Below are 487,587 nucleotides of genomic sequence, written 5' to 3'. Positions count from 1 at the left end.
AGAAACTTTTCACAAGAAAACATTCATTAGTGTCATCAGAAAAATTTAAACTGAATCTTTTTGACCAGCCCTGAGAATACAGCACCCAGGAACGTTACACCTTCAGACTGAAGTATAGTGGTAGGGCACACAATGCCAAGATTTAGCATAGCACTTTCACCAACACTAAAGGTCCACTTACCAGGCAATGGACCCGGTCAGGGTTGATCTTTCTTAGTTCAATTTTGTGTGCCTAGTGAGGATGCACAAAATCGAACTATCAGGGCTTGACAGTCAGCCCTTGTACTTCTCATTATCATGAGGAGTAAGAGAGAGGTCAACCCCCCTCAGTGAGGATGGGCAGATAAGTTGATTCCAGCTACATAACTGTCATACCTGGAATTGTGTATCGAGGATCGACTTTCAGGTCTAGTGTAGACCTGCCCCAAATTTACTTGTAGTTAAAGCTTAAGTCTTGCAAGAAAAACAATAGCCGCTGCAGAGCAAGAAAAGATTTTGGAGGTGGGTCTCTGCTCTTCCTAGCTGATAAATCCCACTCCGCCCCCCGAAATCTTGGCTCCCTCTTTGGAAGTTGTAGGTGGGATAGCTCTAATTGTGTCTAACCTTGCTATAATACTGAAGTGGTGTGCAAGAACCACAATACACAATTTTTATCTTTGGAAGTACAGTTCATTTGAGGAAAAAAAATGGGGTACATGTCCCATGATTCATTTAAAACTAATTTAGATAGAACCGGTTTGACTTTGTCTCCTTGTTCAACACATTCCATTGTTATTCAACTGGTTCCACATTTTAGGCAATGCAAGATCCAGTCTCTATAGTTTAGCTCCTAAATATCAATTATGAACAACTCATAACTATGGAACTTTACATTCAGAGTACAGCTACTGCAAGTGAAGAAGCTGTCAAAAAACATTTACTTTAAAGGACATTCTTTACTTCTCATACCACTGTAACAGTGCAATAACATATGCATGGGACTTAAAATATTTGTTTGAATGCTAAATGTGACTAACCTCACAAAGCTACTTCCCAATATTGATGTTACAGTAGATTTAACTAGATTTGCTTACAAAAGAAATTACTAAACTTGAACTCTGCAGAGGTGCTAGTTCCAATGATGGGCAGAAAATACTGCTCCACTCCCAAAAACTTTAAACACAATTTGAAATCACTGGCCTGGCCCGAAGTTGATATATTTTTCTCCCCATTCAGATTTCATAAACAGCAGAAACAATGCAGATCAGTATGACCTGCTGGAATAGTCAGAGAGGAATTCAAACTTTTAATCTGCTTGGTTTAATTTTTTTTAGCAGGAGGAAAAGAATAAAGTTACAAGATTCTTTTAATATTTTCACAATGTTAAACTAAAACTGAGCTCTAGGCTACATGTGTAAGTAAATCTAGAACACAAAAGGGTTAAATAAGATTTTCTTTAAAGATACAAGAACTTAAGCTTTCTTTACGTTTAACAAACTTCACAGAACAGATACTGCAAAGGAACAACCCCTCCCCCCACTTTTTTAAAGTGAATATTGCCCATAATCCACATTAACTTTGAGTAGTGTTCTCTTAAGAGCCACCTTCAAACCAACTGTGCATTAATAACAGGGTTAAAGAAAGGAGTAGGAAGGCTTAACAGCATCAGTATTAATGTGGATGCGTACTGGGTATCATCAGAAGGTCCACCAAAGAGCATGTTAGGATTTTAGAGGAAAAGAAAGTGCGTATTTCAGCAACAGCTGAAATCCATGATTTTTAAACTCTTCATGACAAATACTAAGAATGTCATCAGACTGCCCCGTCACCAGGATGGAGTGGACCATTTCCTGAAAATACCAATGGAAATTTTGTTGGGTTATATAGCTTGCATTTTATACATGATGGAACATTTCTGATTTACTTCATGGTTAATTCACACTAATACAGTCTGATGCTGAGTTTATTTTAAAAAGAACCATCTAATGAGACCATTTTTCTCTGGCTACCAAACTAAAAATTAAGTTGGCCTGTATGAAATTATTTACCTTTCACACACGCAGAATAGGGGGTGACATTTAAGGTCACTCCCCCACATGCACCTTTTCTGGAGTGACAATATGTTGCTTCATCCTTGGAAGTTTTACAGAAGCCCAATTTTTCAAAACTATATAAAACCCCCTCCCTCCCTGTTTTCCTACTAAACTACCTGATTGTTAATGCTTTACTAACTTGGGTCAGGGAACCATATCCACATATGACAACTGAGCCAAATCAGCATGAATCCTCTTGACCTGCATAAACTGTACCTACTGGAAACATGCTGATTTTTTCCTTTTTTATTTATTTATTTTGCTACAGACTAACAAGATCTGTGTAGTTCAGCTCTATGTGACTCAGCGTAAAAGAGCACATACGTCTAAACATCAGATCCAAAGTTTTCTATTCCATGTAATAATGCCTTTCACATTCACTTGCTACACCTGTTTTGCAATATATGCGGGCAGAGATTTTCATGAGAGCATCAGGCTGCATAGAAACAAGGCTGACATAGCCCATTTGATTATCTTGTTAACACTCTGGAAGTGAGGAGTAAAACTCAAGCTGATGAGGGATGCTTTCCTGGTTGTTCCCCAATACTGTTACTGAATTCCGTTTGCTACAAAATGTCCTTCCCCCCACCCCCCCAATATATATGTCTAGCTACAGAAAGTCAGTCTGTAGAATCCAGCCTTGGCTACTGTGCTGTGAATTAGCCTTATTTGATCAATTATCAGATACCTGCACTTAGCAAAATGCAAACAAGAGCCAATCAGGTTTCGGCTGGTGGCAATGGCAGCACTGGTCAGCATACATAACAAACGTGGAATCTGGTCAGACAATGCTCAGAAATTCTATGGATGCCATGTACAGAACATGTGCTGTTTACTGCTCTAGAATGGAGCCAGCTTTAAAATGAGATCACTGTAATTTAAATGAAGAAAAACAGGTTCTCTGCAGCAAGTTAGATATAACTTTTTTGTAAGAATCTCTGTCCCCCTCTCTTTTAGGCTTCCTGGGAAGAAGCAGAAAGGTATTCCCTCCCAACAGAATCCCTGATGCTGGTGACATTGCCTAACCACAAAAGCCACGCATGATGAAGGCACGGGTGACCAGTCAGGTCTTCTGGGTTTAGCAGCTACCCTAGCTGCTCTTACTAGAGTTTCACCTCTCCAAGATTAACTACAAGTGAAAAGGTGAAAGGCTGCACATTAAACAGTTTGTCTGAAAGCTGTGTGCATAGCAAACTTTTACACCAGCTTCTACTCAGCTATTTATTTTAACTCTGCAGCTGGAAGGTTTCCAGCGTAAGGCTTTTAGAGTTTGACTCCAGCAATAATAGAAGCCTTTGGATTTTTTTTTCTTTTGTTGTGTTCTGAATCCACTAGCCATGCTCGAAAAAAATATTTCTTCATGTTTTAATTTTATACATTGGCTAGCAGGCACCTTCATAACCAGCCAGAAATCAATTTCAACCACCATCAACCCCTAAACTACAGTACCAGGACGGTTGGCTAAAGAAAGGAAACTGATTGGCTGTAGTCTGAAACTTGCCCAGTACAAGGTGTCTGGCTGATTTTGTCCTAAATAAGGCTAACATTAGTGAACTAAGAACAGCATTTGGTTGCAGAGTCTTGCACTCAGGAACACCCTTCGCCGATGCGCTGGCACGATCTCCCTACTTTCCGGTCCAATTTCACCATTTTCATAATGGCTTCCTCACGCCCACGTCCCATGTGGTCAAATGTGCAGTCATGTTGTTCGGGCAGGCGATGTAACATACAGAACACATAACCTGCCAAGGAGAAGGAAAGAATGCATTAAGGACTCCCTGGAAATGGCCAAATCCTATGTCACCCAGAAGAGCAGCATTAGTGGGTTTTCAATATCAACACAAAATTCACATTTTTCATTTGTTTTAATGATATTGTCACAATAATATTGGTGTGAACTTTGAATTCAGTGCTGTTTTGTATCACAGACAAAACTTAGTTGTTTACCACTCAGAGATTAGTACTTTACACTTGCAACCCACCTCTCTGTGAGGAAGGAAGACTCCTATTTTACAAATGAGACAGAGTAAAATAAACATTTTCTGCAGGTCTGATTTTGGATGCCCTACTAGAAATACCAAGGTGCTGACTTTCAGAGGTATTGTATGCCCTTGGTTGGAATTGTGGCTTCTGAGCATGGTATCCAGGGTGTCTCATTTTGGAGACCCAAATACCAAGGCATTCAATACCAGAAGTTATTTTTGAAAATTTTGACATCATTAACACCACCAACCTTGCTGCTGAGATGCATAAAGAACCCAGATTTCTTAAGTCTCTAAAACAGCCTCTAAAACAGTTGTACTGAATGCCACTCTCTTTCCTAGGGTGCCTGCATTCCCTGTTGGACCCAGGAGGATTCCCTGTGCTTCTGATGCTACGTGATGCTGTTATCCTTTTTGGCTACGCACAGTCTTCTCCCTTCCTCTCCAAGCTACTTAATATCATTGAATCTTCCAGAGCTGTGCAGTTCAATAATAAATGTCACCTTTAACCTTCAAAGGTGTACAATGATGCTTCTACAGCAGCCAGCCTTTTTCAAGCTAGGGGGATTGGGAACCAAACTCTCTACACATATAGTCTGAACGTTAAAGTGAGTATAAGAAAGTCCTGATGATCATACTGGCTTTGACATGGACACTTGGTAACTCTGAACAGAGCTCTCTGCCTCAGTTTCCCTGTCTGTAGCATGAGGATGATTTTCACCTGAGTGACATTACAAGAAGTGCTTCTAAAGGGCTTTGAAAGGTAAAAATACTGTATTCTGATAACTAATGCGTTGATACAATATGGCACAACAGCAGCATACATTTACCAGGTTGGCATAATCCACAATGTTTGAAAACTTGTTTGATAACATATACCAACAATATCCCTAAGGCACGATAGTACAAAGGATAAGATTTTGCCTCTCACAGAACACTTGACAACTGAAGCAGAGTAAAACCACAATGATTTCAAACTTTTAAAACAGCATTACAAGACATCGCTAAAGAAATGAGAGAATCAACAGACTACCTTTACATGGGTAAGATTCTTAAAAAGGTATGCCAAAAATATGAGAGATTATTTTTACAAAACTAGCTTGAAGCTATTTTGGCTCACAGCTCCAATGGCATGTGCTACAGACCTCTCTATTTTCAAATCTTCATCTTCTGCAGAGCAAATAATTCTGTGCATACCAACAACAACGAGGGAGGTTCCTCTACTGATATGTCAAAAAGCATAACAGACAATGATTCAGACTAAATTAGGTTATAAAACCTCTCTCCTTGTCCCCATTTATTCTCAATTGCTGATCCACAGTAGGCATCCACAGGGAAGTACCAAGCTGAGCTCAGTTGGTAAAGTTGGTTCAAATAAGAATGCCCTTGGGTATCAGCTTAGTAGGCTACTTTTCTGATTCTCTCACAGGCACAATGGGGTTGGGAACATCTCCAGCTGAGATTGCATCTCCCTTTTTCACTGACTGAAAAAAAGAGACTGCTGAACCAGTACTAACTGAACAGCACAGGAGTATAGCAATGACCCTATTGGGCCAGACCTCAGGGCCCTCTAGTCCAGTATCCTGTCTCTGACACTGGCAAGCACCAGATGTTTTCAAGAAAATGTATGAAACCATGCAGTAAACAGATATGGGATAATCTGTCCTACCAGGAAGGTCTCATCCTTACCCCTGGTAGCAATTTGTTTGAACCATGCAATGTGATGTTTCATATCCTCTCCACTTCTTTAAAATCATAATTAGCTAACAAGTCTGAATATTCTTGTCATCCATATAAGTGTCCAATCCTCCTTTGAGTCTTGCTAATTCTTGGCTTCAATGACATACTGTGGCAGTGAATTCCAGAGTCTAATTATGCATTATGTAAAAATGTATTTCCTTGTATTGGTTCTAAATTTGTCACACTTCAGCTTCATTTCCTTGTTCTTGTGTTATGAAGCAAGAAGAGTAGAAGTTTTTCCTCTCTCTCTGCTGGATGACTTTTATGTAACTATCATAGTTTATATTATTTTGTCTTCCTTTAAACAATCCCATCCTTTCTGTATATGAGTTCTTCCAAGCCCCGTCAGTCACTCTCACTAATCTTTGCTGAGATCCCTCTAATTCTGCAATGTCCTTTCTGATACAAGATGAACAATCATTTACACAGCATTTGAGATAAAGGTATCCCATCAAATTTTTCTGTTTTTCTTCAATTCATCTTTTTTTAAACTGCAGCTTCACACTGAGCAGAAATTCATCAAACTGTCCACAAAAGGTACCTTGATACTTTTCTTGAATGGATTGTGTTAATTTAGAGTCACAGTATTCCAATGGGGGCAGTGAATGATTGAAACTATTTTCAGCTGTCTCTCTTTGCTAGGGCTTTAGCTTTTTTTAAATATGTGCAAGTGAGAGATATGCATTAAAATCCCCATATGAAAAAATTTACAGGGTATCATACAAAATAGTGATGATGCCTACAAATGAATAAATAAAATTTCCAGCATTAAAAATAACGAATATCCCATAGAGGATTTTAACATTGTACTGAAAGACAAAACTTATATTATTGGCTTTTCTTGGGGTATGTCTGCACCACCATATAGTAGAGTCACTATTGCCAGAGGAGAGCTCTCCCAGCAAGAAGCCACCTCCTCCCCTGAAAGAGCAAGAGCAGTGGCAGCTCCTGATAATAAAAACACTGTCTATACCAGTGCTTTTCAGTGCTAAAGCTTATTGCTTGGGGAGTGTTTTTCACATCCCCAAAAGGACGAAAATTTTAGCACTGAAAGTGGCCAGGTGGACACAGCCTTTTACATGTGCATTGAGCTTTCAAATAGGTAAACGATACAATTTTCAAAACTGACCAACTTTAAATGAGCCAAGCATCATTCCAGTGGAGCTTGGCTGTGTAACAACATAGTTTTGAAGACTGTCGCCAGTTCAAAGCAGTATTGCTTCAGTATTCTCTTCCTGCTTCATTAGCCGAGGGAGCCAGGGTGGGCACTGTGTAGTCAGTTGTGTGTGTGGCAGTGCCAATTCCCATCCCAGGCTCATCAACTTTGACAGCAATTGCATTATTAATATATGTGCACTAGGAGAAAAGGTCAATATGTTTCCCTCTATTCTTATCCTTAATACCAGTCCAGACTTAGAGGTGAAACTGTCTCCTGAGAAACAAGAGCTCCCTCTTTGTTAGAAATGAGAGTTAGATTAATGAGCTCTTGTGGTATATTTACTGTTAAGTTCATTACTGAAAGATACTGGATACAGGTTGTCTCTCCTACAGGATTTTAGCAGTGAAATGCAGAAGTGCCTTCATTAGCACACTTTAACTAACAAGCAAAATAACTTCTTGCTGGGGAAAATAGCTGTCAGATAAGGCTAGTTTAGCAAAAGCAGTCATACCAAAAATATGGTAAAATGAAAAAGTCTTCAGCTCCAGGTGGCAGATCTCAGTGTGCTACACTTCAGCTACGTCTACTCTAGCCAAAAACTTCAAAAAGGCCATGCAAATGGCCATTTCGAAGTTTACTAATGAAGCGCTGAAATACATATTCAGTGCCTCATTAGCATGTGGGCAGCCGCGGCACTTCGAAATTGATGCAGCACACTGCTGCGCGGCTCGTCCAGACAGGGCTCCTTTTCGAAAGGACCTGGGCTACTTCGAAGTCCCCTTATTCCTATGAGCAGATGGGAATAAGGGGACTTCGAAGTAGGCGGGGTCCTTTTGAAAAGGAGCCCCGTCTCGACGAGCTGCATCAACTTCAAAGTGCCGCGGCCGCCCGCATGCTAATGAGGTGCTGAATATATATTTCAGCGCTTCATTAGTAAACTTCGAATTTGCATGGCCATTTCGAAGTTTTTGGCTAGTGTAGACACGGCCTTCATGTCAGAAGTAGGCTATCAGCCGTGCTCTCTATTTTACATTCATCTACTGCAGCATTGCAAAAAGGCATACTGTAGGCATTAATACCTTGTAGGACCTTTTAAGTATAATAAAGAGCTATTCTCTGCAATCTATCAAAATGAGGCTTCCAATGCATTCATTGAAACATCAATGAGACCTTGGGGTTTAGGACTGCACCCAGTGTAACATTTCTCTTTACAGCAGTTATGCCATTTCGGTAAGTCCAAAAATGTTGGAAGCATGATTCAAAGAAAGTCTGTAACGCAACAAAAACCAGCTATGAAATCTGCCCATCAGTCTTCCTGAGGACTCTACTGGAGAATATACATTTCAAATGGAGGTCACTGAAGCAGCATTATTTACCTAAGGACAGCACATCAGACTTCTGCGTGTACTTTGTGTGAAAATGATGGTGCATGCTGCTGTGTCCCTGTTAAGTAAGAAACTGTTCACATCACTAGATGGGAATATGGAAGAACATTATTACAAACTTCCACCAAGCTACTAAAAGAATCTAAACACATTTAAATATTCTTGACATTTTAGATTCCGAGTTTTGAAAGCAGCAAGCTGCTAAAATTCCAGCGAAGTAGCAGGTGAAGTATTAGAAACAAAACAAATGGCACAGTAATTCACTGGGGAAAAGTTGGGACAAAGTTTGCGGGTGAGGGGTTCTAAATTTGCACAAATGGAAATCAACAATACAGTTCATTTTCTTGTCAGGATAACTCAGTAGAAAAAAATATCCTGGTGCATGCTAAATGGGTGTTACGGGTGTTCCAAGCTGTAGACTGATCAACCAATATTAAGACAATTTAAAGCTCCACATTAGTGGGGGGTTTAATATTTCCAAAAGCCTCCATTTGTACAATTGAAAAAAAAAAACCATTGTAATCTGATGAAAGTCTCTAACGGTAAAATGCTATAAAAATTGTAATGTTTTCTGGGTCATTAATTTGAAAACATTAACTAGTGAACCATCTCTGAACACTGTTACAGTGAAAGCGAGCAGTTCTCTTCTGAAACACTGGCTGTTAACTTGTAAATTATCAAAGTTATGCACAGGGATTGTAGCCATATGTGCAAACCATTCTATATGCAACACTGACCCTCCTTGCAGCCTTTGCCAGGGAAGCTTCCCTGGGTAGGTAGATGGAAGCAAAGCCAAGATACACAGCCAAAGTCAAAGCACTTGAGGATTTAAATTCAGTCCTAGTTTCATGCTAGTGCTGTCATTTGTCAGCTTTGTTCCTGAATGAAAGAGGCACAAGTTCAAAGCCATTGGAATTTACAGCTCACGCCACTTCTGAATTTTAATTAATAACTCACTTGTTTCCTCACAGATACTCTACTTCGAGTCTCTTCGAAAGTGGTCTAATAAAACCACAGACTGATTCCTGTGCAGAGTTCTGCTCCGTATGTTTAAGCTTCTTTCACCTCTCTTGTGAGAAATTTTACACTTTTCTGCTGATTTGAAATTCTAATAAACAGAGGTTCAAACAGAACCTAAAAATATCAAGATACTTGAGCGATGAAGGTACTACAAAAATTGCATACCAAAGTGAAGTATTGTCTAGGAATGCAAGTATATGCATTTATTTAGAACTCTATATAAAGAATACATGCAAGATGTTAAGATTACTACAGAACTAGGATATTGGCAGATCGTAAATGTGTATGCATATCTAGATTATAAGTATGCAGAAAGTTTGCAAATCAATGCTTCCCATTGAAAATGCTCTTGAAGTTTATTCACAAACACTCTCTTTGCTAAGACATAGGAATGGATTTTCCAGCATGTTCAGCACTTACAACTATGGCCAGATTTTGAGACAGCTCCACTCCTATTTAGGTACCTATAGACACAATGGGAACTACTAGGTGCTAAGCTCTTCGAAATGTGACACAAACATGTTTTTAACTCCTTTCTCATCTTATCCCCAATTAGGTTTATACAGAATAAAAGTTATTCTTCAGCCACAGCAGATGCGCTCACTTAATTCAAAATCCCTCTCCCTTTACAGATAAACTACAGCAATTCTCTATCATCACACCCCTGCCCCCCCAAAGTTGAACAGATATGAGCAAGCCCTCGAAGAAGAACTTAACAGCTATGTCTACACTTGCCCCCGTAATCAGGGTGATGGGGGATTACTTATGAACTGCTGCAATGAATATGCAGCACTTCAAAGTTGTCATGGGGAAGAATTTACCTAATGAAGTGTCAAACTTCAAAATGCCAGCATGCCATGTAGCTGCGGGTACTTCGAAATACCTGTGCTATTTTGAAGTGCCTTTACTTCTCAAAATTTTGAGGAGTAAAGGCACTTGGAAGTTGTGCAGGCACATGGAAGTGCATGCAGCTACATGGCATACTGAGACTTCAAAGTCACTGCAGGGGAGAACTTGCCTAATGAAGTTCTGCATATGCATCGCAGCACTTCATTAGTAACCACCCATCACCCTCATTACCATGCCCCCTTCAAAGAAGGGGGCAATTGTAGACACAGCCAATGTGTCTTAACCTATGGAGCCATCGTGAACAGTTCGTATCTCCAATACAAGGCCCTGCAAGTTTCCCATCTCTCCCCTGTGCCATTCCATACCTACATGGAGCCTTTGGGACCTAGTGAGATAACATGGGCTTGATGCGAATAGAAAATACCTAGCTCTATACCTTCCTTACCAGATGCTATCATCATCTCCTTCAAGCTTTGTTTGGTTAACATTAGTACCTCATAAAGAGAAGGTGACTGAAACTAAACCCTAACTAGACTGAGATGGTGGTGGGAAGACGGGAGTATTTCAAAGAACTTTCTTCCATTTCAACACTCCACAATAAAGGCATCTGCACACAGACTATTGGACCCAATGATGCTGGACAGTGATCTGGACATTGTGATCGAGGTTTTCATACCTTGAGGTTTGACTACAGCAGTTTTTGGGAAAGCTGTATAGTGATAAGGCTCAAGGAGCTCCAGATATTTAGCTTTAGTGAAAGTTAGTATTGACTTGATTACAGTCTATAAATGCCTACATGGGGAATGAATACACAGGACCCTTCAATTTAACTAGGGAAACATATAATAGGATGAAGCAGCCGGAAGAAGCAAGAAAAATTCGGACTGGAAGAACAAAGGTATCAGTTTTTAACAGTGAGAGGTATTAACCATTTGAAACAATTTACCTAAGAATCATGGTGGATTCTCCACCACAGACAGTTTTTAAATCAACATAGGATATGTCTTCTAAAAATAGAATTCGGTAAGTATTTGGAAGAAGTTCTATAGCCTATGTTACATGGGAGATCTATTTAGATAATCACAATGATCTCTTCCGGCCATGGAATTTATTAATTTACAGTGAATATACCATATACCCTGAAGAAACCATGGATCATTCAAAACCCTTAGCAACAAGTTACCAGAGAGACAGCTCCATCTACCACTCCCTAAACTGATTATAGTCCCTGTACTAATTCCCAAATTGGCATAGGATTGATTTTAGCTGCCTAAGAGATTACATTTTCCTCTGTAATAATCACAAAAGCTTTGCTCTACCAGAGCAAAGTTTTTTACAGATGAAAATTCCTATACAGACACACAAAATTTCATGGTTGAATGATAATGTAAACATATATCTGGAACTCTAAAATACATACTGCAGAGTCATTCAATCTTTTCAGTGAGCTAGAAACTCCTTGATGATCAGGCCAACTAGAAGGCCAGAGAGCTCATTTGTAAGTACATGCCTGTGACAGGAGGTGGCTATAGTCAGTGGTTCTCTGCAAGCAGAAATATCTTGATTACACTGTGTCTACTGACCCACTGCCCAAGGCAGAATTTGTAACAGAGATCTACATTAAAGCATCTTAATACATTTTATTTCATCAAGCCTATGGAAGGGCAAAGGAGCTGCAAGTATTCCATGAGTAAAATAGGTCTGTGTTACATTCTGTTCCATTCCTGGGCTTTCCATGCCTCAGAGAAAGAATTAAACTTATTCTACTTGGCTAGAAATGACTGGCCCGTTATCCAGTATAGTGTATGGGAGGGGCAGAAGAGATTACCTCCTACTGAGCATACAAAATTATGCTGCACTATTTAAAACAATTAGACTTTCACAAACTCTAATAATCCCTAAAGCAGAGTGTTTATGCAATGTTCCCCTTCCAAAGAGAAAAAGGACTTACTTGTTTTAAAAGCTACCATTAACATTTAAGCCACCAAACAGTAGGGCAATCCTGAAATAAGTATAATCTGCTTTTTTTCAAATGGAAATAAAACCAATAAAACAAATGTAAAAATAGAACAAGTAGCTACAAAGCAAATATTCTAGAGACTTGTATGGAGTATTTTAGAAATGGTTGCTCTGTAGATTACATTGGGACCTAGTTTATTCCCCTGATACTCACCCCCTCAGACTGCTGTAAAAGAACAGCCAACAAAAGAAACAAAGTTGTGTTCCAGTCCAGCTTAATGAAGCTCCCAATGCAGTTTGTACACAGTCACTTTAAAGTTTTTAAAAAAATATTCTCTTCCACTGACATCTTTTATTGTTCTCCTTCCAGACAGTTCCATTCTTGCACAAGCTATAATTACCTTTTTTCATGTGTTCTGTAAGAAATGTTTTGTGCATGTAATGTCTACTTTCACTGCACAATTCTAACAACATTCACTTGTAATGACGTTATACAAAAAAGGGGAAAAAAACCCCACAAATTCCAACAATCCACCACACAATTGACCTTTGAAAATAAATGAGCCAAACAAGTCTTGTTTCCGTGAACTTTATATATGGCAGGGATGAAGGTAACACTTATGCTTTCAACATGCTTTTTCTGGGCGTCTTGTCAATTCCCCACCCCCAAAGGAAGAGATGAGTCACATTACGATAAACCTTTTTTATCCAAATTAATGTAGTTTTTAAAAATTCCAGGGAAAATGGCCCAAGGCAGTTTTTGTCACAGATAGTGACATGATCCTTCTGTCATTTCTATTCCAAGAGCAAAAGATGGGAAGTGTTAACTCCTTAATGTTTTGGCACCTTATAGACTAACAGACTTACTGGAGCATAAGCTTTTGTGGGCAAACTCCGTCAGATGCATGAGTGTTTTTGCAGTTACAGGCTAACATGGCTACCTCATGATAGTCCTGAGTGCTTAACATTAGGGTTTTTTAGATATTAAGGCAAAGTGTGTTAGAACTTATCAAATGATCCCCCAAGTTAATTCCCCCTCTCAGACAGATACATTCCAGGAATCACAGCAACAATAGATGGGCACATGTGCCTTGATGACCTTGTTTATTCCACAGCCTCCTGTGATCACTGTTAGCCTTCCTTTTTGTTTTTAAAGATGTTCGTTTTAACTGAGTGCTCACTAGAAGCTACCAACATAAGTGATAACTGAAGTGAAATTAGCAGAAGGGGAAGTCATCAGACAGAGAAACATACTCCTGCATCTTACACTAAGTCTTCCCGTTTGCATATATGAGTCATATGGCAAACATATCTTTTTATGACATCTATGATGCAAATTAGAAAACTATACCTCAATGCCTCAGGACAGTTAGTAGGTGCTCTTGATTCACTTTGCAGTTCTAATACTGGATAGACAGTACTTCTCTTCTCATACCTTTGACTGTGCATAAGAGCGAGAGATGAAACTAGGGAGACAGATAAGCACGTTTCCCTTTTGACTTACTCGGTTTTCCTCCCTCTCCTATAAATAGGGCCTAAGACATCATACAAAACCATATATAGAGGGAGAAGGCCATCAGTGGTACACGACTGCCACAGGAATAAATGAAAGAGCTTCTACACAAAGGGGAGAAGATATCACCTTAATCCTGTAGTAGCCATTGAACAGGTACAGTTAAAGATTCTGTAGGAATCCTTTATAGACTCTGACACAGAGACTTTGCATTTCCAAGTTTAGTCACATATAGCCTATGTTTCAAAGTGTCCGTTTTCCTGAAGACAGTCTGGGGATTGCTTTAGAGATCATGTGAGACATTTGCGCCACAAACCTACGAACTACCTTGTATCCCAATTTGTGTTAATTTCAGATCCACTTTCTTATTTATCTTATTATCTCTGCTACACTGACCGTGACATAAGCTGTGAACAGAATTATACCATATGAAAATAAAGTTCATGCTGAATTTTTTGTTGTCTATATTAACAAATTCTCAAAGTGATTATGTTCAAGTTTCTGATTTTACTCCCTAACTTCAGGAATAAGAAAAGACAGTCTGCCAGGGAGACATTTCTTGCTGCTTTGAGCATAATGTGTCCACCAAGGAAAAAATATTTCATAAGATATAAGTGCACAGAAAATGCCTAGTAGGTTCAAGGATTGCTTTTGTATCATTAAACATCTACACATGACAGAGTACCTAATTTTCATAGAGATTACTTAGGCTATGTCTAGATTGCCAAGATCTGTCAGCAAAAGATATGCAAATTGCGCAACATATTTCTCCTGCTGACCGTTCTCTGTTGGGAGACGCTTTCCTGACATTTGGCCTGTCCACACGGTGCCAAATGTCAGAAAAAGCCCCCCTCTGCTGAGATGTCCCTTCTCCTTCATGGAAGAAAGATGACCAGGATGTTGACAGAACACTCCTGAAGTGGCAGACTTCTGTTGGGAGACCTCTGGGCTTAGCCTTAGAGTGGTAAAGCTGGGTTTCTTGTGAAATTATTTCTGAGTATAAAAGAACCCTCCACTACTGGGTCAAAGTGGTAACTGCACTGTCCCTAGTTTACACTTCCCCTATCTTGAAGAATAATGTACCACAAGAAGTCTGAATGGTAAATGATAATGTTTGTTATAAGGATACCTTTGACATCTCATTATCCCTTATTATTAATATTCATAGTACAGTATCATACAGAGGCTTCACTCTGGATCAAGGCCCTAATCTACAGGATGCCCTAAAATAATTCATACATGTAGAGCGTGTCTGCCTCAAAGACCCTATAGTTTAAGTGGGGAAAAACAAAGGAGGCAGGGCTGAGAAAAAGAATAGAAAAACTTTTGCACAAATTTGCATTTTATTTTTCTAAACCACATACTTTTAGTGTCGGAAATTGAGAAAAAAATAATATATCCAAGGTACTCATGTAGGTCTTAAGGCAGAGACTAAACTGGCAAAAATTCATACAAAATATTCTTATTCAATTAAAACATTCAACTCTGATCACAGTAGCTCCTGCTACCAGCAAGAGTTGATTGTCAGCAGTGGTAGTGGACAGCTAATCAGCTTCAAGCACAAATTTACTGAGGGAAACCATGTTAAAAATTAAAGGGCAAGAGCTGAATTAAATATGTAAATGGCTATTGCCTATTTGAGAAACTTATTGTATTGCATTGCTAAGTTCAGAAGGGCTCTTACCATCCTTGTGTCAGTCTCAGGGATGCAAACTTCTCATTGTTTGCTGACTTAGCATTTCTGTTACATTGGGTGTACACTCTCACCTCTACTTTCAAGGGAGGTTGCTGTCTCCAGCATACAGGAAATTGATCCAAACAGCTGACCAACAGGATTTGCTAGAATAGGATTCACCATACTTTTGCAATAGCAATGTGTCTTTTCAATCTTCCACAGAAGGACAAATATATGATGACAGACCAGTTGTTCTCAATGCAGTGGGTATCAGTTTAGTACGTCTCATGAAGCCCCACTAAACTGAGGCAGCATATTTTCCATTACTCCAGGCTCTCCCACCAATGTTGTGCTGTGTAGATACTGCAGTAAGTCAACCTAAGTTACATCAATTCCAGTTACATTTTTCAAGTAACTGAAGTAGCACAGAAAAGGCCTCCATCTTTGAGCACCTACACCAATCTAAAAGCACAATGAGATTTGACTATTCCAGTCAGTGCCTGCTACTGGCCATTCACATGTACCACTTTTGAACCCGAATTGCTCCAGAGAGCTTATCTGGAATGGGAAAATAATCAATAAAAAAGCTACGTAGTGGAGATTAGAAAAGGTAGAAATAAAGTGAGAATTGCTAAAAGTCAAGTTGAATAAAAAAATAAGGATTGAGGAAGTTGGGAAGCTATACAGTGTCGCTGGGAAGGAGATTAAAGATAATCTAGGTATAGCCCAAAAACTAAATAAATACTTAGCCTCCAATTTCAATAAAGATGATAAAATGGAAAATGTGCATGAAGACAGACTGGCTAATGGAAATGAGTATCTGGAAATGGAAATTACCACATGTGAGGTGGACGAAAAACTTTAAGAGCTTAATGCAACTCAGATCAGGGGACTGGATAATTTACATTCCAAAATACTGAAAAGTGGCATGTGAGATTGCTAGTCAGATAGCCAGGATCTGTAATAAATCTATTTGGTGACAGTACCAAATAACTGGAGAAAAGCTAATGTTATATCTATGCTAAGAAATGTGGAGAGGAAGGGAAGGAAATTGAGCCAGGCAATTACAGACCTGTTAGTCTGTTCTCAGTAATGTGGAAGGTTTTAGAACAAATTGTGGAGGAAAGAATAAATTAATTCATGGACATAAATGGTAAAAGCAATGGTAATATGACATGGGTTTACCAGAAGTAGATCATGCCAGTTACTTCAGAAATAACTGATTTTTTAAGATAAAGTAGTGCAGTAGATCTAATATGCTTGGACTTCAAGTGAAGCACTTGACAGGGTACCACATGGGAAATTATTAGGCAAATTAGGGAAGGTGGAGATCAGTTGAAAATTGTAAGGTGGATAAGGAACTAAATGAAGAGAAGAAGGTAATGAAGTCGTACTGAAAGGCCAATTATTAGACTGGCAGGAGATAAGTAGTGGCGTTTCCCAATGATAAGTCTAGGAACCAACCTCAGTGAATATTTTTATTAATGATCTTGACACAAAAAATAGGAGTGAGCTAATGAAATTTGCTAATGATACAAAAGTTGAGAAACATCCTCCATACAGAGGAGAATTGGAATATTGTACAGGATAACCTGGATGACCTTGAAAACTGGAGTGAGACAAACAGGATGGAAATTCAGTATACAAAGTGCAAGGTCATGCATTTAGGGTTAATACTAATTTCTGCTACACACTGGGACTCATCAGTTGTTAGCAACATAGGAAGAAAGAGACCAGGATAAGATGTCCCAAAATCAAAAGGACCAACTTGATATCTGAGGGTTTGTTTTATAGAGGCACCTAATATCTCCCCACTTGCCACCAATCATGATTTTTCTCTCTTGCTATTTATTCTTGCTAGACCTGGGTAGGTGGGGGTTAATTACAGGATGACTACCATCACCCCTGAGATGTGGCTGTAAAAAAGGCTAAGGTCATGAGGCATTTCAAGCATTAATGCCACTGGAGAAGGCACTAGTGAAACCACTTAGAATACTGTGTACAGTTCATGTCATCCATGTTCAACACACTTGAATTCACTGGAACAGGTGCAGAGAAGAGTTATGAGAATTATCAGGGGAATGGAGGCCCTCTTTATGGAAGAAGTGTAGAAGAGTTTGGCTAGTTTAGCCTAGAAAAAAAGTCAGAGAAGGGATATTATTGCTCTACATAAATACACTGGGTGATAAATACCAGGAAGAGTGAAGAGCTATTTAAGCTAAAGGACAATGTTTGCATAAAAACAAATGGATCCAAACTGACCATGAAGAAATTTAGGATGGAAGACAGAAGATTTGTAATGATCACATGAATGAGATTCTGGAACAGCCTTCCAATAGGCTGGCAAACAATTTAGTTTTGAGATAGAACAGGTCAAATTCATGAGTGCTATTGGGATTCTCTCTCTGAGACATGACTGGGGTGCTGGTTCTTGTTCACATGCTCAGCACCTAACTGATCACAGTACAGTAGAACCCCAACTTACGCAATTTTGACTTGCAAATTTCTTGCAATCATGCAAGTCGAAATCATGAGTGGTGGGGAGCCAGGATCAGGCAGCAGGCTGGCTCCCGGCTCCTAGGAGTGGAGGGGAGCTGGGAACCAGGAGTGGAGGGGAGGGGAACCATCTGGTTTCAGGCCCCCCACCACTTGAAACTGAGCAGCGCTGGTCAGTTTCTCAGCTCCCGCAAGTGGAGGGGAGCCAAGAGCCAGGCAAAACCAGGACTGGGGGACCGAAAGCAGCAGGGCCACTCCCGCACCCAGTCCAGACTTGCGTGAAATTTAACTTACTTGTGGTTGCCCAGGAATGCAACCTACACGTAAGTCGGGGATTTACTGTATGTGGGGTTGGGATGGAAATTTCCCTCAGCATAGACTGGGGGAAAACCACTGGGCCTTTTCACCTTCTTTTGCAACATGCAGGTGTGGGTTTCCCAGAGAATCCTAGCATTTTTCTCATTTATTTCTCTACCATTGCAGGGCTTTGGGCACTTGGGTATACTTTGACCCCACCTACTCTCTGCCTGTGGCACATAGTAAATTCCTACAGGATCTCTTTATGGTGCTGGATTTACTGTATGGGTGCTGGGTGATGTTGGTGGCCTGTAGTACACAAAGTCACCCTGGAAAATCTGATGGCCCTTCTTGTCCTTAAAGTCTATGACTGTGAATTTTTAGGACTCAGATATTTCAGGAGTCTTTGACCCATACAGAGAAGCAATCAATGTGCACCAAAGGCTTTGAGACTTGAGTAAACAGCCTGAATTCTTTTAAAAAAACCTCTCCCTTGAAAAAGGTAAAATGGATGGAATATAGCCACCCAAGCATCTGTGTTGGGGTATTAAGTGTAAGGATTCTTGGGCACAGAACATTTCATACTTTGCAATCACTCTGATTTAGTATTCATACGTCTCAGTTTCTGCACATCAAGTTAATCTATAATAATACACTACACCAAGAAGTTGAGGATTTAATTAAAAGCCATAGTGTATCCAATAATTTAATTAAAACAAGCAAGCAGTACTAGGTGATTTGATACAGTAAGTGTACCTTCTGTTTTTTTCAACCCAATGGAAATGGAAGTCAGATAAGGTTATTAAAGAGACAGGATAAATCATGACAAGATTCCATGCTGAAGCACTGTGCAAGCTGCATATATCCAGGGCATTTATCTGGCTTCATGTATTTTGACCTCAAACCTTCACGTGCCTATGACCCCAGTGCTTTAACTTGCAACATGGTTCCTCAATTAGATTATTTATGCCCTGAATTAAATAGCTGTCTACAGCTGTTGCTGTAAATTGATTAATCCACTGACAATAGTCAGAGTTGCTGACCAAACCACTGAAACAAAAAGCTCTACATTTAGGCTGAAAATTCAGTGTAATCTATTTTATGTTCTATTCCCCTTTCTTGCTTAGGGGACTGCAAGTGCCCGTGAGATTTTCCCTCCTGGCTCCTACTTCAGGATCTACATCAATAACCTCTTTCTTCTGGACGAAGGTGGCGGGATGGAGTTCTGTTCAGAAGCCCTCTTGTGCTGTAAAGCTATGGAAAAGATCTGGACAGTGATTTAAGGTCACTTTTTTCCCCTGGCTGAGAAGCAAGCTGAGTTTACACTGTATTTCCTGTACTCGTTGACTCTGCACATGACCAGTAAGACTAAAGGTCACACATATGCCTGAACCAAAACCCACACTCCCTGCTCACCTATGGCTCTTGGGACTTCTCAGCTCCTGGAACCTCATTAGCCTTAGTGGACTGACAAGGTCTAGCAGCCCCTAGGAGCCTGGAGTGACTCAGGAGTCTCAGTTTAGGAGCCAGGGCTCCCAGGTCTTTTTCACATAAGGCAACAAGTGCAAGTGATTTACTTAAAGCCACAATAGAATCCAGTGTCAGTGGTACCCTAGTGCATGCCACCTCCTGCAGCTCCCATTGGTCAGGAACAGCGATCCGCAGCCAATGGGAGCTGCGAACAGCTATACCCGCGGACATGCAGGGAAATAAAGCAATGGAGGCCTGATAGAAGCTAATGATGGAAAACTGCTTCCAGCTTATTGCACATCCCTAATCTAAAGGAAAGCTCAATTTCAATGGCCAATTCAGCTCAGCTTCTGCCCAGACTGGTAACAGAATGCCAATTAAAAACACTTCTTATAGAGGGAAGGTAGGTTTTGGGATATGAACATGTATGTCCATGAGGTGCTCGCAGTTCAGTTCCAATTCATTTCTCAGAGGAATCGCTAAAAAGCCAGCAGACAGCAGTAATTTTCTGTCACTGCTGACCAGGGTTGGATTTGAAATGGCGAAAGAGGTGAAATCCCATTACTGCCAATCCCCTACGCCATCCTTGTAAGTCTTTTAAGAGATTTTTAGTACAGACACACTCAAGATCAGTTTTCTGAGATTTTACACCACTCCAGAAAGCCACTGTAAATCCAACACTGTTAACAGAGACCTCTACGGGCTTTTAAGGTTTAGCTTTAAAAATCAAGTGGTACCAGGAATCAATTTTTAGTGACTAAACAGTTTACTGGTTATAAATATTCATCTGCTGTGGAGAAATACTGACAGAAAATTGAGCAACATTTTCTGTCCAAACAACATCTATGATTTACATTATTATAATTGCAAAGTACTTTGGAAAAAGTGCACAGCTTCAGTTAATGGCCACATAGATCTTATCATTCATTAAGGCAAAGCCTATGAATCCAGTTTACAAATAATCAATTGGAAATTGTTACACTGAAAAAAGGAAGAATTTAACTTTATCTTGACATTTTACTGACAACCTTACTATCTCCATTTTTAAATCTGATAGTCAACAAGTTTGCTCATGGCTCGTAACCTTGCTCACAAGCCCTCCTGAATTGGCAGATTAGTTTGCACAGCAAACATGACCCACTGCTCAATTCAGTATTGCTTAAACTCTTGGCAGGAAGTTTATATTAAAATACACTTTAAGGAGCTAAGGTTCCTAAGGCAATAGCTGATCTACTTGCCCACTGAACCAAATATTAAATAACAGTATTTTTATGCAATCATTATCCATCATAGGGAACTAAACCATTCAAGGATTCACACAATGGTAGAATCATCTGTCTGAACACATACCTAGTGTAATTGGCTTCTAGAAAGGTTTCATAGGAAACTGGTGTTACTTCAATATTGTTGATTTAAAGGTTATCCAGTCGGAGAGACAGAGAATGAGAATTCATTTTCAAATTTCGCTTCCTCACTGAAGCCTGCAAAGTGCATTGGCAATTAACAATTCCTATCACCTCCCCCAGTTCACTGTGAGAGAAGGCTCAGAACTGTCTTACAAATTGCTCTTCTGAAGATCAAAGGGAAGCTGAATTTGTCTGTGTGTGCTCCAGATGAGATTGTAATTTAATGGAATTTTCAGAGAAAGCTTGGCAGTGTGTTCATGTGACAGCCCCAGGGTAGAGAATTCAGGGGAGCTCTGTAACTCTTCCCTTCTGAGTGCCTTCCTTGCCTTTAATTGGCACCTCATTAGAAATTAATGAAAATGACATCCTCTGTTCTTCATACTTCAGGCACAGAGTGCTACAAAAAGGCCCATCACAATTCATAACACATCCAATTTATATAGCCGTGGCTCTTAAGCATTATTTATGAGAGATGAATTTCTTGTCAGCAGTTAATAAGCTGTACAGAGGGAAAGGGGAATGAAAAAGATTGTGAATATATAAAAAGCCCAATCTTTCTACAACTGAGAAATGTTGTGTTTGAGCGTAAAACACCTTTATTGGGATTCCCTTCAGAGTAGTAAATTGTTTTATTTCCTACCCCGTCTCCTCCAAGCCCTACAGTACTGTTAAATTTGTGTGAAGTTCCATGTAGCGTCAATGAAACTGGATCCATTGTTACGCCCTTCTCTGAGAGGCAGTGGGAGCAAGAGGGACAGTTTGCAGAAGATCTCTGCTGCCTTTCAAGGTATCATGTTCATGTCTGGCCCTGCTTCTCTGAAGTGCATTGTCATGCAGGAGAGTGATGACACCTGGAGAGGTGTAACAGCCTTGAAGCAGCATACATCTCAACAATAATTTCTGAGAGCACAAGTTCTTGAATAGGGCAGACTGTGAAGGACATTTATTAAATCTACACTGCCTAATGGATTGCAGAGGTGTCTCCTCAGCAGATAGCGTTATCTAATGAGCTTCTAGATGGTCATTTAGTGGATGGAATATTCCGAAATAGACGCTTGCTTTAGAACTTCAGGGTAGATGGGAAATACCACTGCATATACAGCTTGGTAACAGTGACCATAATATAATTAGATTTACCAACCCTGGGGTAGAGAAGACAGCACAGTGGCCCAACACTGTAGCATTTACTTTCATAAAGGGGACAACACACAAATGAGAAAGTTAGTTAAATCAGAATTAAAATGTACAGTGTCAAAAGTGAAATTCCTGTACGCTTCATGGGAAGCTTTTTAAAGGCACAATAATGGAGGCTCAATTTAAATGTATGCCCCAAATGGGTTATCAACATGCAAGTGCAGCACTACAAAAGGAAAAGCACAGGCACGTTATGTTGGAAGAGCTATCTCTTGAGTGTTATTTATTAATTCTACCCTTCCAGAGAAGCAGCAGACATTTTGGGAGAATTTAAAAAAAAAAAAAAAAAAGGGTAAAAAAATAAGAGAACCGAATTCAAAGAAAAGCCATGCATATTTTGTTTACCTATCTCTCATGTTTAATGTTCATTCTCATCATGGGAGCAGTGGGGCAGCTGAACAATGGAACACCCTATCTCCCACTTCATGTGACTGTGAAAAAAACTTCCATTCCAAGAATCAAGAGAAAATGTGTTTTCTGGGAATTGAGTTCATTGCTGAATCAGAACAAAACATAGCTTGTCCTAACAGTTTACTTATAACTCCTAGTTTTCTTCTTACGAATTATGAGGAATTGTCATTTATTGGTTCCCCTGTGAATACAACAAAGCATACCCCAAAGCCACACAATATATGTATGGTATAGTTATTTTGCAGATTCTTCCATTTTAATCAATGTCCAATATTCCCTTCCTATTAGCAAGTTAGCCAGTGCTCTTCCTAGAATGCCAGTAGGTCAAGGTTACAAAAATTAGTGGACTGCATTGCTGGGGATTAAGCCAGTGGCTTTTTACTTGGGCCAATGTGCAATCTTAGACAATACAACTGATGTGGTCAGTGGTTAGAGGAGCCTATATTGATTTTTATGTCTATTCTAGGAGGATTTGTGTGCAATTACATACAATCACAAGAACCATACAATAAATTCTTTCTGCTACTGAGAAAAACTGCACTATTTGTACTTTTGACCACTTTTTTTTTTTAAACCAAATATTACCATGCAAACTACTTTAAAAATGCAAAAACTTTGAGGAGCTTCCAAAGCTGCTTTTTCCTTCACCTCAAAGAAGAATGAAGTTTAGTTTTGAATCAATGTCAAATTTAAAGTTTTGTATTCTGCACACCCCTCTGAAGACACACATTTATTTTTTCCCAGCAGGAAGTTTGTATGCCCACTTTCCAATGAAACACCCAGTAGCTATTTGTAATTGTGACTGCTTGCAAAATGGCAACCTTAACTCATGACTGAGTTATACAACATCTTAAGTGATTAGAGTTTTAGAATATATATTTTTCTAGCACTCTAGCTTGTTCATCCTGACTAAAGCAGCCTGACTGTGCAGGTAGATGAGTCAGGCAAATAATAATAAACTCAACTGCAACATTTTCTAAACTACCATCTCTATTTGTGACAGATAATGCTTTCATGAATAAAAGTATAGAGGTTTATCATTTTTGTGGACTTTATTTGTAGCGCGTCCATCCCAAACTCATAACAAACTTTTATGTTAACGTATCACGTATGTGCATTTTATTTATAATACATATACATTAAATAAAATACTATGATTGCATCGTTAAAGCCAAGTAATATGCCAGCTGAGCTCCCTCCAGTGCTGTTTATTAATTTTATCACAGGACATGCACAGTATTAGCATTTTCTATTCCTGTTTCTCTCACTGATTGCATAGACTAAAATCTATTTATGTTATTAATAGTGTTTCCTGGAAACTACACAGAATGTGCCAGGTGGCTGCAGGAAATCTAATTTTTTTTTATTTCTGGCTTCTTCTACAACAATAGAGGGTAACCTGCAGCCTACTGGAGCTCCACCTGCAGCCCACAGATCCCATGCTGCCCTCCTCCCCACACACCACTGTGTACCAGGGAACCAGAGCCTTGTACTTCCTAAGCCTCCCTTCTCCATCCCAGCACCACCTCAGACCACCTGGTTTGCACTCAGTCCCCCCTTCTCATCCTCTTCGATCAGGAATGCTGCAAATCAGCTGTCTTTGGCATTCCAGCTGTGGAAGCCAGGAGGAGGAATGGGGACAGAGAGCAAATTGGGTGATTTGCACGCTATGAAAATGGTAGGAGGGAGGGGAAGGAGCAGGTGAAGGTGAGGCTCCCTGTGCATGAGAGGCTACTACAGCCCACTGAGGTAAAGGAGGACCACTCATGCAGTCTACCCTCTATTCCTGGTTGCTCATTCCTGTTCTACAAGAAGAATTTGGCCCCCAGTTTAGGTTTTGTAAACTATGTATCATACATAAACAATTAAAAGCCCACACTGAAAGATGGTGCTACTTCAAGGGAACCTGAAAGGATCTTCCTACTGTGGACATAGTTGTATCAGTATAGCTATTCCCATACAAAGCAGTGGATAAGCTATGCATAAAGCACCATAAAACTCCTTTAATTTTGTTTTCACTCAGGGTTGTGGCAATGGAAATCTTTCAGTAAAAAAACTATACCTCTCTCTGAAATAATTATTCTGGTACAAAATGTGTATATAGACTACGCATTTGATTTACATTCTTACTACTGTACCCCTTTCAGGAGTCTGACTTGTCTTACATACCCCCAAGTTTCACCTAATTAAAATAAAAAGCAGACATAAAACACAAAATTGTCCTAACTACTCTCTCATTTTTACCATATATTATAAAATAAATTGACTAGACTATAAATATTGTACTTACATTTCAGTGCATGGTATATAGAACAGTATAAACTCTCTGTATGAAATTTAATTTGGACTGACTAATGATTTTGTGTAGCCTGTTGTAAAGCTAGGTGAATATCTAGATAAGTTATGTACTATCTGGGAGTTCTGCATACTCCCAGTGGTATGCTATCACTGGTTAAGTGTCACTGGCTTAGACATTGAAATCTCCTCTCCTGAGGCATACTTAGTTGGGGAGGTGTAGATTTTTAATATTTGTGGGTGTTATTGTTTGGACAGAAATACTTTTCTACCAAACTAGCAGTAAGAGTATGTTGATTGCCAACGAGATAAATTATCATATGAAGATAAAACTATCTTTAAATGTAAATTTAGCATGTGCAAAGTACAGCAAAAATTGATGGTACTAAAATTACACAATCCACTTATTTTTATACTTGCAAAATTCTCTTGAGCCTGATGTTGAGTATTTTTCTGTGTGCATTTTAGGCAGGCATTTACAAACTCCCACATTCAAACTGTGACAAACACAGCCTAAATAAGCTGTATCTTCTGCATCCATCATGCTGGGAAGAGAAAATATACCAAGCTACGTGACAGACAGCAGGGCTACCTACACTGGTGCTGAAAATCTCACCAGGTGCCTTACAATGAATGTCCAGAATGGAGTTTTCAATCGGCTTCCATTAAAGCCTGTAAACTACAATGTTTGATGTTATAAGCAGTTCATGGTTTGGCCGATTCTCAGCATTGTTCCTGTGCACATCTATGGTTAATACCCAAAATACCAGGGAGTTAAATATGTTCGACAAAGACAACTTTGTACAGCTTAGCACTTATTTTCTGGAGACATTTTACACTGAAGATAGGATCCCTAACTACGCCTGCATAACCTATTTGGATAATACTTCCTCTCAGTTCTACGTAGTAGGATATCCCAGACTGCATTGGTCCATAAGCCACAGATGCATTGTGCATGCAAGTCCTCTGAACATTCAGTTACCACAGTGAGGCACCATGAAAACAGCTTGACAGACTTCACTAAGGCTAGGTCAACACTTGCCCCCAACTTTGAAGCGGGCACGTTAATCAGGGCAATGAGAGATTACTAATGAAGTGCTGCGGTGAATACACAGCACTTTATTAGGCTAATTCTCCCCCGCTGCTACTTCAAAGTATTAGACTTCAAAGTGCCGGCATGCGTGTAGCCATGGCCACTTTGAAGTGCCTGTGCTACTTGGAAGTGCCTTTACTCCTCAAAATTTTAGGGAGTAAAGGCACTTCGGAGTAGCACAGGCACTTTGAAGTGGCTGTGGCTACATGCATGCTGGCCCTTTGAAGTTTGACATTTCAGAGTTGCCGCAGGGGAGAATTAGCCTGAGGAAGCACTGCATATTCCACTGCAGTACTTCATTAGTAAACTCCCATTGCCCTGATTAACATGCCCCCTTCGAAGCTGGGGGCAAGTGAATGAATACCAAACAGGATTAGGTAGCGTGGTATGCTGGAAGCAAAAACTTGATTGATACATGATTGAGTCATGAAAAAAATTACTATATTATGTAAATAAAACTACCATGTGTTTGCTGTAACCAAGTCTAATGGTGTTGTCTAGTGTGTTACAAAATAATGACAACAGATACAATTGCGTGGATGAAATATTATTTTTCCCCCGACGGCATCTACTCACATTCATCACTTCTTAAAAAAACACCTTTTACATGTAACATTTCTAGTTCCAAAGTGCATTAGTTTCAGAGCTATCTGAATAAGGCAACAGTGGGCAGCTTAAGCAATATCATCTCCTCTTTCCTTCCCCAAAATACTCAAGTAGCTGAACAATTTTCTCAACTCTTTGAAAAGTCTCCTTTGGGATGAGATCAAACGTAGAAGTGTTCATGCAAAGGAAGGGGTGTTTTATTTTAGAAAGTTACAAACCGATCTAAAGGTAGGATTCTTATACAGGCAGAAAGGACACTCCGGTAATTTACATACAGGACAGAGAAGACCTGTGCTTCTGCTCCAGGTTCTGCAGCACACTTTTGTGTGATCCTCAGCAAGCCAGCTAACCTATGCTTCAAGCTTCTTCAGCTGTAAACTGGGCATAACATTCATCCACCTCACAGGAAGCTATGAAGCTATATTCATTTATGCACATTAAATGGTTTGAGACCCTTTAGAAGGCTCCACATCAGGACAAAGCGTTAGTGGAAATTGATCTGACAATGTAAACTTTTGCCACTAATGAAAACTAGATCCTCTCTGTCTCTCACACAGACAGCTCTGAATAGGACTGCTACATTTTCTCATCCATGCAACGGTATCTAGTGTCATTCTGTCAGAAAACTAAATTTGAACAATATCGACAGCCAGTACTTACCACAGCGACATGATCCCAGTTCCTGCTGTACTAGCTCCAGTTTTGTTTGGCACTGGAAGCACCTGCGTCTGCTCTTCTGTTTGGATCGACTGGTTTCCTCGGGCCTGTCATTACTGTCCTCCAGTAGTCGTGGCCGTTTCACAGGAGAAGCCTCGCTCTCTGACTGTGAATCTGTCGTATTCAGAACAAATATTTGGGGAAAATGTTAGACACTCCTTTTTTAGGCCCTGTCCTAGATAGATTAAAGGTGTAATATTTTCATCTCGGGTCACTTGCAAGCAGCATGTTCCTTCCTATTCTGTTGCACTTATACATTCTTTAACAGTCAAAACAGGAGCCAATGAAGGGAGCAATTATCTGTGTTCCCTACAAGGACCCCGTCCTGGCTCACAATACTGAACATGAAAGGAACTGGATAACTTCTCCCAGCCGTGGCTCGGTTGTGCACAGACACACGTAGCGCGTACACCATCCTAAACAATTGCAAGCTTCATTTTTCATCTCATTTAATGTCTTCTACATGACTTTATTTCCCCTATCTTAACAACTGAATGAGGCTTCTGATGAAAGACATCTGAAAATGAGTTCTGTCTATTTCCTGGCTGGATAGAACTGGGGTTTTAAGAGGTAGTGTGCTAACTGTAGCTGTGAAAACTGAACACAGCATCATACTGTGCCTCCCTTTCTCTACAAGGATAACAATCTAAATGTAAATGATTGCACATCACCAAGATAAATGAAACCCCTGGATGCTATAGATTCAAAGCACTCCTGTATTCTCTTCAAACTCGGCACAACACTACTTCCATCAATAATCTTATTTACTAATTTCCTCTTGTAGAAAGGGCAGGGGAGAAAACATGCTCCTTGAGGGTGTAAATCAGCAGATGCCACAATTGTTAGTGTACCTGTCATAAGAATGATAAGATAATTAATTATTGCACATGACACTTTGTCATACCACAGCGATTAGCACTATAAAAAACTCTAAGATGAATGGATACCACTCTCAAGCTTGCCATCTTACCTGTGGGATTCTCTTCACTATACCAAGTTCCTTCAGGCTAAAACGGTTAGGTATGCATTTGTTTCAGGTGAGAAGAACAAGAGAAAACCCTCACTGGGAGTATGGGACTGAGAGCGAGTGGGCATTCCCAAATACCACAGGCTCCCCTCTCTATGTTGTTAGGTTCTAACACGCCCTTTTCCCCCAGGGCTAGGGACAAAATAATATTTAAAACAAAAAGCAAATCCTCCTTCTTCCATTTTATTTCTGTAACCACAGTCTTCCTAGATTCAACATCCACCTGCTCAGAAGTTAACCTACCTGTGCACAGGAACAAAAGGCTTTGGTTTCCAAAAAGGTACGTTAAGTGGACAAAATTTTAAGGAACAACTCTGTTATAACATTACAGGCCTTGCACTAAGGAGAGGTGGAGGGAAGGCAACCTAATTCAACAGTACTGTTGCAGCAAAAGCAAGTCTCAATCACTTCTTGAAAGTGGTTTTCTCCCATCTACGCAACAGATCAAACTGATTGCAGTGCTATTTCAAGGAGATCCACTGCTGAAAGCCAGCATTGAAATGGGTCAGTGTTGTAGTGTTGGATGGAAAAAATCCATGTAACTGTAGTGACACCAACTGTAAAAACACACATTCAGCAATACAGAATAAATGTCTCTTCCTGGTAGGACTCTGGCCTGGTAAACACCTTAATTTTAAAAGCCATTGCATGGTTCATTATGACAATGGAAAACCTGTTTAATTTGTATGAGTTGAACTATTTTTTTAAAATAAAGTTTTCATAGGCAAGAATATTTTTAGGACCAAATTTAATGCACTGTACTTTGCCAGAACAACCTGTAAAGAGGTGAGGAAGCCAGTCATTACCAAGTGACAAAGCCACTCTGCAAGATTAGCATAACATCTGAAACACTTATTGAAATCCTTGTTGTTTTCCATATTGATTACTATTAAAGTCCTATTTGATTTTTTTGATATTCATATTAGGGTTAGGTCCCAGCTAGTCTGTTAAAAAGTTCTGTCTGTTCAAAGTTACGTAATTAGACCAGGAGCGTTGGACCCATGGAGCCTTTTTATCTGGACTGCACTGCCACCAGCCCTGGCTTGGCAGGAGGGATCTGGCCATTAACCCAATTAAATTGAAACCTATTTTTTAGCATGGCAGGAGGGTGGTTTGGGGCTGTAAGGTGTTTAAGCCTGGGGATGGAGGGTGGTGGTTTGAGTCTCTTTTACGCTTGGCCCCTGGAACACCTAAAAATTGCTATGTGCCCTCACCCCACATGAAGACAGGTTGGGCACACCTTGAATCTCACCCCACTTTTTAACTGGCTCCAATGACTTCCCATCTTGCCCACCAAATACAATTTAAACTACTCTACTTTCTGGTACTCAAATCGCTACATAACTCGTCTACCTCTGTTTCAGATCTTGTCACATAATTCTCCCTAACTCTCTTATTTTACCAGTATTTTTATACTGGCATACAATTACCAGTTTCACACTCTTGTCTTTGTGCTTTCATCCACGCTGCTCTGTGTGTTGCAATATCCATAGGCGTCTGCCTCATAGACCAGCATACTGGGCACCTAAAGCTCATTCATAGCCCACCAAAAGAGTCGCTTCTGTGAGGCCCACAAATGAAAGACTTACTACATTTAAATAAGATTATCTACAGTGATTGCTTCTCGATTTCTCAATGCATCTAGTTTTCTATGCCAGTCTTTTTAATCTGTCTTGTAACGTTCTAAGCACATGGCCAGTGCATAAGTTATAAATAAATACAGGATTGTAGTAATACTTAGCATATAATGTGCTTCCCCTCTGGACCCTCAAATACCACAAAGACAGTGGCTGTGAAACAATCTAGAAAGGAAGAGGGAGAAATCGATGCTGGGACTTTGTGGTTATGGATCCACTGGTACCACTTTACTTCAAACCACCTCTGTGCAACGAGACAGAAGTTCCATGACAACGATTGTCTGAGTAGTCTCCAAGAATCCTAAGCCAGTATTGAGCAGCAAACCTGGATCAGTTCCGCTGTACCCAATATCATTAGGCTGGGCTGGATTAAGAGGGGAATATACACCTGATACACTAGGAGTACTCCCTTCCCACAGAAACAGTAGTCCAGTTCATACTGTGTAATAATAAAGTCTGCTACAGCACATCTCTTCACTGGTCAACAGTAGAGAATAACAGGCACTCCACTACCTGCCACCTACTCATCACTGACTTCAATATTTACATGACCAGTTCCAAATGGCTATTCACACAGATATTTTGCTCGGAGAAAAATAAACCATTCTAGTTCTTCTCAGTCGTCCATTTTGCATGTTAAATTAAGTTAGTGGAATAAACAGTGGCCTACTGGTTTATTATGGCATCTGCATGAGAAATTCAAATCAACGTGCCAAACATTGTCTAATATAGTTACTGTAGCCAAGTCCTGTGGAGAGGGTCCACCAAATTAGATCTACAGCTACCCAGGGTCAGGCTTGCAACTGTATAATTAATAATTACATCCAAATATTTAATTACACGTTTCCTGTTGATTAGTACATTACTAATTGAATATACAGACAAAATGGCTCATATCATAGAAACAAGTTTTGTTTTTTAGTTTTTTATTTCTTTGGTTTTTTAAAAAAACCTTACATATGCACACATCTTCCTGGCTTGCTTGGTTTAAATATGGCTTTGTTAACACACAGAAGTTGCTTAGTCTAACTTTAAAGGACAATAGCATACTTAGTTATTTGATCATTTAGAAATTATATTTAGTATTATGTGGTCAAATACCTTAAAAAAACCCCAAATCCTCATGACAAAACCCAAATCAGGGAAGCACTATTCCACTTTATAGATGTAGAAGCTGAAGCAGGGAGCTGATAACTTGCCCACACAGACAGTGGAAGAGTGACATTAGAATTCAGAACTTTGACTCCACTTGCTGTTCATTCCCCCAGATCACCTTGCCTTCCAAAGGATTAAAGTAAAACATATACTGACAAGTTGCAGCAGTATATGACAGTTTTATCTGTTCTATCCTGATGAAGCCACAGAAGTCAAGAGTAGTAAATTGTAATTAAAAGCAATCAATTACAAGCAAAAACAACCATCATAAGCTATAACAAAGCTGCTTTCAGGTACTGACATGTTCTTACAAAACAAGGGGACATGTGACCAACAGATTTTTGGGCTCCTACTTCTAACATGGCCTGGTGGAGAAAGAGAAAAGGGGGCTTTCTGCTCCTTAACTGCATGTGTAAAATTGCAATCTTCTTCTTGTGAAGGCAGGAAAAATTAAACTGAGCCATCCAAAAGTATCATGAGTAGTTTTCTCTACAGAGTAACACATCACACTGTTCCCCATTTTCACTAACTGCAACTCCACATTTAGGGTGTGTCTACACTTGCCCCTTATTTCTAAACTAATTTTGAAAGGGGGCCCAATTTTGAAAGAGGCTGTGGAGTGTCTACACACCCAACAGCCTCTTTTGAAATTGTTTTCGGCGAAAAGGGGCCCAAATTTCAAAACCGCTCCTCACTTTTGGGACCGTGAAGAGCTGCCCCTTTCTAAACCAAATTTCGAAATAGGGCATGTGTAAACACTCCAGGGCTACGTCTACACGTGAACGCTACATCGACATAGGCTATTTCGATGAATAACGTCTACACATCCTCCAGGGCTGGCAACGTCGATGTTCAACATCGACATTGCGCAGCACCACTTCGAAATAGGCGCTGCGAGGGAACGTCTACACACCACAGTAGCACACATCGAAATAAGGGTGCCAGGCACAGCTGCAGACAGGGTCACAGGGCGGACTCAACAGCAAGCCGCTCCCTTAAAGGGCCCCTCCCAGACACAGTTGCACTAAACAACACAAGACCCACAGAGCCAACAACTGGTTGCAGACCCTGTGCATGCAGCATGGATCCCCAGCTGCAGCAGCAGCAGCCAGAAGCCCTGGGCTAAGGGCTGCTGCACACAGTGACCATAGAGCCCCGCCGGGGCTGGAGAGAGAGCGTCTCTCAACCCCTCAGCTGATGGCCGCCATGGAGCACCCCGCAATTTCGATGTTGCGGGACGCGCAACGACTATACGGTCCCTACTTCGATGTTGAACGTCGAAGTAGGGCGCTATTCCTATCCCCTCATGGGGTTAGCAGCTTCGACGTCTCGTCACTTAACATCGATGTTAACATCGAAATAGCGCCCAACACGCGTAGCCGTGACGGGCGCTATTTCGAAGTTAGTGCCGCTACTTCGAAGTAGCGTGCACGTGTAGACATGGCTCAGGCCCGCAATTTTGAAATTTCTGGTCTGCCATGGTGGCGGCTCCAGGGAGTGCAGAGATGCACTAGCAAGCCCTGGCAGGGCTCTATGGTCCCTGGGCTAGTCCCTTAAAGCCACATGGCCCCAGAAACCTGTGCAGGAAGCTGAGAGCACACCCAGGGCTTGAGGAGCATGAGCTCTGCCCGTTACACATTCCAGCAGCTGGACAGACATGCCACACAGCTGATAAGCTGGATGGCGAGCCCCCCACACTCTGGGGACCCCCTCCTTCCAGCCCAAGGGGTCACTCGAGGAGAGCCAGGGCCAGAAAAGGAGGGGCCCCTCCTGGACAGAGGCCAAAGTGAAAGACCTTCTTGGCCTCTGGGCAGAAGAAGAGGTGCTGCTCCACAGCACTGGGCAGCCCCCCAATGCAGCCGCCTTTGAGCGGCTGTCACTAGGGCTATGGAGGCGGGGACACCGCCAGCGCATGGCTGCTCAGGTCCGCTCAAAAGTCAAGGAGCTGAGGCAGGCCTATAGCCGGGCCAGGGATGCCTGCAGCTGATCGGGGGCCGGGGCCGGCCTGAGGTGCCTGCACAACTGGGTGTTGAAACAGCTCCTCTGCCCGAAGGATGTCCCCGAGCCCTTGGTGCTGGTCAACACTTGCGGGTCCGACAGCGACCGGGAGACGGACCCACAGGAACAGCAGGGACCCTACAGCCTGACCACACCTGCGGGGCCAGGGAGCGACTGGGGGGGAGGAGGGGCACTCATGATTGCGGTCAGCTCTGGTACCTACAGTCAGGCCCCCTCAAGGCCGGTGTCCCTCGACCTGTTCTCTGGAGCCCCAGTTAGGTAATGGGTGGATCAGGCGGCCTGGGTGGGGAGGGCCTATCCCACGGTCCCCTGCCCCATCCCAGATCCAGGCACAGCACCATCCAGCACCTGCACCTGTTAGGACAGCACCCCAGCACTTCCGACCAGGAAGGGATGCAGGGGCCAGGCTCCAGCCAGCAAGCGCCCCACAGATGAGGTCCCGGTGGGCACAGGGGACCCCAAGGGTGGGGAGTCAGCAGGGAAGGCACCAACTTGGGAGATGGTCCAGGGATGGCGGGGGTGGTGCAGGTGGAGTCCCCGGGCCTGGGCAACAGCACTAACGGGAGGCCTCTCTGCCCCTTGTGTCTCCACAGCATCGCCCTCTGAGGGCTGGACCACACCCGCGCCACTATCTGACGGAGCTGGAGAGCCCTCCTCTCCATCACCCAGGTTGCCGCCTGGCCAGCCTTGGAGGGCCCAACAACGACACCACTGTGACCCACAGGAGGCGGCAGAGGCCCACGCTGCAGCCATCCAGGAGCAGACTGCCGTGATCCGGGAGTGGCTGCAGATGGAGCGGAAGGACAGGGCCTGGTGGAGGAAGGTCTGGGCTGAGGCGGCCCCAGCCCTCAGACAACCGGCCCCCTCTGCCGGCCCCCCCGCCGCCCCCGAACCCGCTCCCCGGAACTCACCGCCCCAATCCCACCCACCCACCCTCACCCCGTCTGCCCAGCTTGCCCTGGGCCGCTGGCTGATCTCCCCCCTGGCCCTCCTAGCACACCACCCCCCACCTCCCCCAGCCCACCCCATCCCTTAGCCCATGGTCGATCCTACCTCCCCGTCTTTCCAGCCCCCTGCTGGTCCTGACAGTGCCCCTGCACCCTGGGTAGCAGGGGCACCCATACCCGTGGGGGGTCTTGTGGGGGGACTAGGCCCGCTCATGACTGTGGCCCTGGCCCATTGTATATAGTTCTCCCCCCCTTCCCCCCATACTTAGCTCCCATAAAGACCCCACACAATTCTTGGATGGTGTTTATTCACATGTATATGGTTGGCCCCCAGTTAATATACCCTCTTTCTGCACCCCAGTGTCCCCTGTATGTGGCGGGGGCCATGCTGCAGGGTGGGTGTGAGCCATGTGCCAGGTGGAGGTCAGTGTGACTCCTGCTTGAAGGCCTCCTGGAGGGCTTCCTGGACCCTAACCCCTCCCCAGTGTGCCTGGCCGCACAGGGCCATGGGTGGCTGCTCATAGCTGGGGCCACAGTCCACAGACCACCCTGGCATGTTACACTCCTGCTCTTGCCTTCCATTATACTGTGCAGAGCACAACAGGCCACAACCATCCTGGGGATGTTGGGAAAGCTGACGTCTAGCCGTGCGTTCAGGCATTGGAAACGCCCCTCGAGGTGTTCGAAGGCCTGCTCAACAGTGTTGCGGGAGTGGTTCAGGCAGTTAAAAATGTCCTGGCTGGTGGTGGTGTGGCCAGTGTAGGGGGTGCATCAGCCATGGCTGCAAAAGGTATGCCCCATTGGCCACTATACATGGTGGCATTGTTGCGTCCCCCCCCGGGGAGCTCCCTGGCAGGGATGTAGGTGCCCTCCTCCATGTGCCGCTCCAGCCAGGAGTTGCGTAGTACCTGGGCATCGTGGGCTCGCCCGGACCAGCCCATGCAAATGTCACAGAACTGGCCCCGGGCAACAACGAGTGCTTGAAACACCACTGACTGGTACCCCTTGCGGTTTATGCAGCGTCCCACACTATGGTCTGGGGCGCGGACAGCAATATGGGTGCCATTGAGTGCACTGAAGTAGTTTGAGAAACCGTGGGCTGCAAATCCCACCATGGCATCATCCAAGTTGCCAAGGCAGACAACCCTCCGCAGAATGAGGCAACTGATGGCTGGACCACCTGTAGAAGGGAAGCACCGACATGTGGGGCCTGCACATCAGGGAGCCCCCCTGGCCCCTCCCACTTCCCCTGCCGCCCCCCCACCCAGGGCCCCCCACTCCTCCCCCATCCTGGGATGGGTGCGGGGCCCTTGTCTGACTTACCTACAGGAGGACGGCTCCAACAGTGGCCTTGCCCACACCGAACTGGTGTCCCACTGACTGATGGCTGTCCAGAGTGGCAAGCTTCCGGAGGGCGATCCCCATACGCTTCTCAACTGGGAGTGCAGGCCGCATGCAGGTGTCCACATGCTGCATGGCGGGTGTGAGCCATTGACACAGCTCCATGAATGTCTGCTTTGTCATCCTAAAGTTCTCGAGGCACCTTTCATCATCCCACTGACCCAGTACCAGCCTCTCCCACCAGTCCCCACTGCTGGGGTGACTCCAGAGGCACCGTGGGGGACAGGGAATGAGGAGCAGCGGTTGCCCCATTGCCAGGGCCTGCAGGACCCCTGTTGGGGGGAATGTGGGCCCCAGGGCCTCCACCACGCCCCAGGATGGCGATCACCAGCTGGGTCCCGGTGTGGGTAGGGGCATCGGCCTCGGGCAGCTGCTGTTGCTCCATTCTCCTTCTGTTCTTGGAGCACGGTCCAGGCATTGCTGTGTACTCCTCTGTGGTGCTGTGTGTGTGCAGGGTGGATGTGTTTGGGAGGGGCCCTTTAAGGTGGCTGCTGGCTGTGGGACCCAGAAGGGCTTGTTGGCCATGTGACCCCGTGTGTGGTGTTTCCCAGCTGCTTATTTTGAAAGAGCCTGTGTTCTTGTGTGGACGCTCCCTTTCGAAGAATGGAAGGTGTTCTTTTGAAATAGTGGATTGGTACAGTGATCCGTTTTGCGTGTGTAGCCGCGCTATTTCGAAATCCCTTATTTCAATTTTGTTTTTCCAATACTCACCCTTTCAAAATTTCTTTGTAGTGTACACACACCCTTAGAGATGGGAAATTTGGATTTTTCTAATATAACCCTTCTAAGAATGCAGACTCTTCTAATCGTAGCTTCTCTGTCAAACTCATTTAAAAGTAATAGACAGCTGGTAACTCAGCAGAGCTAGATTTTAAATTGGAGAGTTCAGAAGAACAACAGATATCAACCCCCTCCCCCGACCCACCTTCACCCCATTATTTCCAAATAAGTGTGTCAGGACTGTCAGAACTGAATCCCAGCCTTCTAGTCACTCTCCTGCCACAGTGGAGTTTGATCCTGCATACATGTGGCTTCATTAACAATCACTCTGACTCTTTCCTGACATTGCTGGGGGACTGGGACGACCGCAGAGAGGTTACTGGGAGAAGAGAAGGGAAAGAAGCAGGAGAGAAAGGAAATCCCTTTGCTTGCTGCATGCCTCAAGAAAGAAATGCATCTGTTTAATCTGACTTTATGACAGCTTCTGAGGCACTCAATCAGGTGTTTTTTAAACCCATCCCATTCTGACAGATTGACCTGATCCCAAATGCCTGTGCAAACATCAGTAAGAGCAACATTAACAAACCCTCACACATCACTGCCATCCCTCTTCGGACCCTTTAAAAAGGGGCTTAAGCTATTAACACCTCTGCCCAAAGAACCCCATGTAGTCACAAGTTTAAAAAACAAACAGATTTTAAACAATCTAGGAAGTGTTCTGGTTTTTGGCTAGGCTGTTTTTAGGTGAGAGATTATACATTCTGCTTAGATGCTGGAAGCACACAATAGGTATATCTAAGAGAAAACAGCCTCATTATCTTGTTTTTACTATTTTATTTGCCAGATTTTTTTTTAAATAAACCTCATATCCTGTATTTCACGTGACGCTAAAGAGAACACATCTGTGAAACAGTATTTACTTGTTTGCTGCAGCAATGAAAGACCAGTAGTTCAAGGGGATTGGAATATAGCAAAAAAATGTAGCCATTTTCTCCAACAACTGCGCTAGCCCCTACTCCTCTTTGATACGCTTTATGACAACAATTAATTATTTTGAAATCCTGGCAATTATATTGTGGATGATGTACCTCTGCATCAAACAACCAGAATGTATATTTTGAAAGCAGGTCAGAAATACTGGTGTTCAACTACTTGGTATTGTCCATTTCAGTCGGAACCACTTTATATTTCCCTGGATTTCTACAGGACGTATATCTGGGGGCAGGGACAAAGGGTTCCCTATAAAGCAGAGGTGTCATCCTCAGAGTCTTGAGGGTCCTCTCTCCTATTTTACTCCCTACAGGATCCACATCATCCTGGTTGAGCATATATGGAATTCCATTTAGAACCCATCAGGTTTCCTTCTAATATGGTGGAGCGAGCCCAAATAGTAATTCTAGATAAAGGAGACACTTAAGGAAAATGGGGCACTCCTGCTTTTCATCTGAGTTGAATTTACTGTGTCAATGTAGCATTCATATTAGCTCAACTTCACTTCCTACTTGAAGAAGAAAAGCTGAATGGTGACACCACATGTAACTGCAAAACAGATGGTTGTCACAAACACAATTCATAGAGATTCATAGAGTTCCACCCATCACTTCCTGTTGGAATTCTAAAAAAAGCATTTTCTGTTACATAATAAACAAAAAATTGAGCTATGTCTGTCAAGATACAGAAAGTTAGAAGCAAATTAATAGAGGTGTTCTATTACACTTCGGTCCCCCTCATCAACAGTGCCCTTGCACATCTGATTACCACTTTTTAAAAGTAAAGTGACTCAGAAGTAAAAGAATTTAGTGTTTATGTAGCAATAGCCCAGAGTCAGGGTCAGGTCCTGCCCCCCTCCCCCGCCAGCCCCCTGAAGATTTTACCACATTGGTGTTCTTTGGAAGATGAATGCTTTGGTTCTTATTTTGGGGTCTTCACAGATTCCTTAACCATTAATTGTTCTCTGGTATTCTGAATTGTGCAAATGAGCTGTTAGTGAGGTGGACGAAAATGTAATGAATTTTTCCATTTGTTTCTAGCACTCTAGAGATCTAGGTTCTATGTGTGATTACCTGAACTCCTTCCATATTAAGTTGCCCATCCAAAAGTCCTACCATAGCATAAAATTAGCCAGACGACTCCTATTTTATGTAATATTTCAGTGCTTCTAGGATGCAGCTCAAACACCCCATCCACAAAACATTTCCTTATCAGCATTTAATTGGAAGGCCTTCTGTGACAACTGGGCCTTCAAATTTACCTTAACTATGAGCTCAACTGTGAAAAAATGTGTGAAAGTTTGTAAAGTATCTCAATAACCCATAGCCATAAAAGTCGGTGGGAAAAGGTGCAAAAGGGAAATGACTGAATTGGTGCAAACAAAAAGGCCTACTGATATAACTCAGACAGCATGTTAAGGGTATGCATGGTAAACAAGAAAAGTACAGGAATGGAAGACAGCAAACCAAGACTGGTGCGTCAAAAGTGGGCCTAACTTCATGGACAAAATAATGTTCAACCCATCATTCGCTTTGGGGATTCTTAAAATACTGGAAATGAAGCAAAGTGGGATAGCTGCTTAATAAGGGTAGGAGAGGACCAAGTTTCACCATCATAGCTGCCCCCAACCTCTTGTTGAGACCCCAGGATTCACTATGCCACTGCTATGCTTTCATCATCCTCATCCTAAGACATGTTCTGACCAGAATCTGCCCAAGATCACCACATCCATTGGCTCTAGGTAAATTCTGAACACCATCTGGGTTGTGATGACACACCTCCCCGCTTTGTGCAAGTCTTTCCTTGCCTACCATATTTCTTCTCTTTCCTGTCTTCTCACTTTTAAACTCCTGTGTAATAGAAGCCACACTTAGCCTCTCAGACAGGCAGTTTAAAGCTATGCCCTATGCACCCCAATGCTGGTATAAATTTTCAGTACTTGGAATTTGCTGTGCTTGTGTTTTGCCAGCAGAGGTTGCAAGTGAGAGTCAACACTAGAGACAGAAACCGCATTTTCTGTCTGTTTGGGTTGTTTCTCGTCTCCTTTAGTCTGTGTTTCCTTTTGTCTTCTAAGAAACAGGATCGAATTTAATGGCAGTAGCAGTGACAGCTACAAGCCCATCTCAACTCACTTCTCTTTCCATCAAAAGGACAGTTAATACAATCTTTCATACCATCTAAGATGGTCAGAGAAAAGGGAAGCCCCCCCCAAACTCTCCAGCTAATGGGAATGGATACAAGGGATTCTTTTAAAATTAAACCCTTATTTAATAGTTTACATGTCAAATGCTTTACTAGTATTCCTTCTTTTCTGTGTTGTCTATAAACGTTTTCAGTAATTTTTAATGGTTTGGCATGTTTGCCATGGTAGTAAGCAGGCTTACATCTCTGTACAGCAAACCCCAAATCTTGTTTTAACACTGGTTAGTGTTGGACTGTGACAGCAAGTGTTAACATCTTTGACCCTTTGGACTCATATATTCCACCTAAATTAACACAACTGTCCATTTTTCTATCCTGTTAAGGATTTCTTTTCTCATGTTACTAAAATTATCTAGCATTATTATTCACATTAACATATATTCATAACCTTCTTGTTCTAGAACTTTGGGAATCTGATTAGGATTTTGGGGGGGGAAAGATTTTTTTAAAAGCTTGATGTGGTCAAACTTATATAGAGTGTCCTTAAACAATTAAAGAGTTCTCAGACTCTCCAAGAATTCCAGCAGAACTCAAAAGCTTTGTTAAACAACTTCTTCTGCTTCTGCAAAACAGCAAATAAAAAAGAGAACTCCCTCATGAAAATCAACACTGTGGAAATTCTGTACCACACCAAGAAACAGCAGTAACTTTTACATTAACTACAGAACAGTTCAGCAGGTATGTATGTTGAGTCCTAATGAAGACATCAGTTTGGAATTCCTATTCAAAATTGTATTAGATACAAGATTAAACAAACAATTGTAAGAAAACTTTCTAAAGGTAAAATGCTGGTCTTCCAAAATCACACCTTTCAAACAGCTGAACAAAATTCTGACCCTCTCCAATCGCCTCAGCTTCATCTGCCCCTCCCCCTCCCCCAAAAAAGCAACCCCCACCATGGCAGGAGGTCATATATACAAAATTTCAGCCAAAAGAGTTTTGGGGTCTTTTGGATGTAGAAATTATTGAGGGGACTGGAACAAAACACACCTGAAAAATGAAACCTTATTTATTTTAGCTGGAGTGACAGCAATGACTACATGCAAACTTACTCAAATTCTTATTCAAACCACTCAATTTGTATTACTTATAAGCTTTGTGAAACATGTTTTGGGCTGAAATCTCTAGGCTTCACTCTTTGAATAAGTGGCTTTTTTAAAAGCTAAATTTACTCAAAATAAGCTGTTTAGAAGGGAGCAAATTTCTCAATTATAAAAGATGGTGCTCTAATTTTAAATTGTTTTAGCACTAAAAAAAGATTGTATTCAAAACTGAGATTTCAAAGGGAAATACTTTTAATTGACAAGTTGTAGAGACTGGGTTTAATTGTGAAAATTGGTTTGATTTGACCAGGTTGTCACTTGATGAAAAACACACTATGTACATGCACAGAACATTTTGAAAAAGGACTTCTCACTAAGGTCATAGGGAGACTACAAAATGCTATACTTCATGAACGGCTAAGCACCAAGAAAAATTTAGAAGAGGCCTTTCATTCACTGCCTACACATCTCAAACTTTGCAAGAGGCTATCCCTACTTCCAATCTTATGTACTGATTGGTACACTATGTCCTCATACAATAAGAATGGATATACCTGGTCAGGTGAATGGTCCATCTAGTCCACTACCCAGTTTTTGATGGTGGCCAGTGCAAGATGCCCCTGTCAGCTGGAAGTTTAGGACAACCTGGACCATGGGGTTACATATTTGACTATTTCAGCTAATAACGACAGACAGATCTGTCATCCATGAATTTATTTGTTTTTTAAGCCCACAACAAACAATATGTGTTTTTGGCCTTCACAACATTTTCAACATGCTACCCATAAATTTCAATGGGCGATACCTTAGTTTTTCTGTTACAGAAGGGGTAGAAAACATTTCCCTATTCACTTTCTCCACACTATTAATGATTTTATAGACCTACATTATATCCCCCATTAGTCAATTCTTTTTCAAGCAAACAGCCTCAGTCTTTTTAATATTTGCTCATATGGAAGATGTTCCACACACCTATAATTTTTGTTGCAATTCTTCATAACATTCCCAATTCTAACCAATCTTTTTTGAAATAGGACAACAAGAATTCAAAGTGTAAGTGTATCATGGATTTACACAGTGGCAGAATAATATTTCCTGTCTTATCATCTATCCCTTACCTAATGACTCCTAACATTCACTTTTTTGACTACTGTGCACATTGAGCAGATGTTTCAGAGAAATACGGATAACACCAAGATCTCTATCTTGAGTGGTAACAGGTAATTTGGACTTCATTATTTTGTAGATATACTTGGGATTATGTCTTCCAATTTAAATTACTTTGTCCTTTTTAACACTGAATTTTGCATGCCATTTTGTCACATAGTTCTGTAAAACCTTTTCTCATGCTTCACGGTTAGCTTTCTTAACTATCTTGAGTAATTTTGCATTGTCTGCAAGTTTTGCAGCCTTAGTGGTCCATCCCATTTTCCAGATAATTTATCAACAGCATTGCAGATGGGACCTCTTTATTTACCATTTGCCAATGTGAAAACTAACCTCTCTTAATCACTTGCTTTTTCTAAAAGCCTTTGGTGAGACCTCTTGTCTAAAGTCAAAGTACACTATACCACATGGGTCATCCTTATCCACATGCTTGCTGACTCCCTCAGAGTTACCTCACCAATTTCAACAAAGCTGTGTTGTCTCAACAGATCATGTTCATGTACAAGGCTGATAATTTTGTTCCTTACAATAGTTTCAAGCACGTTGCCTGGTACTAAAGTTGCACATACTGATCTGAAATTGCTTGGATTGCCTTGTTTAAAACCTTGTTTAAAAACAGGTGTTACATTAGCTACCATCCCATCATCTGGTACAGAGCACGATTTTAACATTGGGTTACACAGGACAGATAGTTCCACAATTTCATATGAGTTCCTTCAGAACTCTTGAGTGAATGTCATCTGCTCCTGTTAAGTTATTCATCTTCCATTCACCAGTTTGTCCCCAAATCATTTCTGCTTACACCTCAGTCTGTGATATTTCCTTAGATGGGGCAGCTAAAAGAATGCTTGAGGTGTGGAAGTTTTCCTCACATTCTCTACAAGTGAGACTGATGCAAGAATTCATTTTGGCTTCTTCTCAACAGCCTTGTCTTCCCCGAGTGTTTCTTAAGCACCTTGATCATTCAGTGGCTCTGACTGACTGACTGGTTGGCAGATTTCCTGCTCCTGATGTACTTAACTTCCCCTGCACCTCCCTCAGTTTCTCTGTCCTCCACTAGTTGCTCTTCAATTTTTTCTAGGCTTGTCTTGTTATACTTCTTACACTTGACATGCTAGAGCTGATGCTCATTTCCATTTTCCTCACTAGGATCTGATTTCCAGTGTCTTTTTGGCTCTAAATGACTCTTTTACACTGTTTAGCATGAAGGCTTTTTTGTGTTCTTGAAGTTTTTATAATAATTATTTGGGGTATAAATATGGTTTGAGCTTCTTTAATGGTGTTTTAAAAATAAACCTCCCTGCAGCTTGCAAGCATTTCACCTTGTAATAGTGCCTTTTAATTTCGATTTAACTAGCTTTTACATTTTTCAGCAGTTTCCCATTTTGAAGTTAAATACTACTGTGACAGGTTTTCTTGGTACTTTTCTCCCTACCAGGAGGTTAAATTAATTACACTGTCATCACCAGTACAATGCAGACCAGCTATGTTTACCTTCTGGACCAGATCCTGTATTCCACTCAGGATTAAATCAACAACTGCTCTTCTCATGTGTGCATCAGAACAAGCTACAAACCATCTAAACAATTCCACCTGTAAATTTTCGCCGCTCCTAAGCAACCCCACAAAAACCCCAAATACTGTTTCAGTGACCAAAGATCTGTCTACATTTAAAATGAAATAGCAGTAGAGCTGCACCACTTCAATGGTGCCACTGTGGTGCTTCAGTGTGACACTACTTACACTAACATGAGGTATCTATCAACAGCATAGGTAATCCATCTCCTCAGTGGCTAGGGGGATGGAAAAATTCAGTTGACCCAGTGCTGATCTATACCATATGTCAGGGCCAACATAGCTACATTTCTTAAGGGAACTTGTTGGCTTCTAAGTTTAAAAAAAAAAAATCTCTGGGTGTGTTAATTCAAGTCTAAATCAATGGTATGTGAGACTATTATGACAATTAAAATAGTATATGTATACATGAATGAAAATATAAAATATGCTAGACAGGCATATTTAAAATGGTATGGTATATGGATTTGAGAACTGATGGGTGATTATTAAATTCAAAAGTAATGCATTCATATACACATTGGAAGAGAACTAAGATTATGTGGATGACCTTAAATCTTTTTACTTCTAAGTACTTAATTATGAAACCTTAATATTCTTGTTTTTAAAAAAAATACGAACAATTTATGTTTTGAGGATCACTAGTTTCTATTGTGCTTTGTAGGCAAATGGGAAGATAAGGATGTTACATTTTAAATTTAGATTGTAAGCTTCCTAAGACAATCATACAAGGATAACAATTTGTGCACCGGAAATAGAAGACAAACCCAAAGGGAGGGGATGTAAACAGCAGATTTCTTCTTAACTTTCAGCAGTTGTCTTTGCTCCATACTGATACTCTGAGCAAAAAAAGCATATTTTGGTAGAAGGTAATGTAATGAGGTTGCTAATGAAATGAAACAAACCAATCTAACTCTACTAAAATGAATGAAATGAAGGCAGTAAATAGCCTAAGTGATAAATGAACTAGATATTTAAAACTCTTGAAATATTAATCTAAAAGTATGATTAGTAGAACTTCATGAAAAATAACTAATTTCATGGTATTCTTTTAAATGTTAATAAATATTGTCAAATTGGTTTGCTTTCTATTATTGTTGAACTGTGCCACACTACAGCAGGGGAGAGTATACTTTTTACATTGGGCCCCACTTTCATCCCTGCAATTAGCAGTCCCACCCCCACCCAACCCCCCATACACACGTCCCCAATCTGTCTAATGTAATCCAAACTGACAGAAATTTCAGTTATATTCATATGAAAAAACCCTGTTTCGGCACGTGTAAGAAAATACATAGAATGGAAAAACAATTGGCATATAAATACAGAATACATACAGAAAAAGAGTAATATATTTCAACATTTTTAATGAGATGGATGAGCCTGACACACAGCAGTTAATCATGCTTCGCTTATGAAACTTCATGGGCCCCCAACTTTGCTCACCTGTGCCTTACAGAGGGTTCACGCATTTGTTTGTTAAGAAGTCAGAGGCACTCTCTTCCAACCCATTGTGTACTTCCATTTCTGTCATGCCTGTATTTAGTCTGGGAATGTTAATTGCTTACATATTGTTACTTATAGACCCAATTTAGTCAGTTAATGTACATGTTCAAATGTAGTAAGGCACCTGCATTACATACCTCCTTTGATAGATTAATAAAGGGATTCCAGTTAAGTTAAATGTGTTATAAAACAATAGAGCTGCCTGAACTGTTGCTAGTTGAAGAAAAGCTTCGTCGTTTTATAAGTGAGAATAGTCCAAATTACACTGGCTCACTTCCCAAATCACCTGACAGCAAGAAGACTAAGTCTCCAGAGCCCAAAACAGCAGATCAGTTTATGAATGTGGAAAAAGACAAAATGCCTTCTCAAACATTCCATCTGCCACCAGCTGTCTGCTGTCCGTTATAGGGGCAAACAGCTGAGGTGCTTGTCTAAAACCAGCTGCCAGATACACACCCATGCACCTGTAGTAACAACCAGTGATTGACAAGCACGATGCTGGGTTTGTGATAACCTTTGATAGTTTTTGAAAATTTATCCAGTGCAAAAATTCCATGGAAATCCAAGGAGGTCTAAGGAAGTTGTTACAGCTGGGAAATTAAACACCATATAACTCTTACTTTCAGAATATCAGCAAACCAGATATATTTTGAAGCAGCTTCTCCAGCTACTGACATTTTATCTTCATAATAAAATTGAACTATTAACTTCCCAAAAACATTTTATAGATGTCAATGAAAAAATGATAAAATAACTTGTAGGAGTGCTTCTTTTCCATTCAGAAAAATTAGTATTTTAGCACTCAAAAAACTGAAACTGAAACCCTTTTAAAATAATAATTCCATATTGCGCCAAGTCCCACAGCAGTTTATAGAAAATCCATTTGAAAGGAGGAGCGCTAGTGAGGTTTAAAGAACGGGAATGATCTACCTTATGGAATTTGTTCAAAACAGGTAGGGCAAGACAATTGCAGACAGACAGAGAGCTCTGAGATGACGCAGAGCAGACATTCGAGAAAAGTGATCAAGTAGGTTGAGCATATGTGCTCACACAAGTAGAATGCCATGAAGAGTTCTGAAAAGCAGCTGGATGCAATCAGCTCTCACATTCATCCCATCCATGCAGTATTCACAACAAACCAAAAAAGACCTAAGTGTATTTATACATGCATATGGTTGTTAACCCCAGAGGATAAGCAAAAAACCAACGGGATTAAACTGCAGGAATGACAGGATGAACAGCAGAAAAAACTTCCTGACAGGGTAGTTAAAGCACCAGAATAAACTACCTAAGGAGGCTATGGAATCTCCACTGCTGTAGGTTTTTAAGAGCAGATGGAATGAGCACGGTCAAGGATCGTTGTGATAATACTTAGTCCAGCTTTGAGGGCAGAAGCTGCACTAGAACATTTCTCATCACCACTTGCAGTCTATGATTCTATATATAAATAGGATTCAATGATATTCAGCTTTTGTAGCACACAAATCACTGGCCACTATTGTACATGTAATGTGGGAACTTTAAAAGAGAGTCAGCAGCGGCCTGCTTCTCTTGAAATCACCGGGAGAAGTCACTATATTTAGAGTACCACATGTACTTACTGGAAAGAATGGGTAAGCCAGCTGTAACATTACAATTCTAGAAATACCCTCAGGTTTATGTAAGCTTTGAAATACTGAGTTCTATGTGTAACAAGCCACATCCATATTAGTCAGAAGGTGGACAGTTTTCAAGGAGCTCATTTTTCAGGCTAATAATCCAAAGGTTCTGGGTAGATGCTACTTGTTACAATATTGTGTGTGTGTGTGTGTGTGTGTGTAAAAATCACATGTTGCTTCTTCACCTCACCACTACTCGAATAACAGTGTTTCCAAGGCTGAGACAAACAAATGTAACAAAGGAGGAGCTGTGTAAAGCTATCCTGATTGTTACTGAGCAAAGCACTTTCTGCATTGTTGCTTCAAAATACGGTTTGTGAATAACTATAGAACAGGTTAAAACATATACCTAATAATAACAGTCTCACTCTATAAGTTGCTTTGTCATTAATTTAAAGTATAAAAACTCTATTTTGATAAAAAGTAACACATTTGAGAACAGATTTTAAAATTAAATTGCCAATTCATTTTCCAACTACTTTTATTTCCTATTAATATCATCTTAAATTCACATTCTCTCTGGATCACTTTGCTTTTGGGGCAGGGGTACTATCCTCTGGAAAAGAAGCAGATCTTGCTGTGTTGCGTAGATGTTACTGTAGAGCTTAGGCTTTCACACAGCTGCAGTAAAACATAAATCATGGTTTTGGCTGAAACATTTACACTTCATTTTGAAGGGAAGCTTAGGAGCATCAACACTGGATTTATGATGAAATGCCCATCTCCAGGCTAGAGGAGAAGTACAACAATGAAACTGAAGTTCAGGGAAGACACAAACAGACTTTGTTTTAACTTGATTAAATTCATAGTTCTTAAGTGTTGCAGTGTCTCAGATCAGTCTTTTCTTGCTTCCTTCAGATTACACGTGATACACTGGTTTGTGGGAGTAGGACTGGAGATGAAGGGGATGATGTACATTGTAGGTGTGTGTTTACGTATCTTATTAGAAAATGGAATATAGAAAAGTTACTCACCGTAGTAACGGTGGTTCTTCGAGATGTGTCCCCGTGGGTGCTCCACAATAGGTGTCGGGCTTGCCCGGCGCCGCAGATCGGATCTTCCAAGCAGTTTCTGCCGGACCGCGCATGCGCCGGCGTGCGCCGCTCCCTTGCACGCTCCTGGCCATGTGTGCGATCCGGTCCCCACCAGTTCCTCGACCAACCGCCCCGGGTGCCCCTGCAAAACACTAACAGAGATCCGAAGCGGGGAGGATGGGCGGGTAGTGGAGCACCCACGGGGACACATCTCGAAGAACCACCGTTACTACGGTGAGTAACTTTTCTTTCTTCTTCGAGTGTCCCCGTGGGTGCTCCACAATAGGTGACTACCCAGCAGTAACCCAAGATAGGAGGTGGGTAATCGGATTATGTGCAGCTTGTCCCCGAGAGGACCGCTGCAGAGAGACGGGTATCCTCTTGGAATACCCTGTGAAGGGCGTAATGTTTGGCGAAGGTGTTGTAGGATGACCAGGTCGCCGCTCTGCAAATGTCTTAACGCAACGCCCTTGAAAAAGGCTGTTGATGCCGCCACCGCCCTAGTGGAATGAGCCCTGGGAGTGGCCGATAAAGGAGTCTTTTTGAGCTCGTAGCACATTTTTATGCAGGATACAATGTGCTTTGAGATTCTCTGCGAGGAAAGACCTTCTCCTTTCGATTTGGGAGCGAGGGAGACTAGGAGTCTATCCGTTTTCCGGAAGGACTTGGTCCTGTCTACGTAGAAGGCTAGCGCCCTCCTCACGTCCAGGAGGTGTAGGCGCGCCTCTTCGTTGGACTTATGAGGCTTTGGATAAAACGAGGGTAGAACAATAGGTTCGTTAATGTGAAACTCGGAAGAAACTTTGGGAACAAAGGCTGGATGCAGCCGTATGGTTACCGCCTCCTTGGAAAAAACAGTGCAGGGTGGCGTTGCCATGACTGCCGCGAGCTCGCTCACCCTACGAGCTGACGTAATTGCAAGAAGAAAGGTCGTCTTTATTGTAAGGAGGCGGAGGGGAACCGTGGCCAAGGGCTCGAACGGTGGTCCCATTAGCGTGGTAAGCACCAGGTCCAAGTTCCACGAAGGTGGAATCGGTTTCCGAGGGGGGTATAGGTTTACCAACCCTTTGAGGAACCTGGTAACCATAGGGTGGGCGAACACCGTGTGCCCTTCCTCCTCATGTCTGAACACCGAGATGGCGGCAAGGTGGACCTTCAACGAGGATAGCGAGAGTCCTCCTCTCTTGAGGTCCAGTAAATACTCTAGTATTGTAGCTATAGGCACCAAAAGGGGGGCCAGCTGTTTGGTAGAACACCAAGCCGTGAAGCGAGTCCATTTTTGCTTGTAGGTCTTCCTGGTGGAAGTCCTCCTGCTACTTTCTAGGACTTGCTGTACTTCCACTGTGCATGTGCTCTCTAGGGAGCTGAGCCATGGATTAACCACGCTTGCAGTCGCAGGCTTTGGGGGTGCGGGTGCACTATGGACCCCTGGGCTTGCGTGAGCAGATCCGGCGCCACCGGAAGAGGCATCGGTGGATGGTCCGACATGCGCAGGAGTAGGGGGAACCATTGTTGTCGATCCCACGTTGGGACTATCAGGATCATCCGGGCCCTTTCCCTCCTGGCTTTCTGCAAGACTTTGTGGATCAGCACTGTGGGAGGAAACGCATAAAGCAGGGGGCCCCTCCACGGGATCGCGAACGCGTCCCCCAGGGGCCCCCATCCCAGTCCTGCCCTGGAGCAGAATCGTGGGCACTTCTTGTTGTGCTGAGTGGCAAACAGGTCTATTTGGGGAAAACCCCATGCGTGGAAAATCGGCCGTAGCAGATCGGGATGGATCTGCCACTCATGTGTGAGTGCAAAACGCCTGCTCAGCTGGTCTGCCTTCACATTGTGCGCACCCGGCAAGTATGAGGCTTTCAAGATTATATTGTTGGCGATGCACCAGTTCCATAAGCGGATTGCTTCCGCACATAAGGCACGGGATCGAGCTCCTCCTTGCCTGTTTATATAAAACATGGTGGAGGTACTGTCTGTACTGATCCCGACGACTTTGCCTTGTATGTGGTCTCGAAAGTGTCTGCAGGCGTTGAACACTGCTCTGAGCTCCAGCATATTTATGTGTAGTGACTGTTCCGTGGGTGACCACAGTCCTTGAGTCACCTCTTCGCCCATGTGCGCTCCCCACCCTATGAGGGAGGCATCTGTAGTAAGAAGAACCGATATTTGCGGCTGGTGGAAGGGTACCCCTGTTAGCAGGTTCCTGGGGTTTACCCACCATTGTAGGGATTTGCGCACCCCGGCTGTGGGCGACACCACCCTGTGAACGGTGTGTACTGCCGGTTTGTATACACTCGCCAGCCAGTGCTGCATGCTGCGCATGCGTAACCTGGCGTTCTGTACTACGAACGTCGCCGCTGCCATGTGGCCCAGCAGCTGCAAGCACGTCAAGACCGGCACCGTAGGGCTGAAGGTGATGACCTGCACGAGGGAACCGATGGCCCGAAAGCGAGCCTCTGGTAGATATACTCTCACTGTAACCGAGTTTATGCGAGCCCCTGTGAACTCTATGTCCTGTGTGGGGTCTATTTTTGATTTTGCCAGATTGATAACTAGGCCGAGTGAAGAGAACGTGTTTGCTGTGACGTGTATCATGCGCAGAACCTCCCCCTTCAAGGCCCCTTTGAGCAGGCAGTCGTCCAGATACGGGAAAATAAATACCCCCTGTCTGTGCAGGTAGGCTGACACCACTGCCAAGGTCTTGGTGAAGACTCTGGGGGCCGAGGAGAGGCCAAACGGTAGGACCTTGTATTGGAAGTGTTCGTTGCCTACCATGAACCGGAGGAATCGCCGGTGAGCCGGATGGATAGTTATGTGGAAGTACGCGTCTTGTAAATCGAGGGCTGCAAACCAGTCTCCATCGTCCAGTGCTGTAAGGATGGAGGCGATTGTGGTCATCCGAAAACGTTGCTTGCGCAGGTACCTGTTGAGGCCGCGAAGGTCTAAGATGGGCCTCCAGCCTCCTGTCTTTTTCTCCGTGAGGAAGTACCTGGAGTAGAACCCTTTCCCTTGCAGTTGCTCCGGCACTCTTTCCATTGCCCCTATGAGCATGAGATGGTCCACCTCCTGCCTGAGCCTCGCTACATGGGAGGCCTCCTGGAGGTGGGGCTTGGGTGGAGGTCGTGACGGTGGGAGCGACTGGAAGGGGATGGCGTACCCCGTGGCTATGATCTCCAGCACCCATTTGTCTGTGGTGATCCTTTGCCACTGGTCGTAGAATGGTCGGAGGCGATGGTGGAATAGTCGCTTCGGATGACCTTGTGCGATGGTAGTGATGGCGCAGCCCTGGATCTGTATGTCAAACTTGTGGCCTTTGGCCCCGCCCCGAGGACGCACGGCTCTGTTGTGAGCGTCGCCTGGGAGTTCTGTACTGCTGATGCTGTTGATGTCGCCTTTGCTCGTAACCCCTGTGGTACTGGGGGCGCTGTTGCTGGTACTGGTACCGTCTTTGTTGAGGGTAGTACCTTTTCTTTGTGTATGGAGGGGTGTAAATCCCCAGGGTCCTGAGTGTGGCTCTTGAATCTTTACTGGAATGAAGGACCGAGTCAGTTGATTCAGCAAACAGCTTCTGCGAGTCGAAGGGAAGGTCAACTATCTTCGCCTGCAGATCCCTCGGTATACCCGAAGTCTGGAGCCAGGACTCCCTTCGCATCACCACTGCCGTTGCTGTGGAACGTGCTGCTGTGTCCGCAACGTCCAGGGCGATCTGAACTCCCGTCCTCGAGGCCGCGTAGCCTTCTTGCACTATGGCCTTGAGCACCGGCTTTTTGTCCTCTGGAAGCGAGTCCATGAGGGAGGTTAACCTGGAATAGTTGTCGAAATTATGGTTCGCTAAGTGCGCTGCGTAATTTGCCATTCGCAACGTTAAAGTGGAGGAGGAGTAGACCTTTCTGCCGAACAGCTCTAGCTTCTTGGCATCTTTGTCTGTTCCCCCTGTCCTGAATTGAGATGTCTTTGATCTTTGTTGCGACGACTCCACCACCAAGGAATTTGGCTGTGGGTGGCTGCACAGGAACTCCATGCCCTTCGCCAGCATGGAAGTATTTCTTATCCGCTCACTTTTGGACAGGCGGAATAGTCGCAGGGGTCTGCCATATCGTAGTGGCGGACTCTAAGATCGCTTCATCAAGCGGTATTGCTACTCTGGAGGAGGCCGGAGGTCTCAAATTTTTGAGGAGCTTATGGTGTTTCTCTTGCACCTCTGCTGTCTGGATGCCTTTCGTGAAGGCCACCCTCTTAAACAGCTCTTGAAACTGTTTGAGATCGTCCGGAGGATGGACGTCCCCCGGGGCCGTAGCCTCGTCCGGGGAGGAGAGCGAGGAACCGCTGGGGTACGTCTCTCTGGACCCTTCCGGTTCCTGCTGGTGATGATACACCCTCTCGCTAGAGGTTTGCGAGGGAAAATCTCGGGGTTCCATAACCAGTCCCCCCTGAGATGCTTGAGTCTCTGTCCCTGGTCGCAATTGCCCTCGGGGGTACGAGATCGTCTGTGGGGATCTTTCCCTAGTAGATTGCCGATGGTGTCTATGCCTCGCGTGGTAGGGGCGACCATGGCAGTATAGGCACTGTTCTTGGGAAGGTGACCTAGACCACTCCCTTGGTGCATACCCTCTGCGTCTGGGGGAGGGAGATCGTCGAGACACTGGAGAGAGCGATTTTGCATAATAGTCCAGCGGTTCAAACCCCAGGAAGGGTGAAGGTGGTCCCAGCCAGGGTGAGGCTGGTTGCAAAAATGGAGAAGGGGGCTCCGGGTAGGCTAGGGGGGACCCCTGCCTTCTGGTTGGAGTCTGCAACATAAGCGGAGGGCTGTGAGAAAGCAACTCCACAGCCCTGTCCGGAGAGGGGCTGCAATGCCTCCTCTTGTGTGCAGCCTTCCCCCTCCCTGGAGGAGGTAACTCCGCCCCCTGATGCACAGGGGATCCCGGCCCCGTCCGCACCGTGCTAGGCACGCTCGAAGGCGGTGCCGCACGTGCGGTGTCCTTCGGTGCCTGCAGGCTGCGTGCCTGCGCGCTCTGCACCGCTGGTTCCCCGGGGGTCGGTGCCGCCGGTACCGGCGCTTGTTTAGCCGCCGCCCTGCCTGCGGTGCGGGGCAGCTGGCTGATTATCGGAGGCTGAGCTGCTTCCACGTGGCTCTCCGTGCCGCTGCCGATCAGCTGTTGCTGCGGCTGGGGGCTGCTCGCTCCTCCCGTCCCGCTCGCTGTTGCTGCTGGCAGGGATCGGGCTGGGGAGGCTTTCCTCCGTTTTTGCGCTGATGGGGTGAGGGAGGCAGCTTTCCTTTTATGGGCCCCGGAGGGTCCCTCCTGCTGCGGCCGCTCCAGCACGTCTGGCTGGAGGGCTTTATCAAAAAGCAGCATTTTAAGCCGCATCTCCCTGTCTCTCCTTGCTCTGGCTGTTAATTTAGCACAGAAGGAGCATTTCTGTGCAACATGGGACTCCCCAAGGCACCTTATGCATAGACTGTGCCCATCGGACGCTGGCATCGCCTCTCGGCAGGACTCACATTTTTTAAATCCTGAAGAGGACATTGTTGGTGAGTCTTTCAGTTGTTAAACGGGTACTTAGCACCTTCTCTGTGCTGTCTTCCCCTTCCGATGGCCTGCCGCAGCAGGAGGGCTGATGGCCCTATGCTCCTGGCCTCCGGCGCTTGTTACTGGGACTGGATTGAAGCTGTCCCGCTTGTAGTTTGTTTGTTGCTTTTTTTTTTTTTTTTTTTTTTTTGCAAAAACAACAACCAGCTAACTTGCAGTAGCCTAAGTACTTGAAAAACTTTAAGAAAAACAGTTAAAGTCATTGAATACGCTACTTGGCCTTAGCCTAGTTCAGATTCCGTCTGCAGCCGACGGCGGTTAAGAGGAACTGGCGGGGACCGGATCGCGCACATGGCCAGGATCGCGCAAGGGAGCAGCGCGCGCCGGCGCATGTGCGGTCCGGCAGAAACTGCTTGGAAGATCCGATCTGCGGCGCCGGGCAAGCCCGACACCTATTGTGGAGCACCCACGGGGACACTCGAAGAAGAATTAAAAGTTACGACTGTACAGAATACACAGAGCAGCAGAATAAACCTTGGTGACTGTACAGTTCATGTAATCTGACTGCAGAAACTGGAGAAAGAATACACTGCATATAGTTCAGTGGTGGGCTGTACGCAGCCCATCCAGGTTCTGTATATGTCCTGCTCACCTTCCTGTGCCCCATTCTGCTGTGCCTCTCGTGTGCTAGGGGCCCAGAACTTACCTATTCCTTCCACACCTTCTCAGCATTTCTGGAGCTCTGTAAGTCACCTGATTTGCACTGGGTCCCCACTCCCCCTTCATCCCAGAGCTTCAGTGCTGTGAATTAGCTGATTCATGGCATTCAAGAACTGGTACAGAGTTGAAAGAGCAGGGCTGGGGCATGACTCAGCTGATTCATGTCACTTGGTAAATGCTGGGAGGGAAGGGAAGGAGAAGGAGAAGGCATGGTGTGCACTGTGCAGAGAAGGCAGAGAAAAGGCTGGGTAGAGGTCTGAGGGAAGGTGCGGATGGTGTGCAGAGCCTCCAGGGGAGGGCGAGGTTGACCAAAATGAGAAATGACACATTAAAGCAGGGGCACATGTGAGAGGCATGAAGATTTCACACAATATTGTGGGAGCCACATGCTCTCTATGCTTCTGTTACTTTTGCCAGCAATTTAATTTGCTCCCAATAATGAATCACATTGGGTGCATCTACACTAGGAACTAACTAACTTTAAAGTTAGGCACTACAGCGAAGTAGCCAGCAGAGAGTCCATACACATTTTCTCTTATTTTGAAGGTAACTTTGAAGTCCTTACTCCATTCCTGGGAGTGGAGTAGTGCCCTACTTCGAAGTTGAACTTCAAAGTAGGGTGTGTGTAGATGCTCTACTTCGAAGTAAGCAACTTTGAAGGTATTTTGTAGTGTAGAGACAGCCATTGTGTTGAAAAGGCATAACAAAGAAGGAGAATCAAGTGCAATGTATTTTATCTTATTCTTGGTGTCATGGTTAGTGCACGTGCCCACTTCAATCTTGCAGCCCACTGAGATGACAGTGGGCCACTCCTGTGATCCCCTCACTTGGCTTGGTTGCCCATCGCTGATAGAGTTAGAGGGACTTAACACAACATCTGCTACTTCTGATCCCTTCCATTAAGGAACTAACAGGCCAAGTGCTTCCAGTAAACAGATTTACTGAAGAATCTACTATTACATGTGTATATTTTGAAGGGTTTCATTGGAAAATGAATTCTTAAATGGAAAATAGAAAAGCCTGTTCACCGGGATGTCTCCGCTGCTGTCTGGAATGATTAAGCTTAGGGTATTGTCTGTAGTTACAGGGGGCTCAGCAAGCCACAATCAATCTTCAGATAGACTTTGCCACTTGTGTGAAGATGCAGCAAAATCAATCTTTCCGGGCTCGGATGTCAACCCTAGTACTCCATGCTGTCGTGCGGAGTACGGGACATCAGCACAAGCCCAAACAGCCCTGATCTACACCAGGGAATAAAGTTGATCCTGATATATCGATTCTAGCTATGCTAAATGGCATAGCTAAAATTGCATATCTGGGATTGACTTTGTTCCCTGGCGTAGACCAGATCTCAGATCCTGAGGCTTTAACCAGGAGTCAGGTATAATCTTTGGGACACTGTCCCCAAATCAGGAGTACATGAATTAGCAACCAGATGATCTACACTTTAAATTAAAACATGGTACTAGTACCCTTTTGTAGGGTAGTTAATTGATTTTGAACTGCTTAAAAATAAACTGGCACATTCAAAATATCTCATTGAAAATTATAAAGAGCTTTATTTTTCTTTAGTTTTAAGCCCACTGGTAAAAGAGTTATCATTTCAGACCTGAACAGCACTCTGTAGTGAAATCAACTCAGCCCTTTCAGGCTGACAGCAACATAGTCCCTGACGAATTTTTTCAATCAGATATTAGTCATGTTCAAGTTAACGACTCAACGATTCTTTGATACATTCTTTATTTTGCCATGCTAAGGCTGCCAAGACAAATTAGCCCAAGCTGGTAAAAGCAAGCCCTCGGCTATCCCAATCTTGTACTAATATATATTTTCAAGAAGTTTTGGAAAAAGGGCATAGATGGGAAATGCATGACATGTAACACTAATTCCCCTATCCCTTCAATAAATGGAGATGTGGTTTATTTAAAATTCTGAGCTGCAGTTCTGCTATTTGGGAATAGCTTTCTGAAAGTCTATGTGTGGGTGGATAGTCGTAATGAAACAGAGAATTCAGAACTGTGGGGAGCATAAGGCCAAATAACATTTTATAGTGTGTGTGTGTGTGTGTGTGTGTGTGTGTGTGTGTGTGTGTGTGTGTGTGTGTGTGTGTGTGTGTGTGTGTGTGTGTGTGTGTGTGTTCTTTTAAAAATAATTATATGGATGCAGTGGAAGGCTAGTTAACTAAACCCACAGAGGCACAAACTGTTCAAACAACTAATCTCAATATGAAATCCCCCATGGCATAGTGCTCTAAATTTAAATGTTCCTAATTTAACCGTAACATTTAAGGTTACTGTGCAGTGTCCATTCCTTTCTCAGTGGATCTGAGGAATGACTTTTGCTACAATACAGTTTCACAAAAAAAGATGTCATCATATCTGAAAATGTGATAGTCTCATATCTTATAAACTTCATTCACACTGTCTTGGAAACAAATGCTGCCATATGGATTGAAGAAAGCCCAAAAAAATGGGAAACCACAATGTACAGTTGGGACAAGATGTTTAATGAGGGGCTGTATGGGTTAGTCTTCCTTTTTACAAATGATTTAAAAGGGGAGAAACCAGCAACATGTCTCAATCACCGCACAATCCATTTTTCTGGCCTTTCTAAAAGCTATGTCACTCTGCTCAGGTGCATTTAGATTGGTTCTTGCAGCAGCATTCTCTTAGGGCAGTGATACTCAGCCCTCAGTGGTAATTCAGGAATCAAATTAGCTAATCAATACTGCCCAAAGAGCCACAACAGAGCAAATTCATTGTTTCATTTAGTGTTCTACTACATCTTTATATTTAAATGGTATGATGGGAAACACTTAAGGTGTGTGGGTATACGTAATTATCATAGCAAAATGACCAAGCATTATTTTATCAACTACAAAGGCTTAGTAAATTAATAAAAGTACCCTGAGAGGCTAACAACTAAATCACATGGTGTTTTAATATCATGTGCTGCAATAAACTGCAGAAGAGACACTGAAGAACCATTTGTGGCTCACAAGCTTCAGTATCAACGTCCTAATCTGCTGCTTTGACCTTTTCAGCCCTCTTTTTGCATCCTTCCAAAGCCCCTCCCCCACCTTCACTGTGACAAACATACGCTGCTTGTCTTCGCTCTCAACGCCCTTTATGGTGTAACTCTGTACTTCTCTCTGTTAAAGCCAAAATGTCAACTCCCACCTCCTATCAGCCCAGGATGACAACCTCCATCTCTACTTGCTAAATTTTCAAACACGCATCTTCATGCATTCTCCCCTTATGCCCCTTACACTTATGGAGGCACTTCCCCAAAAAAGCCACCTCATTATCATAAATCAATTATCTTCTCAAAACTCTCATTCACCATAATACTTACGAAAAACTTGACAATAGTTAGGTTTCTGGTGTACAGAGACCACTTCCTAGCATGCTTTCATCTCTCTCCCACCAACCTTGTGTTCTTAATGAGTAGCTCTGATGTCTTGATAAAGAAGAGGAACTGTTTCTAGAGTGCAGATTATCAGCATATATTCTAAAAGGGAGAGCTTAGAGGGAAAAAGGGATCCCAGAGTGATGATGAATTTTTGGTTCTCTTGGTCATTTCCCTGCACTTGTTGAAAGAATAGCAGGAAGAGAATGATAGAGAATCAACATGCAACTAAGTTTCTCTAAATATTCTGGGTTTAAGGTACTTCACATAAGGCCAGTGAGAGAGCTACAAGTCCTCTTGTCCAGATACTTGTGTGGGTACAAGATAATTGGTACTCACTCAGAGAAAGAAATGCCAGAATGTTATGACTTATGCATTTTCACTTCTAAATGTTGTTTTCCATACCCCAGAGAATGATTGTTTAGGAGCAAACAGCATGAGTGACTGGTATCTGAAGTCTTAGGTTGCCTGCAAATGTCTTTTTACAGTCTTCTAATTTGAAGGCTAATTTCAACAACATTATACTTCAGAAAAGCCACAGACAAAGAGGTCAGCAGTCTATGAGACTTCAATGGAAGCAAATGACAGACGGTCACAAAAAGACTTTTTTTTCTGAATATTGAAGTATCAGGTGTCTATATGTCCCTTAATAGCTGCAGTTTTTTTCTTCCTCCCATAACTCAGGGATCATCTGCACACTTAGTCTGCACTGATCTGGCGTATAAATATACCACTCAGTAGCTTGCCATTTACTCAAAGTTCTCTAGTGCACTTTGATCATTGCCACTTTGAAACGGGAGTCAATCAAAAAACCCACTAGGGAACTTATAGGGTGTGAAAACAGTTACCAAATGGACAAGTAGCACATGGCAGGCATGTGAGGGGTAGATAAACACTCCAGTTTACCATGAAGTAAATGTTTGTGGAGACAAGCTCAGTTGTGGCAGCTGCCGATTGCATATGAGCACCAGTTTACTTGTAGGTCAAAATTAAACAAGAATACGTTTATGGTGATGCTAAAATGACATCCTAAAATTGCAGCTGTAGGCCCTTAAAGCTGTTTACAAGCTTATTACAGTACTTACAATTAGGATCTTAATCTACTATAATCATAAAAGGGGTTTCCGAATGCTCTTAGATACCAGCCTCTGAAACTAATGTATAGTGTATGTGAAGCAAACATTAGAACACCTTCTGGCAAAAGCAGAAACTGATCTGTCTATCCAGATAGATATGGGAGTATGGAACAGATAATACAACTCATCTCAGAAATAGGCAGCAAAATGAGGCAGTAAAAACCCATCAGTATACATCATCTGATCATGGTACAGTGTCATCCTCCAGCCTCTATTAGCCCTCACTGTATCAGTGTAAGTCCCAGACACTTTATCCTGTTTATAATTGCTGATGAGCAGTAATAAGGCCTCCACGCCTCAGCTCTCGTCCGTTCCACTTCAGCGCCCACCTATTAGGTAATAACTTTTATTTACAGCCTTGTTTGATGCGCTGTTCTATTAGTACAGCCAAGAATGGAGCAGGGTAAAGAAGTGTCTCTAATGGGCACTATTATTGCCAAGGCTGGGAGATTTATAATGCAGCTTTGTGGCTTCTTCTAGCATCACATTCATTCTGGTGAGAAGGCTCTATGAAGGTTGGATTGCTAACAGAGTGCCCTCCAACAGTCAAACACTAAAGAGCACCTCAAAAGTTCAATTGGAACAACAACAAAAGCACCTCAAAGTTGTTTTTATCATAAAAATATCTATCACTAATCTTTTTAAATTGTTAAGTCAGACACTTTACCTCTGCAGGGCAATAGAAGAGCTAATTAATGATAGACCAAAGTTTTTTGTCGTTACTAATCGTGTAAGGAATGATAAAAGCAATTGCAAAAAAGTTTCAGCCACAGTCAAGGAGTCAATAATTTGATTGACATTTCCACGTGCCTGTGCAAGCAGTTCCCAATAGATTGTCATCTCAGGCAATGTTGGGTCAGTCCTGCAAGGGGGTGAGCACTGTGGCACAGAGCTAGGAAAATGCTTAAGCACATGCCTAAATTTAAAGATCAATGCCAGAGCGCTCAGCACCTCCTAAGGCACAGCCTCAAACAGGTGGATGAATACAACATGCTCCTAAAACTGAACCCCTGTACCAAAAAAGTACTAATGATATGCAAAATAAGTTTCTGAAACCTTAGCACCAAGCAAAATTACAAATAAAGTGCACACATCTTTAATAAGAAAATCCTTGTTTTTCATGAACCTCCCATGAGCAGTGGAGCAAGGCACTTACAAATCCATCACCTAACTATATGGATAAACTCTGTGGATTGACTGAATCATTATTGCAACTGACGTGTTTCTACTGCACCCTCTTTCTTAAAGCACAATCAAGAATTTGCACAGTGCACTCAAGTTTCACCAACCTTTCCAGGAAATCTCTATATTGTATGAAAATGCTTTAAAATCTCTCTGTTATGAATTACATAAGTCGTCAGTCAGATAGCAGAATAATAATATCCTCATAGAGTATTTAATACTATACTTTCATGAGAGAGACCCAAGTGTAAATGGGGTAAGGATGCCAAACAGTGTTGAACAAACCTTACTACAGTAATGTCAGCCATTAATCCTGACATGAATTCTAACCGATAAAAGACAAATTAAAATACATAAAAAAGCCATTCAGCAGGCCAAAGACCAACAACTTTTCCACACCGTTTTCACACCTCTTCTATCTCTTCAAAATCTTTATGACCTCACGCCAGCTAGTCATTCTAAGACTTCTCATTCTTTTCTATTATAATCATTTTCCTTTGGGCACACTTTAAAACTTACATACTTTTACAATGAGCCCATCAATTCTGGCAAAAGGAGGAAAAACACTATTTGGTGTCATAATGATTCTTTTTTTTTGTCAGAGGGCTTCTCCAGAATCCAAGCTGGCAAGTGCACAAGGTAAAAACTCTTTTTTTATTTTTGTGAAAAAAACACTTGTTCCTTGTCTTCATGCATTTATTGTTTTGATCTTTCTTCAATGGTTACATTAAATGCTAATAAAATGTGAAAGGTTTACATCTTCCTTAATATTCTCCTGATGGAAGCCATCTTATTACATAAAGTAGGTCAAATTTCTAATTTTCTGTCTTGAATGCTAATACTGCAGACCTAATGGAAAAACTACACTAGGGGAGATGGGGTGTGTGGAGGGGGGGAGGGGGCGGTGAAAGCTGAACTCACACCAAAGCTTTCTTCCTTTAAAGCTCAGACCTGAGGAAACGTGATTCTTGCAAAATGAAGAATTATATGCAAAGTATAGCATACAGAATTTTTATCTACTGAACTACTGACTTCCTAGGAATGTGCCTACAACTTGAAATGTTACTACTAAGGTGACCATCTGTCCCACATTAGGCAGGATGGTCCCATATTTGGGACATCAAAAAGGCACCCCTACTTATTTTTTAAAAAGAACAAACTGTCTCATATTTGAGCCCTCCCTCACCGACCTTTTTGATTAACAGCTGCGCAGGTGCAGCTGTTGGTAGGAGTCACCTCCCCCAGCCTCAGAGAAGCGGGAGAGCGTGGGCGGCTGTCGCAACCCTGCCACTTCCCCGGGGGTTGGGGAGCGCTGGTGGCTGCTGTTTCCCTGGGCTGCTGGGCAGGGCTGGCAGCTGCCACCTCCTTCCTGGCTCGCTGGAGCTTGGTGGAGCTGAGAAGAGCCATCCCCGCAATCTCCCTGTCCCGTATTTGTGACCCTAGTTACTACGCTTACCTTGAGTATAATACAAAATATTCACCTGATCAGCTCACCTCTAAATCCCAACTCAAGTTAGGAGTTTTATAGAAGACATGAGGAAAAGCTTCCTGTCAGGGTGGTTAAACACTGGAATAAATTACCTAGGGAGGTTGCAGACTCTCCATCATTGCAAATATTTAAGAGCAGGTTATATAGACCTCTATCCAGGTCTGGCCTAGACAAGGGGTTGGCAACCTGTGGCACCAAGCACTACCACAGCTGACTCCACTTGCAGCTCTAGAGGCTGCCACCATGTAAACAATGCCCACAGGTAAAACTGGATGTAGTGGGTTTGTTTAAGTGACGGCAGCCGCCAGAGCTGCAAGTGGAGTCAGCAGTGGCAAGGAGCCCCAGAAGAAGCAGCCAGCAGGTCAGGGAGCCACCCATGTACTGCACATGGTGAAACCAAGGCTGCAGGAGAACTGGAGGGAGGGGCAGCCGAGCCTGCCCTGTTGGAGCTGCGCTGAGAAGGCAGGAGGGGGTGGGGCAGGATGGAGGAGAAGTGGCAGAACATGGAGCTCCTTGTCTTAGGCAGGTAAATCCTAGGGGTGGGTGGGTTTGGGGCTGACAGGGATTAAGTATGAGGATGTGGGGAGAGGTGGTTTGGGGCTGATAGGGGTTAAACCTGGGGGTAGGGAGCAGGTTTGCAAGAAGGGGGGTAAAGCATAGGGATAGGGTGGATTTGGAGGCTGAGGTGGGTAAAGCCTGGAGATAAGGGTAACAAATTTCTAACTGGTAAAAACCATTGTGTGCGCACTGTTCTTAAAATAGGGGTGACACAAAGTATGGTATGATATTTATTAAGGATTGTCTCATATTCACATGCTTTGCGGCTCTTAAAGTATTGATTTTGTAACTGAATTTGAAAAAATGGCTCTTCTCTCTATTTCATTTGCAGACCCCTGGTCTAAACGGTGCTTGGCCCTGCTATTAGGGCAGGGGGCTCGACTCTATGATCTCTTGAGATCCCTTTCAGTTCTAGTGTTCTATGATTCTTTACACCTAGTAAACCTCTTTGTAGCCCATACTACCACTAAATGTTTATATTTAGTGAGATTCCCAAACATAGCCCCAGACAACACATCCATTTTTAATTAAAGCTCCACTGATGACATTTGTTTGAAATGTAAATTTTGAAAAAAGTATTTTTTAATCAAACTTTGATTTTTTAAAATTATTACAAGTGGTGCTTTAACAAATCAACTTTTTCAATTTTATTTGAACCCAAAGAGAAATGTTTGCAGGCCAGACCCTTCTAGAACTAGAAACTGAAATTGATTAGCTTATTTCCACTGTCAAATCTAGAAGAAAATCTAAAAGTAAGTGAAGGATAAACAGTGACAAAAAATGTATATTTAAAACACTGTTTTTTGGGGGTAATTATGAGTTTTGTTTTGGAAAGGATAAAAAAAGGATAAAAATTCCTGGAGCACAGCCGCAGGAGAGTGAAAGACATCAAATAAATAACACAGGCCCTGACCCGGGAAGAGAAGGCAACTTCAAAAAGAAGCTTGGGAAAAATTTGCTTTATTTAATTAGCAGTTATGCCAAAGGAGAGGCTGGTAACCCTAACAGCAATTTTGTATTTTTGCTGATAGCTTGTAGAAGCACATTACATATGATAAATATCCCAGAATCAAGGCACCAAAAATCTCTCCAGTTTACTAGCACAAACTGGGAATAAGAAAGTTGCTGGGGGAAAACATCTAAATGTTTAATGAGAAATTTTTCAACACGTCTAATAGTTCCATCTGCCTTAGTCTAATCTAAGGCAATATTGCTTCTCCCATATGCCAAGGCAAATTGTAATCTTATTCGCCATTTTACTGATTATGATCACATTTTCACATAGTGCTTTTCTACTATTATTTTTCAAGACCATCTATCCTGAACATTATTTAACCACATTACAGTCTAACTTTTAGTTAAATATTACAGCTGCTATTGTATGAAGGACTGTATCTAGTTGAGCTTAGTTTATGGAGAGGGAGAGAGAGAAGGATACAGAAGCAAGGTTACTTTTTGTTCAGAAGCACTCTCACATCTCAACGGGACAGAAAAATCTTGATCTTTGATTACTGGAAGAGGGGGCCCACGTAAAGAAAAAAAAAAAGGCAACCGTAAGGTGCACTGCATTAACTAGTAAAAAACTGAGACATGTTTCCTGCAAGAGTCCCTGCAGAAGAAGAAAGCCTTAAGCCCTGAAAGAGAGGGAGTCCTTAACTATACTTGGAACTAGCCCCCATTCAGCAATGAGTACTGCAATATTTGTGCTTAAGACAAGGGCATGCAAAAACTGATCTAAATCAAATTTACCCTGGTATCAACTGATGCAAACATCAGCTCCTCCTTGTGTGTATTGTGAGGTCAGTCAGGAAGGGTGCATCTAACTGCTCTGCTATTTTACTTTTTCTTTTAAAGTGGGATTGTCATAGGTCTAAATTAGATTAAACCAACAAGATTACTTTTATATTTTTGTATGGCTATATCATGTTAATTGCAAAAGCTATAAATGTAGTTTCTCCCGTTTTTCATGATTTAGCTGCTACTCTCAACAGCAGGTCACCAAGGTTTATTTCCCACTGCAATTCTCCTGGTACGCTTACTACATTTGCTTGTCATTTTACAATTACATATTATGCAAAGCCTAACAGAAAGCAAAACTTACCGGAGTCACAGGATCTTTTGGTTGGCGTGGTTAATGTGACATGAGGTGTACCTGTGCATGGCCCACCTGGAAAAGGAGAATAAAGTTAGGCCCAAAGCACATTAATGAGCAGCATTTGCCATCTTGCAGATTGATCAAATCAGAGATAGGCCTAGGAATGTACAGGTACTCAAACATACACACCTCCTAGGAGTTTATGGTTGTAGGCAGTCCAGATTATTCAGCTCTTTGTCCTCCAATCCTTCCTTCCCATTACTATCTAAATATGACTTAAAATTAAATATTGGGATGACTTTTTTTAACTGCACTAAATATCTTGTTAGACACATCTTCAGAGAAATACAATGGCAAAAGTGAGTCTACATACCAACAGAGCTGGGATCTCCTATAGACAATCTACAAAAAGTCCCTGGGATGAAATCATGGCTCCCCTGAAGTTAATAGGAGGTTTGCACTATGTTTCAATAGCACTTCACAATCAAGTCACGTAAATAGATGCAAAAAGTCATAGCCTTTAATGAGCTGAAGCTGCTTATACCAGGCCTACATTTTTGTCCCGTTTTCTAAAAATCATTTCTCCCATCATTGAAACATACTTTTCTTTGGATGGAATGTAGTAACTATTGAGCAGCACACAGCAAAACTGCACAGTAGTTTAGGGTAGAAAGAGAACAGCATATCCAACTGAAACTGCTGGAAGAAATTACAGTCAGAGTATTGACCAAAATGGAATAAGTATGATGCAATCATAAACCACCAGTAGTCAAAGCTTTGGTTTTACATATAATCCATATAAAAACATAGACTACATTACCTCTGTGGACAAATTTTATTCTCAGGTTCTGGACTCTTGCCCACTCATCTGGTATTTGTTTGGTGGCAAATTGCTTTTAGGCTACCCACCATATTTCAACATGCATCATCATGGAAGAGCTCTCCAGAGAACTTGTTAAACTAACAAACAACCAATTCAGCATATTCACTGTATTGAAGTAAAATGCACACAAAACCATATACTGAGTAAAGACAAATTGACAGAACGTGTAACTGACAATAATAATACATTGTAGCTTGGATAATTGGATATTATACACCTAGAACCCAAAATTACATCTGATCTACTAGACTTGGGCCATCAAAATACCAACAATTCAATATAAATACAAATTCAGTATAAAGCAAAAGGCTTAGACTAAGTCTGGTCCTAAACAGTTGGATGTGCTGCTAACTGGACCTATGTCTATGCTGCCAGGCAGGTCAGACTACAGGGATGGGAACTCCCATGCACACCAGTCCCGCACTAAAATGATCCTGTGTGGATGTACCCAGTTTAGCTCACAATTAACACAGTCATTTTCAAACAGCACTGCAGTAAGAACATTTCAGTTTGCACATGCAGCATACACAGGGGAGTTACAGTGCAGCACTTTGATGTGCATTGCTACCCACACTCCTACAGTCCAAACCTCTGCCATTTTAAAAACAGAATAAATTGCAACTATTCCTCATTCTTTTGCATTTCCAGGTGTGTAACAGGAGTTTATTGCCGCATTTGATATGACGTTCGAAGGGGTCTGATTTTGCACACTAGTAAGGTTTTAACAACAAGCAACTTAGGACTTGCATGCAAATATATCAGAGTGCTTCAGAACACACACGTTTGTGTGCCTTGAGCAGCATTTTCTTCCATGGGTGTTTTTGGTTCCAGCATTAAAAGTAGTCATGAATAATAATTGTGCATGGTGGGCTCAAATATGCAATTATATGCAGAAATCATAATGCTGAATCCACTGCTTTACTAACAATTAAGAAATCTTTACATTATTATTTGAAATAGGGAAGTGTACAATTCATACAGTTTGGTTAGGAAAACAAATTACTGTCCTCATAGAACTGCTACAAACAAATGGCTTAAGTTAACACATCCCCATAAGTATCAAAATCTTAGTACCTGGCATCAGTGCGTGTGTAACTATGGTTCACAAAATGCTCACTCAGTACATGTGCTTTGCACATGAAACACTGGTTGCTCAATTCTTAGCATAATCCAAATGACTGGAAACATAATTGCTCTCCTGCCAAATGAAGCAAAATCAATGCCCTTTGCTTGAAAAGACATCCCCAGTTTGGCCAATTAAGAGTCCAGAGTAGTACCTGGAGCTATAATAATGGATCAGGGAGAATGTGAGAGGTGGGAATGTCCGGAAGGAACTTGTAGGAGGTTCCTGTGGCAAAGCTGAAAGCAGTAGAAGGGGTTTGTCAGCTGACCTCTCCAAGCCAGAGACCTGAAGGCAAGAGAGCAGCAGAGGGAATTGCCTGTTGACTTCCAAGCTGGACAGCTGGATCTAAAAAGCTGAAGAAGGCTGACGCCAGAAGATCTGCAGAGGGATTTGCCAGCTGATGCCCCAAGCCAGGATCAGAACGAAAGAGGCTGGGGAGCAGTGAACGGGCCTACTTGCTGGTCTCCCTGAGAGAAGAGGTTAACAGCAAGGGGGGTGACGGACACTGCATGGCAAAGATCAACTCCCCAAAGGGGGTTGCTTCGGTGAACAAAGATTGTACTCTGACTGGATGGACTAAGATGGCTGAAGAACCCAGCTACAGAGGAAGACACCAGGGCATGTTACGTACTACAACAACATATAAGATCTCATGGGATTTTAAGGACCACATCACTGGAGAAGAGAGAAAGATTATACTGTTAGTCATTTTTTGCACTACGTTTTTGTAATGGACCGACTCTAAGGAACAGCATTATGAAGGCAAGAAAACCTATTATGGAATATTTAAGAACCCATGGGAAGTAGGGTGGTAATCCTAACATCAGGTGGCCACATGAAAGCAGATGGCTGGGGGAATCATTTAAGAAATCATGAGGCTAGCTTAGTAATCATGAGATTTTAAAGAATTTCAGTTCTTTCATGTGCCTTCCAGGATGTACGGTTGTTCTTTAAACAAGAGATGAGCTTCCCTTAAAATCTCACTCCAGGGGCTGGGGCTTCAAATATTACAAGGATTGCTACAAAGACACGAACTGACATCATCATTTTATTTGCAAAATTCAGGCACACAACGTGCGGGTAACTATGTAAGAGCATCACTTCATAACCCTGAAAACACTAATTATATATTACACATATACACATGAAGTCTTGTTAATATAGCTGCAATGTCTGATTATTTTTGGCTTTTGGTATCACTAGCCCACTGTGGCTGCTGTTAACATTGTGCAGTATAGATAGCAATTAGGAAAAACAGATTTTGAAGCAGTCAGCTAAAAATGGTTTGTAGCTCGATAATCAAACATTTCTCTACCAGTCTCTCTCCAAACTCTCTATAAATATTAATAAAAACATAAAAATAGTTAACTTACCTATTTCTTTTGCAGATTTATTACACCTTCAATATGCTCTCTTAATTAGCATGACATTTACATAACAATATAATTAATTTCCATCTACAAGCACACTGGACTAATTAGAAACACATAATCCCTTTTAAATTCCCTGTCAATTTCACTCCGTCATCTGATGGCTGATTTCCTGCAGCATAACTAAATATATTAGTAACGTCAAAACATTACTCTCAAATAATTTTGAGTCTCAATGTTAAAAATAAAGGTTAAAAATACACTAATGTAAAATATCTAGTGACTAAGACTCTTGTTAGGGCATCCTTTAAAATGGATCTATAAAATAACAAAGCCTGCATATGTTCTTGCTTGTGAACCTTTGTTCAATACTCTAATATTATAAGTACCTACAATAGTTTCCTCACCAGGATAATTTTATTTAAAATGAAAGATTCTACGAACGTAAAAGAAACATAAAAATATCAAAGGAGATTATGATGCACTATTTGCTAAGGTATGAGAGTATGCTATTTGAGGAGAAAGACTGACCATTTGTGAAAACCTAGTAACTGGTTAGAACAAATGGACAGCACAGATCCCACCTTGGGGAACACATGCACTCTTGACATGTAAGTCAGAAAGCTCTGGAAAGCAGTTCTGTTGGGACTACTACATACACGTTCCACAGTTCAAATAGCTCAACATTTTTATGAGGGTCAGAAGCTCTGGCCTACACTAGGTCCTTTCCCCCATTTATTCACTGCCAAAGAAGAGTGTGGGGAAAATGGATGGGAAGCAGGAGTCTGGGCTGTCAGTTCACTGAAGGAACCAACCACTGACTAAGTAACCTTTCTTTCTGCCATTACAGAAGGCATATTGTTTGAACCAGAATTCTTTTAAATCTGATGTGCAGGCTCAGTCCTGGGGATTTCTCAGTCTGGTTTTCCCAATCTACCAACTAGCTCCAGGAAAGATACATGGTGGGACTGAAGCCAGCCAGACTGTGTAATAGCATGGAAACTAATACTAAAGTCAAACATTTTCAAAAATGTTAAGAACCATGAATAGATTCAAAAAGTGTGCCATATGAACTGAAAAGGATGTAAGAGAACAAAATGTCCATATTGCCTGTTCACAGGACTCTAAAAGGGCAGTGAACATCTATCTGAACCCTTGTCTGACCTTTTAGCACTGGAAAGGAGCTCGCACAGTGTGCCGAAGGCCATTAGTTCCCAGAAAGCTTCTACTTAGATGCTAAAACCATGTACACTCCCTAAAGGGAGTACCTAGCAATCAAAAGAAGAGCTGGATTTTTTGGGATATTTGTATAGTGAAGAGGGATTTTGTGAAACTTTAGGAAATAAAGAGAGGGCATAGCATTTGGGAAGACCATATAGCTTTGGAAACTTGCCCAAACTGCTAATCTAATTATGCATTTCCTTAATCAGTAGCGACAAACCTAATGTATCTGAATAATCAAGTTTGAAAAGAATCATCAGTTAGTGGCACAAACACAAAGGTATAAACTAAATGGAATCTAAACTTGTGTAAGTTCATTCTGCAGAGAGAGCATTGTCTTTCTGCAGGAAAACATGCAGAACTGAGAAAATTGCCTACGCGCTATGGAAGCTGTACAGCAATTTTTGGTAAGTCTACACTGCAGGAGCGAGTCTCATGCAGCTACCTATTGTGATTCAAGTGCAGCTTGGGCTGTGAAGCCCACCAAAGTTAACCACCTAGGCTTAACAGCCCAAGCCACAACATCCATGCTGCTACATTTAGCACACTGGTTCAAGCTCTGCTAGCAGGAGTTCGTCTGCCTAGGCTAGGAGACAGGGTTCTAGATGCAGTGAAGACATACCAGTAGGTTATACTCCCATTAAACATAGATAAAAGGATTAAACACGAAAAGCCAAAAAGGTGACTGAAGGTTCTCTCATTAAACACCACTAATTAGCACTAAACAAAATCTTTGCTGCTGTCTGGTTGACGTAGTTAGTGCTTATAATAAGGTATTCCACTGGGCCAGCCTTAAGGAAAATGGTGCCCTGGGCAAATTTGTATTTTGGTGCCCATAGCTCCCGGGTCTGCAACCTGCAGCTCTTTAAGGATTTCCCTGTGGTTCCCAATGCTATAACTGCAAAGTTTAAAAAAAACAAAAACAAAACAAAACAAAGACACACCATCTTGATTATTTCTGATAAATAGTGAACATTTAAAACGCCAAAAATGAACAACTCATATCTAAAAAGCAAATATTATATGTCGTCAAAAATTTGGATCAATCCCTTTTTAATATGCGCAATGTATTGTGAGATATGATACTGTATCTGTGCTTTGATCATGTTACTAATAAAGTCTTGATTTTGAAAAGGAAACTTGCAGCATTCCTGCAGCGAAGCGCAACATGCATTTTCAGAAAGAAAAGTGATATTAAATATAACAAATTTGGCATAATTAAAGTGGGGTTGGAATGGCTTCCAAAAAAAAAAAAAAGAGGAAAATCGAAGATGAAAACAGAATTTCAAACTGAATGGACCCAATCCTTCACATTTACATTGAGTTCGTCTAGGCTCCCTTTATGTCTCCTTTGCAATGAGAAACTCACCAATAACAAAAAATACAACCATGAGAGGAACATGTAAAAAAGTTCATGAATGTCCTGCAGTAAACATGCATCACATGCAAATCATTGTTTGAACTGTTCTTAAAACAGGGGTCACAAAAAGTATGGTTTGATGTTATTTATTAAGGACCGTCTTGTAGTGACATGTTGCGGCTCTTGAACTATACAGTTTTTTACTCCACTAAAAAAAACAAACAAAAACAAAAAGAAAACCCTCTTCTTCTTATTTTGGTTGCCGCCCCCTGCCATTCCCCCTGCTGCCTCCCTCCGATCTCCACTCTTCCGCTCTTGTCCCCAGTACATACCCCCATGCCCACTTACCTATGAAGAACTGGTGAACTAATTACAGTAGACCCCTGACTTATGCAGAGGTTGCATTCTTGCACAACCCCATGTAAGTCAAATTTCATGTAACTCAGAGAACCCAGGAAACTGACCAGCTCTAGGCTGCCCGGCAACTCACAGGAGAGGGGAAACTGACTAACGCTGCTGCACTGGTCAGTTTTTCCACTCCTGTCAGGGGTGGCAGCTGAGAGTCAGGCCTCTCACCTGCCCCACCTGGACAGAAGCTGGGAAACCGACCAACACAGTAGTGCTGTTCAGTTTTCCCTCTCCTGTGAGTGGCAGGGAGCTGGTGCCTGGCTCCCAGCTGCCCACCACTCACAGGAGTCAGGAAACTGAGCAGCACAGCAGCGTTGTTCAGTTTCCCCATTCCTCTGAGTGGCGCGGAGCTGGTGCCTGGCTCTTGGCTGCCTGCCATATGCAGGAGCCAGAAAATTGATCACCTTAGCGGTGGGCAACCCAGAGCCAGGTGCCAGATCCCCTCCACTCAGAGTCATGTTAACCCAAGATATGCACAACTGAAGTGTGTGTATGTTGGGGTTCCAGTGTAATGAACTTGCAGTGGGCCAGACTTCTGGTCAGTGCAAGATGGTACAGTTCTGTGGTGCAAGACTAGAGACCCCCGGGGGAATTGGCTGGAGCCTCTCTGTTGTTCATGAGTGTCTGGGAAACCATTCATGTAACTCAATTAGGTGTGTCCCTTCTCAAGGGTGTCTAAGTGCAGTGCCTGACAGAAACGTGACAGTAGCTTGACAGCATGAGGGATACCCCCAGTCTAATGGATTTTGGAGGACAAAGCAGTCCCACAATCCATGTTGCACCCCAGGAACCATGTCAAAACTTCCCTGCCTAATAAGTTGAATTTCAATGTTTGCAAGGTGCTTTTGAAATCTGCACTTAAAACTATTATTAAAAGTCATGTAATAATATAACACTTAGGGATTAGACTTAGAACTGCTTTACTCACACTTGTATAGATATGAGTTTCAGTGTCAGCTTTCTTGGGCCGTTCAGTCAAATGAATGAAGAAAACAAAATGTATTGCCAAATCTGTACTTCCATGGCCAGCCTAAATTGGAGGAAACAACCCTGGCAGCATTTTCCTGGTTTTAATCATGCTTAAAAATTAATATGTCATATATAAAGGCATTCATTTCACTGTTCTACGTACCATCGTCTCAAGCTGCCTACACATTTATGGCATACAGCAAGAGTGCATATGCTATGCTGAAAAGACAAAGCTACAACTCTCATTGTCCCTTAACTAAAGTGTTCCACCTCTCAATCAATCATCTAATTAAGTCAAAAAGCCTGAGTATAGTGGGGCCTTACAACATTATGCGATAAATGTCAATAACAGACTACAGCACTAGCAAACATTAACCTGAGAAGTGTGTTCAAGGGCTCTCCAATGAGAATGTGGACTGATGTCAGTTGATCTTGTGTGTTCCCAGGAAAACTTCATGCATTGTTCCTTAAGGCCACTGTTTTATTTGTACCTGTTGTTAAATATGAGCAGGAATGCAATTAATTACAAAATTAACCATGCTGTCATAGAACAGGCCATTGTTGCAACCCAGCACAATTTAATAGAATTTTGCATTCATTTTAAAGAAAAGGATAGTAATTTGCTCGGGTGGTGAGCTGGGCCGTGGGGGGTTTGAAACAGGGCGGGGGGGGGGCGGGTTGAGCCAGAGCCACATGTGGGGGTAGTGAGCTGGATCTGTGCGCGGGGGTGGGGGTTTGAACCAGGGCTGGTGGTGGGGTTGAGCTGGATTCCATGCACAGGGGGTTTGAACCAGGGCTAGGGGGAGGCGGGGGTTGAGCTGGAGCCAGGCATGGAGCTGTGAGAGGGAGTGGTGAGCCGGAGCCATGCTCGGGTGGTGAGCTGGCAGGGGGTTTGAACAGGGACTGGAGGCGGAGGGGGTTGAGCCAGAGCCAGGCATGGGGGTGAGCCAGAGCCAGGCACGGGTGGTGAGAGGGGCTGGGCAGAGCCAGGCCCAGGGGAATGGGATTTTGAGTGGCACTTAAAATGTGTTAATGTGACTTAAGTACCACTCGAAATCGTGCATTTTGAGGGTCTGCTGTATACAGTGGAGAGATGTCATGTCTGAGTCATTTATTAATTTTGACTTATTCAAGCAAAAGGTAAAAACATGAAGAATCACAAGTGATTGGGAAATGGTTTTGTTAGAGCCTGTCAGAGAGAAGACCTGCAGACAAGGGTATAAGTATCTGTTTGCATCCTTCATGCAGAAATTCTGAAAGACCCAGAATAACTGGGATGCAGTTCTCATTGAAAGCATGGGAATATTTAAAATATGCTCTCTTTTTCAAGCACAGGAGTATGCATGGCATTTTATAAAGCTGTAGTTAGGCAAGTCTTCGCCCTCAGAAGCTTAAGCTCAACATCCAACAACTACATTGTGAAAACAGTCAAAATAATACACCTCAACTCTTCTGATAAAGCTCTGTAATAGAGAAGAATCTTGGCCTTCAGGCACAGTACATGAAGCCCAAATACATTTCAACTTCCAAAAATATTTTCACACTTATAAAGGCTATTTCACTTCTTCTAGAACAATCAAATAGCTTAATGAAAGAATAAACATCACTACTGTGCTGTTACTAGTACTACACAGAAAACTTATGAGTCATGCAATCAATCACTCAAAAGAGGCCATTGACTTAAGGTGTACAGCTTGACACATCTAGCACTAGATTTTTGATGTGTTGAGGAACCACTGAGAACTTTTAGTATCCAGAACATCAGAAAATCAGACCTAGGAGTCTTAAGATGGGCACACAAAAATTGAGGCACAGTCAGTGGTCAGCCCTGAAACTTCTGGCCTAATCCTTTAATAATTGTTCTGCGTCTACACTACCATGTCAAAGCCATAGGTACCTGATAGAAAGTCTGTTTCCATACATTAATTAAGCACTCCTAAGCACTGAAACCTAGTGCACTGAGTTGTTCTAGAAACACAAGCAATTCCCCTCTTCCCTCTCTGATTACAGTATTTGAAAATTCAAAAAGGCCAGGAAAAAGTTAAGCACATAATTAAAATAAAACAATGTCAACTGAGACTAAGAACAACTGAAATATCAAACTTGATTCAGCTGCCAAAGTCAGAGTTTTTCACACTGACATTTTTCTTGTCTTATCACAAGCTAGAGTTAGCTCTAAGCCTGCATGGTGTCAACTACAGTTCCACCTGCATAGAAAAAGGAAAACAATATGACAGCCCCAAAGGAGGAGATGAAAGGCTAAAATTAAGTGAAATTGTTCCATATCTACTGTGACCTTTTCTTTAACAAACTACAGAGAACCTTATCTTAATAAGCAGATTTTTAGATTGGTGTTTAGAGGGGGGAAAAAAACCTTCTTGAGTGGTTCTGCACCCTCTTCTCCCTCCCTAGCAGATTAACTTTGGACAGCCGCCTACTCAAAAGCCCAGCTAACTACTTCCAGAGGAACTATACTAATGCTACCCAAGTAACTAATGCTATGACATCCTACACAAAGGTGGAAAAGGGGATAAAATACAAATAATTACACACAGCTGAGCTAAACGCAGTTTTTTGTTTTTTAAAAATGGATTTAACTATATCCGTTACTAAACAGATAGTTCAATCTGTACAACCCCTGATGCAGGCAGAATTGCACTGTTATCAAAGTGCTTAAATGTGCATGGTCTATTTCCGTAAACTGACTAGGGTTCTAGACCAATATTGGTTAAAAAAAAAAAATCAATAAAAATAACCTGCATGTTCACCAGTCTGAAGACGCCAGAGAGAAAAGTGAAGTGTCAGGCTGTATCTACACTGCAGGAGCATCAGTGCCAATGCCCCTTGTTAGGAGTAATGGAAGTTGATGGGAGCATTTGTTCCTGTTGACCTCCTGCAGTGGAGACGATGTGGAAGCCCAAATTAAGGTAGGTTGACTGCAGCTACATAATTAACAAAGCTGGAATTGCATACCTTAATTCGACCTTCCCATTGAGCGTAGACATGCCCTTAGTAACACACATGAAAAAGATCTTAAAACTGTTACACAGTGTGCAACTCTTACAAGACCTACATTAATTCTGCAAGAGAATTATCAGTCAGAAAACTGGCTAAGCCCACAACAATCCTTCCATTGGTCAGGTAACTGTTCAGACACTGATGTGATACAGGAGATGGAAACCTCTAGTAACCTGGCTATGTATACAAGATGCTCTAGAAATTAAATGATGTTCTTATAGGAAAGCAATCAGAGCTACAAAAGCAAGAAATCATATTTAAATATTGTCTCAAACTGAACTCCTACAAAATCTAACCCTAGGAACTTTCTTCAGAGAAGATTCACTGAATATTTAGATGATGAAAAACTCCCTTAAAGACAAAAAAGGAAAAAACACCCTTCCCTTCCCACAGAGTATGAATCTTACCACAGAAGATTTGTATGGTTCTCTTTACTTGTTATAAAATGATGAACAGAGTTTGTTAATTGAACAAAACAGCAGCAAGTCATTTAGACAATCTGTTTATCCTACAGACTCAACAACCGTGGCAAATACCTTGGCGTGGGACTGATTTAGAAGGCATGGAAAGGAAGGAGGGGACAGAAAGACGGCAGCCTGAGCAGTTCCTGAAAGAGAACACTTCTGAGCACAGCAGTCTTTCCACACTTGTTTAAGGATTAACTTAATGATCCCATACATTGATTCCTGGTGAATTACTGCAATTCTATTCAGTATAGCATGCAGCTGTACATCATCTTACAGTACCGCAACGTATCAATCTTCTTGGAACACTGCTGTAATGAGAGAGGTGTATGCTTTGTAGAACTAGGTACAAAATACATAAGTAATGCATAGAAAAAGACTCCTTTAAATTAAAATAAAAAAAGATTTGAAGTTTGGGTATTCTTCATTATTGGAAAGAACCTTCCACTTTGAGACCATTATCCATCAGAAAAGCTCCATCTGTTGTATAATTATCTCTGATAAATTACACTAGTCTGAGCTTCATTAGAGAGGTGGGGAGCAGAAAAGATAGCTAGCTGGAACTGTAAATAAATCTCACTACTGTTTTTCACTTAAACTAAAGCCATCCCAGCAGGAAAGTGTAAAAAATTGTTTATAGGCAATATTTTGAAATGCTCTGTTGGCTGTGCTGACTAATATCGGTCACCTTGGAACATCCATTCATAAGCGTGTAGCAATTATTGATGGAACACATTTTATTTCTCCAATCCCACCCCCATACACATTCCTTGTAATCCAACTCAAGTCTCAATGAAAACATTTTCACAAAACCTGACTCAGCAGCATGGAAGAAGTGCCCTGTATCACCAAGTAGTAGATCTTGGGTTATGAGTGAGCAGGGGATTGAAGGCCCCAGACCTGTGAAGGCCCAACGTGTTGTTGAATTCTCTAGGTAAGGTGCTGTAAGACCTGCTTTTACAGAACCCCATAGGTTTTTCCATGGAGAAGCGCTGGACAGAGGGAAGTGATGGGATGGTGGCCACCAGCAACTGTGTGTGTGAAGGAAAGACAACAACAGTCACATTGCAAAAGAACTCTTATTACAGCAACTGATATCAGAGTGCCTTGAAGTTTAATTAGTAAGAGGTGCCCATTACTGCCAGCCATAGACTGACAGTACCCAAACACTGCACTCAACATAATACAATCTAATTTTAATTAAAAATTTATGTTATGGTTAGTACAAATGCACTGTCTTACTCCTATACTTGTAAGCAGTGTTGTTGTTGGTTCAAGATATTAGAGAGACAATGTGGGTGAGGTAATATCTTTTATTGGACCAATCCATACTGATATATAGAGCCTTGTTCAAACCACTCAGATTAACCAAACTGAAACCCAACAAATGCAATGTACCAAATCTTCTTCAGCCCTAGTACTTTGAGGCAACTACTATAAATAAGAACTCAAAGGCTGTGTCTACCCTACAAAAATAACAGACTTCGAAGTTGAGCGTCTACATACACCCTACTTCAAAGTTAAACTTCAAAGAAGGGCATGACTCCACTCCAGGGAAGGGAGTAAGGACTTCAAAATTGGGCTCTCTACTTCCAAGTTAACTTTGAAGTAAGGGACAATGTGTGTAGACTCTCTGCTGGCTACTTTGAAGTGTGCCTAACTTCGAAGTTAGTTCCTAGTGTAGACACACCCAAAGTGTTTAAAAATACTGCCATCTCCAAAAGCATCCCTTCTAAAAAAACATGTAGATATAAATACATTCTCCTTGGAACGTGCATATATATCTGTCATTCCTTCAATACAAGGATATTCAGAGCAAGAAATTCTTTCTATATAGCTCACCTTTCAGACAGTAAGGCTTTAGACTGAAGAAAATGAAACTATAAATCACACATTATTTACAAGGGTAATAAATTGTAAACATTTAACTCAATATATCACACAACATTAACTTATATAGAAATTTAGATTTTCCCAAATATCAAATATCAAAGGAGGAAGACATTAGCTCCAAGTTTGTGCATGCCACATCTGATCACTTTACCTCTGCATTTAGACAGGATTCTAGTCTGTAACAGTTCTATACACAAACAGAGAAATGTGAACAAGGAGATGGAGTCAGAAATCCTCTAACAGTCAGTTCTGTGAGGGATTTACCACCAGGTTAACCAACCCTATACTACAGGTAATGCTGTATATAGTAATTTTTGAAAAGGTTTTAAAATAGTCATATATGGACCAAATGGATAAGATTCTGGTTTCCATACCACAATATACAATAGTTTACCTGTAATAATGTAGGGGGGCAGAATTTCACAGAGTGGATAAAATTGTCAATCAAAATCAGCACAACTGAAGTTTAAATAGCTGCACATCAGTATAAAAATACTTTCTAAAATGATGGTGGTCCCTATTTTGTTTGTTCATTTATTAATTAAGCCCATGTGTTTTGACTTTCACGATTATGTTCCATCCCCTCTACTCCCCAAAGGAAAGGTCATAAGTTTCTAATAAGAGCTAGTCACAAAAGGCACTGAGGAAAGAGCAGGTATTTAAGCTTCCTGTTTTCTCCTTCTCAGGGCTCATGCACTTACATTCCTCTTTACTCTGTGAAGTTACATTCAATTCTGTCGAAAGTTGCTGGTTGGAGTTAACAGTCTGCGTAGTTAGCGAGGTATTGCTGTTGTCACTGTTCGTTTCTCCAGAGAACAAATCTGATTGGCTGTTGCTTGTGCTGGGAGTGGAGTCATCATCAGGCTGCTTCTTTTGGAAATCTATCAAAAACAAGGTTGAGAAAATAGAATGAGCTTTGAAGGCTACTCATTTCATTTTATGCTTGCAGCAGCAGAATTGAGAGAGAGAGAGAGAAAAGTCTAAAACTCATTGAGGACACGGCCAGGTTAACATCACTCCAACTGATTCCGTACATATGCTGTAGAATAAAATGGTGAAGTAGCCGTATATTTTTTATTTATACTAAATCTGAAACTTTACTTCAGAATTTCCTTGTTATTAACAAGCAAGTACAACACTAAACATTCTGTCAAAGAAGATGACCGTCCTTGTTCCATGGATCCTGGTCTAAATGAGCATCCAGAGTTTATTTGTCCTTGGTAAACACAAACTTGCTGTTATATGCATCTGAGGAGGTAAGAAGTGGAAGAGGCTCCTTGGGTTACTAAATCCAACTATAAGAATATTTACACTGCACTGTATTCTGAACAGTTCTACATAAAGTGAGTAAAATGCCTGACTCTTTGTCTACACCACTGCACCCCATTATTGTTCCCACCAATTGAGATGATCTGATGGTAGCAACGATAGGAAAGTTCAGAGCTGGTAAGCCAGAGCAAATAAGCCTTCCTGAAGGAAATATGCATTGCCCTTATATTACTTTCTCCAACTATTTTATCTAGCCTGCTATCTGAATACTTCTGATGATGATGTCTACAGGTATGTCTTCACTACAGGGAAAATCCACCTGATAGGGATGTGCAAAATCAAATTATCTGAGGTCGACAGTCAACCCCCGTAGTCCTCAATATTATGAAGTGTAAGGAAGGTCAAGAGGAGAGTTTCTCGCATCGACCTCCCTCTGTGAGGACGGCCAGGTAAGTCGATTGTAAATAAGTTGATTCTAGCTATGCAGTTGCTGTAGCTAGAATTGAGTATCTACAATTGACTTTAATGCCTAGTGTAAACTTGGTCTACGGCTACATCTACATTGCAGCGCATTACAGAACACAGGAGTGTGACTTACAGAACACACTGAAGAGTTGCACTTTAACTGCCCTTTACGGACACTGCAGGCACGAATGAAAAGGTTCCTAGTCTGTGTTAGTCATCTTTCAAATTGGACTATGCTATGTTAAAGTGAATCAGGTACAGTTTAGTTTGTGTCAGCAGCATTCTCAGATGGCATTTAAAGAGCAACACTTGGGTGTGCTCTGCAGGTAACACCCCAACAGTCCTTAATTTGACAGAGTGAAGACAAGCCCTCAGCCCTCTCTTTGGATGATCGCTCCAGTAGCTAGACACTTAAGTGAGGAAATTTAACAACTAAAACCTACAATTTTCTTTTCGTGCTGCTGCTGTTTCTGATATTCTTAAACACTGAGTAATCCTCCATCCTCTCTACTACTACTTAAATCTTTGCAGACAATCATCTATAACCATCCCACTTATCTGGTTTTTGCCAAGCTATATACAGTTAAGTTTCCTTAAAATAAGAGAACTCCTTATATGCTCCATTTATACTGGAGAAAAGTCAAATGCTTAAAGAAAAATATAAATGTCCCCCCCACCCAAACTTTTCATTTGTCACATTTGCTAAATATCAAAGAAAAATTACAGAATTGCCTCCCTTCCGCACCACCTTCTACCAGAGACTATACTTCACATTTCAACTGTAGCAACAGAATACATTAACCCAGGATTCATGACTCTATTATGGGATCCAGACAATGACCTCCCTGAGGACAGCTGTGTCCTCACAAATTGTAAAGAAAAGCTTAGAAAAATACTGGGGGGTTGCAGCCATGGAGCTGGTGGGGTGTTAAGGTTGCAGCAGAATGGGGCCATGGAGCTGGCGGAAGGGTCAGGCTGCTGCGGATTGGGTCTGTGGGGCTGGCAGGGTTGCAGGCAGTGGCAGGTTCGGTCCGTGGGGTGGGCAGGGTCTGCAGAGAAGGCGGGGGGTCAGGTTGAGGCGGGATGGGACTGCAGAGCGGGGGGGGGGGGGTGTTCAGGCTGCTGCAGGTTGGGTCTGTGGGGCCAGTTGGGGGGGGGGGTGTCAGGCTGTGGCGGGTTGGGGCTGTGGAGCCAGTGGGTGTGGGGGGTGGTTTCAGGCTGCTGCGGGTTGGGTCTGCAGGGGGTTCAGGCTGCAGCGAGTTGGATCTGCAAGTCGGGAGAGTAAGGCTTGTATGAGCAGGGGGGAGTTCACTCATCTAGTGAACAAAGGCAGGTACATGAGTCTCTCTTTTTAGCGAGTACTGGTAAGTAAAGTACTCCTTCAACAAGGGATGAGTGTATGTTGACAGTCACTTAGCATCTCATGCAGGCACAGGGCTTACCTAGACTAAGAAAATAGGTAGGTGTTTAAAAATGTTCCTTAAAATTTTCATTTCTTTCAAACACTTTTAAACGCAGAAGAACTCCTTTAAAAAGCTTAAGCTACTTGCAATCCCTCTTTAGGCTCCCAGTTAGCCTCTTCCTATATATAGTATCTCCAAACAGCTAACATGTATTTAAAGGAGTACCTGTGTCTGCACAATAGCTACAAAACAACATTTAAAATCATGCCAGCTCACATTTTCAAACAATCCATATTCCTAGTTTAGAGAAGGCCAGAGATTGAGCTGCCAGGAGCATGAAGCTGGAGCTTCTGTTGCTGAGCTACAAAAGACTCAGCCCAGGACTCGGGGCTCCTGCCTGGCAAGGAAGAGTTCATAGAAAAAAATGTCATCTGCTACAACTGCACAGTCTTGCAACACTGGCAGAGATAGCAGTTATCACAGATAGGTTTTGAAACCTTGGGACAGTCCTGGTCAAATGAGAACTGTTGGCAGCTGTGCTACATTCAGTTTGAGCACGGCCATTGAGCCTGGTTACCAAATCTGACCCTTTACTCTCATGGTGTACATACTGTCTGCACTAAATGGTCCCTATCTGCAAATGAAAGGACAGAGTAGAGAATAGATCAAATGTGTTTTATGACAGATTTATATGGAATACGTTGCACAAAAAGTAAGCTAAGGTGAAAGAAACGAAAGTACCTACAACCTTTGAACACTGGAACAAAATATACAATGGTTACACTCCATATTCTAACAGACACCACTTACTACTCTGCAAAAGCTACTTAAAAACATTAATTTTGGGTTATAATATAGATTTAGAAATTAACTAACATCCTACAAGTCAAAAATTCTCAGCTGATTTCTCTTCCTCCTCCAACATAGGTACACACAGTTTGCTTTGGGGAAAGCTATGCTAACTGTTAAGTTTCATCTGCAAAGCAAGTTTACAGGTGTATTTTAAAGATATTTTAAGAATCAACTTGTATAATGAAAGTCATGACGCCTAATAACAACATAGCTAGCAGTGGCACTATAGTACATTTTCCAAAGCTATTTATTTGCTCAGCATGTGCACTCAATCCAGGCTCCCCGCCCCTATCCCCAAAGGCTACTCATTTTTACACCCTACTAAGAAAACTTTCCTGCTTAAAACTGGGCAGAGAAGGCTGACAAAAATTCATTGTTCAGTATTGTCATTCCCCAGAAGCTTAGTATTGAAAACGATAGCAGACTAGAGCAGTTACATTGCAGCAGTATTCATAATTATATTCTTTTAGCCATAAAGGCCCTAGGATATTCTACATTCAAAATGGTATACTTTATTCATTATGAACTTCTAGTGGATTTGGTAAGCCAATTAGCTCACAAAGAACTCACACTTGATCGGCTTTGTGAGGTAACTGAGCATGTCTATTTTTTGTAATGGTTTCTTTAAAGTCAAAAGGAGACAGGAAGAAAATGGAAATTGCTGCCCACAAACAGCTGAAAGAGATATTTTAGTTCTTCCAAATAAATCACACTGCTTTTGGAACACAAATTCAACTAAAAACTGCTAGACATGAGTTTTATTGGTCCTAATGATGACACACTAGTGCTATCAAAAAAACCCAATAAAATACATAGAATTCAAAAGATACAAGTGGTCTAAAATAGAAATTCCACCATTTTCAAAAGATTCTGTTGTTTACTGAAAAGTCAGAGGACAAAACTTAGAAATTTTTAAAAATAAGTTACCACTTTTTGAAAGCATGCCCATTACATGCCTTGCAGAAGCATCTTAGTGCTCTGAAAATGTCAAATGGTAATGTTAGTTAACTATTTTAGAATCAGTCTTTCAAATGTATAAGAACCTCACATCACTGCTGACATTAAGAACCCACACCATCAGAATAGTTTGCATATTAGAAAACAAAATGCATTAGTAGAGATCCAACAGCACAAGGATATTAAAGTACTTAGTATGGTTAAACAGCTGTCACTTGGAAATCAAGCGCTGCAACCAACAAACACTGAATAACAGAGCGCAGCCTCAGTACATATAACTACAGCTAATTACAGAACATTGTATTGATAGTAAAGATTGTAGTACTAAAGATTGGTAGTAAAGCTACAGTGCAAGACGACCCATTTTTGATACACTGCATTTTTAATTTTAATCATCTCACTCTCACTCCTATAGCCCAAAAAAAAAAGTAATTCCAAAAATGTTGAAGCCAGTTAAACCCAAACTGCTAGCAAAACAGGTAGTTGTATCCTGACAGTTCTAAAATTCTTTTAATTAAAAATCTCAATAAAATTCTCTACAAATGTTATCATTAAGAACTTCAACAAGACAAAGCCAGAATAAGAGCTAGTTAGAACCAAGTGGTCTGTTATTTAAAAAACCTTTTTAAATGAAAATGGTCTGCATGCAGAAGACTCTTCTTTACATTCCATTCTTTGTTGCTTTCCCTATGACAAGAAGCGAGAACTGTGGGGCTGTCTCTATGCTAGCATTCCTCTTTTGAAAGAGGCATGCAAATGAGGGAAATCAAAAATGCAAATGAGACACCGATTTACATATCTGGCACTTCATTTGCAGATCCTTTCAAAAGGACTTTTCGAATGAAGAAAAGCAGTGCAAACATGGCTCTTTCAAAAGTAAACCTCATCTTCGAAAGAACCCTTCTTCCTAAAAAAATTGGAAGAAGGGTTCTTTCAAAGGTGGGGTTTACTTTTGAAAGAGCCACGTCTACACTGCTTTTCTTCTTTTGAAAGACAGATATGCAAATGAGGCATCAGATATGTAAATCTATTCCTCATTTGCATTTTTGATTTCCTTCATGTTCATCTCTCTTTCGAAAGAGGAATGCTAGTATAGACAATGGCCAGGTGAACCATTAAATAACTAAAAATCCACCTTAGTATACTGATACTTCTGTACTTTTCAGTATCCTGTACTGAAATATTATTTTGTAACTTTCAACAGAAATACCCAGATGAGTTTCAATTAACACTTACAGGTATACAAGAAAGGTACTGTGTCATGAGGTAATCAATTATTTTCTCAAGGTCCAAATTTCTTGGCAAGGTACACTCAAGGTTCACACTCCAGAGAAAATAACTATAGTGATGAAGATAAATACATGAAAAGATTTTGTGGTGTGTTCAAAGGCATAGGGCACTCCAGATTTGGCCCACAGTCTGCCAATCGATTGCCCCTTACTATGTTCTTTCCCTAGCATTTTATGCATTGTCCTCCTCCCTACAGAATACATTATGAAGTGCAGTGTTCTACTGACATCAATTTCAATGTGCGCACTCGCTCTCTTTTCCTCCCCTTCAAACCCCACCCTCCCCAAGTCCTAACGACTTCGTGCCTGAAGGAGTAAAAGTAAGCTAGCCAAGAGAAATGCATAAAGTGCAGCTGCTGGGCTCGGTCCCATTCACAAAATTCTACAATATCTCTTACCTCTGCCTTCATTTTGAACAACTGCTTCTGGCCAGGCCCACTGACCAAGCTGGGGGAGGGCTGTCTGTCTCTTGGTTCTGCCCCCTTCGGGGATTGCGGAGCTGACCCCGCCCCAGCCCTGAAACACTCACAACACCTTGCCCAGGGAAGCTGTCAGTTCCCCTAATGCTGGCAGAAACTTTCTGTCTTCTTTCCAGCCAGCAGCTGCCAATCTCAAAACAGAATATACAGTCAGATTCTCAAAGCTAGTTGTATTTTTGAGGGTAGTACCCTGTATGACAGAGGTGGGAAACCTTTTCTGGGTTAGGACTGTATGAAAGCCATGGCTGTGGGGGATGGGCTGAATCGGGGTGCAGGAGTGGGCTGGAAGCCTAGGTGGGAGCAGGGTCGCAGGAGCAGGCGGGGGGGAGGGGTTCTAAGTGACAGGAAGGATGTGGGAGGGTTTGGGGTGGAGGCTGGAAGGGAAGAATCAGGGTGGGGTGAAAAGTCTGCAAGGAAGGGGGCAGAAGTAGGGCACAGCTGGGGAGCTGGGCAGGAAGAGGGTGCAGGAGGGGGCATGGACAGGAGGGGGTGGAGGGTTTTGGGTGCAGGATCTAAAAGGAAGGTCTGGAAGGCAGGGTGCAGGAATGGGGTGGGAGTGGGCATGGGAGCTGTCTGGGGGTGTGGGGTCTGGGTGACAGGGATGCACTTACTTTTGCACCACTCCCAGATGCAACTTGCTCTGCACCCCCTTCCCGCCAAAGGCACCCTCTGCTGCTCTGATTGGCCAGAATACCATGCCGTCACACTTCCATACTGCTATTTGTGACAGGTGTACCCTCAGAGTGGCAGAGTTCCAGCTGCAGAGCTCTGAAGGTGATGCTGCTGACAGTAGCAGCACAGAAGTCAGGGCAGCAGTGGCACAACACCCTCCTGTGACCTCTCCCCACCTCCCACCCACCGCCTCCCCCCACATATGGCAAATGGAAAGCCTATTAGATACCACAGTCCTACATAAAACTTTGTTAAATAATGTAAGAATGTAGGTAAGTATTTCTTACTAAATTAAAAAAAAAAATCAAATGATCCATTTATTAACATTATTAGAAATCAGTGCATCTTTTACTAATTATGTCTTATGTTCCCCAGAGCAAGGTACTCCCAGCCATCACCCCCTGCACTCTAACTGAATGCCCTCCTCCAGAGCCAGGCAGACCCAAGCCCCTACCCCTCGTTCTAATTCAATGCCGGTGACTCACTGGAGGCACCAGCAGAGTCGCTGCTGGAGCCACTGCCAGGGCCCCCACCATGCACTTCATCCACCGAGTGGTGGGGCGCATGTGTGGAGCAGACAGACAGCACTCACCACATGCGGCTCTAAGGAGGAGCCGCACTTAAAGCCCCCAAGAGCCGTATGAAGATCAAGAGCTGCGGGTTGGTCACCCTTGTATTCAGCACAACTCAGATTCCTAGTCGCCACATGTCGTGAGTGGTGAACATATTGGATACCGTGGCTATAGCCATATCTGTCACACAACAGAGGGAGAATTCACTCGAGAGCTATTTCCATCTACATTTTATAATATGAATGAATTTATACAAGCCACTTTATTTACTTGCTAACATGTCATGAACTGAGAGCTGCATAGCTGCAACTAAAAGTCCATGAATTTAAGCAGAAGTATTTGCTTGCTTTAAGAGTAAGAGTTAGCAGTTTCTGATACCTTGTTTTACAAATATTGATGTTGTAATGAGGAGGATGGTACAGTCAAACAAATGACACACATTATGAGAAGTATCAGTATTGTCAAAACTTAATATCTGAATCAGCTAAGTAAATAAAGTTTCTACCAAAAGCGTTACAATTAATCTGGTTTATTCCTGAAATTACTCCATCCTTTGATTTTTTTTCATCTGTACTGCACCTAGAGCTTAGAGGTATGAAACTAGCAAAAAAGTTATTTGGAGAACACTTGCTTCCTATGCAGCATTATTGTGCAGACCACAGTTTTGCCTGCAAGAGTATCATGTTCTTTTTTGCACAGCATAAATTAATGTGGAAGCATTACAACAAATGTCTAACAATCCATTAGCACCACAATAACATGCACAAGAGACTTTTAACTTATTCCAGTCTAATCAGAAAATGGTTTCATGTCTAAAAGAAGGTATATGTTGAAAGCATTGCATGAAAAGGAATATGAATATTATGATATTTAAATTGATACCTTGTACTGTTTAAGTTATTGCATCATTTCATTTTTTTTCTCCAGGGGCCTGGAAACACAACTAATACTCTTTACTCAGATTAGTCAAGGCATTACTCCAAGTTAATTAAATATCAAAATAAATTATTTGTTTAACTTTCCTGCTTCACAACATATTAAAAGCATGTCAAGTGCCTTTTATATTTAAGTGCATTTAAGATAATAAGCTAGGTTCCATCACAAAAAACTTCCACTTATGTACTCTAAATATACATTTGAACACAACCACAGGCTCTGACCCAGGAAAGTCAATTGGACTCCACACTGGACTATCAGTATTTTTGTACTATGCAAAAGGATGTGCTGAGCAGCTTACAGGTAAACAGAGAAGGAGCCTGCCCTGAGGGGTTTATAAATATAGAATTTAAACAATTATTTACATTACAGGATCAGGGCCCCATTATGCTAGGTGCTGTACAAACTTGTAGTTAAAAACAGTCCCTCAGGCAGCTAATAACAACAGGCCATAGGCAGATGAAACACATTTAGAAAGGGGAGAGAAGGCGAGATAACTGTAGTTATGAGAATGTTTTTGTGTGGAACAGCAGCACATACAGTAGAGGTTCTCTCATATCTAGGCAACAAGTGAAAAATGCCAAACTAAAGGAGTGTGGTGGCTATGGATAGAATGTCAGGGCTCTATGGACATTTAATAAATGTTCATTTTAAAAAACATCTTTATAGTCTTGATTCACTCAGAGTACTTAGGCAGGTTTAAATGAAAGGCTGGCATTGTTGAGAGCGCAGAGGGGAGAAGGAGGACATGAAGGGAAAAGAAAGACAAAGGTGTTAATGGGGGGTACACAACAAAGAGCCTTGAAAGCACAGGCATGCAAATTCCTTTGAAAAAGTGGGGCCAGACAGGGTAAATGAGAAATACTCCTTCCCTAGTGCAACATACTAAAAATACATTATTGCATGTGCACTGTGACACACAATACTAGGGATCCAACAAAGATTCCAGAAAACTAGCAGAAGTCTGATTTCCTGTACTTTGCAGCTTTCTTGTAACATATAACAACAGCATCTGATGCAGAACCTACATTCACTAACTGAAAAGGTCTCTCCACATGGACGCTTCAGTTTAGTGTTTATTTTAGGCCTCCTTGTACTCCCTCTGTTACCATAATTCCTTCTAACACAGGGTAGTGGTAATACTAAATTGAACTTTTACAGTAATTTGTATGCTAAACCTAGGTTTTCACATTTAATTTTTCTTTTCAAACATCAGAAAGGGGAGACATCATAGATCCAAAAACAAGCCATGCTACAAAGGCAAAGTGAAGGTGACCAGACGACGGTGGGACTATATCATGCCAAAGTCGGAGATATAAATCCAAGTGACAGCTGTATTCCTGGAAGTACCTGTTTTCATCCTATTTCTTGGGATGACCAGGAATCTGTGTTAAACTGTATAAAAAGTTGCTCACAAAGATTATATTTAATTTTAATACAACTACTGGAGACACAGCATAGAACATGCTCATTTCCCCCCTCAGTCTTATATTCAATGACACTCCTTTTAGGTAACTTTAATCTTCCTTCTGGCAAAAGAAAATTGCGTATGAATAAAAATATCAAGTTGTCTCCCTCGTGGCTATTTTAATCCTTACATAGTCTTGAGACTATAGTCATAGTCTTCTGGCTCAGGAAATCCCTCCTTCATTACCAGGATGCCCTGACTTTAGTATAGTCAGCTATTGGGGAAGTGCAGCAACATTTAAGAGTGACTACTAAACAGAAGCCAACAAGATGGGCTGAACAATGTGATTAACAGGAAAGATTTTATATCAAAAGTCTAAGAAACTAATAATTCCAAAGTTAAATATTTGAAAAACAAGAAGATAAATGGATTTATGTACAAGTGAGCAGAGGTATTTGTAGGAACTCGATTAGCTAGGGCTCTAATATAGCTATTCTAAAAACAATGTCATTTCCACAGCACCACATGCTCCTATTATCTCCACTGTAGTTGTGCAATGCAAAATGGATTGACTGGGTGATGAAAAAATAGTTTCATTAGCACCTGCAGAAATATTCCTTGCCAGTAACTCTCTCACAAAACAGAGACATTGCCTGGACTGTCAGCTGATGAAAAGTAACTCTCTGTGCCATTCACTAGTAAGAGAATCAGACAAATGCAAGTAAATAAATCTATCATTTTAACAAAGGGTCTGCCACTTTTTAAACTGGTGTGCCTACATTTTGACAATATTGTGAAAGAACTTTCAGCCTATAAAACCTGCAAATGTTAAGGACAAGGAAGCTTATTTATTCTGACTCATAAAACTCATTAATATATTGAAGCTATTACTTTGGTAATTGGCATTTCTCATGTTACCTGATATAGGATACCTTGTCCTAAGTAGTCAGCATTCACACCGACACCATTACACAGCATGCACTGTGGAAAAGTGCTGCATACCACTACAGAAAAGTGTCTTATTGCAAACTAAAAATTTAGAATGCCAGCTATTTAACAGCTGGTTCTATTGCTGGAGCTAGTAAAATAATTGTTTTCTTTACACAATGTAGTTTTCATATATGGATTCCTGTGACAAGAGTTCCTCGGGAACCAAATGAGGTTACACAATGTGGACCAAACTGAAAAAAACGGGGGAGCCACTCCCCAAGGCTGGTGGTTATTCCAATACTTAGATTTAATAAAGAAGCATCTATAATCCCTTTCAAATTCTGGTTACCCAGAAGCTAACAACACAGTTCCCTTAAAGCGACTCAACATTAGGCCTCAACCCAGCTGTCATGACAAGCAAAGGTTTACCAATCCCATAGGCGCAGACACATTACCTCCAGGGGTCAATGGATATTTCTGATCTTTACCTCAAATATAAACTTATAGCCTACCCCTGTTAATTAAAGTTTATTTATTTTCAAAAGAGTGTACTGGTTAAAATATCAATTACACATAGGCTGTGGCCACACTTAGCTAAAACTTCAAAATGGCCACGCTAATGCCCAAATCAGAGGATACTAATAAGATGCTGAAATGAATATCAGCTGATAGGAATAAGAGGATTTTGAAGTCTGTGAGGTCCTTTCGAAAAGGACCCCCATGCAGCCGAGCTGTGTTAGAGCAAAACGTGGCACTTTTGAGTGCCACGGCCGGCAGCATGTTTATTAGTATCCTCCGCTTTGGCCATTAGCATGGTCATTTTGAAGTTTTAGTCAAGTGTGACCACAGCCATGGACACGAATACAGTTCTGAGATCAGATTCACAGTAGAAATGATGAGTTTTGTAGCTGCAAAGAGTTCTTACAGAATTAGTCTGTTACACTCCAAAATTTATATTTCACATTGGATCCAAGCAGGGTTGGAGATTTCAAATTTTATGATTTAAAGTTTTCCCTGACAAATCACCAATCACCACCCACTTTCTATGTGATTTCATGGAATATACACACACCAAAATGCTGTGTGTAACAAATTCTCTCACTGTGATTAGCAGAACTTGATAAATAAACGGACACAAAAAGAAAGAACCTGGCAACATGGGAGAGTCCAAGGAAATGGACTAAAATTAAGTGAACTTTTACAACTATATTCATAATAACTGAGGGCCCTTGAAAGCTGGATTACTAATTGATGGATACAGAATTTAATTATACTTCACATTTACTCTGGACACTTGAATCAAAAGGTATGTAGAAACTAATATTGTTTCAATAAAAAGCTTTCAATTAGCTTCTCTTGTACTCCTAGTATCTTCATAGCCAGCCTTGACATGACCTTTCTGATGTCTAGAGAGAAACCTGGAACTTCAAAACATGTCTATTTTTAATTGATTCCTCTACTCCAGTCTACACAGCTTCAATTAAAAGGACGTTTGCCTCATTTTCTGTCAATGAGATTCATTTACAGTTCAAGCATCCTCAAATATTTGCCTCCTATGTGAACTGGAAGAATTTTCATAAGGGACAAAATGTCTGTGTTAAACGGACTCTTTCTGCTTCTAATTAACAGCTAGATGGCGCTTGCCTTTTTCCTCATCCCTAGTTAAGGTAACAACCACTCAATGAATTGGGCAAACAACATTCTCAAGCTCTAAGTATATTACAGATTCATCACAACCACCCATTTGTTTCCTTAGAACAGTGGTTTCCAACCTGGGCTCTGCAAACCCCTGGGGGTCCACAAGGGTACTGCAAGGGTTCTATGAAAAAAAAATAAAAATAAATAAAAATGATCATAGAAATTAAGTTTTAAATAAACTGCAAAGTTGCAATCAATTATATATTTTAAATTAAATATCCCCCAATCATGTAATTAACTGCTGTCAAAAATCTATGTTGTGATTTCCTTTTCCATTTAATGAAGTGTGCATAGCCTCTAAAATTGGCTTTCATGGGGGGAGGGGTGACTGAGGGTCTGAACTTGTGAAAAGGTTGGGAACCTTTGTCTTAGAACAAAGGCACACATCTATACAGCTCTCTGGAAGAGAGAAGAGAAGTAGGCAAAAGCCTAAGAATCTTATTTTCTTTATAAGAGGGTTGTGGGGAAAGGAGACAATACTTTTCTTTGTCCCACCCATGATGTACTGGGAATGTTAAATTTTTCCAAAGAGAGGATCTAGATAAAGCAAGTTAACTAGTCTGAGAGTCGCAGTTTTGCCTTTGTGGTCCCCGTTTCCAACAAATCACCATCTCTTTCATGCCCAGCAGTGACAAACACTTTGTAGATGAGGGAGTCAGTCACTTTTGTAATGCTTTTCCACACAGAGCTACTAGGAGGTGGAACAGCTCCTAACTTCATCTACCATGTAACTTCTTTAACTTTCTTAGCTTTTACAAAATCCAGTCAGTGAAAACCTTGAGGTTATGACACTGCCTTTCCTTAACTGCACATTATTATTATAAGGATACCAAAGAGAAGCGCACACGTATACTTCTTTGCTGTTCAGCTGATCATTTCTAAAGTTAGAGATGGCAGAATAAAACCACCACAATCACCTGCGAATCTTCTACATAAAATCAGTAGCAACAATGAAATCCCCAAAGGACTTCATGGAATATCGAGCATGTGTTCCTTTTTGGGGAGAAACGCACTGGGGTAGAATTTTTAGACATTATAAAATAGCTGCTGTCAGTGCCAACAGTGGTATCTGCAGCCTCTTCATGCAGCCACAATTGCCAGAGATTGTCTTGCCCTTTGCAATGATATAGGAGCCTAAACTGAGCCGGGCTCCTATTTATCCAGGTGAAGTCAAAGGGCACTTACAATCAGGGAATGAGAGGCTAAACACAGATGATTAGGATACAATTTAAAACAAAATACCAAGACTGGTCATTTACTCTCAAATCTGATTAAAAAGGAGGGTCAAGGGGAAAAAATAATTCTAAAATTACTACTTAATCATATTTTGTGAACAACCATTTATTTATGCATATATCTATCATAATGTCAATTATTAAAAATGTCTGAGTGTGTTCGAGTGCAAGAACTACAAGGTGACTGCCTTAATGAGTCATCTAGGCAAGGTGCTGCTGATGATACTGACTGAGATCGCAGACAGAAGAACATCTAGTGGATGAGCAAGTGGGAATCAGAAAAGATAGAAGTACCAAACAGCAGATATTGGCACTAAAATTGATAGCTGAGAAAGCCTGATGAAAGAACAAGAACATCTATATTTGCTTCATCGATTTTCAGAAGGCATTTGACAGTATAGTTCAGAAACTGAGCTGGGTGGTGCTGGAGTCCTATGGAGTGGATAGCAGACTGATAAGGTTGTTGAAGTATATCATTGACAATGCAGAGGCAGTGGTGAGAATGCATGGAAAATTGGCTTAGAACGAGCAGAGGCACGAGACAAGGACATCCTATATTGACGAGTATGTTCATCGCACACCTAGAGTGAGCGATGGATAACATGAAGGAAGAGGTAGTAATTAAATCTCATCCCATGCGCTGATATAACAACTTGAGGTTCATGGACAATACAGTTGTCGTTGAGGAAAATCAACAGAAGCTCGCGAGAATGGTTCAGGTGTTAAATGAGGAAGGGATATGGTATGGACTGATGATGAACATCGATAAAATGAAGACAATGATATTTGGAGATAAGGAAATAGGAAGGAAGGTAAGCGTAGACAGGATTGAACTAGAGAAAGCAGAAAAATCCACATATCTGTGGAGCAACATACCATAAGATCTAGACTGTAAGAAGGAAATAACTAAAATAGTGAAAGCAAGAATGAGTGCAAAGGCAACAGATAAGATCTGGAAAAGCAAAGCAATTAGCTCAGGAAAGAAGCTGAGTGCCTTGAAAACCTGTATTCAGCAGGATGTTATATGGATGTGAGAAATGGGTGATAACGAAAGATTCAAAGAGAAGGATATTGGCATTTGAGAAGAGTTGTTATAGAAAGATCCTGAGAATAGGATGGATGCAGAATGTCACCAATGAGGAATTATATGGGAAGATACAGCCAAAAGAGAGCCTACTACACAAGGTTATACAATGGAACTTACAGCTATTTGGGCATATCTGCAGAATGAACGATGAGTGAAAAAGTCAAAACCCTAGTTTTTGCCATAATGGACAGTTTGAATAGGAGAGACAGACCCCACAGAGAATGGGTAGATGATCTAGTAGACTGGTGCGGAGCTAGACTACAGAAACTAAGCCACTCTGCACTGGACATGGAAATATGGAGTGAAGGAGGCATCCTACACCAACAGATGCTAAGGCCATGGTTGTTGATGATGATGTGCTTTAAAGATATTTCTTCTTGTTGTCACTGACGATCCATTATCTCTCTGTCTTCCTCATCTTGAACAATGAAAATAAGTTAGGTTTACTTTAGATTCTAGGTGTCACAGTGCTTGAGTTTCAGATACTTCAGGTTAATGTTATTTTCACAGAATTTTTTTTCAAGTTTTGTGATTATTTCCATTTGTCTTATTTTTCCATCAAAACTTGGTTTTAACAAAATTCAACATCTACATGTAATTTACCCTGATAGTGACTAATATGTTTTCCTGGACTGCAAGGTGCCAACCATTTGCTTAAGGTCTCTCTAATGCATGGGTGTCCAACCTTTTGGCTTGCCTGGGCCACATTGAGTGAAGAGAAATTGTCTTGGGCCGCATATAAAATATATAATATAGTTAATGTATATAGATCACATAATAATGTTAAATGTTTACGATCTTGTGGGGCCGCATTATTAGCTGTCCAGGGCCGCATGTGGCCTGTGGGCTGGACACGCCTCCTCTAATGCATGAATCTGTGAAGTATAAAGCTGTGTATACTTTGTATAGAGCACAAAAAGTAATATTAGAAGTCAAACTTCTGCTAAATATCTGAGATTATAAAAGGGTAGGAAAGAGTTCACAGTGTGTCTCAAACAAACCTTCAAAATTTAAAAATTTTTAACTCTGGAGAAAGCACTGTTTTTAGTAAACAACCAAAAATTGAGAAATAAACCGTATTAGCAATTATCAGAGAGGAAGCTGCATTAATCTGTAGCTTCGAGAACAACAAGAAGTCTTGTGGCACCTTATAGACTAACAGATATTTTGGAGCATAAGCTTTCATGGGCAAAGACCCGCTTCATTAGATGCATGAGTCAGGGGGGAGGGGTTGGTTTCAGAGGGGTATTTAAAGAATGAGGTCCTAGAACAAGGGAGGGCAGAGCAGACAAGGTCCATTCAGCAAGGTGGAAATGGCCCATTATAAATAGTAGGTATCAAAACAGGGAAAAAAAAAAGTCAGATCAGACAGGGACATATGAGCCATGGTCAGAGTCTAATGGGCAGATCTTAACACCCAGGGCAGAGAAGTCGTCTTTGTAAGCTGCGAACCACTCCCCGTCTCTGTTTAATCCTTGGTTAATGGGGTCAAATTTGCAAATAAATTGTAGCTCAGAGATTTTGCTCTCCATTTGATTTTTGAAATTTCTTTGTTTCAGGACTGCCACCCTTAGATTTAAGGGTGGCAGTGCTGAAACAAAGAAATTTCAAAATCAAACTACAGAGAACTGACCACCAATCAGAATTCCCTGAATCTTCATGGGTGTGGCTACAATGCCATGTTTTCTTGCTCACACAGCATTCACCTCCTACACTGTATCAATGAGCCAATCTCCCATCTTGGCTTGTGTTAGTGGGTCTCACACTAGCATACTAAAAATAGCTGTGTGTTAAATCTAAGAGTGGCATCCTGAAACAAAGAAATTTCAAAAATCAAATGGAGAGTGAAATCTCTGACCTACAATTTATTTGCAAATATGACTCCATTAACCAAGGATTAAACAGAGACTGGGAGTGGCTTGCAGCTTACGAGGGCCGCTTCTCTGCCCTGGGTATTAAGATATCCCCATTAGACTCTGACAATGGCTCGTATCCCCCTGTCTGATGTGACTTGTTTTTTCCTCTTTTGATACCTACTATTTATAATGGGCAATTTCCACCTTGCCGAATAGACCTTGTCAGCTCTGGCCCTCCCTTTTTCTGGGGCCCCATTCCTTAAATACCCCTCTGAAACCACCCCCCCACCCACTCATGCATCTGATGAAGCGGGTCTTTGCCCATGAAAGCTTATGCTCCAAAACATCTGTTAGTCTATAAGGTGCCACAAGACTTCTTGTTGTTCTCATATTAGCAATTGAATACCGAACGTGTATGCTCAGGAATATAGTCCTGGATGTCTGGAAATAAAGTAAACATTGCACGAACAAACTGAGAAAAGCATCAGAAAGAGGTTGTCTGTGTTTGATGAACATAACCCAATTACTGAAATTACTTATTCATCCCACTTCTTTTTTAAAAAAACAAATACCTAAAAAGAAACAGATGAAAACATTAATCAGAATCTTTTACATCCTGCACGAGAAGTGGCTTTCAGGAGAGAGAGCAATTTAATTCCTGTTAATGTTGAGAAGTGTCCTTCAAAATTGTACAGCTTGTTCCACAAGAAAAAAAAACAACTAATAATGCATGTTTAAATTTTTCCATCCCCCATGTATAAGTGTCAAATCACTAAGGAAAGAAATATTGACTATATTTATGAATCCAAAAGGTCAAGCAAAGAAAACTTTTCACTAAACTCATTGGGTGTAAAATAACTGCATTCGCATTAAATTCTCACTGTGGAACACTGGGAATCAGAAACACAGTAGCAATACAGACAGCCTTTACTATCACTTACATTAGTTGCTGTATTTGAAGGTAACTCAATCTGAACACTTCCTAGAAAAAGGTCTGATTGTCATTGCTCTATATGCATACACAGTGGTAGACTACAGAGGACTGACCAACTATCAGAATTCCCTGAATCTTCATGGGCGTGGCTACAATGCCAAATTTTTTTGCTCACACAGCATTTGCCTACACTGTATCAATGAGCCAATCTCCCATCTTGGCTTGTGTTAGTGGAACTCACACTAGCATATTAAAAATAGCTCTGTGGATGCTGGGGTACTGAGAGAGGCATGGCTAACCACCCAAGTTCACACTCAGGGCAAAAGATGGGTCTGAGCTCTGGTCACTGGATGTCATAACACCGTTGAAAGCTTGGACTAAAGAGCTATTTTTATGCTTACTACTGCCAATCCAGCTAACACAAGTTTATCCATTCAGGCTGGGTCACTTGCTCCCTGCTACAGTGTTGACATAAACCTATACAAGCAAGAAAATGTGACATGGTGGTGTGTTACAATGGACACATGTATGATTTGTCATAAGTTTAACAGAATAATTTACTTAAAAGAGTACGAAAATTACATTCCTTCTGGTAGAGATTACAGGTGTTTTAATTACCCATTGAGTCTCACAGAATACAAAAGTAGCTTCTCAAGTATTCCAAGTACTGTGAAATGAAATGCCATACTGTAAAAATTAGCAAAATTTGCCAGGATATACTTTTGTTTTTTAAAAAGCTCTCCTTAGCATACAGAGGGGGGAAAAAAAAACAAAAATGATCTACCAAGGGCTATGCATTTTTGTCCCTCCAGTGGAAAACGTGGATAATGCAACTCTTTTGGAGTAATTTATTATTCAAATGGAAAATATATCTGAGCTTAAGCAGTCAAAAGGAGATTTATAATCTACAAAGATTGTGAATTATAAATTATGTAGGATAAAAACGGGTGTCATTATCTACCATGTTGTGTGTTTTCTCTATCAATGACATTACTACAGGGAGAAAGTGGTATGTAAGGCCCCTCAGGCATTACGGTAATACAAATAAATAATATATCACAGACAAAGAAGCAGTTACACTTTTGATTGCTTATAAAAGCGATCCTTTCACTTCATAAACTTATGCCCAGTCTCTTCTCAGGCTCAGTTTACACTTGAAAGTTATGTTGGTATAGCTACATTGGTCAGAGTAGGAAAAATCCATACCCCTGATTAACTTAGGGATGCTTACAAAACCTGCAGCATAGGTACTGCTACCTTAATGGATCCAACATCATTTGGGGAGGTGGTATTCCTACACCAAACATTATGCTGGTGTAGGCAGTGCATTCTCTATGGAGCTGTGACAACATACCTCTTCTGGTACTGTCTCTCTAGGCACAGACATACCCACAGCATCACCTGAGTTCCTGAAGAAGTGAAACTGGTCTTGTGGCAATTTCCAGACACCAGAGTTTTGTCCTATGAGTCTTAACTGTTCGACCCCCTAGTTCTGAAATCCCTTGAATGGACCATCTATAGCAATACGGTGTCCATATTAAACTCAGAACTTTAAATTTTGGGCCTAGACTTTTTACTAAATTGATTATAGCAGCATTAGCACACTGCAGATAAAACAGGACATTGAAGTCAGTTTTTAGGTGGTATGTTTCTATGAATCTAGCAGTCCCAAGGCTATGGAACTGAGAACCCTATATTATGAAGTATGCACACTTGTCTGATGATCCGCATTTGCCCTGCAGCAGCAATGTTCAAACGCCTACTGACTGTTCTATTGTCAGTGATCATAAAGAACAAAACTATCTTGAGCTTTATAAGGTGCTCTCTGCGTGAAACGTAGAGTTTCAAAAAGACAACGCTGACTTCAGTATTATTAAAAAAAAAACAAGACAGAAAAAATGCTCACCAAACAGAGAGGAAAACTGTCAAGGAAAAATATTAAAATCTTTTTTTCTTTTTTTAAACAGGAGCATGTTGACAGCATCCTTTCCAGTAATATTTGTTTATTCCAAAATATCTATTAATAATAATTGTTCCATGCAGCAGCTTTAGATGAATGCCAAAGATACATCAGTGTAATATCAGTGAAAACTATATAACCTCTAAGAAAACACTTAAAATGTACCTATTTCTTCACAATTAGTAGACTAAGAAGTAGTTTAAGGCTCTTCCACTAAAACAATAGCTAAGTTTATGCACTGAGTACTACTATAGGTATTACAATGAGAAATTAACAGTGGATCAACAGGTAAAAAGTCAATTTAAGTAATAAAATATAAAGTTATTGAAGAGTGAATAATCCTTGCACAGAGCTGATCATTGCTTGCTCTCTCTGTCTCTCTCTCACATGCACGCACGCACGCACACGCACACACACATGTAACATCAGCCAACTCTGCTTAAAACAGAATTGATGTACAGGAGCAAAGAGTAAGAGAGACCCTTTGCCCTTTCTGGATAAGCAAGTATAGTAGGAAAAGATTAAATACGTAATCTGTGCAGGCAGGGGAAGCCCTTCCATTAGTATGAATTTCACGACACTTTTCATAAAGTGATTTCATTCACGGTCTTGACAGTTACCAGTATCACTAAGAAATAAGCTTCCAAATCCACATAAAAGAATTTCTTGAAGAATTCACTGTGTATACATGCATAATACAAGAGTCCGCTCACATTTATTTGCATAGCAAACAACCTATTGCAAGTGAAATGTCATTTTCTATTTATCAGCCCAAACACAAAAGCCAACCCTACAGTTCCATTTCCACCTTATTCATCACTGAGACAGGTTAGAGATAGTTCACTTAATCAACTACATCTCTCAACTCTAGGCAAGAAAGTGTTCACCCGACATCCCTTCTTTCCTAGCCTTCACTAAAACAAGACAAAATGTTCTGCAAGGAACAAGTTCCAAACTTTCATATTAGTAACATAGCAAGTAAAACAATATGAAGTCTTCCAAAACACATTGTGAGTGTATGTATGTGTTTAAGGCATGTTTAGCATCTTGCCGATCTTAGGACTGGTATATAATTAAAAGTTAGGTTGACATGAAAAGTCCACATCCCTGACTCACGGAGCTATGCCATCCAACCCCCAGTGTAGAAGAAGCTATGTCAGTGGAAGAATTCTTCTATTGACATAGCTACCGCAGTGCTGTAATGCAGTATTTCTACACTGATGGGGAAAGCCACTCTAACACTAAAGACCGTGTCATATCCTCATTATATAAATGGCATAGCTAGGACAGACCATACATTCATTAGCACCTCCTCCTTTAGTAATCAAATCATGACCTCAGCAATGTACTCCGGAACTGCCATCTACAGTCTGTTCCTCCAATTAAGTCTGCCAGTTAAGAACATAATGCTATCTTAGCTGCATCACTGGCATGACTCTTTAGTCTCTCCTTGGCCCTCAGTGCCCAAAGGCCATATCAGACCTCATCAGCTGTATAAGGGATAAGCACTGTGGTTACAAGACCCCTAAGATTTCATTCCTGTACATTCAACATCTGGCTGCACATTCATTTTACTTTGCTATTGGATTTGTACAGACAGGCATGCTGGCATCACTACAACCAGTATGTTCAGTGGGTATTAATAAGTTACCACTCAAGCGGCAAAGAGGAACATACGCTTCTCCTATGATGATTCCTAGCCATGACACAATATTATTTAAATTTGTAAGTTTAAATAAAGATCTGAAATACAAAGACCACAATTCAGTCGATACAGCTGGTTACATTTTCATGACAATTTTCAAATCTATATTAGGCCTACTTTGCAGCCAGGGAAATAGACAAGACTATCTTACTGCCTCTATATCAATTGATGGTATGCCCACATCTTTAATACTGCATACAGACGTGGTCACCTCATCTCAAAATCTTGGAATTGGAAAAGGTTCAGAAAAGGGCAACAAAAACAATTAGGGTTTAGAACGGATGCCATACAAAGAAAGGAAAAACATCTTAGAAAAGAGGAGACTAAGTGGGGGGAAGAGATACGATAGAGGTCTATAAAGTCATGGCAGGTATGGAGAAAGGAACAAAGAAAAGTTATTTACTTGTTTCCATAACACAAGAACTCAAGGATCACTAAATGAAACTAATAGATAGCAAGTTTAGAACAAACAACGGGAAGTTTTCCTTCACACAGAACACAGTCAACCTGTGGAACTCTTTGCCAGATGATGTTGTGAAGACCAGGACCTTAACAGAGTTCAGTAAAGAACCAGATACATTCATGGAGTTTAGCGCCATCAACACTTATTAACTAAGATGGGTAGCAATGGTGTCCCTTGCTTCTGTTTGTCAAAGGTTGGAAATGGATGACGAGAGGGGGATAACTCAATGATTACCTTTTCTGTTCACTCCCTCTGGGGCATCTGGCATTGGCTGCTGTTGGAAGACAGCATACTGGGCTAGGTGAACTGTTGGCCTGAGCCAGGATGGCCATTCTTATGTTCTTCTGTGCAGAGGTGACATGATTTGTACAAAGTCACAAATATGCGACAAAGCCAGTAACCACACAACTGATCAAAGTCAACTACATATTTCATAAATCTATCCTTATCGTTTAACACAAAGGAAAGGGGTTTCGAGTTAAGAAGGGAGGTGTGTAAGGACACCCAAGCTGAACATAAAGTATGCTGAGATAGTAGAGAACGTGAATGGTCCATAGTTGAATGAGTATGCTGGGAAGGAAAACTTTTCATTTAACTGCAAAAAAACATTTGCCTGTCTTTACAAATATGTGCCTGGCTTGAACTTAGGTAAGTTTGGTTCAAGCTTAGCCAAGCCACATAAACATTTCATATCAACTCTGAAGAAACAGGAATTCAGTAGTATCATATTTGTCATTGTTAAATTTGTTTTATTTTAACTTTGCAGTGCAATGCACTAAATATCTTGGTTGGAGTACAGCAGGGTGAAGAACATAGTGACTATTTTATAACTGGGCACATATACGTCATTGCCAACACACCTGAAATTTTATTTGTTTCCATATGCAATCTGTTCATGTTTATCATACCAAAATATGCCAGAGCCTCAGGTGGTTGAGGTAAGTGGAGATCTAAACCAGATGAGACTACCAAAGTAATTCACGGTCTCAAAGTGCAATCTAACCTGTGGTTTCTTTCCTAAGAAAATACCTTTGTCTCCCTTATAAGCTCAGTGAGAGCAGACAAAGTATACAAAACATGTAGATGATCTGTTGCAGTAAAGAACTGAATGCTACAACTTTCAGCCAAAGTGAGTTATTCATACTGAGATATCTCCAAAAGCATCATTTGTATCTCTTTTTAAATTCAGAGTATGGAAGATTGGCTCTGTGCTTTAACATGTCTGCCTTTACTAACTGTCTCTTGATCAAATTCAGCCACTTCACAGATCTTTTTCTAGTTGATGTGCAGATTACTTTTCCACTAAAAGCAGTGTTCTCCTCAAACAAGAAGAAAAGAACTGTTTGTAAGCATTTAAGCTATTGATCTGGGGACCAGTGTCTGGAAGTAACCTTAACACAGATGACTTTTCTCCCTATGTCCCATGGCTAGCATCTACAAACACTGATAGCCTTCCAGTGCATACAGTGAAGTAGGAAGAGAAAGTATACCAAACATCCATAAGTGGGAGTTTGCCATTTTTAATAGAGGGTTACATATCCTTTCTGAGTCATCTTAAATCCACAAAATAAGGTCTAGGCAGTATGCAGCTGTAAATACCAAGTACAGAACATATCAAAACATTTGCACACAAGGCTTTTCTGAAAACTTTGCAAACTACAGAAATTCTCCACAGTGAAAGAACACTAGAGAATGTGCACCCCTTTCAGAGCAATGCCTGCATCTTGATAATATACAGAGCAGACACTGGTGCAGATGCAATTTTTTAGCTTTAAGTGCTGTCAGTACCTTTTAAAAGGTATCACAATATATAATATAAATGGTTATAGATGGAACAGTGATCTTTCCGTTTAATTCTCAAGTATGTTCCAGGACTCAACATACAAATACTAACCTATAGATATAAACTATTTAAAATTCAGTGTGACATTTAACTGACATATTTGTTTTCAAGTCAAAGTGGAAAATCAGGACTTTAAAATTTTTCTGACCCTCAAGAGATAAAAAGCACTCCCCAGGCATCACTGGGTTTCACCTTTTGCACCAGATTACATGGATGCGTATCAGCATGCGTAAATGAGCGTAAAACACAGCCATCCAAACAAAACCTCAAAAAATTACTATGGTGTAAACTGCATGTTATTTAACAAAATAAGTCAGGAAATTTGTAGTTCTACATTTTAATTTCCTTTTCATTTTTAAATAGGATATAAAAGTAAGATGAGATGGAAGATGGGGTATATATTATAAGAAGTTTACACATACCAAGATCTTATCAAGACCATCCTATAAATAAGATAAACTCTTTTGGATTTTCATCAGCTCAGCCCACATTCCAATGTGCTAATTTATTTCAGTATTCCTGAAGCTTGTGTCCAATTCATCACCTTCCTAAAGTTTATATTTGCCCAGCAAACAAGTGGATTTTATAAGACTTACACACTATTTTCAATATGGCTTACTGGTCCATAGCTCTTTATTCCACAAGCTGAAAAGTTTCAGGGGACTGTAAACTGATAAAAGTGACTGGCTAGAGGAACAGATAGAGAAAAAGCCACTTTGTTTGAGAAAGGAAACTTATAAGATAACAACATTTTCAAAAAGAAGAACTGGATACAAAACATAGCTGGAACCATGTCCTATACAGGATTTATTAGCCACCCTTTAGCCCTCAGAACAGCTACTAAGTCCAACTTCCAAAGCCCTGCAAGTAGACTTAGAAGAGTCTCTCTCAGTACGTACACTGACTCTCCCGTTCATCTCCAGATTAAAAGCCTATGAGGATCCCCTAGAGCTTTCATACCTCTGTTAGTTACATAGCTAGCATCAATATCAGATCCAGGAGAGTTTCTACTGGTATCCCAAGACACATCTTGCAGCAGCTACAGCAAAGAAGTACAAAATCTAAATTAACAGCTTCCTTTCCTGTTGAGCTGTAAAACTTCTGAGGGGGAAGACTTTGAGAAGTCCAAGGAAACGACACTCGCGTCTTTCAAGAACACATCCTCTCAAGATCCTAGACCAGTGTTTCTCAACCTTTTTGACATGAGGGAGTGGCTTGCTGACTTCCCTAACTTACATTGAGGGAGATTTCAGGGACTGGTGTCAGTCCACAAGCCAAGTATCAAGAAACTTTCCTACGTGACTCCACTAAACCAAGGGCCCCAGAGAAAAGGATTTACTTAGGGCTGACAAGTTTCTAATTGCACAAAACTAAACATCCTTGCCCAGCACCCTTCTCTGAGGCTCCATCTGCTCATTCTCCCTCACACTCTTATTTGCTCACTCATTTTCACAAAACCGGGGCAAGGTGTTGGGGTGCAAGAGGTTGTCAGGATGTTGGCTGGAGATGTGAGCTCTGAGGTGAGGCTGGGGATGAGCAATTTGGGGCTGTGCAGGAGGAAGCTGCAAGCAAGGGCTGAATGGTTTGGAGCATGGGAGGGAATTCACGATCAATGGGAGGTGTGGAGCCAGTGCCAGGGAGAGGGAGGGGCAACACACAAAGGCCCTGTGGCTGTCGCCCCACATGTGAGGTCAAGAAACATGCTGCTGCTTCTGAGCAGCTGTAAAAAGCCAGGTAAGAAGCCTACTAGTTTACAGTGGTGATTTGTATTGTGTCACCTTTGACTTGGATACCTCGACGAGAAATGGTGTACAGTGGCTACTCCTCAGAACTCCTTGCAACACAATGCCACTTGGGCTTCCATATGCTTAGTGTCTTGGCCCAGCCATAACCCAACACTACTGTTGAATACAGGGCATTTTGGGTAATACCCATTCTTTTCAGTTGTTTGTGAAGAAGGTAGCCAAAAATTCTACTCCTGATATTTCCAAGAACATGAATTTACTGGAATTTTATTCTCATACTGTACCTAAATCTCCTCAGGATGAGCCTTGGCAGATAAATCTTCCACAAGGAAACTCTTTTTGCACATTCCCGGACATCTGTCTCCATATCTGACTCTACCTTAAACTCTGGTCACACTTAATTTCTTTTCAAGAGAGATATGGAATTCTGGGAGAAAATGATGAAAAACTTATTCTGCCATTTAGTTAGCTCAGTATTTTAATTATTTGCCAGGATTTGGCTAGAAAGTGCTTCAAACAGCACATTAAAGAAAGCCTCTCTCAGAGCTTATTACTAGCTATGTCCATTGGGTCCCAGGTTGCCCTATACATCACACATTTTCTTGCTCAGCTAAGTTCCAACAAAGGAGAAGAATGGGCTGACATTCAATACTATAGCCCTTAATTGACGTGTTTTGTGGCTCTCTGCATCCTGGTGGGGTAGAACATGGCTTGTTTTGACCACATGAAATACAATGTGAAAAGTGGGAAACAAAAGGCATTGTCAAAAAAGAATTTTCTTAACAATGGAACCAAGTGTTATGATGATGGCTGAAGATGGGAAAAAACAAGGGTCCCTACAACACATGCTATGCTCTTATGATAAGTAAAGATAAGCCTTTACAACTACAGAATATTCTGTTTGGTATTTTAGATAAATTAAGTCTAAAAAAACATTAACTTAAACCACCCATTTCCACATAAAGTGGGAAGCACAGAGAGCAATGAGCATTTAGAACACTGCACAGGAATTAGGGGAAAAACCACAAACGAGTGACTACCACTGCATTTTGCTTCAGCGAGCTCTGCTACCTTGGTGAGATCTCTCTTACTTTTGCTGATTCAGAACCTGTCCCCCCTCAGCTATCCAGATAGGTTACATAGCCTCTGCTGAGAGCAGCAGCCTTTTGTAGAAATATTAATATTTCATACTTATCAAGGCAACCATGAAGAACAGTTTTTCTTCAAAATTTTGCTTTGATTCTCTGTGACTCTCCCTCAGTAGTCCAAGTTGGGTAAGTTACATAGACACCACTGGGGTTTTCAATCCTTGGTACATTCATAATTATTTTATAGGTTTAATTCTAAGTAAATCAAAAATATCCATATTTCTTAAAAATATTTCTTATATATAAAAGAGGGTGACAGAAGAATGAAGTACTGTTTTGCACAGAACTTTGCAAAGGAGATCTTTCAAGGTATTAAGAAATATTTAGCCAAGGTTAAACTGTCTTATTTTAGCATAACCAGACAAAGCAGACTCATAAAAGAAACAGCTTGCACATGTTTTGTTGTCTGATGAAAATCTTCACATATGCATGCGATGTGCTTATATAAATACATTGGAAGGCAGAATTTTATGAAAGATAAACTTTGATGACTAATAAAATCAGAACCATCTGCAGACTTATCTGCATTTAATAGCCAACCAAAGTACTTGTTGAGTTCTCATTTGGTAAAATCTAAAGACAAGAAGGTGAAGACAGACACAGGGAGGGGAGAAAACAGAGACACAGGATCTATATTAATAAACTCTTTGGAGCTGATGGAATCTGGAACTTATACCTTAATCCATTTAGATGAGTGGTCTCCAAACTGTGAGTTGTGCCCCCAAGGGAGGAACATGGAGCGAGGGAAGTGCTGTGGGCCCTCAGTTAGCTCCATGGGGCTTGGGGAAGGAGCACCAGCTAACTAGTTCTATCTTCAACTCAGGGACTCCAAATGCAGCTCCCAGGGAAGAGTGGACAGATTACATAATAGGTTTGTGGGGGTTGCAACATTAAAAGTTTGATAATCATTGACTTTTTTTGTTAGGGGAGGACCATGGTTATCTCATTGCCTGAAAATCTGAAGTGCTGATTTCTGAGTTAAGGTTCACTAAACAAGAACGGGTGCCAGAAAAACAGATATATCCACTATATCACATTCAAATCATATGGGAAACAAAAAATCAGCTCCTCAGCCATTCATAACGTTTTAGCTATAGGAACATACAAACTGAAAACATGCATAAACTCTGCCATGGGCCAATCTACTTGTGAATTGCATTGATTTATTAATCATGAAACAAAGCATTTCAGCTCTCTAACAAAAGACACACAATCAAACTACAAATACTGTACATTAAGTTTTGGAAAGCCAGTTCCTCTTTTGCTAAGCAGGTAAGACTTGAATTCAGAATTCTGAGCCCCTCATCTACAAGAAGGAGGGAATCTAGAAGAGAACCAGATGTTGAAGTTTCCACGCTGTTGAAGGTACAGGTCATCCTTCAGTGAACAAAAGCATAAGCAACCAATGTCTGAATGCTGGTTTTGGGAAACAGAAGAGGACTATGGGAATCCTGTATTAATGTGCATGTGGCCAGAAGCTGTTGGGGAGGAGAAATGTGCCTTTTTTTGTTTTGTTTTTACATCATTCAACACAATGGAGTCCCATTCCTGGATCTTAGATAGGTACAGCCTTCATCACCTTTATATTTCATTGGCCATGTCTACACTAGCCAAAAACTTTGAAATGGCCATGCAAATGGCCATTTCGAAGTTTACTAATGAAGCGCTGAAATACATATTCAGCGCTTCATTAGCATGCAGGCAGCTGCAGCACTTCGAAATTGATGCGGCTCGTCCAGACGGGGCTCCTTTTCAAAAGGACCCTGCCTACGTTGAAGTCCCCTTATTCCTATCTGCTCATAGGAATAAGGGGATTTCGAAGTTGCCGAGGTCCTTTCAAAAAGGAGCCCCATCTGGACGAGCCGCACAGTGGTGAGCCGCGTCAATTTCAAAGTGCTGTGGCCACCCGCATGCTAATGAGGCGCTGAATATGTATTTCAGTGCTTCATTAGTAAACTTCAAAATGGCCATTTGCATGGCCATTTCAAAGTTTTTGGCTAGTGTAGACATAGCCATTGACGCTCAATTTAAATATATTCATCCTCACAAAACCCTTGAGAGGTAAGACAGCAAGCTGGCAAATTGGAACTGGGTCCCTCAAATCCTAGACTAGAGCATTAAACAGTGGACCATCCCTTGTTCTCTGATTAGAGCTCTATTTGTGCTACAATATACTACTACTACCACTACTTGAGCTTATACTTTATTGATATAGGTTCTTAAAATAGACCGTAATATGTGTATTCCAATTCGCTTTTAAACCTCAGACTAGTATTACATATGAGGGGAAAATCATCAAGAGTGCCTGAGAAATTCAGGAAGCTATGCCCCATTGACTTAGACAAACAAACAATACAATACAACACAATACAAGCTTTGAGTTTCAACTTTTAGAGATTTCATGAATGGAACACAGTATGCTGAAGTAGTGTAGATTGTTTCCCTCCTTCTGTTAGAGACCTATAACTGCCATTAATGGTGACTGATCAGATGCATATTTCTCTGGAGAGAATATGCAAATACATGAAAGACAACTATTTTAAGATGTAATGCAAATTACAAGAAAGCTGGTGAAGACTAGGATTAGATGAAATTTGGAAAGGAATATATACAAGGAAAGAAAAAGCCGGAAGTCTTTTTTCGTTCATATGGCAGTGAAATGCAATGGCATTTTTAAATGTACAGGATTAATGAAATTTAGAAGTGAAAGTGGACCTTCTGGCTATCTCAAAGTCTAAACACAAAGTTCATAAAGATGCATTTCTTACATTGGTGTGTACGGCAAGCCATTTTTCTTCATTATGTCTGATGTTTCACCCATTAAACTATAAGTTTCCTCAGAGAAAAGAAACAAATTGCTAGTCTTGTTTATTAGGTGAGAACATCAAGAATAATTATGAAAAATCACAGGGTGTCCAACAGACAAAATTATTTTTAAAAAAAAAGTCATCCTTAGTTGGCAATAGATTAAATCGTCTTTTCCAAAGGAATTCACAATGAAATAAAAAGTAACAGATTTTGCAACAGCACAATGCAGATAATTACTGAACTTTCCATTATAGAGGCACAAGAAATAAGAAGCAACAATTTCTAAAGTTTCACAAATATTCAAAACACATAACCTAACAATAAAATACATTTATCTTTATAGTGATCTTTTACATGCCTAGCAGTTAATGCGTGCATTTGGTAAGCCACTCAAACAACATATCCTCATGGGGAGCATAGTTTATGTATGAATGTTTGCTAGATTTTCTCCAAAACCACAGAAGCTCTGTCCGCTTGTCTGAAATAACAAAATTTCACCCGACGCTTACAAGGGCTACGTCTATACTAGTAACCCCCTTTCAAAAGGGGGGTGCTAAAGACAAACATCAAGATATGCTAATGAGGCGCTGCAATGAATATGCAGTGCCTCATTAGCATAACAGCAGCCATAGCACTTTGAAAGTGCCGCTTTCAATCTCTCATGGCTCATCTGCACAGGAACATTTTTGAAAGGACCTCGTGTAGACAAGCCGCGCCTGATCGAAAGGAGCACTTTCAAAGTGCTGCAGGTGCCATTATGCTAATGAGGTCTTCCATATTCATTGCAGTGCCTCATTAACATCTCCCTTTTGAAAGGGGTCGGTGCTAGTGTAGACATGGTCAAGATGTTTAGGTCTAATTCTGCTCTCCATATGATCAGCTTCAGTTAATGAAGCTGTGCTTCCCTATGCCAAGGCACAAAGACGACTCACAGTTTACTAGCCCTTCATGTAAAGGGTGCTTCTTATGTCTGCATAATAAAGAACCCTTAGTGGTAGAGGTTGTGTGTTGGAGGTACAGACATGGTCACATGCCTCCCTTTAAACTGGGGAGGGGAACACACAAGGAACCATCAGAAGAGCCAGAAGGGAAGAGCTGGAGCTAGATCTTTTCCTCTTCCAGATCTCGCCATGCTGCCTGCCTGGAATGCTCCCCAGTTCAGGGCAATGGCTGCACTCTCCCAGGCAACAGTTGTGCTGCACTGGCTGGGGCCCAGGCAGACGTGGCCAGAGGCTGCCTGGAAGAGTGCACAATGGGTGCTTCTACACTTGCATTCCTCTTTCAAAAAGAGATACGCAAATGAGGTGAATTGAAAATGCAAATGAGGTATACATTTGCCTATTCTAATTTCAAAAGAGCTTCTTTCGAATTAAGAAAGCCAGTGTGGATGCTGCTCTTTCAAAAGTAAAACCCATCTTTGAAAGAAACCTTCTTCCCTTTAATGAATGGGAGGAAGGATCCTTTCGAAGATGCGGTTTACTTTTGAAAGGGCAGCATCTACACTGGCTTTCTTCTTTTGAAAGAAGCTCTTTTTGAAACTAGAATATGCAAATGAGATGTCACTTATTCAAATTTATACCTCATTTGCATTTTCATAATTTACCTCATTTGCATACCTCTCTTGAAAGAGGAATGCAAGTGTAGACACACCCAATGAGCCCCATGACCTACCATGAGAAGCGGACAGGGGCCAGAGGGCAGGAATAAGTCTTGTACAGGGGTTACGTTTCTCCTGCAGCTGGTGTCCCCTTTATAACTCACTAGTCACTCCTGCTTAGCAAAATCCCTCTGGTTCAATCAAGTTGCACAGTGATTTCTTTATCAAGTGACTTTTAACAATTTAATCAATCTTATCTGAAAAGAAAAAATTAATCACTAGTCATTTAGGCCAAATAATAAATGCAAAACTTAAAAGAATACTAATGTCTTTTAAAGTGTTACAAATTGCTGGATTCAGAACGATCTAGCAAGATTCTAACAGTGAACTTAGATAATAACAAGAAGTCTTGTGGCACCTTATAAACTAACAGATATTTTGGAGCTTAAGCTTTTGCGGGCAAAGACCCGCTTCATCAGATGCATGAGTGGGGGGGTGGTTTCAGAGGAGTATTTAAAGAGTGGGGTCCCAGTAAGTGGGAGGGCCAGAGCTGACAAGGTCTATTCAGCAAAGTGGAAATGGCCCAGTATCAACAGTACTTATCAAAAGAGGGAAAAACAAGTCAGATCAGACAGGGGGATGTGAGCCACTGTCAGAATCTAATGGGGAGATACTAGCACCCAGGGCAGAGAAACTGCCTTTGTAAGCTGCGAGCCACTCCCAGTCTCTGTTTAATCCCTGGTTAATGGAGTCAAATTTGCAAATAAATTGCAGCTCAGAGATTTCGCTCTCCATTTGATTTTTAAAATTTTTTTGTTTCAGAACCGTCAACCTTAAATCTGCCACTGAGTGTCCGGGGGGAGATTGAAGTGTTCCCCCACAGGCTTCTGTACATAACCGTTCCTGATGTCTGATTTATGTCCATTTATTCTTTTACGGAGAGACTGTCCAGTTTGGCCAATGTAAATTGCAGTGTGGCATTGCTGGTACATGATGGCATATATTATATTAGCAGATGTGCAGGATGGTATATGGTATAATAATAAACATCATCTTCACTTGCTGTGACTTGCAGCTAGCTGTTTCCTCCCTCCACAGTCTGTTTGAAAGTAATTCAGTTTTGTTTTGTTTTTCAACTAACAGTGAAGCCATTGTCTCTATAAAGCAAGAGAAAACTAGCTCTAAAAGTGACTCAAAGTAGCAATTTCAAATTCCTCGTCTTACCTTCATGTGTTACCAAAAAAGCTTATGACAAAGCAGATTTCTTAGTCTCACCTCCAAGATTCATTTTAAATGTTTGTATTTGTACACAGCATCTCTATAAAATCCAGAAACACATTGGGTTTGTCTACACAGGCACAAATCTTCGAAATAGCCATGCTAATGGCCATTTCAAAGATTACTAATGAGGTGCTGAACATTCATCAGTGCCTCATTAGTATGAGGATGCTTCCAGTCGCGGTGCTTCAAAAGCACCGCTTTCGAAAGCACGTGGCTCAACGCGGCTACACAGGGGTCCTTTTCGAAAGGACCTTGCATATTTCGAAATCCCCTTATACCGTTCACTGATCAGAATAAGGGGATTTCAAAAGGTGTGGGTCCTTCAAAAATGACCCCTGTGTAGCCGCGCTGAGCCATGCGCTTTTGAAAGAGGCGCTTTTGAAGTGCTGCAGCCGGAGGCGCCCTAATGCTAATGAGGCGCTGAATATTCAATTCAGCGCCTCATTAGTAATCTTCGAAATATGGCTATTTCGAAGATTTGTGCCCGTGTAGACACAGCCATTAACTTGTGTATGGAGTAGTTGACATGGATCTTAAGACTTCTTGAAAATCTAATCATTTCATGACTGTTCAATGAACACTAGAAGCAGCAGCATTAACCTCTATGAGGGTGACAAAGAGTTGTGAAGAAAAGTGCTCTTTCATTATTATGCCCACCTTCCTTTTTTTTTTTTTTTTTTTTTTTTTTTCTGGGTAAAGAATTTGTTTAAACTGAAAACTGAGCCTGGGTTTTACAGAAGTATTAATGGTTTTTCCCCCAATTTTCACACTACTTTTGTATCATTCAACTATATAAAAATAATTTTTTGTAGGAACATACAATACATTATTTCAGATGCATGTATTACAATACTACATTAGACTGAGGCTGTGTCTACACTAGCCCAAAACTTAAGGAAGCGCTGAAATACATATTCAGCACCTCATTAGAATGCCGGCAGCTGCGGCACTTCGAAATTGATGCGGCTCACCGCTGTGCAGCTCGTCCAGATGGGGCTCCTTTTTGAAAGGACCCTGGCAACTTCGAAATCCCCTTATTCCTATCTGCTGTTAGGAATAAGGGGATTTCAAAGTTGCCAGGGTCCTTTCGAAAAGGAGCCCATCTGGACGAGCCGCATGGCGGCGAGCCATGTCAATTTTGAAGTGCCGCGGCTGCCAGCATTCTAATGAGGTGCAGAATATGTATTTCAGCGCTTCATTAGTAAACTTTGAAATGGCCATTTCGAAGTTTTGGGCTAGTGTAGACACAGCCTGAGCGTATATACAAAGCCGTCTGTTGAAGTAAAATTATGTATTAATCTAGAAGACACATAACAGAAAGGAACACATGCCAACTCTGATGCTGCGTGCATCTGAATATACCAGTGAATCTCATGCCCACCAGGTACATATTTCAAACTGTCAGCAGATAGCCATTTCAGATTTGACATACTAAAACAGGGAGAAAATGAAAATCTGTATCAGAACACAATAAAAAAATTCATAAGTTCTGTTTTGGATTAGCGATGTATTGTTTTCTTAAAACTAAGACGTGGTATTAGGTTTTGTCTCATTTAGGTTTAGGTTTCTGAGTTTTGTTTTAGTTCTGCTGCAAACCACACTAAATTCTGTTAATCAAAAAATTATTCTACTGAACACTTCCGTCCTCACATCCCTTCATCCACCAAAATAAATCCCAGTATTTACCCAGAAGAATTAATTGTTTCTGCACAGATTTTCAGCAGGTTTTGTTGTATTAATAAACCCCAATACATTGCCAGGAAGAAATAAAAACAACAACTGAAAACAAAGGGACAACAATTTAAAATGCACTACTGATAACATCCAAAACAGCATTGGCTATGATGATGGATAGATAACATTGGTCTTGAGGAAAGCATATTATTGGTGAGCAACATAGAGCTCTGTAAAAAAGGAAGGAACGGAAAGTACAGAGAAAAATTCTTAGGTGGCAGTATAGTACAAAGGAAGGAGCCCCAGACTAGTTCTCAGAAAACCTGCATTCTATTCCCAGCTCTGTCACTGACCAACTATATGACCTTGAACAAATCAATTTGCCTTTACCTCTGTTCCCCCTTTCATCATATGTCCATCTTGTTCCTTTAGACTAAGTTCAGTAGACAATGACCAAGTCAGTACATATTTGTAGTGTGCCTAACACAATGGGCCACAATCTTGTTTAGATCTTCTAGGAATAAGTAGATTTCTAAATTCAGCATTTTTTAAAAATACTTATACATCTAAGCAACATACTAGTGAGTGCAGAAAGGCATCTTTATTAGACAAAGCTCTTCAGGCTAAATCATCCAGTTCTGCAAAAATACTTTACATGCTGTTTCTATTTAACTGAAAGGCAAGCAGATGAGGTGTCAGCCTCTCAAACCCAGTTCCAACCGCCACACTACTTCTTTTAAAAAGCCCCATCTTTGTAGTAAACTTTTTATATGCTGACTTTCATGGACAACTCATTAACCTTCTTCACATTATTTATCTCAGCTAGGATAACGTTTGATCTAATTCTAAGAGATTTTCATTTCAGAACCAATCGTAAAACTCAGCAGGGTGCTATATACAACTTTAATGAGAGTGCCTTACCCAAGATGCTACCAATATGCACTTGTTTAGATATACACTATTTCCTTTTTTCTTCTTTTTGTTATTGTTGTTGCAGGGGAGTGGGAATAACAGGAGAGAGGTTAGCTGAGCAGGGGAAGAATTTAAAAAGAAATGACACCTCTTTTCCACTAACCACAATGATATGACTGCTATGAAATTTGACCTAACTGCTCGTGGCATTTCTATTTACTTTTAGCAACCTCCACACACACTCTATGGTTCTGTTTTATGGATGCTTTTCATTGCATCCACTGGCTAGCAGCAATTAATGCAGACCAAGAGAACAGCTCTGTAAACCATCTGACAGCCATTTAATGGGAGAGGTAGAAAGTGGTGGACAAGTGCCGGCAGTGCTTAATGGACACACAAACACACACAGTCATCAGCCTGAAACGATAGTGGCAGAAAATTAACTCAGACCTACAAAACTCATTTAGTAAAGAGATCTAAAGCAATCTGGACAATAAGAGAATTCCTAATGGGAGAAAGGAGGAAAATGGGAAGATACATCTCTTGCATTTGCTTTCAAGGAGACGAAAGTCTTTAATTTCACAAGTCTTTTTACTGAGCCTTTTTGCTTCAGCGCACAAGCTAGTAGTCACCTCTGTTTAGTGAAGTAAATGTTATTGTATGGATCTGTAAGTTCCATGAATAGAGCATGTCAAAGATTGTTTGAATTAAAAGTAGATTTTCATCTTAACAACCCCACCATACTTACATTTTCTTCAGATACTTTTGGATGTGGCCGTACTGAAAACGATGATTCCCTTTAACTTATGACAAAATTCCAACTCTATATTTCAATCAGTATCACATCTAGATTGCACAATTACTGACAGAAAAGCCAATCAGTGCACTGACTTTAAAAAACTAACCCTTTACAATCAAAAATATTCAAACCCCTTAATTAAAGGCAAGGCTTAAAAGGAAGTTATTGGATTTTCTAAAAAAACCTTTACCACATGTATCGTAAATTATCAAATCAACATAGTTTTAACTTCTCAGCTATTTGTTTTGAGGTAGCCCTCTGAGGATTGGGATCTTACACAAAGACAACAGTCCACGCTACAAATATGCTGCCCATAAAAAAGGGGAGGAGGGAAAATGGGAGTTGCACAAGTGAAAATGAGTGAATTTTGTAACAGCCCGCCTCAGGTAATGTACTTACACCATAAGACCAAAGTCCACCACAGCACGTGGGTGAGGATTCTCTGTGTGTGTGTGTGTGTGTGTGTGTGTGTGTGTGTGTGTGTGTGTGTGTGTGTGTGTGTGTGGTGACAATGTTACACTGAATTGTTATGTCTGTAGCAATAGCTATGCTGTTGCTTTGTACTTGATCAAGGGGCAAAGGACAGGTCAATTTATTTAATGCATTTTAAATAGACTGTCAAGACATTTTAGGCTTGGGATAGTCACTAAACTTGCAAAGCAACAAAATACAAATTAAAATAATTCTTATACAACATGGGAGTTCAAGCTACTTGTTTTGTGGAAACTGAGGTATTTCCTTATGCATGGAACGTGCCATTCCTGAACCAACTTGCAGAGCCACTACTCTCTCCCCCACTCAGTACTGCCTTAAAACCCTTCTGAGCACCAAGATCTACAATAAATCAGCTGAAGATAGATAGGGTGACAGGCAGTAAGTACAGCCAATAGCTTATAAGGATACTTGTTTCCAAAAACAGATAAGCATTTTACATATCTGACTGTAAATGCCCTTACCCCATCCTTGGCATGTCACTCTTCTTAGTTCAATTTCTTCAGGGCAGGAAATAGATTTGTGAAGTGGCCAATATAATGGGACAACTGTCCTAACACCTCAAGGTGCTACTACAGCAGAAATATTAAGTTACAATAATCATGGTAGTAAATCACACTCTACGTTAACATTTAAAATCTTGGGTTGGGGCCACCTTTAGCAATGCATTTTGTATTTCATCATAATTGAACAAATCCTCATATAATATTAAAAATGGAAATTATGCACACGCTAATAATAGCAGTCACCAACTGTGGTTACTGTAATTAATTCCGAAACACACTACAAACTTCATTTCATGTTTTCAATTTTAAAAAATAACTACTTTTTGCTGTTAAAAGACTGGTCCTCAAACTCAGACAAGTGAATTTTTTTAAGTTGGAACGAAAGTCTTAATAAATTTGCATCATGAATTGACCAAAACTCAAGAATACATTGGGCAAAAATTCAGACATTTTTGAAAGCCTTTAAAGGGACAAGAAAGCTACAGTGTTACACTTGGCCCCCTATTATAAAAGGGCCTTTATGAAACCTTATCCAAATCAAGCATATTTAAAAATGGCGTACAAGGAAATGTTAATTCTACAGCTTTGTATAACCAATTCTGTGCTGCGTGGTTCAAGAGGTTTATGGAGATCTATAATTCTAGCAGCCAACATTTTCCTTTCCCCTTTCATAACCCTCAGAAACTAAAAGGGAAGAGCTACCCTTGACACGTGAAGGGCTCAGTACTACAAACATTTATGCACAGAAGCACATGGCTACACTGCGTTGCTACTGCTGTTCAGTTGGTTAAATGTATAGCTTTACTACCACTGTGTACTATTTCACTGTATATAATAGAAGGCAGGAGACAGTATGCAGTCAAGTTTTAACAGGAGCATTACCTTATTCTTAACACATAGCATTCAAATCAACTGAAATACACAGTCGAATATTTTTCCACAGTCATTGCTGTGGTTGGCATAGAAGGATCATATATGAGATTCTGTTAGCCGGTGGCCAGGTAATGTGCTGTTGGCCAATTCTGTTAGCCGGTGTCCAGGTAATGTGCAGTGAGGTACTCCCCTGGGTCCTAAACAACCCAGTTTTTTACTGTTAGAGGAGGCAGCTCCTAGCACACTCACCCACAGCCAGGCTGTAGTAACCAAACGGTTAAAGTTCTTTTGTTGTGCTGGCTGTGCTGCAGTGACAAAAGGGTTAACAAAATGGTTAGGCTCAGAGCTTAACTAGTTACAAGTTTATTTAAGCTACAGTTATAAGCGTGTGGTTACAAAAGGCTGTTGTTTACTTCTTATATGCTAGCAAAGTACAGGTGTTAACAAGTTACGTTACAATCCAATACAAAGATATCTGTTACCATCTAACACAATGATATCTTGGCACAATGACATCTAGTTACAGAGCTCTAATTCTTTAGCTGTGCACAAAAAAAGTCAGAGACCTAGCATGGGTGTATCTTACCCTCTCTGCGTCTCTCGATACCAGCATAGCCAAGCCAGATCGGTCACTCAATTCCACGGAAAGAAGAATACGAGGTTGGGCGTCCCCAGTTGTGGACCTCGGGAGGCAATCACCTGACCCGACCAGCAGGAAGTTGGTTGAATGCACTCAAAGTTAGAGTTCTGCTGGACCCATCTTTTATACCCCTTTTGGGTTATGTATTCTCTTTCTTATCTATGGTGCCAGATCATACTGGTCTGTCTTTGTGACACCAGTTTGTTACAAGGGCATTTCTTACTTAGTTTGCACTTGTAAGACAAGAGATAAGCAATTTAGGAGTACAGGACATTCTTTTGTGCGGGCGGGGCACGTCCCCTTCTGGGTGATTGTGTGTGTGCATCATATTGATCAATGCCAGCTGGGGTGATTTCTTGAGGGTCCCCCCCCCCTCATGTTGACAGTCTGGCCTGTTAGCCTTCTAGCTGTACTTTCTGCTCCTCAGGGTCACGATAAGCTAGCATATCTGGGCCTCAATGAGGGCATCAAAGACACTGCTGTCAGCAGCCGTTTCCGTGCCCTGTGTGCTCCTCAGTGGGGGGGGGCAGCGAGCAAGCTGGCTTGTAAGGGGGAGACTTTGTCTGGCTACAAAGATACTCTTCAATAAGAGATGGCAAAAGCATGGTGAGAATCCCTGCTCTCACAACAAGCACAGTCTTGAAATTTTGAAACATTTCCCTATATTGAATTTAGACCACCTACATCAGTGGTCACTTAACAGTGGTTGATTCCAAAACAGCAGACCATTCCCAGCAGTGTCTAGTGTGTGTGTATTCTGGGGGTAGCAGGAGAGACGGGAGCTTCCATGTGCTGTTCCTGCCTGCAAACGCCACCCCCTCCAACTCCAATTTTTTTTTTAAACTCCTGTTGGCAACTGTAGCAATCAGAGGGGAGGGGGTGGTGCTGGCAAAGTGGAGAAGTGCATGGAACCATGCATGTGTCCCTTAAATCTCACTCTCAGGGCCACCAGGTCACATTAGCATCTTCTGGGAGCTGTGTGCGCCTGGGGCAGACAAGGAGCCTGCCTCTCCCTTGTCGCATTACCAACTAGGATCTCCTGGCAGTAATTGCCACCCAACAGGAGACTACACCCCAACCCCCAATATCCCTCCCAGAGCCAGCACCCCATACCTCCTCCTGCACCCCAGACTCCTGTCCTGACCCCTTTTCCCAGAGCCAGCTCACCCTATTTCCCAACCCTGGCCCCCCTCTCCCGAGCTAGCATCCCAACCTCCAGTGCCCACCGAACCCTCTCTCAGAACCAGCACCCCATGCCCACTCCCCACCCCCCAGAGCTAGCAACCCATATCTCCTACCGCACACTAATCCTCTGCCCCAGCCCTGAACTCCTGACAGAGTCAGCACGTCATACTCCCTCCTGCACTATGAACCACTTTCTGTACCCCAAGCACCTGTTCCAGCCCTGAACACTCTCTCAAAACCAGCGCTTCAACCCACTGCCCAGCCTGGTGAAAGTGAGGGGAAGAAGAGGTGGGATGGTGTGGGGAGGGCTGGGGCTTTGGAGAAGGGGCAATGCAGATCTTGGCTTGCCCTTAAAATTTAGAAAGAGATCCTGGGCATAAAAAGATTGGAGACCACTGACCCATGAGCAGTTCTCAAATTGTGGATTGGGACCTCAAAGTGGCCAGGGCAGCCTTAGACTTGTTGGGGCCTGGGACTGAAACACAAGACCCATCACTCAGTGCTCAAAGCTGAAATAACTTTAGGGCTTCAGCTATGCCTGCCTCCTCTCTCCACTTCACTCCTTCCCTGGAGGTGCGGGGTTCAGAGCTTGCCCCCCACCCTACCCAAGGCAGTGAGGTTCAGGTAGACCCAGGCTTCATTACTGCCTCTGGTGGTTGTGTAACAATTTTTGTTGGCAGAAGAGCTTCTCGAGTATAATGAAGACTGAGTGCCCTCGAGATAGAGAACGCTTACAACGCAAATCTCTGCAATTTCATATGAAGTCTCCTTGCTCTGGGCCTGTAGCCCAGCACCAGTAAAAGCAATAGATTGGCTGTGGTTTCCACTACTTTGAGCCAAGAAGCAGCAATCTGCTGGTGAAATCAACAGACATATCTTGTGGAGAGAATTGTAACGAGACAGAAATCAGTAGCATTTTTTGCTAGTTTGGATAGGCAAGAGTTGCTAGGATGTATGTCAGGGAGAAAAAATAAGTTTGTTTTTATGAAGAGTAGTATCTAAAAAGTTAATCTGTAATTTACATTTCATATACAGTACATAAGCATATCTTCACAACTAACAAAACAAATACACAAAATGAAACTAGGCCTTTCTCCAAAACTGTTTCAAGTATAAAAAGCATTAATGGGTACACTTAAAATAACTCCTCAGAACAATAGGATTCCAGAAGTGATTTGAAGAGAGAATTTGTGGGACTTACCACATAGGCTAGTTGTTCCCAAATTTTTTGGCATCATGCCCCATTTTTGATGCTTCAGAAACCCTCATGCCCTCCCACTTCTTTACCATCATCCATCCCCTTTTTAACAAAAATTCAATTCATAACTTAAAATAAACAAAAAAAGATATGAAAATGTTATTTAAAAATAAAAATGAGCACAAATAGATTTTCTTGGGCCAAAAATGTAATAAAAATGTAATTAAATATCAGAAATGGCAGAAAAAAATGAATTTAATGTGAAGGATGATGCTGCATTTTCTTCACAAGTTAGCAAATCCTAGGTTTGAAAGATGAAAGTGTGCAACACAAATGGTTTTCGACATCCAGTTGATTTCTTTGTTTTGTTTTTAAGGTGACTAAACTTCAAAACCTTTTCTCATAGAGGTACATTGATGAAAATAGAAGAATAATATGTAGTGCTTCCTCTCCAGCTTTCAAGCACATTGGGAAATATTTTATCCAAAATTCTTCCAAGCTTGAGTTTTCAAAATTATCTTTTGCACTTGAATCATATTTTATTTTGAGTGCTTGTTCTTGCAATACTTCTGGCAACATATCAACATCAATGTTGAAGGTACTGCATACTAATTTATGAATGGGGGTGTCAGAAAATTTGTCTGGAAAGCAGCGGATGAATTCGTCAGCAAGGCAGTCCAGATGAAACACAATTTTGTTCTTCACATCCTCTTTACAAAGTTCTTGGAAACCTTCACTTTCAGCAAGTGACGAAAATGTCAGAAAAGACAAGAAATTAGATATCTGAGCTTGTATCTGACGTTTCTAAACCTGGATTTTTTCTGTAAATGCTTTAATGGCATCATGCTGCACTATAATGTTTGCAGTGTTGTTTCCTTGCAGCTTCAAACTGAGGTTGTTCAAAGATTCAAAATATCCATGAGGTACGCCAGTGAAAGTTGACACATTTGGTCCGTAAATGCATGATGTAACTCTTCTTTCTTCTGTTGCTTTCCACTTCGTCTTTCAGTTTGAATAATATTGTAAGCATTTGACCTTTGGAAAGCCATCGTACCTCTGTGTGAAACAAAAGTTTTATGATACGCTCCCAAATCTGTGCAAAGAGCAGCAAAAAATCTCATATTTAAAACACTGTTCTGCACAAAAATCGACAATTTTGATGGCCAAATTCAAACAGTCATATAGGTCACCCGGAAGGTTTTAGCAGCCAACGCTTGTCTGTGCATGACAGTGAGTTATGCTTATGACTGGATTTTTTCCTTTCACTAATGTCACAAAACCAGAGTGAGAGCCAAGCACCGTCTGTGCATATGCCAACCTGTTTTCCCCATGAAAGTCAGAATGCATTTTCATAACATCGGAAGCCTTTCATGTGGTTGTCAATTCCTTTAGAAAAAAAAAGCAGTTCATCTTTCACAGTTCCACGTAGACAAGCCACTGACAGCATTGTGCTACTTCCATGGTATCGTTGCACAGAATTGTGAAAAAAGGAGAAGCCAACACTGCTCCACAACTTGAAGTTTAAGATTTTCTGCCAGGTCCTCGATGCTACGTTTCACACAATTGTTGGAAAGCAAAAATTCAGATAGTTTTCTCTTGCTTTTGACATCAAGCACATCATCAGCTGCTTTCAACAAGCAAAGTTTCACAAGAGTATCTCCAATTATGTGCACTTTCTTGGCTTTAGCGATGAGCAAATGACAATTCACAAGATGCTTCTACCACTTTGGCTGATGCTTGATGAAAAGCTCCAGCAGCGGCCAGCTTCACGCGTTTCAAATTTTGAAGTTTAGCAGCAAAAAAACTCTTTTGGTTTGTCTGTCAAAGTCCTGTGGTTCTTTGTCAAGTGTCACTCAAGGACAACTAAGTCTCAAGGAGTCATTGCTGAGAACTGTGCAGCATACTACATATTGAAGATTATCGATCCCCTTTTTTTCCTATGACAGTGAAGCCATACTTAATGTAATCTTCATCGTACTTCCTTTTCTTAATTGCTGCCATAACATATATATAAAAAAATCTCTAAAAATAGTTTTCCTGATTAGAATAAATTTAATGGATGCTAGTTACTTTGATAAGTTATCATGAATGTTTATTTACCATTATTACATATGGACACGTTCTGCCCCACTACTAGTAACCGCGCAAGACTGATTACCTACTCTCACAATAGAGGTCTACAGTGTTCTTCAGCCTCCCAACCCACCAAACCAGTACCCCTACATATCAAAATTCAAAAAATTAATATTTTGTGGTATGAAATTTAAAAAAATATTAAGGCAGTGGTCTCCAATATTTTTACACTCAAGATCACATTTTAAATGTCAGGGCAAGCCCCAGGGCCCTGTCCACTACCTCTCTGTTTCTCTATGGATCGCCACATGACACTCCCCTCCGCCCCCTGCTGCCAAGTGCCACCCCCTGAAGCCAGGAACTCTGCTCACTGCCTCCCTCCCCTCGTCAGGCACACTACCCCCCCTAACCCCAGAAACTACCAGTGACTCTATGGAGCCATGCCCCCTTAAGCTGCGTGTCAACCACACAAGCCTCAGCATCCCACCAACCCTGGGGCTCCCTTTCCTCCTGCTGGACCCTGACCTCCTGCTGGGCCCAAGCCACAGGCTGTGAAGGCTGGTTCCAGCCCCATGCTGGACATGGCCCTGGCTACATGGGCACCGCTCCATCCCACCTTGGCTATTGGCATGGCTCCAGAGTTGCAAGCACAGCAGATCAGCTGCAGCCCTGGCCAGATTTCCAGACACTGTGCCAGCCTCAGCCCGGGGCCAACTATGGACCTGCCAGACTAAACAGCACAGCACCTACCTTGCGGTGCCTGGTGCAGGCCAGATTGGACAGCCGCCTGAGTCCCGGGCCAGCCACCAGAGCTGCTTGCTTCCCTGAGCTGCCTGAGCCCCAGGCCAGCCGCCAAATCCACCTACCCAACCTGTCTGAACCCCGCGCTGCTGAGGCCAGCCGCTTGAGCCCTGCGAGCTCTCTGCCCAAGCCTCACACTGCTGAAGCCAGCCACTTGAGCTCCGTGAGCTACCCAAGCACCGGCTGCGAGACTCCCAAGCACCGGCCAGCCACCCGAGCCCAACCAGCCATGGGCCAGCCACCCAAGCCACCGGCTAGCTGCCCACCGAGCTGCCTAAGCCCTACAATTCCAGGGCCAACCACCCACCTGAGCGGCCAGAGACTCACACTGCTGGGGCCAACCGTCTAAGCCCTGCGAGCCTCTGGCCCAAGCCCCGGCCACCCACTTGAGCCCCACCAGCAGTGGGCCAGCCACCCGAGCCATGGGACTGCTGCCCTCCAGAGCTGCCCACTGCCAGGACGAGCCACCCAAGCTGCATGAGCCTCCGGCCTGAGTCACTAGCCTGCTGGCCCAAGCCACTGGAGCCCTGTGAGCCACAGGCCAGCCTCCGGAGCTCTGGGCCATCTGCCAACCAGAGCCATGGGCCACCACTGCTGGGCCAGCTGCCCACGAGAGCCACGGGCCGCCCACTGCTGGGGCCAGCTGCCCAAGCCACCCTGAGCCCTGGGCTGGCCGATGGAGCCCCAGGCCAGACGCCCAAGCCAGAGCCTCCTCCCGAATGCTGCCCAACACACAGCCCACCCCACCCCCAAAGCGAGCTGCCCACCAGCCGCAGCCACTCCATGAGCCACGGTCCAACTGCCTGAGCCCTTCCCTCCCCTCTCCTCTCCTCAAGCCAGGCACCACTAGCCCCCACTTTGCCCCAGCACTCTCCCCCATCCAGACACCCCCAGCCCTCATCCTACTCTCCCCCTTCCCCCAGCCTACACTCACTCATTCATCTTTGCAGGAGGGTACTCCACGTGGGTCTTTGCAGCTGTCTCCTTTTTATACTGGCTGCAGGGTCGCCCATGTAAAGCAGCAGGGGTTGCTCACAGTGCCCCTGTGTGCTGAAGGAATGACTCAATTGGTAGTTAACCAACTGAGTCCATTGCTGTGAGTGGGCTCCTTCTTGGGGTGGGGGGAATGAAAGGTGGGGATCAGTCTTTTCTTTCTTCATACCCCCCAGTTTGGGAACCCATGATACAGGCTCTCAAGGGGATGGTTTTGTTTTTAAAGTAAATCAATTTACATATGAAACCAGTTGAGAAGATCTGTGAGCATCCTGGCATCTATCCAGCTCTGCAGAGAGAACACTAAGGAAAGCCCCTGTGTTGAAGAAAGCTTCCAAGAGGTCACATTTATCTTGAAATTCTATCTGAACAAAGTGAAAAGACAAGCTGTGCCAAAGTGCCTCCAAAAACTGCAACACTGGTTTAGTGGAATTAAGCAGATCAAGCTTTCAGACTTTATTTTAAAAACATAGCTAACCCAAGAATGACAACTCACTGGGCACACTACTAACCAGCTTTAAATATCAGCCAGAGTAACTCTAATGAAAAAGCAGCCTAACAGAATGCCAAAAAGGAAACGTGGCTTATTCTTCATTTGCCATTTGCTTATTCACAGAACCCACAATGGATGAGCCTACTTTTTGTCCTCTAAGTTAACATTTCAATAACTGACATACATTTTGTCCTGTAAATGGAATTCTTAAGCATTAAAAAAAAATGAATAGGGTTAATCACCTGTAGTTACATTTTTGGAAGCACCTAAGTGAGGTGGAAATTTCTTACCTAAAAGTTCAATGTAGGAAGTTGAATCTCTCTTGTCCGGCACCCTCGGGACTTGACTTGTGCCGGATGAGAGAATTTGCTGGACTATGGAAGGTCAATATTTTCTTCCACATTACTAATACTTCCACTGCTTACTGGGCTCTTAGAAGACATTTGGGGTAAATTACAGCTAACTAACAGGATAGAGCCAGGACTGATGGCTGTAAAACTTTATGGAACCACAGAAAACTTGATCACACCCATGATAAGTGGTCGTCCGGCTAACTAAAATCATTACAGAATTTGTCGAATGAGAGAGTTCTGAGTTATAGTGGTTCAACCTGTCATTTACTAGTTATGGCCTAAATTCTTCATGTCCAGAGTAAAATCTTCAAAAGCACTTATGATCTAGAAATATCACAACAAACATTTGCTAGAAACTTAATTACTGTATTCCTACATCTACTATGATTATCCTCCAATTTCTTCCCTCCAGTTAACACATGATTAAGAGTCTGCACCACAGCCCTGGTTCTAGTTGATTGGGTGGGATGCCTCCTTCAGAAGGAAAGCATACCCTCCCTGGCCCCTTCGTGGGTGCTACCCTTGTGACACTGAACACTTTCCAACCTTGAATGAAACAAGCAGCTTCCACCAAATTGTGCCGTGGATGTAGGAATGAAACTGAATCACGATTCCCACACGCCAATGCAAAAGATAGGCAGTAACAAAGCTTCTTTGAACTGTTACGGGATAGGAATGAGATTCAAGATACCACATTATTTAGATTATAGCAGAGCCCAAAATATGCTAGACACTTGCCAAGCAGCAAAGGCATTTCCTGCCCTGATGAACACCCAATCTAATGACAGATAAGGTTGGTGAGGAAATAAAATAAAACATACAAAAATTATCAGGTTGATAGGCTTAGATTTCACTAGGTATAAAGTTGTTCGTTTGTTTTTTAAAATTTCAACATACAAAATTCCTCTGCTTCTCACATAAATTCTGTGCCAGAAAACAGGCCATGCAACAGTTTTTCATTACAATAAATATGGCCTCACCATAGCATCCAGAGGTGAATTGCTTAGCTGTAACAATATATTCCTGTTTATTAAAAGCAGCAACTTGGCGAGGAAAATAAAAGGGTCAGGGAATCTAACCACACCTTCTAATCTAGCTTGTGCTTAAGTAGTCTGATAAGTCCTTTTATTTTGAACTAATTTTGCACAACTTTAACTTGTTCTTGTTAATATTCTTGCAAAGAAAAAATCCATTAAGGCAGAGACTCCATTTACTGAAAATTTACAGTGACTGACCCACTTAAAAGAAGCTCTTAAAAAAAAAACCCACCACGGTTAGCCATGAGGGAAGTACAACAATGTTAACCTTAATGACCTTTCATAATTAAGCTTCCTGGTTGAACTCGGCACACAATTAAAATGTTAAAATGTTTCCCCTGGGTCCTGCACTGATTTTCAAGTCCCAAAACTTTGAATTGTGCAACTGATACAGAAATCAGACTCCATTTTGTATATTCTTATAACAATATGTTGCCATTGTTAGACTCGGTGTCCTGAGACTACAAAAAACCACAACAGTCTCTTTTTGGCACAGAAAAGTTTCTCTAACTTGTCTTTAACACCCTATAAGTGGGACCAAGCAATATCCCCAGCCTCATGTAAGTCTGAAGTTACATGAAGTAAAAATAATCCTCCATCCATCCTTAGTCCAATGTTCTCTTCACTGCAGGTACCCATCTACTCACAAAAGCCTAAGTGGGCTTGGGAAGGGGAAGGAGGAATGCGTGAGAAAGTTCTAATCTCCTTTCATGGGACATGACAATGTATCCTCCCCAATTTGTAAGAGGCTACATTAATCACTTTTCTTACCTTGAGCCTAGTAGTAGTATGCTCTTTCACAGTTGCAGCAATATTTATTCACAAATTAGAGGATGGCCAAGCATGAAGCATACTTTCATGGGCTAAGGGTTAAATTTCAAATTTTCAGCTGAATGAAGCTTGTCGTTCACTAAGCAAAACCTCAGAAGTTATTCCAGCCTGGTAGCAATGCATTGGTCAATCATGACGGCCTATTTTAGAGCACTTATAAATTTACATAGCTTTTTTTGTATTATAGTGTATCTTCTCAGACAAAGACGATATGTTTAGGTTACTTGTCATGCAGACCTGTCATCCTATCCATATACTGCAATCCACATTTTGTATTTTATTATGCTATATGGCCGTGTCTATACTACCCCTCCCTTTTGGAAGGGGCATTTAAATGACATGGATTGGCACTAGTTAATGAGTTGCTGATATGAATATTCAGTGCCTCATTAGTAGAATATTCATATCAGCGTCTCATTAAAATAATGGCAGCCAGTTGTGCTTTTAAAGTGCTGCTTTAGAAATGCAAACTGGCCGTGTAGATGCAAGCACTTCGAAATAAACACCAGACTTTGAATTTCCCTTATTCCCAAAACAAATTTGGAATAAGGGAATTTCAAAGTCCCAGGGTTTATTTCAAAGCTCCTGTACCTACATGGCCAGTTTGAATTTTGAAAGCAACCCTTTCAAAGCATGACTGGCTGCCATTATGCTAATGGAGCACTGAATATTCATATCAGTGTCTCATTAACCAGTTCCTATCTGTGTCATTTAAATGCCCCTTCTGAAAGGGAGAGGTAGTGTAGACATGGCCTATATAGGGCAATATACTGTACTTCTATGGGAACTTCCCCATACAAATACACAACATTTTATCTTGCCCAAAAGATCAGAATTAGCAAATCTTGTGTTCTCTTTTCTAGTACAATGTTATTGAATTTTTCTATTTTGCTTGGGTATTCCTTGAATTTTTCCTCTCAAGACAGTTCCATTCTTTTAACTATACAGAAAATCTGCTAAAATTCTGCAGTGGTTTTTGGTATTAAGCTTCAATCATTTATAAAGCACCATTTAAAACCAACCCAATAACATCCCAAAGAACAATCCTGGATTTGATTTCCTATAGAATCCCCATCTAATAATTTTCTAGAAGGTTTAAATAAGGTTGGTAAGTAGGAAAACTATTCAAGAAAACATTTTACATCGTGGGTGTATGATAGAAAACTAATTTTCCTCTAGAATCTGAAAAGGTTTGCCTGCTACAGAAACAGTAGTTCCTTGTATTTTCTTTTCTATAAACCATCAAGATGAAATCCTCCAAAATACATTAACATATGCTAGTAATCTCTGCTCAGAGTCTCTTTTAGTTGCCTGTTTTGATTTTGAAAGTCTTCCACCAGCAGTTAATTTTTATTATTTTGTACTTGTATAGATAAACGCACGCAAGACATATATAGCAGTTCTAGTTAATTTATGACAAAATGGAAGAATCATTTAGTTTCTATTATTGGACTAATTTAATGAGGACTCTCTCCACAACCTTTTGGTACACTGCTCAAGTATCCTTACCACTGTTTCCATATGGTATGCTGGAGCCTTCAGTATGCAAACCTTTCCATAGATTTCCTCTGTTTTTTATTATCATGACTATATCTGTAACTTCAGGCATAGGGATTTTATCAAGACGGGTTACATTTTCCCAGTTCAATCACCTATTACTGCATTTCCCTCCACCTGCCTCCCTGTAAAAACATTGCTTATTTTCCTAACAAGCATGACTACTGAAACCAACAGGGTGCCAACTCTTGTAATATTGTATTGTTTTTATATACATGCACACAATGTTATGTATGATCAATTTGATTACAGCTATGCTCCTCATCACTTCAGCTGCTCCCTACGTATTAATATTTCATCACAAAGACTTATTTGAACATGCCAGACTCCTGTGCAGTATTAAACTATTACCTTTTTAATACTGTAAAGTCAAATTGTAACAAGTTTTCTTTATATCAAGCTATTTTCGGCAAAATTAAATTGCAGCTCAGAACAGGTACTATATAGACAAGAGGTTTAAAGGTTAAATTTTGTAACCTTGCCTACCTGTAGTACTAGAAAAGGAACACACTCAGATTTCTAATAGGCCAATGTACTTATTATTAACCAGTTGTGACATATACAGGTTATATGTAGGTGGGGTTTTTTTTTTGGGGGGGGGGCATTATTTTTAGATGCCTGGTGCATTAGTTACTATTCTCTTCTCACTGAACCTTTCAGAGTTGGACTCCTGAGTCTCAGGAAGCCTGGCTTAGTAAGTGGTAGGATAAAAGAAATAATCACTTCTCTTTGTTGAATTTGTGATATCAGGAATACCTAATGATGTGGCATGGCACAAAGTGTTTAGCACCAACCATTTGGGATGACCTATGCAACTCCCTTGGGACTTCAACATTAATAAGCAATATAGATATCTCATGAGGGCTTTCCAGAACTTTACCACCAGCAACTTTTATTTTATTCTTAGACAATGTGGTACATTTTAAAAAAAAATATAGAAGTATGTCTATACATTTATAAAAAATTGACGAATAGAAAACATTAAGGGACAAGGAACAGTGAATAATAAACTAAGAAATCCTTACTGGAAGATCACAATTCCATTTTGTGACATTCTGTAGCCTGTTGCTTTGTGCACTGGCTTGGGAAAAGACCCTATAATGCCTGATTTGAGTGTGTTTGGGGTTGAAAAACTCTGCCCTAAATTAAGCAGTCCAGGGACTTGAATCTGGATCTCATACATCCAGGCCTGTGACTGAAGGAACATGCTATAGTCTCCTTTTCTCACTAAACTTCTCAACAATTTAATCAAAGATGCATCTTTGATGAAATAGCTTATTTCTCAAAAATAATATTTTGGAAAACTTGTTCTGGCCAGCTTTACTAATTACAGAAACAAGTTTTTGATAACAATACACCAAACAAAACCCAGAACAGGCACTCTCTCTAAAAATATGACTTCATAATTAAAGATTTACATTTATTTATACAAAGACTCACACACATTTTGTTTACCTCATAGTTCTTCCCTATTATTTCCCACCACTGATCACTACCACTTATTAACATCTCCATCAGTGGTAGCGACAGTGGGAGCATTAGTGTAAACAAGGCAATGGGGTCAACTGTCATTTTAAGTATCACGTCTCATATAATCAGCTTTCTGACAGTTCTTGAAGTGCTAGTAGGCAGCTGGAGCACTGTTTACACTAATGCTTCCACTGTTACTCCCAGAGCAGTGAAGGGGAACCTTTTTTGGGCCAGGGGCCACATAAATGTAAGAAGCAAAAACCACAAAACCCGCACTGATGTGGCTCCTGACTGATATACTTCACTCCCCTCATGCTCCAGCACCATGGAAATGGAGAAGTGCAGGGGCAGGCGGGGGCACAAAGGTTAAGGGCTTTCCCCCAGGCCAGATTAAGTATTCTAGGGCCCTGGAGTGGGACCAAAAATGGTGGATTCTGGGTTCTGTGTGTGGAAGGGGGCTGCTGGGGACTAGGTATGGTGTCTTGGTGGGAGGAAAAGTGGGCTGGAGTGGGTGTTTGGGGTCTGGGTGTGTGCAGGAGTGGGCTGGGGTTGGGGGATCTGGGTGGGAGGTAAGGTGTAGGAGTGGGCTGGGAGCAGCAGTGTGAGGGTTCAGGAGCAGGTGGGCCATGATGGGTGTGGGTAGGAGGAGGGGGCAGGAGCTGTTTAAGGGTGGGGATACATACCTCCACATGCCACTGCCTTGCCTGGAGCTTTCCTCTCCTGCCACTGTCAGGCATCACATCATTCCTCTCTCTCCACCCCGCCCCCACTGCTCAACCTGGCTGAACTTCCAGACAGAATGGTGGTGAAAGCCTCTCTGCATACAGTGCCTGCCACTCCCACAGCTGGGGGACGAGTAGCTGTGATGGTGGTGCATGAAGCCTGAAGACTCTTCCTTCTCTCCTCCTTCCTCCAAACGCTCCCCTCCCTCTCCCCCAACCACAGAGCCCATGGGCCCAGTAAGGCCCTGGCTTGCCTGATCCAGCCCACAAGGCCTGGGGCTCCCCAGCTCCCACAGGCCAGATGCTGGGGAGGGAAGCCCTGAGCCTCAGGGTCTGAATCTGGAGTGCAGACTGGGGGTTCCTCACTTCTGTCCTAGGGACTAAATTAATTGGGAGCAGTAAGCAGTGTTCTCTGTAAGCTGAGCACTTGGGTAGCTGCCCCGGAGAGATTCAGGTATTGCTAAGCTGATTAGCAGAGTGCCCACAGGTGCCTACAGTGGAAAGTATTTATTTCTATTGGTGGTGCACATCCACACATGCCTACGTGCACATAACACAATTTATTCTATCCATGGATGGAAAAATTAAGAATACTGGCAGCAAGTATGAAAAATATTAGCAAAAGTATATAAAGGCTAGGTGCAACCAAATGTTACATCTACCAACTATCACATTATAGCAAAGACATGGGGACTGATGGCTGGTAGTGAAAGCAAGGTTATATTGAACAGAACTAGCACATTATAATTTGCATATTTAAAAATCTGATGTTGGTTGTAACTCTAAAAACCCAGGCCAGATCGCACTGGAAGAGACTTTGGGATACAAGGACTTTTGTATATGGGCCGTTCTTACTAAACTATTCCTCAACTTGTAACAATGCGGGGAGGGGGGGGGGAAAGCAATACTTGTCTCTCACTCCCTTTCACTCACATTTATGTGAAATATACTGTCAGTCACATGCACAATATGAAATTAAAATTCAAGCGAAGAAAGCAACATGGAACTACATACTGTACTATTGTTACCTTGGCAATATTTATTATATTAACAGTACCAAACCTGAAATTAAATGGGAAAGCTGAACTTTCCTGAAATGTATCATGACTGAATGAATGACTATAAAATTAGCCCCCATTGTCCAGGGTAGCAGGTGAGATGTATGAATATATAGCTCAGATATCAGATTCCTAGGTACAAAGGTTGCCTTAAGTGAGGACAGAAAGGTCACTGCACATTATTGAAGTGAGACAAAGACCTCCAAAGGCATAAAAGGCATAAAAACCTATTTTGACAGGTAGCTACAAAACCATCAGATGCAATAACAGACTTAAGAATGTAATATTGTCTCACTTCTGTTATTTTCAGTTATTTCAGCAACAGACTGTAGGCTGCAAGACAAATACTGTTCTCATGGCTGTGTTGTGGGAACGATACTGCTCCACAGAGAAAGATAATCAAATATCACATACAAGCAGCAAACATTAGGGCATGCAAGACAGAAATCACATAGAAGACCAACTGCTCTTATAATTTAAGTAATTCACTTCAGCAAATATTTGCTCAATGACACTAAATTAACCTAGTAAAGTAATGCAGATGAGTGCGAAGATTTATCCAATTAAAGCTGGTCATTTGCTGTCTACTGTCCAATGACACCCACATCATTAGTACTGTTAGGGCATTATGCATAAATAATGGAATGCTGGATAATAGTGTTCAACTGAAACAATTGTGCTAGCTTATCTTAAAGGGCTGACTACCTCTACCCTGACAGATGAAGTACAATTAAATATAAGGTGACCATCCGTCCTATTCTGGACAGGACAGTCCTGTATTTAAATCAACTGTCCCAACCTTTTTTTGTTTTTTGTTTTAAAAAAAAAAAAAAGCTAATTGTCCCATATTTTGAGCTCCAACTTTCCCCCTGTGGGGCAGCCATGGTCAGTGCAATTTCAGCAGTCTCCTGTTTGTGGCTGGCAGGAGACTGCAGAGCAGTCTGTGCCCAGAATGTGGTGCTCTCAGGCGGACACACATACCAAGCCAGTTGGAGGATAGGCAGCCTCTGTGTGATGGAGGTTTAGGGTTTGGGGGTGTGCTTCACCCCTCCCCATGTGCACCCTAAAGCAGCTTTTCTCAATCTGGGGGTTGGGGGGAGTGGAGTCTGCCAGCTCTTTCCAGTTGTGGGGCTGAAGCCCCAATCCCTAGCACCTCCCTACCCCCCTCCTGAAGCAGTGAGCTGCAGAGCTGAATGCCCAAGTTGGTGATGACCCCACTGAGCTGAAGACAGGAACTGAAAGCTGAAGCCCTAATCCCTGGTGTGCCTGTCCCCACAGGCTGAAGACTATCCCCCACCCAGCTGGACCCCCAACACCTTGCATGCTCCTCCCACTAGGCTGAAGCCCTGATCCTGGCTGCTCCCCCTCTCTCCTGCCAATGAAGCTGGGAGATGCAGGACTGAATGCCAAAGCCCTGGCAACCCCTGTGTGCTCTCCCCCCAAAACAAACAAACAAACCTTAAGTAAAAGCTCAGTGCAGTCCCAGGGACAGACCCACTCCCCCTCTCTCCGGCCGGCTCCCATAGCCAGTTTGACCTGCAGAGTGGGGGACCCAGCTCCATAGCTGACAGAGCCCTCAGAGAGCAGGGGCTGCAGGACAGACCTCCAGCACACAGACTCTAATTACCCTGTCCCTGCTCCCTGAGCTACCCCCTACCTACACACAATCTCTAGCTATGCCTGCCTGTGTACAGCCCCTAGCTATCCCTTCCCTGTACCCTGAGCTAGCCACTTCCTGCAAACAGCCCCCATCTACCCACTCCCTGCATTATGAGATGCTCCCTGCCCACACACAGCCCCTAGATGTCCTCCCCTTAACCACGTGCTACCCTCGTCTACACACTGCTTCTAGCTGTCCACTCCTGCACCCTGATCTACTCCCTGGCTACATATAGCCCCAAGCTACCCTCCGCCTGTCCCCTAAACTATCTCCTACCTGCATCCTAAGCTACCCCTGCCCGCACCCTGAGCTAGCTGCCTATACTCACAGTCCCTAGCTATCCCTCCCTGAACCCTGAGCTGCCTGCACACATCCCCCCTAGCTAACTTCTGCCTACATATGGCCCCTGGCAATTCTTTGTTCCATACCCTGAGGTAACTCTCCCTGCACCCTGAACTGTTTTCAAACTTTATGAGCTGAGCCTCCAGCCCCCACAACACACACACACACACACACAGAGCCAAGCCAGGATGGGTGCCCTACTAGCATGAATAGGGTGAAGGTGGCAATGTCTCCCTGTCCTGACATATGAAGCTGGCTTGAGCCTGCTGGGCCCTGCCTCAAAACAGAAGTCATACTACACCTATACCTGAGACCTCCCCTTCTCAGCTCAGGCCCTCATGGCCCCCATCTCCTGATGGGCCCTGGAGCTTTTAAAGCATGTTGGGAGTAGGGTCTCTCACAGGTCCAGAGGAACCCTGGCCACTCCCAGCTTGAGGGCCCTTATCATAATACAAATAAAAACCGATACATGAAAACAAAATAAGGTTCCAAAGGAGATCGAGACAGAATTGGAATACTTTTTTATTTTAAAAATGCTTTTCTAGCCTGTCTAATGCCAAAAAATTAACAAATGTCTAAATCTGAGGCCCCCTTTGAACTTGAAGTCAAGGTCAAATGGTGCTTCACTCCCCACTCCCCCATATTGGCCCTTGTTGGGAGAAGGTACCACATAGTTCTGATTAGTTGCCATTGAACTTGCTTGAATTTGAGCAATTTTACTTGGTGTTCTGTGTTCATCATAGGGAAATATGGTCACCCTAATTAAATATTTATAATACTTGGTTCTCACAGCACTTAATCTGTAGATTTGGATACACTGATGAAGCAAGTATCCTCCTTTTACAGAAAGAGAGAGAGCTGAAGTGCCTTGCCAAAGCCATACCATATTGGGGTACATCTGGGAATAGAACCTACGTCTTGTAACTTCCTATCCAGTGGCCCAGCTGCCAAATACACATACTAACACACCCAGACTACAGTGACTAACTAGTCCAAACAATGAATATAAATGAGAAACTATGTTCATATCCACCTATCTGTATACAAAGACACTCAAGATACTATGTCAATTGGCATGTTGCAAGTTCCTGGATAAACAAACACACACAAAATCTATGCTTAAATCAGCAGTGTTCTGTGTATTAAATTTAGGATGATTTCACATATGAAGATTCTATCTAGTCCAGAACACAGGTGGCAGAATGGGCAAGGACCTCATTCAAGTGCAACCCAGAACTGACGTTTGGATACAAGGAATATTGTATATGCTTCTCTTACTAAATAACTCCTTAACTTGTAATGACTATTGTAGTTTTTCCTACACATTTACTTTCCAGGTCACTATACCTTCTTTGAACTGTAAGGAGTAACATGCCTGGAGAAGAGTTTATTAACCCCAGTCAATCTAATCATTTTCTCTAGGGAGATCATCAATAAGGGTACCAGCTGTTCACTAAGCTGCAAAGAAAGACAACACAATTCACACACCCACATCTGATGGCTAGTCAGTGGCACTTCCGTCCTGACATGCATAAAGAGCATGCTCACTTGTCCCACAGAGCAAAAATACCTAATTCACAATTTGCATAGCCTTTGAACAGCAACATTAAACAATTCTGGCCTCTGCTAGACAGAGTATGTAACTTGAGAAAAGAGGACAGGGTTCTCATGTAGTAACTGACCCCTTCAAAACAACGGCAATTTACTTGGTCAAAGAATCTGAACATGGCAAGAAACAAGTCTCAACAGGGAAAAAAAACCAAATTTCTAATAATTTCCACTTACAAGTCGAGTGTTTTTTAACCAAATATTGATGTCAGCTAGCTTATTTTGGGATAATTTGCTGCATCATGATGAAAGCATCTCAAAACTATGACCAGTTTCACCTAAATTAAAAATAACTTTTTAAAAATTCAAAATTACGCTCGACACAAAATAAAGATTATTTTTTTAGATTACTGATTTAAAGTTAAGAGAATGACTGAAAATTTTCCCCTTAAACTTACTTCCCAAGCTACATGTGTTAAAACATTTTCTTACTACAGGCTGGACCTCTCTAGTCCGACACACTCTTCTGCCAACATCTGTAATCCAGCATTATTTCAGTTAGCTGAATGACCAATTACCATGGTTGTGGTGAAGTTTCCCATGGTCCCATAAAGTCTGTTTAAAGATACTACGCGCAGCTCTCAGTGTTTTGTGCTGTTATTTAGCTTTTAGTTACACCTAAATGTCTTCTGAGATCCCCGTAAACAGTGGAAGTATTGGTAATGCTGCTGGACAATACTGACCTCCCATGGTTTGGTAAATTCTCTTGTTCAACACCAGTCAGGGCCCAAGATGCCAGAATACAGAGGTTCAACCTGTAGCAAGATGACTACACCATGGATGGTGAGAGTTGGATAATAAATTCTATTGAAAATAAAGATCACAATTATTTTGAGATTCACCTCTGAGCATTTAAATGACACACAGGTAGGTGCACACCTTGTATGCTTTTGAACCATCAAAGATTTGTATTCAACACTACATAAGAGTAGCTGCACTCAAAGTAATTTAAGGATTCAGATTATACATTAAAAGCTTACACTTAACTTTTGGTGAATCGTGGAAGTGGTTGATATTTTGGCACCCAGCCTGTTTAGAGAGTTTTTGAAGCTAAGGTTTAGTTTCTTTAATACATCTTGATCTGAAGGTACATTTTAGCTCATGTCTCAACCCTTGAAGTTACTTTGAACAGCAAGAGTTCATTTAGAGTGGATTTAGTGTTCTTCAGTTAGCTTCCTGTGAAGAAATAATTGTTCATTCTGTGCGGTAACTATGGTGCTTTGAGATAAACTTCCCTACAGGGGCTCCATTCCAGGTGTGCTTCCACCCCCTGTGCCTTTGATCAGAGAGTTCTCCTAGTAGTGTCTGTTTAGTTTGCACATGCATGATACTCGGTCTCCTGCTCTGTTTGGTTATATAGCACTATACAGATGAACCACCTTCAGTTATTTCTCTAGCATGAAGCTCCACGGGAGAGAATTCTGAAGCAGAGGGGAAACAGAGAAGATAGGGGAACACCCATGGGGGATACAATTGAAGAGACTCAGTAACTGGACAGGAGAGAAACCAGTTCTTCTACTTTAAGTAGTGTTACTCTTGGTACGCCACTCCAGGTAACTACCAAGTACTACTTATACTACAAATACTACAACTACTCTTTAAAGAGCAGGGGCTTTAATATATAGTTCAGTATTGAAGAAGAGTACAGCCAAGCAAAATGCAGCATAAGAAGCAGAGTTGTGGTTTACTGAATAGCAATGGCACTGACAGTCACCATGGGCCACCAGACAAGGTGGCAGCTCTGCAGCCCAGAAGGGGCAGTGACAAGAGTGAAAAAGATGGGACCACGGGGAGTCATCCCTCACCATTGCCTGGACTGCAGCACTGACCGCCCTGCCCTCCCAACTCCCTGACAGCCAAGAGCAGCCGGAGCAATGCTGCCGCAGCATTTCAAAAGCAGCTGGAGGTCTGGCCGCTGCCCCTTCCAACGTAGTAGGAACGGAGGCTGGAGCTCTGGTCCCCTTTGTAATGCTAGGCCTGGGGGCATCTGACCCCTCCCCCCACCCCCGAGTATACTGTGCGGACTGAGAACCCAAGCCCCTGGTCCTATGACACTATTATTCTGAAAATGCCACCATTCTGAATTTTTATGCCTCCACAAAAGTGTTGAGTAGCCTTAAATCTAGGGTAGATCTCCAACCATCACTTTTTTTGGAACTAGAAAATACCTGAAATAAAACCCCTTCCATCTTCTGCATGAAAACTGGTTCTATAGCACCCAAGAGTAGAAAAGAATCTATTACAGGGTCTTGTGGGAGGGGTCTATCAAGAGGGAAGGGGAAGAAGAGGTTAGTAGGTAGAAGGGAAGTAAAATGGATGAAGTATCCCAGGGAGATGATCTTTAAAACACAGTTGTTTATAGCTATGGACTGCAAAATCTGCAAGAAGTGGTAATGGGAGACAGGCAGGTGAATCAGTGTAGATGATATGAAAGGAGATGACAACTTAGGATCTTGACTACTCTGTCAAAATTAGTGCTTCAAGGTCATGTGCTAAGAATTTGATGGCTCTGAGGTGGGTGATTTTCTCCTCTGGAAATTCTTTTTCTTGAATTGATATTCACACGGCCTCTAAAGTTGAGAATGTGGTAGAGTGGGATCTCCATGTCTTCTAGGAACTTACTCAACTCTCTCTTTTGGCTAGGTGCATAGATCCCCAGAGAATGTAAAGGGGACCTGGAGTCCTTTAATGCGTGCAGAAATTTGTCTGTGCTGTCAGTGAACTGTTTAATGCCATCAAAAGGAAGGTCTTTGACTGTATTCTGGACTGCCTTTTAAAATCCTAAGAGCTGAAGCCAGGAAGCCCTCCTGCAAATTACGACCACAGAAAAATTGAATGAGCAGTAGTACTAGTAGCATCAAGAGACTTGCAAAGAGGGTCTGGTAAGCAGTATTCTGCAGCAATTGCTTGGAATTGCCTTCTATGTTCCACTAGTCGATGTTCAATAACGGATTTCTGCTTGGCACGGTTTGTGTGATTGCACTTTACTATTAATGCCTGATAGTTTGGGATTCTGAACAGTAAAGATGCACTGGTTTACAGGGTGCTGCCTTCCATGTTCATTAATCACCTAGACCACCAGGGAGTTAAAAAAGAGATGAGAAAATAAGAATTTTGAGTCCCTACAAGGGATGTATTTTAGTTCAGCCTCTTGCACAGATGCAGAATTGAGGTCAGCATGTGGCAGATAACCTTGCAGAGTCCAGCAGCGCATCTTTAACCATCAGTATTGTGCAGGCAGATGAAGCTGTGCAGTGGATGCCAAGCAGCTTATGATGTAGTTCTTTAGCCTCTTCAAAAAGTGGATCTGCAAAGAATCTGTGAGCCTCTTGATAGCTCTGGATGGTGGAAGTGGCATGACCTCTTCACCTAGGGAACGAGTAACATAGGGCTTGTGGAGATCTCTTTCTAGCTTCCTGTTCCTCAAAGGTTTCTTCCTAAGATTCTGGTCTCCTGGAGAGGGAGGGTGAGGGATGTTGTCCATCTCTGTGGTAGTCAAGATCCGAGAGAATTGCCGATGATAGTCTGTCCAGAGTCCCAGTACAGCCAAGGGAGTGGAGCTCATGGCATGAGTGGCAGCATCCATGGGTGCCTATATCAGAAAGACAGTGCTTGTGGACCTCTTTCAACAGTGAGATCAATTTCTTCAGAGACTTCTGTAAAAGCACCTCTGCAGGGATGGATTGGAGATCTTTGGCCAGGTATTTGAGAGATAAAGGCAAAATTATCATAATTCTCCTCCTCCAAGTCATTCAGAAGTGGTGGTGCAGCTGAAGAAACTTGTGGCACAACCACTGGTACTGAACAGGTGTTTATAAGATCTGGAATTCATGGGTAGTGAAAACAGTATGAAGCCAAGCAAAACTCAGCTGGGAGGCTTGGACTCATGCAGATCTCAGGGAAAACAAAACTGAAATTTAGGAAGAGTTGTTAGTGCCACGTCCATGGCTTGAATCTAACTAATGGTACATAAGGTAAACAACAGTACTGAGAGTTTTGAATTCTTCGAGGGGAATCCAGGTGCAGTCTGAAAAGTCTTCTTTGTACTCAGTGTAAACAGGTTGAATTAATGGAGCACAACACTTTGGAGTCCCTAGGCTTAACAGAGTCTTGTCAACTGAGGAACCAGAAGCCTTGTGGGCATCAAGCTGCAGACCTAGAGAAGCTGAAATGAACTTCTTTGAAGTAGGATCCTAACCTGATGAACTCGTAGTACAGTCTTCAGAACACTACCATGAAGAATTTCAGCTCTTAATCTTAGATATGCTCCAAGAGAGCAGCTCAGATAGGAAATAGATAGTTCACTTACTCAGAAACTGGCTTGCAAGAGGGTCCCCTGGCCTGGGTCAGAGGCCAGCTGCGATGAGCTCTCCATCATGAGTAAAAGTTTGATCTCCCTGGGTTTTTCTGGCTTTAGATTTATCTTTATAGTGAGAAAATTTTTCCTAATAGCTAATCTAAATCTCCCGTGCTGCAGATTAAACTAATTATTTCTTGTGCTACCTTCAGTGGACACAAGAATCTTATGTGAAACAAGTAATCAAAACAACTCAGTCCTGTCTTCCAGTAGTGGCCAGTAATAGGTGCTTCAGAGGTAGTGACCAGAACAGGACTATCAACTGATCCACGATATCATCTACTTGCAGCTTTTAAGCAGTCAAATGGTTAGACACATACAGAGCATGGAGTGCTTTCCTGGTCATCCTGGTTCATGAAGAACAATTGATCACAAGTATCTGAGAGGTAGCCAAGTTAGTCTGTATCTTCAGAAAACAAAAAGAAGTCCTGTGGCACCTTATAGACTAACAGATGTTTTGAAGCATAAGCTTCCATGCACAAAGACCTGCTTCACCAGATGTATTGGAGGGGGGGATTCAGAGGAGGATTTCAAGAGGGAGTCCCAGTAAAGGGGAGGGCCACAGCTAACAAAGTCTATTCAGTCAAGGTAGATATGGCCCGTTATCGGCAGTTAATGTGGAGTTATGAACATCAAGAGAGGAGAAATCAAACCAGTTCAGTCAGGGGGGATGTGGCCCATTGTCAGATTCTAATGTGGAGGTGTGAACATCAAGAGCAGAGAAACTGCTTTTGTAATGGCCAACCACTCCCAGTCTCTGTTGAATTCTTGGTTGATGGAATCAAATTTGCAAATGAATTGCAACTCTGAAATTTCTCTTTCCATTTTATTTTTGAATTTTTTGTTGTTGTAGGACTGCTACTTTTAAAATCTGTTATTGAGTGTCCAGGGAGATTGAAGTGTTCTTCTACAGGTTTTTGTACGTTACCATTCCTGACATCTGATTTATGTCCATTTATTCTCTTACATAGAGATGGTCCAGTTTGGCCAATGTAAATTGCAGTGGGGCATTGCTGGCACATGATGGCATATATTATATCAGCAGATGTGCAGGTCAAAGAGCCCCTGATGGTGTGGTTGATGTTAGGTCCTGTGATGATATCACTGCTGCATATACGTGAGCAGAGCTGGCAGCGAGGTTTGTCACAGGGATTTGTCGCAGGATTTAGAGTTAGTTTGTTGTGGTCTAAAGTTGCTAGTGAGAACTTGTTTAAGGTTGGCAGGCTTCCTGTAGGCAAGGACAGGCCTGCCTCCCAAGGTCTGTGGAAGTGAAGGATCATTGTCCAGGATGGGTTGCAAATACCTAATGATGTGCCGAAGAGGCTTTAGCTGGGTGCTGTATGTGATGGCCATTGGTATTCTGTTGTTTTCATTGTTGGGCCTGTCCTGTAGCAGGTGGCTTTTGGGTACACATCTGGCTCTATCAATCTGTTTCTTCACTTCCTTAGGTGGGCATTGTATTTTCAGGAAAGCTTGGTAAAGGTTTTGTAGATGCTTGTCTCTGTCTGAGGGATTGGAACAAAAGCGGTTGTACCTTAGTGCCTGGCTGTACACAATGGATCAGGTAGTGTGCCCTGGATGCAAGCTGGAGGCATGTAGATAAGCATAGTGGTTTGTGGGTTTTCGGTATAGGGTGGTATTTATGTGACCATCACTTATATTTGCACAGTAGTGTCCAGGAAATGGATCTCATCTGTGCACTGGTCCAGGTTGAGGTTGATGGTGGGGTGGAAATGGTTGAAATCACAGTGGAACTCTTCAAGACCCTCCTTCCCATGGGTCCAGATGATGAAGATGTCATCAATGTAGCTCAAGTAGAGGAGCAGCGCTAGGGGACGAGAACTGAGGAAGCATTGTTCCAGGTCAACCATAAAAATGATGGCATAGTGTGGGGCCATGTGGGTGCCCCTAAGAGTGCCACTGATTTGAAGGGATAAATTTTCCTCAAATCTGAAATAGTTGTGGGTGAGGACAAAGTCACAAAGCTCCACCATCATTTGTGCCTTGGTCTCATCAGGGATTATGTCCTTAGCATCTTGAAGTCCATCTTCATGTGGGATTAGTGTAAAGGGCCTCTACATCCATGGTGGCCAGGATGGTGTTTTCAGAAAGGTCACCAATGAATTGTACTTTCCTAAGGAAGTTGCTGGTATTTCGAAGAAAGCTGGTAGCGCTGGTAGCATAGAGTCTGAGTAGAGAGTCCACAGATCCAGACAATCCTGTAGGGAGAGTGCCAATGCCTGAGATGATGGGGAATCTGGGATTCCCAGGTTTATAGAACTTGGGTAGTAGATAGAATAAACCTGGTTGGAGTTCTAGGGGTGTCTGTGTAGATTTGTTCCTGTGCTTTTATAGGGAGGGTCTTGAGCAGATGCTGTAGTTTCTTTGTGTACTCCTCAGTGGGACCCTGGAACAGCAGCTTGTAGAATGTGGTATGGGAGAGTTGCCTGGCAGCCTCCTTTTGGTAGTCGGTCCTATTCATGATCACATGCTCTTTAAAAATAGCCTTTATCATATTGGAAGACTTAACAGCTCTCCCATCAGACATTTATTTTGAAAACTTTTCCAAATGAAATCAGGAAGCAGATTACTTGGATGCAACTCATTTGCACAAAGAAAAGAAAAGCCGAGTCTAAGTTTGCCGCAGCATGCCGTTTGCAATAAAGACCTGTTTCCGCTGAGTGACAAGGAGTATTATGCAGTACTTTCAAAACACAGCATTGAAGAGGAGTGAGCATACTGAGGAACAGTGAGTTTGAATAAACAATGGATGTGCATTCAATTCTGAAAGGGTGTTCTCTTAATTCTGAGAGTTATACTTCTCATAAATAAATAAATAAAATGAAACAATGTGTGAAATTTCTCACAATTTCACATGTCATTACAGCAAGTGCAGACACATGTAACAGCTGGTCAATTTAACTTACATTCTCAGTTATTAAACATTACCTTCAGGTCCATTAAACTGCTTTTCTACTGGAAACACTATATAAATTACTTACTATTCACAACACAGAGGATTAAGTTGACCTTTCTCTAGGGCATGATATTCCAACTCAGAACCAGTGAAGTATGAAGCCAAAATGATATTAGCTGTTCTTGTGGACAAATTTCACAGCTCCACCTTTAGTGAGTGAGTTGGGGAGCATAATAACCATTGTCGGATTTCACAACTGCCCTGTTAGTGAATGAGCTGGAGAGCATCATTACCATTACCCATATTGCTTCCTTATTATGATCCTATGGAGTTAATAGCCATTTATATAAAAAAGCCACAAACTGAAGACATATAAAATAAATGTGAGAGTCGAATTCCTAGTCACTGCAAGGAAATGGTCAAACATTAAACTGTTTTGTATCTCTGCTAAACTTACTTTATATGCATGTGTTTTATCTTCCATCCATATTAGACAGATTAACCAATGGCAAATGCATTCACTATTATACCATTTTTTTATCTAAAAATTAAAACATTAAGAACCTGATCAAACAGAAGTTCATTAGTAGTAAAGGCTTGCCTTTTGGCAAGCTATGGCTTATTAATTATGCAAATTTCAATAATTATATGTTAATTAAATGAGTTTTTAAATCCATCATTACAGGCAGAATAATTATTTGATTTAATACACTCAGATCCTCGTAAAACAGAATAAAAATATGTTTGCGGCTATTAAAACTTGAAATAAAAATTTTACTCCTGCCTCCAACACCTGCATTTGAAAGATATATAGACAAGCCAATTTCTTTTCACTAATGAAGTTGCATACATTTTAATACGTAAACTCCCATCAAAGGGCTTTAGCTAAGCTCTTTTGTAGCCAGAGCTCTCATATAGGCTGGCTTCACTCCTGCAAGACCAAATACTCAGTGTAGAAGATGTAGGTGAGAACTGGCACTATAACCAGTTCTGTGGGAATGAGATGCATAGGTATAACAAAACAAATAATGTCTGCAACTCCATCACAAAGGAACACCTCAGAGTCTTAGTCTTCCCACATAAGGGCTATGCAAAGTTTACCACAGTCCCAAGGAAGCATAACACTTGTTGGAGCAGCCTGAGGCTTGCAGGGGAAGGTGCATGCAGAGATGAGATTTTAACCTTCACTGTTACTCTTATAGTTTTGTTTCAGATTACATTGCCAGGAGATTCAGTCAGGCTGCTTTTTCACCCTCCTGCTTTACTGTCAATTAGTCAAGGCTAGAACCAACAATGTTCCTCTTCCACACACAAGAAAACATCACTGTCAGCCCAAGATTGACACTACATACCCTGTATGTGAAGGCCACTGGGAAGTGGGGTATACTATTCAAGAAGTAGAGAAGGCTCTACAATTCTGGCAACCAATAAGCCTGCACATCATTCCAAAGGCTACACAGAGCAGCCATCAGAATGACGATTTGGCTCTTGACTCCATAAGTTATGTATACTTGATTAGGAAATAGATTATTGTATTATATTTTCTTAATTTCTGTGTAAGCACCACAGTCTTTATACCATTTTTATATATATGGTCCCAGTACAATGGGATCCTTGCCCATGACTAGAGCTCCTAGGTACTACAGTAGTACAAACAAAAATAATAATAAAAGACATCTGGAAAACTGGATTTTTTTCCTGAGGTATTAACATACAAATGTAGAGGCAGGTGGCACACAGACCATTATTAGCTTCAGGTTGGCCGACAGCAATTCCGGACCCCAGGGCAGAATGGCCCTGATGCATACGTGAGCCACGCTCATGCAGACATGGTCCACCTGACATTTGGGAGGTGCTGCACACCTGAAGATGCATAGTAGGGTTGCTGACAGTCTAACCATGCAAATGCAAACTTCTTTGCCCCTACCCTGAGCCTATCCCTTCCCTGAGGTCATGTCCCTATCCCACCCATTGAGACTCCGCCCCCAAACTCACTTTAACGCCCTTGCCTCCACTGCTTCCTCTCTCCTACAATCACTCCCTTCACCAGGCTGAGGCAGATGGTTAGCATGCAGAATGGGGTGAGGAGCATGGCGGTGGGCTAGGGTGAAGGAGGAGCATCAGGGTGGTGTTCTACCTTCAGCAGCTCCCAAAAGATAGCAGCACACTCCTTCGGCAGTGGCTCCTAGCTAGAGGGCCAGAGTATCCCCACCTGCATTTGCCTGCAAGTACTGCTCACATGGCAATCATGGCTGCAGTTCCTGGCCAATGAGAACTGTGGAGTTCCCACTTTGAGCAGAGGCAGCACATGAAGACATACACCCTGGAAGACGGAGGGAACATGCTGGCCTCTTCTGGGCATGGCAGAGAGGGAGGGCAGGCAAGATGCCTGCCTAAGCCCTGATGTGCTGCTAGCAGTGGCAGCAGCCAAGGGCCCCCAAGCCTTTTTAAATTACCCAGGCCCCTGGGCAATTGTCTTCTTTGCTGCCCCTACTGGCAGGCCTGTATAGCTGTCAAGTAACTCTTTTTCAAAGTTTCCTACTCTGAACATTAACAAAGGGCAATATTTTAGTGACTTTTGGGGGAAGGGAGAAGTAAAGAGATACTGACATTTCTTGAGTAAAAATCAATCCTCCCAAGCCCACAAGAAACCAGTGACCATCCCACAGAATAGAATCAAAATTCTAAATGGAAGTCAACTGATGATTTGGGTGCAAGTGAACAAAGACTACATGATATGAACCTCAACAATTTTCAACAATTATGAACCTCAAGTTTTCCAGTGAGTTTTGTGGAAAAACTGAGTACTTGACATTCTTCCTTGTTCATAGGCTGTTGGGTGAGATAATCTATTATTAATTACCAATTATGTGGATCTGACAGTTTGACTGAAGAACAGACCTAAAAACTATTATTTAAGTGCATTATTTTGGATAATTACAGAAAACTAGTTCGGAAAGAGGTATTCCCAACATGCTAGCTAATATCGTGAAGGTCTCTTTCCACTTTCTCTGCGGCCCCATCCCGTGATTTAACCTGATTATTGCCAGGCTGACATGCTGCTGTGGCATACATGCATATATTCTTCAAGAGTAACAGAAATTATACTCATGACACTTGAATCAAGCAAATTACATACAATCAACAGCCTGTAACAGGCTACACGAGTTTTCTTTTGTTGGTACACCATTTTGTAACAAGTTGACCAAAGCATGTCAGCTTAAAACGTACTCACTTCCGTGCTAAATTATGCTCTGTATCTGAATTCAGATTAGGATCTCATTCCAAAAACTATTGTTACAAGATATCTAGAAAAAAATAGTGTGATTTGTACTCTCATGTAACTATAATCTTCTAGGTTGACCTGGATTACAGAACTCACCTAGTCATCAGGCTTTGGTCAGCACTAGAATAGGCAAATATATCCAAGAAAAGAGCACAAAGGAGTGTGCAATTCCCTACACAGTATTGCTATAAGTAAAAACCTTCCTCAGAAGTTAGCTGGAGGCTCAGTATGACTGAGGCTATGTTTACACTATGAAGTAAGGATGTGATTCTCCTGCTTGTGTACACATACTCTTGAGTTCTGATTGCCTGGTGCCAGTGGATCTGTACTCTGCATAGCTGAGCTGTGTTTCTGCTGCTGCTGCTGCCAATGATACTATGGCTACACTGCTGCTTCTACTTATGCTAGCACAAATGTGTGTTGCAAGCAGAGAAATCACACTCGTAGCTCAGAGTTTAGACACAGCCTGAGGGCTAAATGAGTTTACCTGAGACTCTTTGTGAATGTGTGAACAGCCCAGATTTTCTTTAAGACTTGAAACATGCTTTACCTGGGCATTTGTCTAATGCAGCTTTAGTGCTGTAAAAGCTCTGAACTTACGCAATCAAATTCTTAATAGTAACAGAGAGAAAGCCTTGCTAGTCTATATACTATCAAAACAAAAAAGCAGTCCAGTAGCATTTTAGACTAACAAAATAATTTATTAAGTGATGAGCTTTCGTGGGACAGACCCACTTCTTCAGACCATAGCCATACCAGAACAGACTCAATATTTAAGGCACAGAGAACCAAAAAAAGTAATCAAGGTTGACAAGTCAGAAAAACATTATCAAGGTAAGCAAATCAGAGAGTAGAGGTGCAGAAGGTGCGGGGGGGAGGGTCAAGAAGTCTGGAACCTTTCCTTGCAGCATAGCCCGCTGCCAACTTTGTCCACATATCTATTTGGAGATACCATCACTGGACCTAACCAGCTTATTCACAGAATCATAGGCACATTCTCATGTTCCTCACCTAATATCACATATGCCATCATGTGCCAACAATGCCCAGATGCTTTGTACATTGGACAGACTTCAAGCTCTCTTAGACAAAGAATTAATGGGCATAAAACAGACATAAAAACACGCCTGATCCACAAACCTGTCAGCCACCACTTTAATGGAGTGGGCCATTCTCTTAATGACCTGAAAGTCTGCATCTTACTGAAGAGGAATTTTCACAATAGATTGGAAAGAGAGGCATCTGAACTCTCTTATATTCAAATTCGACATGTTAACACGTGGTTTGAACTGGGATGGGAACTTTTTAGGTCATTATAGGGGCTCTTTTGCATACTTGGCTTAATCTAATTCTTGACTCTCCCACCCCCTGCTGCCCCTCTAATCTCTGATTTGCTCACCTTGGTAATGTTTTTCTGATTTGCCAACCTTGATTACTATTTTTGGTTCTCTGTGCCTTACATATTGAGTCTGTTCTGGTATGGCTATGGTCTGAAGAAGTGGGTCTGTCCCATGAAAGCTCATCACCTAATAAATTATTTTGCTAGTCTTCAAAGTGCTACTGGACTGCTTTTTTGTTTTAATCAAATTCTAGTACTGAAATGGCAAGGAGATTCCATATACCAGCACTTCTCGCCCCCATTGTAGCAATCCTGATTTTAAGGAATGCTCACCCTTAACATTAAGCTCAACAACACAGGAGAGGAAAGCAAAAGGCTTCTACCATGCAGTTAGTTAAAGTAAAAATTTAGGTCTATTAAGCAGCTACTCTTGACCTCTCCTGTGGCCACTGACAGCCAGCCATTGTGTCACTCACAAAATTACTTTAAACAAACTACCAGCTTCTCCACACCTGTATACATTCAAAATGATACTGGAGTAATGAATATGAATCAATAGAGTTCCATGGGCAAGTAAGTTACAATGATGAAAGTGTACCATGATTCTGGTCCAGTTTACTTTTCCATTGCTCCTCCTTGCAACCTTCTGTCACAAATGAATTACAACCTCAACAATTTCAGGAGATGCAAAGAATAGACAAATTTAAGAAACTCTGCAGATTGAACAGCAAAAGTACTTTTGGTTTCATTAATGTTGCCTTTTCACACCAGACCTACTAAATTAGGCAAAATTTATTAGTGAAGCAATAGCTCACATCAGAATAATATTTTGAGGTTTTCTGTGCTACTGGATTATCATCATAGTAAGGAAGCACCTCCCAGGAAAAGTGGATTACTATATCTAGATTACCAGAGAATTTCAAGAGATACTGGCTATTTTTCCCTCTTAAATTATACAAGGGAAAACAGGTTTCTGAAAGAGGATGGAGGGGCAAGGAAGGAGTGGCAGTTGCAATAAAAGCTTTTTTTTCACCATCGTAAAGTGACACTATCACATCAAGGTTTTACAACATATCCTAAAGAAGGAAATTTTGAAAATTTCAGGTTAAAGGACATCACCAGAAAATTTCATGAGGACATTGCAATTCATTGTGAATACTACACAATATAAAACTCAAGAAGAATCAAACCAGAAACCTCTTACATCCTTAACAGAAGATCATTTAAACATTTAAGTTTTCAGGAGCTCCATAATTTATAGAAGTCTCCACAGCTAATAGCAGATTTCCTTGTATAATTTACATAAAAGTTCATGATTGTCACTGCCTCACCCTAAAGCCTAGAATGTCTGTTGAGTCAGTATGAAACGATGGAAATCGCTACACACTTTGAGAACTCTTCATGTTCAGATCACCACCATGCTCAATTACCACTGGGATTCAGAGTATGTTGCCATCCAGATTTTAATTTCTCAGCCATTGTCAGCTCCTTTACACAGAAGTAACTGTCAACACAGGCTTCCTGCTACTAATATGAAATATACATCTAAAAATCACATGGTGCATATATTAGTTCAGCAATCCTAATTGTTAGGATTGTCATCAATTTTGCAGTCAAGTTAAAACTACCTGAGCTGCTTCCCTGCTTCTTATAACTTAGACATGGGCCAGCACCTAAAAGAGCAAAAAAAGCCATTTTTTTCTGAATTTGGTAAAAAATAATAATTTAAGAGCCACAATGCATGTGAATACAAACTGGTCCTCAAAAAATGACATCAAATCATACTTTCTATAACCCCTATTTTCAGAACAGTGCACACGCATATCCCACAATGCACTGCACATATTAAAGGGGGAGTTATCCAATGTTTCAAGATCACATAGTGTTTGCCATTTAGATATGAGTTATTCATTGCTGGGCTTTTAGATGTTCACCAAAATATCAAAAAATAACCAGGAGGGTTCTCCCCAGACCTCTGCATTTATAGCATCTGGAGCCACAAAGAAGTCCTTAAAGAGCCACATGTTCCTCAGGAGCCACAGGCTGCATGCCCCTGACTTAAGACTGTCATAAGGCAGAAATCATTTATTGTGATTCTACCACTCATCTTTTGCCTAAACTACTCAGTGGGATGGTAGGCATTCTATTTGAATTCTGATCCCGTTAAGAGTTGCAGCCAACCAGTTCTCTGTCAATTTTCATTCTGTCTAATCTGCTCTGGCTTTTATGTTTGTTTATTTTTCCTTATTTTTGTGTCTCATGTTTCTCAGGGAAGAAGACTCTACAATGAATGACTCTATGAAACCAAATTACATGTACTTCAGTGACTGGGCACCATTCTCCCACTCCATCTTTCTCATGCCAGTATTAATACACGAACCAAACTAGTTTCTTCCATCTTTCATAGCAAAGATATATATCATTTAAGCAGACTATGATCAAAAGTAGACAGTACTGAAAGAAAATAGAGCATCATAGGAGTAAAAAAATCTTGGGCTGAACGTGCAGCCCTGTGTGTTACCTCTTCCAATCACTGCCTATATAGTTCAGGACCTAGCAGCTGTCAGATCCTATCACTTTCCCCGTGGCCACAACAGCATGTTTATGGAATGTGGAACTGGGCTTGTGGTGCTTATGTTGACTACGTTTTTCTCTCAGGTTAAAAATGCCGAATTTTCCCCTTTGTGAGCAATTGAAAATGCATTATTCCTCACAGTGGCTTCTTTTCATCATGGCATTTTCCTTTCTGTGCCCCAACTCCATTTCACTGAGTAGGCCTAGCAACTAAGGGTTTTGTTTTATTTTAAAGACTTGGGTAGTCAGAGTGCTAGTAAGTTTCATTACTACCCACAGTGCAACACAGGGGAAAACAGCAAATTTTTCTATAAACTGGAACAGAGTGGAAGTGAACATGAATTTCTCTCGTCGTTTGTTTCCAGAGATTTCTCACAAATCATTTCTAATTCAATCTACAAAGCAAGTCACATTTTGGACTTCAGATAAATTAAGAGATCATAATTAAACAAACATAAATTAACATAATAATTCGGCTGTTATCCTGAACATATCTCGCAATTTAATTTACGGGCAGGTACCAGAAAACTCACAAATCCCATCATCATTGGAGAACTGAATTATTCATACCCCTGAGCAACATAAATTACACCAACCTAAGCACTAGTGTAGATAGTGCTACTCCTTGTGCAGACAGCATCTCCTGACAACATTAGTACAACCTCTCGTGGAGGTGGAGTTAAGCCCAAGCAATGCTCTGCTCAAATGGGTTAGCAGGTCTCCACCACAAACAGTGTAGTGGATGAGCTGCACAGGTGTAGCCAAACAGACCTCCCTGGTTTTGACAGAAGAGGACACAAACTTAAATGACAAGAGATGGAAATCTAATGCAGAAACAGGCTAAAACCAAAGAATTTCTTTGTGTATGTAGAAGCTGCACCATGTTCCTCCTTCCCCCAACTCTACCTCAAAAGTGCCAAATCATAACTGTAAAAGCTATTCAAGTTGCTAACTGCTTCATTAACCTCATCAAGAGCAGAACACAGCACCAAGACCATGAAAAATCCTGTCTAATTCACTGAAAAGAAATCCACATGTACAGGAAAGTTCTCAGGCTGCATGGATCTGTTCTTCCTATGCACGGATGTAAACACAACCCATCTCAATTCCTTCAGTTGTGTCCATTCACTCCAGAAGTGGTATTTGACAATCTCTAGGAGGTTCTACCAAAGAACAGCGAATCCAGTGTAAATCATGCACAACTGATATGTCTCTTAAGATAATCAATGTCTCATTCACAGAAGCAATCTAGCCTTCCTTCTTTGAGCAAGCAAAAGTGTGACCAATAAAGATTAAATCCCACACTGCATATACTGGACTGGCCATCCACTACCCCATATGAGGTTAGCCAAAAGTCACTTTTAAACTCATTTAGATGCAGCACATATACTAAACTTGAACAATCCAGAAATTTAGGCTGGGACATAGACAAGAAACAACATTAATGGCACTGATGGATAACTTCTTGATTTTCTTAGCAATGTACACAGATAATGCACCATAAGCAATGATTCCATCAGAAACGTCTGGCTGATTTGCTCTCAGTCATGCATTCTTTTATCTTAGAATCATAGAACTCTAGAACTGGAAGGGACCTCAAGAGGTCATTGAGTCCAGTTCCCCACCCCCTTGGCAGGACCAAACACCATCTAAATCATCCCCAGGTAGGTGTCTGTCTAACCTGCTTTTAAATATCTCCAGTGATGGAGATTCCACAACCTCCCTAGGTAAGTTATTCCAGTGTTTAACCACCCTGACAGTTAGGAAGTTTTTCCTAATGTCTAATCTAAACCTTCCTTGCGGCAGTTTATGCCCATTGCTCCTTGTCCTATCCTCAGAGGTCAAGGAGAACAGTTTTCTCCCTCCTCCTGGTTAGCCCTCTTTGAGGTACTTGAGAACCACTATCATGTCCCCTCTAAGTCTTATCTTTCCTAAACTAAACAAGCCCAAAACAAAAAGCAGTCAAGTAGCACTTTAAAGACTAGCAAAATGGTTTATTAGGTGAGCTTTCGTGGGACAGACGGGTCTGTCCCAAGAAAGCTCACCTAATAAACCATTTTGCTAGTCTTTAAAGTGCTACTTGACTGCTTTTTGTTTTGATAGTGTATAGACTAGCATGGCTTCCTCTTTGTTACTAAACAAGCCCAGTTCTTTCAGTCTTCCCTCCTAGCTCATGGTCTCTATACCTGTAATCATTCTCGTAGCTCTTCTCTGGACCTTTTCCAATTTCTCCACATCTTTCTTGGAACATGTTGCCCACAACAGGATACAGTACTCCAATTGAGGCCTAATGAGTGCTGAGTAGAGCAGAAGAATGATTTCTAGTGTCTTGCTCACAACACTCCTGTTAATACATCCTAGAATCACATTTGCTTTTTTGTCAACAGCACCACACTGTTGACCCATACTTAGCTTGCTGTCCACCCACTATGATCCTTAAGTCCCCTTCTGCACTACTCCTTCCTAGACAGTCGATTCCCATTCTATAGGTATGAAGCTGATTGTTTCTTCCTAAGTGGAGTACTTTGCACTTGTCCTTATTATTCATTCCTGTTAACCTCAGACCATTTCTCCAGTTTGTCCAGATCATTCTGAATTACGAGCCTATCTGTCAAAGGAGTTGTAACTCCTCCCAGCTTGGTATCATCTGCAAACTTAATAAGAGTACTATCTATGCTAATATCTAAATCGCTGATGAAGATATTGAATAGAACTGGTCCCAAAACGATCCCTGCGGAGAACCCCACTTATGTCCTTCCAGCGTGACTGCAAACGATAACCACTACTCTCTGAGAATGGTTATCAAGCCGGTTATGCACCCACCTTATAGTGGCCCCATCTAAATTGTATTTGCTTAGTTTACTGATATGAAGATCACGTGAGACCATGTCAAATGCCTTACTAAAGTTTAGGTACACCACATCTACCACTTCTCACTTATCCATAAAACTTGTTATCCTATCAAAAAAAGCTATCAGATTGGTCTGGCATGATTTTTTTGTTTTTTTAACACAAATCCACATTAGCTGCTAACTATCACCTTATTATCATCCAGATGTTTGCAGATGAATTCCTTAATTATTTGCTCCATTATCTTTCCTGGCACAGAAGTTAAACTGACTGGTCTCTGGTTTCCTGGGTTGTTTTTTCCCCTTTTTATAGATAGGCACTATGTTTGCCCTTTTCCAGTCTTCTGGAATCTCTCCTGACTTCCAGGGTTTTTCAAATATGATACCTAACGGCTCAGAAATCTCCTCTATCAGCTCCTTAAGTATTCTAGGATGCATTTCATCAGGCCCTGGTGACTTGAAGACACCTAATTTTTCTAAGTAATTTTTAACTTCTTCTTTACGTATTTTATCCTCTAAACCTACCCCCTACCCACTAGCATGCATTATGTTAGGTATTTCTGCATCGGTCTTCTTGGTGAAGACCGAAACAAAGAAGTCATTAAGCACATCTGCCATTTCTTTGTTTCCTGATATTGTTTGTCCCTCCTCATTGAATAGTGGGCCTACACTGTCCTGAGTCTTCCTCCTGCTTCTAATATACTTACAGAATGACTTCTTGTTATCCTTTATGTCTCTAGCCAATTTGAGCTCATTCTGTGCCTTCGTCTTTCTAATGTTGTCCCTGCGTACGTGCATTGTTGCCTTATATACATCTTTTGTAATTTCTCCTACTTTCCACTTTTTATATGACTCATTGATTTTGAGATCATGCATGATCTCTTGGCTAAGCCAATGCAGTCTTTTACCATACTTTCTAGTTCTCCTATGCAGCAGTATATTTTGCTCTTGGGCCCTTAAAAATATCCCTTTGAAAAACTGCTAACCTTCCTCAGCTGTTTTTCTCTCTTAATCTTGTTTCCCAGGGGACCTTACCTATCATCTCTCTGAGTTTACCAAAATTTGCTTTCCCGAAATCCACTGTTTCTATTTTGCTGTTCTCCTCTTCACTATAGCTTGGAATCATCATTTCTATGACGTCATGGTCGCTTTCTCCCAAGCTACCTTCCTTTTTGAAATTCTCAACGAGTTCCTCCCTATTTGTTAAACTCAGGTCTACAACTGCTTCCCCCGAGTAGCTTTTTCCACCTTCTGAAATAAAAACTTGTCATCCATAAAGTCCAAAAACTTTCTGGATATTCTGTGCCTCACTGTGGCTGTGTCTACACGTGCCCCAGACTTCGAAATGGCCATGCAAATGGCCATTTCAAAGTTTACTAATGAAGTGCTGAAATGCATATTCAGCGCTTCATTAGCATGCGGGCGGCAGCGGCGCTTCGAAATTGACGCGCCTTGCCGCCGCGCGGCGCGTCCAGACGGGGCTCCTTTTCGAAAGGGCCCCGCCTACTTCGAAGTCCCCTTATTCCCCATGAGCTCATGGGAATAAGGGGACTTCGAAGTAGGTGGCATCCTTTCGAAAAGGAGCCCCGTCTGGATGCGCCGCACGGCAGCAAGGCGCATCAATTTCGAAGCGCCGCTGCCACCCGCATGCTAATGAAGCGCTGAATATGCATTTCAGCGCTTCATTAGTAAACTTCGAAATGGCCATTTGCATGGCCATTTCGAAGTCTGGGGCACGTGTAGACACGGCCTGTGTTAGTTTGTCAACATATGTCTGGATAGTTGAAGTCTCCCATCACCAAGTCCTGTGTTTTGGATGATTTTGTTAATTGTTTAGAGAAAGTCTCATCCACCTCTTTTACCTGGCTAGGTGGTCTGTAGTAGACGCTATCACAACATCACCCTTGTTTTTTTAACCCTTCTAACTTAACCCAGAGACTCTCAACATGTCTGTCTCCTGCATCCATCTCCACGTTGGTCCAGGTGTGCACATTTTTGATATGTAAGGCAACAGCTACTCCCTGTTTACTATGCCTATCCTTCCTGAGTAAGTTGTATCCTTCTATACTAGTATTCCAACGATGCGTATTATCCCACCAAGTTTCTGTGATATATCATAGTTGATATATCTTCACCTGGCCAAATTATAACAACTCTGGGCATGAACCTGTGAGACTGCAATAGGATAAAATTCTGAAGTAGGCCATGATATTTGCTAAGAACCTCTGTTCCAAAATAGAGTCTGGTAAGCCTCCCCACCCCAGCCATCTGGGGAGAGCATCCCAGTTGATGTAAATGAGTCCCTATGCAGCCACATTCCAGGAAGGGACCCTGTGGGGAGGGGAACTGGACTATAGTTAAGGGTTACCGACATGATTTTTTCACTAACTTCTGCTTTGATTCTGCATTGCCCACGTGCTTTGAGTCTGTAGTGATAACACAAATGATCATGTCCATGCGAAGATTACATCAGGATGCCAGATGAGGCATCACTGCTTTACACATTGATGTGTTACAGATGAGATATCACCACTTTATACTTCAGTGCTGAGGACTGCACTCTTCAAAGGACTCGTTGTTTATAGATAAAATGTTCTGTAAACTGCACATGGAAACTCTTTGTAACTCCCAGATTGTTTGTTAATTCATCTGGATTGCTCACTGATTGGTCATCGATTATGCTCATTTCCTTATGGTCTGCTTCTAGTCTTTCCTCTGACTATCAGCTCTCTATATAACCAATCATAACTTGGTGCATGTCAGTGCATTCTGAAACTCAACCAAGTTCAGAATCACTCCGCCAGCTGGTTATAATAAACCTTTGTTACTTCACATACAATATCCAGACTTTATTCCAGCAACTGCAAGCTCTCAACTAAAGAATGTTGGGAGTCTGTCTTCTTAGCAACACAGGCTACTGTAAGTACATCAAATGCTATCTTCCATACTGGCTTCTCAGAGAATACCGTACAGACAAGGGCTCAGTTCTTATTTTTCAGAGAATTTGGTTGCGGAGATAAACAATGCTGGTGAGACACAGAACCAGGTGCTTGTGGTACCTGGAAGATACCTAAACCTCAGGGACAAGGATCACAGTGGACAACTGAGCCACACTCGATGGGCCTGCACCCTATCACCACGGTGTCCAACCAGTTCTGAAGAAGTACCCAGTATAGTAGCTACTGCTAGAGCAAACTAGCTACATTATTCTGAAAATGTATTTATTGTTCAAGACAACTAGCCATACCTAACTGGCCAAATAGCTACGTGGGGCTAATGGTGATTGTGTTGGACAGCCCAGCCTACAGCAAGATCAAGCTTATCTGCATAAAACAGAACTTTCCAAAGGACTGGTCTAGGAGTATGGAACTAAACCCTGCAGAAACTAAAACTCTCTAAACATCATCCCCACCTTCTTCAAGTGGAAAGCACACTTTTGAGACCTAGTTTTCTTCTAGCATAACACAGCAGAATGTATGTTAAATAATTACCTCAGCATAATTTTCCCTTATGGAAAGGAAGAGAAAGAACAACCAACATATGACACGACAGTCACTCTGGTTAATTCACTTCTGGTCACAAAATACAGGGACAAGGAGTTTATAAAACCTGAAGAGAGTGGAACTAAAGGACTTAGAAAACAATGTCCACCAGTGTTGGAAGACTCAAGACTTTGGGCTTATACTTGCTTTGTTGACATTTAGTACCCTACTGAAGGTCAGACAATACCCCAAATGATGCTGATGAGACAAAGAACCAGCAATGGACAACCAAAGCTAGTGAGCAGACCTCACGTGTGGCCCTCTTTCATGTCAGTGGGCTGCAAGATTGAAATCAGGCATGTGCACTGACCATAACCCAAAAATAAGATTAAATACTTGGCACTTGATTCTCTTTAAAATACCTTTTCAACACAATGTGATCCATTACTGGGGCAAATTAAATTGCTGGCAAAAGTAATTAAGACACAAAGAAAGGACGCAAATATCACACCACATTGCCCTTGCTTTAAAATGTGCATTATTTCAACACTTCAACAGCAGGCTGCACTCCACCCCAAGCCATGCCCCACTCCACCCCATCCTTCAAATCCCCAACAGGCCTCGTCCCTGTCTGCTCCCCTGAGCATGCCCTGTCCCTTCACTCCCCGTCTTTCTCACAGGATTTTCAGAGAGCTGGAAGTTGGCTACTTTGTGCCCCATCCCTTAAACTGATTTATAGCACTCCAGAAGTTCTGGGAGGGAAGGGAGAAGTAAGTGCAGGGCCCCAGGCACAGAAGAAGGAGAGAGTTACATGGGCTGCACATAGAACCCTGATGGGCTGGATGTGGCTGACGGGCTGCAAGTTGACCATCAGGGCACAAAACTCTCGCTAGAATAAATATTTTCTAGAAGTGGCATCGTTTCCAGGGAGTTACTAGTATTTTGCTTGCACTTATATACCATTTTACTTCAGGCATGTTCTTGGACAAACATTATCCTGAGTACTTTACTGCTAAGGCAGAGTTCTTTTCAGAGAACGTACCTGTGTGTGTCTGTACCCATAACGGGTGCATCACAGTGCTTTTTTAAAATCTTACTATAAATTTGAACCTATTCTCTTTTGGATTCCAACTACTGTCCTGTGCAAGTAAACAACTGTATGCGTTATTTTCGTGCACAGACCCGGTTATATTAAAAGTTAAGCAAAACATAAATAAACTTAATAGTATTGACAAGAACAGCTTAGAATTCCATCATATATAAATATTTGAACTGAGGCACTCATGATAAGAAATCATTTGGCCCATAGTACTAATATAAAGCAAGTTATTCTACCCTTCACTAGAGGAGTAATGCAATTGATTAGGATTTGAGATTAGAAGTTCCCACAGTTATGCTTGGGTTGGCACATATAGGGCAAAATTTTGGGGTGTGTGTGTGTGTGTGTGTGTGTGTGTGTGTGTGTGTGTGTGTGTGTGTGTGTGTGTGTGTGTGTGTAAACACACACTGATTTCTTTAGTCTCTCTTTCCCAGCTCTTCATTTTATTTGTATGTATTTTATAAATAACATTTTTACATGAGTATTAATCACACACAACTCAGCAAAAACCTCTATGGAAGAACTTCTAGAATGTTGTACAATGTATATTTGAACTCTCTCTATCCCCTCTAAAGGTTTAGATGCCAGGTAAGATTTATTTAGCAGATTTCCTTAACAGGGAGATATGCCATTGGTGCAAATGAATGGGAACTGGTATAAAGAGTTCATTGTTGGTCCCTGAAGAGAGGAGTGCACATTGTTGGGTATTTGGAAAGATTTTATTTAAAAGTCTAAAACCAAATAAAATGACTCCATAGTTTGAAATCTCTCAGAGCAGCCTGTACTCCATTTTCAGGAAATGGGGAGAGAGGGAGACAATCAATTTACGCACTCTTCCCAAGCTGCACCATTCCTTCCACACGCTCATTGTAGCCCTCTGGAAAGGGAGTTTAGAGAAAGGGATCTGAAGCTAAATTAATTTGGGATATTTTGATTTTGAGAGAGAGAGAAATAAAGGATAACAATGGTTTGCTCGATAGTCATAACCAAAAGTTCATTAAAATTTAAAACCATTAAGACTTTTCCTGACTTATTCCCATGTTTGATTTATAGTGATCCAGACCGGAAAAATTTCTTAAACTGCTAAAGAAGATTATCTGAGTTGCAATGCCATCAATATGCTGCCTCAAGTCTCCATTTCTTTGGCGTTAGCTGGAACAGATATTTAGCCTTCCAAATATCTGGGCAAGGGAGGGTCTCTTACATGAAAACCAGTCAATTAAGGCTCTAGTCCAGGGATTCCCAACCTATGGATTGGGACCCAAACATGGGGCACCATTAGATTTTTTTAAAGGGTTGCCAGCTGGGCAGCTCTGAGCCATATGTGGCTCTTTAAGGAAACATTTACAGTTCCTGCCACTGCTGCTGCCACTGCTCACTCCTCCGGCTCCCAGTCCTTGCCCTGCCGCACTGAAATGGAACTCAATTGAATTGATTTAACGGCTGGCAGGAGGGATCAGGCTGTTAAACCAGTTAAATTGAGTCCTATTTCAGTGCAGCAGGACAGGGAAGGGAGGAGGAGGCATGGGGGGAGCAGTGCAGATGAGGCTGCGGCAGTGGCCTTGCAAAGGATCAGCAGAGGCAGTAGTGGAGCTTGTGTGAGGTAGGTAGGGAGGTGGTTTGGGGCTGTGAAGGGGTTAAGCCTGAGGGAGGGGGCAAATCAAGATTTTTCTTCCCTAGGGAGAACCTCCCCCCAACTCCGGTTTTCAATTGCCTTGGGTCACAAAGCCTAACTGAGTTGTCAAAATGGGTCACCGTCTCGAAAAGGTTGGGAACCACTGCTCTAGTCAGACAACACAGCTTCTGCCGGAGGAGTTATAATACACAACCGAGAGAATTTTATATGATTCTTGACAGCTTTCGATTGTCCATATAACAGTTGCTACTTCCCCATATTAGACTGAATGACCTTTCCTGTGGGATATGGGCCTTGCGCAACATAGAGCAATATAGTGCACAATGACTGATTATTTAGTAGTGTTTCACACAGTGCTCCAGTGGGCTGCACCGGCTTCCAGATCATATTTGGGTGCAATTCAAAATGCTGATAATAAGCTATAAAGCCCTTTTCTGATTTCGGTTCTGGTTATTTTAAGGTATGTTTACACAGCCTGTGGAAGCAAACTTCCCACATCAGGCTGAGAAACTTGAGCTAGTGGGACTTGCACCAGAGCTATAAAAATAGACAGAGCTTTGAAGTTGTGCCTTCAGATAGTGCCCAGGTTCTGAAGCTGGGAATGGGGCTTCACAGCCCACTTCAAAAGCATGGCCTATACAGCTATTTTTAGAGCACTAGTGTGAGCAACACTAATTCAGGTCCAGGTCTATTGATTCAGGCAGAGAGGCACACTACCACAAACTGTGTAGACATACTTCATCTCTTCTGTTGAACAGTGACTGTTGAGAGCAGGTTGGATGCAGTCAGTACTTCTGTATCTCTGGGAGCTGCTGACCTGGCATTCCCAGGGAAGCTGTGAAGCCCCAACATCTGTTGATGTCCAGGCAAGCAGCAAAGCCCCATCTACCTTTCCAGGCCTCTGAGGAGGTATCTTCTGGTGTAGCGATTTTGTTTGGTTAAATTTTGTATTGTACTCAGAGTGTAATTAAGACAGGTTCCATATCTAAGCTGAAAAATAAAATAAAAATCATAGCTGCTTCAAATGAGTAATTCACAACAGAAGGACAGAAAATAAGAGGTATCATCAATATAAATATACATATTTCAGGATGTAATTGCATTTGAAATAGATAATTATGTCTCATTTAAGCACTACAATCTCAGCACTACTACTTTTCTTTCAAGCTGTAGAACTATCAGTTTCTACCACATCATAAAGTAACTCTGAAGTACATACATTCCAAAATCTGCACTAAGAGAGCGATGTTGGTATAGAGGAGTCAAAGTTTAAGACTGTGCATCTACCATTCACCGAGGCTGACATGTGAATCTTTTTTTAAACTAAGTCTGACTGACATTTTTCCAGTGGAGGAGTCCCATGAGGAAATCCAAACTGGAGTACTGTCTCTGAATTAATATGGAGCAGGACAACGTCATGCAACAGGAAGCGCAAAATGGAATTCACTGTTCTAACGTATACCTTGAGCTGTCCAAGGCAACTCAGCTTGATATTTATTCTAAAGATCTGAATAAGAAAAGAGGCAACACAAAAGGCCTGACACAAATTCATGTCTTTGTACCAACTTAACAGGAGGGAAAGGTTTGTGTGTCAGGTTAACAAATTAAATTTCTACCAAGAAGCTTTCTAAATTGAGCAAAAAAACCTAGTTAATGGGATCTGTCCAAGAGTCAATAGCTTCCTCTCTGCCCTTGACACAGCACAATGCATCAATAGACCTAATATTCTCTCACAAATGTCTCAAGCATTATGATGCTGTCTCCTTCTCTTTTCTACCTTCACCTTTCACTGTCCTTTTCATTCACTGTCAGATTCAATACAGCTGATCAACTGTTACTCCATTGGCAGCTGCGTAGGGAGATTTCCACTAAGAACTGTCAAATCAGTTGGGAATGTACATGTCAAGCCATGCTCAACAAGTCTTTCCCTCCTTTTTTATACAACTGCAGGTGTTGTAAAGTACACATGAGTTGGAAATCCAGACTATGAACTCTGGTAATAAGTCTTTTCTGCCTTGAATTACCACACAGAGAAACAACATGCAGTGAAGTACTTAACATGTGTTTATGTATAGAAGTGCTTAATAAGCATCTGCATTTTCATGGAATTTACAAGATTAGAGTTACAAATAAGTTGCAAATTTAAATTTTCAGTAAAGATGCTGCCACATCTGGAGACCACATATTTTATCTTTTCAGAATATCTGTGTATTTGCCAAAGAATAAAGGTGGAATCCCATTGCCATTTACATCAAATCTTTATCATAAAGCTAATAAAATGGTTTACTTTGTCTCAATCTAAACTTCAAGTCTTCTACTACCAAGAAAGCTGATGGCAGGTAAGAAAGAAATAAAAGTAAATTCCAGTATTTTCAGCAAAGGCTTACGTTTGGGATACTGTGTCCTCATGCCTGCTTTTATCCCGGTTAATAGAAATTGTCATTGATTTCAACAGGAGAACAACTGAGCCATAAGAGAACTCAGAGAATTTGAGAAATACCTCTGCATGGCCTGCATTTACATTTAAATCATATTCTGGCTATTCTGGCTTGCCATGGACCACCGTATTCAGTGCCTGTTACACAGACTTTCCAACAGTAACCTCCATGCTAAAGCCAACTTAATACCAGAAATAAAAATCCAACACATGGGATAATATGCATCATGTCACATCTAATGTAATGTCATCCCATGTCACATCCATGGAAAGAAGCTGTCTTTCTCTCTATAGTTTCTACAAATAGTAGCCATACAGAACAAAATAGCAGCAACTCCAGTATTTTACCCACTTACTTATCAAAAGTTAACATAGACTATTCAGTTACACGCCTTCCTTCACCACACACTTCAGATCTCAGCAGAAGAAAACACGCACTAAACTCAAAATAGAGGGAGGGCATTTTACAGTTCAATTACTGGAGGACTGGGGAGGAAGGGGGAAACTTGGGTGATGAGAATTAAGTTCCTACCCTGCTGAAGCCTACCCCATATGATCTCTGATAGGTCACTTAATCCACACTTGCATAGCAACAACTATCAAGAGGGTTTCCCTTTCCCATGAAACAGAGAATCCAATTCTTGCTCAGTTCTATTTGTAACCTTTTCTTTACTAGTCTGTTATATCCACCTGTTTTCTTTTCCCTTATACTCACACTGTGAGCTCTTCAGTGCAGGGACCATCTTCTCACTATGTCTATGTTGCCGCAATACTAAAAGATTAAATTGATAATAAAACTCCAATAACTCTTTTGTCCATTCCAAAAGGAAGATAGCAGGTGGATACCAATTCACTCTCTGCTTGATTTATTAAACTTTGAGATGAAAATTTATTCAAATAGTAAAAAAAAAAAAAAAAAAATCGTAACATTGATTAGTAAACCTGAAAAAGAATTTATATCTGACTTGCAATTTTCATCACCAATGAAGCCACACTAAGCCTGTGATCTGATGCTAATTCAACTTCATTGTCATCTATTAATCACTGAATTCAGTTTGCTTGCTGAGTGCACATCATTTGCCAGCACAGATTAAAATTACATGGAAGTGAAGGTACTATTTTCACTTGGTGTTTTCATGAAAACACAACAAGAATAGCATTCAACACAGAGTTTGTAAACTTGAATCAATTTCGATTTTGTTAACATTTACAAAAATGTTCTAAGATTGGTCTCCTCAAGAGATTCACGTTTTTGCTGAATTCTCAAAACTAATATTTTCCTTATACACTTCTCACTCTTTCTGCCCTGAGGAGGGAGCTCTGAGGTAAAATGTCCTCTGAGCTGTCCATCTTACTCTTTCCCACTCACGGCAGAGAAATAAGAGCTCAACACCACAATTTCTGTATGGAGAGCATACAACTGTAATACTGAATACAGTAAACTTGTTTAACCCATATTTGAGTAACAGGCACTCTCAAATAACCGGCATAACTCTGTGCTCTGTCCCTGTTCCCCCAAAGGCTACAAGACACATTGTAATAAGCTGGCAGCAATAAAATCTCATTGGTTTAGCTGGAAGTGGCTCTCCTAGAGGGACAGTTAGACGGTAACTGACAAACCTTACATCGTAGCACCCTGCTCCCCAAAGAAACTAAAAAGACATGCTTAAAAAATCGTAACCCCATTAATCATGTAGTTAGCTAACAATTTAAATAGAAACAGAGAGGGAGCCGTGCTAGTCTATACACTACCAAATCAAAAAGCAGTCAAGTGACACTTTAAAGACTAGCAAAATAGTTTATTAGGTGAGCTTTCGTGGGACAGACCCACTTCTTCAGACCATAGCCAGACCAGATGGTCTGAAGAAGTGGGTCTGTCCCACGAAAGCTCATCATCTAATAAACTATTTTGCTAGTCTTTAAAGTGCTACTTGACTGCTTTTTGTTTTGATAATTTAAATAGATAACAGGTGGGTGGGGGCAGGCTGGCTCTCCTCTGAACCTGATGCCTGGTTGCCTGACCTTAATGGGGAAAGCTGGCAACAGAGGGGGGAACACTCTGAGTGAGCTGCAGCTCTCCTCCCTGTGGTGCTACCCCTTTTCCCCCCTACTGCACGGCTGCACCTTGGAGGGATATACAGAGCCCTGGGTTGGGAGATGGCAGCTGCAAACCTGCCTCCTCTTGCCTAGGCCCATGGCCGTCTGACAACAAAGAACAGAGCCAGGAAGCAAAGTGCAGGGAGCCTGAGCTGGGGTTTATGTACAGACACACCCCTCAAGGAGCGGGAAGGAGGGGAAGCAATCCCACTCAGTGCTGCCATGACTCCCGTCATGCTACGTGAGTACAGATGGCAGGTTCCTCTGCACTCCTACCCAGCGTGACTACTGAACTCTGTTATCCAGAATATTTGATTATATGGCAACCTCATGGTCCCCTAGATGCTAAATATCAGAGTTTACTATAAAAAGAAAAATGTAATTTGCAAACATTGTTTCCCTAAGAATCCCCTTCAGAGTTAGTTACCATCATCTCCCTTTATCTATCTGTTCTGTCTTGATATTAAAAAAAAAGTCAAATCAAATAAGTCCAGTGTTGTCACTTTAAAGTTCAGATTTACTCTGTTTCTCTAACAGGTAACCATAGAGAGACAAATATTTATTCTAAAAATAGCTCACTACATTTCCAGGGTGAACAAATTTAAACACTCATGGGGGGCGGGGAGAGAAACAGTTCTGAACCCCCATTTTACAAGATTTGAAAAAGATCCAATTTAAACAACGGACTGCTGTCCAGATGGTGGAAATGTTGCTTAAAATGCAGCTCACATTTGCCATTTATAAATTTGTGGGGAAGAAGGGCAGAGAGAAAAAGAGAGAATATTATCAAAAATGATTTATCAGCTTAGCAAAGAATACATTTTCCCTTATTTGCTCACATACAGGATAAACAGTGAGAGCTTGCTGCTTAATATTTTAATGTACATCTGCCTCTATTACATCATTTTACAATACGTAGACCATATGCATATGGGATGAGCTAAGTTTAAACGAGAAAGCCTGCAATAGCACCTCAAATTTACAAAGAACTCTAACCACTCAATATCCAAGCCTTGCTCCGTAACACATTAGAAACTGCTATTCAGGGAGCCATCAATAATATGGAGAGTTCCTCCTGATGCTTATTGTAGTATACCAGCCTACTGACAGATCTATAATCACTCCATTTCTATACCCAAAAAAGGACATGAAAGCTGTTAAGTGTTTATGTAAAGAAAATATATCTGAGAAGAATCTGTTGTTAAGCTATAGGTGGCAGCATAATTCACTGTGTTTTGGAAAACAAAAGGTCATATGTTGAACTTTCTCCCTTATTCTTTGAGATATCCTGGGTCAGCATATTCAGCTACTGAATGAGGGAGAGGATCCTATTGCACAACTATCCCTGCTAATTTCTTGTAAGCAATATTTACTTATATTGAATAATAAAATAAAACTAGAACTGATTTAAACTAAAATTCAACTGTGTTCTACAATCAGATGCAATCCACAGAAACCATCACAATATGAATTCATGAGCAACATAGTGGCAAAAGATCATGTCCTCTGGCATTCTTAGTGCCATTTAAGCAAGAATACCCTCTCTAAGTGGGACCTCTCTATTTAGCTCTCTCTGCTGACAAAACTGATAATTGGTTCCTACCCCTTGTTTCCTATCTTTTAACCACTTACAGCATGCTCCATGAGTGGACCTTCCGTTTTAATCCATAACTGCCTGATTTGAGAATCTTTGGTGAAGGAATTTGTCAATGTTTTTTCTAAAAGTCCAAGTACACTGCATCAGCTGGATAGCCCTTGTCCAAGTGTCTGCTTAGTCCCTCAAAAATTCTAATACACTGAAGATGCTGCTGTTTTTAACTACAGTTTCAACCAACGTGCCTCATATCAAAATTAGGCTTACTGGCCAGTACTTCTCAGGATTTCCTTTGGTTATGTGTTTGCCTGCATGCTCGTCCACAAGGCCTCAAGTGAAGAAAAAATCATAACCCTGGATGAACTCTATTTTAAAACAAGTCAAAAGAAATATTTAAACCATGGCAATGCACAAAAACCTTACCCAAAGCTATGTACGTGTTGAGTGGGAAGTTACAGTTGCATGAATAATCAAAGAGTAAATACAGGCCCGAAAAAAAATATCTTTGAGAAATGGTTCCCACTTCTCTTTACATATTTAAGTAGATCAAAGTGTACTCTGCTACTTTAAGAAAGTAATGTTTGGGTTGAGATCAAGACACAAGAACATTCAGCCCAAGAGGATGAGTTAGAGAATATAGACTTCAATTGATAGTGCTACAGGAGCACACTACAATAATCAGATATAAAGCAACTCATGACCTTATGAGATTATTCCTGCCTGTGGGGAGGCAAGCCAGATGATAGGTGAGATGTAAAAGTCTTACACTGCAGGAGGAGAGAGAAGAAAGCAGAAGTAATCACCAACCCTCTGTTACTAATGGGTCCTGCTCCTAGAAACACCTATTCACCTTTCAGTTAGAAGAGACTTTTAAAGAACACTGAGGTGTGCACAAGCTTTTCAAATCTAATTTTTGTTGTTCCCGTTTCTTAAGCTTTCTGCAAATGAACACACCAGGGTGAGCCATTTGGATAAAGTTAAAGTGATAGGTGGCGAAACAAATTAAGAAATGAGTACTACTGCAAAAAGTCAACCTAAGTTATGCAGCTCCAGCTAGGTGAACAATATAGCTGGAGTTGACATACTTTATGGGTCTACACCATAGGGGATTGACAGCAGAAACACCACCAACCACCACCACCCCGGCCTTAACTCACCTTACTCTTCTCATTGGGGATAGAGTACAGGGGTCGACTGCAGAGCAACCTGAGGTCAATTTGATGGGTCTTCACTAGACTCGCTAAATCAACTACTGGTGGATTGATCTCAAGAGTCTAGATCCCTGATGTAATACAGATCTAGCCTGAGGCTCTGAGGAACACATGCTTCACCACTCTTAGGCACTCCCAGAGGTTAGGTGTATACAAAGCTATATTATTTTTCTGTAAATTTATCCTTGTGCAAACTCTCAATACCACTTGGTCACTTGCCCTCTGCAGGAACGTACCAAGGCACATGCAAAACGTGTATTAATAATACTGCAGAGTCTGCAAGATGCACTAGATGGACAAATAGGTATTTTCCTATTAACTTAACGGCTTCTAACACATTGAAGTTCTCCTTCTTAGCATCTTCTCAAGCTAAGTCTACACTGCCACTTTCCTGTGCTGTAATTTTCTTGCTCAAAAAAGGTATGAAAAAACCACACCTGCTTCTTAAGAACAGAGATTTACAGCACTGTGAAGTGCCCATGTAAACTAGACGCCTATTTCTGGGAGCTCCTCCCCTCTTAGAGGTGGCTTTCAGCATATGCAGGTCATAACCAGACTGAATATCTACATTCCAGAGCCTATCATCTGGTGAAGTGCAACAGCTCACAATAAGAAAAATGTGTGTATGGAGAGAACCCTTCTCACTCACAGCTGGCTGCAACTGCATAACTTCATCTACAGCTCTATAGTAAACATATTAAAATTATGTAAACAATTCCTACAATATTTCAATACAGGTTGCAACTCTGAAATCCAGTAGTCTCTGGTCTGGCAACATCCATGATCCGACAGGACTACAGAGCCCGTCAGCCAAAGCAGGGCCCGAAAGTGACCTGGGAGCCATGACCACTGCCAGGGCTAGGGAGCAGCGGCCTGCTATTGGCCAGGCAGCCACTGTGGAGGAGACAGCCCAGGAGCAGAGGCAGCCAGTGGGGCTGGGCAGCACAGCAGGGACTAGTTGCAGAGTTCTGGCTGCAGCCAAAAGTGCTGAGGGGCCCGAAGTAAGATACCATCCATGGTTTGGCAAATTCCCTCACGCAGAACTGGGCTGGCACTGAAGGTGACAGACCAGGGAAGTGTAACCAGTACCTGTTCAAAACTGAAGATATTACAGCATAGTTTGTGAATTAAACAAGAGGGAGAAATCTGGCATGGGCAGGATACAAGTCTCACGCTTTCAGCATCCTGACAAAACCCAAAGCCTAACAATCAACTAAGTTGTGCTCCCAATAATGCTAACTCAGAGTCTATGGTTTCATACCCTCTAGCTTGTGCCCCCCGCCAACTCCCAGCAGGAGCTAGATGCAACAGAGAAAAAGCTGCATTCTTATTCCACTTGTAAGGACAGTGCTACTCCTAACAGGTGGGTGTTAAAGGGCTGAGAAGTTATCCCTATTGCTCATACCCACCCCACTGCCTGTCCACCTAATGTCAGGGCCCACCCACCTGACCCATTCTGGCTAAAACACTGTGCCAAGTTTGAATCAAATTCAAAGCAGTGTTCTTCCACTAGTTGAAAAGAGCTGATGTTAAAAACAGGCCTTTAGTTAACTGGATGTAACTGTGTGTAGATCAGACAGAAGACAAGACACCAGAGGCGGTCACAACTGTGCTTCTTGAAGGCAGAATAACATCCCATATCATATACTAAAGGCTGTATACATTACCTACTGCTGCCCATCAACCCCAAAGAGAAAAACACAGCATCAATAAAAGAAGGGTGTGAACTATATAGTATTACAAAATTGTATGTAACAGAACATAGAAAGGGTTTTAGACTGACTGCTCTAGAAATGCCTCTGCTTCTAGTAGTGATAGAGTTCTGTTGCCATGGGTATTCAGTATTTGATTTCTCTGTTAGGATTAAAACACAGGTACCAGTTAGGGCCAGTCTGCAGGGTTTGTGATGTAGACAGCTATCCACCTGGATAAAACAAATTCTATCTTCCATAGGCTAAATTCCTATTTCTCAATGACGGCGACTTCTATCTATTGACCGAAGCTGAATTGGAAGAGGTGGTGATCTATTGTAAAACTGTTTGAATATTATCAGTTCCACCCCAAATCACCCAGCCAAATTTAAACAGTGTGCTTCCCTAAAATAGTATTGTCATCTACTTAATTCCAATCAGTTTTCTGCCATCTTAGTAAATCACCTACATCTCAGATCAAAGCATAGGTCACCAACAAGCCTATAACAACTTGCATTTTAGCGCTAAAAAATTAATCATTCAGGGGTATGACACACACCCCTTCTCAGCAATAAACGTTTTAGCACTGAAAAGTACCAGGATAGAAAAATCTACCACCCTCCACTCATTCGGTTGTTTGCCATTGGGTTTTGCCATTTCTTTTAAATCACTGGGAGAAATCTTCCTTATCATGAAGAGTGACTGCACTGCCCACATCACAAAAGCACTGAGGCAACAGTGATGTACCACAGGCTGTGTAGCCATACAAGTCTAGATCAAAAATTTAAATGCAACTTTAATTTCTCTCCAGAGTCACTTTTCTTTTTAAAATTGGAATGGAAAGTCTACAGCAGAAGAACCCATGAATCCATCCTCTCTCACCTTTGTTTTAATGTGGCCTCTGTGATCTTTGTTCTCCTGATGCCTCTTGAAGTACTTTTTCATGCAAGAAAGCAGGCAGCAAGCAAAGAAACAAATTCACATTATAGTCCTTCTAGGAGTATTCTACTTCAAGCAAAATTACTGCTTACTCTGTAATTAATTTTAATATTCTAGCTGGAAAGCTTTTCTCCTTTATGTTTTAATCTGGGGACAAGAACAAATCTAGTAACAGAATGTCAACATTAATTTGAGGGGAGATGAAAAATGACTTAATAACATTGCAGCAGGATTAATATTGTACGATAGATCATGAAGCCATAAAACTCTTGACAAATTCATTTTTGCAACACTAAATTTTTGCTAATAGGGCAGGGTGTATCTGAGGGCTATTGATACGTTACTGCACAACCAGATATCAATGTACAAAAACAAAACCACATACACTGCTTACACAGTTTCAGTTCCTATTCAGCAGTAAAGTTGTGGAAAAAAGCAAGGGCTGAGGGGCTTCATGGTGGAAGCCTCCTTGCTTGAAAAATGAAGAGGTGATAATTCAGACATCATTTGCTGAATTATCAGGAAATTCACCTCCACTTTAAGCCTCTCTAGCCAAAATATCTGAGTGAAGTACAGTAAGCATTACCTTAGAGAGGTTTTAGCAAAGGCATCTGTAAACAGAGACCCAGAATAGCACATTTCCAGAGGAAGCTTAAGTCATGTCTACAGAAGAAAGTGATGACTGTAATTCACCATCAATGATCAGTGGTGCAATTCTACAGCTAGAGGGCTACACAGAACAAGAAACTATCCCATTGTATTGTCTAACACAGCTGAGTGAGATAACTATGGAAAGGGGATGCTCCAGCTGGGTTGGAGTGCCCCCACCCACAAAGCCAGGGACCAGGGCTACTCTGGTCCAGTTGGAGCACCCCTGTCTGCAGCATTCCCAGGCTGGTCCCATAGAATCATAGGGCTGGAAGGGACCTCAGGAGGTAGTCGAGTCCAACCCCCTGCTTCAAGCAGGATCAAACCCATTTAAGTCATCCCAGCCAGGAATTCATCAAGCTGGGACCTAAAACCTTGGTGGAAGAGGGCTGCACCGTCCGCACTAGACAACCCCCGTATGTGGTAGGTGGCCCCCATCGAATAACCATAACTGGTAAGCCTCATCCATTCACTTAAATGTGAACATCCCTAGCACTTACTGACAAATTAAGCTGAGCTGGGCTCAGTCTCAAGAACAGCAGTTCTCCATGCCCTTTCCTCACATTGATGCAAAAGTTATGGAAGTCCTATTTCCACTGCAGTAAAAAGATTCAAATGGGTAAAAACCTTTTAGAAGCAGAAAGAGTTCCAATAAAACCAGAACACAAGTGTAAAGTGAATGAAGTGAACAGCCTGTAGAAAACAATCAGGTCAAGAGAAGAATTATATTCCTGAGATTTACAGATGGCTTCTGACGCTTACTGTGGGGTTTTAGCTCTTAAAAAAAAGAGTTAGCAACCTTTTTCTCCCATAGGCAGCAAGCAATCAACAAGCACTCAGGGTACAATTGCCTCCAGAGTTATAAGGACAGATCAGTATAATGTAATACAGTTTGTTATATAGCATCCTTCACATGATGGATCACAAAGTGTTTTTATTAGAGAAGAGTTAGAAGAGAGTAACATGTTACAGAATGTGGTACAGTAATTTGCACCAGCATAAATGGAAAAGAGCATACCTAGATTGAATATAAACACAAAGCTAATTACAAATATTGAAGATGACAACTGCAAACTAGGTGGAGATGTTAATGGAGAAAGGGATGGTAAAGATTTGTGGGGTGCAGTCAACAACAGTGTGTATTATTTGGTGTATTAAGGCATATTAAAAAGGTGTGTATTAGTTCAAGACAGGAAGTTATTTAAATCCTCTGCAGTTATAAATGAAGGTTCAATTGCTTTTTCATTTTTGCAGCCCTTCCAGTTTTAAGAAGATTCCATGCAGGGACTTACTTGACCTCCGTCATCTTAATATGGGACTGTCCAAGAACCCAGAGACTGCCAGGATTAGGGAACAGGTTGTGGAGTAAGTAAATACAAAGTCAAAGGCCTGAGTGGATTCCATGCAGAATTTTTAAAATACAGAATAATGAAACAGATTGAGAGACAAAGAGAGAATAGAGGAGATGGGGAAAGACTCAATTCCTAGAGCTTAGGCCTATTTTAAAACAGATTTCCCCCTCATTTTAGGAATATCATGAAGAGAAGCATTTCATCATATATAAATTAAGGTTATCTGTACTGCAAATCTCAGGACTTCATTGCTGTCCTCTCTATAGCTGGTGTTTTCCTTAAGCCCCAGATCCTGAAATCAAGAGACTCAGCTTTCATTTAAAAAGCAACACTTTTCAAGTCCTCCTGGTTATGCACAAAATCTGAGAAAATGTTACCTGAGTTCACTCAAAAAGGTTGTAAACCAGAAAGGAAAATATGTCTAAAAGCTCTTTATAAAATCAGATTTTAAACCAATTCTCATTACTTTTGAACAGTTGAGATTGGCAATATTGCAAGGGGGAGCACCAAAAAAGGAGCAACAGCAGCCTAGTCTAAGAACTGATGCAGCATAAGCAATATTAACAAAAGATTCCTTATATTGGTATGCCAGGGGTGGGCATGCATACTCCTTCTCTATTCAGTCCTCAGCAAGCTTGTCACCAAAGATCTCACTTGTGAAGGTCTTTGGTAACATGGACTTCTATCTGGCAAAAACTGTATTGTTACAAGCAGTTTATTGGCCACGCTCCCATTAACAGAAGTTACTCATTACAAACCTGGGACAGATTCAGATTTGTAATGGAAATAAAAGGCTTCCTATGCTATGGATAGTTGCAAGAGCCATACAGGTGCCTCACAAACACAGTTGACATTGGGAAAGAAGAAATCACACAAGCATTCTCTCTACATTTTTACCTATGCATCAAAGTATTGACGAACAAGCCAGAGAAGGGAAGAATGCACTTTAAGGCAATAAAAAGACACATATAATTGAAAGACAAAGCAATAGCAATAGCAAATAAATTCTGAGAGAAAAAGCCCAAACTACTAATGAAAACCAGCAACTATGACATGCAGCCTTTTGAACAGCTGCTACATATTTTCTATTCTAATCAGTTATCACCTTGTTAATGTTAGTAAAATTTATAAATAATTTAAGTCCATTTTCAGTTTAGTGGTATCTTCATTAAACCATATGTAATCAGAGTTTCCAGCACCTGTACCCAACTAACAGCTCTATGGGAAGCTGTATTGCAGGTTTCTCAGCAGTACTTTCATCCCTGTTTACACTTGGCAGCCCACAAAATAGTCACCTGTCTTTTCCCACTTTGAGTGGAAAGACAAACTTGTTTCCAAAAGGGAAAAAAGTAAAGACCTATCTCTGGTAGCATGCTTAAAACAAATAAATGGAAAGAAATTAAGATAGCTCTGAACTGCTAACTAAACTCAAGCATTTTGCTGCTATGATTGTATGCAATACAGAAATGACTAAGAAAGCAGAAGCTTAAAAATAATGCAAAGTGTAAATGAGAAACAAATTTATATTTAGAGGTAGTTAAAAAAATTTCAATGGAACAGATTTTAGCTGAAAACTACTGAAATAGGAACATTTAGTAGAAATGGCCATTACTGACAAATGAAGGAAAAAAGTCAAGAAGAGTTACGTCAAGGTTATAATTTTGATTCTTTTTGACATATTACATTTACATATTTATGTATTACAATATTCTGACCTTACTGCAACAAAATATTTTGACAGCTCTGGAAAAAAATTAAGAAACTGAATTTTACAGGAAAGTTTCAAATTTCAGGATTTAATTGATTCAGAATGTAAACAATTTTCCAAGAGTCAGAGTTTTCCACTGGAGGGAACTTTTGATTTTGAAACAGTTCTACTTCTATCCCAGTTTAAGGCCATTTGATGGACATTATAAAACAGGAACTCACGCACATACACCCAATCACTTAAAATAACTAAAACAGACTGCACCATACATTAGAATATCTACTATAGTAAATAGCAATAGGTGCCTGACTACATGACTTGAAAAGTGTTTTCTGTCTCTAAGATTTACAAGCAGAAATGCCAAACTTACTGACCATCTGAGTCACATACAACAATCTTTAGATACCTGAGAACCCTGAGACATGTACAACCTGCTCCACGAGGCAGCATCTGCTGAGGTGCAGGGCTTCTGTCCCAATACCCCACTTCTAGGCTATAACCCCTAGAATCCCCTCCCTGTAGGACAGAAGCCCTGATCTCCCTCCTACCTAGTCTTGTAAGTGGTTGTGGTGGGGGATTCCTGGGGGCCTCCAGGAGTCCCAATACTAAATAGCTACATGTGACTCATGAGCCACAGTTTGACGACACTTGATCTTTGGGGTTGATTGACTTCTCTCCCCCTCATTCACAAAGGCAGAAATGAAATCTTACTTCCTACATCAGAGAACTTCTAATGAAAAGTGGAGTACAAATCATTTCACAATGCCCTTGGGAATAAATTAACAATTCAAAGCCAAATGGAGAAGCACCTAGGATCCATTTCTCATTCTGCATCGGTTGCACAAGTCCTTTTACTTCCATTGAGATTACTCCAGATTTACAACACTCTGGCCGTGTCTACACTAGCCCAAAACTTCGAAATGGCCATGCAAATGGTCATTTTGAAGTTTACTAATGAAGCGCTGAAATACATATTCAGCACCTCATTAGAATGCTGGCAGCCGCAGCACTTCGAAACTGATGCAGTTCGCTGCCGCATGGTTCACCCAGACGGGGCTCCTTTATGAAAGGACCCCAGCAACTTTGAAATCCCCTTATTTCTATCTGCTGTTAGGCCATTTTGAAGTGTTGGGCTAGTGTAGACATAGCCTCTAAGAGGGAAAAATACACCAAAGCCCTTACTCTATAGGTAAAGGTCACTGAGCTGTGTCCAGAGGACAACTCACCACAGCTTCCCAAGAAACGAAAGCACATTTGTTGCCATTTCTAGCAAAATCAGTCAAAACTAAACATAGACTGATATTCATCTTTGGTTATCTCACCCTGAAAAGGAAAGCAGAAGAGAGTCAGAAAATGGGCACTATGAAATATTACAGGAATTTAGACATCTAACTGGATTTGGATTCAGTTACACCATCTGTAAAAGGGGGTAAAATGATAATTACCTACCTCTGACAGGAATGAGTCTGAAAGGCTTTACTTAGGACTTAAGACCAGCCAATAGAAGAACAGGCTCAAACTTCAATCCAAGGAAACATGCAGAGGGCCAGGAGCCAAATGCTATGGCAACATTTCATCAAGTCCTTTTCTTAGGCTATGTGAACACTACAGTTCATGTAAGCATATCTTATAAACACACACTGAGCAACAAAACAAAAAGCAGTCAAGTAGCACTTTAAAGACTAGCAAAATAGTTTATTAGGTGAGCTTTCATGGGACAGACCCACTTCTTCAGACCATAGCCAGACCAGAACAGACTCTATGGTCTGAAGAAGTGGGTCTGTCCCACGAAAGCTCACCTAATAAACTATTTGGCCAGTCTTTAAAGTGCTACTTGACTGCTTTTTGTTTTGATAGTGTATAGACTAGCACGGCTTCCTCTCTGTTACTACTGAGCAAAAAAGTTATACTGACATACACACCTGTGTGAACAATTCTATGTACTTGGGAGAGCATCTCTCACTGACATAGCTAGTGCAGCTTGCAGGAGCTGGAGTAGCTAAGTCAATTGGAGAGCTACTACATTAGAGGACTATAGAGGCCCAGCTACACCCATGCAGCTGCATCACTGTAAACTCTCATATCTGTGCTGCTAGACTCTGCATTTTCCAGAAATATTTAAGAGATCCTATGACGTTCAGTGCATAACTAAATAGCTATCCACACATAAGGCAACAACCCTTAGCTGCACATTTTTCAAGCTCAGGACACAAAAAACAAATCATCTACACCATAAGCTGTCTGATACCCAAAACTTAGCATTTATATCAAGTCAAAACCCATTTAACCTGGAACATGTCCATATGCTACTCTTTAGCAAGGGCAATTTCCCTATCCAACTTCAAGGTTTCTACACTAAAACCTTTTTTAGAAGCAAGTTTTTTAGTGTGAACTCTTCACTTTACCTAAACATTTTCATTCAGACTTTTTAAAATACAAGTCACTTTCAGGCAGGAGCCAAATACTGAAAATTTAAATAGGTGAAATTCCAAAGAGTTATGAGACTGAAAACTTGACTATAATGGAAACTAGCAGCCTGAAATCAGTCCTCACAAAAGGGAGAACAGAAAAGACATATTTGCCAACTGAGAAGAGACAGCTTTTTTTCCTCCCCTTCATGTACAACTGCTCAATTCCATGATCAAAGTGAAAACAGAGCAGCACCATAAGGAGCCTGCCAAGATAAACTGTTAACATGATTTTGGATGCAAATGTTATTTTGATGAACCCAATCCAGAGACACTGTATGAAATCACCACTGTAACCAGATGCTGCTTTATAAATATCAAATACAAACATTTTCTGTTGATATACTTAACAGCCATACCAAAGCTTGATTTATACTGTATTTTATCATATTACATGCATCACCCTGATTAAAACTGCAATGCTAAAATAAATTTTAGTATGAGAATTTTGCAAGTATAAAATGCTTAGTTAATACTAATTCATACAAGCTGTTTTGTCACTATGCAAATGGATAGGTATAATCAAAGCATTTACAAATTTAGCCAAGTTCACATTGTGCAATTTAACAAGCATCACTGGCTCATTCTTCTTCCTTGTGATCACATCAACAGAATGGACTCCACAGTTTGATAATGTTAGCATCGTATCAAAATGGATTGTATGATCCACTGTAGTGACTGGTCAGCAAAGTGAGGAAAAAACACACTTTGAAATTACACATGATTCTTAGGCATTGTCAAAGTAACATCTGTTTAGTTTAAACAGTTTTTTATTGTCACTACGGCAGAATCAGCACACTGAAGCAAAGCAAGCCATGCTCTAGTCTCCATCATATACTGGACAAACTACCAGCAAAACTCCAGTTCCAGAATCTTTATTGCTAGTGATGGGGCATACGCCAGAATAGTTATGTCTGCACAGGACTCTAAATAGCAATGTGCATCCTCAAAAACGATCCACAGATATGCACAAATTTGCAGGGTTCTAGGTACAAACTCTGTATCTGCATCCATAGCTGCATCCACAGAAACAAGCTGTAGATAATCACATCCACATCCATTGATGTGGAAACCCACGGACATAAAGAGGATATCCACAGATTTGCAGGGCTCTATAGAAAAGACCACAGCTTGGTTTTGAGATATAGTACCATGCTGAGCCTCTACTGCTGCAGAGAGAAATCTCATTTTGACTCGTAAACTGAACAGATGTGACAGGGAGGACGAATAAATATGGAACACTAAGGTATCATTTTTTACAGTTTCTTTTCAAATCACCACCATGTTAATGCAATTTGAACAGCTCAACGTTTGATTGTGCGTTATCTTACTGGTGCAGTCTGATCTGTCTGCCTGTTTAGTGCAAAGATTTTGCACTAAAAATCTGTGAAAACACACAGATTAGATAACACTTGCCATGTTATGTATAGAACACAGTTGTTATTCAGCCAGAGACATATGCATCAGTTGCTCATCTGGAAACGTTTACTGGAGTAAGGCACTGATTTTTATTATGTAGAGCAGGCATGTCCAACTTGCGGCCCGCGGGCCACATGCGGCCCTGGACAGCTAGTAATGCGGCCCCACAAGATCGTAAACTTTTAACATTATTATGTGATTTATATACATTAACTATATTATATATTTTATATGCGGCCCAAGACAATTCCTCTTCACTCAATGCGGCCCAGGCAAGCCAAAAGGTTGGACACCCATGATGTAGAGGCTGCAACTTCTAAATATATACATATCACAAAAGTAGCTCGCATGACTATATAGTTGATTGGTGAAAGCATGAACAATTCCCAGACCATGATATAAAACAGTGTACAAGTTAAATGTGTCTGATAATAGTTATGACATTTGTGTTAATTCTTTCCATTTTGTAAAAGTGTTACTGCAATGTGGGATTTGATAAATTCACTTATGAGAATTTTATACTAAGTAATTTAAAGAGAGGAAAAATACCAAAATTAGATACTGGATAAAAAGTCACATAACTTAATTTTTATAAAACTCTTTACAGTGAATATTCAAAGATTTCATATGGAGGGGGAAGATAGTCCAGTGCCAAAGCCAAAGCTTGACCATGGATAATATTGGGGGGGGCAAAAGCTCCATAATGCCCGTAAAGAGCTTTGAGATATGCAGAGGTAAAGGATTGAGGAAATGTAAAAGTACACTAAGACCTTACACAGAATCACTTTTACCTTGTCTCTTATAAAGTATGCTCATGAAACCTGGCAAAGTCCAGACTAGACATGGATGATGTGGAGAGTCTTACAACACAAAAACCATGTGTTATCTTTAGTAATCCAGTGGGCTAAGAATCTGAATGGACTCTTGTTATTTAGATCAACACATCTACAGTGACTAAATACCACATCAGCCTAGCATTAACATACAGTGCTGGTAAATTTGCTCAGGGTATGTCTATACTTCTAGGAAGACTGACCCAGTCAGGGTCAATGTTCTGGAGTTCAATTTTGCATATCTGGCAAAGATGCATAAAATCAATCTCTCTGGGGTCAGCAGTCAACCCCATACTCCTTTCTATTGTGTGGAGTAAGGGAGGTCCATGGGAGAGATGCTCCCAACCTTCCTTAGTTAGAACAGTCAGGTAAGTCGATTTCCGATATGTTGATTCTAGGTATGCAATTGCATAGCTAGAATTGTGCATCTGAAATCAACTTACTTCCATAGTATAGACCTAGCATCAGACATTTGGGACCAACAGAAAAAGAGCATGGTACACTGCCTCAGTCTGAAAGAAGCATGAGTGTCACCAGTGGTGTGATTGGTAGTTTTAAGGTTCAAAGAAAAGTTATTTCAGCTAATTTTCCTCTAGAGCTTTATAAAACAATTGTTTAAATGTTTACTTCCAGAAAGGTTCAGAAATTCCTCTGACAGAATCTTTACAAAATACATTAAAAAGAGGAGCTTGTGATGTTCAATATAATTGCATATGTGCTCTTATCAATCTTATCTGCAAGGGTTATATGTTTTAGACAGCTCTATATTGCCCATACAGAACACAGCATGTTTTACAAATAAATCAGCAAATACCGCTTTTTTTTTTTTTTAAACTCTAACTGACATGGTCTGTGTTAAGAGAGGCTAAAACTTGATTAGGTGCGTTAAAAATGCTTTGCATCCTACCACACATTCTTCTACAAAAAAAAAAACAAACAAAAAACCCTTATTTTCTTCACGTCTCAGGTACTCTGCTGCTAGGGTGCAAGTGTTTGACTATAAAAAGATGTTTTGCATTTCAGAACAAATAGTTAAGCTAAGATTTCAGGTGAATGAAGAGCTGTCCATGGCTTAGCCAATAGTACTGCACAAAATATCAGGGTATTGATTTAAAACAATGCAGAAAAAGATTGTACAACTCCCTTCAGCTCCATCGCTACCACCATAAGGGGAACAATCTGTCATAATGCAGCATATGATTTAACATTGTAAGTACTTTTTTTTTCTGAAATCCCTTAAGAGGGGATAAAATATCAAGTATCAGTAATAACATTTGCAAAAGTCAGAATTGAGTGAGCTATGAATTTTCCATCCCCGTAGGATAAGGTATGATTTAATTTCTTAGACTCAGGTGTATGTAGGGAGGAGAGGGGTTCAGAACTGACAATTCATTCTATCTCCACAGGGAGTTACTTATTGGTGCTTGCGATGCAGCAGAGAAAACGGTCGCATGTTAAAAACAAAACAATTATTTCTGTTCTATTGTAAATGGACTTTTCATACTTTATTATGGGATTGACAGAAAAAACACAATAAAAATTAAATGTTTTATTACACACACACACACACTTCCAGTTTACAGACTGGGGCCAGGGGAAGACAGAAGTGCTCTTAATATCAGCTGTTTATGCGGTACCAATTCATGGTAAATATCTTATAAATCAATAGTGAAATAGCCTTCATCCTGTCAGAGAGCTTTAGATAGGAACAAATACATGAAATTTGACCTTTACGTCCAAAAAGCCCCCTTGGTTGTTACCCCCACCGCCAGTCACACACACAGTTTTGTGACAAAAGTTCCCACAATCTACACCTAGTCAATGAATATCACTACGTGGGGTTTTTTTTCCCCTGTCTGAAGCACATCAAAACCCTCTTTGGTGCAGGAGTTTAATAGAAAGAAATGCACTAGAGACTTAATATTACCCCAGAAGTACAAAAGTAGATTGCCAGCAGTACCTGAAAATCAATCTACTTTTAGATTTACAAACACTCTCCCTGCTTCAGTCCAGTGGTTCACAAATTCAAGTGCCCAGTTTAAAAAAAAAAAAAAAAAAAGAAGATAGTAAATGGTAAATGGCCCTGTTATAAATGCCAATCCAGTTACATCTGGCTAGCAGTCATGCATCAGCTGTACTATTCATGTGCTCAGAATGTCAAAACAAATGACTGCTCCTTGTAACTGAAGCTAAGCCCTTCTAGTTTATCTGATGCTCCATAGCAATGGAGTTTTCAGATATGCAAGAACTTTTTTTGTATTTTTAAATTCCCACTCTTAGGAAGAAAACAGTCAAGACAAAAGAAAAAGCACATATTTCAATTTACTCAGGGATTTCTAACATTAACTTGCCACAGGGCAAGTAGGTAAACATAAGCTTCCATGAAAGGTGCCTGTGTTGCCAGGTTTATTTGTATCTATCACCGTCTTCTCTAGATGCTAGTCTCTAAAAAAAAAAAAAAAAAGTAGCCAGTACTGTCAAAATGTAGTTTTTAAATTGCTGGTGAAGAGCCTTCAGCACAAGTCTTAAGTGGAACTGCCTCCAAGTGATACAGAAGCATTGCTGATGCACACAAAGTGTCACAGTGAAAGAGTGCTCTCATCTATACTAGGATCAACCTGCTACTTCTTCACACACTGCAAGGCAGCACATGTCAATATAGGTGAATGAGAGCTTGTTTAATAAGGGTAGAAAAAGCTACACTGAACACAGTTGAGATACAGTGGCAGATAGCTGCTGAAGCAGAAATGGGTATAATTTTTCAGCCTGACAATAACCCAGAACGTGGCATTTGCCTCCAAGTACACAGCTTTCCTTTCTTTTTTCCTTCAAAAGGAAGATATAACGTATGCAACACCTTTAGGTAAAAGAGCAAAACCTATGACCACCATGAAGAAGAGAAATGTATCTTTAAATGCGTACTTAGTTCACTGAAAACAACTTTGGCCTGAGGTAAGTAAAGTTTACTGAGAAACAAATGATACCTGTTCTACTCTATATAATATCAAGAATTTCTGAGCATCCTCTCCAAAGGCACACTTATTTTTGGTGAATTAATACCCATAAAACTGAAACACCCACTGACTGTCTCTACAGCTTGTGTTGCATGCAGACAGAAATTCTTCTCCACAGTTCTGCCAATGCACCCCAGTTTTGACATACACCACATCATGCTATCTAAGGTCTGGGAGTCCATATATGATGACTTCTTGCTAAGTTGTTAATGTAATACTTTACCATATCGGAGATGGTCTGTAGGTATAATCTCCAAGGGTTTCACAAACAATGTTTCAATAACACTATATAACATGAAAGTAATTCATTTATGCTTTTTTGATTTATATTAATGATTAAAAAAATCCCATCAGACTATTGGCATCCATGAAAAGTTAAAAGCAAAATAAGCCAACTTCTTCAATTTGACCCAGGACACAAATGCCCAGTAAAATGTACTTTAGCAATAAAATCCAAACAAAATTTAATCCTCTTCAATGTATATCATCCACATACTACTCAGAGAATTCAAAAATCCCCTTAGTCCCCAATTAAAGAAATAGACTAGCTTAGCTTTGTAACATCCATTAAGATTAGTACATCACCTATTTCACTGCAGCGATTAGGCAAATCCAAAAATATGGGGGTCTTAGCAAAAGATGACTGCAAACCACCTCACTTGTATCTGGTTTCAGCTTTATTGACCAAAACTGTGGAATTATGCCACAAGGAGTAAGTTGTTGTCTTATGTAGGTCTCAGGGCATCCAGAACTTTAGCACTCAATAATCAAACACTGGGGGAGAAATCCACCAAGTGCTTTCAGGGAAGACCACAGAGAACAGATGGAAAGTCCTGAGAGATAAATACATTAAGATTTTAATTTCAACTGAATAGATTTAGGATGTAGTCTCAAGGAGAATACAATGTAAAAATCCACTCCAGCAATGTATACGGAATTAGTATTCCAAACCACGGATAATATATTGGGAAACTGAGGCATAGATGCTAAATGACTTGGACGAAACTCTACCCACACACAAAATCAATGGCAGAATGTGATACAGAAGGCTGAAATACAGATTCCTAATCCTGTGCTCTGACTATCACATGAACAATATAGTTTGGTGACACATGAGTCTCCTGCAGACCTTAGTGAGTCCACCTAAAGAACTCAAAGAAGTATGCTTTAATAAGTGAAACTTTATGAAATGTGGCTAAAGATAGGGAATGTGAAACATAACTGAAGGACGGATTAGCATAAATAAGACACAGACGTCACCTTAAGCACATGCGACTAATTTGACAAGGATTTACGTAAAAAGTAAAATTTTTCTGCAATAAAGCATCAAAACCATCTAACCAACTACAGATGGTGGGATGGAACACTATGAAACTGTCCTGTTCTGTATACTCCCACTGAAGTTGTGGTATGGGCCACTACTGGAAACAAGATACTGGGAAAGATGGACAATGGTTGGTCTGACTCAGTATGTCATCTCCCAGTTTCCTCCCTCTAACATATGGTTGAAATGCCTAGCCTACTTGCAGTACTGAATACTTTATTATTTTCAGCCAGAACTGGCAGAGCAGTCCATATTGAAGTTGCCTACCACTTTCCATTGCGAGGATGAAAGCTAAATCTAAGGTGCGGGAAGTCCTCATCAGAGAGATGCTGTTCACAGATGACGCTGCTGTCGTGTCACACACAGAAGACAAGCTTCAGAAGCTGGTGGATCGGTTCTCCAAAGCATGCAAGGACTTTGGGCTCTCCATCAGCCTAAAGAAGACAAATGTACTTGCTCAGGACGTTGCTGTTTCTCCATCGATCAGCATTGACAACTATACGTTAGAGGTTGTCCACGAGTTCGTTTACCTTGGGTCCACCATCACTGACACCCTGTCCTTGGAGACTGAGCTAAATAGGAGGATCAGTAAAGCAGCCGCATCTCTGTCCAGACTCAACGAGAGAGTGTGGAATAACAACAAGCTGTACACTCACACCAAAATGCAAGTCTACAGAGCCTGCATCCTCAGCACCCTTCTTTACGGCAGCGAGACTTGGACCCTGTACGCCCACCAGGAAAAGAGGCTGAATGTCTTCCACTTACGCTGCCTCAGGCGCATCCTTGGAATATAGCGGAAGGACAGAGTGTCCAACACTACCGTCCTTGAGCAAGCTGGAATCCCAACTATGCACATCCTCCTCAGGCAGCGGCGGCTCTGCTGGCTTGGCCACGTCCACAGGATGAATGATGGAAGGATCCCAAAAGACATCCTGTGTGGCGAGCTAGCCTCTGGCAAAAGACTTCCTGGATGCCCCAGCTGCACTACAAAGATGTTTGCAAGAGAGACCTCAGGGAAGTAGACATCAAGCCAGACAGCTGGGAGGAGCTGGCAGACGATCGCAGCAGATGGAGGCAGGAACTATACAAGGGCCTTCAGAACGGTGAGTTGAGGATCACACAGCTAGCAAAGGAGAAGCGAGCTCACAGAAAGCACAGCAAGGACCTGCCAGACACCCATCACATATGCAACAGATGCAGCAAGGACTGTCACTCTCGTGTGGGTCTTCGCAGTCACAGCCGACGCTGCAAATGAGGATGCCAAACGGAACTACGAAGGGCGCGATCCATAGTCTAGGTAGACTGAAGGATGCTACTACTACCACTTTCCATTATAAGTCCTTGCTTTCACAGCTGCTGAGACTTTGCCAAACTTTAATGGTTCAGGCTGAAGTTTCCATGCCATATGTCTGCCCCCAGGCTAAATTTTTGGGAGAGTTTCAGTTAAAATGGTTAAGCCATTTCAGAGAAGAGTTGGGGAAAGATAGATTTTGTGAATGTTAAACTATTGCAGCTGTATCACTGAGAAGCTGTAGCATCTTTCCACACGTAGGAAGAGGGAATTGAATTGTGACAAAGTCATACCAGGGTCAGAGACCATCTTTTGCTGTCCCTGTGAAATTTCTTGAAGTCTGGCAGCATTTCAAGCCTTTGAAAATTGCTGCTTGCAAATGCTCTTAGAAACTTGTTATAGTTTGGCAGCAAGAAAATCTGAAGATTCCTTCTCTACAGATGCCATCTTCAAAGAGCTTCACACCAAATAAACAGTATTCTACTCCAACAGAGCACATTCCAGGACTATTCAGGGCTGAGGATGTGTATAATTGTTCCTCCAGACTATTAAGAGTTAATGTGCCACTGTACACCAGAACCAAGAGCAGTGAGACACTTGCTCCTGTGTTATTTGTAGTGCGTATGAGCCACAGTGATGGAGTAGGACCCTACTATGCTAGGCACCATACAAACACAGAACAAAAACCAGAGGGAGCTTACAATAAATAGAAGACAGGAGACAGCAGATAAATGCAGCCAGACCAACAGGAGAGTACAAAGAGTAAGACAGTGCTCTCAATGCTGTCCCTGGCACTAAGGAAATCTGACTGGAATACAGAGGCATAGGCCCCGATTTCTCCTGAAGCCCAGGAGTGCTGGACCCACCCTCTGCTCCACAATTCCCCCAAGACCTCACCCCTGCCCTGCCTCTTCTCACCCTGCTGGTGAAGGGAGAGGGAGATGGAGGGGGGGAAATTTGGTTGCTCGTGGGTACTCAGAACCCTCTAATTTTTTCCCTTGGGTGCTCCAGCACCTAGGTTTAAGGAGACAGGAGCCAAGAAAGACAGAGACTGTATCACATTGCTTTCCAGAACACAGAACTGAACCCAGAATTCCCAAAGTTCAGTATTCCTCTATTGTAGAGAAGACCTAAGAGGCTCAGGGCAAAATGTGTCTCATTCTTCTATTGTTGCTTATCCACAGAGAAAAAACTACTACTGCACTATTAGTAGTTTACTATTTGCTTGAGCGTTCATGTCTTCTATTTAGAGAATCCAACTCCATGCCTGTTGAGGACCAATTTGGGGGGGTCTATACGATTCCATGTTATTAGCTTCCATGATCGTGTGACAAATTCTAATGCTATTTGGTGTTTTTCTTAAAGCACCAAGCTCCTAGAATTAAGTGATCATAGCAGAATCTCAGCTCTTATTCAGAAAACAGATAGCTCGCTCATGGAGAATAGATTGAAAATGTAACTGGAGTACACCATAACAGCTAAGGAATAATAATACAAAGAAAAATCTTTAAAAGTCTTAACAATCTGAGACATAACTCAGGATTTTTGAATGGCTGGAGTTAATAGTATTGGCGATTGCACGTGGTAATTTATAGGAAAGAGTTTTTGTTAACTTTTGAAAGCAGCAGAGATTAATATAAAAAAACACCACGTAAAAGAATATTAAAGTTAAGCATTCAAAAGTTAGGAAGTTCCAGAATTGATGTTTCCCGCACAACTTTAATTTGGCCTCATACTGAGCACATAATTTAAGAGTGTATCATCATACATAATAAATTATATTTTCCAAAGGACCTCTGCTTTACTCAGAACACAAAATAGATGGTGCTCCAGAATGAAATCAAGAGTTGCATATTAAACAAAATTATTCCCCACGCAACTGTTCACTTTAATTTATAACTGCAATTGTAGTGTGTAGCAAATGAGTCAGGGAGAATTGGAGACTACTCCATTCCTCTGCTACATACTACTTAGATGATGCTGGTCAAGTCATTTACACCAGAAATTTCATAGGTGCTTGATACTGGGCCATTTCCACCTTGCTGAATAGACCTTGTCAGCTCTGGCCCTCCCTCTTACTCTCTAAATACCCCTCTGAAACCACCCCCCGCACACACACACTCATGCATCTGATGAAGCGGGTCTTTGCCCACAAAAGCTTATGCTCCAAAATATCAGTTAGTCTATAAGGTGCCACAAGACTTCATGTTGTTCTCGAAGATACAAACCAACACAGCTACCTCTCTGATAGGTGCTTGTGTATTCCTCATATTCTACGGGCTACACTTAAGACATCCCGATCCTATTTTGCAAAAACGCTAAACCTACATCTGTATGTTAAGTCCATGAGAGTTATGCTTTAACACAGTGTCTCTCAACCTTTCCAGACCACATCATCTCTTTCAGGAGTCTGATTTGTCTTGCATAGCTCTAAGTTTTACCTCACTTAAACTACATGCTTACAGAATAAAAATACAGAAGTAGCACAGCACACTGTTACTGAAAACCTTACTTACAAGCTTACTTTCTCCTTTTTGCCGTGTAATTACAAATTAACTGAAATATAAATACTGTATTTACATTTTGTACAGCATACAGATCAATATGAACAAATCATTTTATGAAATTTTAGTTGCACTGACTGAGCTAATGCTTTTTATGTAACCTGATGAGAAACTATGCAAATATCCATGAGTTGATGTACTCCCCAGAAAACCTCAGCACCCCCCACCCCACCACAAGAGAAACGTGTACTCCCAGGGCTGAGAACAAATGCTTTAACATATAAAACACTATGTAATGCTAAGTATGCTGGAAAAACACAGGTCCTAGGCAAAATTAGGTACCCAAAATGAGTAGGCAAACAGGCAAGAGTTACCAAAGCTGCATTCTGCAGAATTTAAGTGACAGACCATGGCTCTTATGGCTCACAACTTTTAATATTTTTGAAGGTACATTTCAAAAGCTTTCACGAACCACAAGACAACACATCATGCAAGTGATCTTTCTGGCCATTTGTATTACATGCACACAATCATCCATGAAGAAGACGGTTCTTGTATGTTCAAGCATTTAAGCTGAGCATGGGTTTGACCAACATCCTATGCTTTCTGCAAATAAAAAAATGTAATATATAACCTGCAATAGCCACACTAGTAGGTTTTTGCTGAATACATTTTGTTTGCCATGGCCTCTCTCTCAATCCTGGCAGCTGAAACAACTCTAGAATAGGAAACCCTGGTTTCCCTTAGAGTCTAGTCTCTACACAATTAAGTTTGAATACAATTATGAACCTTTTTAGCTCCCAGCTTGCTGTGCCCATTAAAGTATGTGGCCACAACACCATCAAGCTCCCTCTGAAATCTAAGGGGAATATTTTTGCAAAGTTTGAGAATAAATCAACTCTGAATTTGAAGATCTGAAGTTTCCACGACAGATTCTTTTGAAAAGTTAACCTGATTTGAAACGCTGACTTGTGGCATTCAAGCTCAGAAACAACTAGCTATTTATTTTTGCTTCTTTTCACCTAATTAATCCTTCTTGCAAGCCTATACAAGCTACCATTGGTGGGCGGGGGAACAAACAGGATGCAATTAAGCAAAGTTACTAATTATATCTAACTATAATGGCTAATGTGTTTGAGTAGTTTGCCCTCTGGTGACTAGTTTTCAGAGAACATAGGGTGTCCCTCACATCTCAGGTGGCAGTGATCTGTGTATGTAGAGCTAAAGGACAAACCTTCTATTCCTATATTTGAGCAGCTTCATCTAGTAATTGTGAACTGCCAACTCACCAGATGCCTAACTTGAGAGGTGACACATAGGAGAGCGAAAGATACTTTTACTAGAAAGCCATACCTGCTGCAGAGATGTATTTTCTTCCCCAGAGTGCACAGGCAGACCTTTGTTACGTATATGGCTCCGTTACTGCGTTAGCTGAGTGCCTCTCAATCTGATGTATTTATCCTCAATACCCCGTGAGTGAAGGAAGTGCTATTATCCACATTTTATGGGAAACTGAGGCACTGACATACTAAATGATTTACCCGGGGTCATTTGGTAGTCCCGCAGTTGAACTAGGAATTGTACCTGGAACTACCCACTTCCAGACTAGCACCCTAAACTTAACACCACCCACCCTCTCAAGTAAGCATGGGATGAGTTATTGTTAGACCCCCACCATGGTTTGTGTTAATATAAAAGAGGAACTAAAATAGAAATCATAAAACAAAACAAAAAACTCACCATACAGCAGTGGTTCCTGACCCACAAGTCTTGGCCCAGCTCCCAATAAGGGGTGTTGTGATCTGACACATGAGGTTGCAGTGTCACAGCACCAATGAGCTTTAGCCCACCTGTCCCTCTGTCACAGGGGAGGGGAACGATTTGAGTGCTGCAGGTGACTCCAGGGTGACCCTGTAGTAGGAAGCTGGGCCCAACCAGTTGCCACGGCAGTGTGAAGTGGAGTGTACTTGCTTTGCAAACACTGCCCCCAAGATCTGACACCCTGACCTTCCCAGCCCCCTGCACCCAGAGGCAGGACCCGATATCCTCCTCCTTAGACAAAATTCCCCAAGAACAAAGCAAAATTTCAGGTGGCTCTAGTTACTGGCCACCTATCTTTTAACTAGGGCTCTAAATCCAGACCTCATTTTTCAGGTACCCAATTCTGCTGAGCCAGTGGCCTATGACTGAGCCTTTTTAGTAGAGTTCTAGCTTTCAATACTATACTTTTTTTTGTATTGCTGAGCTAAAAAGTTTCCCTGAGGAAACTTTTGCTTTTGGTCTCTTCTTGCTCATATATGTAATGGCTGCTGAAATATTGCCAGAGCCAAATGATGATGACTATTCACTTAATTTCTTTCTGTGTCCTTAGTTAGAGATAGTTGGTAAACAGTCCGATTTCCTTCCATACCTAAGGTGTAAAAGCAGGCGTATTCTAGGGGAAGAGGAGGATATACATATTTCATAGAACTTGAAGGGACCTTGAAAAGTCATCCAGTCCAGTCCCCGCCCTCACAGCAGGACCTATCACCATCCCTGACAGATTTTTTTAAATCTATTTGCCCCAGCCCCCTCAAGAACTGAACTTACAACCTTAGGTTTTCAATTCCCATGCACTAACTACTGAGCTATGGAGGAAAGCAAAGGAAAACAACCCTAACCTCCATGTTCTTTGTTGTGTCTTGATTGAATTCAGCAGGAGCTCAACCCCTGCAAAAACAAAGGCAGGCACAACCACTGATACTTTTTGCAGCAGATGGAAGCATAATATCAAAGGGCCCAAAACTCCTTTTTTCTGTGGTATCTTAAGTAATGGAATGGCACCGAGAGTTTCCTTGTGGAATGGACTTGTGGATTATCAGCCAACTGAAGAGAAACTTGCACTTTTATTAACATGCTTATTTATTTTTCTCAAAATGAAGCTAAACTACCTGCAGGCGAACTATATGGTAAATTAATAGATTTAACAGTAGTTTCTGAACGAAATATAACAACAGGTTCATCTGGCAAGTAAAGAGAGTAAAAAAAACTTCATTCAGCTCTTTTTATTTCTACATTTCTGAAGCCTTGCAAAACACCTCTCCAGCTAGCCCCTTTTCCCCTCGATTCCAGTGTTTGTCCTCATCTGGACCCTGAGGTGGAAAAGAGGGAGTTTAGCTGCCTGTACGCTGTATAATATTTCACACTAGATCCTAGAAAACAGGGGGTACACCAGAGAGAGAGAGACAGAGAGAGATCCTGCTGCATTTCTAAATACTCAACACATCTCCAATGACAAACTAAATTCTATCCTAGTGACAAAACATGAATTTGGATCACATATCTTAAAGGAATGAAGTCAGTAGTTTACAAATGCATTCAGATACTGACCACTTTCTTTTTGCAAAGAAAGAGTTAAACAATTTCTTTGTTCCCCAAACATTTCCTGGTCCCACCCTGAGGTGCCATGCTTTATTTAAAACATACTCTCTCAGTAACCACTTGTTCTAATTGGTAAGGCAAGGCTGGGTCCCCAAAGCACACAGCTCATTACATTCAGTTTGGATTACAAAAAACACGATGAAAAACTGCACTGAAATGTACAAATTAACGGCTCAGGAGTGTGCGACATGGACGTGGAATTAGATTGTAATATGGAACAAACTCCACAGGGAGGCTAGGGAACAAATCACTAGTGTCTCTATGAGCTCTACAAGGTTTCCAAATGAGCAAATACACAAAACAGAGCATAGGTTTTTCCATAACTCACCCAAATTGCTAAATATGAATAGTAAAGATTCTTTCCCCGCTCCTTATGCACACATGTAAAAGAGAATGGAGTTACAAACGAGAAGTCTTAATCAATTAAGCCTGCAGGTTGCACTGTCTAAATATGCAACTCATCTTTGCTTTCATGCTGACAATGCGCAAACATCAATGCAATTAAGTCATATTTCTAAACATTTTTTAAATCACCTGAGAACCAGAACACAAGGGACTAAATTAGAGCTGGTTTTTCAGCAGGCAGCATGGAGAGGTTAATGAGCTAGAAGTTAGATGAACAATATATTTATGGAATAGAGGGAAATGGAGTCTTCACTACAAAGAACAAAAGGCACAGGACAAAATAAAAAAAGAAGCTTTTTGTACAAAAACTAAACCAAAACAGAAGGCAAAAGAATGCTCTGCTCTGTAGTCAAAGTTAGTGGGATTAGCCAGCCCTTGAAATAACAATAGGCATGGAAAATACCAAGAAAGAAAATTGCTCAGATACAAACATATTTTAACATTAGAAAACAAGCATTGCAGTCTTCTCAGGCAGCTAGCATCTAGCAGAGGTCACACTTCTAGTTAACTGTAAAGTGCAATTTGTAATGGTTTACCAAAAAATGAGCCTCAAACTACCAGGCTGTCAAAGTCACAACAGCCAAAAATATTTTGTGATCTTAGTGAAATAGGAATTATGAAAACATTGAAGCAATACAGCACTGCAAGTGTAATGGAACTCTTCACGGCCTCTTCAACTGGTAGCTTTGCCACTTCCCTAACAAAAGGGCTCAGACACCTTACATTGAGTGCACTAGGACATCTGGACTCCTGTCACGAAGAGGATGAGTACCTCAGAGCGTTGGAAACTTACCATCAATTGCTACAAAATGTAAAGGCCCATCATAAGAGTGCTGTATCTCTAGCATTTAGGTTTGTGAAGACACTTCTTCCTGTGACTGGACGAAACAGTCTTCCAACCATGGAAACACCCAGAAAGGAAGACACGAATTGTTCTGGCCCAGCATGTACCTTAAGTACCAAGGCGCCAAAGAATTCTTCTTCCTCCCCAAGTTACAGTGCAGCAGTGGATCCACTCTGTGGCCATGGCTTCTCACAATGCTGCTTATTACTTTGTCTGGGGAAAGAAGGGGAATGGCCAAATGGGGAGCAAAACCCTAGCCGGCAGATCAGCCGAGCGGCTGAGCCACCAGAGAAGCTTCCAACATTTCTGTTGCACACCTGTATACAGGGAGCCCTTATGCAGCTTGGCCTCATGACATGCGGAGAGCACACATCCCTGAAACACAGCCCCCCTTTTTCTACCTCATACCATTATTACACTAATTCTGCTACAAGGGTAAAGGACCTTGTTGCAATACAGAGTCCATCTCCCTTGTCCGGCAACCACAGGACCTCACTGGTCCTGGATAAGGAATTTGCTGGATGAAGGGTGGTCCCCTGCTCTGGCCACCTAGTCTGCTGCTGGTTCCTCTTATGCCCCCACCCCCAATCTGCCCAATTCCAGCCCAGGGCCCCCTCTCCTCCTGCCTGGGCCTTGGCCCTGGACCCTGCTGGGCTGACACTGACCTGGAGACATCAGACTACTGGCTGCGAAGGTTGCTTCAGCCCCAGCCAGCCTGCCAGACATGGCCCAGACCCTGCGGGTGCCAGCTCCTGATACGGCCATGACGAAGGGCACATGGCACCAACTCAGCTCTAACTGGGCTGCTGGCATGACCCCTGCGGCTGACTTTGGCAAGGGCCAGGCTGACAACTCTGGCCCCGGCCCCAGGGACACTGGCTGTAGCACGAGCTGGACCCCATGGTGATCAGCACACTCACATCCCTGCAGGCTCTTGGTGCAGCCCCAGACAGGATGTCAGCAGGGCCCCAGCTCCACAGGTCCCAGGTGTAGGCCTGGCCCTGCGGAGGCTGGCAGTGCATCTGGACATGGACATAAGCCCCACCGGGCTCCCCTGCCCATGGCAGACAGGCTCTTCATACTAAATTCCCACCCCAGCCTCTCTGGTCAAGTAACATCTGTGGTTCTTTCAGGCAACAGATGTTGTTTAATGAGATAATGCCGCTTTTGGGGGTTTCAACCTGTACTTCTGCTCTATAGCTATAAAGAAGAGGGCAGGATCTCAACTTTGAAAAAGGTGTAAATTATATTCGCTCAATGAGTAACCCAAAATATTGTTTTCATACCTCTAAAACTGCCGTATACTTCTCCTGCCCATCCTATACCTGGATATGTTGATTATTTGCCATATGTAGGGGGAATCTTCTACAGTATAATTGGACAAGGATTTCATCATCAACCAAAAAGATAAAGTAAATTAGGAATGCAACTATAATTGGATGAACTGATTTCCTACTCAATACTATTTCTCCTCCAAAAGATTAGGACTTTATCTTTTGTCTTGTTTGCTTATGATTTACTAATTGAATTGAGTTTAGAATAGAAATATATGTTTCCCACATGATCGTATATGTTACCCTGATTAAATGAACTGGGCCAACACTAATCACCTGGGTCATCGCACTTTGCAGAACCTTCAGTCTTGCTAATGGTGGCAAATGATATGCCAGATCTCTGGCATTCTTCTCTCCCTTCCCTTTAAAGACAGTAAGCTTTCACCAGCAATTGGAGAGGGCTGGCTAGAAGACTAAGTGAAAATAAGCTGAATGCTAAATAAGTATCTTTGTTGCTTCTGTACTCTGTAGATGGACACACTATTAATAAAGTTATATTGTCATGATGTGCGGGGTAACTGACTACACAATTTTCAAAAGAATGTTTATCACTTTGAACGTGTGTGTGTGTGTGTGTGTGTGTGTGTGTGTGTGTAATAAATAAATAAAATGGATTGGAACATAAGACCACTACCTGAGTCTCAAATGCTAGTCAACTGATTTTGCTATGAACAGTCTTGCAGTAAACATTCTGCATCCAACAATCAAAGACAGATATGAATACAGTAGACCCGACTTGCATTCCTGGGCAACCACACATAAGTCAAATTTTTGCAAAAGTTGGGAGCAGGTGGCAGAGGGGCCTTGCTGCCTTCCGGTCCCTCAGTCCTGGCTGTACCAGGCTCCCTGCTCCATGAGCAGCAGGGAGCCAGGAACCAGGCAGCAGCTTAGCTCCCCTCCACTTGCAGGAGCCAGTAAACCAAGAAGCACTGCTGTGCTGATCAGTTTCCTGGCTCCAGCGAGCGGTGGGGAGCCAGGAACCATGTGGAAGCCTGTCAGCAGCGGCACTGGTCAACTTCCTGGTTCCTGCAAGTGAAGGGGAGCCAGGATCCAGGCTGCCGCTTGGTTCCCAGTTCCCTGCCTCTCACTATTTCAACTTGCATTATTGCAAGACGTGCAAGTCAAAATCGCGTACAGATAGGGTACGTCTATACTTACCAGGAGATAGACCCCATTGGGGTCTATCTTCCAGGATTCGATTCAGCACATTTAGTGCAGACAAGTGAAATCAAACTATCAGGGCTCAACAGTCATCCCCTGTATTCCTCACTACCACGAGGAGAAAGGGAGGTCAACAAGAGAGTTTCTCCCATCGATCTCCCTCAGTGAGGATGGCCAGATAAGTTAATCCTAAATACGTCAATTCCAGCTATGCAATTGTCGTAGCTGGAATTGCACATATAGGATTGACTTTCAGATCTTATGTAGATCTGGCCATAGAACTCACCATGATCAAAGATCCAGCCTAATGGAGCAATACAAATGGAGGTGTCAGCTTATATTAGAGACTAATACAGACACCATTCTGGGGCATTCCTAAAAAAAAAAAAAAAGTGTACCGAAAAAGACAATGCTTTTAAATTGTAGGTTGTTCTTATAGTGCTCTTCCAACATCAAAGCACTAAAACATAAGGCTGCACATCAATAGAGAGGGCAATCACAGCAACGTGAACAATGCAAGCACGTTGGATTTTTGATATTTCATTTATAAACACAGGTTTCTTTCAGGGGCAAATGGATGAATAAACTACATACATGGTTTGCCATTTATTGCACTATACTATATAGCAACGTTTCTCAACCAGGGGTACAATTACCTTTGTGGTTACACGGCGGTCTTCCAGGGGCTACATCAACTCATCTAGATATTTGCCTAGTTTTACAACAGGCAACTTAAAAAACAGGCAACATAAAAAACAAAGTTAGTACAATCTAAAAGTTCATTTGGACAATGATTTGTGTCTACTGCTTCATATGCCTTACACTGAAATGTAAGTACAATATTTCTATTCCAATTAATTTATTGGATAATAACATGGTAGAAAGCCAGCAAGTTTTCAGTAGCAGTTTTCTATGATATTTTTGCATGCTTTTGTAAACAATTAATTTTAAAGTGAGGTATAACTTGATGGTATGCAAAACAAATCCAACTCCTGAAAGGGGTACAGTAATCTGGAAAGGTTGAATGGAACATGTTTCAAGACCTCAGATTACCTTAGTACCATGTTTCTCAACCGGTGGTCCGTGAAGTCTGGGAGTGCTTTTTAAGGGGTACCTATTTTTTTTTTTTAAATAAAGGTTGAGAAACACTGGTAGGTAGTATTGTTTTTTTCTTATCCTGTCATCTGCTAGGTCCATGTATTTTTTTTAATAGTATTCCACACTGCAAGCCAAAAGACTGAAGGTTTGCTCTGCAATTTACTGACAGAAAAATTGTCTTGAAAAAGGTACCACCCACCCCCCACCACCAATGTGTGTTTTTGGAAACTAGTATGCACCAGGTCATCCCTGTGGCAACTTTACGTTGCCATGAAGGAACCCTATTTTGATTCCACTCATTTGCAGCCCGGAACAATCAGGGTGAAGCTACCTCTGTGAATCCAGGAAAATCATGCAGGTAGACAGATAAAAGGAGAATTTCTGGTTTTATGGAAGAGTAAATCTTCTAGCTATTCAATGAGTCCTAAGCAAATCATTCCTAGTCCTTATAGCGATGAGCTTCCTCAATGGAAGTGGCAGGTTTAAAGTATGCTGAAATTAATACATTAATTCTGCACAATCCAGGATGCAGATGAATTCTGGGAGAATAAAGATTTGCAACTGAAATGGCTTTTATAGTTTTCCAGATCTACATTAAAAGATGAAAACCAATGGAGAGAGTTGGTGTGTTCTACACTTGACCCTACTTTAGACAAAGCAGTGCCATCTATTTTCTCTCTCTTTTCTTGTTATAAGCGTCCCTCAAACTCAAAAGGAAAATAAAAATCAATATTGCATTCAAGTAACAAAACTTTACAGTCTGACATATAGATACTGCATACATATTGAAACACTTCCAGTTTGGTGGTCAGCAATAATGATTTCCACTTCACTCCAGATTCTGATCATAATTAACAGAATTTTATTTGTTAAGTTGATTGCTCATGCACTAACACACTATCTCAAGTGAAAAATGAAGGAGAACTAAGAATTTAGACATTTAGGCCTCTTGTTTTCTGACAATTTTCCTTCCAGAACTCACCACATGTAAACAATGTCATAGCACAGCTCAGAGAAAGACATGTATTCTTAAACTGAAAATGCTGATACAGTCGATCAGGCAAATGTGAAAACCTAATAGCAGTATTTAAAACAAGTTAGAGATGGAAGATGCTTTGGGTCTAGTTCCCTCACACATACCTTCAATTATAGCCTCACTGAGAGCATTATGAAGTCTCTCAAGACCTTTGTTAGAAATATTTGACTCTCACTGATGTTTTAAAATTATTCTTTTCTACTTCCAGTGGTCTCTGTGTGCCTCCCCCATATCATCTTGTACTATGACACTTACCTGTGGTTTCATGTATTAGCCCTTGGGCAAGCTGGAACTATTACTTGCATTCCTTTTCCTTTCCTGTCTTCTCCACTAACAACTACTTTCCTCTAGTCTGTGAGCAAATGGACTAAAGGTAAAATATACTTATACAGTGATTTAGGGAAAAAAGCACTCAGTTTTATGGCATGTTATTAGAGTACACAAATATCTGGTGTTACTGTTTGCTTTGCAACAGTCCCCAGGGTCTCAGGATCGAGACCTCGTTAAGCTAGGTGATATATAAACATATAGGAAAACAGCACCTGCCTGAAAGAGCCTAGAATTTAAGGGGTGAATTTTCATAAACACTGAGCACTGGCCTAGCTCTGCTCTCACTGAAGACTATAGTAAGAGTCCCATAGACATCAATGGAAGCAGAGTTACATTAATGCTATACGCTTTTGAAAAATCCCACCGAGTGTCTAGCAGTTCAAAGTATTGAGCATTAATAGTTTGCCAATTGACAAGACAGGTTACAGTGACCGTGAAGAATGTGGTGTCAGTGAAGTAGCTAGTCTACCTGTCCATCTGCATTTTCTCACCATTCTACATTCCAGTTTGGAAGGAAAAAAATATCACAATATAGAAATTGTATTTTGGAGATGTGAGATGTCTGAAGTTGTGTGTTAGCAGTTTGCAGTGAAATCAATATCAAGGTTTCATTTGGACTGAACCTGTACAGGAAACAGTGCGGTAGAGATAGCTGTTAGGCAACACTGTGAAATGAAGACCAACAGACTCTTAGGTACTTTGCCAATCCAGTGTTAATTTTAAGCATTTCTGTTGAAAGCATTTGAACATGTCAGGATCCATGATTTCTATTAGTGCTTAAAATAGATAGGTTTGATTCCTCTCCATTTTTTTCTTGTTAATTTTAAATTCTTCTCTCTAGAGCATCAAAAACCATTTTTGTGCAATTTAAGAATTAAGTATTCACCAGGAAATGACAGATCTGTGGTCATGGAGATTAGTCCTATGAACTTTCAGACCGTTTGAGGTTAATATTTTTGTTTCTACCAGGGAGGGTTTCTCTTCACAATTGCCTATAAAATGCTTAACATACTTCTGCCTATACAAATAAGATCAATCAGTCTTTACAAATCTTGTTACAGGCAGGGGAATACAATCTCCATTCTCAATATAGGAAAGTTGACAGTTACCAATAAGAAATTCCTGGCGTCCAGCGCCATGATCATGCTACTTTTCCTTTTTGACCACAAGTTAAACAAACAAGTTACTGGATCACCCTGTGTGTTCATCCCCATAGCCATTTGGCAGTCATTAGTATTTGGTTTAGAAACAAAAAACAAAAGACAACAGCTCCTGGGCATCACCCTTTGTTCTGACCAAGCCTATGCCAACGTAATCTCATTTCTTAACACAACTGAAGACGAATTATGCAATATTCATGAATGTTTCAGAGAAATTTTATATCAAATCATGATTATATAGTCAGAGAGTTGTATATAATTTGGCAAGGCATTAAGGCACAAAGGGTAAAGGCAGGCAGGAAGACACTATTTTCATAACTTGTACTACAACGCAAACCCAGCAATTAATTGCTTGGTTTCTCAACAGCCTGTTGCCCTCCTTATCTGATATACTTAAAATATGATTTTTATCAGAGTGTATGGTTGTTTTCTTTTCTCCAAAGGAAGGGGATAGAAGAGAGCCACCTTCCGTTTTTTGTTTTAAGCCAAAGTTACTTAACCGCATAGTTACTAACCTTTTTCATTGTGTGGATTTCTTTTTTCTAAAATGAAAGAGAAAGAAAACAAGGATCAAGATAGGTAACAATGCTCCCATATATGCTACAACACATTATTTTAGCTTGACATCTTAATGGAAAAATGCAAAAGGAAGAATCCCTGGCATTTCGGGGAGGTGTAAATTATGAACTTTCGGATTTTTGATAATTTTCTTGACAAATATTGTGGTTCAATTTACAGAAACAGATAAAGTCTTTGTCTTCCTGTTTTACTTGTTGGCTGAAATCCTCCCTCTCCTCCCCCCCCCCCCCCCGCGACAAAATCCAGAGGAAAATTAGTCACTTTTTTTAAAAAGAGAGAAAGGATTAGAGGAAAGCATACTTGTTATCACCAGTTAATGAATACTACAGAAGACTCCTGCCATATAAAGATTACCAACAATCCATAACTGGGACCTAAGATAGCAAAAACAAGTTTTGCCACTCCTGGAATATCAGTTCTCATCCTGTCAGTAATGACTAGTAGCAGTCTGATCAATGATCCCAGGCTGTTACGGTCTAATGGATGTGGTAGTTTTAAATTCACAGAATATTGTGCATTTCAGAAAACAGACTAAAACAGCTCTAAAGGGATACTTGACATTTTAAAGTTGCTGCATAGAGGTATGAACAATATCACACTGAGTGAGAAAAAGCTCATGCAAGGGGCTTATTCAGAAGGGAGGGGTTTTTCAAACAAGACTTGCAGAACAGAGATTTTCTCAGTTTTAATTATCTTAAACTTGATTCTTCTAAGAGAAATCAATTAAAAAAATCAAAGTTTAAAGTACTTGATCTGCTGTGTGTACAGCCTGGAACAGTCCATTAACTTACAAGATATGCAAGATTGTTAGTTTATAGCTATCAAATATACAGGCTGCTTGTGTTGCTGCAGTCATGTTGCTCTCAGGACACCACACAGGTTTAGGTGAGGTAATATCTTTTATGAGATCAAAATGTACTGCTAGTAGGTACAAGCTTTCAAGCTACAGATTTTTTCCGTGGGTCTGAAGAAGAAAGCAAAGTATATCCCCTTCTCCCAAGAAGAGCTCTTTGTAGCTCTAAAGCATAAGCCTTCCACCAACAAATGTTTGCCCAATAAAAATATTTTCACCTACCTCTCAAATATATAGATGTGTATTTGATATTTAAACATACTTATTCATCTAATATTTACTTGGATTCTGAAATGTCAATGCTTCAGAGAACTCAGGTATATCACATTTTGCATCAGTTTATTCCTTTGTTAACTTAATATGGTGAATTTGTATGTAATCTATGCTCCTACAGCAAGGGTCTTCCTAGACTTTAAATAGAAATTCCAAAAGGGGTAAGCTAGGGGAGACAGACAAAACATTGCTAACAGTTCACAGCATTTGCTGCTATTTAACAAGTTTGCAACTAGAAAATATGATGCAGAGTTTACTTTTAAGCCTGATGGTCAATAACCAATGATTTAATGCACAAATTGGATAGTAAATACCATGGGGCAGTAGAAATGAATTCCATAACCAGGCCTCTCTCTTTTACAGTTTCAACTATACAAGATTTTACTGTTTTATTATCAGAGTAAAAATCTGACCTACTGAATTCAAAATTCCAAACCAGACTGATGCAAGCAAGCTATGCCATATTTACATGAGTTGAAGACTGGAGCTCTACAGTTCAAGGGCATTTCAGACTTCTGTTATCTTTACTGCATGAAGGTTTGATTGGTGTATTTACACAGGAGGCTCTTGCTTTACATACGCTGGAAACTGTTTCAACAAATCTGAGCAAACAAATGAAGTACCAAAGGAAGGAGAATCTGATTTCACACACTGAAAAAAAACAACCCTTCATACATAAACTCCAAGGGTCATGGCAACAATGTGATTTAGGTAGGTGAACAAAAACATAAAACCTTTTAGTGCACTTACCAGCAAAGCATTTGGAACAGAGATTCATAGTCTTGCTAGACCTAGGGAAAAAATAAGAAATAAAATTCATTATAATACTTCTAATCAATAAACCAGGAGTTTCCAAAAGAAAAACAAGGGTAGGTGGAGGAAAAATTTAAATGGCTAAGCACATATTCATGTCAACTGCATACTTAGTAAAATCTAACTGAGAATTGCATACAACAGTAAACTCTTCCATATCTGGCAACTCTGGGACCAGGCAGTTGCTGGATATTCAACTATTCTGGATAACAGAGAAGTATACCTAGCAATGCAGAACACTTTAAAAAAAACCCACCACAAGATTAGATATTAGGAAACAAACAAAATGTATGTACAGTAAACCCCCGATAAGTGCAAATTGACAAGAGCCGCTCCCTGCTCCAGTCCCCGGCTCACTTAGCTGGTGGAAGCTGGGGAGAAGTCACTGCAACACAGCTTCTTCCCTGCTTCCCCCAGAGGGGAGAAGCTGTGCAGCAGCAGCTGTCTGCTCACCTGGCTCCCTCAGCTGAGAAAGCCAGGTGGATGGGCAGACAGCTGCTGCAGCAGGGCTTCTCCCCTGCTTCCCCCAGCTCCCGCAGGTGCATGGGAACCAGGAGCCAGGCTGCCACCTGGTTCCTGGCTCCCGCCCCCTCCTCCCCCCACACGCAAAATTCAAGTTATGTGAGGGTGTAGAGACCTTTACCAACAAAAGTACTATTGTACACTGTAAACTTACACTGTACGTATTTTTATTTACTTTTATTATACTCTGCTTATGGAAAATGTAACTAAAATGTTGGTTATTTGAGAGTTCCAGATGACAGAATGCCAGATATGAAAGAGTTTACAGTACAGGAATTTTATAATACAACTTGTGTCTGTTAAACTATGGGTTTCTACAGCTAACTTACAACTTACCCTTTTAAATAATTTAAAATAGTACAGGTGGAATCTCTCAAATCCAGCACACTCTGGCCCTGCAACTTCCATGGTCCAGCATAACTTTAATTTGACAGATGTCCACTTTTTATCGAGAGGGCCAAGTTTCCTGTGCCCTTACCCTGTTACCTCAGTTCATATCAATCATTGCCCAAAGCTGGGACCATAGCTGGGGATGGCTGCCAAGCCCCAGATCCCCGTGGTTGGGACCCCAGGTGACAGCACAGGGGCCAGTGGCTGGGACCCTAGGGGGCGGCATTGGAGCTCTAGAGAGGTTCAATCTGCAGTCAAACGTCCATGAATACGGATAAATCAAATCTAACTGACAGCACTAGTTTAGAGAGAGAGTAAGAAGTTAAAAGCAATTTGAAGGGACAGTGGCAAAAAGAAACCATTTAACTGATGTAAAGTTACCCCATGGATTCAGGAACTACAAGGTGAAACAAGCTATCCAGGTCAAGCAGCATGACAGAAAATTAGAGGCAGAGTATACTTCAAAGCACCTTGGAAAATCCCGGAAGATGGAGAATGATTAGATGTAATTTTATAGGCCTTGCTGTCTAAAGTGAGGTTTAGATAGCTAAGGAGCATCCAAAATGAACAAAACACTCCTTAAAACAGATAAATGAGAAAAAGTAGTAGCGGCAACATGGGGACTTTGAAAGTGTAAGAAATCTACAAGTCTGTCCTGAACCAAATGAAAACTAAAATGATATTTACATCCTACCAAAAAGCAGAACAACAAAAGAAAATTCTAAGGTAATTTGAACTGCCATCTTTCATTTTCTTTGCTAATGCCTGCAAATTTCCCTAGCAAATGAAGACACTATTTTAAGGATTAGAATAACACATTTCATTTTAAAATCTTTAAAATCACTAACATTTATAACCACCTCCGACTACAAAAATATTTTAAGGTTTTTAGCCCAAAGCCTCATAAACCAAACTTCAGCCTAAACTAGCGAGTTTTGGGTTGTTTTTTTTTTTTTTTGGGTGTTGTGTGTGCTTTTTTTTAAAAAAAAGTTGGCCAAGGACCATAAGGGAAAGAGAAGTATGTGCAGAGAGGAACTAGAACTGTGAAAATCAACCTATTTGAAGTCTCAACTATATATAATAACTTACTGACAATCTGCACAGCACACGGCAGTATAAAGACTAACAAAATGATTTATTCAGTGACCATTTTGTTAGTCTATAAAGTGCTACATTTCTGCTGCTTTGTTTTGTTGGAGTACAGACTAACACAGCTACCTCTCTGTTTCTAAGCTACCTCTCAGTTACTAAGCAGTATAAAGACTTCTTAAGTCCTGTTATCACTATTCCCATTTTTCTACCTACCCTTAGTGAAATTACATTAACACTTGAGCTCATCCACTTCAGTTAAAATGTGTCAAAGCATTTCACTGGATTCTAGTCACTATTCCACTCAATATTCCATTCAGAAGCAGGGCAGCTGCATGTTGTCATAAAGAGTGGCATGACTCAAGGCATAAAGTCCAGCTAAGTACCCACCAGTGTTTTTGCAATAAATTACAAAGCTATAATATGTAATTAACTGTTTTTACTCACATTGGTATGACCTAAATCCTAACTGCAAATCCGCAGAGCAGAGACTGCTACATGTACTGTGCACGAGTATAGTAACTCAAATCTAAACTCAATCTAGAACTTCAAGAGCATGCAGCTGCTTAATTTTTAGCATTAGGAAGACACTGAGAAGGGCTATCCAGAAATCTATTTAATATCCAAGTGCCTTCTGCTTTCCCAATGAAATTAGTTTCTGTAAAGCAGTGTTAGGTGTACCTCAGAGAAACTAATGGCTTTGTCATGAAGCCATATTTCATGGTGCACTGAAAATCTGTTCAGCTCTCTTTTCACATCACTTTATTTTTAAAACCATATTTAAAATCTAATAGGAGCTTGCTTATTAGCAGTGTGGAGGAGTAATGTAACAAACTCAAAAACAGCAAGAAGTCCTGTGGCACCTTAGAGACTAACAGATATTTTAATATTAATATTTTTTTTGTTTTTAAAGATACAGACTAACACAGCTACCTCTCTGATACTTGTCACCATGTAAGAAACTCAGTTCCCTAAACCTTGTCTGTGCTAGAAAATTTCTAAACCATCCTCCAGTAACAACTGAGCTAGTGCTAGTAATGTGTACGCATGTTCACCATGGGCAGCACTGGTACACCTGCACCATTCTCAAAAAGCATACGATTTTTTCTTTTCTTGATGTACCTATTCAAATGGCCAAGGAGAACCAGATTTCCCTAAATACTGGTTCACTTTTATTTGAAGAAGACAGGCTGTGTGTATGTGTGGTAAAGTTAACTTCATGTCCACTTGAACACAACACAAAATTTCAGAACAATTAGAAATCTCAAAACCTGCATTTTTATTGGGACCAAGGGCTTCTATACAGCCAGCACAGCATACTAGAAGCATGTGACATAGTAACAATCCAGTAACAACATAGTAACAAGCTGCATTTCAACTGTCTCATGTAGACCTTGCTGTTGCATTTTAAAAGGTAGCTGGTTCAGACTCCATTAATATGGAGTAGGTATTTTTTTTTTACCATGCATCAAGAGGATCCATGCAGGACAGTTGAAATGTAACGTGTTAGTATTCTCTACAAATCACGCCCATTTTGATTTGCCATGTACATAAGCTGTGAGACATTTCAGCATGCCAGGTAACGATCTTTTTACAACTTAGAAGTTGCAATGAATTGGCAGTAGGAAAACAATGATCTGCTTCAGTGACACTGTAATTGGAACGATGATTAAATGCATCATGTTACATGCTTCCTGGGTCTTTTCCAGAATAGGAATAATTTAGGAGGATCTCCACATCATTGCAGCCTAAACATCTTAGCTCACTGAATGATACCCATCCAACCTACCAGAGGTCATATGTTTAAGGAACACTTTAATAATTAATGAATGGCATGATGTGCAAAGATTGTACACAATCCTCCTTGCTACAGACACAACGAGCATACTGTAATGTATTCAGCAACCTGAGACAACTATATGTATGTTAGAACAATGCATTCATACTACTGTAGCTAAGAATCTGTCAATGTTTCCATTATACAGTAATGTGCAAAGGTTTATAATTCTGCTGAAGAATCTGTTGAGCTGAATCTTGGCACAGAATAAAAGAAATACTGTAGCACATGTATGTATTCATCAAGTAGGCCAGCAGATTATTTAGTGTTAAAGGAAAAATTAAAATACAGGGTTAGATTATTTCTTTATGCTGCTCTTCATCAGTGCCACCCATATCACAACACTTCATCTTGTACAGGGTGCAGGACAAATCAGCATTGTTAATTAGACCCTTGATCAACCCCTTGGATATTCTGTATAAGTTGTATACAAGCTTCTTAACAGAATCATTTAACTTTTCTATAAAATGAGAGTAAAACCCAGACGCAATACACTGAAGAGTGAGAATGCCAAAGGTAACAGGCTCCAAAGAAAGAACATGCCCAGTGCAGATAATGTTGGGGGCTTTAGCTGCTATGCTATAACAAACTTCTTCTGAGCACATGTGAATTGAGAATTTTCAAAGCCTAATAAGTTATCCAAACCTGGATGTTTTTTCATAGGGAAGTGGCATGGGATGACAAAGCCATTTAAGAAGGAAAAGGGGTTCCAGTACACCTGTAAATGATTATTTGCCAACCAAGCCCGTAAGGAACTTAAGCCTCAAAGAAGATAGATGCACTCAGGGTGAAGCTCCTGAAAAGGCTCAAGAAGAAAGGAGCTGGGGAAATTGCTAGAGCAATGGCCACATACTCTGGGGCCAGGAAATGGATCTCTACCACTTTCTGACCTCAAGGGGACAGACTAATTCCATCGAGCTTGGGAAGGGCTGATTGCTGTACCAAACAGAAAGACGTGGAACCAGAGAAACCTTGAGTAGGTGGAGCTGTGTCCAACTGCAGACTCACATCAAGACATAAAGGGGTGATAAGGAGGCAGCTGCATTTTCGTAAGATAAAAAAGCATACAAACAAGCATCGCTGAATCAAAGGCCACCCCACGTTTCAAGTGACTGCTCCAAGCCACTGACGTGATAATGTTTCTCAACAACGTGGTTGTGTTTTTCCCTAATCTTGTCCTTTCCTTAAAAACAGCTCAGCAAGAAGGAGACACATGGACTTGAAGAATTCACAGTTTAAATTTGGCGAAGTTACAAGCAACTGAAAACCAGGATAATATAATGGGAAGTGCTGAGGCAAACTATAGGTGGCACCATACACACTGACTATAGTAAGAAAGTCTAGTTTCTATTCTGCATGTATAGCACACCAATCATACCTGGGAACTACAGCCTCACAAGTAAGTTATAGTATACACAGCATGTTTCCACATCTACTATTCATGTTTGAGGAAAATGTGTCTAAAGTCATGGACATTCAAAGCTGAGTATAGCCTAAAACACTGAGCCAGCTAAGGCTGTAAATCACTCCATTTTGAGTAGATCTAAAAAAAGTCTGAGGTCCTGTCTTTACTGCAATTTGGCTTCAGTTATTACACTCTGGGTTTGTCTACACAGCAGCTAGAAGGGTGCTTCCTAGAAGAGCTAGACTAACGCAACAGGTCTGCTTGAGCTAGTGCTCTAAAAATAGAAATTTGGCAGAATGGGCAGCAGCTCAGCCTAGCCATCCAAGTACAATCCTCATGGAGCCCATGTCTCTGAAGCTACACTCATATTTTTGGCATGTGAGCTCAAGCACAAAGTGTACATATGCCTATACATGCTTGCGAGCACCCACCTAGTTGCTATGCAGACATATCTTCCAAATACTACATTTGAGCTAGGCTGTCTTTGCTAAAAGTGGTTACACTGTGAAACACTTCACAGAGATTCAGCAACAGGGTGATTAGATTAATAACTACATAAACTGTATTAACTGTCAAAACAAAAAGCAGTCAAGTAGCACTTTAAAGACTAGCAAAATAGTTTATTAGGTGAGCTTTCGTGGGACAGACCCACTTCTTCAAACCATATCCAGACCAGAACAGATTCAATATTTAAGACACAGAGAACCAAAAGCAGTAAGCAAGGAGGACAAATCAGAAAAGGATAATCAAGGTGAGCAAATCAGAGAGTGGAGGGGTGGGGGGGAAGATCAAGAGTTAGATTGAGTTCAGTATGCAGACAAGCCCCTATAGTGACTCAGAAAGTTCACATCCCGATTAAAACCATGTGTTAATGTTCCGAATTTGAATATAAATGTCAACTCGTCCACTTCTCTTTCTACAAAAGACCAATAATTTCTTTTCAGTAACACATTTACCTTGAGGTCATTGACAGAATGCCCCATTCCATTAAAATGTTGACTAACTGGTTTTTTGTGCCTGTTGACCCTTTGTCTAAGGGAGTTAGAAGTCTGTCCAATATACAAAGCATCTGGGCATTGTTGGCACATGATGGCATATATGATGTTAGCAGAGGAGCATGAAAAAGTGCCCGTGATTCTGTGAGTAACATGGTTAGGTCCAGTGATGGTATTTCCAGAGAAGATATGTGGACAAAGCTGGCAGCGGGCTTTGTTGCAGGGAAAGGTTCCAGGACTGGTGTTCCTGCAATATAGACTGTGGCTGTTAGTAAGGACATAAAGACGGATTACAAGCAATCAGGAACACCATCCCTGATGCCATCACAGCCAATCTGGTGTCTGACCTCTGTTACTTTGGTCTCACACACGATCATTTCCATTTTGGGGACAATTTATACCTCCACATTAGTGGAACTGCTATGGGCACCTGCATGGCCCCACAAGATGCTAATATATTTATGGCTGACCTGGAACAACGATTCCTCAGCTCTCGTCCCCTATTACCACTCCTCTACTTAAGATACATTGATGACATCTTTATGATTTGGACCCATGGTACAGAGGCTCTAGAGGAATTCCACAGAGACTTTAACAATCTACACCCCACCATCAACTTATGCCTCGATTACAACATGCAAGAGATACATTTCCTGGACACTACAGTACTAATCAAGGATGGCCTGATTAGTACCACACTGTACCGAAAACCTACTGATCGCTATACTTATCTACACCCTTCTAGTTTCCACCCTGCACACGTGACTAGATCCATTGTTTACAGTCAAGCTCTTAGGTATAATCGCATTTGCTCTGATTCAACTGACAGAGACCAAAAACTACAAGAACTTTACCAAATATTCATAAACCTGAATTACCCACCAGGAGAAGTAAAAAAACAAATCGACAGGGCCAGACGCATACCCAGAAACCAGCTACTCCAAGATCAGCCCAAAAAAGCCAAGAACAGAACACCACTGGTCATCACTTACAGCCCCCAATTCAGACCACTGCAACGAATTATTAAAGACCTACAACCTGTTCTTAATCAGGATGCCACACTTCAGAAGACCCTGGGTGACATGCCTGTTCTCTCCTACAGACAACCTCCCAACCTCACGAGGATCCTTACTAACAGCCACAGTCTATACCCCAGGAACACCAGTCCTGGAACCTTTCCCTGCAACAAAGCCCGCTGCCAGCTTTGTCCACATATCTTCTCTGGAAATACCATCACTGGACCTAACCAGGTTACTCACAGAATCACGGGCACTTTCTCATGCTCCTCTACTAACATCATATATGCCATCATGTGTCAACAATGCCCAGATGCTTTGTATGTTGGACAGACTTCTAACTCCCTTAGACAAAGGGTCAATGGACACAAAACAGACATTAAAACACTCCAGATCCACAAACCAGTTAGTCAACATTTTAATGGAATGGGGCATTCTGTCAATGACCTCAAGGTATGTGTGTTACTGAAAAGAAATTATCGTTCTTTTGTAGAAAGAGAAGCGGACGAATTGACATTTATATTCAAATTCGGAACATTAACACATAGTTTTAATCGGGATGTGAACTTTCTGAGTCACTATAGGGGCTTGTCTGCATACTGAACTCAATCTAATTCTTGATCTTCCCCCCCACCCCTCCACACTCTGATTTGCTCACCTTGATTATCTTTTTCTGATTTGTTCTCCTTGCTTACTGTTTTTGGTTCTCTGTGTCTTAAATATTGAGTCTGTTCTGGTCTGGATATGGTTTGAAGAAGTGGGTGTGTCCCACGAAAGCTCACCTAATAAACTATTTTGCTAGTCTTTAAAGTGCTACTTGACTGCTTTTTGTTTTGCTAGTGTACAGACTAGCACGGCTTACTCTCTGTATTAACTGGTGTTGCAGTGGGGATCCAGATACCGCTCTTGTTCAAGCATCAGCAGCACTTAAGCTTCAACTCATATGCTCTAATATGCCAGCCAGCTCATGGTTAAAAATACCATTTAACTCAAGTTAGAGATTCATTTGTGTACATGCAACTTGTGTGAGAGGATAACACTGCAGAAAACAAACATTGAGTGAGAGATTCAACTTTCAATCTTCAAATATTTACTTGTAAAAAGTATTCAACCCATTTTCTTTCAATATTGCCTGTTTTGTTGAGGAAACAAAAGTAAAATAAGCCTAAAAATGCACATACTATATGTATATAAGAAAGCCTAACTGAAATTTGTCATTATGAGAATACAATGTGGGCCAATGTTAATATACAAGCTCAGAGGGGAAAATTTAAGGATGGCCTTTCATATTTAACTGTTGCATTATTCACTTTACTTCGCTACTTGGACATTGCATTCGAAAGGGTTTTTTGTATAGTATATTCTTTGCATTTTGGAAGAAAAACAGATTACCAAAGAAGCTTGTAAATTCCATAACCAGAAACCATCTAATTTAATGTACCAAGTATCCAACCACCCTTGACCATTGCTTGGCAGGAAAATGTATCCCTTAATTTTTATCAACTACTTTTTTAAATAAAAACCCGGCATTCAGAATTTAGCTTCTGTTCACCTCTTCACTTAGCAATAACTAAATCCATCTCCATAATAAAAGTTATGCTAATTTTGCCTCAAAATAACTCAGTACTACTGTGACAGGCAGGAGCCAAGTCTTTCTGTTTGGGCAGTACCTTTAGTGCCATTATTAATAAACCATTCCTCACCCCCAACAAATCTGCTCCTTCAGAATCTTCTACCTTAGTGTTTTGAAAGATGTGTCCAATTTTAGCAACTAGGTGCTGAATACAAATTAGAAAATGAAATACAACATTAAACGAAGGCATCTACTTCTTGGTTAGTTATTCTTTACGTATGATACTTGCAACCTCATGCCTTCTTTCCCTTATTTCTTACCTTCTTTATGGCCCTGTCTACACTAGATAAATTAGTAAAAAAAATTGTTAACTTTAGTTCAGAACTGAGCTTGACAGCATTGAGAGAGCCACTCTAGAACAAATGAGCTAGCTACCAACTCCATTTTCAACACCACAGCACAATCCATAGCAAATAGTCAGGATAGTTGCCTACACTTATCTTCCAATAACGGTAACTCTGGTTCAGTTAAAATGGCATTAATACCAACGAGATTTTGTGATGGCTTCTCTAACACAGATGTGGTCTTAAAGATGATACTTCGGCACTCCCCCAGAATGGGAAGACGTGCAAGAAATTCTCTCTCACACTGTGCTCTAAAAGTTGTTGGGCTTGTATTGATCAAGGTTGGATCTCTTTACCATGAAAGTTCTGCCTACGACTCCTGGAATCTGAGACATCACCATGTCAGTGTTCCACAATAATGCAGGAGTTTTGGCAAGCTGCAGATGGAAAATGTTTGTATTAACAGACAAAGGCCTGAGTAAAAGTTCATTCATGTGGACTAGAACACTGTACTGGATCTGGAATGGAATGGGGAGCAGGACCGTAAATGCCTCTGTGATGACCACTTGCCAGTCTCTCCTACTCAAAAAGCATCCTGTTAGATCCCTAAAATGGAGCCATTCTGATTTAGCTTGTACTCATTGAGCATACTGTAGTATTCTTTTGCATTTATATTGCATCTTGCCTACTGAAGCACTACATAAAATTTGCAAATTCAAAAGCAATAAGTGCACCAGCCTCTGCAGCAGAAATCAGCAGTCAGCCAACAAACAAGACACGTCACAGTAGCAGAGAGGAGAAATGTACATAGACTACAGCAAAACCCCAGGGTATGTCTACACTACAGAGTTATTCTGGAACAGTTTATTCCAGAATTATTAGTCCAAAATAAACTATTCCAGAATAAGGCGTGTATACTACAGGGAAGCCCCAAAATAAGCAAACCTTATTCTGAAATAGTGTGTCCACACACAATACAGCCTATTTCAGATTAGAGTCCCTAGATGTCCACGCAGCATTTTTTTTTTTTTAAACAAACTGTCTGGAATAGCTTACTTCAAAATAGCCCCTATTTTGAAATATCTATTTCAAAAGAGGCACTATTCTTTGTGGAATGAAGTTTACCAATTTCAAAATAATGGTTGCATTGTGTAGATGCTCACATATATTTCAAAATAGCAGCCCTTATTTCAAAATAATTTTGCTGCGTAGACATACATTTAGATATGGCAGACAGACAGATAGGTAGGATATCATGGGCCCCGATACCTACACACAGTTGACATAATTTCTATTACAGTCTTGCCTGGACAGTCCACAAAGTAACCACACAGAACTCAGTGTAGCTAAACTGAAGGTGAAAGGCTGAGATAGCTCAGTCTAGGTTCAACCTGTATTTTCAGAAAATGAAATACTATCAAGCAAAGCCATTCCTTCCAGCAAAGTCTAAATGGTTCATATTGCTATTCTGCATTTCTTTTTGAAGTTAATTTTCCTGCAGAAAAAGCTACTGTCAGACATTCCCTGTCCTCAAATCACTAACATCTTCCCGTGTATATCCTGTATATTTCATTTCCCCCTCTCCTCCAGGGCCAAAAGATACAGGAAGCAAGGGATGTCAATTATGTACAGACTATGAAGGGCAAAGGTGGAAACAGAAACCATAAGTTCTGATCTACCCACCTTCTGCTTACTCCTCTAGAGCAGTGGTACTCAAACTGAGGGTCAGAATCCCAAAAAGCTGGTCGTGACCCCCTCTGAATGGGATCGGGGGGCTGACAAACTTGCTCAGGCTTGGGGCTGAAGCCTAAGCCCACTCCTCAAGGCTGAAGCTAAAGCCCAAGCAATTCAGCCCTGAGCAACAAGATTTAGTGTGCAGGCCCCCTGCCTGTGACTGAAGCCCTTGAGGGTTCACCTTTGGCTCCTGAAGGAATAAAAGTGTGGATTCATGCACAAGGCCTCTATTACACACAGCTGGCAGAATGTCACTTTGCTTTTTGGGCTCAGCAAAACTGACAAAAAGCTGATCACAATGAATTATATAGAGTGCCAATGGGCAGAGGGAAGCAAAGGGGATGGACGTTCCCCAAAACCCCTGGACATATGCAAGCAGCAAGACATAATGAGCACAAATAAGCCAACCATCTAAAAGATTACGCAAGTGCTCCACCCATGTTTACATATGAATACAAAAGTATTATCCCTTAAATTTTCTCTTGTAGCAGATAGGTTAAATTCCAATTCCTACTCATTAGGAACATCAGGTGGCACCTTCTAGTAGGTGCTTTCCGTAGGTAAATTTCTATATGATCTTGAGACGCAAAGGAACAAATAAGCAATACATATATTCGCACAATTATAAATGCTATCCCCTCTCTGGGCTCAGATTGGCATCTGTGAAGGGTAGACACCATCATTCATTCTGACATGTTTAATCTTCTTCAGCCCAATTTAAGAAAAGGTTTGTTCTGTTTTTCTCAACCAGAAAGCAGACTTTTGGGCACCTCTCCAATGAATTACAATGCTATAATTTAAGATGGGCCCCAACTACTGCTTTCACACCCAAGATTTACACTGCATTAGCTCTTGTTTAATGCTGAGTATCTAAAAGACCCTTTGTCTATGTATGGGCCATGTCCTGTCCACTTAGAATTAAAGTTTTGGGATCCATTTTGTGTAACTTTATATTAAAGATTTTTGAACTGTGGCCAGAATCTGTCATAATACAGTATCAGGATCTTGGCCATTCAGCCCCCCTGCCCAAAGAGGTGGGACTTGGGCAGGCTTAAGATTTGGTCTCCTCTCCCAGGGTCATGAAGTATTGTTGTTGTCAGAATGGGATCACGGAGCAATCATGTTAGAGAACCCTTGCTCTCGGGCATAATTTTTGTTCACTGCTTTCGCGCCTAGATGGAAACACAACTCTCTCTGAGATTTTACAATATCCAACTACCTTGTTCCTTAGACCAGGTACTCAGGTAACGTGATATGGGACTTGTCAATACTTACCCAGCTCCTGTACACCTTTCCCCAGATAATCTTATTAAGATCTACAAAGCAAATCATATTTGAAGAAAACTGGTACAGGTCATGACTGAGTTGTATTTGCTGGGTTTCTGATAATATTTGTATCAGAGGGGTAGCCATGCTAGTCTGTATCCACAAAAACAAGACCTGTAGCATCTTATTGGAGCATAAGTTTTCATTGGTCTGACTAAGTGAGTCTTTGCTCATGAAAGCCTACGCTTCAGTAAATCTGTTAGTCTATAAGGTGCCATGGGACTTCTCAATGATAATATTTAGAGAATTTCTCACATGCAAAAGTCAGGTACCTATACAGGTTTGAATCTTGCAAAAAATCATTTAAGCCAAAGTCAAGCATGGAATTCAAAAATAAGGTTAAGAAAGCCACAATCAAATGAAAAAAGGAGGAATATAATATAAATTCAATCTCAATCTTAATACTGATTATCCCACACATTAAGATATGGACTCATGATTCTGTTATTGTATGTTGTAACAGGCAACAGACATGCAAAATTAATACAGATGAAGATATAAGGTCACAAAAAATGATAAGAGTCAAGTCTTCTGAGAATACAAGTCTTCTGTAATATGAATATTGAAGGAAACATCTGCAGTGAACAAAGTAAACATGATGAAAATTTCAGACATTTACAAATTGAATATGCCTATAAAAGTTTGCAACTTAGAATGAGGAACAGACACCATTCAAGTTGTTCACGCTTCAAGGCGTTTACTCATTTGAATGTAGGTTACATAGGAATAATTACAAAATTTTCTCTGTAAAAAGATGCTTTTACATTCTGATCCACCCCCTTCAAGATCATTTTCTAAAAACAAATAGTCCCCACAAATTGATGCAGGTTTCAACAGTAAGTGAGAACATTTACAAAATGGTGAAAGGTTGGTCCAAACAAAAGCAAAGTCAAGCATCAACCAACACAGAGTTCATCCTATAGTACTGCCTCACAGTCATATCTCATATTGACCTCTGTGATCTAGCAGCTCTATCCAGGTGAAGTAAGACTAAACAGCATCCTCAACTTTCAACTTCCCTGTTTTTCTTGTTCGGTGATAATATTTTAGGCTAAACACTTCTTTGAATACTATGCTTATAATGCAATGCTGCTTGAAAAGCAATAGCTGCACCCTGAACAGGTGTTTCCAATGATATCTTATTAGAATCTTCTTTAACAACTAATGCAATGATTTTGTCTCACAACTCAGTTTTATATTGAATGCTGCCATTATACAGCAGCTATTGGACACATCTTTAATTCTCTGCAGCCAGCTTTGAGGTGCACCCATCATATGAGAGAAATATAGCACTTCAACTCTTCAAACATTTAAAGTGAAGGTGTATAATAAGTAATATGTGAAGTATTCCTAGTTAACACTGGAATGTGTTATGTACAGCCTGTTATACCCCAGTCACACTCTACCGTAGGATGCTAGTTGGGGTGGCACATCTTGCTGTTAGTTGGCACACAGTTTTAGATGTCCACAGCTTGCCAAAAGGGAGCTCACAGGGTACACATGTACACTATGCAGACATACGAGACAAAAGAAGTTCAGGAAACAGAATGCTGTTCAGACACTGACAAAGTCTTCTGCACTCAATAAGCAAAGTTTCATTGCCAGAGTTAATTCTGCTGCAGAGAACACAATCCATGTGAATACCACCGTTGAATGTCTGGAGGTACAGAGAAATAATTTCAAGAGACCAGTAGACAGCTACAAGTGATTGTTATATCACCAATGCTCAGGAAGGATCAAATGGGGGAGGAGGATGGGATTCATACAATCACCAACTTCACTAGACTATTCTGCTACGCCTGTCTTTGTCCAAACTGATTTTTTCTCAGAGTAGTGGTCTCTAATTGGGATCCAATTAAAATAGAAGCTTGTTACTAAGACTTTGGATAAGAACTAGCCAATAACATTCCAACTTCAGCATCCACTCTAGAAATTACAGACCTGGACTTCTAGTGATTGCCTAAATTAATTATAGCATAAATAAATTCATATTTAGCCTAACACTGCCTGGGCACGAAATCTCAGTTCAAAGAGAATACTCGGGACGTTAACAGCTGAAAGGGAGGAAGGATTTTTCCAAACATCACTTCCTCTTAATTTTAACTTCAGGGTCACAACAGGTTGAACCCCTCTAGTCCGACACTCTCTTGTCTGGCAACATGTGTAATCCAGCATGATTTTACTTAGCGGGATGATCACTTACCATGGGTGTGGCCAAGTTTCCTGTGGTCTCATAAAGTCTTTACAGCCACCAATCATGACTCTCCGTGTTCTGTGCTGCTATTTAGCTGGAATTTGCCACAAATGTCTTCAAAGAGTCCCGTAAGCATTGGAAGTACAGTAGTGCCTCAAGTTCCCACACATCCTCACATAACTCGAATTTTGTGTAAGTTGGGGGCAGGAGTTTTCCCACCAGAACACACATTCTGCAGCTGGAGCTCCTTTTGAAAGGTAAGTCCTGGAGCTAGGGGGATGCAGTTGGGGAGGGTAAAGCCTGGCAGTGGGTTGGGGCTGCAGGAAGAGGGTAGTGGGGTTAAGCCTGGGGTCGGTTAGGGCTACGGGTGAGTTGAGCTGAAGCTGTGGGGGGGGGGGTGCGGGGTTGAACTGGGGTGGGGGCGATGAGCTGGTGCTGTGCTCAGGTGGTGAGCTGAGACGCAGGAGGTTTGAACCAGGGTGGGGGGTTGAGCTGGAGCCATGCACAGGGGCAGTTGAACCGGGGGTTTGAGCTGGAGCCACACGTGGGAGGTGGTGAGCCGGAGCTGGGCCACAGGTGGTTTGAACCAGGGCTGGAGGAGTGGGATTCTGAGTTGTGCTTAACTCACTCTAATGGAAGTTAAGCACAACTGGAAATTGCGCATTTCAAGGGTCTACTGTATTGGTAATGCTGCTAGTCAATATTGACCTCCTGTAATCCAGCAAATTCTCTCATCCAGCACTGGTCAGGTAACAAGGGTGCCAAATTAAAGAGGTTCAAACTGTATCGTTAAGTTATAATAAAAACAGAAATTGTGATAATACTGAAGAAAACCTCCTAAACCATAACAATATTAAGTAAATAAAAAGTAAAATCATTCAAGTTTACAAGTTTCAGTGGAGATTAAATAACCCTTAAATAGAATTGAGCGGATGCTCAAGGTAACAAACAAACAGACCCCAATCCTTCATGGCCCCAGGAGATAAAGGAAACAAAAAATGAAAGCTATGAACCAACTAGATATTAATAAATATGAAGTGTTCTGCAAAACAATAAATTAATCAAAGCCTAGATTTAGGCAGATTTTCCATGAAGGAAATTCAGAAGGTGCACACATGTAGAATTCTGAAGCAAAAACAATGACGATCATTAGTACAGTCAGAAATAAGAGTAATGATAAGTTATAAGTAACAAATTTCAGGTTAGTCTATAAAGCAGTACTTACAGATGCTCTTGAGAAAGGAAAAAATGCTGTGCAAGGGAGCCACTGTGGTTTTTTAAATCAATTACACATGGATTTCTTGCATAAGAAAAATCAGACTTCTTATCCTCCATAAGAAGTCCAAATTTGCACCATTGGTGTAGAATAGATCATCTTACAGAACTCAAGTCCTTTATTAGAACTACTGAAACAGGGAGCAATTAAAAAAAAACAAAACCTCATTTACGTAACACACATTCCTAGTAAATAAAAAGCTGTAAATGCCTTAGTGCAACTTGTTAAACACCAATTATTACCCATAAGCAGCTTCCAGTACTAGGAATAAATGAAAGGAGTCTACATTCACTATGCAATGAAATGGCACACTTAATTGTTACCATTTTAGAAAGTGGACTTTTCTCTTTCCATTTTCCTAATAATTCACATGGTTATTAAGTCACAATCTTCCATGGTTACAAAATTGATTACCAATTAAAGGCTACTGTCTGGGGCTCAGATAAGTTTTCTTTTCTCCATTTAAGCACAGGGAAAGCTGTTTATTTCATGTGATTTCCATCATATACCAAACAACACACACTTTTCTGAGAAACAAATTTTTGAGCAGGTAGCACTAGAAATTTAGTCCAATGCCTCCACACGGTCACTGTTTTGAAGTCTAGAAACAGCATCTATATACTAAAGATGCATTTAAAAAAAGGCAATAATTTTACTATGCCACGCTTTCTGTACAAATTACAATAATTTAAATACTTTAATATTTAAGCTTAATGTCTACGTTTAGATCATCTGAATTACTTGCTACAGAAGGGCTGTGTCTACACGAGCTACCTATTTCAAAGGGAGCATAGCACGTAGGGTGTCAGGAGATTAACGAAGTGCTGTGGGGCATATGCAGCACTTCAATAAGCTAATTCTCCCTCACATCAACTTCAAAGTGCTACACTTGGAAGTGCTGGCTCACATGTAGCCACAGCTAACCCGCCAGTACTTTGAAGTGCCTGGGCATCTTCCAAGTCCCTCCACTCCTCAAAATTTTGCCCAGGCACTTCAAAGTACCGGCAGGTTAGCTGTGGCTACACGCGCGCCGGCAGTTCAAAGTTGCCACGAGGGAGAATTAGCTTAATGAAGTGCTGCATATGCACCGTGACACTTTGTTAATAACCTCCCACCAACCTACTTACCATGCTCCCTTCGAAGTAGGGAGCTAGTGCAGACACAGCCAAGAGTATCAGAGGGTAGCCTACACTGCATCTGACGAAGTGGGTCTTTGCCCACGAAAGCTTATGCTCTAAAATATTTGTTAGTCTATAAGGTGCCACAGGATTTCTCGTTTTTAACATGAGCGCGGGGCTCAGTAGACTACCAGTCACAATGAACCACTCTGCTTGTGTAAATTGTAGTTCAAATGACATACATCAAATGAACTATGAAATTTACACCAGCTCAGGTTGTCCCTTCTATACCACAACAATATAATAGTATCATTGATATTACAAATTATTTCTCAAATAAGATGACACGGTGAGTGCTGGTTATATCAGCTACAGTTAAGCTCCTCTCAGATCTTCTGTTAGCCTGGAACTACACGTTGGCCATGCATGCTTTATTATTCAGTTTTCAAAATAGCGAAGTCATTCAAAAAGAAGCAATCAAATTCTGTACAACTTAACTTCCAGTCTCTAATTTCAAGAAGCCAAGAATAAAATTGGGCTTTGGGTCATGGGGAAAGAAGAAAAATATCACAGCGTGCAAGTACTTTGACCCCATAGCAGATGCATTAACACAATTATTAACAGCCAAGAGACAAAATTCACTGTCCAATCAAGCTGCTTCTTTTTGTTAGCCCTTTCATGGGACTAAATAAGAATGTTCTAAGGGTGTTATATTTTATATATACAAAAATAATGAAAAGGAACTGCTGCCATGGCTAAAGCACATACCCATGCCTAGAGGCATCTTATGGTTTCTCTTACAATGCTAGTAAACCATTTCATTCTAGATATCGAACAGTGTATATGACATAAAACACCGTTCACCAGTGCAGCCATAGCACCATATTTTCTCTCCATACTGGCAAGAAAACACTGTTTTTCCAGCATAGAGTGCTTCTAAAGAATCAGGAAGGGAAATTTAGACTAGCTTTAAATAGATTCTAGCATGTTTTCATTTAATGCATGTTGCAAGTGTAACGCTGACAGACCCAAGTTGCTGGCCCCAGGGACAGAACCTGTGAGCGTAGGGTCCGAAGCCCTGCACTCTACCACATAAGTTAAAGGCTAGCTGGCTCTCAAGCCGAGGCTGTAGGGCAGAGACTGCACTCACCCCAGATAAGGTCTCAGTACCTCTGGGTACTACGCAAGATTCACACAAAAGGAAAAAACAGTTTGGGGGCAAAGTATTGGAATGGGATTGAAGAAATGCGGGTTTTAATCCTAGCTCTGTGTGACAAAGGCCAAGTTACCACCTCACAGGGCACAGCTCAGAAATGGAGATTACAGTTCCCTATCCTCACAGGACCATCATGAAAATACATTCATTTATCCTTTATGGGTTTTGATACAGGTTAAACTGCTCTAGTGCAGCACACACTAGTCTGGAAACATCCCTGGTCTGGCATTATTTTAGTTAGCTGGATGTCCCCTTATCATGGGTGCAGCCAACTTTCCTAAGATTCCAAAAAGTTTGCTTAGCGCCACCAACCCTGGCTCTCAGCATTGTGCACTACTATTCAGCTCTAACTTATCTCAAGGGCTAAGGCTACACTATTGCTCCTATTTCGGGATACATATTTCAAGTATGGTGTTTCACTCACTTTGTCCAATGAGGGTTACTGGGAAACTCAAAATAAGCACTCATTTCAAACGCCAGTGCAGTGTAGCCTGCACCAAGTTTGAAATAAGATGCCTTGAAATAAGTTATGCAATTTGCATTGCACAAATTGCCTAACTTATTTTAAGCTAGGGCTATAGTGCAGCCCTAGCCAAAATGTCTTGTGAGAGCCCACTAAGCAATGGAAGTGTTACTAATGCTGCTAGATAACATTGACCTCCTGTGGTCCAGAAAATTCTCTCGTTCAGCACGAGACAAGTCACAAAGTTGCTGGACGAGAGAGGTTCAGCCGGTATTAAGTGCTACAGAGACGCCCATAAATAAAATTAATTATTTCCACTGTGAATGCTCTTTTAGGGCAAGGAGAACAAGTAGGATTTCCCTTGGAGCCCTTCACCACCAGTCTCTTATCATCTAGTGCATCTCTCTTCAGTTACAAGGCAATAGTCAGCAACATTTCCAATTTCTTGCCAAGCAAAAAATAAGATACCAGGAAAGGGAAGTGAAGAATGATCTCCTGAATACCAGAAAATGCTACTGTCACTAGATTAATAAACCAGACAGTGGAGAAAATCAAAAAAGCTACAGGAGTGTGAATTTATCAGAGCAGAATTTGTTCCATTATTTCTATCTCACAAGAAGACTTGAGCAAATACCTATTACATGTGGGGCTTGAAAAAAAAATTACCAAACTAATTCACCAGGGGGAAGAGAAAGGATTAATTTGTTTCCTTACCCATACTATAACATTTCTATCCTCTCCACAAACCTTTGTAGAGATTCTCTGCTGCTGACACATACCTGCCTAGGCACATGTGAGGTCTTCTGTGCCTCCCAGCTCCTCTGGACCCTCTTCTCTTCAGTCTCCTTTATATAAGACAATTAACAGGCCTTGTTCCACCAGGCATGCCTCCTTTCAAGCCCTTCCAGGGAGACGACCATTAGTTCTATCCCATTTAACTTTGTTCAAATGGGGCTCTCTCAGCAATGATTAAAATAAAGGCACATAACAGGTATTTTGATCACTGCAGAGCATCATACATCTTCAGCATGAGTATAGGACTCACATGTGAGCCCCATGCAAATTATACTGGTATAGAATGGAGTCAGAGTACAGGATTGCTGAAGAGTTAATGATACTACCCTCTGGTGGCAGTCAGAAACTACACCTCAAGCAAATCACTACATTCTGATTTGTTGCTTCCATTTAACTTAGCAGTCACATACCCATTAACAACTACCTCAGCTTCTCATTTTATCATTCTCGCTATTTGTGCTGCACCAACACTTTCAGCTTTGCTTGCAGTGGAAAAATATGTTTAGCCCCATTAAATATATCTGAGACAATTAGACATTTCAGAATACAAAGAAACACACTGTAATAGCTGTATACTGAGATAACTTCACAGCCTTTGGTTTCCAGAGTTTTGTTGCCTAGGATACAGTTACTTCAGACAGAAAGTGTCCTCTGGTAATCATTTAACACCCATAGTATTGATAGTGTATTATGTTTTTGAGCCATTTGTGTGTGAGTATTCAAAAGAAATGCATAGTATCCAACCATTTTAAAGAGGCAGGCAAGAAGGGTAGCTTATAGTGGGACGGGCACAAAATAAAAGTGTACTGGCAAGACAGGTTATTTGGTACCTGTCCATCTGAAAGTAGAGGAGCTAAAACAATAAATTACTACTTAAATCTTCTCATGAGGTTAGACTAAGTGCAGACAGCATCCAAACAGGAACAGGGAAACAGTTAAATACAGTTAGCATTTCACTAATCAACTTCATATGATTGCCTACTTTCCTTTAATGCAACCACATTTCTTGGAAGCCCAAATATGAAGTGACTAACAACTAGTACAGTGAACCCAGACACAGTGAGTACGTGTAATGAAAAGGAGTACTCTTTAAAACAGTTGTGGGCAACCTGCAGCCCGCAGACCCCACTGGGCTCCACCTGTGGCCTGAGGACAACCAGCTACCCTCCTCCCCCAGGTGCCTCTCACACACCAGAGCCCCACAGTTCCTATGCGTCCCCACTCCCTCCCAGCACTTTTGGAACACCATGAGTGGCCTGAGTCACATGCTGTCCTCGCTCCTCCCTCTCCTTCCCAGAGCTGCAATGCTATGAACCCAGTATTCCTGGAATTCCAGCACTGGCACGGAGGAAAAGGAGCAGGGCCAGTCCACCAATCAGATGATTTGCTGTGCTTGGGAAGTGCTGGAGGGAGGCGGAGAAGCAGGTAAGCATCGGCTTCCGATATGCAGGAGGCGCACAGGGGACTTGCGGGAATGCAGGTGGAACCCTAGTGGGCTGCAGACTGCTGTGACCCACTGAGGTAAAAGAGGCCCACTCATGCTGCCCACCCACTATTCCTGGTTGCCCATCCCTGCTCTATAAAGTCCTTATTGGTTCACTTCTATTAAAATGACTGAAGACTAGCATCCTACGCACCAAAGATAAAGATTAGCTGGTTTACCGAATAAATGCGGTAACACGAGCAAGTGTATTAGACAATTCTGCTATAACTTTTGCCACTGAGAGAACAAAAACACTTAAAAATAAAACATTTTATATTGAAATAACCCTCATTAATGGGATAGGTCTACATGACAGTGTACTTTAGTTTCCATTGTAAATACAGTACTGCCAACAGTCTAATTAAGACAAACTCAGGCATATTATTAAACAAATAAATGTTTTCCAAACTTAAAAACTGCTCTCAATAGTAAACTTAAATGTTTATTTTTAAACAGACAAAAGTCTATTCCCTGTTGCTTATATTCTCAAATAGTTATTTTGGAAACATTTTGGAAAAATAGGTAACTCTCCAACAAAGAATGAGAAAAGAATTGAACTTAGGCAGTACTTTTACCAGCTTCAAATTTATTTTTTGCAACTTCTTCTGACCCTAAAAAGCTTAAAGCTAAGTCTAAGACACTTCCAAATCATCAACTAATTGGTTATTCCATTAATTAAATGACTGCTAATCATCATCACAGCAGAACTTCAGTCATCTCGATGACTACCACATGAACCTCCTTTAAACATCAGCAGTCAACTTCTTCACCGTACCCAGGCCTCTCCAAGCCACTCATAAGAGCCCTTTAACACAGAACCAAAACAAAGATGCAACCAAAATTAATAGTGAACTCCTATTCATAAATTAAGCCTCATTCCATGGAAAAACAGTAACTTGTAAAAACCTCAGCCACCTGTCTGTTTTTGCAATTCAGACTGCTGTGAACACATCACCCTAAAGCTTGCTCTCTGAACTGGCTCCCACTGAACGATAAAGTCCAACTCAAGGTCCCCTCTGTCCTGATATTTAAAGAGCTTCGTAGATTAGCCCTAACTATTCAAGGGACTGTTTCTCTTCCTGCAACTATGAGTAATACATTCCATTATGACAATGAATCTGTTGACCAACATACCAAGGCTCATGAGTACTAGAGAATTTCCATAGGAGCTGGACCTAGGTTATGGAACTCTCTCTAAAAAGCAATAGATTGCTGGGGAGCAAAGGGGTACCCTCACCACAATCATAACTACGTACAAAACTAACTTACTCAACTTAGCTATCCCTAAATAAGTCATCCTCTCTCTTGTAATGACATAAAACATTGGTTATCTTCACGGCTGAGGATGTTACAGAGGTTCCTAAATCTGAGCCAGCCTTTTTAGGTGACAAATCTGAGGAACTCTCCCAGATTGAAGTGACATTAGAGGAGGTTTTGGAGTTAATTGATAAGCTGAATAGTAACAAGTCTCCAGGACCAGACGGTATTCACCCAAGGGTTCTGAAAGAACTCAAATGTGAAATTGCGGAGTTATTGACAGTGGTTTGTAACCTATCCTTTAAATCCCCTTCGGTACCCAATGACTGGAAGACGGCCAATATAACGCCAATATTTAAAAAAGGCTCCAGAGGAGACCCTGGCAATTATAGACCAATAAGTTTAACATCATCAGTACCAGGCAAATTAGTAGAAACACTAGTAAAGAATAAAATTGCAAGGCACGTAGAAGAGCACTAATTGTTGGGCAAAAGTCAGCATGGTTTCTGCAGAGGGAAGTCGTATCTATTAGAATTCTTTGAAGGGGTTAATAAACATGCGGACAAGGGGCACCCAGTAGACATAATATACCTAGATTTCCAGAAAGCCTTTGACACAGTCCCACACCAAAGGCTTTTATATAAATTAGGCGGTCATGGGATAGAAGGAAAGATCCTTTCATGGATTGGGAATTGATTAAAAGACAGAAAACAAAGGGTTGGAATAAATGGTAAATTTTCACAATGGAGGGGGGTAATTAGTGGTGTTCCCCAGGGGTCAGTCCTGGGACCGATCCTGTTCAACTTGATCATCAATGATCTAGAAAATGAGGTAAGCAGTGAGGCGGCAAAGTTTGCAGATGACACCAAGTTGTTCAGGACAGTCAAAACCAAAAGGGATTGTGAAGAACTACAAAAAGATCTCAGCAAACTGAGTGATTGGACAGCAAAATGGCAAATGTAATTTAATGTGGGTAAGCGTAAGGTAATGCACATTGGAAAAAATAACCCAAATTACACGTACAACATGATGGGGTCAAATTTAGCTATGACAGATCAGGAAAGGGATCTTGGAGTTATAGTGGATAGTTCTCTGAAGACATCCACGCAGTGTGCAGCGGCAGTTAGTAAAGCAAATAGGATGTTAGGAATTATTAAAAAAGGGATAGATAATAAGACAAAAGATATCATACTTCCCCTATATAAAACTATGGTACGCCCACATTTTGAGTACTGTGTGCAGATGTGGTCTCCTCACCTCAAAAAAGATATATTGGCATTAGAAAAGGTTCAGAAAAGGGCGACTAAGATGATTAGGGGTTTGGAACGTGACCCATATGGGGAGAGGCTAGAGAGACTGGGACTTTTCAGTCTGGAAAAGAGGCGATTGAGGGGCGATATGATAGAGGTATATAAAATCATGAAGCGTGTGGAGAAAGTGAATATAGAAAAATTATTTACCTTTTCCCATAATACAAGAACTAGGGGACACCAAATGAAATTGATGGGTAGTAGGTTCAAAACTAATAAAAGGAAATTTTTCTTCACACAGCGCACAGTCAACCTGTGGAACTCCTTGCTGGAGGAGGCTGTGAAGGCCAGGACTCTATTAGGGTTTAAAAAAGAGCTCGATAAATTTTTGCAGGTTAGGTCCATAAATGGCTATTAGCCAGGGGTAAAGTATGGTGCCCTAGCCTTCAGTACAAGGGCAGGAGATGGATGGCAGGAGATAAATCACTTGATCATTGTCTTCTGGTCTCCTTCTCTGGGGCACCTGGCATTGGCCACTGTTGGCAGACGGGATACTGGGCTGGATGGACCTTTGGTCTGACCCAGTATGGCCATTCTTATGTTCTTATGTTATCAAACTGCAGGTTGAGACCCTCAGGGTGCATTGCAACACCAATTTAAGGGGTTACCTGGTCTGGCTTAGACTGTTGGGCCTGGGTCCAGAGCCCAAGCCCCAGGGCCTCAGTAGCTCAGGTTTCAGCTCTAGCTGGGGCTCTGTAATGCTTGGGCTTCAGCTTTGGACTCCCCATCAGGACAACTGGCCTTGGCCTTTGGCTTTGCCTACTCATCCTGGAGTTATGTAGTAACATTTGTCATCAGACAGAGATCATAGTGCAATTAAGTTTGAGAAACCCTGCTAAAAGTGAATCAATCTACCACCCACACAGGCTGGAAAAGAAGAGTGTTACTGTTATTTCTATTTTTAAATATTTGGGAGGCAACAGATAATATGATGGAGGCTGTGAGAGATATGGCTATTTCCTTCAATATCTGTGGAAGATCTTCCCGAACTAAGTTGATGTAGTTCTGTAGGTGAAGATGACAACTCCTGTGGCAGGAATTAAGAACATGGGGATAAGTAAGTGTATTCACCCAAGTTGTAACATCTTCTTATACCTTAAGAAGAAATGCGATTGATTATAAAGAGCTGTGTGACCACTGGCAATTATAACCATGTACAATCCCCAGGAGCAAAATCAAAGCACAGACTGGCCTGTTCAGGTAAATGGGCTTTATGAGAATATAGAAGCAGGAAACAACATGACCTGGAAAAATCACCATACAGATGAGACGCACACAGGTCTTTTGCCCAAGAGAGATGCCTGCTGATCACCAGAAACCCCTGATGGACCAGAAAGGGGAAGCATGGCTGCAGTTACCTGGAACTGAGACAGAGGTCATACATACACCTAAGAATGTCCTGTCTGGGTAAACTGTGCACAGTGTAGGACTTTTGAGAGGTCTTAATTGTTTAAGTCTGAACAAGAGCTAGTCTCTGCTCTGTGTTCTGTTGCAGCATGTTTTAAATTAGTTCCACGTTTCCAATTCTAATGTGTGCATCAGAGGGAATGGAGAAGGACTTTAAAAAAAAAAAAAGAAAAAGAAAAATCTATAGCAGTGTTCCCTGTAAGCTGAGTGCTTGGATGGCCGCCCAGGAAGTATTCAAGTACCACGCAGCTGACAAACACAGTCCCCACAGCCGCTCTCAGTGGGGAGCATATGTTTCTATTGGTGGTGCAGATAACCCATTTTATTCTGCCAACGGATGGAAAAAAGTTAGAGGAAACACTGGCCTACAGACATCTAGCCCCTTTGTTGCACATTACAAAGTCAATGAAATTCTTCTGCAGTGTTTGCGTGTCCATTTATTCTTCCTCTCATCTGTAACACGGGGGTAAAGAAAAATACTAAGGAATGGCCATAAGACATTAGACAACTGCGTCAGAAATGAGCAAACTCTATCTGTCCTACTAGACTGAATGGTTGCCAGTAAGTTACAGTAAACCCTGACGATATGTGCAATCACACTGCACGTTTCAGGTTAATGCAACTTCTGCCCCAGACATGATCGAGAAACTGCTCCTGTCAGGGGCAGCAGCCATGAGTCAGGCTGCAGTCCCTGACAGACGGCTGCTTGCAGTGCCAGTTCTCCCACGTGGCTGCCTCTCCCACTTCTCCCAGCTGCCCGTTCCCCGAACCACCTCCCCTCCCACACCAAATTTACACAAAATTCAATTCAATTTATGCAGAGGTTGCCCAGGACAAAACCTCCACATAAATTGAGGGATTACGGTATAGGAATTTCTCAATTAAATACAGCAGAAAAGTAACATATTTTAGTAATCAAATAGAAATACAAAACATTAGGGACAAGTATTGCAATTCTGCTTTTAACAGTCTTTTGTGAACTACTGGACAGGTTTTACCTTGAAGTAAAACTTGACCTATTTACAAGGCTTTTACATAATAATAGATGTGACACAGGAAAGGATGCGAAAAAATGACTTTTACCTATATAACTTTCTTTTTGCATAAAGGAAAGGTGCAAAATGAGGCAAGGCAAACTACAACACTGCTGAAACCCAGACCAGCACTCAGCAGCAGGATTATTAGAGAGCGCAAGAACACTGATCTACAAGGGAAGCCTGCCAGCTCACGTGGTCATCCTCAATGACTATCTAATAAGTGAAAATTACCCATTAAGCCACACGCTAGTTTATGACCGCAGACCATCCCTGGAAGGACTGGTGGAACCTGTTTCATACCTGAAAACAGAGCTAAAAAACAAACACGGGCAAGGGTGCAAGACTTCAGATCTTGTATTTTAACATCCACATGTGTAAATAGGAGGGGATAAGATAGCCACCCACCATTTGTAGTAAAAATGTATATTTTAGTTAGTATTTGTCACAGGACTAAGTATGATGTTTAATGACAAGCTCTGTAGCTTCTATTTCTCTGTCTCTTTCATGTTTACATGTTTAATGTGTTGCTCCCTTTTAGCATTACAAATGAAGTTGTATCCTTTGTCTGTATGATAAACTGAGTAGCGTCTTCTAGTAATTATTGATCTTGTCTGAAACTCTATACAATTGTTTAGGGTGTGAGTGGAGGATGTGGATGAGTGAAGCCACCACAGATGTCCACGTGATCAAGAAGTGGATACTAAAGATAATAGGAAGAAACTTTGAACATAACAGAAAACATGAATGGTGTCTTCAGGCTGAATTGAATTAGCAGCATTGATGAACTCTGGAAACAGGCAGAGACACACGCACACCCCATAAGAGTGACAGAAAAGGAAGAACAGCCCCACAGTCACCATCAAAGGAGACCCAAATGGGAACTTAAATTTATAAGAAGGGAAGCTCTTGCTGTGGGACTCTGGGTTCAGTCCTGGAAGCCAAGCCTGAGAGGAGTCACAGAGAAACCCTTACTCCTCAAGTCAGCCTTGCCTGGCCAGTAAGACTGAACTGAGCCACCATGGGCTGGTAACCATGTATCATCTGCAGACAGACAGACAGACAATGTGTGTCTCTGTATAAAGCATACGCCAACTGCTTACTCTACTGTATTTTCAATAAACATGGCCTATTTCGTTTTCCCCTGAAAAAGATCCCATGTGCTTCTTATAGCATAACATTTAGCGCTCAGGACATTTTTTACTTTTAACCCACTATGTTCAAGACCCCATATTACAGCTATTATCCTTCTTGATACGGAAAGCTGAACTTAACTCCCTTCAGTACACTCACCAATGTTAATCTTAGTTTATTGCAAAGCCATAAAAATCATTGTGTCCTCAGTGAGCTACCTATGGTAGGAGTGGGGAACATGTTTTGAGTCGGGAGCCACCGACCCACAGAAAAAACAAAATCCATCAGGGGCCACACAAGTGAGAGGCAAAGAACAAAAAATCAGTGATGTGGTTCCTGAATTAGAAAAAAAAAAAAAAAAAAAAACAGAGAAAAGAAAAAAAAGACACTCCCCTCATACATCAGCCCCAGAGCCTAAGGGGGGCCAGGGCTAGTAGAGTTTTGTGGGCTCACCTAGGCTCTCAGGAACGGCCAAAAATGAGGGGTTCAGTGTGGGAGGGGGCTACTTAGAAATGGGTTGGGATGTAGGCAATCTGGATGTGAGTGGGATGCAGGAGTGAGATGGGGTTGAAAAGGGATGCAGGAGTGGTCTGGACAATGGGAACACACTTACCTGGTACAGCTCTCCAGGGGCACACATGGCTCTGTATCCCTGTGTCAAACCCAGGCACTGCCCCCCACTGCTCTTACTGGCCGTAATCCCAGCCAACAAGAGCCCTGGGTGGAAAAACTCCAGGCAGTGCTTCTGAGCACTGCTGTTCCCACACCTGGGGTAGGTGAGCCAGGAGTGGCAGTGCATGGAACCGCTTCTTCCCCTTGCTAGGCAGAGCTCATGTGCCAAATTCAGCCCCAGCTTCCTGGACTCTGGCCAATGAGGCTTGGAGCTCCACATCCCTGATCCCACCGACTGGGTACTGAGGTGGGAAGCCCTGAAACCTCAGGGGCCAAATCCAGAAAAGCCAGAAGCCGGATCTGGACTGCAGACTATAGGCTCCCCATGCTGTCCTATGGAGTACTCAGAGCACAAACCAGGTTGGTGAGCTAGAACACAGGTCTCCACATCAAACTTCATCACTCACTTCACTAGTCATCTGGCCAGAAAATTGACCAGATACCTGTCAGGAAAACATTACCACACAGTAATTCAGTCCTTGAAGGATTACTATTTCATGGAGACTCAAGGCAAGAGGTGAACCAACACAAATCTCCATGATCTATATGGAACTTGAACAGCTTTAACTTTTAAATTTTCCACTTTTTAATATTAAAATACAAATCAATTAAAGATTTATAACACCTGTGAGATTAATTGCAAGAGCAGCATATAGACAGGCAGGGTTTTACTTTACATTAATGAAGCCAGAATCTGGAAAAACCCTCCTAGGTCTCTCAGTCCATTCCCCTGTACTCATGAAGAACTGTCCTTTATATCAATGATTCTCAATCACAAGCAACTTTCAGGAGGCCCTCCAAGCATGACAACAATTAGACTTGCTGTACCCCAAGGGAGAAAGCCAAAGTCCCACTGCACTGGGCTGAAGCCCTGGGCCCTGAATCCTACCACCTGTAGCGAAAGCAGAACCCTAAGTAACAGGTTCACAGGAGAACTTGTGGAATGGGGTCCCAGGCAACCTCCCTGCTTACTACCCCTTGATGAGGGCCTTGGATTTCATGTGTATTTTAGTCTCAGAACAACGATAGTTTACAAATTAAAAAAAAGATCCCACAAGAGCAAAGAACTAGGATTTTGCTTTCAACTCCCTTGTAGTATGTCATTCATGTAGCCCTGTTTTTAAAGTTAATTCTTCTTTATGGTAACTTAAGAACTGCATTACATTTGCACCTGACCTAATTATGCACTACATATAAACAACCTATGAGAGTCATTAGCCACTGGACATAATGAAGATAAATAATTCAGCAACATTTAAAGGACTGAGTAATTATTTTGATTAAAAATAACTGCAAATGTGAAAACTAGGACAACACGAGGAAAAAAAGCAAGACCTCAACTGAGATTACATGCAAAGGGAAATGAGGAAGAGGTGTCTCCACTCCTACAGCACTGAACAATTGGTTACATTCACTGTAGGCATTGCTTGCCTTCCTTTGCAATTGCTGTAGATACCAAATCAACTGAATTATTAGTTTGAGCCAATACACCAAGATCTTGCTGAAGAACCTAGCAGCCCTGTAATGATGACCACATGGGTATGCAAATACTACAGGGGTATAAGAATCATTATAAGAATCTGGAGACAATATTTACATACAGTAAACCCTCAAGTTATACAGGGGTTGCATTCCTGCAACCCCCGCATAACTCATATTTTCACACAAGCTGAGGGGAGACAGGAATCAGGCTGCAGCCTGGCTCCTGAGTCCCCTGTGCTGTCCCCTGTGCTTGCTCAAGCTGAGAAACTGACCAGACCACTAGGGCTGGTCAGTTTCCTGGGTCCCAGAGTGGAGGGGAGCCAGGAACCAGGGGGCAGCCAGGTTTCCAGCTCCTGCTGCTTATGGGGACCCAGGTAACTGAGCAGCTCATGGCTGGTCAGTTTACCAGGTCCCCCAAGCAGCAGGGAGCTGGAAACCAGGCAGCAGCCTGGCTCTCCTCCACTTGCAGAGCTAGGAAATGAACCAGGACAACAGCCTTGGTCAGTTTCCTGGCTCCAGCCACTGGAAGGGAGCTGGAGCCAGGGGCAGCCTGGCTCCAAGCTCCCCTCCACTCCCTGGAGCCAGGAAACCGACAAGGGCTGTCGCCTTGGTCAGTTTCCCAGTTCTGCAAGTGGAGGGGACCTGGAAGCCAGGCTGCCACCTTGTTTCCAGCTCCCTGCCACTCCAGGGACCGGGAAACCACTTCTGTCAGGGTCCGCAACCAAGAGTTAGGCAGCTGTCCCTGACAGGACCTATTGCTCCACTCCTGTCAGAGCAGCAAGAGTCAGGCTGCTGCCAGACAGACAGGAGCGGTTTCCCATTCCTATCAGAGGTGTCTCGTTAACTTGGTTGCGTGTATCTCGAGGGTTTACTGTATAGGGTCGTTTTGCTACATTACAAGACAAATAGAGAAGAACTGCTTGGACTAAGCATTCGTAATTCACAAGGTATTGTAACCTCTGTATGCATTTTATAACTAAGGGTGTGACTGCAAATTGATAAGGTGATACTGACAATTGATCAGCTGAACCAGAGAGAGTACTGATAAAAACTGATCATGAGAAAGTCATGCATTAGAGTCAAGTTATCACAATTTTAGTGCCAGACAGATAAAACAGAGTAAGTTTTGCGCCATGATTTTAATGTTACTAAATATCCAAAGCAATGCAATCATTAGTTAGTCCCATCTACGCTGCAAATTTGAATCAGATTTTATCTATACTGGGCACTACAGTAGAATATCCTAGCCCTGCACCATAAATCTACATGACTGCTCTATGGGAAGCAGTTACTAATTCTCAATGCCATTTTTGTTGAAAATGCCTCATCAGAAAGTTTATCCTGTGTATTAAAGCACTTGTTGTGTGTAACGAGAACAGGGAAATCTGTCAATATTAACTAAGATGTGAAATAAGTAAATCTTTGGATTATTTTAGAACTACAAAACAGAAAAGCCTCGGGACAGGACATTATCCCAGCAAGTATTAGAAAGTCATCAGTAATCAAACAAATATCCATTCATTTTCTCTCAAATAATTTTATGAAATAAAAAAAGTCTAAACTTTCCCCTTCTGTTCATCCTTTTAACTTAACCACGTGGACTGGAGAATCAGGGGAAATGACATCACAAGAAAAATACAACCCAAAAAAGCAAATGCAGAACAAACATGTGATTAGTCTAGTAAATCTCTTGAATTAAATAAGAGATAGACAAAACTTCTTGATCAACAGAGAAGGGAAACATATCTTTTGAAATGTTCCCCACCCCTTAAATTAAAGTCTGAAAAATTTCCCACTGCAGTTCTTTAGACCTCCACAGAATCTGACAAAGACTTGATATTCTTAATATTTCATAAGGTAAAAATCCTGCTTCTTTTTTTAAAAAAAACTTTCCGGATGTTTAAAGCAGCAAGCAAGAGGCTTTTTTCCTTTAAAACCTGCCTTTAAAACAGTATTGATATCCTCTAGTTAATCAGCCAGCTGAAATATAAGCCTTAAGTTAATGTTTCCTATAATTATTTCCTGCATGTAAACCATTTGTGGATTCAGAGAACTTTGAAACAACTCACAGGCTGCACCTATAGCAACATGAATAGGGGCTACCGTTATATAACATTTTATGATTTTTCAAATCTTTTCTTAGAAATCCTAGGCAACCCAGGAACCACTTAAGAGATATAACCCTTTCCCAACTGTCAGGGTAATACCAGGTCTTGGCTATAATCATGTAATGTAATGTATCAGAAGGACTGAATTGTTCAACTGTTACTTTTCACTGAGAAGTCACAAAGCACATACAAATTCTGTGAGGTTCCTTAAGCCTTTGGATCTTTAAAAGAAGCATTTAACATTATTTTAAAATCTCCCTTATACCAATTCTTGATTTTTTTGCAGAAAGGAAAAACACTATTTTCACTATGAAAACTAAGCAGTCTGAACAATTTAATAACTTAGACTTTAAAAAAAAATCCCACTAAACAGAGGTCTGAAAGCTAGAGGACAGGCAGGTAATTACAGGTCTTATTTCAACTTGTATCACTAATTCCCTATCTGAATAGATACAGAATTATTCAGATAGTAAATTAATTCAGACTAACTTCTTCAGAGCTATCTTAATAAATCTGAAGAAGTGGGTCTCTCCCACAAAAGCTCATCACCTAATAAATTATTTGGTTAGGTCTTTGAAGTGCTACATGACTGCTGGTGTGTTTTGTTTTAATTCACTATCTGTCAACGACTTAATTGTTCAATTGTCAGCTGAAGCACTAGAACCATCCTGATGCCAGCAGTTCCATCTGGAGAGCCAAAAGGTTATACCCACTTTTGCATTTTCTGCTACTATTCAAGTGAATTGTGCACGGAAAACACATTAAAGCTGTATACATCTTTGTCTTGTAACATACCAGGAGCATTTCATTCTAAAGCTCACAGGGAAGTCCAACAGCTTTTTCAAACTATCATAACAGAATGGTCTGCAGCGAATAAGAGTTTTAAATCAACTTTCTCCTCTCAGCTGACAATGGGACAGCCAGCCAGCTCCTTCTTACTGCCTTTTGTTCCCAAAGGTGTTTTGAGACATCTAAGACTTTTTAGTTTGTACAAAGCCATTACACAGTTCAAAAAGAATTTTTGTGAATGAGACTGGCCTTCTGGGTGAACACTCTAGTCTTCGGTGATGAGCCCCTGCTGTACAATGTAGTGCCCTTTACATATCAAGCCAAAAGGTTTGGAAAAATTCTTCTCACTTCTCTACTGCTGAAGGTCAGTGACCATAACGGCATTTCTAGCATTTATAGTGCATGATATTAAAAAAAAAGCCTATATGATTTTATTGAAGGGCTCCAAACAATTCAAAGGTCAAAGGAAAGTGGAACATCACATCTGAACAACGGCCTTCTGTAGGCAAGCTGTGGCATATAAAACCAGAGGTTTACATTAAGTCCCCAGCTACTCTACAATTAAACTATGCTACCATACAGCAGTGTAGATAGGACAATGCATTTAATTGCATAGACGAATCATTCCTGAGTACTGAGGCTGTTGAGACCTTAGTACGCCTCAGTGTCATGCCCTGGAATGTTTAGAATTTTAGGTCTCCTGGGGCTCTAAGGGCCTATTCTCTGCTTGAGACATGCACAAATACCCCATGAATCAACAGGAGTTCCACTCACATATTTAGTGGGAAATATAGTAAATAAAGATTGCATTTCTGCAATCAGCAAGCACTTCAAATGACCTTAGAGTTCACAGCAAGATGGTTTAGCTATCAACAACTGACCTTTTCCCCTTTCACTCCCTCCTTATTCTGAGTCTAACTGGAATTTATATGCCTTTGGAACACATTTTGATTTAGAAAAATACTTTAACCATGATGTAATTAAGTCAATACTACCAATGTTTTAATTTCAAAATGTTATCTTAATTTATTATTTATACTATTTAATGGTTCTATCCCTTTTACAACTTTTAACTGTGCTGTAACTGGATCAAGGGACCGCTATATTGATGATATCAGTGCTCCCAATAAACAAATGCAGTGTAGACAGGACCTCAGGCAGTACTGATATATTTTGACTGATAAATTAAAACGACATCTATTGTGTGCTTCGTGTGCTATATATGGAATCTCAGTCCCTAGAGGTTTTTAAGTCCCAGCTTGACAAAGTCCTGGTTGGGATGATTTAGTTAGGGTTGATCCTGCTTTAGGCAGGGGACTGGACTCAATGACCTCCTGAAGTCCCTTCCAGCCCTAGGATTCTATGATTGTGCGCGCCCTGAATTTAACTGAAGAGCAATGACATGAGGTAAAACAGGAGTTTTCCTCTCCACCAGACTAGAAAAGACATTAAACAGATGAAAAATGAACCCAAAGACAACCCTACTGGCACCAGAAAATATCCATGGTTACTAAAAACCTCTCTCACCAAACAGGTAAGCCTTATAGCATGCCTGTAAGGTCAGACTGGCTACTTCACACTAAATAAAGGAGGAATGAAGAACAAAAATTGAGGGCCCCTCAAAGAACACACTGTGCCACCATCTCTGTTGACCCATTCTAGCAGTATTACATGCAAGAGGTGCAGCTTCTGACACGGACAGGTCCTTAACTATTATGGGCTGTACAGTTATGAGCATGGGAATCTGTGTGAACCTAATCTTCCCTTTTGGCCGTCTTTCATTGGATCCTTGCATCATGTTACTTGTGTTTTGGGTGTGGGTGGGCAATGACACTTGGATGTCCCTGAATGGTACAGACATTAAAGACCATCAATAACTGAATATCCTCATTCTAACAGGATAGCAGAAAACCCCCTGGAAAGACAAGTGATTTACTCTGATGTTTATGAGCTATCCTGCCCCTCAAATACAAAGGGAGAGATGTGCATAGGAATGGGCACCAGGTCTCTCACTCTGGGATTCCTAAAGCTTCGTCTACCTTGCCACTGACAGTTGAGAGACAAAGCTTTTGTCATTCACGGGTGTTTAACCCCTCTCTCCCCTCAAAACCAAAAAGCTTTGGGGAGGCAAGTAAAACACCATTCCTAGGGGCTAGAAGGTGTTTATAGGCAATAGTGCCTACAATGTATCCACTGTGTACACAATGGGTCCATTGACACAGCCACATCTCTAAAAGCAGTATAGTGTAGACATACAGGATAATTAATATCCCCCTGCCCCTCATCCCTGTGTCAGTTTTTGCTGCCCTTTTGTTTATTTATTTAGGTTCTCCACTTATAAATGTCGGTATGTATGGGATATAAGACTGGTCTGACGAAGCGGGTCTGTACCACGAAACCTCATCACCAAATAAATCATTTTCTTAGTCTTTTAAGTGCTACATTTCTGCTGTTTTGTTTTGATACCTTAATACAGTGTTTTTTGAACTATGTTCCGTGGAACACCGGTGTTCCATGAACAACTCGCACGTCTGTCATAAGCATCTGACACTTTTCTGATATCATACACTGATGGTATAGATTTTCTGTTATTAATACCAGATATGTTACTTTTTCATTGCTATGATACCTGATTAAATTAGTTCATTTTGGTTTTGGTGCATATGTTTTTGGTTTGGTTTTTTTTTTGGTCTGATGATTTTCTTTTTGAAGAAAATTTTCATAGATATTCCACATAAAAAATACTGTTTGGGATTCCTGGTCTAAAAAGTTACAGAAAGTTTAAGAAAAATTTAAGAAGTCAATAGCCCTGTCACTAAAAGTCCAGCAGTATAAACATTGTTTGTTAGCACTTTTGCAAACAAAATATTTTCACCCCCTACTAGTGGGATTCACGCTGTGAAAAGGAGAGCACTCCTAACAAAAACAGGCCATTCGCACTGCCACTTGCTGCAACAAAACTTTTGTCTTTTGTGGAAGGACAGGTGTATTAAGCACCTATGATTGACAAAAGTTTGTCCTTCAAATGTCATTCAATTGGCAGTGTAGACAAAGCCTTAAAATGTGCTTATAAATAAGAGAGATAGCAGAGATGAGCCAGAACCAGAAGATAGGACGGGGAAGGAAGAAAGAGGAGCAAAAGAATTCTGGAAGATGTTTGTTACTTTTTTGTAGCTCTGTATGTATCTTGTGCTCTCTCAGTAAGTATGTGTCTAGGAATTCCTTTGCAGAGTTTGTGTGTTCCTTGCTCCTACTGCCACCTAGTCCCCAGAGAACAAAAGAATAAATGTGAGGGGCCACAGCTGGAACTCTGTGAGCATGCAACACAGTTACTAGATGCACAAGACAGAACCAGTTTCAAACCAAGATGATTGGCCCACAGAGTCCATGTTACCAAAAGAGGTGTCAGAGATAGGTGTGTACGCTGTCCAGGCCCAAAAAGCAAAAAGAAGGTGGGATCCAAAGCTTGGGTCCAGTACTATGACGTCTAATGCACCCCACCAGGAAGAGCTCATCAAGATTGTGATAACAGGTCTTAGCTAATACCGCATCATCCACCCAGAGACCTGTAGTTAGAGAATCCCACAACAATGGTGTCACAAATGCACGACAATAGTCTAAGACTACGTTACACTACAGCAGTCTGAGAACAGAAGTCAATGTTGGAAGAGATTTCCCAAAAACTTCTGTTGAAAGAGTGTGGCCATACACAAGAGCCAATTGGGATAGCTCTCCGCTCTGTCGACAGAGCAGCTAGAATGCCTGGCTGTTCTCTCAACAAAACAGGGACCTGGAAGCACAGCAGACAGGGCTGCCCATTGTTGTGGATGCCTGGTCTGTTGAGAGAGGCCCCCTGGGGGCATTTACACAGGGTGATCATCCATCCCGTATTGGGCAGGATGGGCCTGCATTTGGGACACCAAAAAGGCATCCCAACTTATTTTTTAAATGGGTGAATTGTCCCATATTTGGGCTGCTGGCAGAAGTCAATTCCCTGAGCCTCAGGAAAGAAAGGCAGCATGGGCAGCTTCCACTTCCCCGTGGCTCCCAGGCAGAGCCAGGGGCTGCAGCTTCCCTGGGGCTCCCAGGGCAGGCAGCTGCCTCCTCCCTTCCAGCTCCGCATGGCTTGAGGGAGCCGGGAAGAGCCGCCACTCTCCCCATATCTCCCTGTCCCATATCTGGAACAGGGAGATATGGTCGCCCTACATTTACACAATTTTTTTTGTCAACAGAATCTGCAAAAGTGTTGTTCTGTCCAGATACTGTCAACAAAGTAAATTGTGTGCGCGCGCACAAGCTCCACAAGTTTTGTAGACAAAACCGGGATTTTGCCAGCAAACTTGCTAGTATAACTGTAGCCTAAGGTGGTATCAGGCTCTATGATTACAGTTGCAAATGAGCTCTTTGACAGCAAAGCAAAAGCCACTGGTTGGGGGCAGACATATTTTGCTGGCCAAAGTATGGACAAGCAGCTTTCACACGCATTGACTTTTAGCAACAGGGCTGTCTCAGCACAGCCTTGTTGCTGAGATGCACAGTAGAGACCTACCCTCAGTTTCCATGGTCTGTCTCACAACTAGTGGGGAGGGACAACAAGGAGGCACCAGCTTCGTGGTGGGGGGTGAAATATCCCCCAGGACCTACTCTCATAACTCATTCCTGCCCTGCCTCTGGCTCAGCCCCCCCCACCCCCTCCCTGTATTTCCAAACCCACATTACCTGGCAGGGGCAGAGCTCTGTCCTCTTGTGCCAGCCACAGTCCCTCTGGCATGTGGAGCTACTAATGCACTCTCCCAGGGAGTTTCCAGCCTTGCTGCCTGCCTGGGATGCTGCCAATTCAGCAGAGCAGCTGACTGGGAGAGTGAAGCCACTGCAGTACACTAGGTAAGCAGCATCCCAGCTGGGAGTCAGCTTGGACAGAGGCAGCCTGGGTCGGGGACAGCAGCTCAGGTGCTGAGGGCCCAAGGCAGTGTGGCTGTAAGAGGAGAGGCTCTGGCAACTCCCTTACCTTCCAGCTCTGGTTCCTGGTCCTTCCCCCACCCCAGCATTTTAGGGAGGGGCATGTGACCTTTTGAGCCTCTCTCGCACATTACCCTATTAAAATCCCGCATAGAGCACTATGGGGTAGCCCAGTCTGGAAGTGACCAAGCATGGAGTAGAATAAAAAACAGACTGAAAAAGCCCCCAACTCAAACCAGTGCAAAGTATTATTAAAGACCTACAACCTGTCCTTAATCAGGATGCCACAGTCCAGAAGGCCCTAGGTGACAGGCCTGTTCTCTCCTACAGACGACCTCCCAACCTTATGAGGATTCTCACCCACAACCACAGTCTATACCACAGGAACACCAGTCCTGGGACTTTTCCTTGCAACAAAGCCAGTTGCTTTGTCCACATATATATTCTGGAGATACCATTACTGGACTTAACCACTTTACTCACAGAATCACAGGCACATTCTCATGTTCCTCAACTAACATTATATACGCCATCATGTGCCAACAATGCCCGGATGCTCTGTATATTGGACAGACTTCAACCTCTCTTAGACAAAGAATTATTGGGCATAAAACAGACATAAAAACACTCCTGATCCACAAACCGGTCAGCAAGCATTTTAATGGAGTGGGCCATTCTGTTAATAACCCGAAGGTTTGCATTTTACTGAAGAGGAATTTTCACAATAGATTGGAAAGAGAGGCTGCTGAACTCTCTTTTATGTTCAAATTCGACACATTAACACGTGGTTTAAACTGGGATGGGAATTTTTTAGGTCATTATAGGAGCTCTTTTGCAAACTTGGCTTAATCTAATTCTTGACTCCCCCCACCTTCTGCCCCTCTACTCTCTGATTTGCTCACCTGCACATTATTTTTCTGATTTGCCAACCTTGATTACTATTTTTGGTTCTCTGAGCCTTACATATTGAGTCTGTTCTGGTATGGGTATGGTCTGAAGAACTGGGTCTGTCCCACGAAAGTTCATCACCTAATCAATTATTGCGTTAGTCTTTACAGTGCGACTGGACTGCTTTTTTGTTTTCAGACCGAAAAAGAAGATAATAGGGATGCCTGGTAACAAAGAAAAGAGCCATTTGAGGCACCAAAACAATACAATCATGCAACAACCAATCTGGACAAAACAGGGAAGGTTTTTAAATTCTGAAGTTAGTTTTACACAGATACATTTGACTTTAAGGCAGGGGTGGGGAACCTATTACAGCTTGCCTAGATCCAGCCCACAAGGTTCAGGACTCTCCGTCTCTTCTCAGCAGCCGCGCAAGCCAGCACTGGCACTCCAGCCATGCATTTGGAGCCACAGCTCAAGTGCCAGCACCAGTCGGCTTAGGCAGCTACAGGGGCAGGAGGGAACGCAAGCCTCCCAGGCCCGATCCAGGCAAAGCTGGGATCTGATCTAGTCTGTGGACTCTGCCAGGCAGGAGGGAGCTCCTCCAACCAAACAACAGCCAACAAGAGAGGCAGGAAGTGGTACAGGCAGTTGCCTCTCCTGCAGTGCCACACAGAACGACTGCATCCCTTCCCCGTCAGTTGCATCAGGTGAGCCCCTGCATTCCCGATCCCTTGTCCCCTTCCTTTCTGACCCATACTCCCAAACCCTGCTTGTATCCTTGCTCTTGCCCAGACACCCACCTCCAGTGTGCTCTCACACCTTCCCTCTCACCCAAGACCCCCTCACCATCTCTTCATACGCCACATATCCCCACCCCAACCTACTTCTGCACCCGTCCTCCTGCCTGAACTCCTCATCCCCATGCCACTCTTGCACCCCCTTCCAGATTTTATCCCCAGCCTACTCCTACATCACCCTTCCAGATCACACCCTCAGCCCAATCCTGCAATCTCCCTTCCACCCAGACCCCCACCTCCAGCCCACTCTTGCACCTTACCTCCCTCGCAGACCCCATATCCCCAGCATCCTCCTCCCATGCACTGAAATGCTCATTTTTGGTCCTACCCCAGAGCTTAGGGGGCCGCACAAAATCAACTAGACTCAGTGGAGGGGCTGCATCTGTGAAAATGGGTTGGGTTCCTCCCCTCCTTTGCATGTGGGCCCCCAACTGATTTTTCTGTGGGTCTGTGGGCCCCAACCCAAAAAGCTTTCCCACCCCTGATTTAAGGTATGAGGAGTTCCTCACGAGTCATCACACAAAACTTCACTTAAGGTTGCAAAACATTTCCTATTAAAAAAACACCTCCTGCCTACCCAATAACAAAGAACTCACTCAAACACCAGGATTCAGAGAATGATCACATCTGGATAATAAAATGCACATTTAAAATTAAAACACGTTTAATCTGGATTTGCTGTATCAATGTTAACTTCCCATGTTTACTGACTTTTTAATATTAAATGCATAAACATGCTGTTTGTTGCGTAGGCGGCTTTCTTAAGGAAGGGAGAAACGCATTTAATACAATAGAGCTTCACATTGGGCATGAACCACTTTCAAAGAAAACTTATTTGTAAATCAAAGCAAAATAGAATAGCTTAAAGTACTTCACTCTGGAAACCAAAGTTTTGTTTACCATTACTATAAGGACCTAAAACACTGTTATATGCTTTAGAAATGTATAGCAAAGTAGATTTAAAATAACCCTGAGGTTTTTCATGCCATCCTTAGCTCATATAATTAGGCTGAATTGTTCCAAAAGTCTGAGAACATCACTGTGTGGTCAAAGACGAGATGAAAATCCTAGGTATAAAATCCTTAACTTGTACCAAAAAAAGCATTAAAAGTCTGAATTCCCCAAGTTCTGTGTTTTAACCACAGATACTTAGCTAGATTTTAGAGTGGGGAAAAAATAGATTGTGGTACTCAATTCCTCCTTAAGTTTCAATTTATTCACAAGATTTTCATTTCTTGTCCTGAAGTGTTGTAGAACGTTGCTATGTGATGCACTTATGGCTTTCATCTGAGAGATAGCTGAATTCCAGTGATCCCCTTCGTAATTATAAGAAGAACTGCAGAACTGCAAAACCAGCATAGTGAAGGCTGCAAAAAAGTGCTTCCATTTTAAAACCCCATTTTCAGATTGTAAAGGTTTCACAAAGTTTAATCTTTATGATTGAAACTTTATATGCTAGTTCTCTAATCAACAACAGATTTTTCTTTTAACTTTGAGCAAAAAACAATTTGCCATTTTACCAAATTTAAGAAATTAAATGTGAAATTAAAGGTCTAGGTTCATGCAACATTAAGGTTTCATAATTAAGCACTGAAAAGTCAGTGACTACTAAAGTTGAGGTTGCATGTGTAATTGCTTGTGTGCACATGCAGTTTAATATTGTTTCTTAAACCTACTAGACACTTACAATTCAACAATTTTATTATTGTCACAAGTGCAGGCAAATGAAGTGGGTCTGTCCCATGAAAACTCATTGTCTAATAAATTATTTTGTTAGCCTTTAAAGTGCTACATGACTGCTGGTTTGTAAGCCAGTCGTTAAACTTTATTGTGAGCACAAATATTAAGCCATTTTATGGAAAACAGTTTTAAAGTTACGTGTACTAAGAATACACTTTCACTCATTAAGAAAAGTTTCACTACATAATTTACAAGTACAACCAATACTTGGAAAAAGTAATCTTCTAACTCAAGATAGTTTTGAGATCGGTCACATGGAAAATACAAATTAGATACACTGCTACATAATAGACTGTCAAAGAAGCAGTCATAAATACACTGTTAATACAACACAGGAAGTGTATTTCTGGAAGAAACAGCTTGTGAGCAGCTACAATAATAAATTACTGTTCAGTGATGCATCTGTCTTCAAACGAAAAAAATATCCTCTGAATAAATACAACAGTTGGAGACTGACAATGTTATTAAAATACGTACCTTAAAGGCAGGGGTGATCAAAGTAGGGGGGCAGGACTCCTTGGGGAGGGAGGCATGTAATTTCATAAGGGGGTGCAGCACGACCTGCTTCTGGGTCTCAGGCTCATCCATCTCATTAAACAATGTTGAAATGTTATTGTTTTTATGTATGTGTATTCACACTTATACACTTAATTACATTCTACATACTTCTTTTCTGCCAAAAGGGCTTTTTTCCCCCATCCTTCCCCTGCCAGAGGAACATAACCAAAATTTCCATCAGTTTAGATTACATTCAACAGGTTGGGGGCCCTGCTAATTGCAGGGACAAAAAGTGGGGTCCAACATAAGAAGTTTCCTTACTCCTGCCTTAAGAAAGGAGAATGTCTAAACAAATCATGTAGATTAAATTATCATGACAATTAAATTACTATAAATCTACAAAAATAATGACCAGGGAGTGTATTTGTAGCATAAAATGCTGTAGACAAGAGTCTGCTATTTGAAATATTAATTGAAAGCTAGGATATGATTATGTAATTACAGTCTGTTCTAATGGGTATACACAAAACAGACAGAGTTTAAGATGGAGTATTCCACCTTAACTCTGGTGTTTAATGCCTAATTTTGCAAAGTGGATATAATACTAAAACCAGCCTATTGAATAAGAGCAAAAAATGTTTGCTATTTCTATGCAGCCCGACACCAAAATACTAAGTGTAAAATTTTAACAGATCCTCTTTGTAACATTAGTTACAAAACCAATCATCCATTTCAAAGCTGTTAAAACTGGGAGGCGGGAGCACAGAGGAATAAGAGGAGTATTTAAAATACATTTCTATATAGAGTGAGAAAAGTTAATGCGCACAAGCCTTTTTATTTTGATACAAAGTGAATTATCTAAAACTTTATTCGGAACTGCACTTCTTTTTGGCCCAATCACAGACAATGACTTCACCAGAACTACTCATGAGTAAGGGCGGCAAGACCAGGGATAAAATACTTAATACCACTGAGTGGGAAGTTTTCAAAGGCACTTGAATTTCAGTGGGACTCAGGCATCCAAATCAGCTAATGTTTTGAATATACTACGTGAAGTCTTTCATAGAAAATGCTAACAGCAAACAAGATCTGCACTGGTCTATAGTATATAGAAAAAAAGGTTGTCCCTTATTTTTTAACTTGGCTTTGTTTTTTTAAATGACACAGGGGAACACTAGGAAAATTATTCCAAATTAACTAAAGGTGTTAATGTAAAGCAGATTAATTAGATGATATTAGAGTCTGTGTGGACACAAAGAAAGAAAGAAAGAGTGTGTGTGTGTGTCCAGCTTACGTGAATTTGGTTTTATATGCTTGGGTTTATTTAAAAAAAAATCTCACCTAACAGTACAAAAATGAATGAGATTGAAAAAAGTGTCTACTTATCCAAGAAAATGCATAAAAAAAAAAAAAATCAGAAATAACTATGTTACTTTTAAATTTCTTGATTTTCCATGATCTATGGTGAAGGTGAGGCTCCCAAAATCAAGTTTAAACTAAAATGAATATAGCCATACCACAATATTTTTAAAATATGCACATTGTCTGACCTGTTCAGAAACCTCACATCATGAAAACTTAGAATTTTGGAAGTCATATTTAATAATTTATTATACGTTATGAACTTCATATAGCCTGGATAAAAGATCATTTCAATTTCACGGGTATTTGGTCTGCTAGATGAGAGGCTGATTGTGTTTTTCTGAATTTTTTAAAGTACTGATGTCATGACACCTAAAGCTGTTACAGAAGGGCATCTTTGGTAACTTTGGTGCAGATATTCTGAATTAAATTTTTTTTTAAAGAAATACAAGTTTCAACAGAACACCAAGCAAGATTCCACTGTTTAGCAGCTTCCTGGAAGAGTGTACACATTCCCCCATCATTCTACCCTTAGTCTCCTACAGTTTATTTGCCACTGTTCAGAAAAATTCAAAAGATATGAACAAGCTCTTTTGTCCAGTATTGATGTGAAAGTTTATGGCTATAGGCAGTGGTCCCCTAATGTGGTACCAAACTATTTATAACTTTGAGTCCACCATCTAAAAGAAACCTAACCCAATGATTGAGAAGATGTGGAAAAAAAATCCATAACAACTTATGTGCCTCTTAATCTACCCCTCTGTTGTGGGGACCAGACCAAAAAAAATACATCTAAAGGCCCTACCCACATACCTTAAAAACATCATTTGGCACTCTTCTAAAAGAGCTTCACAATCACCTCTTACTCTCTTTCAAATTGCCTTGCTGGAACAGGATCTCCCTGAGATTTCTGAGTGTAGTTCTATCTCATCAACACCTTTCTTCAGCTTTTCCTGTCTAAAAGATTGGGGTGGATTCTCTCTTCTTTGAGCTGATTTACCCTCTTTCACAGTTAGACAAAACCAAATGGTGCCTGCTTACAAGACTGCCTTCTCTCTATGTTTCCTGTGCAACTGTCCAACATTTCCAACTACTGTCCCAAAACTGCACATCGTGTCAGCATGTCCCTCCAAGAGCCAGAGTTTGTTCCACCAGATGATAAGCAATTTCACTTCAAACACAGAACATTCTTGCATTACCCACCATCTGGAAGCAGACATGCTATAATCATTCTCTAAGAGGTCGGTATCTACCTTTTTCTCTAAAACTTGTTATACATCACTCATTGAGTTTTCTCTCTCATATATTTCTCCTGACCTTACTGCTGATCTACTGTGGGCAAATACAAAGGCATGCTAAGGTCAAATATCTTCTGGTCTATTTGTACCAAATCACTCCTCCTGTACCCAATTACTTTCTGCAGCACCTTCATTTTAGCATTTTCATCAGTTCTATGCAGAACACTTTGAATTACTAATATACTTCACATCATCACATTACTTCTACATGATAAATTCTTCTTCTAGTTTTAGAAGTAAGTTGCTCCCTGTAAAGTGAAAAAGCAGCACATTTTAATATAGCTGTTGTCAAGTCAAACTCTGCTTCATGTTTAGATTTAGCAAAAGACCTCACTGAAAAAAGTGCTCTGAGAGGAGAGCCACTCACGTCAGGGCCGGAGCGTGGGGAGAAGGGAACCGCCTTTCACCCGTTGCACACCGCACGTTCATGGGGAACCTGGTGCTAAATCATTCATAGACAACCTGATTCTGGGTCAGAGTTTCGTGTGTAACAGAGCAGCCACCTCACTGCGATCTATTGAAAGCTTTCACCTTATATTTTAATCATGTCAGGGCTGGGACTGTATTTGTACAGGACAGAACACATGGATAGCACTGAAGTAGTAGTAACAAATAAGGTAAAGCATGCAGAAGTGTTCCTGTAATTGTTATTTAATTCTACTGAACCAGTTTGTTAAATAACTATTCATCAGTAATTTTAAAAACCTAAAAACACTGTAGTTATAAATGAAAATGTGTAAGTAAAACTGGCTAGCCTAATCTATTTTCATTACCTAAATAGACAAATATTAAACAATTTACACAAAGAAGTGTTATATTTTCTTTTTAGTTTTCATTTTTAATAGTAACTAATTTGAGTGATCTCATGATGCAGATTCCCAGGATTTTGGAGTCAGAACACTAGTTTGACATCTGTGATATAATCAGAGTCCCTTTAAAGAAATTACATTAATGGCCATAATCTTAACCCACAAATTTCATTTGCTTTTATTTCAACTCCTATAGTATGTCACTCCACTTTTTCATTTTAAGTATCAAGTGATATTTGCTGTCAAATATTCCTTAGAACAAATCCAAATCAACATCCTGAACTAAGCAAACTCCCTTCAAACTTTTCTTTAAAAAAAATAAAACTGTCAATGCTCTTCTCACTTAAAAAATCTAAAATATTTCCCATCCCTTCACAATTTAGGGTAACTTCTTGGAAATCTGAAAAATGAAATCTGTTCCCAAGCAGTCCACACTTCCTATACTGCACATGAACACTGGTTTGTCATAGTAGAGCTGTTCAGGTGATTGTGGCTTTTTGAAAAAACAAAGCGTTTGGAGAGCTCTAGAAAGTTATTATGTAGAAATATTTGGATCAACAGCATATTTATGAAGATAAAATTTTGGGCCTAGCCAGAACTGAAATTTCATGGTTGAAGGATGGAACATCATGAAGTGAACTAGGCCACCCGAAATGCATTGCCTTAAGAGACAGGTATTATCCTGACAAAAAAGAAAGGACTCTTGAACTAAGCAAATGGTCCTTCGTATTTTGTCTTGGTTTTTACATGTTACATTAAAATGGTTCCCCCATTTAAAAAGAGAATTGAAAAGGTAACCAAGTTAAATTAACTATCAAAACATCTGTGCACCTTACTATGTAAATACATAACCTTATGCACACCTTTCCCCCACCTTTTTTTTTTAAAAACAAGATTCTGAATTAATCTTGTATGCTACGCAAATCTGTGATGCTATTAATCATGTTGGCCCAGAAAAGGTCACAGGGTATAAAGCATTAATTTAATCAGTGTTCATGTGAGAGACATCCAACATAGCTTGCAATTGCTACTGATGCTGGCCTTTCAACAAGTAGCACTTTTCCTTCTGCTGCTAAACCAATCCAACATCCCAGCATACTGCAAGGATGAGATGGATTACCAGTCGCACCATCCTTTGGATCAGGGGCACGCAAAGTGGGGGACATGAAATTTAGTAAGGGGGAGTATAGCATGATTGGTTACTGGGTTTCAGGCTAATCCATCTCATTAAGAAAGTTGACACTGTTATTGTTCTTGTGTATGTGTATTCACATTTATATACTGATTAACAACATTTTTACATTCTACATACCTATTTTCTTACACATGCTGAAACTTTCCCCCCATCCATATGAACATAATCAAAATTTCTGTCAGTTTGGATTATACTAGACAGGTTGCAGGGAAGCTGTTAATTACAGGAACAAAAAAGTGGGGCCTGACATAAAAAGTTTGCTCACCCCTGCTGCAAATAACAGAACAGAGATCTGGCACTAATTTCCAGAATGGGTGTCAGACCTGGCATCCTGATCTGAGACCATGTCTAAATGCATTCTGGTCTATCTAACCTCTCTCTTTAGCTGCCACATTCCCACCGCGCAGTTGACTATACTTCAGTGGCTTGCGAAGAAATCCTCAAACTCACTGAATAACTTCAAAGGAAGCATACATACAGAATTATTAGTCACTTTTTATATAGCTAACTTTTTTTGAAGAATTTAGAGTGGTGATTCTCAAACTTTGGGTTCGGACCCCAAAGTGAGTTGCAACTGTGTTTAATGGGGTCACCAGGGCTGATGTTAGACTTTCTGGGGCCAAGGGCTGAAGTTAAAGACTGGGAGGGTTTGGGTGCTGGGGCTCAGGTTACAGGCCTTCCCACCAGCTGCTAAAGCCCCTGGACTTTGGCTTTGGCTCTGGCTCCTCTGCCCAGGATGGACAGGTTCAGGCAGGATCAGCCTTTAGTTCCTCCACCCACTCTCAGGGTTGTTTCATAATTTTTATTGTCAGACAGGGGTTGCAATGCAATGATGTTTAAGAACCCCTATTTAGAGAGGCAACCATCCATATTGTTCATCGACTGACAACGGACTATACCTTTCCACTGGCTGGTATTTTGTTTTTCCTCTAGTATCTGTGCTTTGAATTAAAGCACTAAGTACAAATTTCAATCTTCAAACTTATCTAATACAATGACGTAGCTCATAATATAAAATATTTTAAAGTAATTGGACAGCTTAACTTCCCAACATGCATCATGGCAACATCTTATACAAGCCATTCTGCTATTTTCATCAGAGACCTGCTTTGGAAGACCATGGAGAAACTGTCATTGGTTTTGAATTATTTTATTGAGAATAGAGGAGTTAAATCCGAATTAATACGCTTACTTCATCCTACATTCACACAAATGGGACACATGCTCATTTTTGTTATATACCGTTCATGGTCACTGTGCATGGTTACAATGTCTTTGACTTGGATCATCTTCACAAATGCATTAAAAAAAAAAAACAAAAAAAACATTTTCATCCAGAGTGCACACAATTCCTCTCAGATTAGGTTTATTTACTACATTTGTGAAGATAATCCTATCCAAGAAATTGTAACCATGTACAGAGTGATCATAAGCAGTAAGTCACAAAAAAATGAGCCCCTGTTCCATTACCTCATATAGAAAGCTATTATTCAAGCTACAAGAAACTTTGTTAGCATAGAGAGGAAACCATTGATTTTTAGCAACATAATTCTTCACCTTCGATACACTAGATTTGCAACTAAAGAATCAGTCCTGCATCATTATGGAAACATTTCAAAATAACACTCACTTTAAATAATAGCTTCTGAAACTGGGAGGGTGTGAAGAAATTCCATAGGGGCATGAGGCTATCCAAGCCTCCCTGTCAATTTCCCCACCCCAAGAAAGAGCCTGCATTGGTGTTACTTCCTGCAAAAATGGAGGTAGCACTGGTGTGTGGGGTGTGCAGTGAATCCTGCAGCTGTATGCCAGAGGCAGCAAACAGCTGGCACATTTCCTGAAAAGCCGGGTCTCTTCCACCTGCTGCCTTCCTGCGTGGGGGGTGAGGGGGAGTTGGCGTCCTAGGTCCGCACAGCTCCAACTTCTGAGGCTGCACAAGGCTGCCATAAGGAGTGGGAAGCACGGCACGCGCTGCCTGAGCAGTTGGAGTTGGCACTGACTCAGGGCTCCCACTTGCCTCCCATGCAGGAGGCAACAGGTGGAAGGTATTCGCTGGCAGGCAACAGACCTGGCTTTTCAAGAAACAGGTCAGCTGTTTAGGGAGGAGAAGCAGTGCAAATGCTTCCTGAAATCCTGGACCTGGTGCGCAGCTGCGGGAACCGCAGGTACCAGCCGAGCTGTCCCCTCCCCTGGTCCAGACCCCCATGAGTACAGGTTTTGCCCCCCTCATAAATAAAGACAACACTGAAATGTTTGTGTTGGACAGATTTCATTTAAAAATTAAGCCTGGGCAACAAGCCCCCAATTGGAGCCAAGCCCCCATCTGCCAAAAGCATCGTAACACCCCCGCATCCGCCCGCACACCTCAATCCTGAGCCTGGAGCCCCCTGTCCTGAGCCTCTCACATCCCATTTTCTGCCACACCACTACTGTACAATCCACACACTGCACATCTGCGTCCTGAGCCCATTATACTCCCAACACCCCTGCCCTGAGCCCCTCATACAACCCAGCCTGAACTCCTATACTCTCACATCCACAAGCCTGTGGTTTGCTCAGAAACCCCAACACTCTTCAACCTGGAGCCCTCTCCCTGAGCCAGCAGACCCTTCTCCACTTCTTTCTGTGCCCAAATTCCCTCCCAGAGCTTGCACCTTTCACCCCTTCCCACACCTAAATCCCTCATTCCTACTCCAGAGCCTGTACCTCCTGTCTCAACCCAGTGAGAGTGAGTACGGGCTGGGGACAGCAAGGATGGAGAGGAGACGAATGGAGAGGGTGGGGCCTCAAGAAATGCGTAGGGTCTTGGGACTTGCCCTGACATTTAAAAAGTGATCTTAGGTGTAAAAGATTGGATGCCACTGCTGTAAAAAAAAAGTTTAATTTTCAAAACTTCATACCACAAAAATGCAAATGTATATTTTGCTATTCAACATGTAGGGGGTACCGGTTCGGTCAGTGGGGAAGCTGAAGAATGATGTAGAAGGCAAGTGGGGAGGGATAGTTCAGTGGTTTGCACAGTGGCCTGCTAAAACCAGGGTTGTGAGCTCAATCTCTGAGGTGGCCATTTGAGGTCTGGGGCAAATGGATTAAAAAAAAAAAAAAAAATCTGTCAGGGATGGTGCTTGGTCCTGCCAAGTGGGCAGGGAACTGGACTCGATGACCTGCCAAGGTCCCTTCCAGCTCTATGAGATGTTATCATGATGTGTATCTCCATATACATTTTTCAAACCTTCTAGCATACTCATGGGAGTATTTGGGGCTGTTCTATCATGAGAGTAGATAGCTGGTCTTGCGCAGTGACTGGTGGTCGGGTATATATAAGGCAGCACGTGTCCATATGTAGTAGTAAATAAATGTTTGTGACAACTTATCAAAGTAACTTTCATCTATTAAATTTATTCTAAGCAGGAAAAATTATTTTTATAGCTTTTTTAATTAATATATTATGGTCACAATTAAGAAAAGGAAGTACAATGAAGACTATATTAAGTATGGCTGCACTGTCATGGAAGAAAACGGGAGCAATCATCCTCAAAGTGCAGCATGCCAGACAGTCCTCAGCAATGACCCCTTGACACCTAGTCATCTTGAGCAACAGCTGACAAAGGACGTCAGTGTTTTGACAGACAACCCAAACGTTTTTTTGCTGCTAAACTTCAAAATTTGAAATGCATGAAGCTGGACACTACTGGAGCTTTTCATCAAGCATCGACCAAAGCGGTAGAAGAATCTTATGAACTGTCATTGCTCATTGCTAAAGCCAAGAAAGAGCAGATAATCAGAGAAACTCTTGTGAAACCTTGTTTGTTGAAAGCAACTGATATCGTGCTTGGTGTCAAAAGCAAGAAAAACCTATTGGAAATTTTCTGACAATTCCTGTCACCTGTCAATTCCTGTCATTCCTGAAACTTGGTGAAAGATCTTAAACTTCAAGTTGCAGAGGCATTGTTGGCTTCTCCTTTTTCTGCAATTCAGTGTGACACCACCACTGATGTAGCAGAATTCTGTCAGTTGTGTTTCTATGTTCGATTCATTAACAATGGAACTGTGAAAGAAGAACTGCTTTTTTCAAAGGAATTGACAACCACATCAAAGTCTTCTGACATTGTGAAAATGATTTCCGATTTTTCTGAAGAAAATAGATTTTCATGGGGGAAACTGGTTGGTGTATGCACAGATGGTGCTCCAGCGATGCTTGGCTCTCGCTCTAGATTTGTGACATTAGTGAAAGAAAAAAATCCAGAGATAACCATAACTCGCTGCATCATACACAGACAAGTGCTGGCTGCTAAAACCACTCTGGATGACGTATGTGACTTGTTGAATTTGGCCATCAAAGTTGTCAATTTTGTGAAGAAAAGTGCTTTAAATACGAGACTTTTTGCAGCCCTTTGAGCAGATTTGGGAGAAGATCATAAAACTCTGTTTCACACAGAGGTACGATGGCTTTCCAAAGGGGAGATGCTTTCGAGATTATATGAAATGAAAGACGAAGTGGAAATTTTCCTCAAGCAACAGAAAAAAGGAGTTATATCAAATGTTTACAAACCAAACATTTCAACTTTTACTGGAGTATCTCATGGACATTTCTGAATCTTTGAACAACCTTAATTTGAAGCTGCAAGGAAAAACAATGCTGCAAACATTATAGCTCACCACAATGCCATCAAAGCATTTACAGAAAAAATCCAGCTTTGGAAATGTCGAACACAAACTCAGATGCCTAAGTTTTCATCTTTTCCAACATTTTCATCACTCACTGAAAATGAAAGTTTCCAAGAACTTTGTAAAGAGGATGTGAAGAACTAAACTGCATTTCATCTGGACTGCCCTGCTGATGAATTCATCCGGTATTTTCCCAACAACTTTTCAGACAACCCCATTCATAAATTAGTACACAATCCATTCAACATTGATGTCGATCCATTGGCAGAAGTATTAAAAGAACAAGCAATCAAAATAAAATATGATTCAAATGCGAAAGATAATTTTGAAAACTCAACTTTGGAGGGATTTTGGATAAAACATTTCCCAATGTACTTCAAAGTTGGAGAAGCGCTATGTATTATTCTTCCGTTTTCACCAACATACCTCTTTGAAAAAAGGCTTTTCAAGTTTAGTCACATTGAAAACAAAACAAAAATTGAGTGGATGTCAAAAACAATTTGTGTTGCTCATTTTCATCTTTCAAACCTAGGATTTTCCAACTCGTGGAAATGCAGCATCATCCTTCACATTAAATTCACTTTGTTTCTGCTATATCTGCTATTAAATTATATTTTTATTAAATATTTGGACCAAGAAAAAAATTTGTGCTTATTTTTAGTTTTAAATAAAAATTTTATACCAAGTTTGTGTGTTTACTTTAAATTACAAATTGAATTTTTTGTTAAATCAGGGTTGGATGATGGTAAAGAAGAGATGGGGGGTGTGAGGGTTTCTCAAAAATCAAAAAGGGAGTATGATGCTGAAAAGCATGGGAACCAATGCTTTAAACAGAGGGAGCAGCTATTATGACTTAAGTTTAAACAACACATATACCTCACCCATAGCTTTTCAAAGTCATTTATTTCTGCATTCTATAGTGGACAGGTAGCATTCACACTCAAATGGGGTCCCTTGGCTGAGTATTTTTAGAATTTTTCCACATACAGCATTCTATAAATTCAAAGTCAAATAACAAAGATGTCTATCACAGCTTTGTCATCATGAAAGCTTGAAGATTGCAATTCGCACAGGCTGAAATACATTTGCATAAAATTTCAAATCCTCAAACTTAAGTTTTGCTACCTCTGACCACAAAACAGCTAAACTGCCTGCTCACTTTACCTGCCTCCATTGTGGCTCTCCCTTCGTCCTGCCTGCCTCACACCTCAACAGCTGCCAAATGGGGTGGAAGCGGAAATGATATTCTATCATCTGTCCAAACTGAGTGATTAGTGCATCACAAACTTGCCTTAAAAAATTCCTTGTATTTTCAGGTCATGAGTGACAGTCTCCATGAAACATTATGGAACTTTATGGATGCTACATAAATATACTAAAAAAATATGATTAGAACGAAGATTGGCTGTGGTTTTTTCCCCTCTGTGTCCAATCCCCCATCTCAGGATTGTCTGAAATCTCCTCCAAGCTACGTCCTCATTAACTTAAATTTTATATGAGATGGCTCAGTCCTGTTGTGGAGATGAAGTTCAGATGGTTTCTAAATTGTTGTATTTAACACAGTTAGAATCAAAATGTATTTAATACAATTTTAATTAGAAAACAAAAAGCAGCCCTGCAGCACTCTGAAGACAAAGAAAATTATTCTTCAGATCTGGAAAATTCTGATAAAAGTAAGCTGACATGATGTGAATTTAACAGAAAGGACAGAAAAAATTAAATGAAAACTGACAAATCAGCTACATAGGACAAAAGGAGAGGGAGAGATGGAAGAAAATTACTCACTTGCAAGTGTCTATTAGGTGAAGTGCTTTGCCTGAGATCTCTACAAATATCAAAGATGAGGAAAACTGTCTTATAATGCCTAAGGTAATTGATATATTTGTTGACACCAAGGTGTGAAGCATCAAACTTGAGAATGAACTGCAATTCAGATGTCTCCCTTTGTAATCTGGTCCTGAAGTCTGTTTTAGAATGCAGGTTTTCAGGTCTTGAATGCTATGGCCTGCTCCACTGAACTGTTCACTGACAGGTTTATGTGGATTCAGATTCCTAATGTCTGACTTGTGTTCATTCATTCTTTAACAAAGCGATTGTCCAGTTTGTTCAATATACATAGCAGAGGGGCATTGCTGACACATGATGGCGTATATTACATTGGTGAAGGCACAGGAATATGAGCCCCCGATCATGTAACTAACATGGCTAGTCCAGTGATGGTGTCTCCAGAGTATATGTGTGGACAGAATTGTCAACAAGCTTTCTTGCAGGGAAAAGTTTAGTGTAAGTATTTCTGTGGTATGGCATGTGTTTGATAGAATTTTGCTGTGGTTAGGTGGTTGTCTGTAGGAAAGCACAGCTCTCCCACTCACAGCCTGTGAGAGTATAGAATCACATTCCAGTACAGGTTGTAGATTGACAGGACCAGACAAATACCTAGAAACCAGCTATGTCTAGATAAGCCCAAGAAAATTAGTAACAGAAAACCACTTGTCATCATCTATAGACCCAAACTCAATCCCCTCCAGCACATTATTGACAATCTGTTTTTTCACTTCTCCCGGCAGGTAATTAAATTTTATGAACGTTTGGTAGAGATCTTGAAGTTTTTGGTCTCTGTCGGTGGGACTGGAGCAGCCGCAGTTGTATCTAAGAGCTTGACTATAAACGATGGATCATGTGATGTGTCCTGAAAGGAAGCTGGAGGCATGTAAGTATGTATAGAGGCCAGTGGGTTCCAGAAAACTTAATAGACACTTGCAGTAAGTAATCTTCTTCCCTCTCTCCTTGCCCTCTTTGTCCCACTCCTATGTAGCTGATTCGTCAGTTTTCATTTCATTTTCCCCCTCTCTTTCTGTTAAATTCCCACCATGTCAGTTTACTTTTATCAGAATTTCCAGATCTGAAGAAGTGGGTCTGTCCCATGAAAGCTCATCACCTAATAAATTATTTTGTTAGTCTTTGAAGTGCTATAGGACTGCTTTTTTGTTTTGTGAAGATAACAGAATAACACAGCTACCTCCTCATGACTAATCTTAATTATAGGTGGAGCTGCCAGCTCAGCCTATGATGTCTTGCCCTCAAGAGAACTTCCGCTGTGAAAAGACTTTTATATGCACTGTTTGATGTGACAAATTGTGCCACGTGACACTACTGGAAGCAACATGTTGTAGTCTACTGAAAGTATGAACATCTACCACTTCAGTTAAGTGTGGGGATTTGTCCAACTAGCAAGCAGAATGATTGCATAAAATATGTAAGAGATTTAACAGCCCAGCAGGAGGAAGGAAATCATTACTGATTGTTCAGCTAGTAAGACCCAGAATATTCATGATCCTGTTCTGCTAAACCTTAACTTTGTTGGTGCTCCATTTTTGCATGGTACTACTGAGATAAACTGATTATGAGAGAAAACTGTCTAGCACACATTCATTTACTGAAGTCTTCCTGGTTAAAATGTCTTAAGTCTTACACTTTAAAAAAAATTAAAAACCAAAACTGAGCACAGGGTTTTGTTTTAACAACAACTATATCAGCAGAAATGCTATCAGAATGACTTAAGTCTTTAAAATTGGGTCCCGACTGCAGACACTTCCTACAAAAATGGGCTTTGCTTTTTTTTGTAAAACCTGAAAATTTATCATTATAGATGAACAGTCTTAACTATTATATTGACACTCAATTGCACACAATTTAAATCAAAGATAGCATGCATACAGGCCATTTAATTTATTGCAATGATGAGCCTTGCTCAGTAATTACAAAGAAATTAAGGTTTTGCATAACTTGCAAAATTTTCTATTTCCTGTTATAAAAGCTAGTTACAGCTAAACTCCAGTTTTTTTTATCCTAAATTAAAGCCTACAGCAACAGCATTTTTAAACAGAACCAGAAACTGATTAGCAAAACAGCAAACTGAGGTGATGGCATTAAAATGAAACCTCTGTGTCAGTAAGGTAACCAAATCAATTTCCCATGTCTGAAGCTCCAAGAATTTAATGATATTTCAGCTACTTGAGCTGAAAATACTGAAAGCTGAAAATTATAATAAAATTCACTAGTGTCTGCCTGTCAGGCAGGAGTAGATTTAAATCACCTACTGCAAGTACTTAAAGCCTTCCTCTGGCCTAATTCTGTCCAGTTTAGGTTTCCAATTATTGCACAATTTCAAAAGCATATCTTAATATGCGTCATTATATGACATCCTGCAAACTCTCTCAGAAGTAGTGAGGCTCAACATGTTACATAGCTAAAATCTAAAGGTGGTCACCTGAGTGTGTATAATTTAGTCAGGTCCCAAGTCAAGTGACCCAGAAGACAGAAAAAGAAATAAGTTCAGTTCCTCATTTTCACTCGCTGATCTCCCCACCCCCAACATGCTCAGTTAAAAAGGTAGGTGGTTTATACAATCGTACAAGGTCTATGCATTCACAGATCAAGAACACATACAAGACAAACAGCAAGGAAAGACAGCATCAAAATAGCAAAAGGCTTGTTAAAATTTCATTCGCACCTTGTCAGACTGCAGTCAGACCACCACCTGACATTACAAATGCAGCAAAAAACTGATGTTAATGCAACATTAAGGTTGAGAAGTGAACCTTATACTATTTAGAAAATTCAAAAGCTAAGTTTTCCATGGCAAAATTAACTCAAACACTGAACATATTTAAATGTGCCAATCGCTTTTTCAGTAGTGTTGCTGTGGAAACTTTAAAGGCAGACAGTTAGGCTAAGTGTCACCTAGAGATAAGGGTCACAACTAATGGCAGTTATTTCTTCAAGACAAAAAATGCCTTGAGTCACAGCTTAATTTAAATATGGTGTCATTATTTCTTTTTTAAAGTATTAATTGGTTTGTCATAAGAAACGAGAACAGTCAAAACAATTGGCAGAAGTTATTAAAATGGATTTAAGAACCCAGACTCCACTAGCAGGTAGAACTGGATCTGAATAAGAAAAAAAATCACAGGGCAGTCCTGCTCACTAGTGGGCTGACCAGGGACTAAGTCACAGAAATCAAGCCGTGACAGACAGTAATAGGACTTGATAAACCTTTATGCATGTGAGGAACTTCACTCAGATAACAAGCCAGTTGATTTCAGAATAAAAAGAAGGGACCAGTTATTAATACTGTTTACTTTTCACTTCACTGCAATTTATTTTCGCTATTCAAGTTGAACGATGCAAAAAAGAGACCAATCAATTTCCCTTTCAGGTTCTCACACAGTGTCACAATACTGCTCAAAGATTATTTCTATTACTTGCAGTGGTGTTGTAGCCGTGTTGCTACCAGAATATATAATATATTACCTTACCTAACTTGTCTCATTTCTATTGGCATTTTAAAAGTAATGGAAACATTCTGCTTGGATTAAAATCTAAGACCAGTAGGAGAGCTAATATTTATTTCTTGCATTCCATTTGCTTTAAACAAAAAGAAAATCTGTTGCTGTACCATGAAGTACTCAAAGTTAATGTGTTGCCCAGAGAAAGGAAGAAAAGCACACTTTGTTCAGGTCCCAGGCAGTTTTTGATAGAGTCACCCGCTATCTGTTCATTAGGGGACGTATTGCTAAATTAGCCAGCTCAATTCTATGAGCATACATGCACCAAAATGCAAACATTTGAAATAGATAGGTATATAAGAAGTGGACCTGGGGAATGGGGAGGGGATAGAGTCCTAAACCAATTTCTTAATTTTTTAAAGACAGAAGGGACAAATCAGGCCTGATGGCTCATCACTGGGTGCCTGTGGTTTTTCCATATCAAATTCTGCCCATCTTCAAGGCTGCAAAACTCTGGAACAAGCTATTCTTGAGTTTAATGTACGTAATGACTGCATATTCAAAAAGGTACCAGCACTCCTGAACTGTTACTGATGGGGAGTGCCGGGAACCTCTGGGCCATGACTGACCTGTCTGTAACAAGAAATGTAGAAAAAATTACGAGTTCCCAAAGAGAATTTGATGACATCAAGAGGCCCTCTCATTCCAATCAGAACCCAATAATTCATTTGACTATTTATATGCGCATGCACGCAATCAGAGCCATTCCAAGAGGGGGAAGCTCCCTCTCCACCTCATGCCTCACCTCTTCCCTGCTCCACCTCTGCCCAGCCTGGCTGGGTATTACCTGGGGCAGGCAGCAGCAGCAGGGGGCTGCCTACCCTTGACCTCCCTCCCACACTCACCATACAATGAGTGGCAGCCTGCTCCACAGCACCCTCCCAGCCTGCCAAGTCTTGCTTCTCCACAGGTAGTGGAAAGCAGAGGCCATTTCCCCCGCCACTGAGAAGTGGGGCTCAGAGGGCCAGGAGGCTGTGGTGGAGCAGAGCCGGCTGCCACTCACACCACATTGTGACTGCAGGAGGGACAGGGTCAGAGGATGGGGGTAACCCCCTGCTGCTGCCACCACCGACTGCCCCAGGTAATTCTCTAACGCTCTGGGCCTGAGGTGGACACCCAACCTAATCCTGTGGACAGGATGGCTCTGAACACCATAAGGTGTTATACATTCCATCTCCTCCCCAGCCTGTAAGTAATGGTACTAATACCAGAACTGCTCAGTTCTAGCCTCAGAGCCACTTGGCAGACTTTTTTAGACTGTTCTTTGAATTTTTTGTTATTTCTTTTCAATACCAATATTTTTCAGAGGCATTGTATATTCATATTAGAGATGTACCTGTAAATGACAGAAAGTTAAATGTAAAAGATATCCTAGAACAAAGAGGGATTTTTGTTAATGTAAAGCAGTTTGGAATGGTACGTAAAACATTAACTGATTGACTTTATTAGATATCAGGCTACTGAGCTCTTAATGAATCTGAAGTTATTGTTCTAAAAGGACAGGAGATAGTATTTGCAGTGTTTTAATTTATTTGAAAGAAAAGTCACAGAGGGGTTTGCTGTACAGTAGCACACACTGCACTCTCTCTTTGAACATACCCTTGCAAGTCATTCTGGCAGCACGGGAAATGCTCACTTTTAAACCTGGCAGCTCACTAGCTTTGCCTGAATTACTCACATGAGAGCACCAATAGTAAAATGAGACACTATAGCACAGAATAATGGATAATAATGGAGTCCTAGCTTCAGTGTGGAAGTGCTGTAAAACCTTTTGAGAGACTTGCAGATATGAAATGCAGGCAGTTCCAACTCTTTGGCTCTGCACTTACAACAGAGTTTCTCCACTCACCATAAATAATACCTCCCTTCACAAAAGCACTCTTATGGGAACAAATAAATGCAGGACAAGATGTCAGTAAACCAGAGCTGTGTGATATAGTCAGCTCTGATTTTAAAAAGATCACAACTTCCCACATGACAGAGGTTACCAAGACACAACTATTCTTCACTATTATGCCATCCATTCAAAAACTTAAAAGCAGTGTGTAATCAAAAAATTAAGCCTCATTACACCAAGTGAGGTACATATAACCACCATTTTACAGATGGGAGAAAAGGCAGCAGAAGTTCAACAACCAATTGGTGTCAGAGTAGAGAATATGTTGAAGCCTTTAACCCAAGCTCCTTCATTTCTTAAAAGTTTCGTAGGCGCTTCCAGATCCTCAGTTAACTGGAGAAGGGAAATAGGATAAGTTCAAATCTGATTTTATGAGATTTACTGCTCAGATTTTTAACAGCAAGGGATATTTTGGCAACAAAGAACAATGCCAGAAAGCAGCATTAGAATAAAGTGAAAGCAAGAACTTCAGACTACAGAAAATTGCTTGTGCCCAGACATGCCCACATAAAATGTCTGTGTGACATGTACATTCTGCTACCCTTAGTCTAACTCAGGGGTGGGGAACCTAAGGCCTATGGTCTGGATCCGGCCCGTGGCTTGCCTGGATTCTACTGCTTCTATAACGTTGTGCACACACACTTATGGGGACGGCACACAAATTAAAAATTAACACAGAGAATAGAGAGTGTTCTGGTGTTCAAGAGAAAAACTGCTAATTAAAAGAAACAAAAAAAAAACTAATTGTTTAGCACTCTTCCTACATCTAGCATCCAAGTAAATAAACAGGAGAAGTGTGCTATCAGAAAATCTAAGAGAAAAATTATAAGCATTAAAATATTCAATGTTTCTACCATGGGCATTGATGAGACTTGGAAGGTCATTTTGCAAGCTAAAAAGGAGTCAACTTCCATCAAATTAACAGTTATTTCCAAGACACTTTCATTTACTTTGTACGCTCGCATTAAATACATAGCCCAAGTGTCCAGGAAAATACTGGAAGACTTCAAATATGATTATAGATTGCTTTTTACACAACTTTCAAAAACAAGTAACCATATGGAAAAACTACTAAATTTATTTTGATCCACTATAAATGTCCTGCATTAAATTATACCAAAACTAACTACTCAGCCCATGTTTGAGAAAACCATGGAAGACTTTTGGAACCTCAAGCAATTATCAATATTTCAGTCTTCTGAAGCTGAGCCTGAACAGATTTCAAAACTTATCCAGTACAAGATTTTCCTATAGAAATATGAACAAAGATTGACACAAGATCCCCAACACTGGTAATGGATGAAACATTTTAGAGAAGGGCCACAAAAAGGCTCTTGCTCTTCCAAGGTTACTTGGACTCATGGTCAATTACAAAAAGTAAAAAGGAGGTAAAATTGATGACTGCTCTATCAAAGCTGTAGCAAAATAAAACAAGATATTTATTTTCTGGTATCAACCACTGTTAAAATACAACCAGTTAAAAAACAATCATCATTAATAAGTCAACATGTGTTAACATACCCTGAGTCCAGTTTTAAAAACTGTATTCTCAACAGCCAGACAGCACTGAGTAGGACATGCAGGGGACTGTCTGGCATTATAAATTACTTAGCATACCAGCTATAAAGATTGATTGAAATTCTCCAGGATGGGTCAAATCTGTACTGAGATTTTTCTGGGTTATAAAGAAAAAGAAAAACAATCTTCCAAAATACAAACCCCAAAAATTATTCTAAAAAAAGTGAACTGATTTTTATCATTGCTATATGTTAACACTTCTTTCATTCTTGATGCACAATACAGTATCTCCAGAACATTTTAAAAATAAGCATCCCTTTGTAGATTCACAGAATACTTGAACTGGATGGGACCTCAAGAGATCAAGTACAGTCCCCTGAATTCATGGCAGGACCAAACATGATCTAGATCATCCCCAACAGGTGTTTATCTAATTTGCTCTAACATATTTCCACTTTTGCAGAGCACACAATCTCCCTAGGCAATTGATTTCAGTGTTTAACCACCCAGACAGTTGAGAAGTTTTTTCCTAATGTTCAACCTAAACTTTCCTTGCTGAAATGTAAGCCCTTTGCTTCTTGTCCTATCAAAGATTAAGGAGAATAATTTTTCTCCCTCCTGCATGTAACACCTTTTAAGTACTTGAAAGCTGTTATGTCCCCTCTTAGTTTTCTCTTTTCCAAGCTAAACAACCGCAATTCTTTCAGTCGTCCCTCATTGGGCATGGTTTCTAGACTTTTCATCACTTTTGTTGCTCTGGTCCAGACCCCCTCCAATTCCTCTACATCCCTCCTGAAATGTGGTGCCCAGGACTGGACCGAATACTCTGAGGCCTAATCAGCAGATTAAAACACAAGAATTACCTCTCATGTCTTGCTTACCACAGTCCTGTTAATGCACCCAGAATGATGTTTACTTTTTTTGCAACAATGTCACACCGTCAACTCATATTTACCTTGTTATTTACACAGGTTATGAAGAACTGGAATGATATCAAAATTTTAAAACCAACATAACTGATCTAGGAAGTCATTCATGGCAATGTAACATCAGAATCATGGGGAAACAAAGATAAATCTTCTAAATTTGTCCCTAAACCGCTAATTAGGCTGCTGGATTTGTTTGTAGACTATTGATTGTTTTGATGTACCCCAGGCACATCTGCCCTTGTTCCAAAGCCAGCTCCAGAAGGTCAGGCAAGGGCACTGAGTGTGAAGCTACTGAAGTTTATCACTAAGGAGCTTACACTGTAGATATCCAGAGGGGAAGAAGAGGTTAAGAACAGAACAATCACACCAGGTTAGATCAATGGTCCATCTAGCCCAGTATGCATCTTCTGACATTGGCTGGAATGAAGAGAATGAATAGAACAGAGCAATTTCAATATTGTTTCATCCCCCATCATTCAGTTCTAGTGTCATGGGGTAAGCACACCCAGCCCCCTCCAGAGGACACCAGCATTAGGACTCTGAGGCCCTTCAAAGGGTGCTCCACCTGCCATGCATATAAACTCCAATGGTCCAGGGACAATAACTACACCTAATCTCTATGAGGCAGTCTGTCCTAGCAGCCAGAGTCAATAACACTCTCAGGGCAATAAGGACTACTGGCCACAGTCCCACGGTCAGCATCAATGCCCCTTCATGCAAGGTAGTGTGGCCTAGCAGCCAAAGTCAATGGCAACAATTGTAGCATCTCTCTTGGGATTAATGGGGATAGGACAGGACGACTGGGCCCACTCTCTCTATTGGATTCCAGTCCAGGCCCCTCTCAGTGGTAGAGTGGTCCACCACTAGCTCAGCAGGTAACCTGATTGAAATACACTGAGCTCTCAAGGAGGGTAACTCCCCTCCCTGAGCTATTTCCTACTGAACTCACTGTTGCGGTCTTTTTGCTCCTTTTCTCCAGACAGGGGCTTCTCTGGACATTCCTCATTGACTGGTTCCCACAGGTGGGCCCATTTGCTGCTCTTCCTTGGGAGCTCCAAGAACACCACCTTGTCCAGCAGCAGTCAGTCCTGAGCTGCTTCACAAGCCTTTATAGATGGCCCCCAGGTGGAGTATGCCCAGCAGGGCCCTTGGGGTGGGGCCTTCTCAGCCAGGTAACCAGGATTAACCCTTGAAGGCCCAATGCAGGATAAGTATAACCCATCACACCCAAGATCTAAGCAGTCAGAGGTTTAGGGTTAACTCCTAGAACAATGTTTCCCAAGTGCGATAAGTGAAAGACTGAAGTCTCAAAAAGGGTACGCAAACATTTTCAGTTTGGGAAACTCTCCCCTAGATCTGGAACTGCATACTTCAACATCTTGGTTAATGGCATTAATACATTAAAAATCAACACCTGCTCCTTCAAACTGTTATCAACAATACTGGGCCTCAGATTAATCTTATTTCTCAAGCTAAAAATGCATTTCAATGACCTGCAATTGATTTTTGTTAAAAAGAGTTTCAGAGACACATAATTGATTCTCCAGCAAGCTAGACTGCAGGACACTGATGAAAGTGCGCACCAAAAATAGGATCTAATCAACATCTAGGATAACCATACACTTTCAAATACTGTTTGATTCCTCACTAAATGAGGCAAACTAAAGAGAGGTAGCAGCTTTGCATACTTTAAAAATACATATGTAACTTACTCCAAGACATCTCTCACAAACAGCATACAATTAGAGATCAAAACACTACTATAATGGTGATAAGGCCAATTTTCATAATGTGTAGATATTGCTAAAGCTGATTTTGTTTTAGTGATTAAACCAACAAGGCAGGACTCTGGATTCTCTATGATAGAGCTATTTCGCTTTTTTTCCCTAACTTCCTCATTCTAGTGCCAGCCTTAAGACACTTTTAACTTCTATAGCAATTTTCATTCTGGGAACTCAAAGTGCTTTACAAACATTGGTGACACAATAGATAAACATCCATTTTAAAAGGATGAACCCAGAGCACAGACATTAAACAGCTCATCCAAAATCACAGACCACGTCTATTTAAAAGCTGGGAATGGAATCCAGAAGTTCCATCAGTTTCTTACTAAAGTCATCAGACAATGCTCCCTTCTTTTTTCATCAATTTGCCTGGTTGCTTTTTAAAACTGTTTTTGAAAAAACAGCATGAACACATTAACACATGTACAATTTATTCTATAAAGAATAGTCTGTACAGAAAAAGTGTTTCCTTTAATTTACTTAGCACTACTTCATCTGGGCAAAATACATTTTTGTGTAAACAAACTTTTATAAAGCCTATGTCCAACAGAAATGTTTTCTAAATTATTTAATACCAATAAAAAGTATTTTTTGTTTTTTCAAACAAACATTTCCCTGAAGCATTTACCATCAAAACACTACAGGACTGATAACCTGAATACTGAAAATCAGTGCAGGCAGTTAGGTTTCAAGTTGAGAGAATGTGAAAACAAAGCAGGACAAATAGTGAAAAGTGATGTTTATAATACTGTTTTAACAACCTAAGGCAGTGGGATTCCCAAACACTGAGCTGTCAGAACATGAGGAGCTCACGGGATACTTGCTGGAACTGAAAATTTGTTATTTTTCTAATATGTTCTTCCATGTTCACAGGTGCTATAGTTGCCTCAGGGCTGTTTTTCAATTGCCAAGGAGAAAAGGAAGTGGTGGTACACACTATGGGGAATGAAAGAGAAAGCCTCTGAATCAAGCTCTCCAGCAAGACAGAATTCCATTCCAGGAACATTTGAAAACTCACCACTTAAGCTGTGTTAACAAACTATTGCAGTACATGGGACCATTCCCACATTTCTTGTATGCCTATGATTCCCAACAACTTCAATGAATGCAGGATCAAGACACAATTTTGTTATACAATGAACTCTCTTTAAAAGCTGAAGTAATAGTTGGCTGTTTCTGCATGAGTCTACAGACGCTACCCAAGTTCTACTGCGTACCTGTCAGCCATGAACCTTTACCTGACATCATGGATGCTAGTCACCCACACAGTAATTTCATTTTCAGAATCAAATCTTGTATTTGTCATTGGCAATGTCTTCATTATATAAGCCCCCATATTACATTAAGCCCTGGAAATAATTTGTTTTGTAAGTAACAAGAAATACTCAGACCTTGGAACTTGGCATCTGGAGAAGCCAAATGTCACTCCATAATGAGACATTCCATTTACAATTTACTTTTAAAAAAAATCATAAAAGGGCTCTATCAGTAACCCCTGCTCCTACTACACTGACAAGAGAAATATCCTCTTAGGTTATTTGAGTATGACTAGAGGAAGGGGCATTACTTCTTCAGCAAATCTAAAAAAGACCAAGACAGAAGCGGGGGGGGGGGGCGGGGGGGGGCAGACTAATTCACTTTTCTACTGATTATCTGAACATATGGCTTCTCTCTGAAGCCCAGAAGAGGATTTCATCACAATCAACATTATATACTTCTATTCACTGCATGGCACACTCCTAAACTATTTACAGAGTAAGTACACTAGCATACATGTTTGAGAGTTAACTAATCGATCTTGAAAAAACGTTAATTTGAGAGGACAGGACACAATCTCACCGTAGCTTCAGGCTCAGAATATAAACGTATGCTCTTGTGAAAACATGGTACGTCCATCTCTGATAGACTCAGATAAGTACTGCCACAAGAGACTTGCATTATTTGTAGACACAAGTAATCTAATTTCAAAGCCATTCTTAAATCCAAGAACAATTTGCATACCATGTCAAAATATTCCAATCAAAACCAAGATACTCAGTGAAACTATGCAACCAACTCATTTCATGAGACTAGCAGAAGTTGTGTGTTCTACAGTTCATTCCTTCCATAGTCAAAAGAATAGCATGACTGAAGGCAAAAAATCAGTTTTCAAGCCTCTACTTTTCATTACTTCAAGAATGTAATCCTTTGAGCTTCATGTTCAGAAAAGTTTTTAAGAGAGACACAGTCTGGTATCAGTGAAGATAAATATTCCTTTCAATTATGAAAGTTAAGTTTATACTTAAAACTGAGATGTCCTTGAGACAAAAGGTTATGTTCACTCAAGAGATTAGAATAATTTAAAATGAACAGAAACACAAATCCAATTAAGTCAATCAAAACAATGTGCAAAGAATACCATGTCTACAGCACAAAACCAGTGTCAGGTTCTTGAATGACACACCTTATACAGTCGGATGGTCTATTTTATTAAATAGTATATAACCAAAGAAACATTTTATAGTTCTAACTATGGAGCAAATGTTAGCATTACTCAAGTCACAACACTTTCAGCTGGCCATAGTTTGAAAAACATACCAGTCACAAACCAATTAGAAGCTAATAAGACAGACTGTAGGTGACATAAGACCTAAGACTCCGGTGCTTCCAAACTGCTCCAATCTTCACCATGTAGTACAGTTGGGGGGTGGGGGGGGGGAAATCACTTATTTCTCATCAGTTTACTTCCATGATGTTATCTTTGCAACAATTTTTTTTCACATGTGAAAGCTGGTATTATGGACAAATGGTGTAGGTGGCTAGATTTTTCACCATCTTAACTGAAGAGATGAACAGCTCTGTAGTTCACCAAGCTTACCAGTAGGTTTTCTTAAAGAAGACATTTTCATATGCCATGCTCGGAACATCATATTCAGCATTTTTGCTTTGCCTACTCTCGTGTTTGTTTCTCCAGTTTAGCTAGTTTATTACTTCAACAAAACGTGGCTCTATGCGATAGGCCAGCAACTTTCTCTTCATTGATTCAACTTCAGCAATAAACATACTTTGGAAATAGTTTAGCTCCTGTCCTGAAGTTGATCCCTTGTGACAGGAGTGTGCTGAATTCAACAGTTTCTACTTTTTCAATTTTAAATTGACTACCTTTTGATTTAAGTGGCCTTCCCTTGCATCTGACTTACTTGCTCTATATTATTCATTATTTTATATAACTAGTTCACAGAGAGAACATGGTAAAAGTCACAATCTGTTTAATTTCCACCTTGTATCGAAGTCTTCCCATGTCTCTTATCTTTAATATCCTGTATGATGAAGAGTGATTCAAAGAATTTCAGTTTCTCTGAAGTGTTTTTATCATCCTTACTAACTCTCTTTATGTCCCATGGATCAACACATTCTCTTACAGGCTTCCTCCATTTCAATATAATACCTAGTTACAAAGCCATGAAGTGGGTGGACAGACTTAATTTAGCCTCATTGTTGCTGCTGAGCCAATAGACAGAAATCAAAACACAAAAGAACACCTAGCTCACAGCAGCTGTTGAAAGGCCTTATTTATAAAGTGCTTTGAAACACTCATGGAAAGATACTAAGAGAACTGTATTAATGTGTTCATATATAGTACACTAGAAACGTTAAGTTCAAGTATTTGTCACATTAACACACACACACACACACACACAAAATAGCAGATAACCACTAAGTCAAGCCATGCTAATTACCCAGTGTATGCCTAGGAAAGTGACCCCAGATAGGGCCCTACAAATCTTTGTGATAAAACGGCTGCCTCCTTTTAAGAATTACGTTTCAGCTCTTCTATCAGAGAATGAATTTTCACATAAATTAAAAAAACAGTGATTAAAGGGAGTGGATTATTAGCTTTTCTGTTTTACTATGGATTTAAATGAATTCACTCCATTTAGTATGAGGAAATAACAGGTTTTTTTTAGAGCTAGCCCTAAAGTAAGCTTCTTTGCCACAGCTGTGTAAATACACCTCAATCCGGACCGACAGCATCACGATCCACCCGCAGCTACTTCAATGCATCCCAACCTTGACCTAACCTATGTACTGTCATCCTAATCCAGTCTTCTTTAAAGACTTCAGGCAACATAAATTGTAACAACCTGTACCGTACTATTGTTGTCATCAAAAACAAATCGACAATTCATTTCATAATACCTGGCCACAGAACTTGAGGCCCCAGATAAGAAAGGCACCACTAATCTATTGCATTGCCTTTGCCCCACTAGAAAAGAATTGTCACGGAAAGGTGCATATTTCTACTACTGTCTATTCAAGCCTGGTTTAGGGGCAAGGATACGGTATTCTGGCACCAGTTAAAACAAAATGAAGCTTACAAGGACCCCTTCAGTTGAGTAACACCAGGATAGGTATGGATTCCTCTCACTAGAAAGTGAATTTTTGAAAAGATAACCCAGGGTCCTAGAGGGAGGTAAAAAGCATCCATCTCAAAACTGAAAACTGGCCAAAGAGAGCGTTGTTAAAATCAAAGGACTTTAAAAAAAATAAAACAAACAGCTTATTTGATCAGAAAAAAGGAATGCTTCACTGATCCAGAATCAGAAATTAATCGTGTAACCTTAAATTTATATTGTGTTTATCTGCTGATTCATATTGTATTAGAAAATCATCAAAGGGACCAAGTTAATGTGGCTGCAGCAAGATAATACAGTAACAACTATGAAACTCTGCATTTTCCCAGAACAATGTGAATGTGCCAGCATGTATATCAGGGCTTCCCAAACTTTATATAGTTGGGACCCATTTTTTAAATACCTTTTTTGCAGCCCAAAAATATAAAAACATATAAGAAAAATGAAAAAATAAATGTTCACTGTTTATTATTTATTCACAATAATAATAGTACATAAAAATAATTTGTATATTTTCTACGGACCGGTACTGGGCCACGGACCATACTTTGGGAAATGCTGATATATATATGATACCAGCAGTGTCAGTGAGAGGCAGGTCAAGTGGTAACATCCTACAAATCCCTGCTAGCCTGTTCTCAAAGCAATATTGCTATCAGCTTTAGTGGAATACAGAACCAAATTGACAGAAGTAAGATGGGATGAAACTAATCATACTGTGTTTTCAATCAACTTCCTGCTGGCAGCCACCATTTTGAGACTGGAATTCCCTTGTTTTATGCTTATTAACATATTTCCTTCTTTTCTGATTCTAAAGCACGGCATAGAATACTTTGTGTTTAAAGGAGATAAATATTCACTAGAGCACAAATGGAGTTGTCAAGTTATTTCTTTTACCTCTCCCTTCCCTACAATCAACTCCTAGAAGTCCAACTGGTTTTTCAGCTTGTATTACTAACCCATGTATGTGACTACTTAATCACAAAGGTCCCAGTCCTGCACCAAGTTAAACATAAATGCATCCCTGAGCTTGTACAGAGAAAGCCCTTCCAAAGTCAATGGGGATTTGCCCACATGATACTAAGAATAGGATTGGGTCCTAAATTTGAGCGGAATAGCTTCAAGTAGAAAGTAATACAGCTTGCCTGGAATACATACTGCACAAGACATAGGTTTCTGAAATCTGCCACCCTAAAAGAAAATTACCAATGTGAACTATAATCTGTAATTTCAAAAGGCAACTGAAAGAACCTAAGTTCAGTACAACTAACCCCAAACAATGCAGCAATGTTCATACTGTCTGAAACTCAACAAAGCATAAGATAGTGAAAACAAATTCTTTTGTAAATGAAGTTCTAAGAGATTAATACAGACTCAATTTACTGATTGAGGGTATCTGTTTCGATGCCTGAGATGATTTATTAAAATGTAATGTTCAACCCAATGATCCATGGGACCTAAAGGATTTAAAGGGATTGTTCTGTTTTTGTTTTTTCAAATGATGCATAAAGAATAACAGAGGTATTTTTTGTTTTTCCCCCTTAAAATAAAAGGAATGTCAAGTCTGATCTTGTCTGAAAGCCTCAGAGCTTTCAGGGGTTGTTAAGGTGAGTTTTAACAAAAAGATTAAACATTTATAATTGAAGTTAATAATTGATCTTAAATAGATGTTTAAAGATAGTTTTACATAGTCAGACAAAAAATCCCTTCTGTTAGTTGTTCAATTCACAACAGACTCTTTTAACGTCACCATTTTACTAGATTTCCAGTAGACAACCAGTACATCTCCACAGAATCTTCCAGCCTAGACAGGAGCTACATTTCCAATATGAAAACATGGAAATGTTTTTAAAAACTTTTCTGACTTTTATGCATCAGAAAACAGCAATAAAATATGCAATTCTCCCTCCTTCCCCTCATAACTTACTTTTTAGAAAATGCACTTCCTGAACTACTGACATCTTATTTCACATAAACACAGATTTGGGACGTAGGGCCAAAAGTAAGTATTTTTACATGAAAGGCTTACTTTATATGTAACGTTCCTTTTCACATTTTTCTTATGATGCCAAATGTTTGTGGATTACTGTAGAGAACACTCACTTTAGGCAAATGCTAGGACTAAACATTACACAGAACTTCTATGTTTCACCACATGAAAATAATTACAACCTTTTCATATTTAGCCAAGACTAACTTCCTGGAGTTAGTTCAGACTAGTCAATTGGCTTAGCATACATTGTTCTACCACAAGTGTGATTCAGGATCAAGGGCAGCCTTGACTTGTGGGAAACAGGGAACATTGAACAGCACAAGGTTTCTGAGAGAAAAGAGTGAGATGTGCACCACTTAATTCCTACCCACTAGTTCAAGGATCAGGAGTCCTCCCAAGGCTCATGATAAGCTGCATTTCCACTAGGATGGCTTGCCAGCATAGCTACAGCAATACAGCTCTACCAATAAACTATTTCTAGTATAAACAAGGACAAAGAAAATGAGGACAAGTGTGTCTTTAAAGATCAGAACTACACGTGTACATAAGCCATCCACTCACAGGATGCTTAACAACATTGGCCTCTGGTAACACAATGATGAATATGAGCCTGTGATAAAACAGAATATTTTTATTTTCCCTTCCTTCTGATAAAGTACATTTGTGTTCTGGAAAGGTGCCAGGCTGACAAAAATGCATGTAAGTCCTGTTTATCAATACTGCAGGTAGAGAACATGAACTTTTCCATGCAGTTCTACTTCCAATGTACTGCAACCCTACCTTGGGGGAATCAGTGCTGGAATGACATCCTTTCAAAAGGGGACAGTTAGTACTAAATGTGATGTGGGGAGAGTTTGTGTGATGGGAAGCCAGGTCCATTAAGAACATGCAGGCAGCATCTTTAAAGGGCCATTTTCTTCACATCCTCATGTCACCACTGGTGGCACTAGATTTTTTTCATGACAAAGCACTGATGTCATAAACACAGGACACTGACCTCAGCATGAAAGGAGCTGTGAGATGAAGTTATGTAATTCCTTCAGTGGCTTTGTACATCACCACTGATCACAGAAGCCAGCAGGCCATAATGGAAATAGCAGCAACTCCTTTACAGTCATGTTACTGAAAGCATGAAGCATTAATTCAGGAGTCCAGTAAATCAAAAATAAAGTAACAATTTGCTGTGTATTTACAATATGCCTTGTAAGCTCATTCCCAATGGGACCATCATTTTGTCAAAGTTCAGACTTGTACCATAACTCACAAATGGGATTTAATTTAGAATTCTGCCAGTCCAAAAAAACCTATCAAATGTAGCCTATTGTATAGTGCCAGGTCTAAATCACTCTTCATACGCATCCTTCCACTCCTCCAGAGTGCCTTAAATTATGTTATATAAATCCCAAGAAAGTTCAGTCACAGACAGGTATAAATCTCATGTGGACTCTCTCAGTTCTGCACAGTTACATATCCTTTGAACACTATATAAATAAGAACTGCAAGGACCTATATCTTTACTGCACATATTAGAAACACTTTATGTTCATGTCTCAGACAGCATACTCCACATGTCTCACATCTGCTAAAAATGGATAAAGGAAACATCTATACCAGGCACAACCCAGAAAGTGGAAGAAGAATCAAATGGACTGTTATGTTTTTTCCCTCCAGCAAAGGAGGAGGACTTCTCCCTTTAAAAAAAACAGGATTGTCCAAATGATATGGACCATCCCTGGCACAAAGTCTGCTGGAAAGGTTTTGTAAAGTGGCAGCAGGACAGCTTTTAATTTATATTGCTATTCATACATATGAGTGTATATGGCTTTTTACAGACCTAAAACCTGACAGATTCAAGGGGGACTTAAGCTGCATGCTAGACATATGTATGAAGGGCTGAAATAAAGGCTCAGAATTCAAGAAAGTTGTCTGCCTGCTGCTTTGCTGATACCATTATTATTCCACCTGGGGGCTCAAAAACAAGGTGTGTTAGTTTCAGTTAAACTGAACCTTTGGATGAAGAATTCTCTACATTTTCTAAAGGCCACAGGGGAGGCCACATAAAGGTGTCAAAGCTGGAGTGTGTGGGGAAGAAGAGACCTGGGGAGAGGACTGAAAAGTAATAATGTGATACATAATAATACGCACCGCAGACAAACAGAAGTGGGAGGCCCCCACTACTGAAAACTATTCAATGGCCAGAAACGGGAACAAAGACAGGGTATTTAGGGATGATTTAGTTGCTATCCCCACCCCTATTCAGCACTTGTAAATCGGGAGCCAACCACCTACCCTCCCTCTCTCTCTGATGCAGCAAGCACAGTCATAGGCCTGGGGGAGGAGCCCCTCTGACAGGGGAAGCCCCTTCTGCACAGCGGGGGCCACACGCCCCTCCCCGGGGGCAATCCCGACGGGGGTGGGGGAGGGGATGGCTCAGCCTTCGGTGACAGGCCCGAGAGGAGAGCAGTAATTCGGGCCTCGACCTGCCTCGCCACTAGGCCCAGCTCTGCTCCTGCCCAGCCCCAGGGTGCAGCCCAGACCCCAGGCCGGCCTCTTCCCCCGGGCCTCAACCCGCCCGCCCCCTCCCTCTTTCCCCAGGCCGCACTCACCCCCAGAATCCGCAGGGACACCGGGGCGGCAGGCTGGGCGCTTTACTGCGCTCGCTGCCGGCGTCTCCCATGGCGGGGCCGAGTCTCCGGCGGGGCCGGGGTGGGGGTCGCTGGTAGCGGAGGGGCCGGGGCTCGGAGCCGGGATTCCAGGCCGGTCAGCTGGAGCCGGGCGCTACCACTGCGGTGGTAATGGGGAGGGGGCGGAAGGGGAGCAGCCGCGCCCGGCGACGCCTGGAGGGACACTAAGGTCCTGGCGGCGCCCCTCCCTCTCCTCGGCGGCTGTGACGAACCTGCTGTAGCCGTAAGCCGCACGCACCCCCTGACCCAACAATGCCCCTAGCTCCTCCCCCCGTGGTGCGCGGGGATGGTCTCGCCCGGCCGCTACCTCAGGTGGAAGTGGCGTATACCATTCTCCTCCTGCGTGGGAGATTGGACCACACTAGGGACGAGGGTCAAGAGAGATAATGGTTGGGAACGTCGATAGCCTGGAGTAAGGAGTCGCATCAGAGCAGAGAGGATTCAGGGCCACAGGAACAAAGAGAATATCTAGAGAGGACTACCTCCCACCACATGCCCGCAATGGTACGGCCCGGGAAGATGGCACTGGGGCTGAAACGATGGATGGGCGGGCGCATGAGCCAGGAGGGGAACCCGGAAGTAGGAGCGGACGGCGGCGTTCCTTCTTCGCCTCACTATCACCATCCGGAATGCACCTCAGCATCCCCCTGCGGTGCCGGCGTCTTCCACTCAGTCCTGCCCTGTCTTGCTTTCCGCCCGGGGACTCTCGTGCCAGGGAGCGGCTCGTGACTGGGAGCTGGGTCCGCGGGCTTGGACTCCTGGGTTCTCCCTCCAGACCCTCCATCTCTCCCGCCACAGCCTGTGACCTTGACCCCCTGAACGTCTTTGCTCAAGACCTAGTGTCTTGCCGGGGATCGCTCGGCTCCTTTTCCCAGCTCTTCAGCCAAAGTCTCTTCCCGCAGTCCTCGTCCGGCTGCTTAGTAAGGGTCTCATGAGCCCATCTGTGTGTCTAGGCACTTCTTGTTCCGCACGGTTTGGACCTGCACGCTCCCTTCCTTTGTGCATGGGGCTGTCTATCCTCAAAATTATTCCCACTCATAACATCCTAGGGCTGGAAGAGACCTCCTTGGCCTCTGAGGCTGGGAAAGGAGCAATGGGCTTAAACTGCAGAAAGGGAGGTTTAGGTTAGACATTAGGAAAAACTTCCTAACGGTCAGGGTGGCTAAACACTGGAATAAATTACCTAGGGGGGTTGTGGGATCTTTATCACTGGACATTTTTAAGAGCAGGCTAGATAGACACCTATCAGGGTTGGTCTAGATGGTGTTTAGTTCTGCTACAAGAGCACGGAACTAGACTTGTTGACCATGCGAGGTCCCTTCCAGTTCTAGTGTCCCATGATTCTCAGGAGGTCATTGAGTCCAGCTCCCCTGCCCAAAGCAGGATCGGTCCTAATTAAATCGTCCCAGCCAAGACTTTGTCAAGCTGGGACTTAAAAGCTGTAGGGAAGGAGATTCCACCAGATTTCTAGGTGAAATATTCCAGTGCTTCACCACCCCTGCATTCTGCCAAAGCCACCTAAACCATACAAAGGTGCCTAACTTTACATGAACATTACATTTAAACCAATCTGCTATGGAAATTATCTTCTGTACCCTTTGTACTTTGCAAATGCAGAATCAAATTAAATTTGGCCCCAAATGTGGGTGAGGTAAGAAGAAACCTGCTAATACCTAAGACAACAGCAATTTTTGAGAAAGAAGTGTTACTTATCAATTGTAGTGGAAGGGATTGTTTTGCTAAAAAAATATTCATTTTAGTATTTTCTAGTGAGAGATTGTCACACTGTAAAATGAACTGATGAAGCGTGTCTTTGCCCACAAAAGCTTATGCTCCAAAATATCTGCTAGTCTATAGGGTACCACAGGACTCCATGAGATATGTATGTGTTAGTTATCTGTTTTCTGTACAGTGTATCCTTAAAGACTACCTGCTTGCCCACTGGGAACAGGATTGAAGAGATTCAAGATAGTAGTGTATCTTAGAGAATTTGCTTTCTGTCTCTTGTACACAAAATTTGTGTTTGCTTTTCTTTCTGTAAAATAACAATAATCTAGACTGAAAGTATATATATTTCCTTTATGTATGGCAACAGACACACCATACATAAAAGGGGAAAAAAAACTGACATGGAAAAAGTGAAACTAGTCTTTCTTGTCTGAAGTAATCAAATTGCAGAAAGTATAATAGGAAAAAGAGAAGAGTAAAACAGATATTTAAAATAGGCAGTTAGTAGTTTTGAGCTTTACAAAAACTGAGGTGGGGGTGGACTCTACCATTTAAGTTTTTGAACTGGGGTTGAAGAGACTAACACGGACTTGGTATGTTACCCTGAGTAAGTCACCACCTTGGGCTCTGCGTGCCTTTGTTTCTCCAGCTGTGAAATGGGAATAATGATACTGACCCACTGTTGTAAAGCGCTTTTTAATGTTTGGATGGAAAGTGCTACATAAGTGAAAAGTATTAGTATTATAATTAAAAATATAAGGATGAGCCCTGAGCGTTGTGAAGTGGGTCAAGACCAGCCCTGAGCCAGATCCTGCCTGCGGGCCAAATGTTCCCTATCCCTACTCTAGACCAATAAAATCTGTGCAAATTAAGAGCCAGATTCACCAATATATTTTGGCAGTTTGCACTGCTTTGGTGATGCATCTCAACTGGCTGGTGTACTCTGGCAGTTTTATGTAGCCTTGGTGCCCATATTGGTGAATCTGTCCTTTAAAAGTTCTTCTTAAAATTCTGACAGTCATAATACTAATCTTCATATAATTAGAAGTACCACCTAGTACAATTTTCTGTGGGTTTCTTGTTTAGCATTAATGCATGGAAATTTTAATAATTCTTTAAAGAAAATATCCAACCAAAATATGGATGAAATTAATGTTAAAAAGTGCATATCAGCAGTAATTTAAGGTTAAAACTTTACAGGTATGTGTTAAGTATCCACTTTGAAGGTAAATGCTCAGTCAAGACACGCAAGTAACCTTAACTCTGCCCTGTAGTGAAGCCATGAGGGGGAAAATTAATGTCTTTAATCAATTTAATTGCATATGGGACCACAAATACTAAAATACCTAAATCATAAAAGTGATTGCATTATATCCCTACAGGTCAGAGTTAAGGTTGTTTGATATCTTAATTCTGCATTTCAGTGCCTTAATACATTTGGATTTCTTGCAGCCTAGTGGTTAGCACACTGGTCTGTGATTTAAGAGGCCTGAACTCTGTTTCTGGCTTTACCACTGGTTTGTTCAGTGACCTTGATGTGATGATTTGAGTAATGTAAATATACAGTGTATGAATTCTGGTTGCTATTATGAAGCCTTTGTTATAGAAATGGCTGTATTATTGAATGGGCTATGTAAAAGTGGAATTCACAAGTGTGGATAGCACCTGTAGCAGGTACCCACTAGATTGGGAACAACATAGACTACTTCACTGTATGAATGTGCTTTGACCACACTATAGTTATGCTAAAGAGTCACTGTATCAGGAAACCACTTCTTCTCCATTCCCTCTGAAGGGGCAGGCATTGGGAGAATGGACAATTCCCAAAACAGACAAAGTGACAAACACGACAAAACAGTATTAAAAAGGATTCATGGGGGAGGGCTATGGAAGACACACCAGAAGTTTGGGCAAGAGGAAGAAAGGGGATGGATGAACCAAGCTAAGCAAAAGCAAGCTGACTGAGGAGGAGAAGGCATTATTTTTCAGAACACAAGCCATATGCTGGAGTGGAAGGTGTAAAGGTCTCTGAAGCTAGCCCAAAAATGCCCTGGAGTGGTGAGGAAACAGTGGCAGGGAAATTCAAGTAGGGTTTATTTATAGATCCATGTGTTTCTTGTGTGATTAAGTAAAGGACAATAGTGTTAAAACTCCACGCAAAATGTCCCTGTGTTTTGCGATACACCTGTTACATGGCCCCTTGAAAAGGTAAACCAGAAGGCTCATCCTGTTTATTAACAATTACCAAAAGCAGAATGCATATGCTGAGCATACAATGCTCACAACTCCCAATAAGACAGCTTAACTTTTCTTGATGAAGCCAGTCAGCATCAGGTCCATCTGGGGGACTCTGGGTTTTGCACAGTGTCATTGGCGCTGGATAGAGGTCTGGAAGCTCTGATTGTGGAGCTGTGTCCTGGAGTTGGTTCCCAAAGAACTTTCTTTTGGACCCCAGTTTATATAGTGAAATGAGTGCAATTTAGCTGTACCTTAACCAGTTATTTTACTATAATTTTACTGTTCATTCCTAACGTACTGCAACAGAATCACCTAACCATTCATGCTTCATGACCTTAATTGATCCACACTGAGCAAAATTAATGATACAGGACACAAATAGATAAAAAACAGAGATTATACAGACAACAAATAATAATAGAACAGTAAAGGAATGAGGATTTCACAACCCCAACTATTGATAAATAGGGCCCTCTTAAATTTACAGCTGTGCAAAACATATCACAGATCATGAAATCTGATGTCCATCCATGAAATCTGGCCTTTTGTGTGCTTTTACCATACACAATACAGATTTCACAGGGGATACCAGCATTTCTCAAACTGGGGGTCCTGACTTAAAAAGGAGTGGCATGAAAATCACAAGTTTATTTTAGGAGGATCCTGGTATTGCCACCCTTACTTCTGTGCTTTCTTCAGAGCTAGACAGCTGGAGAGCAGTGGATGTAATGTTAGCTGGGTGCCCAGCTCTGAAGGCAGTACCCTGCCAGCAGCAGTACAGAGGTCAGGGTGGTAATACCATACCCATATCGCTCTTACTTTGCTCCTGCTGCTTTCTGATCCGGGTGGCCAGAGATGGGCAGCTGCTAAGGGCCAAACTCTGCAGGCAGAAATAAAGAAGTAAGGGTGGCAATATCACACCATGTCATCCTTCTGTGCTTCTGCTGGTGGTAGCACTGCATTCAGAATTTTCTTCTTGGCTAGCAGACTCTGCTCTCCAGCTTTCCAACTCCAAAGGCAATGCTGCTGCTGCTAGCAACTGTGCAGAAGTAAGGGTAGTAGTGATGCAACCCCTCATATAATAACCTTGCAATCCCCACACAGCTCTTATGGGGTCAGGACCACTATAATGAGAACATAATGAAATACCAGATTTAAATAGGTGAAATCATGAAACCTTATTTTAAAAATCGTATGAGCATGGAATTGACCCAAATGAACTGCAAATTTAGTAGGGCCCTACTGATAAGTAGCTTCTTGTGAGGAAAAATGCTATTAAACTATTTTTTCTTTAACCATCTTGAGAGCTGTTTCTTTAACTGGTGATATTGGGTGCCATCAGGACAGGGTCTCCTTCTTAAAAGCCTGGTGATACACTATTTTAATGCAATTTAGATAGAATATGTGACTTCCTGCTTTTCACCTAACGGCTCCTGCTCTTTAATCTGCAGACAAAGGTTTTAGGCTTACAATATGGCTACAGAGAAAGGTCTTTTCCATATAGCATGGTACATAGACAAGTCCACTTTAGCCTCTCTGAGTCTAAGTAAAATGGTGATCATGATACAAATTTCATTTGTAAAGTGTGTTCACATCTACTGATGAAAAATTCTATGTAACAGCTAGCTATTATATTTATTACTAAACATTATGACACCCAGCTTGGATCTAATTACATTCTCATAATGTTACTGTTAAGTTAATGATATGTACGTATAATCTTTTTTCTGAGGCTAGATAGATAGATACACAGGCATACAAAACCTGCACCATATCCACAAACCATACTGCAACTAGTCATAGTGATCCACTTGTAACTGATGTAGCTTGTAGTACCTCACTATGGCAGGGAGACCTACTAATCTCAAATACTTTGGCTCTTCTTCTGCTCTCTGCCCCAGTAAAGTAAGTGACAGTTGAGGGAACGGTTATTGAGATGACCTAGCAGGGCTAGCTAGGTAGGGACTATCAAATTGAGGAAGTAAATGCATGGTTATGCAGGTGGAGTCAGAGAGAGGGCTTTGGATTCTTCGATCATGGGATGCTGTTCTGGGCACAAGGATTATTGGGAAGAGGTGGGGTCCATCTAACCAAGAGAGGAAGGAGCATTTTCGCAAGTAGGCTTGCAAACTTAGTGAGGAGAGCTTTGAACTAGGTTTGCTGAGGGACGGTGACCAAAACCCTGTGGGGAGAAAGGAACTTGGATGCTGGGAAGAAATGCAAAGAGGAATGTGCAACAAAAGTGGACCCCTGCTTCGAGTAGTGAGGGTGGGGAGATCGACTTGTTATCTAAGGTGTTTGTACGCCAATGCCAGAAGCCTGGGTAACAAGCAGGAGGAATTAGAAGCCCTGGCCCAGTCCAAGAACTATGACTTGATTGGGATAACAGGGACTTGGTGGGATGACTCTCATGACTGGAGTGCTGTCATGAAAGGGTATAAACTGTTCAGGAAGAACAGGCCAGGGAGAAAAAGAGGAGGAATTGCACTGAATGTAAGAGAGCACTATGATTGCTTGGAACTCCAGTACATAGAGGGAGAAAAGCGTGTTGAGAATCTATGGGTCAAGCTTAGCGGTGTAGGCAGGACTGGAGATGTGGTGGATGGTGTTTGCTACAGGCTGCCAAATCAGGATGATAAGGTATATGAGGCTTTTTTTGGACAACTGAGAGAAGTTTCCAGATTGCAGGCGATCATTATCATGGGGGACTTTAATTACCCTGACATCTGTTGGGAGACCAATATGATGGTACCCAAGCAGTCCAGGAAGTTTCTGGAGAATGTTGGGGATCACTTCTTGGTACAAGTGCTAAAGGACCCAACCAGAGGTTGTGCGCAGCCCAACCTGCTGCTTACAAACAGGGATGAACTAATAGGGAAGGTAGAGGTGGGTGACAGCCTGGGAAGCAGTGATCATGAGATGGTAGGCTTCAGGATCCTGACCAAACGGAAGGAAAGAGAGCAGTAAATTACACTCCTTGGACTTCAGAAAAGCAGACTTTGACTCTTTCAGGAGCCTGATGGGCAGAATCCCCTGGGATGCTACCATGAAGGGAAAAGGAGTCCAGGAAAACTGGCAGTATTTTAAGGAAGCCCTATTGAAGGCGCAGAAAGAAATCCTCCTGATGCGCAACAAGAGAAGTAAATATGGTAGGAGACCAGACTGGCTTACTGGGGAAATCCTTGGAAAACTTAGGCACAAAAAGAGAGCTTACAAAAAGTGGAAACTTGGACAGATGTCTAGGGAGGGATATAAAGGTATAGCTCGAGAATGTAGGGCAGTTGTCAGGAAGGTGAAAGCGCAACTGGAATTGCAACTCGCGAGGAATGTGAAGGGTAACAAGAAAAGTTTCTACAAACATGTTAGCAAGAAGAAGGCGATCAGAGAGGGTGTGGGGCCCCTACTGGATGAGGGAGATAACCCAGTGACAGATGATGTAGGGAAAGCTGAAGTACTTAATACTTTCTTTGCCTCTGTCTTCACGGACAATGAGAGCTCCCAGACTAATGCAATAAGTGATGCACTGTGGGATGAAGGTGGACAGCCTTTGGTGGGGAAAGAACAGATTAGGAGCTATCTAAAAAAGCTAAATGTACATAAATCCATGGGCCTGGACCTCATTCATCCAAGGGTTCTGAGGGAGTTGGCGCATGTCGTTGACTAGCCCTTGGCCTTTATCTCTGAAAAGTTGTGGAGATCGGGAGAGATCCCGGATGATTAGAAAAAGGCAAATGTAGTGCCCATCTTTAAAAAAGGAAAGAAGGATGATCCAGGGAACTATAGGCCAGTCAGTCTTACATCAGTCCCTGGAAAAATCGAGGAGGGGCTCCTCAAGGAAGTCATTGTAAGGCACTTGGAGGAGGGGAAGTGATCAGGAATAGTCAGCATGGATTCATGAAGGGCAAGTCATGCCTGACCAATCTGATTAGTTTCTACGATGAGATAACTGGCTCTGTGGAAAGGGGAAAAATCAATGGATGTGATTTATCTTGATTTTAGCAAAGCTTTCGATACGGTTTCCCGCAATATTCTTGTCAGCAAGTTAAAGGAATGTAGATTGGATAAATGGACGGTAAGATGGATAGAAAGCTGGCTAGAACGTTGGGCCCAGCGGGTAGTGGTCAACAGCTCAATGTCGGGATGGCAGTCGGTTTCTAGTGGAGTGCCCCAAGGTTCAGTTCTGGGTCCTGTTCTGTTCAACATATTTATCAATGACCTGGATGAGCGGTTGGATTGCACCCTCAGCAAATTTGCGGATGACAATAAGCTAGCGGGAGAGGTAGATATGCTGGAGGGTAGGAATAGCTTCCAGAGTGACTTAGACAAATTGGAAGACTGGGCTGCAAGAAATCTGAAGACTGGGCTGCAAGAAATCTGATGAGGTTCAATAAGGACAAGTGCAGAGTCTTGCACTTGGGCCAGAAGAATCCCAAGCATTGTTACAGGCTGGGGTCCGACTGGCTCGGCAGTAGTTCTGCAGAAAAGGACCTGGGAGTTGTAGTGGACGAGAAGTTGGACATGAGTCAACAGTGTGCCATTGTAGCCAAGAAGGCTAATGGCATATTAGGTTGCATCACGAGGAGCATTGCCAGTAGATCCAGAGAAGTGATTGTTATTCAGCTTTGGTGAGGCTGCATCTGGAGTACTGTGTCCAGTTCTGGGCCCCCAATTATAAGAAGGATGTGGCTACACTGGAGAGGGTCCAGCAGAGGGTGACCAAAATAATTAGGGGGCTGGAGCATATGACCTGTGAAGAAAGGTTGAGGGAATTGCAACTGTTTAGTCTGCAGAAAAGAAGACTGAGGGGGGACTTGATAACAGCCTTCAACTTACTGAAGGGAGGTTGCAAAGAGGCTGCAGAGAGGCTGTTCACAGTGGTCACGGATGGCAGAACACGGAACAATGGTCTCAAGTTGCGGTTGGGAAGGTCCAGGTTGAACATTAGGAAAAACTTTTTCACTAGGAGGGTGGTGAAGCATTGGAATGGTCTACCCAGGGAAGTAGTGGAATCTCCATCCCTGGAGGTGTTTAAGTCTCGCCTCAACAAAGCCATGGTTGGGCTGATCTGATGGGTTTGGTCCTGCCTAGGGTGGGGGGCTGGACTTGATGGCTTTTTTAGGTCTCTTCCTGCTCTATTGTTCTATGATTCTATTAAATTAAAGTAACATAATAACAATGCACCAGATCCTCAGTGTGCTGTCCTTGGTAGGGCTTCCCTTATGTCAAAGCCTTGCTGTTCTGCAGAGCATCCTTAATAATAACCAACAATTTCTATAGTCCTTTTCATACAAAGCTCTTTTCATCCAAAGCTCCCAACAAACTTCATCAACTAGCATATATATCACTTCACTTTGCAGCAAATGCACCCAAGGTGGTATGCTATTTTACTTTTTTTAGTCATTGGGTTCCCACCTGTTTTCTCTTGAACTCCCACTCCTGGACTTGCAGATGCCAGCAAACAGCCACCTGTCTAGAAAGGAAAAAAATAATTGAGTTTCAGCAAATTCACAAAGAAAGGGAAAATGTATTTGTGATTCATTTTCTCCAAACATCTTACTTTAATAGAGCATTCCAGCTGGTTTGGATAGATATGTTGTCACGTAAGCTGAAGTTTGGCTGAAGGTCCATAAACAAAGGGTCCTGACCAGGTTGAGGGAAAGTGTCTAGGTGCTGAATAAGGTCTTGCTTAACAAGAACAATGAGCTGGAAGACGGCTAAAAAAACTGAGGAAATTCTCACATGCTGCTAAATTGGCAGGTGTTACAGACATCAGGGTAGACAGGGAAAAGTATGACAAGAAACGAGTGGAGGATTGGCATGTGGGCAGAAAATAAGAAAATATAATTTGACCTGAACAAATGCAAACAAATGCATGTAAGAAAAAGTAATTAGAAACACATCCATTCAATGGTAGGAAGAAAACTTGGAAAGAAAGGACACTGAAGGAAGCCCTAGAGGATGGCACTTTAGCCATATAGCAGCAAAATCAGCTGATTTAATTTGACTACTTATATGAAATCCATCATGAAATGGACAAGAAAAGTGATTCTGGGTACTTTCCAGCAGTAAGATGCAGACAAATTGTTGGGAGGACTGAGAATAGGAAGCAAAACAAGGAAAATTTGGAAGAGCTGAAGTAGTTTGGCTAAGGAATGGTTACATTTGGGAAACTGGAAAAAATGACATCTACACAGGTGAAAGAGATACAAAGAAGGAGGAAAGAGAATTTTTCAAAGTGGCACAAAGGAATTTAATAAAAGGATTAAACAAAAGAACATTTAAATTGAATATCAGGAAGACTGTCCTAACAGAAGTTTGTATGACTGTGTAATAGTCTCTCATTGAAGTTAATGGGCATCATGCCCTATACCTCCAGGGCAGCTAGAATGGGCCCTAACGTATCCGTGTTGCAAGCTGCTGTGTACGTTCACTGCAATCAATAGGAGTTGAGGACATTCAGGGTATGACTACACAGCGAAGTTATTTTGAAATAACTTTGTGAGCATCTACACAACACAACCACTATTTCGAAATAACTTCAAAATAGCAAATGGCTTATTTCGAGTTTGGTAAACTTCATTGTATGAGGAATAACACCTACTCCGAAATAGATATTTCAGAATAGGGGACATGTAGATAAGGAATAGGGGCTATCTCAAAATAAGCTATTCTGGAAAATCTTATTCAGAAATAATTCTGCTGTGTAGACATAGTATTTTGCATCAGAGTGCTTACAGGGACTGTAATCCAAAATAGGTTCTACTGTGTGTAGATGCACTATTTTGGAATAAGTTTTGCTAATTCTGAGGCTTCCTGTAATGTAGGTGCATTATTCTGGAATAGTTTCTTTTGAAATAATAACACCAGAATAAACTATTCTAGCATAACTTTGCTGTGTAGACATACTCTCAGTGCCTTACATGACCAGCCTAAGTGACCCATCCCGTGCTCAGGGTCAGGCAATGATAAGAGGCAAAACTGGAAACATTAACATTGGTCTGTTTCTCAAACCTTCTCTTTGACAAATGTTCTAGATAACATTGTGCCTATATATAATCAGACCATTTTTGTGGTGTCTATTTTTGTGCTAACACGACTGCTCAACTGAGGTACACAAGCACAACCCTAGAGTGGAGCAGGTGGAGTATTTCATAAGTGCTGCACATCTTCTTTCCCATCTTAAGATCTAAGTTTCCATAAAAAGAGAAAAGCGACTCATCTGGTGCCAATCTATTAGAGAGACACTTCATCTGATTGAAATAATCACTACTCTTTCTCCCACTCCAGTCAGCTGGTATGATTCTCTTTCTCTTAAAACACTCTTCTGATGATGGTAAAGATGAGAGCTTTGAAAGGGGCAGTAAACAGGACATGTGTTAATTGTAGTTATGCAACAAACATGTTAGATCTTTCATAAAAAAGGGGCTTTAGAATGTAGAAAGCTAACTGAATTTTTCAGTTTTTCTATCAGTGATCGGTGTGTTGGCAAAGCACGAAGCTGGCACCAGCTTATGTTGAGATGTGAGTCATGTAGCGTTGTATTTGACATGAGACTTCCACAAGCATATCATCATCACACACAGGGGTCATTTATGTGAACAATTAAATGAAAGAACATATTTTAAGGGGTAGGGCACAGGGTTCAGAATCAATACTCCTGTATTCTTTCCTAGCTGTGGCACTGACTCACTGAGCCAATAGCTTCACTGCTGTGTGCACTCTGTTTCCCAAACTGGGGGTGACCTGATGACTTATGTCATGCAGAGGCTTTGAGGCATAACTCATGTTTGTAATGCACTTCAATCTTTGGTGGAAATGTGCAATTAATATTATTTAATATTTTATTATATTCTGACTATGGGAATGACATTTCCTGGCAGCTAATACCTCGCTGGAGGAACTGAGGATCCAGTGTGAAACTGAAAGCTCTTAACACAGCCAGTCACTAATGGCTAAGAAATTACTAACCCAGAGGCCATCATAAATATTATGAATAATAGTTTTATTTATTATGCCCTCCCTATCATTCATGTAGGGCACTTTGAGTTTTGCATTATGAAATAAGCAATTTAAGAAGGCCACATAAAACACTAAAAAGCCAAAGAATTAGTCATAATTTATAAAAAATGGGTAGGAGAAGAAAGAGGCAAATAGAAACCCTACATAGGTTTGATAGTGGCTAATAATGAAACAATCTGCAGAAAATTAACATCTGCAGATGTTTTATATAAGCTGGAACTGTTATTACTATTATAAATGGTCATGTCTATGAATGGATAATAAGGACCATTGTGCTGAGTGTTTCCTGGCAATAAATGACTGACTAGGTGAAACTTTTACACAACTTTGTTCAGCAGAAGATCGCAATGTATTTTACAAAAGAAGATAAATATCATTATACAATCAGGGAAATAGCCACAGAAGATGAAGTATTTAAGGTCACACACATTACTGACAGCACTAGGAATAGAACCCCTATGGCTAGGTTCCTAATAGAGTACCTTATCCAACAGTCTCTGCTGTCCCTCTGAGTCAATGCCTTCATCTCACGCACTTAACTCTTCTAACCAGTCACTAACCCAAGCTCCTCTTTCTTACATACCATCAGTTTGTGTTATCCTACCATAGATCATTTTGTTCTGCTGACATCAGGCAGTCGGGTTCCTCCAATGATTGTGATTATTTATTAGTTGTTATACCTCTGCCTAAGTGATACCAATATATTTGATATCCACTGCCACTGTCTTCTCCCAGTTCTTCCTTGGCCTTCCTTATTTTCTCTTTCCTCCCTCAAGTACCAAATTCAATAATTGCTTAGCATAACTCCTTTGTTCCATAGGGTGCCCCTGTCCCAGCCATGTGAGCTTTCTTTCTTTTTAACAAGTCCTTATCTATCAGCTCCCTTACTCTCACATTTGTTGGTTTATTTTTCATTAAATGTGTAGTATTTTCTTCAGCCAGCTGTGATGGGCAGCCTGCAATTACTTTTTGTTAGATGCTGTCATCAACCGAGTCTCTGCTTCATACTGTAGTGTGCTCAGTGCAATTGCCTGGTATAATCTAATCTTTAGTTTGGTGTGGTGACGTCTGTTGACCTTCCTTCCAAAAGTGATGTTGGTTTCCATAATCTTGTATGAATATCTTTATCTTAGCCACTTGACATGTCATCAGACTCTCCACAGGGCAAAGCTCTTCTACTTGTTCAATTTCTTATCATTCCATTTACATTTTTTCATTCAGGTATGCCTGTTGTCCAGTTTCTTACCTTCATAATGTTGATTTTCTCTGTATTTACTCTTGGTACAATTTCTGTTTTTTCCTGTTCTTTCTCTGGTGTAAGGACAAGCATTCAGCTTCATTTCATACTTAGTAAAGCAATGCAGTTAGCAATGTTAGTGTCATGACACCCATCTCCACCAACCATTTTACACCATCCATTACGCCTTTTGTTGCCCGCTTCACCACCAGTATATTTTTAATGCAAATAGGGATTGACTGCATTCAGAATGGTTATACCACACACCCTTGTCTCAGGCCAGTCCCAATACTGAACCACTCACCAGACCTCTATCCATTCTTACTGTGCATCCACTTTCATCATGTAAACTTAATGTTATGTTGATCAATAGAGCCCACAGCTTCTAGCAATATTTCACAGGGTCTCTCTGGGGATGCTATTGAATGCTTTCTTAAAGATGATAAAATTGATAATAATGGATCTTTTGCCAAGCAGTAGCTTTTCTGAAAATCTGTCAGAGCAGCTGTCTGTTTACAGCATGATCTATCTGAACACAGTCTGGCCTGTTCTTCACTTAATATTTCATCCACTGTCTTCTTTATTCTGTTCAGTGTAACTGTAGTCAGTACTGAGCCCAGGACTGTTAGCAATACAGTACATCTCCAGTTCATGCCCTGAGTAAGAGCGTTCATTTTTGGCAATGCCATAGTAATACCATCTTTCCAGTCTTGTGGCACTTGTTCTTTCATCCAGATGTTGTTGCAGGGAAAGAAGAAGCAGAAGAGAGGGGAGAGTTCTTGCAGCTCTATAGAATAGCAAGACTTCTCAGGAAGAATCAGACCATTACAGGTGAAGCCCATCAGAGACACTCATGGACAGATGTTGAAAACCCATGAAGAACAAGTCAAATGATAGAAAGGACATTTCCACTCCATATTACATGCATAAGTTCAAGAGACATGCCAATGCTCAATTAGAAATAGAAAAACACCTGATGAAATTAAAACATCAAAGGACTCAATCAGAGGAAAGACCCTGCGGTTAACAGACTTGAAGCAAAGGCTCTGAAGGCAGGAAACGAAATTGTGATTCAGCAGTTAACAAATCATTCTCTTATTGCTGAATAAAAAATAAAAAAAAGGAGTCCCAAAGTTGCAATTGTTCTTGTACACAAATTAAAGGATTTAAAATACTGTAAATTTCTTTCTCTTTGGAATAATAACTTATGTCAGAAGGATATGATCCAGTAACAGGGAGGGAATCATTTAGAATTGTTTCCTCTGCCCCTTAGACCTATGCTTGCACCATGCCTAGCACACCAGGGTCCATGTCTCCAACAAGAGCTCTTAAACATGGTAATACAAATAATAAATAGTAAATTTTAAATAGTGTGATTTTGAATGAACATGTAACTCTTCGTACTCTAAGATTTATTGATGCCTTCCAGTTACTTTCAGTTTGAACAAATGGATTTTGTTCTTTGAAGATGGAAGGGTTCAGGGAATATGTGATCAACTATTATTTCCATCCTTCTGTCAATTCTCTGACCTTTGACTTGATGTTTCTAAGCACACTTGGGATGAGCATTAATTCCCCTACAAAAACTGTGTCAGTCAGGTCTAATTGTTTAGCTGCATGAGAAAATGTTCCTGGAATCTAATGATGTCATGTTCAGAAAAGATGTGAAATACAATTTTAAATTTCTTTCTCCAGAGCTTATTCAGGGTTTTTGTCTTTTTTTCCAGCAGTATGGTAGTAACAGAAGGGCCATGTCTACACGTGCCCCAAACTTCAAAATGGCCATGCAAATGGCCATTTCGAAGTTTACTAATGAAGTGCTGAAATGCATATTCAGCGCTTCATTAGCATGCGGGCGGCAGCGGCGCTTCAAAATTGACTCGCCTTGCCGCCGCGCGGCGCTTCCAGACGGGGCTCCTTTTCGAAAGGGCCCCGCCTACTTCGAAGTCCCCTTATTCCCAGGACTTCAAAGAAGGTGGCGTCCTTTCGAAAAGGAGCCCCGTCTGGATGCGCCGCCCAGCGGCAAGGCGCGTCAATTTCAAAGCGCCGCTGCTGCCCGCATGCTAATGAAGCACTGAATATGCATTTCAGTGCTTCATTAGTAAACTTCGAAATGGCCATTTCGAAGTTTGGGGCACGTGTAGACGTAGCCAAGCTGAGATAAACCTGTTTTTCCCACTTGTGGTATCCGTACAACAGAAGCAAGATCAAAAGTAATATTTCAGAAGTGGTAACTGCAGCTTGGCTAATTTCCTAAGTCGCACCAATTACTTTTTTGACAGGGTCAAACCTGAAAAAGTAGAGATTGCAGCTGAAAACTCAGGTAATATAGAGCAGCTGTTTTGTATTTGCATGATGTTCTTGCAAAACAAGTTTAAAGCTCTTAAAAATCTTACCCACACAACAGCATTTTTTCTACTGCTTCTATGTTTATGGTTTCACTTTATGCTAGGAGGCCAAGCGAAAGCAACTGTGTACTGATTGCTTGCCTTTTAGAGCTATTTATCAAAGACACACTGATTCAGTTGTTGATTGTAAGATAGTGCTTAACGCCCCTCCATTATTATTTATTGAGTGTGGAAATTGTGCTCCATCCTGTAAAATACACAGAGGAAGATATGACCCTGTTCCAAGGGGCTTATAAAGTAACAAGCAATACAGCATACAGGCATAAGTATTCTCATCTGGTTGACTATAAAGGGGGCTTGCAAAGACAACAGTGGCCAAAAAAAGACAGTTACAAAAAATAGGGCAGTGTGAGCAATTCTCTCCAGTGACAGGGTGACTTAGTGGCTAGGCGCCCTTGCTAGGGTGTGGGTCTTCAGCCCCACCCAAGAATACATTTGGTAAGTTCAGGGTAGGGCCCCAAGAACCTAGTTCCCTCACCAGCAGAAGAGAGGTACCCAGAGAGGAACTTTCCACCCCCTTTGTGCCTGGGAGGGGGTCCTAAGGCCATGCCCTCTAGCAGCCAATTCAGTAGCAGCTCTGACTTGAGCCCTTGCTACCTCAGAACCAGCTCCTACCTCTTGGCTAGTAAGCCCCAAACTAGGCTGGCTTCCCTCCCTTTATACTCCTCCAGGCCTGACACTGGCTTCAGGTGAACCACAGTGGGGCTGATTGGGCCAATAGGCTCTTTTTAACCCCTGTCCTGCCTGGCCTTCCTCTCACACTCTTACAGGCAGCCACATAAATAGAAGCAGAATGATATAGGACGTGGAAGATGAGGACTAGGAGTTTGACTATGATGCAAAGAGTGATGGGAAGCCAATGGAAGGTGTTTAAATAAGGAAGTGACATAATCTGACCTGCAAGAGAGGAAAATGATTTGTACAGCAGATTTCTATCTGGATTGGAGGGGAGCAAAGTAGAACGCAGGAGACCAGAGAGAAGAGGTTGTGGTGATCAAAGTGATAGATGACCAGAGTAACAATGAGGTTTTGACTACATGGCAAGATAGGAAAAGGTTAATTCAAGAAATGCAGAAGAGGATTTGATGGTAGAAAGAGGAGTAAAAATTTATAGCAAAGCTGCAAACCTGGGTAATGGGAAAAACAGTGGGAATCACTAGCAGAAAAAGAGAAGGTGGGGGATTAAATTATTACATTTTCAGCATGGATGATTGGTGCCAGGAGGACAAGCCAGAGGAGACATACGGGGCACTCCATTTAGCAATTCAAATTTTGGAGTGAGCATGGGGGGGCAGTGCACCATGTTTATTGCAAATGTGAAATAAGATGAAATCAAACATAAAATAATGCATAAGACCAAATACAGTGAAACACCACAGTGGCAGCTCCTGCCTTCCTGTCCTGTGGGTCTGGGCCCACCTCCCCACTCCAGACCTTACTACCTGCCACACAAGGTCATAGTACCAGTCAGGTTTGGCCTTGCTGCCGCTGTGTCAAGACAAGATGTGTGTATGTGTGGCTGGGCCAAATTTGAATGAGGGGTCTGGCATTATGATCTGGTGTATGGGCTCACAGTGCCACTCACTCAGATTTGGCCCAGATACCCCTTTGTTATCCTAAGAAAGGAACAGAACAGCCAAACATGAGTGACATTGCAATCCTGTGTGTCAAGGCACAATACCCAAAAAGGGAAGTTGAGTCCTGCCCTGCAGTATAGGAACCATTAATGTGGGGGTGAGTCTGGGGTAGTATCTCTGAAAACCTAAACACAGGACCCCTCAACTTCTGGAACAGGACTCACGTCCATTGTCCATGTGGATAAAATGGATAAAACTAAACAGAACATTCTCCCAAAATGAAATACTGCATGATTTAGGTTTTCCATATTTGAACTTTCAAAAAGAGAACACCCCACAGTGAGAGGATCTGTAGTGGTATCTACCGACTCATGTTGTATTAATATACTCTATACTATTAATATTAATAGTACACACATTAATACAACGTAAGTCAGTAGATACTGCTACAGATCCACTGCCTCTTAGGGGTGTCCTCTTTTCTGAAATTTCAAATATGGTAACCCTGGTGTAGTACCCAGAGGCACTGAGACTTCAGACTAGGGTGAGTGCTAGCTGGCCTGGGCTTTAGCCCCTCTGATCAAAGGTTCAGTCCCAGGTGCTAGTGACCCAGGTCTATTGGCATTACACTAGGATGAATGAAAGGCCACTACAGATATTTATTTCAGAGAGGTAACGGTATTAATCTGTTTTAGCAAAAATAACAGGGAATCTGGTGGCACCTTAAAAACTAACAAATTTATTAGGGCATCTGAGGAAGTGAGTTGTATCTTATTAAAGACTAACAAATTTATTAGGGCCTAAGCTTTTGTGAGGTACACCCTGAGTTTCTTTCATTTCAGGCATCAGGAAGTGAGTTGTATCTCACAAAAGCTTAGGCCCTAATAAATGTGTTAGTCTTTAATAAGATACAACTCACTTCCTCAGATGCTTGAAGTGAAGGAAAGGCAGGGTGTATCTCACAAAAGCTTATACCCTAATCAATTTGTTAGTTTTTAAGGTGGCACTGGTTTCCTTGTTGGTTTTGTATCTACTTATAACAAGATGTGAATAATTATTATGTGTCCTAATATGCATAATGCTACTAAAATCCCTTTCTATGGTAAAGAATATCCTTATCACCTCTCTACATCCTCTCTCCACTGAAACACTCTTTGTCCTCACTTCCCATGGAATTTTGAGCAGACATTCTTTCATGTGTTCCATATCTTCCCTGGAGGCTCTCTCAGAATAAGTTCCATGCCCAAGCTTCTAGGTATAAAGGCTGCTTCCCAGCCCCTAGGCTTCACAAACAGATGGCAGGGCTTCTCAGGAGGAGCCAGTCCACAAGACATGTCAATCCTATGCAGCGCCTGCATGTCTACTTTATTCCTTTTGCTGTCTGAGCTCCCAGCACACTGGAAGTGTCGTGGACCCACAACAGGCTAATTTCCAATGTAACTGAGGATAGTCATCAGCTGTTCTCCCTAGCTATTTGCACGTTCTTTGGAAGTGATGATGGGAAAAGGCAGAAGTCGGCTTTCTTAACCTTCACTGTTGTCCTTTCCTGCTCCTTCTTTGGCTCCTTTTAGGATGGTACCAGATTTGTTACTTACAGAGAACTATCCTTGCTGCCAAGCCTCCCTGCTGCTTGGGGACCTATAATAACACATGTCCCCACATCACTGTCATATCTAAATTCTGGAGGGAACAAGAGTTGGAAATGAAGTAATAATTCCCACTTGCAGTCTGAATTTGTCACCTTTATTCATACTTGCAGTACCCAACTGAATGAATAATCCCACTGACTTCAGTTCTACATTCTCACAGATGCTGGAATTCGTTTCTCAATAAATAGAGTCTGACACACCCGGGAACATTCTGCTGCATCCCATAACGTTTGCAGAACTTGGTCGCCTTAGTATTTTGAATTACTCAGCATCAGGTGATACTTTTGCAGCTGGAAGAAAGTTGCAACGTCATGCAACGAATTACAATGGTCAAGGTGGCAGGGCACTACCTGGTTCTGAGTCACCAAGGGTCCATTCTCAGCTCAGCCTCCTTCTTTTGCTTAGGGTGTCAAAGAACTGTGCATTGCCTGCTCCAGAAACTGAGAAAGGAAATACGTCTTTGGAAAAGGTGGGGTTTGTAAGTGGGGCATAGGACTAGGCTGCATCCCAATCTGGGGGTATTTCAAGTTTGGTTTTGCTGATGTAAATCTGTTTGAGTCTGTTATAACTATTCTCTTTTGTGGAAAAGCACTTACTGATTTAGCCTGTGTGCATTTTCTGCTTGGTCGTATCAACTTCCAGCAACTACGTTGTTGCTACCCCAGAATGTTTAATGGAGAATGAAATAATGCATTCCTCTAACTAGGCAAGTGAGAAGAAGTAAAAGATGAGCAGGTGGAGAAAAGAGATGTTTTCAGATAAGATTTGAAGGTAGATGGAAAATCAAAACATGCAGAAATAGAGTCTGATATCTAACGGCAAGAACTCCAGATGAACTTGTGAAGTGGTATGCCAAAGTGGCTGGTGGTCTATGAGTAGAGGGCCAGTAGAAAGAGACACAGGTTGTGAGACAGAATGGAACAAATGTGGGAAGACTTTTAAAATTAAGGAGGATAATCTTAAAATGGAGAAGGAAAAACTGCCTTCATTTCTGCACAAAGATTCTTCACAATTTCCAAAATTATTTGTCCCAGTTGGAAGAAGCTTGGAAATCCTTAGCGGTTACAATTGGGAACTTGCAGCCTCATGTGCTAATTGCAGCTTACTGATGTATTAGATCTGTAATTATCTTTGGGTCTGAAATGATACCTTTGGCCAACTGGAGAATCATTTCATCTTCACAGTTACTGAGCATTAAGGTATGTAAAAGCTGCAGTGTTCAGGAATTGCTTGCTATATTTCTAACAACTGTATGCACAGGGTGGGAGCTGTCTGAATGGTTCAGAATCTCCCAAAATAGTTTTCATCAGCTTCTATATAGAGTAACAAATTCTTGTCATTATCAAATTACTAGGAATCGTGTATATAAATTTCAGCAAGCTCTGGCATCCTCCTTTCAGCGGTGGCATGCGTTCATTGTCTTCCAGACTTCATCTACAGCTAAAAGATCAGATGCCTTGAAAAGTTTGATTCTCCTTCTGTTTACACTGCTTTTAAATTGTACATCTCAAATGACTTAAAAGTATTTTTGATCTGGACTTCTTTATCTCCAAACATAGAAGCATTATGTGGCAGGGTGGAGCCAGGAGGGGAAAGGCACGAGTAAAAAACTGGGCTGACAATCAAAGTGGGAGCAGCTGAGGAGTAGGCTGCCCTAACTCAATTAGGATCAGCTGATCCCACTCAGGGCTACCTTTATAAGCCCTTCTCCATGCAGGGTAAGGGCTGAGGTAAGCTGTGCTGTTGACTGCAAAAGAAGAGCTGCTTCTTAGCAACCCAGGGGGCCTGAAGGCTCTCCAGAGACTGGGGGAAGCTGGTCTGCTTGAGGAGCTAAACAAAGGTGGGGGACTTGCTGCTACTGCTACAACTAATAGAAGAAGGTATGGGAGGAATTGACTGTGGAGGTGGCTCAGGGAGAAGAGCTGCAGGGGTAAGGGCAATGGGAGTCAGCCCTCACTGCTAGCAGCTATTCAAGGTTCCTAGGCTGGAACCTGGATGAGTGGGTAGAGATGGGGGGTTCCCCCCTTGTCCTAGCAAGGGTAATGGGGTTTGAATAGTGGGGCTAATGGACTGATCAGAGGACCTGGGGCTCAGGAAGGAGACTGACCATGCCACACAATACTTAAATTTAGTGCCATCAACAGCTTTTTATTAAGCAGCTCTGTTGTGTGTTTAGTGCTGGGGCTGAACTGAAGGTTAAAATCAGGCTATTGAGTGTTGACTTTCTGGGAGGCTTTATTGTCTAGTAACTAGAAGAGCATGGCTGTAACCAGAACTCATGGGTTTCTACTAGTACTGTCATGGACTTGTTTGGACAAGCCTTTGGATTGCTCCATATGTCACTCTTCCAATTTAGGGAATTGGTACAACAATACCCTTGCTTCCAGAATGAAGCAGGTGAGGGGACAAAGAGGGGCTAACATATAAGGTGCTTTGAGATCTTCTTATGAAGGAGACTACATGCACACTTAGTATAGTGTTCTGATGCACCCAAAGCACTACTTTCTGTCCCCCTTCTTGTGGATGAGCTGTTCTGACTATATCAGGCTTAACTGTTTGTTTGTAAATAAGCAATAACTGCTGAGTTTGTCACTAGGGTGTGAATGATTCTAATCACTGTATATAGTTACAAGTTGATTCAGAGACTCCTCTGCTAATCCTCCTCCTAGCTTCTCCCTCACAATCCTCTCTAGCAGTGATGAATTGCCCTCTTGAAATTAATAATGCCAAGCCTGTCAATGTTTTAAAATCCAAACTTAATTTTGTCCTCTTGAGCTTTACCTTTGGCATGTGAAAGCAGAAGCTTTAGAGTCTATTATTTGGAAAGTCTGCTGGGATGCCTTGGCATGGCAGGTGCTGTATAAGTTTAGTGCTGCACTGCTACTAAAGCCCATTAAGAGGGATCTTTCCGAAGCTGTCAGCACGCTGCAGATTAAAATCAGAAATATAAAAAGGCACAACACATGCCTCTCATGGCTCAAATTGCTGCAGTGAGGGGACTCATTTTTTGGCTTGTGATCAGCTTATAGCTAGGTTTACTCAAAGGGGTGTTTGGCTTTCTGTACAAGCCCTGCCAAAAAAAAGCTGGCTGTGGGAGCCCAAGGGAGACCTGTATTGAATCCATAGCACTAAGGCTTCTATATCCTGCCCCACATTGATCAGGTAAGAACTTGCCTTCAGCACCACTAGCTCAGTAGACAACCCCATGCTGGTGAGATGGGAAACTCATTTGGACTCTTTTACAAAGCTTTTAACAAATTCCCTGACAAGGCTATTAAAGAAGCTAAGTAGCTATGAGGTGAGAGGCAAAGTCTGGTCATAGATCAGAAACTAAGACATAAAAATAGATTGAGAATAAGTGACTTGCTTTCTGCAGTGAGGTGCTTTGCTGTTCCATTTGTGAGCCAGTGTTAAATTATTAATATCTAGAAAGAGAATTAACTAAGGTGGTAACATCTGTACCTGACAATTGCTGGGATTAGTCAAATCTACTGAAGGCCTGTGGTGGGGTCTCATGAATGGACAGCACTACAGCAGCTGAAATCCATTATTGACAAACAGACAAGGCCTGGTAGAAAAAATAATTTGGTTCTAAACTAACTGCTGAAAAAGGAAATGTGGATCCTCAATATGCAGTGGTCAGAAAACAAATACTGCTAGTGTAAATAAGGAATTAGTTCTAGAAAATACTCAGACTGCTCTAATTCCATTATAGAGATCAGCATAGGAACACTTGGAATAGGGCTCTCGCTTCTGGCCATGCTAGTTCAAAAAGGGCTTAGCACAAAGAGAGAGGGTTCTCAGATATAGGTAATACATATTTGTGAGAAGGCCAAAAGTCTGGACTATTTTGTATTTTAGAAAAGAGATGACTAGGAGAGAGACCCCAAATAAGAGTCTCAAGTGTATATTCTCTCCTTCACTCATTATTTACATGCCCATACTAAAAAGATCAGGGGATGGTCAATGAAACTGAAAGGCTGCAACATTTAAAACTGATGAAACAAAATACTCTATTCAGTGCATAATTAACTCATTCTCACAAGATAACATGAAGCTTAAAGAGATTAGGAGGATTCAAAAAATTAGGCATTTATATGGGTAATGTCACTGGGGATGTTCTTTTTAAATAGAATAACTTTTCTCTTTCATCCTAAAAGGATATAAAACCCTCCTGCTTCAGTACCCAAGAGCTTGCTTTAAAAAAAAAAAAACAAAAACACACCCTGGCCCTATCAGCAGATTATTCTATAAATGTCTACTGCTGTTTCTTGTATTTTGCTGACTACTGCCAAAGAGCTTGCTAGACTAGATGGACCAGAGCTCCGCTTCTCTGAGGTGGTTACAAGGTTTCACAGCCAGGCTTTGCACTGGAGTAGAGTACAGATCACCGTAGTAACACTGAAGCAGCCTATTCCTTCAGCAGTGTATGGAAACCACAGGCCCACTTCTAGTCTTTGCCTCTCGTGCTTGGAAAATGCCCTCCCTGTACCTAACTTATGATCAGACTACCTCTGGTCTTACTGTTTCAGTCAATGGGACCAACAGCTAGTAACTGCTAATCCCAACCCCCAGATTCTATCAAGTGGGTCCCACAATGATCCATCCTAATTCCCTGCTCTTCATTTATATATGTGAGCACTTTGAGAAGGGGTGAGACACCACAGATTTCCCTGCAACAGCATCCATTAGTATATGCCATTCAGCACAGATGCACTAGCATAATCACATCAATGCATACAGATCAGCAGTTGGATCAAATTAAATTCAGCGGAAATGGATGATAGGAGGATAAAATGTGTCGGACACTGTTTAGATACTGTCTTCCACTTCCAACTCAGAGGAAGGCTTTGAGGGTAAGGCATTAGTTGGAGATGGTCAGGGCAATGTTCCTGCTATTTTTTTCATCCATGGGCAGAATAAATTTTATGTGCACTGAGGCAAGTGCTGCAGATGTGTGCACAAATAGAAGCACATGCTGTGGGCAGTCTGCCAATCAGCTGGGTAGTACCTGAATCTCTCCCCAGCACTCAGTTTAGAGGGAATACTGATTTTGGAGGGGTGGGGGGTGGAAATCAAGTCCACCTTCCACCACAGATTTGCTGTGTGAGCTTGGCCAAATCTCTGGGTATCTCTGTTTCAGTGCCCCCACCTGTAAAAGTGGAGATAATGGTACTTATTTAACAAGTGTGTTGAGCAGAAATGCATTAATGTTTGGGATGTGCTTGAATACTGTGCAGATCTGGCCTGCTGCTGTGGGGTGGGGCAGGAGAGGAGCAAAGGGTCAGTTGCTCCAGAGTCCCACAAGTCAAAAGGGCCTTGGACTCCTAGCCATGGCTGCTACGGTAGGAGTGGTGGTGGCTGGAGCCATGAGCACTCCCAATTGCTGCTGGAGTGCTGTGCTTTCAGCAGCTCTCCCAGCTGGTTGGGAGGCAAGTGCTGTGTGGCACTGAGGGCTGGCTGCTGCATCCCTGCCCTTTCCAAACAAGACCTCATCCCTTCTGAGTGAATTTTTGCCTCCCCCCGCCTCCTTGACTAGTGGCTCAGCAAGTCTGTCAACTCCCTGGCTGTGATAGAGAAGCATTCACCTCTTATTTTCCTAATACTCAGTATTAGGTAGACAACCCCATGAAATCTCAGACCTCTTCAACTTTTTTTAACCCTGGAAAATTGGGTGGTGTCAGTGTTGGGGAAAGTCCACTTCCCCACCTCCAGTTTGTGAGGGAACTGTCCCTCCCCACTGCAAGAGGAGCCAGCTACAGTGACCCTTATTTTGTTTAGGGGGCTCTCTGCCACAGAAAAGCACAGAGTGCAAGTTGTAATATTGGAGGCTTTCTGAGCACAGCAGAGAGGGTCAAATCATGGCAAACTGCTTAAAACAGGGCAACTTACAGCCCAAGACTGGAGGTCCTCCACTGCTAGGCATACTAAACCAACCACAGAAAGCACTTCTGTTGCCACAGGGGCCAGTGAGAAGCCACACAAGCAACTCCCTCAGCTGTTCTAGCTTCCCCTATGGCACAACTGGTATCCCTCCTTAAACAGATGAGGCTACCAAAACAAGCTTTTCTAGTTCTAAAGGATCATCCACATTCCCAGGTCAATGTATAGCTTGCATCTTACCCAAAAGAATACACTATGCCAAACCTTTGAAGTCTAAAATCTAAAAGTTTATTAATAAAAAAGTTGAGTAAAACTGTTAAAGAAATCAATATGCAGACACCTGTCACAAAATTCTTGATGCAGGCTTGCAGCAGAGGTGGAATAAGCTGCTATCTTAGTCTCTGGCATACATCCTCTGGTAGGATGGGCCATCAGCCCTCCCAGGCTCAGCTCATGGCCAAGATGCTGCTGAAATAGAGGGATGAACCTCAGGGCTTTATTTACACCCTTGCCCATGTGGTGGGACTTACTTTGCTCCTTCCTGTGAGGAAGCACAGCTGAGTTGAAGCCTGTCACATGAGCAGGCCACCTGGCCAAGTCCCTTTTAGGCAACCTGCCATTGCTTCTCTGCAGCCAGATTCCTCAGAGGTTGATTGGAATCTGATAGGGCCCCTTGTCTGTCAAAATACTGCTTCGCTTAACATGAAATCCTTTCATAACAGGTTGCCACACCTACCACTGTGGTCTCCCAGAAACTAAAATTTCAAGTAAGCACAGAGCCAATTAACTTCACATATAAAATAGTACAAACATATGAGCAGTTTGAGACAATTTAGTGGTTGCTCAGGCAGGCCTAACTTTCCCTAGGCTTGCAGCTGACATCCTACTGCGGTTAAGTAAGATGCATAAGTCTGAGCTTTTGAAGTGTTTTTTAATCAGCTTATCACAAAAGAACTTTACATCATTACCCTCATTTTACACATGAGGAAACTGAGGCACACAGAAGGGAGGTGACTTGACAAGGTCATTCAATAGGCCAGAGGCAGAGCTAGGCAGTGCTCTCTTTATTTGGCCACCCAATTGCTATGGGATACCTCGGTGCACCTCCCCAATCACGTTCTTTCTGATATGGTAGAAAGGGGAGAATTATTCTGCTTTGAGATGTTAGTAGCAGGGCCCTAGTTCTCAGCGTGCATGCGCACACGGGCAAGAACCAATACTCAGACAACCCAGGGGCAGTGACCTTCAAATCCTAGGAAGCACTCAGTGGGGCTCAGAAAGGCCCAGTATCACATCAGCCCTCTGTCTCATACCCTGTCTCTTGGCCTTTATGTTCATTTTGTCATCATGCCTTCAGCAAGGCAAGCCTACCCCTCTGGAACCTGGCTTGCATGACAGGGACAAGGTGCTGGGAAGTGGGCAGGGAAGCAGGTAGACTTTTTTTTGGCCCACACAGTGGAGCAGGGATCAGATGCCAGCAGACAGGGAGGGACCCCCAGATTGCTGCTCACATATAGGGTTTGAGAGAGGCTTGGATTGGACTGCTGCAAAAAACCCCTCCCCCTTACCCTGAAACCTTTTGACTCTTTCCTCCAGTCTCTGCTCTCTCTGCACATGATCTTACTAATCCTTTTCAGGAGAAAACTGATCAAATACAATGTGACTTCCCCCCACCCCCAAAACTCTCTTCTAATCACTCCACCTGGCCTCATGATCCTATCCCACCCCTCTGCTGATCACTCCCATGCCCACTCTTGGTACCTCCCTAACTCCTCTTTAACCTCTCACTTATAGCTGGCTCTTCCTCTCATAATAACAGTATGATTTAGTCTCCTCATCCTGGATGCTACTTGCCTCACCAGCTCTAGCTTGGGTAACCAGATGTCCCAGTTCTATAGAGACATTCTTGGTATTTAGGTTTTTGTTCTATATAGGTAACCATTATCCCTATGTTTGTGTGTGGGTGTCTTTTTCCTCCCCGCCTTTTTCTCTCCCCTCCCCGACTTGCTGTCTGGTTATTGTAACTCCAGCTCTCACCTCATCTACCAGCTCACTGTATATGGTGTCTGGAGGTCCTCCTCTTCAATCCCATCCCATTCCTCTTTCTCCTTAGTTCACATTTCTTGCTATTCCTTCTGAAACAAAATTCTAAATTCTGCTAACTCAAAGGAATTTTATAGCAACTCTTTTCAAAGCATTTTTCATTTTCATATCCCCTTTCACTGACAGGTGTCCCAGCATGTGCTGGAATCCATGTTAGTACTAGCCTCATGGCAGAGCATACTCATTCTTATTTTCAGAAAACCATTCATCAGATCTTACCTCTTTTCAGAGGTACCCCCTTTTTAAATCTACAATAAACATGATGATAAACCAGAAACATTGCTGTGGAAGGCCAGTTTAGTGCTAACACTATTCCTTCACAGGGGGCTACAAAATTAAATATCCTCTTAGATTTCTTGACACCAAGTGCAAGGATGCAGAGCTGTTTCTAGTTTACCTTATTTCTTTCCCTTTGGGTAGAACTGTCAGTATCTAGCCAGCAATGGTGATTGTATTTACCATATAGAAATGCAAAATTTCTGTCCTATAGGATGCTACACTCTTTCCCTTTTATCTTATTCTAAACCCACAGCTGGAGAGATGGCTTTTCCAAATAATTCTTCCAATATTTCCTTTTCATGTAATTATTTTACCCACATCCTAATCCTCATAGCATGAGGGAGTTTGTGTTGGGCTTCATTCCATTAGCTTAACTCCCAACTAGCCTCATATTTATCCAGTACTCTTATCTTTAGTTCGCTCAATTTTAGCCTAAAATATCCGTGCTAACCTTTTAAAGGAATGGCTACCTGCATTCTATAGAGAGCCTATGTGAAATGCATCATGAAAATTCTTAGCACTCTTTAAGCTCAGTTCTGAATGCAGAACTAAACAGTGGACATCAGGTCAGTCTATAACTGATCTTATTAATGTTATATAGAGCATTATCAGCAATCATGTCTTCCTGTTAATCACAGTAATATTTTTTACTGATTATTCCTGCCTTTACACTTGCCTTTAATACTTCTAAAGGACTCATCCAAGTTTAATTAACAATTGAGTTTTTTGGGTTTAGTGTTTGATAATTACATACATCTGCTCTCCATAAAAACATAAGTCATACCCATACTATCCACGTAGCTGGTTTATCCCTCCAAACTCCTCCCTCAGTCCTGATAAGAAGGATGGGACAGTCACTCAAGCCCGCATCTGCCCATTATCGCATTCTCCAGTATGCTGTTTACATCAACCATCACACCCCACCTACTTTTCTCATTAATGAGGTATCAAGTCCTGTCTGATTGGCCCATGCTGCCAGCCTCTAACAAGCACCTTCAGGATTATTTTTCTTCATTGCCCAGCCACTTGGGTAAAGCTATCAAACTATTCTTTTTGCAGGTCCCTCTACCTGAGCTTTTCTGATGTCTACAAAACACTTGTGAAAAGGATTAGACCTGATGGTGAGCTAAGACTGTTGCCTGTCATGCTGACCTGAATTGTTCCTCTGCTAGTCTGTCCAGTGTCTCTACCCTCAGGGAGCTTACGATTCAAGACAAGAAACTATCTTTGTTTTTGTACAGTGCTCAGCCCAGTGAGGCTGTGGCTCTTGTTAGAGCTCCTAGGTGCTGTGGTAGTATGAACAATGTCTCTGCATCTGGGTATATAAACATTGAAAGAGCATGGAGGGGGTTACAGAATTGCTGGAGACTGCAATAGCCCTGTCCCATTATATCCAGAAATTATGCCAGCATTGGAGGAGGTGTTAAAGGAGGCAGATGCACTTAGACTGTTCTCCTACTTTTGCCCTGAGCTCCCCAGCGGTGAAGAGACTGATGGTCTGCACAGTCCCTGCCACCACAGAAGGAGGGTCTATAACCCATAATTCAAGTGGAGGGAGGGAAAAGACTCAGACTTGCACTGGAACTGCGGAGGACTGGTCTAGGAGCCCCCCTGAAGAAAGCAGGTCTGACCTTAGGGCAAGGTGATTTGCCTTGGGACCTGTGCTCCTGTTGAACATGGCATCCACTTCCCACCAGCTGAACCTGGCTCTCAGCATGCTGCCTTGGGTCCTGCTTCTCTTCCCTTCTCCCCCCACCCCCTCCCTGGTATGCCCTGCTGGGATGGCTCTGGATGAGAGGCCTATATCATGGGGAAGCTGCTCCTTTCTTTTTTCTCCCTTTCTTTTATTATAGCCCAGTTTGGTGCATGTGGGCTCTTTTTCCTTTCTGAGGCTTCATCCTTGGCCCTGAGCAGTAATGCAACAGTCAAGAGACACTGTCTGGTGGGCTCAGCACTAGCCTGCTGGAGAGATGCCCAGTAGCCCTTGCTAATGGTGTGGCAAGTGCATCCATGTGAGTCCCATGTAGCCTAAAGGGCATGCTCTACCAGGTGCAGATCTGAGACAATCCCCTTCCTCTATGGGGGTGGGGGCTCATGAATTGCTTACCAGAGTGGTGGTGTCCTTGTGCTGCCACTAGGCCTATGTATGGCCTGGTGTACACTGGAAAATTGACATAACTAAAAGGTGAGGCTTAAATCCACACCTCTGAATGGTACAATTGGTCTGCCTTATTCCTCTGAGGATCCAGCACTAGGCTGATAGAAGAATTCTTCTGTCTCCTCTCAGGAAGATGGATTAACTGTGGGAGAACCTCTTTTGTTGGCATAGAATTTACATTCCAAGTGTAGGGCCCAGCAGTCTGTATTTCACAGCTTCATACATCTGCCATATACAGTCAGCTGACAAACTTATGGCGCAGAGTACATGGAGGGTCAATACACTCTGCAGCAGGTTGTTGGCTAAACAAGCCTCCAGTTTAAACTGGTTTCCATAGCAGAAGAATTTAACATAACTCTACTCTTGGCAATGCTTTTTTAATTCCCCCTCATCTGCTAATAACTCCTGCAAACCCTTCCATCCAAGTGGGTGTCTTTTTGTGTACTAAATGCTGTCATTATTTATAAAGCACTGTGTGTCTGAATGTGCTTAAAGTCAGTCCTGCAGGACAGTTTCAATCAACTTCTGTTCAATGCATTCTGCCTAAATGACTTAGAAATGTAAATAAAATTAAATTAATGGTACTGTATTTGTCTCATGTTCCAGATGTCACAGGGTTGAAGTAATGCTGGCTGCCTAATCGGAGGAGGACTACACTGTGGAACTCATCTCTAGGAAACTGCATGGTCTAGTATCTGCCCTGAAAAGGCTATAAGGGCCACACTTAATCCAGATTTTTTGTTTTGAATGTGCTTATAGGTTCTCTCTTTATTTTCTGATGAGAACAACTAGCTGAGTCTTGCTGAGTGCAAGTCTCTTCACAAGCATGCAAGCTGTGCTGAATCTTCAGGATAATATTCTTCACTAATATACTGTTCTCAAACATGCACAAACAGCTTATTCAACACTTTTTTGTTCTTTTTTCATCTCAAAGCACTTCATAAAGTAGGGCTAAATCCTGAGGTCCTAGTTCAGGGGAAAATCTCAGCACAGTGAATGGAAGTGTTTTAAATAGTGGCTAGCCCATTTCAGAGCAAGGAGGCCTGGGGTCACCCAGGCTGCCCTCCTCACTTTATCAGGCTCAGCTGGAAAGGGGTCAAGCCTTTGCTATGAAAGGTTGAGCTCAGGTGAGGAGCTGTAGAAAGACCTGAGTGGAGGGTGTCAGTGTCCTTTCAGCACAGAGAGGCAAGTGGGAAAGCCTCTGGTGGCTCTAGCCCAGAGTTGCTCCTGTTTGAAGAATAAAACTGTCTGTAGCAAGACTTGGCCATAGTACTGACTGCTGGGGAAGATCAGGTGAGCCAGCCTGAGTAGGGGGAAATATAGCAATAGCTAGCTGAAGGCAGTCCATACAAAACTCTGCTGGTACCGACTCAGAAAGCACTCTGGATTTTTGTCCTGCCCTATATGTATTTAGACAGGTCAGTGTATCTTATGCATTCTGTTTCTTCATTTACTCCTACTCCCTCAACCCCAGCCTACTACCGAAGTAGCTGGAGCCCAGCTAGAGAAAATAATCCTTTAGGACATAAGGGAAATCCCAGCTTTTATATAAGAGCAACAGGGTCTAGTCTGTCCTGACAACTGACATGTTTTTAAGGCCTTCCACAACAGGCTCACACACAGGAGCGTATGCTGAACTCGGTTTAGCTAGCTGGGAATAATGGCCTGGATTGGCCCTGCTGGATTCAAACTTGTTACTCCAAGCAGTCTGTGTATTTTGAATGCAGCTATCTACTCTAGCCAGTTGTAGCTGGCTTGAGCCTACCACCTTAATGAACAATTAGGCTTTCTAGTTTCTCATGTAAGCCTGCCCCCAGATGAGTGAGTAAATTAAATTAAAGAAAACACTTCCTCCTAGAGGATTCGCTAGCTTTAGATAACATTAAATCATCTGATTCTGTCACCCACCTACATCTCTCAAGACTGCTGGTCCAAACAAACCCAAATCTATGCAACAAATAAAACCACCTTCCAAGGAGGTCCAGAAGTGTAGCTGTCCACCCTGGCAGTCAGCTCCAGAGGAGTCATATTGTCCCATCTCCTTCCTATTGGCCAGTGCCACAGGCCACCTGCAGCCATTGGTTGCAAAACTCTTTGGCTTGCAGGGGAACTAGAGCAGGAACCACCACTGTGCTCAGGGCAACCTTGCAGGAGTAAGCTGCTGCCACTTTCAGGGGCCCTCCGCTATGCGGAGGGGCAAGGGAAACGGACAGAAGGAGGCTTAGCCTCTTCTTCTGGTGCTCATTGGCCCAGTGTGTCCCTTCTCTTGAGCTTATACTTTGTCTCCAGGTGTGAGAAGGGTCCTCCTGGATACCTCCATCATAACCTATCCTCTGCCTCTTGGCTCTCTCCTCAGTCTCCTACATCTTTCTCTAAAACCGAGGAGTAGGGGGACTGAGATGGAAAGCTGCAATACAGCAAGAGAATAGGCAGTGCTGGTGTGCAGCCCATTGCTTATTTTTCTCCCCATTTGCACTCTGCTGTACAGTAAAGCCTGAGTTCTAGGCTGACATGCCCCTGTACATTTCCTGAACTTCCTTAATAAACAGAGGGAGGTGTTTGCACCTGGCAGACTTCTTCCCTTGGAAACACCTCATCCCACTCCCTGTAAGCCCACTTGCCACTAATGCAGGTCAGCTATCTTTTATTATCACAAATCAGGCTCCCACAAAGATTTGGATGTTCTCTCTCAACTTCTTTGAGCTATGAAAGGACCTCACAGAATTAAGCTTTTCCTGGCATGATCCTATCCAAGCCTAGCCAGTGCCACCTCTCTTTTTGTAAAGGCAATTGGAACAGCAAAGCATCAAAGTCATGAGGCCCCCTTAAAGGTCTAGATCAGGTGGAGGTATCATCCCCTGTTAGTTTCCCATTGACTTGAAGGTCACATAGCAAGTTAGTGGTAGGACTGGAGTTGGACTGGAGCTCTAACCATGCTCCCTCTTGATGCCAACTAGCTCACCTTTGCAGTTAACAGACTGGCTTTGATTCAAGCTGAATTGCTACAGGAATAATTTAAAGTTATTGGCTGCTCTGAAATGTGAAACTGCTGTGTGTGAAATGGTGCTCTGCTGGTGGCAGCTACCAGGATCCCCCTAAAATGATATGCATTTTCCTCTGAGGGCAGCTGAGAACTGAAACTAAATGAGCTCATGCATGCAAAGAGAAAATAAACATTGTATTTGTGTCCCAAGAATGAAGTGACATCCTTCAGCATTCTCTTCTGCTCTCCGCAGTTCCATGCAACATAGCTAACTTTTGCTTCACGTGAAACTTGAAGCAGACAATATACCTGCAGAGACAATGTGTAATGGTGGATAGTGGGAGGGAACTGGCTGCCTTTAGCGTTGCCTCCATTACTCATTTATCAGTCCTCCTTTGTGCTCTCCTGTCACTGTCCCCTTCCTGCTTTTCTTTTTTCCCTTCTGCCCCACTGCATGTCCACAAACCCCTGGTGAGGTGCATTCTTGCTCCCAATGCTGTACCAGGATCAGTCCCTGGAAGGAATACTCTGCATACCTGTGGCATAGCTGGCAAAACTCCTTCCTTCCCAACTGCCTTGGGCTGGTCTGATGCTCTGGGAAAGCCCCAAGACCTTCCAGCATGAGGTGCTGTCCTGGAGAAGCTGAGCCCTACACGTGCCAAAGCCTCCCAGAGCTCCACACAACACTCACATGGGGGAACCTCTCTGCCCCTCAGTTGAACAATGGAGTTGGGCTGGGGTAGGCCAGACTTGCAGGCTTCACAGCAGCCTCTCCAGGCAGTGGTTACAGCTCTCTTTAACCCCTCCCTGACTTCCCCGGGCCCTGGCCCCAGATAGCACAGGGCTTCTCCCTCCCTTAAACTTTGTGCCCGAGACAGCAGCCACTTGCCTGAGTTCTGCCCTGGTGAGCCATTTTTGCCCAGGCTCTATGGGTATGGCAGTCTTTGCATTGCCCAGCAGCTGCTGCTGGTTCCCCTGCCCAGCTCCCTGCTACCAGCAGCACTGCCTGCTCCATTGGCTCTGCCTGGTCCTGGTGTGCTGCCTAGGGGAATGGTCTCTCATGGACAGACCTGGGACTCAGCTGCCCATGCTGAGCCCCCTTAACTGAAATGGCTTCACCCTACATGCCCCTCAGTGCTGGTGGGTGCCTGTTGGCAATGGAAGGCAGAAGTCTGAGGGCAGAGGTTGGGGGGGGGAAGTGAGCTTATGTGGCCCTGCCCAGGTGTCACCTCTGGCATTCTGGAAATCTAGTCTTCCTCTCTGTGAGAGATTGTAGAAAGTTTCTGACATCACAAGTATCAGACCAGTAAGTTCCAATTACCCAGGTTATTGGCTAAACTCACATGTGCTTGGAAATACCCTGATGTCAGATTATGCCACACATAAATTTGGTCCTGTAGTCAAGTCTGCAGAAGGCCAGGTTGCACACTGGTTAGCACACCAGTTTACTGTCCTTTCCCTCCCAGCAGGGAGGGCCTTGAATCCAGTTCCTAGCCCTTGTACATGGCTTATTGTCACTGCGGTGTTTCTGCCACCTTTATCCTCTTCTTTCCAGAGACCAAAGTGAGTTGAAAATGAAGCTTGTGATCCTCTTGCAACAAGAGCAGTTGGTAGGAGAGCCCAGGCCCTATGACAGACCACAATGGCAGATGCTTTGGAGTTCCCCGGAGCTACCTGCCTTGTTTATTCCGTGTCGTCTGTTTCCCTCCAAGTCTAGTATGAGAGAGCAAGAGAAAAACCCAACTTCACCTGCAGCTGTGTCCAGCAGGAAGTCTTCCTCACAGCTTCCTTCTTTGCACCTTTGCTCAAGTCCCTTCAGGATAGGCCTGCCTTCTTCCCTAGCTTTCCTTCCTTAAACTTTCCCTGGTGGGCTCATGCTCCGCAGACCTGGGCCCCTATTTGTCCTTTAACCCATTGGCACTCACAGTGGGATGTAGACTCTCAAGGACCTGTGATGGGATGTACATGTTCCCTCCCACTGTGGTGCAGGAATTTAAATAACCCTAATGCATCTGATGAAGTGGGTCTTTGCCCGCAAAAGCTTATGCTCCAAAATATCTGTTAGCCTGTAAGGTGCCGCAAGACTTCTTGTTGTTCTCGAAAACCGTTACTGTTAGGAGGAGTTACACGCTTAATTCCATTGCATGTTGAATAGTAACAGAGAAGGAGCCGTGTTAGTCTATAGACTATCAAAACAAAAAAAGCAGCCAAGTAGCACTTTAAAGACTAACAAAATAATTTATTGGGTGAGCTTTCGTGGGACAGCTTTCTGTTTGTCCCATGAAAGCTCACCCAATAAATTATTTTGTTAGTCTTTAAAGTGCTACTTGACTGCTTTTTTTGTTTTAATTCCATTGGTTGATATTCTTACTGCTCCTGTCACCACACCTATTGGCTGAAATGGAGGCAGCAGAGAGCTGGTAGCTGTAAATTAAACCTTTTTTCCCCACATGGTAGCTTTGCACAGCATAAACCAAGAATGGTAAAAAGATCTAACTGATTCTCTCTCACCTGCTGCTGGGTCATTTCTCAGAGCTGTTTTCTGAGTACAGTATTTCTGATTTCATTGGCCTCCAGCTATTTATCAGTTGCCAGGAGTTTTGCCCCAACAATTGTGAGTTGTGTGGTCATCCCAGAATAGCAATATCAGCCGGGATAAATCCCATTCTGCAAAATCATATTAGTTCTGTTTAAAATTTGGTCACAGTTTCAAGTAGATATGGTGTCCTTCCATTCCGCAGCTGAATGGCTAGATAGTGGTGCTGTGCGCTGAAGGACAGCTGCCATATTCCACCAGGGATGCTGGAGTGAAATTTGGAGAGCTGTTTGCAAATTGCTTTGTGATCCTTCCAGCAGCAATTCTGTGTTCAGAAAGCTGGGGGGGCTGCGCATCTTAAGAACAAGGGGAAATGGTATTGGACTGAAATGAAATGAATGGACCTTTATTCCAGTGTTAGGCACTCCTCACAGTGAGCAAAATGCCTTTTCACTTGATTGAAGCAGAATCTTTGCTGTGCTTCTAACTGAACTGTGCACATGCATACATTCCAGTAGAGGGCTCCAAAGCTGCAGCAGCTACAGAGAGCAGTAAGGGCTGCTCTCAAAACCAAAGTACCCTGAACTAACGAGCACATGTGCAGCCAAGGCGAGGTAGAGTGCTCTACCTAAAGTTCTGGATTAGAGTCCCACTGGCTTCTTCAGAATGAAAAGTGGTATGGCAATGTAAGGTATAATTGGCTAATTCAATAGGGGTCAGTCCAGCGAGGGGAAGGAGATTATGTTCCATTTAGAATGATAATGGAGAGAGCATTTTGTTTGTTTAATTTTAGCTGTTAAAATCATACTTGCTCTGTAGCGCTTCTGTATGTCTGTAGAGTAAAGGTATAAGCCACATTCTAATAATCTTTATCTTTCTTTTTCTAGAGGAAATTAGCACAATTTGTGACACCAAGATAAATCTGCAGTAATTGCATTGAATCAATGGGAACTGTTACACCACCCTAAATCTAGTGTAATTCTGCTGAATACCGTGTAGTTACTCCAAGTTTACTCTAGTGTAAATGAAATTAGAATCTGACCTAATAGTCTTTCCCTGAGTGTTAGTACAGACAGAGAAATTTTGACCTTAGAGGGCTAGTCTGTTGCTTGATAAACAAGCTGTACTGTAGCGCCTGAAAGACTAAAATTTATTTAGACTAAAACTTATTTATTGGTCTTTAAAGTGCGGCAGTACTGTTTGTTTGTGTGCTTATACAAAGTGGTGCCATCAAGCTAGTTAGAGAGTTATCAGCCTAACACTTCTCCTCTTGTCTAGCTATGGGAGTGAATGTCAGTAAATTTCACTGCTCCTGGGTACTGGTTTTGAGGGATGTCAGTAAAAGATACTGCATGAGAGGAATAGTTTTGGAAGACGCCATTTTCTTCCTCTCCTTTAGAAGGCTATTGCCGTTCTTGACCCAGATGTTCTGTATCTAGGTGTGCAGTGCTCCTGACTTCATCTGTGATCCATCCTCACTTCCAGCAACATCTTGCACAGTAGTTTTCTGAGAATGGTTAGATGTATGGCAGACTGATCAGTGTGTGTTTCTCCGAGCCACAGGGATTTTATTTCCTCTGTTACTCACAACTACTTTGCATTGTTTATCTTGGAAAAATTTGTCAGCCATGTTTCTCATGCATTTACACCTCAATCGAAGCTAAGGGATGGAGACTCAGTAAAGCTTTAAAAGAAACATGATGTGCTCTAATTAGCATTATTGTAGTGTTTTCTATTAGTGAGAACCAGACTAATCCTGTTCTCCTTTTCCAGTTATGATGCATCCTTGTCCAAGAAGAGTTTTCCACAGGACGGCCTGAGTCAGGCCCTGATTGCTTTATTTCCGAATAATCTGTAGGCAGTAACTGAATTTAAGAAAATGATGTCAGAGGGATACTTGAATCTTACTATCCAGTGAACCAACTTGTGGTTGCAGAATTCAAGAGCTAGAGTTTTCAATTTGTTGCTAGGAATCCACTTCTTTTTTCTACATAAGGCCCGATGGAACCATGATATTCTCAGTGCATTCTGTTTTTTAACCAGAATAATGTGGGAAAGGCAGAAGCCAGCTGTGTCCATAATGAGACATGCCAGGTCTAGATGCATAGGAAGATAGGATTGAAAAGAACACCTCTGTCAGATACACCCAAATATGAGACCTCCTTTTCAGGTCTCCATCCTGTGCTGTACAGTTTGTTTAACTCCTCTAGGACTTTGTTCCACAGCACAGAGCAGTTTCCCAGCCTGAGCACCTTGTTCCTTCAGGGAAGCCCCAGGGGGCCCTGTAATTCAAACACCAAAAAAGCACAATCAGTCCTAAAGAGGATGAAAACAGCCATGGATAACTTTGAAGGTGCCTCTGAACACTTAATCACCTCTTCAGCAGTTGACACCTGCTGCCACAGAGTTGCACACTGCCACTCAGCTCACTTCCCTCCTGCCTGATGCAGAAATCTACTGGAGACATCACTTGTCCACCAGCGCTTTGGATTGCTAACTAGCTGGAGCTGTGCATTTCATGCTGGAATAGCTGCTGCTGCCTTCCCATCCCTCCTCCCTTGTTCAGAGGGGGATGTCAAAAATGTCATCTTTTATGAGAGCTAGAAGGAAAAGACAATATCGGTGTGTGATGTGCAGGGACTTTTGACTGGTAGATAAAAAGTCCAGTGACACTAATAATGCACAAGGTGACATAATGGGAGGTCTTTGGTGGGTAGGGTAGAGGGAAGAAAGGCAGCACTTATGGGTTACTCAACATATGGAATTGTTTCTATAGGATTTAATTATACCATTTGGCCTATTTTATCCTGTTCTACCTGCTTTGATATATTGGCTTCTTTCAGGCATTAATGTTAAAGGGTGATGTTCCCGGTCTTGTAGTGGCCCTGCCTGATACACAGAGTCTGGTGGGGGTTGTATTGGAGTCCAGTCTCTCATATTTGAAGGGATGCTGATCTTATCACCTTTAGTAATTTGTCAGACTAACATTAATAACTGGATTCTGTTTTTTAAGAAATCTGTGACATTTGTGTATTTCAAAATCATATTTTGATTCCTGACTCAGTAAAGTCCTAGGGCCTCAAATTGCTAGCTATAGCGCACCCTCAGCTCCCATTGACTTACTGGGAACTGGAAGTATTCAGCACCATACAGTTAGTACTCGGCACCATGCATCATTGGGTCACTAACGTGTATTTTTGGGAAGGGTATTTGTAAAGCAGGAATTTCTCTAGGAGCCTTCGCACAAAGACGTGGCTTTCTACAAACTAGCTTCCTACCAGCCTGTGAGTGAATGCAAAGGTGGTATAGTCACTTTTGTCTTCCCTGCCCTAGGTCTGGGTCAAGCCAAGCTCATCTTTACCTATGAATTGGGGCTACTGTTTTTTTTGTCTAGGTTTGATGTGAACCATGGCTGTGGCCTGCCTTCTAAAAACATCACTGTGTTGGAAAGGTGACATTTAAAACAATTTCTGATTAGAAGGGGACTGCTGTTTCCCCAGCAGATCAGATTAAATCCAGAATACAACCAACTTTCAATTACTTGTCTTTCTTTAGAGTCAAAAATTCATATTCTGCTAAATTCTTTGTAACTGCACCAGGATGATGGAGTTGTATCAGGGATAAATGGGCCCCATTTTTACTCATATGATGTGGTTGAAATCCTAGATTTAGAGAGCCTTTTCCTAAAAGCTGTTACAGAGATGAACTCTCACGTGCAGCAGTGTCTGAAGTGTAGTTGAGTGAGCAGCCATATGGGGTGCCAAGGGTTTATTTCTGGAGTTGCACTGATGTATAACTCAGCAGAAAGGGCAGTGGAGTGGAGTGGTGTGAGTGAAGCCACTCCCTCTGTTAGACCTTCCGGGTGCCCCAGTGCGCCTATGGGCCTTCCCAGCAGGGTTGAAGGAGGGAAGAAGATGACAATTTGGTGTCTGCTGAGGTAGGCTCAAGCTAAGAACTTAATTGGCCCTTTAGTCTTATCTTCCTTCTGAGTGAGGATGAGCAGTTCAGTCCCAGAATGTTTTAAGACAAAAAGCAGTAACTCGTCCCAGGTTGGTCCTTCCTTCCTACACACCCAATGTAGTAGAGCCTGGTTGGTAACTAAAGTGAAATTATTTCCAAGCAGTAATATTGGAGCGAGTCCATTGCCCACTTTACTATCAAGGCCTCTTCTTTTTAACTGTGGAGTAGGTCTTCCACCTTGGGAATAATTTGCTGGTAAAGTGTTCTTTGCTCTCCCTCAGATGGGCCAAAACAGCCCCTAATACATCATTGGAGATGTCAGCCTGTAGAAGGAAGTCTCTGAAGTCAGGGTTATGCGAGATGAGTTCTTGACGGAGGTGGACCTTAAGAATTTGAAAGGGCTTTTCATCAGGCTTCAACACTACCCAAAAGGGGATTCCAGAGAGGATGGAGATAAGCTGTTCTCCACGATGACAGAACAAGAAGCAATGGTCTCAAGTTGCAGTGGGGGAAGTCTAGGCTGGATATTGGGAAATATATTTCACTAGGAGAGCAGTGAAGCTCTGGAATGGGTTACCTAGGAAGGTGGTAGCATCTCCTTCCTTAGAGGTCTTTAAGTCCCAGCTAGACAAAGCCCTGTCTGGGATGATTCAGGTGGGGTTTGACTTGATGACCTCTTGAGGTCTGTTCCAACCCTCAATTCTATGACTGGTTGACTCAGTCTTTTTTGGGGCTATTGTTTCTAAGGACAACTGTAAGAGGGGCCACAGTGGCCCAAGTTGGGAATAAAATATTGGTAGTATCTTGCTCATCCTAAAACATAGCATACCAGTTTTCTTTGAGATTGGCTTGGGATATGTCTGGAGGGCCTGCACCTTGTCCACCACGGATTCTACCTTGCCCTTCAGGAGGGAGTACCTGAGGTGAGGCATCTCATTTTTGCCCAGATGGTAGTCAGTGGGGTTTGCTGTCATGCTGGGCACCTTGAGTACAGTAGGTGCAAGTTTAGGTGGTCTTCCTAGGTTCAGTAACAGATTATTGCCTTTTCTGGGTGTGTGGTGGCATAGCTCTTATGCGGCTGCACAATAGCCGTATCCCAGCCTGTATGCCTGGGGAAGTCACCACAATGATGAGTGGTGGTGGTAATGATGATGGTGAGGACAATGCATAACATTTCAGGATTTCTGCAAAGGATGCTGTGACTAAGGCAAGTGCTCAAGCATTCCTGTATTGTTCTCTATCTCCGGGACCAAGTTGCCGTGTGTATATACTCTGGTTAAAAAAGGGAATTATTTCAGAAAGAGTGAGGTATAGTCTCAGTTGCGTGCTGTGGGGTCCCCCATATATTGCTCACTCTCTCCTGTAGTCAGTCTTGAGGGACAGGGGGAATCTCTCACCAACTAAAGCAGAGGTAGACCCCATGAGTGGATAATTTTAAATAACCAATGTTTATAGATAAGGCTACCGCAGGCTTAGAGGTTCCAAGTGTTAGGGGGCTATAAACAGGTTCTCCTGAGCCTTTCATGGCTTTAAAATATTCATGTGCTAAATTTGTTACCCTTTCGTCTCTTGGTGGCTGTTGTAATTCACAGATCACACTCATAGTATCACCTCACGAGGTCCTGCATTGGGAAATGATTAGAGGAACTAGTCCCCAGGCTGAAACTCCTGATGGTGAGCTGCTTTATTATAGGGGCTGTTTCCTGGGTGCTCTAAACATGTAGAAGGTTCTTCCTGTTGAAGGATTCTGATGCTTTGAATTCAGACTCTTGTGTACCACTTTGTCAGCTTTGGGTGACTGTTCATCCCCCATCTCCTTAATGAGGCCTAACATTTCTTGTGAAAGTTGGTAGAATGGGAAGGCGTTGGTAGGGGACTCTTGTACCTCTCATATGACAAGCATGAGCAGAGGAAACTGGTTCCACTGGTGAATATCTGTGACTGTAAGGCCTTGTGGGACTATGAACTGAAAACTGAAGAGCTACTAGCCAGTAAATACCTCCATGTTGCCACCCAGCAACTGCCGTAACTAGCTTACACGGGACTATTGCAACCTGCTGTCGACACACACTATGGGAAGTTCCAACTCGAGGGGTCCGACAGTCAGCAGCCTGATTGCTTCTGGTTGGCTATGTGCCCTATATAAACAGTCCAGTTAACAGTGTGCATCTCTCATAGTTGTCATGGCCACTTTTGACCTTGGCTTGATTTGGACTTTGCCTGCTGACCTGGACCAAGAAGCTTGAATTGGACTCCAATCTTTGGTATCAATCTTGGCCTGGAATTTAACTACAAATTCCTCCACCACTGTCAGCCTGGATCTGACCCTTGGTAGTGACTGCCTATGTCAAGATCTTGACTGCCTGGACGACACTAGCCTGTGGTGAAGGCCTACCTTGGCAGACCCTGGAGGCAGTAGGTCAGTCTCTGTCTAGCATGCCTCAGAGAATACTGGAGATTCTTGAACAGGTTGATCAGTCCCAGGAGGAGCTCCCCATGCTTTGAATCCAAGCTTTGCAGATCCCAACAGAGAACCAAACTCTGTGCAAGTAATCCACCCAGCTCCATGATGAAAATCTGACACTGCAGGCCCCAACTGTCACAGCATGCTGGACCTAGCCAGATGGGAAAGCAGGCAGCCTGACTGCAGGATGAGAGTGCTGTCCTATAGGCGAGTACTGTGGCAGTTTACCTGGGCTGAGAAATCTCAGTGTGCCTCCCAGAATATTTTAATGGGGACTGCCAGAAATTCAGGGCATTATTAACTAATGCTGCTTGTCTTGCTCTGCCACCCAACCTACCTCACTAACCAAGTATAACCAGGACTCATTATTAGCCTCCTGGCAAATAATTGGAGTGGGCCTTGCCCCTGCTTGAATGAGCAAGTCCAATGCTTTTTGACTGAGATACTCTCCTTCAGGCATTTTCTTTCATACTAATGATCCCTACCATGTCTGCTTGGTGGATGTGGGCCTGTGCAAACTCCAGCACAGGCAGGGACCAGCCTCCTCCTATGCTGCCCATTTTTGGTGGCTGCCTACATGGAATGAGACAAAGTAGCTCAGCTCTAGCAGTTGTCTGGGGACCACGCAAGGAGATTAAGGATGAGGTACCTCATGTGCAGGCTCCAGCTAGCCTAGATGCCTCTATTGATACCATATATTGACAATTAGCTGTGCAACTCGCTGCCGTGGCACCTCCATCTAGAGGATGAGGGAATTAGCTTTTTCTCCCTCTGGCCAGTGTGTCCTCCACTGCTGCTGGATCCTCTTCAGGACACTGCCCTTCAGCAATGCCAACTATAGTCCCTTGCCCCGTTCCAGGGGTCCCAGCAGTCCTGGTCCAATGCACTCACCAGTGTAGCCAGCTGTAGCCCCTATCTAGCCCATGGGTGTCCAACCTTTTGGCTTGCCTGGGCTGCATTGAGTGAAGAGGAATTGTCTTGGGCCGCGTACAAGATATATAACATAGTTAATGTATATAAATCACACAATGATGTTAAAAGTTTACGATCTTGTGGGGCCGCATTACTAGCTGTCCAGGGCCGCAGGTTGGACACGCCTGATCTAGCCCCTTACCTTAAGCAAGCCACAGGTGGTGTGGCTAGGTGCAGTGCAAAGGGGGAGGGAAGGGACTCAGGCCTGCACGCTGCTCTGAATCCCAGCCCAAGGACCCTCTAGCAGCAGCCTGTCCTACCCTCCTGGTCTTTCCCTTGACCACTTCTGACACCCGGGGCCACTTCCCTCAGGGTCCCTTGCATGTTTTGGCCTCTACCATAGGACCAGCAGTTCAGGAGGAGTCAGGCTGGTGCATTCCCCAAGCTCCTAGCACTAACCTATCAAAGGTGCTAGCTCTCTCTGGGAGCTGGTCCTACACCTTCCCTGGCTATGACCAAACTGATCCAACTCTGCTGGAGGAGCTCCTTATATGCAGGGCTTCTCCAGCAAGCTGCCCTCCGATTGGCTCCCTGCAGGAGCAAGAGCTTCATCCATTGACTAGGGAGCTGTGCAGGCTCCTTCCAGACTGTATTAACTCATTTCTTGCAGTAGTGGGGCACTTGCCCCTCTACAAGTGGTACAAAGAAGAGGTCGAAGACACCTTCCTGGTGCCTCTTGGACCCTGAGCCAAGTCCCCCACTGTAAAGGCAGCCTTCTCGAGCACAGGCAGCCTGCAACACCCCAAACCCAGCACGGGCAGCCCGTGGCCCACAACTACCCTAGAGCATGGGCAACCCACCGCCTTCTGTGACCTCCTCAGATCATGGGTGGCCCATCCCAGCTTCCTGAAGCACTTGTGGCCTGGCCCTCACAGAGCACAGCTGGTCTGCAGCCCTGCCCTTCCCTGGTACCTCTCCCCTGAGCATTGGGAGGGTAGGCACCAAGTGACCTTGGCCCTCCCAGAGCATAGGGAGGGTGGGCAGGCAGGCAGCCATCCTGCCCTGGCCCTGGAGCATGGGGAAGTTTGGCAGCACATGGCTGAAGCCCAGGCAGCTCCAGGAGTCTGGGGGAGCCATGGTCATGGCAGGGTGTGGTGGGGGCAGAGTGTATTGCCTTCCCCTACCTCTTATACTCATTGCCCATGGCTGCACTGCTGCCTGCAGCTTTACAGTTAAAGGGTAGACCAGCCCCCAGCCTTGTTAGGAGTGTGGCTGCTTCAAATGCTATTGTCCAACTTTTGAGTCAAATTGCACTGTGCAGGCATTAACTGCATAGGATGCTCCATCGTACCCCTTAGCCGAACTCATCCCTGCCCTAGTTACAAAGAACCGGTGACGTGACACCTGAGATGAATTTGTCCCATTGCGTGTTGTTCCATTCATTCCAAGAAAAGCTCCAGTCACAGCGTAGCATTGAAAGAGATGTCAGGGACCTCAGAGTTGATTGTAAGAAACAGCAGGTAGGCATGATTTTTTCGGTTCTGTGTGGGAGAGGCCAGGGATCTGACATAGCCCAGCAGGAGTGACTATCAGTGCTCTGCCTGCCACACAACAAACAGGCTTATTTAGCTGGTAGCATCCTCAGAGCTAGTTATCATCTGACTTAGCTCCCTTTTATGTAGCAGTAACCCTCAGCTTGCAACAAACCACAAAGCTTTTGCCTGTGAAGTTCTTGATGACGTTACCTGTGTCTCTCTGCTCCATATTCCAAAGTCACCTGAGGAGCATTAACTTGGAAAGAGCTTGTTGCGAGGCTGTTTCTTTGAGACAGGAGGACGCTCTTTGGGAGAAAGCTGGAGAGCCAGCATTTGTTTTGGGCTAGCCCAAAGACAGTCAGGAATGAATCGCTCTTGTCTCCTACCACTCTGGACTTTGTGTTGTCTGCACCACTCCTTATCCCAGGACCACTCTGCAAAGGAAACACAGGCACCTTCAAAAAGCCTCATTTGCGGTCATTACCTTAGCATGGCTTCCACGTCACTTGCAGCATGTGCAAAATGTAGCCTCTCACCTAGTCGCTTACTGGTTGGAAGAGTGTTCATCATATTTCACTTACCCTGCACTCTGTAACATAGTTGTGTACAAAGTGGCGGGCTGACTGTAATATAAGCTGCTGCTGCTGGATTTTAATGCCCCTAATGGCACAAATCCTTGCTGCAGTGTATTCAATATTTTTTCTCCTTCCAGCTTAATTTGACTGCTATAGGCACTGGGGCACAGCCATGTTTTAGGCATCTCACTGTAGTCTTTTGCTGGCAGGCAATCGAGCTTTTGCTGTAGATGATTCCAGTGTGTGTGACCTGCTCAGTACCAACATCACTCACATATTAGAGGTTAAATCTTAAAATCCTTTTAAACATTTTATTTCACAGGGTGTTTGAGCCCATATCTGTTCCCTTCCCGCAACTCCTTCTCTCTGTAGCCTACCTACTCAGTGTTTTGAATTGTTTTTATTGCTGTTCTACAGTGCCTCAATTGCCTGAGCTGGGAAGAGTTTTAAACATAAAGGGATTATCAAGTCTGTAATAATTGGGAAATGAATTCAATAGTAGCGCATCTGGGGATGGAAGATCTGTTCTGAATTCATGTGTACACACACCCTCTCTTTGTCACGTATGCACACTTGCATAGCTCACTGGGTGCATGGGAATGAGCTCTACACACAATAGACAGGCTAACATCACAGTTATGAATCTGCACCTCTTTGACTATTGGGGATTAGGTTTGGATTCCTTATTTCTATTGATTTGATTCCAGGCTAGACAAACCCAAGGCAAGCTCTGTTCTCCTGTTCTGGTTTGCAGGTAGCTGGGCCCAACAGGGCATGTATGTAAGAAATTGAGGGAATTTTGTAAAATCCAGTATCCCATGAACTTTCTGCTCTTTTGACTCAAAATCCTGTGAAGAGTTCATCACATTTTAGCAGCTTCAAATCCAGATTTTGAATCTGTTTTAAATCTGTTCATGTGCTGTCCATCTCATTTTCTTCCTCCTGGAGTTAACTGCCCAAAAAGGCAGATCACAGTGGAGTCAAACATGGTCATTCATATTCACTCTTAGTGAACAAAACACCTAAGTATCTTCTTTTTATGTTGGACCAGTAAGTCAGAGTATCTGGAACTCTGGGTTCATTATTGCATGATTAGTGATAGACAGCAGGGCTTACAGCCACTGGGGGTCCTGGGCCAGAGTGGGAAGAGGGCCTGGCTCCATGCTCCCAGAATGAGTGGGGCCAAAGGTGTAATGGGCAGGGCCAAGGAGAGTTGCCTTCAGTGCTGCTGGGACCATGATGCTGGTCCCCGACGGCTGTGTGGAGCTGCGGAGCGGTGCTACCAGCCCTTCAAACGAACCTGGAGCTCTGGCTGCTGCTGCTGAAGTAGCAGTTCTAACAGTGGCAGGAGCTCTGGGTCCCCTTGAAAGGCTGGGCCCCAGCAACTGCCCCTTACCCCCAGTCAGCAAGCCTGAATATAGAAAAGTGACAACCTGTGATCCCCAGGCTTCATATGAACCACCAGGGTTATGTGTGTGGTCTGCAAGACATTTTATTTCCTGCTGCCCATGTGCAGGGTTGCCAGATCACACCGGTTTCCATCTGTTGGTTTTTCCTACTGGTGTTACTAAAGGGACATGAACATAAAGCAAGGGCACATGAAGTGAGGTGCATACTGATGACATACAACATTGACTGTGAGAGCCGTGTGCTTCCTCTACATCCAGTCGAAGTGCTGCTACAGTTCAACTTGCACATCCCACAAATTCTAGATGCGCAAACGCAGTCAGCAAAACTATCCTATCCTGGGACCCTGTCTTGGTTATAACAGTCTTGTAGATCATGGAAATGGAGGGCCACTCATATAACTTACTCACTAGCCTTGGTTGCCCATTGCTGGCATAGAGTAAGGAGACTGGTGCAGGCAGATCAAGGGACGTTCTGTATGAAGCATGTGACTCTTTAAGTCCTGCCCTCTAGATGACCTTCAGATAGTGTCAGCTTCATGAAACTGAAGAGAAAGCTGGGTTTTATATCTAAAACCTGTCCTTGTATTTCCACGTCTTTGCCATTGCTTTCCAGGTGTTCACATCCTAGAGCCAGTGTTTGGCTTCTTTCCTCAAGATATCTTAAAACTGCCTTTAATTCCACTTCTTTGATCAGCTTTGACTATGAAAGAAAGTATCCAGTCAAGATAATCAACAGCAACAGGAGTGCATTCTATCCTGTATTGCTAAGTCTTGTTCCAGGTTCCCTTCTTTCTTATTTTTATTTCATCTTGTCTTGTTTTCATTAGTATTATATATGAGTATGCCTGTAAAAAATTCAATAGGAATTAAAGTTTCACAGCAAGAAGCACCAGCTGCCATTTGCTGCGTTTTCTTAGGGTACCAGAGAAAGAAGAGCTGAAAACCTCTGCTCTCCTTGTTCAGTCCTTAAGATGTGAAATTCTAGTCTGGCTTAGAGTCTGTGACTGTCTACCTTTTTTCCTCAAAAGCTTTCCAGCAGCTCAGCTCCAGATGCCACCATTTTCATCATGGTATCACCTAACCTTGCTCAGAGTGGCTCTGAAGAAGGCAATACTGGTGCCTTGATGCAATACTGGTGCCTTGTCTCCACCAGAGTTTCTGCAGTTGCTGCCTTTGGTGGGGCTACCAGGGTTGCAGCAAATGTGGGAACCTTTTTCTTGGAGGGAGAGAGGTGGAAGGCTAGTTTAGCCTGGGCCAGTGAAAGTTTAAGGAGAATGTTTGCCCCTGTTGACACCACAGAGTTTGTGGTATTGCAAGCAGAGGTGAAATGGCAGGAGCTCTGACTAGGGAAATCACTCAGTTACAAAAGCTGTTCAGAGCTGAAGACTTGATTGAATGATGGCAACAAGCTGTTCTGCAGTCCTCCTAGCCAGGGGATGTTTGCAAATGTTAACAAGCTTTTTCCACACACCGACTACAATTACCATGTAACTGTTTCACCGAGTTGGCCTAATTTTTATATTATTAGCTCTTAAAAATCTGATGTGCTTCATGAATGTACTTCCACGTTCTCCTTGCAGGAGTATAACCTTCCAGCCTCAGCCACAGAATAAGACAGGCCTCATCTACCCCACGAGAATGAACTGTTGCTGACCATGACTGGCACTAAGCCAGCACTGAATGTAGCTTGGTTGTGTCTCTTTCTGTAGCTAAATTTTATTTTGCACTGATTCATATGCAAACATAACTAGCACCAACTTTCAGCTGCGAATGAATTTCACAGCGACAACATGGCCTAAAGGACCTTGCCTAGGACCGTGGTACTCATCTCTTGAAGCATCCTGTTACCAAATGCTATAACACTGCATGGAAGTAAAGTGAAATATTTGAGTCATTCCAGCAGGTGGATTTGGTTCAGACCAGGTAGGGGGTAAGGGCTGCAGACAAATTTTTCAGGGAGGACCTTGGAAGCAGCCAACCTTGGGCAGAAAGTTCATGTGTGGTTGCTTTTTATTTGAGCTGCAAATAAAATCAGACCTCAGAAAGGGGTAAGTGTGTGTGTGTGTGTGTGTGTGTGTTAGTTACACTCAGAGCAGGGTGGGAGCTGTTTATAGCCCCTAACTTGCATTTTAAACCTCCCAGGACTCCTCAATAAGATGCTGCTACCTCCTCCCCGTCTTCTTGCATCTCCTCTAATAAGACCCTGGATTAAAACCCCTTCCCCCATTTTTGACAACCCCGCATTTCTACAGCTTCCTGCCAAACCCAGCCACAGCCCCTCCAGACCATGCTCAGGTCTCTGGAACCAGGTGTCCAACTGAAGGATCCCAAGAGGAGATGCAGATTAGGTAATCTCAAATTCCAACACAGGGATGTGAAGGGGGAAAAAAAAACAGAGAAAAGAACTAGAAATACTTTCATCCTGTAAGCACAATCCTGCCTTGGAGCTCTGTTATGTTACTGAGCAATACATACAACCCCTTGGAAGGGAATGAGTGTTTGGTAAGGGCCTTATGAGAGGTGAATTGTGGGGACATTGGCACCATTCTTCCATATTGCAACCCCTTCCATGCCCTGCCAATTCACTCCTTCAAAATAACTGGGTTCACTCAGTTTCTAGTACCAGCCAAACTGCAAAGGTTAATGCCCCTGAGTTGATTGCTAACCTGTTTCATGGGAGACTATGGGCTCCATCTCCAGCCATGACTCCAGGGAAAACATCAGTCAGCAGAGGAGGAACCACCGATTCATTACCAAGGTGGAGAAGTTGAAAGGACTGCTGAAGAGGGGAGCTGTCCGGCTGATGCTTCCAAAATGAATGTTGCAGAAGCCCTATTTTGTGCTGGAGCACTTGGCACATGCCCCAGACCCATTTTCTATTGTGTGCTGTGAACCAGCATTGTTTTCATTAAAACAATATGACAAATGAGCCAAGAGAGCAGGGAGAGGATGGCATGCTGGTCAATAAGCACTTTTGTATTTCAGTCCTAACCTTCCCCTTATTGATTGAGTGCACCTTGCTTATCAAATTATTAAAAATGAAACCACTAATTATGGCAAATGGAAAGTCGTTTAGTTGCTAGTAACAGAAATAGAATTGGATTTTTCACGTCTTACCTGAACTACCAAGCATCTCATCCCACTACTGCAGCAGTCAGCCCCTGCAATGCTACATCTCTCATCTGGAATGGCTGTGTCCTTCATTCACTAACACACATTTACTAGGTCATGAGCATTCATGGTTAAAACCCACTTTATCAAAGGGATTAGCCTGATGGGCAATCCCATCGGAGGAAGTGTTTTGTACCCATGAAAGCTCATGATCTAATAAATGTGTTAGTCTCTGAAGTGCCACAGGATGGCTTGGTATTTGTGAAGTTACAGACTAACATGGTTGTACCTCTCAGACTTCATTCACCAGAGCACCTCATTGTCAGCTGGAGCACCCAGTGCTGCCTCTGGAGTACCAGGTCTGCTGATGGGGGTTGAAAGGAGGACACAAAGAGGGAAACTGCCCCATGGCCTGGGGATTCAAAAGGGCCTGGGACTCCCAGCCCCCCTCCCTACTACTGCAGCAGCTGTGATGGCTGGTACCCTGGGCCCATGAGCAGTAAGCCCATCACTTAGGGAGGAAAGCACCCCTGCAGCCTTGCCTCTTCCACCCAGGGCCCTATACTCCCATTGTGGCCACTGACCTCTGCCCATCCTCCCCACATACACACGATGGGGTTGCTGGCCCTCCAGCCAGGGTTAGCGCAGCCCTGGAGCTCCAGGGAGCTGGTGAGTGGCACGGCTCAAACCCCCAGCCTGACTTCCCCGATCTCTGCTACCACAAGAGCAGACTGGGGAGGGAGCCTGTGGGCCTTTGGCGTGTGCCAGGTAAGGTGGTTTGGGAAGACATTGTCTTCCCCTGCTTATGACACCCCCGCCCAGGCCAGGATGCTTTAAATCGCTGCTAGAGCCTTGGACAGTGTGCTCCAGGTGACTCTGAGGGTGGGGGATACATTCTTTGGGCAGAACTGAGGGTTGTCTGCCCTAGCCATGCCTCTCCCAGCCCTGGCCTTTTCTCCTGAGGCACACCCCTTCCAGGAGTGTGGAGCTGCTGCCCTCCCCACGTTGCCCATGGGCCTGGCAATTCTGTGCCTCATTCACTCCTGGAGAACACTCTGCCCTGTATCTAGAGCACTTTGTCCCACCGCTGGAGCACCCTGTCTTGCATCCAGAGCAGCACTTCCCTAATCAAATCTGTAGTAGCTGATCCACTGTAGTCAGTTACACTTTGGTCTGTTGTTCAGATGCCTGGGTTTCAGTCGGCTTCCTGGCTTCTTGTGTTGAGGATCAGAAGTATTTGGCCATGCTGTGATATATCCTTATGCAGAAAGGATGTGGGAGCTCTCCATAGGCAAAGCAGTTCATACATATTGCTATATTTGAATTTAGGTATGAACAACTTTGATTGGCCAAATATTTATCATTTCTGGTTTGAAGTATAGTTATTTAGGAAGTGTTAAGTCGTTATAAACTCTTCCCTCACCTTTGAATTCTTGCTTTCCTCATCACGCTTACTGACGGTCATGAATATACAAGTGAACGTGTGATGATGACCAGCCATTAATTATATTGAGACAATTAAGATGCTTATCTCGGCTTAGTGTGGACATAAATCTGTTTCCAACTCCTCCTCTTTTGGGCCTATTTGCAGAAAGGATATCTGTTTGTGATCACCACCAGACCTCTCAGGAAAATGTTCCTCCACCTGGAATCTTCTGCTATGCCCTCAGATCAAAATACCTAATTTTTGGTGTGTGATTCCTGCAAAAGACTTAAACTTGCAGAGAGAAAAGGGGGCTGTCTCACACCAGCAATGGCACCTGAACTTATATCTTGTTCTCATCCCTGGCCTGGCTGTCCGGAGAAGGAGATGTGAAAGACTGGTATTTTTGAAGCTGTAACCAGGGGGAAAAGTAACTTAGAATTTCTTACGGATACTGTCCTATTGCATCCCAGGTCTCTGCCAGCTCTTTAAATAGCTCCCTGCTGGCTTTAGCAGCAGCTCAGCCAGCTCTTGCTGGAGCTGCACACCAGGGCTCACCTGCTTACTTTCATCTTGGGCTATAACTAAGAGAAAAGACCACCTCTGTGCATGCAAACTGAGCTCAAGTTACATCTAACATCAGAAGTGGTTTCAGTTCAGACTGACCAGCTGAGTTAGTGGCTCCAAGAAGGTGTCATTACAAAGCTCTAGTTAGAATCCTGTATAATTCCGATCAGTCATCAGTGGTTTCTCCACAGAGACCCTAGCCCTCCTCCCCCATTGTTGTTTAAGTAGTAAGAGATTAGTTTGTATTTAAAAACATGTTTCAGAGCTGCTGTGTCTGATTTAATAATTTTTGTATCGGTGTAAAAGTGCCAGCAGATGCTGAAAGACATTGAGCCTGTACTGGTAGGGGAAGGGAAATGAGCTAAAGGTTTGTCTGCATGGAGAGAGGGTGGCTTTTGTGAAGTTTTTCGCTACGTGTCTGGTAAAATGCAGTTCAAAAGCTGAACCAATAGTTTACACGTAGAATATCTGTTCTGTTTTTCAGTTTGCTTCGCGTGTACACAAGGTGCATGGGACTGTGTTCTTGGAGTGTATCTTATGTCATTTACTTCACCATGCAGCAGTGTTGCATCCTGGGATTGGTTTAATTATGAACTATGGAAAGCCAGGTGGCTTCAAATTTTTGAATAGTCCCATGTCTCAATACCTTTTTTTTACCTTGAGTTGGCCAACACCTTTGAATTATTGTTGGCCAGCCTGGAACCACGTTCTACTATGGTGAAAGCTTCAAATATGCATAGGCTTCTTGGGCTGTATTTTGTCACTCAAAGCCAGACAAAGTCATTTTTGGACACCACCTCTTGCACTGCTGAGTATGTGATGTTGCACCAGTGGGATGAGGTCTTCACTGCACCTCTCATTTCAGGATAGCTCCTCCTGAGCTGCTTGTTCGTTATCTGGGTAGGCATCTCAGTCATAACCCTGTGCAGCCAACGCCTTTGCAATGGCCACAAACGGGTATTTATTATGGTGGCTGGCCTCAAGAACTTTTTGCACTGATGTCTCTCCCCTCAGCTCTTAGCACGGAGTGAGCAATAAGTTTTGCAGGGTGGGCACTCCTTTAATTTTGGCAAGTGGTCATGGGCTGACATTTCTAATATATTAATGGAGGGAGTGTGGGGTCTGGGAGGGAGTTTGAGTGCAGGAGGGTGTTCTGACTTGCAACAGGGGCATGGGAGCGGGTACACTTACCACAGGCAGCTCCCAGCCATCAGCGTAGTAGGCCACTTAGGCAGCCTGCCTGCATGCTGTGGTCCCATGCCACTCCCACAGGCAGCAGGCTGCTGCTGGCACATCTTTGTGCATGCACCCTGGTAGGAAGGAGGGTAGCAGGTCTCTGCACTGTCTGTGCCTGCATGCATCACCCCCATAGTTCCCATTGGCCGGTTTTCTTGCCAGCTGCTCTCTGGGATTTGTCACAGCCCGGAGATGGCGAGGGGACAGTCAAAAGTCTCATGATGCTAACCCCTGTAAATTGCCAGGAGTCATAGCAGGCCAGACGGAAATGTTAAAAAGGCTGGATACAGCCCACGGGCCATATTTTGCCCACCCGTGTCCTAGCAGCAGCACAAGATGTACAACATGGTTTGTGGGGTAGAACTGCTGTGTTATAACAAGAATACTGATTCATTTGACCTCAGGAGAAAATGGGGAAAAATCTGGCCTGGAGTCAGTTTTTAAAGAATCAAGAGCAGGTTTGACACTGGGGAATTTGGCACCAGAGTGGGGTGGCAGGTGGCAGAGGGGGGCCAGGGGAATGCAGATGAGGGACACAGACAGACAGATAAATGATTGATTTCAAAGCAGTGTGGGATAGCCACTGGAGGCGTACAAGAAGCAATGGGCTACTGTTGTGTGTATATGCCCAAGAGACTGAATTAATTCAGTTCAAACGTACTCAACTTTGCAAGAGGACTTCAGCATTCACAGGAAGTGTGGAGTTAGTGCATTGGGGCATTACAGCCTGCATATGCTAGCATTTTAGAAGTGGATTAGCACAACTTGAAACAGTTTCAGAACTGCTGTGTAGACAAGCCCTTGTAAGCAAGTTAAATTCAATATAGGTTGTATGTTCAGAACAACTAAGCAGGAAGCCCTAAGAAAAGATCTACACTTTCTCAAAACAAAGGCAAAAATCAGCTTCTCTTCTTAGCAGACTCTTAAGCCAATTAATTAGGTTAAAAGAAACTCATTCTTCCTTAACTGTCCTGTGGAGTATTGAAGTAATTCTTGTGGTAACCATATAAATTGATTTAATTACTCATTGTAGTAATTGGTGAGCTAGATAAATTGAACCATGGATTTGCTGATTGAATTTCAATTGTAACCTTGATTTGATCGTTGCATTGTTATATTTGAAGAGTCTAGGGCCATTTGAAGTAAAATGGATATATTTTGCTTAAACTTATTTTTGTTTTGTTTTTGCTTATTCTTTTTAGAAATCCAGAAAAGCACATTAGAGTGGTTTCACTCTACAAATGTCATGCTGGGAATATCACCTATTTGGAGGTAAAAGTAAATACATTGAATAACTCCCAGGCCTGTATTTTAATTATTTGATTAAAATCCCATTACTGCTAATTCTGTGTAGCTGGGAATGATGATTGTTCCTCTGGGGGACCGCTCAGCAGGGTAGAGGCTAAAGTGGAGATGGGTAAATAGTTGGTTCCTCAAACATTCCAGTGCTAGGGCCATGCAAACAGAAACCCCAATACAATCCAAATGTCACTTTCCTTTTATATTTTATTTCCTTTGCTCATTTTTTGGCTCTTGTTGGTCTTCTGTAGTATGCCTCCGGAATAAGTCTTTCTTAATCTCTAGGATACCATCTCTGTTTGCTTATTGCAGTGCCTTTCACTGTGATATCTGAGCATCCCCATTTTAAATTACCCTTCTTGTACCTCTCTCCCTCTGGGTGGAAGGGTGAAGCTTCATCACCAAATAAAGCTAAAGATGGCCCCAAAGGTGATTTGAACCAGCTCTTTCAGGTCACTAGTGCATCAATTAGCTAATAGGTAGCAAAGCTTCCTAGGCTATCAGAATTCAGGCGGTGTTGCTAGCTGTTCTCCTCTAGGCTAAGAGTCTTCCCCTTGCAGAAACCCAGGAGATTTTCATCTCTTCTTCTCTCTTGGAAATGCTGCCATTAGTTTTAAAAGTGACATTTGGTCATACAGCAACACTGCAGCAAAAAAAAAAAAAAAAATCTCTCAGCCTGAATAGATGAATAGCTCCTGCCATTTCTCCTTTGTATGCACTGCTCAGCTCTTTGAAAAGAGCAGGAGGTAAGCAGAGCACTGTGTGTAAAAAGCCATATACTATAAACATTGCAAAATGACACACACAGCAAAAACATTGTCACCCAGGAACAGCCGGTCACTGACCAGTGCTGGCCACACAAGATACCTAGTTTATGAATTCTCCTCAGAGTCAAGGGATATGCTGGAGCCTGTAAAATTCCAACTGCTCCCATAGCTTTTTGCTGTAGAGGATGAAAGCTCCTGACTATGTTTGAACCTGCAGTGCAGGTGCTGCAGCCTTTGGTGGGGTATTGGCTATCCTGCCTGGCGTTCTGTTGTAGGCTACTGGCAGTGAGTGACTTCCACCACCACCACCAGGCAAGGAAAGGAGGCTCTGGAGGGCAAACTTACAGTGCAGCTGGTGGATTCTCTCACTGCCTCTGCTTTTGCTTACTTCCCATTTTGTACGGCTGGCTGACAGACAGCTATATAGGCTCTGAGAGCAGCTGGAACTGTAGCAGTCAGAGCCATGGAAGCACCTGAGGCTGATGTGCTAGAGAGACAGGCCTTGATATGCCCTGTCATCACTTTCCAAAGCACATGTCCTAAGGAGCTCACAAGAGCTTGCTCAAGGGTGGCCAAGAGGAGAGCAACTTCTGCCACCCCTGCTTTCTTGCTGGAATCGTAGGGGCTCAGAAACAGCTATACTAGGTTCACACCAAGCCAAGGGCACTAATACTTTGCAGTTCTCAGGCATCTTTCAACTAGGAATCAGACACCACTGCAAACATGAATGATTTTCATTTTGCAACCCTTTGGGAGGTAGGTCTTTATTATTGATCCCATATTATGGATAAGAAAATGGAGGCACTGAGGGAGAAGTAAGTTTCCCAGGGCTGACTCAAGGGTACAGCTGGGGAAACCTCTAAACTCTAGACAGTACTGCCCTCTAATGACAAGTAATTGTAACAAGTCAATTATATATATCTATTTATCGTGTGTGACAAGGTAAGGCTGGGAGAGGGGAAGAACAAGAGGGAAAAGCAGGGCAGGCAAACAAGCACAGAGTGTGAGCAGCTGGGGAGGAAGCCGCCCTGGGCTGGTTGGGTGCAGCTGGTCCCACTTAAGCCTGCTTTTAAAAGACTCCTTTGCGCAGTAGGCTGGGAGGAGCGGAGCAAACAAAACAAAATGAATTTTTCTAAAGGCACCAGAGGAGGAGAGGAGTGCTTAGCTGCAAGGGGCTAAGGCCCCTGCCCAGGAGGCCCTGAGATTTGGTGTAAGGTCAAGCAGGCTGATCACACAGGAGGAGCCAAACCAGGAGGGAGAACAGGCTGCTGCTGCCGCCACTGCCACCTCGTGGAGGAGGTTTGGGGGGTAGGAATCGTCTGGGGAAGTGGCCCAGGGAAGAGCTGTGGTGTTCATAATGAGGGGAGCACTCCCCTACCGCTAGCAGCCACACAGGGTCCCTGGGCCAGACCTGGAATGAGTGGGTGGGGCCTGGGTTCCCCCTACCAGATGACCATCTGCCCCCCACCCCCGTCTCAAAAAGGGCAACGGTATTCTGGCCATGGGGTTAGTGGACTAAACAGAGGCCTGGAGCCCAGGAGCGAGGCTAGCCTTGTCACACATGCATGGTACCCAATGCCATCATTTCTGAGCACCTTCCAGAGGTTGAGCATTGTCCCCACAACAGCTCCATGAGGTAGAGAAGTTATATTTGTTTTGCAGATGAGGAACTGAAGCACTGAGCTTTAGGTCAATCTCATCTCCGGGTTCTTCAAGGAATTTTATATTACATAAAGAACCTGTGCGGGTCCCAAGGAGAGCCACCCACATGCTGAATGAGTTCATTGTAAACATCATTCAGGGTACTACTGGGTCCCAGAAGCCTTCATAGTTTTTTCTAACTGAAGAAGAAAAGCTACATTTGTGCTGCTATACTGACATATTTAGAGAACAGAATATTTATGTGCCAGTGAGTTTGTTAGCTCTCGGTCTACTCCTTTTATTTTAGCAGGTTTCTCTGCAATAGCTGTTACTCAGTAAAAAGATGAGTTGTTGATTCCTCCTCCCCTACATTTTTAAGAATAATTGATATTCAAGGAAGGAAGAGACTAAGAGCATTCTCTATGGGTTCCTGCACATACATGCTACAGAGCACTGATGTTTCATCTTAATTCTATACAGTAACATCCCTGATTTGACTCCTGGAAGTCTCCTGAATGGAGAATGCCAATTATACAAAATTGTGTGGCAATACAGCTGACCGCCCGATAAAGAACTGTCATTTTATCACGTAGTCTGACGTCTACAGTACAGACTAAGGGCTTGTCTACATTACCACTTTTGTGGGTATAACCTATATTGCTCTGGGGTGTCACACTGACAGAAGCGCCGGTGTGGACAGCGCTATGGTGGCAGGAGAGTTTCTCCCAGTGACATAGCTACCGCTGCTCTTGGAGGCGGTTTTATTATGTCAACAGGAGAGCTCTCCTGTCAGCATAGAGTGGCTACACAAACCATCTTACCAGTGGTGCTGCTGCACTGGGACAGCTGTGCTGCTGTAAGCTTGCTAGTGTACATGGGGCCTTACACAGGTATAACTACATGTGAAAAATCCACCCCCAAGCGATGTAGTTATGCCAGCCCGCTCCCTGGTGGAGACAGCACCTCTTGGGGGAAATGGATGAACTATGCCAATGGGAGAGCTTTCTCCCATCAGCTACAGTGGCACAGCTGTGCCCGTGCAGTGTTTTAAATATGGACTTGCCTTGAGAAGGGAGTCTGGGACTGAAAGCACTGGGAGGCTGCAGCTCTGGATCTGAAAAGCAGCAGCAGAACTGTAGGTGGGTGGTACTGGAATACCGGGGGGAGTGAGTTTGCGGGGCAGTGCTACAGGTGAGAATTGTGAGGCATGGTGAACTTAGGACGGACAGAAAAGGGGCTGCTGCAGGTTCAGAGTAAGAGGCATGTCAGACTGTTGAGCTTTTATGCGTGTGCGAGAGTAAAGTGCCCTGTATTATAGCTTTTGAAAAAAAGGGAGAACCATTGATCTTGCTACATGGGAACCCTTGACTCCCAGGGCAACCTCCATTGTGTCAATGAATTCACACTGTAGCTTCTGTAATTGCTAAAATTCAGTACCAAACAAGTGAAGTTTAAAGATATGGCTGAGTCTATTGCTCTCTGTAAGTGAAAACACAGTCTCTGGTTTTTTTCCCACTACTGAACAAACACTGTTTTCAAACCCCCCAAAGTTGCAGTAAAACAGAATTTGTTATCCTTAGGACCCTGATAGTAATTATTCCATTACTTTTAATTTCAGTACATTTGGCTCAAAACATACAATTAGGCAAGGGGACAGGAGAGTGTGCCTAGCAGGGATTGAGGGATCACCCTGTACATGGCAGGATTTCTTTCTTTGTAATGAAGTGGTGATGATACTGTGGGAAGTAAAGCAAAAACAATATTTTTCAACTGAGAAGATGGGTTTCCTTCATCCCCAGCTACTTCCTGTGGTTAAGTGAAGGCCTGTTAAGTGCGACCATGGAGTGTTTTTTAAAAGGATCCCTGTTCTATGTGCTGGGACTTTCATTCACTTTAGATCTTCATGTTCTTTCTAGATTAGAATAAAGAGCTGAGGAGTGACACTTGTAAGGTTCTGAGCACCCTCAACTACTGTTCTTTAAACTTCAAAGCCTGCAGTGGTATCAGCAAGTCATTGAAGCACTCTGAGCTGTGGCAAAATATGCTCTTAAAATGTGCCTGATTCTCCACTTCCTGGCATCTTGAGTTATAATTTATGCCTTATTCCAAGTGGCTACCCACTCCAAATAGCATCCTTTACTATTCTCTCTGTACAGGCTCTGGTGAATGCCTAGGTACAAGGCATAGGAGGATTCTGGCTGGCAGGTTTTAAATCTGCAAACGTTTGACCAGAATAGCACGTCATCTTCTGGGCATCTGAATTCTTTAGACTCCTATCTAAAACAAGGATTACCTGACACAGCTAAAAACAACCCTCACCCTGCAAAACTCACATAAACTGAGAAAGCTACCACATCTAAACCATTGTCTTTTGAGGATTTGCTCAATTTCAGCCTGCAAACAAAAATAAATATTTCAAATCCTGGGCTCATAAAGGGATTATAACCTTGCAGGACTGTTTCCTCAATAATGTTCTTATGTCCTTCAATCACTTACAGCAGCACTGCAATATAGAAGCAAAACACTTTTATATGCTCCTAAATTAAAAGACTTTTTATATCCAAGGCTAGATCCAGCTCTTTCTTTTTATCTGTCCAACAGAGAAACTTTCAATATACAAACAGCCCTAAATTCCATTACTAAATGATGTACAATCCTATGAGGTAGTGATTGGCATCTTAGTTACAAAAGTGACCCCTTCCCCTTCCCCGCGCCCAAATGAATGTTGCTAGGCGATGCTTGAGCACTCACTGCCACTAAATGCAGATGCTGGGGGCTCAGACTGGAAGTTGGGCAAATGCTTTGTGTGGGAAAGGCAGGATGTAGAACTTGTGGCAGGATCTTGCATATCTAGCCACCACAGCTGTGAATACCATACTTGTTTCACAGTAACAATATTCATGGATTAGGTGTATTTCCTATTTTCATAGGCTGCATCAGCTCCCTTGGTCCCCTCAGAGTAGTATGTATATGCCCTCTACCATGCCCAGGACTGATAGGATGTTCTCCCTGTGGAATAGGATTCCTGAGTAAATTGATGGTGCATGTCCCTATGCATAGGAAAGGGAACATGCTCTGTAACCCTGCAGTTCACAGCATTTAGAAAGTATCCTAGGCATACCACAGCAGAGGGCTGGTTGTTACCAGTAGGTTCTTTGAAAGGAGCAAAAGTCATGGATACCTTATGCAGACTGATTCTGAGTACTCCACAGAGTGCACAACTCCTGTGGGTCACCTTCTCTTGCTCCTCCTTCAGTTCATCGCAGAAGATATCGAGTGCTTTGGGGGTAGCTTGCATAGCTGTGTGAACTGTACCTCAGACTGAGGATGCTCACCAGTTCATAGATAGAATCATAGAACACTAGATCTAGAAGGGACCTCGAGAGGTCATCAAGTCCAGTCCCCTGCCCTCACAGCAGGACCAAGAATCATCTAGACCATCCCCGATAGAACCTGCTCTTAAATATCTCCATCACTGGAGATTCCTCAATCTCCCTAGGCAATTTATTCCACTGTTTATCCAGTCTGACAGTTAGGAAGTTTTTCCTAATGTACAACCCAGGGGTTGGCAACCAAAATAACAAGAAGAGACATTTTTTTCCAATTCGGTAAAAAAACACAATAATTCAAGAGCCACAATGCATGTGAATATGAGATGGTCCTTAATAAATAACATCAAACCAGCCTTTTTGTAACTCCTATTTTAAGAACTGTGCACACACAATGATTTACAGGGGTACACGTTTATTGCAGGACATTCACAAACTTTTTACATATTCTATTTCCTCATACTTAGTGTGTGTGTGTTTGTACCACCGTCTTCCTGACTTCTACTCCCTCCCCCCCGCCCCCGGAGGTCACTTGGGGGAGTTTTCCAACCTTTGGAGATCATATGTTGTTTGCTGTTTAGATATGAGTTGTTCATTTTTGGGTTTTTAGACATTCACCGTTTATCGAAATTAATCTGGAGGTGTGTTTTTCTTTTTTTTAACTTTGCAATTATAGTTTCGGGAGCCACAAAGAAGTCCTTAAAGAGCCACATGTGATTGCAGACCCCTGGTCCAACCTAAGCATTCTTTCTGCAGTCCAAACCCTTTGCTTCTTGTCCTGACCTCAGAGGCCAAGGAGAACAAATTTTCTCCCTCTTCCTTGTAACACTCTATTAAGTACTTGTAAACAGTTATCATGTCCCCTCTCAGCTTTCTCTTTTCTAAACTAAACAAGCCCAGCAACACCAAGATGATGTTAGGACAAGAGAGCCTTTCTTTTGCTGTCTCCTTTTGTATGGACCCAGTACAGGTAGGTGCTGTACTGTGCACTCTTCCCAGTCATGTTCCTCAACTCCCTAGTGATCACTTACCCAGATGCCCTGTTGTGAGTGTGATATTGAAGCAGCTGGGATTAAATATATATAGCAAATGGAACCAGAGCCTTGATTGGAAGAGTGGCTCAAATATTTGTGAGCCTTAAACGGGGAGCTGATTTGTTCTTCTGCTGGTAAATTGTATAGTCAATTGCTTGACTGCATTTATAATTTGTTATGAAATATACTCGAGACAAAATAACTAGTCAGATTTATTAACGTGGTACAGGAATGAAGTTCTATATGATATCCATCTTTGAGGAGGAGTCACATGCAGCAATGTTATATTCGCCTAGGCGGAAGGTGTGCTTCTAGGTTATATATTTCACCTAGTATTGTTTAGTTGATTTTACAGGGTTAGACATTTTTCACATGAAATCCAACCCATCAGTTTGTTCCATTTTTCTAACTTCTTGATCAGTTCCTTTGGTATCTTTGTTTTGGATACTAGCATTTCACATACTGATCTGTGAAGGTACTTCCCTAGCTTGTACTAAGACATAGAACAAGTTTCCTCTGTGCTTTTGCCAAAAATTTAATTTAGCAAATGCACAATGTGATGGGATACTTAGCATAAGTGAACAGGGTTATGGTAAAAGGCAGTTTAGGCGATATCACTGTTCCAATATTTGTGCTGAATGTTTTTAGTGCTTAATGCATACTTGCATTATCTGCTCCATATAACTATTTATATACTAGCCAGAATGTATTAAGTCAACACTTCCTTTACTGAAGCCTTTGGCTGGTGTACAGGCTTAGTCAATTGTCACTAATGAAGTCTGTTCGCTGGAGGACCTAGAGCTGTACCAAGAGAGTATTCCTTCCAGTTTACTAGACTAGATTTTATTAAGATTGTTGTTGAGCTTATGGGATGAGGGAGTGAAGGGAGGGCCTGGCAGTGCAGGGGCTAAACAAGGCCCCTTTACCCAATTAGCCCCACCCCATTTCACCTGCAGCCAGTGCCAGGCATGGAAGGAGGGTTAAAGGAGGGAGGCAAGCTCTGTTTGTGACTGACCAGCAAAGAGGCAGGAGCTGGTTCTGCTGTCCCTAGGACCTGAACCAGCTGCAACCTCCCCCTCCCCCCAGGCACAGAGGGGGAAAAATCCCAAAGAAAACCCCACTAAGGAGTGGGAAGCTGGACTCTTAGGGCCATGCCCCAAACTGAAGGTACGGACTCTACTAAGTGGACTGAAGTCCTACACCCCGGGCCCCTGGGTAACACAGGGACTTCACTAATAGGCCACCCTGCTGCTTGGGGGATCTGGCTACACACGGATTAATTGCTGCTCACATGGTACAAAGTAGACTGTTTCAAGACAAAATTATCAGCAGAGAGCCAAAGTTCTTAAGTAACCGAGAGGGAGCTGTGCTAGTCTATATACTGTCAATAGTAAGCTGGTCTGGTCTGGCCATGGTCTGAAGAAGTGGGTCTGTCCCACAAAAGCTCACCTAATAAACTATTTTGCTAGTTTTTAAAGTGCTACTTGACTGCTTTTTGTTTTGAAAGTTCTTAAGGTGTGGGTTGCCCCCTTGAGGAAGGACAGAACACTAATGGAGGTGAATACATTAAGATGGTGACAAGTATCAGAGAGGTCACCGTGTTAGTCTGTAGCTTCGAGAACAACAAGAAATCTTGTGGCACCTTATAGACTAACAGATATTTTGGAGCAAAAGCTTTTGTGGGCAAAGACCCACATCTGATGAAGCGGGTCTTTGCCCACAAAAGCTTATGCTCCAAAATATCTGTTAGGCTATAAGGTGCCACAAGACTTCTTGTATATTAAGATGGGTGGGCCTGGAGCAACAAATGATGATGTTCAACAGGGAACTACAGGTTTCCTTTATCCTGAGGAAGGGCTCAGTGTCCATTAGCTAACTGGCACAGGAAGCAGTCCCCTTGTGTAAGACTGGTGAGATGGAGCGGGAAGAACCTGCACTTCTATAAAAAAGGTTTCTCTAGGAAGGAAAAGTGGGAGAGGGAATAAAACAGAGCTCTCCTGGGCCAGTTTTTCACTAATGCAAGGTCCCTAATTTCCACCACGTTTGGCCAGCAATGGATCAGGAAGCCATAACCAGCTCACTCTGGCCCTCCCTTGTAGTTGAACTTTGCTTAGGTGGTGGTAGAGGATCCAGCCAGATTTGTTTGTTTGACATTAGCTGATAACTCATGGCTCTGCCATAGTTACTCCCATCTGAGCAGAGAAAAGGGTGGGTGTTGAGTTAGTACTCAGTAGGTAAGTAAGTAATTACAGTATTATATAAAGCCAAGCAGTTCTGTAGCACCTTAAAGACTAACATGTTTTGTTTTATTAGGTAATTTTAGTCTTTAAGGTGCTGCAGAACAGCTTGGTTTTTGTGACCCTACAGACTAAAAGCCTGCCCCTAGGAGATTAATTATTTTAAAGTACTTCAGAAGCAGGAAGCCTGCCAAACAATCAGTGGTGTCACTGGGCAATTAAGGTGCTAACCGACCATTCAAATAAGACAAAGCCTTTGCAGAGAAGCTAAATGAATTGCCTGAATTCACCTTCACTGCAGAGCAGCAGTTCCCAGACTTTTTGTCATCTTGTCACCCTTTTGATTTTTGAGAAACCCTCACCCCCTACCTCTTCTTCACCATCATCCAACCCCCATTTTAACAAAAAAAAATACAACTCATAATTTAAAATAAATACATTGACATAAAAATGTTATTTACAATTAAAAATAAGCACAAATGGTTTTTCTTGCTCCCTTGTGGGAGCCTGATGCAGCCCCAGCTGGGCAGTTGCCTGAGCCCTGTGCCAGCTGCCAGAGCTGCCCACACCAGTTGCCCACCTGCCTGAGACCTGTGCTGCCCACCTGAGTCCCTCCCCTCCCACAAAGCCAGGCACCACCAGCTCCCTGCTCTTACCTCATCCCCCTCACCTGAGCCAGGCAACGCCAGCCCCTCATCTAACCCCACCCTCCTCTTCCTCCACCTACCCACACTCACCTTTGCAGGAGGCAGCTAACTCCATATGGGTCTTCACTGGCTGCCTGCTTTTTATAGCAGCTGCACTGGGTCACCCATGTAAAATAGCAGGGGCTGAGAGCCAGAAGCAAAGGCCAGCCCTTTCCTGGGGTGTGGGGAATGATGGGGGGGATGGTTCACCTCTTGCCCCCCCCCCCTGGGATTTCTTCACACCCCCCCAGGGGGGCACACCCACCCAGTTTGGGAAACCATGCTGCAGAGGATGTAAGGGAGGTTCCCACACCTAAACCATTTTTTAGGTGAGAAATTGAAGGAATTGTCTGAGATGTCAGCAGAGGAGGCTAATTAAAACAAAAAAGCAGTCAAGTAGCGCTTTAAAGACTAACAAAATAACTTATTAGGTGAGACAAAAGCTCATCTAAAATAATTTATTAGGTGAGCTTTTGTCTCACCTAATAAATTATTTTGTTAGTCTTTAAAGTGCTACTTGACTGCTTTTTTGTTTTGATAGTATATGGACTAACACGGCACAGCTCTCTCTCTGAGGCTAATTAAGTTTGTGGATGATACAAATTTGAAAGGTATTGCCAATACAGAGGAGGACTCAAATGTAATACAAGATGATCTGGATGACTGAAAGTCAGAGTAAAAGAAATGGGATAATTCAAAGTGAATGTGAGGACTAACAGGAGCTTTGCTGTAAGTTGGGCATTTATAGAAGTGACAGAAGAGACCTGGGTGTTCTGTCTGACCACAGGATGGCTATGAGTTGCTAGTGGGATGTGGCTGTGAGGTGTTAGTATAGCATTAGCTGGTCTTTTGTACTCGGTATTCTATATTTTGCCTGAGTACAATTCCATCTTCTGTGTCTTATTAAAGATGAATTCAAAGTTGAACTAGAGCAGATAAGGATGACAAGGATGATCAGAGGAATGGGAAACCTACCTTATATGACAGGGGTCAGCACCCCCTGGCGCAGATGTTAAGAGTGGCAAATGAGTCAATTTTCTTCAGCACGTGAGGTGAAAGCTCAGCCCGGCCCTTCCTCCCCCATGCAGCTCTATGTTCGAAGCCATGCTGTGTGTGTATTATCAAAAGACCAGCTAATGCTGCCAACCAACACCTAAACCAAGCTTGGCAAGTTTGTAACTTTTTGTTAAATCGGGATCTGTCTCCTGTTCTCACTTATGTTCAGGAAAGCTGTCTAGGAAGCCAGTTGGTCAAGCTCAGAGATTGCCTTTTTTTATGGTGTTTTGTACAGAAGCTAAACCAAGGGGAACTTGGTCTAGGTCTGGGCTCCTAGGTGCTCCGTGAGGCGAGGCAAGTTAAGCCAGAGGAAGTGCTGATCTCTGAGCCTCCTGCAATTGGCCCATCCTTGGTGTGGCTGGGCTCCCTGAGGGGATTTCACAAAGAGCCCCTTGGTCCACTTGCTCCTTGGTGCTTAGGCTGGCTTGTGTGAAAACCCCTGGGATGGCCAGAGCTGGGCATGTGCCATGGGGCAGAGCAGTGCTTTGAGATCTGCAGGAGGCCACAGCAGCGGGCTTCGTGCGGTTGCGGGGCTAGTTGTGGCAGGGAAGGGCAGAGCGGGTGAGTGCGACTGGCCCCACAACTGCTCGCACTGCCTGGAAGGCATGGGGGTATTTCATGAGCCACCCCCTGCCACTGACTCAGTGCTGTCGGGGGTGGCTGGACAAGGGCCACCTGGAACCCAGTGCCAGCAGAATCCGTGAGGTGCACGCCCGGGAGAGATTCACACCAGCTCCTCAGGTGAGGCTCTTGCACTCCACGAGGGGGTCTCTGCACCACCAGCTGGCCTGGCTTGGCCTTGCCTCATGCACATGCGGAGCTTGGCTCAGGTGGATCTGTGAGAGGAAGGGCTTCTCCTCAGGTGGTGGCGGGACTGAGGGAGAGGGCTCAGGGTGGAAGGCTTCACCTCAGGAGGGTTGGGGACTCCCCAGGAGCTCACCAGAACAGCCTCTCGCTGTGGAGCCCGTGGGATTCAGCCTTGCTTCTCTCGTGACAACAGCAGTGGTGCTGTGCCTGGCTCCACCTGAACTGAGCCCTGCTCTCTTGTGGCCCTGCCTGTTCGGTCCATGCCTTGGGACTGGGAGGAGGGAGGGGCTGCCCAGCATGTTCAGCAGCAGTTCCCAGTTCTCACAGCTGCAACCTCTGGCTCTTTCGCAGGCATGTTCTGTTTCTAGGTTAAACAAGGTAACTGGGTGGGCTGGACTTAGTGCAAACAAAAAAAGAATTAGATTGGGCCATATGCAGCCCCTGTGCCACATGTTTGACATGCTTGGTCAAAATTTTTGGAATTGGGAAGAATTTGTCCCCTAGTCATATTGGCAGAATCCTAGGATTTTTCCCCCCCTCCTCTGCAGCAAGGGATATCGCTTCCTAGCTGAAACTAGTGTAAATGGTTGGTTCTCTAAAAACTTCAAGTTACCAATGAGGATTTGAGAATTTAGTAACTCAGCCAGAGACTGTGGGTCTATTATAGGAGTGTGTGGATGAGATACTATGGCCTGCAATATGCAGGCAGGCAGACTAGGTGAGCAGTATGGTCCCCTCTGGCATTAAAGACTTTGAGATATTGAAATAAACTAAATGGTAGTAAAAGTCACTAGGAGCAGAAAATATTCACTCAAATTCTGAAAGAAATCAAATATGAAACGCTGAACTACTATGATAAGTAACTTATTATTTATATCAGCCTCTCTACTAGATGACTGGTTGATAGTTAATATAATGCCAATTTTTAAACAAATACTCCAGAGGTGATCCTGGCAATTACAGACCATTAAGTCCAACTTCGGCATCAGGCAAAGTTCTTGAAATGACAGAAAAGAACAACAAGAAGTCCTGTGGCACCTTATAGACTAACCAGTATTTTGTAGCATAGGCTTTTGTGGGAAAAGACCCACTTCATCAGAATCTGTTAATCAATATCTGTTAGTCTATAAGGTGCCACAGGACTTTTTGTTTTTGAAGATACAGACCAACACGGCTACCTCTCTGATACATAGAAAAGAAAAGAATTATCAGATGCATAGGTAGACATGATATGTTGATGAAGAGTCAACATGACTTTTGTAAAGGAAAACCATGCCTCACCAACCTAGCAGAATTCTTTGAAGTCAAACAAATGTGGACAGGGTTGATCCAGTGACACAGTGTACTTGGAATTTCAGAAAACCTTTGACAAGGTCCATCACCAGAGGTTCTGATGCAAGTAAGAAATCATGAAATGGAAGGTCTTATCATGATTCAGTAACTGATTAAACTAGGAAATGAAGAATAGGAATAAATGTTCTATTTTCATAGTAGGGAGGGGTAAATAGTGGAGTCTCAGAAGGACCAGTACTGAGATCAGTGCTGTTAACAATATTCATAAGTGAGTAATATATTCCCTTGTTGCCCATTCCTAGCTTTTGGAAAAAAATTATTGATGACATACGTAGAGTAATGGACACTGGAAAACATAATCCCAAGTATACATATAAAATAAGGCCTAAATTAGCTGTTACATCTCAAGAAGGAAATAATGGTGTTATTGTGGATAGTTCTCTGAAAACATCTGCTCAATGTGAACCATTAGGAAAGAAACAGAAAAATAAGATGGAAAGTAGCGTAAGGCCACTTTAGAAATCCATGGCACACCCACATCTTGAATATAAAGTTCTGGTTGTCTAATCTCAAAAAGATACCCTGGAATCGAAAAAGGAAAGAAAAGGGCAACAAAAATGAATAAGGGCGTGGAACAGTTTCCACATCTGGAGAGGATAAAAAGATTTGGACTTTTCATCGTGGAAGAAAGACAATTAAGGGGAGGAAGATGTGAAAATCATAGAGAAGGAGTGGAGAAGTGTAATTTACCCCTTTATATAATGAAGGTTAAAATAGACCTAAGCACATAGTTTTCATGCTCAGTTAACCTATGGATCTTGTTGATGTGGGATATTGGGAAGGTCAAAAGTATAACTGGGGTCAGTTAAAAAAAATAGAGTGGATCCTGAAGGATAGTTCCATCCCTGGCTGTTAGCCAAGACAGTCAGGGGCACCATCCCATCCTATGGGTGTCCCTAAACTGTCAGAAGCTTGGGCAGGATGGCAGGGGATGGCTCATGTTATAAATTGCCCTTTTCTGTTCATTCCCTCTGCAAAGGCATTCCCCAGGGTGCAGCATGGACTGTGAGACTGCTGAACCCTCCAAACCCTTTAGCTTTCACTGCCTCTCACGCAGATGTTGTCACGCTACAAGCCTCTGGCAGGCACTGCGCTTACATAGCCATCCACAAACAAGGGCATGAACTGAGTTACATGAATGATCTCTTAGCCACTCATAAACTACCAATAGTAATGATAGCTCTAGTCCCGCCAATTCCCCCAGCTCCAGCCCTACATCACAGAATGGTACCAGCTTATACTGGTTGGAAGCCTGACTAGTGTAAGCTCACTACAATAGGGTTGCAACATTCATGAGGGTTTGGTGTTGAGAACCCTCGAGAGTGTTTAATTTTTGTGAATGCTGAATTCCTTCTGGGAGGTCAGAAGGAAACTCCCTGGGCCCTATGCAGATCCCCATCCCAGAAGTCCCTGGCTCCTGGAGCTGCTCCCAGCACTGCCCAGCATCGTGCTCTCCCTGCATGCACAGGCAGCTGGGGGAGCAGAACTCTGCAGGCTCCCAGGCTCTGGCACTGCGGGCAGCTCTGGGTAGCAGTGTGGGGAAGTGGAGCCCCATGGTGGGGCTGTGGGGAGCCCCTGTCAGTGGTTGGGCCATGCCCCCAGCTGGAGGCAGGGCTGGGTGGCCCGCTGTACATAGGCCAGGCCAACTTCCATCACAGGTACCGTGGCCCTGTGCCCTGGCCTCACCCCTGTCCTGCTCTGCTCTGCCTACAGCCCCAGGCGGGCAGGATCCCCCGCCCAGTGTGTGTGCAGGGGGTCAGGGGAATCCTCTGCTTTCACACTGCTGCCACATCAGTGACCTCAGGTGGGTCCCTGCAGCGGTAACCAGGGCTGGCAGGCTGGGAGAAGAGCTGCTCAGAAGCTCACTCTGCCTGCTGAGCCCGGCATGGGAAAGTGAAACTAGCTACCCCAGCAGCTTGCAAATAATTGAATTTGCGATTGTTAAATTTGCAAATGTTGTGACCTTCCTGAACATAATTTGCTACTGTAACAACAGAGTGTGGATGTTCAACACCCCATGTTTGCCTGAGCAGAGATTCTCCAAACACTGCAATGAAAAGCCCACTGCGTTAGATACACTATCAAAAAGATTTATTAGCTACAGAAAGTTAAGTAATTATAACTATAAATTTGCAGTCTATAGTCTAATTTAAACAGACCAAGCAAGATTTGAATCAGTCTCTCACCCTAACAGAGTGAAAGGAGCTTGCAGTCTCTCAGTACACAGACTGGAACCCCTTATAACCTGGTACCGAGCTCCCTTGTTCAAAGTCTTTGTCTTCCAGCGCATCTTCTATGTGGTGAGATCCAGGTCATGGAGGAGGGCTGAGGCCAAGTGATCATGCTACTGACTTCTATGCTTTCTTCAAGCTGCTATGAAGTTTTGTGTTGTGACATGGGTACCTTGTCCAAAATACACCACAGCCGTATGATAATGGGGAACATAGGGGGTTCCAGGGTGCTACTTTGAAGTACAGAGTGTGCCACACCTCTGAAGTATCTGACTTTGGCCACCATCAGAAGAGGACATTGGGCTAGATGGACCATTCATCTGGCTGAATGTGGCCATTCTTATGTTCTTAAACTCAAGGAAGGATTTTTTTTTTTTTACTTGTAAACACAAGTAACAGTAATACTTATACTCGGATCCTCTGATTTGCGTAATGGTCTGGTATTCAGTTACAGCAAAGAACATAAATAAGGGAATGAATGTCAGGGATTAGCCAGGAGCCTTGGTGTCCATCACAGGAGACTGTTGTGTTCAGTTCAGCTTGTAACATCCTCTGAAGACTAGCTACTCTAACTATGATTGGTGTATGATAGGGATACAGTGTTTGCATCAGTGACTGGCTTAGAGGATGTGTGTGAAAATATTATTAAAATGGAAAAGTGCCTCATCTCATGGGTTCTGCTTTGCCACTTAAAAGTTCCATATGAATGATGTACAAAGAATTTTGGAGGAGAGGAAGCTATCAGATATAATAAACTATTAATAGGAACTAGTAAAGTTTTACTCAGTGGGATTAAGACTCAATCAGCTCCTATTTAGGAGTGTAGTACTAAGCTATTCTTCTGACATGACAGGTTTGTGTTTTCCCTGAGTTGTTTTCCCAGGAGGAGGAAGATTTGATTTCATTTAAAATTTTTCATTTGCATCAATGATCCTTTTGTGCATTTGCTGCTCTGCTGAGACCTCTGGAATGACATTCTAACCATCCATGTAGAGGGGAGATGTACGAGATAGAGTCATCATTTGGAACATTGAGCTATGGGGTTGCTGAAATAAGTCGCTGAGCACGGAGGGGGTTGGGGCTGCTGAAGGCTTCTCTTTTTTCCAGAGGATGCAGACAGGTGTGAGTTGTGCAGTTTGCTATATAAAGAGTAGGAACCAGAGCCATCCTTTGGGTATAGCAAATTGGGGTGGGTACTTTGGGTCCCATGCTTTGAGAAGGTCCCGTGGATCATGTGATTGGTTGATCCTAGAAGACACAGGTGTTAGAGCTAGGTGCGTGTGGGGACCAGGTGGAGATGGTAGGGTAACAGAATGAAAGGGGGTAGCTATATATTTCCTCACTTGGAAGCAAAAAATGCATCCTCTCCCCAGCACTAGGAGCTCTAAACAAAAGAATAAAATCACATATAGAGGAAAATGACTTACTTGGGACAAGATTGGGGAAGTGAGGGAGGCCCATTTTGTTTTTAGGGTCCCCAAGTGAAGGAATTGCCAAGCCTTCCCTTGGGAGTCTGTTCCACAGCTTGGTGGATCTCACCATCAGAAAATTATTTTTTCTGGATGTTCAGCCTAAAATATTTTCTGTATAATTTAATCCCTTTTTTATTAGAGCCCATGAACATTCAAAACTTCATTAAATGAGTACAGGTTGAACCTCTCTAATCCAGAACTCTCTCATCCAGCAACATCTGTAATCTGGCATGATTTTAGTTCGCTGGATGACCACTTATCCTAGGTGTGGTCAAGTTTTCTGCAGTCGCATAAAGTTTGTATCTAGTCACCAGTCTTAACTCTTGGTGTTCTGTGCTGTTATTTTGCTGTAATTTATCCCTAAATGTTTTCTAAGAGCCCAGTAAGCAGTGGAAGTATTGGTAATGTGCTAGACAATATTGACTTCCATAGTCCGGCAAATTCTCTCATCCCTCACCAGTCAGGTCCAGAGGTTCAACCTGTAGTGTGAGTAGGCCCTAACTGTATTGCAGCTAGGTCCCTAGACCTGGTTGTTTCACTAGTGTAGAAGGGCCTTAGCTATATATCCCTGTGCCATCCTACACAATCTTACTCCTCAAGTATTTGTAGACAGTTGAGGGCTACATATCGTCTGGGGCCACCGACTATAGGAATTGAATAGTTATCCCAATGCTGTGCAGTCCTGGTCCTTCCAAATTCCACAGCATCAAGAGGAATGGAAACCAGATTCTCCCACGCAGCTGGGAAAGCGGAGACCCTCCCCCCTCAGCTGAGAGACAGAAGAATCCTGGTTAGCTGCTAGCTCAGGACAGTCTCTGGCTAGAATGGCTGCCATAAGCATGTTATCACTTACATTTGTCTGCATTTTTAAATGAACTGTTTGGAACCTCTTTGCACACCTGTTGGTCTTGTTCTCCACAAAATGTACTAGGCATTGCTCTGAAACATTTGAGAGACCTCACTCACAGTGATCTCAAAACTGTCTGCATGCCACACAAATGTCCTTTTGTGTTTACTGTTGAAAGTGACTTGACAGAAACGTAGATCCTTGAAACTGTAGCTGTAGAAAAAGATGTTTACACTCGTGGATTGACTCCCACAGCAGTGCATCTTCACCGGAAGTAACGTGTCTGTGTTCTTCTTTAGGTGGCTTTTTTAATATTATATTCCTTCTCTGGGCCTTAGCAAGTGGGAAGATAGGATTCCAGGGAATGAGTTCACTGATAGGAATTTTAACTGGATACTGCATAATGTTGAGAGAAGGTGAATTTTTCATATGCAAATGTATTTGCCCTGGAAATGTGATACTAAGAAGTCTATTAATCAAATCAGAGAATGCACACCTATTGTAACACCTTTTGGAGTAATCAAAACAGCTGAGAAGGTGGATGCTTAATTTTCACAACACGCTGCTTGTAAAAGGACTACAGGCTGAGAACTTTTTCGCAAATTTAAAATACTTTTTCAAAAACTAAAATTGTGAAAATGGCACTGACAGACCAGAAAAAAGGTGACAGTCACTGAATAAATCATGACAGATTTGCCCAGCTGACACATGGTTATGTAGTTTTGATTTCATCCACTAGAGGGCAGTAGTGTGCACGTGCGCATGCGCCCACACCCCCCATCTTCAGATATTCGCCCACTTCCCAAAGCCACCCTATGCTAGCAAAAAAGGCATCATCCTCAGTCTCTTTTAACGTTTTTTTTTTCCCTAGGTTCCCTCCGATTTGTCAGCAGCTTTCCATCTTCTATAATCGTTATTTTACTATGCCCCAACCATAATGGTGTCTTAGGTCCAGAACCTCAAAGGTATATGTAGTTATGCACCTTAATACCTTCTAGTATATAGGTCAGAATGGTCTCCAGAATTGGGATATTAAAAAAGCAGACTCATATATTCTGGATTTGAGATGCTCCTAATTGTATGGAATATCTTGAAACGCTGTCCCCAGTGAGCCCACCAGTTAGCAGAGGGCTTTTTCTGTTATTTTCCATTTGTAAACTAACTTGTATTTTAGTGCTGGTGAGAGCCTATTGGCTTTGGGTTATCTGAGTGTAGGCATTGTGTAAGTTTTATACAGTAAGCCTGATATTGGTCGAAGGACATCAATTAATTGAAAAAATAGAAGTAGAAGCTTTGAAACTCTACTTATTTGAGGAAAGGCCTACAAAAATCCACAGAGTTTGCAAACCCGTATAATTTAAAAAAATAAGATTTGCCCCACAGTTTGGGCAGAGTGTCTTTAAGAAACTGCATGCTGCCTTCAAGCGGTCTAGCTGGTATTGACGCAATGTAAAGCAATTCCTGAAATTGTGTTTCTAAAGAACCGATGCAAAGTGATATGAAATTAAAATAAATGGCACCATTAAGTGCTCCCTAGGGTCAATAGCACTGACACTTAATGGTCAAAGATGTACAGGAGGCAGAGCTAGGAGCCTTTGCTCTGACAGAGCCCTATAGACAGACTTCCAGCAAGATTAATTTGCCAGCAGTCTTCATTGTTCCTTTCCAGTAAATAGGATTGGGAAGGAGGGGGAGGAGGGAATGGTCTCAAATTGATACCTTGTTATTTTTGCTAGTGTAAAGCTTGGCAAGGCCACAGTGTGTAATCACCCCACCACGTTTCCCTCCTCCCCTGAAATCTTGACAAGTTCTAACGTTTCCTGCTAAGCTAGTCATTCCCATAACACACAGTTATTAACGTATTGTTAGGAAAATGAGGGCTTGAAAAGTGGAATGACTTTGACAAGAAAATTTCATTTTTCAGGTTCACTTTGCTTGAATTGGAACTGAATTACTTACATTATCATTTATTTATATTGCATTTCTGAGTCTCGCCCTGTGTAGGTAACAGGTGAGTGACCCAGAAGAGTTCAATTTAAAGGGCTAAGCACATCAGTAGGGAAAATTTTAGCCTTAAGCCTGGTTGATGCTTATAAAGGAAAAAACAAACAAACCACTAGTGTGATATGATGCAATTCTTCCTAACCACTCCAACTGGTTAGTCTAATCATGCAGCTAGTTCTAAAGAGTGAATCTCAAAGTTTACATGTTAAAATCTATTTTTTTTTTTTGTAAAAACTTATCAGTTAGAAAGTTTTTGCCTTAATAGCCTGATAGATTGTAGGACTGGACTGAGATTGAGATGGCAAACCCCTCTGAGTTCATAGAAAACAGAGGCTACTGCTTTTTCAACATTTTTTAGCTAATTAATTTGTTTTAACTACTAAACTTAATGTATTTTACAACAGCTTTGACAAGCCCTAGCGCTCTCTATGTTTTAAGGGGCTTCTGCATTCTCATAGTCCTACCTCTGCCTTCCCCATACAAGAGCTCCTGCATGGGAAGCATCAGTACAATGGCAACTTCTACTGAGAGTCCTGCCATGAAGATAGACAAGCAGTAGTAAGTCTTTCTAAAGATTTGAAAGTTCTGTTTTTGCCAAGTGTAGGGCTGAGCCCAACAGCACCTGCAACACTCACTCACTTCACCAGGACTAACAAAAGGCTCAATCCTGTAAACATTTACCCACGTGGGTAACTTTACGTGGGTAAGCATCCCCACTGAATCCAGTGAGACTCCTAATGATGCTTAATAGATGAGTTTACAGATTTAGGCCTGCAAGGGCACCAGGGAACACCGAAAGTTTTTGTCTAAGACTGGCTCTTGCTCTTGAGGTGCTTGGTGGCTAATCCCACTGCTACGCGTTCTTTAGTATGCAATTTAGGCCTTGTCTACACCCAGTGTTCCCTCTAATCTTTTCCAGCCATGTGCAGATTTTTGCCATCCCTGTGTGGAATAAATTGTTTTACATGTACCGAGGCATGTGCAAAGGTGCATCACCAGGAAAAACAGAAAACTTAACTGGGGGCTCTGCTAATCAACTGACTGGCATTTGAATCTCTCCTGAGTGACTGCACAAGCGCACTGCCTACAGGGAACACTGGTTTACACTATGGATGCTCTAGTGGCATAGCAATGCTGCCATAGCTATGACATTGTAATCTCATGGTGTGGAGAGACCACAGGTGGAAGGGGGTTTTCCATTGCTAAAGGAACACCATTTCCGTGAGCAATGCTACCTAGGTTGATGGAAGAATGCATAGTTGACCTAGCTGCATCAACCCCTGGGGGCAGGTCTGCATAGCTGTGTAGCTCTTGCGTATGGATTTTTCACGCCCACCTGAGCAATGCTGCTATGACTTGGTTTATACTAGGCAGGTAAGTCGATTGCATATACACAATCTAGCTACAGCAATTACGTAGCTAGAATTAGGTTGTCTGCAATCAACTTACCTGGCCATCCTCCCAGAGGGAGATCAACAGGAGAAACTCCCACATTCACCTCCCTTACTCCTCACAATATCGAGGGGTACAGAGGTTGACTGTTGACACCAGGCAGTTCGATTTCATATGTCTCTACCAGGCATGTGAAATCAAACTCCAGAAGATTGATCCTGAACGGGTCAATCTTCCCCATAGTATGGCAAGCCCTAAATTACCTAGGTTGTGAGTATAGGCTAGGCTGCAGACAAGGCCTGAATAGTGTGTTACAGGTCTATACCATTATCTGTGCAGCCTTTTCTTTCCCGGTGAAGGTGACCAGATGTCCCAGTTTTATAAGGACAGGTCCGATATTTGAGGCCTTGTCTTATATAAATGCCTGTTGCTCATTATCCCATCTCAGTTTCCTAGTTGTTATCTGGCCACTTTATTCCTGCCAAACACCATTCTGAACCAGACTAGGCTGATAATCATCTTATATTTCTCAAGCAATTTGAATCCCAAATTTGCACCACTTTCTGTAGCACCCTGCATTTTCCTTGGCAATTTCCCACCCACATTCAGATCAAAGCCAGAGCTACTTAGTATGTGTGTTCTGATGAGCCCCCAGCCCAGGATGGTAGGGACTACCAGAAACACTATTTACTGAGCTATGTGTCGGGTTGTTAAATGCCTGCCTGCGGTACAACCTCATTTTCCCTGTAGTGATTATTTTTGTCATCTCAGCCTATTTCGCTTCTTCTCCCTTGGCCTCCCTCAAAAATTTTCCCCTTTGGGGGTCTCAGTGCTGGATTGGCAAGCACCAACAAGACAAAACAGAGATGACAAGTGGAAATTTTACTGGTACTATTACATCAGAGCAAGCCTTCAATTAGTGGTTCTGGAGGGAAAAAAATCAATTCTGCTTGTATCTGTTACAGGCACACGAGAGGGATATGAAACAGATGGAGACTGGTCTACATTAAAGGGAAAGGTGTCTTCTCTAACCTTCCAAAGGCTTCTAATCTAGCTTACCTTCATTTTGTGAACTGGTCAGCAGGGTGAGAACACCCAAAGCATATGAAAGAAGGAGAGGATCATGGAAGAAGAAAGATAGCATCCAGTTATGTCTTTGTGAAAGGACACCTAGAGGAAGTCAAAAGCCATCCTGCCTGAAATGTGCTGTTTTAGCTTTAGTCGTTAACTCTGCTTCTCAGGGAGACGACTAATTCAGTTATTGATTGCTCCAGTTAGGCCTATAAAAAATTTCATTGGGGATTTGGTTAGGATTTCAGGGTCTAACATCTTGTGTCTCACAAAATGTGCCACGGGATCTTTAGCAAGTGGTTTTACCTTTGAGCTGAGAGCTGGCACCTAAAGCTGCACACTGCTGCTGCATTTCCTGGTTTCTCCTGAGCGGCCCTGATTTTTAGGAGGGATTGTTCCTGCCCGGTTTTGGACGTGGTGCTCTGTTTCACTGCAATGAAAATGTTGCATTGCGGGAAATCTTGGGGAAGAGATTTGCTTCTCCCTGTTCCCGTGCTTTTTCTCAAAGGTCACGAGAGATTTACAAAGCACTTTCCCGCTCCCCTTGTTTCTTTTTGAAACTGTAGAGTGACTCCCCTGGATGAACCATGCCACCAAGCCACTGACTCCATTTAAGGCAATAATATTTCATCTGCTCAGCTGGATGGGTGTGTGGGAATAGAAAGTTTCCAGACCATCAGAGCCTTTCCATTTGGATAAGAGGCCATTTAAAAGTTCCCTCCCAAAGGGCGTGGGAGGTGTCTAAGATAACATTAGATTTTAGTTATTAAGAGGAAGATACTTTCAACGAAGACTGCTGGGAGCTGGCTGTTCAGAAACAGACCATTGCACTGTCTGCTCGCATGATGCTGCCCTGTCAGAAAATCATTGTTAAGAAATCAACAGTGTAGAAGTGTCTCAGATGTTTATATTCTAGTCCCACATTTCTGCACTCTCTCCCCCTCAGGCTGTGACACACACACAGCTATTGTTTCATGACATTACCACCTTTCTTTGTCTTCCGCATAGGATACTGTGCGTTAGGTATTCATTCTTGCTTGCTTTCGTAAACACACTGTGCTGGTTAGTCTCACAGGGTTTGAGTAAGTATCAGAGGCACAGAAAGAAATATAATACAATAGGGAGAAGAATGAAGAGAAATGAGTAGAGCTGATGCTTAGTAAGTTTTTCAGTCAATTACAGGTTGAACCTGTCTTGTCTGGCACCCTGGGACCTGACTGGTGCTGAGTGAGTGAATTTGCCGGACCAAGGGAGGTTAGTATTGTCAAGCAGCGTTACCAACACTTTCGCTGTTTATTGGGCTTTTAGACATTTAGAGGTAAATTACAGCTAAATAACAGCACGGAACACTGAGAACCAGGACTGGTGGCTGTAAATAAACTTGGCCACATCCATGATAAGTGGTCATCTGGCTAATAAAATCATTCTGGATTATGGATGTTTCTGGATGAGAGAGTTCTGGATGAGGGAGGTTCAACCTGTAGTACAAAAAACAACAAACAAAAATGAAACAGTTTGCTCATCAGAAGCCATTTCCACAAATCTCATGACTTGAAAACATGCTGATTTTTTTTTGTTGAAATGTTTTAATATTTCACTCTGAAAATGTTGTAACATTTTCCGAGTGAAATATTCTGATTTTTACAATTTGACTTTTCGCTTTGAAATCTAAATTTTAAAATCTAAGGCTGTGTCTATACTAACTCCCAACTTTGAAGGGAGCATGGTAAGTAGGGTGTCGGGAGATTATTAACAAAGTGCTGCGGTGCATATGCAAAATTTTGAGGAGTAAAGAGACTTTGAAGTAGCCCAGGCACTTCGAAGTACCCGTGCATGAGCCATGGCTACATGCAAGTCGGCACTTCGAAGCTTAACACTTCAAAGTTGCCATGGGGGAGAATTAGCTTAATGAAGTGCTGCATATGCACCACAGCACTTCATTAATAATCTCCCGAAACCCTACTTACCATGGTCCCTTTGAAGTTGGGAGCTAGTGTAGACACAGCCAAAGGCTAAATAAAAGGGAGGCAAAACTGAAACAAAACACTTTGATTTAGCTGAACTGAATGTTTTGAACTTTTTTCAGTTCATGGTAACTTCAAGAGGGTTTTATCCCAATTAAAGGGGATAGAGGAAGAAAATTTCAGAGTCTCAAAGCTCTCTGAGGGATGGGGAAACTGCTTCCTATCTAGCTCTACAAATGACAGCCAAAAAGACCAATGAGTAAGATTTTTGGGAGGGCTTAAATGATGAAGGTTTCAGAGAGGTAGCTGTGTTAATCTGTTTCAACAAAAACAAGTACTGTGACACCTTAATTACTGACAGTTTTATTATGGCATAAGCTTTTGTGAGTGACAACTCACTTTGTCATGCATCTGACAAAGTGAGCTGGTTCTCATGAAAGCTTATGTCCTAATAAAATCTCTAGTTTTTAATGTGCCACTGGGCTGCTTGAGGTTTTTTTTAACTGAGAACTTAAAATCTCTCTGAACTTAAGACTCTTCTGGCCTCTCCATGTTTTTCTTTTTTGCTATTATTTGTATTGAGATTATCAGACCTGAGTATGTTTGCTATAGGATGTAATGGTCTGGGAAATATATAACATATGGCAGCTGTCTCGGAGCTTGCTCATGGCAAGTGGCTGCCTCTTGCTGGCTGTCCTGGCTATTAGTTCCAGCCAGGTGTTGCGCCCTCAGCTTGTGGTGTGTCCCCTGTCCTGTCTCTTCTTGACTTGGCCCGCCAGTCAGGTCACTATACAAGTTCCCCCCTTCTGGGGTATAAAAGCCTTTCAATGTCTCTGTCACTCCCATTGTGACCCAGGCAATCTTCTAGTCCACTGTCTTGCTGGTGCCACTTGGTCAGTGGCCAATAGGGGAGCCTAGGTCTGCCTTCTACTCCAGGCTCCAGTGCAGGGGTCTTCTGAGTGGCATCGAAGCCCTGCATGGCTATTCCATGCTGCTATTCCCCTGAGCCTTCTCCTACATTCCTGGCTTCCCACCCCTCCCAAGTTTGCAAACTTCCCAATACCTTTCATCCAGGCAGTGACTGCAGCCTGGCTTCCTGCAGCCTCCTCCGTTAGCCTGCTTCTTGATTCATATAGGTGCCACGTCTCCTTATTTGGACAATCCTTGTGTTTAATTACTCAGTTCCTGCTCCCTGGCTCCTCCTGCAGGTTCAGCCTGCATAGTTAATTAGACCTAATTTATCCTCTCAGGGCCAGTGTGGGGAATGCATCACATTAGAGCAGCTAATTCAAATCCAGAGGTGCTATCTTTCTGAGTTGCTGGGTGTGTGTGTGCGCGCGCTTGACCCCTATTTTGCCTCTTTTTGCTCTCTCAACTAAGCATGGCTTGCCACATCACTCCTGCCCCTTCCCTCCAGGGCTCCTGCACTCATCTGAACAGCTGATCACTAGTGAGTGGAAAGCACTGGGTGAGGGTGTGAAAGGGTAGGAGCTGATCCACAGGACCTGCTCGTGGGTGGGAGTGTGGAGACCCTTGCAGGTGAGGAGGTAATGGGATGGGTTGCTGCTATGGGATGATACCTCTGACTTAAATCTATCCATCACGTTCTGTGTGAAAGAAAAGACATGTTGACAATGGAAGTGGCTTTGCAATTAGAACACCACAAACTCTAATAAATCCAGGGCCACAGGCTTTGCTGGCTGGATCAGGCAATTGTCCACTTACATGGGTATCCTGCTTCTGGCAGTGGTTTAATACCCTGCACAACGCACCTGACTAATTAGTGGGGGTGGGGTTGGGAGGGGAATCCCTTGCTAACTGATTGCAGCAATGGCCTCTGGTTGGGAGAGTCAGCAACCCTACTATCAACAAAAAAGGAGTGTTCCCCAGGTTCCTTCTCAAGGACCTGAGAGCTTCAGAAACAGACACAAGTGCACACACATTCAGGCTATGTCTACACTAGCAAGTTCTTTCAAAATATTGTTCAAAAGAAAGGGGCTCTTTCAAAAGATCCCACAGAGCAGCTACACACACAACATAGTCCTTCAAAATAAATCAGAAGGCTGCGGTTCTCCTTTCAAAAGCACTCTTCCACTCCAGTTTCAGGAAGAACGCCTTCTTTCGAAAGCAAATGTGTGTAGACGCTCCGTACGGCCCTTCTTTCGAAAGTGCAGTCCTTGTGGCATTGACTTTTTTTCAATCCCTGACCTGTTCTTTTGAAAGAGCGGGAACTTGTGTGGATGCTCTCTTTCAAAAGAGCCGATTGCTCTTTTGATCCACCTTTTTGTATGTGGATGCACTCTTTCAAAAGAAGTTCTTGCAGAAGAAATCTTCCAGAGGACTTCTTTTTTATGATCTCTGTAGTGTAGACATAGCCTCAGTGGGTAGCTTCTCTGTCTTTCATGCATTTTCACTTTATTTTCATTCCAGCCTATCCTGCTGCTTTTTTTTTTTAACTGATTACCTTCCTATAGAGTAGTGTTGTTTTGATGATGGTGGTTTGCTGGTCCATCATTTCCAGAATGAAAAATATGACAAATCCCATTAAAGGAACAAATAACGTAAGGAAAAGACCTATTAGATGATCCAGACCATCCCTCTGAAAGCATGAGAGGACCAACAGAATCACCCAATCTTATCTGTGGTGTAACTCCACCGACTTCAATAGAGTTATGTACGAGAGAGGGTTTTGGCCTAAAGTATTTGCTGCTACTCTGTGGGTGGGAAGTGATCACGACTCCTTTGCTTGGTCTAATAGCATATCGCAGTTCAGCTTGGAGGAGGGAAGGGGAGGTTTTTGTCACTAAGGATGGAACTTCTGCCTCTTATTCTCTGTAGGTACCAGGCAGAAGGGTTTAAAATGTAAAATGCCATTTCAATGTTTAAGAATACCAAGTAATTTGATGGCTCTAATAGAAATGCTTCCAATCCTTTAGCAGTGTGTTCCAGACCTTCACAATACTGCCTATAAAATTGCCTTTGGATTCCCTGCCTAATATTCCAGACTTTCTCTCATTCAGCAAAACACAATAGCATGCACTAAGCCTCCCTGGGCGGATGGCTAACAGCACATTTACTAGACACTTCAAACATTTGATCATATTTCTCCTGAGTGTATTTAATATGTGTTAATGCCAGGAGCCCTGGCCTGATGGAAAAGCCTGCATTGCTGGGAAAATTGTTTAATATAAAAGACGACGCAGGTAAGCAATCACTTACTGCTGTCTTTTTTGGAAATGGATAGGTGACCACTGATGCCCCCCCCCTTCCTCTTCCTCCAACTGCTCCCCCTCCCAAGTCCTATCCATTACCAGTTCTGCTGCTGTGTGCGCCTCCCCTGGATGCATTACAGCAGTTATTCTAAGTACCTAAGAGATGCCAGGAACAGTTTCAGGTTTCCTGCCTCATCAAACTAAACCCAATCTGTAAAAAATTAATACAAAAGGAACAGTTAAAAGCATCTCCAATCAATTAATGCTGAACCAGAGGCAAGAAGGGTCGATTTGTTAAAGGAAATCTAACCCAGCTCAGGCTGAACAGAACTCAGGAGACTGCAGCTGGAGTTCTGGCCAGTGAGATAAGCCCAAATGCTTTGAAGGTGGGTGTGATATTGGTAGACCCCAGGTGCCAGCTGTTGGCCAGGTGTTAGGCCTCTGCTCAGCACTGACACATTCATTGCTGGAAACCCATCCATTTCTCCTGTCTGTTAGCATGGTGAAGATGGGTATTAAACCTTTAACTATCTTTATCAGTTATACTAGGGATGGGGAACATTTATATTATCGGGGCTATTGACCCACAGAAAAAGATCAGTCACAGGCCCCACACAGGTGTGACTTTCTTGTGTGCTGGCAGGGAAACGTGGTGCTGCCCCCCACTGCAGGGTGAGGCAGGGCTCACAAATCAAGCCCCATGAGAGAGGGGAGTCTTGGAGATTAGGGGCTTCTTGTAGGTACCACAATGAGGCCAGTAATTAGGGGTTGTGGGTGTAAGGGGATGCTCTGGGCTGGGGCAGGAAGTTGGGGTGCGGAAGAGAGTGAGGGCTTTGGCTCAGAGTGCAGGTGCTGGGGGGGGTGCCCAGGGCAGTCTTCTTGGGCACTCCAGTCTACCAGGAATTTATGGTGCAGCAGGGTACTCTGGCATGTGGCAGTGAGCTCAGGACTGGGACAAGAGATTGGTGTGTAAGTGGGGTCTCACAGAGAATTAAGGTGCAGAGGGGGTTCTGATCTGGGGAAGGCAGTTTGGGGTGCAGTCTCTAGCTGAGTGGTGCTTGACTCAGTCAGCTTCCAGGTGGCATCAGCAAGGCTAAGGCAGGCTCCCTACCTGCACTGGCTCTATGCAGGTCCTGGTAGTGGCCCATACGTCCAGCCCCTAGGTGGAGGTGTGTCAAGGCAGGTCTGCATGGTGCTCCCTGCCTGCACCCACAGGCACTGCGGCTGCAGCTCCTGTTGGCCATGCTTCTTGTCCAATGGGTGCTATGGAGGTGGTGCTGATGGCATGAACAGCGCATAGACCTTCCCTTCCCTGATTGCCTCTGTGCCCACTGGAATTTTAATGGCCTGGTTACCCAAGTGTCCCATCACAGCAGAGCAATTTGGTGCTTGTGGCTCAAGCCCTGGAGGGAGTGGGAGAGGGGGAGAATTTGAGGCTTGGGGCTTCTGGCCCACAGTGTGGAAACTTGCCTTGGGCCATAGGTTCCCCTCCCCACCACTGGATTAGATGTTACCACACGCTTGTAAGTTGCCCCATGCATTAGGCTCACTGACATCTTTACCATGTGCTACATGGTAATATGTAGGTTTTTTTTGCTTTAGAAATGTTTGGTCTGAAAGTGTGAACTCTGTCAGGAGGAATCACCTCTTGTTCATGATGGCCTATTAAAAGCCCTATCAAAGCTAAATGGGCCATTAGTAACAGAGAGTAAGCTGTGCTAGTCTATACACTACCAAAACAAAAAGCAGTCAAGTAGCACTTTAAAGACTAGCAAAATAGTTTATTAGGTGAGCTTTCGTGGGACAGACCATGGTCTGAAGAAGTGGGTCTGTCCCACGAAAGCTCACCTAATAAACTATTTTGCGAGTCTTTAAAGTGCTGCTTGACTGCTTTTTGTTTTGATAAATGGGCCATTGTGTGACATAACAAAAGATTTTATTAATTGCCCTTTTACATTGAGAGCACATCCTATTAGCTTGAATTCTGGAAGAAGGAAATAGAAATAGCTGGCAATTTTTCTCATCTCTCTCTTCCTGTTTTGGACTCCCACCAGGTCAGAGGTATGAAGCAGAGATCCTCAGAGTCAGCTTGGGTGAGCCCTAAAAGACATTCAGATCTGACAGCTTACTACAATTCTATCCACTTTTAAAACCATCCGTGGTAAGTCATTTGCGTATACAAGTTTGCCTGTTTTAACTTTGTAGTAACACACTCATTGTTTTTTCCTGGCTAATAAATTGTGAATCTGGTTGGGGGGTGGATATATTTTAAGTCTTGTTGTCTTTGGTGAGAGATCTAAAGTACAAGCTGATCTGGTCTTTTGGCGCTAAGAGCAACCTGAATATTTTGTGGTCTTTGGTATATAGCAACCAACTGCCACTCAGTTAAGCTTTTTGAGGAGGCCAGATAGACTGGAATGCCCAAGGAGACTCTGTGACTCCATGGTAAAACTGTTATAGTGTGTAGTGAGGTGGAGTGGCCCCTCGCTGATCTGGAGGGGAAGAACCCCACCCTGAGCCCTGATAAGCAGAGGGGAAGCCAGGGGGTAGGAAAAGCGAGTGTAAAAGCTGAGCCCAAGAGCTGAGCCCTAGCCACTGGAGGAGCCAGATTCTGGTTCTGAGATTCCACGCTGAAGACTGGCCTGGGTTGCCAGCTAGACCTCGCTGACGAGAAGCCTGAGCTGGGACAGAGGCCCTGCTTCACCCAGACAGGGAGGAACCCAACCTGTGGCCCAGTGAGGTATGACCCGAGGGTGAGTTTTGAAGTGGCCCAGGGATAGCTGAGTCAGCGTGTTGTGGTTTGGATCCCATTGGGAGGGCTCTCTGCTGCTGCTGATAGAGCCCTGGGCTGGGGCACAGTGGAGTGGGTGTGCCTGTGCCCCCCTGCCACTCCTAATCTGTGAGTGGCAGTCTTCCCCTCTCACAGGTGTAGGCACATGCCTGTGTTTGGCAGCCCTCTGCCCTGCTAAGAGGCCTGACCATCTGCCGTAGGGCTTGGGCCTGTCTGACTGTTTGCCTGGCCTGATCACAGGCTGGAGTCCTGGGACTAGTGCAGTTAAGACTGATTCCCCATGCACAACTGTTTAGCGTGGTGGAGTGGCCCTTTACTGATCTGTAGCGGGGAAGAATCCCGCCTGAGCCTGACCAGGCTAAACAGTGCTCCAGAAGTTTACATTTGTTACTGTGTTGGAGAAATCTAACTTTTGAACAACCAACCAGCCAGAAGTCTCTGATCTCTGCTGGCATTCGCAGTTGGGAACTCTGGAGTGAGGGCTCTTTTACCATTGTCCCTGGCTGATACTTGAGTGATAAAAAGGTGGACAGCCTCAAGTAAAGAATGCAGCTGGTGCCCAAAAGGACATGCATATTTATTTAAGAAGTATGTCCCAGTGTGGCCAAGCCCAGAGGTTCAAATAACGTAAGTTGGGCCTCAAAATCATGAGACCATAGTGTGAAAAAAAAAAAAAAGACTTAAATTCTATAAAATGTTGGGAATAACTTCCTCCTTTGCCTCCTGGTTGCTGAGCCTTTTAGCTGTATTCAAGTCTTGCTTTCAGTTTTTTCTTCACCATGAGTAGAACTTGCTGTTTTTAAAAAAAAAAAAAAAAAAAAAAAAAGTGGGGATGGTGGCAAAGCCTGTCAAATAATCTCTTGTCTCCAGGCAATGAGGCTCTACAAAGAACATAAGCTCTTGTGGGACTTGGGATGAAATCACAAGAGCTGGCATCCCTGTGTCATAGGAAAGTTAAAGAAAAACTGAACTAGGTCACTGGGCTCTGGAAGACCCTGGTTGGCTTTGCTCACATCACTGGCCTTCCGATGGTGGGAACTGAGCCCTATTTTGTTCCCTAAGAATTTCCTGTTTTCTGACTTCTAACCGTTACTGAACTCTGTTTGACTAGAGACTTTGCAAACGTGTTCTGCTAGCTGGCACTGTAAATCTAAGAGGGACAACCACACATGGCACTATAGTACTTATTTGCCTTTGCCTGCTATTGCTTCAGGCTAAGCCTTACTACCTTCCTGCTTATAAGTATTTAGATCCCCGCATGTTCTAATTAATTGTCTTTTTCCTGATCTGTCTTGAGAGGGTACATCCCCGTGACAGAGTGCTGTCAGCAGCTACACACTGAGCCCTCTGTGGGGGGCGGGAGCGCAGAATGCAAACAGGGCATTGGGCGTCCTTACAGCAGGAGAGAGGCAGACAGTCTGGGTGTGGATATTTAATGGAAATCATTTGCACCCATAGAGAGGCTGATACACTAGTAATTAGGTCGGAGTGAGCATACTTTTTATGTCAGACCCCACTTTTCGTCCCTGCAGTTAGCAGCCCCCCTACCCCCCAACCTGTCTAATGTAATCCAAACTGATGGAAATTTTGGTTATGCTCAGATAAAGAAAACCCTTTCAGCATGTGTAAGAAAATAAGTATTAATTGACATGTACACGTCAATACACATACATAAAAACAGTAACACATTTTCATGAGAGAGATGAGCCTGAGATCCAGCAGCCAATTGTGCTGTGTCCCCTTTGTGAAATTTCAGGCCCCCCACTTTGCGCACCCCTGAAATAGGTGACCAAATGGACTGCTGAGAGAAGAAAACAAGCAGTATTAAAGGCTGAGCCAGGGTGATGTGGTGATGAGATGTCCTTTCTGCTTACTGATTTGCTGGACTTGGAATATAGCAAAAAAAGAACAATAAAGCCAGTGAAGGTGCCTGGCACGGTCTGGGCTGCTCAGTCCCTGGGAGGGCTTACCAGCCAGAATCTCTGGGGCTGGAGGGAAATTGAATTCTACATCACTGTAGACAAGGAGTGGGAAGACAAGTGACAGACAAATGGTGGGACGCAGTTAATTCAATATCTCCCCTTTTTAAAAAAAACAAAAACAAAAAACTACTTGGCCTCACACTAGTGCTTTTCTCCAAATTGATGTCGCTCCCGTTCCCCCTGTCAAGTAGATAGGGCACCTGTACTTCAGGATGGTGTTTCCTCTGAGAGGAGAAGGAATCCTGGAGGTTGGGGGCCAGGGGAGAACGGGCCGAATGGTGACATCTGTGGGGGTGGTTGCTTTGGCAAATGGAGCTTTTTCACTGTAGTGTTGCCCTCTCTGGAAATGACTCAGTGAGAAGCTCCATTTTTCAGGTGTCTGTTTATTACAACAAGCAAGTATAGAGCCTTATTTATTTTTTGTTATGGCCGCATTATTGTGCTGGGAACTGTAAAAACTCATTGTAAGAAACAGTCCTTCTTTTAAAGAGCATATGATCTAAATAGACATAGAGTTAAAGGGTGAGAGGGGAAACTGAGGCATGAGAGCTGTCCTGTGCCAGGATCTGAAAATTTTCAAGTCCCTTCTAGGAAACCATGTTTAAGCATAGTTCTTGAGGCAATGAGGTTAATGTCATCTCAATCCCTTAAAACCTGACTGGGCCAAAGTATCCTTTCCTTTATAGCAGAGTTGCTTCATTAAAGTCAGTGGGATTACACGGGTATAGCTGAGGAAAGAATTTGCCTCTGGTGCTGTGGTTGGTGGTAGGTGTGCGGACATGTTCCATCTTTCACCCAGGTGGTGGTGGTGAATTCAGAAAAATGTTTTTGCTGAGATGCAAAGAGCATAAATGAAGTGTCCCTCGTCTGCTTCGTCTTAGAATCGTCCATGCAGAGACTCTTTCAGAGCTTCCTTCTATGGAAGTCTATTTGCTTTGGGCAGGGGGAATCCATGCGCTTTCACCTTGTATTTTGACTGTGGGTAGGTCTTGTGCTTAGATCTTTACAAGGGGTCCCAAGGCAGAGAAATGGTGGAATCACTATTCAGCCTTTAGGGAGGAAGCTTCTTAGCCCACAAAAGCTGCGTTGCCTGCAGTGGAAATGTGTGTGCTGTTCCCAATTCTTGCCCACTTTTAAGTTTGATTTTTGGAAATACTCGTCCCCCTTAGCGGGTGCCACCCCTTCTCTCTCCCTTTTGCCTCAGGCACCAAGGTATCCTTCCCTGCAATTGAGAGGAAGTGGAAGCTGGAGGTGGCTGAAGAAAAGCTGGTCTAGGCTAAATGTGACACTCATCAGATTGGGTATCTGGAGCACTGAAAAGATCTGTCCCCTCCATCAGTAGGTGGGTAGCACTCAGGATCTGACTATGGGTTTCCTGCATGCTGAAATGCAGGCCAGTTCCTGAAAGGACTTTGAAAATGGATCGCAGCTCTAAGGGGAGTTTTTGGACCACACGTATTCTATAGAAGAGCTGACATAAACTGTGTTTAAAGTACAAGCCAATGTCTTTGTTACATTCATCCAACTTGGGCACAGTGAATGTCACACTTATGCCTGCAGTCAGGTGTCAGGAACAGTATGGCTTGGTGTTGTCCTTGCTGCGATGCTGCGATACAGGGATACACCTTGTGATATGCTTTCATTTTAATACAAAATAAATATTTCCTTAACCTTTAAAATTCCTCTAATAGTCTTATCTGGGTGAACACAGAGATTAAAGAAGCCCTGCTAATTCTTTTATCTTTCAGATACAGGTCTGGAAGCAAAGGCACCCAACTCTTGAACTGTTTGGAAGAGGAAACAGACAAAGTCTGTGCCAGAGATTTGGCTGCTAGGTTTACTCACAGCTTCGGGTAAGCTCCTTTCTCTAGATTGTTTAGTGTCTCAGAGGCCATGCTGCTTCTCAAGGTTATGTAAGGATTTCACAGATCAACCCCTGCTCCATGCTCTGCATCACTGTCCCAAAACTTGCAGCCAAGAAAGAGCATAAACATCTGGATCAGCCCTGAGGTTCATCTAGTTCAATACCCTCTCTGTGCTAATGACCAGCTCCAGCTGTTTCAGAGGGAAGTGCTAAGTTGCCACAGTCAACAGATGTGGGGTAATCTGCCCCCTCCCCATTCTGTTTTGTTCTGATCTCTAGAAATTGGGAATTGGCTTAAAGTCTGAAGCAGGAGGTTGAATGTCCCTTCTGCAATGCTTGCCAACATTAATTAGGACAGAGCTGGTCATCTTGATGTCCATATAAACAGCCAGTCCAGTTCTCAATCATGCTAAGTCCTGGCCTCAACAGCTTCTTGTGGTGATGAATTCCACGTTCTAATGCTAAGTTTTGTAAGAAAAATGTTTGTATCAGTTTTGTGTTCCACCTTTTAATTTCCCTGAAAGTCTCCTTGTGTTATGAAGCACGGAGAACAGAAGCTCCTGATCTATCTTCTCTAGAGTAGTCATTATTTTATCATGCTACCTTTATTAATCTCCTTTGTGTAAAGGAACAAGCCCAATTTTTTGTCATAAGAGTTTTGCCAGGTCCTTGATCACTTTTGTTGCCCTTGTCTGATTTGCCTCTAGTTCTGCAATATGCTTTTTGAGATATGTGATCAGTACAGAGTTTCAGATGATGCTCTACCCGTAATTTATACAAAGGTGTATGGTTCACTATTTCATTCTTGCATCTTGATGCCTTGTTAGGCTTTTATTTCTTCCACAGCTGTACGTTATGCTGTCTGCAGTGATACCTGGGTTCATGTCTGGATGTAACAATTAATTTAGTACCTTTATAAGTAGCACCTGGGCTGGAAATGATTTTTCCCATTTCAAACAGCTTCTCATTCAGCATCAGAGCAGGAGCAAGACCCTTGAAACAGGGAGACCAAAGAAACGACTCTATGGAAAGAAAGAAATGACACTGCTATGGACACCCACATGGTCCCAGAGTACGCTAACAGTTTTATGGGTGACTAGGAACAGTGTTTCCTCAGCTTCTGTGTCCTATTACTCCTCCTTTAGTTATGCCATATCAATGACATCTTTATCATTTGGACCATGGTAAAGAGACTCTTGAATAGTACCACAGGGATTTCAACAACATGCACCACACCATCAATCTCAGCCTTGACCAATCCACACGAGACATCCATTTCCTGGACACCATAGTACAAATCGCTAATGGCCAAATCAATACCCCTCTCTAAAAGAAACCCACTGACCGCTACTCTTACCTACATGCCTCCAGCTTCCATCCAGGACACGTGACACAATCCATCATTTATAGGCAAGTGCTTAGATATAATCAAATTTCTCCAATCCTATTGACAGCGAATAAAAACTTTCAGATCTCTCTCAGGCATTCATAAAACTTAATGATCCACCAGGAGAAGTTTAAAAAAATAACAAAAACCAAAACAGATTGATAGGGCCGGACAAATACCCATAAATCAGCTGCTTCTAGAGGGGCCCAAGAAGGTTGATGACAGAACATCACTTGTCATCACCTGGAGCCCCCTAGTCAAACCCTTCCAGAGCATTGTCAACAATCTACAACCTATACTGGAAAACGATGCTACTGTCTCACAGGCCATGGGTGACAGACTTGTCCTTTCCCACAATCGACTAACCTCAGCAAAATTCTCACTAGCAACCACATGCCCTAGTGCCAAAATACATCCTGCAATTTTTCCCTGCCACAAACCCCGTTGCCAACTCTGTCCACATATTTACTCTGCAGACCCCATCACTGGATCTAACCAAGTCAGTTAGATGATCAGGGGCTCGTATGCCTGTACTTCCACCAATGTAATATATGCCATCATGTACCAGCAATGCCCCTCTACTATGTATACAGTTGGTCCCCCTACTTATGCAGTGCTTGCGTTCCTACACAACCTCATTTATGTCAAATTTCACATTACCCTGGGGGAGCCGGGAAACTGACCAGCGCAGCAGCGCTTGACTGTTTCCTGTCTCCTGTTAGTGGCATGGACCTGGAGCCAAGCTCTACCTCCACGCCATTCACAAGAGCGGGGAAACTGAACACTACTGATGAACTGGTCATTTTCCCGGCTCCCGTGAGCAGCAGGGAGCTGGAGCCTGGTTCCCAGCTCCCTGTCACTTACAGTAGACAGCAAACTGTCCAGAGCTGCTTTGCTGGTCAGTTTCCCTACTCCTGTCAGTGGCAGTGGCCACTCCTGTTAGTGGTGGCAGTCAAGAGTCAAGTTCTCAGCTGCCACCACTGACAGGAGTGGGAATACTGCCCAGTACAGCAGCTGATCAGTTTCCCCGCTCCTGTGAGTGGTGGGGAGCTGGCCCCTGGCTCCGGGCTGCCCACCACACACAGGAGCTGGGAAACTGACCAGTGCTGCTGCACTGGGCAGTTTCCCATCTCCACCGAGTGGTGGGCCGCCCAGAGCCAGGGGCCAGCTCTCCACCGCTCAGCGTCGCGTTAACCTGAGATTAATGCATCTACTCTGTTGGGTAAACTGGACAATCCCTTTGCCAAAGAATGAATGGACACAAATCAGACATTAGGAATCTGAATCCACATAAACTGGTCAGTGAACATTTCAATGTAGGAGGTCATAGCATTCAAAACTTAAGTCTGCATTCTAAAACAAAGACCTTAACACCAGATTACAAATGGAGGCATCTGAATTGGAGTTCATTCTGAAGTCTGATACTTTTCACCTTGGACTCAACAAAGATATCAATTACCTTATAGATCACGACAGTTTCCCCGCTTTTGATATGTGTAGTAATCCCAGGCAGCTCGCTTAACTTATTAGATGCTTTCAGAAACTATTTCTCTTCTCCCTTCACCCCCAGCTCCTTCTGTCCTATCTAGCTGATTCATCAGTTTTTTCATTTTTTTTCTATCTTCCTGTTAAATTCTCTTTGTCTCAGTTACCATTTATCAGAATTTTCCAGATCTGAAGAAATGGTTGTGTCCCACAAAAGCTCATCATCTAATAAATTACATTGGAAACTGAGCACTTCCGCAAATCTGGCCCTTATTTAGGTGGCATAAATAGGAGCAAATTTCACCTCTGTCATGAGCTCTGGACACTTGAAAATTTAACCCCTGAGTCTGTAGCACACTGTGTGTTCATCATTGACATCTACTGGATGGAACACTTGGAAAGGGTATATATGTATTGTAAAACTACCACAACTTATAAATCTTTAATTCCTGTGGCAAAGTCAAAAATCTATGAATGATGCTTCAAGAATCAACCACAAGATCTTAAGAATGGCCATAATGGGTTGGATCAATTGACCGTCTAGCTCTGTATCTGGCCACTGTGAGAAGACCAATGCCAGATGTTTCAGAGGGCTTCAAAACGGACAATTACTGAGTAATCCATCCGCTGTCATCCAGTCCCAGCTTCTGGTAGTTAGAGGTTAGCGATATCTAGCATATGAGGTTGCATTCCTGACCATCTTGGCTAAGAGCCATTGATAGACTTATCCTCTGCAATGAACCTGTGTAATTCTTTTTTGAATCCAGTTATACTTTTGATTTTCACAACATCCCCTTGCAACAAGTTCCACAGACTTATGATCTGCTTCTTTTTGTTTCCTTTAAGCCTGCTGTCTGTTCCATTTCACTGGGTAACCTCTGCTTCTTGTGGGGTAAATATTGGAATGCACTGCCTGCTACTATTCCCCTGGGTGACCATCATAATGCTTCCATAGTATTCCCAGTGTTGGTTGATTCTGGGAGTATGGCACGTCACTAATCAGGACATGAACTCTTTTCACCTTTCAGTGAGTGGTTTCTAACTACAGCTGCAAATAATAGGTCTAGTTCTTTAGAAGTTTGTGATTGGCCAGCCAGACTCCCACTTCCCGCCTTAGTGTGCTGTGCTCTGGCACACAGCCACTATCTATTGTGTTTCTCTGTACATATGCTAACCTGTCAAGGGGCTAAAGTTTGAGCTGTGGAAGAGCTGAACCTCCACAACAGAAGCAGAGGTGAAGGAGATGAGCTGCTGTGGTTGAGGACTCAGCTCAGTGACTCAGCACAATTCCTCAAAGGTTGGCAACCACTGCTCCTCATAACCCTCGTGACCGTCTCACTGGCAGAAGCTGAGTGCTGTCATGGGGCTTTTACACAGAGACATGTAGGACAGTAGCTATATTGGGGATCAGCTATTTGCTCAGGAGGTTCTAGGATGGAGCAGTTCCTTGGACACCATAGATCTAGTTACAGTATATAAAGGTCAAGCAATCTTTTTTTATTTCCTTGTTTGCTACAGAGAGCTTTGAACATTCTTATCACTCCTTGTGGTATTTCTTTTGCTTTAAGAGGATTTCTCTGCGTGACTCTAGTTATTAGGATGTGGCGAGTGTGCATTGAATGTATTATTACTGTAACAAGCTTCTTCTCATAGCAGATACTTTAAGTGCTGGAAAGCTTTTCTTTTGGATGTAAGTGTGGAGGTGCAGACTAGATAGGATAGGTGGTCAGGAATGAGGACTGAGAAGCAGGGAAGATGGACTTGAAAGGAAGGCACAGGAGTGGTATTTAGGAGCTATGGGGTCTGGTCCTTCCTGTATCACTGGCTTGCTGTGCGACCTTCAGTAAGGCACTTCACCTCTCTAGACTGTATTTTGCCCTGAGGATGGGACAGAGAACCCCACATAATGGCCATGGAACTCAGGGAGCTGAAACTTAGATTTTTCTCCACGTGCAGTTTGGCCCCTCTACCTGTGACCCTCTTAACTTGTAGATGTACTGAAAGAGGCAAGAATCTTGTGGATCTGAGGGCATTGCTGGGGAGATCTCTGCCTCTGCCCTCTTTCCTGGACTCTCCTTCTCTCAGGTGGTGTTATACCCACCCCAACTTTGGAATGGGGTTCAGTCAATGGATGGGGAGGCAGTATAATATTTGCAAATTCTTTGCAGGTTTATTTTTTTTTGAGGGTAGAGGAGAGGCTGAATCTGATAGTAAGAGGAAAGCTAAAAGGAAAAAAAAAGCTAGGGTCTGAGAGGACCAGGCATAATGAGGAATTTTTTAAGTATATCTGGAATAAAATGGCATAGATATATTACTAGACAGAGATGATGAAACGATTAATGATGCAGAAAAGGGAGCAGTGTTTAGCAGATATTACTGTTCTGTAGTTTGAAAGAAGCAGGATGATCTACTCAATTCACGTGAGGATGATGAACTACATCCCAGTCCATTAGTAACTCAGGAGCATGTTGGTTATCATCCTTTAGATATAAACATTCTTAAATCATTAGGCTTGGATAACTTTTATCTGAGTCTTATAAGAGTTGCCCAAGGAGACTCTGGCCTTCTGAAATTATTTTTTTAAATAAATCTTGGCATATTGGGGAATTCCAGAAGACTGGAAGAGTGCTAATGCTTTTTGCCAAACTTAAAGCAGGGCAAGTGGGATGACCTTGATAGTTATAGGTTAATTAGTCTGATATCAGTTACAAGCAAAATAAAGGAAAAGTTGATATATTCTCATTCTTTACTGATTGAATATAATTAACGTTAACACAATTTTATGGAAAATAGGTCTTGTCAAACTTGATTTCTTTTTTTTTATGAGATTACAAATTTGGTTGATAAAGGGACTGTGACTTTTGTAAGATGTAGCTCAGCACAATATCCTCATCAAAACACCAGGACTGTACAGCAAAACACATTACATGGATTAAGAACCTGCTGACTGATCTCACAAAATGACTTCCCGTGGGGAGTTATCGCTGAGTGAGAACTTTTTGAGTGGAGTTCCCCAGTGATCACTGGGGCCTGATATTATTAATATATTTTTATCTGTGATCTGGAAATACATATGAAATCGCAGCTGATAAAGTTGCACATGACACAAAGATTAGCAGCATGACACGTAACGATGAAGTCAGGGTATATGTACAGAGTGATCTGGACTGGTGAATGAGCTGGGCCTGGTAATAAAATGTTCATCCCATTCCCAAGCAGAAAAGAATAATGGAAATCTCAGGGGTCTGCCAAATTGTATCCCAGAAAAGAGCAGAGGGTAAGTGGGGCAGGGAGGCAATCCTCCTTAACAGCCTCAGGAGGTTGTGCAGAAAGCAGTCTACCGGAGAGAGGCTGCCCAAAGCAGCCAATCGGGGCCTAGTGGGCTAGGGCAGGAGGAGCTGCAGAGCGGGGCAGTTACTGCAGGGAACTCGAGGAATGAGAACTATGTTCATAGCAGGCTGCAGCAAGGGTAGTAGCTCAGAATAGTTGCTGAGTGGGGACCAGGAAGGCGAGAGGGAGCTCCTATCTGGGTGGCGTGACTTCCTGTCTGAAAGCCCCCCACAGAGTGTGAAGGAGGCGATGGGGCCACAGGGAGCTGGTCCTGGAGCAGCGTTCAATGAAGTTAGAGATTCAACAGAAGGCTGCTATCTACAGGGGTCCTGGACCAGCACCCAGAGTAGTGGATGAGCCTGGGTCCTCCCCATTTGCCAATAAGGAGGTGGCTTAACTGGTGGACAGTAATAGCTACCCCCAGGAGGATGACACTCGGATTGTGACAGAGCCAGAAGGCCAAGTTACAAAGAGCACACTGCAGTGCTTGGGCCCAAGAGAAAGATGGGAAAGGCACCACCAACAGAGGGTACATTGCAGGGATTAGCTCTCCCAGCCAATGGGCAGCAGGAGGCACCATCATAATGAGTGCACTCCATCACAGGCCCACGTTAATACAACCCAGAGCAAGGTGATACATATTGGGATAAGGCTTTGTAGACACTTATCCATGGTAGTTTTAACATTGTTCCGGCTCCTGAAATATGTTACTCTAGGTTATCAAATGTGTGTGTGCCTTAGTGATCTCCTATCCATTCACACAAAACCATTCCTCACAGGTCCTAGAAAATGTCTGGTCTGAAGACAAGCTGACTGAGGGGGGAATTGACAAATCTTCAAATATGTTAAGGGCCGTTACAAAGATGACTGAGATAAATTGTTTTCCATGTTCACTGATAAGACAAGAAATAATGGACTTAATCTGCAGCAAAGAAGATTTACGTTATTAGGAAAAACTTTCTAACTATAACCGTAGTTAAGCTCTGGAACAGGCTTTCAAAGGATGCTGTGAAGCCCCTGACACTGAAGGTTTTTAAGAGAAGAGTGGAAAACACCTGCTCAGGGATAATCTAGGTTTATGTGGTCCTGTCTCAGTACAGGTGGCTGGATTTGTTGACCTTTTGAGGTCTTGCCAACCCTACATTTCTATGATTCTATAAATCCCATGCTGCTGAGCTTGTGAAAGCTGATGAGATCCCAGCGCAAGGAAAGGAATTAGCTTATTTTAAATAGATACCTCAGAACTGAACCAGTTTCTCAAATTTGTTTCTCTTGGCATTAACCCAGACAGATTGATGGAATTAAATTTCCTTTCTCTTACATAAACATTGAATGAGTTTTGATAAAACTATATATATTTTTGAACCATTATCTATTTCTTTTCAAAAGATTGGCTTGTGATATATATACCGAAGTTACAAACAGCCTACTGATTGTTTAAAGTGCTCTTTTTAACTCCTATGGTCTAGCATTGATTTGAATAATATATTGCCTGAGATTGTTAATTGTCCTAATTATGTCTCTTTCATAACTTATTCAAAGGGTTATTTACTCTCTACTTTTGAATAACCACTTAAATAGCAACGAAGGGTCCTGTGGCACCTTATAGACTAACAGAAAAGTTTTGAGCATGAGCTTTCGTGAGCACAGACTCACTTCATCAGATGAAGTGAGTCTGTGCTCACGAAAGCTCATGCTCAAAACTTTTCTGTTAGTCTATAAGGTGCCACAGGACCCTTCATTGCTGTTACAGATCTGACTAACACGGCTACCCCTCCGATACTTGACACTTAAATAGATGTACTAGGGGTTTGGCTCTTTTAACCTAATATTAAAGGACCTGAAATTAAGGGACCATAATGTGAAGTATTGTAACAACTCTGCTGTTAGAAGTGGGTCTCATGGGAGCTAAGGATGAAGAGGCATTTTCCCTTAGTATGCACATGTACAAGGTAGTGAGTGGGAGTGTCAATTTTGATTGGATGTATTCATGGAGGTTTTGTCATATAACGTAATCTTTAATTAAAGACCAGTCTTTAATTCTGGGAGACTCCCAGGCAATCCTGGAGGATAGGCACCCCCGAGTCAGGATTATGTGATAGAGATCATCCCTGAGCCTCGTTGTCATCTTGCTTACTACCCTGGTAAATCAGATGTAACTAAGTGAGCGTGAAGTCCATTGAGGAATTAGGCACACTCTCTCTGACAGGTGCAGACAGGCAGCTTCATGAGATGCTTGAGGCATACCTGACAGGAGAATTGAGGGTCATGAAAAGACCCATACATGAATTTGTTCTATGGAGTGAGGGCAGCAGAGGTCACGCTGGCTGACTGATTGATAATCCCTGTGATGGCCAGCAGGAGGTGTGTGCCACAGGCATGCGCCAGAATAGAGCATCTGTCTGAGGCTTACTGGAGATAAAGGTAGAAGGGAAGTAGAAGGAGAAGAGGTTTCACAGGCCCACGCTTTCTTTTCCTTACACCTGAACAGCTTGCAGGATATATTAAATAAAGACCACAGTGAGGAGCTATGCTTTTGGTATCACCTGCGCTGCCTCCTAAACCGTTCCTTTCCTCTGTGGCCACCCAGCACTGGCATGCTTAGCACAGCTATAGAAAATATTTTTTTGCACTCCAGCTGCTCTGTCTCCCGCCTGTTTTGCACTGTGACCAGGAGGAACGACGACCTGTCTTAGTGGCTGTCCCATGTGACTGTGTATGGTAGGGAGGTGAGAAGGAAATGAAGAATTCATCCCAGTTTCTGTTTATTACCTTTTGGTCTCTGTGTCAGTGAAATCCCAACATCTGTAAATATTTCTGTCCTCCGGAGAAGATAATGCAGAATGGGCAATATCTATGAAAAATCCATGCCCCAAAACCCTATTTGTGGCTCCATTAACCTAAGGAACTCATCTGAATGCTCCATTTGCCTTTTAAATAAAGAACGAGTGATTGTTCAGGGCTTGAATCCCTATCATTTCATGTTGCTTTCCTCATTATGAGAGGAACATAAGGGTCCCCGATCATTATTTCTGACTCTGTCATTAGCAAAGGTCTGAAATGCTGCATTTTCACTCCATTAGCCTTCAGAAATAAAAAGAATGATTGCTTAAGTCGAGAATAATTATTTCAACCAGCTTTCCTCAGCATTTTGCCATGGAGCAGGCTCGGCCCCATATGCAGGCTGACAAATTAATTTCTATTATTTATATTTTGTCGAAAAACCACTCCGCTCAAGACTCATTTAGCAATACAAATGGCTTTATTTGTGGTTTTATGTGCTTCTCTGGTCACCCATGACAAACAGCAGGAAGCTTATCGTTTCTCCCATGAAATCTGTCAACTTTCCCAGGATTTACACCTGGAACAGTGTATAAAACAGAGATGCCTGAAGCTGTCATAGGCATGCTGTTAGCAATAGGTATGTAGAGTTTTTGGTCAACCAGGACCTCTTTCTTTAGTGTTCTCTACTGCTTATAAACTTGTAGTTCACTCCAAGACACTGGTTGCAGGAAGATGAAGGGATGAGCAGAAAGGACCTGAGTGGGGCCTTGCCTGTATTCAGGGCAGTTCTCCATTCTCTGTAAGACACAGCTGGGGTGGGTCTGCTTTTTCCTCCCATTTGACGGCAGCTATTGGTATTCTGGATCCAAAGTTAACATTCTGTAGACTGAGGGGCAGGGGAGAGATTTGTCATGAAATGTGGAAATGGGGCTCACATAGTGGGGACATGATCACAAATGTTTATGCAGGACAGCTGATAAAGTGTGCAGTTAGAGAATGGAAAGGAGTCAGGACCAATCAGATTTCCATCTCTGCTGTTGATTCACTGTGTAGCTGCAGGCAAGTCTCTTTGCTTTCCGGTGCCTTCATTTCCCTGTCCGGAAAAAGGCAATAATGAGGTGTTCTGAGGCTTGATTTGGGAAATCTGACAAGTGCTTTGATGGAAGATGCTACAGGGGGACAGACTATTGTATTTGTTATTCAGAACGTGAATGACGCTCCTTGCAATTATTAGAGGTTATGAAGAAAATAGCGTCCCAGCAGAGATCTGGGTGGGATTAAAGAAGACTATATCAATTCCCCTTCTTTCCCTTAACAGGCTACTTGAGGATGGTTGTTAAGCTTCTTGAGGTGTACAATAACAACTTGTACGGACCGCCACTTCCCCTTCTCACAGCAAGGAGGGGTGGAAGAGTACGACCTGCAAAACCATGAACAGGAGTGGTGACTCTCCAGTCTTCTTGCTTCTTGCTCTGTTCTTGCTGAAAAGATTGTGACATGGTATTGAGGGGCAATTATTATTTTTACAGGGCTCTAAGTTCAAAGACAAAATTTGAACTTCTCAGTCTCATTTTAGACTAGATGCCGCAGTGGTGCTGATAGCCGCCTTGGGTCTGGTATCTAGAAGGGGCAGGGCCAAGGGAGGAAGGGGTGGGGCTTTGGGCAGTCAGCCCCGGCCCTCCCGCATCCTCCCTCAGAACCACACAGTGCTCCACAGCGTTTCAAAGCGGTCTGGCGGTGATTCCGCCTTTACCCTCCATTGGGGCCTGGCCACAAGTGAGGGCAATGAACAGTAGAGTGGCATTAGGTGAACAAGGACCAAGGTTACAACAGTTGCAGCACATGGTTACTCAGCCTTAGGTACTTTCAGTTCACAAGGATTCTGTTAAAGATTTCAGTCTGTTGTGAGTGAATTCGTGGCCTCTAGATATCATGGCAGAAGTGAAGGTGGAGGAGGAATTTGAATGAGGTGTGGGTTGTGGCTTGGCAGGTAGGGTGAGATGATTTTTCTGTGCACAGAAGGTAGCTAGGAAGAAGAAACAAAGGGGACAGGTGTGAATGAAGAAAATCAAGGGGCTACCCAGGCTGGAGTTCTTGTCAGAACTGAATAAGCTGTGGGGAGAGGTAACAGTAATGGTAATGCTCTGGCTATGCAGGAGGCAAGGCTAGATGATCTATGGTCTCTTCTCGCCCTAAATATTATGAATCACTACAGAACAGAACAGCGAGAATCTTTAAATAGCAGGTCTAGTCTGCTCTGCCACAGTACTTCTTTACCAGTTTGGAAGGCCATGATGTGCCTCAGCATCCCCTTTATTAGCCCAGCCTCTTCATCTGGTCCTAAGGACCACTTCTGCCTCCTGGTGTGAATGCTTGCATCCCTGTGCTCCAGAGACTCTTAGTGATTACTGTCACCCTCCTTTGCTGGGGGTTTTGCATCCTGCATTCCTGAAGCAGCTGAGCTGAAATCTGGAGGCACTGTAATTAATAAATACATTAATGGAGTATTCATTGCACTATTAGGACCTTTTAAAATTTACTTTAGGAAACCTTTCAGCACTATTAAATATACCTTTTGTCACAGGATGAAGTGCTCTTCATCATAGGCTCATTAACACTCAAATAATTCAACACCATCCATTAACAGCTGCAAGGCAGAATTTTCCAAAAGATTCTAGGAAGCTATTTCCTGGCCAATGACATACTTCCTGATGCAGCTTGTTAGCCAAATATTGGATGCCACCTGATGGTAATATGTCAATGTCCCCATGTCATTCATATGTATTAAAGAGGGCAGCTGAAATCAGTGGGGGGATTTGAATACAGTGATAAGCACTGAAAAAGGTTAACAGGGGTGTTTGAGAGGTCAGTAGACTTCAAAGTTAAACATCTTTTCCCATTGAGTAAAAGATTAGATGTGGGGAGCCAAATTCTTCCAGACCCTGTGAATACATAATAAAGTTTGTATTTGTCCCATTTTGATAACGTTTGAAATTTGATGTCCCTGATGAGCTCTTTAGTGACCTATATGAAAGGGGATGGGGAGTGGATCTAGATTTTTTTTCATTTATCTTTCTGGAAACCAAGTAATTACATTAGAATGACTCCAGTTGTCATGAGAATGACCACACTAGGTCAGACCAAAGGTCCGTCTAGCCCAGTATCCTGTCTTCCTACAGTGACAAATGCCAGATGCCCCAGAGGGAGTGAACAGCACAGGTAATCATTGAGTAATTCCTTTCCTGTCATCCCTTTCCAGCCTCCAACAAACAGAGGGTAGAGACACCATTCCTGCCAATATTGGGTAATAGCCATTTATGGATCTAACCTCCATGAATTTATCTAAATTTTTCTAACTCATTTTTGTTCACTCTTTCTAAAAAGTAAATTTCTAGCACTCCTGGTAGTGGAACAAATGTCAGTCAAGGCACATAAAATCAGAAGACAAATGAAAGAAACCCCAAATTAGTTTTTTTTTTAAAAGCTCAACTTTTAAATCTGTCTCATGATTTGTATACACTAGGGACTAGCAGTCTGGCCTTCTCAAGCCAGTTCCTACTAAACACAACCACAAAATAGAAACAGCCTCATGGTTGCTATCTGGTTGCTATGCTCAGCAGATGGGACAAAGGCTATCTAATTGAGTCATGAAGATCAAACCGTTCTCTCCCTATTAGAAGTGGCTTCAGGGGAGGGTTGTGGCAGGTTGTCAGGGAGTGGTGTGTTTGGGAAGCTCGTCCTGAAGATAAATAGGAAGTTTTGAGTCCCTAGGGTGTCATTCTTATCCAGTTTACTAGAGCTATGATAAATTACAAGGGATTCCTACCTTTGGCCATGGTTTCAGTCTGGCCTAGATCAGACTCCTTAAGCAAACTATCTTTTGTTTTTCACTGTCAAGGATCAAAAGGGCTACACAGTGTCCTCTTTCCCTCTAGTGACAGAAGGATTCAAGTATCGGAGGGGTAGCCGTGTTAGTCTGGATCTGTAACAGCAACGAAGGGTCCTGTGGCACCTTATAGACTAACAGAAAAGTTTTGAGCATGAGCTTTCGTGAGCGCAGACTCACTTCATCAGATGCTGGTCTTGGAAATCTGCAGGGCTGGGTATAAATAAGCCAGAGCAAGGGTGGGGATAACTGGCTTATTTATACCTGGCCCTGCAGATTTCCAAGACCAGCATCTGATGAAGTGAGTCTGCGCTCACGAAAGCTCATGCTCAAAACTTTTCTGTTAGTCTATAAGGTGCCACAGGACCCTTCGTTGCTGTTACAGAAGGATTCAAGACACTGCAACATAAACTGAACCATATATTTTCTTTACAGACAGTGCCTCGCTGGCAAGGGCCCCAGTCTCTGAGAGCTTTTGGGGAAACTGCCATGATAGAAATAATAAATAACATTGCCCAGGAAGAACATTGGAACCCTTGGATTTTTCATGTTTGTGAATTTTGATTATTCCACGTTGCCTCTAATTTTAGCAAGGGAAGTACCATTCTTTCCTGGTTGACTTGAACATCCTGCCTTTTTTGCTCCCAAGTAACTGGTGGTGGGATAGATCTTTCAAAGACATCTTTCAGGTTTCCCCGGATTGGATCCAGACAAATACATACATGGCCTGAAATGGAACTGTATGAAGCTAGAGGCAAAGATGTGTGAAAAATTCAACGTTATGAAGTAGAAACAGCAGGGGAAAGCAGAAAGTAAATCCTACTGCTGGAGCATAATGTGATTTAGTGGACAAACAACAAGCCATTACAGTTAGCTTTTACAATTGCTAAATGCATTAGTCCTTAAAACAAACATCTAATGTGATTTTAAGCCTTGTTTCTTTCAAAGCAATAGGCTTCATGGGACAGCTATTTTCCTGTGGCATCTAGCATCGTGTCTTTCAAGCTGCAAAATTGTATCAATGTACCTTTAAAAACATCATCAGAGTTCAGCCCAGGACACATTTCAGGTTTTTCCAACTGGTTGTAAACAGTGTTATAGTGTATAAGGTCTTTTGTGAAAGCTTGTAATGTTCTGAACTTGATGGCCATTATGAGATATGTATAGAGACTGTAGTTATGAATTTATGTATCTGTGTAGATATAACACTATGCTCATAACCTGGCTGCAGCATTCTGTTTCAAATCTCAGAACAGTGAGGTGGATGGTCAGACAGGGAGGGGCTGTCTCCCAACCAGATGAGACAAGCTTCATGCACCTAGCATTGCCCCCACCCAGGGAAAGACAAGTGACAGGCCATTATGTTTAATGGGAAACACTGGAATAACTTGAAATTGAAAAGAAACCCCTAGTCTTGGAAAACTAAGAAAGGAGGGAACTTTTTACCACCATAAATCAGCAGAGTCTGAGAGCAGGTACACCCACCCCACCAAACCCTGTTAAAAAAAAAAGAAGGGTCTTGACAAGAAGGCTATTCAGAAATTGAAAGCCAAAATCTAGCTGCATCTAGGCCGGGTGTTGTCCATGATATGTTGGATTCCCCTCTGCAGTGGGCCTATGCTGGGAAGGCAATAGGTAACTTATAGTAGAAAAGGGAATTTAGCTAATAGATGTGTAAACCTGAAGCTGTGACTGAGGTCCTTTTTCCTTTTCTGTTTGATCTTAAAGTTTGTGGGTTTTCTATTAAATAATTCAGTTGTGCAAATTGCATATAGTATGTATGTGTCCCAGACTGATAACCCAGGAACTGGTTTCATTCCTTTGGTGCTGATGAACCAGTGGGGAAAAGTCTGCTAGCTTGGTAAGTGAAAGCTAACTCAGGATAGATGGATTTGGGCAGACTTTGGACTGGAAGGGTTGTTGTCATTCTGCAAGGGTTAGTTAGGCAGGTGGAAGGCAGGATGAGACTTTTATGCTTGTAGGAGGACTACGGGTGTCAGAGTTCCGAGCCACCACCACCACGTAGGGTTAAGACACCAAAATTTATAAGGCAGGTGGTTTGGGTAATCCCCAAAATGTCAGCTCCTAAATCTACTATTTTGCTACCGCTACCTCTCCTTGTACTTCTCTGTGGTTTTCAGTAGGGCTGACAGCCAACATGGGCCTGGGGGCAAGGTGTGGGGGGCCTGGTTCCACATCCTTGAAGGGGTGGAGTCTCAGGCAGAAGGGGTGGGGCTTTGGGCAGTCAGCCCTTAGTGCTGCTCAAACCATGGCACTGGCCCCTTACCAACCCTCAAAAGCTGAATGATGCTCCCACTGAATTTCAGAGGGGCCTAGGGCTCCAACCACTGCCCTATGCAGTTGCTCCCTTTATTCCCCTCCTTCAGGTGGCCTAGTGGTCTTGGTGATATCTTCAGTGCCCCAAAGTGATGTCTTCAAGTGTTCAGCCCTCCCCCGCCCCATAGTTTTCTGGTTTGTGGCAGGCAGCATGCTCAGTACGCTGACCTTGTTGCAGACACACGAGGACTGGCCAGCTGCCACAGCCTGTCAGTCTCTCCTTTAGTTGTTCATAGATCACATGACTTGCCTCTGCTCTCATTTGTGCTCCTTTTCTTAGCTCTTCTGTAGAATCCAGCCAGTGACTGGCAGTGGTCACGACCTCACATTCTGTATGGCTGAGCAGAGCAGTTCTGCCTTCCTAAGGTGGTTATGGAATGGCAGCAGGCACCTGGTGACTGAATTTTCAGTAGAAACGCAATGGAGAAGGGTGGTATTACTGAGCCACAGTTGGTGAAACCTTTATATGAGAATCTGTGAATTCCAAATTTAACAGTAGCAATCAGGTGTGAAACGTTACCTCACTTCTCTCACAAGGTGGTAATTTTTGAGGAGGCAGGCGCATGCCCCTCTCTTGGGACTAAATTAATTTAAAGTCTGTTAGCAGCAAGCAGTAGCAGTCTCCTACTAAGCATGCTGCCTGTCTCTGTCCCATTTCCAGCATCTGCATCTCTGCCATGGGTGCCAAGGATCCTTTAATAATCTGGGAGAGCATCTGCGCTCAGGATCATAGAGAATATTGAGATTTCTTGCTCTATTTCTAGGCCAAAGAGGTTCAGAGAATCAATCCAACTTTGTGACTCAGAATCTCAACCAAACTTCTGTCTCCAAGGGACAGATGCCCCTCTTACTGACACTGGTGGAAATCAGTAGTAACTCAGTAACTCTAGTTAAGTCAGTGGAGATACAATGGTGTAAAGCCAGTGGAGTGGGACTAGAACCATGCTTCATATCTTCATAGGTTCCTGCCTTTGCATGGTTCTCCTCTCCTCCAGTGCTGGTCAGCTTTGACAAAAATTTCTTGTAAAAATGATACTTGTGACTCATCTGATGATGGTTTACATGGCAGCCAAATGTGCAGAAGTGTACTTTGGTTTCCGTCCAAAGTCAATGGGAGTTTGTGCATTTTGCTGTTTTTTTTCAGGCTGGGAATATGAGGCTAAATGAAAATTCATTGCTGCTGTAAGTGCTGTTACAGGGTTGCCAGTTTTGGTTGGAGATATTCCTGGGGGTGTCATGACATGACATAATCTTTAATTAAAGATTAAACTTTAATTCCTGGAGGCTTCAGGACAATCCTGGAGGACTGGCAACCCTAATGCCAGGAGGCATCCTGGTGCCCCTCCAGCACTGCTGTGGAAACTTGGCTTGCCCCCATTCTGAATGTGTGACCTTCCATGGAGGAAGCTCAGTACCAAAGGCATTAACTACCAAACTGTTCATGTTACACAGTTTATTTTTTTGAAGGGAAGTTATTTTCTTCTTTGCTCTAGGGACCGATAGAAACTGTTTTTTAGTCTGGATGTTCTCGCCCTCCCACTTGTGCCCAGTTATCATACATCTGAAGGCCCTTCCATGACACAAGCTCCCAGCCATTTGGGAGTCTGAGGCAGACACACATTCATAGCATGTAAAAATCCTGAGCTTGGCCATTTCTTTTTCTATAATCAGGGAGAACAACACTCCCTGACTCCAGTGTTTTGGTCTCCAGCTATTTATTTTAAATAGTTTGTTTCTGTGTAGGCTCTCTCCGCCTCCTGCCTCACACCCTGTGTTGTCTATTGTTATGATGTAAAAATGATCTGTGTTGACACAGAATTGAGGAGGCACTTTGTGTTATCCGTTCTGACTTTTGCCTGGACACTTTATTTCAAGCAACAAAAATGTATTTCACAGCAAGATGGTTTCTTAAAAGGTTTCCACTGACAATTTTTTCTAAAAAGAGACACTGGGGTGACTATTTTTATCATAGAGGAAAGCTGGATTTCCTCAGTGCAAAGTTACTAGGAAGTGATATAATGAAGTTTGAATGGTCGTGAGGAGAAGGATGTAGGGTACCAGAGGCAGTGCCATCACTGGCACCTGCACCATATGAGCTACCACTGTACTAAAAAAAATCCCAAACCAGTTATAGGCTCTGGTTCCCCAGTCTGATTGAAGAGCTCTCAGTGCCAGCGAGTGAAAAGGGATTTTAACGGTGCTTTACTCCATTGCAGGTTTGGGACTATCTGGGTACCAGTCCAGTCTCTGGTATTAATCAGAGCATCCTGCTTTAATCTACTCATGTCAGCTGCCAATGCCTCCCCAGGGATCAGCTTGTTCTGATAAGCTTGTCCACGTCCTTTCTCCCTGGCCACGTCTCCAGTGCTGGTAGTTAGAAGGGGATGCTGTAGCAGCCACCTGTATGCTAAAAGAGCTGCCATTTTGTTCTCAGAGTTGTTGGCCAGACACAGTCCACACTGTGCTCTCACCTGAAGGCTTGACTTGGAGCTTGCTAAACTCTTGCTCATGTTTTTGTTCATGAGACTTTGCACAGGTTCCTCTGATCTGCCCACCTTTGAAATGATGGGATAGCAACAGCTATTTTGAACCTCTTTTCTGTGCAGTATTTGGAAAGGACAAAGCAGTGGATCAGTCCCAAGGGTTGTTAGAATGTTTTGTAGGAAGACATCAATGAAGGTGAGGTTTATTGATAGCCTGCACTGCAAACAGGGGTCTTCTTGTGTTCTTGGCAACTGTCTAAATTCTGAACCTAAGTCCCCGTTTGCATTTCCAAGGCATATCCCATTGTTTTAGCCAAGGAGATCTCATTAGCTTTTTCCAACTGGACAATTAACCCATGGGTGCCTTTCGTACATAGGCTTGTTACAGTGTCACTCACAATCATGTTTCAAATTGTTAGGCATTGCACTCCAGTGTGAGGTGCCCCCTGCTGGTAGCCAGCAACCTGCCTCAGGCCTCATTAAACAAAGATCACGTGGCTGCCACGTGCTGCTTTCCTTCCCCTGGCAGCAGGTGGTTTTCCACTGCTGTTCGTCTAACTGTTTTTAATGATCCACTTTGGACTTTCTTGCTGGTGCTTTGCACAATAATCAACAGTTAATTACAAGCAGTCAGACAAATTTGTGTGCGAGGCAAGGAGACGAAGCTGACAGAAAAGTTCAGGGAGTAAAGCTAGAGCAGAATTCAATGAAGGAGGAAATGGCTGGGGTGTAGACATGGTGGGCTATTGTTTGAGTGAGCAGGTGTTCAGAATGAATCAAGGGAGTGTATTGTGCAGAAGCTTTCCTTCTTCCCCTTTCCTGATGTGTTTTTACAATTTGTTTCTCTGAAACCACCTTCAATGTCGGGTAAGTTTTGGTTTTGCAAGCAATATTGTCAGATCCTGAAAGGCTGTGGGGAGAATGAGTCACCAGAGAATAGAACACTGAAAGTCTGAAACGCAGGAAATTTTGCAGGTCTTTTGGGAGTTTCCTAGATGTTCTCAGTTGAGTCCTGGCAGAGCTCAGAAGTCCAAGGTGAGCCCCAGACCAGATGGGCGTGGGAGTCCCAGACATGTACTGGGTGTGTACAGCAATTTGAGATGTGACCAGGTATTTTCAGGCATGCCAGATATGTCCCAAAAGTGTGCAGCAAATCTCTTGCCAGCTAGCAAATGCAGTTTTATTACCAGATCCCAAGAGCTTGCCCTTCTATTTTTTCCCATTTATTTATGATTTTTTGCTACAGTTAGAAAACAAAGGAAATTAAATGCAGAAATGCCAAATTTCAGCCCACACTAAGATGAAGCCCAGGGTGCTTTTCTAATTGGCAAGCAATAGGGGGCTGCATCCTTTGACTATGCAGACACCAAGTCATTAGCTAGCCTCATGAACATCTGCCAGGTTTTGTGCAGCTTTGTTTCTTACTGGTGAGCAGAAAATGTCTGTCATCTTCCTCAGTCTTTTAACTGTTGGAGATGTGGGGGATGGCAGGAGAGTAGGAGACAAGTAGGAGCAGGAAGTGAGGGGAAGCAGAGGTGACTGTAGAGGCTTGTGGAGTCAGTATGTTGCATGGGGTTGCCAGTTTCTGGGGATAGGATGGCAGATGGGGTAAGTATTGAGGGATCCTGAGGTTTGGGCAAGTAGAATCTGGGGTGCGATTTGTTTGAAGGACACAGAGATGTGAGCAACCTGGCTATTGAACCTGTTCTCACTCTGCCCTTCCTCTGCTCCCTTCAGCCCTTCCTCCTTCTATCCTTGTAGCTTTCCAAGGTGGGTGAATAAAGTGCAGATATGGGCAGGCATGATAGGTCCAGCTAAATGTGTGAACACTGCCTGTTACAACTGATGTTCAGTATTTGGAACTGGTATGGGACAGTTGGGGCTTCTGTTCTCAGGAGATGGATTATTACTTGGTGAGCATCTGAGCCAGCAGAGGGAAGAGGTCTGGGGTGCATGTACCAGTACCTGTACAACTGTGCTTCACACAGGGTCTTTCCCCCTCCCACAACACCAGCTGAAGCAAAGCTTTGATCAGTCTAGAGTATATGAGGTTCAGGCTAAGTGAGCCTGCGGCCACGCCCATGCAAACACCCCAGACATCAGCCAATCAAAGAAGACATCAGCACTACAGCATCCAGGGCTACTAACTTCCCTACCTGGCAAGGGAAAGAAGCTGCTGTGCCAGTTCAGGCAGTGCAGCCAGCCTGTGTAAACTTGAGCTGGTCTGACATATTGCAGCCAGCAGAGGACAGTGCTGCTTGCACACACCAGGCACTTCATTACAGTCATGTCCATACATGTCTAGGCACTGAAGTTTTTCTGGTATGAAAATTCTTTACTGTTCTGAGACTCCCTCAGTGTCTAGGCAAACAAAGAATTAAGGGCAGGGTAACACACTGCTGTCAGTATAAATTAGATCCTTAAGGTTAACGTCCTGTTTATCTATTTTCCACATCACATTTTTTCCCTAATATGATTTGCAGTCCCTTTAGGCCTACAATTAGCCGCAGGCGCCTTCTAATATATGCAGCACATCTCCTACCCCCTAGCATCCCCTCCAATGTGCTGCACTGGTGAAGGTGAAGGAGAAGGAGAGAGGCCACGGAACTGGATTTATCCTACATAACTTTGGATTTGGAAGAAATTGCCTCTGAGAAATCCCCAGAGGACTTTTGCTCGTATCACATAACTGCTGCATAATTCAGGATGGTTCAGTATGCTTGCCCAGCTAGTCTTAGGGGCTCGAATAGCACTGAGCTAGAGCTGTGCATAGGGAACTCAGGACTGGAGTAGTGGAGGGGAGGCTGTGTTGTAGGACAAGACTCAGGGGCAGTAGCAGATTTAATGAGGTGGGAAAACTAAAGTAGTAATAGGTGCTGTAGATCAGAGATTAAATGTGTTCGCAAAGCTGTGGTTGGGGACCGGACTGGAATAGCAAGGTGTGCTGTGCTGTGCTGTGAATCAAGGTTAAGTTAACCAGCTGATCTGGGACTAGGGTAGCGGGAGCTGGTAGACGTGAGGATTGAGGTACTCTGGCAAAGCTGGACTGAGGCCCAGAACTAAGACAGCAGGGTTTCTGTGAGCTGGAATTGAGAAACCTTAGCAGAGTCCCAGAGGAGAGGGGCTGATCCCTTCTTGTATAGACTGTGCTTCCTTCCACATTACTCCAAAGCATTTCTTTTGAATTGCTGTACCCTCCTTCCTTTGTGCAGGCTGCTGATGCTCAGCTCCTGTCAATATGGGTGGTACCACTGGCAGATGGGTCCATAATTAATTCCAGAATCCTTACTGTGAACAGATGCCACAGACCATATTCTAAGTACCCCATAAATTTCATCACTCATTCTGCTGTGTGCCTTTGTGGTATTTTTCTGGGGTCTAAAATATTAATTAAAAAGCCCTTTTACAATACACTACTATATTAAACTTGCAGCACTATAAATTGGGACCATAAAACTGTAACTTGATGACTGAGTGGAAGATGAACCTGACACGCTGCTGCCGGAGCAACAAAGATCCTAACAAATTGCACCATATACAAGTTCCTGCAATATACATAAAACTTACTGTTTTTCACTCTTATTAGTTTGTTTTTACAATATTTTCATGGACGAAATATAAAAATGGCAAGAAACACACAAGCAAATCAGTTCACAAAAATAAAAAGTGACATGAATATGCATCCAAAACGTGAGCTGAACTTCAAAAAAATGTTTTGAGGTTTGAAACATTTTCCATTTTCTCTCATTTGTCTCAGGCTGGGACCAGAGAATGAAATAAGATGAGAAGGATTTCTTGGGCTATTCTCATCCTCATCTGAAGCAGAAAATACCCTAAATCTCACAGTAAACTCCACATTCACCAGATTTCTATACTCTGAACAAATTGTTTTGGTCTCTGGGTTTATGATGTATAAAGATTACTTTAAATTGTTGGTTTTTCCCTCTTGAAAGAACTTGTTTATCTGTTCTGTTTTTATGTTTAGAAATGTGAAATCTTCATGTTCCTCTCCTAGCTGGAAGTTCTTGTCAAGAACTTTAACGCTGAGGAATAAGGATGTCATAACAGGTGGTGAATGGGCTGTTGCTTTCAGCTCTCTGGAGCTCAGGTAGCTGAGGGGATGCAGATTGTTACATTCCCTTTCCATTTGAAGGCATGGAAAGTCACAGCTCCAGTTTAGAGATTCATATGACATCACTACTCGGGTCATCCAGCAATGAGAAGGAAGCCAAGATCAAATATTCCAAAGTGGATGCATATAAATGTAGGAGAAAAAGCCTTTTATTTAGGAACAAGCATGTGGTGCTGTATTTATCTAACACAAAGGAGCAGTAAAGGGCAGAACATTGATTTCTTGTTTTCGCTCCGTGGCTTAGCTTCAGGAGGTTTGGACTGTTGGGAGAATGTTCAGATATGCACCTGACTGTCTGGATGCTTTTGAAATGACCCTTGGACCTATTTGAGGTTTGTGTCTCAGCAGTATTCCTGGAATAATACAAAGGCTCAATTGGTCTCTGGCCAGGACATGGAACTCAAATGGCTTTATTTGTACTGATGGATGATCTTCTGCTGCATTGTCAGCCATTAGATGCTGCTGTCTCTCCTGAGAGCAGTGACTGGGGTCCAGGATAATACATTAGAATGTTAGAGTCTTTTCTGGAGGGACACTCCCTTTGAGTAGTAGTGGGAAAATATTTCTCCACCACTAGACCTTACTCGAGTTGTGGAAGTCCTTCGAGAATCAATTTTTTTTACTGGGCTTATTTAGTGTTCCCTCTAATTTTTTCCATCCATGGGCAGAATAAATTTTATGTGCTCCAAGGTATGTATGGATGTGCACCACCAATAGAAACACAGGCTGCCCACAGTGGGTGGCTGTGGGCACTCTGCTAATCAGCTGGGTGGCACCTGACTCTCACCTGAGCACCTGCCCAAATGCTCAGTTTACAGGGGATACGAGGCCTATTCAATATCTACATGCAGCCTCTAAGTCAATTGAGCAGATAGCATTGACTCAAGTGGTAGCAATATGCAGATGAGCCACAGCTCCTTCTGTCCATCACCACATCTGAGTATGCCAGTGTTATTAAGATGGCTCAGTACTTAAATGAGATCAGCTCACAGATGAAAAACAATTGACTGAAGCAGAACTTGGGCAAGACGTGATGCTGATGGGTAGAGGAAACCAGGTAAAGGGCTTGCAGACCCAGTCCAGTCTCCTTTGGTAGAAGGTACACACCTATAATTGGTCAATTCCATCAGTATTTTAGGTATGTTCCTGGATTTCTTGCTGATGTCAAGCTTCCATGTAGCAGCATCCTTGAGTAATGCTTTTTATCATATCTGATGGCCCAGGAAACTCTATCCTATCCCGGTGGACAATGGACTGGCCTCAGTTATATGTGCCTTTGTAACCTCTTTTATGCACACCAATGCAATATTTCTGTGTGTGAAGTCGTCAGCCCTGAGGAAATCCCACCTCACATAGAATCCTGCACCACACTACATCTGCTCACCCAACCTATCTCCTGCTCCTACCAGCCATTTCCTAGTTTCCATTTGATATTTCAGTTCTTATCTTCAAGACACTTAATGGTCTTTTGGCCAGGGTACCTAAAATCCCATCTAAAGCTCTGGTATAAAGACTGTGGTCAACAACTCTGTTCCTCTGGCACAGTGAAACAAGTGATGTTTGTCTATATGGGAGACAAAAGTTTAAGGGCCAGTCTGAGACTGTTTGACAGGCTGCTGGCTAGGAAGCCTGACCCAGAGCTCTGTCACACCAACTGTAGCAGGAAACATTCATTGGAGCTGGCTGAGTAAGCCCTGACCTAAGGGGCAAATGGGGAACAAGCTGCTGGTCTCATTAGCCATGGAGCTACCTCAGGCTGGCAGGAAGGAAGTAAGTGGGGGAGCCAAGGAGCAGAAGGCTAGCTGCAGAAGCTAGCGGTCCCTGAGGTAGCAAGTCTGAAGTGTGGTAAATAGAGGATGGTGGGAACTTAAACTGATGATAAAAGCACCTGGGTGATTGCACCAAAAGGGAGGTCTTTGGGTGGCCTGTGGGCACAAATGGAGCCAAAGATCAAGGGGTCTGTGCACAAACCTTGTTACATTGTGGAACAAACACCCAGAGAAGCAAATATCAAAAGCTATCCCAAATCTCACTGCTTTTTACTGAAAATGCCAGGGGTACTTCTGGGACTTGCCTTCTCCAAGCCAAGAACATGTGCAGAAAACTGTAAACTGCTTTTACCAAAACAAAATACTCCACTGTATAGTAAATCTGCCCTCAGAGAAAGAGAGAACAAACCACATGTCAGAGGTTATGTATGTTGCTTAAAGCTCTAGTGACAAGTGCTCACATACTATGGTGTGTATTGTAGAAGAACCTATATAGGATAGAATAGGCTGGTGTGAAGATAAAAGTACACTTAGCTGTTTTACTGAGGTAATTAGAAAGCAAAAATAAAGCAAGCAAATCCAGTACTTTACGAGGTATAATATTTTTTCCTGGCTAAATAGGTTTTTGTTTATTCTGTTGGAATCACAATTCAGCCACATTCTAAAATACTGAACTCTTTACGGTAGGATAGAACAAACACTAACTAATTAAACCTCAAACTTGTCAGGTAGGTAAGTATTACCTCCATTTTACAGGTATGGAGGCTCTAGGGGGCAAGCTCCTCAAACCTGGTCTGGCCATTTTACTTCTCATAAAAGTCCTGGGGCACATGGGCAACAATCTCTCCTGCTGGTGACGACATTGCAGAAGGCGTCCTCACAAGCCCTGGTGTAGGGGAGTATGCCAGGAGTGGAGCTGGGGAAAGGACACAGCACTGCGGAAATTCCTGGTGATGTGGTTGTGACACGCTGGACAGTTCCAGGGGGCTACCGTAACTTAGCTAGGCCGCCAGGGCAGCCTCGGTTACACCAGGGTCTTTCCCACTCTCAGAATAGACCTGGATCAGGAAGATGCCAAGGTACCTTAAAGCTACTGTAATGGTTCTGGGTTGAACCCCAAAGCATGAGATTCTCTGTCACGCTTACCCTGTAATCTTGGGTGCTTTAAATTTTCTGCTGCTGGGGCTCACATCCCAGACAGCAGAAAGCATGCAGTTCCTCTAGAGCCCTGGTTCAGGACTGTGACTCTAGCAATCTGACACAACACAGTAGCCTCACCCTGATCTCTACTCTCAGTTACTACTTGCAGGGTGACCTAAACACACTCCCAAGCTTGAGTTTCCCCAAAACCACTTGCCCTGAAGTGTCCAGCACTCTTCTGGAACTTGTAGAGAAGTAAGAAAGTGCATTTGCTCCTTTAAAGACAAAAGCCTAGCTTATCACTTTAACTGGACTTAACAATCATTTCAATTTAAATATAGCACTGAACTCGTTTGCATTAAAAGTAAGACAAGTTTACGACGAAAAAGAGGTCTGAAATGAGTTCAAGTAGAAGAAATAGACACAATGGTTATAAGCAAATAAAAGTGAAACATACTTCTACTGTTGAAGACTTAACACACTAAGGTTTTGGTTCAAAGTACATTTCTTACCAATCTTATTTTTCCTCTCCAGCCATGGCTGAGTTTCTGTCAATCATGACATTCCACAGAAGTGTTAGATACTGGTTTCCCTTGTCTTCCAGGTGAATGATGCTCAAATTGCTCTGTCTTGCCTTGCAGCTCTGAGTTCATTTATTGTGTTTTAAGAGGCAGGGTGGCCTCAAGCTGTTCTTTCCTTCCTGTTGACGTCCCATCCCTCTACTGCTTCATATATAAATGGAGTTTCATTGTTTTGATTCCACAGTGCTTAAGTTACATGGGTGGCTACCTTTCCCCAGCTATGTCTACACTGGCAGCATCTGTCTACATAAGTTACTGTTGGAAGAGATGCTCCGACGAAACTTTTGACAACAGATTGCGTCTACACGTAAAAGTGGATCGATCTTTTGACTTGCTCTGTTGACAAAAGGGACCCTGGAGCATATACATGGCTTTTTTGTCAACAGTGGCTGCAGATAAAATGCATTTTGTGTGTAGATGCGCCACGAGTTTTGTGTACAAAACTGTCGAGTGCAGACATAGCCCTCCGGTCTGGGAGAAAAACCTGTTTCTCCCTGTGTTTGGCCATGGACTTTAAAACATAATATTAGTGAATATCCATAATGCCTCATGAAGTATTAATACATATATTTCAGAATTATATTGATCAGCGGTGTCCCAAGCTTTTATAAAAGACCTTACCCAGTATACTTTTGTAAAATGGAGCTATAGTATCCATCCCTGTCTTTGTAGTCTAGGACAGAGCTCTGCAGCTGGGGTCCTGTGGCAAGCTGCTGTCCTGCGAAGCAGCGATTAGTGTCGCTCAGAGCTGCATGCTGAGAGTGCTGTGCACCTCTCTGCATGTGCGCCCCGCTGCTGGGTGGGAGAAGCTCACAGCGGCAGCTCTGCTGAGTCACAGGCATCGATTTAGAGTGGTGGGGGGCTGGTGGGGTGCCTGGCTCTGGGGGAAGGGTGGGAGATTGGGTTGTATATATTGGGTGTGCTGTGAAATTATATTGAGTTCTGAAGTGTGTCATGAGGTGATCACGGTTGCTGGGCACCGGTCTACTAAACCATTGAGAACTAATCTCAGGTAGAAATCCATTTCTCCTTTTATGAAGAGATGGTGGAGTTGGTGAAACCTTTATGGAAGACTAGAACTGGAAGGGACCTCAAGAGGTTATTGAGTAGTCTCCGGCCCTCATGGCTGGGACCGAGCACCATCTAGACCCAGAGTGCCCAATATGATCGCCACTCACCATACATGGTGAACAGGACACCACGGTGTGGGGATTCCAGCTCTGGAGCTGCATGTGGCTCTTAGAGCCTTTGAATTCAGCTCCTCCTGAGAGCTGCATGCAGGGAGCGCTGTCTACCCGCTCCGCGCACACGCCCCACCACCTGGTGAGAGGAGGGTGTGGTGGCAGCAACTTCAGCCCCAGCAGCAGATCCAGTGGCGGCTTGGTTAAGTCATTGGCATTGAATTAAAATGGGGCATCGAGGGGAGCCTGGCTCTGGGGGAAGGGGAGGGCATTTATTAAGAGCCAGGGGGTACTGCATCTGATGAAGTGAGTCTGTGCTCATGACAGCTCATGCTCAAAACTTTTCTGTTTGTCTATAAGGTGCCACAGGACCCTTTGTTGCAGCCACAAGTGTGGCACTCTTTGAATTCCTATTGGACATGCTGATTCCTCCCTTACTGAGCTTGATGGCTTTGTTTACCTTTTATGTAAATACACCCTTTGTTTCTGTCTGGGGAGCAGGCTGGTCAGACAACCCCTTCCACGCATTCTTTTGTTTAGGGCAGGGTAGGCAGTTGTATTGCTTGCCAAATGCCTTTTAAGAACATATTTCTATCACTTATCCATTTCTTCTTTTTTTTTTTTTGCTCATACCCTGTGTGCACATCATGCAAGTATATTAATGATCAGTGAAATGTTGGGTTCCAATGCTATATTATTACACGTACACAAGCCACAGGTTTTCTACATGCTATCTTTTAGAGATATGTCATGACAACAGTGTATTAGGTGTAGTGAGCACATCAGGCCTGACAAGAATTGGTGACACAGAATTGGTGACCTACCACTGGGCCCCTGTGGTACAACCATCTTGGTACCCGTTTTCGTTAGGCTGTGAGCCCAGAATCTCACTAGGGAGGTTAGTGGCCTGGTTTTCAGAGCTACAAAGCACCTGCGGTAATTGAGGTTGTGGATACTCATCACTCTAGAAAAATAGACCCCTTGTGACTTAACCAAGGTAACAGGATAAGTCAATGCCAGAGTTGAGATTTCATGGTGCACAGCCTCACATTTTGGCCCTTAGATTATAATACCTCTAGAATTGATGTTAACTTTGCTTCCCTTGGCTGCATGTAGTCTTTCTCTCCCTCTCACATATCTAGATAGTCTTATGTACACTTAAGTTACAGGTTTTCTGTAGATTTCCAAAAAAAAAACCAAAAAACCCACCTTAATGAGCTCAGAATCAAGAGGTGAAAAGAAACATTTTGTGATATTCAAAGGGCTGAAATATTAACAGGAGAGACAATTCCTAGTGTTCTCTAGTATAAAAGTTAATTGCAGGCACCCAGGGTTTAAAGACCTAGTGTTATTGAGGATGGAGCGCGTGCTAGCAACAGGAGGGGTTGATTCTAGCATTAAACTGGGATTTAGCACATACAGAAGGTTGTCAAGAGAGAAAAAAGAACAAAGGAAACTATTATTATCTTTTACTGTTATCTTTTAATTCCCCATTTTCCTTTCTCACACTCTCTATTTCTCAGCCCTCTCTTTTTCAATAATTACAATAATCAACTTGCCAATGATAACAGAAATAATCTCCTGCAAGATAACTAAACAAACTGCTTGTTATCTGTACTGTACCGTGCTCCCTTATTGTAGGCATTTCACTTTTTATGGAAAAGCAATAAAATTTTAATTAAAAAAACATGTAAGTTGTCAGCAGAGATGCTGTGGAGTGTGTGTGTGTGCGCGCGCACGCAAAATGATCCTAAATCACTTTCATCTGATAAAATAGGTGGGAGGGCAAACTTCCCCTCAAAAAACAAAAATGCAACCCCCCTCTCCCTGTCCAGGTTTCAGAAACTCCAACTTACGCAGTTTCATCAAGGGTCCTAATTGCTTGGGAAGTTAAAAGGAAAAAAAGAAATCTACAAATCTTGAGTGACAGTCACATCCACCTCTGTTAGTGGTGATGGCAAGTGCTGCAAAGACTAATTAAAGACTTTGCATCTTAAACTGCAGTGTTGAGTTGCTAGTCCCGGATACAGAGCTACAAACAACTTCTCCTACATCTTGTATCATTAATGTGACTCACTTTGCCCTGCAGGGACTGCCTTTAGCGATTAGGGGACACTCAACCTTCATGGTTCAGTCAGTTCATGGCCTCTCAGTTGAGAGTGCCAACAAAGAAATCATGCCAGGCCCAGGATAGTGATGTACATGGGAGTGTGGGATGAGGCATGGGGAATAGACTAACGCTGTTAGGGTGCATCTGAGAAAGAGACAGTCTTTTGAACCAAGCTTGGGTAAAAGTTGTTTTAGTACATTCCTGTTGAACTTAAATATAGGACTCCACAGCCTTAGAAGGGGCTGGACTGTGCAAAGTGGTCTGGCTGGAAGGCCAGGCCATTCCTATGGTCAGAGTAGTCTTAAAAAAAGGTAGGGGAAACTGAGGCAAAATGTACTGCAGTAGCACATTCTGCCTGAAGAGGATACGTTGAAGCAGCAACTTTGCCACATTAGGGGGTTTGTTTTGGGGTGCAGCCCCACAATGGAACTGTGAGGCCTCCTTCCTTCAAGGAGGGACATTTGAGCAGAAGACATGAATACCTTCCCTGGTGATGAAACATTTACCTCCTAAATTTGTGTAAGGGGAGCCAGCAGTAGCTGCAGGCGGGCCGCCTGCTTATTTTTAGAGGCAATGAGGATGAGACAACAAGAAAGAAGATGTGAGCCTTGTCCGATCACATACACTGACTACAAGCAAGCAGGGCATGTAAAGTAGGTCTGTCCTTTCTGGGAGAAGTGACAGTGAGGCTTTCCCAGATGCCTAGAGTACTGAGAGAACTGGAGCATTTCTGACCATTAGAGATGTGTCATGCCCCAAGACAGTTGGACAGACTATTTAAGCCAAAGAACAGTGGGGACCCATTTTGGAGCAAGAAAGCATGAGATCATCTGTGTTCGTTGTGAGAAAGTGGGAGAGAGAAAGATCCCTCCTTACTGAAAGCTGGTCATCTGGGTGGCTGAACTGTTGCTGTCGGGTGATTGAGTTTATTAAAATAGGTGCATCTTGAGGACTCAAGGAAACAGACCCTGGGGCATAAACTTAAATGGGGGAAGTTGGCCTGAGAGTTCAATCTGTGTTGCTTATGGAAGGTACTCCTGTCTTCATTCTGAACCCCAGTCAATAAGAACTGGGGGACTTTGACTAGGTGTAAAGGACTGCAGGGTTACATGGCAGAGGGCACCCAGCTGGAAACTGACTTCATGCTTCTGGGAGCAAAGGAATAGTTGGCCACCAGATTGGTGTAAAACAATTTCATAAATTGCAGGTCCAGATGAAGGATTTCTACTTAGAAAATGGATAGTCTGATAATGGTGCAGGAAGAGCAAATCCTAGATATAAAGAAACACTCTCAAGTACTCCTGGAGCCCTCAACAGTACAGCATAAATGAATAAAGCAGGTAGAAGCAGATCTGGAAAGGGCATGGCAGGTATGGGAAAATGACTATTTTATATTAGCCAGTGAAGCTAAGAGGGTTGTATTTGGCAATGAAAACATTCTGCACGGATGGAGACAAGTAATAGAACTGCCCCATAGTTTGAATAGCAGCTCAGGAAGGTGGAACCAGGTGGAAAGCAAGTTTTTTGCATTTGTTGATGATGTGATTGATCTGAGACCTGACTACAGGAGTGTAACAAGAAGAGATGCACCAGTAACAAAGGCTGCAGAATTGGATGGAGCTGGTGGAAGCTGAGGAAAAACTGCTTCAAAAAATAGTATGTCAATAGAGATCTTGAGAACGTGAATAGAGGCCTTGAGAATAAGATTGCCTTCTTTGAAGGCAGGAAAGGGAGGCAGAGTGTCTGTTACTTTTGAAGAACTGCTAATCCCACTACAAGGATAGGTAGGAATGGATTGCAGCCATAAGATAGGAGCTACAGAATCTCAAGTTTACCCTGGAAAAGGAGTGGGCCACTAAGCTAGTGATCTCCAGGGTTAGGGTTAGGGTTTATGAAGCAGTAGCACTGCACTCCTCAGAAGAAGATGGGTTATGGAGAAAGCAAATCCAGAATCAAATTAGAGTGCATGGCCAGGGTTCTGGCACATTTTTGGAGATACGCAGTAAGATAGCAAGCAGGGAAGAGACTTGACAAGGAGCTGGTATCAAGACAAGGGTATCTAACATTTCAGATCTCCAGGAAGACCACTGTGTTGGGACTACTGGGGTTTCAACAGCAGGCTGTGTGCCCACAGGTAGTCACTGAGATGGGATTCAGAACAGAAGCTGCAGTACTGGCAGTAGTATGAACAATTATCCAGAAAACCACACAGTGGTTGACCCAGGTGATTTGAAAGAGGAGACCACTTTCAAGGTTAGTGTCCAGGCCTAAAGCCTCATGTTACAAACCAAAATCAGTGGGAGCTAGAGGAGACCAATTTGTCACTTGCAAAGATACTGTAAAAGCCATTCAGTGACAGCAGGAGCTGACCCATGTGAAAGAAGAGAAGGTGGGAGCAGTAATGCTCTTTGCTATGGAAGGAGCTAACTAATCTCTCAAACCAGCTGAAAATCCAGCCTGAAATAAAAAAAATGACCCAGTGATTGAACAAAAGCTGAAGGGCTTGGAGATGAAAGCAATAACCCCAGGGAATGAACTGGAAGTATGCCAGGAAGAGGAAGCAAGGCTTTTTCAGAAGAAGAGCAGAGCACCAAGGTAAGTCAGTCAACTCAGGCAGGTGAATTTTAGGGGTGGTGTGATGAAGGCTGCCAAGGTTACCAAGACTCAGAAGTTGGAATAGAGAAGGTAATAGGAAAGCCCTTCCCAACTGGAGAGCTGGAAAAGGTTTTTCGAAGATCCAGTCAGTGGATAGAATCTATCTCAAAGAAAAAGAAAATAATGAGAGTATCCCTGCTGAGCCAAACAGCATTCAGAAAGTAGTATAGATCTACAGGGAACAAAAATGAGTGGTGCTGTGAGAGCAACTGACTTTTTGGGATGCTCAGAGTAGAGGAGGAGGAAGTGCCTTTGATCTAGAAAGCTTCCTGCATGAAGGCTAAGAAGCAGAGAGGGAGAAAAGCAGACCCACTACTCCCAGGGGAAGCAGGAAGACTGAGGGAAGTAGGAAACTTGCTAAGCTGCAACCTCCCTGATCAACAGGACTTAGGAGGGGAGTGTGCCCATGCCCGTACTGTTGGGTTGTTGAAACAGGAGCCTGGGACACAGCTTGGGGAAGAGACTATTTCAGTCAAAGGGTGGCTGTGAAGAAGGGGTAGCCTGCTGAGCTTCGCTGGGCTCAAGGTTTGTTTTATATATATTTATGCTGGAGATGGATGAAGGACCCCATGGCCACAGAAGGAACCGGACTCTGCATAGTCTTCAGGCTTGGAGGGTCAAGACACTCATGGGGCCAGGGTAGCCCAAGAGAAGGTGGTGAAACAGCGATAAAAGGTTCTGCAATGCCACATCCAGACAACAGGAGTTGTGTTGAAGCAGCAACCCTGAGGCAGGACACATGAGGGCTTGCTGTGGAATAGGACCTCATGGCAGGGATCAATGAATGCCAACTGATATGTGGATGGCTGTCCCATATGAATACAGACACTATGTAATAATTACCTGTGAGCCACAGTAGCTCAGAGGGATCCATCTCAGCGCTATCTGTCTGTTCCAGTGATATCAGGAACACATGAGGACTATTTAGCTCTCAAACCGCAAGGAAGAACAGAATCAGTGCTCAAGTGCTCTGGGTCCTATATGAACCAGTCCCAGAGAGCTCCACGGCTGGGTGAACTAATAGAAGGCAGCAGCGTGCATGTCCTCTGCACCATGTGGGACCCTGGGCTTGTTTTGGAACTCTGCTCCTGTGAGTAGGTTTTGTGTGAAGAGTGCAAAACCCGTTTTCTGACCTGTTCACCTGGTGTTGCTTCCAAGACTAGCTCTAAGGTTTTAAGTGCACAGCCCTCCCTGTGACTCTGCTACTCTAATCAAAATGCTGTTGCTTCAGGGTATTGCTGGTGGGAAATTTCAGCAAGAGTGGGAAGACCACTGCTAGCCACCTATCATATTTTATTTCAATGTTCCTCGAGTGAATAACACTCTCACTACATGGTCAAGTAATGAATATGCGCTCTTTGGGGTCCATAAGCATCCGGTGCTGGAGTCTGGCCTTTTCCTCCTTGTGGCTTAATCTTTTTTTGGCTACGTCTACACTAGTCAAAAACTTCGAAATGGCCATGCAAATGGCCATTTTGAAGTTTACTAATGAAGCACTGAAATACATATTCTGTGCCTCATTAGCATGTGGGCGGCTGCGGCACTTCGAAATTGACACGGCTCATCCAGACGGGGCTCCTTTTCAACAGGACCCTGGCTACTTCGAAGTCGCCTTATTCCCATCTGCTCATAGGAATAAGGGGACTTAGAAGTAGCCGGGGTCCTTTCAAAAAGGAGCCCCATCTGGACGAGCCATGCGGCGGCGAGCTGTGTCAATTTTGAAGTGCTGCGGCTGCCCGCATGCAAATGAGGCGCTGAATATGTATTTCAGCGCTTCATTAGTAAACTGGCCATTTTGAAGTTTTTGGCTAGTGTAGACACAGCCTTTATTTCATTTGTAATGGAGGGGCAGTGCACCAACAGATTTGTAAATCAATTCTTTTCAAATGAGAGTTGTGCAAGCCTATGGGAAGCAAAGCTTGGTTCTCTGAAGCAGCATAATGCAGTACATAGCCAGTGTTGTAGGGCAATGCACAATGAAGATATTAATAATACATAGTATTTATGTGATGCCCTTCATGTTTAAAGCAAGCCACAGGCACTTACTACTTGAAACTCCCAATAGCTGTGCAAAGCAGGTCAGTAAGTATTATCCCTAAGCTACTCCCAGGGAATGGCAGCAAAGGCATGAAGTGACATGCCCAAGATTACAGCGCTCGAGTTGGTGACACAGCTGGGGTTAGAAGGCAGGACTTCCTGATTCCCAGTCCTCTGCTTAAAACCTCTCTCTCGCACATTATTAAGATTGACAATAACGATAAGCTAACATTTATATAGCACCTTTCATGCCAAGATCTCAAAGTGCTCTATAAACCGAATTATACTCTCTTTAGAGGTCATTTCACCCATTATCTACGGGCCACAACCTTCCATGCATGAAAAGGAGTAGCCTTTAAATAGTGCACAGCAACTCTAGCTGACAGCTTAGAACAACCTCTCCAAATTAAACTGCAGGGGCACTTAGGGAGTAATTATCCACCCTGGAATTTGGCCATGAGTATAGGACTGCCATCCCAACTCTGATGAAAAACAGCCATGGGATCTTCACTGAGCACAAAGGGCCATGATCTCAGCTTTACGTCTCTTCCTATAGAAAGAACTACATGCTGCTGCAGCCCTCCGGAATCGACTGTCTTTCCAGCTTGGAAAGCTTTTTTCCTTTGCAGCTGCTGGTGACTGGCAGCTCTGCTTTTTCCCCCACCATATTTTGATTGCTGAATTGCTCTGTTATTTCAGCAAGTCTGAAATTAGATACAGGTGCAAATGAACTGTGTAAGTCACAAGTGCATTAAAGTTGGTAATTTTTCTGTCAAGAGTCATGTTGAAAGGCTGCATAGAATATTAAGAGCAGACTATAGCCAACTGGCTTGCACAGGTGCACCTAGAATTCAGTGTCTCCTAGTAGGAGGCATGGGGTTACGTGGGGCAGTGTTCTATTTTTAGACAACATCTTGAAATCCACTCCCTTTTGGTTAACTTTCCATTACTCATTTCTCTTTTGTCACTCCCATGTCTGACCATCAGGACTGGAACAAATCCAAGACAATCTTGGTCCCTACATTGCAAACCCTGGCCTTGTAGATTGTCACAAACACACCAGGGGGAGGACGTGAGTCCCCATCTTCCAAAAATACAGTCCTTTACAATTTTTGCGGAAGGAGAATGCCCATTAGCTATTAGCAGTATGGAGTCCGAGCCGCACAGTTGGATAAGTCTGATTCGATCCATTTGAGGACAGGCATGTATGCACCCCATTCTCCTGCAGTACTGAACCTACAAGAGAGGCACAAATGATTGGCGTGAGGGAAGGTGGCAGGAAATCCAAGAAGTCAACATAATGGCTACGTCTACACAAAGAGAAATCTTCGAAATAGCCATGCTAATGGTCATTTTGAAGATTACTAATGAGGCGCTGAAATGCATATTCAGCGCCAAATTAGCATGCTGCTGGCTGTGGCTCTTCAAAATTGCGGTTGGCAGCATGCTAATGAGGTGCTGAATATGCATTTCAGTGCCTCATTGGTAATCTTTGAAATAGCCATTAGCATGGCCATTTCAAAGTTTTGTGCCAGTGTAGACACGGCCAATATAACAGTGCAAGTGGTTAGAATGCAGCACGTCAAGGATCTTGTCTAAATTTTGTACCTGAAAGCAGAAATCCACACATTCTAGAGAGAACCCTCTAAATGACACAAGTGCTTGCAGGCATGGTACGTGGCAGTGTGAAAGGGCATCTTCACAGCTGCTTAGTTGTCATGTGCTTCATTTCTAGCTGCATGTGACAATCTATTGTCTAAACTAAAGGAAAATTCAAGCGTGATAATTTTTAGGTCTCGGTTCCTGCTTCCTCTCCACAAACTTATCGCCATGTTCTGCATCTATTCACTGTAGAGAGACAAAAGATGTCATGGGCCATGGGGATTGAATTTTCCCTGTTACTCCTAGAAGAAGTAGTGCCTCTGTCTACCAGCTCAAGGTTGCAATGAGCTGGCAGGGTTGAGTGCATGTGAGCTTGCCTTACTTCTGCCTCATAAATAAAGGGAGAATTTAATTTATCAAGGCAGTCAAGCAAATACTTTCACCCTTGCTAAATCCACACAATTTATTTAAAGCTGAAATTTATGTTCTGAGCAAATAAGTTGCAAACATGCAAATTAGTTTGTCATATCATTTGCATAAAATGTCACATGGCACAGCACAAAACTGGGCAGCTATGCCACCTCTGAATTTTATCTGCTTTTCAGTATGGTATGTAAGCAACATTGCCCCCAACATCTGTGCATGACAGTGTGTCAGGGACTATGAGTCTGAGTTCCTTCAGCTGGGGCTGGAGCTAGTTGGCCTAGACCTCTGGCTGGCTATTGTGCCCAGCTGGGCTGTAGCAGAATCGCATGATTGGCTGCAAGGAGCCTACTGGTCTACATTTAAGCTAAACAGCAGCAGTAAATCAATGCTTACATCTGCACCTGCAAGTGCTTCTCTCTCTGCCTCATTCCCTGTTCAGGGCCTGACCTTGGGCTCTGACCACCACTGCTCTAACTGCTAGGCATGTCTGCACACACCCTTGTCTGTGACACTGGGCCATTTGCCTGCCACACCCTACAGCCATCTGCATGCAGTGGAAGCATCCTTCATCTCTCCAGCATGCAGCTGAGTTGTACTCCCAGCATTCCCTGCATCCACTATTAAGGTACCTGCCTACCCCAGCTCAGTATCCCAGGTTTTAACCAGCCTTACTCTTAAGCTGTACAGAGCTGGCAAATGTCCATAATACCTAGCTGCAGCCTACATCTGGGATGCATTAGCAAGTAACACCCAGGATTGACTGACTGCAGTCAGCATATGCAATGTAATGCTTCCAGACTGATGCATATGTTGCTTTCTAATTTGGCTCTTTTATTTTGAACAGATGTCGTGAGCATGAAAAAATTAGCAACAATTAGTCACTTTTTTTGTCACAAACAAAGTTGTGCTGTAACTGCAGGAGTAAGTAACAGACCTGATGGGACTTCAGAACTGTTTCTGTGAGATAGCAAAGGTAAATAGTCACTTATTGCATGCAACTGTCTCATGGTGCTCTCAGCATTAGAGATTAGATCTGAGCCTTTTCCTGTGAATTCTTCTGGTCAGTATGGCTTGCCTTGTACAGAGACGGACTCTCTCTCTTTCTCATGCACTACATTGCACTGTGCACCAGTTGCCCTAAGTTAAAGCTAATGGGCCCTGTTCCTTTTCCAGAATGGCTATCATTGTCTGATTCTACCCTTCTTCTGGCCAGTGGACTTGAAGGGGGCTGTATGGAATGTTCTTACCCGCATCGTTGACTTTTTTCCCTTCCCAAATCTCTTTGTACGTAGTTTTCAAATATAGGCAGATGTAGGGCAGGCAAGACATTTTAGGATTTGGTAAGAGGAGCCTCGGCTGTAGGAAAGCATCTCTCTTTTTAGTGGGCTCAACACTTTCCTTCCAAACATCCAGTATTTTCTCAGTTCACTTTACTGGAGTAGAACTAAAAGTTGTAGATTTATTTTAGCAGGGGATTAAGGAGGTTGAAGAAGTGGTGGTGCATTTTCACAGGGGAAATATGTAAGGAAAACACTGACTAAGGTTACGTAGTCTTTTACAATTCCTTCTGACTGGTTTATCTGATGTCAAACTGTCTTAAGAGGCACAGATGCAAAGGATTCTGAGTGCTCATAATAGTCACTTTCATTTGGCAAAAGCTAGGGAAAAGATGGGTAGCTGGAAGGAGAGAAGATATATGCCTCTATTATCAGTTTATATAATATCAGGGTCTAGTGGCTGTGAACAACATTGGAGCCTTATTGTGCTGGATAACTGGGCTCAGTTAAGTAGCTTTTCTTGTGGGCAGGAGGGAGGGAGAATATGTGTTTAGTAAATCTACTATGTATTTTAGAAATGTGCATCTGTCTGTCCGGGGTGTATGGGGTGTACAGGGAGGGGTAGTACCTCTGTTGGAGGGACTTGTCGTACCCCTTCGGGGGTAGTCCATCCACTTCGGTCCCCGCCTGTCACTCAGCTCTCACTTGTGGCTCCAAGTAGCTGAAGCATGCGCAGTGGCCACAGCCCGGGCAATGGCTTTGACAGGCCGGCCAAACCAGGTGAGTGTAACCAATGGGGCTCAAACCTTCGGTGAATTTTCGGATGTGCCTACCCAGCATGTGAAGTCAGTTCCGGCGGACTGGGCAGAAGAGATCGTTTAGATCCAACGTCCAAGAAGGCAGTTCTGCAACGCTTTGTGGAAAGTGAAGGGTTTGACAAGGCATGAAAGACGTCAAGGTCATCCACTGCAACCAAAGAAGTTACCAGTTGTGACGATTCTACGTACCACTGGTGCCTGGCTTCCAAGGTTGAGAGAGTGGGATTGCTCCTGTGCAACGGCTCTACCACTTAAAAAGCTTTCATGCACAGGTCCTGTGCAAATCATCATATCATCACATCACCCAAGTCCTGCTGCGATGGGGGAGGGGCGAAGCGACAGGTGGAGGTTACCGCTGGGAGTTGTAGTCCCAATCCTGCATGTAGGCGGCCTATGGACAAGTGGTCGTCCAGCTCTGTACCTGGGGCAGCAGAGTTGCCCAGCAGCATCCCAGGCATCTGAGCAGTCCTCTTTAGGACAGCACTGCTCACCCTAGTAAGGGAGGGGCCTAGAAAAGGTGGCCTAAAAATTGCCTGCCCTACAACAATAACTGGCCAGCAAGCCACGGCTGGCAGTTCAACTCTACTTGCAGTCGAAACCAAAACAAAAATTTGAGAAAACTTACCATTGGTGTATGGAATGTTTGTACTCTCGTGGATCGAGAAGCTGTTGCAAGACCTGAGAGAAGGACAGCTCTCATTGCTCGAGAACTAGCCCGCTATAACATCAATATAGCAGCATTAAGTGAAACAAGATTGGCTGGGGAAGGTTTCTTGAGTGAACCAGGAGGTGGTTATACCTTCTTCTGGAAGGGTAAGACTCAGACAGAGGATAGAATACATGGAGTTGGTCTGGCAATAAAAACCTCATTGATGCTTCAACTCCCAGACCTTCCAGTGGGTATCAATGAAAGATTGCTGAAACTACGCTTCCCACTAAACGCCAAACATCATGCCACCATCATCAGTGCGTATGCACCCACTCTAACATGCCCTGACAACTCAAAGGAGCAATTCTATGAAGATCTCGACAGACTGATCAAGGCCGCACCCGCAACAGACAAACTACCCCTACTTGGAGATTTTAATGCCTGAGTCAGGGCTGACAACGAGAACTGGAAAGGAGTAACTGGGCCACATGGTGTAGGCAAAATGAACAGCAATGGACTACTCCTTTTGAGCCTTTGTTCTGAAAACGACCTGACTATTATCAACACTCTGTTCCGACAAACAGGTAAATACAAAATGACATGGATGCACCCTGGGTCTAAACAGTGGCATCTGATAGATTATGCCATTGTCAGAAGGCGAGACATCTGAGACGTACTGATCACCAGATTAATGCGAGGGACAGAGTGCTGGACAGATCACAGATTAGTCAGGATGTCTCTTAAACTTTACATTGCTCCCTCTCAGTACAAATGCCTTAAGCATGTGCGACCTGCTTTTAACATAGCCAAACTGAAGGATGCCCAATATTTCAACAATTTTCAGAAGAGTCTCGATGACAAATTAACATCCCACAGTCAACTGATCGGTACGGTAACCAAAAAGTGGGATCAGTTCAAACAGATAGTGACTGACACAGCAATAACATCGCTTGGACCAAAGAAAAGAATACATCAGGATTGGTTCGATGAGAACCAAGAAGAAATATGTTTAGCACTGGAAGTAAAGAGAAAAGCCTTTATTGAATGGCAGAATGACCTCTCCTCAGCCTCCAAATGGGACCATTTCAAGCACCTTCAGGGCAAAACACAGAAAGACCTTCACCAGATACAAAACAGCTAGTGGGAGAGCAAAGCCAAAGAAATTGAGCACTGTGCTGAGACGCACAACTCAAAGATGTTCTTTAGTGCTATTAAGACTGTCTATGGACCTTCTAAACCAAGGACTACTCCATTGCTCTCATCAGACAACACAACGCTGGTCAAAGACAAAGAGGGCATCAATGAAAGATGGCGAGAACACTTTAGCAACCTCCTTAACAGACCATTGACCGTGAATAATAACATCCTCAATGAAATTCCACAACAACTTGTCCTGACAGATCTTGACTTTCCGCCCACTATAGATGAGATTAAGAAAGCTGTTAGAAAGATGAGTTCAGGAAAAGCTCCTGGAAAAGATGGGATACCAGCAGAGAGATATAAAGTGGCAAGTCAAGCAGCACTAGCAGTGTTCCATAGCGTGATCATCGACATCTGGGAGGATGAAAACATACCACAGGACCTCCACGATGCTATTATTGTCTCCCTTTTCAAGAATAAAGGCAGCAAAGCAGAATGTGGAAACTACAGAGGCATATCCCTCCTCTCCGTTGGAGGTAAGATCATCGCCCGCATCATCTTGAACCGCCTAATAGCCAGTATTTCTGAGGCAAATCTACCTGAAAGTCAATGTGGTTTTCGACCTGGCCGGAGCACAGCTGATATGGTGTTTACTGTCAGACAAATACAAGAGAAGTGCACTGAACAGAACGTGCACCTGTATGCTCTCTTCATAGATCTGACAAAGGCGTTTGATACCGTCAACAGGGAAGCCCTTTGGACCATTCTAATACGACTTGGCTGCCCAAGAAAATTTCTCCAGATTAGATACCTTTTCCATGACGACATGACAGGTGAAGTACTGTCTGATGGAGCCACATCAGCCCCCTTCAACATCACCAACGGTGTGAAACAAGGATGTGTTCTCACTCCTGTCTTATTTAACCTGTTCTTTGCATGCGTCCTTAACCATGCAATGGAAGATCTGGACCGAGGTATATACTTGAAATACTGGCATGATGGTTCACTTTTTGAGTTCCGTCGCGTGAATGCAAAGATTAAGACAGTGCAGAAACTCCTTTCTGAGGCACTCTTTGCCGATGACTGTGCCCTCATGGCTCACACAGAAAACGATCTTCGGCACATTGTCAACAAGTTTGCTGAGGCCTTGCAACTTTTCGGACTTACTGTCAGCCTTGGAAAGACAGAAGTTCTCCATCAACTTGCACCTGGATCAAATGCTTCTGTCCCGAGTATCTCCATTGACGGCACTCAGCTAAAGTAGTGGAGAACTTTAAATACCTGGGTAGTGTCATATCCAGTGATGGATCACTGGATGAGATCAACGTGTGAATATCCAAAGCGAGCCAGGGACTTGGCTGTCTGCGTGTCAAAGTTCAAAACCACCATAATATCTGGATGTCAGCAAAACTGCTTGTGTACAGAGCTGTTGTTCTCTCATCTCTTTTGTATGGGTGTGAAACATGGACACTATATAGGCATCACATCGAGCAGCTCGAAGCATTCCACATGCGCTGCCTCTGTAACATCATGAAGGTCCACTGGCAAAACAAAGTGCCCAATCTTGAGGTCCTCGAGACAGCCCAGATGACAAGCATCGAAGTGATGATTATGAAGTCAAAACTATGTTGCACCAGTCATATCAGCCGCATGGATGCCAGCAGAATCCCTTGCCAGCTTCTCTATGGTGAACTCTCCCAGGGCATCCGGTGTATAGGTCGTCCACGGAAAAGCTACAAGGATACCATCAAAGCCAATCTGCAGTACAGCAGTGTCAAACCTAGGGACCTTGAGGACACTGCCAGTGACAGAACACAGTGGCATGCAACAGTCAGCAATACCTGCATTGCCTTTGAGGAAGACCGCTGCCGGTGTCTACAAGAGGCACGCGAACGACATCACAGAGCATCAGCAATGCACAACCCACAGATTGCAAACTTCCCATGCACCACCTGCGGCAAAATGTGCACCTCTAGAATTGGCTTATACGGTCACCAGAGGGCACACCATGAGACCAGTAACAGATGATCTGCACAGATTGGTCATCATCGGATCGATGGACAACCACTAATCTGTCTGTCCATCCACCCATCTATGAATGTTTGTTCAAGAACTCCTCCTAAATGGTAAGACCACCAAATTTGGTATGCAGCTTCCTCTTATCATTGCTTAAGGCAAGGTCAAGGTTTGGTTGTGCAAGGACAATGGGATGTGCCTGGAATCTGATTGTTTCTCATTAGGTAGAAAGGGAGGGGTCTGATAGTAGGGACAGTTATGCTTCGCAATGACCACAGTGGGTTGTGGTGGGGGCAGGGTACGGAAAGGGAGAGAAATTTCAGGGGACAGTTATGCTACAGAGTGACCAGCAGGGGGTGGCTGCCTGAATAAGAGAGTGGCCAGCTGGAGCTGGTGCTCTGCATGCATCAGGCTACCTGCCCCAAAGCTTCAACTCAAACCACACCCCTCCTCTCCTCCAGTTCTTGGCCCCAGTGCCAGAAGCAGAGGGGAGCCCTGCTGCCACAGCTCCTGCGGGGAGCAGCCACTGGCCAGGGCTGGGCAGCGCAGCCCTAATTGTTGGGGTCCCATCCAGAAAGCACCAGCAGCAGGGCAGCACAGGCCTGGTTGGCCCAGAAGGAACCACCAGCAAGGACTGGGCAGCATAGGCCCCATTGCTGCAGCACCACTGGACACCAGCCACTGGCTAAGCAACGCAGTCTTGGACAGCCACAAGGCTGACCTGATTTCCCCCTCATGCCTCCATCCCTTCCCCAGAGCCACCCTCCAAATGAGTTAAGGACCCGAGCAAGAATATACGTATGTTGCACAATTTTTTTTACAAGCACGAGAGACAAGTGTCAAGACACATGCTCAAAAATGAATATGTGCAACTTTTAATACGGATATTTCCATACTGGCTGAAAATTCAATTCATTCAGGTTCTGCAGAACTAACAGAGAAGGCAGAATCTAAGCACAGGACTTCCATTGAAAATACCCTATCCCCAGGTACTGAATGTAGACAGCCTTCCTGAACATTATACTTCAATAAATGTTCTCTCTCTAGTCATTATTTGCTAGAACAAGCTCTTCTAGAGTAAGGGTCATTGAAATTGTTTATACTAATCCAAATGATTGGTTTTTCACTTGTGGGGATTGTTCATTAGAAGAGGAAGTTGATATCCACTGGCTTTTGCCACAAATTGTCTCAGTAACCTGACCTCCAGAACAGCGACTTTTGCTGTTTGTTTGCTAATTGTTGAATTCAGTGGATCCTAATCTTGAGACACATGAATCACTGACAGCTGCACCTTTTACTTTAGAAAGAAACAGTGATAATATTAACCATTATTCTGCTCTCATTATTTTAACCCAAAGGTCTTCACAAATTCTATATAAATGCTATAGAGTTAATGAAATGAAGTGATTCCAGGGATAGAGGCTAGATGGTAACTCGGGCACAAGTATTACAATGGCAAAAAATATGTGATCTTCAGTGCTCTTGCATAACCTGAAGGCCTGATTTTTTGAAACTGTCTTAGTGACTTTAATTGCATGGAATGTTATTTATCTGCATTGGAAAGATGAAAGGTTGAGATAACCATGCTGGGATTTGAACCTATAACTCTAGGGAGTCTTGATTCTTAGCTTAGTAGGCCATCTCCTCACCTCAGTGCAGAATTGAAAAAGGAGTCCTGGAAATTAACCATTTTGTCATCTCTTGTTTTAAAACGGTTCACATTTCACTTGTGCTGAATAGCATTAGGGGAATTGACAGATGCTAGAGACAACACATGTTTAGGAAAACCCAGAATTTTTTGTTTCATTTCAGTGCCTCCAGTTGGAGGCAGGGGACAAAGATTCTGAGTGTGCCCATGCTCCTGGAATGAAAAACTGAACACTTACTTTTCCTAAACATGCCTGGTCTTTTGGACCTTGTTATCCTTTATTAGGGAGCAAAGTCATCAACTGATGGCCTCAGGGAAAAATCCCTTGTCTCCAAAATATAGCATTGTGTATTTGGACAGTTGCATTAATGTGGCAGGGGGGTTTACTACTTCCTGTAAGGCATCAGGTAATAACCCAAACCTGAGACTGAATACTGGGCTAAATGGACCATTGGTCTGTTTGGGTATAGCAATTTCAGTGTTTCTATTCCCGCACTTCACAGGAGGTTCAAGTTCGCAGACTAAAGGAGAAGTTGCATCTAATTTCTCCAAAACTAAGAGCCTCCTCCCTGCATTTAAACATCTCAATTGAAATCTCTGTGCCAGAAAAGCAGGTTGCCTCTATAGGCAGGACATAAGTACATGTTACACAGAAAACAAGTGAACCCACTGTCAAAGCAAAGACCGCTTTCTCTCCGCATATGCCACTTTCAGCCTGAAGCACAAATGGCCAGCAACAAAATTAGAAATTTGTAACACTTTAAAAGCCCCTTTTCTCCAGAGAGATCCCTTGAATTTATAAACTCCTGGTTTCATATAGCGACTATTTAATCTAAAGTGTTAACCAAAATTTACTACAACTGCCATTTTATACCCACATATTTGTTGTTGTTACTAAGGCAGCTATTCCATAGTTACTATTTTGGTTCCCATGGTGATTGCATTGCGACCTAAGTCTGAGATGATAAAATTGCTATGTTGACAGATTCTGATTGACTGTTGATACTGGTTGGAAGCAGAAATGAAGCCTTCCCAATAGGTTAACATGTATATTTTCAGGTAGAAAACAACGCAGCACAAATTAGTTTTTTGATGCAGTTAAATTTTAGTAGCTGTGGAAAGGAGAGTTTGGATGAAGGCAACAGGCAGCCTGGAGGCAGAGTGGTGCAGGGCTGTAGTAGCTGCAGCAGCAGCCCTGGGGTTTTTTGAATTGCTAGACCCTGGGGCAGTTGGTCACTTTGCCCGTCCCATTGGTTGGCCTGTGGAGCATCTCACACAGTGACACTCTGAAGATGGTTCTGAAGCTGCAAGTGACTCTTTAACGTGTCTCCTGTAGCTCTTTGAAGCACACGATATTATAACACTCTGTGATTTAATTATTAAACAGTCAGGATGCATTTACTAGGTTATTAACCAATTGCTATCCACTTACTTATTTGTTGTGAGAATAATATACAAACCTAACCATTTCTCCTGTCATTCCTAGAACTGGGGCTCATCTGAGGAAAGTTGATCAATCACTTGGCTTCTCAGTCTCTGAGGTTTGAGTATCACTGGGCTATCAGGATTGTAACGAACCTGTTGCAGGTCTTCACTGAGCATTGGGTTAACCCCCAGCTCAACTTCCAGCTAGTAACAAACTGTGACTGCCACAGCATAAGGGAAAGAAATGACATCTAGAGGTCATAGGGGATCTGGCTCAAGGAAGGATTGGCTGCAGCCATTAGCCTTGGAGTTGGCTGTGGGGGAAAGGTTGGGCAGAGAGTGAGCAGCCTATGAGCTGGGATAGGAAGGCTGAAAACTGGATGGGGTGCACCCTGTTGTGGGCAAGAAGCCAGCAGCAGCAGCAGGACACAGGATTGCAATCTGCTAGCATGTTGATAATGGGATGAGTTGCAGTAGGATGCTGTTACCTTCATGCCTCTGGTGTTTGGTCTCCCTATTGAGGTTCTCTCTCTCTCTTTTTTTTTTTGGTTGTTTTGGCCATTACACAAATGTGCCAAGGAGCTTGGCAAGGTTTATTTTTGGCAGCCCCGGCGAAGGGATCGTCTTTGTCACTCAAAGGGTATAAATATGTTTGGGAACCCACCAAAGAACCTAGTGTCTGTAGTGCTTGTCTCCTAAGCTGGTAGTTTGTTTGGTACACTACCAAACCTCTAAGTGACCAGTACCTCATAGCATGCCCCAATGATTCCCTGCCATGGAGTTGGGTAGGATACTAGCTCAACCATCTAGCTCTGAATCCCATCCCGTTCCCCTAGAAGTTCCATGGCAGCCAAGAAAACCATACAAACCTGCCTTTGTAAGATAGAGCACCAGGTCCCGATCATAAGCTCTGGGGATATGGCTCATTAATGAAGGAAGCTGTAGAATATTTCTGAAAAGTAGGCTCCAAATTTGAGCTTTGTGCTTCCTGGGAGAACCTTATTGATTGATAATGACAGATTGATAATGGTCCCCCGAGCCCCTCTGCAAAGAATCCTTTCCCCCCAGTCCCTGTGGATCTAGTACAGAATCCATCTGGCCTTTGATTGTATGAATGGGAGTTCACTACATCTCCAGCAGCCATGAAGCTGGCTTCAGAACCAAACACAGTGGGGCCTGTACAATCTGGTGTGTGGTCCTAGCTCATTAGGTTTCATCCAGTTTCCTGGGATTTCTGTCTAAGAGGAAGGATTTAAGGGGTGATGCAAGCCTTCCTTTCACCTGTGCCACAGTGGAGCAATGTTACACGCCCAAAGCTTTTTTTGTCCCAGGCCCCTGAGATTCCACTAGGCTTGGGCTTTGCCTAGGATTTTGCCTGGGCAGAAAGACAATGGTTTTGAGAGGTGAAAAGCTGCTCTTCCTTCTTCATAAAGAATGAAAGGTTGGAAGTACGGGGAAAATTAGGGTAGGCAAGGGATGGAGGGGGAAAAAGAAAGAGGGGAGGGGGAAAAGAAGGACAAGAGGTGCCAGGGAAGTTGTTGATGGAGCAGAGCAGGCTGATGCATGGCTTTCCTTTCACATTTCTTTTATTTGTATAATGACTCAGGGCTGTCATTCAGGAACATGTACAAAGCTGATCCCCTCTGTATCATTGTATATGCAACATGCCTTGGGTGCTTCCTGACTAGGATTCATCACTGAATTTGTTCCATGGGTTGGACCATTAGCTTCCCCAGACCAAGGCAGGTACTGATAGGGAGTGCAATGAGAAAGGTGATCCATAAACTGATCCCCTGCCCTAGTAGCATCTCCTAGACCAGTGGTTCCTGAACTTTACCCCTGCATGACCTCATTTGCAGATGGGCTACTTCCCATGACCCCAGGCAGCATGGAGGACACCATTTTCAACTGACATCTTTTACATACTGTGACCCCATGCAGAGAATGCCATTTTGTAAAACAGCCTCTTCCACACACTTATTATAGCTGAGACTGCGGCCCTAGAGCTTGGAAATTACCATATTCCCAGCTCCATTGTTCTTCAAAGGGAGACAGATTTGATTATTGCTCTATTTTCTTATTTTGGTAAATGGTACAGTGCTTTACTGCCTGCCGCTTCCAATCTCCTCCTAACCTCCCTGCAATCTCTTTGGCAGTGACTGTAATTTACTGTGAATTAACTAGTCGCTGGGGAGTGCCTAATGACCGTTCTACAGGTTCACAGATTATCTTAAGCAACTGATATTTAGTGCAGAATGAGGGAAAACTTCTTAAAGGTTTAGTAAATGTCATGACAAGTCTGTTCTGGAGCTCAGTTTTTATCCAGTGCTGTGTTGACACGGAATGTGTTTCCCGGATCCAGGCGGATGACAGGCTGGGCGGTCTGTGAGTTCTGGAAAGCATGGGAAGACTTTCAAGGGGACAGAGAGCTGCAGATGCGTGCAACAGGATGGCGCTTGGCCACTTCCCTTTTTAAATTGCATGGGCAGCATGGAGAAGAGGTGTTTATAATCTGCTGAGGCTTTATTTACACAAAGATGCCTTGTTGTTCTTCGTCTCCTGCGTTACTTAATGACTGGGTTGGGGTCACACATTCAGATTATACCAGACCAAAAAAAAAAAAAAACAGCCTCCAAATTATTCTAGACAATGACTTGGGTTTCTGGATGAAACTGTGGCCCTGCATGGAACTGCCCAGGCTGCTGGGTTTTATTTCTAAATCTCATTACTTGGCATAAGCCTTTGACCCTCGATATTTTTGGAATATCGAGGCAGAATGTGGTCTCTTCATTGCAGTGCCTATGAGCAGCATGCAACGCCTGGTAAACTCCTCTCGTGTCAGGCTTCTGCAAGTTTTCCAAGCCTTCTGGCCCTTATTGAAGTAGATAAGGGCTGTTCAATTCAATACACTTGTTGTTCAGCATGGTTTCTTGATTGTTCTATTTTTTATTTCTGTTATCTGGAGATTATTCACTTGGCCTGACTTGGGGGCCTGGTGAGAAGACTGGAAAATTTGAACACTAATCCCCAAACAAGTTTGTAAGGAACAGTTACTTTCTTGGTACCAACAATTACTTTCTTGGTACCTGATCACTTCAGCAGCTGATGACTGCACTGGTCCACAGACTGAACACTGGGCTTTGTATGTCCTTTGAACAGGCCAGGCAAGTCACCTCGCATGTCAACCCTATGGCCTGATCTCCCCGGAGGTCCTCTTCCTGCTGCTGTGATCTGGAGCTTCCCCTTGCACAACCAAGCAGAAGCAGAGTCTCCATACAGTGCTGCAGGTGGTGTCTGCAGCTGCTCACCTGGGTGTGGTGGTGTTCTGTGTGGGTCGACTAGAGTCAGCTGGGTTGTGTTGCCCTTACTAGACCCTCTTGGAGGGGAACAGAAAACCCAAGCCAGCAAAGGCCTCACTCTGTCCTGTTGTCTTAGTTGCCATGGGACTGATTCTGATCCCATTAAAGAGGGAGCTCAGCACTTTTGACATTCAGGCCACCGCTTCAGAAGCCAACATTTCTCTAGGTGCTAAGCTTTGGAAGTGTTGGTCAATGTGACTTGCTGAGCTGTGACTGGAAGGAACCCAGGGTTTGACTCACAGTGCTTTGCATCTGGGCTATGCTAACTCATGCCGACTCCCCCTTTGAATCCACCTGTGGCCTGGCAGAGTGAGAGTCTAGCCTGAGGCCGTAACCAGTCCCAGGAAATAGAGACCCTTTCGCAAATATTCACAAGAGTTTCGGATTCGGCTGTGGAGTCCTGGTTCATTTGTAACATTCTGATTATCTCAACTCTTCCTGCTGGTTCAAAGGCATCACAGGCTGCTTCTTCACCTTCCATCCAAGACTGAGTGGCGTTGCTGTTAAACAGCTGTAGTGTGTTCCTCCACAAATACCTGCACTTCTTTGCTCAGTTCAGCAATTCCTGTATGCTTGCAAAGGACTTTGGCATCCTTTGGGAATAAGGGCCCTCAAGAAATATACGATGCTACACTCATTGCTTATTTAATGAGTACTTGACTTACGAGTACTTGCTAAAACAAGGGATACACATACATACATATGTACCTTTGCTCACCAAAAGAGTGAACTTCCCCTGCTTATATGAGCCAGCTGTGGGGTCCCTGGCAGGGGGGTTGGGAGACCCGCAGCCCTGGCCTGGCCCACTCCCAACACCCCCAGCTCACAACTCCCTGCACACCCCCAGCCCTGCCCACTCCCAACACCCACCCCAGCCTGGTCCATGAACCTCCCGGCCCACTGCACCCCCAACAGGTACCGCTGCTGCAGCCAGGAACCAGCCGCCACCTCCTCGACCAGCGCCATCACCAGGTTTTAACCCTCCCTCCTGCTCGTGGCCCCAAGCTACCCTCAGCCTTTAACCTTTTCCAACCGCCCCCCCCACCCAAGGTTCACTTACCTTTCAAAAGCAGCACACCTGCTGCCACTCCTTGCCCCAGTTAGGAGCACGAGGAACCACTCACAGACTTTAACGTGTATTTAATCGTAATTTGGCATCCCTCTTATGAGTTTTCACCTTTGAGCAGAAAGTTGGGAACCAACTGTGCTCGTATAGTGAGGGATGAGTGCATTGTCGTGGTTTTTTTTTTGTGTGTGTTTTTTTTTTTTGCTGGAGGTAGCCTTCTGTAGGTTACAATCCTCTAGTTCAAAGCTCACCTAGAGGTCTCTGACCTTTTGGTTCAGGAACCTCTGCATGAAAAGGTACCCTCAACAGTTCTTTGACATTGGAAGTCAGGCTGGGGATTAATGGATTGAAACATAACTCCTGCTCTCCAGCTTCAGCCTGTCAGGGCCTGTTACAGCCCATGAGCTGCATATTGGAAAAGCATGGGCTTTCACTGCTTTTTCTTCCTCGTCAGACCCCCTCAGTGACCTTGAGACAGTATAATGATACCATTTCAGGCCTCTGTCCCCCTCCCACTCAGTCGTTCTTCTCTGCTCTCAGGTACAAAGCGCATATAATACAAATACTTCTTACATTCCATGGGGGATATCATATTTGCCATGAGCCAAGCTCTGAGATCCCCCCGCCAAAGACTTATTGAATTACCCATTGATTAATAGTACATCTTGTGGTCTTCTCACTCTTTGCAAGCAGAAACTTGAGCCCACTTCTTGTAAGAGAGTTTTGGGATATTTGCAGCCTTGAAATGGCAGCACACCACTGCGGACATTACTCATATTGCTGGCTTAAAAAAAACAGACATCAAAATTATCAGAAATATCAAGAAGTTGATTTAATTATGCGGAGCACACACACTGCAAATGCTTCACAACATTCTCTATGTCTCAATTAACTGGAGTTGGAGTCCTCTTTGTTCTTGTTTTTGAACAGTCTGAAACTCTGCAGGTTTGATCAATGGTGAGGGACAGAGAGGAAATGAGCAGGAGACAAAAGGGCTGAATGTCTCTAGGAACTGTCATGGTAATTTATGGCTGTGGCTGATAAAACTTTTAGCTAGTCAGGTATGACTGGGGAAATAGCAAAAGCCAAGTGGCAGCTCTGAGACTGCAAGGAGGTTTCCCAGACTGAAGGATAACCCTGCTGGGGAGATCAAACTGAATAATGGGTACCCATCCTCAGCTCTTTGTCCAGGGGGCCTTTCAGGAATGATTTTCTGGCTGCTGATCTCACTAGCTCATCCCATGTAACCTTTCCAGGATCTCAAACCATTAGATTGGGGCAGTTGCAGAGTGTCGTAGTGTCAGGGCTACTGCAGCTAGTGAACAATGGTTTGGCTGCTTGGGCCAGACATGTCTGGGAAGCAGGAGATACTTGTGGCCAGTGTCAGCTGGGAAGGGAAGAAGCTATATGAGAGAAGACAGATTATTTCTTTGTAGGCATTTCTGCGGTGATCAGTACTGTAGCCTCTGAATGCTCTATGATGTGTGTAGTAGCAACTGTGCCCTTTTGAGCTCTGCTCTCGTCACGCCCCCTGTCCCCCAGCCATGCAGAATTTGTCTGCATCAGTACTTGGATGGGAGACCCCTTAGGGAAAAAACAGGTGCTGCAGGAAGTCGTGGTGGAAATTCAGTCAGTGTGAGGCATGCAGGGTCCTTTGAGTCACTACCAAATTAATGTTTTGGCATGACAGCATGAGGGTGCTAAGCAGCTAAAGGCACCCTTTAATGGAGGAGAGGTTAAAAAGCAAAACCACTAGTCTCTTCAGTTTGTTACAGTCCCAAAGGACTCCACCCAAAAGTTAAGGATATTGATATTCTCGTCTAATTCTATCCCTGCTACTTCTGTTTTTTTGGAAGATCCGGTCTTTGTTTCTGATCTTAAGCTGCTGTGTGTTGTGGAGCAGCTGCTACACCTAATCTCCACTCCCTAGAGATGACTGTATGATGTGTGAAGGGACTTCTATATATTGTGTATACTTTATAACAGGCTTTTTCTATCCATTGAGATCGGAGGCCGTACAGAAAGGAAATAATAGGGGTTAGAGCTTATAAGCAGCTTTCCTGAGATCTCAAATTCCTCTCCTTTGCTCCCAGCCAGTTTATTTGGGACAGAAAGCCAGGGAAGCAGACCATTTGTGTGGGTTCATGTCCCAGAGCCAAGATAGTGGAATTTACTCCTTTCCTGCCTAACAGTTTGTTGGTGACTCAACACAGAAAGGACACAACCACAAAGGAGAGCTGCTACTTATCCTTCGCTGCAGCTGAGATGCTAACTGAGGCCCCTATGGTCTAAAGGTCAACAGCAGTTCTGCACGATGAGTCAAAATCCCAATGACACCTCCTAAGACAGCAGGAGCTAAGCAGTTCTAGGCAGATCCACTTTCCTTCCTTGAGGACACCCCACTCCCATCTCCTTTCCTTCACTAATAACTGGAGGGTAAGCTGCAGAAAGTCACCTCCAATTTCACTCCAAGCTGCCACATCTCTCTCTCAGCCCTATCCTAGTGCTACAGGTGAGAGATGATTTAGTTAATTATGAGGTGATGCTGCCACTTGGCTGACCCTCTTGTGTCTCAGCTGCTTTCATTGCTGATAAAGGAGTTGACAAGTGGCACATGGCAGACACTAGTGAGCTGGATGGTAGGCAAGAGGGTGATCAGTACAAGTGACCACTAAATGAACATTTTTCTCCTGTGCTTCTCTTCCCATTTCTCATGATCCTCTTTTGAAAAGTCTCAGACCACTGCACCTGAGACCTCCTACATACCGGTGGTGTCTCTGAGGCGGTCAGTTCAACACAGCATGCACAGACTCCAGTCTTATACTCTGATCGACATTGGTTTATCTGGGTGGGTATTTTGGAGATTCATCCTTGGCCCTCAAAAATTAAACTGATGATAAAATCCATAATTATTTAGAGAGTGGGGCAATTGACAGGCCAAGAAGGCAAGAGCTCTGTGTTCTGGAGGCTACAGAATTGTTCTGTGGGCCACGCAGGCAGCCCTGTTACAGAATAACTCCTCTTCTGTGACACTGGGTGAATCCACTACTTAGTGCTGCACACACAGAAATTGTATCTACTGATTTGCCCCTGCACGCACAAGAGGAGAGGTCAGGAATGAGTTGCTGCTCATGGCAGTGAATAGATGACAGAAAGCTCTGTAGAGCATGCACAACCCAATGATATTGCCATGCCTGGCAGGCTAGCTGTTCAGTTTGGTGCTTTGGATACCTGTCAGGAACCTAAAAAGGACAAAAAGCACAACATTGCTCACAACTTTGCTGCTCTTGCAGCACATGCTTTTGCAATAAAATAAATAAACACATAACTAACCAGCTTCATCAGGTTACCCAGATTGAGCCAATGTTTTGAGCTAATGAAACCCACATGCCTAGAGGGTATGCTTTACTTTCCCATGTAGTGGCACCAAGACCACTTAGAGACAGAATAAATCTCCTCTACAGCCTTAGCTGAGATCCGGCTGTTTTTTAGCTCAAACTATAGAGGCTCATGTATTAAACTCGAGCGGTCCCATGTTTGAGTGCACTCATGGGTGGTTACACTAACGTTGTTCATAAAAAAAAACCTCCACAGTACTGTGATCAACTGCTTCTGCTGGCTGTACCAAGTAATTGCTTGACATATTTGCTTACATCGTCTATGAAACTAATTTATCTTATGCTGGAAGGATAACTCTCAGTAATCCACTGGGTCTCTGTGCAGTTCATACAAATTCAAAAAGACTTCCTACAAAATCAGGCTATAAATATGCCATACATATCTGGAGTCCAAGTGATGCCTTTCTAGTATGCCCTGATGAATTTTAGCACCTACTGAGAACCGGATTGCTGACCCAGCCATTCATCTCCATGTGACTCGTCTTAACGCTCCAAACCCCTCAGCGGCTTCAAATAGCCACCTTTTTGGTGGTATTTTTAAAATCTCCTGTCAGAATAACAGTTCTTTCTTTGTTTCCCCAAATGTGGAATTTCTCTTTTCCCTTTTCCTTTAAATTACCCAAGCTGAAGGCCTTGGGTGGATTTAAATTAGTGCCAGGCCACTAACTGGTGTCCTGTATATAAGATTGTCATGAGATTGATTCACATGTACACTAAGCTCCCTTTACAGCACTTTGATAGTGTAAAGAGGCCTTAAAGGTCACATCAATTGCTCCTATTTAAAGGCCTTTTTACTTTGTCAGGGTGGTTGAAAGGGATCCTACTGTAAACGAGAACAGAGCTAGTGCCAGGCATAAGCGGACTAAGCAATTGCTTAGGGCCCTGAGCACCTCAAGAGAGTCTCGATTAATGTATGCATTTTATGAAGGACCCCCAATATGTTCCTGATTAGGGGTACAATGGGCAAGCACCAGCACTGAATGATTATCAAGCCTTGTAGCTTTAAAAATGGTGAGCTGACATCCCTGTGTAAAGCTAGGAAAGGGAACTGTACCTATTTGGAAGGAGAAATTACCAGCTGCTCAATGGGAGCCAGTGCGACCCTCAGTTCTGGCCCTGGAAGGGCTCAAGAAAACCACCTGTCTCTGAATGCTTCAGGTGAAGTAGTTGTTGCTCTGGAAGTTGGTAGACTTGCCTGGAGGCTGGGACCTGACATCTGCCTGTCAGAGGATGGTTTGGGGATACTCAGGTCAGTCTTGACATAATGGAAAAGAGAGGGATGAGTTGCCCACTGAGGGGGTCTCTAATTCTACACACCCCACTTATACCCCAACACACCTTCCATTTCAGAGAGTCAGGAGCATAGCCCTGAAAAAAAGGTGCATGACTGGTAAAACAACGAATTCACCCATGAATTCACCCCATCTCAGACAGTATGGTCCTTCTCTCCCCATTCCCTCAACCTCAGCCTGGAAATAGTGCATAGAGCCTGGGGGACCAGTTTGCAGGAGGTGAAGAGAGCATATTTACACAACATGCCTCTAGACGGGCCATCTCCCCTGGAGAGGTGTGCGAATGCTCTCTGTGGTGCTGTCACTCCAGTGCTGCTGAGTCAGCACCCTTTCCTGCTTCCCCCCACACCTTGCTTTCCTCCCTCTCTCTGTCAAACAATATTTCTGCTGTCCCTGCTTGTACAATGGCCTTTGCTGACTGTCCTCTGGATTTTATCATCCCAAGTCACTGAAGCGAAACCCGACTAGCTCAAGCTGCCCTGGCAGCAGCAGCAGCAGCAGCCGGGCTATTTGACTGATTCCTCCTCCCTGCAGGAGCCTGAATGTCACCCACTAATATTGCTCCTCTCTCGAGGGAGAGAGATTTATTTTGTCTCTAGGTCTGAAGCAAACAGCCTGTCTCTGGCTACAGGAGAGTTTGGCTTCAAAACTAGTTTCCAGCAGCTCCAGCCTGCGTCAGTGGGTTTACTGAAAATGACAGTGGGGAAAGCAAAGAATGCTCCAACTGGCCCAGCTTTGAGCTGTTGCTGATGGCTGTGTACAGAAACTGGAACAAAATACCCATCCTTCCAGAATCAGTATGCAAAGGGACTGAGGAGGTCAGACTGGGTCTCTGGGGTACCCAAACATCCTCAGAACTAGATAGTGGAACTTGGAAGCGTATTCGACAGGCAAATGGAGAGAGACAATTGGTAATGGACACAGAGAGACATCACTAATGGGCACAAAGCAAATAGTCTGTAAAGGATTATGGGTCCATTGTTAAGCAGGAAGAGGGGCAGGTCATTCAAACTATTCATTCATGCATTTGTGCTCTGCCTTAATTGAAGAAAAAGCTCAATATAAGTAGTACTCTGTACATAATATGTTGTGATGCTAAAACAAAGTCAGCAAAGTGCTAGGATCTATTAGAAATGGGAGAAAAAACATTTGAGAGAATACGAGAATGCCATTATGTAAATAGTGGGCATGGCCTCACCTGGAATGCTGTGTTCTCTTTTGGACACTCAATCTCAAATAGGAGCTCACAGAAATATAGGTGGTTCAGAGAAAGGTGACAAGAATGATCGGAGGCCAGGACAGAGTTCTGAGCGAAGAGAGACTGAAAAGACTGTCAGAGTTTATTATTGAGAGATGATTAAGAGGGGAAGTGATAGACAGATACAAAATACGGAATGGTCTAAGGAGGGTAAATTGGATGCTCCTATTTAATTTCTTTCACTATAGAATAATGAAGAAGTAATGAATTAAACTGAAAAGCAACACATTATAAACTGGTGTAAGGAAATCTCTCTCTCTCTCTCTCTTTTTTAATACAATGCATAATTATTCGCAAAACGAGTTTCCACAAGATATCATTGAGGGAAGGAGCTAAGCGGGATTAAGAAAGAAAGATTGGATCAAAATATGAACAACAGCAACATTCACAATTACATGAGAAGGAACATAGATCCTCTCGTTCCATGGCATAAGTCAACCTTTCACAAATAATGGTTAGGAAGAAACGTCTTCTGTGTGAAGGCAGGTTATTGTAAAAGTATCCACTGCAGGGTTTCCTGCATCATCTTCTGAAACATCTGCAGCTGCTCAATATCACAGCCTAGATAGTGGGCTAGATGGAGCCCTGGTGCAGTAGAGCAATGGTTGTTTCCTAAGATGAAGCTGGCTTGCAAAGCAAGGAGCTTTAGGGTATGAGCACAAGGAAATTAGTGAGTTTTGTTTACATTAGCAATAAATAGAGTGGAAATATGAATAGCATAGTGAAAAATTCTCCTATTGCTCATCCTGGTCTCCTGGGCATTTCTTGCCATTCAGTCAGGTCTTCTGGTAAAGTCAACTATGTTGCTATAGTAGACACCAGCCGAGAAAAATCTGGAATGGATAGATTTGGTAGTATCCATTGACTTTTTTTGTTAACAGAGGCTTGACAGCTGTGGAGATTGAGGGTTTTTTTGTTTTTAATTTCCACAATAGGTACAGCATGTGCAGCAACAGGGCAAATTCTCTTTCCATTGTGGCTTAGCAGTGAGCTGGAGATTAGTCTCTGTGGCAGTCCTTGGCCTCTTGGCTGACAGTGGGCAACTAGTGCCCAAGGAATGGACTGAGACCCAGAGTCACTTCACACTAAATACTGAACAGCCATCAAATGTATGTAAACTTACAGAAAGCCTTTGAACGTCCCTCAAACAAGGATCTTTAGCAAAGTAAGCTGTCATGAGGTAACATGAGAATGGCCAATAGGGGTCAGACCGAAAGTCCATCTAGCGCACTATCCTGTCTTCCACCAGTGGTCAGAGCCAGATGGCCCAGAGGGAGTGAATAGAACAGGTAATCATCAAGGGATCCATTTCCAGCTTCTGACAAACAGAGGTTAGGGACATCATTCCTAGACATCCTGGCTATTATACATTGTTGGACCTATCCTTTATTAATTTATCTCCTTGTTTTTGAACCCTGTTAAAGTGCTGGTTTTCACAACATCCTCTGTCAAGGTGTTCCACAGGTTGACTGTGCATTTTGGGAAGAAATACTTGATTTTGTTTGTTTTAAACTTGCTACCTATTAATTTCATTTGGTGACTCCTCATTCTTGTGTTATGGAAACAAGTAAATAACTTTTTCTTATTTACTTTCTCCACACCAGTCGTGATTTTATAGACCTCTATCATATTCCCCTTTAGTCTCCTCTTTTCTAAGATGAAAAGTCCCAGTCTTTTAAATCTCCCCTTATATGACAGCTGTTCCAAACCCCTAATCATTTTTGTTGTCCTTTTCTGAACTTTTTCCAATGCCAAGATATATTTTTTGAGATGACTCGACCACATCTGCATGCAGTATTCAAGATGTGGGCGTACCACGGATTTATATAGAGGCAATGAGATATTCTCTGTCTTATTCTCTACTTTTTTAAACGATACCTCACATTCTGTTTGCTTTTTTTAATGCTGCTGCTGCGCATTGAATGGATACTTTCAGAGAACTATCCAAAATGACTCCAAGATCTCTCCTGAGTGATTATATCGAATTTAGTGCCCATCGTTTCACACATACATTTGGGATTATATGTTCCTATATGCATTGCTTTGCATTTATCAACATTCATTTGCTATTTTGTTGCCTGCTCACCAAGTTTTGTGAGAGCCTCTTGAAGTTCTTCGTAGTCTGATTTGAACGTAACTATCTTGAGCAGTTTAGTACCATCTGCAAATTTTGCCACCTCATTATTTACCCCTTTCTCCAGAATGCTTATGAAAATGTTGAATGGGTTAGGTTCCAGTATGGACCCTACAAGATACCGCTAGTAACCCCTCCCCATTCTTAAACTGACCATTTATTTCTGTCCTTTTATTTCATTTCTTTCAGCCCATTATCAATCCATGAGAGGACCTTGCCTCTTGTCCCCTGACTGCATACTTTGCTGAAGAGCCTTTGATGAGGGAAATTGTCAGAGGTTTTCCTGGAAATCTAAGTACACGATTTCCACTGTGTCCCTGTTGTCCATGTGGTTTTTGACCCCCTCAGAGAATTGTAGTAGATTGGTGAGGCATGTATTCCTTTTACAAGAAACCATTTTGACTTTTCCCCAACAAATTACAAACATCCATATGTCCAACAATTCTGTTTTTTTTTTACTATAGTTTCAAGCAGTGCTTTTTCTGTAGAAAAAGAAGATTAACTGGTATGGCTCTGCACCTCCCCCATACCTGGTTCCCATGGCTGGGGCTGCCAGAGGGGCGGTGGGGCCTCCAGCTTCCAGCACCTGCTGCTTTGGGGTGAGCAGGGGCTCTGCCTCCCAGCCCCACACTGCTGTGGGGCATTGGGTCTTTGGCTCCCAGCCCCATGGGAGCCTCTCAGCCCCTGCTCTGCTGTGGGGCCAGTGGGGGCTCTGGCTACCAGCCCTACACTGCTGGAGGGCAGTGGGGGCACCAGCTTCCAGCCCTGCACTGCTGTGGGGTGATGGGGGCTCCAGCTCATGGCCCTGTGCTGCTGCAGGCTGGCTGGGACTCCAGCTCCTGCTCCACTCTGCTTTGGAGCCTGTGGGAGCTCCAGCTCCTGGACCTGCACTGCTGTGGGGTGGCAGGAGCTCTGGCAGCTCCACAGCTGGGGACTGGCTGGGGCGCTGAGCCCTACCAGCAGCCCCAGTTGCAGGAACCCTGGCAAGGAGGTGCTAGTACATGGTGCTGGCATGTATCGCCACAACAAAAACCCTGATTTCAACTGATTTGTCCGGTACTGAAGTTAGACTTACCAGTCTGTAATTGCCAGGATCACTTCTAGTGCTCTTTTTAAAGATTGGCATCATATTAGCTATCTTTCAATCATTTGGTACCAAAGATGATTTAAAGGATATATTACAAACCAGTCAGTAGTTCCATAATTTCACGTTTGAGTTCTTTCAGAACTCTTGGGTGAGTATTATCTGCTCCTGGTGACTAGTTACTGTTTAGTTTATTAATTTGTTCCAAAACCTTCACTAATGATACCTCAGTTTGGATCAATTCTTCAGATTTGTCACCGAAAAAGAATGACTCAGGTTTGGGACTTTTCCTAACATCCTCAGCCATGAAGATTGATGCAAAGAGTTCATTCTCCACAATGGTATTATTGTCCTTGAGCACCTTAACATCTTGATCAATCAATGGCCCCAGTGTTTGTTCAGCAGGCTTCCTCTTCTGATTTACCTCCCCCGCCTTTTTTTTTTGGCTAACTGTTCTTTGAAGTCCTTTTTGGCCTTCCTAATTACATTTTTACACTTCATTTGACAGAATTCTTTCTATTTTTCTCACTAGGATTTAACTTATCCTTTTTTAAACCATGCCTTTCTCTCTCTGACTGCTTCTTTTACCTGGTTGTTTTTAACACACTGTGGCACTTTTTAAGAAGGAAGGTTCTCTCATGGGTCAGTAACTAGTTAAATATCGAAAACAAATGGTAGGTATAAATAATCCATTTTCAAAATGGAGAGAGGTAAATAGTGGTGTCCCCACATGTCTGTGCTGGGGCCATTACTATTCAATATATTCATAAATGATCTGAAAAAAGGCTGAACAGTGAGGGTGGCAAAATTTGCAGATGATACAAAACTACTCAAGATGGTTAAGTCTAAAGTAAAGTGTGACAAGTCGCAAAAGAATTTCACAAAACTGGGTGATGGCAAAAAGATGGCACATGAAATTCAATGCTGATAAATGCGAAGTAATGCAGACTGGAAAGTATAATCCTAACGATACATATAAAATGATGGGGTGTAAATTAGTTGTTACCACTCAAGAAACAGATTTTCTAGTCACTGTGGAAAATTCTCTGGAAACATCCACTCAATGTACAGTAGCAGTCACCAAACAGGAGGTTGGGAATCATTATGAAGGGGATAGATAACGAGATACAAAATATCATATTGCTTCTATATAAATCCATGGTACAGTCACATTATAGCAAGAGTAGATGTGGTTGCCCCATCTCAAAATATATATTCAAATTGGAAAAGTTACAGAAAAGGGCAAAAAATAGGCATATGAAACAGGATCCATATGAGGACAGATTAATAATACTGGGACTTCTCCATTTGGAAAAGAGATGACTAAGGTGCAGGATATGATAGACGTCTCTAAAATCATGATTGGTGTGGGGAAAATAAATAAGGAAGTGTAATTTACTCCTTCTTATAGCACAAAAACTAGGGATCACTCAATTAAATGAGTAGGCAGCTGGTTTAAAACAAACAAAAGGAAGTATTTCTTCACACGGTGCTCAGTCAGTTTGGGGAACGCTTTGCCGGAGTATGTTGTGAAGGCCAGGACTGTAACAGAGTTCAAAAGAGAATTAGATAAATTTGTAGAGGATAGATCCATCAATGCCTATTAGCCAGGATGGGGGGAGATGGTTTCCTGAGCCTCTGTTTGCCAGAAGCTGGGAATGGGTGATTAGGAATGGATCAGTTAATGTTTACCTGTTCTTTTCATTCCCTCTGGCATAGGCCAGTATTGGAAGACAGGATATGGTACTGGCCTAGGTGAACCTTTGCTCTGACCCAGTATGTGTGTTTTTGTGTTCCCGGTAACAATGTGTAGTTATGCTTTCTATCAGCCTGTGATCAATTCAAACTAGCTGTGTAGGCCTGAGATACTCCACAGCCAATTCCTTCTCCCCCGTGATCTAGTTCCTTTTGCTTTGTTTTTCATGGTAGCTGCCACTGGGACGTCTCTTCCATCTCTCTCTGAATTTCCTTCTCTCCATTTGGACAATGGAGATCAGTCAACTCTACGGACCCTCACCGTGAAGCGAGAAGTGCAATGGCCCTGTCCCTTCTTGGGTGTTGATAAGGATGGAAGTAGGAAGTCACTTTGGTATATGCACCCACCCGTTGGTGGTGCCAAGGTAGGTATGTACTGTGCTATATATCTCTGGCAGGAAGTTCATTGAAGGATTTGCTCTGGATAATGCAACATTTATTTCAAAGGCTGTGAGTCAGTGAAAGATCTCAGGGGGGCTGCCCTATGAAAGGATGCTGCCCTTTTCTGTTACAGTATTGCTGTCAAGAATCCATTCAAGCGATTAAACCAAGTTTATTGGAAAAGCCATGGAGACAATCTGCTCACAAGTTAGCGTGAAAGATGGCTAGAGCAAACAAATCCCCATGAGTGGGAAACGCAGTCCCACCATGCTGCCTCTGTTGGTGAAAACAAGAAATGTTACAGCAGGAGACTGGGTAGTAGGATTTATGGGCGCTGGTCCCAACTCTGCCACTGATTGACTGTATGAACATGGGAAATTCACTTATTTTCTGAGTACCTCAGTGTCACCATCTGTAAAATGAGGGTAATATTTATTCACTTTTGAGTGCTTTGAGATCCTTGAATTAAAAAGACTGTATAATCCTAGTATGAAGTATTATGATAATCGTATATCACCTCGTGTTTAGCTGACCAGAGTCAGCTGCTCAGCAATCTCATAAATACTACACAGCACATTAAAAAATAAAAGCCTGAGGGACCTGACTGTCAGAGGCCCCCCACCACCTGCAGTTACCACTGAAGACAATGGAGCATGCAAACATGTCACAAATCTGAAAAAACTTAAGCCCCCTATTTTGTTCAATGCCCATAATACTTCAAGAGCTAGTGGTAAATAGATGTTTAAACAGAACAATGTGAAAAGCTAACGCTGTGTACTGCAACTGCAACTGCCTCAGCAGCTGCTCTGTGGCAGGCGCTGGACAAAATCACATAGAAGAGTAGGATCCAGGAGTCTTGACTGTCCATCCTGTGCTCTAACCCCCAGTTCACACTCCTCTGATCCTCCTCTTTTTTGCAGTAGTGGAGCTCTGTTGGTTTCAGTGGTTTAACTTCTGATTCAGACCATGTGAGAGGGGATCAAGCCAAGTGTGTGGGTCTAAATAGACCTGAAAGAGGAGGAGTTGAGCCTACAGCAAAGTGATCCTTGTGGACAGACACACACTTATTAACTCCATCATCTGTGCTGCTCTGGCCTGGTGCCTCATTAACAGGTAGAATATATTAGTAACTGTCAAACAATGGGAGAGCTACCTTGTTGGGTGAATGGATGAAAACACATTAGCTCCCACAATAGGGGGAGAGGCAGTGATTAACTGGTGGGATGACAATATGAAATGTCAGAGGCACAGACAGTAAGCACAACTGCTCATTATTGTATTAACAGCCCTAATTTTCTGCCTTTAAATACCAGTTCCCTGTCAGTTCAATTAGATTTTGTGTGTGTGTTTAATTTAGATCAATATACTGCTGCATCTGGAGTTTTTCCTCACATATACTCTGTGCAGGCCAAGAAGCAGACCAGCCGGCAGGAGTCTCTTTCTCTTTTCTTTTGTCCTTGCGGTGAAAGGCAGTTTTTGAAGAGGGTATTTAGGTGATGCATGTAACTATGTTAGATGAGACTAATCTGTAGTGATTTGTGAAATTCCCGTACTATGAGGGGATAGGGGAAGGGCAGGGAGGGAAGGCATACAAAGGTCATAAAGTGGCAGACTCGTAAATAGCACATTGTAACACGTTTATTGAAAGGCATTACAGATTGCAGGAAAATATAGAGGAGAGGGAAGGAATAACATTCCCCATATCAGATGACTGAGGATCTGATTGTGAGCTCAGTGATGCTGGGGTAGCTCTGGAAATGATCCACTGAAATTAACTCTGGATTGACCCTGGTGGAAGTGTGTGATGGGACATACTGGCCCCTGAAGCCCCCTGCTGGAGGCTTGCAGCCTTGCCACACCACATCCCAGTAGACTATGGTGAAGTCCTCCAAGGGAGGCTTAGAATGTTGGCTGGCGGAAGCGGACAGTCAGGGTCCTGGATGCCCTTATAAGAGGAGCTGCAGGACCAGACAGCTCAGTGCTATGGGAGATCTCAAGGAGAAAGGACCTATGGGACTGACTTCCTGAGCAAGCAGCAGAACCACAGAGAGCTCCAAGTGCAGAGCGTGTGAGATTAGATTATAAATAAATTCTGAAGGACTGGCAGTAGAGTCCTGAGATAAGGATGAGGTCTCTATCTCCAGGAGGGGAAGTCCTGGAGGCGCCACTCCCTGTCTAAGTGGGGAATGGACTGTGGTGGGACGCTCTTGAAAGCACTTAGATGGGCCCCTGTTAAATGAATACCTGAAAGGGATTTGATTGATCCATACCAAGTGTGACTGGGTTGGAGGTCTGAGTTGCTGAAGAGGCTTTAAATTGAGGCTATGCAGACATGTGCACTCGACCAGGCAGGGATGCTTGTGGAAAGCAAATGCCACCCCATTACAAAGTGGATTCAGGCTCTGGCTATGGGTGTTCAGGGACAAGATTTTCCTCTTTAGGAAGAATTATTATTTATTTGAGTACTGGTAGGTTGGAGGAGGGAGAGCCCAAGCAACTCAGTGGGATTTTCTCTATCACTCAAAACTTGAAATTACTTTATGTTTAGGGGACTTCTCACTAGACAGTCTGAGTAAGAGTTGGAGGGGGGGCTCACCTCCCTCTATCCTACCCATTCTGCTGACTTAGGTGTAGCTGAGCATGAACCCCCTTCTGCTTTCTGATGGGCAAGCAGATACACAGTTCCCACCATTACTGAGACCTAATTGAGTTACCAGGAGGAAAGGCTATCAAGCATATATGCTCCGACCCCTTCATCTTCTTGGCTCCAAGTGCTTTGTCTCTGGATCTCATCGCTGTATGCATTCATTGGAATTTTCATTTCCTCCTGAAGCTTCTGAAACAACAGTATGACTCAGAGTCCTTTATTTGTAGTAGCTAAATATATTATTTTTGTATTGCCCACTATAGCTCACAACTTCATCAAGCTGTTTATCCCTCCTTCTAGAATCTAGTAGGATCCTAATTTTTGCTCCTCGGGTCCCAGTCTTTTGGGCTTGTCTCATCTGTTTCCTTCACTTTAGCTTTGGAATCTTATCTACTGAGTATTGGCACCCATCCTTTGAATACATGCAAACATTGGTTCTGTCTTGCTAAGAGGACCTGACTCCACCTAAGTTTCATATCTGGAGACCTGTCCCTCTCTTGCTGAAGAATCAGAACTTTTGATGATTGCATCTTGCCCCTTTGCTTTGTAACAGCTGTGTTCATGTTGTTTGCTTCTTTCATGTCACTTCTGTGCAGCTTCCTTATCCCTTCAGCATCTGCAGGCTCTTTTTATTCTCAAATGTCTTTTTTTTTTCAGGATAACACTGGATTTTCCTCTGATTGCCCCAAGGTTTCCTGACAGGAACTAAAGTGGGACTTTTGATCATTAGAATAATTTGACTTTCAACATGCTATTTGCCAAGGTTTCATTAATTTCCTTTTTTCTTTCCTTCAAATGGGTCCCAATCCCCTCTTGCTCTGATTCTTTTAATGTGAATGTCTGGGCAGCAGAGGGGGATGGAGACCAGTAAGAAAAGTGCTCCCACCCTTGTTTGCCTTACAGCCAGGAAGTGAATAAACAGCAGAAAATATCCAGCAAAACAAAAACAGAACACTTAATTTAAAATGAGGGCAGGTAAGAAAAAAACGTGATCTGATAATCTGCAGGAATTCCTGGGCAAGAGCAAAACCAGGGCAACAAAATCCCACAGATACAGCACTTGAAAAATGTTTATTGTAAGCTCACTGCCTGAGACAATGCTACAGCTGGCAATTCCCCAGCAACTTCAAGATAATTGAGAAGGTGGGCAGCAGCTCCTAACACTTTCGAGTACAGGTTGGACCCCTCTAGTCTGGCATTCTCTCATCTGGCAGCACCAGTTGTTCAGTATAATTTTTGTTAGCCATATGTCCACTTATCGTTGAGTATGGCAAAGTTTCCTGCAGTCCCATGAAGTTTGCTTACAGCCACCAGGCCTGGATCTCAGTGTTCTGCACTGTTGTTTAGCTCTAATTTACCCCTAAATGTCTGCTAAGAGCCCTGTAAGCAATGGCAGTTTTGGTAATGCTGCTTGACAATCTCGACCTCTTGTGGTTTGGCAAATTCTCTGTTTGGCACTTGTCAGGTCTCCAGGATGCTGGTCTAGAGAGGTTCAACCTGTACTAGGAGGTGGATCTGTGTCTGGAGAGCAATGCTGGGGACTCCAGGAGTTTCATGTTCATGGTGCGTTATGAAAAACAGGCACTGTCCTATCAGATTAAACCAGTGATTCAGTGTCATGTCTGTGGCAATGGTTAGTATCACATATGCAGAAATACCATGATAGACAATTATGAAATAACTTGAAAGGGTGACTGCCGCCCAGTTCCAAATACCAGCTGAGTTTCCTAATATTTGTATGACATTCTGGTCCTTGATTTAAAATATCATAGAGTCCTAGAAATGTGGTGGGGGGGGGGACTTCAAGAAGTCATCAGGTCCAGCCTCCTGCCCTCACACCAGGACACAGCACCATCTAGATCAGTTCTAACCACTATTTGTCTAACCCGCTGTTAAAAACCTCCAATGATGGAGATTCCATAACCTCCCTAGGCAATTTAGTCCAGTGATTAGTCACCCGGACAGGAAAGCTTTCCTAACTTCCAACCTAATGCCCCTTGCTGCAATTTAAGCCCATCACTTCTTGTCCTGTTATCAAAGGTTAAGGAGAATAATTTTCTTCTTTCCTTCTTGTAACAACCTTTTAGGTATTTGAAAACTGTTGTTATGTCCCTTCTTGGTTTTCTCTTTTCCATACTAAACAAACCTCATTATTTCAGTGTTCCCCCATACGTCTTGTTTTCTTTGATCATTTTGTTGTCCTTCATACCGTCTCCAAAGCTTTCCTGAACTGGGCACAATACTCCAGGTGAACAGTTCTTCCCTGACCCCCAAAATATCTTCACCTAGCAGGTCTGGCAAATTCCCTCATTTTAAGATGTCATCTGAGGGGCTGGCTTAATAGCTTGTAATACCACCTGGCCCAGTTTGAGGTGTTTGACTTCAGCATTTGGGTCTGACTCATTCTGTGGAACGGCTGTCCCTGTCAGCTAGTAGTGACTTATGCCCCTGGGTCTGAATTACTCGAAAGCAGAGGATTCTTGAGATCTAGAGATTTGGATTGGGTTCATCTCTAATTCCAATAAACCTGCAAAGCCCCCGATACATCCCTGCATCTCTTATGCCTAGCTCTGGAGCTTTCACTGAGTACTGACTCTTGGCTCTGTAGTTTTTCTCCCCCTTCCCAACGTGTTACTTTCAGAGTTGGAGAACTTCCTGTTTACTTGTTCTTCCCTTCACCTCCCCATACTTCAAGGTTAACAAACAGGCAAGTGCGCAAATGTGTTGGTTAGACTTCTTATTCCCTTTGCACTCTCCAAGCAGGAGCATACACGTTGCAAGTGGAATGTTCATCAGGCAATGACAGAACAATCATTTTCAATTTTGTTTTTAAAATGCACTTCCAGGCTTTTATCAGCAAAGCATCATGTCCATTAAGACACAAATTAAATCATTCTGCAGGCAGCCCAATTGCTATGATTTCCATGCCACAATTAAGACTGTCGATTTTTACAGTGGATGTTTCAAGAGCCCTTCCCCCTATTCCTCCCCGAGTCCTTGGGATTACAGCTACTTTTAGTTCCTACAGGAGGAATTAATCAGCAATGCTCCAGCATGGAGTTCCTGAAATAGAAATCACAAATTAAGGTGGCTGGGAAGGAATCTGTGAAGTGACAAATGGCAATTTATGTTGCATTTTGTGTGTGTGTGTGTGTGTTGGAGGGTAGTCAGAACGCAGTGACTCTGGGGAGTAGCTGGCTACCTCCACTCGAGAAGGGTGATCCACAGAAAGATGCTGTTGGGCAGTCCAAAGGAAGAAATGAGAGGAAAAGTGGAGGGACAAGAAGCAGAGAAGTTTTTAAATCCAACTATTTTTACAGGTGTTTCTGAGAGGAGGTGGTCAAAAACTATCCTCTAAACCCACAACAGAATTCCCAGCCGTTCAGATTTGCAACTTTAATTTCCAGGTAAGTCAAGAATGCCACTGATAAAACTTCCATCATCCTCGGGCCTCCTCAGAGCTTGTCTGTACTTTCCAGAGGGTCAACCGTCCAGAGGCTGATAATCTTCCAGGGTTTGATTTAGTGGGTCCTTACTAGACCTGATAAATTGAATGCTGCAGGTGCCACCATTTGACCCTGGTACCCCTCATAGTTGTGAGAATAAGGGAAGTTGACACTGTGGGGATGGCACAGAAAATCAGTGTAAGTTATGTCAAATCCAGCTACACAATTTACATAGCTAGAGTTGTGTATCTTATATAAACTTTCTCCCCAAGTCCAGACCCGGCCTCAGTGTGTATGGAATGTTGTGCCAAGTTAGACTCGTTCACTCTAAACCCTTAGAAATCTTATCCCTTACACTGGCCCATTGAGTCTAAGGGCTGGACTACAAAGAGGCTTTGTACTGATTTAACTATTTTAGTGCAGGGTTTGATTTTATGCCACTATTATCAAAGCAATACAATCCCTAGTGAGCTCGCAGTTACACTGATCTAAACATCCTCACACGGCTGTATAAACTAGAACAGAATTGGAACCCTTACATAAGTATATATGTGTCTACAGGAAAGGGTTTCACCACTTCTTTTGCTCTATAACCCAATATAGTAACAATAGCATAGAAAACTGTAGACATGCCTTAAAGGAGTCAAAATTCGTATAGCTGACACCGAGGAGCTGGTTGTAGCCATGATGGCTGTACCAGAGGAAGTACGTAAGAAGATGAGGCAAAAACATGCCAGCAAAATCACCCTTGCACCTTCTTCAGGCCCCCCAGTATGTAAATTGCACCAATTTCCCATCTACAGAATGGGTGAAAGGTCTAAGGTAATCTATTGGAATGGAGAGGAGGCTAACTTATACCACCTTATAATTTGCCTCTGTGTTTGGCCCTATTTGTTCTCCTGGCAAGGATTTCTGTCGCAGTGAAAGTGTGCAGGTCACACTCAAACCTTGGGTTTTCTCTACCTGGTGAAATTACTCTACACATAGAGAGGATAGTGTCAGTCTAGCAAAAGGCACAACTCTGATTCTGGGAAAGTGAGGAAGAAGCCACCAGCAGTTTTGCCGACATGTAAGTGATTTGGTGTTTCTCATGAGCAGACAAGTCATATACATTCAATCACACAGGGAGACATAAAGTCAGAGACTGAGACTCTCTGCTCTGACACTATCAACTTTTGATCATTAGGGCTGGTCAAATATTTTCCATATCAACCTTTTTAAAAAAAATTGGGTCTTGACTAAATTAAAATTCTTACAGAATGTGTCGGTTTGCCTTGAAAAGTATTTTCAGAAAATCAGACACCCCAAAGCTATTTGGTTCAAAAACTGGTTTTCTTTTACTTACTTGTTTTTTTTTGAGGGAACGTTAAAAATTTCTCTTTCTGTGTAGCCATTGTCCAACCAACTCTTCTGATCACCCAAAGAACTAAATACAGATCCCTTCCTCCTAATAAAGGACCTGTTAACAATATCCATCCATGCTCTCCCAAGAGTGGCGGAATGGGATTCCATTCTCTTTGGGTTCTTTTCCTTCCCTTTCATGTCACCTTTCTTTGCATGGGGAGACAGTCACTACCCAGTTTAAATTGCGAGCTCCTGAGTACAAGGGCCAATAAAATGCCAATGTTACAAATGATGTACAATATACATGATAATCTGTGATTCTTTTACTATGCTTATGATCAGATACAATTGCCCAAGCTACCTTTGTTTGAAAGTGGGTAGATGCTCTTCTTAGTTGTATCCTGTAGGGGACCCAGCCATCTTGGCATTCTGCTAGCAACATGACCTGTTATGTGCGACTCAGAAACCTCTTGGTGCAAATTTGCAGAAGGCACAGGGCATGCACAGAGTTTTACAGGGATCCCTTGAATCAGATGCATGCATATTGAGTTTGCCAAAGGGTGATGTGTGGGGTCTCTATGAACAGTCAATAGCCCTCTGATTGCCATGATTATTGCAAAATTTATTTATGTATGGATAATAGATAAGGAATTATCTATTAGTACTAAAATATGTTCTTAAGGCATGTGAATTAAGCTAATAAACATGCTCATGTCAGATAGGAAAGAAGAGGCACTTATCTCTCTGAATGGCCATGTGCTTATTGCATATTGTCCTCTTCATAACGAAGGCTTATCCACAGACGGAGCCAAATTTATAGGATCATAGGACTGGAAAGGACCCCGAGATCATCCTGTCCAATCCCCTGCACTCATGGCAGGATCAAGCAGCATCTAGACCATCAAACAAGTATTTGTCTAACCCACTCTTAAAAATCTCCAGTCACGGACATTCTGCAGCCTCCCTAGGCAACTTATTCCAGTGCTTAAACCATCCTTACAGTTAGAAAATTTTCTGAAAATCCAACCTAAACCTCCTGTGCCATAAATGAAACCCATTGCTTCTTGTCCCATCATCAGAGATCAAGGAGAATAATTTTTCTACCTCTTCCTTGTAACAACCTTTTAAATACTTTATGACTGTTGTCATGTCTCCTCTGAGTTTTCTCTTTTCTAGACTAAACAATCACAATTCTTTCAGTCTTCCCTTGTAAGTCATGTTTTCTAGACCTTTATTCATTTTTATTGTTCTTCCCTAGATTTTCTCCAATTTGTCCACATCTTTTATGAAATGTGGTACATGAAACTGGATACAATACTCCAGTCGAGGCCTAATCAGTGCAGAGTAGAGCAGAAGAATCATTTCTCATTTCTTACTTACAATACATCTGCTAACACATCCCAGAATAATATTTTTTTGCAGTAACATTAGTATTACCCTATTGACTCATTAATCGTATGGTTCAGTGTTACCCCTAGATCCCTTTCCATAGTACTCCTTCCTAGGCAGTCATTTCCCATTTTGTATGTTTGACAGTGGAGTACTTTACATTTGCATTTCCTTCCTAAGTGGAGCACTTTGCAATTGTTCTTATTAAACATCAGACTGTTTATCTCAAATCATTTGTCCAGTTTGTTCAGATTATTTTAAATTATAATCCTGTTCTCCAAAGTACTTGCAAACCCTCCCAGCTTGCTACCACCTGCAAACTTTATAAGTATAATGTCTATGCCATTTCACTGATGAAAATGGGGATAGTGGATCGGTAACTACTGTGGAACTGGGCTAGACATTCCAGAGAGAGGCTTGGGGGCTGGATGTGCTTGTTGCTAACCTGCAGCAACAGAGTGAGGCCTGGGCAGACTGGGAGGGAAGTGTGTGGATTATCCATAGCTGATGGAGTTGGGGAACTTATTCTCACATGCAAGGGGCAGGTAGTAGCAAGGTGCCTTACAGCCCTGGATTTCCCACATGTGTGACCTGTATGTCTTTGAATACTTCTGCTTATATATATAGTGGGTACTCTGTGTGCCACCTTTTCTTGCCTTGAACTTACAGTGGATCCAGAAATGTTCAGCTGCACTGAAAGATTCTTCTCTAACTCATCAACTTTCAGGCCACAAGGGACCATCACGGTCATCTAGTCTGACATGGACATCACAGACAACAGAACTTCACCCACCCACTCTGATAATAGGCCCCTAATCTTTGGGTGAGTTATTGGTATCCTTAAATCTTGGTTTAAAGACTTCAAGGTACAAGGAATCCACCTTTACATAGGTCAAACAAGCAAGTTTACCCTTGCCCACCACTGCATAGGAAGCTGACACTCACCATCTCTCTCCCCAGTCTCTGCCAGTGTGACCCAGGAGAAGAGTTCTGCCCAAGCCCAAATATAGCAACCAGTTAGGCTCAGAGCATGTGCACGAGACCTACAAGCCCAGGGGTCAGCAACCAAAATAGCAAGAAGAGGCATTTTTTTAAATCTGGTAAAAACTCAATAATTTAAGAGCTGCAATACATGTGAATACGAGTTGGTTCTTAATGATGTCAAATCATACATTTTGTAACTTATATTTTAAGACCAGCACACACGTGATGCTTTGTAATGTGATACATGTTTACTGCAGGACACTCACAAACTTTTTACGTATTCTCTTCCTCCACACTTGACACGCGTGTGTTTTGTACTACTATCTTCTGGACTTTCACTCTCAAACCCACTTCACTGATGCCAACTTTACTTCACCTTTCAGTTTTCTTTCTTAAAATGTGTGTTGCCCTTCACAGCAGGAATGCCACCAGCTTCCTTTTCCTTTTCACAATCAAGACTTTATTAAGCAGCACAATCAAAACACAGATATGGTATCATATTCCACAATGAACTGCACATATTAATAGGGGAAACTATCCAAAGTTTCGAGATCACATATCGTTTGCTGTTTAGATTGGAGATGTTCATAGCTGTGCTGTAAGGGACATTCACTATTTATCCAAAATAATCAGGAGGGTTTTCCTTTTTACTTTGCAATTACAGTGTTGGCAGTTACAAAGGAGTCTTTGAAGAGCAACTTGTGGCTCCGGAGCCTCAGGTTGCTGACCTGTGTATAAGCCAGACACCTGGGAAAGAATTCTTTGTATTAGCTCAGAGTCCTCCCTGTCTAGTGTCACATCTGAAGCCACTGGAGCTATTTGCTAATAGCAGGCATGGATGTCTGCCATTATAAGCAACCTCATTTTACCAACCCCTACATAAATTTAACAAGCTCTGTCTTGAAACAAATTAAGTTTTTTGCCCCTCACTACTTCCCTCAGCGGGTGGTTCCATATTGGAAAGTTAGAAAACTTCATCCAAGTTCAAGCCATTGTGGCTTGCACAATGGTAATAACACTCTGGAAGTAGCTCTACAGAAGCATCTTCAGATTGTATTTACCTTTTTTCACAGCTGCATCACAGTGGTTACCCATAGTTAGGGTCCTACCAAATTCAGAGTCCATTTAGATCAATTTTACGGCCATAGGGTTTTAAAAATAATAAATTCATTATTTCTGCTATTTAAATTTGTAGTTTCACAGTGTTGTAATTGTAGGGATCTTGGAGCAAAAAGGAGTTGGGTGAGGTATTGCAAGGTAGGGGGCACTGTGGTACTGCTGCCTTTACTTCTTCACCACTTCTGGTGGCAGTGCTGCCTTCACTCTGAAGTAGTGGTGGCAAGAGCATGACTCTCCTAAAATAACCTTGCCACTCCCCTGCAACACCTTTTTGGGTCAGGATCCTCAATTTGAGAAATTCTGACCTCCTCAGCGAAATCTGTATAATATAGGTGAAAAACACACATCAGGCCAACTTTCATGGGCAGAGACCAGATTTCACGCTCCATGAGGAATTTTTTCACATTCACGAATTTGGTAAGGTGCCTCTCATAGTCATCCTGTGATTATCCAATACACCAGTGTCTATTTCCTTCTCTGTAGCTTCCAACTGACACAACTTCAGGCCCTGCCTGATCAGCTTCTTTTATACAGGCTTGCCGAGTCGTAATTGGCTGTCACAGAGATGGCCACTCTGTCTTGCCTGGAGGACCTCTTTCCTGCTCATCTCCCTTGGGTGGGGTTTGGCAAGGCCTCTGGCCACCTGTAGGACATTGGGGCTTAGTCCACCCAATCACAGGAGTTCATAAAAATTCAGCAATTGCCTAGTAAGTTGGAGGCATCTTGGGAGAATAGGCTAGCTGAAGGAAGCCCAGAAGAACCAGTTTTCTCCTGACCAACTGCAGTGGGTTGGTGAGGCGTCTGGAGATTTGAATTTTCCCAAATATGGCACAAAGAAAACAAATCATTTCCGCAGCTGGTGTTTGAAATCCATGGCATCGCTACAGGCTGGACGGAAAGTATGCACAGAGAGTTACACAGGATTTTTTGGGCAGGAGGGGAAGAGATGAGCAAGGCTTCTGAAGCAGGGTGGACATGGTTATCTATGGGACTAACCAAAGTCAGAGAAATGAAGTTGGCTTAAGGAGTGGCAGGGTTGAGAAGTCAAACCAGAGGCCGCAACATGAGGATCCCGGCAACCCTAGAGAACTCATACCCGAGGCTGGGTAAGCAAAGGGTTGTCCTGAGAGCTGTTCAGTTGGGCTTTATTTTCTCTTCACTGATCAGCGGCCTGCCCTCTTCTTGTTTTAGCTTTGCTCAGCTCTGCTGGGGCCTTGGGCTGGAGATGTTTTCTTCCCTGACCAGCAAATCGCTTATGATTGTTCCTCCCCAACCCAAAAGAGGGCTCCAGAATGGTGAAGAAACAGAAGCAGGGAAATGTGTGTAGAGTTTATTATTGTTCTATGTGCCTATGTATTTCTTTTGTGATTAAATTGATGAGCGAGGGTGTTCTAGACCACTGGCTGTCAAGCTTCTCAGACTCCTGGACCCCTTTCAGGCATTGGATTTGTTTTGCATGCCCCCAAGTTTCATTTCACTTAAAAACTGCTTGCTTACAGAATCAGACATAGAAATACGAAAGCGATACAGCTCATTATTACTAGTCAATTGCTTACTTTCTCAATTTTACCATATAATTTTAAAATAAATCAACTTGGATAGAAGTATGGTGCTTAGTATATAGAGCAGTAGAGACAAATCACTGTATGAAATTTTAGTTTTTTCTGACTTTGCGATTGCTTTTTATGTGGCCTCTTGTAAAACTAGACACATAAAACTAGACGAGTTGATGTGCCCCTGGAAGGCCCCCTTATACACTTACGAGTACATGTACCCCTGGTTCAGAACCACCATTCTAGACTCTTGGGTAATATCTAATGTTCTGTATAGGGTGTTGCACCAGCTGCATGCCCTTGAGGAGTTGCTCTGTCACCCAAGAGAGCCCATGCAGATGTAGTTGTGAGATGTGTTTAAACTCTGAGAGAATCTAGGGAATCCCCATTGGTCCCATGAGCAAGACAGTGGGGCCATGGCTCTGAGCTCTAGGAAAGGGAGGCTACCCAGAGAATCTGCATTATGAGAGCATGTCTAGGGCCCTCAAGCTAGGGTCAGTGTCTAGGTCCTGCTCAGCCTCCAGAGGCTTAGAGCACACAGGGGTTCAGTGATTGGAGCCTCACACAGCAGTCCAGCTTGACTCAGCATGCAACAGGGACCCATGGCATAGAGCAATAGGTGGTCTTGGAGCCAATCCTTTGCTTGTGGCTGGATGCTATGCTTCTTGCTCCAGTTTCAGTTCACTTTTATTAGGAGCAAGTGAGGAAATGATCACCCTCCCTCTGACACTGGCTCACAGTAGGACAGAAGGAATCCTTGCTCAGTAGGACAGCGATATGGAGTGGGGCAGGAATTCTTCTGTTCAGAGCTTCACTTCCAAGGTGGTGGAAGCGGAACATGGAAGGGCAGCATTTTCCTGCAGGAATGAGGCATGTCAAACTGAGGGCTGGGAGAACAGAGGTGCCCACATGTATGGCCAAGAAAGGAGCCATCTAAATAATGAGGAGATGGGGAGTGAAGTGAATTTGGTGCCACAATGCAACATAAGGGATTCTGAGAAAAGGTGTCCCCAAGATCTGCTATACCTATAATCCCCTTGGGACAATGTGTGTGGCCAGGGGGAGGAAAATGACATGGAGGAGAGGGAAAGTAGCATCTGCTCAATGTGCAGATACATCTGGGTGCCTTTGGCAGCAGCCCCTATTCCACTAAATGATGTATCCAAGAGATGAGGGCCCGATGAAGTGCTCAGCAGCATAGAGGATTGGATCCTGGGCCTTCTCTTTGCAGACATCAGCAGATCTTTAACATGACACCAGCCTCTGAAACAACTGTGGCCATTTATAAAGTCTCCTGGGCAGTTAGTTTTTACTTGGGGCCTGCCACCCTGCAGATCAATGTTGCTCATACTTGATACTGTCTATTCTTCCTTCTTTTTACCCATTGATTTGGGGATGCTGTGCAGCAGGATGTTGTGGGAGCCTGTGTGGTGCTCTCACCCCTTTTTACAGGATTTTAGAGGATAATCCCACCAAACCCAACACTTTGAGGGCCAAAGAAAGCTGCTTCTAATTGCTCACTGCTTTCTGCAATGAAATATTCAAGGGTGAGCAGGGAGTATTTGTCATGCGCTGAGCACAGAGCCTTGCTGCCTGAGAAATCCACCATCAGTTATCTGTTTGTGGTGCAGTTAAACCTGGGGGCAATCTGACAGGTTGGGAGCTGTGATCTATGCATATGTGCCCGGTATCACCCACTGGATGCCAGCTGCTGAGGAAGGAGATGCCCCATCCATGGGAGTGTGAATATGGGAATTCCTATGTACTGGGATCAGAGATAATAAAGCTATTAACTCCCTGAGCAGCTTAGGCTGAGCCTCTCTGAATTTCCTTTCCTCCTAGGGAAATTAAGGTACCACTGTCACAACTGCACAGGGACAAGGGATCTGGATTGAGGTGACCAGTGGTTGAAAAAATATATAATTTATATTGTTCCATAAACATACATGCTGTTGTGTTATCCGCAAATGGGCTGATTAGAGTCCTGTAGCCAAAAAGCTTTCATGCCAAACGCCCAGCCTGGTAACACCCCTAGCAATTTCCAACAGTAGATCTCAAAGCACTTTACAAATTAGGTCAGCATCAGCATCCCCAGTTTATACATGGGGAAACTAAGTCACAGAGAGGTGAAGGGATTTGTCCACTGGAGGCCAGTGCTTGGAGTAGAATCTGAGTCTTCTGCAGCCTGCTCTAGTGTGCTGTCTACTAGGTCCCACTTCATACAACACGGCAAACAGAGAGTTACCTTGTAATTGGAGCCTGAGTGTTTCATAGGGAAGAGTTTGCTGGGAGGTATTTTGAAGCGGGCAGACAACTCTCCTTTTAACACTTTAATCCTAACGGTACTCTAGAAGGGTTGCACTGGGAACTGAGGGACCTTGAAACGGTGGGCAATTCATAAATATTGGACCAAAGTAATCTCTGATGCACTTCCATGGACTTCAGTGGCCTTATACCTGGAATGAACCTGGGTCCATAATGTAATAGCTGTGATTCTGAGAAAACCTATACCTGGGATCCAGCTGTATCTTTGCTGCCTAAGCCTCAGAAATGCAGCACAGCTGGTGCAGACTAGGAGTAGACAGGGCCAAGATGGTTTTATGGTACAGTTGTATATTCTGGTGTCTATTTAGCTCTGGAGGCCAGTGAGGCCCCTGTAAGTTAGAGCATCCTAGAGCACACACCAGATCTCATAGTCTCAGTTGGTTTTGGTTAACCTAAATAAATCGGTGTCATCTGCGGTTTCTGCCACATTGCTGTTCACAGCTTTTTCCTGATCCTGATAAACATATTGAACTAAATCCTAGCTCAAATCCTTGTTTCACCTCACTGGTGATCTTTTGCCAGGATGAAAATTGTCCATTTTATTCTATTCTTCTTTTCTTTCCCTTAGCCAGTGTTTGATCTGTGACAGTACTTGGCCTCTCACCGGACGGCTACTTAGCTGTCTAAATACTCATTTGTGAGACTGTCAAAATGGAATAAAGTGGAAAGTAGGTCAAATTACAAAGGATGAGTACAAAAAACATACACACAGGCATGTAGGGACAACATTAAAAAGGCCCAGGCCAAGGGGAAAAAAAAAGATTAAACTATTTAGGAACACAAAAGGTAATAAAAATATTTTACAAGTACAGGAGAAACAAGAACAAGACAAAGGACAGGGTAGGCCCATTATTCGATGAGTTGGGAAAGACTGGAACAGAAATTGCTGCACTGGCTAAATTGTTAAATGCTGGTTTTGTTTGTTTTCACCAAAAAAGTGAGCAGTGATTGGACAGCTAACATAGTGAACAGCAATATATATAAAATAGCATTTGAAGCTAAAATAGGAAAAGGACAAGTTAAGAATTACTCAGACAAATTAGATGATCTATGAGATCCTGTGGAGGTGGGGAGATAGTCAAGGACTGGAAAAATGGCAGATACGCTGTGACTACACTACCCCTCCATTTCGGAAGGGGCGTGTAAATTATGGCTGTTCGGAAATGCAAATGAGGTGCTGATATGAATATTTAGCACCTCAGTTGCCTAACTGTGGCCCCCTGGGCCATCAAAAGTGCTGATTTCAAAATAAAAATAGCTGTGTAGCTGAGTTTCCTTTGAAAAGGTGCCCTGATTTCGAAAGCACCCTTCTGCCCAAAAAAATGGGAGGGATAGTGTAGCCACAGCCATAGCATGCCTATCCTGTAAAAAGGGAAAATAAAGATGACTTTAGGAATTTATACGACAGTCAGCTTAACTTTGGACCCAGGAAAGATAATGGCATAAATAGTCAATCAATCTGTCAGTCAGTCAGTCTGTAAGCACCTACAAGAAAATAAGGTAATAAATAGCAGTCAACATGGATTTCTCAAGAACAAATTTTGTCAAGCCAACTTAATTTCCTTTTCTAACAGAAGAAAAAGCCTTGTGAATAGATGAGGAAGCAGTGGATGTGGTGTGTCTCAACTTCAGTAAGACTTTTGATAGTCTCACTTCCAGAAAACCTTGGCAGCCCCATTGGAGACTTTTCTGGTAACCTGGGTTGACATCAGTTTCCTCTGCATCATTCACTTTGCACATCACTGTCATCCATGGGAAATTTTCCCATGCTACAGGCACAGTAGTCTCTGCGTGCATACCACAAGAGAAGCAGGTTTGCTGTGTTTTAAATAAATAAACTTAAGGAATAGAACCTAGGTGAACCTACTGTGAGGTTGGTGCACAACTGGATGGAAAACAATTCAGACAGTTATCAAAAGGCCATAGCAAAGCTTGAAGGACATATTGAACGGGGTCCCGCAGGGATCTATTCCGGGTCTAGTTCTATTCATATCTTCCTACATGGTTTGGATAATGGCATAGTGAGTACACTTATAAAATTTCCAGATGATACCAATCTGGAAGGGGTTGCAAGCATTTTGGAGGACAGGATTAGAATTCAAAATAATCTTGATAAATTGGCGAAATGGTCAATAAGGACAAACATAAAGTACTGAACTTAGGAAGGAATAACAGTTGGACAAATATAAAATGGGAACAACAAGAAATCTTGAGGCACTTTATCGCCTAACAGATATTTTGGAGCATAAGCTTTTGTGGGCAGGTCTTTGCTGAAGTGGGTCTTTGCCCACGAAAGCTTATGCTCCAAAATATCTGTTAGTCTATAAAGTGCCACAATACTTCTTGTTGTTCTCAAAGCTGCAGACTAACACGGCTACCTCTCTGATACAATGGGAAATGATTGCTTTGGAAGGAGCAGTGCAAAAAAGGTCATAAGGCCTACCAAACTAAATATGAATCAACAACGTAATGCTGTTGCAAAAAAAAAAATAGGAATATCAAACTGGGATGTATTAGCAAGAGTTTCATAAGCAGGATACAAGAAATAATTCTACTCAACAATAATGAGGCCTCCCAGATGGAGTATTGTGCCCAATTCTGGGTGCTACACTGGGGAAAAGATGTGGATAATTTGGAGGAAGTCCAGAGGCGAGCAACAAAAGGGTTGATTGGTCTAGAAAACAAGACCTACAAAGAAAGATTGAAAAAAATTGGGTACGTCTACACGAGCCCCAAACTTCGAAATGGCCACACAAATGGCCATTTCGAAGTTTACTAATGAAGCACTGAAATGCATATTCAGCGCCTCATTAGCATGCGGATGGCTGTGGCGCTTTGAAATTGATGCGGCTTGCCGCCGCGCGGCTTGTCCCGGCGGGGCTCCTTTTCGAAAGGACCCCGCCTACTTCGAAGTCCCCTTATTCCCATCTGCTCATAGGAATAAGGGGACTTCGAAGCAGGCGGGGTCCTTTTGAAAAGGAGCCACGTCAATTTCGAAGCGCTGTGGCCGCCCGCATGCTAATGAAGCGCTGAATATGCATTTCAGAGCTTCATTAGTAAACTTCAAAATGGCCATTTCGAAGTTTGGGGCTAGTGTAGACATGGCCATTGAGTGTGTTTAGTTCAGAGAAGAGAAGAATGTGTGTGGGAGAGGGGTGGGAGGGGAGCTGATAAACTTCTTTAAATATGTAAAGGGTTGTTATAAAATGGAAGGTGATAAACTGTGACTCTTAAATGCTGAGGACAGGCCAAGAAGCAATGGGCTTAAATTTCAGCTAGAGGAATTTTGGGTAGACATTAGGGAAAATATCTTGACTGTTGGGGTAATTAAGTGCTAGAAAAGGAAACTAGGGAGATTGTGGAATCTCCATCACTGAAGGTTTTTAAGAACAGGTCACACAAACACCTTTCAGGGATGGTCTAGATAACACTTAGTACTTCCTCATTGCAGAAGACTAGACTGATGTATTGAGGTCCCTCCTGGTCCTACATTTCTATGATTGTCTTGAAGTCTTTTTAGAAGTCCAACTAAATTACATCAACTATTTCTCCTTCACCATTTTATTGAAAGTTCAGAGAATTCTAACTGGCTAGTGAGATATTATTTTTCTGTCGTAAAAACTATGCTATTTAATCTCTGTTGTATCCTGATCATGTGCTATGTAATTATATTGTAAAATATCATTACAATGATTTTATCATGGACCTGACTAAGTAAGGCCTGACTGGTAACTCCTGGCATCATTCCTAGTGCCTTTTGAAAAAATAAGTTCAAAATTTGCTACCCTTCTCTCCTCAAGTTTATAAGTTGATTTTCTGTATACTTTTGTTAGAAGATCAGCGTCTTCTTTCTTAAGCTCCCTCAGAGCTCTTGGGCCTGGTGATATATTGCTACTTAATTAATCACATTGTTCCAGCATCTCTTCTTTTGACACATCAATCCCTGACAGTGCCTCAGCTTTATTATTTTTTATTTTTTTCAAGCTGGGTTGATAAAAGTACCGATTAATAAGGTTGCCTGACATGTCCCATTTATAAGACCCTGTTTTCAGTTGCTTATAGCTTTGCCAAATTTTAAATATTTCGGCTGGCATTTTTCATACCAAGCGTCTGCCTCAGCCTGATTTTTTAAAAGGAGACTGGAACTGAGAAACACTGGAGATAGGAGAAGAATGAAGGTGAATCTGATGAGAAATGGGACTTCCAGAGCAAGGAGATGGGTGCCATTGGCTGGGGTGAGGTGGGGGAAGTAGGGATACTGAAATTAGACAAAGAACCTGTGGTGAGGAGATTGGAACTGAGACAGAGAGCCTGGGCAGGGGTGCACCTGGGCACCGAGATAGGGATGACAGACTAATCAGATGATAAACCAGGGAATGTGCCCTAGGGCTGGCTGGGCAAAGAAATGGGAGTCAGGGAGCTGGGAAGAGAGGAAATGAGAATGGGTGGGCAAGAAATCTGGGAAATCTGGAGTATGGATGGACAGTCCAGCAGGCATGAGCATGGGCAAAGGGGTAATCATCCTTTAAATCACCACTGGAGTGCTGCATCATGTGACCCACCAGCTCCAGGGTTCCAGAACCAGCCCAGGACTTAGAAACTGCTGTCAGCTGTTGCACTAGCTTGAAGTGGTGGAGGCTGCCAAGTCTCCCAGATGGGACACCATTTGAAGCAATGGGATCTGTTTTGGGAGAGTCTACAAACCAATCTCAACCCGTCCAAAGGGTGCATCTGTGTGTACAGCTCAACACCCCACCCCAAAAATAGCCATTGCCTTTGCTGCTGGGTCACCTGTAAATAGGAACCTGGTGGAGATCATGAGCCCCTAACATTCCTATCCCGAATCAAGTATGTTACTAGTTGAGTTGCAGGGTCACCTAATGCTCCATCTTGCATGCAAATATCCATGTGTTTTATAGTACTCAGAATAGAGCAATAAAACACAAATGGGGAATTCAAAGCCGTATTTCTGTTCTGCTTTTATATTACAGTTGTGTTTAATGCAATGCACTTAAAATGCCTCTAGAATACATTAGGGTGTTTTGATGGTGAATTTAACTGCCAGACCACAGCCTGCATTACTGGCCTTCCTTCTGCTCTTTATGTCCATATTCTTGTTGTCTAACTTCTCCAGTGGGGGAAGAGGGAGTAAGGCACTGCAAGGCTACTGAGCGGCAAACCAAGGAGTTAGAAATCACTCCTGGGCTGTCCATTATCACACAGAAACCCCACTCTTTCCCGTGTCGCAGTCTTTGCCACGTTGACACTGGAAGCTCCTCTGTTCTATATTTCTGAGAGGTCTCTCCCTTTCACACTGTGCAGAACTCTTTACTGGCCCAGTGGCTCAGGAGTCACATCAAGCTCTTTCATCTAGAAAGCCCTGCTGTTGAGGAAGGCTGCCCAGAAATAGAGCTGAGAGAGTATCAAGATATTTTCTTCCTTTCCCAGGCACAGGAGGCCTATGCTAAGTGGTTCACATTCCTCAAGCCACTATCTCGAGGCTGCCATTTGACCCCAAAGTTAGGTTTCTGTAATAAAAATCTTACTGCCCCAACAAACAAAAAGACCGATACAATTGCTGCCATCGATTTGTTCAGAAAAATTCCAAGGGAACCAGTTCTGTTGAAATAAACTGCCATTCCCCAAACATTCTCAGTGAAATATAGAACTGGAAGGAACCTCAAGTGGTCATCTGGTCCAGTCCCCTGCACTGTGATAGGACGAAGCATTATCTACGGAGCGTCCCCATCCCCAGCTACAGTCAAGGCCTCCGCCCCAAGCCCTGCAGTTTGGCAGATGGGGCCCTGCAGTGGCCACCTCAAGAGGCCTATGGATGGAATCCACGGGAACAGGATGGCCTGGGGGACTAGGTGAGGGCCTGGCATGAGCTAGCAGCAGGGGTCAGTCCCCCTCCCTGCACTCACTCTGGCAGTGGGAGCTGTGCAAAGCAGGGCATCACAGCAACCTGTGTCATTCTGCCATTATCTCCCTGTCTGCTGAGCTCCACTCCACCCCTGGGATGGCAAGGGGAGTGACCCAGACCTAGCCTGCTTTGCTCTCCAAAGTGATACAGGGCTCAGGGAAACAAAGGGGGCAGGCTGTGCCCCAGGTGTTCCGCTTCATGCCTCTGTGGTGAACCAGAGTGCAGCAGGCTGGGAGATGGGCAGGTGAGTGGAGCAAGCTGCTGGGTCACTCCAGCGCCTGCTGCTGAAGAAAGTGCGGAGGGGTGACCCCTGCTGCCTCCCTATGCAAAACTCTCCCAGGCAGTCCTCTGTGTCCTTTATCTTAGGAGAGGTGGAATTGGGAAAAGGGTGTAATGGGGGCGGGACAGGAGTGGAGCAGGAGCAGGGCCTGGGGCAGGGGGTTACTCTTGTTCCCATGCTTGGGGCATAAAGGGGGTTGCCTCAGGCCCCACTCCCCCTCCCAAGGGACAGCCCTGATTAGTGGGACCATTCCTGATAAGGTTTCTTCTAAACTATTCTTAAAAGCATCCTACAGTGAAGATTCCCCAGTCTCTCAAGGTGATTTGTTCCAGTGCTTAGCTACCCTGTAGTAGTTTTTATAACGTCTAACCTAAATCTCCCTTGCTGCATTGCGCTGAGTTAGTTCATAAAAGTCAAAAAGTGAAATTGACTGGAAGCTAACATGAAACTGATCAGTCAGCCATCGTTGGCCACTGGAGAGAAAGACCAAAAACAAGCAAACACCAGAAAGAGTGAAAATAAAATTAGATTCTGAAAATTTCTTTCATTTTCAGGATTATCAGGTGCTATTTGTAACATACAGAACATAAGATTTTTAACCTGACAGTGTCCATTAGTTATCAGTAATGATTACTTTATATTTTTATAAGTTCAGCTGTCCAGCTCACTAAAAACTGCAACAGATTTGCCAATGCTACCCATAATGCCCTGGGAGAAATATGCAAATCTGAATGCAAATAGGTCTGCTAGAACTTTACACTTTCACAGACAATAACTATGATGCCTGTAAATGTCAGTCAATTGATTCCAGAGAATGAATTTCTCACCTGAGTAGTAATACAGGGAGTTCTGGAGCTGCACCTCCCCAGTGTAAACAAGCTGTCAGGCCATATTGAGCACTCTTAACCTGAGCTAAATATTATTAGGAAGTGCCTTAGGCACTGTAAAACTAAACTGCTCTAACTGGGTTAAAATGGCACACAGAGCTGCAAAGAGTCTTTGTAATCCAGGCCTGAGGATACTGTCATAAAGAAACAGAAAGAAAGAAAGAAAAAGAAAAGTGTGTCAGGATCAGGTACTGAGTTTTAAGTATTGTGACAGTGCAGGACTGGACAGCTGAGGTGACTGTCTGGTCCAGATCTAGGAAGATTTTCAATGGGAATTAGGTGCTTAAATAGCTTTGAGGATCGAGGCCTATTGTGAACAAAGTTGCATTGACATAAAAGTCACCAAATATAAGTGTCTTCCCTTGCAATTCTGTTGTGGTTGGCAATAAGAGAATAAGCAAATGATTTCTTGCAGGAAACAGGAAGTTCCATCAGAATAACAGATAATGGGGATAAGGAACTGGAAACACCACAGTACACTGATCTGAACCTAGTTAAGCAAGGCTGGGTAGTGCTGGGAAACTGCAATGCACTGATCTGAACCTAGCTAAGCTCAGGAGCGACTAAAAGCTGTTCAGGGGCTGTTTGAAATAAGTTGATGGATCTCTGTGCACAGTCGTCAATATCTTCAAGCCACCCTCACTGCTAGTTTAATTGGCTCCCATGTTGGCAGTCTCAGCAGAGAGGCCAATAACTGAATAGGTCTTAGGAAGTGAACTCATCTCCATGTGCCTCAAGACTGAAGCACACTGGCAGGGCAACATGCAGGAGAGAGGTCGGCGGGGGAGGAAGCGTTCGGTGTCCCTGTCTGTGCTGACCTCGTTCTATGGCTAAATGAAGGTTTTGGGTCATTAGGACTGTCAATCCAGCACCTTTCACCTGCACTGAGCTCATTCCAGTAAAGATGGGAAGGAGAGAAGCAAGGATTTGTAGCATTGTGCCTTTAATTGTGTGGCTGTTTCAAGTTCCATTCATTTCATTTTCAATTGAGAAGTTTCAACAGTGTTAAATCTGGTAGCATTGCCTTTCCCAGGAGCTTTACGTTATACAGGAGACAGGCGTACATTTTGCAGCAGCAAATATTTTATCGACACTGATGCAACATATACATTGGAAAAGAGCATCCTGAATCAAGTCTTTTTCTATTTCAGCGAGGAGACATGTTTGCTGTGCAGATGACTGGAGTAAATCTGGCCTCACAATTAAAATCTGTTTAGGGATTGTTGCAAAAGTGACTGATGAATTAGGCTCTGAGCTCCATCAATCCCCAATACGCTCCTCTCTGTGGAGTAATATTGACAGCGTATCATAAATAGCTATTTGTACAAAGTGCAGGAACTCTTTAAGAAGCAGTTTATAGCCAGAATATATATTCCAAGTGGTAGACAAAAGGCAAAGTGCCTGGAGCTTTTAAGAAGCAAGGCCCTATGTGGCATTCAGCTGTCTTTTTCTTTGCACCGATGGTGCCCCACAGACACACATGAATGGTGGCATTAGTAATATTCTGGTAGCATCCATGAACTACTGTGCATTGTTCTCAATACAGGAAGACACAATCTGTTTCCCAGAGAGTTTCGGGCAGTGGTCAGGATCAGTGTTTCCTCTAATTTTTTCCATCTGTGGGTAGAATACATTTTGTTTTGTGCACCAAGGCCTGTGTGGATGTGCACCACCAATAGACACACAGGCTGCTGGCTTTGGGTGGCTGTGGACACTCTGCTATATCAGCTGGGTGGCACCTGACCCTACCCTGGGTGTCTGCCCAAGTGTTCAGCTTACAGGGAAAACTGGTTAGGCTCTCTGGGCCAAATTCCTGTTTTGGTAATTACAATCTACCTCCTTAAATCCTCTCTGCACTTTCATTTGGATCCCATGCTGCCCCTCATTTCCTGTCCTAAGCTCCTGTTGCTGTGTGCTGTGAAACAGCTTCCATGATTCTCTCTAGAGGTAATTGATTTCTGTGCTTTCTGGGAGGGGAAGTTATTTTTTATTTGTTCATGGCACTGAATACTTGAAAATCCGACTGATTTCAATGGGAATTGTACCTGCTCAGCACCTCCCTGGGTTTGGCCTTTGGATTGTCAGGAGTTTTGGGATCTTTAAATAATAGGGGAACTAAGGGTGTATAAAGACTTACGATAACAACTGTTGTGATTGTAGGGATTTATAGTTAACAGCATGGCCACTGAAGTCTTCTGAGAAGCATGGGGCAGAAGACTAATCCAGGCTTCCAGTCACATGAGGTTTCCATTAGCTGGTAATGGAGAATATAGAGGGACAGCTTCCTTCCACCTGAATACACTAGAAGGTGGACAGAAGGCTGGCTAGGTAATTGAGCTCAATGGGTAGTGATAAACAGCTTAATGTCTAGAAGGCAGCTGATATCAAGTGGAATCCCCCGGGGGTCAGTCCTGGGGCTGGGTTTGTTCAACATCATCATTAATGATCTAGATGATGGGTTGGTTTGAACTCTCAGCAAATTTGCAGATGACACTAAGCTGGGGGAAAGGTAGGTATGCCAGAGTGTAGGAACAGGTCCAGAGTGACCTTGACAAATTGGAGGACTGGGCAAAAGAAATCTGATGAGGTCCAACAAAGACAAGTGCAGAGTCCTGCATTTAGGATGGAAGAATCCCACGCACTGCTACAGGCTGGAGACTGACTGGCAAAGTGGCAGTTCTGCAAAAAAGGACCTGGGACTTATAATAGGTGAGATGCTGGACATGAATCAACTGTGTGCCCTTGTTGCCAAGAAGACTAGCGGCATACTGGGGTGCATTAGTAGGAGCACTGTCAGCAGATCAAAGGAAGTGATTATTCCCCTCTATATGGTACTGGTGAGGCCACATCTGGAGTATTGAGACCACTTTGGGGCCTCCCCCAAAAAAAGGACATAGACAAATTGGAAAGAGCCCAGTGGAGTGCAACAGAAATCATTAGGGAGATGGGGTGCATGGTTTATGAGGAGAGGCTGTGGGAACTGGGCTTATTTAGTTTGCAGAAGAGAAGAATGGGGCGGGCAGTGGGGGTGGGATTTGACAGCAGCCTTTACCTAGTGAAGGGGGATTCCAAAGAGGATGGAGACAGGCTATTCTCAGCGGTGGCAGATGATAGAATAAGGAGCAATGGTCTCAAGTTACAGAGGTGGAGCTCTAGGGCTGGGTATTCAGGAAAACTATTTTCAAAGAGAGTGATGCAACACTGGAATGGGTGACCTAGAGAAGTGGTGGAATCTCAGTCCTCAGAGAATTTTAAGGCCAGGCTTGACAAACCCAGGCTGAGAAGCTTTCAGATTGGTCATGCTTCAAGCAGGGTGTTGGACTAGATGATTGCCTGTGGTTTCTTCTCACCATAATCTTTTATGATTCTTTACAGCAGTTACTGCAGTAATATCACAGAATCACAGAATCATAGGGCTGGAAGGGACCTCAGGAGGTCATCTAGTCCAGCCCCCTGCTTCAAGCAGGATCAACCCCCGCTAATTCATCCCTACCAGGACCTTGTCCAGCTGGGACTTAAAAACCTCAAGGGATGGAGAATCCACCACCTCTCCAGGCAACACATTCCCATGCTTCACCACCCGCCTGGTGAAGTAGTTTTTCCTAATATCTAACCTACACCTCTCCCTCTTCAAATTCAGACCATTACTCCTTGTTTTGCCATCTGACACTACTAAGAACAGTTTCTCACCCTCCTTGTTAGAGCTCCCCTTCAGGAAGTTGAAGGCTGCTATTAAATCACCTCTAAGTCTTCTCTTCTGGAAACTAAACAAGCCCAAATCCCTCAGCCTATCCCCATAGGTCTTGTGCTCCAGACCCTTAATCATTTTTGTTGCCCTTCGCTGAACCTGCTCCAGCAAATCCACATCCTTTTTATACTGCGGGGCCCAAAACTGGACACAATATTCCAGATGTGGCCTCACCAGTGCCGAATAAAGAGGAATAACTACTTCTCTAGATCTGCTCGAAATGCTCCTCCTAATGCACCCTAGTATGCCATTAGCCTTCTTGGCTACAAGGGCACACTGTTTACTCATATCCAGCCTTTCATCCACCATAACCCCTAGGTCCCTTTCCATCATACTGCTGCTGAGCCAGTCGGTCCCCAGCCTGTAACAATGTTTGGGATTCTTCTGCCCCAGGTGCAGGACTCTACACTTCTCCTTATTGAACCGCATCAGATTTCTTTTGGCCCAGTCCTCCAATTTATCCAGGTCCCTCTGGATTCTCTCTCTACCCTCCGACGAATCTACCTCTCCCCCTAGTTTTGTGTCATCCACAAACTTGCTGAGGATGCAATCCAGTCCCTAATCCAGGTCATTAATAAAGATGTTGAGTAACACCGGTCCCAGAACCGAGCCTTGCAGCACTCCTCTTGAAACAGACCGCCATCCAGATATTGAGCCATTGACCACTATTCATTGGGCCCGATCATCAAGCCAGCTTTCTATCCATCTTATAGTCCAAGGATCCAACCCATATTTCCTTAACTTATGGACAAGAATGTTGTGGGAGACCATATCAGGCACAACCACATTAGCTGAGCAGTTGGCTCAGTCCCAACCTCAACGAGGACTGAATATTTCAATCAGCAGACCTGGCTGTAGCATTTTTAGTCAGCCTCCTGCCCAGACAAAACCATCACCCGGTCACACTGATCACACACCTCTTTGTGGAGATTGGCACATGTGTTTTGGAGCAGGCCAGTGAAATGGTTCTTTGTGATGCACCCTAAACATAATAGACTTGGAGTGCTAGTCCTGCTATTACCACAGATTTTCAGATGATTTCAGTATGCAGCATTGTGACAAGTATGAAAGCTCTAGGGACCCAAAGATTTGTTAGGGTCAGCTCATATCTGTAGGAAGCTGTCAGGAGAAATAGGCCCTGCAGAACAGAGGTGTCCAGATTTCTTAAATAAGAAGATAATTACTATATTTTAATTACTGAAACTAAGTCAAATGAGTGTTAAATTAATAAGTATTTTTGGAAATGATTGTCACTCCTCTTCTGAGAGGTAACAGATTTTGGGACCTTGTGGGTTGTTTTCATGGGAAATCAGTGACAGAGAGTCTAGCTAGTTTCTTAATGTCACTTGCTTTATTGACTCTTCTCTGTAGTGCAATCCTTGGGCAGATGTTATCAACCAATATGTAGGTAATCCCTGCTTTTGGGAATAACTGCCCAGTTCCCAGGAAGCATCTCTGCTCCCCAGATAGATTCTAGTCAGAAAGATTAAGAGAGAGAGCAAACTCTTTTACTGTTTACAACCACAAGCCTCCCAATGTCTGCGCACCACCAAACTAACAATACATCATTTCTTTATTGATTACACATTGCTTGCATGCTATGAAAAATAACTTGTATGGATATGTGTAACAGTACCACCAGTGACTTCTACCATAACATTACTTAGGGGCAGATTTTCAAAAGTGTCTATGGGGTGAAGGATCACAAGTCTCATTGATTTAATGAGTCAGTGCTGCTTCCAAAAACCTTAACACCCAAGCATATTTTCACATGGCAACTTGCCAGGTTATTCAGGAATGGTACTTGTATTCTCTCTATTCTGATTTATCCCCAAAATCTAGCAGAGCACTAACTTCACTGGAGGATCTTTCCAGACAGGAGGAGAACATGCTCTGCAGTGGCTGTTCCCCTTTTTTATGATTCTTTCCCCCAAGAGGTCCACCGGATCTGAGTCCCTTTTGCTTGGGAACAGTCTCCAGTAATGACTAGACATCACTAATTATTAGTATAAATGATGACTGAAGGATAAATTCGTTTCCTGCTTTCAATTGTGTCCTGTGATAGGGTGGACTGAGCCCTGAGGCCCCCTACTGGAGGCTTGTGGCCCTGCCACGCACTGTTCCAGGAGCCACAGAGAGGTCCTCCAGGGGAAACTAGATGGTCAGCCAAACAAAGCAACCAATTAGGAGCCAATAAGTCTTGTAAAAAGGAGCGGAAGCACCAGAGCCAGCTCAGTGGGTAGGAGTCTTCAAGAGTGAACACCAGGGCTGGTTGGTTATCTGAGGGAACAACAGCACCTTGGAGAGCTCCATGTGTAGAGTTGGCCGGCATAGTGGACTGTGGTGGGTCCTGAAGGACTGCAGGTAGAGCCCTGAGGAAGGCTGGGACTTGGTAGACCCATGGGGAAGTGGCCCCAGGAAGTAGCAGCTGCAAAGTTGGACTTGGCATGTAGCTGCTTTCTATAGCGTCCCTGCGCTGGGGCCTGGAGTTGAGGGCAGGACTGCTAGCCCACAACCGCCCATTAGCAACTGGGAAGTTGTCTGGACTTTGGCCTCCCAGAAAGGCGGGAGGGAGAAGTGGAGGCTAGTGACACAGACAGAGGGCTGGAACTAGAAGGGCTGAGCAATGACCAAAACACAGTCTCCAGAAGGGGAAGCCCTGGAGATACCACTCAGTTCAGAGAGGACAATAGACACTGGTGGACAGCGGTAAGGCCCTTAGGGAGGGACAGAAATCCCTTCCGGGAGGGGAAGCCCTGAAGACACCACTCTCTCTGAGTGGGGAAACAAAGTGAGAAACTTTAGTGATGGCACCACGATGAGCCCTATTAACTATGTACCCAGGAAGGGTTTTGTTTGACACCTGAATGGTGACTCAGCCAGAGGGCTGTGTAGCTGGAAGGCAAAAAGACTGGGCAAGCGCAGGCACACACACTCAGCCGGATGGTGGGCACACATGAGAGGTGAGTGAAAAATTCACTGAAAAATGCAGTTTTGGATCAACCCTAACTGAAAGAGAATTTGACAAAAAAATTCCAAAGGACCTTTAACCAAAATGTTTGGAGATGGGAGTACAATCACACGGGGACTTCTGTGCCATTTATGGAGGAGGAGGAAGTACTAAATATTCATTGGTGTGTGACCTGAGCCCAAGTGGCACCTCTTTACACACCCTTTAATAAGTTTCAGAACTTGCAAGTTATGTTTTCTGTTGGGTGAAAAGTACAATCCTCCTCTCTGACCTTTTGCAGCTTGACAGCAGTAGCTCGACTTGGAATCAATTAGAAATGATATACCTATATTTACTCTTGGCTCAGTAATATCCTGATTTGGAAATGCAAAGCAGAAATTGGGCTATTGTCACATGTACATCCTGGTGAAATCGGAGTGGGCTAGTGCCCCATCTGGCAATGTCTAGTGCCTGAGAATCGAGGCAGCAGCAGTTGCATTTGTGAATAGATAGAAGCCCATCCAGACGCTGGAAACTACATTCCCCTGTCAACAGGATGCAGCAGGCTCCAATAACCAAAGAAGCCAAGTTGCATGCCAGCAGAACCCATCTGCTTTCCTGATGACACCAGTCCAAGGTGCTATCATATTTGGATTTAAAAACATATCTGGATGAGTAGATGGAAAAAGAGCTTTAGACTGTCAGTCCCACCGATCCCAACTCCTCCTTTGGATCTGTGTCCATTATATGGATTTCTTGAATTTTGTACCATGCACTTGTAATTTATTCCCAAAGGATCATACTCCCCTGCTAGTATAAGAGGAGCCAGGTCTTTCAGGGACTCTCAGGTGGTGTGTTCAAATGTCTGCAGAGCTCATGCATAGTTTGCACCTTCAGTAACACAAATTGCCTGGGCAAATTGGTTATATGTGTGTGCATGTGGATGTTTGCAAATACCTGCTTAGTGCATGCAGTCACAGAGATTGTGTGGAGATTTAGTACAAGGCTGGCTTTACCCCTTTTGATAATTAGGACCTGAATCATCCAGGAAGAACTGTAGCCTTATCTGCCACTGTGATTTTCAGGGCATATCTACACTGCAGGCGCCTTTGTTATTTGCAGCTCATTGATATACATACAATAGCTGTACTCTAGCTATCTCGTGTAAAACAGCAGTGAGGATGCTCTGGCATGGGCTTTGGTGATCCCTGGCCCCCATGGTACATGCTCCCTTGTGAAGAGAGTGCTGAAGCCTGTGTCACTATCTAGCTAATGTGCAGCTAGTGAGGTTATGTCTATATGAACTGCAAATGACAATCCCTGCCAGTGTGTAGACATACCCTAGGAGAGAATGGAAATTACCAGACAGCCACATTAGGTAGCTGGTTTCCCATCCCATGCTGGTGCCACATCGGGTGATCAGACAGCAAGTATGAAAAATCAGGATGGGGATGAGGGAGTAATGGGAGCCTATATGAGACAAAGCCCTGAATTTCAGGAGTGTCCATTTAAATCAGGACATTTGGTCACCTTAGCACAACACCTCTGTGGACTCCTAAACTTTCTGACAAGTTCAGTCTATAATAGATGAAAGAGGGCAACCAGACCTGGCAATACCTAAGTAGGTACAAACTAAAGTTCCTTAGGGCAATTCCAACTAAACACTGCGCATGAGAACATCTCCCATTCTATTGATTAACAAACTGGAAATCAGATAGGTGGCCAGGAGCCAACAGCTGCTGTTAATGAAGTCCCATAAATGCATAGAGAAGCGAGAATCTATGAGACACTGAGCTGTGTGCACCTGCCCTTATCAAGGAACAGAGATAATGGGACTTGGCTTTGCATAATGTGTACTTAGTAAGTCCAGCCAAGATCAAAACAGATGCAAAAAATGCAGCTGAAAAACACCCAATGCTGTTGAGACTACAGCTTTTACCAGTGCCGTTACTATCATGGGGTGAGCTAAACAATGGGAGAAACCTTTTGTCAAAAAGAGCTCAGTCTCGGGTAGGCTGGTCCATTTCCTTCTGCTGATTGACCTGTGAGAGACCCCAGTGGCCTCCAGAACAGCAAGTTGCTGCTACTGTTCACCTTGTGCTTAAAGCATTAAAAGATACAGGAATTTCAAGTTCTGGACGTTCAGCCCTCTGCAACACTTAGATCTTCCTCTCAGCCCAACTTGAGACATGGCTGAGACAACAAGAGGACTCAAAGGGAAGCTAATCCTCCTGTTCTTCTCATCAGCTAGAATAAAGTGACTCTTGTATAAGGGAGGATTGAGAAGAAGCTCCTTGTAACAAGTATTGCTGGCCCCTTCAATGAAATCAGGCCCAGATCTCCTATTCCAGTCCAGATGCTCCCTATTTTGGGTTAACAAGGGGTGTGGAGTTGCCCCTGGGAGTTGAGAATCCTGAGAAAGAGGAGCCCAGAGTGGGAGCGCATAAGTACGGTGACCAACCATCCCATATTGGGTGGGACGGTCCCGTATTTGGGAGGCCAAAAAGGCATCCCTACTTATTTTTTAAAAGAGACAAACTATCCTGTATTTAGGCCCTCAGGGGCTGGAGGCAGGGCTGGGAGTGCCCCCAGCTGCCGCTTCCCTGGGGCTCCAGGGCCGGGGGTGCCCCTGGCTGCCAGTGCTCCCAGGCTAGCAGGGATGGGGGTGTGGTGTGCCAGCTCCCTGGGGCTTGGTGCAGCTGGGAGGAGCTGCCCCTCCCCCCATATCTTCCTCTCCTGTATTTAGGACAGGGAGATATGGCCCCCCCATGCATAAGCAGGACAGGGCTTAGAGCTTCAGGCAGGTGCCAGGGAGCCCCTGAAGGAGAAGGCTGTTAAGGGGGGATTTGCAGTTTCGCCAGGCCAGAGAGCTGTGGCAGCAGAGGGAGATGCCTGCTGGCTTTCTGAGCTGGAGAGCTGAAGTGAGAGGCCAGGAAGTACTGAAAGCTGAGAAATGGAAGAGGAGTGAGTCGGTGGTGTCTCTGGGTTGGTATGTTGGAATCATGCTTGGGAAGGAGACGGGAGATCAGCACCACAGCTCAAGGGGCTGGGGTGAGTCTGGGTGCGTGACACTGGAGACATACCTGAGAGGTGGGGCATGGTGTGAAACACTGTAGCTGCATTCAGTGTCGCACTGTTGGGAGAGAACAGTCTCGGGCAGTGATGTTTATTGTAGTGGGACTTTGGGTTAACCTGCATAAAGGCCTATTCCTAAACTCTGAAAGCTCTACTGAGATTATTTAGTAACTAACAGGAAATCTCAGGCAAGCAGACACTATCAGGGCCAGCCTGAGGTCACTAGTTCACACTCCTTCTCTCCTGGGATGCTTCATGCTTGGGCAGAGCAGCTATGATCAATCTGATCTAGAGCCATGATTCCTACTACAGCGAGAGGGCCCCAACCTATGTGTAAACCTTCAAGCCAGAAGCTTCAGAGTGAAAAGAGCTCTATCCTTCTGCTGTCAGTGAAAAGGGAAAAGAGCTGTCCTTCTGAGCTTCACTTGCATAGGCTCCCACCATCTTGAGCACTCAGTTCCTCCGAGACTGGAGCAGTCACCGTGACTATACATGCCTGTGGATTGTGGGAGATAATGGGTGTCAAGAGAGGAAAGAGCTCTTACATTGGGAGAAGGTGCTCATTCTGCAGCAACCAGAGGGTCCTAAATGCTCTTGGCTTTTTGTCCTCATAGGGACTTTGCTACCGAGGGTTCTTCTGAGAGATCAACCACAGAAGACGGCACTAGAGCTGAGTGTACTCTGGTGAGGCCCTTTGGCAGATGCTGCTTTGATAAAGCCAAATCACTCAGCTGAAAAGGGGTTAGTAGGGCATGTGGCACACCCCACTAATTTGGTTGACTGAACAAGCCCTTTTTCCACACCTGCACATCATGCATAGTTCAAAAGCTGAGTATGGCTACTTTAAGAAGGAGCCTTACGTGGCGCTGTCAGGCAGTGCCAGTATCATAAAACTGGGGGGTAAATAATGACACCACATGAAAATGGCCACTTTGAAATATTTGCATTTGTTCAGAGTTTAATTACTCTTTTATTTCAAGACATAAAATTAGATTTCTTTGTAGTCTTAGCATCACAAAAAAACAAAAGGGTAAAACAAGATCTAATAAACCTGTGCCTGTGTAACCAAAATGTAATGCAGTAGTGCTGATAATATTTCTAGTCAACACCGTCATCTTGGTCCTCATGATCTCTGTCAAGAGGATGTGGGTTGCCATAGTCTTTGTTACTTCTGTATGTACACAGTTCTGGGAAGAGCAGATTGTTCTGATTAACAGCATAGTTGTTTTTTCTCAAGTCCTATTTCATGGCACGTTGGTTCTGGGTGGTGTGTTCTAGGTATTTCAAATGCTGCACACGTCATAAAAAACTGATTGCCTGGGGAAGTAAGTGACTTTTCTTTCCCATGCTTTAGTGATATTTCTTGTGATGCTGGGACTCTTGAAATACTACCGTAGCCATTGAATGGAAAGTATTCTTTCCATCAGTGGACTCTGTGCTGATGTCTATGTTATCAGCTCCCTTGCTGATGAGATTTACACTGGCACGAAGTGGTACAATTCCATGTGGAATGAACAGACCGCTCTGGAGTCTTTTTACTGCAGTTCTTGCGGCACTAGTGGTGGACTGCCTCAGCTCATTCCAAGAGGTGCAGAATCCATACAAGTGCCATATGTCAATTATGTTGAGACCCAAACTCCTGGTGTAGCTGTGCAGGTAGGCTTACAGCCCAGGTATGGTAATTCCGGAGCTGTGAAAAACCATTCAGTTGAGAAGCACTTTCTGTGAATGTCTTCTGCAAGGTTGATGCTCATTGCTGGCTGAATTCTATGCCTATTTATCAACCAAAGGACAAACTCCTGCATCAATTGGGACACAGAAATAGCTGACCTGCCTATAATCATCTGGCTTTGGGTAATATCCTGAGGCTTTCATTTGGGCTATTTCAGACAGGATTGAAACGGCATTATACGAAGCCACTTGTTCATTTGAAAGCTGTTCATCAGGTTCACTCGCCAGAAGAACGTCCGTAAAACCTATGGATGACTTAAATTCCTGCTTCAGCTTATTAGCAGCTTGGATAGCATCGGCTAATGTTATTGTGTTGCATATAACAATGGTAAGACTGTCACTTGCCTCACTGGGCTCTGCTCTGAATGATATTGCAGAACTGTAGTTTTTTTTTTTTTTTCTGATCTTGCCTATAATTTGCTATTGGAATAGCTTGGAGTTTCTACAGCTGAGGGGAGTAGGGCTTCTTCTTTGCAGTAGTTTGGACAGGGGCAGATCTTTTTTGTTGCACATAAGGTCATTGTCTCTTCAGTCGGGTGATAAAATGCAATGTCATTCAGTTACTGTACTGTTGCTGTGTAACGAGATGGTTTTGCTTTAAGATTTGTTTTACTCAGGCAGGAGGAAAGGCATGTGGAGTGATAAACTGCATCCTTAGCAATCACTTGTTCCACGGATAGTCTGTGCAACATGTCATCTCCTCTTTGAAGAGCTGCCTCCCTTAGATTGGTTGCTGTTTCAGAGGTTTCTATTTTGTAAAGTTTCTTGTCTCTCTTGTGGGCTTTTTCTCAAGCAAACAATGCAACAGGACCAATCCCTGGCAGACATGCTTGCTCTGGTGGCTATAGAAGTAGGTGAATGTGATGCTTGCTGATCAGATTCACAGTCTGTTTTATTTTCTGAGTTCAGTACAACTCTGACATGTGCCAGATGTGACTTGTTTGAGTATATCTGCAAGCAACCCCACTGATAAGAGTATTGATGGCACAGCATCTCAACTAGAAAACTCATCCAGTAGCTGCCAATATAATTCATCTTTCCTGGCAGATGCTGCCAGCATCACTGAATTCTGTGCAGTACTAGTGGCTTTTGTTAGTATTTCAGTCTTTTGATTTTCTTGACAAATTAACACATTTTTCAAAATTTGTTTAGTCTTTGTCTTTGTAGGCTTTAAGGTTCTTGTGTCCTCCCTGTCTTCAGGTACTGTAATTTCCCTGCAGAGGTAAAATTCTCAAAGTATATTATCATTATCATAGAATGACAGAATACTAGAACTGGGAGGGACCTCAAGAGGTCATCAAGTCCAGCCCCCTGCCCTCACAACTGGACCTAGCACCATCACCATCCTGCTAGATATTTATTCAAACCATTCTTAAATATCTTCAATGATGGAGATCCTACAACCACACAAGGCAACTTATTCTAGTGTTTGACCACCCTGACAGCTAGGTAACTTTTCTAATATCCAACCAAAACTCCCTTGCTGCAATTTAAGCCCATTGCTTCTTGTCCTATCATCAGGAGCTAAGGAAAATCATTTTTCTCCCTCCTTCTTATAACACCCTTTTAGGTACTTGAAAGCTGCTGTCCATGTCCCCTCCCAGCCTTCTCTGTCCCAAATTAAACAAATCCAATTCTCTGAATTTTCTCTCATTGGTCATATTTTCTGGACCTTTAATGTTGATATGGGAGGAACAAAGTTGTCATTTTTGTTTATTTAGCATGTTGACTGAAGTCCTGTAGGAAGCTTTGTATTGTCATCCCTAATGCTAAAACTGACCTGTGCAGTTTGTGATGGAAGTAAAAAGCTATTTTCTAGACTATTTCAAAGGCTGATACTGCATGCTTAGGCAATTACAAATTAACACCTTCTACCTGGCAGACTAGTTGCTATAATGTATGTATAAAAGCTTAAAAATGGAACATTACATTAAGAATTCACAGAAAACCAGTGCTTTTTTTGTGCCATAACCGGCAAGTACTCAGTACCAGCACCTCTGCAGCCCCAGCCACAAGACTGGCTTGTGGGGAAGGAGCAGAGAGCCAGCTGAGTACTGCTGCCTTTGTTTTGTTTTTTTTAAACAAAAAAGGCACTGCAGAAAACTCATCACTAGAGAGAGAGTTTGGAAATTAAGAATGTGATGTGAACATATTCCCTGTATATTGCAAAATGCTGATATTTGCTATTGTTACCAGATTCTAAACAGAATCATAATTTCTGAAAACATAATGCATGCCCAAGCAAAGCCAATAAACATATTTTAATATATTGTTCTTTGAAAGCTTTGACAAATGAACACCAAGTTTAAGTTAATTTCAGTACCTTAAACAGTAAAAATTATAGTCATGGTTATGTTGCAGTGTTTCTGGAGCTATGCAAAAACATGAAACTATGATGAGAAAGTGTTACCTTGCCTACTGGCTTATGACCTCTCATGACAGCTCTACGTTATACCTCATCTATGCATTCATAACTGACCCCTAACTTCCAAAAAATACATGATATGGATGAATGTAGGGTGGTGTCACAGGTCTGCTGTGCCCCATTCGCACTTGGAGTGGGAAGGAGGCCTTTGTTCTCCCCATATTCTGCCCTCAGACATGGGACATCATGGCCTAATGCCCCAAGTCTGTTTTTACAGTCTGCCATCTGGACAGGGTGGCTTAGTGGCCTAGATCACTTATAGAGGCCCTTGCTAGCAGGGCAGTGTGGCCCAATGGCCACAGTCAATCACAGTGACCTTTTTTCCCTAGTCCCATGCATATGTCCCTAACAGTGGGGAGAGGGGCAGGAAGGCCCATCACAGGGCCAGCAGCCAACCCAACTGTAATGCACTGAAACAGTGGTTTGGGAGGTACCATGCCCTCACTGTCTCTAGGTCATCTCCTAGCCTGTGCCTTGATGCTGCCCTCTGTGGGGTGTTGGAGTTACTGGGTTCATCTACAAAGCAGACCTTCCAGGTTTCCTTGGGCTCTTGGCTTCATAGGCACACAGGGCTTCCCTGCCGTGGTATCTGTGTTTCTCCTGCAGATGTCTCCAACACAAGTCCTTCCTCTCCAGCCATCCACCTTGAATGAGCTGAGCTGCTGCCTTTTATATCCAGTCCCCAGCGAGAGCGTGCTGAGCAGGGCTGTGGGGGCGTGGCCTCCTCAGCCCAAAAAGAGCGATTAACTGGCTAAGTACTATGGTGGGGCTGATTCACCCTGTCACAAGTGGAAACATTAATTTTCAACAATATGGTCATTTTTGGAGAATTGCTGTGTAGCCATAGGCAGTACAGTCTCCAGTTGTGACTCACCCAGCAGTTCTCATGAGACTGGAGACAAGCATACTCAGACGCTTGGGCCACGTCTGCATGGGCAGCTTCTGATGACAAAACTGGTCTTTTGTTGACAAACCTTGCCGGGCATCTCGACAGTTAAAGCTCTCTGTCGAGAATTTGTCAACAAAACTCAGCTGCTCAGTCAGTAGCATTATGCCTGTTCCTGTATAATGCCTCTGGCAGTTATGTGTAGACAGAGTGCTCCTGTAGATGCTTCTGTTGACAGAGAGGGCTTCTGGTTCCCTGAGAAGCCCTGTTTGCAGAGCTTTAGTCAGCCATTCTGTTGAGACAGGGAAGGGCAGTCTGGCTGCTCTCTGTTAACAGAGCATATTGCTCTTTTGATCTGTGTTTATGTATCGACGCTCTCTGTTGACAGAAGTACCCCTGAGGTTTCTCTGTCAACAGTGATCTGTCGACAGAGGCTGCCCGTGTAGATGTAGCCTAGGACTGCAACTATTATTCATTAAGCCTAACCATGAGTTGGGCTTGATGGACAGGTGAGAGGCCTAAAGACTCTTACTTATGGGATACTCAAACTACTGACCAGCTACCAGAGTTAGATGGATTACTGGCAAAGTTACTAGATGAATATATTATGTGGCTGAGTTTTTCCAAAGTTTATGGCTGTGTTCTCTTTTCTCTAACAGGGACTTGTGTTTGTACATAGTCTCAGATCTTCTTGGTCTCTTAAAGGCATCCCAGGAGGGTGGATTTAATTTTCTCAGGTTTCTGGGTGGAGGCGTGAGCCATTTTAGTTATTTGCCAAGAAGAACCTTAGATATATTGAACAGAGCCCATCTCGCAGCTATGAACCACTTTGTGGATGGGTTACATTTGGAGGGTTGCAGAATAACTCAAAAGTCTAAGTACTTTCCCCAAAATTATTGTAACCACTCAGGTCTGCAGCACTGAGCTGGAAATCTTCAGTGAGTGGGATCTCTTTGTCTTGAGATTTCTGTATTTCTAGAAATCAATTGTGCAAAATTTCTCGGAAAAGAAATAACTATATTGAATCTGATCAGCCAGGACTGCCCAACTGCCGTTATGGGGGATTATCACACAATTGTCCATTGTGGGGTTTTAGGCCTTCCTCTGCAGGATCTGTCAGTGGCAATTGTAGAAAGCAGGAGTCTGAGCCAGATGAGCCATTGCCAATTCCTGTGTAAGTGGCATCCTTGCCTGTTGCGCTGCATTTCAGCTTTATTGCTTTCCCCCTTGTACGCCATATAAGGAATGGCTGTGCTGGGAGAGTAAGACAAATGTGATAAATAAAAATGTAAAACAAATCTGCAGAGGTGGATATTCTCCTGTAAACCATATGTCTCCGTCCACTGCCTCTGCAGGGTCATTACTAAAAATGGCAGGGTAATAAATGGTGAGATTCCTTACTTTCTAATGTTGCATGACCATCAGCTCATCAAGTGGTGAGAGACTAGCCAAAATTTAATCCCAGGAGGCAAATAGAAACTCCCCATCTCACCTCCTGGGTGTGTGGGACAGGGGGGATTGGAAGCAGTGCAAGGAACTTGCGCTGTCTTCCAGCTGCTTTCTGACAGCAAGTCCTCATGCTTCTGGCAGCACAAGTAACTTGATCATTCAGCAAAGGGGACATGTAATGGAGTGTCAGGTTCTTCTGGTCTCTGCCCCTGCCTGTAATCGGTCTTTCTGAAGTGACTCCGGTTGTGTGTTAGGACCCACAACGCACCACCAGGATGCGCCTGTGGCTTCCCAGACTGGGCCTTTAGCACTCACAATGCCTGTCTTTGCAGTGAATCCAGCCAGACCAGACTGCACGGGGAGGCTTGGACTGTCCTCTTCGGGTACCATGCTCTTAGGTGAGTTGGGGAGCTTTTTCAAAAACAAAGTGATACTTTAGTAATCACCTGGTGCATGGCATCTGAAAGACTTTAAGTTAACAAAAAGAGGCAGAGCTTAATGTGTAGTCCACCCACCCCCTGCCCCAGCCAAGCCCATACCTCGATGAGCCAGGCAAATTGTAACAGATTCCATCTTTGGCTCTCTCCTCATCCCCTTTCTCTACCCAGTTCAGAGCTCCTGAGTCCTTCCTAAAAGGTAGCCCTTGTTCCAGTCACCTGACATCTTATTTTTCAGCTCTGTTCACATTCCATACCTGCTGGTGTTTCCCTGCTGTTTAGTGCCAATTTGTTCAGGCATTGAGGTGTCTTTTTGTTTTGGTGGGCCCTCTGTTGCTTTGAGTCCATTTCAGGCAATTCTTTAATGCCTGTTCATTCCACGCCTTAAGGAGATGATACCCCCGTGCTACCCCTGCACTTTTTCAGGACCAGCATTAGCTCATTTGCATCTGCTGGGTTGCAATACACTGAACAGAGGGCAACTGAGGCATGCCTGGGATTCATCCAAATATCACAGAAAAGTCTACTTAATTGCAGAAGGCTCATAAGTCCCAATGGCATGACAACATGGGCACTTGTAAACTGGGGGTGAAGCCAATGGATGAATCTTTGCTTACCCACTCTGTGCTGTGTGCAGGCTCCCCTCTGCAGCACATCAATCCATGCATCTCATTTCTCAACCTGCCTTTGGCAGTTCCCCTGCTATTCCAGTCATGAGGTGCATCATTCCTGATCTACAACTCTACTTTCTGTCACACTTTCAAGTCTTTATATTATTGTTACAAAGGAATTTCATACTAATCTGCAGCATTCCCTGATCTTCCATCCCTGGTCCTTTCCTTGATAGAAACTATTGTCAGGGTAATTTTGTGCTAAGCATTAACTGGGACTAGGATGAGAGTCCACCAAACTTATTTCATTTGTAAGTGTACTTAGGATATAAACCTATATATAAACCTGCCAAAGACCATGTCTACACTAGCCCCAAACTTCGAAATGGCCATACAAATGGCCATTTCGAAGTTTACTAATGAAGCGCTGAAATACATATTCAGCGCTTCATTAGCATGCGGGCGGCCGCGGCACTTCGAAATTGATGTGGCTCACAGCCGCGCGGCTCATCCCGACGGGGCTCCTTTTTGTAAGGACCCTGCCTACTTCGAAGTCCCCTTATTCCCATCTGCTCATAGGAATAAGGGGACTCCGAAGTAGGCGGGGTCCTTTCGAAAAGGAGCCCCATCGGGACGAGCCGCACAGCTGCGAGCCATGTCAATTTTGAAGTGCTGCGGCCGCCCGCATGCTAAAGAAGCTCTGAATATGTATTTCTGCGCTTCATTAGTAAACTTCAAAATGGCCATTTGCATGGCCATTTCGAAATTTTTGGCTAGGGTAGATATAGCCAAAGTGAAACATTGGTCTGTTAACTCTTAACATGCCGTGGCATTTCATTTTGTATTTGCCTAGAGTGGTTTCCTAATACCTGTGTGAATCTGAGGGTGCTGGACAGAATGAAACAGGTAGAGGATGGTTTTCAGTTATAACCCATTACCTTGGTGAAGGGGCAAATGGAATAGATAACCTTCCGACATGAGCACAGACAAAGAACCAAACAGTAGATAGCCTGTTTGAGAGAGAATTCGAGGGTGCTGGGACTGCAATCTGGGGAAAACATTTGGGAAGAAGTTGGCAGGGGTATGTCAAAAACAACTACTATTGCATGGCAGAAAAATCCAGTGTGGTAAGCGATTGCAGAAGAGGCACAGCTAATATTGTGAATGCACCAGAGCAGAAAGGAAACAAATAAGCCAGGATCCTCTTGGATGCAAGAGATACTTGGTGATTTCTGTGGGATTGCCCTTAACTATATCTGGCTTTCTGGCTGTTGTCTTGGGACTTCAACCTTACTTTTTGCAGGGAAGACACTATTTATAACACTGTGCAGACTACAGTCTCACTTATCAGTATCTAACCCTGTCCTTCCTTGACCTGCAAGAAATACATGACGTCGGAGCTGGGGTAATCAACGTTGGAGAGGTCAGAAAAGCCATCAGAACTTCAGGACATCAGCCGAGTGCCCATGGAAATCAAATAGGATTCCCTCACTGGTCTCCCACTCCCCTGCCTCCATCCAAATACACTGTCAGAGCAGTCAGGTTTATTGAGGAGATTGTAGCCCTACTTTTAAGCATCTGGTATTGGCCGCTTCTTCTCCATCCTTCATTGGACCTTCAGTTGCAAAACCAAAGGGCACATCTTGGAGGTGACTGTAACGGTTCAAATCTGGAGTAACCTGCTGGACCTCAGTGGATTTACACTGGTGTAAATCTGGCATAGGTGAGAGCAGAATTTGCCCCTGTTGTCCCTAGCTGATCTGAGGAAAGTGAGATTACTTCCTTAATATATATTTTAGATGGATTTAGTGAACTTGAGGGCTCATAATAAAACATTAAACTGCCTCCAGCTTGCTGCTTTCTGGAGATGGGAAGGGGAAACCAATTCCTTGAGTAGGGACAGGCAAACTAAAGTAAAGAAAACAAACTTTTGTGAGGCTTAGAACAGTCCATATGCACCATCACTAGTCTTTAATGTGAAGAAGTTTGCTGGGGCTTGCTATGGATCAGCTCTTTAAACTCTCCAGCCTCTGGCAGCAATAGCACCTTCCAGGACTGACTCTCTGAACAGGTTAATGAAAGGCACACATGAATCATGGGCCTCCCTTCCCGGAGTTCCCTGCCTCATCCAGCCCTTTATTTACTGAACAGTCACTGCATTACCAGGCCTGCTAATCACTAAGAAACAGTGCAGCTCAGTTTGTTAGTTACACTTAGAGCATAGCTCTATTAAAAACCAGGAACTGAGATGTATTTTGAGTGAGAAAACAGGTAAGTTCATTCTCAAAGAAAAGAAATTCAAGTGCTAGGAAGTAAGGATATTGCAAACAGCTGCATAGTAAACAAAATCATAATGCACTAGTTGGGCAGTGGGGTAGGTAGAACTTTGCAAGGTTGCCTTTTGGCTGCGTAATGGCACAGCGGAATCTGTATTAATCTATTAATAGCTCTGCTGATAAGTTTGCCTAGAGATGGCTTGGAATGCATGACTTCATCTATAAAGGATACTCTGTGATGTTGGCATGTAAATATAGTACTCAAAATATTCCTCCATTAGAATTTCAATAGGGGGAAAAAGTATTTGGTTATGCAATGCAGGCTTAGATCCTGCGGTGACGGTAATCTGGGCAGATCCCTGCACCTACAGAAGTCTCCACATCACATGCAAAATCTTAATAGATAAGATACCCCTATTTCAAATCAACCAAAGTGTTGATTTGTTTTTTTGTATATTAATTTTTCTCCTGTTTTGCAATCTGAAACGAGTTCATTATCTTGTCTCAAGAACTTTAAAATAAAAGCCAATTCTCTTTAACCTGTGCTTCTAATACAGTAAGTTATTAAAACCAGAATGTTTTTTAAAAAAAATACATAAAATGAGTGAAATGTTTAGCCTTGAATGTAGTTAAGCGTTGGACCAGCTTATCAAGGTTTGTGGCAGATTGTCCATTACTGAAAACTGTAAATCTAGTTTGTCTCTCTCTGAAAGATACACTGTAGCAGAGACTAAACTTGACTAAGCAGTTATTCTCTTGTCTAAAGAAGATTGTCATAACCTAAGTTTTTTCAGTATTTTCAAAGCCTGGCTAAAACCCCCCTTTTGAAAAGGAAACTTGCTTTCTATTTGCATCCTAGGTAAAGGATACCAGGGTGTTTGCTCTTTCTCCCAAATGTACTTCAAGATAAGGTTTGCTCACATATTCCCACAGTTTACTTCTTCCTGTTACTTCTCCTTTGAAGTTTTCACAAACCTTTGTAAGCATTCAGTTCAGACTGATTAGAGGAGGGCAACCTTAAATGGAGGGTGAATGCTTAATTTACATATAAATAGCCAGATAAACATTTTTGTCTGACAGGAAATCTTTTTTCCTGTTTGCTGGTGACTAGTCACTGGACCTTAAGAATATGATTTTTGATATTTTTTGCGTAACATGATATTTGGTGCAACGTCCATGTGCGTATTTCACAGGGATACTGATGATCAGCATGACATGGACATTTTTTATTTGAGTCCTCACATGACACCCTTTGAACTAGAATGTACACACCAGAGCCAGAAGATCCTGGTAACCTCTATGAATCTTTTCTGTGCCTCTTGCCAGTTGGCACTGTTAGGCACTAATCACACCACTTAATTTACTTTATAATTAAATGTCTTGGGTTGCCTCCTGAGTGATCTGATTCCAGCTGGCAGTGGAAGAAATTAAGTATTTTGAAAGAGGCCATTCATATGGAATTACATTCATCTCTGGTCCATCTCCAAGGAAGTCCACATAACAGTGAAACCAGGGCTGGTGTTTTTAGCCTGGCTGAGAGGAGGTAGCATGACAGATCTCCCAATGCATCCTTTCCTTGTGGGATAACCTAATGAGGATTCTCACCCACTACCACAGTCTATATGGCAGGAACACCAGTCCTAGAACTTTTCCTTGCAACAAAGCCTGCTGCCAGCTTTGTCCACATATCTATTCTGGAGATACCATCACTGGGCCTAACCAGGTTATTCACAGAATCACGGGCACATTCTCATGTTCCTCAACTAACATCATATATGCCATTATGTGCCAACAATGCCCAGATGCTTTGTATATTGGACAGACTTCAAACTCTCTTAGACAAAGAGTTAATGGGCACAAAACAGACATAAAACCACTCCTGATCCACAAACCTGTCAGCCGCATTTTAATGGAGTGGGACATTCTGTTAATGACTTAAAAGTTTGTGTCTTACTGAAGAGGAATTTTCACAACAGTCTTGAAAGCGTGGCTGCTGGACTCTCCTTTATATTCAAATTTGACACATTAACACGTGGTTTGAACCAGGATGGGAATTTTCTGGGTCATTGTAAGGGCTCTTTTGCATACTTGGCTTAATCTAATTCTTGACTTCTCCCACCCCCTGCCCTTCTGCCCCTCTACTCCCTGATTTGCTCACCTTGATAATTTTTTTTCTGATTTGTCAACCTTGATTACTATTTTTGTTTCTCTATGCCATAATATTGAGTCGGTTCTGGTATGGCTATGGTCTGAAGAAGTGGGTCTGTCCCATGAAAGCTCATCACCTAATAAATTATTTTGTTAGTCTTTAAAGTGCTACTTGACTGCTTTTTTGTTTTGATAGACTAGCACAGCTATCTCTCAGTTACTTTTACTCATGGGATTTTTGATCCAAAGAGGCAGGAGATGTATTTGAAAATATACCATCCACATCTGTAGCTGTCACTTCAAGCAAATCTTTTCAGGGCGGTCCATCACTAGTGCTACCTTGCTGCACTTCTGTGATCACAGGCTGGGGTAAGGCAGAATCTAGAGATCCTTGGGCTATGAATCTCTTAGTCCAAGAGGTTTCAGATTAAGCTGTGAATTGGAGGCAAAACAAAGGCAGGTTATCTGACTGGTGGCAGCCAGTCATCTGTAAGGGTGAGTTAGGCTGTTTTTGTTGCTAGGATGATTAAGAACTTGAGAAGGAAGAGAATATGTGTCCATTTTGTGGTGGAAGGGGGGAAAAATCTGTCTGGTTGGATAGATTGGGCTGTAGGGAAGATGAAAGCAGCATCTGGAAATGGAGGAAAGAGGGCTAATAGACTGGGAGGAAGAGTCATGGAAGAGGAAACAGGGAATGAGAATCTATCCCATGGGTCTGAGGGAAAGAGAAGTCATCCAAGTTTTGAGATGATAAAATATTAGTGTATCAAAGCTTATTTAGCCTAACTTGCCCCTGCAGAGACCTGTGAAAAGCAGTTTGTTGTGACATTTTTTGTCTCTGACCTACCATAAAAACTCACTTCCCTGCATCCATCACTTTCAAAACTTGGCCAAGCCACTACGTTTGGATTCAGATCCCTGTCCAGCCTTCCTCAAAGTTTAATGTACAGATGTGGGGTCTGGTTTAGTCTAGCAGCAATAGAGTGGAAAGCCATTTTAGCACCATGACCCATTTCACCATCCATCTCTCTCCTAGGTAAAGGTGAGAACTCAGACACCTGATCACTGAGGCTTATGATGATTCTTTTTCTCTAGAAAACCTCCTCCCAGAGCTGCAGAAGTAAGATTCCTCCTCCCATTATTGCTTGGGTAGGAGTTTCCCTTAAAGGTCATGCATGTGAGCTGTTTGGTAGCTGAACAAGAAACAATCAGTCCTGTAGCACCTTAAAGACTAAATTTTTATTTCTGAAACTTGGTAGCCGAACTTTGATTTGGCCTCTCTTTGAGATCCTCCCCTTCGTCTTCTGGTGCTGAAATGGGAGGAAGTGGTTTTGTCATTTAAAAGAAAGAAACAGATGGGAATGGTGGCAGTATTAAAAAGTGCCAGCTTGTTGCTATGGTAACTGGGGAGAATTTTTTAAATTATTTTAAATTCTTCATTGTCTTCATTAAAGGTAACAATGATAATAGCAGAGAATAAACAAAGCTGAGCCCTGCTGTGCAAATCAGTCCCTCAATAAATAAAACTAAATGAGTACTCGGTGTGATGAATACTGATACAAGAACTGAAAGGATGGAAGGACTATGGGTTAGCTGCTGATGCTGAATTAAACCTACTGGTGCCTTTCTGGGCATGGCAGAGTTATGCCCTGGTTCTGCCGCATAAATCAAGGCACCAGGTACACTGGTTAGGACTAATAAAACAAAAAAGCAGTCAAGTAGCACTTTAAAGACTAACAAAATAATGTATTAGGTGAGCTTTCGTGGGACAGACCCTCTTCTTCAGACCATAGCCATACCAGAACAGACTGCTGCTTAATATAAGGTGCAAGAGATAAAAATAATCAACTCATTTTTCAGGGCATCACCTCTCCTTTGGGGATCGGGAAGGAATGCTCCCATCCACATTCACCTGCATGTAGCATTACACAAGTACATTATGTAGATTTTTCACCTTCATTGAATCATTAGGTATGGGCTGCTGCCAGATTAGAACATCAGCTTCAAGTAGTGGGCTGAGGAGTTATGAGTGTTCCAATGTGAGCGGATATGGTCCAAGGTCTGTACAACAATGAAGGATGGCACACCTTTTCATAGCACTTTTCATCCAAAGATTTCTAAGGCTTCAGTAAACTGATCACAGACTGGTCACAAACTGTGCAGACTGGTATCACTTCACCCACCACTGAAATGAAGTTACCTCTAGTATGGGACACTGCACAACAGTTAAGAACAGGAAGTGAAGAAGATTAAACTACATAGTAAATTTAAGACAGTGGAACGAAATTCCTTGAACTGGAATTTGGACAGAACATGGACCTAGCGTTAACATCAGCAATAACCACGGTTGGCTTTGATTCTGTAGTACCTCCAGTATAAAAGATACCACCTTAAGATGTCTTCACATCTCTCCTTACGTCAACCAGAATCAGACAGGCACAATGAACAGATAGCTGGGTTACAGGGGGTGGGGGAAAGAACTTCAGAAGAGAGAGTACAGCACGACCCAGCATTAGGAACACACAGAAATGTTTCTTTCCTGGTGAAGACAAGTCAGCGAAGTGAGTGTCTGAACAAGGTCAGGTCTAACTTGACCCACAGGGTAGGTTTTGGGAAAATAAGTTTGTGTAAAATGCAAAGCCATTTACTATTGCTCAGCTTAAATTGATATGATCTGGTGTTAACACACAGAGGTATTTTTAAAATGACAGTGGGTAGGGTTGTTCATCAAGATCAGTGCAGGGACTTTCTGTTTTCTGCCTAGATATGGGGTCTTCAGTCTCCATGTCACCGTACCCCAGGCACTGTGAATTGCTACAGTTTGAGAGGGGCAGCCCAGGGGTAGGGACTGAAGGATGTGCCTCAGATCCACGCCCCCTCAGATGCCAGAAATAAGTATGCCTACATTTAACACTGCTGCCTCTCCCTTTGATTTCAGTGCAGTTTGACCCCTGCCCCCAAATGATGCAAAATTCCCCCTAAAAGGAACTGGACATCAATCAGCATTCTCCAGCCACTAGCTCCATCCCCCAATGGAGTCTAGTTCATGGGGCAGTTATAGGCAGACCTTTTCAGGCAAAACATTTGGATGCAGGAATCCGTGATTCTCTGCCCCTGGTGCGTGATTCAGTGCTCCCTTGGAAAGGGGAGAGCAGTAGGCCAAGGAGGTGGTGTGTCTTTCCCTCAGCATACAGCTCCAGCTCTTCTACATGCCTGGAATATGTGTTAGGAATCTCTTAGGCAGAAACAGTCCTTGAAGGACACAAGGCTTTTCTGAAGTCATGTAAGCAAAAATGCAATTCACTGATATGTCATAAACATTCATCTTATTGCTGACTTTACTGTCATAGTGACCCAGCTCTTTCATGCATGGAAAAGGGAAGGACAGCTTGTGGGTCACATCCAGTCTAGTTGTTTCTTTATGAGCAGGTATAATCCCCTTCTAGCAAATGACAAAGTACCCGCTTTAGTTTCTGTATTGCTCTTGGATCCTATGTATTTGGACGTGAGTAATACTATCCTCTCTGCCATGGAGAACCTTCTCCCATATAGCTGCCTCTATATGGGAGCACCTGTGCTGTGTTGGAGCCTTCCTTTTCTGCTTTTCTTTTTCTACATGCACAAAAGTTGAAATATCCCTGTTATTTCTGTCTAATTTTGATAGTTATTCAGTTCCATTTACAGGTCACTGATACAGAAGTGGCGTTTCAGTTTGTTTTGCCATGCTATGGTGTCTGGGTTGGTCCTTCCTTTATCCAAACCAGCTCTCCTGCCCCTAGACAACATTGGGAAAAGAAGCAACATTGGCCTCAGACTTTCTCCACGTACTGAACGTCTTTCTGCTAGATGATTGTGGAGGTCCTTTTCCAGTGCTAGTCACATCCTGTGAGAGGATGGATGTGTTCTGTAAAGATGCTGATTCTTGACTTTGGTTCTGATGCCTACAGAGCAGATCACACTGTCTTGGGAGTGTTGGCTCATGCCTTTTTCTCCTTCAATCTGCATTGTATACAGTCCCTTCTTACTGAAATGCTTGTGTGTGTACTAGATGATTTACCTGGTGCTGCTTGGGCCCTTCAGGGCAGGGGGCTGAAAGAGTGAGGGCAGGGGTTGGGAGGTGTGTGTGGGGACAGGGCAGGGGATGGCGGTACAGGAGGATGGGGGTTGGGAGGTGGAGGGATATGAGTGTGGGGGGTAGGGGTGGCTGGCCACTGCTCCCTGGTGCTGGCCCAGGACAATGGGGGCCATGCTGTCTGGGCAGCTGTATTGCTTCCTGCGGGTGTGGCAGGAGCCATGCTGCTGGGCCACCGGTGTTGCTCTCTGGGGCCAGGACAGGGTGGTGGGGGACTGGCTGGCTGGTGGCTGCTCTATGGCTCTCTGGAGCTGTCAGGAGCATACTTGCTTGCTGCTCCCCCTGTAGTCACTCTGGAGTATATCTGTGCCAGCTACCAGATTCTTCTCTTTCCATTCGCTGGGAAACATTCACATCCCATTTCCCTGGCGCAACCAAACCCTGATCTCGCTTTAAGTTATCATAAGGGGAAGTTGCAGACTAAATTTGATGGCCCTAGCTCTTACTGTTTAGGAGGTTCTTGAACAAATGGACGGCCACACAGACAGAGGCACAAATTGACTCAAATATATAGTAGCTGACAGTCGTTACTGAAGAGATGCAGTATGCAGCTGTGTGAGCAGCATGTGCACATCCCTGGAGCAGTGATAAAATCCTCAGTGGGTGCATGCTAGGGAGATGAGTGCACTCAGCTTTGCAGTCAGTGTTTTCCCTGCACCTCATTGCTGGAATCTGAGGTTTCCAGGATGGTCTCATCTCATATCAGCAATTCTTCTGTGGGCCAGAAAGACTGACTATAGTCTTCTTCCAGATTCTTCCCTCTTGGTGCTGACCGATAGGGAACAGAAGATCAGGGAATTGGGAGAGAGGAATAACTTCTTAGCTCTCCTTTCTTCCCTGTCAAAATAAATGAAGGAGCAGTTGGAGAAGGAGACAGGGTGGAATGTCTGACCTCTCTAATTTTATCAGTGAGGGTGCAGAGCTATACTTTCAAAGCTGTTTTCAAAGTGACTCTGATAACAGAACTGCCTACAGACAGGGCGCAATGATTATTCAAAGCATTAATCAGGGAAAAATTATGCCTGTTACTGATTAACTAATTACTGCAATCAAATATTCACTCTGCTCTCTGGAACGTTGGGCAAGGCATAGGGAAAAGACAACAAAAAATCCTCACAACCAAAAAGCTGAATTAATATTTTGAGGGCCAGTGGGTCCTCTGGTTGGAATCTAAGGCATATGAGGAAAAGAACTGGTGTCTCCCTGCCGATGGATATCATCACAGGGCATCTCTGCAGCTTCGGCCTTCCAGCTGATTGAAATAATAGGACGGAACAGTGAGCGCTTCATTAAGTGAGAAGCAATTGAAAGTGACCCCTGCTAATGGCAGCCAATTACAGATTCAGTAATGCCACTTAGCTCCTTGTTTCTGGGGGCACATCTGCCAGCCTCCTCTGGCTGCGGCAGCATGGTGAGAAACTCATAGAGGCTGTGCCACTGGAACAATGGAGCAGAAGCCTCCAGTGGAAGACATTTCAGTTGCATGGCTGAGATTTCCAGGAAATGGCCTGCTTACCAGGATGAGCGGCAGAGGGTGATTTGATGTGGAAGCTCAGATGGCTGGAGGGCGGAAAAGAAGAGAAAGCGGGGGACTGCTCTACCCAGTTTGAGGGTGATTCTCCAACTATTGGAAAGATTCCCAGCTTGTTACCAATGCAGTGGTACAAAACTAAGTACAGCAGGTAAAAGTTCTGCATGGAGGACCGAACAGCAACACATTACATTATTTAGCCCAGAACTAAATAGCCAAGGAAATTCTTGACTATGAAATGCATTAGATTGTGGAATAAAATCCCAAGGCTAGCACTCTTGCATTGGATATCTTACAATGGCGAGGGCAAAGCAATGGACTCTGTGCTCTCAGACTTGTGTAGGCCTTCTAGGTGTTCGGTGGTACTGCTTCTCTCTCAAGGGGGATCTTTAATTAGTCTTCAAGCAGTGGAGCTTCTTGATACTCTGGGGTTGAACTCCAGCTTTCTTAGGGCTTTCAAAGGAACTAGGATTCGACCATTTGAAGACCAGTCCAACCCATGCTCTACTCTGTACAGCTTCTGTGTGCCTTTCTTTGTCAGGTGATTTATCCAGCCTCCCTAGCTATTCATGTAACCAGTTATTACAGATGCCAGGGTACCGTGAGGGCTCAGACCAGGGAAGGTGCGTATGTGAGACTCTCAGGCCCAGTTTCAAAGTAAAACCCTCCTTTCGTGATCAACAGATCCACCCCATTTGTGTGTATCAGAATCAGATTTGGCTACTTGGATGATTCAAGTAAGTTTTTTATTAGTTGTATCAATTCCTTCAGCCTTGCAGAGCCAGTGTGGCTGAAGGGGTGGGGTGGATTTTATTTCTTGTGCAGCCTCAAAAAAATTGTTTGGTAAATTCCAATTACGTATAACTGTGAAAACCCACTGAGGGAATGGGGCTGCACAAGTGCCTCAAAAGGCAGAATTTGAAGACACTGGGCTTTCACAGATGGCAGGATTTGAGCCACAGAATATTTTTTACTGGTGATGATGCACAAGAAGAACGCATGAATGGCCATATTGGGTCAGACGAATGGTTCACCTAGCTCAGTATCCTGTGTTCTGACAGTGGCCAGAGGGAAGTGCTTCAGAGGGAGTGAACAGAATAGGGAAAAAGGAAAACTCTTCTTGGTACTCGTCTTCTAGGATGAGCAGGCAGATAGGGGAAAAAAAGCTGGAATCTGAAGAAGACTGAAAGATTCAAAGGGAGGCATTTATTGACACCACACAATGAAAATGAACAAATTGTCAACATGCAGCTGTTAACTCTGATGAGGTAAAGCAAAAATCAGGAGTTTAACAAAAGAATTTTATTTTAATTTTTAAAAAAAATTTGACGTATAATATTAACATTCATTTCTGAGTAATTTTATTTTAAAACTGACTTACATTTTTCTGCTAGCTGGAAGTTTAAGAAAGAACTTAGATACTAATTGCGATTTAATTCAAAGAGTAATGACTGCAGACATGGAGCTTCATACCCGGTCCAGATATAAATTCATGCTTGATAATAATCGTATTTCATAACGTTAGCTTCTTAATGTTTTTATTTTAAGTATCATCAAAAATTCTCTTGTAGCTCACTAACACCCACACTCCACTCACGCATCCCCCTCACACAAATTTGCTCTCAGAGATGAGGTTAAACATTTAAATTTTTCCTCCCTGTAAATTTCAGTCATAAATTATTCGAAATTTCCCCCCATTTGTTTATGAGTAGAGCAAGAACTTGTTTGGCAATTACCGATTAAAGGCTAATTCTTCCAAGCCAACGAATAGCAAAGAATGGCTGAAGACATGGAATGAGGCTGCACAAGTGCCCCCAAGAGTAGAAGATGAAGACTCTGGGCTTTCAAAGGTGTCACAGATGGCAGAATTTTACCCACAGAATTTTGTGACACCCCATTAACCTCCACTCCCATGATCAATGGCGCTTTAGTAGACTCCCTGGATCAGACACAGTGGTTTTCATCCAGCCATGTGATGGAAGAGAGGTCCTTTTTCACTAAATGGCCCAGTGCTCAGCCCCATCTCCTAGCATGTTTTAGCCAATGGAAGTTACCCTTCTAAAATGGCTGGCTTCCTCTTTTCCAGTATGGCTTCACTTCCTAAATCTGCCGGATGCAGTTCTCAGCGTTAGACCTTTCCCATGCCTCACAGCATGGTCAGTGATCCCAACTGCAATAACAGGCTGCAATGCAAGATACTGTTTAGCAGTTGCTTGCCAGTCAGCTAAGTTTTCAAATATGTTTGATGCCTGTCTCAAAAAAGGAAGACAAGTGGTACTTGTAGCAGTCCTCTCCTCTCCCTGCGAGTAATTGCAAGTAGCACCAAAACAGCAACAGCAAAATCTTATCTAGCCCATGTCTAGGGATAGGACGGTCACAGGTGGCCCATTGCCCACTCAGCGCCAGAACTCCTCCCCCTTTACCCCCTCATGCTTGTGCTTTTCACACAGGTAGTAGAAAATACTAACCTCTACCCAAATGGTTATCCCACTAAATATATGTATAAAATGTATGGGCCAAATTCAGGTTTGGTTTCAGCAAGTGCCTCTCCAATGAAGTCCACTGGGTTATTCCTGCTTACATCAGTGCTGAATTCATTTAATTTTCTTCAGTGACACAAATCTTGTGTCCAAGACCCTGCTCCTGCTGTCATTGAAGTTAACAACAAAATGCTCAGTGGGGATAAGAGCGGAACTCACGATGGTAACTGGTTCTAGGGAGGGTGAATGCTTTTGATGTGCTTCAGCAGAGACACAGCCGTGGCCACTGGAAGAGGGGGCAACCTGCCACCAGGGCGCTGGAACAATTTCTATAGCGGTGGTGCTGAGAGCCATTAAACCAAACTGCAAACTCTCAATGTAATGGAAACGACTTCAAGCCAAAGGGTGCTGCAGCATCCGCTGTACCTCTAGTTCCAGCACCTAGGCCTGCCACCCATCCATCATTCCGTACTGTCTGTCATGGAGAGGTAGCGGTGTTAGTCTGGGGTATAATATATGCCTTGAGCAATCCAGCCTGTTTGCGTGTCTCTCTTCCGAAGGCTGCTATAGAAACATACAGGATTGTAAGAGAAGATGAAGTCATGCAACTGAGCATTAAATATTCATTCCCTTACATGCTTCATTTGGTTTGTTTTTCAATTCTTCCCAGCAGTTGTGACTCTTCATTATTATTATTATTTGTATTGTGGAAATAGGGCCCCAATCAGGACAGGGACTGATTGTGCTGGGTAGTGTACAAACAAAGCAAGATATGAGTGCTCCTGTAGAGAACTAACATGCAATAAAGATAAACATAAGGGTTACGTCTACACTAGAGAGTTTTGTAGACAAAACTCCCAGAGTATCTTCACACAAAATGTGTTTTGCCTACAGAAACTGTCGACAAAAAAACCATGTAGATGCTCCGTGAGGCCCTTTTGTTGGTAGAGAGGGTCAAAAGATTGATTTGCTTGTATGTATAGACTCAATCTGTCAACAGAAGTTTTGTCAGAACATCTCTTCCAACAGTAACTTCTGCTGACAGATGCTTCTAGTGTAGACATGACCAAGGAGACTAGTGGAAAGGGATCCACCATGCAATTCAAATCACCTGGGTGAACACAGACACATGGAAGCGTAATTCCCTGCCTTTTGAAAAATAGTTCTTATGTTTCACTTGCCCATAGCTTTTGTTTTTGGGGGAACACTTAGGGTTGTAATTGGAAGAAGGATGGGTGGCTGCAGTAAGAGAGGGACCTTGGTAAAGGAAGAGGAAACCTAAAGGGTAGGAGGAATACAGGGCAAAGAACAGAGGGAGAGGGGAAGTGAAGGAAAATTGGCTATGGGAGGGGTGAGATTGGGCAGTGGAGGGCAATTGTAGGGGAGTGGGAAGAATTCAGGGATCCAACAACCAATGGCAATACACTGAGGGAGGATAAATGGGTCTGAAATTCAGATTCTGAGCTCTGAGGGAGTGATACCAGCAGGAGCCTGAAAAAGCCTGCTGCTACAGCTGTTACCCATCACGAAGGGAAAGGTGAGATTGTCTGGGCAGGTCCATCAAGGACAGTGGGAGACTGGAAAGATTTAACCCCTCCAATCTCAGTTGTCATCCAAAGCTGCAGTCTTTGCTTGCAGCAGAAGGGGGTGCTCTCGCATGCATTTGTCATGTGACACACATACCTCTTCAAGAAGATGGCCACATGGCTAAAGGAGTTAACAGGGAGTTTGAAGAGGGGGGCTCACAGTGTAAGAGCTGCCTCTTGCCTTCATTTTTTTTGCTGAAATTCCAGATGCCCGTGTGCATGCACATGGAGCCACAGTCACTAGAAGGAGGTGCAACAGAAGGAAACATGAAAGCAGTGGAAGTGCTGAGAGATTAACCCAAGCAGAAGGGATCATCTGAATAGAGGAGATGAAAGGAAAGTGAGAATATTTGAAGCGGGACAAACAGAACAGTTATCGTCTGTGGCAGCTCACCCTGCTGGAAGAGAGTCGTCGGAGCCAAAAGAGGGTGAGTGGGGCTGGGGGTGGTGGTGGTGAGGAGAGAGGTAAACAGACACTGCCAAGGGAACAAAGAAGGGAAACGATGGATGAAGAATAAACCCCTAGTGAGGGATGAAACAAGCCCTTTAATCGGCTTGTCCAGCTGAGCTGAAGGGTTAATCTGGTTGTGACACAGTGAAAATACTAAACACATGGCAGGGGTCAACTCAGCTGCGTCACCTCCATCTAGTGCTGCTCTAGGGGACAATGAGGAAGGGGTGAGTTGGGCTCGGGCAAAGTTTTGAATAGGTCAGACAAGCACCCAGAAGTTTGGATGCCCCTCCGACTTCAGATTTGCTGAAAAATGCCATTTGCACAAGCTTACTTGTGGCATTTCCAGAACCTCCTGGACACACAGAAATATGTAATAACATATAGACCACTCTGAGCTGTCAAGCTTGAGGAGGGGCTTCAGTTTGAGTTTGGGAGGGATCCTATTTTATCTGTGCTGGGCCACTTCTCTTTAGAAAAGAAAGATAGTGAGGAGGGGGTGGGGTGGGAACTTGCGGACTGGATTGACACCCACTGGTTTGAGAGGTTCTATGGGCTGCATTAAAAGAGGCCTGCTGGCCAGCTACTGTACTGGGGATGTTGTATTGCTGGATGGTGGATATGCTTTCTCTGATAAGGCCATAACAGCCCTTCTCTCTGTCCTGGCTGTAAACTGGTACAAGTCCTGAAGAAGGTCTTTCTCCCAGTGCTGAGAGAGGAAGCCGGAAAGGACAGGAATTCCTGGGTAGACTTGTGGATGGCTTGTTTGCATGATTTGTACATGTGTAAGACAAAAATGACACTTTCTAAAATGTGTTTGTCTCTGTTTAATGCATATTAAATCCTGTTTCCGTGTAAGATAGGTGGAATCAGTGGGGCCTAATGGGAAGGCTGAATTCTGACAGTAGCAGGACATAATCACAGGGCTGCAGCTAGTTAGCCAAACCACTCAAAGGGTCATTTCTAGAAGCTCAATACCATGCTAGACAGCATGTGGTTCTGGGCTTATGTAGGCCCCACTCATTTCACCCTGAACGTCTGGCCTTGCCACATTTCCGACCAGCATATGATACCCTTACTGCTCACTTGGAAATGTGTTATTTGACCCAAGGCATATAATATCTACTGTAACCACCAGCCCTCTGTGTATGCTTGTAATGAAAGTATGCGATACAGGCTACAGGACAACAACCGGGGTACTCTGCTGTGTACGAAGAGGAGTGCTGAAAACACCTCGTAGGTGATGTGTATCTTTGTGTTAGTACTCAGTTGTTGCCTTGAATGTTGTGATGCCAACATACCTGCAGGGATCGCTAGAGTGGGAAAAATCCCTGTAATGTCACATTCTGACCTGGAGGGGGTGCGCTGGTGGTGAGTTATGCCCCCTCACCCGTGACAGTTAGTTTACAGGCACTGTAACAGGAATTTCTTAACCTGCTGGGACAAAGACATTAATAAAATGGATAAAATGATGGACCAGATTGTATGCAGAGTTTCAAACGTGTCTAGTGCTAAATTGAATTTCGAGGACGCTCCCATTTGACTTCAATACTCCTGGCAATCAAGAGGAGTAAGGGAAGTTGACTTTAGCTGTGCAATTACCGTAGCTGGAGTTGCGTATCTTAATTTGAACTTATCCCAACTTGTCATGCAGTAATACTCCTGAGGATTAAAATACTGCTGCAGTGATCCTGTAAGAGTGTTTGAAGCTGCCAATATCCAGTCAGGATTGCTGTTTAGCAGAACTCTGTTCTGAGCTGAGCAAAGCATGGGTTCTAGGTACAAATAGTTATATCACCATATAATGTTTCTTAACTATTACTCCCACAGACAAAAACTTGGTTTAAAAACAGGTAACCCTGCAAGTTCATGTCCAAGTAACTCTTTAAAAAATACTCTTTCCTCACTAAATCAAACTGAGAGAATTAAGTCTGGAAATGAACAGCTAAGCAACAAAGCCAGTTCACTTCTGCCATCTCATCCTTCATTGCTTACTCTCACCTGGTCCAGTTTGTGCAATCCACCCAAACGTAACAGTGCCCCCTTGTTCTGTTCTGCAGTAGAAGTGTGCTGTTAGATGGTGTAATCAGGTGGACTAGCCCAGATAGCTTTTAATATGAGTAAAGGTCTCTCGACGCACTGTATGGCATACTCCATGCCTCAGTCCCCGGCTCCTGCCCTTCATGAGAAGTTCTGCCCACCCGGTTCATGCCTTGCTTGGCTTCCCATCTCTATCATTCTGTTGCCCATCCACAGCTCCTTTCTATGCCTCCCAGTATCCTGCAGTCTGTTTCAGCCTCCCACTATACTCTTCCCTCCCAACCCATTCCAGCCACCCTTCTATTTCCTCCAGTACCCCCTGTTCTCAGTCTTCCTCAGTGCTACACCTTCATTCCTTGGACCCACATGCCTCCCCCAGTCCCACATATGCACAAACCTTTTATGTCATCCTAGGCCTCTGCTCCATGCTCTAAGCTTTACCTTTGTTCTCTATCTGTATATGTTCCTCCAGGTCCCTTCCACACCCACTCTCCAGTCACCACTTGTTTGCTGCCCTCCTTCTTTTCCTCTCCCAGAGTGCCCCACTCTGAGATCAGGAAACCTGTCTCCATTCCATCCATCCATCCATCCATCCATCCATGTGTCTCTACTCTCCTGCTCCATTCAAGCATCTCTGAGTCACCTCTATGTCCCCTTCTGAAGTTCTGTGTCTGTGTATTTCCCCCAGATCTCCTGCTTCCCCTTCCATGCCCCCTTGGCCTAGCTCAGCTGAGCAGCTGTAGAGTCAAAAGCTGTGGATTTAGTAGCAGGCCATTTAATGTTTATCAACCTTTGTTTACATTGTTTATATTTTCAGTGGTGCTTGTTGCACAAACAAAACCAGTTCTGGATGTCTTCTGTAATTCCCGTGCTAGGCTGGTCCCTTCCTCCTGGCGAAAGAAAAAGGAGGATTAAAATGCTTTTTTCAGCAAGGCCAACCCTAAACAACAACACTGTTGGTGGCTTTTGCCCCAACCATTCTGGAGATTCAGTGATCTAAAAAGGGTTAGAAAATGTTTCAAACTGAACCAGAGGGAAGGGGAGTTTAAAACATCATATTTTAAAAGTTCCTTTTCATCTTTTATGTTTCAGTGTTCCCAGAAAAAAAAAATCTTCCCTGGGATTAAATGGAGCATGTGGAATTTATGCAAGACTGGGTTTGTTTTTAGGGGTATTGAAAGGGAGATGAGATTGAAAACTGGGACCATGGTAAACTAAGACGATAATGATTCGAGTGCCACCCCATAATATCATCCAGTTTTTTTCTAGGAACTTGGTTATCGGTAATATCCTGTAATATGCTTTCATTCATCTTTCTATAAAATACACTAATTGCCTTGCTGTATTGGTACAGTGTGTCTTCAACGATAGCCTTTTTATAAGAGAAGTTTCCTTCTCTGCTCTCCTGTTTCATAATCTAGTCTGCAGCCATTCTCTTCTCAAACATTATGGCTGGGCTCCCTGTTTCCAATGGGGCGATGAAGCAGTTAATTATGCAGCAGTTCTAGCTAAGGGTGACCGTAAAATGGCACACAGATAAATGAAGGTATAGGTCTACTACTGGGCCAGTTTCTGATCCTCCTCTATACTATTTGTATCTCTCTGGCTGTGCAAAGAGGATGGAAACTGGCTGCATCTCCCTGGGTGAGGACTTCCCACATGTTCATTTGGCACATAGCTCCTACATTATCACCCTCCCAATTCTGGCCTACTGGGTGTGGGAATGCATGGAGGAGGTGTGAATGTACCACACTGTGCTTTGGCTCTCCCCACATGGCAGACAGTCTCCTGGGGCCATTGCTAGTTAGCATAGTTCAGAGTAGTCCCCTAAGTCACTCTGGCCTCCGCCAGGAGCATGCCAAAGGACTGGCTGGAGAATCAGGCAACTGTAGCCAGTTTTCCAATGGACCTTCCTGTGCTCTGAAGAGTGCAGCTCTGGCACATCTGAGAGTTTTGGTCTTTTTTTACGTTGTGTTCTTCCTCTTCCTCAGAGGTTTAACGAAGGTGTGTAAGCATTGGTACCTTCCCGTGACAGACGGGGGAAACAAAGCAGAGAGACTAAAGTACAGATCCTCAGAGGTATTTAGGCTCTTCCACTGATTTCAATGGAAATTAATAATTTGCCTGAGGCTACTCATTCAGCAAGTTAGAACTAGAACCCCAGAATCAAGCCAGTCTGGTGCCCCAGCCACTGCAGCATAGACAATTAGATTACTTAGCTCAAAATCCCGATCAGAACTGATGTAGACAGCAGCCATATAGAAATAGAGATGTGGTGGCTCTTTTAGCTCTTGTGTTTAGATTGTAGAATATGTGTAGTAGGGAAAGTCTATGGGTTATGTTGGGCAAGTGGTCAGATTAAAGGATCATAGTTTTCTTTTCTAGCTTTAAAGTATATGAATTTATGAATCATTGACTGGAAGAAAGTTCAGTTGGCACACAGTGAGTACCAGAAAAAAGTTGGTCCAACTTTTCACACATGATAGGCTAAGTTCTCTGGCTTCAAAACAACAAATGGTGCTTAGAGTCCAGGCATCTTGGGAGACTGTGCTATAATTCTGATCTATATCACTGTATCTGGTTCTCTCCTGTAATACCTGTTGTGTTTTGTTTTGTTTTGTTTTTTGATTGATTGATTGATAGGTTTTCAAGTTCTCCAGTCCGAGTACTTACTGGACCCAAACCTGCTTGGCTCATGAGACCTGTCTGAATCTCAGCATAGAGTCATCTTGGTGCGGTACAGTTCATAGCTCTGAGCTCCTGCATTTTTATTTCTTAGTGTTTCTCTCTCAGAGGTGGCTGTGGGAAGCAGGGGTTTGGCTGACTTGCAAAGCTTTCCACTCATTTCTGTCATCTTTGATTTTGAACTGGTATCGCTAGTGGCACTGGAGCACTGTGAAAGGGGATCTGACTCTGCTCCTATGCTACAGAGGGTCTGGGATAATAACCGCTCCACTGCATTGGTCTTCAATTAGGACATGCTCATTGTTCCTGAAAGCACTGAAGCAGTAGGCCAGATGGCCAGTCCTCTGCTGCCTTCTATGTAGCCAGTGAAGCATTAGGACAATGTAGCCTGCCATTTTAACTGTATGTAAGCAGGGGAAAGGCAAGAAACACAAGGTCTGAGTTTATTAAAGGAGCTACTTTTGATGGTAGTTGAGATGGACTATATTTATCCCTGGCATTGGCACACAAGTGCTGCATCACATTAACCCTGAGGCTATGTCTACAGTACAGCAGAAAGTCGATTTTCAAGCACTTAGCTCGATTTTACAGTGCAACTGTCTTCACAAGTCGATTTTAAGGGGTGCTATGGATGACATTCTTCCATTGACCAACGGTGCGATATAATGTTGAGTTCGAATTTAAAATGTTGAATTAATGCTAGTGTGGAAACCACATTTCTTTGATTTTTACTGGCCTCCAGACGTATCCCACAATGCCCAGAATGTGTATGTTCTGTCCGCTTTCACCTCCCCTGAGCTCCAGGTGTTCAGGAAGAAGGAAACAGGAAGCCCAGCAATCTGAATTCATATCTATGATCAGCGTGGTGATCGCATCTAGCCACGAAAGAGAGCCCCAGCATGGAGCCATCAGGAGAGCCAGCATCCTCCACCACACCTCATGGCGGCTTGGCTGTGGGGACCAGGGTGCAGCACATCAGACAGCGGGGCACCATGCCCTGCCATGCACAGGGTGAAGGCTTCTTCCCCGCACAGGATGTAGCAGGACAGGCTGAGAAATTTCCTTTCTGCACTTCACATTTGTACGGGGCAGTGCCCCACCCCCCACCAGGCGCCATGCGGTCGGCAGTCTAGCCCCCACCGGACCACATCGCTGGCGCCTCCACCAAGCTCTATGTGGCTGGCAAGCCAGGCCCTGCCCCACCACACCACATAGTGGCTGGGCTTCAGGGTTCTTGCTTGCAGACAGCAGCATATCTTTCCCTGTGTGGAGTGAAGGCTTCTTCCCTGCACAGGATTTGTCAGGAGAGGCCAAGAAACTCCTTTGCTGTGCTTCTTGTTTGGCGGGGGGCAGCTCCCACTCTCCCACAGGTGCCATGTGGCTGGCGGGCTAGCCACCGCCCCACCATATCACATGGTGGGTGTGCATTGCGGACCATACTTCCAGACAGCAGCAGTTCCTGCCCTGTGCAAGGTGAAGGCTTCTATGCTTCACATTTTCTGGGGACTCACCAAGCGCCAGGGGCTAGCTCCTGCAATGGCAAATATTTTCGGGGGCTGACTCCAGGGGAGGATGGCTCCCACACAGGAAACATTTCCAGGGGCTGGCTGCCCCTCCCCCCCTCACCTAATAACCCACTGATCACACCAAGTCAACTGGTCCGTCAGCTGGCCCCTGTCAGCTGAGGTTTTCTGGGGAGCCTGTCCCCAGCAGCAGCTATTTTCAGGGCTTGTTTCCTCCTCCCTCCCACTGCCTAGGCACACAACTGACAGAATAATGACAACAGCTTGCAGGGGGGCTGGTCCCATAGAGGGCAGCATGAATTTTCTGGGCTGCCCTCCCACCAAATAAGAAACCTGTGAACAGCATCAAGTCAGCTGGTCCTTCAGCTGGGAAAAGTAGCTCAGCGACCTGTTGACATGTCACAGTCAGCTGGGTGGTCCCAGAGCACATACATTGTAGTATGTGGGGTTGACAGTTCCCTGACGTACTTCACCTTCACTTTCTGAAGCCCACTTGTTTGGTTTTCTTTTGCCTGAGATTCCCTGCTTTTCCATCGGAAAAATGGCCATTTGCTTTCAATGGGAGCGGAATAAGGGAAATGCAGTGTGGGAAGATGACAGTGGGTGCTCACAGGACACATTTGGTTAAAAGGTCCGTAATGTGGATGACTCAAACAATTTTTCTCATCAGGAAAGAGACTTCTGAAAAATAGCTGTTTGTTTTCAGTGGGAGGGGAATGAGGCCAGTGCAGTGTGGGAAGATGACATCACACACCGACAACCACTTGCAGGGCATTTTTTTCCCCGTAACACACCAGCAAAACAACCCGGAATGCTTCGGGGCTGAGGGAACTGTGGGGTAGATTCCCACAATGCACTGCTGCAACACTTAGACTTTGGTGACTTAGTGGGGAGTTTTTGCACTGCACCACAAAGTCAACTTAGTGCGTTCCCACTAAGTCGACTTTGTGGGGCGGTGCAAAAACTCAGCTCTGTCTTTATAAAACCCAGTGTTACAAAGTCGACTTTGATAAATTTTACTTTATTTTATAGTGTAGACATTGCCTGAGATGGGGAACAGGGGTCAAAAAATACAACCCATATTGTAGGGCTGGAGATGTGCTGTGCCTGGTCCGGATGAAGTGTTTGATGAGAAGCAGTGTTATGTCAGGGCTGAACCAAGGCAGCCTGAAATTCGATTTCTGGTCCTGCCAGTGACTTGCAGCTGATCTTTAGAAGTGTCCAGCTAACTGTGAGACTGTGTATTGGGGGATCTGGCTTGAGATGCACGTTTGCCCTGAGAACTGTTTCCACATAATCTGTATTTTTAAAAAGAAACCTTCTCACTTGTGCTACTGTGTAACACTTGTGAGTGCATGTGAAGGGAAATAAAGGCACATTGGACATTGCTGGCAGGCATGCCTGTGTGTGGTTATGAGGTGCCGCTTGGTGTTATTTACACACCTCAGAACAAAATTGAAGGATCCATTGAGGAAAGGTCGCCCTAAATCTCTTGGTAAACAAAGATTGAGACGTCTGTTATCTGACTTCACAGGCCTTCTGTTTCATTATGTTAATAGCCCTCAGCAGGGGGGCAGCAAGGGATGCTGGCAGTTGATTTAAAGCTTGTGAATTCATCAGTCTTAAATTCTACTGAAGCCAAGTCACAGTACTGCACTCTGGAGACGCGTGGAAGGCTTGGTCTTGAGTGCAAGGTGCTGATGCCAACATTAGAGTCACAATTTAGCATGGGTCCTCTGTGGAATCCTTATGCAACTGAATTCATCTGTGACAGTGATATTAGAGCTCCCCATTGAATGCTGCTGACCTATGGATCCCAGGTGTGGAACATAATGGCTTGCCTGTAAAGTACAGGATGCTAGCTAAAGATCAGAGTTATTGGGGATCCTCCATGGACACTGTGGTTGTGGGTGAATCTTTCCTCCAGAGCTTTGATTTGGAGAAGCACCAACCAATTTAGCTACAAGGTACACTGCCACTTTAAAAGGAGGGGACTAAGAAAATAGAGTGGGGAGGTTAGAGTCTTGCTCTGGGAGCAAGAGAGGCGCTTGCAGATTTTACATGAAGTCAGCTGGAGCTCATCTAACTTACAAGGAGTTGTTTTTGTTCTGTGTAACTAGTGTTGATTTAGGCCCTGTTCAGATTGGCTGACGGTCTTGCGGATATGAGGTGTTAGTTTGGTTTCTGCCACAGAATGACCAGGGCTTTAGAATTCCCTGGTCTCTAGGGACATCAGAGAGGAAGCCTGTCTCTCGTGCCACTTCACCTGCAAGGCTACAGTTTGCTGTGACCAGGTGCAAAGGACAAACAGAACTGTAAACATTCCACTATAAACCAAATTCTTATCCGTGTTGCTTGGGGCACCAGAAATTTAGGCCTGGAGACTGGATGAGCAGGGGATTGGGAGTGGGATATATGCAGACTTTCAGTTTGAAGCCAACAAGTCAAAATCTGGCCCAACTAGAGGTCACTCACGGTCATTAACATTTAGCTTTTGGGTCAGTGGATTCTCTGAAATGGGTTGGCCACTTCAGTCCACTTTCTCCCCATTATTCTTGACAGTCTCAACGGAGTGTTTCAGAGGTTGTCTACACAGAAACTGGAATAGAAATATCTAAATCAGTTCTAATACACATATTCAGCTATTTCAGTGTAAGTCTGTGTATAGACAGTCTAGAGGTGGTCCCTCCACATCAAGCATAAGGCACATGGGTAGGCAGCATGAGGAACTTGCAGCTGTGGTTGTCCCAGCTGTTTCTTTGAGCATGTCATAAACGGGAAATCTCTTGTCGAAATAAATTTCCAATTTTGCGGCAGGGTTCCATGATAGGCCTTGACTTAACCCACTGACTTTGGAGGCCAATTTGGCCATTTCGAGAGTTTCTAGCCAAGGTCACTAAATTAGATATTTAATGCCAACTCAGCTGCAAACTTAACTATGGAGCAACTGCTGTCACTGCATAATTCAGGAATCTGTTGTCCTGACTGCCCTTAATCCAATACCTTTCATAGTGCCAAAGCCACTAAAACAGAGCAGCTTTAAGTCCATCCATATCCAAAGCTGCTCTCTCTGTGCTCCAGTCCAAGTCCATAAGCTCAACTCTTAAGGAGAGGGGGGAAGGGAGAGCAAGTGAGTGCTGCATTTTCACCCAAGCTCCTTTTCATCTGCACTTTGCAACGATATCATATTTCTTATTCTTGGATGCCTTTCCTCCTTGCTCAGTCCTTGCTGCTGCCTGCATCTCATACATAGCAGGGCCCTCATCACATCAAGAATTCATAATCATCCAAAAATATTCAATAGGAATATAAAATATTTACATGCAAAAGACTGTCAGATGGAATGAATCACTTGTGTTACTTCACTGGAAATCGTTCACTTAGAAACGTATGAAATGTGCCACGTTGCAATGCTATGGGTGCATGATCTAGCGCTGTGCATAGGATTTGAGTCGGACCCCAGATGGGCTCCCCATCTCTTCTCCTAGGCTGTGTGATGTGGAGATGAGAAGAATTCCAGGCCTGGCCAGTCTCCTGGTATCTGTGCGGCTAGCCAAGCCATGTCCTGTTAATCACAGGGTAACAATATCAGACAGAAGGGGGCTGTGTGGTTGGACTTGGTCCAGCCATCTGACACAGCCTGGATTTTTGTCCTGACTTCTCCATCTACTCCACACAGTCCCCATCTTCTTGTGTAATGAAGATGCTACTGAGAACTGCTTCAATACCTAATTCCTTTCTTATGTCTGCTCAGGATCTCTTGTTCTTAAGACTATTTTTTTCCTTCTCAGATGCTTTCTCTGGAACTGCAAAGATCATCTATCCAGTCCTCTCATAACTGCCTTCTTTTGTGAATCGTGGTGGAATTCTCTTTGTAGTACAATTGGACTCATTGCAACGCGGCCTCCTCCTGGTAAGTCCAGGAATTAGCTCAGTCCATTGAGTACAATGCCTCCTCATCAGCGTCTCACATGTCATCGTTCTACTCTCCTTGTCTCCAGCTTCTGGCTCTGGACTTGTTTCAGTCCCTGGCTCTGCCAGTGCCTGCTGCAGGACACTGCCCTCTGGGAGTGCCCACCACCAATCCAGTCTCCTCCCACCCCCACTGCCAGGGTGTTAGCAGTTTTTAGTACATACACTCATCTGAGTGCCCAACTGCAGCCCCAGAAGTCTAGCCCCTTGTCTCAGGGGCATGCTGCAGTCTGTAAAGGCTGTGCTAATGGACAGCTGAGTGTGGGGGAAAGAGGAAGGGATGGGGAGGACCCAAGTGTGCCTGTTATTTTGGGTCCCTCAGGTAGCAGCTATTTCCTGCTCTTCTTCTCTCTCCTTGGCTACTTATCCTCCCTGAGCCACTGCTCCATGACCCTTGCACCTTCTTGGCTTTGTATCAGGGCTCACAGCCTAGTTAGTATCAGGCTGAAGCTTGTCTCTTGCTCCCCTGAGCCTGCCCAGCACTGCTTTCTTCGAGGTGCTGCTGGTTCCTCTATTACTGGCAAGACTGTCCTTGGGGGGGCTCAGGGCCTGGGGCAACCCCCCACCCAGTGCCACAGGCTCTGCCCCACCCCATTCCGACTCTTGCCTTAATCTCTCTTCCCTAAGCAACATGAGATGGGCTTACTGGGGAGCCTGGCATGGGGCAGTAGTAAGTGTCAGCCCCCCTCACTGACCACAATGGCAGGGGCTGGAAGACCCCAGCAGCTGGCTCCACTCCGCCCATCTCCCAGGCTGCTGTGTTCTGCTTCACCATTGTGTGAATCTGAGTGAGCATGTTAGGAGATGAGCGGTGGAGGGGAGCAGGCTGCCAAGTCGCTTTAGGTCCCATCAATGCAGAAGACGGAGGCAGACCCCTGCTGTCACCCCATGCTATACCCCTTAAGTAATCACCCCAGCCACCCTGGACTCTGCGGATCTAATCCATAGCACAGTTGAGATGTCTGCTGTGCTCCCCGCCACCAAAACAAAAACCAAACTATGGGGCTTGGGGCAGCTCCCCTGAAGTGTCCTGTGGGCGAGATGGCTCTGCCTATTGGGATCCAGCTCTTTCTCCCTTGCTGGTCAGGGTAAGAGTGAGCTCCCCTGGCTCTGCAGCATTTTATAGGTCCCAGCCTTGCCTTGATTGGCTGACTATTCCTTGTCCTGCTTGGTCAGGTTTGTGCAGGCTCCTTCTGGCCAGCTTTTAAACCTGTCCCTGCTAGACCTCTACACTGCTCCATTATAATGGGGGAAAATCTGAAGTAACGCTACTGACTTCAGTAAATGAATCTGAATGTACACTAGTTTTAACTGAAAACAGCATATAGCCTTATGGTTTTCTTCTGCAAGGAATCTGCTCATAGGCACTAACAGTGTGGGGTAGATGAACTAGGAGTCTCCTGAGGAGCAAATTTGGCCTACATCTTTTTTTAACTGACAGCCAACACCCTTTAGAAATGCAGTACCTGAATCAGACTTAGAACGGGAATAATCTGCATAGAGTTGTTGTGGCTGTATTTCCTAGTGATAGGCACCATTTTGGATGCTGCATGCCATACTGGCCACCTGAATATGTGGGCAGTTCTTTACTCCACTTTCATAATACTATATGACTAAGTAGCAAGGAAGGTAGAGGTGGGGAGAAAACAGAAGGACCAGCATGCAAGGCAACTCATTCAAGCAGTCAGAATAAGGCAGACATTACCAGTCTGAACAATGGGGATAAAAATGCACCTTGGAAGCTGTCCATTTTTACTTTATAATAAGCAGTCCCAGAGCATCTTAAAGACTAACAAATTTGTAAGGTTGTGAGCTTTTGTGGGTATGACCCACATTTCTAAGATAGTTTCTCTATTTGCCTTATTTTTTCATAAAATAACTTGGAACGGCCATCAGATTATTCTTAGAATTAGGGACAAATGGAACCCAAATTCTTGATTAAACTTCAACATAAATGTGAACCCCATCCCAGAGAGAACAACCCAGGATGTCAGCCCAGAAGAACATGTACTCTGGGGAGGATGGGAGGGAAAAGAACTAAGAGGGTCTTAGAACTCCAGAAGTCCATTCATAAAGCTCAGCTGGCAGGGTAAGTGCAGAAGTGTCTGGACTTCTCACATTCCACACAAGTCTCAGGGATCTTCTCAGTCAACAACTTCACCTTGAAGCTACCCTTTGAGCTGCCCTCCTTCTTTCAAAAACTCTTTGGATTTAGATGTGCAGTCCCCTAGAGGAAGGATGGTCTTGTGGGTAAAGTAACTGGACCGGGAAGCAGGAAGTGTGTATTTTGAGAGTGCTGGTTCTACTACAGAATTGCTGTGTGACCTTGGATAAGTTCACTTATCATTCTGCATCTGAGTTCCACTTCTCTGATATTTACTGTGCATAAAGAGTGGCATGGTGCTAAACTCAGGAAGTGCTCAGTTACTGAGGTGATGGCCCACCAACATAGCAGATGTTAGCGTTCAAACTAGAAACAAGCACTTTATAGGAAAACTTCAGAGCAGGTTAGAGTGTGACCCAAGAAAAGTGTGGCCCACAAAGTGACTGGTATTTTCACAATTCAGCCTCAGATATAGTTTCCCTGCTGACTACAGATTCCAGCATCACCCTATCCTCTAATGAACTCCTCTGTGTTGGGGAGACACCCACACATAGTTTCCATGTCACCTCAGCATGGAAAAGGAAGATGAGGATCAGAACATATAATTTAGAATTGGAAGAGACTTAAGGATTTATATTTCAAAGGAAGTGGGAGGGGGAAATAGTTTAAGGATATTTTTGAGAGAACAATCCTGCATAAGCAAAAGGGTTAACAGGTTGACCTAATAAAAACTGTTAAAGGTTATTCCAGATCTATCACATAACAGAGGACTTCTGTCTCCAGAGCTGTCAATCCAACACCTTTCACCAGCACAAAATCCACTCAGAAATAATCTTCATGAAAGGAGAAAAAAACTCAGTTAACTGCTTGCCTGGGGCAAATAGAATGAAGCCAAGAGGCATGTTGGCAATAATTAAGTATGCACTTTTAGCTGCCCCGGTGCAGGAAGCCCAGCTTAGATTTTTCTTTATTACCATCATTAAAATTCGCTTTCCAGCCGTAGCTCTGGGACTGACGATGCTCACAAAATTGTGACCTGGGCAAGTCAAAATTAGCAGCATGCCTCATGCTGGGAAAAGTGAGTTTAATTGTTCAAAGGAGCAAAGGAAATTACGATAGAAATGTTCAGTTGTTTAGGGGTACCTTCATGCAGTTTATATGAGGGGAAGAGTGTCTTGTGATAAAAAGACGGGACTGGAAGTCAGAAGATGTAGGGACATAAGAAATGCTGTCTGAGATCAGGTTAGCAATTCACCAGTCTAGTACACTGTCTCTGATAGTAGCCAGTACCAGAAGCAACAGAAAAAATGCAAAAGACCTTGAAGTGCATGATTAGGGAATAACCTGTCCAAGTATCAGAGGGGTCTGCATCTGACAAAGTGGGTCATTGCCAACAAAAGCTTGTGCTCCAGTATATCTGTTAGTCTATAAGGTGCCACAGGACATGCTTTTACTGTCCACAAGGGAAGTTTCTTCTTAACTTCTGTTAGTTAGTGGTTGACTTGTCCCCTGTACCATGAAGTTTTATATCCATTCAACATTTGTAATTGTTTCTAATATAAAAGTGGTTGTTCTCATTATCCACAGCCGTGTGTCTTCTCTTCATCCACACATCTCATTCTTCCTTGAATCCTGACAAGCTCATGGCCTCCTATGAAATATGATGATAACGAGTTCCACAGGTTAATGAGGTGTAGGTAAGAAGGTATTTCCTTTTATTATTTTCAAATCTGTAGTCTCTCATTTTCATAATCCTATGAATAAAGGGGCATTCCATGAAAGAGGGTAAATAGGAGCATTTAGTGTACATTCTCTAACAGTTATTGAACATTGTAAATGAAAGGAACAGAATAATCATTCTAGAGTAAATAGTTCTAGGTCGGAAGAGCCTGAAATTTTAGAGTCTTTCCATATCTATAATCATTTTTGTTGCTGTCTCTGGAGCCTTTCTACTTGTGCTACACCTTTTCTGAGATAAGATGACCAGAACTCAGTAGTGTTTCAGATGAAGATACACCATGAACTTTAAACAATGGCATCTCAATAGTTTTAGCATTTTCTAGTCTAATCCTTATACATTCCAATGTTGTCATTGCTTTATTGACCACAGATGAATACTCAGTTGATGTTTTTGCTGCGTTGTCTCCAAGAGGGCCCAGTTCTTTTTGCTGAATAGTTGGTTTATTTAGAACTAGCAATGCATGAGTAGTTAAATTATTATTCCTTCCAATGTACACTTGTTAACAGTAAATGTAATCTGCCATTGTGTTGCCCATTTTCCTCGTTTGGTGTGTACTTCATAGTCTCCTCTAGTCTTGACTTAAATAATATTGTACCATGTGCAGATTTTACCATCTCTCTGTTCATTTCCCTTTCCCCAATAGTTAATAAATATACAAAAAACAATGCCAATCCCTGAACCTTGAGGCACTCCACTGTTAACTTCTTGCTGTGTTGGAAATAGAGCATTTATTCTTCCATTTATATTCTTTTCTGTCTCTTAGCCAGGTTTTAATCTTTGATACAAAACTTTCACTCCAGGTTTGCTTACGCATCACTTGTGAGGGACCCTGTCAGACATTTTGAAAGTCTAAATAAACTATACCAACCAGTTTTCCTTCATCTGTTATTTGCTGACATGTTCAAACAATTCTAGCGGATAGGAGAGGCATGGTTTTCCTTCTGTATCTGCTCTACTTGTTAGTGCCCACTATATCCTAATCAAGACAAGTTATAATTATATTATCATTTCAACCAGTTTTCCTAGTATGGAGGTAAAGCTCACTAGCTCTGTTATTCCCCGGATCACACTCTGTGCTCCTTTCAAAGAAGATTTTGCTGCACTTGAAGTCTGTAGTAAAGTAGCTGATATAGATGAAATTGGATCTTTTTGGTAGCAGCTCAGCTACTCAGTCAGAGCTCAGATTCAGTTCTTACTCCTGGTTTGTTCACTTATTTATGGTGTGCCCTCAATCAAATGGCTTAACTGCTTGGGTTGCAGTTTCTTCATTTGTATAATGGGGTTAATTAAACTCCTCTCCCTCACAGTGGGTTGTGAGAGTTCATTCACATTTGTAAAATACTTTGACTTCTTCAGGTGTAAGTGGTGACAAAAATGCCAAGTATTGTTATTTAAGAGCTTAAATAGTTTTTTGTAATATGTGTGGGTTTCTATATCTATATCATTTCAGTTCACCTTTAAAAATGAACTTGAGTTCTATATCCATTGTTTTTGTCATGTGCCCTGTTTCTGATGTATTCACATGATATTGCACATAGGAAAGAATTGCCTTCCTTTGAACGGATGCTGTCTACTAATTGTTTTATCCTGTTTTCTCCTGCAAACATCCCTTACATATTAATGCGTAACAACTAAGGGATTATGATGCCACACAAGCTGCGACATTTGGTTAACATTTTTTCATACAATCTCCTCCACTTGTGCAATTCCAGCTTTAAAATGTTTCTTTTCCTACCACTTTTGTCTTTTTCCATTTGCCAGAGAGATCTCCCCACCTGCCTGACCTGCCACCCTCCAGAGTTTCCAGTGAAAATTTCTCTTAGTGTAGATATGGCTGTGTTGATTGAACTGTAGCAGCTCTTTGATTGGATGCAGAGGGAGCACATGGCTCTCAGTGTTGTGTGCAATCAGCACTTCTCAATTTAGTAATACCTGCAGAGAAAAGCAATGTGGACAAAACACAGGAAAATCTGGCAACCCTGCACATGGGCAATGGCAAACAAAATGTTTCATGAGCCATACACAGAACCCTGATGGGTTGCATGAAGCCCACGGACCATAGGTTGTCCCATCTGTGTATGTCATCCTCCTCCACCTTCCTGAGCAGGACAGATTTGTCCCTTACACACTGCTTTTTTTTTCAGGACTTTATCTAGTCTAGTTTTCAAGTGTCCCAAGAACTGGGGCTTGAGATACCCCTCTGCTCCAGTGTCCATTCTACTGGCAGTCCCCAGCAAATGACCCGTCTGCACTGCACTCAGTTGGCAGTGATTCTGGGGATGATTCTGTCATGTATTTTACCATACCAGCTCCCTGAGGAAAGAGTTTTTCTCCTTTGTCCCTCCCACAACACACGTGGGCTGCATGGGACCAGGAAAGAGCCAGGTGTCTGCAGCACCGAGATGCAATTTATGAACTGCGGGTATTTTGTCTGTTTACTTGAAAGCACAAAATTTGTCACTTGTGTGAGTAATTTGGTGCTAATTATGAGCTTAAAATCTGCAGATAGAGAAATCAGAGCCAATGTGCATTTTTAGAGGAAAAGGAAAATAACCCCAAGTACTCTATAATTATGCACTTAACTGAGACTCACTTCCATGCCCTTTCTAGAATGTTGCTTTTGCTGTAGGACTTGAGACACTTACACACAACTGTGTGTGCGCGCGTGTGTGTGTGTGTGTGTGAGAGAGAGAGAGAGAGAGGCAGAGAGAAATACACCTGTAAAATGCAACGGCCAGCTGTAGAGAGACATTGAGGATAAAATCTGGGGGACTGAATGGTTGGAATTTACTTGTAAAAGTCCAGAATAACAGCAGCTATAGCAGACAGTGTGCAAGTTTCACCCAGCCCTGCCATATAATAGTCTAGAATTACATCCCCTGTTATCCCACGCTGGGCCTTAGGGCAAGGCAGTTGCCTTGGGACCTGGGTCTTCAGTGCCCTGCACTCCAGTTGACTATAGCCTCTGCCAATGACAGGCCACCTTAGGTCCTGCCAGGTTGGCTTTTCCTGGGGTCCCCACACACATCTCTACCAGCGCCCCTTACCTGAGCTCCACACACACAGCTCCACCCATGGAGCTTGCAATTCCAGTTTTAAGATTCTGATTATCATGTTATGCCAAACTCCATAGCATTTTGGTGGTTTATTATCTTTAAGGTGAACATGAAGAATAACTGAGAATCTCACTTTTATTGTTGATCTAAGGTGGGATTTGGAAACAGAGCTCCCAAGTTGAAATGCCACAGCACTAATCCCTGCAACACAGAGCTTTATTTTGTCTGCTGTCTCTCCTACAAAGGAAAGCTCAGACTGTTGTGGAGCATTAAATCACACAATTGCTGAGCTAATAGCAGAAGAGAGAAACAGGAGCCAGAGAGGTAAGATGTTGTCATTTAAGATGAGATGGAGAGTGGATGAGACAGAGAACTACAGGAAGGAAAATCTTAAATACTTAATTGAATTTGCATAAGTGACTTCTTAATGGTAAACTAAGGATAGGTGAAGTGAAGACATTAGATCCTGAAATGACTTAATAGGTCAACTTGCCCATACACCAGTTCAGACACAATAATACACTCTCACTGTTCTGTCAGTCTCTTTCTCTGACACACATTTGTGTCTCTTTCTTGCACCTCAATCTCCTGTCAAATATTTTCAAAATCTTTTTTCTTTTAATGGTAAGCTGGGTTAACTAATACCCTTGGGCTATGTCTAGATTACAGCGATTTGTCGACAGAAGTTTTTGTTGGAAGATATCTTCTGACAAAACTTCTGCGAACAGTTCATGGCCAAATTGCCAAACAGATCATTCTTTCGATCTGCTCTGTCGACAGAGAGTGGCCAGACTGCCCTGCCACTCTCCCGCCAAAACAGCCAACTGGAAGCACAGCAGATAGGCCTGCTCGGTGTCCCGAAAGCCCTGTCTGTTGACAGAGGGCCCCCTGGAACGTCCTGACCAGCTTTCCGTTGACAGCTGTCTGTCGACAGAGGCGTATTCCTTGTGCGGAACAGGATAAGACTGCCAACAAAAGTGCTGCATTCAGTCTGTTTACTGTCAACAGAACGCCCTCAGAATCTGGACGCTCCCCGGGTTTTGTTGACAAAAGCTTCTAGTGTAGACATAGCCTTGGAGACTGGAGCCTTGTTAGTCCACATGACAGATGCAGCAGAGGCAGTGTGTGTTCATGCTTCTCCTTCACTGGTGCTTCCTTCTGTTGTTGTGGGACCACCCAAAGGTGAAAGGGAATAGGCACAATAACTGCACACAGCACTTGGTCTGTCTCCTGAGATTTCCAGGTTGGAGGGCAGTTAACCCCAAATGTAACTGCAGTTTCTACTTCTTTACAATCAGCCAAACTCATTATCCACAGGCTGTTGAATAGCTGTGAGATAGTCACAACTGTGGATTCCTGCTGACTCTTGGGTGACCCTCAAGACTGCTCCTGGGAGGCAAGCGCTCTGATATTAATCCTTCATCCCATTCTTTGTTCCCAAACCTGCCCTGTGCCCTTTCTCTAATGGCTTTAAGTCTGGTTAACTTTTGCTTCTGTTTTTAATTTTTATGCCTTGTTGTTCCATCTGGGGCTTTGTGAGAAAGGCTGGGGTCTCAGCCAGAAACAAGAGTGTGTTATGGAGGACCTGATAAGGCAGCGAAGCATGCATGCTTCTGGGTGCTTAACTGAACCTACAAATATTATGAGCTATACCCGTGACAATAATCGACTCCAGAATGAAACTTCATCTGCCAGTGCCTTTATAGAATTATTTATGGATTAGCAGACTCTTCTCCTTCCCACTCCTCAGAAGGATGGTTAGGAACAGCGCCAGCATTGCTGGAGACAAGCTACCGCTGCAAACTCTTTTTTTTTTTTTTGTGAATTTTTTAAATGAATTTTCTTCACCTGTGTTCACACTACCTCTGCCCACCCCCACCCCAACCATTCGCAGAAAGGGTGAATCTTAAGCAATTATTGGAGAATGTGCATGAAAAGCAAATTTCAGATTCATAGTGAATATTCAAAGAGTTTATTCATCCAGCCAGAGATCAGAAACACAGAAGGTGACTGACCCCATCAAAACAGCTCCAGTTTTTCACAGTGAATATTTGCAACAAACTAGCCATTGTGCGAGATTAATTTGCCAGACTTGTTCAAATAACAAATACACTGTGAAAAGCACAATCTGTCTATACATAGCCAGAAAAGAAGTGAAATTAATCAAATAACCACTAATTTATGAATTAGTCTCCCAGTGCTAAAAATCACACAGGATCCCAACTGCAGAGTAAATTCTTTCTCATCTAAACTCCTCTGGCTCCTTATTGAGACTTCTTCTCTTTTAAATGCTGTTGTATTGTTGGCCTAAATTATTCATGTGTTGAAATAAATTTATTGGTTGTGGACTTGTCCCATATTCCTTTCCCTCTGCTGAAAATATTATTTAACTTCAAGGTGGCAGTTATGCAATTTAGTCTTTGTCTTTCATTATTGATGAATTTCAGCATAAAATATTTAGGCACTTCCCCTGTTCTGCCTTCTGTAGCATTGGCCATAATTATGTCAGAAGGAATTTTCTCCTTTTTTGAAGAAGTATTTAGTGGAAACCATCCTCCATGGCTCTGACATTAGATATTTAAATGGAATAGTAATTTTGTGCTTCCTTATTTTTAGCTCTTGGTATATGCTCATCTGTGGTGCTCATCATGTAGTCCCTTACTTGTGCGATTCATCTTTAACCTTCCAAGTGGGTCTACTGAAGTCCTCATGTCTCTTCATGAGAGAGGAAGGGTGGCAGGTTCAGTCCCTACTTTTTCACTGTCTTTTCTCTTCAGTAATAACTTTGCCCTGTGTTAGCTCCACTCACATGGTATTAAAGCGCTTTACAAATTTAATTAATCCTCACTTCGTTCCTGAAAGAGAAGTATTATTCCAATTTTACATATGGGGAAACTGAGGCCCAAATTCATACAGAGACTCAGAGCAGGGAATATCACCTTAGAGCACTGACTACAAATCCCTCTCCCTAGCTCTCCATGTTAGCCGACACTCACGCCCAGAACTGTGATTTGAACACAGGGTCACAACAGTTACGCTCATGACTCCAGTGTTCTAACCTCAAGAGCTGTCGCTATCTCACTCCCAGGCTTTCTGGTTTGAGTATTCTCACTCCTGCTTGCACACACAGATGGGACTCGACAGAGCAGTAACAGCATCCTGTAGATAATTAACATGCAATTATCTTAATGAATATTTTTAACCTAATTATGTAGTTATTCGTCTTTATGTGTTGGGTGAGTCTGGTGCTCAGTTCTGGTCAGCTGTAAAGACAAGCCAAACGAGGCTCACTTCTGCAGTTGTGTCTGAGACCTGTTCGGTTGGTGGCCCCTCTCGGTTCTGGTCTGGCATGTCTACACTGGGCTGGACTGCTTGGC

At 42.7% G+C, this 487,587-nt stretch overlaps 1 protein-coding gene across 1 annotated transcript; it reads right to left on the bottom strand.

Annotated features, from left to right (window-relative positions):
* Window positions 1–915: 915 nt before the first annotated feature.
* On the bottom strand, window positions 916–266,449 carry ZFAND3 (zinc finger AN1-type containing 3). The gene is made up of 7 exons (XM_074989794.1): window positions 266,145–266,449; window positions 195,427–195,467; window positions 193,487–193,513; window positions 76,947–77,126; window positions 63,543–63,608; window positions 27,283–27,453; window positions 916–3,814 (listed from the first exon to the last, which is right to left on the bottom strand). The coding sequence occupies exons 1-7, from the start codon at window positions 266,213–266,215 to the stop codon at window positions 3,660–3,662; spliced, it is 711 nt and encodes a 236-aa protein (XP_074845895.1). The 5' UTR covers window positions 266,216–266,449; the 3' UTR covers window positions 916–3,659.
* Window positions 266,450–487,587: the final 221,138 nt, after the last annotated feature.

Source organism: Carettochelys insculpta, chromosome 3 (genome assembly GCF_033958435.1).
Source record: "Carettochelys insculpta isolate YL-2023 chromosome 3, ASM3395843v1, whole genome shotgun sequence".
Lineage (NCBI taxonomy): Eukaryota > Metazoa > Chordata > Testudines > Carettochelyidae > Carettochelys > Carettochelys insculpta.
Note: the sequence above shows the minus strand (reverse complement) of the source record. Positions and strands in the feature narration are given on the sequence as shown.

What these genes read in the sequence shown, in the direction of transcription:
- ZFAND3 (XM_074989794.1), bottom strand. Translation starts at nt 266,215, where the DNA reads ATGGGAGACGCCGGCAGCGAGCGCAGTAAAGCGCCCAGCCTGCCGCCC. An exon ending in CTGTTCCAAATGCTTTGCTG is followed by an intron (nt 193,514 to 195,426) that starts GTAAGTGCACTA and finishes CTTTCATTTTAG; the next exon opens with AAAAAAGAAATCCACACAAT. An exon ending in CAAAAGATCCTGTGACTCCG is followed by an intron (nt 27,454 to 63,542) that starts GTAAGTTTTGCT and finishes TGAATACGACAG; the next exon opens with ATTCACAGTCAGAGAGCGAG.